The following is a 444,657-nucleotide window of genomic DNA, read 5'->3' on the forward strand; positions in this document are numbered from 1 at the left end:
GGTTTTTCGGGTATTTTGTTTTTAATTTTAAAATTAACTATGTTTAAATATAATAAATTTATGGTGGGGGTTCGAATCGGATTCTTCTATCTCCGGATAGGTTCGTAAAAACCTAAAATTAGACAAATAATCTATGCGTTTAAAAATGTCAATATGCCATTTATAGAAAAGTAAAAGTCAAACCCTCGTGCCCAAAAACCGAAACCCGCACATTTACGCGGATCAAGCTTTGTTAAAGGTTTATGTTTCATTACTTTGTAGATGGAAAAGGCTAAAAACTTTCACTACAGGATCCAAAACTAAAAAATATTAAATATTAATTTGACCATGTGTGGGTAATGATGAAGGATCTCCCAAAGTTTACAAACAATATCAACATTGGTATCCTATATACTCTTAACATCGAAGTGATACTTTCAGCTCTCCGACATCACAATATCCGAGAATGCCTTCATTTTCAATTAATTTAAGTAGTGATGATGAGGGATCGTTGGATCGGAAAAAGCAAAACTCAAAAAGATGACTACCGAAGCTGATAATTCAGCCGTTGATACTTTGATATCATCAAACGAACAAAAACTTGATTTTTAAAGTGCAACAAAAAGGAGAAAAAGTTACGAGATGACTGAATTATGAATGCAAAATAAGGCTAAAAACTTAGCTTTTAAAGACATAAAAGAGGGAAGTAAATTATTGCTAAAAGACATAGATATTGCTGATATTAATATTCGCGAATACATTTGATATGAACAAGAATGAATCGTATGACGACGTCAAAAACAACAACCATCTTCTATTACATGCAATTTGTTTGAATAAGATTTTAGGATTTTGGAGGTTCTGGATAAAATTTACCTGGCTATTATTGTTGTTGTTGTATTAAATTTGTATAATAGTTATGCATTCATGTATTTTTAAAAATCTGATAAATTTCCTTTGTAATATTGCTATTGTCTAAATCTTTTTTTTTTTTTGCTGCCGTTAGACCATATCTTGCTTTATTCAATGCAAATATTGTCTTAGTTTATGCATGAGGCAAAAGAGGATCGTTGAACTGCTGTTGAATTGAGGCTAGTTGGTGACTTGAATGTCGTGGGATGGCGATTCTCTTGAAAGCTAACTGTAATTTTGATCTTACGGGTTTGTATGATTCAGACTGGACTGGATTTACAATCACAAAAAAAAAGTTCAAGTGGATGATTGATACTTCAAAAATTATTTTGTTGTGGAAGTAAGAAAATCAGAATGTTGTATTATGTTCTTCTCAAAAGAATTAAAGTACCAGGTTATGTTGTTGAACTAAAGAAGTTGACGTGGATAAAAAAGTGTGTTGTTATCAATATGTACTGCACATTCTTGTGCAAAGGACTTGTACTGGGATAGTAAATATGCGTGTCATATAGTAGCTAATCTTTTATTTCATTAGCGTACACAGTAAGTAGAGTTTGATTGTCACTTCATCTGAGACGACACACAAACTCAAACATTATCTGTATATAAATTTTAGAGAGTAAAATAATTATTTTTTTGTCCTAGAGTCCTTGACAATGTTGAGCCGACCCTGACAGTAAGCATAGTTCTTCGGTACGGTAACACAAAACTCAGAGGCGTCAATATACGGGAAAACAAATAAAGTTCACAAGAGCAAGTCAGTATATGGTATAAAAGAATAATTAGAGGCGTCATTGAGATGAACCTAAAACAGTTATCTATAAGGACCGTATCTTGGTTGTGGTTTGTAGTACTCTATGTAGCAGCCTAAAAAATTGTACTGGCAAATTCGGATCTGTTCAGCCTTCTCCTCCATCCATCGGTTGCTCCAAGGATTAGAAAGGCATGTATGGGAACGTATGCAGCTGCAAGAGGTGAAAATGTAGCTCTAAGGCCTGTTAATTTACAGATGAAACTTAGTGGCTTTCTGATTCAATGAGTTTTTTTTTATCTTTTCTGCGACTCCTTGAATCGGAAATGCTTTCGAGCATATCAGATTACAAGATCCTTGTAATCAAACTTTTGTTATGTTTTAATGATATTTACATCTTTAGCAAAAAAAAAAAATTGTACTGGTTCTACGAGCAAAGTGAAGAGATAATCCTTGAACTTTCCATGGTAGTCGCAGAGGCCATCTACCGTATGGAGAACTTCCATCCTATAATAGACGAGTTAGGGTAAGGATTAAACGAAAAATGCTGTTAATTATTAAATCCAATGGATCAGCAAGTAACAAGATATTGAGCTTAGCTTCAGACAAGCCCATAGTAACTATCACAACGGTCAATAACACAACAAAATAGAACAGAGGAAAACAACAAAAGAAGAGTACGGTTCTTCCAGCTCACGAGGTCATCCTGCGTAACTGACTTGATTCTCTTTTTGGTCATGACGAGTGAGCTGGCAAATCCAGATGTGATGTCACTAGATCGTTCTACTGATGTGTATAAATAGAGACTCAATCAGCTTTGTAAACCCCAAGAAATGAAAGTGTAATTTCAGAGAAATATTCATATCTTCAAGTTTCTGTCTTTATCTTTATTAATCCTTAAGCAATCTTCGTTATTAGTTTATTCTATGGAAATTCCATGTTTTTAAACCGTACTTAATTCCATGTTGCTTCATGGAATAGTTAAGGGCGTTTGCTAATTCCATGTTGCTTCATGGAATAGTTAAGGGAGTATTCCTTATTCATTAATATAATACATAATCACGTCACAAGTCAATTTTGGACAACTAAACAATAATTCAACTTAAATCGTCATAAATAAATTGTGTACCTCATCATCAATTATGTCATCCATGAGGCGTACATTTGCAGCCAACGGATAAGCTTTGGACTAGAACTTAACCATTCAAAATAATACGTCTAACTAGTGTTTCCAAATCCCATAAAAGAAGATGACGTGGCCATGGCTACATACCCTGATATGCACCAACCTCTCTGTTCATCAAAATTTGGCACATGACTGGATTTAGCCCATTTGATAATATACAAGCTGAAGATTTGATTTCACACATATCTTAAACTGCCAAAAAACTACACCAAAATGTTAGAAGCATATATTTTTAGATATATAAAGGTTCTAGTGGGGTCTTTGATCAAAATTTAGAAACTTTCCTATAAAATAGAAAACTCTAGGTTTAGGAAAATAAATTTTGAATCATTATGCTGAAAATTTAGTCATGGTTTCATACTTTCATTGTAAATGCCAACAATAATAAGAATATACTAGGTAGTAATCTGCGCTACGCGCGGAGTTAAATAGTTTGTTAGATTATTTATCGTATGATGTACTAAGGGATTTGTTGTATAGTTTTGTTTCTAAGGATGATCATTCACATATCCGTTTGGATTCAGTTAATCTATTCGGATTTCAAATTTTTAAGGTTAGAAATTTATATCATATTCAAATATTTACAAATTTTGGTTTGAATTTGGTTCCAATCATTGCGGATTCGTTTTCGGATTTGAGTTTGGATACACATTCTAATTATGTATTTTTAACAAAAATCCAAATATACTTAATATTAAAATAAAATAATATAAAACATAAAAATTTGAATAATGTAAGACTAAATAATTAAATTTACATATTAGTTCAATTTAAATATTTGGATGGAGAAAAAATAAATATTTTCAGTATTTTGAATATTTTCTGTTATTTTTAGATATTTACTTGTGACTATATTGATAATTTTTAGATATTTTAATATTTTTGAATATCTAATAGATATAAAATTTAAAATAATCAATATATTTAAATATATAATTGTGATTTAGATATTTTGGTATCCAAAATCTTTTAGTTTGGATCAAATTCGGATCTGGTTATCTGGATATTAAACTTTTAGATCCATCTGATTACTTAATCAGTTTTATTACTTAATCAGTTTTAGTTTGTGTTTAGTATTGCTTTGAAATCTAGTTTAGTTCGGTTCTTTGGATCCAGATGTTTTACCCAGACTTACTTTTTCTACTAATATAAAACAAAATAAAATAAATGTAAAACAATATTTTCAATTTATTTAACATATATAATTATTAGACTATACTTTAAAAATACCAATAAAATTATTGAGAATCGTGTTAATATATTTGAGCATGTTGTAAAATTGACGTATCTTAAAACCAATAACGTGTATTTTTTTATAAAATATTCTTAGTTAATATAATAAAAACATAATACAATCGAGTGAAAAGTGTTAGAGTTGCATGGAAAATAATATGATCTCTTCACTCGGTATTGGTTTCATACTTTCATTGTAAATGCCAACAATAATAAGAATATATATTTTCATAAATTTTGGGAATATTATTATAAAATCAATCCAGTTATCCAAATGAAGATGAAATAAGACCCAGTTTTCAACCTTGTGGATTTATCATAGCCATCGGTTCTCTGACTCTTACTCCCTTCTCGATCTTTCCAAAAGATCAATGAATAATCCCAAAAGGAAATGAAATGTCCAAAGAGAAAAATTCAACGATCTTTTAAAGAGTTTTCTCTTTTAAAAAATGAAATGCTACTAGGATTTCAGAGATGGCAACTTATTTGCTACGTCACTAATGACAAGAAAGTTGAGCACATTAAAAGGATAAGGCTTTTAACTTTATTTCTGTGGTCAGAAACTGATACTTTTTTGTCGGCTACATTTTTTTATTCTTATTTCTTCCTGAGTTTCAAAAAAGAAAAATTCTTATTTCTTCTTAAAATGTTTTTTTTTTCTGACAACTGCTTCCTAAAATGTTTAAAACGGAAAGAGCACATTAAAAGAAAACAAAACTTAGGTTCACTACACCTTTTAAAACCAATCAAAGTGACATATAAATTATTAATTAAAATCATTAAATTAAATAAAAAATAAAAAATAGTTGAAAAAAAAAAAATAAAAAATAAAAAATAGCTACAAAAAAATAAAAATGATAATTTTAACGACGTTAACGCTTCCAGCAAAACTGTAAACCCTAAATTTTAAATTCTAAACTTTAATATGTTGTGTGATAGAAATTGTGTATTTTAAAGTTAATATTCCCTCTGTTTTTAAAAGATGCATATTCTAGACTTTTCACATATATTAAGAAAACTCATTAAATATGCATTGTTTTTTGTAAATAACAATTTTCTATAACTTTTAGCCAATAAAAATTCAATAAACACCATTAATTTTTTTGAAACTTACAATTTTTCATAAAATCATACATTGAAAAGGTAAAAAATATATCTTTTTGAAACAATTTTTTTTCCAGAATATGCATCTTTTAGGAACGGAGGGAGTACTATATTTGGAAATGAAGATGGCATGACAAAACAAGAGAGCATTAAAAGTATTGATTATACTTACATTTTGCAAATAAAATAACTAAACAACTCAATAGTAAAACCAACTACTTAATTCATTGAGAAATTGTGCTGAATAACGTCGAAATAAACCATAATTCACGGGATAACCAAATGCCCTAGGTTTTCGACAACCACTCTTTTTATGTATTAATTCTATTTTTTTTTTCCTTAATTAGCAGTAACCGGAGAAGCCTGAAGAAAAAAAATAAATAAAAATCTCTAACTATTAACTCTCATATTTACTTTGCGGCGTAATTAGAATCACACCATCTATTCTTTTACCTTTCTTTGGTAACCGGATTTCTCGCAACCATATCTCATCTCACATGCAGTTTTTAGTTTTGAAAGATCTATCATATGATAAAATTGTACATTTTTGGTTTATTTCCTTGTAAACACACAAACAAGTAGCTACTGTCCAAAATTGGATGATCTAATAATTTTAATACCTGAACATTTATATATATATATATACTAATTAAGAAACATTATATCAATTGCGCTATGTCATGTGTCTTCACTTGAATAATTCTGAAAATTTTTAAAAAATATGTTGGTCCATCTAAACATAAATTATATTTTTCGTTATATTAATCATAAAATTAATTAGTAATCTACAAAAAAATTCTTAAATAAAATCTACATAATTACTTAATTTGATTAATATATATGACAATTAATGGTTTTGAATTATAAAAATTTGATAACAGTGTGTCTTCTATAATTTAAATAAAAAGTATATTATTAAAAATTAAATAATCAAATTAACCATATAACATAAATTTAGAATTTTTCGTATGTTACATTTCGAAATTTTTAAAACGATTGTAGATTGATCTTTTGAAAATTTCACATTGAAAATTTTGTGATCAATTATTTAAAATTGTTGTTAATTATAACAAGTTCCATTGATCATAAAATCATATGAGTATGAAGCCTCATTTAGTAGATATTCAAATTAAAAATATGTATTTTAATAACATTTAAATTAATTTATATACCATATAAAATAAATGAATATTTTGATTTTGATTTTTTTTGAAATATGCATAATATTTGAATTGAAAAAAAAATCAGATATTTTTATAATTTTTTTTGATCAAATCATTAAAATATATTTTACATATAATTTGTTATTATTTAAAATAATTTTTTAAAAATATTTATTTTAAAAGTATTTCACTCTGCGAAGGATGCAGATTATTTCCTAGTATTATATATATGTCTACCCTCTGAAAAGGTCTGCACCACCCTCAGCTCTGTCTCCTTATGGAAGAAGTGAAGAGAGATCAGAAAAGCTACTTAAATTTTTCAAAATTGCTACCCTCTCAATGGGGTGATCACTTTCTCAATATCTCCATTGCTGATTCAGTGAGTCCATTTATATATATATACTCGGACAAAGCATATATATATATATACATGCATGTATTATTCCTTAAATGGTATATCTTTGACTTGTATTGACTTTCAGGATTTTGATGTGCTTGCAAGAGAGATGGAAGTACTAACGCCTAAATTAAGAAAAAACATATTCACGTTTTCTTCCAGAGACAAAGACGCAATGAAAAGGAGCATTCTTTCGATTCATATTTTGGACAGTCTTGGCCTCGCTTATATTTTTGAGAAGGAGATCGTGGAGACCCTAAAACATGCTTTCGAGAAGATAGATGAACTGATCACAGATGAAAATGATCTGTACACAGTCTCCATCATGTTTCGGGTTTTTAGAATATATGGTCATAATATGTTGTCTGGTAAGTAATTTTTTTTTTTTGACAAAAACTGGTAAGTAATATCTTAATGAGTTACGTATGTGTACGTTATATATTGAATAATATATATTTTTTCCATGTAGATGTTTTCGATAGATTCAAAAGAAACGACGGTAAATTTAAAGAAAGTTTAATGGAAGATGTCCAGGGCATGCTAAGCTTCTACGAAGCAGCGCACTTCAGGACAACGACAGATCATATCCTGGATGAAGCGTTGAGCTTTACATTGGACTATTTGGAGTCACTAGCTACAGATAGCAAAGCGATCCCACCACATATTTTAAAGCATATACAAAATGCTCTTTACATACCGCAGCATCAGAACGTCCAAGTTCTGGTTGCAAGAGAGTATCTTTCGTTCTATGAACAAGAAGAGGACAACGATGAGACACTACTCAAGCTAGCCAAGCTCAATTTCAAGTTCTTGCAACTTCACTACATTCAAGAATTAAAAATTATCACCACGTGTGTGAATGAATAAATTTTCTTATGAGATAGATGTAGGAGTATTATATATATATAATTTTTGTTCTATATTTGCAGGTGGTGGAGGGAACTAGACCATACAAAGAACCTCCCACCCGGTTTCAGAGAACGAACATTCGAGTGTTGGTTTGTGGGATCGATGATGTATTTTGAGCCACAATTTTCACTTGGGAGAATTATGTCGGCCAAGTTTTTTTTATTGTTCACCTTTTTAGACGATGTTTGCGATACTTATGGTTCAATTCCTGAAGTTGAAAGCGTGGTTAACTGTTTGGAAAGGTATCTATATATATACACCTAAGAAACATCTATTTGGTTTCATCAGAAACACTGACAACCATTGTGAATTGTCATTTGAACAGATGGGATCCTGAGTACATGGAAAATCTTCATGGTCACATGAAGACTGCCTTCAAATTTGTGATGTCTGTTTACAAGGAGTTTGAAGAAATATTGAAGTCACAAGGAAGATCATTTGCGTTGGAGAAGATGATAGAAGAGGTGATTAACTACTTACAACACCTTAGTTAATCTTAAATGCCCAAACAAATTTCTTTTTTTAAAAAGCCCAAATTTACATATATTTAGTGGTAATGAAGTTGTGTATGATGTTTAAATCTTTGGTATAAGCAGTTCAAGATAGTCGCGAGAACAAACCTTGACCTTATCAAATGGGCAAGAGCAGGTCAAATCCCTAACTTTGATGAGTATGTAGAGGCTGGTGGGGCTGAGGCTGGTTCGTATGCAACCATAGCGTGTTCTATTATGGGACTTGGAGAGATCGGTAAAAAAGAAGATTTTGAGTGGCTACTATCTAGACCAAAGTCTGTCCGATATCTAGCAAGGAAGGCACGTCTCTTGGATGATATTACGGATTTTGAGGTACACATTATAATTAGAAAGGTTTAGGTTAATCAATGATTTCGTTTTGTTACCTAAATGGCTCATTGTATTATCAGGAGGATATGAATAAAGGGTACACTGCAAATGCGCTTAACTATTACATGAAACAACATGGAGTCACGAAAAAAGAGGCAAGTAGGGAATTTCATAAGATGATTGGAGATATCAACAAGCTTGTAAACGAAGAGTGCTTAAAGACAACCAACATTTCACGTCCCATTCTTATGCAAGTCGTCAATTTTGGACGCATGGTGAATATTCTCTATACGTCGGATGATCTCTACAATCACCGTGAAGGAAAACTAAAGGATTATCTCACTGCTTTGCTTGTCGATCCGATACATCTTTAGTTAAGAGTTTGATAGTATATCCGTTTGGTTTTCTACTTTGTGATTGTGATGTTTGTGGTGGTTGATTTTGACGTCATGTCTTTGATGAAATGTTGCCTATTCTGAGGAAACCGAGCAAAACCGTATCCAATAAAATTAGTTGCAAATGACTGAACACAAGGATTTAGCCTTTTAGGCTTATAATTAGAATTTCATGTTGCATTTTGGAATAACCAATAGTTTACGGCAAGAACTTCATTACCATCAAATGAAAAACCATCAATGATTGAATTCCGTTAGACTCGTCGTCACCATCCACTTCTGAATCTGTCAATTACCTTTTTTAAATGGTTTAACTAAACTAAAATTTTTGTGTTTCCAAATCCATTGGAAAAAACACACAAAACAATTAAAATTTTTGTCAAATTTAAATTAAATTGGCAATCATACAAATCAAATGACCAGAAACAAAACAAATAAAAAAAAAACAGAAAAAATATCTTTTTTTTCTCTTTTGACGGCTAGCGTTTTTGTCCACGAAGCCCGGAATAGAGTCCTCTTATGAAGTGGTTGGAGTTTGCCAAGTTATCGCCACCTTTTTCATGTCAAACAACTTGCGATAGAAACATAAAAAGCTTTATTCAAAACTTTTTAAGTATATCAACCATCTTCTAACTTTTCTGTTTATCATATCTTTTGTGTAGAATGCATATGAAAAATGCCTACCAATACTATTCTTAAAAAACAGGTAATAACTTATTAGTCTTTATCATAGACCCATTTTAACCAACAAATCTCTCAATCTCGTATCAACGGTTTTCCAAATTTTTGGATCAGAGATATTTTCTTATGTTGTTCTTTTTCCTCTTCACCTTGGTTTTCAGTCTTATCTTGATGAACCTCTTAACATTCATTGAACTTCAAGCTCATAGCAGTATTGTCAAGCTCGTAACAATGACAAAAACATGATAATTACATTTGTCATTTTTTTTTTTAAAAGATAAATTCGTTACATACCTTGTGACGGGTAGGATGTAAACGAAGACAAGGAAGAAGATTAAAGTAATACTAATTCATGTAGCCAAATTCCTTTTACAAAAAAAAAAAAAATCATGTAGCCAAATGGAAAAAGGAACAACTATTTGAATACGAAAAACTGTATTGGTTATTAATTACAAAAAGTATTTTATCACTAAACTAAACTGTATTGATTTGCTTAGTTTTTTAAACCAAACTAAAAAAACACTATAACATTAAAAATTAATTGAAGATTTTTTTTTCCGATTCGAATATAGCTGAGGATTTTTATCACTAAAATCTCTATCATTTGTAACTGTTAATTTTTCATTACGTATCAAATGTTTCTTTTTAACTAAGAACACATTGACTTAGACTAAGTGACTCTAATTGACAGTGGAACGACGATAGTCCAAGTACATAAAAATGGGACCGCAAAGCCAGTTAAAGAATGTTTGGCTATGAATAATGCATGTTTCAAGTAAAAAAAGTTCGACTAGAAATCGTTTGGGATTCTACGAAAAAGTCGGGTCTGCCAGAACCAGTTAAAAAAGTATTGTAGAGAATGAGTTACGCCATTTGACGGTGCTCTTTGAATAAAGCCAAATAGAAAAACCGTCGTTAAGGCTTTGAATGTTACGAACCGCTCCGCCTTGCACCGCAGTTAACAGTAACAACAATCGCTGCATATATTATATATCTATACGTTTTTATAACTGTTAAAACCGTACCGCAGTTAAACCGCTTGTCCCGCACCGCTCAAACCGCAGTTACCATTCGGAGCTAAGTGTCTGACTTGGTGAAGAAGCTTGAGAAATTATATACTCCCTCTGTTTCATAATAGTTGATGTTTTAGAAAATGTTTGTTGTTTCAAAATAGACGAAGTTGTGATATATTTATATTATTTTTAACTTAATTGAAAACTATGTAATCAATTAGATTTTATAGTCATTGTTTTAATTGGTTGAATGATTTTTAAATTATATTTATAAAGTTATTTTTTGGAAAAAAAATATATTTCTTAATTTTTGTGCAATGAATCAAAACATCATGTATTAAAAAACATAGGGAGTATAATTTGTTGCTCAAAAAAAAAGGGGAGTATAATTTATAAGGATCCATTGAGGATGTTCAGTGGTCAACTTGTTCTACAATAATTTCTTTAAATGGTTCCCACACACCTGGCCTTCTTTCATATAATCCTGTAATGATTGCTAATCAAATTTTCCTTTTTGGAATCCTCAATATCTGATAGCAGAATTTCCTTAATTGGCTTTATGGTCTTGTTCTTTCTGTATTTTTCTAGATTTTCTTTAGGCTTCAAATGTTACGAACCGTTCCGCTCCGCACCGCAGTTAACAGTAACAAAAATCTCTACATATATCATATATCTATACGTTTTTATAACTGTTAAAACCCTACCGCAGTTAAACCGCTTGTTCTGCACCGCTCAAACCGCAGTTACCATTCGGAGCTTTAATCTTTTAAAAATCATTGCATGATGAAAATACACATCAATATAAAAAAACACATCCTTATACACTTTAATAATAATAACCTTTTTTTAAACTGATGTAACTTTTAAGATCAAAATACACATCTTTAAATATTTATTTTGGATTCTAAAAAGATATATTCTTAGGGCATCTTTAGTGGTGAATTCTTCCCACATTTCTCAACAAAAAAAATATATTAAAAAGTTAAAAGTATGAGAGAAGGTAAATTTAAAGAGAAACATATTTTTAGGAAGAAACTTTCAAAAACGGCTGAAGGTTCGTTCTACAGGTGTTTCAATATAAATGGTGTTATCGGATTTTAAACATTTAACTAGATTTTGGTCCGCACTTAGAAAACGCAGGTTTGTTTTTTTCATTTATTGATTGAAAACTGATTTACAAACTACCAGTATTTCTGTTTTGAATCATACCAATTGAGTTTTAGGTTTTTATCATTTTTTTTTCTCTGCAAAATGTGGTATTTCTTTCGACATATGGTAGTCGTTCTATAATAATGTTTGAGTATTAAGAATTGTTTTCATATTCGATCTAGATTCGTGGTTGAACCGGTAGACTCATTACATTGTATATATTCTGGTCCGGATGTAATGAAAACTTCGTTAATTAAAAATCCAATAGAACCCGGTAAAAATCCAAAAAATCGTTATTAACCCGCAATCTGATACCATTGATCCGATAAAAGCACAAATATATGATAATATTGATTAAGTTACGCATATTTTTTTTAATACTGCATAAATTTGTGATTCTGTAAACTTTGATGAGATTTTCATTATGTTGTCCAAATACTAAATGATAATATAAAAAAACTTATTGATATGACAATATTAGTTTATTTTTGTTATTAATGACCTATTATAAGTTTGTATTTTTTATTTTATATTTAAAAGTTGCTTTTAAGATAATTTTTAAAATATTCTTAATCTCTCATAATTGCCATATCAATATTATGTACAAAATGACATAACAAAAATAAATATATATATATATATAGTTTTTTTTGTATATACTCATTTTTTGATCGTTAAATAATATTATATACGAAAAAATGATATTCAAATATGTATATGAAATGGTGTACGATATCATGTTTTGGTTTTTATTGAAAATCTGCATAATATTCGAATGGTCTATTTTGAATACTGATACATAAATTTAAGAAAATAATATTATTTTTGGTTCATAATATATGTATGTCTTATATTTATACTTAGAATATTTATATTAAATTTAAAATTAGCATATCTTATCAATATACATATATGCCCATTATATATATATATATCAATTTAGGTTTATGTGTAGGTCCAAAACCAAAACACTTAACTTTCATAAATGAATTATATTAATATCTTGTAAAAGTAAGAGTACTTTTGGCAAAACTACGATTTTCATTAAGGGTATAATTTGGAATGATCCTAATTTAATGGTATTGATTTTAATTCAAAAAAAAATTGTGTTAAAAATACTATTATGATATTGTCTAGAGACTGAGGTTGAGAAAGTACCCGGTGCTGATGCTCTTAGAATCTTAAAACACATTCCTACATATTTTAAAAACTTTTTATACTCATTGCATGATGAAAATATACATTTCTAGATATATTCTTTAATATTTAACATTTTTAAACTAATTCAGTTTTTAAGATGAAAAGATACAATTTTCATTTTAAAAGTTGAGTGTTTTCATTAAAAACTGAAATATATTAGTTTTAGAAGTTGTGTTTTTTTCATTATAATAGTTGTATCTTTTAAATAAAAACTGGACTTTATTAATTTTAAAAATAGTGTTTTTTATTATAAAAAAATCATTTAAAATAGTTAAAATATCCAAATACTAGTCTCTCCCTCCAACTGTTACAAGACAGTTTTCCTCTGGATTTTTCGGTTCCATTTTAATTTAACTTTTGTTTCTACACATTTGTATCTCTTGCCGTGCGAGGATTTTTAGGGGCTCAAGGCGAATTTTAAAATAAAATTTTACAATATATAATAAAACATATTTTTTAATTTGTAATTTAAAAGTAAAGGTTAAAATGATAAATAGAAAACTGGTATTTTTAGAGAAAGTTAAAATAATGTTTGGTATTTAGAAAGATAAAAATAATCATTTAAATACAATGATAAAATAATAAAAATAAAAGTAATAATAAAAAATATTGAATAAAAATAATGGTAGATCAAGTATATAACATTTTGTCGTTTAAAAAAATGATGATAGATAAAAAAAATATGGATGTTAAAACGTATTATTTATTTTTACTATAAACTATTTCATCAAACTATCATAATATATAAATTAAAATACAAATAGCTAACTTTTGGTAAGGAAAAAATTGGATTATAATAAGTAACAAAAGCAAAACGAAAATCAGAACTGTGAGTTATACCATGTCAATTCTTCAATTAATTCTTTGCATTTTAGTTATAACACATCTTGAAATTTATCTATTAATAATAGGAATCCTGATTAATTCCAAAGGTTGTGAATCCCACTATATTGAAAGGTTGTGTCTTTTGAAAAAGATGTATAAAGGGTTGTATCTTTTCTAAAACTTCTATGTTGTAAAGTTGTGTCTTCTCTAAAAATTGTCTAAAAGTTGTGACTATTCATAAGTATATTTTAAAAAGTGAAAAGTTGTGACTATTGGGATAATGCGACCATTCAGATTGAAGAGTTGTGACTATTCAAATAGATTTTAAAAATCCAAAGGTTTTGTGTTTTCATAAAAAACTAAAATCTATTAGTTTAAGAGTTGTATCTTTTCGTTATAAAAGTTGTGTATTTTCATAAAAAATAAACCAATTTTAAGTGAAGAGTCACGAAATGTTTTACCTCTTCTTGCAACCCTTTCCTTTGAAGAGTCTCTTTTTCAAACAACATACTTTTTCAAGATCTTATATATTGAAATTTTTACAGCATAAATTTTTACTTATTTTTTTTTCTCTTTTCATATAGCTGTTATTCCTTCTCTGCGTCTATATGCTTCACCCATCTAATTTTCTATTTTTGAAAATTGGAATCAATACGGTGAGTTTTATAACTCGTTCTTTTAAGGCTTTTCGAGAATTAGAGAAATGAAGAAAATGTATTTGGCGGCTTCGGTTGCTTGTCACTTCTCCATGTTTTCATCTCTCGAATGCACTACGTAACGTCCTTCTTCTTCTCTCTTCAGTCGAACTCAGAGCCTCATTATTGACCTGTAGATATATAATTGTAATCCATACGGTGATTTTTTACTGGGGTTTTTAATGCTTTGAGAAGTAGAGAAAGAAAGAAGAGATTATGGAGCATCTTACCCTGTGATGAACATAGTGCCTCCGGTTGCTCGTCGCTCCTCCAAGTCTCCATCTCTCGAATCCATTACGTAACTCCAATAAGACCAATAATGGTGGCTTTCGATGGCACGCCTTTCCTGTGGTAGTGGTGTCTGGTGACGACAATGGTGGCACTTCCTTTAACCCCATCAAAGCCGGAGATGAAGATAGGGAACGAGAGAGTGATCATCAGAATGGGATAACAATGGCATCTTGGTACTTTTCACGATCGAATAATGGGGTCTGGCATTTAAGAGGAAATGTATATATGTTTAGTTGAATATTGTAGGCACAATTTCTAATTGTGTTATGAATTTTGAACACTGGATGGAGATCATGTACACGTTTACGCAGATAATCTCTCATATTAACCATGGCAGTGTTGAAAAGAGAAAATTTAGTAACTGACAACAAATACCCCAGACAAAAATAGAGATGATAGTAGTTATGAGAAGCGAAATTAACCATAGTTTTTTTCGATAAAAAAACAAAATTACCATAGGAAAAAAACTCTTACGTAGAACAGAAGAAAAGAAGAAGAAGAGACACCAATTAACATAGAGAAAAAATAAAATATCGGAAGACAGAGGAATACATTTTTATATTTGTCTATGACTCGACAAATTATTTACATAAACATAACAATGCTTTTCTAAATGATTGAATACCCCCAAAAATTTGTAAGAGTCTCAATTTCTTAAATTTTATCTCTACACAAGTCGTCTATATTTAATCTGTCAACATCCTTTCATAAAATTAAAATAGACTCTTTGTAAAAGACCATGCTTAAATTGTAAAAAGTGTGATAATAATTATTTTAATAATATGACTACTTATTTCGAACTAATATTTCTGTAAAAGATGTATTAACAATTTATCATAAATTACTAATATGAAAACATATCTATATATAATAGCAAAAAAAATGCTGAATTTTTTTTGACACGTATTTAGAATGATGAGACACATTTTAACTAATTAAAAGTTATTAAGTAGCATTGCATTTAGAAAAATGAAAAGACACAACTTACAGCCTAAGAAAACACATCCCTAAAATTTCAACTACTTTATGTCAATGCAGTACAGCCCCATCGGTTTTAGATTAGCACTAAGAACTCAACAAGAAAGTCCAAATGAATAGAGTTTTTTTATATTTTCCTATTTTAATATACTTCCTCACTATATTTTAAAAATTAATAAATTCCAAAAAAATTAAGGACTACGATTAAAAATCCAACAACTTTGGTGCAAGCAAGAGATGCCTTTTTATATTGAGTTTTAAGAGATTGTGTGAAAAATATAAGCATGCGTTTTTATCATAATTTTTATAAATTTTTAAAAATTTATCTTTTTGTGAAATTATATTGAGTTTTTTTTTATTTTTTAAAAAACTGCATAAGTTTATAAAGAATTCTCAAAATGTCTCAGGATATATATTTTATCCTAAAATTGGCATAAAGTGTTAATGAGTTATCTTTTAGTTCATTTTTATATCTATTTTATATGCATTTAAAAAATAAATTGGCTAAAAATATTTAGATAATCTAATTTTGGATAAGTTAGTTATTTTATAATATTATATATGTATAAACCATTGGAACTTTTAGAGATGGTATTCTTTAGAGATGAATTATTACAACTATGATAAATCTTTGAAACTATTCATAGTGGTAAACTTTAGAATAATAAAATATGATTTATTTGTTTTTATAAAATGAGTTCCCGTGCGATACCGCACGGATTCTTTACCTAGTTAGAATAAAAGCATTCATCAAAAACAAAATTCAAATTCAGAATCATGTGAAAATCTACCTAAAACTATTCATTTAGCTCTATAAAATAATTTTATGAAATTAGGGGCCATGAAAATTATACATTTTGCGGGGGGCTTAGGCAGAAGCCTTATCAAAACTATGGTAAGCACGCCTCTAAACAAAACCAGTGAAAAGTTTGATGATCGTACCTCTTTCACAATTATCTTTCACACTTGTCACTGTAACTTCCTTCGTAACTATAGTATCGATAATCATTGATTTGGTGATAGTCAAGTTATTTGTTTTAACCTTCGTCCAATCCCTAAAATGATTATGTTTCTCCATTATGACCACTCAAACGACAGCATCCATCATTGTTATTCCTTCTCTGTCGCTCATGAGTTCAGTAGGTAGAAAAATAAGAGTTGTGTACGAGTTAATGGACGTCATTTGTCTGTTCATATATATGGAAGGGCTTTTTTCTGGGATTAAAAGACACCAATTAGTTGATTTTTTTAATACAAATGTTGATTTTGAAATTCTTTCAATTTCTTTATTGACTAATCTGTAATTTCCAAAATCTTTACTTGACTGATCGAAGACCTTTAATAAAATACTACACACAACATCTTCGGGTAGTTCTATAATTATAAAAGTTTATTTTCAAAATTCTTGGACTAAAAGAAGGATTTATAAACACTAGGGGTGAAAGACACCACTGTTCGAAGTGAAAAATCATGTATTTCTAACGTGTGACAACTATAAGATTATAGAAGAATAACTATTTATTATTAATTTCCTAAATTGTTGTAGACCCTTCCTAAAGTGATAATATGTATCATATGAACCAATGCAATTCTTACGATGAAAAGACACTAAGGTAAAAATGTACATACTGATATATTTTGACAATTTATTTTAAACCAATGCAACTCTTAAGATGAAACTAATTCACGAAAATTTCTTTTTAGAAAAGACACACAAAACAATTAAAAATTCTGTCAAATTTAAAATAAATTGGCAATCATACAAATCAAATGACCAGAAACAAAACAAATTAAAAAAACAGAAAAAAAGTCTAGCCCTTTTTTCAAAAAAAAAAAACTCTTAAGATGAAAAGACACAATGTTAAAAATGAAAAGTTATATTTTAAATTACATTTGACAAGTTATTTTAAACTAATGCAATTTTTAAGATTAAAAGATAAATTGTAAAAATGAAAAGATACATACTTCTACATTTTGACAATTTTTTAAACCAATAGAACTCTTAAGATGAAAACACATAACCTTGCAACATTAATTGAGATTACTATTATTAATAGATTAAACACTGAAAACATAATATTATGAAATTTAGTTTGATGAAAATTGAGATAACTGAAAGTTGGAAACTAATCATACTTGAGATTTATCTTTTTAAAAGTGGCACTATCAATTTGAAAGAAAAAAAATTGAGAGGAGTTCTTTTTAAAGGCCTCCTTCCGGGGGGACCCGAAGTCCGCTACTGGATATAGCGTTTGTCCCGGGCAAGATGCCTATTATTTATCAAAATCTATGTAATAAAATTTTGAGATGTAATTTCTATTTTTTATATTAATTATACATCAATATTAAAGTTATTAACTAGTTGGTATTTTGTTTGAGACTCACAGAGTCTCAGATAAACAATATATTCCTTTCGTTTCCAAAAGATCCATATCCTAGAAAAAAAAGTCTAGTTCAAAAAGATGCATTTTTTACATTTTTAATGCATAAATTAATTGTAAATTGTAAATTGTAAACTTCAAAAAAACATAATTGTGGTTATTAAAATTCTATTGATTTAAAATTGTGAGAAATAGTTAATTATAGAAAATAATGTTTTGGTAACTAAAATCTGATATGTTTTATTAATAAGTGTGAAAATTCTAAAACATACATTTTTTCTTGAAACAGATGGAGTATTACAAATTGTAAACTCGTAAAAAAAAAATTTTAAAAATATATTTTTTACTTTTTTAATTCATAAATTAATTGTAAATTATAAACTTCAAAAATATAATTGGTTTTATTAAAATTCTATTGGTTAAAAATTGTGAAAAATAGTTAATTGCGAAAAATAATGTATTGATGATATATTTTCTTAATAAATGCGAAAATCTTAAAACATACATTTTTTTCATCAAACAGAGGAAGTATCACACAAGGAAACTACAAACTACACATCGTTCTACGAAGAACTTGACATAGCCTAGCATTTTCTTGGTCCAAAACCAACCTACATTGCGAAACGTAGAGAAGCAAACGATACAACAAACACTATACAAACAAATGATGTGATCTAAACCATTTGCAAAACCAAACGATGAACACACTCTCCCCTCTCCTCCTCTTTCTCTTTATTACCAAAGACAAAATGAAGAAACATCACATAAACACAGAAGATTTGGAGACGAACAAGGACTTGTTTCTTCACATGAAGAAGCTCGGAAAACATTTACACCTCAGGTTATTTCCAATGCCTTATCCAGCTTCAGGCTTTTGGTTCTTGGAACTCGCTCTTGTCAGTGTCTGTGCTGTTCCTAGGAGGATCTGACTCTCTTGTTGGTCCATTCTCACTCTTTCGTCTTCTTCTATCCTAAAATTCCCAAAGTCGTTAGAGCTTTTAGCAACCAAAAGATCTACCAGACTGATAAAAATAAGAAGCAGTTTTCGAAGCTGTGATCTTTTCCTTTGTTCATACCTCTCTAGGAATTGGGTACTCCTCTGATTCAAGCATACGTGCAACTTGGCTCATCCTTGGTCGTTTCTCAGACATGGGATCAACACATCTCAAAGCAGTCAAGAGTGTTCTTTTCAATGCACTGGTAGATGGTTTTGTGTTGAGGTTTGGGTCAATCACTTCTTCTGATCGTCTCTGTTGGACCATCATCTTCAGCCATTCCACCAAATGTACCTACAAAAAGTGAGCAGAGTTGACGTGTGTGTCTGAAGGCTTCTTTTAACAAACTTAAGGGATTATATACCTCAGGTGGTGGGCGAGCATAGTCTACAGGATATCTACCAGTTATAGCTTCCAATAGTACAACACCAAAGCTATAGACATCACTTTTCTCATTCAGAAGACCAGAGTTGGCATACTCTGGAGCTACATACCTGAAAAGTAAAAAAGAAACAAGTTAACGTCTTCACATTTATTAAGTGAAAAGTGTACTGAGAGAGAGAGAGAGAGAGAGGCCACCACAACTACTTACCCAAAGGTACCCATAACTCTAGTAGTTATAAAACTTTTATCAGCACCAAGCAGCTTGGCAAGTCCAAAGTCAGAAATTTTAGAATTGAATTTGTCATCAATCAGAATGTTGCTTGACTTTATGTCTCTGTGCACCACTTTTGGCTCAATCGCCTCGTGAAGGTAAGCAAGCCTGCATCACACCACCCCCGTAGCCTCAGATAAAGAAGATAAACAAACAGAAATAAAGAGGAAACTATAACAATAACAAGACTTACGCTTTGGCTGTTCCAATAAGAATCTTTAACCGTGCCTCCCAAGTTAGATACTCGTGGTTTTGATTGTCTCCACGTAGCCATTGCTCCAAGTTTCCATTGTTAACATACTCATACACCAGCATCCTAATTAAAGTGTCACCACATCCACTGTTCAGTGAAGTTCAAAAAGTAATCATTTAACAGCAGAACATACACATACCTCTGCGTTCCTTCCATGCAATATCCAAGAAGACGAACCAAGTTTTTATGGCGAACGTGACCTATAGCTTCAACCTCTACTCTGAAGTCTTTGTCAGCTTGTCCTCTACAAACACAACAAAACATCACCATTACAAAAACCAAAAAAAAATTCAGGAAATGAAAATCTTGAAATCTTGATTTCACTTACAGATTGTTGAGCAACTTTTTAACCGCAACAGGAGAACCATTAACAAGGTTACCACGGTACACAACTCCATACCCACCATCACCAATTATGTTATCCCTCGAGAACTGATTCGTAGCCATCTGAAGATCTCTGAGAGTAAACCAATGTCCCCATCCTAAATGAGAAAACTCAGGAAGACCAGACAAAGGAGAAGGAGCAGTCATAGGATTAGCAGAAGACACACTTGATCCATCTTTCTTCTCCAAGTGATTAAACGAGCCTGACCTGCTGCTATCACCATTCTCTGAATCTGCTACTACTATCCCTTTTTCAGGCTCTTTGTGCCCAAACTTCTCACTAATGGAAGGATATCCATTGCCACCACCACCATTGCTTGATGAAACTTCGTCTACTCTAATCTCTTTAATCTCTTCGGACACAGTAGGAGGAAGCTGGTGGCTTACAGGGAGTTGATTAGAAGAAGAAGAAGATCTAGAGTTTTTCCTTCTGAAAGTAAGATATAGTGATATAGCCAACACTAAAACGAATATTGCAGAGAGAACAATCACTATGATCTCCCAAAGCTCCAAACCACTGTACTTCCTAGATAATGCATCGTTTAAACCAGACCCCATCTTCCTTGTTCAACCTGAAAAGACAAAAGAATCTACAACTCAAGACACTTCAAAATCTAAAGAAATATTTTCTAGACCTGCAACTTCAGAGGTTATACCGAAACATGGGAGGGACCATAAGAGATTATAGAGTTCAAATTGGAAAGGAAGAGGCAAAAAGACAAGATGTTGAACAGATGACTAGAGAAAAATCAGATTCATACAAACCAAGCATTGTGCCTAAAGTGGCTAAGTCCCAAAAAAAAGTTGACAGCTGCCAGATTTTTCAGTTTTCAGACCAGACGCCAGCTAAACATTAAGCTGGAGAGAAAACTACATATGTGAAAGATTAACATTCAGCAACTTATCTAGAATAAATCTCGCTACCGACAAATAGAAACTTATCAGAAAGTCAGCAAAGCATTCCGTAGCATTGTCTGATAAAGACGAGTAAACAGATCAAAGAAGACCAAAGCAAAAGTCTAGAAGCTGAAAACTCAGAGAAGTTACAATTACAAAACAAAGAGTGAGAGAACCGAACCTGATTCAGAGCGTCATTGAAGGAAAAAGGTTAGATCTCAAGCAGCATTGACTAGAAAGTTCCTTGCTTTGGATCTTTGTAAGGAGAGATCTCTAACCTTACAGACAAGAAGACCCAGGCAGTGAAAAGAAGAAACAAGAAAAGAAGTTCGGAGACCAGAGATGTCAGTGGGAAAGATTGAAGCTTTATTACCCTTGTAGTAGTAGTTAGCTGTGTTCCAGAGAAAATAGATAAACAGTAAATGAAAAAGATAATTTTTATCCAATTATTTATTTATTTATTGTGGCTTTTATTTAGCTTTGCGCAATAAAAGGTGACGACGACCGACGAAAACGAACACAGGTGAAGAACTTTTTGGATTTGTGACAAATGACATGTACAGAGACTTTAACTCTTGCTCAAAAGTTATCTTGATAGAATGTCAAAACTAAATCTAATTTTACTGACTCGTTGACAAACTAATCTGAACTCTTTTTTGGTCTTAAAACTTGTTGAAACCAGGGTGTCTTTGGGGTTTGTCTGATTATGAATAAATGTGATATTTATGACATTTGTTATTATTATCAATGTAGAGAAAACGTCTGATGCTTTGCTTTCTCTCCACACTGTAATTATGCAAGTAAATTATCTCGCTTAAGTATATTAGGATAAATAGTAAAGACAAAAAGGAAGAATGAATCAGTGAAAGTAAACAAAGCAAAGCTACATTTATAACGAAACATACACATATTAATCCATGTGGTATTATATAATTATTACTTTTTTGGTAAACATTATATAATTATTACTTCATTAAGCTGGTACCTATATTAAAGTATTATCATAATAAATAATTTTAACATACGGATTAATATAACCAAATTTATAAAGGTTCCAGCTGGAAAATAAAGTGAGAATAATGCACAGTCTAATTCGGCGGCTCGATTCGTGTTGTTGAAGAACTTTTTAAAATAATAATCTCCATGACAAATTAATGACAATGACATTTAAGTTTTCTTAAATGTGATAATTGAGTGCTTCAAATAACGTGGAATAGTTAAGTTGAATCCAATATTACTAGTTGGATTTGGATTAATTACTCCCTGCATCAAATTAATGGTCTACGTTATAAATACTACAATACGTTCCATTTCTAAAATCAGTACAATCATTAAAGTTTCGTATTTATTTCAGGAGTACTACGTATGATACAAAAAAGGAATTTTTGAGAATATACATTGTGTATTACATACGATACGACAAACCAGCCCGCACTATGATAAAACTTCTAAGCAATTATTGTTCTTTGGATAAGCAAACAAAACATGAGAATTAAAAGAAAAAAAATCAGTAATGCAAGCCTGATGTGTATAACAAACATGCAAATTCTATAGTCTGTTCAGTAATTGATATTTTCATAATAAATGTTTATTGTTTCAAGATGACTGATTGATCATTTGGATGGATTTCTTAACAATTGGTTTTATTGGGCTGGTATTTGAATTATATGTAAATACATGGGCTTTTATAGAAAACGTTTAAAGAAAGGGATAATATATGTAAATGAGGGAAAAAGACACGAAAAACAAAAACAAAATAAAAGGAGGCCAAAGCCACCACCACACCACTGAACAGAACTTCCCTCTATAACACGCAAACTCAGCTTCAACGCCTCTCTCTTTTTTTTCTCTCTCCTCGCCGTGAAGTCTGCGGAGGAGAATCTATCTGATCTCTCAATATTCCGATCTGTAATAAGTGATCGTTAGATAGATAGTTAGTGTGGGGGAGTTTCCTCAAATCTGAGTCTCCAACACTTGAAGAAATCAAACTCGTTTGTTTCTCATCTGATTCAATCTTTATACGACGATGTTTTGTGATTGCTTCTACTGGAACCAAGAAAATTCCGAGTTGGAACTGGACTCGTCCGAGTCAAAGCCTTTCTCGCTTCCGTCTCCTCTTCCTCGATGGCCACAAGGTAATAAAGAATAATCCTTTATTGGAAATTGCAAATTTTTAACTTTAGTTTGCAGAATTTTTCTTTATCAAACTACTTTACCTTTTAAAGCTCATATTTTTTTTTATCATTTGGATATCTTGGTTGGCTTTTTAATCTTTTAAATTCAAATCAATCAAACAATGGCAAGTGTTGTGCTCCTTAAGTAATTTAGTTGAGTTATTATATAACAAAAAAACATTTACTGTATCAATGCCTGAGTTAGCTTTTGTTAATCAGATAGTTGATTTTGATTAGTGATAATACCTCATCAAGATGTGTTTTATGGCTTAATTTAGTTTTGAACTTTACTTTGCTTGAATATTCAAACATCGGTACCTCTTGTCATTTGACTTTTTCTTTGGTCGTCAATGTCATTGAACTAAAAACATTAATGGTAATGAAGAAAAATGCTGTAGACTTTTTAGGCTAAATTAAAAATCAAAAAATGGTTTGCTAGAAGGTAGGTTTATGTGACTTTCAATAATGAAATCAATAATGTATGACCACTGAAAACGACTTTTATTGTTTATTAATGTAGCACAATGAAGATGCTTATGGTATATTATTCTATATCATAATTTATACATGTTTTGACTCTTTAATTATGAATGCCACGAGGTCCCAACAAACCCCCCTTGGATAATGTTGAGTAATTGTTGATAATGATATTTTGCCAACTCAGTTATCGTTTTAAAATTCACCAACTTGCTTAGTATTTTTATGTTGAGTCTTTGTCTATAACCTCTGTTACTCTTTGTTTCAGGCACAGGTTTTGCTACTGGAAAGATAAACCTCGGAGAGATCCAAGTGGTGAAAGTCACCGAGTTCGATAGAGTTTGGAAATGTAGCAAGACACGTGGCGGTAAATCGAGATGTGCCTCTTTTTACAAACCTGTGGGGATACCAGAAGGTTTCCATTGCCTTGGCCATTACTGTCAGCAAAACAACCAGCCATTGAGAGGCTTTGTTCTTGCAGCTCAAGCTAACGATCCCGACCATCATGCGGATCGCCCTGCGCTGAAGAAACCAGTGAACTATACTTTAGTCTGGAGTTCAGATTCAGACTGCTACTTCTGGTTGCCTAATCCTCCCGTTGGCTACAAAGCCGTGGGAGTTATCGTCACAGACGAATCAGAGGAGCCTGACACCGAAGAAGTTAGATGCGTAAGAGAGGATCTCACAGAGACTTGCGAAACACGCGAGAGGATTCTCGGCGTAGGTTCCTTTAACGTGTGGAGCACGGAACCATGCTCCAGAGGGATTTGGTCACGAGGCGTGGCGGTTGGGTCATTCTTTTGCTCTACTAATGATAACAAAGCCGACATGAACATTGCCTGTCTGAAAAATCTTGACCCTAGCTTACAAGCGATGCCGAATCTCGACCAGGTCCACGCGCTTATTCAACATTACGGACCAACGGTCTACTTCCACCCTGAAGAAACTTACTTACCTTCCTCCGTCCCATGGTTCTTTAAAAACGGAGCTTTATTATACCGGTTTGGTAAACCGGAAGGAGAACCGATTAACTCAACCGGTTCGAACTTGCCATCAGGTGGAAAAAACGACGGGAGCTACTGGATTGATCTCCCTCAAGAAGACGAGGAAGTCGCAAACAATCTCAAGAAGGGAAACATAGAGAGCTCAGAGCTTTACGTCCACGTGAAGCCAGCGCTCGGTGGGATCTTCACCGACGTTGTCATGTGGATCTTCTGTCCCTTTAACGGTCCCGCTACGCTCAAGATCGGTCTTCTCACCGTCCCCATGAACCGTATCGGTGAGCACGTTGGTGACTGGGAGCATTTCACGTTCCGGATAAGCAACTTCAACGGCGAGCTTACTCAGATGTTCTTCTCGCAGCATAGCGGTGGCGGGTGGGTTGATGTGTCTGATCTTGAGTTTGTCAAAGGAAGCAACAGACCGGTTGTGTACTCGTCCAAACACGGACACGCGAGTTTCCCACACCCGGGGATGTATCTCCAAGGCTCGTCCAAGCTTGGGATTGGAGTGAGAAACGATGTAGGGAAGAGCGAGTTTGTGGTGGATTCTAGTCAGAGGTATAGAGTCGTGGCGGCGGAGTATTTAGGGGAAGGAGTGGTTTTGGAGCCGTGCTGGCTGCAGTACATGAGAGAGTGGGGACCAACTATAGTGTATGATTCTGCAGCTGAGATTGATAAGATCATTAATCTTTTGCCTTTGATTGTGAGGTTCTCTATTGAGAATCTGTTTCCTATTGCGCTTTATGGAGAGGAAGGTCCTACGGGACCAAAGGAGAAGGATAACTGGGAGGGAGATGAGATGTGTTGAAGAAAGGTTTTGGCTGAGCTTAATATGGATCTGCGAAAACAGAGCTCCTCTGTTTACGTGAAGTGTGTTGTGTAATATTGTGTAGATGTGATAATGTAAAGTCTTCTTATTTGGACATTGGTTTAGCCATTTTAGTTACCACGTGATATTATATCACGGAAAATCATTTAGTAATATTATAAAAAAAACTTAAAATAATGGTTCACATTAACTTTTAGTTTTTTTTTTTGCTTTTGTATATTTGAAGGTTATCATAATTAAACTCAAATTAACAAAAAGGAAATAGTAATTTACATTAAACTTTGGTAAATTTTGGTAAATTTATATAAAAAAGAAGAAGAAGGTTAGGGCTCTCTCTCTCTCTCTCTCTCTCTCTCTCTCTCTCGGTCTCTCTCGGATCCCATCGTAAAAGAATAAGCTTTTTGGTTCTTAAGCTTTTTGGTTCTTCCTCGTCTCCCTCTGGCTTCGTCTTTCGAGTCTTTCGATTTTGAAGGTACGGATAGGTTAGTATGAAAACGTTTTCTAGAGATTTGATAAGTAGTTTGCCAGATGAGCTTCTTGCCAAAATCCTGTCTCTGGTTCCGACAAAAGAGGCTGCTTCTACATCGATCATGTCCAAGAGGTGGAAGAATCTGCTGTGTCTTGTAGACAGCCTTTGTTTTGATGATTCGATGGTTATGTATCCCACCAAGGAAGGAGTCGCAACATGTGGTGCAGCACATCGCTTCTTAGATTTCGTGGACAAGACTTTTACTCTGTTAAACAATTCTCCTATCATCAAAAAATTATCTCTGTCTCGCCGACATGTATATGGCAGTCGCTGTCAGGCAGCGTGTAAGCATGATCATGTGAAACTTTGTTTGGACCGTTGCATTTGGACTGCTATGGAGCGGGGTTTATTGGAACTACACTTGCACGCTGACACTTGTTGTGGTATTCATATAATGCAAGAGTTGTTTACGTGCAAGACATTGGTTAAGCTCACACTATCCGGTAACCATCTTATTCAAGTCCTTGAGCGTGTTTTTCTTCCAGCGCTCAAATCACTTTCTATGTTATCATTTCCAGCCATTGATCATCCGGACTATTGTCGGCTCATAGATGGCTGCCCTGTGCTGGAAGACTTGTTCATAAGTGATGCTGATCCTTTGAAACCGTCATATTGTGGTGAGCACGTGGAAAGTGAAACTATCAAGCGGCTTGTGGTTTTTGTCAATCTTCCAAAAGCTTATCACCCCGAAGGAACTTATTTGAGAGCACCCAATCTTGTGCAACTGGACTATTCTTGTTATGTATCCGAGAGTCATTGGTTTGAAGATTTGGATTCGCTTGTCCAAGTCAGGCTGGATCTCAGGTTATGGGAGTCAACTTATGATTATGATTACGATGATGAGGATGATAATGAGGCTGCTGCTGCTGATGATGATGATGATGATTCCTTTCATGATAAACATAAGGTAGCTATAATTGGTGATGTTTCACACCTAGTTGCGGGTATACGCAATATTACAACCCTTCACTTGTCTCCTGATTCTCTTGAGGTCAGTTTTTTTTTTCTTCTTCTTCTAATCTTCTGTTTTTCTATTGTATCTTGGCTTGTTGATGATTAGTTTATTATACCAGGCTTTTCATTTCTGCTGTGAATCCATGCCAATGTTCAACAACCTCCTTAATTTATCGATCGAGAGTGACAAGGAAAAAGGTTGGCAAGTAATGCCACTTCTGCTCAATAGTTGTCCAAATCTACACACTTTAGTCATCAAGGTAATTATCAGTTTTCTCTTTTTGTTTGTTTCTAGTGTGGGTTGCCCATCATTACACATAACAAATTGGTCTCTAGTTTCAGGGTCTTGTGCACAGAATAACAAATAGATGCGGAGATGCATGTGCTTGCATCCCTAAGAAGCAGAGGAAGATTTTGGAGGAGGAGAAGACAATAAGTTGTTTATGGACATGTCAAGTGAAGGTGCTAGAGATTTCAGAGTATGGAGGTTCTTTTGAAGAGCTGAACCAGATGATGCATTTCTTAGGTAAGTTGAAATGTCTAGAAACTGTTAAAGTTGGTGTTAACTCGGACAAAGACGACCAGATTGAGTTCTTGCGAGCTAATCTACTGACTCTCCCCAAAGCTTCATCAAAGTGTGACATCCAATTCAGCTGAGAGCTTTTTCTTTCTCGGCTATATATGCCAATATTTAGATGCAACTTAAATCGTGTATGGTTATTATCATTTAAATATCATTGAAGTTGGTTACAATTTGTTTCATTTCAGAAGATATGTGCGTGACTTGTCCTAATGCTAGTCACACTCTAGGAACCATGAACAACAATCACATATAAAATGGTAATCATTCTTTAGATTGGCTAACCTTGTTAAAGTAAACAAAGACTCTTTAACACTAGTTTTGGTTAATGGTAACAGTAAATCCAAAGCACCAATTTTCAATTTTCAGTAAATATCTTTCCAGATAGGGACAAAACCAATATTTGAACGTCAGCTAGTCTAAGTTTTGCTTCTTCTTTTTTTTTTTTAATTCCACAAATATCATAATTTCTGCAGAGAATCTGCAAAGCTTACCATCTATAGCTTCTTCCTTATAATATTCTAACTTTTAGCTTGCAGTTGAGTCCGCATTCCCTCATACTTATTTGCGTGTCTTTGTTCCTCTTGTGATCTAAATGGTGCGAAGAATGTTCTTTCCTACTTCTCTACCCTGGATTAATGAATTCTACTCGCTATGTGGACTAGAGATGATTAATCTGTTTTCATGATTGAATGTTTTTCTTCATCCAGTTTGAATCTCTGTCTCTTTATCCTATAACAACAAACGAAATGGCTAATGCACTACGCTACAGCTACCTAAGAGGTCCAGGAGGTCGGTTGCAGCATAAACTGCTCGGATTTCTTGTTGAAAGGTTATAATGAAGATATTAAGTGTCATGAAGAAGACACAACACCGAGACAAGAGGGGATTAGCATATGATGCAGATGCAGATGCAGCGGAGCTCTAACCTTAAAAAATGGAAATGGTCACGTTGCTATCGATGTTAACCCAATACATAATTCGCAGTCAGGACATGTTCATTCTTCCAAGTACAGCCATAGCCTTAGCAGTAAGCCAAAGAGTGATAGTGTTCCTCTGTCTCTCTTTATGTCAGCGCTTAGGAGCTTCTCAAGCAGTGTAGGTTTCCTCGTCGTCACGGAAGATTCTTGAGATGAATCTTTGTCTTGGAACTTCCATTTTTTTTATTGAACTTGTCTTTTCCACCATACTTTCTCTTATTATCCTTGTTTTGGAACTGTCCATTGTTGTCTCCATTAACTTGTTCAATGGCATTGGACAAATAATTTGGAGGAACTTCTGCTACTTCAACACCTAATTATGTTTTATGTATTTTATGACTTTAATTAATGAGACTGACATTAGAAGCTGTTATATAAGTCCATAATTAAATGATTACACAGAGTCACAGACGATTCACATTAACACTTCTATCGTATATATAGGTATCGACAATGCGAAAGTACGTATAACTCTTTTTTTTTTTTTTGAAACACAAGTACGTATAATTCTGTCAAGCAAAATATTCGATCAAGGTCAATACTACGTCGCTTTTAGCCAAAGTCAAATAATGACTTGGCTCTGAGCACATCATTCATTGTGTTGCATCGTATGGGAACACTCCCTTGGGGCACCTCGTGCCGTTCACGTGCCACATTTGCCATGCACTTTCCAATACATTGGCTGCTTCTTTAACATCATCGGTTCTCTCCTTTCCCATCATCTGCGGCATTCTCGTCGGTGCTCTCTGCATTATTTATCATAATGAAGTTCTCATTAAAAAGATAGCTTTACTACACTGATAAACCATATTACAAAAAGCAATATACTTATATAACTTATCACATCAAATTCATTAACATCATTTTAAATCGGATTTCACCTAAAAAAGAAAGGTGTTAAATTATTCCATATAATCTCATGTTTTTTTTTGACTAAACATATAATCTTATGTTAAAATTAATATAAATTTGGTAATTGTTAGAATTCAGGAATATATATATGTTTGAGCTTGCTACCGTATTTAGCATTTTAAATTAAAAATACAAATGAATAAATGTTTGTTTAATACTACACATATCACCTCGGCTACTACCTTCACTACAGCTCTGAAAGAGTCAAAAAGGACTACTACCCTACCACCGACAGGACTGGCTGAGGGACCCCTGTTTCCCTGGATTTGTTGGACAATTTGGACTACTAGGAATCAGCTAATCTTTGAAAACAGAGTCTTCTCACCATTGGAAACACTTACCAAAGCAATATGCTTGGCGCGCGAATGGCAGGAGGCTCAGGTTCATGGAAAGGTGCAGGACTCAACTACCCCGGCGCCGAACCGGAGAATCAACGCAACCAACACCTTTGCTGGAGTCTCGGTGTATACTGATGCATCATGGAAAGAAGGATCAAACAATGCGGGGCTCGGCTGGATCTTTACGGACCACCTAGGAAGCATCATTATAAAAGAAAGCAAACTGGAGGAGTTCCTATCGTCCCCTCTCATGGCGGAGAGCCTAGCAATACGAGAAGCGTTGCTTCAAGCCCGCCGGCAGGGCTACTCCACTTTGACAGTGTTCTTGGACGCTCAGACGTTAGTCAGAGCCATCAACGACGGAAAACCTCTGAAAGAGCTGTTTGGAATCATCCATGATATCCTACAACTGTCTCTTGAGTTCTCTGTTATTTCCTTTGTTTACATTTCTCGCTTGAACAATACAGCTGCAGATGCCCTTGCTAAAGGTGCTCTAATAGCTTCTTCATCTACTCAGCTTCCAGTGTAATTCATTTGCTTTTAATTTAATGAAGTAGTCGTTCAAAAAAAAAATACTACACATAAGTTTGGAGAGCTACAGATGCCTATATACAAATATTTAATTGAACAAAGAAAGTTTTTTTTTTTAAAGGAACAAAGAAAGGCTGAATGGTGGTCAGAATTACCTGAATCTTGTGATGCTTTAAGAGTGGATGATCCAAAGCTGGCTGCTTTCTTTTTGGTACACAATCTATTACATCACCATCTGGACTCTGTGAATTATTATTTTATAACAACAAAAGGGTAAAATATTTCACGTATAAATTATACAAACCAACAAATGCATTTGAGTGTGTTAAAACTTAAAAATACATATACATTTCAAACCAGGATGGTGAAGACAGGAGTCTTGTTGATCTTGTTTAAGTGCGTTTGGATCCTCTCAGCTCTCAAGCTACTGACTTGTCTATGCGGTTTGGTATAGTTAACAGCTGAGACTTGTGTACTCTTCTGACTTCGAAAGAGAACCAGAGAAACAAGGAAGATTAGAAATAGACTTCTCTTGTTGGATGCACGAACAATAACCTCCATTGATCGACCTTTAAATTTATTTTCTTGTATTTATCACATTCAGTGTCCAATGAACGAGAAAATATACAGAAATATGAAATTGAAAGGAGGACAGAGTTTTATAGGGTTAAGATGAGAAGACGACCATTTCAAGAAAAATAAAAAGAGATACTATAAAAATTACAATAGCGAGTCCAAAATATATAAACGTAAACTATGTATATAAATGTGTGTGTGTTATAAATGAGGAAGAAGAGAAATGGGTGAAGCAATATTATGAAGTGTAGATATGGAAATGGAAGAGACGAAGCGGAAGCAATGAGGTTTTCGAGAAGAAGATCAAATCAAGATTCATCATTGCTCTGCATCGGTTTCGTTTATATATATTGACAGATTTACCTGTATATTCTTTCTTATAACAACAATCTCACTTACATTTCACTAAAAATCAAACATGTGTCACTTCTGTGGTGTCTACATACACCTTATACCTGCATCATCATCTCCCTCATCGTCATCATCGTCATCAGTATCAGCGAAGCTAGGAGACCCGTGGTGACGTGATTGTAGGATCATCTGAACATATCTATGTCCTTTGGACAGCAAATAATCAAAAACATATATGGTCCTGACATGTTTGATTAAGTTTTGCGATTGGTAACATTCCAGAGTATCAAATTCCGATATAACTTTACCTAGGTAGAGAGTAAATAGGTTAACAAATTGGAAATCTCTTACATAAAAACAACTTATATACACTTTTGGACTTGATATGAAAACAAGTCAATGAGACATACTAGTAAATCTTTAATTGGTGCTGAAAATGGAAACGCGTTGTGGGGTCTTTCACTATGCATGTGGCTGATATTAAGAAAATGATAAGCTAAATCACATGTTCCAAGCATTAACGTGTATTGAAATCTCCCACACAAACTTTATAACGAATTTTCTTGATATTTCCTCTTTTGCTTTCCTATAAGGTGATCAAAATATTATTGATGTCGGTTGATAACATGATTTGATCCAAATAAATGATTTTCTTTTCTTTTTTTCAAATGGATCATAAACTTCTTGGTTTCTGTGGTCCACTATGTAATAGTTTAACAACAAATCTAAAAGAGTTCTGTATATTTTTGAAGTCGGAACTCAAATCTCTCTTGGTGTAAGAACTATTAAGCATTTAGAGCTAACCATTACTAGGTTTAATCAACAACCAGAAATGAAAAACAATAAACCAATATGCAATTTTCAACACCCATACTTTTAACAAATTACACATTCGACCCCCTTTTTAACCAATTCTCCAACTCAAACTATGTACACTTGGTTTTTCAAGCACACCCAGGATTAAACCCGGGACCACCATAGTAAAAATAAGTTCCCCACTCGTTACTATAAGAACTCTTAATGTCGTAACACTCGGTGTTCTCAGCTAATATCTTGACATCATGCACCGGTACGAGACTGTTGTCTGAATCAACAATCTCCAAATTTCGGAAGTAACTTGCTTTTCCAAACCCTTCGTCCGGAAAGTGACCAGAACCCATTTGGGTGGTCGTGTGCCGGCCTGAAGAACGTGTGTTCACAACCTCACCTCCCCATTCCACGGTGGTTGCGTGGCCGGCTAAGTGGGTGAATAGCTCTGCTGGCCAATACCCGACAAGTGTGTTGTCGCCTAAACCCATCCACCAATTGCCCATTTTTGGATCCTGCATGCAATCCCAACTGCCATCAGTTTGCATGCTAAACTAAAATTCTAACTGTATCAATGGCATCCATAATCTCATCAATCCCTTTGTAACCACATTTATAGTCAAATAAAATAAAATAAGTAACAATATTCAAGAAATGACGTCCCTGTTATTAAAGTTTACAATACAGAAGATAAAAAAATAGAAAGAGATAAAGAAATGAACCTTCCAAATGAGAATGGTGATATCAAATTGGTTTCCCTTGAAAGTGGAGAGAGGGGAAATGGCTGCTCCAATGGCAATCTTGTTATTTGTTTGGATAAATCCAGAACATAGAAGATTGTAACATCCTGTCGCTTGATATGAATCACTCTAACAAAATACAATATTATCATTAGCTTAAGATATGCGTGCTCAAGGGAAATAAATATGTGTAGCAACCAAGTTGTTGCCAAGCATGTATCATCCCTTTTCTGGCTTTTGGGCCGAGCCAAATTGAATGATTTGGAGAGTAGTACAGAAATCGGATTGGCATCATATCCAATTATTAATAAGCTATTAATGTAATAATAAATGCTCTACACCAAACATTATCATCATGAATCTGTTCTACCATCAACTTACAACACATTCAAAGTAAAATTACTTTTAACCGGTACTTTTTTGGGATTGGCATAAATTACTTTCAGTTTACCCTATCATAATTTACATGCACAGTTTCACTGAATCTCTAGATGACAACTGATCCTATTGCAGAAAAAGGAACCATATATACAGAGATAAAATATAATATTGGAAGTGTGACTTCAAAGCAATATATGGTAATTCTGAAAATACAATCTATACACCATAAGTGGACACTGCACTACACCTAGAAACTACTCCTACTGTCACATGAATGTCCTCAAAAGCAATACATTAGTTGAAGTATATCTTCTACATATACTTCTTAAGGATATTCAGTTTATATCACCCCTAACTACATTGGGGTTTTAGAAACTTGATTTAAAACTGATATGAAAGTGCAATCAATTTCTTTCTGCATCAATACATAAAATCAACAAATAAGAAAACAACATACCGTCCAATAAGTGAATAACCTTGGTCTGTTGTCACCATACAGCTCCGGACTGACCTGACTAGTATAACAATCAAAGCTTTAGACATATTGCAGTGTTATCATGTTTTAGAAAACTCGATAATCATTTTAACAATAAAAAATAAATAAAGATATAATGAAAGTGTAAAACAGACAAAGACAAGTACCTGCCAGCCAGCTTCGATGCTATTGAGATCAGGACCGACGAAAGATCCCGAGAGAATCCAAATCTGTGAGAGACTAAACTCATTCACTTCTTCAATCTTCGGGTCCCACACGTTTATCGTAGCTTTTGCTCCGTATATCTCCGACGATGTTTCCGTATACGCGATCGCATGCTATTCATTCACCCACCAAGTAACTTAAACTTTAGTACTATACAAGATTACAAGTCTTAAATTACAATTCATGATTAACTTTTCAAATCATATTTTTAATCCCAATATATGCTAATGGAAAGCCGTGCATTACATATTCTTGTAGTATATTCAAGAATTATTAAAACGAGATTTTGAACTCCATTGAATGCTTATGTTTTATGTATTTTAAAGACTTTAATTATGAGTCTGTGTCTGACATTAGAAACTGTTATAGGTTCATAATTAAATGACTACTCAGACGATTCACATTAACATTGCTATCGTGTATTTAGGTACCAACAATGCTATATATAACTCTGTCATGCAAAAGATTTTTAATCACTTTGACTATTAAGTATTAAGCTAACATTCACCGAAAATATTGTTGAATCCAAGGGAGTGAGTTTATGATCTAATGTACCTCGTGTCCACTAGTGCCAAGGGCATCAGGCTTTTCTGTCCGTCGATCAGGGTCAATACTACGTCGCTTTTTGCCAAAGTCAAACAAAGACTTAGCTCTGAGCACATCGTTCATTGTGTTGCGTCGTATGGGAACAGTTCCCTTGGGGCACCTCGTGCCGTTCACGTGCCACATCTGCCATGCACTTTCCAAGACGTTGGCTGCTTCTTCAACATCAACGCTTCTCTCCTTTTCCATTATCTGCGGCATTCTCGTCGGTGCTTTCTGCATTATTTATCATAATTAAGTTCTCATTAAAAAAAAAGTTCTCACTAAAAAGATAGCTTTACTATCATCAACCGACTTATTTTGTAGTATAATAGTATGAAAAGTAATTATATTTACCCAGTTATAAATATACTATTACAAAAAGCAATATGCTAATATATATAACTTGTCACTTCAAATTCACCAACATTATATTTGACGTTTTCTTTATTTTGTAACATATTTAAGCTTAAAAGCATCATTTGAAGTGTTTTACAGTTTTTTTATGAATTTTCTAATTTGATTTCACCTAAAACAGAAATTTATTACATATAAACTTGAACTGGTATTTTTTATGTTCGTAATAAATATGTTACAGTAACTTTGCTAATTGTTATAATTCCTGCATAGTATGTTTAAGCTATGTTTGCTACCGTTTTTAACATTATATATGAAGTTACAAATAAATAAATGTGTGTTTAATATTACACATGAGTTTGGAGAGTGATATGCGATATACAGATATTAATTGAATAAAAAGAAAAGTTGCGTGGTCAGAATTACCTGAATCTTGTGATGCTTTAAGAGTGGATGATCCAAAGCTGGCTGCTTTCTTTTTGGTACACAATCTATTATATCACCATCTGGACTCTGCAAAATATTATTTTATAACAACAAAAAGGGTAAATATTTCACATATACATTATACAAATCAACATATGCATATGAAACATGTACACACACACATATATATAACCTGGATGGTGAAGACGGAAGGCTTGTTGATCTTGTTCAAGTGCTTTTGGATCCTCTCAGCTCTCAAGCTACTGACTTGTCTATGCGGTTTGGTGTAGTTAACGGCAGAGACATGCGTAACTTTTTGCGTCAGAAAGAAACTTACAAAAACTAGGAAGATTAGAAATAGACTTCTCTTGTTGAATACAAGAACAAAAACCTCCATTGATGGAACTTTTAAAGTTTTGTTTCTTGTATGTATCACATTCAGTGTCCAATGAACGAGAAAATAAAGAAATCTGAAACTGAAAGGGGAACAGAATTTTATAGGGTTAAGATGAGAGGAGGACCATTTCAATAATATGAAAAGAGATGCTAAAAAATTTCAATAGCGAGTCCAAAATATATAAATGTGTCTGTTATAAATGAGGAAGAAGAGAAGTGGGTGAAGAGATATTATGAAGTGTAAATATGGAAATGGAAGACCGGGTGATTGTGGTCGAGTGGTAAGGAGACGGGGCTGAGACACCAACATGTTTCAGGTTCGATCCATCTGCTGCGCGAAACTAAGTCACAATTATCCTGGTCACCCAACACGGATATGGGCCCATGCTTTAGGGCCTATTTGAATACCCGGAGAGAGGGTCTATCCGTGGGCTGCACCTCCCCTTGGGGATTAGTCTGGGCCTCTCCATGGGCCTGGGATACCCCCAGGTTAATCAAAAAAAAAAAAAAATATGGAAATGGAAGAGAAGAAGCGGAAGCAATGAGGTTTTCGAGAAGAAGATCAAATCAAGATTCATCATTGCCCTGCATCGGTTTGATATTTATATATGGAGAAATACATATATTTTACATGTTGTATTTTCTTTCTTAGAAGAAAAAAGTAACGAAAAGAGAAAATATTCATTTTATACATGTGTGTGTGAGAGTAAAGCAATGCTATTGATTAAAATAAAGTTAAGAGAAATAAATGAAACCGAAGCAAGGGAGAACTATAAATACAATAGAGAGACCTACCCAACTAACTAAACCTTTCTTCCCTTTTATGACACTCCTTCAATGTTTTCATCTGTCACTCTTTCTTTTTTCTCCTTTCTTCCCTTTTATGACATTGCTTCTGTTACAAAGATCTAGTAATTAAAGTTCTAGTGGATATGCACGAGGCAGATCAACTTAGTGACATGATTATAATAATAATCTAATCATCAGTTTAATATCTTTCCTTGGGGTCTCTCAGTCGATTCAGGTTTTGTAGTTCCATCATCTAAATTTGATTGTTTATCCCACGTGGCATCTTTGATTGCGGACATATGCACCTAAGTTTACTAAATGTTATTATTTTGTGTATATGCCTATAAACTACACACTCTGAATGCGATGTCCGAACCAATTTAAACAGATGAATTATTAGCATACCAATTCAAAGTGGTAAACAATCAGAATTTGTCATTTTGCTAAAACTTATATTCCCTTTTGGTTTTGTGCAACTTAACAGTATTTAATTCCATCGGCTAAAATATATCTATCTTATTAAAGTAGAAGAACTTTAAACTTTTATCTAACAATATAAATAGCAAAAATAAATATATATAATATTATTTGAAAACATAAATAGCAGTATATTAAAAAATAAATTTATCTTATTAAAAAAATTTAAAATTCCAGTATATTATATTAAAAAGTTATGGGCTTATGTTACTTGATATACATAGTTCAAATCAAAATAATAATTTAAAATTAATTTATATCAAAAATTTATTCAAAAATGTACATATATTCAAAATTGATTTTTACTAAACTATTTTCTAATAACTATTATAATTTTTTTTTCAATATATATAAGAAAAATACAATCAAAGCTCAATTTCAAACACTAATTTAAATTATGGTTTTTATATTAACATTTATAGATAGCTCAGCTGGGTCAATATATATATATATATATATATATATATATATATATATATATATATATATATCCGTTCGAGTTTAATCCCAGCTCAGTTAAAAATGTATATGTATCAGAAGCAAGTTGATATAATATTTTGGGTTAATGATCCATCGTCCATAGCAAATATTGGATATAAATTACAAAGAGAAAGGTTGTTGGATTAGATAAGATTAAAATAAGGCAATATAAATATTCATCCGATGGTCAACATGAACAAAATAAGTTATTATAATGTCTGTCTTTCGGGCTCTGCTCAAACCACAACTTTAGATGCTTCCGGTTCATAAAGCACTATGTAATGAGTAGGAACCTTCCAACTCCGTCACCAGATTCTGTAATATTTTTCTTACGTTGAACTTCAACAATACTAAATTAGGTTTAATGTGCATGTAAATAAGTATTTTCTAGAATATATGTACTTTTTAGATATAACTTCAACTAGACTGAAATATACTACAAATTATGAATTTTCTATTTTAACTTCAAATAAATGGTTGTGTAATCAAGTAATATAATGACCACCTCGCCTGATTGATTACAAGGACAATGGACTTCCAGAAGTACCAAACGTTGGGCCAAAAACAATCACTGGGACCAAAACAAACAAACAAACACTAAGCAAAGCAATGAACTCATTTGGAGCCCAAACAATACATATATATAGACTTCTAAATTCACTAGGATATCGAAAGATTCACATGCTATGGCTTGATTCTGCAACTAAGCGGATCAAGAAAAAAAAAAGACATTTACTCGTTACTAACATTCTTTTCTCATTTTTAATTAGATTGAACTGATCTCGAATTTCACACAAGATATTTATTCACTAATCGAGAAATGATTGTAGCAGTTTTGATGTTTCTTTCAAAATCCTAAATAATAGTTTTTATTCAACTACCTAAAAATCCATATTACGTATTTTATCAACTTCTTAAAATGATTAATTTAGTTTCGATTTTCCACGTTAAAACTGATTTTGTTTATACAATTAAAGCAGAGTACATTCACAAATCACAATTTAATATAGTGTACTGGCTAGTTTTATAAGCTTCATGTCTTTTGTCAAACTATTATATGTTACGATATCTTCTTATTTTCCATGCAGGATATTCGAGAAATATCATGAATTCAAACCAATCCATGTTCGTTCCATATCTTAACAATTTTTTTTAAAAATTAAATATAGAATTATTTCCGAATTTCCATTTGCATGTTAGTTTATCAGTTCCAAGAAGTAGGGGAATAGAGGAAAGCAAGTGTCGCACTATCAACGATGAAAGAGTGACACCCATCATAGACTCTAAGAGCAGCAGCAATGGTATTATCCAAAATTTTTTTTTAAAAAAAATGTATTTTAATTTTTTAATTTTTTAACTTTTTTCAGATTTAAAAAAAAATATATCAATCAATCACGGATCGTCACATATCGTGAAAACTCGCAAATAGTACAAAAATCCATTAAAAAATAATTATTATTTAAAAATTTTAAGGATTGAATCTTTACTTTTTGATAAAATTCACTGATTATTTAATTATTTATTTTTAAAGACTTCCCCTTAAAAACTTTCATTGCAGCTAACTATCTTATAAAGTATTCATTTTTTCTCCGTTACTCATCATATTACTAGACTTTAGTACTACTAGTTCTTTCTCATGCATCTTAAGAGCCATTGACAGATTTGTAGTAAGTAGACAACGAGATTTATATTTACAATGAAGTCATAATTAACATAATGACGGATTTACCCGAGTGAACACATTTTTCTCTACAATTTTGTTACCGAAGTTGGTAACTCAACCGATTCAATGCGTAGTTTATATTCTGATCGTCTTTAACACTAACACCAACTACAAACATAAGGCTGCATGTTTAACTTCCTAAGTTAAAAAGAAACTATAAAAGACTTCATGATTGCAAGAGCAAATAGCTACAAAAACCTCTCTCTACCTCTCGCATCTCCCTAACCCTCTCCTAAACCTAAACGCGTCTCCTCCGCCGCCGTGCGCCTCGCCGGTAGGCGGAGCCTCTCTCTCCCTTATCTCCTTTTCCTGTTTGCTCCTCTGTTTCTCCGGTTCTGTAAGCCGATATGTCTAAGTTCTGGTCCTCTATGGCAAAATCGTTGTTCAGATCCGCCGGTGGTGGTCCTTGAAGTCGGTGGAGGCTATAGATCTGGAAGGAGGGTGAGGTTTATAGGCCGGGTGTTTGCAGTGGAGTCGGCGTTTAGGAGCTTGTCTGCTTAAACCGGTGATTTTCTCTTCTTTCCGGTCAGCTTGTCAGTGGCGAAGATGCGTGGATCAGCTTCAGAGGTGGATCTTCCAGATCTTGCGGTTATGGGCTTCATTGTGGATGGATCTGTCCTCTCTGCCCTCGTCTTCTCCGGCTTCCTCCGTGGAGTTTTCCGGTGACTCTGCGGCTTATGACATCTTCTCCGTCGTCTCTTGCGGCTCCTTGACCAGTGGGGTTCAGAGCGTCTGGAGGTTGAAGCAACATCCTTCGGTTCTCGACGGGTGCGCATGTCTGGTGGGATGGTGGGGTAGTCTGGTCAACGTCTCACTCTCTCCCGGTTGGCGGCGCGTGTGGAGTGGATTCTGCGCAGCTTTGGCTCCGATCCTCTCGGGTCGGTAGGGGTCTATCTTCTTTGCTTTTTTTGATGTTCTGTCTGAAGCCGGTGAGGTGGCTTTTGCCAGGTTCCGCTTTCTTGCTTGATTACAAGGATGTGACCATCAAGGCTCCGGTGGAGTCGTGCTGTATCTACGGTGAAAGGCCGTTTACGAGCTATTGCTTTAGTGGCCGTGACGGTTTAGTAAACGTTGGGTTCAGGATCAGTTTGCAATTGATTTTGGGCTGTGTCTTGTAATCTTTTTTTATCACGAATAAATGCTCGGTTTGTTGGAGCTAGTGCTTGACCAGTGGGGGTGGCTGGTTTCCGGATGGTGGATGCGAATGCCGTCTTCTGCGAGCTGTTCTTGGTCGGGCCAGATCATTAAGAACAGATCATCGGGGAGGCCAAAATTACTGGATTCTGTGTCTCGGTTTAACTGTAGCCTTTCTTTTTGCGGTAAGCAGCTGTGCGGTTTAGTTGAGGCCTCTGTTTCCGGCTTATGTCATGTTGTGTCGGTCTTGCTTACACTAGATCGAGTCATTGTTTAGTTTTATTTTCTTTCATCCACTTCTTGTTGTCTTTGTATTTCTGTCAAAAATCTGAAAATTGGTGATAATATTTTTACATTTTTACCAAAAAAAAGAACAAATAGCTAAATTCCCAATATTTTTTTAATATACAATATAAATTAATAGATTTTTCTGCAAAATTAGGTCATATTTAAAAATCTTAATCATAAATTAAACTGTAACTCAACGTGTATTGATCATTTTACGACCCCTATGTAAGCGAAAATAGAATAAATGTCTTCTCCTGGTCAGCATGTAAAGTAAATCTAGGCAGAAATCAACTATTTCAAGAACTGTTAAAATACTAAGAAATTGATGTTTTGCTTTGTTCAGCAAGGGAAATAGAAGGAAGTGAATAAAAGGTTTAATAAGTAGTGGTAGAAAATTAGGTACTTCGAGCCGAAGCACCTAAAGAATGGTTGAGCCATGTGTTCCAAGTCGTTTGCCATGACGTCCATCATGTTGACACGTCGTATACAAGTATGACATGTTCCATTTTTGCGTGTACGTAGATACTCTCTCCCTTATTTATTTTTGTTATTTCTTATTGTTATACATATCTTGAAACAAAATTGAAGTACCTGTTTGAAACTTAAACGGCGAAACTTATAACCTAAGTAAGAACAAAAATCCTACAATCGTAAGTGTTGCAGAATAGAAAAAGATAGAATCGGATATGAATGTAATCTAAGTTAAATTATAGTGTTTTGTCATCACTCAGATATTCAAATGAAATCATTCATCTTATACTACAAATTTATATATGAAAGTATGGGAAATGGAAGTAAAATAAAGTACGGGAAACCGAATTTTACGGAGTACTAAGTCATATTATCGAATTTTTACTTTTGTAAGCATAATGGTCTAGAGAGAACTCGCGTGAGTGATAATCAAAACAGTGGTCGGGGGTCGCTTTCTTGTAACACAGAGACAGAGACGTGAAATAAATAAAACGAGATTCCTTAGTATACATATACTCACACGTAGAAACTCATACACATGCCACGTAAGAATACGTATACTCATGACGTGTCCATGAATATATATATATATAAACGTACGCTTCAGTTTCCGCATTCATTACCAATTTAGTTTGAAATTAGTAACCAGCCCTCAAAGAACACACCACCATGGAAGAAGAGCAACCTCCGGCCAAGAAGCGAAACATGGGACGATCTAGAAAAGGTTGTATGAAAGGCAAAGGCGGTCCACAGAACGCTACGTGTACCTTCCGTGGAGTTAGGCAACGGACTTGGGGTAAATGGGTCGCTGAGATCCGTGAGCCTAATCGTGGCACCCGCCTATGGCTCGGCACTTTCAATACCTCAGTGGAAGCCGCCATGGCGTACGATGAAGCCGCTAAGAAACTGTATGGACACGAGGCTAAACTCAACTTGTTGCACCCACAACAACAACAACAAAAGCAATGTGTAAATAGGAACTTGTCTTTTTCTGGCCACGGGTCAGGTTCTTGGGGATATAAGTTCGACACGGTTCGTGGGTTGGAGCTTGGTCTCGGTACGTCAAATGAGGCACGTGGTTCGTGGTCGGGAGGTTTTAGTTTTCTACAAGAAGATGATTATCATAATTCTAATCGGTACGTATCTTCAAGTGGGTCAAATCTTTCTTGGTTATTACCCAAACGAAGTAGTTCACAAGATCAAGAAAGTGTTAATGCTGCGAGTGGTAGTGGCGGCCAGACGTTTTCGACGAAGTTGAAACCTCAGAACTTGATGATGACTCCTTCGGACTACGGATCATCAAATGGAGTTTGGTCTAGGTTTCTTGCGGGACAACAAGAGAATAAGATTGAATATGACGTGTCATCATCTTGTGGCTCGTCGGACAATAAGGAGAGTGTGTCGGCTCCTAGTGGTGAGTCAGGTGACGCTGGAGAAGGGTTGCATAGGCCGGAGGTGGAGGAGGAAACAGGGTATTTGGAGATGGAGAATCTTTTGGAGATTGATGATTTGGGCTTGTTGATTGGCAAGAACGGAGACTTCAAGAATTGGTGTTGTGATGAGTTTCAACATGCATGGAATTGGTTCTGAGAGAGTTTTGCTTATTCTGTCACTGTCATTATTTATTTATTATAATTTATCTCTTAAGTTTGATATCTTAGGATTAAATAATTGTTACATACTTTTTCCCTACTGGCATGTAGTATGTGTATAAATAGGTTTGAGCATGTTTTAAAGTTTCTTAAAACGATATTGTAAAAAGAAAATTAATAGATTCATAATGAATGTTTTACTAAATCATGGATGGTTGTATTAGCTCTAAATCATGTTTTACACAGAAATTCTCAAAAAAGAAACACGGATTGATACCGCAAATCTTAAAGACTCTGCCATGTTTTCGAGCGCACAAACTTAGAACTTAAAATTTATCAATCAGAAACTTCATCACATGAGTCATCATCACCATTCTCATCCACATCATCATCGGATAAAACGTCCTCAGCATGTTCACAATCAGTTTCTTCTACCATAACCAAAGGAAACTTCAGAGGGTCCTCCGGCGACTCGTTGAAGTATGAATTCATTACCACGAAGCGCAAGACCTGTAATAACTGGATCTTGTCTCTCTTTATGTCAGCGCTTAGGAGCTTCTCAAGCAATGTAGGTTTCCTCGTCGTCACGGAAGATTCTTGAGATGAATCTTGGTCTTGGAACTTCTGTTTTTTATTGAACTTGTTTTTCTCACCATATTTTCTCTTACTGTGTCCAAATCTTCCCTTTTTGCCATCCTTGTTTTGGAACTGTCCACTGTTGTCTCCACTAACTTCTTCAACTGGATTGGATAAATAGTGTGAAGGAACTTCTGCTACTTCAACACCTAACTCACGCTGCTTTGCTAAAACTTCCCGGAGTTGCTGCAATGCAAACAATAAAACGTATATTATGATTAGACTATGGGAAAATATTGCGCCTAATAAGTGAAAGAGGGAAGACCAAAATAAAAAGTACCTGACGACGCAGCTTTGCTTCATCGTCAAGGCTGCCGTTTGAATCATTTTTCTTTACTTTCTGCAAATAGACAACTTAGCATTCAATATTTTCACTCAAGAGAGTGAGTTTCAACGAATCAAAGACGGTGAGAGAGGGATGACTACTCTAACCTTTTCAACGTTGAGTTTCGTTGGAAAATTCTTACGCCGAGCTTGACGCCATTGCTGAACTTCTTTTGGAGGATAGTTCGGAATGTACGGTCTTCTCATTGACAAAAACCAAAAAAAAAGAACAGTATTAAAAACTGGAACCATAACCTAACATAAACTTGAACAGAAATGATCACAACTGATTCTAATCAATAGTAACAGTTGTATGGATCAGAATGCTTTAAGAACGTGGATACAGGAAACCAAAAGGAGATTCAATGAAACATAAATTAAAGTGCCTAGCACTACCTTTTCGTTTCTTCAGCGTTACCAGCATCAGATCCAAAGACCCTAGGTGCCATCTTCTTATTCTTCCCTGCAATTAAAGTCAGAAACTGATTAGATCAAATACAAAAAAAATACAAAAACTAAAGCAAACACCTTCAACATTCTCAATTTTAGTAAATTTGAGATAGGAAAGACAGATATACTGGCAAATAAAAACACTTGCACAGAGCACTACTAACTTGAAATAAATAAAAGTGTGAAATAAATTTTCTATCTTAATCCTAATTTATCAAGTAACATCTGTCTTTGCCCTAGTAACATTTTCCAAGAAATACTGATATATCATTCCAAAACAGAGATATTATTTAGATGGGAAAGGACTAACCTTTTCCCTTATTATTCTTGTTGAACCCAAACTTTTTCTTTGCATTGTCTCCTTGATACGACTGAGATCTGTGGAAACTAACAGCAACTCAGAAAACATATAAAAACAAGATTTTTTATAGGTAACAAATAGTTAAAACGGGAGAACGTGGTAGGAACTTACCCTTGACCAGGGCCTCTGAAATTTTGTTGTTTTGTATTATTTCGAAAATCATTCCCTTTCGAATTGAAATTGTTGGTGTTGTTGACGTTTCCTACAGAAGACTGCACCTGCGGGGAAGCTCAAGTTAAACTAAAAAAATAACAAGAAGTACTAGAACTCGCTCAAGAGTGAGAGCAGGGATAAAACAAGGAGCAATGAGTATCACCTGTGGTCGTGGTGTCTCTGAGAAACCTGGAGGCCCTAATTGGTGATTCTGATGTTGTTGAGGTGTAGGAGGAGAATACGGAGGAGGGGGGTTATTATAGGAATTAAGCTGTGCCTGAGAAGTGAAACCAGAAGGCTGGAAATAATTGGGCGGCATTGAGTGACCACCACCACCCATAAGATTGTTATTAGCAGCAGCAAACTGAAGACTCCCCAAGAGGTTTGGAAGCAGCTGGTTGATAGGGTTGGGGAAACCAAACTGGTGAAGCGGTTGTTGTTGTTGTTGAGGCATATTGTTAAAGAACTGGGGATGTATTGGCGGCGGCATGTTCTGCATATTGTTCATTGGATTACCCATCATCATTGGATTACCCATCATCATCATCTGTGGATTCATCATCATCCCTGGGTTCTGATGAAACCCATTATGCTGTTGATTAGGGTACCCATTGTTCTGCGGAGAGACAAAACAAATACAGAGACATCGACACAAAGATCCTAGCTTTTGTAGTAAAAGTTATGTTTTGATGTAATGAAAGAAAGAGAGAGAGAGAGAGAGAGAGACCTGTTGTTGTTGTTGCGGTCGCTGCGGGCGGTTGTAGTGAGGTCGCATCCTCCGTTGAGAACGGTTTCGCTTTAGTAGGGTTTAGGGTTTTAGGTCTACTAATGAAGCTTAAGTCTCTGCGCTGTGAAAACAATCGAGACGATGGGGTAAGTAAGAACAGGTACAATCAGGTCGAAATCAAACCGGACGATGATTTGGGGAGTTAAATTGGTTACCTTTGAATAGTGGATTTCGTTGGCGGTGGAGCTATGCTGAGTTCTAGTGAAACAAGAAGAAGACGAAACCTAATTATGCTCCGACTTTTAAAAAATAAAATATATTATTGTCTGTCTTGACAAAAAAAAAATTGTCTGTCTCGTTCTCTTTAGTTGGACCGTGAACCAACCGGTACGAACCGGTTACGCGGGTTGAAATGTTGACCCGTTTGTGAAATTGATGGTAAGACTCGGCTATTGCTCTGGATTATATCTAGGACATCCAGTGGGCTATTGGTTTGGGTCATAGTCTTGTTTCACTTGGGCTTCATATACCCCAATCTAAACCAACCACATACCACCTATAGTTAAATGAAATTTATCATCTTAATAACATTATAATTAAATTTTTAATTGTTTATTGTTTTCCTAAATCATTAACTATTCTAAACCATAATTTTGAACTCATAATTCCAAATCTAAGAAAATATTTTCTTAGATTATATTTTTTGAATCCTTCCTAAAATATATGTCAAAAGATAATTAGTTTGGTAAAAAATCTCTGAACATATATAGTCAAAATAGATATTAGATTAATTAACAAAATTGAAAACTCTGACCACTTATTTACCAAAATGAAACTATAAGGACTCAAACCTTCGGAGTGGAGAAGAAGTATAAAGGTTAAATCTCAGTAATATAGAGGAGAGAGGAAGAAACTTTGAAATCAAAAAGCATCCATCCAAACAGATTGAATAGAGAATCTAAGGCTCTAAGCGCCGCGAGATTGATCTAACAATGAATATGAATATGGAAGAGACGGCGACTGTGTGGTCCCTGCTCAAGTCCGATCTCCGGCCAATCGAAGACGTCGTGGCGGAATTCAACTCCAAGTTCCCACGCGATCGTCGCTTCACTGCCTGCAACTCCCTCTCACTGCTCTTACAGGCACGTGCTCTCGCCTCTCTTCTTCCTTTGAACTTCCTCCCGTTGCTCGGCCCCGTGTGACGGTAGCGAGATTTGGGGGTTTTTGATTTGAATCTAGGATTTCATTTTAATTATGTGTCTACAGGCTTGGATATGAAATTCCTTCACTGTGCCACTCGTTGGATACACTGTAATTTCAAATTCTCAGATTGGTACTAATCGAAAATGTGGTTTTGGTTCAATTTTTTTCAGGATCTGATGTTGCTCCGGAGTACTGATCGTATAATTGCGTTTGCTATCATGTACCAGTGTTACCCTTCCGAGAAACCATCTGTAAACCCGTTCGTATCTGATATGATGAATGTAAGCAGTTTTCATCGCGAGTCTACTATGTTATATATGCACCTGAGTCCTTACCTGCTCTGTTGATTTGTTTGACCTTTTATATTTAAGCAAACATGTTTTGCGTCGTAGCATCATGTGAAAGAATAAATATGTCTATTGCCTTTTGTAGGCTGCTTGTAATGAGCAAGTGGAAAAGCATGAGAGAGCATTTATTCTCCACCTCTTACAATGGAATAGCTACAACAAATCTAAAGAGGTACGATATAGCTGTTTGCCGGCTTTTTTTTTTTTTTTTGCTAATTCAATGTAAACTCAAAAGTTGTGCTCTTCTGAAGGATGTTATGTACTCAATGATTCCTGTTTCGTAATGGTCCTGTGGACCAACAATGTCCATATTTATTATGCTTAGTTGAAATATCTCTCAACGTTGTTTATATATGGTTTAGAACTATGATTTCCAGGGATATTATGCATTCTATAAGACTGTTGTTTTCCTTGGTGAAAACTTGTATGCTTGGATCAGTTATGTTTTTCATAAATCAAATCCATTATTACTTCAGTAAGGCATATTCTTAGCCTTCTTTTGTTTTGGATATTATTTTAAGGTCCTGATTTGTATAATTTTATGATCGCTGTGACCTGTGGATGCTAATTAAAATATTCACGATCGATTAAAGTAATGGTGGTTTGCTCTCTTGCAGATTCTCAAACTGTCAGCTGTTGATTACATCAAATCGTTTGATCCTTCAACTCATGTAAGAGCGGTTGACGCATAGACATCATATGTTCTAATTATATCTCTGTTTCATTTATCTTCGTCGAAACTGTTCCTTTATCATGCCTAACACTACTTGGAGAACTTTTAGAGGATATTTTCTTGTGAGTGATTTAGTACTGTGACGTGCTGTCAGGATTTTCCGGAGCTTGGAGAGCTGCAACGAGAGTATGGCGACAAAGCTGGTTCTGGACCATCTAGTCACATAGCTGCAGACTATGCGGTCAAAAAGCTCTTGCACGATCCTGATGTTCCTCGTGGGTGCGATCCTAACTCTCCAGAGTACGTAACCTATGAGTTTATGGGATTCCATTTCTTGTAGCTGCTATATTGTTTTGACTCTTATCTATCTCTAACAAGCTTTCACTTTTCCGCCCAACCTAATTTTCCGTGCTATATCATCATGTGCCAATTTTGAGTTGATTTTATGGATGATCTTTAAGACGAATAATCTTGTAGGTTTGACGTGCAACCTGGTGGGAATCCCAAAATTGGATGTGGTGATAGAGATGAGGCCGTGACTGGAATACTGGGTAGTCTGACAACCGGGGGATTAGCTCCTAGGTGGATCCGTCCATGTCCTCCGAGGTACCCAGTTCATCAGAGCGAGGTAGGGCTAAGATTAACCATTTTTTAACCGGTTTAGAAAATTATCCAACTGACCATTACTGGTTCAACTTCTTACAGTTGCTATGGATTGATCCTGATAATAAGCATGAGCTTATTTGGGACGATAAAATGTGTGCTGACACTAGCAGAGGCGCTACAGTTAGGGACTTACTTGTTAAGGGTTTGAAGGTGACACTTTCACCTTCGGAGCAAGAGGTGTGTATTGATCTCTAATACTTCATATGTGCGTAGAGTCATACACATAGTGACCTGCTCTAATGAATAACATCATTGCTTAACTTTCTTTACTGCTAATAAGAATAAAATATAGCAATGGGACAGTTACTACACATGCAAAAGTTTTAAAGATTGTAAAGACAGCCATATTAGGGCAGACATACTCTAGTTCTGATTTCTGAGAGAGAAGTCGTGGTATCACTTTAACCTTTTCTCATTGAATTAAAAGATCTACTCTCCCAGTAGGATATTAAGAGGGAACTGACTGCAATAGAGTTTATGGAAAATAACCATGCAATAGATAAACTAGTGACAGTGATGATTTAATTGATCGGCCTTGCCCTTATATTTGTATAAATTTTGAAATTGTGGATCTTCGGAGTGAAGAAAACAACAAACTTTTATTCATTTGTTTGGCAGGACATCACTACAGCATTGGCAAATGATGCAAAGCTTGTCTATCACTGTGGAATAACTCCACGGAAGCTGCCGGTAGGTGATTTAATATCTAGCGGGTTTTTTTCCCCATTTTTCTCTCGTATGATCTCTTCTATCATGTGACCTTGTTTCTTATTCTCAGCAATTAGTAGAGCACAATCCTCAAATAGCAGTTGAGATCCTCACCAAGTTGATTAACTCCCCAGAGATTGTTGAGTAAGTCATCACCTAATCAGTTCCATTACTTACAGTCTTTGAAAAGGTATTTATTTTGAAAATCGGAATCTGAGAATGCTTCTGCAGCTATTTCACAGCTCTTGTAAGTATGGACATGAGCTTGCACTCGATGGAAGTTGTGAACAGGCTCACAACTGCAGTTGAGCTTCCCAAGGAATTTATTCGCATGTACATCACTAATTGCATATCGTCTTGTGAGAACGCCAAGGTATTAAAACAAAGCATTCATTTGTTTTTTCTTTAACTTCTGTGAGTGTGTTAAATACTTGACTTCTTGGATTTGTTGGTTTACGATTTGTACTTTTCTTGTATATGGTTGTTTCTTTTATATAGTAATATATTGCTTTCAATGTGTAGCAGCAAGACAAGTACATGCAGAATAGGCTTGTTCGACTTGTTTGCGTCTTCTTGCAAAGTTTAATTCGTAACAACATCATCGACGGTATGTAACCATTCGCATCAAATTTTTAACTTTGCTTTGCCAATAGCACAGACATTCGCAAGAGAAATATTTAAGACTCAGTATATAGTCTACCATTACGGTAATGTGTTTCAAATGAAATAAATCTTGATTATTTGTTTGTCTTTGTAAATGGAAACAGTGAAGGATCTATTTATAGAAGTTCAAGCTTTCTGCATTGACTTTTCACGGATTCGTGAAGCGGCTGGTCTCTTCAGGCTCTTGAAAACATTGGAATGATTCATGGACTCTTTCTTTTTCTTCTTCTTCTCACCATCTTCGTTTCCATTATATTTCTAATTTTCTTTATTTTGTAGCTAACTTTAAAAAAAAATCCAAAACAATTCTCGTTTATTAGATTCTTATGTTCTTTTTTCTTGAGCAAAATATTTTTATGTTCTGAATTTATGTTTTTGCCAACACATTGGTATCTCATTGGTTTATCGTACCAGAACTTGCTTAAAGCAAGGATACCATGTGCTGGTTCTGGCCTTGGTTGGAGATTAACCAGAGATCTAGTTACATTTGTATCAAGCTACAAAATAACATGTTGACTTATCTTGTGTCCAATACGTAAACTTCCTTGTGTTTGATAAAGTTGTATTTAAGTTTTCCAACATAACAAATGCTCAAGGTAACGGAATCATTAAAGAATGATTTAGTCGTCATCCAGTTTGCTTCATTTAAAAGAAACAAATGTAATGCTTCGTCTCAAAGATTTGGCATGTTAACAATTTCGGAAAAATATAAATAAATAAGCTTCAGGATCAAAACCATTTTATGTTCTTTAAGATATCTCTGCCATTCATTGCAAGGAGCTTACAATGATGCGTTTTACTCTTTCTAAGAAAATGTAACACAAAAAAGTTAATATGAGTTTAGAGATAAATTATGTAGTTCATTTCTATAACTGAATCATAATTTACAGCAGTAATACTTAAAAATACGATTCCAATATACAAAAAGACACTTTAAGAATTAAAAACATAGGAATCCTCAAACTCTCCAATCAGAATTTGCTTTCTTTTGCTTAGCTACTGTCATGTCTCAGCAACATTATAATATTCTCTGTTTGAATGTCTTTTTCTGCGTAAGGAAGGGGATGGGAAGGTTTAATTTGTTGGAAGGGATGAAGAAAGCTCGGCAGCTGAACAACCATAACCATGTCTCTCCTCTATGCTAAAAGCTCGTTGTCCTCTGGAAGACAAAACGGCTTGTGCCATTAAACAGAGCGGGGCACTGTTACCACGTGTTAGGTTAGAGAAAAGCTGAAGATCGTTGTCCTATGACAATGAAGTTTATGGTTGTGGAAGTAACTCCAGTGTCTACCAATTATCATAGAACATATGCTCTCTAAAGTACAGCAGTAGCTTCATAAAAATCAATATTCACCTTACCATGCATGAACCGGGGAGTTAGAAAATCATAAACCCATCCGGTTTGACCAAACCGCATTATTGTGCTGAAGAACCAAGGAAGTCCCCCAAAAAATATTATAAATATCTGAGGGGAAGGAAGATTTGATTTCACTTATTTTACAGAGAGCGATAGAGTGAGATCTTAGGGTCTTTTTACAGAGATTTCTATCTGATATGGTGAGTTTAACCTTTCTTTTCGTGTTTAATCTACTTTTCTCTGTAGTATTTTCGACTCGCATGCGTTCTCAGAAATTCTCTCTCTGTGGGGTTTGGATTGGGTGAATCGATTTATTTGTTCTGTTAATTCACTTGCATGTCATAAGAACTATGGGCTGATCATATCTCGTTTAGGTTTGTTAAACACTAATCAAAGTTGTTAGCATTGGTGTTTCTAGTGAGCTGTGGAATTTTTGTTTTCAATATTATCTCTTTTCCTGAACCCAATATTTGGTCTTTTGTTGTTTTGTAGGATTCGATGGGAACTCAAACAACTGTTTTGGCTGTGACGGATGATGTTGTCTTGCCTGTTAGCTCTGTTTTAACTGTGATGAAAGTTGTCGGAAAGGAAGGGGTCGAACGTTGTGATCCTATGATTATTACTCAAGCCTCCACAATAAGTAACAATCTCAGTCCCCTCCCTCATTACTTTCTCCTTCTTTTATCTATTAACCTTCAGTCAGGCTCTAAAAATAGTGGTTTGATTGCTTAGTTAAGCTGTAATTAGCATATGATTGAATCTGAATATTGACGTAGAGAGGATGATGATTCATGTCTTCTCACTAATTTTACAGGTCAGGTTCCTTTGGATTCTTCCTCAGTGGACACTGTTTTAGCCATTTCCACAACATCTGAGTTCCCTAGTGATAAAATATATGGCGAGTTCTCAAGAATTTTAAAGCCTGGTGGTTCTGTTTTTGTGTGCACCAATTCGGAGGGTGAAAACGTAGAGTTGCAACAGGTTTGTGCTGTGTCTTTGGTCTGTATAATGGGGGAGTTTCTTTGATCTTGTTCTTGCTTAATAGTATGGCATCTTCCTTGCAGACCCTTCAAAGGAGAGTGACGTTGGCTGGTTTTATGGAGCCACAGTCTCTTGATTTGACATCAATCAAGCTGCCTAACTTCAGCTTATCCGGTGGGGTGAGCACTTTTATACATTTCTTCTTCTTTTTTTTTCCAGTGTTTCATATGAAAAACTTTTTGCTCGTCCAAATATCAATCTGCTTCAAGCTTATTCTTGGCCTTTAACCATTAAGGATAAAAGATCTTCATACTACTTATCACTGAGAGTTTCATATATGCTCTCACATTGGCTCAAGCGTATAACAGAGGAATATGTTGTTAAATGCAGATTAAGGCTAAGAAACCTTCTTGGAAGATTGGTTCATCATTTGCTCTCAAAAAGCCTGCAAAAACTCTTCCTAAGGTTAATCTAGACGATGACTTGGATCTTATTGATGAAGATTCTCTTTTGACAGAGGAGGACTTGAAGAAGCCACAACTTCCTGCTGGTAAGTAAACGCATCCCATATGGCCTTTGTTATTTTTTGTCCACTCCTTGTGTGTAAGATGTCTTGCCTTTCTTTTTTTTGCAGTCAGTGGTTGTGAGACCACTAAAAAAGCTTGCAAGAACTGCGTCTGTGGTAGAGCTGAAATAGAGGAGAAAGCTGTGAAGCTGGGCCTCACAGAGGATCAAATTGAGAACCCACAATCATCATGTGGCAGCGTAAACTTCTTTGCTCATCTCTTTCTCTGTATGCATTAATTTTTTGGATCCACAAAAGACTGAAAATTTCTTTGAAAATCATTTCCAGTGACGTGGAATATTCATTTTAAATTTAATTTTTATCATTTCGTTTCAAAACGCTGCGTTTAAGAGCTGAAGCCCTAGTTTTTTTATACACTACTATATAACCATAAGTTTTATACGAGTTAGGTTTTAGCGGCAGACAAAATAGCAGAATCCTCCTCTAACCATGGCGACCAAACCAGCTGCTGAATCCGTTCAATGCTTCGGGCGTAAGAAGACAGCAGTGGCTGTCACCCACTGCAAACGCGGATGCGGTCAGATCAAGCTCAACGGCTGCCCGATCGAGCTCTTCAACCCCGAGATCCTCCGGTTCAAGATCTTCGAGCCGGTCCTTCTCCTCGGGAAGCACCGTTTCGCAGGCGTGGACATGAGGATCCGCGTCAATGGCGGTGGTAACACCTCCCAGGTCTACGCCATCCGTCAGAGTATCGCTAAGGCTCTTGTGGCGTTTTACCAGAAGTATGTTGATGAGCAGTCGAAGAAGGAGGTGAAGGATATTCTGATTAGGTATGATAGGACTCTGCTTGTGGCGGATCCGAGGAGGTGCGAGCCGAAGAAGTTTGGTGGTCGTGGTGCTCGTTCTCGTTTCCAGAAGAGTTACCGTTAAGAGTTTGGTTTGTTTTTGTTTGGATCGTTGCAAGGTTTGTGTTTTTTTGTTGGGAGTGATGAGTATGATGGAGTTGTGAGACTTTTAGATTGTCATTTTTCAGTTCTTTTGCTTTATTTGGATTATGTTTGACGATGTTTATTTCTTTGATATCAGAAAAGATTTAATATTTATTTCGCTTGTCCTGAAATTTTGATCAATGATTAGATTAATTACTTATAATCTGCATTTGCGCTTGAAATGCTTGGGCTTGTTGTTGAGTTCTTAGATGTCTGTGGCTTGTTGATATGACTATTATATAATAACGTATCGGACATCTGAAACCGGTGACATTGTCTGTAAGAATTGAGTGCTAGTTTATATCTCCACCCCTGGTTGAACATTTCAAGTTTCTTCATTTGCTGTCGAGTAGAGTACGTAGAGAACTTTTGGTCTCAGATTCTATGATGTAGCTTGCATGATTTAAGGGAAAGGAACTCACCGACAATTAAAGAAATTTCTTCAAATAAAGCTGTTGACAAAACCATGTATAATAATGTTAACTAAATTTGAAAGACGTTTCAAATGGAACGTTTGATAAACGGGAACCTTTGTCGAAAGTAAACTCGTTCTTGAATCCCATAATCTTTTCTGTAGTCGCAAACAGTGGCCACAAAGTCAAGCGTGTCTCAAAGTCATACCCAAATAAGAACCGAGTATAAGCCAATTTAAAGTTCAGGCCCGTATCATCTATAAAGAATCGTAACTTACCTACCTATCCAACAAAACAGATCTTATTACTTTTAGTTTCCCACATGGCAGATTCGTCTTCTTGTGCCCCGAAGCTTAAGAGATTTAACAATGTCCGGACCTTCTTTGTAGCTTAGATCCCTGATTCCATCACACGGTAGCTCACTCTCTCTCTCTGCTTTCGGCGAGGAGGTCGACTCGAACCTTGAGCTTCAAGATAAAATCGTCGCCGACATTGGTCAACATCTCGTGTATTGAGGAGAACATTACAGTAATGGATCGATCAAAACCCTCTTGTGATCCCACTCTTTGAAGCAGGGGACTGATGAGACAAGAAGACTCTCTGCGCTGACTTTAGGGCCACTTTCACTCGTTGATTCTAACAAGATCATCATAGGGAACTCATCAGAAACATTCAAGGCTTTGATAGATGTTATCAATGAAGGTGATCTGTCAGCCACCAACGAAGCATATTACGTTCTTTTCCAACTCTATTTTACGTATTGGAGAACAGGGAAAAGGCGGTTTCAGAAGGTGTGATTCCCGCTCTGACCAATATATGATCAAATCAGGAAACAATAAGAATCTGATGTTATCTGTCTTGACAACGTTGTCCTTCCACAACGGATGATTTAGGGTTTATCGATGATCTGTTCGGTATCTTGAGGAATCCACCGGTTCTTCAAGGACTTGCGAGGTTGCCCTTGCGATGGTCGCTCGAGTGTGTTGCTTGAGAAGCACCGGTGACAGAAACAGAGAGAGTAGTAGTAGACTGAAAGTGAAAGTGGCAGAGGAAGAGGAGAATAAATATGGGACCTTTACGAAGCTTGCAATGCAAGGATCAGGTGGTGTAATAACAGGGGCCCAAATAAGTGGCTCAAGGACTCGGTACTTGCTGGTGAAGAGACATAAAGGGAATGATGGAACCACTAAAATAAGGTCTTTTTTTTTTTTTTGGAAAAAGAGCTTCACCAAAATAAGGTCTTGTTGATACAAAATATACTGATCTAATGGCCAGCAGGAAGAAATAGTTAGGATACATACTCTTGGGAATACACAAAAACAGGCCATTATATGGTGAAGTATGTGTATTGGGTCCAAATGGAAGTGCTGTCTATAGATAATGAGAAGCAAGAAGTGCTACGGCCAAGCTTAGATGCAATCTATCAACGAGTATGGAGCTTAAACATCAGTCCAAAGGTCAAACACTTCTTGTGGAGATGTCTTAGCAATGCTCTTCCGGTAGCAGAGAATATGGTGCATAGACACATTGCTAAAGACAAACGATGCAACAGATGTGGTGAGGCAGATGGAAGCCTCAATCATTTACTTTTCCAGTGCCATTATGCTCGACTGATGTGGGCAGAGGCAAACGTTCACACTCCCCCTCCAGGTGCATGGGCGGATTCTCTCTTTTCCAACATTCATTGGGTCTTAAATCTAAAAAAAGCATACCCAATGGATCAAGTGGAAGAGGATCTTGCACCATGGCTGCTGTGGAAGAATAGAAATAAATTTATATTCATGGGAAAAGATTATGAAGCTCCTGCAACGGTGGAGAAGGTGTGGGATGACGTGAAGGAATGAAAATGCAGAGAAGAGGCTAAAGTAAAGTGGTGAAAACAACCACAACAGAGGAACCGGAAAAGAAATGGATAGCACCAACTCCATCGTGGATAAAATGCAATACTGATGGCTCCTGGAATAAGGAGAGGGATCAAGGTGGAGCAGGTTGGGTAGCGCAAGAGCATACCGGAGCCTTGTTGAGAAGTCATCTGTAAGACATTGAATTGGATCAATGATAAGTTGTTGTTGAGTTAAAAATGAAAAGGAAAAAAAAAGCTTAAAAAAATATACTAGCCAACCAGATCACGACCAAACTAAAGGTGGTCTGAATCAATCTTCATGGACAAGGACTTTTGGTGGCAAAATCAATCGGGCCTCCAGATATCAAGTAATGGGCCAAGCCCAGATTCCAAGCTTAGAAAGAGTACGGCACAATCTTCCCCGTCCGTCAGTGAATCTAAAAGTGAACTTAGCGGGAGTCTCGCCGGCAACGATTTGTAGACGAACACTTCCACGATTTACCGGAAACCCCCTGCCCTCCAAAATCCAATTAAGTGCATCTAATCTCTAATTCATGGCTGCTTCTTCTTCTTCTTCTCTCACTTGGACGCATGATGTCTTCCCGAGCTTCTGCGGAGGAGACGTGCGCAAAACCTTCCTTAGTCACCTTCTGAAAGAGCTCGGAAGCAAGGGAATCAAAGCTTTCGTCGATGACGGGATCGATCGAGGCAAACCTATCGGTCCCGAGCTCGTAAAAGCGATCAGAGAATCAAAAATTGCCACTGTCTTACTCTCCCGTAACTACGCTTCTTCGAGATGGTGTTTGGATGAGTTGGTGGAGATCATGGAGTGGAGAGAAAAGGATCAACAAAAAAAAGTGATAACTATTTTCTACGGAGTGGATCCATCTGATGTCAGGAAGCAGACCGGAGATTTCGGAAAGGGATTTGACAGAACCTGTGTGGGAAAAGAAGAAAAGATGAAGAAGGAATGGAGACGAGCTTTGGTGGACGTAGCCAATATAGCTGGTTACGACTCTAGCAGATGGTTCGTCCACTTGTACTCTCACTAGACTTATTATCTGTACCTACTTCTGATGATGTCTGTTTTTTTTTTGTTAGGCACAGTGAAGCTGATTTGATCAGCAAAATTGCTTTAGATCTTATGGATGAGTTGGGTTTTACACCATCAAAAGATTTTGATGACTTTGTTGGCATGGAAGCTCGTATCAAGGAGATAATGTCGTTGTTGAGCAAACATTCAGATGCTAAAGTTAAGTTCATAGGGGTCGTGGGTCCTACTGGGATTGGTAAGACGAGCACTGCCAGAGCTTTGTACGACCGGTTCTCTCGTGACTTTGAGTTCAGCACGTTTATTGAGGATATCAGGGGAAGTAAAGAGATGCCTTCTCTCGGTGGCTCCCATCACAAGTATCAGTTGGATTGTCAGAAAGAATTATTGTCTCGGCTTTTCAACCAAAAGGATAGTAAGGTTGGTCACTTGGGAGTGGCTGAACAAAGGCTGAGAGGCAAAAAAGTGTTGATTGTTCTTGATGAAATGGACTGCTTGTTGAAACTAGAGGCAATGGCAAAAAAGGCTGATTGGTTTGGTCCCGGTAGTGTTATTATCATTACAACCGAAGATAGAAACCTTCTCAAGGCACAAGGCATCAAATGTATTTACGATATGAAACTTCCAGATGAAGTTGAGGCGTTTCAGATCTTCTGCCAATATGCTTTCGGTCAAAAGTCTATAGATTATGGTCCTAGCATTATCAGAGCTTTGCATACCCGATTCTTTTTTTATTTTCAGTTCAGAGCTTTTATTGAGTATGTCAGTGGAAGTAATGAGATGACTTCTCTCGGTGACTCCGATTATTGTAAATTTCAGTCGGCTTATCAGAAAACTCAATATGTTGATTTTTATGAGTTTGCTTGGGGAATTACTGGACTTACTGGTCATCTTCCTCTAGGCCTGAGAGTGTTAGGATCGTCTTTACGAGGAAAGTCCAGGGACGAGTGGATAAGTGCAGTACCAAGGCTCAAGTCTAGCCTTGACAAAGGAATTGAATCAATTCTAATATTTGGCTACAACGGCTTAAGTTATGATAAAGACAGAGCTCTTTTTCTGTATATTGCATGTCTCTTTGTTGGTTTCACAGTTGATCGCGTTAAACGTTTTCTTGAAGATTGTGATTTGGATGTAGACCATGGGCTTCAGAACTTAGAGCAGAAAAGTCTCATATCCATCAACACAGTATTCGGATACGGATACGTTAAGATGCACACATTACTGCAACAAATGGGGAGAGATATTGTCAAGAAAAAGACGAAGGAAATTGGAAAGCGACAGTTTTTGATGGATACAAAGGATATTTCTGAATTACTTGAAGATGAAGATACTGTAAGTTTCTCTCTAGTCTTCTGTCTCCTCGGTTTTCTTAAGCTGAGGTTAACTTCTTTTGAATAATCTATTCTAGGGTACTGGAGAAATTCTAGGCATAAAGCTAGAAGCATGGGGAGAGGAGAATATCCAAATAAGTAAAAGTGCCTTCAAAGGGATGAAGAATCTCCAGCTTCTAGTACTCGACTCTAGGAACGTGCGCATACCCGAAGGCCTCAGCTGTCTTCCCGACAAACTCAGACTTCTAGAGTGGCCCAGTTGTCCATTGACATTTTTGCCTTCCAAGTTCTCTGGCAAGTTTCTTGTCGAACTTATCATGACATACAGCAAACTTGAGAAGCTCTGGGATGGAATCAAAGTAAAAAAAATAGTCAGCACTTTTTCTTGTATTGTATTGCCTGTAAAACACGATTAGTCATTTCTCTAAAGATTTATCTCTTTTTTTTGTATAGCCTCTCCAGCGGCTCAAACGGATGGTTTTGAGGGAGTCTTGGTGTCTGAAAGAGATTCCAGATCTCACAAATGCAACGAGTTTAGAGGAACTAGATCTCCACGAGTGCAAAGGTTTGTTAGAGCTCACAAGCACTATTGGCAATGCCACTAAGCTTAAAAGGTGCATACTTAGCGGTTGCTGTCTTTTGAAGGAGCTCCCCTCTTCTATGGGTAGTTTAATCAATCTCGAGGAACTGAATCTCTCTCAGAGCACGGGTTTGAAAGAACTCACTGGTTGCTTGAATCTAGAAATACTCAGTGGTTGCTCGAGTTTGAAAAGACTCGATCTGAGAGGGACTGCGATACGGGAAGTGCCATTATCAATCAAATCTTATTTGGCTCATATTAATAAATTGGATATGTCTGGTTGTAGAAACCTCAAGGAGTTCCCAAATGTTCCTGACAGCATTGAAGTCTTGTTGTTGTGCAAGACAAGGATAGAGGAAATTCCTCCATGGATTGAGAATCTGTCTCATCTGCGCAGACTAGTTATGTATGGATGCGAGGAGCTGAAAAAGATATCTCCAAATATTTCCAAGTTGGAGAATCTAGAGTTTCTTGGTCTGCGTAAGACTGGCCAAAGTGAGCATCATGATCGGGGTGACGATGAATTTGAAGATTTTCCTGACTTATTTGAAGCAGTAATCGAGTGGGACCGTAACAGGTGGCCAGGTTGGATATTAGCATCAGACTTAGAGGTTGACTACATTTTATCGAGATGTCTACCCGCGAAGGCGCTGTCATTATGTTTACGGAGTTATGGTCTCAACACTATTCCAGATTGCATCACACGTCTCTCGGGGCTCATTAAGCTTGACGTCAAAGGATTCAGAGTGCTCGAAGCACTTCCACCGCTTCCAGACTCCCTTCTGTCTCTAGATGCAGAAGACTGTGTATGCTTAGAGATAATAGATTCTTCTTTTCATAATCCAAATATTTGCCTAAACTTTGCTGGCTGTTATGGCCTGAGTCGAAACGCGAGAAGGCTCATCCACACATCAGACTGCAAATATGCACTCTTACCGGGTGAAGAAGTGCCCGAACACTTCCCTCACCAAGCTGACTCAGGTTCCCTGACAATCAATCTGACTCCAAGACCTCTTCCTTCATCCTTGAGATTCAAAGCTTGTGTCTTGCTGTCAATATGCCATGAGGGTTTCACGACGCACAAGGATGGTGTGTCTTGTAACGTCATTGGTAAACAGAATGGCCTCACTATCCAATATGGATCAAATGAGCACCATATGCCGTTTAGATTTGAAGAAGTGGAAGATCATCTGTATATATTTGAAGATTCTTTTAATCTAAACCAAGATTGCCCTGAAGCTGGAGAAGCCACCTTGAGCGAGCTTCTGTTTGAGTTCCTAGTCCATGGTAACATCTGGAAGGTGAAAGGCTGCGGTGTACGACTTTTGTTCCCTGATTCTATTATTGACATAAATGCAGCCAATGATGATGATGATGATGATGATGATGATGATGATGATGAGAACAAAGTTGAAATTGATCATGATGATGGTGACGAAGTTGAAAGTGATGATGATGAATTTATGCTTGTACCTGGTGTAGAAGTGCCTGCACACTTCACTTACCGAGCTACTTCAGGTTTCCTAAAGATCAATCAGACTCCAGGACCTCTTCCTCCATCCCTTAGATTCAAAGCTTGCATCTTGCTGTCAAGAGGAAATATTAATCTCGTGGATGATGAAGACATTGTGTCTTGGCGCCTTAATTATTTCTTTGATGACGTTGATGACCATGGAGAGGAGAAGAAGTATTCGATGCGTGTGTCTTGTAGGTTTAGGGGTAAACAAAATGGCATCACTGTCCAATATGGATCAATGCAGCGCGACATGCCTTATATATGTGGATGGGAGGAACGTCTGTATACATTTGAAGATTCTTTCTGTCTAGACCAGGATCTCCCTGAAGCTGAAGAAGCTACTTTCAGCGAGCTTGTGTTTCATTTCAAAGTCTTTTATAAGAAATGGAAAGTGAAAGCTTGTGGTGTACAACTTTTGGAGGACGAAGAAGAATCTGGACGTGATGAGGATGAGGATGATGAAGCTGGCGATGGTGATAATAATGGGGTTGAGGAGGATATAAAGGATGATGTAGATAAAACTCAAGAAAGAGACGAATCTAGACGTGATGATGATGCAGAGACAAGGAGCAAGAAACGAATGAGGTTCAGCCTTCTGTAGATATAGGAAACTGTCATATTGTTATATATTTTGTGATTCTGTGCAGATTAATTTTCCAAGGAGAGAGCTCAATCTAAACACCCAGGGGACACTCAGTCTGGAGTTTATTCAGGTTCCAAGAAAATAATTGGACTTTAGCAGTAATAGCAAAGTTGTGTTTGTAAGAACAATTTCTGTCTCAAGTTATATTGTTCATAAGCTTAAAATATGCATGGTTGTAAATTTGGTAAAGGAAAGATTGCTGGATCTAAAAGCTGTTCTTGATTATGTTGAGAAAATAGAACAACTTGATGCCTTGGTGAAGCAATCTCAGTGGTTTTGGTTCCGGAAGTAGGGTCATCGTGGCCACTGAAAACAAACAGCTATTGAGAGCTAATGGATCAAGCTCATATACGAGTTGGGTTTTTCCTTTTAAAACTGAATCTCTTCATAATTTTTTGCCAATCTGCATTTGGAAAATCTTTGCGCTAGATGGCTGTATATGGCTTGGCTCCCTACTAAAAACACCAAGCTTGCTGAATATCTTCCCCTGAAGGATGAACAAAGAAGAGCAAGAATCATCATTGCCTCGCTAAGAACCAGTCTCAGTGAGGATATTAAGAATCTAAATGAAATACCTTTAGAGGACGCAATAATCCACACTTCACGTAATTCATCAGTGACGCAAGTATGAACTTAAAACCCGAAAGCTAAATGAAATACCTTTAGAGGACGCAATAGTCCAACCACGGACGTTGAGTGAAAGTACACCCCCATAGATGGTAAGTCAACAGCCATCTATGAGATGTCTCGATTAACTCAAACGTTCCGTTGCTTCATATAGCTTCAGCTCGAAACATAGTTACCGCAGACGTTGACGGATAGTTACTTTCTCAGTGAAGCTTTGTTTTTTGTTTCCACGACTCAATTCAAAACTTGTCTGTAGACGCAAACAAAAGCCACAAAGTCAAGCGTGTCTCAAAGTCTTGACCCAATTAAGAAGAGTATAAGCCAATTTAAAGTTTAGAGATGTATCATCCATCAAGAATTGTAACCTACCTTTACAACAAAACAATAAGATCTTATTACTTTTAGCTTCCCACATGGCAGATTGCTCATTTGTCGAGACACCATGTGTTCCAAAGCTTCAGTGGCCAAGACGTTTTGCATCAGTCATTTTGTAACTGAAGTCATGCCGGTTTACTACGAGTTTCATCATTGAGATGTGAGAAATCTATATATGAAACGGCTGTTTGAGGAAGCTTTGGAGGTCGCTCTAGCGATGGTCGCTCGTGTGTGCTGCCTGAGCACAGGTGACAGAAACAGAGGAAGTGGTAGAGGAAGAGGAGAATAAATATGGGACAGTTGCGAAGCTTGCAACGCAAGGAACGGAAGGTGCAGCGACAGGAGCCAAAACAATTTTAATGTGGCTCAAGGACTCAGTACTCCTATTGACAAAATGAGTTGTTTTTGCAAACTTAGTTTTGAAACAATAGATACTGATCCAGAATTTGTTTGTGAATATCCGTAGAAAGGTTCATAAAGATTAGAAGGAAAAGTTGTATAGGTTTTATGAGAATGAAAATTCCCTAAAGTACAGGTCTTTGCCAACCAGTATCTACTTGGAATCTCTCAGCATTCTCAAAATGCTCACTGTTGAGAAGCTTTCCAGAAGTTTCTTCGAATCTTGGACTTCTCTCTGTCAAGAAAAGTAAAACAGAAGTTCCTACAACAATCGTGGCAATGTCTGGCAGCACTAGACATGTTGGGATGCAAGAACCTCAAGACATTTCCATGTTTTCCGGACACTAAAGAATGGTTGGATTTGAGCAGTAGAGAGATCACTTATGCGTTCCGGCTCTGTAAACTATTGATGAATAAGAAGCATCTCTTTTGGTATCTAAGCTGGAACTTCTTGAAAAATATATTTCTTGGTGTGCAAGAATGTTATGAGCTTATCCTCCAGAGCTATCGGTTAGGTGAACCAAGTGATGGAAATGAAAAACTTCCAAAACTAGGAAAACCGGATATCTACCATTTCAGAACCAAAAAATTCGAATAACCAATTCGATTTCTAAAAATTTTGAATGGATTTTGTAGATTGTATTTCAAGCTACTTATGGATACTAGGTCCTTGTACGCGCAGATAGTATTTTGATTTTTTTTCATATTTTTATACTATTAAGTCAATTGTTTAGTTTTATAAAATGTTATGTTTTTACTGTAAATTTGGAATTAAAAATCTAATTTTTCCTTACTAGTTAATTTTTTTGAATCTTACCACAACAAATTATACAAGAGAATATAGTTGGTCTTTATATTCTTATTTGGTGTAATATTGAAAATTTTGATGATTTGTTTAAATGGTTTTTTTTTTAATTCTATATTTTAAGATTGATTTTTCGTGATTACATTCTATAATTGTCTAAAAAAAATTGTTTATCTCATATAGACATCTATATAAATATGAACTTCTGATAAATTTGTTCATTGGGATATTTATTTCACTTTCAACTTTATTCTCTTTTTTGGCACCCTCATGCTAGCTTGTGGGGCTAGCCAACTTGGTGCAAAAGGGTTTACAAAAGCTGATCGAGATGCGCGTGATCGGACCCCTTTTGCTAGGCTATTTGTACAAAATTTTAAAGATCTAGGAATATAAGCAATAGAAAGTTCAGAAAATTCTTTGGATACAGCCTGTATTTCGTCTAGCTCCGAGTCTAAAGCAGGCCAATCTTCCTCCTTTTGAATGAGTATAACCAGTTGTTCACAGTCGATTGAAAGACCATCTCTCTGTGTCCAAACTTCAGTATCACTTGCATTGCCCATAGCAAACCTTCAGCTTCCGCTTGCAGTGATGATTTGGTGCGTGTATATCGGTCCTTGCTCCAAACAGCATTGGAAAGTCATCATCCATTAACACAAAGCCAAGTTCATATATGTCTCTTTCATTTATCCAGGATGTCTAGCAATAGTGTTTCTTTGAGGAGGAACAGTTGTGTCTGTTACCTCAACTCCCATATCAATTTCTATAATCTCGTCTATACGTTGAGATATCCTCCAACAATCTGCTTCAATTTTATTCGCTAATGGAAAATACATAATTCCTACGACACTATTAATGATTGTTTTTTTTGTAACACCGATACGGCAAACTTATGTTTGATTTAACAAAACTCTTATTTTAATTTTGTATTAAAGAATCAATCATATTTTATATTATCCATAATTTTAGTAAATTTACTTATTTGTCATGTTTTTATTAGGTTTTAGCTAAATCATTGATTTATTATTTATTTTTAGCTAAGTCACTAATTTATTAATTTAAAAGATACCCTTAATTAATATTATATATATATATATATTAAAAAATAAATTTTATTTTAGTAATATTAAATTTCTATTTTATATTAAAATTTAGTTAGTTTTTCTTATTTGTCATATTTTATTAGGTTTTAGACTTTTAGATAGGTTATTGATTTATTATTAATTTCTAACTGATTCGCTAATGTGTTAATTAAAACAATACCCTTAATGAATTTTATATATAATTAAAAACGAATTTTATTTTAATCATATAAAATTTATATGTTATATTAATATTAAATAATTGATTCTAAAATAATATAATAAAATTATCAAAAATTTAAAAATAAGATAATTCTTATATATATTTTGTTGCTATCTGAAAACAATATTTTTATTATAAAAGTTAAAAAGATACAAAAAATTATAACTAAATATTATTCAAGAAAAAAATATTTATATAAAGATATTTTCTTAACTATTTCTAAGATATGAATGTTTTAAAAATTTTAACAGGGATGTTTAAAACACGGGATTATGCTTATGAGAGAGTGGCTCGGGAATAGGCTTCGAAATGGGTCGAATGGACTCTGAAAATAGCTTATTTTTTTAACTCAAACTCAAGTTTAGATGACATGGTATCTTGGTTGGTTCACAATATTTTTTTTCATGTGGCAAGATTTAGAAATGAGGGATTTAGTCACTTTTATATAGTAGGATTACCTGAATCTATAAGGGTATCCAAAAAAGTTGAAAATTTAAAAAATGAACTGGAATATCTGAAAATAGTATTTGAATCTAAATAAGCCACTCGAGCTGATGCCCAAACCTATCTAAATCCCGAAACCTTGAACTAGAACATTGTATGCATTCAAAGCTTGTTGTTCCTTTCTGAAAGAGGGCAAAAGCTAAAGAAACACAGGAAGATATCATGATGAAATAAGAAAAAGGGGAGGAGCCATTCATAATAAATGGGAAGTTGAAGGATTATAAATTTATTAAAGTTAACCTTGTTAAATCTTCCATGAATCTTCCTCTCCACTTGCTGCTTCTTCTTATCTATTGACTATTTGGACTTTTTTCTGTGTTCTGTGTAATCGTTGAATATTCCTCTCCACTTGTGTCTTCTTATCTATTTACTCTGTCTTTGGATTCTTTTGTGTGGCTTTGCGTCATCGTTGCTATTTCTCTCTTTGCTGAAAAATCATTGTGATCCTGTTCTTCAGTTTCTTGAGTGCTCTCTCTCTAATTCATGGCTTCTTCTTCTTGTCTCACGTGGAAGCATAATGTCTTCCCGAGCTTCTGTGGAGGAGACGTGCGCAAAGGCTTTCTTAGTCACCTTCTGAAAGAGCTCGAAAGCAAAGGAATCAGTCCTTTTATTGATAATAACATTGAGCGGGGCCAGTCTATCGCTCCCGAGCTCGTCCAAGCGATCAAAGAATCAAGGGTTGCTCTTGTCTTGCTATCCCCTAACTACGCTTCTTCGAGATGGTGTTTGGATGAGTTGGTGGAAATCATGAAGTGCAGAGAAAGGGAGCAACAAACAGTGATAACTATTTTCTACGGAGTGGATCCATCTGATGTTAGAAACCAGACCGGAGATTTCGGAAAGGTCTTTAACAAAACCTGTGACGGAAGAACAGAAGGTGTTAAGGAGGCATGGAAGAAAGCTTTGGTGGATGTCGGCAATATAGCTGGTTATGACTCCAGCAGATGGTTCATTCACTTTTACTTCCCACTACCTTATTATCCGTATACTTACTTCTCATGATGGATCGCCTCTGTTCTTGCTAGGGACAATGAAGCTAAGATGATCGAAGAAATTGCCGAAGAACTTATGAAAGTGTTGAGGATTACACCATCAAAAGATTTTGATGACTTTGTTGGCATGGAAGCTCGTATCACGGAAATAAAGTGCTTGTTGAGCCAACAATCTGATGCTAAAGTTAAGTTCATTGGGATCGTGGGTCCTGCTGGGATTGGTAAGACGAGCACTGCCAGAGCTTTGTTCGACCGGTTATCTCGCGACTTTGAGTTCAGCACGTTTATTGAGGATATCAGAGGAAGTAAAGAGATGCCTTCTCTCGGTGGCTCCCATCATAAGTATCAGTTGGATTGTCAGAAAGAATTATTGTCTCGGCTTTTCAACCAAAAGGATAGTAAGGTTGGTCACTTGGGAGTGGCTGAACAAAGGCTGAGAGGCAAAAAAGTGTTGATTGTTCTTGATGAAATGGACTGCTTGTTCAAACTAGAGGCAATGGCAAAAAAGGCTGATTGGTTTGGACACGGAAGTGTTATCATCATTACAACCGAAGATAGAAAACTTCTCGAGGCACAACGCATCAAATGGATTTACAATATGGAACTTCCAGATGAAGTTGAGGCAATGCAGATCTTATGCCAATATGCTTTCGGTCAAAAGTCTATAGATTATGGTCCTGCGAGGATAATTGCCAGAGCTTTGCACAACCAATTCTATCCTGGTATCAGACGATTTGAGATCTTTTGCCAATATGCTTTCGATCAAAAGTCTCAAAATTATGTTCCTGAGACGAGAACTGTCAAAGCTTTGAGCAACCAATGCATTCTTGATATCAGAGGAAGTAGTGAGATGTCTTCTCTCCTTGGCTCTGATTATAAATATCAGTTGGATTATCTGTATGATTTTTATGAGCTTGCTCAGGAAGTTACTGAACTTGCTGGTGGTCTGCCTCTGGCCCTGAGAGTCTTGGGATCGTCCCTACGAGGAATGTCTAGGGACGAGTGGAGAAATGCACTACCAAGGCTCAAGTCTAGCCTTGACAAAGGAATTGAATCAATTCTAATGTTTGGCTACAACGGCTTACGTGATGATAAAGATAGAACTCTTTTTCTGTATATTGCATGTTTCTTTGTTGGTTTCGAGGTTGATCGCATTAAACATTGTCTTGAAGATTGTAAGTTACAAGTCGTCCATGGGCTTCAGAACTTAGAGCAGAAAAGTCTCATATACACAGAAAACGGATACGTAGGGATGCACGCATTACTGCAACAAATGGGGAGAGATATTGTCAAGAAAAAGACGGAGGAGATTGGAGAGCGACAGTTCTTGATGGATACCAAGGATATTTCTGATTTACTTGAAGATGAAGATACTGTAAGTTTCTTTGTTTACATCTCTAGTCTTCTTCTGTTTCCTTGGTTTTCTCAAGCTGAGATTAACTTCTTTTTGAATAATCTATTCTAGGGTACTGGAAAAAAAGTTATAGGCATAAAGCTACAAGCATTGGGAGAGGAGGAAATCCAAATAAGCAAAAGTGCCTTCCAAGGGATGAAGAATCTCCAGTTTCTACTAATCGACTATAGGAACGTGCGCATACGCGAAGGCCTCAGCTGTCTCCCCGACAAACTCAGACTTTTAGAGTGGCCCAGATGTCCATTGACATGTTTGCCTTCCAAGTTCTCTTGCAAGTTTCTTGTCGAACTTATCATGACAAACAGCAAACTTGAGAAACTTTGGGATGGAATCAAGGTCAAAAGTGGAGCATTTTATCTTTTTGTATTGTATTGCCTGTGAAATACGATTAGTCATTTTTCTAAAGCTTATCTTTTTTTTGTATAGCCTCTCCAGCGCCTCAAGCGGATGGTTTTGAGGGAGTCTCGGTATCTGAAAAAAATTCCAGATCTCACAACTGCAACGAGTCTCGAGGAACTAGATCTTCATGGCTGCATAAGTTTGTTAGAGCTCACAAGCACTATTGCCTTTGCCACTAAGCTTACAAGGTGCAAACTTGGCGATTGCTTTCGTTTGAAGGAGCTCCCCTCTTCTATGGGTAGGCTAATCAATCTCGAGGTGTTGTATATGACTGGGTGTAGAAACCTCAACGAATTCCCAAATGTTCCTGACAGCATTGAAGAGTTGGTGTTGAGCAAGACAAGGATAAAGAAAATTCCTCCATTGATTGTGAATCTGTCTCGTCTGCGCAGACTAATTATGTGTGGATGCAAGAAGCTGAAAAAGATATCTCGGAACGTTTCTAAGTTGGAGAATCTTCAGTATCTTGATCTGAGTAACAGTGATAATCTTAATAATGGATTTAAAGCAGTAATCAGGTGGGAGGGCCCTGACTCGAAGCGCCGTTGGGAATTACGATCAGACTTCAAAGTTCACTACCTTTTACCGAGATGTCTACCCACGAAGAAGGCCCTATCAGTATATTTAGGGAGCTACAGTCGTCTAAAGACTATTCCAGATTGCATCATACGTCTCTCGGGACTCATTAAGCTTTGCCCTTATCTCGTAACACTTCCACCGCTTCCAGACTCCCTTATATATATATAGATGCAGAAGGCTGTAGATACTTGAAGAGAATAAATTATTCTTTTCAAAATCCAGATATTTGCCTCAACTTCGCTGGCTGCGTCAGACTGAATCAAAAAGCCAGAAAGCTTATCCAAAAATCAGCTTGCAAATATGCGGTCTTACCGGGTGAAGAAGTGCCTGCACATTTCCCTCACCAAGCTACTTCAGGTTCCCTGACGATCAATCTGACACCAAAACTTCTTCCTTCATCCTTGAGATTCAAAGCTTGCATCTTGCTGTCAGATAGTGCTATTTTTAAGAACAAGGGACTAAAGGGTGTTGTTGCTTGTCGTGTCAAGGGTAAACAGAATGGCCTCACTATCCAATATGGATCAAATCAGCACCATATGCCGTGTAGATATGAAATAGCTAAAGACCATCTGTATATATTTGAAGATTCTTTCTGTCTAAACCAGGATTTCCCTGAAGCCGAAGAAGCCACTTTGAGTGAGCTTGTGTTTGAATTCATTTTCCATTGTGAAATCTGGGAGGTGAAAAGCTGCGGTGTACGACTTTTGTTCCCTGATTCTATTATTGACATAAATGCAGCCAATGATGATGATGATGATGATGGGAACAAAGTTGAAAGTGATCATGATGATGGTGACGAAGTTGAAAGTGATGATGATGAATCTATGCTCGTACCTGGTGTACAAGTGCCTGCAAACTTCATTTACCGAGCTACTTCAGGTTTCCTAAAGATCAATCAGATTCCACAACCTCTTCCTCCATACCTTAGGTTCAAAGCTTGCATCTTGCTCTCAAGAGTCAATATTAATTTCGAGGATGATGAAGAGGATGTGTCTTATGACGATGATGAAGAGGATAAATATTTATTGATGCGTGTATCTTATAGGTTTAGGGGTAAACAGAATGACCGATATGGATCATACGAGCGCGACATGCCTTATCTATATGGATGTGACGACCATCTGTATACATTTGAATATTGTTTCTGGCTATACCATGATTGCCCTGAAGCCACTTTCAGCGAGCTTATGTTTCATTTCAAAGTTTTTTATAACCTATGGGAGGTGAAAGCCTGCGGTGTACAACTTTTGGAGGGCGAAGAAGAATCTGGACGTGATGAGGATGAAGATGATGATGGTGATAATGATGAGGTTGAGGAGGAGATACAGGATGATGTAGATAAAACGCAAGGAGAAGAATCTAGACGTGATGATGATGGAGAGACAAGGAGCACGACGAGTGAGGTTCAGCCCTTCTGTAGGTATATGAAATTGACATGTTGTTATATTTTGTAATCGTGTGCAATATAATTTTCCAAGAAGATAAGCTCAATCTAAACACCCAGAGACAATCAATCTGGTGTTTATTAAGGTTCCAAGAAAACAATTGGACTTTAACAGTAATAGCAAAGTTGCGTTTGTAAGAACAATTTGTTTCAAGTAATTCGTTGATAAACATACGAAGATGCATGATTGTATATTTGGTAAAGGAATAGCAACAATCAGCATTGACTCGACCCAGAACCACTCTCAGTGAGGATAATATTAGGCCTTACTGATACGAAAATGCAATAATCCATATAATTTATCAGCTCACGTAACTATGAACTTAAAACCACGAAATTGAATACCTTTAGAGGACGCAATAGTCCAACCACGGATGTTGAGTGAAAAGTACAGTTCCACGGTCCACGGATGGGCCATCTACGATATATCTCGATTACCTCAAACTCACACGTTCAGTTGCTTCAGCTCGAAACATAGTTACAGCAGACGTTGACGGACAGTAACATTAACAAAACGTATATGGTATTAGTAGCAGTAGCAGTAGAAGCTGCAGGAGTGCTGTGCAGCCAGACCGAGAGATTTAACAGCGTCCGAGCCTTCCTTGTAGCTGAGATCCCTCATTCCATCACACGGTTGCTCATTCCTCTCTCTTCTTTGGGCGAGGAGGTTGACTCGAATCTTGAGCTTCAGGAGAAAATCGTCACGACATTGGTCAACATCTCGAATATTGAGGAGAACAGAACAGTAATGGCGCAAAACCCTCTTGTGATCTCACTACTTACAAAGTCTTTGAAGCAGGGCAATGATGACACAAGAAGAATCTCTAAACTGACTTAAGGGTCACTTTCACTCGTTGATTCTAACAAGATCATCATGGGAACTCAGCAGAAACACTCAGGGCTTTGATAGATGTTATCAAAGAGGGTGATCTCTCAGCCACCAAGGAAGCCTATTATGCTCTTTACCAACTCTATTTTCTATTGGAGAACAGGGAAAAGGCGGTTTCAGAAGGTCTGATTCCCGCTCTGACCAATATGATCAAATCAGGAATATTTTTTTTCAAAGTTGCTTTTACTAAAAATATTTAAAAGGATTTTTATATATTATTTTGATTTAGAATTTTCTGATTAGATTTTAGAGTTCAGTATTTAGGGAGGGTTCTGAAATAAAGGTTTATAAGTTAGTAATTTAGTTTTTTTTTTGTAAAATGAATGCTATTTCAAGAATTTTTTAGTATTATTTTATAATCTTTTTTAAAAATATCATATTTCAGAAATTTTGATCTCTATGTGATACATTGAAGAATTTGCTTTAACCAAAAGAAATAGTTAATGGCAAAATCTGGAATTTTTTTCTAAACCACCACAAGAATCTAAATGTAATTTAATTACCTAAAAAATGCATGAAGTGGCAGGCGATGTAGACAAGTGGCGTACGTAATGAAAACAAAAAGGGATTAATAAGAAAAAAGAACAAAAAAAAAACAAACAAACACATAACTGAAAAAGCTAACTGATAAAAAAGATCGTTTCTTCTTTGCTTCTCTCTCTCTCCATCTCTACAGCAAACAGAAACTTCCCCAATTCTCGAGTTTCTAAGGCTTTTTCTTCTAGGTTCTCTTTATTCGAGACTCAATTCTCCGGCAGAGATGGCGGATTCGACGACGACGGCGGCAGACGCCGTTACTCTGAAGCGGGAGTTTAATAAGATACTGACTGAGATTTTATCTTACGGGGGAGGAAGCAAAGATCACGGTGAGACTGGAGTCTTGATGAAAGCAATTGACGAAGCCAATAGAATCATCAACTCTCTGAGAGAAGTTGAACCGGAGACTGATATCCTTTCTCCGTCGCCGGTAAAGATGGATGTGCCGAAAGAGTTTAAATGTACACTCTCCAAGAAGATCATGATCGAACCCGTCATCATAGCTTCTGGGCAGGTTCGAACTTCTTTCCCTTTTTTTTAAAGTTATTTTTTACTAATTTTTCTTTTTTCAAGTATATAACTTTACATATGCATGCACCCTTCTTAAACTCCATGTTGTGTAATGTGTTTCTGTTAGTGTTATATGTGATCATATAACATATGGGATTAGTATGTATACAATTACAAATGTGTACATCATGTGTTAATTTCGCTCTATTGTTTTACATTTCAGACTTATGAGAAGAGATTTATCCAAGAGTGGCTGAAGCGTGAACGAACATGTCCCATAAGCAACCAAGTCCTCTCTCATTTATCCTTCACACCGAACCTTTTGGTAGATGAGTTGATTAAGCAATGGTGTCTTGTTAACAAATTTAAGCGGCCAAAATCATCGGAAGAGATAGTTAATGAGCTGTTTACTGATGGAATAGACTCACTGCTTCAGCGGATTTCCTCTCCCTCCTCTGTTGCAGATCAGGCACAAGCTGCAGAAGAGCTTCGCAGACAGACCAAGAGATTTGCAAATGTCCGAGCCTTCCTTGTCTCTGAACTCCCTGGTTCCATCACACGGTTGCTCACTCCTCTCTCAGCTGTTGACTCGAATCTTGACCTTCAGGAGAATCTCGTCACGACATTGTTCAACCTCTCGATCGTTGAGAAGAATAAAACAGTAATTGCTGAAACTCCTCTTGTGATCCCACTGCTTACACACTCTCTGAAACAGGGGACAGCTGAGACTCGAAGAAACTCAGCAGCGACTTTGCTGTCACTTTCAGCCATTGATTCTAATAGGCTCATCATCGGTAACTCGGAAACGCTCAAGGCTCTTATAGGTTTAATCGAAGAAGGTGGTTTATTCATCACCGAGGCCGCCTCCGCGGTTTTCAACATCTGTACTGTATCGGAGAACAGAGAAAAAGCTATTTCATCCGGTTTAATTCCCGTTCTGACGAATAAGATCAAAGAAGGAAGCAGTGTAGCTGAGTTGTTATCTCTCTTGGCATTGGTTTCTACACACAACCGTGGGGTCAAAGAAATGAATGATCTAGGGCTTATCAATGATCTGTTGAGTATCTTGAGGAAACCGAGTTGTCCAGTGACCCACGAGAACGCTGTAGTGATCGTCTTTAACATGTGCGACCGAAACAGAGACAGGAGTGGAAGGCTGTCAGTGCTGAGCGAAGAGGAAAATCAACACGGGACGTTTACGAAGCTTGCGAAGCAAGGATCAGATCGTGCAGTGAGGAAAGCAGAAGCGATTTTGAAGTGGCTTAAGAGACACGGTACCGGTAAAGCGCCGCAGAGGGGATGAAGGAAGCACCAAAAATGTTGATACAGAAACTATAGTTTTGCAAACTTACTATTGGTACATACATACAAAAATTGATCGAAGCTAGAAAAAGAGTTGTATATAATATAGTTTTCTCCGGGAAGGAAAATGTGCGTGGGAAAAAAAAGTTGTATATAATATAGTTTCCGGTTAGCGGCACGGTCGTAAACTCAAGCCTTGAGAGTGTTGGGAAGATTACAAAAGCAGAGGTTGTAGTAACGCTCTGTTTGTTCCAGTTACATCAAAACAGATGGCAGTGGCATTACCGTAATAAAAGACAGATGGACGGGTAATTTAGGGATGTTATAATAAGGGGCGGCTAATATGGCCGGTCATAGTCTCCTATATTTAGCTGACTGCATTAATCGAGTGGACTCCAATTTAACCGAAAGCAACAAGAGGATAACATGTAAAAAGCATTAAGATAATTTGATTACTTTTTCTTTGTTTCAAAGGATAACTGATTACTTGTTAAAAAGTGATTATGGTGGGGTTAACTAGTTAATGTATTTATTGTGGGTGTCGGTGGTAAATAAATAACTTAATGTGGGGCTAAAATTGGAAAAAGATCAAATTAGAGAAGACTCCTATACAAAAAGTAATGATGTAACATGGAGAACCGAAAACAATGCGTAGACTTTTTAGCAAAACCACGCTCTAGAATGACTATGAGTCTTATCCACCGTATATTATTCCGTGTGTAATCAGAAATCCAGAAAACGATGTACGATGGGAGGCCAACTATGATTTGTTAGTCTAAATCTAAATGCGCCAACATTACGACTTTTTCTGATAAATGAGGTATAAGAAAATGGTCCGTTGACAAAAAACAAAAAAGAGGTATAAAAATGGTCAATTATTTTTTTAGGACATTTTTTCCTTTTTTTTGTCCTAATATACATTGCATGATCATAGCATGAATATCTATACAGTTTAAATTCATTTTTAGTACGAATAAGCAGGCTCTGTTGGATATACAAATTAAGTAACAGCAGGATATGCTCATATATAAATGGGTCACGGGAGAATCAAAATTCAAAAGTGGCATGAGTGATATTTGACTCCACGGACAACGTTTATAATGGCGTTGGTTAGGCCATCCACCAATGACTTTTGTTTACTTTCATTATAATGGGTTGATGTGTCATGTTACTAGTCTGTTTTTGGACGTTTTTTACCTAACTTAAGCCCAAGAATTTACACCTAGTTATGTATTTTATTTTTAAGTCAAATTCTATCATCGTATTCACACTGAATATGGGATCCATTTTTAGTGGATGCAGCATTGAAAACATGAATTTCTAAATTCTCGGCACTATTTCCATGTTGTAATACTCAAAACCGAATTAGCTTGAGACCATATACTAGTATTTACATATTACCAATATCACTTAAGATTATCTCAGCTTTCTTCCTTCTGTTAATATTATATATTCACTTCATTGTTTGGTCATTGTTCCTGCATTTCTCCCTTTTTTTGTCAGTGACCAAATCTTGTTTCAAATATAAACGAGACTTAACCAAACAATAGAAGTAAACTCAAAGAGAACGCTATTCAACATGCAAAATATAACTTTTCAGTAAATCTCTTAAAAGGAAAACACACACAAAAAGAATGTTGAGAACCGACGTGACGACTAGAGAAAACTTTATAAAGTAGAGATCGATGTAACAAGAGCACACTACGAAACCGATCAATAATCACTTATCAAGAGCAAAAGGACAACTACGCTATTACTTTGTTCCTCTTTTTCTATAAACCATGAGTATGCTCTCTCTTTTTCTGCCAAGCCACATATATATATATAACATATCATATATGTATATTAAATCAAATTAAATAAGAAAATACAAATTACATTATTTTAATTCATGATCCTACTTTTACTTCTCCTTTTCTTCATTCTTCCTTTTTTAGTTCAAGATGCGCATGGAACCAAACATGCTAAAAAGCCAGACCTTCTCTTCTGCAATACCAAATTTATATTTTAAATAATAACAATAATGAAAAAGCTTATTAAATAAAGAAAATATTTTAAAATGATGTAGAATACATCATTAAAGAGTTTAAATACCATTCTATATCATTTATTATTAAAAAAAAGTTATGTGTGAGAGATGAAGATTTTACAAGCCGTACCCTTCTTGAAGAATAGATAAGCTCAGGAGGAATCTTGTAGAGATCCTCATCAACGGGCTTAGGTGGTCTCGAAGCCGGAGCCACGTCGTGTTTCACTCCGGTGACGTCCACATAATACTTGTCTGTCTGTGAACTGACGTCACGCACGCGCCTTTGTGGTCCCCTCTTTTCCTTCGTTCCCGCCGTCTACGGCAAGTCATTAACACAAAACAACGCGTTATACTTTTTAGATGATTACATTTATCGAGATAATTAAGAATAATTAAATTAAAAGAGTGATTAGTTTAATGAACCTGTCTTGAATGATGGAGGTGACGTGGACGGGGATGGTGAGAAGCAAGCTTTAAGGCTTCTGCAGAAGAAGAAGAAGATGATGAAGTAGCTGTGGAAGAAGAAGAAGTAGTGAAGTTATGGTGGTGACGAAGCAGACCAGCTTGTCTTGCATTCTCGAAGTATTGTGTTATTGGCATCTCATTTGCGTCCTCCCAATCTCCAAATCTAGGAATCTGGCCGCTCTTCTTCCTATAATTATTATCATATCTCCCCTGTGTCCCCATTTGTTTCACCCAGTTAATTATTTATTAGTACATAAATATATATAATGTTCTAATTAGTATATAAATAATAATCAAGGGTACTCAAGAACCCCTTGTTAATCATACATTCAGGACTCAAGAATCAAGAGATCGATTTAAGATTCAAGAATCAAGAACCCACAAGAAATAATGATTCAAGAACCAAACACGTGACCAGGTTTGGCACATAGCGTATATCGGTGGACACTATAAGTTAGAGAGAGAGAGAGAGACAATGTTTTATGTGAGGAAGAAACAGTATTAGGCAGGTATAAAGATGAATCTTGACGAAAATATACACCATTTGCAAACAGAAAAAGAGAACAAACTTTAAGGATGTTAAGAAACGACGACAGAAAGAACACAAGGATGGAGGATTAAAGAAGGATCACTTACATGAGCCATGACGATTTCTTTCTGTTTCTATCTCTCTCTCTCCAAGCACTAACACACAAAATAAGAAAGGCTCATCTCCAGAAAGGTTACTGTCTTTTTATAGCAAGAGTGGGGTATCTAGGCAAAGAAAATAAATTGTCCTTTTCTTATTAATCAACAGTCAACTATGAAAGAGAGCGTGAGAGACAAAGTTTACATTAGCATCTTTATTAAGATTTTTTTTGAATAAAATATTAGTGAAGGGTAGAGTCCCTTCTAAGTTTGTTTGATTGGAAAAATCAATTGGATAGATCTTAAATTAAAGTGTTTACGTTTCCAAAATATGGATGTTATTATAGTTTTACTACTTTCAGTTCAATCTTTAAGATCACTGTACTATACAAATTCAATCTACACAAAGACTTTTTACATATTTTTTTTGAAAAAGTTGTTAAAATATAAATAAACATATTAGGATAAATAGATATATAGTGAGTGTAGAGGAAGGTAGGAAAAAATGGAGAGGGTCTACAGCTTTTAGTTAAGTTTTCGTCAGTGACACATTTATTTTACGTTACAGTCCATTTCAAAAACCTAACCTCCTTTGTTGACAAAGATGTCCACTTTCATTAAATGTAAAAAATCAATTAGCATTTCATACTCTAATGTCATATGAATACGTATCTAACTATTGCCATTATGTTTCTTACTATTGTGATGATGATTGGCTATGATATTGTCGGCCCTCTATTCACATGGAATTCCTGAATTTGTATGATGGATATAATGTTTAATTATTTCTAGCTGATATGAATACGTAGCAGTTTGATGATTCCCTATTTATTATCATCAGTTTGTAGCTTTTCATTATGTTCAATCAATGAGCCTATTAATGAATGAAAACAGTTACGTTTTCCATTCGAGTGTGACAGATAAATATTCATCCCTAAATAAAACATTGAAATTGGTATATTCCTTGTAATTCCCCATTTAATTTTACAGATATGTAAATTTCAAAATTGGAAACATTATATATTGGTCCAAAGACTCCAAACTGAAACCAGACGTTGAGTTACAGCATGGCCTCGTGGAGTGTTATGCGGTCAGAAATAAACAAGGCTTGACTTTAGATTGTCGTTGACTAAATTGCTACTTTCCCAATGTGAAAATTAGAAAATATAAACCGATTTAATTCTCTTGTCTATTTGCCTTATAAATCTCACTAAAAACAACCTACAAGCCATAATCATTGACCGAATTCGCTGATCAAATTTATCAAAAAATAAGAGCTATTGGGGAGAACAAAATAAACCCGAATAGTTATTTTCAGGATTTAAAAAACAAGTTATAGGTGCCATGTTACTCATGTTATGTACAGTATATATAATGAGCGGGAAAAATGATTTTTTAAATCTAAACTTTCAAAAATAAACCAGAAAAACCTTGAATTCCAAAACAAGCCATTTAAACTATCAATTACTAGTCAAACACGAAAAAACCATAAATTATCATTGACCAAAATCAACCGTTAATTAAAATTTAACAGATTTTTAGTATTTAAACGTAGTCGTTTTGACAACACGAAAAATCATATTTTAAACCCAAAAATCCCTAATTCATCTATTTTAAATTCTTAATTTCATCTCTTTCTCTATCCACAAAACCCAGACCTTTACGGAGGAAAAGATGGGTCCGAAAAAGAGAGATAAAACCCTTTGGATGCTTTGTCTTGTGTTTTGAATGATATGTGATTAAGATGGTTTGTGTTTGTCTAAGATTGTGAAGAAAACCACTGTTTATGATGCGAGAGAGAGAGAGAGATGAAGAAGTAGATGAGTTAAAGAGATGTTTGAAATTTAGTTTTGTAAAGCAAGAAATTAAAAAATTAGGGATTTAGGGATGTGGATTGGGGAATTTCGGGTTTAGAATAAGGTTTTTTCGTGTTGTCAAACGAAGACGTTTAGACATTAAACGTCTGTTAATTTTTAACTAACGGATGATTAATTACAGAATTAAAAAGGCTTGGTCAATGAAAGTTTGTGGTTTTTTTGTATTTGACTAATAGTTGATAGTTTAAATGACCTATTTTGTAGTTCAAAGTTTGTTTGATTTATTTTTGAAAGTTCAGGGTTAAAATGTCAATTTTCCCTATAAGGAGCAACCATTGTGAAACAAAAGGGGTCGAAGACTAGTCTCTTAGATAGACTTTTCACCACTAGACAACCAATTATTTAGTTAATCTTAGCTATTGTTTTCTTCCAAAACTTTAACTAGCTATTGAACGAGTATATTTATACTGTAGTAACATTTATGTTTTGCAGTCGAATAAAACGCAAGCTTTACAGAAAAAAGGGGTCTAAACTACTAATTAAAGCTTCGTTAATTGAACAAACTCATGGAGATTGTTTCAGTTACCAAATCCAAATCTGAATATGGCGTTACACTTGAAAAAAGTAGTTATTTTTTTTTGTTAAGTTTGTTTTAGAAAGATGGTAGAAAAAAAAAGATGGTAGCTTTTTGACGATAAAAAAGATGGTAGCTGATGTGTCAAAAAATAATAAAATATGTGGTTGGTTGGCTTAAGCTTGACGATGACGGTGGAGAAGTTTTGGGCGTCTTTTGGATATTTGCAGCAGTCAAAGTTCACATTATAAAAGTCAAAACCTTTATTTTGGCTGCCATACTCCAACCAAATAATTTTGTCAGTTGTGTGCATTTATCTGTCGGTTCAATATGGTTTTCTTTTTCTATACATTCATAACAAAAGTGAACCTACTACTTGGCTAATTTTTTAAGAAAATATAACTCTATAATACTAAAATGTTATACAAAAATAAAATAATGAAATCCGCAAGCGTTTTTATAATCTATCACAAGCAATAAATTTTGGTACATTTGGTTTTTATGCTTTCGACTTTTTGTTAAATGATTTACCCGATTAATGATACTTTCAGTTACTATTCTCCGTATGTCAATCATTCGTCGTCTGTTTCTCAGTGTATTTACCGGAGACGTGACTCTGGTTCACAAACTAAAACCAATCTTTGGGTTCAAGAAAATTAGTCTTTATGTGAGTAAGCAGCAAAATGTTCGCTCTTCGTCCTTGTCTTTTCTTTACCATGTTTTTCTTTCTTTCTTTGGGTTCCAATAGCGTGTCTGATGAGGCCACTATGAAAGATTGAAAGGAGTTATGCAATATATACATACCAGTATTCTTCCAGTGTATATTCTAAAAATTGTCTCATGTGTTACTCCTTAACTCTATTAAGTCCTAAACCGTAAAAGAAAACTTAGAAAAGGAAGAGAATTAAATGAAAGTTACGTTAACGATCAAGCGGTAATAATGTTATCTGTTACAATTACTGGCGCCAATGCTGGATAAATGATGGAGTTGAGAAGCACGCTTTCAGATCAAGCGCTATCTATAATCAAGTAACGGAGAATAGACCCACTGTGTGACATAAGATAGTATGGATCAAAAGACGTATATTTACCTGGCTGGTCATACTCAATCGTAATCTTTGGCAAGTTACGATTTGTGACGATCAACAAATGAATCGATCGCTCGATTCTTCAACACTTGGTTCACCCTTGTAGATAGGGGTAGACATTTTACCCAAAAAACCCGAACGGAAGTAATAAAATACTCGAACGGGTATTGAATTAGGAGATATTAGATATCCGAACCCGAGCGGGTAATATCCGAACCCGAATGGATATCCCAAAATAACCGAACATATGAATACTTGACTTTATATTTCTAGTTTATTTCTCTAATTTTATTCAAAATATATATATTGATGTTGCACACTGCGCAAAATCAGATAATATACATATAATTATGGACAAAATCATTTGTTACTCGCTTAAAATACATATCAAATTCTTGTTTCTTATATTAAGAAAAGTTTCATCCAATTTTTTTAAAATAACAAATAAACTATAGTATTTTTCTATTTTAAAAATTTTATCTTCAAACCTGTTAATACTTTAGTCTATTAAAAATTAAAAAAACCAGCTAAGTTAAAAGTGTAAATTTTAAATACAAAGAACTTAAACAATGAAGAATTTTTTTTCTTCAAAATCTAAATATCTGAATCCAGACTTAAAATACCCGAATTCGACCCAAAATATAGAAATACCCGAACGGATTCTATGCCTCTATATCGAATTACTCGAATGGGTAACGGGTTTTATACCCCTGTATCAAAATACCTGAAAATCCGAAAGTCCACCGAATACCCGATCCGAACGCCCCACCCCCCTACTTGTAGACTTGTAGTGCTGGACTGGATTGTTTTCCTTTAGACGTTTGAGCAACTATTCATGTCATGTTCCACTAAATTGGGCTGTTACTGGGTTACTATCTTATGGGCTGGCATCATCATTTTGGGTTCTCTGTGTCCCCGTACAATAATGACAATGGTAATTCTTGCTCCTTTTTAATTTATTTTAATGCAACCAACATTTTAGCCCACCAAAAAACTATTATGTAATCAATTTATCACAAATTATCTACACTATTTACTATTTAGTGAGAAACTAGAGTTCAAGTGACTTGTTCAAGTGAACGCATCGGGTTCAAACTTGAAAAGTCACCAACGATGAATTGGTTTAGTGGTTAAACCTCTAGATTATCAGATCTGTATTGCAGCTAATTAATTTGGATTTTTAGTAAAAAATCTGAGTTAAAAAAGTAAATACTAATTCAAATAAATAATACAAGGTAATGATTCTATATACAAACTCATTTTGTAATATGATAAAAACCCTCTCTGGTAAATATAAGCAAAATATTGTGTTACTAAACTTTACATATTCCTTTTCTTACAAAACTCACAAATAGCTGGAGATACATGTCTCTCTATCTATGCAAATTCAGGTAACCATTATTCCAACACTAATACGCCCAGCTCTTATCTGCTACGTGCGTTAGGTGAGTCACTCAAACATATCTTCCTTTTATATAAAAAGAATATCATTTTTGATTGGACTAGTAGTATATATCCTTTTCAAGAAGGTAAAAGAAGACAATATAACAATCTTCTCAAAACCCAAACGTTTATTTATATATACAAGAAAACGCAAATACGTTTCAAGACACCAAAAACGCTACGTAAACCGAATAAATCGTGAGTTCGTCTCAAAGTAGAAAGATGAATGCTGTGAGGTCTGCGTTAGGTGATATGGTGATAACCTTTTTCTGGGTTATTCTCTCGGCGACGTTTGGGTTACAAACGGCGGCGATTGTTTCCGCAGCCGGGTTTCATGGCATCACTTGGGCACCTCCGCTGATTACGACTGTGGTTGTTTTCTTCTCTATCTCGGTTTTCACGGTTATTGGAAACTTTCTCGGTGGCGCTAGCTTCAACCCTTGTGGAAACGCCGCGTTTTATACCGCCGGCGTTTCTGCAGATTCTCTCTTCTCCTTGGCTATTAGATCCCCGGCTCAGGTATACACTTATGTTCTTACTAGCTTTTGACACCGAATAAAAAAAAAGTGTTTAATTGATAGTTGTGACATCTTTTCCTGAGTATTCGAATAAGCATCTGTTAAAGTATGATCCTTGCACATTTTTATTTATTTTTATTACATTTGTTTATTGTTCAATCAGTGTGTTGATTAACACTATATTGAGATTTGAGTGCATGAACAGAAAACGGATCTTCTTGCGTTGGTTGGTTTATGTGAAGTTTCTAACATGTGTGTTCCACGTGTGATTTGTAAAAGTGGTTGGAATAACACAGATATCAACGATACAAACGTTATTTTCTTTTTCTGTCAACGATAGAAACGTTATTAACTACAGACTTTTCTTTCTCGACTGGAACTTGCTGGCGTATTTTGTTTTTTTTCCAACGTATATATATGATTTTGAATGTAAATTTATTTTATAATATATTTTTTTGGCGCTTTTCTATATATATATTTAATAACACTTTTTCCGATTTCTTCCATTTATAAGCACTATTCTTCTCCTATGTCTTCCGTTGATGTCCTCTGCACCAATTCGTTACTGACCACTAATTTAACCTTATTACAACTCAAAAACCACATATGAAAAGATCACGTCAATTCGTTATTGATTCTAATTCCTTACACCCTTCTGCTCTACAAACTTTACTTCCCAGTCTTCAAAATCATCTTAAGGGGAAAAAAATAATTTGTGATTTCAGGCACTTGGTGCAGCAGCAGGTGCGATAACAATAATGGAGATGATACCAGAAAAATATAAGACTATGATTGGAGGGCGTCCATCATTCAGAGTTGATGCACACAGTGGAGCTATTTCAGAAGTGATTCTAAGTTTTTGTGTTACATTTTTGGTATTGCTGATTATCCTAAGAGGTCCTCGCAAACTGCTAGCTAAAACATTTTTACTCGCTATAGCCACCGTCTCAGTGTTCATCGCAGGATCTACATTCACTAGACCATTCATGAATCCTGCCATCGTAAGTTCATTATACTATTGATCCCACTCAGTAATTGTTGAACTTATTTTTTCATACTATGAATCTTGATAGTCTTGTCTCTCGTGGATGCAGGCATTTGGGTGGGCATATATACACAAGTCACACAACACATGGAACCATTTCTATGTGTATTGGTTCAGCTCCTTCACCGGAGCTATTTTGTCTGCGATTCTCTTTCGGAGTCTATTTCCGCCGCCACTTCCGGTCCAGAAAAAACAGAAGAAAGCTTGAGTAAATAGGAAGAACACAACTCAAAATTTCATGAATTATATATACTACTTATTGTTTGTTTTTGAGTTGTAGTCGTACAGAGATCTCTTTGTCGTCATTTATACTTTGTAAACTCATGTCCTCTATTTTGTTCTCAATGGATTCACTCTCGTCCGGTTTTCTTACCACATAACCAAAACTTAACCGGTCAAACCAAGAATCATAGCTAGTTTTTCTGAACACTGAATTTTACTCCACTTTATCAGAAACTAGGATAGGCCCGCCCTACGGGCGGGATTTGATAAATCGAGTTTTATAAAAAAATGTAATTTTGTGTCAATTTTCTTTTATGTTGAGTTGGGTGTAACTATAATTATGTTGCATACACCAGATTTCAACTATATAACTAAAAATAATTGGGTTCTTAATATTTTTGTTGTTTTAATCCTGAATTGTAAGCTTTGATAGTGTTTTCAGTTTTACAATACTATAAAATACATAAATCATTCAGATTCGATCAAAAGAAAATGAGGAGTAATTTTCTGATACTATTTTTTGTGAGTATTTATAAATAGTGAAAAATGAGGTTTTAATTTAAAGGAACTCTTTGTCAAAGTTATTATAGTTGTTTTGGACAATCTTAGTAATTACTATTATAAAAAAAATTGTTGTTGTTTGTTTTGATATTTATGTTATAATGATGTCTTAAAAGGTTACTTGAATTCTAGATGTATGTAGTAGGGCATGTTGATTATATAACCTATGTTGATATTGGAATTGAGTATTCAGTTTTTGTGGCGCTGAAATTGTGGTCAGCTTTAATGTTTACTTTAGAAGTATTTATCTGATGGTTTTGACTTATGTATAAAATGATATGTTTATGAGGAAGTGGCGAGTACGTTGCTTTGACATGAAATTTCGGAATCATTTTGAACAATCATACGTTTGTAAGGCAATTGTATTATTTGTGATTTTTGAGTGGTCTAATTTCTTTATTTTGAAAAGAGAAGAGATAGTAAATACAAAGTTCTTTCTCAAGAATTGGATTTGTTTGGTATTCTGGATATATGAAAAAAAAATACTTCACAACGTTTGAATTCTATTTGATTTTTTGGGTCTGTTTGGGAAGATCGGCTGAGCTTATTACATATGGTTTGTCCAAATTTAGCTGATATCATTGGTGTTCGTTTATTTATTTATATATATGTGGCGTTAGTCTCATGAGTCATGCCAGTCTTTCTTTTGGTGCTACTTCACATTGATTGCATATCACCTCTATCCTTACATCTTCTTTTGAAGCTCAAGAGATACTTAAAAGTTAAATACAACTTAAATGATGATTGGTGCCAAGTACGATTATTTCTTTCTCTTCTTTTTTTTTCTTTGTTTTTGTTTTAGTACACGATTATTTCTTCTTAAATTGAAATCCTTTGTTTACTTTCCTTTCTTTTTAAGTTGTTCACGGAAACGTTGTTGTGTTTTCAGACGTATTCTCCAACAAAACCATGGATGTCAGGAGATTCTCTGTCTAAACAGTACATTGCCTTTGACCTCAACGAAACTCGCATTGGCTTACCTCTAATATCAAGACTTAGTTATGAGCAAGTCTGCCAAAGTAATATATTATATCAATAGTTGTCATGACTTGGTTTGTTCTAGATTATGTTCCAAAACAATAACTTATACAGAAATAAGTAATGATATAATTTAAATGTTAACAATTTCAATCTATATATGTTTATACTCTTTTTTTGAAACTATAGACTATAAATTTAAAAATGGTGTAAACATTAAAGTTTTGATGCTTAAATTATACTTTTATTAAAAAAATATGTTTTTTATAATTGAGGCTACGTTCTGTTCCGCTTACGCATGTTATTTTGTAATCCTAAATTTAGCTTCTCAGTTATGTTCTCTTTCTTTAAATATTGAAGATCAATGGGCAAAAAAATCATCACTTAATTTGATATTTTCTCTATTGTTGGAGTTTAAGAACGCAATGAAAGAAGACACTTGACTACACCATTTTTCATCAAAAGTCAATAGAAAACGGCTGGCGCCAAGAAAAATCTTGCACGTTTTTTTAACGCTGAGTCGTTCATTAAATCAAAAATACCAAAGTACAGAGGGTATAAAGCAAGGCTCTCTGCCTGCAGAAACAAAGGGAAGAGCGAAAGAAAACAAAAGCTAATGAAAACTAACACCAGTAGGCATCAGATAAAAAGATGATCATCTCAAACAAAGGAGAAGAGCTATGTAGGATCCGTGTCTTCTGTCTCGGGTTACTGATTTGCAGGCTTACTGATTCTGCAGTCTTGCACGTTTTTTTGTTAGTATAAAGCCAAAGGCAATGAGCATAGACGTTTTTTATTTGTTTAAGTCAATGAGCATCCCTTATTATTAACAGTATACTATGATCACGATCACAACACATTAAAGACTTTAAAATTATCTTGCTTTAGGGAAGAAGTCTGAAGTAGATGATGGGCTAGACTCAATAGAACTTTTTGTGTACATCTCTTGGCTACAATGTTGGTGAGCCTCTTCAATATCTCACGACCTCCTCCTTCGTGTCCACTTGACGTCATCCTTTGGTATGACTTTGGATACAGCAGATTGGTTCTCTAACGTGACTGCTGCAGTGCTAAGAGCCATCTTAAAGATTTGCTCTTCTTCTCAGCCTTTTTTGCTTCAGGAGCATCACTTTCAAATGCAAACGATTTAAGGCTCAAAAACATGTACTGGAGATTGAATACAAAGCAATTATGACATCAAACCTCGGCCGTCCAAGTTCTTCTAAGCTCACAGGCTCGACTCGATGCACTATTTCAGGACCATAAGCTACTGGTCTCGCCCTAATCATCCAAAGATTCCACTTTTTGCTCCTGCAGAAGTAACAAACTCGATAAATGAATCAGTTCTTAGAAACACTCAGTTGCTCATTTCATTTGGCAACATAATGTATTTCAAATCCAGTTACATATAATCAGACATCAACAGAGATTCAGACATCTAAGATGGAAACTGAAACTCAAAAAGGAAGAGACGCAGGGACATCTGCAAAAACTGCAACACAAATAACACAATACAAATCAGCATAAATCAAACAATGAAGAAACCATACTAAGAATATACACAAACAAAAAAATCAAAGTAAGAAACAGAATCGTAAAATAACACAATTATCTTCTAACAAAATCTAAATACAAAACAGTGGAGATGACTACAGATGTGAACCGATGGATTTACTCAGACGGTGAAACGGATGAACATCAAATATTTACAAAACAATCATTAAAAACTAAAAACCAATCGGTGTGAAATAGACTACAGGTTACCAAAACAAAAACTGACAATTACAATCAGCAAATTAAAACCAAAAGGCGGATCTAATACATAACCTGAGAATCAAGTAAGAGCATGTCAACGGCCATGAGCTCGCCACCACGGCGGATGTTTCTGGCTTCCCAGAAGCGGAGCAAGCAAACTTCAACGGTGGAAGAGGAGCGGCCAGTCTGCAAATCAGTGAGGAATAGCAAAACGTTAGCCATTGCTTTTTTTTTTAGAACAAATGAGATGTGGTATCTGAGAAGAAGCAAGCTTACCTTCTTATAGTCGACTCCATCGCCATCCGCAATTAAAATCTCGCATTGAATCTACATCGTGGGCGATCGTTTAATGGGAGGTTTAAAGGTGATTGATCAGTTTCTGAGATCGGGAGAGGAAGGAGACGATACGTCTATGGCGCAAAGGGTTTCATCTTTGTCTCTGTATACGCGAAGACGTTAACCTAATCAAAACGCATCGTCTGATATAACACGTGATGGGCTCACGACGTAAAAGGCCCAACGAACCGAGAAACCCAAATGACACAAACTTAAAAGATGCTCTGCGTTTTGGTTGCGGGACAGCTGTCGACTCCTCCTTCCTCTATTTGTTGCGCTGGCAGCAGGAGAAGAGAGACACAGTCTACTTTATGTAATAAGATTCTATAATCTACAACTCTATATGCCTTATGAATATTCAGGTTTAACGATTCTATTTACATCATCAAGAACATTTTTTTTTTTTGAATAAATGTTAAATTTTATTCAGGAAAAACTATTTTACATCAAGTGTGCTTCTTTGATCCTACACAAGCTTAATGAAATTAATATAACTGCCTATACAATCCATGAATTTGGTTGTGCACCAAACCATGTTATCAAACCTTCCTCGAAATAATCAAGAACATTTTCAACACTAGTCTATATAATTATTCATAAATCATTTTTTTCAGAGATTCTGTTAACCATCAGAACTTGTCTGCACTGCAAGTTGTGTAAATCACAAGAACATTATGATACATTTTGTTTTTGTTTTTTCACCTCACCCAGTAAAAAATACCAGAGTTTTAACGATTTTGCACCGTACTGATCGTGAGAGTTACTTTTACGCTCTCGTAAAAGGCCATAACGTCTTTTGTCTGTTTCTGTCGCTCAAATACAAATACAGATCTAGAAAAGCAACAACTTGAAATCGAACCTCCAATCAGTTCGGCGATACGACTAGCCCCGCTTTTGAATCCCCATCGTTCGATCTGGAGCCGTCACAGGATCCGCCGCAGACCTCCGGCAACGGTAAGATACGCTACCGTTCGCCTTCCTACACTGAGCTACTAGAGTCCGTCTCCACCGCCACCGGTTCTCCTCCCACCTCCGAATATCATCAGGGACTCCTCTCCGTCGACGGAGAGAAAATGACGGCTAAGCGCGGGATCGGACGGCACGAGTCTCTCGCCGACAAGATCCAACGCCACCGAAGCATCCTGCTCGTGATATCGGTTCCCGTTGTGTTGATCGCTCTCGTTCTTCTGCTGATGCCTGGGAGATCGACAACCGACGCGGTCGTTGAAGAGTACACGGTGCTTAACCGCAAGGGAGGCCCCAACTCGAGGCCTCCGAAGAACTACGCCGTGGTTTTTGACGCTGGAAGCTCCGGGAGCCGTGTACATGTTTACTGTTTTGATAAGAATTTGGATCTTGTTCCTCTCGGGAATGAACTCGAGCTCTTCCTACAGGTTCAGTTCCTATCTTCATCTATAGGCGATGCTTAACGGTTGAATATACATTGTTCTATACAGTGCTCTAAAATAACGGCCTAGGCCTCCAGCAAATCGGATGATTTTTCTAGGAGCAAAAAATGGATCTAAGAGCATGATTAAACCCTCTAACCGGTTAACTCGTGATTTGACATTTTTTTTTGGCTAAAAACCAACTCTTAGTTTTTCTTTGTCAAAATCTTTAAAAAAGTTAAACAGTTTTTTAGCAGAAACTAATAACCAAGTTAAAAGACTGAGATTAATCATAGTCTAACCGTCCGGCTAATCAATAATCTCATATAAAACAACGAACGATTTCTTGAACATTTCTATGTCCTCCAAATGTATAATAAATTTCTATAAATATTTATATTAATAAAGTTTATGGCCCTGTAAATTTCAGGGCGGCAAGGGTATAAGTGTATATAATATGGCATGAACTGTGTGTTTCTGGAATCCTAATAGGATGCTTGAACACGCATAACTAGCATCACATTCCTTTGTCTCATTATATTTGATTATTTTCAGTGGTTTGAACTTATTGTTTAAGCTTCACTTTAGTGGTGCTTGTTGGAACTTTGGAGCTAAAGTATTGACTGATTTGATTTCAGCTAAAACCAGGCTTGAGTGCGTATCCAACTGATCCCCGACAAGCAGCAAACTCTTTGGTGTCTCTTCTTGACAAGGCAGAGTCTTCTGTTCCCCGCGAGTTGCGTCCTAAGACACCTGTTAGAGTTGGGGTATGGCAGCGAGTAGTTATCATACTGTCGTTGTTTATTTTTTGAATCATCTGAAATGTTATTTTCTTCATTATATCCTGTTAGGCAACTGCAGGTTTGAGGACGCTGGGTCATGAAGCGTCTGAGAACATTTTGCAAGCGGTAATTTTATTTCTAAATATTTTTGATGCACATTCGTATGCTGCTGACTTAGCTCTAAGTTATTATAATTTTGTTTGTAAGGTTAAAGAACTCTTGAGAGATAGAAGCATGCTCAAAACTGAGGCGAATGCTGTTACTGTGCTGGATGGAACCCAGGAAGGTTCATATCAGTGGGTAAGCTGTCCCACATTTGTTTGTGTTCCTACTTGAAGTCATGTTGCTGTAGATCTTATGTGTGTGCGTCTATGCATTTAGTCTTATCTTCCCCAATTCCAAAAACTGTTATCCTTTCTAGTTTCTAAATTAGTCAAGAAGTGTTCAATTTTCACTATGGCAACAATAATAGTTTGAAGTCTAGTTTGTAAATGTTAAATTTTTTTGTCTTAATTGGCTCCGACTCTGCAGGTAACGATCAACTACTTGTTGAGGAACTTGGGAAAACCATACTCAGATACGGTTGGAGTGGTTGATCTTGGAGGGGGTTCTGTTCAAATGGCATATGCTATATCCGAGGAAGATGCTGCAAGTGCACCAAAACCATTGGAAGGAGAGGATGCTTATGTCAGAGAAATGTATCTGAAGGGACGGAAGTATTTCCTCTATGTTCACAGGTTTGTCAGCTGTTATGGTTTCTTTTATTTAATGTTTCTTCAATTTTTTTTTCTTCCTTTCATGCCAAACACACAACTTGTTATATTCAAAAATGTTCATTGTGAGATGCTATTTTCCTCTTCTTGTTTGTAGTTACCTACATTACGGATTACTGGCTGCTCGAGCAGAGATTTTGAAAGTTTCTGAAGATTCAAACAGCCCCTGCATTGTGACAGGCTATGATGGTGAGAGAATATTCTTTCCAACTAGACTTCTTTGCATTTATCCTCACCGTATGACACATGTTTTCATTATTGCCATTATCTTCGACATCCTTCCTCTGACATATTTTATTCGCTGTAGGTACTTACAAGTATGGAGGAGAAGAGCTTAAAGCGGCTGCGTTGCAATCTGGCGCGAGTCTTGATGAGTGCCGGAGGTTCACGATCAACGCACTCAAAGTGAATGATACACTTTGTACACACATGAAATGCACATTTGGTGGAGTATGGAATGGTGGTCGAGGTGGCGGCCAAAAGAATATGTTCGTTGCTTCTTTTTTCTTCGATCGTGCTGCTGAGGTAAGCCAACTAAAAGACACCTTTAGTTTTCTGTAAACCATGTTTACACAACAACCTGTGTGTTTCTTTGTTAAACTCGGGACAATGGGCTTGGTTATGCGCACAGGCTGGATTCGTGGACCCGAAGCAACCTGTGGCTACAGTTCGTCCAATAGACTTTGAGAAAGCAGCAAAGAAAGCTTGTAGTATGAAAATGGAGGAGGGAAAATCAAAGTTCCCACGTGTGGAGGAAGATAATTTGCCTTACTTGTGCGTGGACCTCGTTTACCAATATACTCTGCTCGTTGATGGATTCGGTAAGCATCTCATTTTTTTCCTATTTTATCGGTCACAACTTATTTGTAGAAGTTAAGGTTATACTGACTAGGACTAAATGACTAAAAACACATATGCAAGAGTGGAGACATTAAGATTGTATGATGCATCATTACCACTGCTACCATGATATGATTATCATAGTAATTCATTTTCTACTTTGTGTTTTGGGCATAAAATAAAAATAGGGTTGAAGCCAACACAGACAATAACATTAGTGAAGAAGGTGAAATACGGAGAGCACGCAGTGGAAGCTGCCTGGCCATTGGGTAGCGCCATTGAGGCCGTCTCCTCACCGTGACAGGGCATTTTGGGAAGTACTCACATCATTCTTTTGATTTCACTAGCAAATATTTATTGTTTCCAAATTTTTTTAAAAGTTTATTTTTGTTGTAATGCTAAAAAAACTTACTATTATTAGTGATATATAAAGATGATTATTGTTTGGTAAAGCATATTAAAAAAAAATCTACAATGGTATATGACAATCTGTTGTAGATTTGGCTCAGATATATTTAAAATCTAGTATTTAAGTAACAACTATAGATATTGTATCAGTCTGACCAAATTTAGTAATTTAATGAACAAAATACCAGTCGTACATATAAAATAAAGGAACTGCTGTGTTTAATTTTCCATTGTGGTGCTTCGTTAATCCACGTGGAGATTGAAGTCAAATTGTTGTCTGTAGCTGACTAGCTGGTGTCCTTGGTAAGATATGCAATTACTTGCACACAACAAATGGTGAATCATCATTTTATTTGGCCCCCTTTTAAATATTACCAAAATTTAGTAGAAGATGTTTTTCTTCTTGGATATTGAAATTGTGTATTTTTTTTTGAGCGATTTGCACCGTAAATATAGAAAGAGTGAGAATTTGCGGAAATGGAAAAATGTACAGCCCAGAAGTAAGGCCCAGCTTCGATAGGTGAGAAAAGACATTGATAACCCTATAGCTATTCTTTTTACACCGAGAAGCAGAAAGGGTTTTGCAGTTATGGCATGCAAGTAATGATTAGGAAACATATATATACAGCGGACCGTTTATAATTGTTTGGGTCTATATTCAAAAAATACTATTTTATACAAATTATTATTTTGTTTTCTCTCTCTCTTCTCGCTTACTTTTCTCTCTTTTTCTCCATTTTACACATGAGCTTTCTAATCTCCTTCTTTCAAAAAGTATTATTTTATTCAAAATTTCTTGTTCTCTCTCTCACCACAAAACCTCCGATATCGCTTTTTTCTCAAACCTTAAGGTTTCGAATGACATCAAAAGATTATGATCACACTAACTAATAGTCTCGCATCACATTACTGTTCTGTATTTTCAAAGCAGATTTTCTTTATCCAGTTCGTCTTGGTATCCTTATGGAGATCTGTTAGATACGAAAAGATAATATAATAATTAACCATCTAACATGAGTTACTAATGTTTACGTATTTGTTAGTTTAGCCGGTTAACATTTGTTTGTTTAGCCGGCCAACAAATATATTTTTACATATTCAAATCAAATCTTTTCATGCAATATATTTGTTAGTTTAGCTGGCTAACAATATATATAAACAGTGATTTGCTAACAATAGCTATGTTTACCGGCTATTTGAACACTAAAAAAATATTTTATTTTATAAAAATATATAATTTAAAATAGTCCACGTACGGTCTATATAAAAACATGTATGGTTAAATTTTGTGAGAACATCAATCATAAGTTAGCAAGGTTATCCTCCGACATAACCGTACACTCAATGTTTAGCTGGTTTTAAAATTTGTGTTATACGGTTATTTGAACAATTGACTGTCTTTAATTTGAAATGGCAAAACTCATGTTTCAAGAGACGCATGTTTTACTTCACATATATCACAGATACAAACATCTTTGGCAACAAAAAAAATGATAAGAAGAAGATGCTCCTCTGCTCTGAAGTTACAAAGCAAATGAAACCATCAGAAATAGACCATCACATGCTCAATATTTTTACATATTCAAATCAAATCTTTTCAGGCAATATATTTGTTACTTTAGCTGGCTAACAATGTATATAAACAGTGATTTGCTAACAATAGCTTTGTTTACCGGCTATTTGAACACTAGAAGAATATATTTTTTTATAAAAATATATAATTTAAAATAGTCCACGTACGATCTATATAAAAACGTGAATGGTTAAATTTTTTGAGAACATCAATCATAAGTTAGCAAAGTTATCCTCCGACATAACCGTACACTCAATGTTTAGCTGGTTTTAAGATTTGTGTTATACGGCTATTTGAACAATTGACTGTCTTTATTTTGAAATGGCAAAACTCATGTTTCTAGAGATGCATATTTTACTTCACATATATCACAGGATACAAACATCTTTGGCAACAAAAAACATGATAAGAAGAAGATCCTCCTCTGCTCCGAAGTTGCAAAGCAATGAAACAAAATATTTATCTGAAACAAAATCCACAGAAGAACTAAGCAAAAGGTGTAGATTCCTACGAGACTGAAGACGAACATAAAGCAAAGCAGATGAATAAACTCAGAAACCTTATCTTTTTTTTTTTTTTTTTTGAATTATACAGAGGTATCCTGGCCCCACCGAAGTGATCCAGACTAGTCACGTGTTGCCACGTGTCGGTCCTCTGTCCCTGGCGATGTCGAAATGTTAATTCCCCAGTGGCCGGGATTCGAACCCTGGTGGCGGTACTCACAGCTGTAAGCCCTTTACCACTAGAGCTAGAAGCCCCGGTTAAAAAGAATCTTTAAATTATTGGCCCATATGGGACCTTATCAGTAAAGTGAAAAACAAAAAAAAACAAAACGAGAGCAAGGATCTACCTTTAAAATTAAAAGGGCTAAAGTAACAGTTTTTTTTCTGAGATTCGATTCATTCTTCATGGCTTCAGGAAAATGCTAAGAAAACGGAGAACAAAAGAGAAGCTTTTTTTTCTGGGAAAATGCAAATCACTTTCCTGACACAGATAAGAAAATAATTTGGGGGGAGAAGGGAGATGAAGAGAGTCAGTTTCTAGAGAATGCATGTATCGATTATCGTGCTTCTCCTGACACAACACAGTTTCTCATGCGTTGTAAATATATATAGACCAGATAGTTTTGAAAATATAAATAGGGACAGTATGGACAATACGAAAATACACGACATCAAAAAAGTATACTTTCCATCGCTGCAAATTAAGGGGTTATGTTTGTATATGCAATGCAATTTCTCTTTTTTTTTTGATCAACCAAATACTTAGATTAACGAGAGGGTTTTTAAACAACAGAGGATGGCTTACTGATTAAATGGGCCGCTAAACAACATTTTGCGAGCCCATCAGCAAGACCATTTTGAGAACGGGGAATGTAAAGGAAACGACAAGACTGAAAAGCTGAAGACGGTGAGAAGGCTAAATCGTGGATATCGGCGAGAACCCCGAAGAGTTCCGATGATCGTCGGCGTGCGGAGATCGTGTTAACGAGTACTTGAGAGTCTGATTTGACACAGATATGGTGGTAATTGAGAGACGCTGCTTGGAGAAGGGCTTCTCGGATCGCTAAGGCTTCGGCCATGCACGGTGAGGAGACGAAATCTTGAGCACTTGATCCTCTTTGGAGCTCCTGCGAAGAGGGATCAGTGAAGATCCAGGCCAGACCCGCCGATCTGATCCCTCCCTTCCATGAGGCGTCCGTATTGCAGATGATTTCCCTTGAGGTTTCTACTGGCTCTTGGTTCTGGTATGAGCTCTTAGGAGTTGATTCCTTCTTCAGCGGTTGCGCTAATTCCCATTCTTTGAGGGATCCTATGGCTTTTGCGAAGACTTCTCCCGCTGTTTGTCGGCGATTCTCAAAGAGGAGGAGATTTCGCGAGATCCATAAGGTCCAGCAGATCCATGGGAGGGCATTTCCAGTAAAACCATATGGAGGCAGGGGAACTTGTAGCATAGCGTATTGTACCTTGTCGAAGAAAGAGGTCTGTTGAGAAGTGTCCAAAGTGTGTTCCCACGGTCCCAGATTCCATACTTCCATTGCAAAGGGGCATTGGAAGAGGATATGCGAGACAGTTTCTAACTCTCCGCAGCGGTGGCACATTGTATTTGTAAGCAAACCTCTTGTGTACAAATTTGCTCCTGTCGGGAGAGCGTTGTTTCCCACCGCTTCAACTTTGGTGACAAGGGTGGGCTCCAAATAAGTTTATTTCATGGGTGAACCTCCCTAGCCAAGAGTATGCTAGTCGATTAGTTTTTTGTAGCTTGTATTGCGTTGTATCCCGTTTTGACAGTGTAAATACCTGATTTTTGCAGGGGCCAGATGAAAGTGTCTGGTGACCCCAGGATGCTGGGTCGCAGAGTTAGTATGTGGTCTTTAAGTTCAGGTAGGAGGTTTTCCACTTTTGCTTCGTTCCATTCTCTTGTTTCTCTAGTAAGTAAATCTGAAACCATGAGATCTCTGTCTTGCAGGGACATAGGACCGAAAGGCTTTATGTTCTCATCAGGTTTAATCCACGAATCATTCCAAACCGAGGTTGATTCCCCATCTCCAATGGCTTTTCCTAGGTGGCTTAGTAGTAGATTCCTACCTAGTAGGATTCCTCTCCAGCCATGTGAGACATTACTAGCCGCTTGTACCTTTAGAAAAGAGACTTTGTTGCAATACTTGCTTAGGAGAATTTTCGCTAGCAGGGAATCCGGAAAAGTACTTGAAATTGTGTATAGAAAAAGATTTTTAACATTTTTCGGAAATTTATATAAATATAAAACTAAGATTTATAAATGACCTATTGACTATATGTCTGGGCCAAGGCCACATATGGAACCAGACTGTAAAAGAACAGTATGAACACTAAAGAATAAGGCTACGACATTATGAATTTATGATCGAGAATTCGGCCAAAAAAAACCTCAACTTTACACGAATTGCTAAAACAAACATGAACTTTGGGGCTGGCCAAAAAAACACCAAATTTTCATTGACTTTAAAATTAATTAACAATGTTTTCGCTGACTTGCCAATTTAGCACGCCGTCAACAAATTTAACAGAAATATTTGACGTCGTTTATTGTTGACGTTAAGTAAAACGACGTCGTTTTCAAATGAGATGAAACGACGTCGTTTTACACGATTTGAAATTAAAAATATGTAAACCCCTGGATTCGAACCCAGGTTGGTTGGTCAAATGGGAAGGTATTTTACCACTGAGCTACTGGCACTTTCAATGTAGTTACTAACATGTTTACTTTTATTTGGTACATATTAAATATAAAAAATTCTCTAAAAACTTAATAAGATCTTTAAAATTCCAAAAAATTAAAAAATAAAGAATATTTTTATAAAATTAATTTAGAAATTAAAATTTAAAATAAGATTTTATTTTTCTTTCTAAAAAATTAAAACGAACTTTAAATTCCAAAAAATTGAAAAAATTAAAGAAATTTTTTATAACATAAATTTTGAAATTAAAATTGAAAATAAAATAAAATTTTTCTTTAAAAAAAATAAAAAATTATTTTCCTTTAAAAAAAATAAAAAAATCTTCCAAAAACTTCATAAAATTAATTTTGAATTAAAATTAAATATTTGTTTTTCTTTAAAAAAATCAAAAAAATTCCAAAATTTTCATTTTTTTTGAAAAAATCCAAATTTTTAAAAACTATAATAATATGCAAAAAATTAAAGTTAGAATTATCAACTTTTTATGTGTGTATAATTAATTTCAACTTTTAGCAAATGTATTAAAAAAATTGAAAATTTTGGAAGATTTTTTATTTTTTTGAAAAGAAAAAATAAAATTTTATTTTCTATTTTAATTTCAAAATTAATTTTATAAAAAATTTCTTTATTTTTTCAATTTTTTGGAATTTTAAAGATCTTTTTAAGTTTTTAGAAAATTTTGGAAGAGTTTTTATTTTTTAAAAAGAAAAATAAAATCTTATTTTTAATTTTAATTTCTAAATTAATTTTATAAAAATCTTCTTTATTTTTTAATTTTTTGGAATTTTAAAGATCTTATTAAGTTTTTAGAAAATTTTTTATATTTAATATGCACCAAATAAAAATAAACATGTTAGTAAGTACATTGAAAGTGCCAGTAGCCTAGTGGTAAAATACATTCCCATTTAACCAACCAATCTGGGTTCGAATCCAGAGGTTTACATATTTTTAATTTCAAATCGTGTAAAACGACGTCGTTTCATCTCATTTGAAAACGACGTCGTTTCACTTAACGTCAACAATAAACGACATCAGATATTTCTGTTAAATTTGTTGACGGCGTGCTAAATTGGCAAGTCAGCGAAAACATTGTTAATTAATTCTAAAGTCAATGAAAGTTTGGTGTTTTTTTGGCCAGCCCCAAAGTTCATGTTTGTTTTGGCAATTCGTGTAAAGTTGAGGTTTTTTTTGGCCGAATTCCCATTTATGATCGAACAGAGGCATATTTGCTTCATCACCGAAGTTCAGTGTTAAAAAAAATCATCTAGTATTCCCAATGGCCGAAGTTCAAAGTTTTCTTCATTAAGATTTATTGTTTTGACTGATTTAGAGAACGATAAATATAAAATTCACAACTTGTTTTGTTCTTTTTCCCTCTTTGCCTTTTGGCATCATTTTGGCATTTTTCATCATATCTAAAATGAACTAATTACTATGATATGATGTTCAAATAATAATGATTGGTTAAATCATTTTGATATAGATTTTTATTTTATTTTTACATTGAAAAATACATGTGTGATCAATATCCCGCAAAAAGGGCATATCTTCAAGCTTCATGGTGAAGGTAAGTTTCATTTTTCAATGAATTATTGGGGAATCATTTGAATTTTAACAAGTAGAGAATAAAGCAAACCCAATAATAATAATGTGTCCATGAAAATGAAGACATGTGACACATTTGTTTTCAAAGGAGAATCGTGTGGGTTTACTTTCAGAAATTGATAAGACTACTCCTACATGGATCGATCACCAGTCTCCACTTTTTCCAATAATTCGATCGGAGAGTAAAAACCTTTCGGAATAGTGTTATATTGAAGAATTTTGTTTTATAATTATAAAGTAACTGGAAAATTGATCTTTAGTTTAATAATATGCGATGCAATATGTGAATTGCAGTGATCATGAACTTAAACTCGGGCATCTCTCTCACTATATATGAACACACTGAACTTGGATTGTCTGTTATAACTTATAAGATTCAGAGTCCGACTAAGGAGAAGCTTTTTGTAATGACATCGTGAACAAACGCAAATAATTTTGGAAGAAAGCATATCAAAACGAATTGAGTCAAATACATGTTTAAAGTTTCTTATTATTATGTAAATGTATAGTTTTACAAACTCTTAGATCCGTAGTTTTACAATAGTTTGGCAGACAAAACCAGAGCCGGTCTTGGAAGGAAGCTAATGAAGCTTCTGCTTCCGGCCGCACAATATTATGATTTTAAACGGCCACATTTGGACAGAAAGTCCTTAGTATCTTAGTGGTTTGGCTTGGTGTTGTTAGTGTTCAAGGTCGTGGGTTCAAGTGACTTCAGCCACATTTTTTATTTTGGCTTCTAACCACTTAATTACTAAGACCGGCTCTGGACAAAACATGTGTGGCCTTGGCTCATCATTATTGAAAAAAGAAATAAAACTTGTCTAGAAAAAATAAATTTCCTAAACCGAAAAAGCATACCGTACCGCGGAGTCTGTGGCCTATGCACCCCAGAGGTCAATCTTGATAGCGTCCAACGAATGTTGGGTTTTTACTGGTTCACAGATATTTAAGACACATCTTGATGCAACAAATGAAAACTAATTTCTTTAATCAATGTTTTTGACATCATTCTTTAAATCAATACATAAGTTGATTACTGGAGTTTTGTTCGAAAACAAAATGAGTTTGAACATAAGAAAAATAAAAGGAAATTCGGAGAACACGCATGAATAAGTGACATGCAGTGATTGGTGAGCTAAATAATTTTCTGGATGTGACAGTTTACTTATGCCCATGCATTAGCTTAAAAAAATTGAACTGTCGAAATATAATCCTTTGTTTATTTATTTTTTTTTTTTTTTTTTTTTTGGTAAAATGTTAAATATTATACCAATTTTTCAATTTTGACAGACATTACAATAGACGACTAGTAGCAGAAAATAAACGACAAAATGACACCATAACAAACTACGGACAACACCAAAGACCGAACCTAAGAGCAATACAATACAAGCGATAAAACAGAGTGATAACGAGACAGCCTCAGACCAAACTACTCTAGAACTAAATGAAGAAACCAACCGGTTACCGCGAGCTACCGAGAGAAGGGTGCCCTCAAACCCTGATTGCAACGGCTCCTACAGCTTCCAACTGATACTCCATCGCGAACTAAAGCTAAGAATCCAAGCTCGAGCCCCAAAGTAGGCCTGGTAAAAGAGACCACCGACGGTACGAGGAGAAGCCGAAGTCCGACGATGCCGTCGTTCGATGGTTTGCGCCGAAGAATACCGCCTCCATTGCATTCCACCAAGACCGTATACACCCATCTAACCGGACTCCATATAGAAGTAACGGATCGGAAGACGGACAACCCTCCGGAAGAGACAAAACCAAAGCCATACTTGGTGCCTGTAGTCGAATCATCGCACCAAAAAACCCACTCGAGCTGATGAGGCCCGCAAGCCACAGAGACAATGATGTTGCGATTATTGGAGAAGAGCAAGCAGCAGAGCAGGCCACTTCGCCAACACCACACCATCTGAGGAGAGGAATTAGCAGCAACCAGCAGCTAGAGCCGAAACTAGAGCGAACCAGAGCCACCAAAGACCATCCACGCACAGCCACAGAGAGTCACTGACAGAGAGCCAAAGCACCACCACCAACGAAACCCTGTGCGCCACCACCACTGGAGAACGCAGCGGAGGTTCCTCAAAGAAGCAGAGGAAACCGGCAAGAAACCAGATCCCCAACACCACATGCAGATTCACCCACCACCGGACGAACCAGAAGAAGAACGAAGCCGACTTGGCGCTTGAAGGCGCAGCACCACTACCACGCTCGGAGAAACAAGTCTACGTCACGGGAAAACTTCTGAGAACCCCAAAACCAGACCAGGAGCAACAGCGACGCCGGAAAAGCCGTCCTCAAGCGAGTCCGTACACCGAGAGCCTAGATCTGAGAAGTGGAGCACCAGATCTGAGACGAGACAAGCGACTCCCTCCACCGAGAACAACGAAGAAGACGGGAGAGAGACAGAAACAGAGAGAAACAGGAAGACGGAGGTCCGGCGGCCGCGAGAGGAGGCGGCGGCCGCCGGAGAGAGCTAGGCAATTAGGGTTTTGCTCTTAGAGAGAAGGTAGAGGGTCTGGTTTAGAGAGAGAGAGAAGGTAAGGCGTTTGTTTATTCGTTCCCTTGTTCTTGTTTATTTATTTTGTTTACCATATGTATCATTTGTTGTGACAAGAGTTGATTTCCGATGCAGCAATGCTTAATGATTTTAGATTGTATACTTTTCTGATTTATCCACGTATATGTGTGGGACGTTTATAAAATTGTACATCTATAGTTGTCTTGTAATGGGGGAGCAATTACATTGAAGATGGAATAAGTCGTTTTCTAACCTACGTTGATTTTGAAATTAATTTGAGTCGTAGACTTGGATTAATAATGAAGAACGTGATAAAATCGACAAAGTGGAACAAATTTACTGTGTAAACTATTTTATTTATGTTACAATTTTGTAATGCGTTTGCATTAGTATTAGAAAATCCTATCATACGTATATATATAAGAATATGCTTAAACATATATATCAGATATTACGTGAATTTTTCTACATAAATTGTTTTAGTGTGTTGTTTGGGTAATATTTTTTTTAAATTAATTAAAATATAAATAGCTAACTTAATTCAAATACGATGATAGTTGGTCTTTAAGATAGCCATGCTAATTATTTTCTTAGGTGCTAATTAAGTGGCAAAAAAAAAAGAAAATAGAGATTGTGAGAGTTTTAAACCCTTAACTTTTAGGTGTGAAGATTTCCAAAATCCTAATCTTATGCTATTGTTTGCACGTATAAACGCATAATTTAATCAATTATGTATGTACGTGTTTATGATACAATGTACACACGTAAATGTATACTTCTCGAAAACATGTTACTAATCATTTTTATCCACCACTTATAGAAACGATATGCGTATGCAATCATTTTGGATAATATTTTCGACTTGTAATTGAGTTGTACCTCAATTCACACAAGAAACACAATATACATACATGGATGGATGGCCTTGGGCATAGTCAATAAAACATTAAAATATGGTTCACAAATTTTAAAATAATTTACTAGATAAAGGTATTAAAATTTTTTCAAAAAAAAAAAAAAAAAAGGTATTAAAATTTTAGAGCTGGCCTGACCATGTATGCACAACGCGAACCAGTTAAGTATTTCAAATTTGTGAAATGAAAGAGTTTTGAGTCTGATGTGTGCACTAAGGCTAAATTAAGCATGCCAACTTCAATTTGTTTCACCTATACTTTTCTTTCTGAATTCTAAAAATATATGATGGTATCAGAAAGACTGAAGTAATTGATATATGTATATAACATATTTATATGATGTGGGTGAATAAGCAAAGTAACTACATAGTTTATCATGTTAGATTATTATAAGCGAATCCACTAAACAAAATTATAAGCATTAAGAATTGATTTTCTATCCGTATAGCTACATGTCTGAATGTGCATGTATACGTAGATACGTAAGAATGCGGAGAGGTTGTGCAATGGAACATGGATGACAGAATGGTCTACTCTATTTAATCCGCTAGCAAAGTAGCAAAGCCCTAGACGGACAAAGTTGGCAAATTGACTTTCAAATCTTACAAATCAAATTTATAAACCAATTTTATAAGATAATCTAAATTGTATGCTAAATAATCGCTTAAGAACATTATCTCCTTCTTTTCCAAATTACGTAAGACTACTGCCCATCATAATTAATGTTTTAGTAAATATACAGATGAGATTTAGTAAAACATACCCTAATGCTCAAAATACATCTGTCAACCAACCTATTTAGATTTGATTGTATTATCATCCTGCATCTGCATCCATATCTAGTTAAATATATATGTGCATATATCATGTATTGCAGACTATCTGACCTACTCACACTATCCAGATTTTTCGATTCAAATCAAAACAGATAATGAATTAAAAGTCTAGTTATACATATATTATTTTTATTATTTACGGATAGACTGGAAAAAATATTCGTAAATGTTTTATTCGATTCGTTATCCGTTTTGATTCGAACCAAAAAATTCGGATATTCGTAATACTACGAAGCAAATCAAATACTAAAATGCAATATATGTAAAAGACGAAGTAAATCAAAAATACGAATACTCTTAGGAATGTATATTCGATTATTTTTTAAAAAAATATTTTATTTACGGATCAAATCGGAAATCCGTGAAAATTCTAAAATTTTCCGGATATTTGAGACACCAAATATCCGGGTGGCTACGGATCGAATCGACATTAATCCCTCCAAATACATGGATATTCGATCTGTGCTCACCCCTATTTACGAATACAATTTAATTTTCTTTATATGAAAGAAAATTCACTAATGTCTAAGTTTAATTTATTTTTAATTAATTGTATTTTAAAAAATTTATCTTCCATGTGTTATTTTGAATACAAATGTTATTTTGAATACAAATGTCATTTAATATTGATTAACAATATCTTTATATATTTACCAACTACTTTTATATACTTTACATACACATACATGTGAATATTGACGTGAACACTTGTATATATATACTAGGTGATTTTTCCGTGCTCATTCACAAGTATAAATATTTATAAAATAAATATATTATAATAATTTATTTACATTATAAGAATTTATTAATAATTTATTTTAAATTTTTTATAATTCTGTTATTTATATTGTAATAAACATACATGGTTTATTTTAAATAGCATTATGTTATTTTAATTAGACGTATAATTTTGGATATATAATATCTTGACTGGTTATTATTTGGATATATTAGATAATATTTACTTTTTTGATTCAACTAAGATATTTTTATTATACATATTAAATTTTTGATTACTTTTTTTGTTTTCATGTAGTTTAAATTTTTTTTTAGATTTGTATAATTTAATATATGTTGTTTTTAGAATCAAACAGTAAAAATAAACTAAAGTGTTGATTGATTCAAAGTTTCATAAATAAATATAACAATGATACTTAATTGTAATAGTTGGTTAATATATTTATAATACTATTTGAGAATTTCGTATTAATTTAGTAATATTTTGAGTCGTCTATAATTTATATATATAAGAATATTACTATAAATAAAAATATATTATTTTTTATTTAATGTTTGACTTGTATAAAAAAATTGGATTGGTCTAGATACTCATTTGTGGGTATATCGCGTTACATATATTCCGTCAAATTTTGTATAACTATTTCTATCTAATTCAACCAAATCATATTTATTGTATTCATTGCATTAGTTTGGTTTTCATCTTAGATGTGTATTAAATTGACTATTTGTAATTTGTAAATAGCCCACGACTATGTTAATTTTATAGGATTTATTAGTTTGCTATATGTTAATTTTCAAAAATAAAATTATAAAAATAAAATGATGATAGGTACAAAATTGCATAAAAACATAACTGGTACATTCTAAAAATGAAGATTAATTTTTTACTTTAATATCAATATTACTTTTCTAAAATTTCATTTTTATGAAATCACATTAAATATAAAAAATATTTCTGTTTTAAGTTTTATAAATATTTTCTTTATCATAATTGTATTTGAAAAATATAAAAGGGAATATAAAAAAGAAAGATTATATTAAATTTTATTAATGAAAGATATCTTAGTTTATGTTATTTAAATTTTTTTGTAATAATTTGAGAAATAAATTGATTTAAATAAAATGCTTAATACTTTCAGAATATATATATATATATATATATTATGTTGTTTAAGATTATTTTATTTTAAAGAAGATTATTTCTTTACTTTAAAATCAAGACTATTTTGTAAACTTTCTTTATTATGAATTACGCTATATATAAAAGATATTTTCGTTTTTGAAATTTCTAAAAAAAAATTATTCTATAGGTTATTTGGAAAAATGAAACCAAAATAAAAAAGGAAAATTAAAATAAAATAAATATTTAATAATGATAATTAGATATATTTGATTCATTAAAGATATCATAGTAATCAACTATCCTGAAAGTTAATGTGAACGTGACACGTATGAAACTAACTTTTCAAATAATATTATAGAGATATATATTCTGAGCACAAATTGATGTTCAATTAAAGTGATTAAATTTCTCTAATATTAGATAGTTTGCACGCGGTGTGAGGAGTTTTCTTTGTGCTTTGTTTTATGTCGATTCAACCCCATCGGTTTGGCTTGTCAGACTGGTAGGAATTTTTAGTTAATTTTTGTTTGATGTTGTTAAAAAAAAAAAGATAGTGTATATCCAAATCTCGGTTTATTATGATTAAGAGATAACTAATTAGTTAAAGTTTCCTTTTGGGTGTATTTAAATAACGTTGTAACAAACTTTACACAATTAATATATTTATTCTATTCAGTTTAATATGGTAACAGAGTGTCACACATGGTGATTTTTTTATCTTGATTCATCATGAGTTTTTTGATTCGATTATTGCTTCAATGTTTCATTGATGAGCTGATCGCTAATGTGAAACAAATGTTTTTTCCTTGCATCCTGGTCACTTTATTTTTTGTTATCTTGTAATCTTCACTATATGATACCTTATAGCTTCTTCTCACAGTAACAAGTCATTTTCTCATTACTTTGGCTCTCTCATTTTCTATTTCTATTGGCATTACTATCTTCTTCGTATACTTCTTTTCTGCTTTCATTCTTCTCCGTTGTTTGAGCTCTGAGCGTTTCTTGGTTTCGTCTCTGATTCATTGTCAATACGAAAATTAATAAAACAAAATATAGAACTACAATATTATTTTTATTTTTTGGACAAGAACTACAATATTATACATCTGACTTGCTAGTTGTTTTTGGTCCATTTCTCTTTTTATCCTATCAAACGGTTAATATACAAGTCTGCAAATAATTTAATACAAAATTCAGTATACAGTCGATCGAAATAAATCAACTACTTTAGTTACATTATAACAATATCACGTAAATAATAAACAAGCAAATAACATATATATATATATATATACATAATGATCTGCCAAATCCAAAATAAACGTATATTATATATCAAACATATATATTTGTTCCATTTATAAAAGGAGTGTCTACATTATACACATATCAATAAATTAGATTCCTACCAACAATAACAATAACAATAACATCAATCCTAACTTCTTGTACCTGCAACATACATTTGTGGTCTGTCTCAAACTACGAAACAAACAATTTAGGTTTATATTTTATTTCAACTATCGAGCTAATATTTATAAGGTCATCAGTTTGATCCAAAAGTCCATATAATAATGCTCTTAGCTTCTAAGCTTTCCAATTTACCCATAAATTATATATCTATACACACACAGAAGAATTAGTGGTGGTGGCCACGACTTTGAGCATGTTGAATGACATCATATCCATCATCATCTTGTCATTGTTATGTTACACACTTACATGTGCGAATATTCACATTAAACCAACTATATATATAGGAGCATATTCACAATATTAATATAGCCCTGTTCGTTGCGGTTGCGACCAGCAGGTGAAATTTTTTCATTGTTTTTATTTTAATGGTTGCTCGGAGAGAGAAGGAGAGATGCAGCGATCAAAAACTACACTACACGGATTCGGTAAATTCCGTTGACGCTAAAAATAACAGCGACCATTAACATTCATTCTCTCTCATCTGCGTTTAAAATCTGATTCTGTTCAATTTTCTTCCCTCTTTCTCTTTAGAATTGGTGTCGCAGCCGCTGGTCGTGCGTTAATGAAAAGAACATGGCTATATGTGTTCCAAAAATGATACCACTATTTTCACCGGTGAGATGTGCATACAGTAGCATACTTTTTAAATTAAGAAATTAGAAAACCATTAACTAAACTAGATCATTATCTATATATATGGTATATATCCAAATAGATATTTACTTTTGACTATCTATATATATTTTCAAGTATTTAAACCAATTTAAAAGTATCATTTTTGATGTTTTATATACGTTAAATCAAAAAATAATTAATATATATAAGTATATAAATCTATTTTTAGATAAATTCGGATACCCAAATACTTCGGTTCTCTAAATAACAAAATTTTGAATAATTAGAATATTTAATCAATTTATGTTTGGGTTTGGTACTATATCTTTGGATCGGTATCGGTTATGTTCCTCGGATTCATTTTTCCAAATTCTAATAATTACATGAAAAACAAATATCAACATATTTTTCAAAATATACACCTGCGCGCCTGCGCGGGTCAAAATCTAGTCTATACTATTAAAGCAGAATACCTACTAGGATTCTACCCCTGCCTTTTCAAGTTATTTACAAGTCTCTGCCATTGCCTTTTTTTCCTTTTAAAAATTTAAATGTCGCCAGTTATTTTAAACCAATCGCAAGCCTTCGATTTTTTAAACATATTCAAATCGTTTTTAGGCCCATCTATGATTAAGTTTAGGCTTTTTTTTTAAATCCAAACATGAATGAATATTCAGCCCATCAAAATTATCTTCATGATGAAACACCCTATACCATTGAAACCCCACCAAAATCATCTTCTTTTTTTTCTGGCAAACCTTATGCCCTGAAATGAAAACACTAACCAAGATGAATCAATGTTCATAATAATAATAAACTTATTTAAATTATATTTACATACAACATGACACCTACATATATGTTGTCTCCTTTAAAAAATGCAATATATAATGGTCGACACTTTAATCAAACCAAAAAAATTAAAATATATTTGACCACAACTTAGTATGGTATAATTCAAAAATTTATAACAATATTTATTTACAAATCTAATTATTTTTTAAACAACCAATAAATTTATAAATATTTTGGATACCATATCTATTCGAACTATAATTTTTCAACAAATCCCCTAATTTTCGTAAGCAATTTAAAAACAGGTAATTAAATTGGAATGTCAAATCCATTCTAAGTATATTCTTTAGCTCATTCCGTGTTATTCTCTTCCTATTAAAAAAAATAGATTATGGCAAAGCTTCACTATTTCATACCTATATTAAATGTAACCGAATATATAGAGGAAGTAGATTATACGATTTGCCTAAAATCACGCTTTAAAGAATTACATCTATTCATATTGCGTGTGCAATACCCACATAATATCTTGGGATTTTGAATTAGGGACTGAACCTTCCTAATATTAACAATTATTCATATCGAAATCAAAACCATAAAATCTCGAAAGATACGATCTAGAGTGTGTATCAAGTTACACGGAAAACCTAAACACCTCTCCCTTCGACCTCTTCCTATTATAAATAGCAATCACCTCTTCCTAATCAAACCCACACCGTCAAAAAAAGCAATGGCTACACAAAAGAAAATCCAAACATCGAGTGCCTCTAATGAAAAACTGACCATTCAACACTTTAGGCCCCGACACACTACTAAATTACTCTTGGATCCAAAACATTCAACTATCAGGTGAAACCATGGAGTTCATCTTAGCTGATGAGAATGTAAGCAATCGTAGCTGCCTATTTATAGTTTTGAAATATGTAAATTTTGTTTAAGTATGTCTTTTTGAAAAGTTTGATTGTGTTCTTAAATATTTCTACTGATTTTTTACATATACAAGGGTGATAAGATTCAAGCAACATGTAAAATGACTTACATTGAGAGTAAAGGGAGGCTTCTGGCGCAAAATCTGGAATTTCCATGTTAGACCTGCAATAGGAGCTTATCGATCAACAAACCATCAATACAATACTCGATCCAATCACATGAATGATGAGTTGTATCTTAATTTGGCCGACTTTCAAACGGTTTTTTCTGGAACACTTGATGAAAAAATTTAATTGGTAAATATAAGTCACTATAGATTAGAAACTAAAAGTTTTTGCGATCAATACTAACCTGTTTCCAACTGAATAATGGCTCAAACGATTATATTGCAAGACCTGCACATGCACTGTATTCATTAATAATACAACTCAATATAATCTATACTTTCCCACTATCTTTTATGAATATCTTTACTAAATTAAATCAATACTTATCTGGAACTTATTAATGCCTTGCTTATGTCTGAGTCCAATGTCTTTTATGTGAATTCTGGCACTAAGAAGCCACTGAAAGATCTGCACATGAACTGTATACACTAATAAGACAACTCAATATAAAGTAGAACTACCAAACAGTTTTAGTTAAAAGGTAACTTAATAAACAAAGTGTAACACTTATCTTCGTACTTTAAGGTTTTGTCCTCATCTCCTTCCTCAGCATACTATTTTCTACATGATATATGTCAAATAAAAGAGTTAAACACATTAAAATAAAACAGAACAGGCGTATAAGAAGATAAATATAAATAGTCTATAACAGATTTGGTCAAAGCGCTAGCGTTTTAGTCTGAGCTTCTTTCAGGCTTAGATTTATCGTGTTGTCCCTCTCAAAGCGGTAAACGATATCTGCGACAGTAACAACATATCAAATATGTGAAGAAATCTATTTTCTTCATAGTATGCTTATATTATGACTTTTCTAAGCTAAATTCAACATGTTTTGACAATAATATAGGAGAGTCTTCGTAAATGCTCACCTTATGTTCCTGGTTTCTTCAGATGTTCGACATCTCCAAGAGGTGAAAAGTGATGGTGTTCGTCTGTTCTCTTTAATAATATTTCAGATCTAATATTCCTTCACCTGCATGTTAGGATTTGTCAACAAATAACTCGATTAGGACTTCTATTACAGATAGAAGAAAACAAATTGCGGATGAGTAAACGATGTTATACCTTAAAATTACGAGTTTCTGATATCGTCTTTACCAAATCTGAGTCGTACAGCTTCGATTTTCAACATCGACAACGATTTCTCTTCATCTCATCCTTTGTCGATTAAGAGACCGTTCTATATGTCTGTCTTTTTTTTTCTTGCCTTTACTGTTTTTTTTTTAAATCTGAGCCGTCTAAAAGACCAAAGATATATGTTCAGTTTTGTTGGGTTACAAATGAGATGAACCATTTTTTGGTGGCCCATTCTATTTGCAAATTTGTTGGGTTTCGTTAATATCTATTAAACTATCTTTAAATATATGGGCTTTGCCTTAATTATTTCAATATTTTAGATTATGAGTTTATCAAAATATTATACATTGCCTTTGATATTATATTAAAATGTCAAATTTACAATTATCATATTGTATATATTATAATATTTCAGATCTAATATTCCTTCACCTGCATGTTACAATTATCATATTTATATATATATATTATATTATTTATATATATATATATATTATAAATTAGCATTAGATTATATATTATATTACCTTTATATCTTTAGAATTATCATCCTAAACATATAAAACAACTACTACACATATACAAAAAAAATCTTATCATATGTAATTTTTTCAGAAAAATATATGTTATAAAATTTAACTTTTATAAAATAAAATATTTCAAACAATACAATCCCGCGCTTTGAAAGCGCGGGTAAAAATCTAGTTTTTTGTTAAAGCTAGATCAATTAGTATTAGGGTTGACAAAAAAAAGATCTAATATTTGTATTGTTTTGTCGGAGTTCTCATTTTGATAAGGTAAATATGTTAAAAATCGTAATATCGATTCCATTAACTACTTTATTTACTACCTTCACTATTCAGCATATTCCAAGGGCATAAAACACAATGGCGGATAAGCTAGCACGAGGTGCTAGGAATCAGCCTTCTGCTATGGTTTATGTTGACTCCGTTCCTCCGAGATGGCTCTCGGCTCAGGAATCTACTTAGTATAGTTTGGTCTTTTTTGTTGAAAAAAAAAAAAAAAAAACTACTTTATTTACGTTCTCCAATCCCCAGGACCAATACATGTGAGACTTTCTAAACCGAACAACGATACATTCATAATATATTTTAGGATATTTGTATAAATAAATCATAATCCTAGCGAAGGAAAATAAATAAATGGTAAAGTACAAAAGAAAATTGACGCTTACACAAGAAGGCGAGAGCGTTGTATGACATAATCCCTGGCCGCACATCTCAACGGCTTATGGTGAGTCCACGTGGCCCATAAAATCCGTGGAAAGCGAGAGTGATGACGTCAAAGAGCCCTCATCCAATGATGTGGCTCCTTCTTCGCTTTGCAGTCTCTTCTTCTGGAGAAAAATTCAACTCCTTCTACATCCGCAAACATTTTAAAATTATTCCTCCACAGTCTACAAGGTGGTCCACACGGCTGAAAATTTTAAAATAAAACAACATGATCAAAACTAAATTTACCATTTCGACAAAAAAAAAAAAAAACTAAATTTACCAGGAAACAGTATACATATTGCTATAATGTTTAGTCCCTGATTTTATTCCTTTTTTTTTTGTGAACGATTTTATTCCATATCTTTCGGTCCACATAGTGTTATTTTAGACCATTTTAATCTGAATTGTTATTCTTATCCAATTTCCTTAATATAGCATGCTCCACGTATGATAAACGCGTCTAAGTGAGATAATTACGGGAAAAGGAATTAAGACAAAAACAAGTAAGGTTAAGACAAATATCGATTCAGAGTATATACGGTATACCGTAAAAATTATGTTGGAATTTACGAACATTTTGGCACAAATCACTTTTATAAATCTGGATTAGAAATCTATCTTCAGGAAGAAAGCAAAAGAATCATAAACTATTTTTTTAATATGACAACTGTATAAAAGCACAATTTACAACAGCTTGTGATATGCCACATTAAATATGTACACTATATGCTACTCCCTATGTTTTTAATATAAGTCATTTTACAGTTATATACGTAGATTAAAAAATCATTAATTTTTTATATTTTTTAAATAAAAATATTATTAATTATTTACCTAACTACAATTCAACCAATAGAAAAATAGAAGATATATTATCATTAGTAGTACAACATTAATTATTAATAAATTTTACATAGAAAACCGAAAACGACATATAATTTAAAACAAAAAAATTTCTCTAAAACGACTTATATTAAAAAACAGAAGGAGTACATTCAATCAATAAATGTCAATACTAATAAATACAGTGGTATATGTTTAAGTTCGTTGGTCAATAAAATGAACAGATCACTGAAATTAAACTAAGACTACCCTTGTTCTAAAAAGCGGCCGAGTTGCCGAGTAATCGTCCGCAAAATCGTGAAGCGTTGGGTTACCGTGGCGAGTTTGGCCAGTTCGGATGCATTCCACGCTAATCCGCGTTTTGACCGCCCAAAACGTGGTTTAAGGTTACACGGCCGCGTAATGTTTTTTTTCTTTTAACCACCGCGGTGTAATTTTGTTTCCAGAAACCTCAAAAATCTCTGAAGATGTTTCTATTTGTAGATCTGATGTAATTATAGTGTACGAATCAAGAAAATCAAGTGAAAACAAAAAAAAAATAAAGAAAGAACCATAGATGGCCATAAATTAATCGCAGAACCAAAGAAAGAAGAAGAAGATGAAGACATACGTGTATCTTTTTATATTTATTAAAACAAAGTAAATACTAAAAAGTTATAAGACTATAAAACACCACAATTCACGGGTTGAACCATATTTTAGTAGGTCCAAAAGGTTTAAACAAACAATTGACCTAAGTTTTAATAATATTTGGAATCCACAAATGAAGATATGTACTAGTGAGTACTATAACCATAAAAAAAATCCCCGATTACTCCCCGATTTATTTCCGATTTTTCGATAAATCGCTAGGCGCTGGTCATCCGCACGCGTTGCGCCTAGCGAGTTTCCGAACAAGGAGACTAACTATACTACTACTTCATAATAGGACCTGAGGCGATTCAATAAATTTGTGTATATATTCTTTTTGAAATGCTGAAATCAAGTCGGTGGTATGTTAAAGCGTAACTGACTAAAACGACTTTCCAATTAAATCTGAGTCGGCAATGCGTAGATTATTACAAAATTCATAATGAAACTAATTGGTCTTGTCTTAATAATTCCCAGAAGATGACAGGCTGGAAAAAAATCTATGGATTTTAATTATCATTAAACGCGTACAAAAAATTATAGAGCAATATTCAATTATTATTCTTAAGAAAAACAATTACTATTCCTTTTGTAGTCGTGACTGACTTCGGAGTTCATAAATTCACAGTAAATTGTATTTGGTTATATAAATAATTGTATCATATCGATTAAAGACAAAAATGTACAGTTAATCTGGTTGGAGATTTTGTGTCATATGTTTCAAAATTATATAGGAAAATTGGTCGAAGTACGAGTTTTCTCCAAGAGAACGACGTGTGAGAGATTTCTTCATTATCATACAAAAATTATTTTGTTTTCTTTTATCAAAAGAAACAACAGACTGTGACGTAGCCATATTTACTGAGTCAGCGTTCCATGGGCCAGATTCATCCAAACAGAGAACATAAGAATATATTTGTAACATTAATAAATCAAATGTATGAGTTTATAATATTGAGCTCGTAAATTAAATCAACTATACTGATTGTACAGTTGAATTGGTTGGGAGCAGTTCACGCAACATTACAAAATGTCACACGAAATATTTAAATACATAGAATACACAACTTTGCATTTTTTCAGTTTGATGATAAATATATATGACCTAATTTATGTTATGTTCTTCATGACATCGATACATATGACATATGTAATTACTAATTAGTATTATAGTATAGTAGTCTTTATATTATTATTGATTAGTTTCAAATTAAATGTTATATTCTAACGGATTTGCAAAATATATTCAAATCTCAACTTCGTGGTTAGACATTCCTCATACGATCTTCAGTCACCAAACTAGGTGTCTTGACAAGTCGATATTTTTCACCGACGTAAGAAATTATTAGGTTAATCCCAATTTATAAAAGTCATAGTATAATCTAACGTTTTATTGTTTGGTTATAATTGAACATTATTCTTTGGGCTGTGTACTATGCTTCTTTTTTATTTACACGCATTAAAATGAATTGAAAATCATAAAATCACACTACTACTAATTGATTAATTAATTACTTATACCAAACAATATATTTTGCTTTCTTCGGCTTCACTAGAAAGGCTAAAACAAACACCACAAAAAAAGGTCACAGCCTTTTGAAGTAGAAGCAAGTAAATACTAGGGATCCCATTAAACTATAATAAAGTTCTCTAATATACACGAAACATATATAAGCGTATTTCTCGACATTAAAACGATAAATTAAAGGATGCTTATATAAAACTTCACAATCAATATGAAACTCAGTAGATAGCTAAATACAAAAAGAGGAGATTGCATACTTTTATTTTTATGTAGGACGTTAATCAAATTAAATTAATGCGATCTTCAATCATGGGTCCTCATATAAAAGTTACAAATTATAACAAGTTTTACTGAATTTTCCACAGGTTTTTTTTGTTTGATATCAATTTATTTTTATGGCGTTCTTTCCTACGGTTTTTGTTTTTCTAAGCCATTGACAACAATAAAGAAATAATTAATTATATATAGAATACATTTTAATTTAATTTAAAGTAAGGTATAAATATTTTTAATCTCTATTTTTTTCAACGTTTTCGGATTTTGAGGTATAATATTATGATCGATATTAATACATTTAAAATTACATATTTAAGAAAATAATAATCTAATTATTGTCTATGTGAAGCTTGTTCAACAATTCAAGAGGTCGCTTGGAGCCTACGTATCTCTCTAAATCACCAAAAAGAAGGAAAAAATGAAGAAAAAGCTATAATGGTTTTATTATTATTTTATTTGCAAAGCTCCTCCAATTCCTCTATATAAGCCATTTCCACTCTTTCAATACTTTTAATTTCTCTACCTTTAACTGCCCAAAAGATTCTCAAATCGTTTTCTTTCTTCATCTCCTTCTTGCTTCTATCTATATATCCAGAAAACTTTCTGGGCTCTTTTTTTTTCTTCTTATTTTTTGTTCTTGAATCGTTAAACTATAAAAGTATACAAATACATATAATAGATACACTGTTACATAGTCATATGGCGATTGTGGTGGAAGAAGGCATGGTGTTGAATCATGGAGGTGAAGAGCTTGTTGATATGCCACCTGGATTCAGGTTTCATCCAACAGATGAAGAGCTCATAACGTGCTATCTCAAAGAGAAGGTCTTAGACAGCCGTTTCACGGCTGTGGCTATGGGAGAGGCCGATCTCAACAAGTGCGAGCCCTGGGATTTGCAAAGTAAGTTTTGCATTCAAACAAAATTTTCCAAAAAAATTCAATTCGTCTTTGACCATTTGCAAAAGAGTATTCACACATAAACACACAAGGCTAGCTTCTTGGTTAAGATTATCAATTCTTGAATCAAAATTTTCACACGAGGCTAACTTTGTTTTTTCTTGAACTTTCACTTTATAACCAAACAAATTTCAATCTTCTTTGACTTCTTGACCAAGATTCTGATTGTTAATTCTTGTTTTTTTTTTGTGTGGGCATAGAGAGGGCAAAGATGGGGGAGAAAGAATTATACTTCTTCTGTCAAAGGGACAGGAAGTACCCGACCGGGCTAAGGACGAACCGTGCCACCGAGTCCGGGTATTGGAAAGCGACCGGGAAGGACAAGGCGATCTTCAAAGGCAAAGGTTGTCTCGTTGGGATGAAGAAAACACTTGTGTTTTATAGAGGAAGAGCTCCACGAGGTGAAAAGACTAATTGGGTCATGCATGAGTATCGTCTTGAAGGCAAATATTCTTATCACAATCTCCCCAAATCCGCAAGGGTAAGTTCATATATATAACTAATGTACACATTCTCAAATGTTTTTGAAATCTATAGATGAGAAAGGTCAAGTTTAATTATTAATATTCATTTTCTTAAACCAAAAGTGTTTAAATTTGGTGGAAATTTTGTCCTTTTCAATAAGTTTGAGTTTATATCCAATCCAAGATTGAGTAACAAGCTAAATAAAAGATTGAATATCATATCTAACATTTTTTGTTTGTTTGTGATCTTGATTACAGGACGAGTGGGTCGTGTGTAGGGTTTTTCACAAGAACAATCCTGCTACGACAACCCAACAAATGATGAGAATACCCCGTGAAGATCTCACAAGAATGGATTCTCTAGATAACATTGACCATCTCCTAGACTTCTCATCTCTTCCTCCCCTCATGGATCCGAGTTTCACGGGCCAACCTGAACAACACAACTTCAAACCCATCAACCCTCCAACCTACGACATCTCATCACCAATCCAACCTCATCACTTCAACTCTAGTTACCAATCAATCTTTGACCACCAGGGTTTTGGTTCTGCTTCTGGTTCCGGTTCTTCATATAACAACAACAAGGAGATGATCAAGATGGAGCACTCGCTTGTTAGTGTATCTCAAGAAACCTGCCTGAGCTCAGATGTGAATGCAGCCACGACCACGGAGGTATCTTCGGTTCCGGCAATGAAGCAAGAGATGAGTATGATGGGAGTGATGAATGGTAGCAAGTCTTATGATGATCTATGTGACTTAAGAGGGATCTTATGGGACTACTGATTAGATTTAGTCGGGGAGAATTACAGCTAATTAATGATTTAATTGTGATTAAAGAGTGTATTCGTTGGGTTTTAAATTAATTTATGTAGTTAATACATTACATATATAGGATTTGCTAAGGGGTTAATCCTATATATTATTTTCGCTTCATTGATCTTGTTTAGTTGGTTGTGTAATTAGTTTATAGTGTGGAGAAAAAAATGAAAAAAAAAGATTGGGATCATTTGGGATTTTTAGTGCTTAGGTAATATATTCTCAATGTACACTGTAATATACATATAAGTATTTTTCCTATATTCATACTTCTTATAGAGTATCAATTACCAAGATTTACAAACTACTTCATCCGTTTCATAATGTTATAGTATATTTTAGAAAAAAAAATATTTTTAAAAGATACATTTTTTTGTATTTTCAATGCATATTTTGTAACTAACAATGATTAATTACAAATTTAAAAAAATTAATTGCATCTATTGGATTATTATTTTTTAGATTTATAGGAAAAAATAATAACAAAACACTATAAATTTATTTTGTATTTTATTAAAATGTGTGAAAAATCTAAAAGATGCATCATATCGAAACAAATGAAGTATATTCTATGTTCTTAGTTAATTTTGATATCCTAAGACAATTTCAAACCCAAGTAGAGATACAAATGAAAATGATAATAGCTATGTGAATGTTATGTATTTTTGTTTACAGTTGTTATCAGTAGTGTAGATATATATGGTTTTAGGTTTACTATTTGCATCGCTTATAATCATAATCAACCTAATTTTTTGAGAAATGTTTTTGTCAACCTAATTTAGCATTATGTATTTGTTTTTGAAAAAAAATATGCTAAAATAGACTCTCTTTTTGTTTGAGAATTTTTTTTTTTTAGCATTTTCGATCGAATCTGAATAAAACACAGCTCATGAAGCATGTGAATGTTCCCTGAATCTGGGCAGCATATTAGCCTTTTCATATGCCAAACAATTTAGATTATTAGATTATGACACATTGACACACTAATATATGACAATATATATAGAAATACATTTCAACTAAGAACAGTGATTAATGATGGGTTTCTTGTGAAATACAATTCCAGATCCCTAATTAGTCTTATGTCTTAAGGAACTTGGTTATTACATCAATCACATTACGTTTTCCTACTAATTTTTTAATAGCTGCGAGTTTTTGAATGTTTCATATCATTCAATTTTCAGCACTTTGTGATTACATCTGTTAGTACCGTAAATACTTTTTTTTTTGTTTTTTTTTTTTAACTTCTGAAATTCATTAGGAATTGAAAAGAGGTACAGAGGTACAGAGGACTCAAATAACCCAAACCACAGAGGCACTCTAAAGACCTGAAAAGACACACCTTGCCTAAAAACAGAGACAGTTGAACCCCCAACCCACACCACACCAGAGAACAGAGGACACATTAGAGGAGACTACTTTCATTGACAAAGAATTCAAAAAGCCAAGAGGGATGACCAGTAGCCACATAAGATTGCATTCTACTTTTTTTTTGTTATATTTCGTTTTTTTCAATATAGATATACTACTATCTCAAGGAATTTTCTTGGGTCCCAATCAAAGCTTTGGCTTTACATGGAATAAGATATGGCTGCAGATCTGTGTTTAAGATTTAGTAGCAGATCTGTTTTTGATTGTATGTGCTGTGATATTCTTAGAATTGAATTCTTTATATTATATTTATATATATAACGACACAGAATTCATTTTAATTTTAAAATTAAAAAAGCATGAACATATATCTACTGTATAAACATAATGCCATGCATCTAATACATTTTTCTTCTTCAAATTCCCTTGACTTATAGATTCGTCTTAATTTTTATCCTTAATATTTTCTCTATGCTCTTATATTACCATCATTTTCTAAAATGATGCAAACGTTCAACTGGAAAAAAAAACAAAAACTCTTAACCGTACATAAATAAATGATGTATCGGGTTCAATGTACTCTGCTTGTTTAGAAATAAGCGTGTGAGTCTCTTCCACCTCAAACTAAGGACATAAATCTCATTAATTATATGTTGAATCTTGGACATGAATATAACGATAAATTTTTTTTGGCTTACAACAGTTGTAGAAAGCGATTTTACTAATTAAAAAAAATTGTAAAAAGAAAATGCAGGAATATGAGCATTATTTTAATGCGCATAATAACAGGACTTTCCATTTAAAGCGAAGCTTTTAGATCGATACTTGCAGCAAAGCTAACCGTTCTTTCCCGTTTTTTCGGTTTCTAGATGATGATCTCTATTGCCTCTTTTGTACTGTCTCTTTCTTCTATCCTTTTCTTTCAGTTCATCATGTCATATACACCAAACCATATTCTATAGATATTAATCATTTATCGCCCAGAAGACATATACATTGAATGATATTTTTTTAAACACATATACATTGAATGATTATATTTTGTCATGGACAACTTAAATTTGATCAATGATTATACTTTATTATTTTGTATTGAATTTTCTGTCATCACCTATATTTGAAATGATACTGTAGAAAACAAGTGTGAATTTATAAAAAAATGTAAAGTTTTTTGTTACATAGTTTTCAAAAGTACTTTCACATTGATGAGAAACTATGTGGCACATTATACAATTTAATTAAAACACTTTTTAGGTTAGAGTTATAGTACATAAAGTAGTTTTATATATACGTACAATGTAAAAGTTGACGTTCCAACTGATAACGTTTTTCTTTTTAATTTAGGGATATCACGAATCTATGAAATGGTCTAAACTAATTTTTAAACGGAACTGTATTTCGCAGATAAACTCTTTTTTTGGATATTCAGATGGAACGTAAACAATGAACCATATTTGCATGGACACATTGAAGTGTAGGTGGGATGATCCAACTAACATTGTTAGAACCAGTCTTCTTCTTCTTAAAAGAAAACAGTCCAATTATGTTGAATTTTGTATAAATTAAAAATTATTTTACTAGTTAAAATATGTTTAATAGTTGCGCTTATGTATAAATCTATATTTGAGATATTGAAATATGAATTAGCCGAAACCCTATTAGGGTTTACTGGAGAAAGAAATTTGACGGTCACATGCGTTAGCCAATGACTCCGCACCGTACACCTTCGCCTGTCTTGCGTAACCCAAAACATAGTACCATTTCGAAATGTTTTTGCTTAACCGGTTGCAGTTTCTCACAAAAAAATGTTTCTTTTTACAGCTGATTTGTTATCAGTAAGAAGATCCAATTTTCAATTTCAAAAGTTTGCATGATTTTGATGTAAAATCAATTAAGCGATTAAATTAAACATTTCATTATCTATCCTATACTAAAAGGAAGATATAGTGTGATTTAAGCCTATCCACGTAAGCAAATATATTCCCCAATCAAAACATTTGGTTAATACACGTAGGATACCAGAGGCGTTCGTTTTGGTTTTCTGGGCCGCGTCTTTATCGTATAATTATAAACAACCAATTGCGAACAAATTGCGAGACGGATATAGCAATTATACATCCAACCCATCTAGATAAACATGCTTTTTTCAAGCTTGGCGAGCCTCTCCCGACTCTTCCACTTCATCTTCTCCAATCTCTCTCTTTTGTTTTTGCGTTATAAGCCTCTGTCTTTCCTCTCGATGTCCCTCTCCGTCTCCGAAGCTGCGCTCCTCCTCCTTCGGCTTCAGCTATTCCTTTGCCTTTTATATCTTCCCTCGGAGATTTGATCTACCGCTTCCGTCGACAGTAGAAGATAAGAACTGTCAGGAGAAAGATGAAGATCAGAACTCCGCCAGCGGCGCTTCCAGCGATGATTCTGATTAGTTTCGCTGTGTCCTTCTTCTTAGACGGAGTAGGCACTGGTTTCGCCGACGGCGCAGGCGACGGGATTCGAATCTGATCACGGCAGAGAGCGGTGTTTCCGGCGAACAAAGACTCGTATATGTACAAGATGAGAGATCTTTCACACACATCGTTTGCTCTTTCAGATACTGAAACCACAGTCAGCGTAAGAGACTTCCGAAAATGATCACAAATCTTCTTTATTTTTTTCTTATCCACCAATTTCTTGGCAATTTGGGAATTCAAAAACAGAATATTTCTTATGGCTATTTGTTTCGTCACCACTTTTTAAAACATGTTCTTAACCAAATTCTATTGTTCTTTGTCAGGGAAACAAATTTGTCAAATTAAACTCTGTGCAAAAGCTCATCCAGTGAAAAAAATACTTAGGGTGACATTTCTGTATGATTTTTTTGACATATAATATGCTCCGTTCATGAATTAGTTATTGCCATTTCTTGGCTTTTGTACTCAAGCTGGTTTTATGAAATGGTTTCTTTCCGAGTAATAGTTGACCAAGTCCCTACCTCGAAATATCATATCAGTAACTTTTCCTTTCTCATCTCTCTTTCTGCAGTTTAGATTTAAAAGCATGTGTTTTTGACATTCTCATTGGGTTGTAGCTTAATAATTGCATCTTGAACAACAACGAAAGAGTTATGTGTTCTGTTTATTTTTACATCTTAATTTGGGGTTTCTATGAACTTTCAAAACAGGCTGGTGGTTCTGGAATGGACATGAGAAGCACAGCCAAGGTAATCTTTTCATTTTATTTACACTTTAAGTTAGCAAATTTCCTGTAAAATAGAATCAAAATGACAAAGCATACTGATCTCTCTTTGGTTTACATTTACACTCTCCCTGGACCTGCAACCAACCATCAAAACTCCCAAAAAAGGAACTATGATGGTTCCAACACTGGTGAAGCTCCTGGGAAAGACAGTGAGGTGATCTTATAGCAAGGCCAGTCATGTCCATTTCCCTTTCTAGGGATCTTTATTTCCTTCTTCGATTCTCTGTTTTGATGTTTATACAAAACCAAATATATCAGGGACCATACTACTGCAGTGTTGGAACTGACAAATCTTTTGGAAGGGACAATGTTGATTCTCACTACAAGAAATGTTTGTATGCCGGAATTAACACCAGTGCAGATCAATGGAGAAGTCATGCCTGGTCAGGTATTACTTCAGAAACCAACAATGTATCAATCTTATCACGTATGAACCAAAATTTGCAAACGTTTAGCACGAGCTAATCTTTGTGGTTGAAACAGTTGGAGTTTCAAGTCCGCCCATCGGTTGGTTTTATGTGCTTTGGGCTTTGCTTTGCAGCGGATCTACGGTGGACGGAGCGATGAGTTGAAGAGAAGATGACATGATTATTTATAGGTGTAGACTTCGTCGGTTACCATGGATGAATCTTATCGGTATTGATTGGGACAGAGTGGAAGAAGTGGAGTTAATTGCCTCTATTATGACGTCGACTAATTTACGGCAAAAGACATTACACAGCCTGGAAATAAACATGGCTGGTGTCACCACTCAGAAATGAGTAGTTAATGGAGGTGTAGAGAATCGTAGTAAGGTTAGTGATGTATCAAAAGGGAGAGCATAAGGTTGAGCGAAAAGAGGTGATAAAGTTGAAGCACAGGTTCATGGATGCCCTCTATAATTTACTTGATGGCTCGAGTGATAATAAAAAGTTTGAAGAATGAACATCAAGCTATTATTGGAGCACAGATCATATATTCTTTGAGCCCTTTTAATTCTGCAATTTTCTTCTCTGTTTTTTTTTTATAAAGATCACTAAGTGTTTTTGAACCAAGCATGACTTTCAAAGCCTTTTAGCAATGTTAGCTTTCAATATGTTTCATATCCTCAAGCTATGATTAATAACTTAATTTTTTTTGTTTCTAACTTTGTGTGTATATATATATATATATATCCAACTTTTTAATGTTTCTCTAAAGAAGACCAAAAGATGATCTTAACGTATTAGTCAAGTTAGCTTTAGCATATATATGATCTCTGGATGAGAATATAAAGTGAGTTTAATAGACAAATTAGTTAAAGGTTTTTAAGGAGATAGTTTTGTTCAGTAGATGAGAAGATTTTGGAGCTTTATTCGGTAATGAGGAAGATGATGCTAGAAAGACGTACACATTGAACTTTATGCATATTTGGTTAAAGCATTCTTAGAAAATTGTTCTATAAAGTCACAATCATCTATGCATGTTCGTTTTTTTTCTTAGTTTCTTTTTGTGACAAATGTTCTTAGCCTTAAATTCTTTGTACATGCGTCACTGAATATTTACATATATTTATATATAAAAAAAGAAAACCACATAGGAAAAACAAAAACAGAGAAACACACTACATATAAGGGGTACCCTAAAATACCATGCTTTTTGAAAAAAAAAATTTCAGGAAAGCACACAAAATATACTCCGGTACTTTGTTTTGTAAAAAAAAATACGTAAGTGACTAAGCTAATATATTCTTTGAAAGTGTGGAAACATTGACAAATATGAAAAAGCATAGATTTTTTTTTTGACAAAGTTAAATTTTTTTGTAAAAGTAAATTTAACATATAATTTTTTGTGACAAATATGAAAAAGCATAGATTTTTGTACAATTTTGACAAAACAACTCAAAACAGAATTCTCTAATGTCTTAATAAAATATTATTCAAGGGTGCATTAATTAAATATATCAATTCAATAAAGTTTGTAATTTATATACAAAAAAATAACACAACAAATTTTGAAACATTTGTTTAACCTATCGATTTTTTTTCATGATAATCCAAATAACAAGATAAAAAACAATTAGATTTACAAATATTTAATTACCATTTTATCCAATTTTGATTAATTTCAAATTGTAATAATGTATCTTTTTGAAGTTACAAAAAAATGTTCTTTCTTTGTTACACTAGCATTATATATATATTATATATATATTCTATATACACAAATAAATATAATATAACAATATAAGCTTGCTTTTCCCCGATTCATATGAAAACTTTTTTAAGTTATCCACCAAAGCAAATTAATTAAATCAATCAAATTTTTAGAATACAGCAAATTAATATATATTTTTATTTTAAATTAAATTATTTTAAAAGTGTATTTTCACTAAAAACAAAATAGTAAATAAGTAAAACTGATTTGATGATATTTTTTATGACATATATATATATCAATTCTGTGAAAGAAATAGAAGCTTAATATGGAAAAAATCTTAAATACAAAAAACTCTAAAAATTAACAAAAAAAACTAATAAAAATTAAACTATGATATCACTTGAAAGCTTCTTAGACAAGATTAATAAAATATTTAAGCAATAATTAGACAAATTTGATTTTTTTTACCAGCACAAAGTTTATTATTAATTAGCATCAGTTAGTTCAAGATGTTTAAGAAATGATGGACAAAAAAAAGATGTACATAAATGATATATGAACTATGAATAGTACTTTGTAAAGCTGACTTAGATAACACATCTGCACATCCAATTCCAGTCCTTTTTTATGCCTAAATTCAATTTCTTTAGAACAATTATTCCACAAAAAGATCGTATGAGATATTGTTTTGATATTCAGATTTGTTTCTTGACTGTTAAGAAGATTGATAACTGTAAAAATGTCTCATTCGAATATATTATGTCTATAACCGAGTTCCCAACATGAGACAAGTGTGTTTAAAAACAAATAATTTTATTTTTTTATATTATATAATAAATATATATTACTTACTTATAATAAAAATATGTGAATCAAGTACACCAATCAAACAACATAATGATTTCCACAAAGAAAATTTAAAAAATATATTTATGTTATGTAATCTTATTTTATATTCTTTAAATAATGTAATACAATATTATATATTATTTTTTATAATTTAGAAATACATATATCAGTTAGACAAATTAAGCGATAATTAGACAAATTTGATTTTTTTTGCCAACCAAAAGTTTATTATTAATTAACATCAGTTATTTCAAGATGCTTAAGAAATGATGGACAAAAAAAATAGGATGTACATAAATGATATATGAACTATGAATAGTATTTTGTAAAGCTGACTTAGATAATACATGTGCACATCCATTTCCAGTCTTTTTATGCATAAATTCAATTTCTTCAGATCAGTTATTCCACACAAAGATCGTATGAGATATTGTTTTGATATTCAGAATTGTTTATTGATTGTTAAGAACATTGATAACTGTAAAAATGTCTTTTTCGAATATGATATGTCTATAACCGAGTCTCCAACATGAGACAAATTTGTTTAAAAAGTAAATAATTTTATTTTTCTTATATTGCATAATAAATATATATATTATTTACTGATAATAAAAATATAGTTATTCATCTATCACAAATATCTATGCAAATATGTGAATCAAGTACAACAATCAAACAACATAATGATTTCCACAAAGAAAATATAAAAAATAATTATTTTATATTCTTTAATTAATATAATACAATATTATACATTATTTTTTTAGAATTGAGAAATACATATAATATCTTATCCGCGCGTAGCGCGGTTAAAAAATCTAGTTGTTACAAAGAGCGGATCAGATTAGACAGTAGATAGAGTTTGACAAAAAAAAAAGATTAGACAGTAGATAGCTATACCATGAGCAATGGGTTTGACAAAAGGAAACATAGCACTAAATATTGGGCTAATGTAAAGATCATGGGCTTAGTTCATTTGGGGATGAGTATCGTGTGTTAATTAGGACTGAAATCACATGGGCTGGACATAAATTGCTAGTTATGGTCCTTAACGCCGACTGGACTTTAAAACAAAATCGAATGAAATATTTTGAAGACTAAGGACTGAGTTTGACAATACGATAACAACATTACAGAATACAATTAATTATTCCGTTAATTAAGATAGAAAGTTGATTTGTCTAAAATAAAAAATAGAAAGTTGATTATGATAGGTCGATTTTGAGTGAAACACCTTTATTCGACAACCACTAGTTGGTCTTGGTAGTAAGGATTAGCTGAGACTATGATTAACAGGTAACAGGTTAACCCATCATAAACAAGGATGGTGACAGAAAACGAGGAAAACAGCATGAAAATGGAAAATGATAGCTATATAAATCGAAATAACTTTTGATAAATATATCATGTCAATATAGTCATACATGCCATAACCATATTTGATAAACCAATAATGATTATTCTTATGTTAGGAAGAAAAAAACAAGAAAAATCAATGAGTGGGGTTGAACAAATACTAATTAAATACTAACAAAAAGAAGATGAATGAGATAGTAATAATTAACAAAACGACTAAGGGAGTGATTAATTAATAATTACCCAATCTTCTCTCTCTCTCATTCAATAACTCATAGTAGTCGTTTCTCTCTCTATTTCAAAAGAGAAGGAGCGCTCTTGCTTTCTCTCTTCTCGCCGCTTCTCCTCCATTGATTCTGCAAAAAATATTTTCCATCTCTCTCTCCTCTTTGTCATCGAAGTCACCAAGATACAGTGATCATCAGTTTCCCGTTTGAAGGTATAAGAAACTATAAATCTCTGCACAAGTCTAATTTTGGCTTTCACCGACACCTGATCTTGTTTTTTCTCTAACACTGAAATGAATTTAACGTTACTATGCTTGATCTCGTTTGTCTTGTGATGCTTAAACAATGTTTTTAGCTTCTGTTAGTTTAAATTCCTGCTGGTCAGTCATTGTATGAGCTCAGAAACAGCTGTTACGAGCAGTGTACCTGTCTTAATTTCGGTTCTTATCCTTTAAACCAAACGGTATAGTTTCGAGAAGAGATTAGTTTTCATTCAGTGTTATTTATTTTAACCACAAGCTTTTTTTTTGTCACAAAAAAAAAAACTTGTGGGGATTTACCTATGTATAAGCAAATAATTTCATTTATAATATAAAGTAAGATTACAGTGTTAAAAAGTTACTAAAGAAGGCCTTTGGTTTTAATTCCTGATGTAGAGGTCTCACTGCATTGAGAAGATTACACTTCTCTTCGCACTTGTCAGCATCGTTTGGAGCATAAGGCGGTGAGAGTAAAGCAGAGTTCAAAACGGGAGCACTCTGTTGTATTGTGGCCTCAAGGCCACTGGTAACAGCCAAATTGCCACCCCGCAGCGGAAGAGATGTTCTTCCATCGCGTCAAGATGAAGAAGCACTGCAATGGCGGACTAATCTCAGCTTCTCACCTGCTGTATATACCAGAGATGGTTTGGAACATGATACGAGCGATGATGAGAGCCACAGGTTTGGACTGTACTCAAGCACAAGTAGACGAAGTGAAACTTTGGAATCCTGCTTATGGGCTTCAAACTCGTCTGCCTCTGGTGGGATTGAACAGGACACTGTACCAATAACAAATAACTCAAAGCCGCAATGCTTGGATGAGGTAAGTTGATCTTCTTACAATCTTCAAGATGAGGTTTTCATGATAGATGAACCATGTACCTCGCTGATGTACTTGTATTACAGGAGAAAAATATTGATAGAGAAAGTACAGCGAGTTTCAGCTCGTTGCTGAAACTATCACAACCAACAACTGCCTCACGGGTGACTCCAAGCAAGCAACCTTTAAGCCATGCTCACTGTTCTTATCCTCGAGTCTTCTGCAACCCGGTTTCAGATTGTGAGAATCCTGAACTTCATCATCCCCAAGAAGACGCATTCACAGATCCTGTTTCCAGTTTCATGACGTCCACAATAAACAACCAAGGCTCACAAGTAGAGGAAGCATCATCAAACTCTAGTAACAGCACGAGTAGCAATGACAACACATTGCTAGATGTGGAAAGATTCAACGAAACACAGGCAGCAAACCAGAGACTTGAACCAGGTTCAGTGACACAAGTCACACAACATAGATGCGGGGTTTGCAAAAAGCTCCTATCGCAGAAATCACCATGGTGCTCTCACAAGATACTGAGAAGTGGAGACATGCCAGCTGCTGGTGTTTTCCCCTGCCACCACGTCTACCATGTCGAATGTTTAGACAAAGTGACCCCAACTTCTCAAACCCGAGATCCGTCTTGTCCTGCCTGCTCAAATACCATCGGAGCAATAGAGCATGAACTGATAGCGCCTGAGACGCTGCAACAGGCTCTAAGATCTCTAAGAAGAAGCCACACAGCTCTGGGTTCAGAGCTGCTTAGTACCGACAATCAAACAAGACAGCTTAGAAGAAGACATAAATGGGAAAAACTAAGCTGCTGTTTGAATATAAGCTTCCTATCTTCTTCCTAAAATCCAACGTGACCTTATTCTATTTAGGTTCCTCTATAACTCATACCTGGATCTAGCTCATAAGTGTAACCATATGTTTACTACCTACATTGATTTACTATGCCATTGTAACAACAAATAAGGATGAATTTTTACTTGTAGACCAAAATAAACTCTATTCAAGACAGTTTGTAAGAAAAAGACTTTTAAAACAAAACACTTGTAAAAAAAATTGGAATCAAAAACAAAAACCTAAAAAAGAATAAAAATCAAAAAATTTAAAACTTAAATATATTTGTTGGGGGAGTTAAAGCTCGCAAAAGCCATCCCTGCGCCGAGTAAATCGTACGCTCAGGCAGCAAGCAGTCTTCATCGCTGAAAACAAAGGGATTATATAAAAGATAAGGTATTGAAGCCTTTCCCGTCACCAGAGCCGCCGGCCATAGCTTCCAAAAGAATGGACATGGGGTTGCTCGTGATGATCGGAGAAGGTCAAAAAACCTAATCCCTAAACCCTTTTTCTCAGCTCTGATAAGATCAAGTAGTTTTGAAGCTTGGAGTTGGTTACTTGCTCCATATTTATACTAGTCTTTGGTCAAAGCCCTAACCCTAGTCTCCTAAATTTTTCCGCCTCCAATTGTGAAACTCCAAGACTACCCTCATGTGTAAAAGAGATATATTAACATAACAGATCCAAACTTATATTCTTAAGAAACCCCTTATCTCCTGAAAGAGCACAAATGATCCTAAGTTGAGCTTTCTTTATATTGAGTGATGAGAATGATCCATGGACATGGAATAGAGTCTGAAACACCAAAACAATAAAGCCCTTGGCACGACTTAAGCTTTCTTTAGAACTAGTGAGTTTTAAGTAGAAGTATTTACACCAAGAACCTCACTTCTTGACATACAAGATGGAGAAAGGCTGACAGAAAAAAAGATGGAGAGAAAAGAAAATGAACAAAAGGGAAAAAGCTATGCTGTGTGTTTTACAGAGGAGATGTTGTAGACTTTTGCATTTTGTTATTCTCTTGTGCCTTTGGTGGCTGAGACGAACGGACTGCTGCTTGATATGAAGAGGACGCAAGCTGTGCCAGTGCTGGTACGGTGCCACCTGCAAACATTAAAGACCAGGTTCATTCTTAAGTGACCAAGAGATCAAAAAGGAAATTATGTTCCACAATAGTAAGAAAGTAGTGGAGGATGAGGAGGGGGGAAGAAGATCTCAAACCTGCTAGTCCAGCACAGGCCGATGAAACAACTATAACAGGCGGTGCCTGCATTGACACATAAATGAAAATTCAATTGCTTCATCAGTATGGAAAACGGTTAAGCAATTCACTGGTCTATTTCCCCCAGAAAAATTATGAATGGGACAAAATAAAACAAAGCATGATGAAAAGAAGAAGAGAATTCTGCATCTTTTGTAAATAACTTACCCCAACAAGAAAGTGTAACCACATGGGTCCTTTTATCCACTTGCGTACAATTGGCATAACTGCGTCAATAAAAAAAAAAGAGCATTTAAAACAAGCCAAACAGACTAGACTCTTTTAAACAAAGCTTTAAATCTAACTGCTACCAGTGTAGTCTATCACCAACACATAACTAGATAACTAATACAGATACTAAATCTCTGCTTCTAATTCCTTCTCCAAATCAGAGAAGACTCCTAAAGTGAGCAATAAAGAAGTAGGTGCAACTCGATTAAAGACTTTTAGACACAATCAACGAGTAAAGAACAAGTTGAAAGACATAAGAAGATACTAGCTCAGACAAGATTCGATGTGAGATATAAGTGTTCGAAAGAAGGTCTACATACCATGGTTAAATCCAATGAATGCACTTGCAGTACCACCAACAGCTGATCCAATCTAAAGATCATATAACAAAACAAAGCTTGAAAACATAGATCACTAACACCCTTTTAATCCATTTGAAACAATAACAAAAGGGAATGTCTTTTGCATCCTCAAAGTCAAAAGACAATCTTTTTACAAGTGAAGCAGGCTTCAGTTACACTAAAAGAGTCGAACTTTGCCAAATCCAAACCAAAAGAAATCAAATTCTTACAACGAAACTTACCATAGAAAAGCTATCCCTGATGAAGGGAGAGACAGTCCATTCACTGGTTTCCTGAAATCAATCAATTCCTAATTAAGAATATATACTAAAAGAACGAATCTTCATCTATAAATGATCATCTGAAATAGAGATCTGTATAATACAAATTGAAAATACCAAGTTTTTCGTGAGAGGGCCTGCGCAATGATGGCATCTGATCTCTGTCTCATGCGCTGAATCAGCCATTTTTCTTAGTAGGAAGAAGAAGAGCACGAGAAACCCACAACGATAGGGTTTAGAGACTCTGTTTTGCTTTCTTCCTCTGTTGTTGTTCGGCGAGAAAGAGTCCACCGCCTGCGTATTCTCTACACGCCAGCTTAAACAAACCGAGTCGGTCCAACCGTGAACTATTAATTAGAATCTTTGGACCGGTCAGGACCGGTTTACTCAGCTCCATCTTCTTTTTTTTTTTTACTTTTTAGGAGGTGATACATTTGTTGTTGGTAAGATGTTTTTTTTGCTTATCCAAGTTATCTTTAGAATCTCACTTCTCCATGTTCCAAAGGGTTAAAGACAACTTTTTGAAATACATGTATTAACGAATATAAAGAGAAAGTAGACGAACAAAGAATGTAAATAAATAAACTGAAAATAAGAAAAACAAGAATGGATACTATTATCTACTTGCAACTAAACAATCAATCTTTATAAATGATCCGATTTGTCCCCCGGCCTTGCGGGTTTGGACGTCGGAAAATGTTTCAAGATTATTTCTCGAATATATCTATTTACCAAAATATGAATTTTTTGTTCTGGAAAAGAGAAAAAATAACTGAAACTACAATACGATACCTTCCTGTAAATCTAGTGATATATTTAGAAGGCGAGGAACAACAAATTTTCTAATGGAAAAATCGTTTTTCCGATAGATACTCTCTAACATGCGTCACTTGAAACATAATTTTGGAGAAAAACTAATGGAAAGGAGAAAGTAAACGATAAACATAACGACCCTCCTACTATAAAGGTTGCAACAGTACCCTTTTGGATATCTCAAATTCTTACATGTTAAATCGATGTGTCATGGATCGATAATAGCAGTGTTAGTGGTTTAGGGTAGAATCTTAAAAATTAATGGATTCATAATCTTTTGGATTACATGCATGCGGTAGGCGCCTCTCATTCTTACATACTGAAATAAAAAACTTACTTTAGACAACTTCATGTATGCGAGATAAGAGGATATCCTCAATACGATTCAAGACATAGTGCTTGGACCTAGTAGACATAACAACAAGTCCGACAAGCTGACCAACATTCACAACAGAGATCGAAGTCTTCTAGATCTAGAATCTACAAAAGGATTTCGAAGATATGAGCCTGATTCATATTCCTCAGAGTAAGAATGGTCGGGTGGACGCGTCAGCGAAAAAAGCAAGATCCAGAAACTATTTTTTTCATATAGATCAAACACGCAAATGCTCTTTGGAAAATCTCGTCTGACCGACATTTGATCTGGTTTAAACAAACATCTGACAAAAAAAACAATCCGATTTGTCAAAACTAGCCAGAATTTGCGTTTGCAACCTCGCGCACCGTGCACACTATCTTCTATACTATTCAAACAAACAAATCACAATATGTTCTCTGTTGGACGCAGACAAGACTGTCTTGTGGTGAACACAAAACTATGTGTTATGCATATAAGAATCATAAGGTCACTACAAAAATCACTTAAAAACCAAACTAAGCAAAAGCAGAAAGAAATAGACCCGAATACTATCTTCTTTTCTTGTGTGTGTTGGCGTTAGATGAATAGAAAAAGATTCTTCTTGAGTTGAGAATGCGACTCACCAAAACTTTCTTTAGTTTTGGATTCTCATATTCTCATTCTGAAATCTCATGAACCAACTTTTCGTCTCCATTTTCTCTCAAAACGAATATAATTCCGCGGTCATTTCCCGCTTCCTCTTGATTCTTAATGTATCCAATACTCTCTCGTTCCATTAAGCAGTCACAATCCTAACGATGCCGCCCACGTGTTCAATTATTATACCTATGGAGGAAGATCAAATTAAAAAAAAAAGTTAGTAAACAAGAACAAGAATCTGTAAGGGGAAATGAACGTACAAGGAAGAACATTTATTCTGTATCACTCTTCCTTCTCTTTTACTTAAAGAGTGACATTTCCATTAGCACAGTAAAAGGAAAGTTACATGGAAAAAAACTAAGCACGATTAAAATAAGGCTCTAACATGTAAAATTACTAGTTAGGCACTACTTCCGCAATAACACGCATCATTTTATATTAACTGATATCAGCAGCCAGAAGCCCAGAAGCCCTGGAGAAACATGTGTTGCAGTAAAACCTTTTCTTCTCTAATTTTGTTACCGAGTTAGGAACAGAACATGCTGCAAGAAAGCATACTCAAACAGACCATGCTGCAAGAAAGCATACTCAAATCTTGATGGTATCAGCAGCTACATTTGATATAAATCAGTGATTTTCTAGCAATATGTGGTTAAAAGTGAATTCAAACACATAATTTGCTTGGTTAGGTTTACTTTTTGATGGTATTCAAATATACTTTTAAATCTTGCAGCACATAATGATAGAAGCCTCTCTTTGTGGAAGCATATTCCCACTCACATGCCAATCAACTATTTCGGCAAAATGCTTAAATACTTTTAACTGAAGGTTATGAAAAAGTTTCTTTACCAAACAGAATAAAGTGTTAATGAGAAATCAGAACCATGAAAGGTTGAAAAAATATATGCAAAGATATCATTCAAGGAACATAAGATTTGGTGTTTGACAATTTCCTTTGAAACAACAGACCATATTTTTAGCCAAGTGTCTTTTTTTTCCTCTATAAGGCATCTATCAAACTCAATAAGATATGTGAGACTCTATACTTTGATAGTGGATATATATTCACAATTTCACATACAGAAGCTATCATTTCGGCATTTGGCAATCACGACTTCTTTGTACATATCTTTATCTACGAACTTATTCTATATATATACCAATATCTATACTTAATACAAACTACAATATGTTTGATGATGGACGTTAGAGTCATAGCCATGGAGAAAGTAGATTCAGGGAAGTATAATGTAAGAAAGCAGCCAGACTTTAGATGCATAGTTATCACGAGCTTGTACATATATCTATTATGTACGTATGCGCATATAAATACACAAACAATACATACAAATATGGACGTAAGACATGTTATGTTGCCTTAAGAATAGACAGGAAAGACGACAGACATACATACATGCATGCATGCATACATAGCACAAGCATGGATGTGCCAAATATGTTGTGCCAATCAAAGAATGTAAGATATAGGCCCACCACTAATTTTTATGCTGTTTAGAGAGAATAGGTACTAAACTTGTTGAAGGAGACAGCATGAAGTATTCTTCATTCGCTTTCTCACGTCTTAATTAATTATCTTTCATGGCAAAACAATGTTTTTTTTTTTTTTTTTTTGAAAAAATGGCAAAACAATGTTGAAACCTAAGTTTCATCCCACTTGCGGGTTGCGGCTATCATAAAAACCATTCAGATATTATCAGTACACACTCATGAAACATGAGCCATTTTGGTTGATATAGGTAAAATCTATCTTAAAGTTTCAATAGAATATGCTAAGGCTGAAGATGTATCTAGAGACTGAATAATGACTATCAAGTAGGAGCAAAAACAATACAGACAAGTGGAAAGCATCCCTTATATATTATTTGAGAAACATTACAACTTTTTTTTGTAGCCACATGTCATCACTAGGATGATTCTTAGAATCACTAGAAAAATATGTTGGTCCATCTAATTATATAATAAGTTTTTTTATTAAACTAACAATAAATTCATTATTAATGTACTTCATTATTTCCTTAAATAAAATTTACGAAATTGCCTAATGTGGCTAAAATATATATGACAATTAATGATTTTGAATAATAAAGATTTGATAAAAATTAGTGTATCTTCTATCATATTTGTTTAATTTTAAACTATTAAATAAATTAAATAACTACAATAACTATATAATAAAAAATTTAAATTTTTCTGTATATGTTATATTTTGAATTTTGAAAAACGACTATAAATTACTAAAACTGTTAAAAGTCTTACATTCAAATGATTACAAAATTATATAAGTAAAAAGTATAATTTAATTAATTATTAAGATTGATATATATATATATATATATCGTTTTAAATTAAACTATAAACCATATAAAATACATAAATCTTTTAGTTTCAAAATTTACTTTGAACAATTTTTTGGTAAAAGTTTTGAACGAACATTGACAACTTATTTTTTTTATTAGAAATTATTAAAACTATTAATCTCACAATGAAAATTTTGTTATCAGTAATTTAATTTTTTTTCTATAAAAGATACAAATGATTAAAAAAATACTATATGAGTATAAATCATCATTTAATAGACATTCGTATTAAAAATATACTAAAATATACTATGTATGTTAGCATCATTTAAATTTAATTACATATCCTATCAAATATTAAAAAAAATTGGATTAATAAAATTGATTTATATGTTTACACCAATTTAATTATATATTTAATAGTTACTAACTTTTAATTATTCAATATATATTTATTATTTTTTAATATGTAAAAATATTTAATACATAAAATAATTTTTATATATAATGTTCATCCCGTGCAAGGCGCGGGTCTTAACCTAGTTGAGATTATTCCTCAAGAGAGAGAAAGGTTAGAGCTGTGGACTTTGAAAAAAATTGAGGAATAAGGAAAGAGAATGAATTCCCCTGCGCCCAAGTAGAAAAGTTTTCAATTTTTTTTGGAGAATAAGATACTTTCGTATGCCAGAATGGTGAAAAGAATGTGCATACGATGCATTAGTTGTGAATCAATTCTGGTATCTAATGCAAGGCTTGAATTGCATTGAAAAGCAGTAATCCAAAGGAATCAATACAAGAAATTAAAAATATAATCTAAGTAAACAACCTACAACTGAAACGATAAGAACACAAACAACAAAGCTATGATTAGACCAGTTATTCATATTCCATACCTTAGTTATCGTCCTCTATATAAAGAAATGTTGCAAAGACCTTTTACTCTTCAGACCAAGGCCTGAGCATAAATAAGGAAAGGGGGCAAAGACATCTTCCCAAATTGGTGGAGTTGCAGACCATAGTGTACTATCTCCGAGCTGAGAGAAGCAGGCTGCATTTTAAAACTAAGATTGTGTCAGGTAAAAGAAAAACATTTGGTCATTACAACTCATTATTAATGCAGTATTTCTATATAACTTTTTTATTTATTTTAAAGACAGACTTATGTATTACCACAACCAGCACCAAGGAAAGAGCCTCCTCTCTTCATCTAGAATGCCTATTCCTTCTGAAAGGCACCCATTCCTCCGAGGAAATGGCCCAGGAGATTCTGGACTCATCCTCTCAACCGATGCAAAGCCACGACTAAAATGGACTCCTGATCTTCATGAGAGATTCGTCGAAGCAGTCAACCAGCTTGGAGGAGGAGAAAGTAAGACCATTAGCAAATAAACCATCTCTGACAATCAGGCATCTAGACATAATGTACTAATGTGTATATACTTTTGTCTCTGCAGAGGCTACTCCTAAGACAATCATGAAAGTTATGGGTATTCCAGGCCTTACCTTATATCATCTCAAGAGTCATCTTCAGGTAAAATCTATCAACACTTCATAGAGACATTTACCTAAAAATCTTCCAGCTTTACAAGGGTTATTAATTTCATGATTTGGCTACCAGAAATATAGGCTGAGCAAGAATCTTAATGGACAAGCTAACAGCAGTTTAAACAAGACAAGTAAGCTTAGTTATTCATCATAACGAATCTTTTCATCTAAAGGTTCACTTTTATCTAAGGAACTAAAAGTTACTTTGTGTAGGTGTGATGACCATGGTAGAAGAAAACACCCCTGAAGCAGACGAAAGTCACAGCGAGAGTTTAAGCATTGGACCACAGCCGAGCATGTAAGAATATGGCTACTTGCTTACATAGTATTAAATTTTTCAAAATAATGACATATATATGTGTACACAGGAACTTGCCCATAAGTGATGCTCTTCAAATGCAAATAGAGGTTCAGAGAAGACTACACGAGCAACTTGAGGTATCACATATTAGAAACTGTGGACTCATTCTATTTAAAGCAGCATTAACAACAGTGTTGGTAACACCAATCCAGAAGAGCCTGGTTCACTAACTCTCATAAAAGTTAAATTAAAAACTATCATAAAGTGTGCTGTTATTATACTCAAACGTGTAGAAACACATAAAGACATAAGTAGAGAACATCAACAGAGGACTCAAACTCTATCTAGAAACAGAAAAAAAACAAAGCATTTAGATACGGTTTCATTATAATTTTATTAAACTGAGTCAGGTACAGCGACATTTGCAGCTCAGGATAGAAGCTCAAGGAAAGTACCTGCAAGCGATTCTGGAGAAAGCACAAGAGACCCTTGGAAGACAGAACCTAGGTCCAGCTGGGATTGAAGCAACCAAAGCTCAACTCTCAGAGCTAGTATCTAAAGTATCATCTGAATATCCAGACGCTAGCTTCCTTGAACTACAGAATCTACACCACCAACAGATGCAAACAGCCTATCCACCACAAAACTCCTCCCTGGAGAGTTGCCTAACCTCAAGTGAAGGAAACCAGAAAGCTCCAAAGATGCTTGAGAACAGACTGGGACTAAGGACATATCTTGGAGATTCAAGTTCGGAGCAGAAAGAGATAATGGAAGAACCATTTTTCCACAGAATGGAGCTCACATGGGCAGAAGAAGAAGAAGAAGAAGGTATCAGAGAGAATAACAGGCCGTATCTTTCAGCAATGGAACCGAGAAACTCGTCTTCAAGAAGAAGCCCTGGAAGATTGTCAATAGGAGTGGGATTACAAGAACATCGAGGTGGGTACACAGAGGAAAGATACAGGGAGAATGGAGAAGATTGCAAGGTTGAAACACGCACCAGTACAGCTCTGGATCTTAACACACATGACGAAACCTACGGTACAACACGTCCGAAACAGTTTGATTTGAACGGTTTCAGCTGGAGTTGAGAAGAAAGTCTAAAGCCTAAAAACTGTACCAACCATTTGATTTTCCTTTGTCATCCTGAAGAACTCGTCTGAAAGCGAGTTATCATTCGAAACAAAAGAGACATGTTATGATCCTCATGCATGTATGTTACATTCATATTACTAACTGCATGTTTTTGAATGAAGAACGTTACATGAACATTCATGAATAAGTTAAGTGTACGAGTATGTTACGACAACGTTTCAAAAGAGATAAAAACTGTCATGTAGTCCCTGAAATATTTGTAGAGGCTTGATTTTCCCCACAATAAATTATTTGTCCCACTTACTTAATTAAGATTATTTAAGATCTTGCAATTGGCAATTCTCTTAAACAACTTTTTTTTAAGTTCTTGTCACTAAAAAATAGTGTTAAAAAATGACCAAAACAATTTTTTTTTTGAAATTTAATATTTATTTTTTATTTTTAAAAATTTGAACTCCACTATTAAATTTTAAACACTAAGTCTCTCAAATAATTGTTTTTAAGTTTTTGTCACAAAATATCTCTAAAAAAATGACTAAAATGGTCTCTTTTTATTTTAAAAATTTAATATTTATTTTTTTTTTAATTTGAAACCCTATCTTCAAAACCCCACCGCTTAACTCTAAATCCTAATTCTATATTATTTAACCCTAAGGTATAAATACATTTTGACTCTTTAATAAAATTTGTTTTGCTTATTTTCTTCTTTAAAGATTATTTTTATGACAAAAACTTAAAAATGATTATCCTATAAATTTTTTTATTAATTAATCTTAAGATAAATATATATTTACCCTTTGACAAAATTTATTTTGGTCATTTTTTTAAAGCTATTTTGTGAAAATAAACTGAATATCTCAGAGAATTCCTCCATTATAATTTTGTAAATTCATATGAAAACAAACTTATCCAAAACTGTCATAAATGTTAGGTTGATGTTAGACTTTTGTGGTCTAGTAAAAAAATGAAAAGTTGGTTATCTAGTCACTAATTAAAAGTTAGGGGTTTCATCCAGAAATAATAAAAAGAAGAGGGCAAAATCGGAAAATAAAGCCCGCTATATTCTTTAATTATGGGCCGTCGATGGTCGAACTCGTATCCTTTAACTCGTTCTGATAATTGTCGGGATCATCCCCAACGATCCCAATCAATTCAACATCTTCTTGTCTGAAACTGAAAACCCTAATTACTGTCAGCTCTAATGGGTGCGAGTCGGAAATTACAAGGCGAGATAGATCGGGTGCTGAAGAAGGTTCAGGAAGGCGTTGATGTCTTCGACAGCATCTGGAACAAGGTACCCGTTATGATTCCAATCATATGATTCTGTGTTAGAGATGATATGGATAATGCATGAAGATCTAATAGTCTGTGTACCATTTCATCAACGTCAATTTATTGAATCGAGTTAACTGAAGCAGTAGTGTGTGAGATGAGATGATTTAATCTTTATCCATTTGTTCGTTATAAGTTATAACTTTGTGTTTTTGTTTGTTTTGTGAGTGAAAATTTTATCCAGTGGAACTCAGTATCGAGCTCCGTTTGTTGTTTATGCAGTGGAATGTGAGCAGAATGTTTGTTTTTAAGTTTTTTTAAACTGGACAGAAGACAAACGTGGACTTTTTTGGTGTTGCAGGTATATGATTCAGATAATGTAAACCAAAAGGAGAAGTTTGAGGCGGACTTGAAGAAGGAGATCAAGAAGTTGCAGCGGTATAGGGACCAGATCAAGACTTGGATTCAGTCTAGTGAGATCAAAGATAAAAAAGTCAGTGGTTATCTTTGTTCTACGCCTTTCCTGATATTGTATGCTCAAGACTCAACTGAGCAAGATTGTCTGTTATTTGATTTAGGTCAGTGCATCTTATGAGCAGTCCCTGGTTGACGCTCGGAAGCTCATTGAGCGAGAAATGGAGAGGTTTAAGATCTGTGAGAAAGAGACCAAGACTAAAGCCTTCTCTAAGGAAGGACTGGGTCAGCAACCGAAAACTGTAAGCATTTCTCCACGTTTCCTTTGATTTGATCCAAAACGAATATGATGGACTGCCAAAATTTTCAGGACTAACTGGTTATTAGTTGGTGGTTCTGTTGTTCATCTTTATGTATCACGCAATGTACAGATTGTCATTTATATAGCAAAATACTTAAGGTTCAGTTTTGTAGAATATTGCAGCAACTATTTACGAAGCAGTATACTGCAAGCTGTCTTTTTCACATGTTTAAAGGAGATGTTGGATCAATGAGTGTTTTTCTACCGGTCCATTGTAGATATGAATACGTTTTCTTTCTAACAACGTCACTGAGTTATCAAAACATTTTTGTTTTTGTGAAATCTGTTGGAATCATCCTGGGTGGATTTACATATTACTTAAACCTCTTTCTGATAGTCAGATGACTGACTGTGTCTCTGCATCATGTTTAATAGGACCCAAAAGAGAAAGCAAAGTCCGAGACAAGAGATTGGTTGAACAATGTGGTAAGTTGCCTAATTGTTTATTCTGTAACCCCTTTGACAGAAACGTCAAAGCGGATTTATATAAATAGTGTTTGTGAAACCCAGGTTAATTGTGGGTTGATGTGCTAGGAATCCTAGGTAGTGAAGTCCGTATGGATTATCTTAAATCATAGCTGATTAACCAATCAATTTCTTGCTTTTGATAGGTGAGTGAACTAGAGTCACAGATTGATAGCTTTGAAGCTGAGTTGGAAGGACTATCTGTCAAAAAAGGAAAGACAAGGCCACCCAGACTGGTAAGCTTAGAAAAATACGCATCTGTATGCAAATGCCTTACTTCCTTGCTTTTGATGAGTTATGTTGTTTGTTTTGTTTCCCTTTCAGACACATCTTGAAACATCTATTTCAAGGCACAAAGATCATATAATAAAGTTGGAATTGATCTTGAGGCTTCTGGACAATGACGAACTAAGTCCAGAACAAGTAAATGATGTCAAAGATTTTCTGGATGATTATGTTGAACGAAATCAGGTCTGCATCATCTATAACAAGGAATATCTTACTTATATGTTTTTAATACAAGTTACTCCGGGTTTCCAACATTATAAGTAGGCTGATATTCTCCTGGATTATGTTTAACTTTTCCCTATGTAGGATGATTTTGACGAATTCAGTGATGTTGACGAGCTGTATAGCACGCTGCCGCTTGATGAGGTGGAGGGTCTTGAAGATTTAGTTACTGCTGGCCCCCTTGTCAAGGTGAATTTTTCTTGCAATTTCTCTGTTTGCTTACTTCTTTATCTCTCTTTGGAAACAGGAAGTGCTGTGTCCGTCACAAAATTTCAGGAATCTTTTTTGAAAGTAGCGTTAGATTAGTAGTAAGTAGTAACATGACTTAAAATTTTCAGGGTACTCCTCTGAGCATGAAGAGTTCTTTGGCAGCACCAGTACCAGCACCTCAAGTTCGGGTAAGTATTTTTCTATATCCCTTTGTTTGAAGAATTTCTTGTTTATGTCTCAATAATTTGGTTTTGTTTCAGAGCATAAGTTTGCCAGATGACACAACTGTACTGGATAGCAATTCGGAGACACTTCCAAAAACCCCTCCCGCAAAGAATGGCGCAAGCCTTAACTCAGCACCATCAACACCCGTTGGGGGACGTTCAAGTTTGAATGTTCCCGTCAGTAATGTTCCAAATGCACCAGTTGTCTTATCAACTTCTATTCCTGTTCAAACTTCCACGGAAAGCATGGGAAGTTTGTCTCCAGTGGCTGCAAAGGAAGAAGACGCAACAACCTTGTCTTCCCGTAAACCACCCTCATCTGTTGCTGATGCTCCATTGAGGGGCATTGGTAGGGTTAGTAGCCCCAACCAGTCCCAACCAAGTCAGCCTCTGTCTCCTAGTCCTGCTAATGGAGCTCGCATTAGTGCTACTTCAGCAGCTGAAGTTGCAAAGAGGAATATAATGGGAGTTGAGAGCAACGTCCAACCTCTAAGTTCTCCGAGCAAAATGGTATTGTCACCAGCCGCGAAGGTTAATGATGGAACTGCCTCTGATAGCAACCCCGGTGATGTTGCAGCAAGTATCAGTAGAGCATATTCACCGTCTATTGTATCTGGTTCGCAGTGGAGGCCTGGGAGTCCCTTTCAGAGTCAGAGTGAAACGGTGCGTGTTTTGAATTAGAATATAATCCAAAGGATCTCCAGGACCTTTGAACTATATTAAGTTGGTATTCTGACCAATATCGTGGCTTTGCTTGTTAGGTTTTCTCCTATTTTAGAACATACTTCAGAAAAAAAAATCCCGGTTTTTTAGTGTGTAACTTTGTGTAGAATTGGGTTGACACTCTAACATTATACGACTAGGCTCTCTGAGATATATTCCTAATACATCCCGTGGTTTGTGGTTTGTTAGGTTCTGAGGTCTTGTTTTCTCTGATACCTGCTATTTTTTTTTGCTTTTAGGTCCGTGGAAGAACTGAAATAGCACCAGATCAAAGAGAGAAATTCTTAGAGCGGTACCAGCAAGTAAACCATGGGAACCTCTTAGGCATGCCTTCTCTATCTGGAGGAAACGAGATGCAGTTTTCTTCACAACAGCAAAATCCTCTTTTACAGCAGGTAGCGTGCATTTTATTTACATGATTAATGATACTCAAAACAATACCATCATAATAAGATATTATTTTTTTCTATTTTTTTTATCAGAGTTCTGCCATGTCTCCTCATGGTAGCATGGGATTTCAGGCACCAGGTTTTAGTGTCATGAGTTCTGCCTCCTTACAGCAGCCGTCAAATGCCATGACTCAACAATTGGGTCAGCAGCCTTCTGTCGCAGGTAAATTTACTGTTTAGGATAATCTCGGTGGTTTATGGTATAGTTGTCAATAGACACTATTTCTGTGCATCTATGGTAAAATAAAATCTAGGGGTCATATTAGTCAATTATAACCATTCTTTGTGAAGTTCAACACGTTGTGGGCCTTATGGCTGTTACTTAAATCCTAGAGCTGTTGGATTGGACCTCAGTTTTTGGTTTCAAGTTTTGAAAGTGCAGACGAAAAAGTAAGAGACCGGTGTTTGATGTTTGTGCAGATGTAGATCATGGCAGAAATGATGATCAGCTTCAACAAAACTTACCTGATGATTCATCTTCCTTAGCAGCTTCAAAAACCATTCCGAATGAGGATGATTCTAAAGGTCTATTTGATACTCCGGTAAGCATGAGCTGTGCTAACAGTTATTAGCCCTTAGTATCTCTTTAATATATGCTTTCCATGAGATGGATTTTACCGAAAAGTTTTAACTGAATAAAAATTAAATGTCCTTGTTGGTGTTTTTGAATGTTTTGATTTGTCATTCCTTCGCTTAAACTTCACATATGGAATTCACTAGTGAATGTGGTATATTGTTAAGACACAGAACTATCTAAGACTTATCCTAAGTACCTACTTTGTGTCTTTTTGCTTTATTCACAGTCGGGAATGCCCAGCTACATGTTGGATCAAGTACAGGTAACTAGGGACGGTCCTGATTTCTCTCCTGGGCAACCCATTCAACCCGGCCAACCTTCAAGCAGCCTCGGTGTCATTGGACGTAGAAGTAACTCTGAACTAGGAGCCATTGGTGACCCTTCAGCTTTAGGGCCAATGCATGATCAGATGCACAATCTCCAGATGCTTGAAGCTGCGTACTATAGACTTCCTCAACCCAAAGATTCAGAACGGCCTAGACCCTATACTCCGGTAACACCATTCTTCTAAATTTCTCTTTTTTGGCCTCTCCACTTGAATAATATTCCCTTAAATTTGATATTATCTTCTATGAGCTTAAACAGAGGAACCCAGCAATCACACCTCAAACGTTTCCCCAAACACAAGCGCCAATCGTAAACAACCCTTTGTTCTGGGAACGTTTAGGCAGCGATGCTTATGGAACCGATACTTTGTTCTTTGCATTTTATTATCAGCAGGTACAAAAAAGTCTCAACGCTCCACATTTACTTATTTTCATTTTTTTCTCAGACTTATGGGTCATGTGTTCTTTTTTGCTTGGGGGGTTGGTGTAGAACTCATATCAGCAGTATCTAGCGGCAAAAGAGCTGAAGAAACAGTCATGGAGATACCACAGAAAGTTCAACACATGGTTTCAGAGACATAAGGAGCCAAAGATTGCAACGGATGAGTATGAACAAGGAGCCTATGTTTACTTTGATTTCCAAACCCCCAAAGACGAGAGCCAGGACGGAGGATGGTATGATTTATCGTTTTTTCGTCTTCTTTTCCTCTTTGTCACTGGAGATGATAATCCTAATATTTTTTTCCTTTTTTCTGTCTGTGTAGGATTCAAAGGATCAAAAACGAGTTCACGTTTGAATACAGTTATCTTGAAGATGAACTCGCCGTATAGAAAAGATAAAGAGAGATATATATGTTTCATTATGTATATACTCTTCAGTAATGTTTTTTATTTCAATAAGCAAATTACTTTTCCGTTTCAAAGTTTGGGATAGTAATATTTTCTTGGTCCTATGCAATCCAAATATTATTTATTTTTGGTCCAGGCTAAAATAATAACTACAGTATGTTCCTTGAAATCTCAAGAATGTGCATGTACCTAAGATTATGCAGTGTCGGTTTAATAAATTGGAGAAAACAAAATACAGAGAACTGAGTTGTGACTTAAAATATTAGTATGGGCTTGTTTAGTGGATCTGTGGAAATTTCGTAATCACAAGAGCATGTGGAGAGTGTCGCGCTTTGGAGATGACCTGACGAGCGGCGTCGCGTTCTTCGGGCCAATCACTTAGACCCCAAGCAACCTCCCTTTGCGTTTTTCTTAAAACATGTAAAGACCGACCAAATACGGTAAATATATATAAAAAGAACCTCAACAGATCTACATTTATTATGACAATCATTTAAATCCATTTCACTTGGATCCACAGTCATCTTTATTGGTCACAAACTTCTAAACTTTAAGATTGTATCACGACTTTAAACTCCAAATTATTAGATAGATCATAGATGCAAGAAAATCATAAAACAAATTCAGATTTGTTATTACAATTTCAAATTAACGTGTACTATTGAACGTCTTCTTCTTTTTCTCTGTTTTATTCTTGTTACTACAGAAAACGAAAACAAAAACAAATATATAATATCAATTTCTTCACTCTGAAGGTTATTAATTCCTCCAACTGTTATCGCAAGTTTCTCTTCGATTTTACGCATTTCCCGCAAAGCACAGAACAATCCTGGAAGATCATTCAGATCTTCATTTTCTTCTTCTTCTTCTTCTAGAGGCTGCCAAAACCAGAGTAAACAACCAAAATGAGTAATCATTGGAAACCGAGCACCACCACCGTCATCTTCCTCTGCATCACCATCTCCTCCTTATCTTTCTTCTCCAGCAACGTCTCAGCCTTGGGAGTAAACTGGGGAACAATGGCGACCCACCAGCTCCCTCCAAAGACAGTAGTACAGATGTTAAAAGACAACAACGTACAAAAAGTAAAGCTTTTCGACGCAGACACAAACACCATGGTCGCTCTTGCCGGCTCCGGCATCGAAGTAATGGTTGCAATCCCTAACGACCAGCTCAAAGCCATGGGAAGCTATAACAGAGCTAAAGACTGGGTCCGAAGAAACATCACTCGTTTCAACGACGACATCAAAATCAAGTAAGTAACAACAAAGTTTTGATTCTAACATAGAGATCGTTAGCTCTTGCCCATTGTGTCAGAGGTCTCCGGTTCGAACTACCGCTGGAACGAAACTTTAACTATATATTTAATTACTTGGCAGGTACGTTGCCGTAGGGAACGAACCCTTCTTAACATCTTACAACGGATCATTCATAAACCTAACGTATCCAGCACTCTTCAACATCCAAAAAGCACTAAACGAAGCAGGAGTCGGAGACTTCATCAAAGCCACCGTACCTTCAAACGCCGACGTCTACAGCTCTCCCCCGGAGAATCCCGTCCCATCCGCGGGGAGATTCCGACAAGACATCTACGAAGAGATGAGACTCATAGTGAACTTCTTAGCTCACAACAAAGCTCCCTTCACCGTCAACATCTACCCTTTCCTTAGCCTCTACCTAAGCAGCGACTTCCCTTTCGACTACGCCTTCTTCAACGGCCAAAACACCGTCAACGATAACGGCAACGGCGTCGTCTACACTAACGTCTTCGACGCCAACTTCGACACGCTCTTGGCTTCACTCAAAGAGCTAGGACACGGAGACATGACTGTTATAGTAGGAGAAGTTGGTTGGCCAACGGACGGCGACAAGAACGCTAACATCCCAAACGCGGAACGCTTCTACGCGGGCCTTCTCCCGAAGCTAGCTGCGAACAGAGGAACACCTATGCGTCCCGGCTACATCGAAGTGTATCTCTTCGGATTCATCGACGAGGACGCGAAGAGTATAGCTCCTGGGAACTTCGAGCGTCACTGGGGTATATTCAAGTACGATGGCCAGCCGAAGTTTCCAGCAGATTTATCAGGGGAAGGTGAGAAGAAGGCCTTGACAGGAGCTCAGAATGTTCAGTACTTGCAGAATCAGTGGTGTATGTTGAATCCTAACGCGATCAGTTTCAGCAACAGTACTAACCAGCTTGGAGATAACGTGAACTACGCGTGTACTTTCTCTGACTGTACTGCGTTGGGGTATGGTTCCTCTTGTGGGAATCTTGATGAGGTTGGGAACGCTTCGTATGCGTTTAATATGTATTTTCAGGTGCAGAATCAGAAGGCGGAGGCTTGTGACTTTGAAGGGCTTGCGATGATTACTACTAAGAATATTTCGAGAGATCAGTGTAATTTCCCTATACAGATTGGTGATCCAACGTCAGGGCATTGTATGTATAGTGGTTCTAGTGTCCGGTTCGGTCTGGTTAGTATGTTACTGCTCTTTATGGCACTATGAGCTCCTGTTTGTACTACTATACTGCTGATTCTTGAGTGACCATTATATATACATATCAAACTTCTTCAGGAGATTGTAATACCATATAGGCATATATGATACAGATCAATTGTTTAAGGGTTTTTATGATTTTGTTATATATATATATTTTAGACTTATTGTTTTATTTAGTTTTATAATTTGGTAAATAAAATTAAGAGTCTTATCTTTGTTTCTTGTTTTGATTGATCTATAGAGATGTCAACGAGTTCAAGAATGCTTTAGTTTATTCGAGAATTCTTAGACTAAACAAATATCTTTGCATTTTCGTAGCTTCGGCTGCATCAATATAGCAATTTGAAACTTTTAAGACACAAATCATTTGAGGAATGCACCGTTAGCAACAATGACTTGGCCATTGATCCACTCACCACCATCACTAGCCAAGAAACCAACGACAGGAGCAATGTCTCTGGTCTCACCAAGCCTACCAAAAGGGCTCCGTTCGATGATGCTCCTCACTGTTTCCTCACTCTTCCCGCTGAAAAACATCTCAGTCGCGACAGGACCTGGAGAAACACAGTTTGCAGTGATCCCTGAGCCTTTGAGTTCCTTGGCGAGAATCTTCACCATTGCTTCTACGGCTGCTTTAGATGCTGTGTAAGCTCCTTGTCCCGGGATTAGCGCCTCGGTTAAGGAAGAAGTCAGGAGTATGATCCGACCACCGCCTCCACGTTTTAGCCTCTTCGCAGCTTCTTTGCAGCACAAGAATGATCCTCTCGTGTTCACCCTGAACAAAACAACAGTTCAAGATAGTCATTGATATTCAGACAATGTAAAAGAAACAAAGTTTGACCTGAAAATGCGATTGAAATCATCAATGGGAGTGTTGGCGATGGTGGGGTAGTTGGGGTCGACGATCCCAGCCGAGTTAACCAGGATGTGAACCGGCGAGTTGAAGGCTTTCTCCGCCGCGTCGAAGAGAGATTCTACATGGCTTGAGTCCCAGATATCGGCGCGGAACACGACGGCTACCGGTTCCGGACCAGCACCGGTGGATGAGTTGATTTCAGCGGCGACTTGGTCGGCGTCAGTGGATCTGGTGGTGTAGTTGATGACTACCTTTGCGCCGAGCTCGGCGAGGTGTATGGCTATGGCTCGGCCGATGCCACGAGATGAACCGGTGACTATCGCGACTCGGCCGGCGAGGGAGTACGGCGGAGAAGAAGCTGCAGCCATGAGGGCCAATTAAAATCAGTTGGACGACAACTGACTCAGTGTTTTTGGTTTTGACTGTGTTCTGTTTTGGGTCGAGAATGTCTGCCACGTGGCTTCTTTTAGACTTTGTATATCTCATGTTGTTTTTCTCTTGTCTGAATGTTTGATCATATATTTGTGTAGAACCAACTAGAGTTTCTTTTTCTTTTTTGATCAACAACCAACTAGAGTTTTCTTTCTTCATCTCTTCTATTAGAATAAACTTTGTCATGCTGCTAGGGAACAAGCACATGCAGAGCAAAGGACTAGCCTGCGCTTGTGTCAGCGGCTGCAGCCGCATCTCTCCTTGGCCCACCGTCCACCGCTTGTTTAGCCATTATAATTTGCCATATACAAACACCATAGCTAACCATATATCCCAGAGAATGTATCTATTCACTGTAAGCATCAGGGTCAGTCTTTTTCTATCTGCTTGTTGAGACCAACTAAAATGGTCAAGAAGACTACATTATCTATTAACGATTGACAAATATTGCATGCAGTGGCACAACTATGATCCAAGAAGGTTTGGTTTGTTTGTGCACCAAAATGGAAGATTCTCTGTTCTTTGACCACGTAGGAACATGTATCTTCCTCTGTTTTTGCATAGTTATCTAGCGACATGACAAGGTTTTGGGACTCTATAAACGCCAATGTTTGACGTTCAAGCATCGTCTAGTGGAGCTGGGACACTGGAGAATTTGGTTTGGTTCAAGGATTAGTTGTCTCAGAATGTTTGAAGGGATGAAAAAGTCAATGTGTGAATCTAACACGTAGTTTAAAGGTAACTCAGCTTATTACAAAAGAACTAACATGTATTGTTAACATCAATGTTATTTAAATCAAAGCTCAAACATCTTCTTCAACAGATGAAACAAAGACGATGAGCAATTTTTTCTCAAAGAAGCAAAACTCCACACCAATGACTTCCCTCAGAACATCAGGTTAGTAGAACCAAAACCGGATTCAAGCAAGGCTAACTTCCCGCAAAACCTTTGCTACATCCTCCGGGAAAACTGGGTTTATGTAACACCCTGAGCCCATCTCAAACCCACCAACCCCGGAAAGCTGAGGAACGATCTGTAAGAACCAGTGCGTGTAAGGTAACTGTGACTCTGCCACCTTGAGGGGAGAAGTATGGATCATGTAATTATACGGAGGGTCGTTTAGTTGCTTTGCAATCTTCTGAAGCATGAGTTTCAAAAGTCCTCCAAGATCAACATCCTGTAAGTGACCAAAACTAAAGTGAGGTGACAATCCAAAAAATGTAACTTAGCAGCAATAAAAAAAGCTACCTTGACGTCATCAAGATGATGGAAGTGGGAAGAGTGATCCTTAGGAACAATCCAAACCTCAAAGGGATACGTAGCAGCATAAGGAGCCACAGAAACAAAATGAGACGACTCATCGATCACAAAGTGTTTTGATTTAGCTTCACAAAGACAACACTTCCCAGTCTCCTCGAAGTAACTTTTCGTACCATCAAGTCGTGAAGAAACTGTAGGAGGAACAACAGGGAGAGCCATTATCTGACTGTGTGAGTGACTCATCGATGCTCCAGCCGACGCGCCATGGTTCTTGAACACCTTTCACAATACAAAAACAAGTCCAAGTTTGATCGTTGCAGCCACGTAAGCAAACACAAAGATCCACACATTAACACAAGCATTGAAAGCTAAAGAACACATCAAGCTTACAGATTAAGCCACGTGTCAAAGTTAGCTTCTTTTACGGAAGCTACTCCTTACCTGAATGTAATTGATGGAATCGTGTTTCGCGATTTGCTCGATCCTCTTCCTATAGGCGATCATAACATCGCCGATACCCACCGGATCGATATCGGAGAGCTGAATCGAGTGAAGAGGAGCTTCGATCACCACGTCGTGGAATCCGAACCCGACGATACTCCGATTCGTACCCGTTTGCTTCGACTGGGTCTCGAGATTCCTGCTTAGAGCCGGGTAGAGATTCTCGATGACCCGGATTTTCCAATTCGGGTCGTTATCCGGCGGGACGCGGAATATCTCCGGAGCGCACTCGTGCTCGCGGCCGATGCAGAAGGGGCAAGAGGAAGGTTTGGGATTAGGGTTCTCTGGAGATTTCGATTTGAAATCAGTCGGTCTCTTAGCTCGGGCGGGAGAGAATATGACCCAGCGGTTAGTCACCGGATCCTTTCTGAGCTCCGGAGACCGAGTCTCAACCGAGTCGCCGCCGTGATCAGTCGGTGACGCCATCCTTCTCTCACTAGCTACGACACTCCTGCGATTTCATTTAAAAGGATTTTATCTAACCGATCGGTTTAGAATAATTTTATCTAACCGATCGGTTTACCGAACCGAACTTTATAAAATCAGTTAATATGCCTTCTTCTCACAGAAAGCGACATGGCTTTAACTTGTTTTATTACACGCGGTGAGGAAATTATTTGGTAGAGGAACCAGGGCCGGCTTACAAGGGGGGGAGAAGCGGTACGAACGTCCCGGATCCAAACCCGTGTCCCCCCGAGTAATGATAAATAAGGAGTCCAATTTTTTATAAATCTATATTTTTATATATAAAAAAAAATATAAATACAATAAATAAAATTGAAAAGGGCCCAAAATTATTTGATATGTATATAGTTTTATTTTCATTACAAAATATTATTGATTAAATTTTAAAAATATTTTAAACATTATTTCTATATAAATTTAGAGAGTAAAAAATTTTTTTTTGCCCTAGGGTCCCTAGACCCTGAGAGGAACACTAATGTACTTTGAAATTAAAAAGAACTAGAGATTGACCCGCACGCCCGTGCGGGTGTTAATTTTTACTTTCTTATAAATTGATATTTTATTTTTATGATTAGTATTATATATTTTATATGTGTCATAATATAATTAATTGCATAAGTACTTTTAGATTTCTATACATCATGATCGAACCTGAATCAAATAGAGTAATATGATTACTTTTGGTTATTTGGTTATTTTTAGTTTAATTTGAATTCAACATACCCGAATTGAATCGGTTAATATTCTTACTTTTCATACAAATATCCGTACCAGCGTCAAATACATTAGTTTTTGGATATTTGTAGGTTTGTATATTTCAAGACTGAATTCATCTGGACCCGATTCGAAACACACATGAAAATTTATAATACCGAAATGAAGTCTAGTTTCAAAACTCAAAAAGCATGATAACCCACATAAATAACTCGTAGCTAAATAGTTATCCGAATGTCCATGTCTAACCGATACATAAGTAAATAAAAAAAATTGTCAACCATTTTGAATTCTTATCACAAATAGAGTGGTTTCATTCAAATATGTCGAATTATTATAGTTAATATGTAAATAATCCTGGCAAAATATTATAGTAAATATAATTAATGAGATAGTTAAAAAGTGAGAAAATGAATGTAAAAGATAAAATAAAAAAATTGAAAACAAATAAGTTTTGTTTTTCATGTCACTATTATATATCATATATATGTCATCATATAATTAATCATATTTTATATGTACCATAATATAAGTAATCATATAATTAATATTATTTTATACATACCATCATATAAATAATCACATATATTATATTTATAAACTTAATATGAAATATAAAAACCATAATTTAAGTTGGTGTTTTTAATTAAGTTATGTATTGTATTTTTCTTATATATAGTGAAAATATTTTTTAAATGGTTATTGGAAAATATTTTAGTAAATTTTCTTAAAATATATATATATATATATATATATATTTGAATCAATTATTTATATAAATTAATTTTAAATTATTATTTTGATTTGAATTTTGTATAGAAATAATTAAAATTGAGAAAAATGAATGTAAAAGATAAAATAAAAATTGAAAACAAATAAATTTTGTTTTGTACTTCTGTAATAAATGATATTAACTTATTTAGTAAATATAATAGATGAAGGGTTAGAATTGATTAACAATATAATTAAAATCTTTTAAAAAATCAATTAAGATAAGCAAGTATTATTTTCTACTGCTATCCATGTTTCCAAACAATTCTCATTTATACTACTATCCATGTTTCCAAATAATTCTCATTTATACTATTATCCAAGTTTCCAAACAACTCTCAAATGTACTTCAGTTTTAATAATATATATATAGATGTTCTGCACAGTATATTCTACAGATAATTCTCGTAAGTTTGATCAGATCAGAAACTAATTATCATTATTCACGTTTGTCAAAAAAACAAAAGAAACTACATTTTACACTGGTCTTCATTTCTCTTTTTTTTTTGTATTTTGCGTAAAGAGTATGTGGGTACACGTGAACGTGGTATTGAAGACAAGTCCCATTACATGCGTACGAACGTGTTAAAATATTATATAAACAAGGTTTAAAAGATTAAACTATACGACCAACCCCAAAGATAAACAGCAATAATCAGACCATTAACATTACAGGTAATGGTACGGCCCGGGTAAGTACACACATGACTAGAATTTTCTAATTTCAAAATTTATATAGTTTTTTTTTTCTCGAGGAAAAATAAATAAAATAAAAATCTCCACCAAATATATGCCAGAAAATTTTCTGAAAGATCAATACTTCCCCAAATCTGCACCTCCTCACATCTGTATTTCCATCTTCGTCTTCGTTATTTAACACCCAAAATCTATCTACAGTTTTGTCTCTCTATTTATATATACGTCTCTCCAAGTGTTGCTTCACATCCAGCTACAAAGTTCCAACATTTAAATCGCCGTTGTTGGAGATCTGAAAGGCTTGTTTTTGTGGATCGATTCCATCATCATCATAGTCCGATCATCGTTCCGAAGGCTTATTTCTAATCGTTTCAGGTAGAAATGTTTTTGACATCTTGTTTTAATGTTTTTTTTTTCTTTCTTTCTTTGAAGTCTTTTACTTGTGTTTTTTTATAAAAGATCTTGTTTTTGGATGTTTTCAACCTGTTGATTCTTTTTTAAAATATTACTTTTTATGCTGCTTCTGTGAAGATGAGAATCAGCAGAAAGTTTGTATTCATGGTGTTTGGTCAAAATATGTTTTGAGTATTAGGCTCTTGTTGATGGTGTTTCTTAGAGATTAACGATGGTTTTGATTACTTTTGGGCCAAAGCTGATGACTTTATGGTCTGAACTTGGTTTACATTTGCTTGTGATTTTGTTTGCTTATGTGTTTGATTAGAAATGGCTACAATAAAGTGAGTTGATGGAAAAAAAAAAGGTTGCTCGAAGTGCAAGCCACTGTTTCTCTTATTCTATTAGGTTCTCTAAAGACTTGCTATCACAATAGATTAGTGTCCTCTCTTGTATATTGTGTAGGTAATGCCAAAAATGGTCAACTAAATTGTTACCCTCTGCTCCCTCTCTTTATGCTGCAGGTTACGTAAAAGATTTTCTTAGTCTTTTCTATGGAGTAAGAATGCCAGAGTTAAGAAGTGGAGCACGTAGATTGAGACAACCTAACCCTCAGGCGATTGAACAGGCGGAAAATATTGAGCTTCCTCGTCAGACTACAACAAGGAGAAGAGGTGGTGGTGGTGGTGGTCGAGGAAGAGGAACCGCTGCAGCTTTAGCCAAAGCCGCTGCACCTCCAAGACCGACTGGTGCTACCGGTAGGGGTCGAGGCATCAGGTTAATAGATTTAGAGGCAGAGCCTGTAGGCGAGCCTGCTTTTAATCAAGTCCAAGGGGTAGCTGATAAGGGTATCGCCATGGAAGGTGGTAGTCCAGAGAAGGTAGTTGGTGTGGAAGAAGATCCAAGCACAGCTCCAGTCCCTGAAAGGGTAAAGTTTTAATGCCTAATCTTATGACATTCCATCAAAAAGATTTTTTCTTTTGAGAGAGATGCTTAATTTTTGATTTCTTCTTTGTGTAATAGGTACAAGTTGGAAGCTCTCCTGTTTATAAGACTGAGAGGAAACTCGGTAAAGGAGGCTTTGGTCAAGTTTTTGTCGGTAGAAGGGTGAGTGGTGGCAGCGATAGGATTGGCCCTGATGCAGTTGAGGTATGTTGTCAAGAAGAATACTTAAGATTTAAAAGAAGTCAAATATTGAGATAGACTATTGTTTTCTTTATCAGGTGGCTTTGAAATTTGAGCACAAAAATAGCAAAGGATGCAATTTTGGTCCACCTTACGAGTGGCAAGTGTACAGTAATCTCAACGGTTGCTATGGAGTTCCTGCTGTACATTATAAGGGTCGTCAAGGAGACTTTTACATCCTTGTATGTATTTTAGTATGAACTTTATCAAATACACTGCGAGATTGGCCATTGTTATTTGTATTAAGAAACGTTTCGATAAATATTTCAGGTCATGGACATGCTTGGTCCGAGTCTCTGGGATGTTTGGAACTCTTCAGGGCAATCGTAAGATTCTCTTTTCTTTTCACCACATTTTCTTCTCTTTGCAAGATTTTTAATGTGATCCATGTTCATGACATGTGGCAGGATGTCACCAAACATGGTAGCGTGCATTGCAGTTGAGTCCATATCTATTCTTGAGAAACTTCACATGAAAGGGTTAGCGAAAAATATTCTCTTGCTTACTTCTTTTCTAATAGTTTCATTCTTTTCAAGGAAATAATTCGATTTTTTTTTACCACAATAGGTTTGTCCATGGAGATGTGAAGCCTGAAAACTTTTTACTCGGTCAACCCGGAACAGCAGATGAGAAGAAACTCTACCTTATCGATCTTGGTCTAGGTGAGTTTTATGTACTAGTACCTTCTCTTCTGTTGCTACAATGTCTCACTTGATGTTTACATTAGTTTTCACATAATCTTTTCTTTTGTTTCAGCATCAAAATGGAAAGATACTCACTCAGGCCTGCATGTTGAATATGATCAAAGACCTGATGTGTTCAGGTATTTTTCATTCGTGTATTTTACCGTTTTCATATAAAAATATAATATTATTCCTTACATGTTTATAATGTTTGGCAATACAGGGGGACTGTAAGGTATGCAAGTGTTCATGCACATCTAGGACGTACTGGAAGTCGAAGAGATGATCTTGAGTCATTGGCTTATACTCTAATTTTTCTCTTGAAGGGAAGATTGCCATGGCAAGGTTACCAGGTCTGTTTTTTTACTTCCTTTCATGAACTTACAGCTATTTATCTTCTTCAATGTAGTTAGTGACTTATATGCATCCATTGATGTTTTTGGCAGGGTGATAACAAGAGTTTTCTTGTTTGCAAGAAAAAGATGTCAACTTCTCCTGAGTTGATGTGCTGTTTCTGTCCACCACCGTTTAAGCTATTCCTTGAGGCAGTTACTAATCTGAAGTTTGACGAGGAGCCAAACTACGCAAAGCTTATTTCGATTTTCGATACTTTAATTGAGCCGTGCGCTCTATCTAGACCAGTTAGAATCGATGGGGCTCTCAAGGTTGGACAAAAGCGTGGAAGACTGGTTCTTAATTTGGAAGAGGATGAACAGCCGAAGAAGAAGATCAGAGTAGGCACTCCTGCCACTCAATGGATTTCAGTTTATAACGCTCGTCGTCCCATGAAACAGAGGTAAACTAGTTTTGCATATACACTACTTGAAAGTTTTCGAAAACCTTCATTAAGAAAATCCCTCACTAACTGTTATTTCCTTTGTAGATATCACTACAATGTTGCAGAGACAAGACTGAGCCAGCATGTACAGAAGGGTAATGAAGATGGTCTTTTGATTAGCTGTGTAGCATCAGCAGCGAATCTCTGGGCCCTTATTATGGATGCTGGAACTGGATTTACCTCTCAAGTTTATGAGTTGTCAAAGGTCTTCCTGCACAAGGTAGTAACTAATAATGAGTTGAAGTAATTAGGAAACAGTCTGTTCTGTAATAACTTAGTAACTAACTATTTCTTTCTGCAGGATTGGATTATGGAACAGTGGGAAAAGAACTACTATATAAGTTCCATAGCTGGTGCAGATAACGGGAGCTCGTTAGTTGTTATGTCAAAAGGTTAGTGTTAGTGAATAATAAACAAAAAACACAAAGTCTTCATTACTTATTTCTACTTGTTGTAAATTGGTAGGAACTACTTATACTCAGCAGTCATACAAAGTGAGTGACTCGTTTCCATTCAAGTGGATAAATAAGAAATGGAAAGAAGATTTTCATGTAACCTCCATGACAACTGCTGGTAATCGTTGGGGCGTGGTAATGTCGAGGAACTCTGGCTTCTCTGATCAGGTGGTGGAGCTGGACTTTTTGTACCCAAGCGATGGAATACATAGGAGGTGGGAGAGTGGGTACAGAATCACATCAATGGCAGCAACTGCAGATCAAGCAGCCTTCATATTAAGCATACCAAAACGTAAAATGATGGATGAAACTCAGGAGACACTTCGGACCACTGCCTTTCCAAGTACTCATGTCAAGGTGGGTTTCTGTATTTTTGAACAAAGTTTGGATCTTTTTGCTGTTGTTCTGTTTCCATATACTGAAACTAAAACCTGTGCGATGTTGGTTTTGATATTTTACAGGAGAAATGGGCGAAAAATCTGTACATTGCATCAGTATGCTATGGCAGGACAGTGTGCTGAACTGCTGATACGACACTTAACATCATATGTTCAGTTAGAAAGCCAAAGACAATTAGAGCTGCTTATGGATCGTCATAATACCCCCAATCAAAAGAGGTAAAAACGAGACGCAGCCTGTTTGGCTGGTTGAATTGTAATGGAAATAGATGTGTCTTGGTTAATGTATGTAACAAGTTACAAAAGAGAAGATGGAGTTAGTAATAGAGATAAGTTTTTGAGGGCTTTTGAAGCCTTCAAAGTGTGTGCTTATTTATTGTTATCATCCATCCACTTGCTTGTTTTTTGATGTCTGATAACTAAGTGAAATATATGTGAGAAACGCAAACAAAACTTCATTAACATAAGCGTATTATCTATCCAAAGCCGTCTTTAATCAAACCGAGCTGGTAACTGAGTCTCAGCTTCTGTTTGGCTACGTCTTAACTGTTTTCTTTGGTTATTTACAACAAATGAAAAGAATCTATGTCTTACCAGATATCATATTCCCGGTTTTGGTTAACCTGTCTGCTTCGAAGGCACTTTAAATTACCGGTTTTGTTATAACCGGTATATGATTGATGAAAACACTAAGAAGTCGCTCACATTTTTAAAATATTGTTAACAATACTAAAAGCATTGATTCCTTTTTCAGCTCTTTTCAGTCAAGATGATGGAAGGTATTGTAGCCACCTCATAGGCTGAAGGGGATAAATTCTACATCGAGCCTCTTGGCTCTTAAGCTTTTTCCTCTCGCAAGATTCCTTCCTCAACCAAAGTAAGCCACACTTCTTAAGCAGTAGAACCCACTTGTTGACAATGTAAGTACAAGTCTTTAACAAGAGTCTTGTTATGTTTTTTTTCTTGCAGGGGACAATCTACGGGAGGCCGTGGAGTATTCTCCTCCTCCAGAGGTGCTCCTAGGGGCCGTGGAGGATTCTCCAGCTCCAGAGGTGGTCCGAGGGGGCGTGGAGGATTCTCCAGAGGCCGAGGGAGAGGATACTAATCTATATAGCCTTAGCTTGTGATTCTGTTTTTTTTTTTTTTTTAACTTGGATAATGAAAAATGCGTCTAAGAATCATGATGATGATAAAATGTATTCTAGAATTAGTTTTTGATACTTTGGTATTATCAATTGAGTAAAATACTGATCAATTATTATAGGTCCATGGTTTTATTACATACACAAGCATCATCTGGTTATAAACTCAGGAGAGGATCTCTAAGCCAAAAGTAGATGATAAAAACAAAGACAAAGGATTAGAGATGTGCTCGTTTTATTAAAAGGAGTTTTTAACACAGAATCTTAAGCTCCCCAACCTCTGAGAACGGTAGCCCGAGCCACACGGTTAACACCGAGCGTGAAAGCTCCCATCCTAAGATCACATGAATGAGTTTTGCACATCTCTTTCATGTCTTTGAATCCACGATTCATGTATGTCTTCAGCTCATCGTTCACCTTCTCTTCCTCCCACATAAACCCTTGTATGTTCTGCCACATTACCAGAAAATAACTCATCAGTAACGGTTTGATTTGTGGTTTGTCCAAGGTTCCTTTAGACTCATACCTGAACCCATTCGAAGTAGCTGACAGTGACTCCTCCAGAGTTTGCATATATGTCCGGGAGAATAACCACACCTTTCTTACTCAAGATCTGTGATAAAGAAAAGGTTCCATTACATTTTTTTGCAATGAGAATCTCTTAAGTAAAAAAAGAATGAGAATGAAACCTCATCAGCATCAGGATCAGTTGGATGGTTAGCAGCTTCAATGATGAACTTTGCTTTAATCTCATTCGCATTCTCCCTTCAACCACAACAAAATCAACCGTTACAGAACAAACTTTCCAAAATAAAAAAACAATAGTAAGTTTGTGTAGCGAAACAAAGCTTAAAACCTGTTGATGACACCACCAAGTGCTGCAGGGATGAGAATATCACAATCCTCAACCAGTATCGAGTTAGCATCGATCGGATGCGCACCATCAAACCCTTTAACACCTCTGTGTTCTTTGGTATAGTTGAGCAAGCTCTCGATATCGATACCGTCCTTGTTCTTGATAGCTCCAGTAATGTCACTCACCGCAACTATCTTCCCACCTTGTTCACTTATCAGCTTCGCCGCCCAAGAGCCCACATTCCCAAACCCCTGAAGAACCAACATGTACACCCGATCAAGAACCTTCTCTAACTCGCAAGGAACTGTAATAAAGAAAGAAACTTCACCTGGATGACAAAACGTTGCCCTGAGATGCTCTTGCCGTGCTCGTTAAGCAAAGCTTCAGTTCCAAACATCACTCCTCTTCCAGTGGCAGCGTCTCTCCCGAGTGATCCACCAAGATCCTACCCAAAACATCATTACCACTCATATAAATACCGTGAAATAGCAAAACAACACCGTGATTACAGCTACTTACAATGGGTTTTCCAGTGACAACTGCAGGCGAGTATCCATGGAACTTAGAGTACTCATCAAGAATCCAAGCCATTGTCTACAAAATTCACCAAGCAAAAAAAAACGTTAAAAGATGACTAAAAAAATAACAAAAAGGTTTGAGAGAGAGAGAAAGAGTTTTAAAGAACCTGAGGACCAGTGCCCATATCTGGAGCTGGAACATCAGTGTGAATCCCAATGAGATCATGAATCTTCTGAGTGAAAACACGAGTCAACCGCTCCAGCTCAGAGATGCTGAGCTTGCTCGGATCACAGCCAATGCCTCCTTTGGCTCCTCCGTACGGAATGTTAGCCACTGCTGTTTTCCATGTCATGAGCTGAGCCAATGCGTTCACTTCATCCGGTTCAACCTGCAGAAAATTAACCGATAACCGGTATCAAATCATATCTTACTGAATTGACCGGTTTGGAAGAGAAATTTATAAAGGTAAAGACCAAACCTCAGGATGATATCTGATTCCACCTTTCATAGGACCTCTTGCATTGTCGTGCTGGACTCTGAACCCAACAAACGACGCTATTGTCCCATCGTCTTTCGGTATGGTACACTCCACCTGCAAAAAGTTCGATAACCGGTTTATTATCTGGTTCGTTCCGGTTATATGATTTAATATCAAATCATTTTACTTTCTCCTCCATGGAGGAGATCTACCGCGAAGAATCATCTCCGGCGAAGGGACTTAGTTTTCCGACAAGAACTTTAAGCTAGTTTTCAGACCCAACAAAAAAAAGAATCGAACTTTGGACATAAAGAGAAGTGAAACTGATGAAAACCGAACCTTGATTTCTCTGAAAGGGATGAGAAGACTCTTCTCAAGTTTAGAATCCAAACCCAGAAGCCTAGAAGCAAGCCTGAAGTTTCTGTTTGTTGCTGCTAAAGCATTCATCTCTTTTTTTCTGTTTGGTCTTTTTTTCTTTCTTTGGGGACTTTGATCAGAACGCTGTATTAGAACGATGGATGTGTACAGATCACTATGCACACAGATATATAGTAGAGAGTGTGTACACTGTATACACTGCACGTGATCTATGCTTAGGTAAGATTCAGTGGAGGGTGGAGCTGATTAATATGATTAAGATTCAGTGGAGGTCGAGCTGATTAAGTAAAGGAGTTTACAAAGGCCAAGATACTATTCACAGTATTAGTACTAATTATGAGATAATAAGGGTATTTTCTGCTTTTTATATTTGAAAAATAAACATTATTAAAACATGAAAGAGACAAGTAATTAAGACGAACGTGTTTTAAGATAACTCAAGAGTCATTGTCCCTTTTATAACAACTAGGAGAGAACATTATTTGTTTCGATTCGATCCGATAAATTCGGATGTTCGTAAAGTTTCGAAACAAAACAAATAGTATAATTTAATATCCGTTAAAACGAATCAAATCATAAATACTAAAAAAAACTATAACGGATATTTGTTCTTTTCCGACAAATGTATAAGTACGTTATATCTAAATTAAACGTAGAGGTTTAAATGTATAAATTTATTTAATTATTATTCTAACATATGATTTAATAGATTTTATTCACATTATTATTTATAAAAGTATTAAATCAAGAGAAGAAAAAAATCTTTTTTTTTTTTGAAAATTGGCTTTCAAAATTAAGAGCAAAAAAGAAAACGTTTACAAGGCCATTAAGGTCTTAAGTGAGCAATACCCAATAGTGAAACTAATAGTTTAGAACTTTCTTTAGCCCTAAGCCCAGTAAGCCCATTTGATGGAGAATGGTTAACGACTTCTGGTCTTTTCCAGCGGAACAGAGATGATCAACGATCATACAGAGGAAAGCGGTCGCAAGTGAGATGGATGAGAGATGAGGCTTCATGCAAGATGGAACCATGTCTGCATCATACTAGAAGATAGGCGTGGGTTTGATTCTCTGAAACTTTGAATCCTGTTTCTGATTTGTAAATCTACAACCCGGAAGAGGCGATCAGCAGAACGAAAGGAGTTGGAATGCAGTCTGGCGTTCCTTTCATTCCAGATCCAGTATATTGTTGACTGCCATGCCAGTAGGGTGAGTAATCGAAGTGCCCTTGAAGCTCTGCTAGTTGGTAATGTAATCAGAAGAAAAAAATCTTTATGAGAGCTATATAACTCTTTGTTAAATTTTGTTTTTAATTATTTTAAAATTCATGAAACATATAGTTTTACTAATTTTTATTTATTTATTATATCATGTGAATTTTTTTTTAAAAAAATTTGTATCGATTTTTCTAAATTATTTGTATTAAGTACACATATGAAATATCCGTAAATACTCTTATAAATCCGTAAATATTGAAGCAAATCATAAATATTGAAATTTCTATAGTATTTGCTCTTTGTCCATCCCTGATAACAACTCTACCTACTAACTGCCCATCTGTTTAGTTAGTCCCAAGAATACGAACATAGGCTATACCGATGTTTTATTTGTAACTTACCTAAAATTCGGGGTTAAGTAGACTAATAAAGATTCTTTGGACACTCATCATTTATCTTTTATCTTTTAGTTTATATATACTGTTGGATATGTAGACAGATATGGGCTAGAAATAATTCTAATAACAAAACGAATATTAGTACTTGAAACTAATTACTGTGTTATGTATTTATCAGAACATAATCTAAGCCACCCGAATAAGAACATTCTATGCGCATTACATGTAAATGCAATGTTATGCTAAATATTCCTATAGGAAAATAAGTGGAGAATGTGACATAATCTATCAACGTAATATTTTGATTAGGAAAGATATATGGATTCATCGTCATGTTCGCATCAAATCATGATTTCTTTGATTATTTTAAGTTGGTGTATGTTGACTTGTAGACAATCTTATCCACTCTATTTCTTTCGTTGCGTCCCAATTGATATGTCCAAAACACATGTCCTGATTCAAAAATTTACAATATAATAATACATTTCACGATTGCCAATTTTATTTATTTAAGTAATATCAATATTGGTTTGTAACTGTCAGTGATGGTGTCGAAGTCACTATATAGGAGACAAAGTTGTTTAAAGAGAAGAGAAAAAATACAACGGCGTGAGCGTTGACCAGGCGATGCAGCCTAATAGTAGCTTCGGTTTCATCTCTGATACACGTATATCGAAGGAATCTTCAGTTTTGTTATGAATGCTATATCCATATATGGTCAACTAGAAATTAAATGACATTGTTTCTGGCTTCTAAGAGATTTAGTGGTGTTACCATACATATACATGCAGTCGTCTGCAAAAGCAGCACCCACATTGTTTAATAGTGTAACACATGTCGTTGGAATCTATTCAAACTATGCAAGTATGTAACGATCAAATTATGTCAACGTAACGCCCTTCCATGGCAACAGATTAAGATTTCAAGGAAAAAAGGTTAAAGGTGTTATTCTTGCCACTTTTACAGACTGTACTTCTTTAACTGGCAAGAAGGCTATTTCGATTTCTGAAAGAAAGAAGAGTTACATGACAAATGCTAGAAACATAACAAAAGGAACGTAAGGTGCAATTTTAAACACATGTTACAGCCTGTCTTTACAGGTATCTTCTATAGTTTTTTTTTGTGTTAAAAAATACTATTCTGAGTTTATAGGATCGTAATGCAGCAGTCCATAGCATCCGCATGTTGAGATTAAGGAAATAAGGAATGATCAAATCATGACAAAAGCACCCGATGGGGTTCAATCAATCATGTGCATTACAAGAAATTATGATGTTAAGAAAATTGAATTAGTAAAATGTTATTCTAAGAAGAGAAAACTGATGAAAGCTCTTACAAGGAAGGCCTAAGACTCTCAAGTTATTTTGTATTAACACTTCATCGAGTCGCCTAAAGATCATCACATCCTCTAAACTGAACTTCTCTTCGGATCAAAGTACATGACAGAGAGCAATTCAAACAAACTCTTTTCTGTATGGACATAAACTTATCTCTCGCGGATTGACACGTACATGCTGGTGTGTACATATAAATAAACTCCAGCATCATTAACACCCTTCAACTTCCATGTTTCGTAAGAAGTAAGGAAAGTGTTCACATATCCATTTGTGGGGAGCGTGGAGCAAGCCCAATGAGTATATAAGTAGACTTTGTATAAAACTCATACATGACACAACATCTCCAAAAAGCCTCGACAGTTTCATCAAACATAAGAAAACTACATAGATAACATCAGACCGAGGATTCGGTTCCCGTGATAATCATAATACCAATACCAAATACGTCTACATTTAGCAACAAATACTGTAACTATAAGAAAATCAATTCTTAGAAATCTAGCAAGGATTTTCATTAAACACACAATAATCCGAAAATCCGATATGTGAGATTACTTTGCAGATGATGTTATCAATTCCTAGATTGTCCCTCAACTTTGTACCAAAAACGAGTTAGACGTTTGTTGAATAGCCATATATATTCAGTTCTATAATTGCGTCTGCGTTGACAAACATGCATCATGCATTCATAGATACATGAACATGATACAATAAGACAACCATATGAGTGGTGGTTGAGGTCATCCCCTTCTAGACTTCCCATCTATTTTTTTATTTGGATTCTTTCTTTTACACCCCATAAAATGTGATAATTTAGCAAAGAGCCCCTACTGTTGCCCAATTAGTTGGCACACCCTCAGTTTTTCAGTTTAATCTATTTTTTTAGTTAAGCCAGTATTTTAGTGCGGTCAATAATCTTTGTAATGTAAAATAAATTAGTATAGTATTTTTTTTTTTTTTGAAATTGGTGAAAATAAGAAGGTATAATTTGGTAAATATAGAAAAACTAAAAGATATTGGGGCGGTTATATAAAACAGAGGAAATAAAAAGCGTATATAATTCATTGACGTAATAATTTCAAAAAATACCAATTCGTATCCTCTCATTGCTGAAAAATTCAGAAACGCGTTTCCTTTTGATCGCAGAGAGAGAGAGAGGGAGACATGTCGTCGTAATCTCTCACCCTTTAAATCTCTCTCTCTTTCTCCCTTTCACGAACCCTAGATTCTCCATTTCTTTCTTCCTCGACACATTCATCATCAAAACCCAATCTCTTCTTCTTTCCCTGTTTCAATATGTGTCCTTTGAGATTCCTATTGGTGTTCTTCTCTGCGGTTCTCGCCGGATACTTCGCGTGGAAGACGGTGAGTTCTTCTTCGCCGGAACTCATCGGAGACGACGACGACTCACCCGTCGAATTGAATGATAAACAAGGACTCTGTTTCAGAAAGGTAAATCTCATTGCTTTTCGTTAATTTGTTGAGTTCTGTTTCTAAAGTTGTCTCCTTTCAATGAACAGAGGATGGAGAATGGGTTCTGGGTGTTCGTCGACATGGCCAGCGGAAAGTACCTTTGGCGGAATCTCAAGGAGATGAGAGACAAGTCTCAATGAAGAAGAAAGCTTTATTACAAAAATTTCATCTTTTTTTTTTCTTTTTGGTATTGTGCAGCAGAATGATATAATATACTTAGACGAGTTGTTCTAATTCATCTCTTTTGAGTTTTGTAATTTTGATTAATTTTGTTTGTAATCTGGAGTTTGTAACTTTCAAGCAATAGACACTTTCTCCATCATACGAGATATTGCAATAGAGAAGTTTATACAACTTGAAAGAGAATGTTTAATCTAATATTATTTACAACCTAACTTTTGAGATTAAAGATTCACCTTGAGTCGACTTGAAGCTTGATTGACATGTAGAGGAGTGTGAGGAGAGCTCCTTGTGGAAGAGGAGCATGTCTTGCTAAATTGGACCCAACCCACATCGCCACCACCATAACAACCACCACGCTGCTGCTTGCTTTCCCGCAGAGCCAGCTTGCAAACGTAAGGCAGAGAGTGAGAAGGATACCGCCTTTTCCCCCGAGTATCCAAGCTATCATGAACCCGGATTTGTAACCCATGTCTAGCTCCTTGTCGAGCAAAGCTGTGAACGTGCTAAACGTGAGAGATGCGAGGTAACCGAGGGTATAGAGAAGAAACATGGAGAGGAAAGCAGTTTTGAGAACTTTGGCGAAAGAGTCTCTCTGTTCTTGTGCCGTCTCTTCTTCTTCTTCTTCTTCTTCTTCTTGTTCGGGTGGGTCACTGTAGAAATGTGAGTTTGGGTATGTAGAGTAGTGTCCATAGGCTCTCTCGTATCTGGATCCTCGTCTTTTCTGGGACCAGTTGTAACAATACTTCATGGCATCTTCAAGCTCGGTGTCAGGAGTGCTGTAGTGCCTTTTCACTCTAGAGAACCTTGAATTTTCTTGAACTTTAAGTGATCGGTCGTACTGAATCCTTGTAGCTTCATTAGATAGAACCTTTCCAAAACAAAAACACAAGTAAAGTGAATAAGAAAAGAAAACTCAAAGTTTGTGGTTAAGGCACTACTCAGATATGAGTCATTGATAGAAATACACACCTCGTAGGAACAACGAATGCTCTTGAATAGCTCTCCTGCTTTAGAATCCTTGTTAACATCAGGATGAAACTACAATAGCAACACAAGGATACTGTCAACAAACAAAGAGCATACTAGATTTATCGTGTTCACTAGCAATAAGAAGGATCCACGTGTACTAGAGCTTGAATGTTCCACCAAGCTTCAGACAAATGTTGCTAACTTGCTTAGATAAAGAACAAAGGCAGCTGAGATGCTGAATCATAACTCACAGAAATTACTTATTCAACCCACAAAGATTCCAACTTTTTTAATTTTATTACTGAATTTCACCTCATTCTGCGTTACAATTTCAACAATGTCCTAATCATGGAGCTTGCGTGACTAGAAGAAAGTGGTTGCATTCTCAGCTACTCTTATCTCACTAACATCTAATACACCAAAGCAATCAATCAAACCAGCTAATGATGCCAAACTAGAAACGAGAAGAGTCCCAAACGAAAGGCCTAACCTTTCGAGCGAGCAAGCGATAAGCTCTCTTGACGTCAGCTTGCGTGGCGTTGCGAGCGATTCCCAAAACGACGTAGTGGTTCTGCTCGCCGGCGGAAGACCAAGAAGAAGAAGAAGAGTACGCCGCGGATATAACAGTCGTCTTCCGACGACTGCGCTGGTACCGAGATCTGCCGTCGCGGTATCTTCGACGGTGGTGGTAAAGGTCACGAGACTCACGACCACACGAATTGAACGACGGAGGGAGGAGATCGCCAGAGATGGCGGATGAGAATCGACGGCAGCTTTTGATTGGGGTGGGACCCACCAGGAGGTGAGTCTGCATTCTATCTTCTCAGTCGCAAGTCTCCCTACGGACCACTTATGTTAAGTAGTGTGGAAACAGAAGCTGGTTGTGTCGGGAGGAGAGCCGTTAAAAAAAAGTTAACTGACGGCTCTCGTTGATTTGGATCATGGGCCTTAAGATATTGGGCTTGATCCAATTCTAGGAAATTTAACTCTATAGGTAAGAATTTTGTATGGTCCACTCCCTCCTTTTTTCAAAACTATACTCCCTATTATTTTATACTTTTTTAAAATTTCTATCCAGTCGGAAAATGACTGTGGAAAAGTTGATATAAACGCACTTTTATCATATTAAGAACATGCTAATGCATGGTCGGTTTTGTAACAACTCAATAAGTGTACAATCATATCAATGTTCATATAACTAACTAGAAGCATTCGGACGAATAATGTTAATTTTACAAACATGATACAATATTGAATTTCCTAAATTCATAATGTATATAAGCTATAGTGCCCATGGTAATAGAACAGTAGACATTTGGCTCTGATGTATCTATAAACGGGTGGGATGCCCATGATTTCAAAGTCCATCATAGTGTCCTCCAAAAGATATCTGAGCTCTTGCCACCGGAAGACCTTTCAGCACAGAGATTGCTTCGTTTAGTTTTGTTGCATGCTTCACTACTTCCTTCATTCGCTGCAATGCGTGTAACGAAACACAATTAAAATATGTCAAACAATTACAACGATTTTGGACGTTTAAAAGAAAAAGCCTGCCCCATGATTAATTTAGAAGATTAATTTGGTAAAAACATGTTTGATTATTGTTCTTGCATGCCTTAAAAGATATCCCATTAATATCTACCAAGAATATCTGACTCGATCTCAATTCTCAAATAAATTATCTTCTCTCTTCTCTAGGCTCTAAGCTTATATTAATGTAAGAAACAATGACGTTTTCCAAAACGTAAGTTTACTTTGACGCAAGAAAAGATAAACACAAATGTATATAGACGAAACAAGTAGTATCTTCTTTACAACTATTGATTGTTCACTTAGACACGTAACTTGCCACACCGCCAAACACATCATTATCACTCTGGTCGAATCATACATGCACAAACCAATTTTTTCTGATAATAGCTTCCAGTTAACCAAACAAGTAAATTTGTATAAGCTGATATTTAATTTTAATAACAATCAGCCACTAACCAACCATATTAAGTAAAAACAATTAGCCAGTAAAAGAAGCATATCAAAACTTAATAATCATTGGTAAATAGTCTTTGATTTATCAAAATCCCAAGCAACTTTTCAGTACTTTGGATGAATGGGATAAAATTCAATGTGATTTGAAACAAATATGGCATTGGTCATGTGGGAATCGAACTAAGAGTTTCAGGAAACACAACCTTTGGAATGTCCTTAAAGCAACACTAACCTAATATTCACTTGGTTCCTTAACAATTTGATTAGGAACAAGAATCATAACTGAAAAAATTACCTTACCTTGTTATCATCAGAGTAGATCTGGAACCTGAGGATCTGGTTCTTGTTCCGACAACCTCGTATGCTATTGTTGCGTCCAAGGAAGAAGACATATAAAGTGGCAGCAGCAGTAGCAACACCAAATGAACATATAGCTCCAATTCCATGAAGACCCATCTTCCACAGATTCATTTTTTCACCACGTTTGTTCTTCTCCTCCTCCCAATCAACTTCTTTCTTGCACTTCACGTCACTACCTTCCTCAACCTCTGTTCCCATCTCACCATAGTACTCTCTTGCTAACACTCTTCCTGAGACAGAGTGTTTGTCATCTTTCTGAGGGAGAGGACTTGTGAACCTCGCTGGCAAGTCTATTTTCATGTCGACAAATTCGTTTTCCTTCGCTGTTTTGAAAGTTATTCTCGGCGACGGAACAGATTCCGTCACAAGTTCCGGATCCTGATCCTGGTTCTTCTTGTGATCTGTGTCATCCACGGTGTACACAGGTTCCCAATTAACGGGAACTTGGAGGAGCTGTGTGGGGACCACGCTTGGTCTTCTATGGAACTCTATTTTTCCGACAGGATCTTGTGTCGGGCAGATAAAGTAATCCATGTCGAAGCTTTTCTCAGTGTTTCTGATGATCCTCATCGCTGCTTCATGATCCTCGTCGTGATCGAGATCGAGACCCTTGTAGAGATTCTTGGGGAGTAACTCCCAATCTTCTAGATCCATGCAGTCTTCTTGAATATTTTTATTTTGTGGTAATAGTGATCTTGAGGAGATACTTGAATCTCTCTCTCTCTCTCTCTCTCTCTCTCTCTCTCTCTCTCTCTCTCTCTCTCTCTCTCTCTATCTCATTGTTGTGAAGGGGTTTCTAGATCCTTTAATAGAGAGCAAAGAAGAAGAAGACACCAAAAGAATATTCAGACACCAAAATGGTTTTGATGATTTACGATTTGGAGTTATACAACATACAAGCGAGATTGACGCATTTAGTGTAAGCCACCAAAGAAAGTTGCAAAGTAAAACTTCAGATTTGCAACATTTCTAACAAATAAAAACATATTTGTTCTAATAAATTATTTGCATGATCAGTCGCTTATTTACATAATAAAATCTTATTCTCTAAACATTATTTTGCTAGTGTTGTTGGAACAGAACATTGTTTTTAACATTATTAATTTTTTGAAGAAGACTAACAATTAATATTTGATATAATCTGTAGTTATAAAGACAATATGTGTTGCTTATATTAACGGTAAACATCCACAACCACACGTACTAGTTTAGACTTAATACACATAATAACTTGCAAAGACAAGAAAAAATTCTATATTAAAATACATTGGTGAAACTATAGATGTACTTATGAAGAAAACTATATTAGATGTATATTTTAGGTCTGGGAGGTGTGATAAATCTTCTGGAGCTTATCTACAACATGAAGTGACAAAAGAAGATGTTACTATTTTGGACCTACAATAAGAAGTATTGATTGTGTTCTTTGCCAAGATCCTTTCTCTCTTTGATACTTTATTTCTCATAACCATTGGTTATAAGAATATTTAAACCATGTTTTAGTAGATGATACTCGTGATCTTTCGTACTAAGTTTTACTAATGAAAGCTGGATGGTAGTTCTGAGCTTTTTAGTTTATGGATGAACACATATTTCTAGAGGGTATTTAATTTTCTTATATAAAAACTATTGTTGTTGATCTTTCTTTGGACCAGAGAGCTACAGAAGACGAAACTTCAAGCATAAACTTGGTACCACAATATGAACGTTTTCCATATTTTGAAGCTGCTCCTAATTGATGTAGATTAACATAAAAATTGAAGTTAACAAACATTTCGAAAAGAAAAAAATTAGGAGAGACTATGGGTCATACACGTTGCAAGTTTTAAGTCCTTTTCGTGGGAGAAAAAGAAAATGGATACTAGTGGAGGTTGCTTGCTTGCAATTACAAGTGTTGTTCAAGAAATAAGCAACGAAGTTTCCATTTAAGACAAGAAAGCGAAAGTGGAAGCCATCTAAGATGATTACTATAATTTGGTTTTCTTAGTATAATTTTCACACCATTCTTAAATGAACTTGTACAAATCCCCTATATATTAATTGAGAAACATTTAAAAAGATATAACCTTAATTTTGTAATAATTAAAAAAAAGTCTATGCTTAGGTGTCAATCAATTAGAACCTTAATTAATCCTAGGTGGCATCATTACATTCAATTGAAAAACTGGTTGGTCCACATTAGATTTTCATTTGTCGCTAGATACATTCAGTACAAACTATAGGATATTAAGTAAAGCCATGTATTATATTATAGGGAAATGATAGGAGCGTACGATTCTATTTCATGTTGTAAGAAAGAAATACGCAAGCTATGAACGATGATAGAAAAACAAAGCATTAACAAAACCCGAAACCTAAAAACTATACGTTGTCGATTTAACCATAAGCAGTCAGAACTTGAGATGATTGTTAATAGGGGATGTTGCAGTAGTAAAGCAAGGTATTATACTTTAGGGGATAGGAGCCTATGATTCTCTTTCATGGTGTAAGAAAGAAATACGCAAGCTATGAACGATGATAAAAAAACGAAGCATTAACAAAACCCGAAACCTAAAAACTATACGTTATCGATTTAACCATAAAAAATCAGAACTTGGGATGATCGTTAATAGGGGATGTTGCAGTCTTGTGATGAAAATTATATGTTCACCGTTAATATGAGTTTTGCTTTTATAAAAAGACCATTGTCGCAATATGTATCTTTAGTTCGTATGTTAACAATTCAGTATCAACATAAGTTGCAACGTAACCATCGCCAGCCATCTAAGAACATGTAACCCAATTTTGTTATCGATATACAGAAGAATGTAGATGAAAGTGGCCGGTTTGTTTATTGTGTTCCGTTTGGTTTGATGATAAGTTCCTGGGTTTTAATTTAACCGAACGAATTGACCGTAGATTCCAATCGGTTTAAGAAGTAGTTAATGTCGATGATAGTGATTAATTCATAAATGAGAGTTACCCTATTTTACAATATATTAAGTAAGAACGCGTAAGAAGATTTACATAAATGGATACTGCCGATATTATTATTGTTAGAAGACAATAAAAATCTTAAAATTTGAATCAAATTTTTGTGATACACAATTTTAGAATCAAGCTCTTTTGATAATTTTAAATAAATTGTTTTTATACCAAGCTATTTATATAAATAAATAAACTTTTTCACCAAGTTAATGTTTCCGCCAAATTTTTAAGTTTGGTACAAAATTTTGAAGAAGTTCTATATGGTAAGGTTAATTTAAGACAATAATATATTTTGTCACCAAGTTTATAATTTCGACCATTAAAAATAACTTGCAAAATATGTTTGTGGTAGTTATTGAATATTGATTTTATATATCATGCTAAAATACGGTTTCTAGATAATTAATGTAATTATTTTAATTTTTCAAACAATCCAAAAACTTCATATGCCTACTTTATATATACGATTGAGTTTTCCTTTAGAAATACCATCAAATTTTTTCACAACTCTTTTTTTTGTGTGTGTCAAATATTTATAGTTAATTAATTATTCTATATTGAGAAAAACATAAATACCAAATATATTTTGACCACAAGAACACATGTATTCAGTAATTATCAAATTTTACAATATAAAAAATAATTTTTTTAATAAATATTTCACCCTGCGCGAGGCGCAGGTCTTATCCTAGTGAATAAATAAGAGATGGTATAAAAACGTGAGCAAAGTTTTTCTTGAAAACCAGAAAATGAATCAACAAGTGTGAAATATAAACTTCATTATTGGAAAAGATAAATTTACTTCAATTTTTTTTGAAAATTTTGTAATATCTGTAAACTCATAACAAAAATGGTAAGATAAAAAATCAGACAATAAATCTACAAAACATTATTCCTAACGTTTAGCTTTTGCCAACTTCAGTTTCTGCTTTGTTTTACTTTTTGCTTCACCTCTTTGTCTACTTTTTGTTGCCTACTTATAAACATGTGACAATCATGAAATTGCTCCCTTGATTTAGGCTTTAACTATGTCACTTTACATCTGACAATCAAGTTTCATGAATCCGAAAATCCGAAACCGAATAAACTTGATCGAACCGGAACTTGGTTAGGACTCCGATTGTCCAGCCCTATCTTAAACCATCATAACAAAAAAATAGATTCAAATTTTAGTGTCGACTATGAGGATAAAAATCACATTGGTATAAGTATCGCAGCTTAAGATTCCTAAGTGGAAAGATCTAAACAGAGAGATTCAACTTTCAACTATCATAAACATACGCAAAAATGACAGGAAAGCGAAACTTCTAATGTGTGAACCAGAGTGATCCACAAAGAGGACACGTTTCTTTCACATATACGACCCAGGTGTCCACCTCTAGCACCAATTAAACCAAACCGTTGATCAATCAATACAAGCAAAACAAAAAAGGACAGAGACAAGAATATTCAAGAAACGAACGAAAATATTCACAAATAAGCAAAAATATGATTTACATACAGAGACAGGAACTCCAAAGTTAACACATGTCGACCAAAAGTAAAGTAATCTAACTAAGCTCAGCGATGATGAAGGATCTCTGAATCACCCTGATTGTGAAGTAGATTTTCCTAGCGAGACAGATGCAAGTGCGTTCTTTGCTCTCTCTTGGAAGTTCCTGGTTTTCGCTAGTCTCAGTTTAATCCAAAGCCTCCTCACATCGATCATGTGCATGGCACGGCCAAACAGTTGGCTAGTCTCACCGAGTATTCCCAAGCTCAGATGCGGAGCATAAGATGCCCACAACGCTTTCAAGCGCGCTCCCATGATAGGGGATATCAAAATTGCGAGTTTCAAAGACAGAAACACCAGTGCAAGTACCAAATATGGATCTCTTTCAGCTATTTCCTTGATAGATGACCCGTTTTGTAGCCATGTGATGAGGTTACCATCGATGTCCAAGCTTGTTGGTTCACCTTCATCCACATACTGGACAGGTTTAAGACCTGGAAAGCAAAGCCACAGAGATACACCGAGTGTAGCTTATTATTAGCAGAAGTTAAACTGATTGTTTTTCCAGGCATTCATGCTTCTTCAAGGGAATTCTCACCTGTTGTTAGTTGGTAAAACTGAATAAGGGATGCAAGATCCTTTTGACCATGGTATCGGATCCTGAATGTTTGATTCACCATCAGGATTGAAGGCAAGCTATGGATACCATACCTAGAAAAGACACTGCAAATTGTGAAAATCGTAAAGGTCAATCAATCAAACGTGGACCAAAAAAGAAGATGCTCAAAAATTCATTCTAGTGAATAGAGATGCAACAGGACTTATATACACATTCTAATAGTAGAAGGTAGTTCTTACGATGGTAAAGCCTGAGATTGCTCAACGACCAGGTGCCTTATGTGGGGGAACATTGAGCTCAGAACATCAAACTTGGGGCGAACAGCACGCGAAAACTGGCACCGTGAGGTATAAAACAGTATGGAAGTAAAAGCATTTCCAAGGTTTGAATCCATGAGGCTGTCTAGCAAGTCTCCATCCACCTGAATTAGCCAACAAAACACAAATTTAGATACTTGTCGAGATACAAAACACACCCACAGATTATATTAATTTTGGGTATTTATCACATTTGCGGCGTTTAAACATTAGACATTGAACCAAATATTGTGGAAATGAGATTCTGTTGGTTGTGGCCACAAATAAAAGGCATATGCATAGAAGATAAAGCTAATTATTGGGTACCTCTAAAGGAGGTCTGGGTAGTAGAGAGTGATGACATTTATTCTCGATTCCGCATCGGAAGACCTCGAATTCATCATGATGATCGCAAACGTCAGCGGAGGAAGCGAAGGCGGAAGGTAAGCGTGACCCAGCTATCGCACAGAGGAGGATGAGGAGGAGGATGGGGACCCGGTAACTCATTAGAATACGATGAGAGGAATATCTCAAAAAGAGAGAGATCAAAATTCGCTGGAAACTATCTATCTTAGGATCAACGATTGAGGGCGGAATCGCTTCAGATTTCGATGGCAAAAGCACAACGGCTGAAATCAAGAACAGAAAACTTAGAAAAAGAGAAGACACAAAAATTAAAATAAAATGTGATCTTACTATTAGATCCGTGTGAAATGTCAATAAAGTTTTGTCACTTGTTTTTGCAGAAATGACAGAGAGACAGACCACCGCCAATTGCCTACGTTGACATTTCCCTTTATTCTCTCTCCACCACTTATTCTCCCTCCCCCATTGGTGGATTTCTTTTATAAAAATTATTTTAAAAATATTACCGAATCATTTTGTTCAATAATTTTACAAAAAATAGTAGTATTTTGGAAGGTTATTAACCTTTTTATACAAGTTGATTAAGAATTTATAAGAGGTTAAACTGGTAGATAAGAAAGAAAGAAAAAAAGGTTAGAGAGAAAATGATTTGTTTGGTTAATTATAGTATAAAAAGACTTAACGATCTGACCCAATGAAGGCCCATTAGTTTGATTCAACAGGGCCCATTGGTAAGTTTTCTGGAGGTTTTGACCTCCCTTTATATATTTGACAGGAGAGAGCTCTTCTTCTCTCGCCTTTGAACCCGAACGCCTGAAGCTGAAATCGAGAAAAAAAATGGAGATTACGGAGAGGAGGCACGATGAGATCATGGACAATGTCAAGTCGCAGTATGTTTCCGATGAACGCCACTCTCGCGAGCTCAAAGCTGGTCTGCATCCTCTACGGGTTTGTCCATCTCATTCTTTACATCAATGTCAACATCTGATTCTAGCCAAAAGATTGTGAACTTTATGTTTAGAGCCTAGGTTGGCGAAGATCAGGATTCTAAAATCTACAACTTCTGCAAGTGTTCTTCTCAAATTTAGGTTCTTTGCGACTTTGTTTAATGTCTATGAGCTCAAATGTTATAGAATCGTGCTATAGTGAGACATTAGTATTCGTGGAACTAATTGATTGTGGGATTTAAATAATATTAAGCTCATGTAAGTGTGAGAAAAGTTCAAAGAGTAATCTTGAGAGGACATGCCATCATTGCTACCAGCAGAACATTAGATTATACACTGGCTCAGTGACTCCATGTTTTTTTTCTCTCTAAATTTTGGAAATTTGCAGTACAAGTTTGCGATTTGGTACACCCGTCGGACACCAGGGGTCAGGAACCAGACATCTTACGAGGATATCATTAAGAAGATTGTTGAATTCAGCACTGTAAGCTCAAATAAGTCCCATTCTTGAAAGCTGTTTGTAATCTTATCTTTTGTTTATTTTATGAGAGATGGCTTTGGTTTCCTAGGTTGAAGGGTTTTGGGCCTGCTACTGTCACCTTGCTCGTTCTTCTCTCTTGCCTAGTCCAACAGATCTTCATTTCTTTAAGAATGGGATTCGCCCCTTGTGGGAGGTATGTATTCCATATTTTTGCTACTTACTCGTTGTCTGTGTGTGTGTTCGTATGTGGATCATCGAAACACTTTTAATACAACTAAAGTAGCTATATTCATTTCAATCAGGATGGTGCCAACTGCAATGGTGGAAAGTGGATCATACGTTTCTCCAAAGTTCTATCTTCTCGTTTCTGGGAGGATCTGGTCAGTTTGTTCTCCCTTTCATTCGACAGAACCTTAGCTGTCTATTTTTCATACTTAGAGTCGAGTTCTTTTTTTTATTTTTCAATCTGGAAGTCATGTTAGATACCCTTCCATTGATTTGTATTTTCCTCAGCTTCTTGCGTTGGTAGGGGACCAGCTTGATGATGCGGATAACATCTGTGGCGCAGTACTGAGTGTCCGCTTCAGTGAGGACATCATTAGTGTGTGGAATCGCAATGCTTCTGATCATCAGGTGAGATTACTATTCACAAGGTCTCTAGCTAGCTCGCTCCCTTCTTTTGTTTTGTACTAATGTACACATTTGAAAAACTGAGTGTGGCTCTGCTGCCGATAGTTCATTGATATCCAAAACTATAGTTTAGGATCCACAGCTGCTTGAAGTCCGATAATACCTGGGTCAACATCAAAATCTAGAGTGAGTTACTTGACACACTGGAAAAAAAGAGAATAATGGTGTTGCTCTGTTTTTCCAAAAGGTTAGAAAGCAATACCGCATCCAACTCGTGCGCCTGCGTTTCCTGTTGATTTGCTAAGCTTGTGTCCTCCTGCACGGTAACAAACCGCAAAGAAATCATAATTCTTTAATTTAACATAATCAACAGAGCACAACATGAACCTAAAAACTGTGGCAGATACTTGATGATAATAAGTTGACAACTAAATGAAACTACACAATGATTACTACTGAGATTTGACCCTGAAACTTCTATTGCTTCTTTTTATATAGTAGGTGACATTGGACCATTTATGTATATTTGGAAAGGCTATAAAGAAGTGTTACTACCTCTGCCAAGGTCATCAGGATCACCATGTACAACAACCGCCCTCCCAAGTATGGAATACTGCCCACTAAGTGGTATCTGGTGAAATCATAGAGAAGCCGAGATAAATGGGAGAGACATAAGCACAATGTGATAATATGTACTTTACATTAAATGGTTGAAGAAGTAAAAAAGGAAGATCCGTTTACCTGTTTGTCTTTGATCGAGATTTCAGCAACACCTGAAACAAGCAAGGCTCACCCCAAAAAAACACTACATCATTCTTCAAAAAAGCACAAAATAAATATATAGATTGAGGAAAAAAGCGTATACCGTCTGATCCAGCGAAAATGTTACCCAAATCTCCAGCATGACGCTCTTCCTCATCCGGTGGCCCATGAACTCGATTTAATGGATTGAAGTGAGGTCCTGAAGTCAACGTTTCCACAAGAAAACAAAACAACACTAAGTACAGAACTCAACAACAGAATCACAAAGAGGAGAAACACCACTCAAGAACATCTTCTATTAAATTAAATTTAATATGTTTTAGCTTCTAAAAGTAGCTTAATCTAAATGGTTCCTTGAATTCTACTGGCAACACTAATAGTCCATCCATCTAAACTAAATCTGATCCAAACCAATCCAGTTAACATCAAGGTCGAGCAAAATAACTCTTTTCACATGTATGTGTGTGTTTCAGATACAGAACCATTAGATTCTTAAAGAGAAACAACGGTCAAGGACTTAGTCTTGAGCTCCAAGTGTACAGTTACATAGACAAAGAGTGAACAAAAACCAACCAGTAGAGTTGCAGCCATTTGTGGTATCACCAAAAGAGTGAATATGAAAGCCATGGAAGCCAGGAGACAGTCCTGAGATCTTTCCTGTTACATGAGTTGTCCCTGCCACACAAAAAACAAAATCAATACAAGAGAATGAAATAAAACATATCCGACGGCCAATAAAAGAAGAAAAAACAGATCACCGGAAGTGTCTTGTGTGAATTGAAGACATCCTCGGATGTTTTTATCGCCGGCGATAAGAGCCACCGCTCTCAGATTAGGACCTCCCATCTGTTCTGTCTGTGTGTTTGGGGATGTGAATGTTGTTAATCGGATTAAATTGAAATGTGTACTGGTTTAAGTGTGGTCGAGAAGAGAATAAATCATAAACCAGACCAAACCGGAAATTAAACTTCTCGGTTAAGATTAATTGTATCTCCGAACCGGATAGAAGAAACTAACAGGATGCAGACAACACAACATAATGATTTGGTTGATAACAAAACATGAAGAAACCAAGATCATCTCAACTACATCACCACCGTCAGACAACACAACATAAAGGTTTGGTTTGTAACACATTAACTAAGACCATCTCAACTACATGGAGTCTCTTATTTGGAGACGGTGAGAATCATTTCGGTCGGTTTAATGAGCTCGAAGGTGCAAAAGTCACCGATCTCTAAACCAAAATCTTTAACCAAACGAGGCCATCCACGAGAGAATCTTGACTGTATCTTAGAGACCACATACGTAACCTCCCATGACTTCTTCCCTTTCCGATCATGAATCTTGAACACCGTTTCCTCCTTTGGCATATGCATCTCCCCAAACCTCTTTGGGACACCCTGGATCACATATCAAAACGTTTTGATCAACTCATAGTTTCACAGTCTTTACTCTTGGTCTTATCTTGTCGTGCTTGTCTTACCAAGAACAGGACGTATGATTTCTTTATGGTGAGTGTGAACTCTGGAGCAAGAGACGAAGTGCCATCTTCAGAGTCGTCAGATTCAGTATCCATCTTCCTCTTTTTACACTTGTTTGCTTTTTCAGCCTTCTTAACTTGCTTCTTCCCCAAGTTAATAAGCTGACGTTTCTGTTTCAATCTTCCTCCTACGGTAGACTCAGCTGTTTCTGAGACAGGATAGTTTGATGCAGACAATGACTCTCTCTCTTCCTCCTTCCCATTGCTCACTTCTTCTCTCTTGTTTCGACCTGATTCATCAAAACAAAACAACCAAAGTCTGTCTTCTTCTTCTCCATCCATATAGCCTTAAAGAAAAACATGAGAACTTACTTGAAGAAGAAGCAATGGTTGCAGATCTGTTGGGTCTAAGCATCTCCAAGCAATTTATTTGGTAAATGCTTACGTTAAAACACATGTTACCCTTGTGCGTGAACGTGAGAAGCTCGTCAGCACCTAAACCATTGTCGCTCAAAAACTGGTCCCATCCGTCTTTCTCCATGTAGTAGAAGAAGCTTTGGTATTTTGAGAGGTTGATTCTCCATGAGCTTCCCCATGGCAGCTTTAAGACCATCTTAAACGAGAACTCCTTGGCTGAGATGCTTTTCAAGAAGTCTTGAGGGATCTCTCTCTTTTGGACATATAACAAGAACAAGATCTGTCAATAAATGATGGGAAAAAAACAAAACAAAGAAAGAAAGATTTGCATTCTGTAAGTTTACAAAAAAAAAAAAGATTTGCATTCTGTAACATCCGATTAGCATCTCAGATCCATCAGAAAGATCACACCATACCATGGTTTGAGATGATAGATCTTCCTTTCTAAGAACTTTGAAAAATCCTGGGTTGTCACTTTCGTCCATAAGCATACCAATGCAGCTGTTAGTCGCCATCTCTTTCTCCTTTCTTCAACCTCGTGTTTCTCTCTCTGTGTGTTAATGGGAAAAATTTAGAGAGAGAGAGAGTGATATGAAGGCCATTTTTCTAAAGACAGACGATGCAGCTCCTAGCATTCAACGTACTTAATTTTTCTCCATCAACTTTTGAAATAATTGAGAAAGATGCCCATGCATCATTATAACTTGTATTTTTTCTTCATAATGCTTAAAATAGGATCTGTGTTTTGTGAGTTTGGAGTCACGTGAAAGGGAGTGCAGTTTGCTAGTTTGAGTAAACTCAATTCCACTAAAAGGACAGCGACTTGTTACAAAATTTACACCATAATCTAAAACCATATTTATTTTTATTACTACTATATTTGACAGCCAATTATTTATTGGGGTTTTTGCCAAAACTAACCCACAACTTGATTTTAATTCCAAACCTATACCCAAACTTGAATCAAATGCAAAACTAACCTAAAAGCCTAGTGAAATTACAGCTCAGCCCCTTGTGACCAAACAAAAAAACAGAAGCCATTTTTACGAATATAGCCCCAGTAAATCGTCTGAGTCGTCTGAGATGTTGGAAGTCGTCTGGACGACTGAAGTGTAAGTCGTCTGGACGACTGAAGTGTAAGTCGTCTGGACGACTGAAGTGTAAGTCGTCTGGTACCAGTTTATTTTAAAAATAATTTATAAATCTTGTAAAAAAATATTTAGATGCGTAAAAAATAAAAATCAAGTAATTATAAACAGTTTTAACTGATATAAATTAAGATATGATAAAATTGATTTGTTTTAAAGATATATGAGTGGAAGTAGTGAATCATGAAATACTTTGGTTTAGGAGTTTGGCAAACATATGTTGTAGTATTGTATGTATTGTTAGGGTTAGATTTTGGAAAACTAAAATGTTTTTTTCAAAAATTAGTTTTCACCTATATGTGTTTATTTCTGTGTATAGTAAACACTTTTCAAGTTTGATTTGGTTTTATGAAGTGTTTAATTAGATAATTAAGTTTAGGGGTTATGTTTAGGGTGTGGACGACTTATATTTCAGTCGTCTGTTAAATAATTTACCCGGACGACGTATATTTCAGTCGTCCAGACGACTTACTTGTAAGTCGTCTGGAAAGTCTTCTATTTTAGTTTCCCGCTAAAAATATTTAATTTCCCGCTAAAAATATTAAACTCTTCTGGACGACTTACATGTAAGTCGTCTGTTTTAATTTCTTCACCAGACGACTGAAATGTAAGTCGTCCAGGAAGTCGTCTGAGTCAAAAATATTTAATCTAATTGGATTTTTTGTCTCCCTATATAAAGAAAAATTTATACATTCTCTCTCCTCCTCTCAAATGGATGCAACAAAAATGTAATGTTCATCATTCTAAAACTCTCCAACCTCTCTCTAATCTCTTTGACTTGAAAACACCAAACTTTATATGAATTTTTCAGTTTTGTCTCATGTATTTCTTACTAATCTATCTCTTTTGCAGGTTTTTAATCAAATGGTACTCATCTTCCACTAATTTAGAGGTAGATCTATTAATTTTAGATATGTATTTTTATGTGTTCTATAAATGTAGATTTATCTAATCTTCCACTCATTTTCTCTATTTTTAAGTCATTTGAACGTTTTTGAATATGCAGGTTTTTCAGATCTGGATTTGATGTGCAGGTTTTTCAGATCTGGAAGACTTCTGGGACGACTTACCTGTTAGTCGTCTGGAAGTCGTCTGGAAGTCATCTGGAAGTCTTCTGACAAAGTCGTCTGGACTTCCAGGAAGTCGTCTGGACTTCCTGGAAGTCGTCGTCTGGACTTCCAGGAAGTCGTCTGGACTTCCAGGAAGTCGTCTGGACTTCTAGGAAGTCGTCTGGATTTTTCTGAGCGTTTTGGTAAGTTCTTATGTCTGATTTTTCTTCATTTGGTAACTTCTTGTTGTATAAAATTCTTACTTTTTTCCCAAACTAAAACTCTCCAAACCCACTCTAATCTCTTTGACTTGAAAACACCAAACTTTATATGAATTTTTCAATTTTGTCTCATGTCTTTGTTACTAATCTATTTTTTTTTTGCAGGTTTTTAATTATTTGGTACTCATCTTCCACTAATTTAAAGGTAGATCTATTATTTTTAGATATGTATTTTTGTGTGTTCTGTAAAGGTAGATTTATATAATCTTCCACTCATTTTTTTCTGTTTTTAAGCCATTTGAACGTTTTTGAATATGCAGGTTTTTCAGATCTGGATTTAATATGCAGGTTTTTCAGATCTGGAAAACTTCTGGGACGACTTACTTGTTAGTCGTCTGGAAGTCATCTGGAAGTCGTCTGGAAGTCGTCTGGACTTCCTAAAAGTCATCTGGACTTCCTGTAAAGTCGTCTGGACTTCCTGTAAAGTCGTCTGGAAGTCGTCTGAACTTCCTAAAAGTCTTCTGGCAAAGTCGTCTGAACTTCCTGGAAGTCGTCTGGACTTCTTAGAAGTCGTCTGAACTTCTTAGAAGTCGTCTGAACTTCTTAAAAGTTGTCTGGTCTTGTCTACTCAAGTGGAATCCAAGCTTGTCTTTGTAGATGAATGATCTATAATAGTTTTGTTTGTGATCTGTTTTATGAATTGCATGTATACTCTTTTAGTTGTGATTTTTTTGTAAAATCAGTAATAATGTTTTCCAAGATGTATTAAATGTGCTAACAATGTGTTTACACATTTACAAATCAATGAAATAATAGACTTCAGTAGCCTTTTTCTTATCTTTGGATCTCTCATATGCAATAATAAACTCCAATGGCCTTTTTCTCATCTTAATAAACAAGAATGTTGGTAAGAGATGGAAACAAACAATAGTAACTAGTCAAAGCATATCATATTTTTTATAAGTTTGCATTGAAAAACTTAGTCAAATTTAGTAAAACTAAGGGAGAGAACATATTTTGTAAATATGAGTTTTACATATCTTGAAGTTACTTATCACTCTTAAAAATACAAGTTATTCAAAACTAACGTAGAAGACTTAAAAACTAGTGGAGAAGACGCGGACGACTTCAATCTAAGTTGTCTAGACGACTAAACTATATGTCGTCTGGTCAACGCAGAGGTTATTTTTGCAATTGACTTTGAAATCTGTTATTTCGGACGACTGAAAGTTAAGTCGTCTACTATTGTTTGGTTAAAAAAAAAACTCCAAAAAAGCTAGACGACTTACATTTCAGTCGTCAGAGGTTAGTTTTGCATTTGACTGGATTATTTCAGAAGTTTGACTTTTTGGACGACTTACGTTTCAGTCGTCTAGTGAAAATTAAAATAATAATATTTTTTTTAAAAGTAGACGACTTAAAGTTAAGTCGTCATAGGTTAGTTTTGCAATTGAAAAAAAAAACTTCAAGATTTAATTATATACAGACGACTTATAATTCAGTCGTCCACGAGACGACTGAAATGTAAGTCGTCCAGGATTTACGAGGTTTGACCAGAATCTCGGAAAAAAATCCTGGACGACTTACAATTAAGTCGTCTGGTGGACGACTGAATTATAAGTCGTCTGTGTATAATTAAATCTTGAAGTTTTTTTTTTCAATTGCAAAACTAACCTATGACTACTTAATTGTAAGTCGTTTACTTTAAAAAAAATATTATTATTTTAATTTTCGCCAGACGACTGAAATGTAAGTCGTCTGGGGAAGTCAAACTTCTGAAATTATCCAGTCAAATACAAAACTAACCTATGACGACTGAAATGTAAGTCGTCTAGGTTCTTTGGAATTTTTTTTGAAACCAAACAATAGTAGACGACTTAACTTTCAGTCGTCTCAGGTTACAGATTTCAAAGTCAATTGCAAAAATAACCTCTGCGTTGACCAGACGACTTCCAGGTAAGTCGTCTACAGCCAGACGACTGAAAGGTAAGTCGTCTACAGCCAGACGACTTCCCAAGTAAGTCGTCTGACGAACAGATCTGGAAAAAAACTCGATGTCATACCTTAAATTAGTGAGATAAGTTCCTTAGCATACATAAGGCTTCTCCAAGCACACAGAATCACAAACGGAAGTCACCCACGCATAATCGTTAGCTTCTATGACTCTATGAACCATAAAAATTTTAGAATCAAAATCTTGAGTTTTTTTAGCTCATTGTGGAGAGAAAGTGAGAGATATGTTGTGTTTAGGTCACAAGAATGGAAAAAGAAGAAGGGTAAATCGATTTTAGGAGCATTAAGAGCTTCAAATTGGTTGTTCATGGTGGTTGTGGTATTGATGACAATGGCAATCTTGTAATTACTTGAAGATGATGAGGGTGAGAGAGTAAAAATGTCATTTTCGAAAAAAAAAAAAAAAAATGGATGGCATTTTCGTAAATTATATGAACTTGTGGGGTGAATAGGGCAAAACCAATTTTCAAAAAAAAAGGAGGTTAGTTTTGTGTTTGACTTTAAGTTATAGGTCAATTTTGCAAACATCCCTTATTTATTTCAATTAATACTTCTTTACCTAATAGCTAGCTAATTCTTGTTTTTAATATTAATCAAAGTTACAAACGGTACAAAATATTTGTACTATAGTGTCGTATTTTCACATACGCCTCTGTTATATTTACTTATGGGTATTCAAAAGCTTACATGACAAATCAAGAATCATATATCATAGATTAAAAATTTATAATATGTACTCCATGTTTTACTTGATTAGAGTGACATGAATGACGAATCACATTTTGAACATAACCAAAAAGTTAAAAAAAAAAAGTTATTATTGAAATTCCAACTTCTAGTACATTTTCTTCTAGCAAAATTTGATAAATGGCAAGATTAATCTTAAATATTGATTATGATTAAGTAAATGACAATTAAATCTTAAATTATTATTAGTAAATGAAAATATGTTCCGTCAAAGAAAAATTATGATTAAATTGGTTAATTTGTATTCAATAGAAGTATAAAACACACGAAAGAATGAACCGGTGATAAGGAAATTACGTGGGTTTTCTGTGAGTGGCGTTCATGTTTGGGTGTCTCAGGGATAAAGATTGAACCGATATGAAACCGGAACTAAGACTTTGGGGTAAGATTCATTAGGTTATCGAACCAAAGAGTAGGAACCAAAGGCAGCAAAAGTGCAGGACAAATTCAAGTTAATTTATAAAAAAAATTCCGGATAATGTTCGGGATTTTGAACCTGACGTGAATCGAACACGCAACCTTCTGATCTGGAGTCAGACACGCTACCATTGCGCCACGGATCCGGATGCTAATCAGGGTCAAGTATACTTAATTGATCATATTTAATAAACTTGAAGAATATAGTTTCTCAATTGTTGTGGCCTTTCTTTAACAATCGATCCAAAACTTTTCTGACATGATCGTGTCTGCGTCGTAAGATGTGATATTCATTCTCTCAACAATTCATTCAAAAAGGAGGAAGATGAGAAAAATGTCCTATAATTTACAATGAATAAGTCTATTGCTAACTCAAGAAGAAGAAAAGATTAGGATAATCATCATTCACTGGAGCCTAGACGTTAAGTTGATGAAGATATCTTCGGGACAAGGAATCGTTAAGCCACCCATTGGATGATCGAACCCAAACTCTTCTTCAGATTTACTGAGGAGAGCTTGAAATGAAGGCTGGCTTAAGTATGAGATTGGCACCACATATCTCTTTTTCTGACTCTCTCCTACGTACACCGCAAGAAACCCTTTAGGTGCCGCCGAGGCTGTTGTTTTGCTCGTGGAAGAAGCTGCTGCTGTCAGGGAGCGGCCAAGAATCTTCTTTGCACCCAATAAACTTCTAACCAAAGCCATTTCGATTTATTTTGTCTTCTGAAAGTTTGAATTTTTTTGAAGAGATGTATGAAAAGATTAAAGTTATTGGATTGCTAGTTGTTGGTTGATGATAGAAATGAGAACGGCTCATGTGTATATATAGAAATACCAGTGAATGTAATGTGTTGAAAAGTCTTTGAAACAAACTTGTGGTCTTTGAAGCGTTAGGACAGAGTAGAACAGAGAGTATCACATGGTTCTGTCTTTTTAGCATCTGGAAATGAAGCATCAATGCAATTTGTACATCTGGATAGTACTCCCCATATGCAATTCACAAGGGCTTGTCTTCTGAATGTTTCCGAGATAAGACGTGCCCCCATGACTTAACTTGCACCGTTTCTGTGAATCTGTGATCATCAAGTAGTTGGTTCTCTGACCTTTCTCTAATCTCTATGGTCGAAATGAATTTAGTAAGAACTTAAAGTGGGGACCTGCTGTTCTTCAACAACAGAACAGAAAACACAAGTCTCTGTCACCAGCTAAGTGATTCTGTTATCACATGACACATTCTAAGTAATTTAAAAAAAAAATTGGTTAAATTGAGCAAGAACTACTTGGGTCTTTGAGTTTAGCTAGAAATAAAAGAAAAACAGAGTAAAAAAGATACATTTGATCATATCACTGCTTCCGTTTCCCTCAATGCTTAAATGTTTTGAGCATTAAACATTGAAAGCTGAGGATCCATTCACTCCCTTGTAAATATCCATTCAACTCTTTATTCGCTGACGCCCATTTAACGGTAACATTATTAACAAAATAATGTTTTGACTATGCTCAATTTTCGGGTTTTATAATATGAATATAAATGCTCAAGAGAGATGAAGAGCAAACGGCAAAAGAGATAAACAGATCATCAAAAAAACAGAACAAGAAAGACTTTCAAGCAGATTGAACTTTACTGTAAAACAGGATACTTAACGGACTCTTAAACTAAACATCTCTCTGCACTGATTTGTTTTCTTTGTTAGATGAAAGACTTCAATGATGATAGTTTGGTTAAGTTGAGCCATATGATAAATACTTCAATTGATTTTGCCATTTCTTCTTCAGTGATCCATCCAAAATGTATATAATGTAACATGAATCATGACTGTGTCTATAACAGAAAGGTTGTGTTTACTTTCAAAACGTTTACAACAACTCTATCAAGAAGAAAGAGAAACAAAAAAAAAATTCCCTCTATTTACAAGGAAGAAGTCTATCTGTAACTCAAAGAACAATATGTTGAATTGTCATCAGTGGAGCCGAGACGTCAGAGTGATGAAGATATCTTCAGGACAAGGGATCGTTAAGCCACCCATTGGATGATTGAACCCAAACTCTTCTTCGGATTTGTTGAGAAGAGCTTGAAATGAAGGTTGGCTCAGGTATGAGACTGGCACCACATATCTCTTCTTCTGACCCTCTCCTACGTACACCGCAAGAAAGCCTTTTGGTGCCGCCGAGGCTACTCTTTTGCTCGTGGAAGCTGCTGAGATGGAGCGGCCAAGAAGCTTCTTTGCACCCAATATATTTCTCACGAAAGCCATTTCTAATTTCTTTTGTCTGAAAGTTTTAATCCTTTTGAAGCTTCTGAATGTGTTAAAAGATTCAAGTTAGCTTGTTTGTTGGTTGATGGTGGAAATAATAGGTAACGTTATGTGTATATATAGAAGATCAATGAATGAATTCAAACCTCTCTGAAAAGTCTTGAAACTTGTGGTCTTCAAGTGTGGGTCATACTAGAATAGAGTTTCACATGCTTCTGTCTTTACCAACTGGAAAGTCATACTTAAATACAATTTTTCTTGGTGAGATAATTAATTGAGTGTAGGACAATAAGCTAAAAACAAACTCCATATATGCCCATACACAAGGGCTTGTTTTCTCAATGTTTTTAATATTAGAGATATACACTATTGTCAATAATAAAGACCAGCAAGTTTCTGTTCTTCATCATGTTCTATGATGATCATATTGCCTCATCTCTGTGGTCTAAATGGATTTTAATTAATAAGAATGTAAAGTGGGGACATGAAGTTTCTCAACAACAGAACAACAAGTCTCTGTCACAGGTTAAGTTGTTCTTTGATTATATCCACAACTAGGATCACACATGAAAGTTGTACTTTAAATAAGATTGTGATAGTTTTGCTGAGAGGGGTCATTGTTGGGTTTGTAGTGAAGTAACTGTCGGAGACAAAGGCATGCGCCATGTTCCCTTCTTAAGCAAGAGATTAAGGCATAAGGTTTTTCAAGTACACGATCTTATTATAAGTACCTGATACTGATTCCTTAACAACGATCTCTCACTTTAAACTATTTCAGGAGAAAATGAGCAAATGATGCTGCAGGTTCTATTCAGGCAAGCCAAGTATGTTTCAGTTTACATTGGGGGAGAGAGAGAAGAAGAACTAGAATAGAAACAAAGCAGCTCTCAAGAAACAGAACAAAAGACAAGAGAAACATGTCATTCAAGTTATACAAAAGATGTGAAAGGTAAGAGATGAACAAGAAAAATCTATGTTTAGCATACTCATGCAGAGCTTTAGATGGATCTTTAGCTTGAACCCAGGAAGCTTTTGACGAGCTGAGCCACAGAACTAGCCAAAGAATCAGCAGCTTCTTGCGTAGATGCTTCTGCATATACTCTCACCACATCCTCTGTACCTGATGGCCTTATGAAAGCTCTTCCACGCCCATACTTCTTGATCTCAGCATTAATGGCATCCTGAATCCCCAAGGGCTTCAGAGCCTCGGTCTCTTCGCTTGTGGTCACAACCGCTGTTCTATCCAGAACTTCCACCTTAACCTGTCTGCTAGGAAGATCCTTGTATAGCTCATTCCACTTCTGCACTGACCATCCCATATGCTGCAGAATCACTTCAACCAAGAGCAACCCACTTAGAGCATCACCAACCGCTTGGTTAATCAGATTACTCACTGCCACTAGCCTAGAAACCGCATTGTGCTTATCAGAGCCTTCACTATAATCCTTTTGCTTACCAACTAACCAAGACAGGAAACATTCCGAGAATAGAATAGTCCCGTGGCCATTAGCTTCAAAGTAGATCCCAACATCAAACTCTTCTGCTTTCTCATGCAAATGCTTCACCCCGGTTTTCGCAAAAACAACCTCCAAACCCATCTCCTTAACGTAATCCGTTGACGCACCATTGGCGTAAGCCGTCTGCACAACACCAAGACGACACTTCTTCCCTTCATCACCAATAATGTTCAGCTGCTCTTTGATAAACAAAGCAAACAAAGATAGAATCTTGTCACCATCAAGTAACTCAACCTTGTCACCACCACAAGACTCTGACGGAATGTAAAAATAAACCAACCGATCCGCATCACCGTCAAAGCTAGCACACCTCATCCCAGCATCCTTTACCCCAAATCCTAAAGGCACAACCTTTTCCTTCTGCACAAAGTCAGCACCTACACCTTCGTTAAGCACACCTCCATCTCTCCCTGTGTTACGTATCTCAACATCTATATCACTCAATGACCTTATCAAAACCTCCATCTTCAGCCCACCTACACCATTAGCACCATCTAAAACCAACTTGCTACTCTCTAACTTAACAGGGATCAGACCAATCAAACACTTAAACGAGGTAATAAGATTCTCAAAGTAATCACTTTCAGTAGCGTTGAGACCTTTGTTCTTAGCTCTAACCATCCAATGCAACTGAGGAGTAGTCAAAACCCCAACGTCAACCGCAACAGATCCCAAAACAGAGCGAACTCCAATCTCCGCAGCTCGGAGAAGCGATTCACCACTAGGTCTAGTATCTCTCCCCAACCACACCTCTCCACCTTTCTCGATTGCGATCTCTTTCTTCTCCACGAAGTCTTTGATCAACGAGACGAGCTCTTTAGGGGAAGAAGCGTTGGCGATCTGATCAGCGAAAGGCTCCCATTCCTGAGAGAGCATGCCGCCGGAGGGGTCGGAGACTTTGACGCCGTTGTCGGAGACTTTGTTGTGGGAGGCGGTGATCATGAGCCCGACGGTTGATGAGTTGAGCTTGAGGGAGCGGAGGGATGAGAGGATGCCGACTCTGTAGACGGTGGATTCGAGGAGGGACGCGTCGGCGCGGAAGCCGGCTGTTCCGTATGAAAGCTTGACGCTTTGAGGGATGGGGTAGAGCTCGGAGGATTTGAGGATGGATGCGATCTGGGTCTCCTCCATTGCGCTTAGTGAGAGAGAGAGAGAGGGTTGAGAAATGAAGATGCTTTCTTTGGAAGAGAACATAAAGGAAGCATTTTTATTTTGACTTATATATGTTAAAGAGGAAGAGCTTTAGAAAATGGTGACAAGCAACAAAAAAATCAATAGAGTGAGATGTGTGTCAAAACTCTTATCTTTTAAAAGAGAGAGAGAAAGAGAGAGAGAAAGCAATTTCCAGAGGGCTCGGCGGTCGGCCGGCGCGTGAGCGTCCGTGCCGCCGCCGGAGCTCGTGTTTCTTTCAGATAAAATTACCAGGATCCGGCCTTCTCCTCGTTTCTGCCGGTTCCCGCCTGTCCGATCTCTGGTCTGCCACCAACCGCTTTGGTTCTGGTCCTGGAGTAACGACGCGGTGGCTGTGTAGATGACGCGGAGAAGACCTTAGTTGTTGTCGGAATAATATCTCCGGGAGGCGGAGGCTATCGCAGATCCGTCGCCGCCGGTCTTTTGTCTCCGTGGCGGGGAAACTCCTTCAGGTCCGCCGTCATCGGATCTAGTCTCCGGGGGGTGAAGGCTTCTTCAGCCTTGCGTCGCCGGCTCGTGGCCCTTATTCTTTAGGGTTTTGTTTCTTTCTTTTCTTCGGTCGGGTTTTTTTGTTTGTTTCTGTGGGTTGGTGTGTTCGTCGGAGGAGATGGAAGAGCTCCGGCGGAAAGAATGAGGATGCATGCGATTCCTCTGGCGGGTCCCGGTGGTTAATGTTGATGGAGGAGCTCTCGCTACGGCGATTGAGCCTCTCCGGCTTGAGTGGCCCAAAGTTGGGTGAAAGTAAAGAGGAACGGAGCGATGGAGCTCCGGTTTGGCCGGGTGGTCCGGTGGTTGGATCTCCGGCGCCGACGAGTTGAGATGGTATGGCGCTATCCTTGTGACACGTGTTTCTTCGCGGAGGAGGATCGCGACACGTGTACAAGCGGCCAAAAGTGGGTTTAGTGAGGCGGCAGTATGCCTTTCCGCCTGCTCCCTAGGGTTTTCTCGTGATGGGTCCGTAGGGCTTAGCCCATTAGAAATTTGGGTGTCCTATTTGTTGTTGGGCTTATGTTATAATATTGTACTGGGTTTGGCCCGTTTCTTTTATAATATTAAATCCCTTTGATGGAAAAAAAAAAAGAGTGAGATGTGTGTTTTGGTCTCTTCACTTCAGGGGATTGTTGTGATCAAACCCATATTCTTCCTCTGCCTTTCTTGACACATGATTTTTTTTTAAAGTCTTGAGCAACATTTTGATCCAATAAGGCCCAATTTGATGAAGTTTTTGTAGAGATATCCACATGGATGTGACAGCATGAAAGGTTAGTCGCTGTTTGCACTTCTATCAAAATTTAGTTTCACCCCATGAGATCATGTCCTCTGAAAATGAATAAGTCATTCTTGTTCTCTTGGTAGACAACCTAAGGTTCCACCACATCAATAAGAAACTAAATCTGCTAATGTTTTGTTATAGACAAGATAGGTATTTATCTCATTTTTTTTTCTCTTTATTGAGTATTAAGATACTGAGGAGACAAACCCTTGTGAAGTGTATATAATAATGTTGATTAGCTTTCATTGCTAGTCAATAGTCATATATTGTATCTGGAAAACAAAACCATGTGAAACTCTGTTCTCGTATGTCCCACGCTTGAAGACCACAGTTTCATTAGTTCCAGGGTGGTTTTTGAATCCTGCTTTTATCTATTTATACATCCAGAAACAGAACTACTTCTTCACAACACCAAGTAATAAAGCAAATCCAAAGCTTGAATCTCAGCATTTAACTTGTTATTCCTCAACCCATCTTCAGTTTAGATTTTCAAAGACTATAAATGGCTTTGGTAAGAGGTCTCTTGGGTGCAAAGAAGATCCTGAGCCGCTCTGTAACGTCTACAGCACCAAAAGGATTCCTTGCGGTGTATGTTGGAGAGGACAAGGTCCAGAAGAAGAGATATATAGTTCCTGTCTCATACTTGAACCACCCTTCGTTTCAAGCTCTGCTCACTAAATCTGAAGAAGAGTTTGGGTTCGATCATCCTATGGGTGGTTTAACGATCCCTTGTCCTGAAGATACTTTCATCACTGTGACCTCTGGGCTAAAGGGAAGATAATCAGAGGAGAAGAGATATCTAACATTATGTAGCCCGAGTTAAGATATAGAATTATTCAATGTAAATAGGTCAACCTTTTTCCTCGTTCTTTGTGAGAAAAGAGTTGTTCAAAAGGTCACAAAGCTCAATGTGAATGTCATTTTTTTTTTTTGTGTAAGCATCAAATGTATCTCTATTCCAATTGCAGAAAGTTTCTGAAAATATAAATTCATCTTGAAAGTTTGGTGTTCTTAATGATAACTATTCAAATTTTTGGATTGTTCGAGTGTTGATGATATGTGAAGAGTTTGTTCTGTTTCAGTGTGTACAGAGGAGTCAACGAATGAGTTGAAGCTTGTTGTCAACACGAATAGCCTTTCACATTTTTCTCTCAAAACAAATATTAATCAAGAAATGGATGATTGATTGACTTTGAACATATCTTCACTGCTGAAGTCAGTTCTAAGTAAAGAATAAAGTTGAGGATCCATTCCTTCCCTTGGAAATGTGAACTGGAGTATGATTCTAACTTAGATTTTTAAAAGTTCTAATGATATTTTAAGAGGGTGGGTGGAGTTTCAATGAGAAAACAATAGTGGAGAAGCTTTTGTAGGACTATTAAACAGAGATTAAAGTACTGATACTGCTATCCGGTTACTTGTATCATACAAGACTTCAATGGATGGTGAAAACTCTTAGCTTATGTAATTTAACAAGTATAATTTAAAATATAAGAATGGTGTTGTCCTTTGTTTTTCAATGATTCATCAGAAGTGTATTAGTTTAACATGAAAATGGTATTTACTTTCACAACTTTAGAAGAAAGAAATGAGAAAAATCTCCTATATATACTTTACAACGAATAAGTCTAATTTCTAACTCAGGAAGAAGAAAAAATCTGGATAATCATCATCATTGGAGCCTAGACGTTATGTTTATGAATATATCTTCAGGACAAGGGATGGTTAAGCCACCCATCGGATGATCAAACCCAAACTCTTCCTCGGATTTACTGAGTAGCGCTTGAAAAGAAGGCTGGCTCAAGTATGAGATTGGCACCACATATCTCTTCTTCTGGCTCTCTCCTACGTACACCGCAAGAAACCCTTTAGGTGCTGATGAGGATGCTCTTTTGCTCGTGGAAGCTGCTGAGACGGACCGGCCAAGAATCTTCTTTGCACCCAGTAGACTTCTCATAAAAGCCATTTCTATTTCTTCTCTTTGAAAGCTTGAAATTTTTGAAGAGATGTATGAAATGATTAAAGTTATTGGGTTGCTAGCTGTTGTGTTGATGATAGAAAGAATGGTTCATGTGTATATATAGAAAGAGTGAAAGACCAGTGATCTAATGTGTTGAAAAGTCTTTTGAAACTTGTGGTCTTTGAAGCGTTTGGACAAAATAGTAAAGAGAATATCACATGGTTCTGTCTTTAGCATCTGGAAAAGAATCATTAATGCAATTTCTCCACATGGATAGTACACTCCGTATGCAATTCACAAGGGCTTGTCTTCTAAATGTTTCTAAGATAAGATGTGCCCCCATGAATTAACTTGCACCATTTCTGTGAATCTGTGATGATCAAGTAGTTGGCTCTCTGGCCTATCCTCTAAGCTCTAATGGTTTAAATGAATTTAATAAGAACTTAAAGTGGGGATCTGTTGTTCTTCAACAACAGAACATAAACACATGTTTTTGTCACTGGTTATAAGTTAATTCTTTAAGTTACGCATGACATTCTAAGTACAAGCGTTTCGACCTTTGAGATTTGCTAGATAAAGGGAAAACAGAGCACATAAGATACATTTGATCAAATGGCTGATATTTTTTATCTCATTGTTACGTGAGTTGTAAGTAAGACTGACAAATAGTAAGACATATATTTTAAGGACTAAATATTGAAAGCTGAGAATGCATTCACTCCCTTGGAGATGTAGACTGTTTCTAACTGTAGCCTTTAGAGTTTTAATGAGAAGGCTAATGAAAAAGCTGTTGTTACAAGGAAAGTGCCGGTTTTGTTAACTCTTTGTATTTGTTGGCGCCAATTTAAGGGTAAATGAGAGAAACAGAGCAAATCTCAATAAACACAAGAAGAAAAACTTTCTAGCAGACAATTTGTTTTAGTTGAGCCACGGATCCATATGATAAATCCTCTTTTAACTTTGTTAATGGAAACTAAAGTATAAATTTATGTAGACTTGGTGTTATCTTTTCTTTTTCAATGATCAATCCAAATGTATTAACATAACATGAAATCATGATTGTGTCTATAACTGAAAAATGGTATTTACTTCCAAAACTTTTTGAACAACTCTTTCAAGAAGAAAGAGAACCAAAAATCTCCTCTATTTACAAAGAACAAAGTCTATCTCTAACTTCAGGAACAATATGTTGGATAATCATCATTGGAGCCGAGATGTCACAGAGATGAAGATATCTTCAGGACAAGGGATCGTTAAGCCACCCATTGGATGATTGAACCCAAACTCTTCTTCAGATTTGCTGAGAAGAGCTTGAAATGAAGGCTGGCTCAAGTATGAGACTGGCACCACATATCTCTTCTTCTGACTCTCTCCTACATATACCGCAAGAAACCCCTTTGGTGTCGCCGAGGCTGCCCTTTTGCTTGTTGCGGCTCCAAGAATCTTCTTTGCACCCAATAGATTTCTCACGAAAGCCATTTCTGTTTTTTTTAAGGACTGAAAATTTGAATTCTTATGAAACTTCTGAAAATGTATGAAAAGATGTAAGTTATTGGATATATTGCTTGTTTGTTGGTTGATGATGGAAAGAATAGGTAGTGTGATATGTATATATAGAAAGATCAATGAACGAGTTGAAGCATCTCTGAAAAGTCTTTGAAACTTGTAGTCTTCAAGTGTGGGTCATACTAGAATAGAGTTTCACATGCTTCTGTCTTTACCAAAGTTATAGCTAAATGCATTTTTTTCTTGATGAGATTATTAATTGAGTGGTGACAATAAACTCCATATGCACGTCACAAGGGACTGTTTTTCTCAATGTTTATTGAGATAAGACATGCTATTCTCTATAATAAAGACCAGCAAGTTTCTGTTCTTCATGTTCTGTGGTGATCATATTCTCTCATCTCTGTGGTCTTAGGGGATTTAATTTAATGAGAACGTAAAGTGGGGACCTGCGGTTTCTCAACAACAGAACAGCAAGTCTCTGTCACAGGTGAAGTTGTTCTTTGATTATATCCTCAACTAGGATCACACATGACAGCTTTCCTAGAAGACAGAACCATGTGAAGCTCTGTTTGTGTATGTCCCATGCTTCCAATGGTTGCAGGGTTGTTTTCAGTCCTTCATCATATTTATACATCCAGAGACAGAACCAACTCTTCAAATTACCAAGTAGCAAAAAGCGATACAAACCTTGAATCTGAGTATCTAACCTTTCTTGAGAAGCTTCAAAATTCAATTTTCCGGACACAAGAAATGTCATCAAAGCAGAGAATAATTACATGAGAACGACGTAACTCGTCTTACAGTCAATCAACCAATCATCATTTCTTGATTAGTATCTGAAATAGAGTCATGTGGAACGTTGTTTGGGAAGTCCACAAGTTTCAACTCATATCATTGATTCAAGAAGTGGATGATTGATTGATTGATTGACTGTGTTGTCTACACAATCAGCGTTTCACATGAATCTCTCTTTCAAATATTAATCAAGAAGTGGATGATTGATTGATTGATTGATTGATTGATTGATTGACTGTGAACAGCAGTCTTGTCTTCGCTGCTGAAGTCAGTTCTAAGTAAAGGAAAAAGTTGAGTATCCATCCATAGGCTCTGGTAGGACTATGAATAAGAGATAAAAGTGCCGGTACATCAGTTCATGTAACAGTTCTAATACAGCTATCCGGTTACTTTTCATCTCTTTTCATTCTGTTTAACTTTGTCATCTCTTTCTTTGTTACATAAAAAGACTTCAATGGATGATGAACACTTCACTTATTTTATTCAACTAGTAAGATATAATTTAAATAGAAGAATGGCGTTGTCCTTTGTTTTTCAATGATTGATCAAAAGTGCATTAGTTTAACATGAAAATGGTATTTACTTTCAAAACTTTAGAAGAAAGTAAAGGAGAAAAGCTCCTATAATTTACAAAGAATAAGTCTATTGCTAACTCATGAAGAAGAAAAGATCTGGATAATCATCATCATTGGAGCCTAGACGTTACGTTTATGAATATATCTTCAGGACAAGGGATGGTTAAGCCACCCATCGGATGATCAAACCCAAACTCTTCCTCGGATTTACTGAGTAGCGCTTGAAAAGAAGGCTGGCTCAAGTATGAGATTGGCACCACATATCTCTTCTTCTGGCTCTCTCCTACGTACACCGCAAGAAACCCTTTTGGTGCTGATGATGATGCTCTTTTGCTCGTGGAAGCTGCTGTTATGGAGCGTCCAAGAATCTTCTTTGCACCCAATAGACTTCTCACCAAAGCCATTTCTATTTTTTTTTTTGTTTTCTGAAAGTTTGAATTCTTTTGAAGAGATGTATGAAAAGATTAAAGCTATTGGATTGCTAGTTGTTGGTTGATGATAGAAAGAATGAATCAGGTGTATATATAGAAAGACCAGTGAATATAATGTGTTGAAAAGTCTTTGAAACTTGTGGTCTTTGAAGCGTGGGACAGAGTAGAACAGAGAGTATCACATGGTTCTGTCTTTAGCATCTTGAAAAGAAGCATCATTGCAATTTGTTGCCCACTTGGATAGTACTCTCCTAGTCCCTATGCAGTTCACAAGGGATTGTCTTCTCAATGTTTCTGAGATAAGACGTCTCCACTTGCACCGTTTCTGTGAATCTGTGATGATTTAGTGGTTGGCTCTCTGGCCTATCCTCTAAACTATATGGTCAAAATAACTTTAATAAGAACTTAAAGTGGGGACCTGTTGTTCTTCAACAACAGAACAGAAAACACATGTTTTTGTCACTGGTTAAGTTAATTCTGTAATTTACACATGACAATTCTAGGTAAAACTATTTCGGCCTTTGAGGTTTTCTAGATAAAGGGAAAACAGAGCACGGAAGATACATTTGATCAAATGACTGATATTGTTACGTGAGCTGTAAGTAAGACTGATAAATAGTAAGACATATAAATATTGAAAGCTGAGAATGAATTCACTCCCTTGGAGATGTATGACTGGTTCTAACTTTAGCTTTTAGAATTTTGATAAGAAAAAAAATGGAGAAACTGTTGTTACAAGAAACTGCCGGTTTTGTAACCAAAGTACAATTTTTTCCTTTTTTCAAAGTACTAAATTAATATAGTTCTTCAATTGGTGTTGTCATTTCTTTTTCAATGATCAATCCAAAGTGTATTAATTTAACAAGAATCATGATTGTGCCTATAACTGAAAAATGGTATTTACTTTCAAAAAATTTAGAACAACTCTTTCAAGATGAGAGAAAAAAACGTTTGTCCTCTATTTACAAAGAACAAGTCTATCTCTTTCTCGAATAACAATATGTTGGATAATCATCACCGAAGCCGGGAAGTCACATTGATGAAGATATCTTCAGGACAGGGGATCGTTAAGCCACCCATTGGATGATCAAACCCAAACTCTTCTTCGGATTTGCTGAGAAGAGCTTGAAATGAAGGCTGGCTCAAGTATGAGACTGGCACCACATATCTCTTCTTCTGACCCTCTCCTACGTACACAGCAAGAAACCCCTTTGGTGCCGCCGAGGTTGCACTTTTGCTTGTTGCTACTGAGAGGGAGCGGCCAAGAATCTTCTTTGCACCCAATAGATTTCTCACGAAAGCCATTTTGTGTTATTTTGGAGTGAAAGTTTGAATTCTTATGAAGCTTCTGGAGATGTATGAAAGATGAAATTTATTGGATATATTTCTTGTTTGTTGGTTGATGATGAAAAGAATAGGTAATGTGATATGTATATATAGAAAGATCAATGAATGAGTTGAAGCATCTCTGAAAAGTCTTTAAAACTTGTGGTCTTGTTGTGGGTCATACTAGAATAGAGTTTCACATGGTTCTGTCTTTACCAACTGGAAAAGTTATAGCTAAATGCAATTTTTTTCTTGATGAGATTATTAATTGAGTGTAGTGCTGGGCATTCGGGTTTTCGGTTCGGGTCGGTTCGGTTTTTTCGGTTTTCGGGTTATTCGGATTGGGATGTTTAGGAACCGTTTAGGAACCGAAAATTTTTCGGATCGGTTCGGTTCGGATAATGTCGGGTTCGGGTCGGGTTTCTATATTTTTATAAAACCCGAAATAGAACCGTATTACAAATAATTCGGGTTTGGTTCGGGTTTAAAACCCAAAAATCCCGAAAACATGAGCTAAACCCGGAAAAAACCGAAAATATATTCGGGTTATTCGGGTAGTTCGGATTTTTTAAGATATTTTTTATTTATAAATTATATTTTTATATATTAAAATTTAAAATATTCAAAATATTCAAAATATTCGGGTACCCGTTCGGTTCTCGGTTCGGTCCCGGTTCGGTTTCGGTTTTTCGGATTTAGAAATATAAGAACCGTTCGGGTTTCTGTAATTTTTGGTCCGGTTTCCGTCCCGGTTTTTTCGGTTCGGTTCCGGTTCGGTTTTCGGGTTTCGGATAATATGCCCAGGACTAATTGAGTGTGTGACAATAAACTAAAAAACAAAACTCTATATTCACATCACAAGGGACTGTTTTTTCTAGACATATGCTATTGTCTATGATAAAGACCAGCAAGTTTCTGTTCTTCATGTTCTGTGGTGATCATATTCTCTCATCTCCGTTTTCTAAATGGATTAAAATTAATAAGAAAGTAAAGTGGGGACCTGAAGTTTCTCAACAACAGAACAACCAGTCTCTGTCACAGGTTAAGTTGTTCTTTGATTATATCCACTACTAGGATCACACATGACAATTTTCGTTTCCTGTCATCTGTCATATCTACAAGACAGAACCATGTGAAACTCTTGTTTGTGTGTGTCCCATGCTTCCAATGGTTCCAAGTTTGTTTTCAGTCTTTCATCAATCTATTTATACATCCAGAGACAGAGCCAACTCTTCAATCACCAAGTACCAAAAGCAATACAAACCTTGAATCTGAGCATCTAAACTGTTCTAAGAAGCTTCAGATTTCAATTTTTCCAGACACAAGAAATGGCTTTGCTCAGAGGTCTCTTGGGTGCAAAGAAGATTATTAACTTTTCTGTAGCGGCTACAAGCAAAAGAACAGTTTCAGTGCCAAAGGGGTTTCTTGCGGTGTACGTTGGTGAAGACCAGGTGCAGAAGAAGAGATATTTGGTGCCTATCTCATATTTAAACCAGCCTTCTTTTCAAGCTCTTCTTGGTAAATCGGAGGAAGAGTTTGGATTTGATCATCCAATGGGTGGCTTAACGATTCCTTGTCCTGAAGATACCTTCATCAATGCGACTTCCCAGCTTCAGTGATGATGAAGAAGAAAAAAACTGACATTAGTTTAGCCTGAGTTAGAGAGAAAATTATTCAATGTATCTATGTTAACGTTTTTCATCACTCTTTGTGAAATAGAGTTATTCAAGAGGCTACAAAATGCAAATGTGTATGTCATAGTTCCGTGTAAAAACAATGGTTTCAATTATACAACAGCAGCAAGTTTTCTGAGAATATTTTTATCTTTCTTGCATGCATAATTGATAATTGTCTACGTATCCATATTAGTAGCAGGAGAAAGTTGTGAGACCCATATATGCTTTTGTTTACGATCCCAGTCATCTCACAACACAATCAAATTACCCCAAAGACTGCAGAGGATACCTCATTAAGACAGGACAATCAGTGAATACTTACTTGACAACGATGTAACTCGTCATACAGACTACAGTCAATAAATCATCCTTTCTTGATTAGTATCTGAGTAGAGTCATGTGGAACGCTGTTTGGAAAGACCACAAGTTTCAAGTCATTTCATTGATTCCTTTGTATCTACTGAAACAAAACAAGCTCTTCATATCATTTACACTCGAGCAATCCAGACACGTGATTAGTTATATTTAAGAACCCTCAAGCTTTCAATATTAATGGGAAACAAGTTGAAACTTGTGAAACGACGCTGCAGACCATAAATTTCAACTCATATCATTGATTCCTCTGTATATTTGAAACAGAACAAACTCTTAATATCATTAACACTCAAGCAATCCAAGATTTTAAGATGAAATTATATTTTCAGAAAAATGTAATTCGAATAGAGAGATCTTTTAATGCTTACACAACAAAAATGACGTTCGCATTAAGCCTTGTGACCTCTTTAACAACTCTTTTCTCACAATGAACGAAGAAAAGGTTAACCTATTTACATTGAATGATTCTATCTCTAACTCGAGCTACTAATGTTAGATCTCTCTTCTTCGGATCATCTTATCTTTAGGCTAGAAGTCACAATGATGAAAGTATCTTCAGGACAAGGGATCGTTAAGCCACCCATAGGATGATCAAACCCAAACTCTTCTTCAGATTTACTGAGAAGTGCTTGAAAGGAAGGCTGGTTCAAATATGAGACAGGAACCATATATCTCTTCTTATGGACCTGGTCCTCGCCAACATACACCGCAAGAAAACCTTTTGGTGTTGTAGCTGTTACAGAGCGGCTCATGATCTTTTTTGCACCCAAGAGACCTCTTACCAAAGCCATTTATAGTCTTCGAAAATCTAAACTGAAGTGGGTTGAGGATACTAAGTTAAATGCTGAGAGTCAAGATTTGGATTGCTTTACTACTTGGTGTTGTGAAGAATTGGTTGTGTCTCTGGATGTATAAATAGATCATGAAGGAGTTAAAACCACTCTGCATCCAATGAAACTACAATAGTGGGACATGCCAGAATAGAGTTTCACATGGTTTTGTTTTACAGATGTGACCAGCAATGAAGGCTAACCAACATTATATGCACTTCACAAATCACAAAAGGTTGTTTCCTCAATGTCTTTATAATAATTAAAAAAAGGAGAGAAAAAATGAAATATTGCAATCTTCTCTTATCTATGATAAATATTAGCAGATTGAGTTTCTTAATGATGTGGTGGGACGTTTGTTGCCTACCAAGAGAACAAGAGTGACACATTCATTTTCAAAGGACATGATCTCATGGGGTGAAACTTAAATTTGATCGACTTTAAACGGTGACTAACCTGTCAAGCTATCACATCTATGTGGGATATCTCTGCAAATAACCATCAGATTGATCATCAGATGGGGCCTTATGAGATCAAAATGTTGGGAAAGACTAGACAAAGCATGTGTCAGTACATATTAGGTGAGATATCTGAGCCAGAAAAGAACAACTTAACCAGAGACAGAGACTTGTTGCTCTGTTGTTGAGAAACTTCAGGTCCCCACTTTAAGTTCTAACTACTTCAATTTATTTAGACCACAGAGATGAGGAAAAATGATCACCACAGAACATGAAGAACTTGAAAGCATGTCATTATCTGAAGAAAAACAAAACAATTGAGAAAAACAGTCCTTGTGATTTGCATATGGATCTTGTCTTTAGTTTAAGTGTCCCACACTCAATTAATAGTCTCATCAGGTCATATTGCGTGAACTATACTTTTCAATATGGTAAAGACAGAACCATGTGAAACCCTGTTCTAGTCTGTCCCACACTTGAAGACCACAAGCTTCAATGATTTTTGAGAGAAGCTTCAACTCATTCGTTGATCTTTCTATATATACACATCACCTAGCCCATTCTTACAATCATCAACCAACAAACAAGCAATCCAATAAATTGTATCTTGTCATACACCTCTTCAAAAGAATTCAAACTCTCAGTCAAAATCATAGAAATGGCTTTCGTGAGAAGTCTATTGGGTGCAAAGAAGATTCTTGGTCGCTCCGCAGCAAGCAAAAGTGCAACCTCGGCGGCACCAAAAGGGTTTCTTGCTGTGTACGTAGGAGAGAGTCAGAAGAAGAGATATGTGGTGCCAGTCTCATACTTGAGCCAGCCTTCATTTCAAGCTCTTCTCAGCAAATCTGAAGAAGAGTTTGGGTTCAATCATCCAATGGGTGGCTTAACGATCCCTTGTCCTGAAGATACATTCATCGATGTGACATCTGGGCTCCAATAATGATTATCCAACATATTGTTCTTCCAGTTAGAGATATACTTGTTCCTTGTAAATAGAGATTTTTTATTTCTCTTTCTTCTTGAAAGAGTTGTTCTAAAAGTTTTGAATGTAAATACCATTTTTTCAGTTATAGACACAGTCATGATTCATGTTAAACTAATACATTATGAATCGATTTGTGGAAAGTAAATGACAACACCAATGAAGAACTTATTCAATTTATAGTTAAGATGCTCTTGGATAGCAAATGAAAAGTTTGTTAATTTATTAAGCATCATATTTAACAGGTCAATCTGCTAGAAAGTTGTAGTACAAGAATCATGGAGAAATTAATATTTTCAGAAATCTCTTAGCTCTCACATCTTATATAAAGCCCACAATCTGCTACAAAGTCTTTCTTCTTCTGTTTCTTGTGTATTGCTCTGTTTCTCTTTTATACCGTTAAATTGGCGCAAACGAAGATTTGACAAAACCGGCACTTTATCACAGCTTCTCCAATAGTCTCTCACTCTCTCATTATCTAGCAAAGCTCAAAAGCCGAAATATATTTTACTTAGAGTTGTCATATGCATAAGTTAAAGAATTTACTTAACCAGTGATAGATACTTTGTTCTTATGTTCTGTTGTTAAGGAACAACATGTCCCACTTTTTGTTCTTATTAAATTCATTTCAACCATTAAGCTTAGAGAATAGGCCAGAGAGCCAACCACTTAATCATCAAAGATTCACAGAAACGGTGCAAGTTAAGTCATGGGGGCAAGTCTTATCTCACAAACACTGAGAAGACAACCCCATGTGAATTGCATACGGAGAGTACTATCCAAGTGGACTGATTGCATAAATGATTTATTTCCAGATGCTAAAGACAGAACCATGTGATACTCTTTGTTCTAGTCTGTCCCAACGCTTCAAAGACCACAAGTTTCAAAGACTTTTCATGACATTATATTCACTGGTCTTTCTATATATACACCTGATTCATTCTTTCTATCATCAACCAACAACAAAGCAATCCAATAGCTTTAATATTTTCATACATCTCTTCAAAAGAATTCAAACTTTCAGAAAACACAAAATAGAAATGGCTTTGGTGAGAAGTCTATTGGGTGCAAAGAAGATTCTTGGCCGATCCGTCACAGCAGCTTCCACGAGCAAAAGAGCAGCCTCGGCAGCACCTAAAGGGTTTCTTGCGGTATACGTAGGAGAGAGCCAGAAGAAGAGATATGTGGTGCCAATCTCATATTTGACCCAGCCTTCATTTCAAGCACTTCTAAGTAAATCTGAGGAAGAGTTTGGGTTTGATCACCCGATGGGTGGCTTAACGATCCCTTGTCCCGAAGATATCTTCATCAACGTAACATCAAGGCTCCAATGATGACTATCCAAATTTTTTCTTCTTCTTGAGTTAGCAATTTGTCTCCATTGAGTTAGCAATAGACTTATTCATTGTAAATCATTGTATATTATAGGACATTTTTTTTCTCATCTTCCTCCTTTTTGAAAGAATTGTTGAGACTTGAGAGAATGAATACCATTTCTTATGAGTTATGACACAGGCACGATATCATGTCAAATAAGTTTTTGATCGATTGTTAAAGAAAGGCCAGACAACAAGTGAGAAACCATATTCAAGTTTATTACATAATCGTCAACTAAGTATACTTGAGCCTAACTAGCATCCGGATCCGTGGCGCAATGGTAGCGCGTCTGACTCCAGATCAGAAGGTTGCGTGTTCGATTCACGTCGGGTTCAAACTCCCGAACATTATCCGGAAATTTTTTTGGAAAGTTTTCAAAAATATAGAAAGTTTAGTAAACGATTTGTGCCTACACATTTGTGCCTACACACAGAGAACCGACCTTGTTTCCTTATCGCCGGTTCAGTAGAGTACAAAACCCAGCTTTATAGAAGCCTTTCAAACGAAGAGAGATGAAGTACTTGACGTTTAATTATGTAAAAACTGTGTGAATCCCAAATGATCAATTCCTTGATTCGATAAAAGTATGGAAAAAAATTTCCTCCGTTGATCATAATATAAAACAGATTCACTTGCTTTTATTAAGGGTGATATTTTTGTAATGTTTACATAGAGAACGATTAACACTTTCTCTTGTCTCTTCTTGTTCTTGCTTGACAAAGAAAAACTATAGCTACAAACCTTTTTTTACGTCGTCCCCCGCATACAATACCGAAATATATGTAGACAATCACTGAGATTTTTGAGCTAAGTTAGATGAGTGAATCCATGAATCAAGCGTCTTGATAGCTTTCCCTGACGACTGCACTTCACGTGCCAAAGCTACTCCTTCACCTAGCGTTTTAACTCGGTTGCTAACCAATAGAGCCGCAGCTGCGTTTAGGATCTACAAACAAGATTTTGGAAACAAAAAAAAAAGAGAGATTAACTAATTGCAGAAGTTCACGAGACTGAAAGTTTTCAGAGAGCAACCAAACAAAAACATACCAATGAATCAGCTATTGATCCAGTTTCCCCTGAAAGCACACGTCTTAACACATCCGCATTGTAGTCTGGACCTCCACCACGCAAATCCTCAAGTGTACACCGAGGAATGCCAAAGTCCACTGTCAAAAACAAAGAAGCTTTAAATTTAAACCAACTCTCCATCATTCATTCACCAAGCTGCAACTGTAATCTCCATTACAGAAATGGATAACAAAACTAGAGTTGAAAGAGGAACTTTACATGGGTCGAATGAGAATTCTTCAATCTTTTCTGGGGTCACATCATAAACTAGCCCTCCTCCTGTTTACATTAAACCATAATGGTTAGCAATCATTGGACAATGAAAGTCAACGGTTGTAGGAAGAGAGAATTTTAATGTACCTAACGGACTCATTTCGTCTAGGCCATATGAATGAACAACCAATGCTCTTTTCATACCAAACCTTTGCAGTGCCTTAGCCATCTTCAGAACCTATAAACCACAATAGAATCTGATTAGTATAAGTCTTTTTGTTGTTGTTGATGAACAACAGCTGATTCAGAGGTGAGAATGTGTACCAGGTTTTTGTGGTATACACCAACGACGGCATAAGAGACGCTAGCAGGATTAAGCATAGGTCCCAGTACGTTAAAAACAGTTTTTATTTTAAGCTTTTTACGGACAGGACCAACGATCTTCATAGCTGGATGGTACATTGGTGACATCATGAAAGCGATCCCTGATTCTTCGACACATCTCTTAATCCCCTCTGGTCCCAAGTCAATCACTACTCCTAGTGCCTCTAATACATCAGCACTTCCACAAGCAGAAGAACTTGAACGATTCCCTTGCTGCATAAAAAACATATGAGTTCATTTACCATCTAAGCACATTTTGGCGTTTTTCTAAAGGATGTTCCCAGTCATTTATATACCTTTGCTACTTTTGCACCGCAAGCTGCAGCAAGAATTGAAGATCCAGTTGATATGTTGACTGTGTTAGCTCCATCACCACCTGTTCCTACTATGTCAACGGCGTCAACTAATCCTTCTACTTTTCTCGCATGCTTCATCATTGCTCTAGCCAACCCTACAATCTACTCAACACAGGATCATTCTACTCAGTGAAGTTTTTGTTTATATATGATTTATGTATACGTTTTCATGTGCCTATACAGGCTTGGCTTTTAATACTTACTTCTTCGTATGTCTCTCCTTTAGCTCTTAGGAGAACCAGAAAGGCGCTAATCAGTGCCTCATTAGCCTCGTTGAGCAAAAACTCGAGAGATGATTCGGTTTCGGATTCAGATAGATCAACCCGATCAATCAAAGACTCAATCAACTGCGAAAAGAAAGCAAACATGTGATGAGAAGAAAGTAATCTCATGATCTAAATCTCTGTATTCAAAAGTCATTGCAAGCTCAACAAAACTATAATCCTTTTAAACTTACAAATTAACACACTTTCACTCAAACTCCATAAAAGACATCAACTTCTTTTATACAAATGAAATAAAATTTGAAGAACATTTAGCCACCAATAAAGTTTAGTCAGAGGATGAGTTAATCCAAGTCAGAAGAAAGCAAATTCAGATAGTTAGCTAGTAGATTCATCAAGACCCTAAATTGTTATCAATAATCGAGAAATGAAAAGTCACCTGGTTGAAAGATTTGACTGAAGAAGGGGTGGCATTTTCACAAGCACTTGGCAGAGCGCTCAAGACGAGATTCCGAGGGCAACTGTAGCAATTCACATTCGAAATCAAATCAATCAATGACCACAAAATCAGATTAACTCTAAGCAGACACTTAAAGCCCAAATCGAGACTTACATGCGAGTGGAAGACGGAAAGGAAGATTTGGCAGTCCCGCCAATTGAGGACACGGCTAGTGTCGACGAGAATATTCGCCGAGTCAACGCCGGATAAGTTTTAACACCGCTCAGGTTGATTCTTCCGCAGTCATCAGCGGAGTTGAAGGAAGTCAGGATCCTTGAAGGATTGATGCCGGAAACAATGGAGGTCGCCGAAGCCATGGTTACCGATCGATGATTGCTTGAGAGCTGTGACGCGTGTTTCCTCTAATGGCTAAAAGCTAGCGCCTTACGAACCCACCTGATAAGATTATTCAACTTCTATTACAAGCAGTAAGTAGTACTATATAGAAAACCATTGCATGTGCCACAGAAGGAATATTCTATTCGTTACCAAAAAAAATTTGTACATAAAAATACAAAATATTAATTAGATTTTTGGATGTAACCAATCGGTTTATAGAGCTTAACAAAATTATTAGTAAGTTTTTTATTAAATTAACTTTCTTTAAAAACTAAGTGTTGGTATATGCTGACTATTGAAAGTTAGATGACAAAAATGCAGTTGGTGAGCTCGTGTTGTTGATAACATGTCCACCAACAACGTTTTCCTTAATCACTGTTTTGTTTTATTTCCTCACGTTTATCACACCGTTCTAAAAGTAGGTTTGTCTTTTGTAAACGCATGTTTGATTTATAAGCAACTGTAGGAACTAATATAATTCAACTTCTGGGCCTATAATTCCACAACAAGGCCCAATAAGCTTAAATAACCCAAACTATATACAATCTGCGCCACAAAAATACCCACTCTATTATTAAAATGATTCAAAAACATATTTTACTGAAGATCTCGCGCGTTTAATCGATCACATGAGCCGATCAGATAACGAAGGCAATCGCCGGAAAAAGTTTATCATCGGAGAAGGTTTCCTATCACGGAATATCGGATGCCGGAAGTAATAAAACCCCGACGCCATCGCCACCATCTTCGTCGGTACCAGATACAGCACCAACGCCACCACCAAACACAGCCCCACGAATATACCCGTCGCTCTTGGATCCCTCCACGTCACCAAAGCTTGCATCTTCTCCCCCTGCGCTGCCACCTCACCAAGAATCGTCTGAACTCTAGCTCCGACTGCTCGCAGCTTATCGTACCTTGACCGGACCATCTCCGGCGGCCGGTTACTCGGGACGACGTCGAACTCTTCATCCAGCTCCTCTCTGTCGGCTGCATCAGCTAGGGAGAGTCTCGGATCGAAGTGAGGGAGAGCAGCGCGTGACCTGAACCTGTAGTTCCACGCACCGATTACGAACAAGTAAAAAGCTATTGTCGGAACGATGAGATCCGGGAACCAAATCAGCATCACGACAAGCGCGTGAACGAGGAGAGTCGCTGTCGGATTCCTCCAGAAACGCGTGTCGTCCACCCACCGCACCACGTCGATCATTCCGGCGACGACGTTGACAATGCGGAGCCAGTTTGCTCGGACTTTACGCATGCTGAACGTGTGTGAATCGGCGTCGAGCATGTACCGCACAATCTCAGGCCTTAGAGGCGGCTCAGATCGTGACAAGTGTACGGCCAGTATCTTCACGGCGGTGTTCCTCAGCATGTCTTCCTGAAACAGAGTCAACGGTTTGATGTGGTGCATCAAAGGCAACAATGGTTGGGTGTACACGTGTAAGAAATCCAGCGGTGGAGCTGATCTCACGAATCTAACGGCCAGTTCTATCTCCCCTAGTTTTTTAACGCCTCCGTTAACTAACATCAGCAAGGGATACGTATTTCTATACGCTTTACCCGTCTCCAAGGTAGATATACGTATCCGAACTTTTCCTATACGAAGATCTTGACGCGTGGATTCTTTGCCGCCGTCGATCTCGTATACTCCCCAGCTATCGAAGACTCCTATTGTTAGAACCGTACACGGATCGTATACTTTCCACGTGTACTGCTCGTTCCATTTCGGATCTAGTGAATCCGATACGGTTCGGGTCCGGACCCATTTGGAACCGTATTTCGCCACCGTGTACGCGTCCGTCGATCCTTTTCCGTTAACCGTTTTCATCGGCAGCAGATTCTTGCAACCGATCACACCAAGCTCAACGATCCCAACCGCCGGTTTCCAAAGCTGCCTCGCCGTTGGCCGGTAATCGCTACACACGTGCGCCGCCTCGTCCATCACGTGATATCCGCCGTCGAAGCAGAGCCTCAGGTGCACTCTAGATCTGTTTCCTCTCTTCTCGTCGTTCGGATCATCGAAACTAAACCATCTTGACGCAACCAAACGCTCGTCGACGCGCCTCTCGATCGCGGTGAGCGGCACGCGTGCCATCCCCACGGTGACAGGTCCTTTCGATGTCCGATACTCCAAGGTGAAAACCAGCTGATCGGCGAAAGGCTCCGCGGCCACAAAGAGTAGATCTTCGTTCCATGACGGCGCTCCGTTACGAGTGACGGCTGGTTTGGTTTTCTGCACTTGAAAACCTAACTGAGCTTTCAGTTGAAACGACGCTTCTTTAAACACCGTTAACTGAGGCGGTAACAGATCTTGAGCGTCCATCACAGTGGCGCGAAGATACCACAGCTTCGGCGACATGTAAACTTTCGCACGTGCCGTCACGTTACCCGCGGTATCAGTCTTCCACGCGTCGGGAAATGATTCGTCAGCTTGAGTTCCCGTCCACGTGGCGAGCATCAGATCTCCGTGGTGAGCTCCACCTCCTTCGAGACGGTACCACTGCGGCGCTAACGGACTATCCGGCGGGTCTCGGAGCGGAATCTCCGACACGTCGAAGCAGATTCCGCCGAGGAAGTGTGTACCGCCACTTCCCTCCCACACGGAGATCTCGAGAATCGGAGAGGAAGATGTATCCGGCGAGTCGCGGAGGAAGGCGAAGGTTTGGTCCCACTCGAAGGTGGAGGTTTTTCTCGCCGGTTTTGATTCGATGGTTGTGCCGGAGAGCGAGATCTTTGTGATTGGAGTTCCCGAGGTTGGTAGCGATCGAGCTTTCACGACGCGGACGAAGACGTAATGCATTTTCTCCACTAGATCAAACGTGGACCGTTCGATGGTTGACACGTCGGAGATCTCTGAGGTGTAACTCGCGGTTTCTGATAAGCTTCTCGGAAGTGGTTGCGGTCCTCCGGTTTTGGTTTTGGGTATTGAACCGGAGATGGATCTTGAAATTGTAACTCCCGGTAACGGTGATCGCGGCGCCGAAACCCAGCTCTCCGCGTCGGTTGTTTCGAGCAGAATGTCGTCACTTTCCGGTTGATTCTGTGGTGGCTCTTCCGCCGGTAATTTTGGGTCTGCCATGGGCTCAGGTGGCAGATTTGGTTCAGGCACCGGTGGTTCTTCTCCAGCAACCGTAGCATTTTCCGTCGACGCCGGTGAGGCTTCTTCGTTAGGCTTGGGAGCCTCAGCTGGCGAGTTCTCCGGCGGTGGTGGCGGTTCGGCGGTTTCTTTCACTTCAGCAGGGACAGCACTTGTCTCTAGTGGTGGCTTAGACTCGTCTGGACCTTCCGTCTTAACCTCCTCTTCCTTCTCCTCCACCACCGGTTCAAGAGGAGCTACAGCCGGTTTAGAAGCAGGAGGAGCCGCCTCTTCAGCGTAATAGATGCGAATCCCAATCTCACCTTGGACAAGATTAAACAAACTCTTCTTCTCCAAAGGAAAGTATATCAACGCCTCTTCACCTTTCGCAACGAACTGATCCGACCCGAGTCGGATCCTACCGAGGAAGTTGTTCCTCCGGGTGGGTCCAAAGTTCTTGTCGTGGAACATGTCGATCTCAAGAACATCGTTAAAGACCGGATGAGAAGGTTTTTTCGCGAGACTGAACTCGAGAGACTCGTTCCAGACAGGGTTTAAGTCACGGACTATGGTCCGTGTGCGTCGTCTCTGGCCGTAGTAGTCGACGACAACGTAAGGACTTGACGTTCCCTGGCCGTCTTTGGGTGTGAGGTCTTTGGCGTCTACTATTTCTACTACCAGTTTGCGAGTTGTTGCCATTGTTTTGTCTTATTGAAACTGTTGTTTCATGCATGCATAGGATTGAGCTGAACTGGTCTGAAGATTTAGGCTTTGTGAAGGGAAAGAAATAAAGAGAGAGATAGTGGGGAACAGAGGAGTTTTGATTTGCAGGATTAGTGGCTTATGTTAAGAAAAGAGTGGGAAAAGAATCAAAATAGATGAATCAAAAAGTAGGAGAAATTAATATTTTTTAGGTATATCTGATAGGAAAGAAGAGCCTGTGTTTGTGTAGTATATATATATGAATCGAATAAAGGTTTTATTGAGACATTCACTAACCGATACGTTATGAATGTAATAAAAACATGACAAATGTCCAAGTTGGTGCATGGCTGCATGCAACATTTAAAACTGTCCAATCGAATCAGTGCGAGTATTTGTAAATTTCGATCTTGCTTGTATTCAGAGTACAGATTCTGAATTAAGTCCCAAAGTCTCATATTTTCATTACATTCAAAATAAAAAATAGTGTGATACTTAACTTGATATAGAAGCAACTCTAGACAATTCAAAACTTTGTTTTCTATTTCTTTTGTTGTTGTGTTTCACTTTTACTTTTACTTTTTCCTTTCCAATTTTGTTAATTGGAAACACATTCACATCTTTTCTCTTTTGGTCGTAGATTACGTAATTCCTTACTTTCGGCTTTTATTTTTCTAAGTTGCTTTTGACTAAAATGAAGATTCTCTCTCATTGTTCACAGAAGGAGATTGAAGAAAATGGTGGATGACACCAAGGACATGTCAGATTTTAGGCAATTGCTTTTGTTCTCTCTTCAAAAAGTGACTGGTCTCACTGTCTCCCCTTTTTTCTCGAATCTCACCGACCTTGAGCTTAAATTTCTCCTCAACCTCATCCCATTCCCATATTCCAATGTTCACCATCTTTAAGGCTATAGATAAAATGAATTTTGGCTCAGTAGTTGGTTTAAGAAAGGGAGAAATTGTAGATCTACATTTATATCTTCTTGGTCTCCCGAAATCGACTTCTCTTAATTATCTCTTGGTGATATTATCTTTTTGAATAATGTGAACTTGATGACCAATAAAATCATCTAAGACTTTTAGACTTAGTTGGTCTTGGCATATACAAATGGGTATTGGGTTATGAAAGCAGTACACCTATAGTTAGTTAATCCTCTACGTGTTTTTACACGCTTTCTTAGTACCGCTGATGTTTATAGAAGAATACTCCATATGATACGGAACATTCAAAATCTTGCAAGGATAGAAGATAGAGTTCTGATTCTGTTTTTCGCCAAGGATATTTCGGCATAAAGAAGTGATAACTCATCATCCAATTATGATAGAATCTGGATTACTCTCTTTGGATGAAGCTGAAAGCAACAGAGATCGAAGTTTTTGTATAATTTCCCTGTGAATGAACCTAAACATCAGAAAGATCGCGTGAGAGATGGAAGATTTCTATAGAATTGTCCCACTTAGACGTACTCCTGATACGGTCTATGAACTTTGATCACCAAGGATTTAATGACATTTTATCTCAGTATCAAGCAAGAGATCTTGGAAATCAAAAGGTGAGAGGCTTGCTTAAAAGAAAAGAAGTTGATATCTAACCAACCATAAAACAGAGCATTAGAGAGAGAAAAACAGAGGTTACACACTTCCATCCATCAACAAAGTTATTTTTTTAAATTTATCTCTTAGTCTAGGCTGATGCATGATCAGAAGCTACATCCACTAGAGGTTATCTCTACCTCCCAAAACTTACGAATCAAAACCGTCTCAAAAGATGCAATGGACTCATTTTCAAGAGAGGCGCGGAAATAGAAAGTTTATTATGGTCGTGGAGGACATGGAAGCCAAGCTAGTCCCTCACATATGGCTAGCTTCAAAGTTCAAACCATGTCCATACATTCTCTCTCTTTTCTCTCATATGTTTCCCAAATGTATGTACCATCTAAGCTGTGCTCTACTCTACTCTACTTGTTTGAATCAAAGGTCATTGCTTGTAAAACGCCCTTTTAATTTAAATACTTGATAGCAAAAGAAAAAAAAACAGATCTTCCCATACTCTGCGTTTGAGCAAAGCTCTCGACCAACAGTTTACTTGAAGCAAGCTACAATTATTTTTTTTTAAATACTACCAAATATGTGTTTTTCTCCTAAAATTTTGTCTGTCCAAAATATTCATTCTTTTATTTTTTTTACTAATAAAAAATCCCTACAAAATTTTAAAGGAGTTTGATCTCTTCCGCAAGAGAGTTGAAAATGGCAACAATGCATGAGGAGAAAGAGTCGAAGCATCACTTCCCCCACGCGGCACGAAGCCTTGTGGACGCTGAAATTGTGAACACAAATACTAAAAAATACTCGAGAATGGGCATCTTTGAAAAAGTCGCAATACCTTAACCAGGGTAATCTTGATGGACTCGGTAGTTTTTTTATTTCGGTCAATGACGTTTAGTAGAAATGATCTTAAAAAACTCGACCAATAGAAAAAGATATGGCGTAACGTAACTTGAAGAGAGTAAATACTCTATAAATGTCATCCTTTTAGAAGAAAAAGGAAAAAAAAAACACTTTCATGGCTTCTTCTTCTTCTTCCTCTTCCTCTTCTACATCTTCTTTACCATTACACCGTTGGAGATACCATGTGTTCTCCAGCTTCCGAGGAGAAGACGTACGTAAAAACTTTCTTAGTCACTTTCACAAGGAGCTAAAACTTAAAGGAAATGATACATTTAAAGATGATGGAATCAAGAGAAGTACGTCAATATGGCCTGAGCTCAAACAAGCTATATGGGAGTCAAGAATTTCCATAGTCGTTCTCTCCATGAACTACGCTGGTTCTAGCTGGTGCTTAAACGAGCTGGTAGAGATCATGGAGTGCAGGGAAGTTTCGGGACAAACACTGATGCCGATTTTCTATGAAGTGGATCCATCAGATGTAAGAAAACAGAAAGGAGAGTTTGGGAAAGCCTTTGAGAAGATTTGTGCGGGAAGAACAGTGGAAGAGACGCAGAGATGGAGACAAGCTCTAACCAATGTTGGTAGTATAGCCGGCGAGTGTTCATCAAATTGGTTAGTTGCTTTGATAATTAAAAGAGAAATTACAGGAAAAAACTCTATAATTTAATAATATTGGGACTATGACATTTTATTAAGTAATTGAGTTACAAATTTATACAAGATTCATTTTTCAGATTTTTCTTTTTCAAGATATATTTTTCTAAAATAAAAAAAATATTTTATTTTAGTGTATATGCATTAAATATAATTTTTTAAATTTTGAAATTTATATTGGTTCTATTATATTTGGTGTATATAAAATAAGTTTCCTAGAATTTAAATGTTGTTTTAGATATAATTTTACTAAATCTCATCAAAATATATTAAGTGCTAAGAATATATATAACAAAATTCATTCTGAATATAAAAAACAATATAATGATCAGTTTGTACATATATAAAATGTATACACATATAAATCATTAATTTATATTTTAATCGGGACCATATATTTACATATGATTTTTAAAAAAATTATTATCTTATTATTTTATCGATTTGTATCATATTTTAGACCAAACCAACTTTGAACTGGAAAAATTTATTAATTTATGGTGTTTATTAATTTATCGAGTTTATACTGTATTATGATATGTTTTGACTTTTGAGTTAAATTAAATCATGTCGTTCCTACCAAAAAAATTAAATCATGTCGTTTTGGTTTTAAATTATTATAGGGACAATGATGCCGAAATGATAGAAAAGATTGTTGCTGATGTTTCTGAAGAGCTGAATCGTTGCACAACTTCAAAGGATTTCGACGGTTTAGTTGGATTAGAAGCTCATGTGGCGAAGTTGTGTTCTATGTTATGTTTAGAGTCTAATGAAGTGAGGATGATAGGGATTTGGGGCCCTATTGGAATCGGTAAGACCACCATCGCCAGAGCTTTGTACAGCCAACTTTCTGCTGCTGCTGATGATAACTTTCAGTTAAATATTTTCATGGAGAATGTTAAAGGAAGTTGCAGGAGAAACGAGCTTGATGGTTATAGCTTGAAGTTGCATTTACAAGAAAGATTTCTCTCTGAAATTTTCAACAAGAGAGATATAAAGATAAGCCATTTAGGTGTTGCACAAGAAAGGCTTAAGAATCAAAAAGCTCTTATTGTTCTTGATGATGTAGATGAATTACAACAACTACATGCATTGGCAGATCAAACTCAATGGTTTGGTAATGGAACCAGGATTATTGTGACTACAGAAGATAAACAGCTTTTGAAAGCTCATGGAATTAGTCATGTCTATGAAGTGGGTTTTCCATCTAAGGATGAAGCCTTCAAGATATTGTGTAGATATGCTTTTGGGCAAAACTCAGCACCAGAAGGATTCTATGATCTAGCTGTTGAAGTTTCTCAACTTTCTGGAAATCTTCCTCTAAGTCTCAGCGTTCTAGGTGCATCTTTGCGAGGGGTGAGCAAGGAGGAGTGGACTAAAGCGCTACCGAGGCTTAGAACAAGTCTAAATGGGAAAATTGAGAAAGTACTTGGAGTATGCTATGATAGTTTAGATGAGAAAGATAGGCTCATCTTTCTTCATATTGCATGCTTGTTCAACGGCGAGAAGGTAGAACGTGTGATCCAGTTTCTTGCTAAGAGTGAACTGGAAGTAGAGTTTGGACTTAAAGTCCTTGTTGACAGATCTCTTCTACATATCTGTGATGATGGGAATATAGTGATGCATTGTTTGCTACAACAAATGGGCAAAGAAATCATTAGAGGACAATGTATAGATGAGCCTGGAAAACGTAAGTTCCTAGTCGATGCTAAGGACATCTCAGATGTTCTTGTAGATGCAACTGTAAGTACTCATGAATTACTCATCAAAAGATACTCATTCTGTTTCATTTTATTTATTGTTTTAGGTTTACACACATAAATTAAAAAGACATTTAGTTTTGCATTTTTCTAATATAAAAAACATCATTACTTATATATGTAACCATTTTTCTAGCAAACTACATAATACTGTTAATAAATTTTGCATTGAAATTTTAAAACGATACTTATTTTACAACGACAACTAAACCGAAACGAAGGGTCTTTAACATATTTCAATATATTAACTAGCTGTGTTCTTTTATTTTTTGTGTGTATTTTTCAGGGTACAGAAACTGTATTAGGTATATCACTAGATATGTCTAAAATCAATGATGATGTGTGTATAAGTGAAAAAGCATTTGATAGAATGCATAATCTTCAATTCTTGAGGCTGTACACGAACTTTCAAGATGAATCATTCAAGCTGTGTTTACCTCACGGCTTAGACCGTCTACCTCATAAACTAAGGTTACTACATTGGGACTCGTATCCGATAAAATGTATGCCTTCCAGGTTTCGTCCTGAGTTTCTCGTGGAACTTAGCATGAGAGACAGCAAGCTAGAGAAGCTTTGGGAAGGTATCCAGGTAAGACTTAAAAGTTTTTGTGTTTCTTGAATAATGTCTTTATAACATTTTTTTTTGCTGTGTATGTTTTTCAGCCGTTAACAAGTCTCAAACAAATGGATTTGAGTGCGTCTACGAAGATTAAAGATATTCCAAATCTCTCAAAAGCAACAAATCTTGAGAAATTGTATCTTAGATTCTGCAAAGCTTTGGCCAGTGTTCCGTCTTCTCTCCAAAACCTTAATAAACTCAAAGTATTGGACATGTCTTCTTGCGTAAGACTAAACGCTCTTCCGACAAACATGAACTTGGAATCTCTCAGTGTCCTTAACATGAAGGGATGCTCGAAGTTGAGGATCTTTCCAGAGATCTCAAGTCAAGTAAAGTTCATGTCTGTTGGGGAAACAGCCATAGAGGAAGTGCCTTTGTCTATTAGTCTCTGGCCTCAGCTTATTTCGTTGGAAATGTCAGGGTGTAAGAAACTAAAGACATTCCCAAAGCTCCCAGCAAGTGTAGAGGTATTGGATTTGAGCAGTACGGGAATAGAAGAGATTCCTTGGGGGATCGAGAACGCATCTCAGCTTCTTATAATGTGCATGGCTAATTGTAAGAAGCTGAAATGTGTACCACCAAGCATCTATAAGATGAAACATCTTGAAGATGTCGATTTATCTGGCTGCTCTGAACTTCGCCCCCTGCTTTCTTCCAGGTACAGAGCTTTTGCTGATGTTTTCTTTATTAGATTGTTGCATTCGGAATGAATATTTAAGTTTTTTTTTTCCCTCAAATCATACATGTAGGAGAACAAATGAAGCAAAGAGTCTTTTGAATGCAGAGTCTTTGAGAAATGCAGGAAAAGAAACACCAAAAAGAACTGTAATGGCTCGAGGAAGAAGAATATTAACATGGATGAAAACACTCTGCTCTTTTCAGTGACAGGGGCTTCTGAGACCAGAGTCTAGACTATACGCGCCATAGTGGAACACTTACTATCTGGCTTGGACTCTTAAATGCTCTGTTTTGTTCCTTTGTATGAATGTTTCTTTTAGTTTAAGCAACCTTCGAATTAAACTATTCACATCACAAAACCAAGCAGCAGAGATCAAGTACTGCTTCAGATGAAAAACTGAGAGGCTAAACACAGGAATCTGAAGAAGTGAAAAATTGACTAAATGCTATATTTATGACGTGAGATCCCTCTTGAACGTGCAATTTCATGTTAATTTTTTGTATAAAACATACATGAGCTGAAGTTTTGTGATCGTGTAAGCACTTCGAAGATCAACTAAAGTGAGTGCGCTTATTATCAATTATTATTACGTAGAACCCAAATGAATAAGCACGTTCATAGACAATGGTCAATGGGATCACGAGAGATACATTAGCTAGCATAAAGAAGAATCAATCTTTATTTCCTTTCAAAAGACACAAACATTGCAGCAAATTCAAAAGATGCCATATCATCTCATCTCTCTCAGCAAGAGGGATACAATATGCATCAATTCTAACTTCCGACTAAATATTTTTATATTAAAAAAAAACAAACAAAACACAACCAGAGAAACGAACTCGTTTTCCTCTTCAAATCATTTAATTTCAAGCTTTTCTTCACTTGGCACTGGCGAGCTGGGAGCGGATGAGCTTAGCCGCATCAACCATGTTCTTCAACGCAGGCTTGACCTCTGTGTACTTACGGGTCTTGAGACCACAGTCAGGGTTCACCCAAAGGATGTTCTGCTCTAGGACAGCAAGCATCTTGTTCACTCTGTCTGCGATTTCCTCAGAAGATGGTATTCTTGGGGAGTGGATGTCGTAGACACCTGGACCAATTCCAGCACCGTACTTCACTCCCTCACGGAACACAGAGAGAAGCTTCTCATCAGATCGGGAGTTCTCGATGGTGATCACATCAGCATCCATGTCGATGATGGAGTGTATGATGTCATTGAAGTGAGAGTAGCACATGTGTGTGTGGATCTGCATAATACCGCCACCACCATAAGAAAAGAAGAAAAAGACACTACTCTAGTATATGCGAGCGATATGTATTTAAAGGAAGCAAACCTGGGTGGTGTCTTGGACGCCACAGTTGGTGATTCTGAAGGAGTGAACAGCCCAGTCCAAGTAGAAAGCATGCTCGGATTTCCTGAGTGGTAATCCTTCTCTGAGTGCAGCCTCATCGATCTGAATGACATTAATTCCACCTTTCTCAAGATCCTCAACTTCGTCCTTGATAGCCAAAGCGATCTGGTAACAGGTTTCGTGCCTACAAAAGTTCCCACATATATATGTTTAAATGATTTTGTTCTTTTTGTTGTAAGCTGTGTTGTTTCAGACTAAGGTTTTAAGTATGTACCTCGGCTGGTCGTTTCTGACAAAGGACCAGTTAAGAATGGTGACAGGGCCGGTAAGCATACCCTTCATTGGGCGAGAGGTCATGCTCTGAGCCATTGCGGACCAGAAGACGGTCATTGCCTTGGGACGGCTTACATCACCGTAGATAACTGGTGGCTTCACACAACGAGATCCATAAGATTGGACCCATCCATTTGCGGTGAAGGCAAAACCAGACAACTGCTCCCCAAAGTACTCAACCATGTCGTTTCTCTACAAAATTGTTGAAACGTGTCTCGTCAGAAACATTAAAACGGACTACCATCAATAACTTTGAATTGTCAGTACTCTACTTCGAGGGTTCAAGCAATAACATATAACATTAAAAAGAAAACACTCACCTCTGGCTCTCCGTGAACGAGAACATCAATGTCAAGTTCCTCTTGGAGGTCAACAACTTTCTTGATCTCTTCCTTCATGGCCTTAACATAGTCCTCCTCGGAAACCCTATTAAAGAGAGATCAATGAAACCGTTAGTATCATACTGTTTAAGGAGATAACAGGAAGTAAATTGAGGAGACTAACTTCTTAGCCTTGTATTCTCTGCGAACTCTCCTGAGCTCTACAGTCTGGGGGAAGGATCCAATGGTGGTGGTTGGCAGGATTGGGAGGTTAAGCTTCTTCTGCTGAGCATCTAGCCTAGCGCTAACATTAGTTGCACGACGGTGGTCTGAGCCCTTCAAAGCAGCAGCCTGAGATAACAAATCAGAAACCATCTCTCGATCAATAAACGCTAAGGAGAAATCATGACTGTGAACATGGCTGCGGTTTGACGTCAAACTTACAGCCTTCTGAACACCCTCGTTGGTGACTCTTGGGGAAGACCTCCTTGAAGCCAAAGCAGCAGCGTTGGCGGAGAAAAGGGCCTGAAAGGGGATACAATATTAGCGTTCTAGTGTTTACCAAATCATTTACATTGCAAAATTTTTCAAGGATTTAATAAAGTAGGTGGATAAAATTTCTACCTCATCCTTCTGGCCAGCCAAAGCCTTGGCCAATGCATTCACTTCAACGATCTTCTGGGCGGCAAACGCCAACCATGACTTGATTTCGTCATCAAGCTTGGTCTCGTTTACAAGATCGACGGCGGTGTGGAGAAGAGAGCAGGAGGTTGAGACCACAAGCTTGTCTGAATCAATCCAGAAAGATAACAGGTCAACGGTTGAAATTTTTGTTTCTCAGTAATCCCTTAGTATATTGTCGGTGACTCGGTAAAAGGAAGATGATTATGGAAGCACTTATTTACCTTTTCCAACAACACCCTCAAGTGCCTCCAAGGTGCTGAGGGACGCAGCAAAGTCGTTGGCCCAGATGTTCCTTCCATCAACAACACCAGCGAAGAGGTACTTTCCCTCGGGGAAACCAGCCTTGACCAAATCAAGGGTCTTGGTGCCACGAACCAAGTCAAATCCAAAGGCAGTCACACCCTTCAACGAAGTTAGGGTCTTGTATGCTTCAGCAGGGATATCAGCGAAGTAGGTCTCAACAAGAACATTCAAACCAGAAAGAGTTGATTCAAGTTCAGCATAAGCCCCGGTGAAGGCCTGGAGTTTGTGGCCCTCAAGATCCATGACAAGGACAGGCTCGTCAAGCTGAATCCAGGTGGCACCAGCTGCCTTAAGCTCAGTGATCACTTCCCTGTAGACAAACCAAATTAACAATTTCAGTGGTACGTCAGAGGATCATTTAATAACGCTAAGAACATGGATTGCAAAGCAAAGAAGGAAAAATAAAGAAGTGAACTCATACTTGTAGACAGGGAGAATTTTGGGGAGAAGAGAAAGAAGGTCAAATGACTTCTCCACACCCTTGGCAGCCTTAGAAAGCAACAAGTAAGAGACTGGGCCAACAAGTACAGGGACGGTGTCAACACCAAGCTGCATAAACATCAAGCTTAACGGATCAGAACTTTAGATAGAAACTACATTTGGTGTACAAAAGACAAGACAACCAGAGTCAAACTAATTTCTAAGAGCTATTCTATCAAGCAAGTGTGGTTTGTGAATAAGCAAGCGAGTGAATTCTTAACGTATCAAGATCCTCCGTGAAACACCATTTAATGAATCTAAGCTCAAACATTAAATCCAGGAACTAGAAGCCTATGATCGCCAATAAATAGTGATTGCCTAGTAAATGGATAAAATAATGAAGAGAGATACGTACAGCCTTGGCCTCCTTGTACTCATTCACAGCCTTGTGAGATGCGTAAGAGAACTTGACGTCAGGGCCCAACTCAGGAACGATATAATGGCTGCACCAATGAAACATCATTACATCATTACACAACTATAAACAAAACTAACAATGTCACTTCAAAGTACACAAAAGAGAGAGTTGGAGACTCACTAGTTGGTGTCAAACCACTTGGTCATCTCCATGGCGGGAACAGATGCGTTTCCTCTGGCCATGGAGAAGTAAACATCCAAACCGATCTCACCACTGGTGTATCCGTATCTGGGTGGAACAGCACCGAGCATGGCGGTGGTGTCGAGAACCTGGTCGTAGTGAGCAAAGGTGTTGCTGGGGATGTACTTGGTCCCAGCCTCAGACATCTGCTTCCAGATACCCGACCTGATATCAGCAGACACCTTCTGAAGATCCTCAGCAGTGCTCTTTCCATCCCAGAATGATTCCAATGCAAACTTGAGCTCTCTCTTAGGGCCCATACGTGGGTATCCAACAATGTGTGACGCCATTTTGATTTCTTTTTTTTTACTGCATCAAACACAAACCAAATCAATATCAGTATCAAATACTCCCTCTGTTTCAAAATACATTACATGAAATTTTAAGATTATGCACAACTATTAAAAATTGTTTTTTATCTTAAAAATATCATTAAAATATAAATTAAAAATTATTCGATCAATCACAAAACAGACTACAAAATATCATTGGCTACAGTTTTTGATAAAGTGAAAAAGTGCATCGATATATGAAAACATCATCTATTTTGAAACATCAAAAACTCCTTAAAACATCATCTATTTTGAAACGGATGGAATAGTAAAATACATTCTCTCTTTCATAACTTTGTTAATAAAATAATAATAATAATAGTAAGTTTCATACTCCAAGAAAGCTGCAACTACAGTTCACGTGTTAACAAATTAAAATAAAATCGAAAAGTGGAGCTATAGCAGCTTTTGTAGTATCAATGATTGAATCCACTTCAAAGTAGAATCAAAAGCTTTTAGATCAAAATCACATGCAACATTTGGTGATTCAAAGCGGATCTAACACAGAACAATGACCATTTTCGAACGATGAATATAGATCGCAAATGAGATCCAGATCTACAGATCGACCGACACCAAAAAAAAAAACTCAGATCTGCAAATGATGAGCTCTCTCACCGTTTAGATCTTAGTGATAAACACGCAATACGAACAAACGGATCGGGGAGGAATGAGCTAATATATTTGAATTTAAAAAAATCACACTCGGTAAGTAATAAACAATAACGTGGAGACGAAAACGAAATGAGAAGGGGAAGGGAGCTAAATAAGGGAGACGTGGGGAAGCCATAAAATCTCGGAGACGTACCTCACGGAGGAAGAATCGGAGAAAGAGGTTTGGCTACGATGAAGAGAGAGCGAGGAAGGAGAGTGGCTCTTGTGAGTTTATTTATAGATACAATCGTTGGGCTCTGTGTGATGTGTAGATCTGGTGGTGGATATTTTAAGCAATAATCATATATTTCAACATTTTATTTTATTTTATTTTTTTCTCTTTTTCTTTCTTTCTTTTACGGCTATTTATGTGTTCTAATTTTCTGAGATCATTTTCTTATTTTCTTACCATAATTAATTACTTTTAGATTGTAAAAGTAAAACTAGACCAAAAAAGGAACATGTATGGACGAAACTGTGAGCAATTTTATTTGTTCTTCAATGTATTTTAGCTAGGTATGTATTTTTAGCCTTAAACATTTAAAATGTTTAACAGTTTTTTAAGAACGAATTTTTAGATGATATCTTAACGAATTGACAGGAATATCGTAGTTACAAATTTGTAAAATACCGGTAATGGTATTAAATATTTTGATTAGTAAAGTTCAAATCATTTTTACAGCAGTAAAGTCCAATCATTTAATTAAAACGTATTTATAAAAGTATATTAAAGCGATTAAATAGAGGATTACAACGTGAAGGGGAGTTGGTGTGTACGTACATGAGGGATTAGTAGTAGTGGGTGGTGGCGTGGGGACCCACGGAGGTTGGTGGAGATTCACATTTCACAGTGAAGTTTCTGTTAAATACGGCTGCGTTTAGTGTCGGCCCGAAGAGTATCGACATCGAGGCCTGTTCCGCAGTGTTTTGAAAACCAAGTTGGAGTGGTTATTGAACCTGATTATTTTTGATGAATTTGTTTTTTTTTTTGCTTCAAGTAAATTTTCGCTAGTTAACATGTACGTATTTGGATGATGGTTCATTTTCCTCTTTATACAGTATTCATCTATCACCCACCAATAAAAGCTTAGGCAACTGAGATAAACTGGATCAAAATAAATGTATGATAAATTGATAATCCAGTGAACTAGCCCGTACATTATGTTGTATGGTAAACTGGATCGGAGGAAATATTTTGGTGGGTGAATATAGTAGTAGGTAATGAAAGGGAGATTATGGATCCATGATGTATATGTTATTGTTTTAAGATTCATAAACAAAGTGATGAGTGCCCTTTTACCAAAAAAAAGAAGTGATGAGTGGTCTTCATCTTGTTGTTTGCTTGATAATTCGGCCACCAAACATTGATTCTATTAACGTCATCGCTTCCCTTGAGTTACATGGTAATTATCCTTCTCGTCTTATTTTACTGAATTTTCGGGTGTATTTTGAATATTAGTGATATTCACAAGACTCAACAGTCCATATCACATACTGCTAATAGATTACGAATATAATATTTATGCACAGTGGGATAAGTATGTTATATCTTATACCAGTTGTTAATCCTCAGTTTTATTACGCAACTCAAAGTCTAACCTATAGAATAGCACATACACTAGTTGATTATTAATTATAAAGCTCTTTTGCGGGACTTGTAAGATTATTCTAAGTTCAACAACTAGCTTGGAATTGTGTAGGTCTATTTTAAGGGATGATGTTGTTGCAAACTCAGAAAACAGTCAACAAAGTGCTGCTTTTCCTTACGGACGCCAACAAAATGCTTATTAAAGACTGTTTGACACAATATGGATACTAAATTATAGGCTAACTATATAGTTTGTATTAGTTTTATTACTAGCAATTGTCAATCGCACGGCATAAGTTTAACAGCAGTTACATGTGACTTTACAAGAAGATTTGCATATGCATCCTTAAAGTTGTTTTGTCGGTGGATTTAGATCTACCATCATAATAACAGCAAAAGTCGTACGAGCATTTAATGAAAATTCTCCTTTTCTTTTTTCATTTTCATTTTATTGTTCTGCAACCTAAACAAGTAATACCATAATCAAGCTCAAACGAAAAAAGAAGAAGAAGAAGATCTGTAATATACTTTATGAAATTATTGAACTAATTCGTATGCGAATTGTGAAAATTATACGACTTATGATATATGGTGTACGCATCCCTTTTTTTTTGCCATCTTGAGTTTGGTAGATCGTTTAGTAAACGAATCACAAGATCCAAAAACATCCTTATTGCTGGCTTATTAAACTTTGTGATTAAACTATGATAAAGGAATGCTTTTAGGCATGTGACATATTACATGATTACATATGCATTATGATTTGAATTGAAATATGATAATTTAAATAATTTATAAATCTTTTGTAATGTATGCATGCTAATTTAAAGAACACAAAGACTAAGAAATTATTCATCTAATCTCAATCACAAGGCTCCATGTTAAAAGTGAGTAAAACATGAAAATGAAAGCCAACCACTTTTTAGGTAGAGTCCATTCTTATAGATTACACAATGCTAACCCTATAGCTAGAGTTGTGAACTGAATCAACACCAAACCCGATAAAATCTCAACCACATCCCTATAACATCCCAAAAGGATGAAAAGAACAACGATGTAGAGCAACTCTACCTTTTAGACAATGTTCAAAGAAGAATCCAAACATCAATACATTTATAATTTCTCAGTTTCAATACAAAACATTATAGAATGAAAACGAGAAAATATTTAAAGTCACAAACCAAAAACCCTGAAAAAACCTCAGAATAGTATCAAGAAATACAAATCAATAAATATGGAAGCTGAAACACAAGAAAAGGAAAACACATACACACACAAACCGGGAAAAGGAGAAAACTCAGTACAAAAAAATGAATAGCGGCTTCTTCCTGCCCCTTTTAAAACAGAGCAAACCCAGAAGTGCCTAACAATTACAGTGTAACAAACATATATACTAGGAGTTGAGATGCATTACCCTTCGATTTTGTTTTTCAATCTGAGTCACTCGAACTAGAGCTTGAGCTCGAGCTTGAAGAATCGGACTTACCCTTCTCCTTCTCCTTCTCCTTCTCCTCTGTCTTTACTTCTGAAATGCTTTCCTCCGAATCTCCCGGAGTTTCTTTGGACTCAGGACTCTGTACAGTCCCATCAAGGTTACTTGAGGTTTCAGCTTTTGCTTCCTCAGTCGCTACTTCATCGCTTAGTGTTACATTTCTAGACTCTATGCCTTCTGTAGGAATCACCACTCTTTCAGAGATTACTTCCGTTGACATCTCCTCTTTTGGCTCAGAAGGTTTTGGAATTTCCTCCAGTGATCGAGTTTCCATAGACGATGCATCGGATGATGTTGTTATCTCTTTCGGTCTAGTTACCTCATCTTCTTCTTTCTCAGGTGTGTTGTTCAGATGAACATTTGTCTCATCAAGAGATCTTTCTTCAACTAAAGACCCTGATGGTTCCATTTCAACTCCGCACTTGGTTTCTCCAGACCCACCATTTGATTCTGGTGACATTGGTTGCTTGCCCATGCTCTCTACAACAGCCTGATTCATAGCAGTATCTAGATCATCTTTCGACGTAGCTTCCACCACTGTTAAATCCGACTTGGTCTCTGATGAGTTTTCAGAATTTTCTTGAGCCAACTGGTCCTGAACGGTGCTTGGAAGAATAACATCTTCAACCTCGGGTCCTTCATGAATCTGCTGGCAAGCAGATTCTATGTCTTCAACAGATCTCACTTCCAGAACGGGTAGAGCTACCGTAAGTTCTTTGGCAGTGTCTGACCCTACTGAAGATGGCCCAGGTTCAGAATCTGTCACAACTTCCTTAACACCGAAGTCTCCAATAGTGTCAAGTTCAGACAACAATCCTTCATCAATCTCTTTTATCTCGTCTGCCTCTTCAGTGATAACTTCAGGAGGACTTTGAGATATTTCATGTAAATCCGTAAGCTGATCTGATTGCTCGACCACATGGTCAAGCCCCTCATTAACAGTCTCTTGGAAGAACTCCGCCTTTGAGCCTTCACCAACCATAGGTGTTTCGTACTCAGGAGACTCCGCTGGAGATGAGGACGTGTCAGATGTCAAACAAGATAGCTCGGTTGTATCCTCAGGAGCTTCGTGATACTCGTGGAAAGTGATTTTACGGGAAAAGACCACACTCAGAGGAGCTGCACGAGCTGGTTCCTGCAACAACGTAGCACAGCGGTTAGACTCCTGCTTAACAAATTGCAGAAAGAAGAAAGAAATTCAAACATTTTAGAGGTATTATCCTGATGTTATATCCAATTCCAGGTAAGAATACCATTGTCAAATACGACATGGGAATAATAAATACGTTAAGTATGAGACTGCGCCGAGCATATGTTTTTCTCACATGTATCAACGCACCATCAAGTAATTAATATCTTATAATCCCTTTATTTATTTTGTAGGTTATGATGTTAAGTATATCACATAGACTATCTTAAGCTAAGAGGAGAGCAGTAGAAGATCGTATTACTAAACGTATCAGATACATTGTTGTAATGATGACCATCTACGGGAGAACATAAGTTTCATGACTTACTTGATCTTCACCAGGTTCAAGGGATGATTGTTCAACCACTGATTTATCTGACCAGGTCGGTTCTCTATCTGATTCAGATGGAGTCGTTTCTTCGGATCCCACATTTTGAGCACTAGTATTCACAGAGTCTACTTCAATAACCATAGTTTGGTTGGAGTGTGTTTCTTCCTTGGCATCAGAAACTGATGACTGAACTGGATCTTGTTCCGCGTTCGGAGCATCTTCGTCATTAAATGAATGCGTCTCAACATACTCAACTGCTCCAGAAGACAAAGTGGCGTAGCTGTCTATTGGGATGTCTGCATTGGATGTTTGAGGAGTGGCTTCATCTTTTTGTTTATTCTCTTCCTCCTGCATTATGACTTCAGCTACTGAAGTTTCAGCTATGTCATGTACCACATCAGGTGATTCTTCCAGTGTTGTCACATGCTCCGTCGTGTCACCATATCCCAAAGGTGAACTTGTAGGCTCAACTGGGAGATGTTGTTCAACTATCCCTGTAGATACTGCTTCCTCTTCTGTAGAAGAAACCAAGTCAACCAAAGATTCACTAATTTCTAGCGCTCTGGTATCTACAGCCTCTTTCACTTCTTCATGAATCTCTTCCAGGTCTTCTTGACTAGAAACAGACAAACAGTCATCCTCCTGGTGATCAATATTCTCGTTCTTATCCAAAGGTAGAGAGGAATCAAGTAAGGCTTCCTCAAATTCAGACACGGAAATTGAGTTCTTTTGACCGTCAATTCCAACCTCTGAAATGAGAAAGCTTGCCTCTCCTGTAACATGCGTGATACTCTTTCCCACTTCCCTTGTACTTGTTTCAGTCTCTTCAGGATATTTGCTTTCAGAATAAACTTCACGTTCATTATCTGCATTTTCTTGTACTTCTTCGTCACTCTTTCCAGGTAGATCAGGTTTGTGATCAGATGATACGGAAGAAAATGATGGGAATCTACTGGCTGAGGGAGGGCTCGAATCGTAAACAGGTGTTACGTGGTGGTCACCCACCAACCCACAAAGATCATGAATTGCTGACTCCTCCAGGAAGGGGAGTGGAGTAATGAAAGCAGGCGCTCCATCATGGTGATAATCATCCCCCACCCTTCTTGCTTCATTCTCACTTATATGCGCCATCTCTTCTTCTTTCTCTGATAAAGATGATTCACTATCACTGGAATCCTCTTCACCATGATTTGTCTTATCAAAAGTTTCTCCGTCCATCATGTTTGATTGCTCATGGTGTGTAACGTGTGTTTCTGCACTTCCCAGTATTATCTCAGCCAGATCACGATGAAGATTTTTGCTATCAGCTTGTTCATCAAAATCAGAATCTTCTGAGGAATGGCCCGTTTCTTCATCATGGTCAGAAGCTTTGTCTTCTTCATGATCAGAAGCCATATCAGTTTTAGCTATCTCGGTTTCTCGATCAGCATCATCTTCATCTACCTTCTTTTCGTCATCCTCCAGGATTGTGCAGACAGATTCAGTATCAGGCACAGAACTGAGTTTTGATTCACTAACTTCACTGAGCTGCCTTTCAAACGGATAATAGCTTGCTCTCTCGTGTGCTAATCTTTCCAGCACGAAGAAAGGTCGTAGCCTATCATGTCTGGGACCTCCGAGCATCGATGGACCTACACTGAAACTCTCATGTCTTCTGAACACTGGCTCCTTAGGTTGTGGAGAAGAGAACTCTTCCTCGAAACCATCACCCTTGAGGTCTGGCTTCTCTTCATTTGGCTCGTACGGAAGATCAAACGGGTTTCTTCTCCTCGCGAACATAATGGACGGAGCAGAGCCAGGGATAGGTGGTAGTCCCATATCATCATACGAAAGATCAAATGGATTCTGCCTTGCGGTTGAGATTGGCGGCATATTAAATGGAACATCAGCACAGTCGAAATCAATGAGATTTCTCTCTGCCACCATTCTCATATTGTTGCGAGCCCTTCTCCTGGCGATTAGACTCTCCAACCGTTGGTTTCTTTCGAGCTCGAGACTTCCTAGATCCATGACGTTTTTTTGGTCAGCCTCTGTCCATTTGATAGGTGATTTAATTTCATCTTCCTTCTTCTCCTCTTCCTCTTCTTCCTTCTTGTTGTCGTCCTCTTCACCATGACTTTCGCTGTTAACATCAGACTCCATTCCTTCATCGCTATCACTACTACTCATATCTGGCTCCTCTGAAGTTGCATCTGATCCATCAAGATCTGCAATACCAAGACCTTGATTCTCTGAGTGTAAAAGCGGGTGAAGCTCATCAAGCATGGGGATGATGTCTGTCATAGAAGGGTTAGGTGAAGAACTTTCCGCACCATCAGAACTAGAATCCAGTGAGTCATCATCGCCCTCCTCATGCCTCATTGGTCTCCAAGGTGAAACTGGAGATACATCCACCTGATCTTCCTTTGAATCCTCCATCATATCATCTAAAGATCCACCATGTGAAACTCGCTTCCCGTCATCATTTCCAATCAACTTCTCCTCTTCTCCATCTCCCTTCTTCTCCAAATCCAAATCAAATGCTCTCTCCTCAAACCTTACCTGGGTATCTCGTTCCACTAATCTATCATCATCATCTTTCTCCGTGCTCACGCACCTCTCAACCGTAAAACTCTCACCCTCTCTCTCAACAACACTAGGATCCCTCGTAACCTCAGCTGTGAAAAGAGCAGCCTCGTTAACAGTAGCCTCCGGTTCTGTTTCGATCTCAGGTATAATATTTGGCTCTCCGAAACTAAGAATCGTTCCAAGCAAAACGAATGTGCAAACCAAAACAGGAGATGCAGCTACCAAAGGAGAAAACAAAAGAGGACAAGCTCTATACAGAAGATACAAAACCCCAACAAAGCCGAGGAGATAGGGATGACTGCAGATCCATCTATAGGAAGTTCTGATCATGATGACGAATAACCTCCGTATATGAACTCTGAACTCAGACCGATCACTGATCATACTGTTTCCTTCTTCTTGTCCAGGTTGTTTTCTGTATAAAGAAGTAAGAGCAACAATCACGAATCAGATGGTGCAAGATAACATTACTAGAATAAATCTGAAACGAAGTTGACATTTATTAGATATGCAACTTTCAACCATAAATAATAATAATCGGATCTAACGCACACGAGTAGAGAGAGAAAGGTAAATCATTTCAATCAGATGGAGAATTAGATCGAGTATTCTGATGAACTCACTCACCAGTCTCACCAGGTACGAGCAACAGATCGTGGAGAAAATAGTTTGACTAAACTATACAGTGAAGATGAAGAAGAAGAAAGAATAGGACGAGTGGGCTAATATGATTGTTTGTTGTTTCGCTTTCTTTACAGCAAAACAAATGTAATTCTTCGTTGGCCTCTATTTGTATCTCCTGATATTACGGTGGTGGCGGTGGCTACTACTTTCGGCACAATTATTATTATTGTTTTTTTTTATCAAGCAGGTTTCTTCTTCTTTTTACCTGACCAAAAATACGATTTATTTCAAAATTAGTAAATATTTCTTTACGTAGATATGTATAAACAACACTAACCTTTTTTTGGAAACATAAAACAACATTAACCTAAACTACACACATCCATCTATAGTACTATTATTAAATATTATTAATATAACTCAAAGTGCTGCAGAAATTACTTAATATTGCTATGTTTACTTAATAACTCAAAATGCCACAATGTTTAATATGGAAATATTTTGATCTACACGTCCGTGAAAGTATTTTTTATAGATAAACTTAGGATCGGTTATTCTTTTAATATGTTTTCATATTATGTTGGTTACACATATTGTTATTTTATGATAGATTTATTTTTGCTGAATATAAAATCTACTTATTAAAAAATTCGGAAGATTAAAAACAATAACATACTCCCTCCATTTTATAATTTTGGCTAAAAGCACAAAAATTTAAGAAAATTATTATGTTTTAAAAAGTATTGTATAATAAATAGGTTAGATATAAATTAATCCATCAAAAATAAATCTATTAATATGATTGGTCATACTATATATAATAAATGTAAAAGTTATTTAGAAATATGAAAACTACTTACATTTTGAAATAAAATTTTTTTTCTAAAACTACCTACAATATAAAACAAAGGGAGTATATGTTTTTTGGGGAAGGGACAGCTGCCCTCACTAAAATCTAAAAATAAATTTATAGTATGTATTCTTTTAAAACTAAAATACAAAATAATACTTGCATATTTTTAAGTGGTTTGTTACAGATTTTCATTCCATTTTTAATTAATTTTAACCATTTTTTTTATTATCTTTCTAATTAATTCGACAACATTTATTACAAATTATAAAACATAACTTACCTATTTAAAATTTTTTATTACATCTTCTTTTTTTTCATTTTTCCTAACTACTTCGTTAATTATATTTACAATAATAATTAAACATCATTTATTTTACATGTTAACTATAATAATTTCATAGATTTGAATGAAATTGTTTCATTCGTAACAAAAATTCAAACTGGTTAACAAATTAATTTTTTATTTGTTTACAAAATCAGTTAGACATAGTCATCCAAATACCCATTCGAATATGAATCATGTTTTGAAACCACATTTTTCGAGTTTTAAAATTAAACTTCATTCGCATATTACAAATTTTTGGACAGGATTCAAGTTGGATCTTTCCAGATCCGGATATGTTCGTAGAAACCTAAAAATTAAACTCTGTGCAGACGCACAGATCAATGTATAGTTTACATTATAAACATAGAATATTTAGCAGTAGAATTGGTTCCAACCATGCTTTGTCCCCACTATACAACGGTTAATTTCCCCTCTTGCCCACTTATACTTCCCTTTTTATTTATTTTTATCATTCCCCCCCCCCCCCCCCCCCCCCCCCCCGTTTTATGTTCACCTGTCACATTTCCTTTCCTCTCACGTACTTTCTTAATTTTTTTCTTCATTTACCCTTTTCATCCAAAAACAATTTTGTATTTAACATTATGTTTTCTTTCTTACAAAGAGAGAATTGGATTCATCTTCTTTTAACTCTTGAATTATATATTACATTTTTTATACCATTAAATAGTTCATTTTAATACATAGCATTCATTAAAAAAAATTATTAAATAATTTATTTATTTATTTATATGTCTTTACATAAAATATTTTCTAAATTCGCCACTTTATGTAACCAACATCATACTAGAACATTTTGAAATGATAAACTGATCTTAAATTTAGTTATACATGATACAAAACTGTATCGATATTATTGAAAAGTTCCATAACACTGAAATAATATTAAAAAATTATGTACAATTTTATTGGTTAAAATCAAATCTAGAGAATCCCCTCTATAATTAGTTGTTGCTTGAATGAAGCAACTTATCATGTATACACCATATAATTTTAAAAGGTTTTACATCTTTCAAGAAAATGTATTTAAACATTTTTGGAGTTTAGATGTAAGATTAGATTGAACTGTGATATATATATATATATATATATATATATATATGATTGTAGCAAAAAGAAATAAAGATTAATAGCATTAAAAAAGGTGGAAGAGACAAGATAATATGAATATCATTCTCTTTCAACATCACACTGTATTCTGTTTTATTTGATGTCATAAGAAATTATGTTATATTTACGTTCAATATATTATTTTCTCATTACAAAATCATATACAGACTAATATAAAACACATGTATACATCGATACAAAACTCATATAAATAGAACATGAAACAACAAAAGACAAGATTGAACCATTTCTTTCAAGCATCGAATAAAATATAACTTACTAAATAATACATTATATATTAATAAACATAACAAATAAGAGAAGAGTTGTTCCATTTCATAAAATAGTATAGAAATGCTATTACCTTCCAGCTCATCCTTGACAAACCTGAAAAACACAATGAAAAATAAGCACACATTAGTATACAAGTTGGACGGAAATGACAGCATATGAGATAGGCTACTAGTATATGAATTACTCTATGCGTATGTTAAATGTTTAGTTTTGTCAATCAAAAATAACCTATGCGAGTAAAGAAGTAACATATGCAATTAGAATTATACCATTTGAAATAATACATAATATATATATGGAAAGGAACTGAAGGTCAGATGGAATGGAAAACGAATAATATATTAGTTTTGATACGATTCTTCAAAAATAGTAGATAATGGAATGACACGTAATCAGTCTCTAAAACTAAGATTTTCCATTTCTAATAGCACATGTTCCATAAGATATTCCATTTCACAGAGAAATAAACTTGTTTTATCGTAAAAGGGCTTTTCATTCTAAAATAACTATCCCATTCGCAGTAAACAATGAGTATGACGAACCAAGAAAAGTTCAACCCTAAATCAATTTGTTTGCCTCAGCTTACTAGATCGGACATGCAACATAAACAATGGGTTCGAAACTTAGAATAGACTAGGGCATAATCTATTCCAAATAAGGGGAAAAGCATAGAAATAATATAATATATGGCACAAAACAGAGAACTTACAATATTGCAACATATCTCAACATAATCGCCAATACGAAGGAGATGAGGCTATGGTGGTCGTTCATGACAATCACATTTACGAACTCTTCTGAATCTCCTTCGAATTCCGAATTCCGAATCGGTGCGCTTGACGAACCTATGACGAGTGACGAGTTTGAATGGAAGACAATGACTCCGCGGTGGATGGAAAAACAATATACGGTGGAATCTGCTGCTTGATTTCGCGCCGGTAACTTTTCACCTTCTCGAAAAGTGACGAAGAAGAAGTTACTTTTGGGAGATGTGTGACTTCCTGATGACCACGCGTAATTTTTGCTTGGTTGGGTAATTGATAATTTTTTTCTTAAACTGCAAGTTACGCCGGTTGCGTTGAAGACTAACAAGGTAATATTATATAAAATACACTTCATATCGATGTATGGTAGGACAATTGGCTATAGAGCTAAATATAGAGATGTCAATTGGGCTCTCCCGTCCTGTCCTGGACCGCTGCGGGTTTGTCATCGGGCGGGACATGGCGGGCCTGTCCCGCGCGGAATGCGGTCCTGAAAATAGCTACCCAATCCCGTACCGCATTTTTTATAGGCCTTCGCGGGCCGTCCCGCGGGATATCGGATATTACACTATCTACTTCTTCCTACACAAACAAACATAAACAAGAATGAGTTTCTGCAGGAACAAACACCAAACACGAACGACTTGATCATAGCAAAGTCTATTTCTTTCACTTAAGACTATTTTTTTCTTTGTGTTACATAATCGTTAGCTTGCTATTATGAGTCAAGAGATTCCATGGCAAAAAATTTAACGGTAAATACAAAAAGAAAATCGAAAAAGATAGGGCCATTTCGCAATACCTTGACCCAAGTTAATTTTTTGTATCTTTCTAATCTTATAAGAATACCATGAAGACACAACACAAGTATTTGGCAATTTAATTATCAAGCACAATGCGTGTACGTATACGTGTCTAGCACAATTTAATTATCAAGCACAATACCATGAAGAAACAATACGTGTACGTATAGCTATGGAGATTAGTCTTTCAGCTGATATGCATCATTGTTATATGCATATATAGATTAGTTGGCAAGGCTGTAACTACATATAGCTTAGTCTTGTTGCGGACACTCCCGGTTAAAACTTCCAAGAATTTAACTCTCTTTCTACAAATAGACATACTAGCGCTGAGATTAGCGTTGCACACATGTTGTAGAAGAGGACTACGCTTATTTCTTCAGGGTATATCTCCATGATCTGAGTCTGAAATCATGTACAGCTGCTTACTTTAGCTCGACTTTAAGCATTACCATCAAACTTAAAGCTTTAAGTTTATTTAATACCTGAAGAATATACCAGACTGAAAGTAGCAAAAACTGTAAAGCTAGCAAAAGGCCTCCAATGATCCAACTTGGCTCACATGAAGTAAAAGATGCAGCAACAAGAAGCTTTGGGCCTTTATAAAGAACAATAACAAGAGCACCAGATATAGATACTATCGTGCCATTGATTTTAGCCTGAGTTGCAGAGCTTCTTAACATCACTTGTTCCATCCTTTAGGGTCACCCGAGAAGAAAAACCACTTAGATGATATAGCAACACACAATACCTCGTGTTTCAAAACAAGGAAATAGTAGAGAAGAGAGTGGAACCTGAAGAAGACGGCAAGCATGAAGGTGAAAGCTGGTGTGAGGTTGCTTATAGCAGAAGAAAGAGTTGGGGAACTATATTCTATTCCTTTACAACCAGCTATCCGCGAGGTAAGCCTGTTTTACGCCAAGATAGCAAACTAGAAAACGAAAAGCCTAAGAATACTCATAGATCTTGAAACAGTTACCCAAGAAGCGTAAGTAAGAAAATCTTGATAAGATAAGCGTTATGTTTAAATGTCACAGATATCTGGGTAAGGATAGCATGTACTTTCTTAGTACTGTAGCCACAGATATCTGGGCCAAACATGATGATGCAGGTACAAAGAGAAGATAAGCGTTATGTTTAAATGTCTGATCTCATGTTGATGGTGAAAAAAATTGTACCTGTAAGGAGTGTCTCCTCCAAATTTCTTCTCGTCAACATCATCACTGAGAAGCTTCATGTATCCACCACCGCAGTCAAGCTTCTGCTCGTGCTTGACAGAGAATTGGAAGACAAGGGTCTTGTCCTTGTTGCTGAACTCGGGGAACTCATCAAAATTTCGAAATCACAGAATGCATAGATCTACCAACAATCAAAACCAAACATTTCGAAAAAGTTCTATCGATTCAAAGTGAGGATGAAGAAAGCAACGGAAGCGACGAAGCGTATGCGGGTGATGTGGGCCGTCCCGCGGTTGATGCGGGCCATCCCGCTTTAAACCCGGTACCGAACAAGCCCAGTCCCGCAAGGCCCGCTATTTTGCGGGTCATGAATCTCTAGGCCCATACCCGCCCCGCACCAAACCCTTTTGGGCCAGGCCCGCGGTCCAGTACCCAGTTTGCCATCCCTAGCTAAATATTGTTTTTTTCTTAGCCATACGGCCTAATTTCCCATGATTCAGTTCAGTTCTCAGCCTAATGTTCCTATTCAAATGACTAACCAAATGTAACAAAAGAAACGCTGAAAGAAGAAAGCTTACGGGTACTCAATCTGTTGTATCCTCATTAACAAGGTGAGTCCATTTAGTTCTTCCACTGCGACCAAAGTGCTTGACTTGCATGACTTTTGGCAGAATCGATTTGTCCAACCTATTCTTCTCCCGTTGGTGCAGAGAAGTCTCGCTGAATATTACCATCGATTTCCACGGATCCTGCCTGGAAGAGGCAACCTTGTACTAGTATTTGTACATTAAATTTCAGTTCTTTTTCGGTGTGGAATGTAATCCAAAAAATATCATATTTACTAGCTAAAGCATAAAATTGCATGGAGGTTTTACAAGTGATCAGGATGCTAGTACATGGATGAATGATATATCATCCCCTTGCTGATATAATATATTTACATAATAGGAAGCAAATCCTTTTGGTAATTTGCAAATTCAAATCACCCCCACCTGTTTAATAGAACAAACGTGCTTCTACACATACAACAAAGCATATGAAAAGAACAATTACTTGCAAATGCCAAAGTGATTCCATTGTTGTTCTTATGGGTAGTTTCACCATTGCAACATCCAACAAGGAGGTAAGTGTTTCTGAAGCTCTCAAACTGAAGTATCAATTTAAAAAAAAAAAAAAGCTTATTTGTAACAAAGAAGGCATGATTAAATTACAAAGAAAAATGGTTTAATTTGAGAACAAACTAGGGAAATAACAAACAGGATATCCAGAGGCTTTAGGAAAGCAATCTAAAACATAAGATTTGGTATGGAGATCATGTATCACCAGTGGTGGACCACTCCTATAACCAAGCAATAATATGGTCTCGTCTACAATAGCTATTGGCAACAGTGCTGGTCGGGGAAAATAAGGAGGGTCATGAAAAGTGGTTTCGGTGAGATCTATCGAACACATTTGCTTCCATGTCATCATCATGTTGCAGCCGCCGAGTGACCATATCACTTGGGTTTTGGTGGGATAGAATTTGAGGGATACGCACAAGCGGTTATCGAGGATGCACAAGACGACAAAGCGAGGGTCAGGTACATGGGAAAAGGGGGCGTTACAGATGACTTTAAAAGTTTCCGTGTGAAGATCAAAAGACAACAACTTGGTTTCTTTACACTCGGTTAACCAATAAAGTGACCCGTCAAAATACACAGGCCTCGGGCCATCAAGAATCCGATAGGGAGAAGCAGGGAGGACGTCCCTCCAAGCATTAGTGGTAAAGTCGAAAACTTCACAAGTGGTGGCATTGTCTAGGTCAAACTCAGAAGAGTTAAAGAGCCAAACCGGCTTGTATGTGCCCCTGACTTTGTCTTTGCCGAATCCTAGCTGAGGTTCTCGGGTGTGGCAGAATAGGTTGCTACGTGCTTTAAAGTGAGAGATGATGAGCCGTTGAACCCTCGAAAGAGAAAAGCTTCGACGCCATCTAGTGGCGGGATTAAAAACGGCACTCGGGTGGCGGTTGCTGAAAAGGCATACAAGTCCGTCACAAGTACCATAGCAAACCTTGTCGCTCCTTGTAGGGAACTTGAGGCTACGAATTACACAAGACCCCACCACAATATTAGCTTCTTCTTCTTTTATTTCGTCTTCTTCATTACCAAACCCGGTCACGTATACGACATCTGGACCTCGTGATTTCCTACGGGTGATCATCAGTTGTCTCTGTTTGAAACTTGGGGACTCGATTGTTGATTTCCACGTCTTAGATACAGACTTGAATCTCAGCAGAGACACCACAGGAAGTCTCTCGAGGATGAGCTCAACGACATCGTCTGGTAGCAATTGGCGATGTTTTTCAACATTGTCTTGTTGTCTGTCTCTCAAGACACGATCCATCGAAGCTTTCCTATATAGACACACGAGTCTACTTATTAGATTTAAGAAAAATTAAAAAAAAATGGAAATCTAATAATCGAATCATATCCACAATAAACACTGATTACCTCATCGCCCAAATGATCTCCTCGAATCCTTCTTCCAATCCCTCACGAATCGATTTTTATCCCTTTTTTTTTAATATTCTGTACGAGATAGGTTAGACAGAGATCTCATTCCGACAGAACACCTCTTCGCAACCCCTTTTTCTGTAAGAGACGTCCACAAACTGTTTAACTAAGTTTTATCACTTTTGTCTTTTTCCAAGCCCAATAACTTATAAACCATTAGAAACTATACTGGGCTTTCATAGGCCTTATTAATATTTGTTTTATATTCGGCCTTGATTTTAACATCTCGAATCTTTAACTGTTGTTTTCTTACTGTTTCAAAATGCTTTTGCGTGTTTATTACCGATGACACTATAATAGTCCAAATTCCCCAAAATCCACAGAACTACATGTGCTAATGGTTGTTTTTTTTTTTTTTGATCAAACTGCTAATGGTTGTTTAAGCTTCAACCAAATGGATGTGAATCTCCAAAGGGCCACTATCACACTTACATGGATAGTTCTCTTAATAACATCACATGTTAATCACAACCTTCGTAAACAACTCGTTTTGATTTCATTCTTTTGTATTAGAAACATCAGCTTTCAACACTGTGGCAAAATAAACCAAATCAAAACTCAAGCATAAATGTTAACAGGTTGCCATGAATCACAGCTTGCAACGAGCCTGGTACAAGAGAAAAGAGATCAAGATGAATGAGAAAGATATGTTAATCATACCTAAGTTCGACGGAGATTACGAGCTCTGGGCGATGCTCACAGAGAATCTTCTCAGATCAAAGGAGTGGTGGGAACTGGTCGAGACAGGGATCTCACAACCTGGAAGGAATGTGATCCTTACCGGAGTACAGAGAACGGAGTTGGCTGAGCAGACCGTGAAGGACCACAAGGTCAAGAACTACTTGTTTGCATCGATAGACAAGATCATCCTCAAAACCATTCTGAAGAAGGATGCCTGTCAAAAGCAGTGAAAAGACTGGAAATATCGTTAGCCAGTTTCAATTAACCAAAGTTCCATCCCATTTCCTTTCAGATAAACCCATGTCATTTCTTTTCAGATAAAGTCATGTCATTTCTCTTCATCTGGCGACACAAGTCAGTTGCTCATTTCATTGAATCAACTTGGTGATTCTGCTGCTAATTTAGCGTGACATATGGTGCAAATGAGAAAGCAATGTTCAGAAAGCAATTTGATGTGTTGTAAATTTATAGCATATTTCTACCTTGAAATTACCATCAAACTTACATTGGAAAAATATGAAAATAAAAATGCTTTAGTGATGCATGCAGAAACATAAACTGTATCTTGATTAATCCCATAACTGTGTCTGGTTCGATACAAAAGACGCTCCGACCAGATGTCTCTTGTCCACGATCTCACGGTAATAACAAAGCAAATAGTATTAATTGCTGCGATTTAGTTATTCTCAGAGATAACAGCGTAAGCTGTTTTTCTTTCACTACAACATACCACCTTGTTTCAGTTTTTGGCTTAAACTCGATCAGATCTTGAAGCGGCTTTACGTCTCCCAATCTTTCATCTTCTTGCTCCCCTTTGGTTTCTCAATGGGACCATTCATGCCCGCCATTTTCTTGTTGTATTTTTCTCGTAAAGGATCATTAGAAGTCCACCTGCACAATCATTCATCATGCAAAAAAAAAGAAATAATTCAAAATCTGAAGCTCCATAAACCAATCAACTGACACAACACTCTCCCTAACATAACACTATTCACATTTGCTTCCAACGATTGAGTTCAGTTCTCAGCCTAATGTTTCTACTCAAATTCTAAACAAGTCAGTCTTCAAAATCAATAGCCTATGACTAACCAAAATGTAACAAAAACAAAAGCTGAACGCAGAAAGCTTACGGGTTACTCCAATCTGTTGTATCCTCATTAACAAGGTGAGTCCATTTAGTTCTTCCACTGCGACCAAAGTGCTTGACTTGCATGACTTTTGGCAGAATCGATTTATCCAACCTATCTTCTCCCGTTGGAGCAGAGAAGTCACGCTGAAATATACCATCCGTCCCCACGGATCCCGCCTCATCATCAGGATCCGCCTGGAAGAAGGCTCCCTTGTGGTAGTACTTCTGCATGAAGTTCCACTTCTTCTTCGGTTGAACCGACGAAGCTTTCGGATTCTTCCTCTCCCACTCTCTCCTCTCCTGCTCCGTCATGTTCCTCAGCTTCTCAATCTCTTCCCTCTCCCTCAACATAGCCTCCTTCGCATCACGCTCTCTCTTGATCCTAGCGATCTCTCTCGTCTTCCAAACTTCGTACTCCTCAGCCTCGTTGATCTCGTCATCAGTCTCAACATCTCCAATATTCGCTTCTTGCAATAACATGTTCTTGCGTATCTCCTCGTCTTTCCTAACTTCCTCAACTACGATCTGCTTCGTCTCTATCTTCCTCATCTCGAGCTTCCTCTTTGCTAACTCCTCGAGAGCTTGCTCCTCAGCTTCAAGTCTTTCACGCTCTGCGACCGTATCTCTCTCAGCTTTGGGGACAAAGACAGGCTTGATCATGGTAATACCAGGCATATCATCTTCAGAATCAGTCTCGTACTCAGACTCCTCTTCCTCCTCGTCTTCCTCCTCTACCTCGTCCTCTTCCTCCACAGGTAGCAGATCAGCCTCCTCCTGAGCTCTTTTGAGATTCTTTTCTCTGATTCTCCTCCTTCTTTCTTCCAAAGCATCTTCATCTTCTTCCTCGTCTTGGTTCCTCAACTCTTCTTCTTCTGTGGATATAATCTCAGCCTGCCTAACACGACGGTGATCGGCTCTAACTTCTTCACGGTTTTCAGCTCTGGTCTGAGCTAAACGACGCAGCCTCGGGTCATCTTTCCTAGCAACCCCCAAATCATCATGCTTTCTATCAGAAACATCAGCCTTGTGCATCCTAACGTCCTCATCATCCTCGGCCTCATCGGCCCACTCGGGAGCTTTACCAGGCCAGTATCTTTTCACTTTAGTCTGACCAATCCCACCTCGGAGTTTAGCTCTTGTAGCAAGTGCAGCTTCACTCACTCCCGCTGTGACAGACATCTCTGAAACTGCGAGTAGTCAAACTAAAATTATATCGACTATTTGTTCTCTACACCATGAAAGAAAACAAAATAAATACATGGATTAGATTCAAACTTGACACGTCTCTAGTATTCACCAGAAAAAGAAATGGCCTACTTCCAAATCAATAATACCAATGAGACCAACACATATTCGACTAAGTATGTCTGTGTAATATCAGCATATCTCAAACACATTCTGATTCTAGCGTAAGCACATAAACACCATTCCACCATAAGATCACCAAAGATTGTAGATTTTCACAAGATACAAAAGGCAAAAGAGGAATCAATCTTCTATCAAATCTGAGTAATTTGTCCAATTTCAACAGGTAGACGAACCTCAAGCTTTGATATACGGAGATACACAATAACAACAATCAAACGACTAGAAAACGAATCAGAAACGGGAGAATCCAAGCTACGAAAAACTTGATGATGAGAGAACAAGGAAACAAAAGTATCCAGAAGAAATTGACAAGAAAGTAAATTAGCTTACGCTTTTGGAGAAACCTTTACGTTCAGAGAGTTAGCGAATATCAAATTCGACAATGCGAAGGAAGCCCTAGTAAACCGTGGCGAGACGGAGGCGGAGAGGAGACGAAGACGGTGGAGGTATTGAAACCGGAGCCTCGGGACAGAACACAAAAGGACCATGCGAAAACTCATAACTACTCATTAGAAACTCTACTGGGCTTTTTAATGGGCCTTATTAGAATTGGTTTATATTAGGCCTTAAATTTAACATCTTGATCCTAAACTGTTTTCTTACCGTCTGAAAATGTTTTTACTTTGTTCAGTGTTTACTGATGAAAAACTAGAGTCCAAATGGTAAAACAAACGGATTTCGATATGCTAATTGGTTGTTGAAGGCAGCTGAGAAGACAGGCTCCCTAGAAAATGTTGATGTTCTTCTCTCATGCCTTCCTCTGTCAGCTATCTTTTCTTTTGGTGTTTTATTTGTCTCACGTTGATGAGCATAAATGCGATACATTTAAAACCAAAAACAGAGGATAGCTTTAGCAGTTTGGTCCATTCATTTGACCGTTCAAAGTTCAAACACAAACACACAAGAAGAAGAAACAGACCAGCAGAGAACTGAAAACACGTTAACAGATATAGACACCAAAAAAGCTCTCATAACTATGCGGCGGCGCCTGAGGCCACATCTCCGGCTGGAGAAGCGGCGGCGGTGACACCACCGTCGTCGGAAGAAAAAGCGAGCGGAGTCCAATCCGGAGGGAGAGGAGGAAGAGGAGCATACACTGTAGGCTTTCTCTTAATGTCCCAAGGCTGAGTCTTCTTCGGCCTCGTCTTCCTGTGATGGGCAGTCGACTTCTTCTGCGGCCTCGACGAACACTCTATCACCATTCCCAGTCCTCCTCCGTTGCCCAATTTCGGAACTTGAAACTGGCGAAGAGCCGAAGAAGCAGCGACGGTGGCGATTCCGGTGCCAAAGATAGCAGACACAGACATTGTTGTTTCGTCTTATCTTTTCTGCTTGCAGTGGAAGTGAGTATATGGGAGCCTCTAGCTTCGGATTAGAGACATCATATCTTGTCCAAGTTTCGTTTTATCTTGATGGGCTTTTTAAATGTTTATTGGGCCTTTTTATACATAATGTGTATATTTAGTGGGAAAATAATCATTTAATTTCTGAACTATTTGAAACCGACAATTTAAATACCGAACTATTACTCGCACGCTTTTATTTCCTAACTATTTGTTGACTCGGCAAATTGATACCCAAAAAAGTAAACCGTTAAGTCAATAATGTTTGTCGTCAGTGTTTACCAATCTTCTTCTCCATCGTACCTCAGTACTCGAAATCCCCAGATCGAAATCCTAATCTGAGAAAAAAACTGATTCCGGCAAGTACATAAAAGATTTCCGGTGACGAAAAAAAGAACTTCAAGAAGAACAAAATTCTCTATCGAGAGAAGAACAAGACTCTTTGTCGCGGCTCAAGATTTCACCGACACAGAGTTTTGTTCTTCTCGAAGTTCTTCATTACGTCACCGGAAATCTCGTATGTACTTGCCGGAATCGCTTCTCTCTCAGGTTAAGATTCTAATTTGGAGATTTCGAGTATCCGAAATACAATGGAGAAGAAGATTAGTAAAACATTAACAACAAACGTTATTGACTTAAAGGCTGACTTTTTTGGGTATCAATTTGCCGAGTCAATAAATAGTTGGGGAATAAAAGCATGCGAGCAATAGTTTCGGTATTTAAATTGCCGATTTTAAATAGTTCAAGAATTAAATGCTTATTTTCCCTATATTCAGTGGAGGATATAATAACCCATGGTCACTAAGTTTAATAACGGCCATGGTCAACTCATTATGGTGCACGCCTGTTGCAAAGTAGCTATTTAATTCGTCGGGCAGTGCTGCACGCCTGACTGCAACTTGCAAGTAGCATGTTCATTTCGCAAAACGGTATGGAAAATCGCAGAAAAGGTACGACGTAAATCAAGTGTTTACATAAACCCTCTAGTGCAGAGATTGACTAAAAATGTTAATTAATATTTAACCACAAAATTTGAGGTTTGATTCCTAAAAACTGCAATTCATGCATATTAATAGTTACAACCTTATAAGATATGCAGCATGAATTTCATTTTAACAGATATAATTACCTGTTGAATAAATGTTTTTGTAGATGTTCTAAAATTATAATGAAATCATAAAAATGTTCGCAATGAAAAAATGAGATCAAAATTTTGGATGACAGAAAAGATTTAGAAACTGATGTAGTTTAAATCTCTTTCAAAATTTTCAATACTTTTATCCGTTCTCTTTGTTGATATTTTCAATCATTTGCCGATCCATCATAATGAAACTCTAATTTTCTGATGAGTTCTTAAAAGGTTCTCGCAAGTTGCAACTTAAAATCCATACTAATCTTAGACATTGGTTATATTGTAATTTCTAAAAGAAAACGTACAAGAAAGCCAACTTGCTCGACATTAACTGACATTCTAGTACATTCATTTGGTTTTAGACTTTTAGTGGCTATTAAGGTTTCCAGTGCTTTTGTTTGTCCAGATCCTCCTATCTAATCATGGTTATGTATTAATTCAATATAATTAACATGCCTAAATTAGGCTTTAGAGTAACTACTATCACCAACATACATAACATAACCAACTTCATATATAATAATATTCCACTCTCACATCTTGTCTATAGTTCCTAAAAATAACTAATCAAATAACGGCAAATATTGACTGCGATGAAAAGTACTCTTCTTTACGTATGACTCTAAAACATTTGCTAAAATTATGGCCAACAATGAGATTACTTTAGTTTCATATACGTGACTTGCATTATCCGAGGCATTCACAAATCCACGTGCATCAGATTACCACCCCTTATTTTTCTTGTCTACAAATAGTTATCTTATTCTTTATTTACAATTAGTACTATATACCTACATATCAACAGCTCAGCCATTTGATTTTTCGTACGAGGAGATTCTGTCGGTTAGACCAAATTTGGTGTCACAAAACCTATGGTACCCATTGGCCATTGCATATTTCCATTACGTTTTGCAAACTTATCCTTATCTTAATATCCTTGAAATAATAACCGGGGATAAAGTTCAAAGAATAATAGGAATAATACTGATAACTGTTGATATATAAACTAAACAAACTTTCGTTTTATAAAAACGAACTTAACAACTAAATTGCATACGTTCAAAATTGTATTTACTATCGTTATGCATGCATATATGTATTATTTTCTAAAAACGGTAGTTAAAATAAATGCGCCAAATATATAAAATATAATATGATATATGTGTTTTACGATATAATTTAATTTATGGTTTGCGTATGCATGTATCTGTCTGTTTACGGGTAAGTGTCTTGTATGAAGGCCTAATTTGAGCCATGTGATTTCTTTGTTGAGGCAAATTTTGGCATATCGACAAGAGGACCATATGAATCGACTGTTCTCGTATTCCCTGCATTATTGCAACTATTTTATAAACTATTTTCTTGGAATAATAAGAGTTCATATTTTGTACCGCACTGTCACGCCAGCTAGATGAATATACCAGGAATCTTTCGATCCTTTTAAAAAAAAAAATCCTATTAATTTTCCGACCTAAATAAAAGAGATACTGATCCTTGTGTTTTTTGACTAAAGATACTGATCCTTGTTGGATTATAATATTACATGAACCATGAAATACGTGACCTCTTTGCTAGATTGTATGTGCAAGTTTTTTTAATAAAGGTTAGCCAATTCTTATGATACATATGTCATGTGCTATAGATTGTTCAGCGCCTCGTACTAGAATTCATATTCATATGTTTTTTTTCTTATCAAGTGTTGTTACCGATTCGAATTTTAAATAAAATGTTTTGAAAGTTGATTAATCCAAAAAAAAAATTGGTGTATAAAAGTGATCTCACCTCTTTATCAAGAATTTGAGTGGCAGAATTTTTAGTAAACTCTCATTTTGCCACTAGCCCAACAGCTCATTGGTGTATCCAATCTTTATCGGGTCTACAACTATATTTTATGAACTCATGTACAGCTACGGTTTTCTTTTTCTTTTGGCATCTAACTACAGTTTCTTCTTTATATAACTAAAAACCATTTATCTAATATTAATTCTTTGTAAAGTAAGATATTGGTATAATACACTAAAAATAACAGTTATCTTGCATTTATAACACACGTGACGACAATTATATACTTAATTATGTCAATCTATATAGAGCAAATTTGCCAAATAACATACTGCTAAAAGTACAAAAAGAATATTTAATTGCCCCCATTAATTTTTTCATGAATATGAAAACCTCTCACGAATATGAAAATAGACTAGTAACTTATATTCAGTCATCTCAATCTTTGGATACAAGGAAGCCGTCGGTTTCCGACAAAAAGAAGCCGGCGGTCCGAAAATACTTCCCATGATCTTTTTTGTTTGCATTATTAATCGAATCCATATGTTTTCTGTATAATTACACGTGTACGATATCTAATTGATATAATACCATTATACAAGAAAATCAAATCATAAGAATGTGGACATGATTACGTTAGAAAAGTCGTGATCGGTTGGGATTACGTTACAAAGATGCCTCGCTTAAACTTAAAGATCGACCTTTAGGTTTGGAGTTTTCTCCGCTTTCCTAATCCTTCCAAACCCTAGTTTTTAACTATATATCAATCACATGTTCACAACATAATAATGTAAGATTAGTTATTTAGGTCCAAAACGTTAGGCAATGTAAATATTTTGATGGCCGTCCAAAAAGAAAAACAAAACTATACCTAAGAGCACCATTAGTGGTGTAGTATCTCCACAAACTATCTAGTTAATTTAATATTCACATTGTTTTTCTATGTAATTAAAATTAAAGAGAACAAAAACAACCATATATTATCTGCTACCCGAGGGATTAAGTCCATTTTCACCGCATTTCTTTAAGAAGGTACGATTTTTTTACTATACAGTTTTTCTTTCTATATTTCCTAATTTTTAAATTAATTTAATTATTAGAGAATTGTGGGAAGATACCACCGCTGTTCCTGTTCTAAAAACCCTTGATGTTTTTCAATTAGTTATTCTTTTGTAGAGGGCAAAATGATCTAAGTTGGTGGTCATTTCGACCATTGAGCACAGTCTTTTTCAATCATTTGAAAAGTTAAAGTTGATTAAATAGCTAACTGCAACATTTTCTACTTCATTAATCGTTAAATACAGTATTTGACTAGTGATACAAATATCTCAACACATATGGTTTAGATGCCTCGTGACTAGTTTTTGGTTATATATATATTTAAATCGAATTTGATCAGTATAAAAATTATTTTGAAAAAAACAATTTTATCATATAATATATGATTTATATGTATGTGAAATTATTACGTTCCCGATTAATTATACACTACAAATTTAGTTTGTGAGTTGGACCATTTAAATAATAAAATCATTATACGAGAATATCTCGTAATCAATAATGGATTAAAAATGTTTTATAAAGACACTTTATCAACTTCGATTTTTCTTCCTCGTTTAAATAATTGAATATAACCTCTCCCACTTAGTTTTCCACATAAAAAGACAATAGTTTTGCCTGCCTACACCCGAGTGGAAAAAAAAAAAGAGAATCTTATACTTTCCGAAGTATTATCACCATAAAAATCTACATAGAAAAATAAAACAACATAACAACGACATCATTCTTTCATTATTATATCAAAAAACCTAACCCACTTTCATTATTGTTCCCATTGCAAACCAATTTGCTTCCTTGAATGGCAAGTCTTTTCTCTTCACCTCTCACCTCACGTTCTCTCTCTCTTCTCATCAACCTCTTCTTCATCTTCCTCATCTATCTCCATTTCTCTTCACCAAATCCTCCTCACTCTGGATCCATCAAACACCTGAACTCTCTCGCCGGCGGTGACAGCTGCAGCGAAGGACTCGCCGCCCTTGACGACCACCGTTCCAAGTGTTCTTACATTAGCTCTCAATCAAAATGTGGCCAACAGGGTTACATAGATTATCTCAAGATCTTCTTCTGTGTGTTCGGAGAATCCCCTGTTTTGGGCCATCTAGTTTTATCCATCTGGTTGTTTGTTCTGTTCTACTTGCTCGGAGACACGGCCGCGAGTTACTTCTGTCCTTCTTTGGACAGCTTGTCTAAGGTCTTGAAGCTGTCTCCCACCATGGCTGGAGTTACGCTTCTCTCTCTCGGAAACGGTGCGCCGGATTTGTTCTCAAGCGTTGTCTCTTTCACGAGGTCGAATAATGGTGACTTTGGGCTCAACTCTGTTTTAGGCGGTGCGTTCTTCGTCTCTAGCTTCGTTGTCGGGACGATTTGTTTGTTGATTGGGTCTAGAGATGTCTCTATCGACAAGTACAGCTTTATCCGCGACGTGGTTTTCCTTCTGGTCGCTCTTTGTTGTCTCGGTCTGATCGTTTTCGTCGGCAGAGTAACCATTTGGGTCGCGCTTTGTTACATCTCCATCTATCTCCTCTATGTAGGGTTCTTATCTGCTTCGCATTTCTTGGATCGCAAGAAACCTTTATCCGATCAGATTCTTCGTACTAAAGAGGATTTAGCCGAGATGGGCGTCCCATTCCTCGGCTATATCGATGAGGAGAAGCCGCTACCGCCGCAGAAAGTTGTTCAAGAATCAAGAACTCAAGAACAAGAATTCAAGATTGTGATTCTTGATTTGCCACCAAAGCAGCCGTCTTGCTTCTCGGTGCTAGTGAGCATCGTAGGACTACCTCTATATCTCCCCCGTCGGCTCACCATCCCCGTGGTCAGTGAAGAGAAGTGGTCAAGGCCTTGCGCGGTTGTTTCCACAGCCATCGCGCCTGTTCTACTAACCGAACTTTATTGTTCTCATTACAGCGGGTCCAAAAGAAGCCTAACACTGTACATAATCTCTGGAATAATCGGATTATTCTTTTGTATCATAGCCTACTTGACGACGGAAAAGTCTCGGCCACCAAAAAAATTCTCACTAGTTTGGCTTCTAGGCGGCTTCACAATGAGTGTGACATGGACATACATCATAGCACAAGAGCTAGTCTCATTGTTAATATCTTTAGGGAATATCTTTGGTATTAGTCCTTCCGTGTTAGGACTAACCGTCCTCGCTTGGGGCAATTCTCTAGGCGATTTGATAGCCAACGTGACCGTGGCGGTCCATGGAGGCAAGGACGGTGCGCAGATAGCACTTTCCGGGTGCTATGCGGGTCCGCTATTCAACACGGTTATTGGACTAGGCGTGCCACTTGTCATAACTTCTTTGGCTGAATATCCCGGGGTCTATATCATTCCAAGTGACAATTCGTTGCTTGAGACACTAGGGTTCTTAATGGTAGGCTTGCTTTGGGCACTTGTGATAATGCCAAAGAAGAAGATGAGGCTTGATCGGCTTGTCGGTGGAGGGTTACTAGCTATTTACCTATGTTTCTTGTTCTTGAGATTGGCTAGGGTTTTCGGAGTGCTTGATATCGACCGGTGAAGTTTAAAGTCTTTGTGAATTTTGTAATAGTTGATTGTTAAAGAAGAAATTTGCAAATAGATTAAAGTTGTGGGTCTTATTAGTCCATAAATTTTATTTATTGTGAATACTATTGAGAGGGATGGCTAACTTTGTTTGTTGGTGAACATTCATTATCTGTCAAACTTAGTACCTCACTAGAATTAAGAAAGTATTGGCATGTTGTTCCAGGTTCATTGTTCATGGATTGTAAGTATATATTTCTACTACTTACTAAGATCAAAGCACTGTTGACCTGATGATTTTATTTACCAAGAATATCAAACATTTGAAAAGGTCTAGCATACTAAGTACTATATATATGAACCTCATGCTATGTGAACTAAACAGTATAAATTTACTGGCCATATAAATTCTATCTTGTAAATAACGTATAACTGTTTGGCTGATTGTGGTTTTGGCTCAACGTATTAATTAAAAGAATAAGAAGATAGACCTTTGATTTAAACTAAAAAGTTTCAGTTAGGTAAAATCAACCGGAATGAAGCAGATTTTACCTAATTAAATGTAAAGCCCCTAATCAACTTATATGATAATAGGGACATTGATAAGTGTCACATTGAATTTTGAATTATTAGAAAAGGCCAAAATTTGGATTTATCCTAACTCAAAAGAAACAATTTGCAGACAAACAAGAAAAATGTGCCAAATTATTATGTACAGGACTCATGAGATAAGGAATTTTAATATACTAGAAAAAAACACATCTTATCTTAAGTTTTTTTTAATAGTAGCAATAGTTAGTTATACGGAGAAGTTTCTCTCTCTTTCAACTCTGTTCCCTCTCTATGATCAGACACAGAGGAAGGAAGAGATGAAATCTTGGCCGGAATTTCTTATGATTTCGGTTCCAATCTATCAGGTTCGATTCTGGGAGGCGGTGATTCCTTTACACCAGCGTTGCCAGCTTAGTTTCCGAGAACCGGTGTCTCCGACAGCATCGGTTTCGTCGGTTTCAGCTTCCGAGAATCGGTGGCTCAAAAAGCACCGTTTTTCTCCGGCTTCTTGGTCTGCGATCTTCGCTTTTGCTCTCTCTTCGCTCAATCGACTCTCGAGCTGAGACTCTACGTTGGCTGTTCTTGGATCGATCGTAGATGATTGATTTGATTCTTCAAAGTGTGGATCGGTGGTGGGTTTGACGGGTTCGAGGACGGTGTTGGGTCGCGTCTCTTTCCGACTATGGTGGAAGATCTTCTTTACCATCTGTTGCGTGATGTTCGATCTCGGTATCTTGTTTTCCGGTGTGTTTTCCGGTGGATGCCGTTTAGGATGTCGGCGGCGGCTTGCATGTCGGAGAAGAGCGGGGGCGATCCGATCTTGCGACACGTGCCCTCGAGTGAAGTTTTCGATAAGATGAAGCGGCCTTGCGACACGTGTTCCTCGCTGGTGAGGATCTTAGCACGTGTCCCGACCACAAAACACGCGTAGTGCGTTACGGCGCTTATGGGTTTGAGGTTTTGGGCTGCGGCCCACTTTAGCTGGTTAAAGTTGCCTTCTGTGTTGGGCTTTATGTTTTTTGTATTGTATTTGGGCTTTGCCCTTTGGACTTAGTACATTTAATAAAATCAAGATGGAAAAAAAAAAGTTTTTTTTTAATAATGCAAATTAGCTAAAAGGGACAAGTATTGTCCATTCAACTAACTCCCACACTTCTGGGAAATGGACTATAATAATTCCCTGTCAAATAGATCAAATATATTTCCACGAAGGAAAAACAAAATACACTATAAACAGGATATATAAGATTGTGGGTATGTTTACTGTTCACTTCATGCATGATTAGAAGATTGTTGTCTCGTCGAGTATCTGACACCTATTCAAATTCTAGCTACTCAATTTGAATTCCATAACTATAAAATTCATTACATATTTATGTATCCGATAGAGATATAAATGAAAAACTGTACTATTCATATCTCTATACTACAGAGCCTTTTATCTTTTAATGAATTAAAAGCCATCCATAACTCAAGTAGTCAAGTGTAACAAATCATTGATGAAAGTTAAAACTATAACATTGTATCAATTTTAGACTGTATCCATTTATGACGAAAACTCCTATGTTATAAATCAACATTGGTCACCCATACGTGTATACAAAATTGATTCCCTTCACAGTGTAGAAGAAGATCATAAAAAGTACAAACACAAGTTACATAATGAAACTGTGAGTTGAAATAAAAAGGTTAGTGAGAATCTCCAACTGTCTGTACAATTCTTATAGACAAGGAAGCCAAGTAAATAACCAAAAGCCCTATACCCATCACGGCACCAAGCCTCATTCTATTACTAAACAGAACCAAGAACGACCAAACCAGTCCTATAACTAAAAACCCAAGACTCTCCAACACACGAGGATCCGTCTTAATCACAATGCTCGACGGATAAATCTCCCACGCGCATCCCACAAGCGACACCCCTAGAGCGAACAACGTATTAAAGATAGGACCCGCGTAACATCCCGACACAGCCACTTGAGCTCCTTCGTCCCCATCGTGCAGCGCCATCGTCACGTTGGTTATAAGATCTCCTATAGAGTTCCCCCACGCGAGAACCGTAAGGCCCAAGATCGAAGGGCTTACACCGAAGATGTAACCTAGTGAAGTCAAAAGCGCGACTAGCTCTTGTGCTGATATGTAACTCCACGTCATGCTCATTACAAACCCTCCTACTAACCAAGGTAGTAGCCACTTCTTCGGTGGGTGTGACTTCTTCGTCGTGGCTCCTGCTACAACACCGAGAACTATACCGACCGAACACCCGGTTATATACACAACCCCTGCCTCGAAACTTGTCGGATTCCGCTTCCAGTTCCATAGAAACGACAACAGAACCGGAGCAGACGTAACCGAAGCAACAGCTATCGGTTTAGACCATCTCTCTTCACTCACTACCGGTATAGTCAATCTCCTCGGCAAGTAGAGAGGCAAAGTGATAACCCAAACCACTAACTTCCAGTAACATCTCCCATCATCAACAACAACAACAACATCTTCATCAAGATCATCTCTCTGCTCCAATATCGGTTCACCAAGACTACTACCCCTTTTATGAACCGACTCAACATCAAACTCACAGCTCTCTCCACCAAACCTCCAAGATAGATACACAAAGACGACATAAACAGCGTACAACGAACAGAACCCAAGAGCTCCCCAGAGATTGATCTTCCCATAGACCAAGATCAAAGCCAAGGAGCCAACCGCAGCGCAGAAGAAGCAAACGTCTCTTATAAAAGCAGACCTCTCGACCCTAACCCTTCTCCTATGCAACGAAACGCTTATGATCCCAACCACTACGCAGGTAACAAAAGAGGATCCTCCAACAACAGTGTTGAGACCAACATCGTAAGTCCCCTTTGACTCCCCCATGAAAGAGACCAAACTCGCGAACAGATCAGGAGCGCCGTTACCGAGAGAGAGGAGAGTCACACCCGCAACAGTTGGAGATAAAGTTAAGAGCTTTGAGAGAGACTCGAGAGACGAACAGAAGTACTCAGAAGCTGTGTGACCCAAGACGTAGAAGAGGACGAGAAGCCAGAGGAAGAGGAGGGACTGACCCAGTAATGGGAATCCATCGAAGTTGCAGTAGAGGAAGGAGAGGTAGTCGATGAAGCCTTGGCTCGCGCAAGGGTCGATTGATTTGAGGTAAGCACACTTTGATTTGTAGTCGTGAAAGTGATTCAGAGCACTGCAATTGTTGTCTGATTTAGGTCTCAGGGCGCTGGAATCAACGGGGCTTGTGAAGAGGAGACAAGAGAAGAGGATGAGGAATGAGTAACCAGAACGAACTGAAGAAAATGGATATCCCATCAATCAAGTGAAACCTGGAACTCGAGAAAAAAACAGAGCAAACCGGATCAAAAACAGAGCAAACCGGATTAAAAACAGAGCAAACAGCAAAGGTGAGATTTTTACGAAGGAAATTAAAATATATTTAATGGGTTTGTCTCAACAGATCATGAAACGAACTTAACGCGGAGAGAGAGGGAGAGAGGAGGATAAAGCACTGACCTTTAATAAGATTTGGATAAAGCAAAGAAGGAAGGAATCTACTGGACTACGGAAGAGTTCTCGTAGGGAAGAAGACACGCACACCCACAAACACACACACACTTGAAGAGGCCTGTTGAAGACAAACGTCAGGAAACAGAGAATCCGAATTGTATTTTTAGCTTTTTTTAAATATAAAAATTGTCATTACCCTTTTGGGGGCATCGGTGTATATGGAAATGAGCATATGTGTCGCCTTCACGATCGACCTTGCGTCACTGTCCCATTCCATTACGTTTTCAAGGAAAGGGATAGGAAGACGAGGCTTTATTAGCTTTTCCACAGTTAAACTAGTATTTTAAGAAGCCGACCAGCATATCTTTTTGTGCTTTTTGACTATGAAGACATTCTGGTTTTGTTTGTTGTTATCAATAACCGATCTAAATCAAACCGGTTTAAAATTTAAACCGGAATTGCTCGTTGAATTTGCTGGAATTACAAAATGAAAATGGAAAATAATAAACACAAGAACTTAATATTATGCAATATTTAAAGTTAAATGCTACAAAAAGTTACAATTATCTTATTAGATAATCTATAATAATCTATAAATCGTTTTGACAAAACATATTTTAAAATAGAAAATATTTTAAAATTTAATATTAAACTGTTTAAATAAAAATATTATCAACTCTTTTGAAATCATAAACCAGTAACTTAAAATAAAATAAAAAGGCAAAGCATGCAAAAAAAAAACAGAATGAACGCAGAAAACAAAAAAGGAATTTGTACCGTATAACCATAAAAAAAAACACAAATCCACTATCTAACCAAAAACACCTTCTCTCTTTATTTTTCTTTATATCTCTCTCTAACTTCTTACTAAAAATCTAATTACTCTTTTTTGTGGTTATTTGACAAATAAGCCCAAACAGAAAACTTGAGAATAAAGTTAAAAAGGAATTAATACAATCTTATTACTGAGATAAAGTAAACAAATGAATTAATAGTCAAATGAAGATAATTGTGTCATGAAGTTGACTTTTACTTTACAAAATGAGAACGCAAGCCGGGGTGGAGAGATGAGGATTTCCAATTTAGTAAAAGATTTTTTTTTCTACTTTAAATAAGATAATGTTTGTTTCCAATTAAAATCGAAGATAAATATATACATATCAACTAGCAAGTCGATGGGACTTGTCAGTGTGAACCGTGACCGGTGAAAGTATTCAAGTCTTGAGAGCAACGCGGTCTTCAAACGCGTCTCTTATTTTTGCTTTACATTGATTCTTTAATTGTGTGATTTATTCATTGCTTGAGAGCTATAAGTTGTCTAAGTGAGTAAATGCGATTGCATTAACACAAGAACCAACACGTACGTCCCATTCGATGGAAAGACCCATATACTATTTTCTTAATTTTTGTAAATAAAGTTAGATATTGCAGATAATGAAATCTTACATGGAGAGAAGATCAACTTAGAATGCAGAGCCGGACCTCACAAGCTATGGGCCAGAAGAGAAAAGATATTGGGCTTATTAGTTACTGAATTCAAGAAGGAATTACAAAATGAAGAGTGTAAAGTTGATACACCTGGCCTTGAATGGAAGCGGGCCAAGCACTTTGAATTCTCAGATTCTCAGGACACTTTTGATGATGATTTCGAGTAGTACCATTAGCATTTATATGATTTACTTTCACACCTACAAAATCATGGAACTGCATATCAGAACGTAAGCGTTTTTGAAATGGTAAAATGTATTTGTTCACAGATTTTTTTGTCGTGATGATGATGATGATGATGATGCATAACTCAAGTTTTTTTTGAGCGTGTGATTTTTCAGGCAACATTTATACATAGGTTACGCATTTAGATACAGACACAACATTATAAAGACAATGGAAACCGAAAAAAAAAAATTAATAGGAAAATGATGAGAACTGAATCAATTTTTGTCTTACTTTTTGTATGTACATTCCTTCTCTAGCTGCATTTTTGCATGTGAGGCTAAACAATATCCAATCTACAAAGTCTATAAGGTTGAAAGAGCTTCAAGAAATCGAAAAGTAAACAAAAGTGGTATGTTATCTCCTGTTCCTCCTCCGTCTGTCTCACTTCATTATCAGCTAAACTTTTATTCTCTTCTACATTTTGCCGCGCAATACGTTCTGGAATCGTGTTGTCAAAGTTAGCTCCTTCTGGATTGGCAGCATAAGCTACAAAGTAAGCCATAACACATGCTTGCAACCAAGCAGACGAAACTCTCCCCTGAAACACACACCATAACACAAAGTTACATGAGCTAAGCCGTTTCAATTCCTTTTTGTTTTGATAATGAAAGCTTACCAAAAAGTATCCGATGATGAATGCATAGAGAGTCATCTGAAAGAAGTAGTCCTCATGGATATTAAGCTCCCATATACCAGCAGTCAACGCAGATATCGCCCCTATACCAAAGGCGCTGAGGAAGCATATGGAGCTAGTGAGGTCAGCATCCACGAGCTCCTCCAACCCAACCGTTCTTCTAAACTCTTGCCATGCATCTCTCGACGCTTGCACAAAGCCTTTGTTGTGAACTCCAACATGAACAAACCCGTATCTGTTTCCGACTAAGACCATATGATTAGCAACCCAAGCGCAGTCCCCATACCCCATGACCTGCGTACATGGTCCGGTCGCTGCCGTTGCCTCCCCTATTAACAGTTCGTATCATTCCCCTGATGACTACAAAAACCGGAACGAGCGTAGAGCCAATACAAACGCTCCCGAGCTGGCTTCTCAGAGTACCACAAAGAGCATCACATGCGTTTATGACGTCATAATTAGCAAAGTGTACGTACGCAGCTTTCGAAACGGCGACTACTTGCACGTTCTTGAGAACCTGCATGGTCCAGGCAAGGCTTATCACGATCAAAGAGATGAAGAGAATGTCTACTAGACCTCTTCTTGTAGCCGTAGCTCCACCGATTCCCGCCGCCAAGAAGGCAGAGTAAAGGACGCTTAAGATCGACGACACGACGGCTATTAGTCTGGTTCTTGGAGGTAGAACGGATGTGGAGAGTGCCGTTATCGTGAAGGTGAACTCGCGCCTCCTACGAGTGACGAAGAGCCAGGAATGGATTGCCTGAGCGAAGCTAAAGAGGATGAGTAGCCCGCCGATCCCTGGAACAAACGTTTTGCCGTAGAGTACAAGGAAGATCCCGACGGAGAATGTGAGTAGAGGTGCGAGAATGATCGTGGCTTTGGATGTTGATGCTATGTTGCAGAGGAAGAGGCATTGCCAGGATAAAGAGAGGAGTCCGGAGAGAGCGACGGAGGAAAGGAGAGGGGTGTACCATTTCTTGGGGTGGAAGTTAGGTGATTTTGTGAAGAGTAGGCCTCTTAGCGTGAGGAAGATGACTAGGGCTGAGATTAGGATGAGTTGCGAGTAGAAAATAGACGTGAAAAGGCATCTGAAGAATCTTCCGGTTAGGGTTTGTTGTTGTGCGGCGGCGGGAGATGTCACGACGTCTTGTTGTGGTTGTTGTGTGGCGGCGGGAGTTGTAACGGTTTGTTCGATTTCCTGCAAAAATGCGAAAAGATAAGAGGGAGAAGAATCAGTAGTACTTGGAGAGAGAGAGAGAGAGAGGGTGACTTGTGGTTAAAGAATGTGAAAGAAATTAATAAACCATTGAGAAAGACGACGGTGTGTGTCTCGGTTTACTTGCGGCGGGAACGGTGACGAAGGGGTCAAAGAGACGAGAGAGGTGAAGCGAGAAGTGATGACAGCGAAAGAATCACAGAAAGAGAGATGGAGATTTATATAGAGAGAGAGTGAGATCTTGATCTTTTGTTCTTGAAGCCCTCACGTGAGTCGCAAGGCAGTTGTTTGTTATTATGAGAAGTCAACGTCTCTCTAACTTCGAGTTAGAGCTGATTAACTCTGTCTCTCTCAAAGTTTCTTTGAGTTTTTTTCGTCGTATTGTCTTCCTTGGAAAGCAAGTTTATAGCCCACTTCACTTTTCATCACTTGTGTGTTTCGCGGCGTGAAAACATGTTTCTTTTTATATTAGTAGTCTAATTTTTATGCTTTTAAGTTTAGTTGACTAGTAGATCATTTGTTTTACATTCTAGGTAAATGTATTAATAGTGGAAGCACCGTAGCCTATTGGTTAAGGTTTAAAGACTTCTACATCCAGGTCTGGGGTTCGAATCCCAGACTATGCAATTTATTGTAGATTACAGAAAATCCAGGTTTCAAGTCCCGGAGAGAGCGGTTTATTAAACAATTATGCAAACCACAGAGGAAAGGCTTGCAAGGGATCTTCAACATGGTGCAAGTAAATCTGGCCAGACGTGGATCTTCATAGGACGGCTCAGATGATGCAGTTTCAAGTCCCGGAGAGAGCGGTTTATTAAACAATTATGCAAACCACAGAGGAAAGGCTTACAAGGGATCTTCAACATGGTGCAAGTAAATCTGGCCAGACGTGGATCTTCATAGGACGGCTCAGGTGATGCAGTTAGGCGTAGGTCTTCATAAGGCAGATAATATTGTTGGTTGTCGAATCGTCTATGTAATCTTTCCTATATCATAATTGTAAGATCGTAATAAATCAGCGTTAAAAAAAAAGTAAATGTATTAATAAATTGCCATAAAGTAAAAAGTATATTCAATACCAATTTAATAATGACTAGGGATGAGATTATGTGTACAAATGATTTTTATATATTATTATTTATTTTGTGTTCAAAATTTTTTTTTGAGCAACATCTCGATAATAGTTAAATTATTATTTATTTTGTGTTCAATTTAAGTATTATGTATATAGTTAAATTAGAGTAGGCGCGTAAATCAAAACAAAATCTCTTGTTTATTTACAATATTTTTTTTGGTAAATATATCAAAACAATTATTTTGATTTATTTTATATGGTATATAATTAAATTTTAATGATATTAACATAGATATATAGTATATTTTAATATAAATATTTATTATCGAGACTTCCTACTAATATGATCTTGTTAACATTTGTATATTTTTGTAATAAAAAAAAATTAAACCATTAATCACAAAATTTTTAATGTGAGATTTTTTCAATGCAATTTCAAAATTAAAATAAAGGTCTCAATAATTTTTCAATGCAAATTTCAAAATTAACATATTTATGTATTTTTATATGGTATATAGTTTAATTTAAAAGATATTATATATATATATGTAATATGAATATCTATTAAATGAGACTTTTTATTCATACGATTTATGTATCTTGTTATAACAAAAAAAAAAGTTAAACCATTGATCATAAAATTTTAAATGTGGGATTTGTAACATTTTTAGTAATTTATAGTCGTTTAAAAAAATTCAAAATATAACATATAAGAAAAAATCTAAATTTTTATTATATGGTTAATGAAAAATATTATTTTGTAAACTAATAATCAATTTTATAGTTAGTTTAATAAGAGTATAATATATGTTTAGATAGACCAACATATTTTTTAAAGATTCTAAAAATCATCTTAGTGATAACACGTATCTACCAAAAAATGTTGTAATATTTTTCAACTAATATGTAAAGAATTTCTGTTAGAGAAAAACTGTTTCCATACTTCATTGAAATAGGAACTCTATAGCCAATAGCATAAGATTCAAAGAGAATTATATTGTTTAACTCTAAAAGAAGCCATAACGATGTTCCAGTTGCATTTGGCCAAAGCTGACATTTATTTACTCTTTTATAAAGTGAACTTCTCAAACTTGAGTCTCATAAGATTACTTCATAAAATATGTGTTCATTAAGTTTATAAAAGTGTAAATAAATATGTTTTATACGATAGTTACTTCATAAAAATGTGTTCATACTACCCGGAACGAGTTGGCTTAGCTGGAAAGGATCTGATGTATTTGGGAAGAGATCTCTGGTTCGAAGAAATTTGATATCCAGAGAAAAGAATTAAGCAACCGGTCTTTGTCTCCGGCTTTAGAAGAGTTAGAGCCAGTGGCCTGGATCACCTCCTGGTTTAACAAAAAAAAAAAGGTGTTCATATGCAATCAAAGGATATCAGTGTTTATGTATTTTCGGTGGGTAGTAAATATGGGCTTTCGAATGGGCTAACGTGATTCACTAATTAAGTAGCAAAGTTTTTAATGGGCCTCTATACTGTTGAACACCTTTTAGATGAAACCTTTTTCGTCAAATATGAAATGAATTAATTACAGTCAGCGGGCTTAGAGGAAATTTCAAAGAGTCGAAAATGAATATTAAATTTAAGAGTACATTTTTATAAAGATAATATATATGTAAATGCATGAATCTGTCTATTAATTGATCGTATAGACTTTATAGGGTTTTTTTATAATACAAATAAATGAAAAAGTTCATAAGAATGTATCCTTTTGGCACTTCTTGTGATTGCTAATCATTCAAGTGCGCGACACATCAGATGCACTTACACCAGTTTAAAAAAAAATTAAAAACACCTGCGCCGTTTGTTTGGTGTGTGTTTGGACCAAAGCAAGAGTTACAGTCTATTGTTAAAGAAAGTATGTTGACGTTTTCTTAACTAATATGCAAAGATGACACTATGACAGTCGGATTTGAAACTTTTGACCGCTGAAATAAACATTTGTTCGTTGGTTAGTTATAGAATAATCGTCTTCATCTTGGTGCAGATCCCTAAAAGCTGTAATATTACATAGAAGCAATAGTCTCAATCTATTGTTAAAGAAAAGTATGTTGACGTTTTCTAACTAAGATATGCAAAGATGACATTCGGATTTGAAACATTTTACCGCTGAAATAAACATTTGTTCGTTGGTGTAGTTGTAGAATAATCGTCTTCATTTTGGTGCAGATACCTGAAACCTGTAAATCTGTAATAATATTACATAGGAACAATAGTCTCGTGCTTAACTCGAATTTCAATAATTCAAGTGAGTACAATATAAACAAAGTAAAAAATAAAGAAAACAGCCTTCAATGAAGAAAGAACGTAGTATTATTTTTATTTTTTCTTCGAAAACCGAACGTAGTATTAATTTTGTTTGCTTAACACGTAGTATTATTTCATACACATCTAGTTTACAAAAAAAAAAAAAATTATTTCATACACATCTCTCCAAATCGTTCATACAAATAAAATGGATTATGGATGCGGTGAAAACAAATGGACTGAGGCGTAGAAAAATGGTTTGTTTGACTAAATTGTACATGACGCGTAAAATATTTATATTTCTCCCTATTTAAAATAGACAAAAAAAATATCACTATCCGTTTTGTCAGGATGCATGCATATCACTAATATATTATATTGTATGTATAATATATGTGCTCTCTTTTCCCCTATATTCACTGTTGTCTTCTTTCTAGTTGTATTTATGGTCCCTATGGGTGATCTTCAGATTCACCGGCCAAATCAACAAAGCTCAATTACTACTTCATATTTTTTTGGGTCAAAACTTACTACTTCATATATGCGTCAGATATATTATCTAATAATTAACTTAACAGATGCTCATATATGCTCATACAAATCTTTTTCTTAACATGTTAGGAAAAACATTTATTTGAAAAAATCAAATATGTGCACGTGTATATACACTGCTCTAGCTCCTTTGTACAAAAATAATACTGCATTTAAATATTAAAATAATAATAATGCATATATGACCCGGTGCATATCACCCAAAAAGTTTTACATTTGATTAAGATTAACTTGAGATTAAAAAATGTTTCATATATTCATAGAAATTTAATTCATACATGTTTATCAATTATCATATTCAATCGAAACAAAAAAAAACACAACAAGGGACTTCTAGATATAATTTTATAGCAAATAACAAATCTCAGAATGCGAAGCTATATTCTGAAAGAACTGTATTATCTATACCGCCATACGAAGAGAGAGGATAAATGCCAGTTAAACAATATACTAAATAACGAATTTAAAATGCATCGTAACAATCATTTTAATAAAATAATTACATTTTACACAATTGCCAATTTGATATAAACGTTGTGTATATATGCAGGTATTATATTAATATCATGTAGGTCAATCTGTGTGCTTATATAAAAGACTAAAGAGAGAAGCCGTACGTTGTTACAGAGCAGGAGGACCACATAAAAGAAGATTACAGAGAAAGAAGTCTCAATCTCTTACAAAATTTTGGTCTTCAGGACCACAGAGAGAGTGGCTTGATAATCACTTTTTGTGAATCCTCGTACCGCCTCTGCCGGATCCCTAGCTAGAGGTATATTTTATGCCTACTATAAGACTTCTTTTTACCAATGTCAATGTTTTATTTGTTCACTAAAGTTTCATGACGTATTGCTCGCATATATTAACTATATATACGCGGAGCTCTATATCCTACAATAAGACATCTAATGACTAATTATTTAATAATTAGGTTTTGAAATACATCCTAAACAAAAAGGTGCATGTATCATTAATGTATATATAACGTCCCAACTTTAGGCTTGTTTATATTAATATTTTGTAATCTCCTGTTTATATTAGATACTTTTGTAAGATAGATCACAATATTTCGGATATGTATCTGCGTAGGCTTGTGGTACTTTAAGTATATGTATATTGAATAATATGTATATTGAATAATGGATAGTTTGGCCAACATTGTACAGCTGTTCGGCTGTCATGAGAACATCTGACCAACCAAGTAATAAAATCTATGACAGTATATGTTTGTAGAATGGATAACTCGTGAACGCGTATACTAGTTACATTAATAAAAGTGTAATCTATAAGTGTAAAAAATATCTTTTATGTATTTATTTTTATATCAATTTATTTATTTTTCACGGAAAAGGGGCAAACAGCTGGGCAAGTTAAAAAAAAAAAAAAAAAAAAAAAAAAAAAAAAAAAAAAAAAAACAGCTGGGCAAGTTACAAGAGACAAGTAATACCCAGTTGTATCAACTCAGTCACAGTCGGTTATAATAAAATAGATAAAATCATTTGGACAATCGTTACCTCTTTTTTTTTTTTGGAACACTGACAATCGTTACCTCTTACAAATACAAAAATATGATGTAAGAAAATAAAGAAAAAAAGCTATACAGTGGACGCAAACTAGGTGTTAGCCTGTTAGGATTCCTTTTATTTAACAAGTCACGGGAGGATTCTTTCACAACTCCTAGTAGTAGTTTCTCTGTGTTTCCTGACGTAGTGACGTGCATGAATTTTTCTTTTGGTAAAGACTGGCGTGCATGAATACTGAAAGGAAATACAATAAAACAAATAAATACGAAGAAAAATTCATCTAAAACTGTAGATAATAGGGATAATGGTGAATCTCTTCCTAATTTCATCAGTAATACTGTAAATAATAGGGATAAAGGTGAATCTCTTCCTAATTTTATCAGTAATCCATTTTCACACTATAGGCATAAGGCATATGTATGCTGGTGTTATCATGATCCTATAAAGCATATGTACGCAAACATCTATCATATTTCATCGCTATTCACATTTATCATATATACAAATTCCCTAAAATCAAGTGTCAGTTAACTTTGTTTTCTTGGTCAAATAACTACAAAGGCAAAGACAAACAATATAAGTCGGTAATAACTTCAACGGGTGGCCATGTGAAAAGCAAGAAGAAGTACAGAGAAAACTGGGATTTTAAATAGTATTTTGAGATGGTAACAATACAAAAAGATATAATGAAACAGCTAAGAAAGTAACATCGATCGTCAAAAACCCGAATGCATCTGAAAGAAACAGATTGTCGCCTATTGTATCTTTCAACACTCTAGCTTTTAACGTATATTATATTCACATGTATGCACACTTACCAATACATACACTGCATACGGTACACGAACAACTTTTTAACGATCAAAAGGAAGTATTCCCTTAACATAATCTACCAAAATTTAGGTGTTCAAAAAAACAAAATCTACCAAAATTTATGATATATAACTTTTTTTTAAATGATATTTTTGATGGGGTCTAAATGTCTAATTGATAACTAAATGGATGATTTTGATTATCATACTACAGTTGGTTTGTGTTTACACAAACTTACGTATGTTTTTTTTGTTTACTCGTCATTTTGAATTTTAGATTTTATAGTTGAATACATTATATACTGTTTGATGTGTTTTGTCTCATCATTCGAAATCTCAAATCAAAGACGAATTCTACTCTTGACTCGGACAAACAAAATATGTTTGGCCTCTATTGCATGACGTCATGATAAACTTACAATTATCTAAAAGCAACCAGGTTCGCCGATGGTTTTTTTTTTTTTTTTTGATAACATATTTGCTATTTAATAAATTTATTAATAGCCGATAAAATACTTATCACGTTTTATCATATTTACAGCAGAAAGCAGGACAATCATAACCGGTATTTTTCCACTTAACTATTTCCCGGTTTGGGCCTACGAGTGTTTCACAATACCTTTTTGTTACGTTACAAATAGTGTACATACTTTTTCTCGGAACCGTTACAGTAACACCGGCCTTCCCTTTTTAAAAATTTTTATGTATTAGATTCTATCACGATTGATAAATTATATGTATAATTTTCTCATTAGATTTCACATCAACGATGGGCAAACCAGTTAGTAGATTATAACATCCATGACGTAATATTGGTAAAAAAAACATGACGTAGTTTTGGTAAGAAAATATGACGTAGAATATAATCAAGAACACAAGTAAAAGAATTTTATAAACTGGGTTGCATATCATTTGCTTTGGTGATTATTGTGAATCAAGAACACAGATAAAATAATCTTTAGAAATTCAAAATTGCGGAAAACGCAGTTTTGATTATGAGTTGGTTCAATAATGCAACGTTGAGATCATTCCTAGCTATTGCTTGGTATATCATCAAATATGTGCAAGCCCGGTTTATATAAATTCGTCTGCCTCTTGGAACACGTGTTAACAAATCGACCGTACTTATATACAAAATTATTATATTTAATTAATGGAGAACACTGAACACTACAGTAGTGTAACTTAATATCTAAGTTAAAACAAAAAAAAAAAGTTTATTGAGAAACCAGAAAGTTTCTCCTATAAATTCACTACAAAGAACTCCCACAAGTCACCACAGAATCTCCTTTTTTTCTCAATACCATAAAAACACGAGAGAGAAAAAAAAGTTTGAAGTAAATATGGATCAAGAAGGATCACCACAAAGTAGGCAAGGTCGTTCTCCCTCCGCCACAACGAACTCTACGGAACCGGTCCGGACACGTTGGTCACCTAAACCGGAGCAAATCTTGATACTCGAATCCATCTTCAATAGTGGTATTGTTAACCCACCAAAAGATGAAACGGTAAGGATAAGAAAGATGCTAGAAAAATTTGGTGCAGTGGGAGACGCAAACGTCTTCTACTGGTTTCAAAACCGGCGGTCACGATCTCGCCGGAGACAGCGGCAACTTCAAGCCGCCAATGCTGCAGCCATCGCCACCAGAGGAGTTGAAGACCCCCAGCACATGACTACCATGAGCATGCATCATCCTTATCGCAACAACGAGATTGATTTGGGATTTGGAAGTTGTAGCAACTCGTCAGCTAATTACCTTTTTAACGAGTCTTCATCTCAAGTCTCTTCATTTCTACTCGGCCTCTCTTCTTCCTCAACAAATGGTGGATGTGAAAGCAACAATGGCATGGGTGATCTCTTCACAATGTATGGCCATGAATCTGATCATCATCATTTTCATCATCCCCAGCACAGCTCAAATGATGCATCAATTTCAAGCCCATCTGATCAGAACTCCAGCATCCACTACCAACAAGGTGAATCATTCATTTGCATGGCTCTTTTTTGTTGTTCTTATATGTTTTAATTTTGTTAAAAATGGATAAAAGGGTTAATGACGGTGTTCATAAACGGAGTTCCTACGGAAGTAACAAATGGAGCAATAGACATGAAAGCAATGTTCGGTGAAGATTTGGTGTTACTTCATTCCTCCGGTCTTCCTCTTCCTACTGATGAGTTTGGCTTCTTGATTTCTTTACAACATGGCCAATCTTATTTCCTGGTAACTAAATTTAGTTTGTTCTTATCTAATATATTTTATACATAAACTATTAACAAAAGTATTAATAATATAAATATATTGCTTAATGATTTTCAGACCATTTTGTGTTAGTTACGAGATAATCTGATTTTTCCTATAAACTTCCACTCCCTCCGTTTTAATGTTTCAATATGATGTTTCAATATAAATGATGTTTTAAAAAAAATATTTTGTTTCAGTTTACATGAAGTTTTGAGGTTTTAAGATTAATTTTAACTTTATTAGAAACTGTTCAATCAATTATATTTTACCGTTTTTTTAAAACTATATTTTTGAAAATATTTTTTTTTTAAATTTAACTTTCTTAATCTCTGTGCACTAAGACAAAACATCAAATATTATGAAACGGACGAAGTAATACACAGTAATACACAATGTGTAGAAGATTCGCTGAAACCTAATTTTGGTCAAGTCCTAATTAAATGTCTGCTAAATTAATCTCAAGAAACCATTTCACTCTGTAACTAGCTGGAGCATAAAAGTTTCTGCATAAAATATAGTTAAATATATCTCAATTTGATGATTGTCGGTTAACTGAATATCATATTGTTGTAGAAATTAATATCTGTAACTGAAGTTCTTTTATTTAAACTAAGTTAAGATTGATGTCAGCTCATGTACACACTTATATAAGTATATATACAATTGTAGGTTAACATAGAAAATAATATAAATATATTATAAAATTGTAAAAGTACATGGTTTCAAAACAAGTATGTATTTATTTTTTATAGATAAAGAATATAGCCTGTTGTTCGAAAAAAAAATATAGCTAAAGAACATGAACCAATAAATGTGACTTGTGAGTATTTTGGTAGAAGATTAAGTGTTTTAGTGAGTTCATTGGCAAAAGAGACCTCGGGAAATTATATTCTCTCTTGGTCAAATAAATAGACGATGTGAACACTTTCTAGAAATATAAAATGTTTTAATCATTCCTTGTTAGGGTTTTTCGATATTTGTCATCAATTAATTTAACTAACACAATTATAATTATAGATATTTTATTTAACAAAAATTAATTTTAAATATTTGTTTATTTGATTTCGTTTTATCATCGACAGGTACCAAGACAGACATGAACTGGCTAAGCTTGTGTGCAACTTGCAAGTTGCAACATATACAGTCGATTATTTTGTTTTTACTTGTATTGATTTTGCGTCCACCGTGTATAAATGTAGATTAATATATATGTTGGACTCGTCAGATATTTTGTTTTCTTGTCGATTCTTGCTCGCCCGAACGAAAACCTTGACTAACAAAACAAGCAAAAAATCTTAATTGGAGATCTACTTTGTAAAATGTCCAAGTTAAACTAAAGATTAATTAGCTTTTAACTAACGTCAATCTATAAAATGAATCTTAGTATATACAAGCTCGTATTAACTTATTTAACCATTGGGTGAAGGGTGTTTAGGAATTTCGAACTTGGATATATCCTTCTCGATCAATGCTTATTTTCTTATACTCATCAGGAGGATGAATTTTAAAACGTTTCCTAAGTGTATACAAAATAAAATCTCTTTGGTTTGGTAAGATATGTCAAAAATAATATATCCAAGTGAACATTTAAATAAGGACAATTTTCTCAAATTACTATTTTTAAGTTTTTGTCATAAAAGTAATCCTAAAAAAAACCAAAATAGTTCATTTTTATTTTGAAAATTTTAATATTTATTTTTTTATCTTTTTTTTAATTTGAAATTCTATCCTTAAAATTTCAAATTTTAATTTTAAATCATAAGTATAGATTAGTTAATCCAAGAATAAAAATACACGTTTACCCTTTAATAAAATTTATTTTGAAAACTATTTTTGTGAAAATAAACTAAAAATAACTATCGTAGAAAATTTTTCTTTAAATAAACCTCTACGAATAAGAGTGTCAAGGTATTATAAGAAAAAAGAGTGTCAAGATATAAATGAATAACACTTAGGGTCCGACTGGTGATCATTCTGAAAACAAAAAGAACGAATAGAAAAAGAACGTAGAGGAATAGAATTGCAGGAATGAAAGGGAATGGTTGTTCCATCCCATATTTAACAAGGAATTAATTTGTTCTTTATTTCTCTACAAAAAAAATGAATGGTAAGGAATAAGAAGAAAAAATTATTCCTTATGAATGGTGATTTTTTTAAGGAATGTTAGGGAATGCATTTGTTCCTCATCGTTCATTGGTCACCGTTCATATCCTTAGTAATACCAAAATACACTAATTAAGCGTCATTGACCGCTAGCTAGTTTTTCTATTTGGGAGAAATTTTTTATTAAGGCCACTTCAGTGTGGGCTTTATTAGGCCCTTTGTTTTACGACTGTATATTGGTCTCTTTTGAATTCTAGGTCCCAACTAAAGTATATGGCTCATATAAGTAGTTGAACGGACACTATGGGCCCGACCCGACCCAAGCCGAGTAATTGAGATTTTTTAAAACACTCATCTCTTCTTATTGGTTCAATTCTTATTTTGAAACTAAATTTTTGAGATTTTAAAAGAGCATCAGAGAAGCTCTTCCTCATAATCTCTCATACTATAATAACAATATCAGTTGATAAAACAAATAAACTTTAAATAAAAAGATAGCTCAACCAGTCACTGCATGACAACACACCAGAAACATCCTTCGTAGTTTTTGCAACGTCTCTAGATAATGAGACGATTGTTTCTCTCTTTTCTCTTTTCTCTATTTATATTTTTTTTAAATGCTGGGAAAATTGGATGAGAGACTCACCACTGCAGGTGCTCTACGAACACTCATCTCTTCTTATTAGTTCAATTCTTATTATAAAACTAAATTTTAATCACATAACTAAATTATATTAAATGATAAATATTTTTGTTGGGGAACTCTAGAAAGTTTCTTATGGACATTGAATAACTCTCAATATAATTAATTAATCAAGAAGCTCCAACTCCAAGAAAATCAAAGAAGTAAAAGCCACTCTGCATCTCCACTTTCCTTTCTTCACTGACTGTGATTGTGTGGTGATTTTGATGGTCCATCTTTTTACTATATTTGCCATTTACTTCTGCTCTCTGCACACACTGACCATCTTTACCTGCAAAGATTATCAATATAATTATTTTAGCCCCACGTGAAATTTTGTTGTATTGAAATAGTAACGTGACATTGTACTACAACTCCTTATATAAATAATACCTGTATGTACTATTACGATGTAAAACACTGTTTCTTTCTCTCTTGTCATTCAAATTTGTAATTATTGCCATATATATGAAAAGGGATGACATTATCAGAAGTGGTCACTCCTCGTCGGTTATATAACATGTATGCCAAATCATCGTTTAATGTGCTTTGAAGATTTTAAAAACATCTTAGCAAGGCTTGATTCTAACATAATTCTAGCTAAAATAAGTACGTAGATGGTTTCAACGAGTAATGTATTATGTATATGCCGATCATGATCAACGGTTAACTCCAGTAACTTTTAAATATGATCTCGACCAAGCACTGACCTAAATCACTATAATTAACTAGATTCACGAAAACGCTTTTCAAGGAAAACCAGGGAAGAAAGGGAAAAACATTTCAAGTTTCTATACTAATCATATCTTAAGAATGTCACGAATATCATTTCTTTCTAAAAAGAGACAAAGTACTACATAATAAAAATAATAAAACAAGCAAACAAATGCATAAATTCTTACCTGGGACAAGGGTACTATCGTAATTCAAGAAGCGAGCCTGGTGAGTTGAAGAGGGTAGAGTGAGAGATAGCTCCGTCGTACAAGTAGAGACAGCTGAAGCATCTTCATCGTCTCCGTCATCATCTTTCTCGTTGACGACAGTACCATTCGCGACCGTACCGAATAACTCACCGTGATTATAGCGGGACGAGGAAGAGACTATTTCAGCGTTTCCTGACGGTGCCTGAGGAGTCTGCATTTGACGTTGTCGTTGACTCTCTCTAGTCCGTCGAGACATGATGACGTGCCAATGGTTCTTGACGGCGTTATCTGTCCGACCCGGGAAGAGACGTGAGATCAAAGCCCACTTGTTGCCATAGGCTTGGTGAACAGCTAAAAGCCTAGACTCTTCTTCCTCGGTGAATGCTCTCTTGTTAATTCTTGGATCAAGTTGGTTAAACCATCTCAATCTACAGCTCTTTCCTAAAATCAAAGACGCAACATTAATTACCATTTAAAAATATTAATTAGTTACTGTCAAATATGTCACTGATGTGTATGATTGAATACATATCTTTTCCAAAACTATATATATAAAGATGTATACGTTTTACTAGTAGGCATTAATTTTGGAGAAAATCTCCTCTTTTTGGTCAAATGGAGAAAATACTTATTTCTGAAAAAAATGAAAATCGGATTTTTAAAAACTTAATTATTTTCTCTTAGTTAAAAGGATAAAACATAAACGAAATTTTAATAAAAAGATAAATAAAAGTACCTGATCTACCAAGAAGGTGGTGAGCAATCACGTTCCAGTTTTGGGGGCCAAACTGGGCAACAAGCTCCTTGAGTTTAGCATCTTCTGTTGGTCTCCAGTGTCCTCTTGAGCATAGTTTGGAATATATTCCATTTTTGCCCCTTCTTTTCAAACCATTTTCACCCCTCTCTTTCTCATGTTCATCTCCTGACTCCAAGACTGAGACTGATTTGTCGTGAGGATGTTTTCTTGCGAGAGAGAAGTTGGGGTGCGAGTGTGGTGGAGATCTGAAGTTGTTTCTTACTTCGAATCTTCTAGAGTCATTGATGGTATAATTACCTGTAAGATTGTTCTTAAGGAGATTTGGATTCATTTTGTTCTTTCTTTCTGAGGCTAGAGATTAGAGAAAGAAACCAGTAATAAGAGAGGGGAGAGCACTTGAATGGCTTTCCACTGTTTATATGGTGGAAGAGGAAAATGAGATTCTCTAATTTTTTTATGGATTTATGTATGAATTTGACTGACATGTATTCGCAAGCTACTATATATATAGAATTAGTTTCACACCATATATTCATATATATAATATTATAAGAATCTGACGATGACTTGTTATTCAATTTACTTGAATTTTTTTATTGTTAGCTGGTATATTTACATATCAAAAAGTTGTATAGATTTTTTTTCTATCACATATCAGTATCAAATATATTTTTAACTATCATATTTTTATTTACAGATGTTTATAATTTCATTCCAATCGTTTTATATTGTTATGTATGCTTTATCATTTGAACTAATACTTTTAGTCGTTAATGGTCTTGAAAAATCGGTTGTAGAAAAAAAAGAAAAATCGGTTGTAGAAAGGATCAAAGTATGATAATTTTTTTTTGTTTAAGAGTATGATAATTTCTCATCACTGTTTTATACGAGCTGCTCGAAATTTTTTTTCTTCTTCTTTACATGTATTAGAAGATTTATGCTAACGTTCTTATTCAGGTTGAATTTTCTACTTGGAGAAAATTTCGAATAATGTGATACTTTTGGTTTGAGTTCATTCTCTCTCTCCACACGTGCAAAAGCAAGGGTTTGGAAAGTCGGTGGGTACGTGTGGTGATGTTGCATGCAAAACGAGACCCGCTCGTGCGTTTGGAGGGTTCGATGCCTGTAGCCCCCACAGACTCAACAGTCTTGGAAACTCCAAAAAACAGTTTTGAAACGCTCGTATGGCACTACTATACACACATTGATATATTGCACGTGTGCACGTACGAACGTGTGGGTGGGAGTTAATTATGGGATAAAAACAACAGAATCAACTTTTGTCTGTTTCGGACACAAAGCAAGAAAAGATCTTAAAGGGAGATAAAGTAATTGCTTTTCTCAGTTTAACGTATGCGAATGTGTGTGTGTATAGACATATATTTACGAGCATATAAGTGTTTACTACTCTCTTCGTTTCAATATAGATGATGTTTTAAAAGAAGTATTTTGTTTCAATTTACATGAAATTTTAAAGTTTTAAAGTTAACTTTAACTTTATTGGAAACTGTTCAACCAATTAGATTTTACGGTCTTTTTTATAATTGGTTAAATAATTTTAAAAGTATATTTTTAAAAGTGTTTTTTTCTTAAATCTAACTTTCTTAATTTGTGTGCACTAAGACAAAACATCAAATATTATGAAACGAGGAAGGTATAAATTAATCGTGAGTAGTTTTTTTTTATCAACTTCGTGAGTAGCTCAACAACTAGTTTTAAGTACTTCGAGAATCTATTGAACAAAGGGCGCGAAGCCGTTTTAGATGGATACATTTTCCTTATATATTCATTGCACTCAAACACACTTCTCTACTTATCCAGTGAGCTCAAACTATGTTGTGCGACAATTACTGGAAAACCTAAAAGAAATACCAACTCTGTTTAAGACTGTTATTGTTCAATGATATGGACTATGTTATTGAAGTTTAATTGAAGTAAAACATGTGTGCACAAAAAAAGAAGAAGTAAAACATGATATCCTTATGTATTAGATCAATTGAATGGTCACACATTAGAATGCAAAAGTGCTTTTGTCTTTTACAAAATGGAGGGGTTAACAAAATGTAACTGAAGTCGAACTTGGAATTAATTTCAACAGAAAACGCACACAACGTAAATATAATACAACGAAAAGAAACGTTAGAAAACAAAGAAAAGTACCCAAAAGATTATTTAATAGTGTCTTGTTTTATGTGAGTTTTGTTTATGGAAACGGTTTCATTATAATTTTGAAATCTTCTGCTGACGACAAAGAAAAAAAGTCGTGTACCGGCGTGGAATGACGATATGATGAACACGAGCGGATCGTTTTGCTACCTAACACATGTCCCGTCATCTCGTATTTCCGTTTCCGGGTTGTAAAGAAAATATGCTCGAACCGTTATGGACCATTTCCTCTTATTTTTTATTTGTTGTCTTGCATAATAATTTTTTTTTCTGGAAATATCTTGCATAATAGTTCTTTATTGACATTTTACAAACTGAAACTTTCGACCATGGGATAACTTTTTCCAACGACCATGAAATGTATGGAACTGTAATTCTTGTTTTATCTCTTTTTACTTGTTGAAATGTAAATTTTTTTATGAACAGTTTACAAAAAGGGGCGTAATCGATTCTTGCTTAATCTTGGATATTTATAGATAATATGAAAAACATGTTTAGTATGGGATTTTGTTTTATCAGATATTATCAACTTTCTTTTAGGGGTTAGATTTAGGAGTATAGCTTATTTTTCTGGACGTGGAATATGATTGATTGGTTCTCTAGTTAGTTTGTGGATCCGTCAGAATCTCGGACTAAGTTTGTTATTTGATAAAGTGGTCGATATATTTGTTTGCAATTAATCAGTGTTCTCTTTGCATACTAAGTTTAAACTTTATGTATGTGATCTTGCACATCAACCAAAAAGTTCAAAATGGTTAGTGGTTTTGATCGTTTGGATCAAATTTGAGATTTTTAAGGCTATACGCATTTCTTAAGAAATTTATTAATTTTTCTATAATTTTGAATTCCTGTACCCATGTATAAGCCCTCTAAAATTTTTGGGAACCAAAACAAATATTTCATACGGTTATTCTCAGATTCAGCTTTGTTCATCGTCGATATTATTGTCGGTCAGAAATATGTATGATCATATTGTTTTTCTATCATTCTCACATGGGCAGTTTGGTCAAGGGACTTATATTTTTCTTGTCCTTTTTTGGATAAGATTTTTAGCAATTATGGAATCACAAAACAAAAGGTGGAGAGAGGAGGAAAAATCGTTACTCCAAATACTAAAATAATAAAATTTCGGTAATCATGAGATAAGCCACACTACTTTCAGTCACTTAAAGAAAGTTTCTTGATTAGTTTACAAGTGGACACTTTAACTAATTTGAGGAATTTAGGGCTTTATCTCATGCATGATGTAATGACATAAAGTCCCTTTATATGTATAGAATTTAATTATACATCATGTCAAAGTTGTTAGCGGGTTCATTGCATTTGTATCATGTATATAACGAACATATCACATCAGTGTACACTGTAATTTATTTGATTTAATACATTTTGAGGGAATTATTGTGGTTTTATACCTTACGGACTAAATTGGAAGTCATTATCGAGGCAGTTAATTGTCCACGCACCCACTAATATGTTAGTCCACATGGATCCAAATAACAAGTTTAGTTAATCCAATGAAAATAGTTTGATGTAAGCAAAAGTATTAATCAAAATAAGCATTAGTCAAAAGTTGACGGCAGTGATCGGCAACTAACCACACCCAATTCTTAACTCGCAATGATTTCCAAGTCGAAAATAACACAAGTTACACAACTATTATTATCTCCGCTTTACTACCTTTGAATCATTGATGTTTTATATCTTTTATTCTTTTACCTTAACTGCTATTTTAAGTCTAATGTATTTTTATTGCTATTATTAATTTTAAGTTTTTATGGTACACGTTTTCTAACTAACAACTTATTCGAAACGATTTTAGATTATTTCCATTGTATTTTCAACAGCAATTATGTAAATTGTGTTGTTGCTTGATGTGTGGATTGTATCGTTGACATTGGTGCCATACACCATTCACGAGCTAAGGTGATTCTTTTATGAGCGATCTCTGTAAGTGTAGAGCTGGAGTTCTTGAAGAGTAGTTTGTTATGGGAGGTCCACAAGCTCCAGCACATCGACGGAAAGATGTAACAAGAAACTCTCACAGGTGGTAGACATATCATCTGGCGAGATTTGACCAAACCGTCAGCGAAATCAATGGAAGCAGCTAGGTGAACTGCTTTTGTCAGCTGTATGAAGCTCCAAGCTTCTTGAATAAACGAACAGTTAGAAAAATAGGTATGCTCTTAATATAAACTATAGAGCTTTACGTTGACGACAAAAAAAAAATCTCGTAAAACCACAAAATGTTTTTGATAAGTCACAAATCAAATGGCCTTAATAGAAGACTTTTGGAAAATCTCTCCTCTCTCTCTCTCCCCCTACTCCTCCTTGCGACCCAAAATTAAATCTCAGATTCCCCCGGCGTCCGGAGGCGCGTGCGCGCGCGTGCCGGCGCCGGAGGTCCCGATGTTTCTGGTTTAGCTTTGTTTCATTGCTGTCGTCTCGTCTGTCTCACTTTCCTTCGATATGCGCGAGGTCCTGGGCTAGGGTTTGGTCATGTTGTACGCTCCGCTGCAGAGGAATACGGCTCCGGTGGTCTCTCTGCTTTCTCTGGGGCGTCGGCGAGGAGGTCAAGTGGTGGGCGAAGGCTGCGGTCGGCTTTTATGGGTTCACGCTCGAGGTCAATTTTCTCTCTCAGATCTCGTTCTGTGGTTTCGGTTCGTGAGGAGGGGGAAGGTTTGGCTCCTCCGGGATCTCGGCGGTCTCTGCCTAGTCCTAGGGGGTCAATTGGCGTGGGATGGTCTCAGACCTTGGTTGGCTCTCTCTCGGTTCTCGACGGGCCGACCAGCACTGGGTTCTGTCATTCGCTGTCGTGTGCTTCGGTGGATTTCATTACCACGTTGGCGGGGTGTGGGCTTCAGTTCGCAGCCGGGTTGGTACTCGAGTTCAGTCTGTCTCGCGTAGGCAGTGTAAGCGGTTTAAAGGGCGGTTGTCTATGCCGCTTGAGTGGCTGTTTGTTTTTGCTTCCACACTTCGGACCTTTTCTTCACGATTCCCTGTTTTGAAGTTCTCTCGAGGCTTTGGTCTTCGAGTGAAGTTTACCCTTGTTCTTATTGTGTCTTTGCCATGGATAGTAAAGGCGTCTAGCAGCTCCAGTTTCAGCTCGCCGGTTCTCGGCGACTTCAGGCGTTGTGGTGGTTCTCGTGTCATTCGCCGCCGCTTTATTGCGTTTGGTCTTTGCTCACTTCCCAGCATCACTAAGATTCGCTTGAGCTCTAGTGGTGGTGTGCAAGACAATTGGGTGCAGGTTGGGTCCATTTCAGGGAGTACGGAGGCTGCGGCCCGTTTTACTCGGAGCGGGATCTTCTGATTCATTTCGGGCTAAATAATTGCTCAGGCGGATTGATGTGGGTGTGCTAGGCTGCTTCTGTGGTTCTCTGTTCATGTCTGCAGGTACTATGAAGTCTTCGGCAAGCTGTTCTCAGGCGGGTCATTATCTTTAAGAGCGGATTCATCGGGGAGGCCAAAATTACCGGGTTCCGGCTCTCGGTTGAACTTGGCTCGTTTTTTTGCGGCAAGCAGTAGGTTGACTTAGTCGAAGCATCTGGATAGCGATCTCGGTTTGTGTCTGCCCCTGTTTCGGTTTGTTGTGGAGTTTGTGTGTAGATTTTCTTTTTTTTTTTCTGCTTCTTGTCATCCATGTACTTCTGTCAAAAATTTAAAAACTTGGTAATAATATCTTTACATTTTTACCAAAAAAAAAAAAAAAAAAAATGGCCTTAATAAAATCTTGACAACGCAACCGTTAAGTACATCCATGATGTTAATCCCATACGGTACAAACAGCACATGGACTTGCTTCACAATGGAGCCCATGTAAGCCCATCAGGCCCATACTTTATAAAAAAAAAGAGTAGAAATAATTATTTCACGGTTCACTGAAAAAATCTAATCCTCCGCCGAACGGTCGCCGTCGAAGAGGAGAGACGATGAACAACTCCACCAGAATCCTCTCTCTCTTCTCTCCTCCTCCTCCTATCTTACGTGGCCTCTTCATCAGCCGCTTAACCAATCTCCGCCGTCTCCACCGTCTCGCCTCTGCTCCTTCCTTCGTTAACTCATCCCATCGACGTTCTCCGTTGTCTTTTCCGCCGCTTATCCCCACGATACCTCTCAGCCGTTTCCATACTCACCGAGCTCGTACCTCCGCCTCCGATTCTGTTCCTTCTCATCACCACCAGCTGCCTGAATGGGCGGAGCTGATCAAGTCTCTCTCCAAAGCTGGTTACTTTACAGATTCCGGTTTTGAAAACGAGTTCTTTCCCGGTTTACCAGAAGAGCTTATCCGTCAAGCTCTTGCTTGCTTGGCACTAGCTCGTGATCGACCCGAGTTGCTTGAGTAAGTTAGCTGACGTTTCCATCTAGTTTAAACTCTCATTTCGTCGGATATCGTTTGAGTTTGTTTTGTTGATGTGATTAGAATGGTTTCGAGGAGAGATGTTCAAGTGGTGGTGGAGAATGTGAAGCCGTTCTTGTTTAGGACAGGTGCAGATTCTCTCAAAAGGATGAGGCTTTACCTAACAAGTGGTCGTCAGGGCATTGGTAAGGTAAAAAAAAACTTATTCTTTTAGAGTTGGTAGCTTACAGACAATCTCGTTTCAGTGTTGAGATTGTGTCCTGATGTTTTGTGTTTTGTATTAGGTACTGGATGTGGATAAGGCGAGTACAGTGGATTTGATGAGGCTTCTTTTGAGTTATGTTGTGGATTTGTCTTCTTCTGAGGGAAGCAAACACCATGACCGAGAGATCATGGAGTCTTCGGTTCGAAACCTTTTGAGCGAGATAGCAAAGATGAGCTTCTGTACTCCTGAGTCAAACGGCGCAATGCAAAATAAGTTCTCGGAGAGAAATGGAGGTTTATTTCAGAAGAACGTTGAGAAGAAACAAGGTGACTGGATTTGCTCGAGGTATGAATAAATTAATTGGATTCTCAGTAGCCTTTTGATTTTATTACTTGTTGAATTGGTATATGACTGACTATACACTGCTATTGGGGTTGAAAGATCTTATCTTAACGGCTTTAATTGTGTTTCAAATGTTGTGTGAACTTGTTGAAACAGGTGTAGTGGCTTGAACTTTGCGAGAAATGTCAAATGCTTCCAGTGTGATGAAGCAAGACCAAAGCGACAGCTAACTGGTAGTGAATGGGAGTGTCCTCAGTAAGCAACTCTTTTTGTTTTCTCTGCTGCGTTATGTTAAATGCGACCGCTGGCGAATAGTGAGTTTAACAGTTTGTTTAATCCATCAGATGCGATTTCTACAACTATGGGAGGAACATAGCCTGCTTAAGATGCGACTGCAAGCGACCCGGGGACTTCTCACTCAATTTAGCTAACTCTGGCTCTGCTTATTCGAAGGATCCTGAACTTGAGAGAAGACTGGTGGAAAATGAAGAGAAAGCACAGAGATGGTTTAGTAAACTAGCGCAGGGTGGTGGTTCTGATGCAAACAGTGTTGATACCGATGAAGATTTCCCAGAGATTATGCCTTTGAGGAAAGGAGTGAATAGATATGTTGTTAACACGAGAAAGACACCTCTTGAGAGAAGGTTGGCTAATACTGAGACAGATGGAACTAAAACGAATAGGAGCCTGAATGAGATTCTCGGTTCTTCATCCTCTTCGGCTTCTTCCAGGAGGTTTGAATCCTCTCAGGTAGTTAACTCTGATTTTGTCCCCTTCGTGCCACTACCTTCCGATATGTTTGCCAAGAAGCCTGACAAGGAGGGCACACAGAAAGGTCAAATGGACGACGTCTCAGACGACAATGGAATCCTCTATAAAGAGGACAAGTCAAGTGGCAAAGAAACAGATGAACCTGAAAAGGATGAGAAAGAATCAGATTGGTTAAAGAAGGTCACAGAACTGCACAAGGTTTCTGATCCTGAAAGCTCAATACCGGAAGAGAATTCTCCTGAGAAAATGCCAATGCGTAAAGGAGAGAATCAGTATGTGGTTAGCAGGAAGAAAGACCGTTCACTGACTTCTCCAGCAAACAAGAGACGAATGTCCATTGAGACAAAAGACTCAGACTTTGTCCCTTTTGTACCTTTCCCACCTGACTATTTCGCCAAACACAAACAGCCAGAGGAAACAACAACAACAACAGATACTATTCCAGCTCCCGTTACTAAAAACCCTTCTCAGGTAGTACAAAAAGAACCTTCAAGTAGCATTCCAGAACCAATGGCAGAGAAGATAAGAAATGGAAAGAGCTTGGAGGGTTCGTTAGTGAAGGAGCCTGACTTGTTGGACATGTCGGAGGAAGCTAAAGCAGAGAGATGGTTTAAGCGAGTGGCTGAGATTAAGAACATATCAGAGCTAAGTCAGATCCCTGACGAAGACTTCCCGTCGATTATGCCAATGAGGAAAGGAGTAAATAGGTTTGTAGTCAGCAAGAGGAAGACTCCATTAGAACGGCGTTTAGCTTCTCAACGCCAGCAGAGAGATCCTCCTCTGATCACCAATTCCGATCCAGCCAGTAACAGAGATACATGAACTTGTAGCATAACAATTTTTGCAGTGTAATTTACAGTACCACTATTTTATTATTTATTACAAATTATGAGATTCATTACATCTATAAAGTAATAAAACAAAATTATTTGGACAGTGTAAGCCTGAGACTAGAAGAAAGCATCTTCTTCCATATAGCTACAACAATTGACCAATTAAGGTATAATGCAAAAAGCATCCTAACCAACTCTTGAAGCCATTTGTTTACAAGCATTTAACCAAGATGACGTCGTTTCGATCTGATAAAATAAAAGTCAAAGCTCCTTCTCTCTTTCGACGTGGCTTAACCATTTATCTCAAACTTCTCTGGCGCTCTGCATTCTCTCTCTCCCCCCGCTTCCATGTCTTTCCTCGCAATCTCCACGAAGAACTGGGCGAGAAAATCCGGGACAGCCATTCACGCCGCCCTATCTTTAATCATCTTCTTCTTCCTCGACCTCGCGGACGCGGTACTCTGCGTCGTTTACGTGCTCCTCGACGAGCTTCTGGAGGGAAAATCCCAAAGCTGTTACTGCAACGCGTCTCCTCCTATCACCGGTGAAAATGAGGTTTCAGAGACTCTATTCAAGAGGAGAAACGTTTTCCGGGAAATGGGTTTTCTCGGGTTCGCCAGAAAGTTCAAGCTTTCCGGGAGAATGGTGAAGTCTGAGAAGACTCATAGATGGTCAGATTGTGGGTGTCTTACTTGCAACTCGTGGACGAAGAACGAAGATGGGAATCTTCACGTCGTAGTCAAAGATTCAACTCCTCAAGGTGTCAAATATTAATGTTTTTTTACTTTTTAATAAGTTTTTGCTTACGATTGAATTTTAATGTTTTTTTTTTCATGTTGGATTAGAAAAAACAGAGGACTCTGTTCAACAACCGTTGGAGAATGTAATATTCATACACGGTTTCATGGGTTCATCGTATTTCTGGACAGAGACTGTGTTCGAACACGTTGATGAAGAACGTTACAGGCTCTTCGCGGTTGATCTTTTGGGATTTGGGGAGAGTCCTAAGCCAAGAGACAGTCTCTATACGTTGAGAGATCATGTAGAAGCGATAGAGAGATCTGTTATCAAGCCTTATCAAGTACATTCGTTTCATGTGGTTGCACATTCAATGGGGTGCTTGATTGCTCTTGCTTTGGCTGCTAAGCACTCAACTATCGTTAAATCTGTTACTCTTGTCGCGCCGGTGAGAGATTAGTTTGTTTTCTTATTATCTTATGTTTCAGTTTAATTCGTGAGCTAATGTGTGTTTTGACATTTCAGCCTTATTTTCCTTCATCACTTGAAGAATCTGTCTTGACCCGAATCGCTGGAAAGCGGCTCTGGCCGCCACTAGCGTTTGGTACTGCGGTCATGTCGTGGTACGAACATGTTGGACGATGTGTTTGTTTCATAGTCTGCAAGCATCATAAGATATGGGAATCGCTCATCAAGCTATGTACTGGTAAAAGGTAAAAACATTTCAACAGGTTTTGTTATTTTGGTTCGGTTTAATGATCAGCATGTTTATTGTTTAGTAAAGATTTGGTCTTTGTTAGGGAGATTCCTTGGAAGATAAAGGACATAACAAGACACACACATCACTCTGCATGGCATAGTATGCACAATGTGATCTGCGGTGCCTCCAAATTCGCGGATAAACATCTTGAAACCCTCGTAAACTCCAGTGTTAAGATTCACTTGATGCAAGGCGACCGTGATGAAATCGTTCCTTTGCATTGCTCTGGTGATATGAAGAGGAGTTTTCCGGCGGTGGAAGTTGAGATTGTTGTTGGTGCTGATCATGAGAGTGTTATAGGCGGAAGAAGAGAAGAGTTTGTTGAGAAACTGGAGAGCATTTGGGGTTCCTGTAGATAAGGTTCTAGTTACTAAAAACTCTGAATCAAGTCAGTTTGCCACAAAACAATAGAAGAAACCAAAATTCTAATTGCTGCTGATTCTTGTTCTTCTCTTTGATCTGAAGGATGGATACCAAACTGGGAACATGAGCAAGGTGATAAGGGCACAGAGCAAGCAAAGTATCAACCGGAGTCTTCTTGAACGTATCTCCCCTCACAATGTAGATGCAAGTTTTCCCAATTTCATCACAAGTACACACAATAAGCCCCTTTTAGTGGACGAAGTTACTTGGCTGAGCCACAGGATACATTGTCTTGTAATCCAGGGAATTTAGGTATAGAAACCGTCATTAACATGCTCCAATAGTCTTGTGCTTAATCACGTAAATGTCCAATCTTCTTTGTTGTATGTCCATTCAATGACACGCGATCTTTCCATTGATTAGCTGCAAACTCGTTAAGATCATCATTAACTCGAGTCTCTTAATTCGCCAGCTAAAAACCGTCTCTTAAATAAGAGATATAAGAACCGTATCTTACCGAAAAATGTAAAAAGAAAAAGAAACAAAAAAAATATCAAATCATAACTTAAAAACCCCGGCTAAGAGACCGGGGTTAATTATACCCTAATAGAAATGAACTCTAACCGGACCTAAACCATAATTATGTACAGTGAATTTGGAAGACCTAAACAACTCTCAAGATCTTGCACTCGACCACTGGATTCAAACAGTGATCTCATATAGTTTCAGTGAAAGCAAAGAATATATTTTTCCATTATTTTTTTTTAACTCCGGTCAAAATAAAATGTGATTAGAAATAATATTGCAAACACGGTAACAATAACGTCATGGGGGGTTAGGTCTACCAGCTCCCATCCCTTCGTTTTAATGGCGGAGATAACAAGCTAAAGAGACTCCTCCCAAAAGAACTGATCTTGCCCCCACTCTCTCTCTTTCTTTCTTTCATTTCTCGCCATGGATACAGAGTTCCTTCGAACTCTAGATCGCCAGATTCTATTGGGCGTCTTCGTAGCTTTCGTCGCAGTTGGTGCTGGTGCTGCTTACTATCTCTCTTCCTCCAAAAAACGCAGAGGTTGGTTCTATCCCCAAATTCAAAACCTTTTCAATTTTCACAATGCCTATCTTATTCCCCTGTATGAGTTAAGGCAAAGAGTTGTATAGAGTTCATCCCTTTGTAAGGTTGAATTAGCCTACAACAATAATAAAAATCGAGCCTTTGTGGTCTTTTGTAATTGTCTACTTGTTACAATGGGTTTTGTTGGATTATATATATAGGGTGTTTGGATCCAGAGAACTTCAAGGAGTTCAAGCTTGTTACAAAGGAACAACTTAGTCACAATGTGGCTAAATTCGTATTTGAGCTTCCAACTTCTACCTCCGCCTTGGGTCTTCCCATTGGTCAACACATCAGCTGCAGGTGTTTTGCTCTTCATGGCTCTTTATTATCCTCTTGCTAGATACTAAAACCTATATGAAATGGCTGTGTTTAGAGAGCTTTGATGGATGGTGTGATGATATATAATGGATCTATTTTATACATAGGGGAAAGGATGCTCAAGGAGAGGATGTTATTAAGCCTTACACTCCTACAACCTTAGATTCTGACCTTGGACGTTTTGAACTTGTTATTAAGGTATATATATATATATATGCTTTTACTCTCTCACTCAATTTGACTCTGTTTTTGTATTCTCACTAATTCAGCTATGAAAATCTCGTTGCCTATTAGATGTATCCGCAAGGAAGGATGTCTCATCATTTCAGGGAGATGCGTGTTGGAGACCATCTTGCTGTTAAGGGACCAAAGGTACTTACTTGATTAACTCCGATGTCATCTCAAAATTGTTATTGAATCTCAAACTTTTTGTTGTTTTGTTACTTTTTGAACTTGCCAGGGAAGGTTCAAGTATCAGCCAGGCCAGTTTAGGGCATTTGGAATGCTTGCTGGAGGTTCAGGCATCACTCCCATGTTCCAAGTATGTCTCATACATTTTTGTGTGTTAATATCATGTTTTGCAGCCAATTTATATGCTTAAACCGTGTTTTGTTTCTCTCTTTTGAAGGTGGCACGAGCGATTCTAGAAAACCCAGCAGACAAGACAAAGGTGCACCTCATTTACGCCAATGTTACATCCGAAGACATTCTCTTAAAGGTAAAAAGAAAGAGTCTATCACCTTGTACTAGTCGAGAACAAATAGATTGTTTTCAAACTCTATATATTATGTGACTCAATACTTCTTTCAGGAAGAGTTGGAGAGTCTTACAGCCAATTACCCAGATCAATTCAAAGTCTACTATGTTCTGAACCAGGTTAGCCACCAAATCCAAATGTTTTGGCGTTCCTATAGAGTAACTCTTTCTTGATGCTTTTTTGGTTCAATCTTGTGTGGCAAATATGATTAGCCTCCGGAGACATGGGATGGTGGTGTTGGATTTGTATCTAAGGAAATGATTCAGGCCCATTGTCCTGCACCAGCATCCGATATTCAGGTAAAAACACTTCCCATTGTTACTTCATCTTGAACATACCACAGTCATCGCTGTTTCCAACTCTTAAATCTTTATGAGAAACAAAACCAAAACCACTGCAAGTGAATGAAACATTTAACTTTAAGTGATGAACATTGGATTGGTGTATGTATTTGAATTGCAGATCCTAAGATGTGGACCACCGCCTATGAACAAGGCCATGGCTGCAAACCTTGAAGCTCTTGGTTACTCTCCAGAGATGCAATTCCAGTTCTGATCTAAAATCTCTGCTTTTGATTGCTTCTCCACAAATGAGCTATTTAAGAAAAAAACTTATTATCTCTGATCAATAATTTTAGTTACCTTCCCAACTGAGAGTTGCTGTCTTAATTGAGTGAGAGTTGTGTTTCTGTTCCAAGTTTTATAAACCATTGTTTTGTTTGACCGTTTGTTATCTCGTTGGAAGTTCTGATTTATTGGTTAAAGATTTGGTTAGGCATTTGGTTTAGTTGTACCGGTTTGGTTTGGTTTGGTATTCATATAAAGACTTGATAGTGACATGGACATCGACATCAACATGACCTGCCCTATATGTTTGTTTTGGTCTGTTGCAATCAATTTGGGCGACTGGCCCTACTAGGCATGAATCATGAGTCACTTTAATAGCATTTGCTATAAAAAGGATGAGTGAAATTGATTTTTGGTGAAAAGATTATTATTATAGAAAACCTTTATTTTGTTCTTTTCAATAACTTTTTTGAATTGCAGAATACTTTTATGAAGTTACTAGTCTGTTTTTTGGTTAAAAATGTAAATATCATTCAAAAAATGAAGTGAAGTGAAAGTGTGTTCCAATAAGTTAACTAAAGTATTCTATTCTCTCATCAACTATCATCTAACCAAATATCATCTAACCAAACTTTTCTCTTGACATCATAGTCATACTACTAGTGAAATGTAAATATCCTTCTAAAAAATCGAAGTGAAGTGAAAGTGTGTTACAATAAGTTTAATAAAGTATTTCCTTCTCTCATCAACTATCATCTTACCAAACTTTTCTCTTGACATCATAGTCATACTACTAGTGACATTAGTAAATGAAATGTTGGTGAACGATGAATAATGCTTGGTTATTGAGAGAAAAAAAATATTTTAATATAAATTTACTTTTGAAGTATAGGCTAGCGATAGAGAATTTTGCGTGGTCTCGATATTGTTAAAAAGCATATTTTGATATATTAAAGTAGGTACGCCACGGTCCAAAGAAAGATGAACTCATGACTCAGTAGTACACTTACTTTTCTCTTCTTGGCTATGAATCACATTATCCATTGTTACTCTGACACGTACCTCTTCCTCTTACATTTCTTTACTGATGGAATTACAACACGCAATAAGAAGTCCCACATGCTACATCGCGACAATATAGTGCATCTTTTTGCTTTTTGGTCTTTTATGGGTCAATCATCAAATGTCATAAATACCAATGTTAAAAAGTTAAATTCCGACCATAAATAGTTACTGTAATATCCAAACTTATTAACATACAAAAATCTCCAAAACTGTTATATCCAAGGCCAAAAGTACCAGCGTAATAGGTTTTGCTATTGGTAGGAATGACTTTTAAAAGATAATAAAAAGTTTTTGGTTGTATTGGTAATCGAGTTACAGAAAATCAAGTTATCAGTCATCACCACCTGAACAAACTAAGCAAAATCCAACATGTATAACCATATAATATTAATTACCGTAAGTTGGTTATCATAATTACAACTTATAAAAGTTTTCTGTGAAGCCACATGACGTTTCCAACATAACTAAACAAGGTTATCTATATATCACTCTCACAAAACAAGAAAAAGAAAAAAGAAAAGAAAACTTTCTTTTTTCGTGATTATTAGAACTTGAATCTATGTGAAAACATTTATTAAATATTTAAATGGGAATATTTATACACCATGCATGTATTATGATGCATGCCGATTAGATTATTCACTTGCGTATGACTAGATAGCTTTGTTGTTGACAGTATACGTAGTTTTGTGACATATTACGAAAGAAGTTATATCACATTATCAGTAAATAATGACGAAACAAATCCAAACTAATCAATTGAAAAGGTTTTCAACCGTTACACGAAAAATAGTTAAGGTATCAAATCTGAGAACCAAAACCACATAAGCTTGCCACCCAATTACATTCATATACATAAGAGTCTTCAATCTTCATTGGTCACGCAATCAATATTAAAAAAAGACCTTTCATATGAGTTAAAATTGGAAAATAAACGGACACACTCTTCGTGGAAAGAGACGTGGAAAATTTCCAAGAGTTTATTTTGTCCTCTTTCTACTTTTTTATTTATTTTACTTTTTCCATTTTAAGGGTCATTATCATATACACATCCATTGAATTAAGACAATGAGATCTTAAGTATTAAGGGGACTAATAATGTCTTTTAACCCAAAGTGAAACCTTCTTCCTTAAGCGTATCTCCTTCTTTATATATCTCTTTTAACCTCTCTCTTTCACTCTCCCCATTTTCAACAAACACAACAGTAGAAACAGAGAAGAAAAACAGAGAGACACGATGTTTTTCTCTAAGGATCTTCCCTCACCTACATCGTTCTTCACAGCGTACGCTTCAATGGCTGGTTACATGATGATGATACGATCAATGGCTCACGAGCTCATCCCAGCACCAATCCAAGACTTCATCTACTCTTCTCTCCGCTCTCTGTTCCACCGCTCTTCCTCCACGACTCTGACTCTAACCATCGACGACGACAACATGGGGATGAGCAACGAGATCTACCGAGCCGCTCAGACTTACCTCTCCACCAAGATCAGTCCAGACGCCATCAGGCTCAGAATCAGCAAAGGACACAAAGACAAACACGTCAACTTGTACCTCAGCGACGGAGAAATCGTCAACGACGTGTACCAAGACGTGGAGCTGAAGTGGATATTCGTCACAGACGGCGGAGGAGACAAGAAAAGCGGCGGCGGAGGAGGTGGCGGAAGAGGCGGAGGAAGAGGCGGCGGCGGAGGGAGGAGAAGCCCTGTCGACGACGACGGTAAAAGCGAGTACTTCGAGCTGAGTTTCGACAAGAAGCATAAAGACTTGATCCTAAACTCTTACATCCCTCACGTCGAGACCAAAGCTAAAGAGATCAGAGACGAGAGGAGGATCCTGATGCTGCATTCTCTCAACTCTCTCCGGTGGGAATCGGTTATCCTCGAGCATCCTTCCACCTTCGAGACGATGGCCATGGAAGAGGAGCTCAAGCGTGACGTCATCGCCGATCTTGATCGGTTCATAAGGAGGAAAGATTTTTACAAGAGGGTGGGGAAAGCTTGGAAGAGGGGTTACTTGCTGTACGGGCCACCTGGAACCGGGAAGTCTAGTTTGGTTGCGGCCATGGCGAACTACCTCAAGTTTGATGTCTATGATCTTCAGCTCGCGAGTGTGATGCGTGACTCTGACCTGAGGAGGCTCTTGCTAGCGACACGTAACCGTTCGATTCTTGTCATAGAAGATATCGACTGTGCGGTGGATTTGCCCAATAGAGTGGAGCAACAACAGCCTGGTGAAGGCAAGAACCGTGGCGAGTCTCAGGTTTGGTTCTGTCTTCTATGGATCTGTTACGGTTAAATCAATACTAATTACTATACTTTTTATTAGCGTATTTAATTTGCATTTTTCTTTGTGTTTAGGGACCTTTGACGTTATCAGGGCTGCTGAATTTCATAGACGGGTTATGGTCAAGCTGTGGAGACGAGCGGATAATAATATTCACGACGAACCATAAAGACAGGCTAGACCCGGCATTACTACGTCCGGGTCGTATGGATATGCACATTTACATGGGACATTGCACTTTCCAAGGATTCAAGACTCTAGCCTCTAACTATTTGTGCTTGAACGACACCACGATGCCACACCGTCTTTACCCGGAGATAGAGCGACTGATGGAAGGGGATGTAATCACGCCGGCACAAGTGGCAGAGGAGCTGATGAAAAGTGAGGATGCTGACATGGCGCTTGAGGGTTTGGTGAGTGTTTTAGAGAAGATGAGGTTTAAAGCTGATGAATCGAGTCAGGTGATTATGAAGAAGGAGGGTAGATTGGAGATGGATGAGATTACATTAAAGCGTGATGCTGAGGGTTCTCCGAGGAAGAATGGTAAAAGGATTAAGAAACTTGTTCTGTTTTGGACCTAAGACAGTGTGTTAGAAACTTATGTGATCCAGTATTAGCTCAAATAAGAAAGATTATGAGGAAGACATAAATAGACCGAAGAGCCTTGCTATTGTAAAAGTTAACAAGAAGTTTGGAAATCTCTGATGATATAAATTAAGTGTTTTTTAAAAATTTCTTATATATTTTCTATATGTATAGGGTTGTGAATCGTTATAGACCCACTAAAGAAATATGGAACTTCATTTTTCTTCATAGAAATTGCTGATATAGTCTTTGGAGGTACACATTACCAAGAATGTTATACAGTGCGCATTATTAATTTAGTTATATGAAAAGGATTTTTGAATGATAAGTAAGGTGTGGAGAGACAGAGACTACCCCACAAAGGATTTATACAACATTTGGTTTTCTAATAAAGTGTGATTCGCTTGTATGATCATCATTAAAACGGAAGATCATGTGACTGCTTGAGATATCCTATTTAATTTACTAGTCTCTTAAATCAAAACTTTAGAAAATAAAAAGTTTGAGATTATTATGTTCTGTTTTTTACAAAACGTATTATGTGTATCACTTTCACTTTCTCCTTCAACAATGACAATTGGATTTATTCAAGGAAAATGTTTGTTTTTGTAACAAAAAGGACAATACACCTAATTAATTAGAAGATAAAAAAAAAGAAAATATATTATAAAGTTTAAATGTTTGAAGACTTTATTATAAAGTTTAAATCTTTTACGCACTTTCCACTAGTTTTGTTTCTTTACGGAAGAAGCCCACAACTTAACAAGGTTCGCAACAAAGACCTCTCTTCTACTCATTATTACCGAACTATGATCGGTTCCGGCAATAACTTCAACTTCAACCGCTGGGAACTTAGCTTTCATGTTCCATAGACAATCAACAGGAACCACAGCATCTTTATCCCCTTGTAGCACACTGATTTTAACACCGGAATTTATCAAAGTTTCAAGGTGTTTATCCGTGAATTTCGCTCCTCCGCATAACACATTGTGCATGCTATGCCATGACGACTGATGCGTGTGCTTCGTTAGTTCGGTTATCGCAATTGGTAGTTTACTAAACATCTCAAAAAAAAACATAACGTTTCAAAAACTGTAGTATACGTAAGAATCAATCAATATATAGTCTTTGGTTATTATTTATACCTTCTCCAAGTTATAATTTTGATGATCTTCTCCCATGTACGGTGGTGCCTACACACAACAAAGCAAACCCCACGTGCAATGTGTTCGTACCAAGCCATCATCGCTGAGAAAAACGAAGTCGGAGGCCAAAGTTTCTTCTCGGCTATCACATCAAGAGCCTCACAACTTGCTCCTTCTTTATCACCAAAGTACGGCTAAATCCAAAAATAACAAAACATTGTCTTGTAAAGTGTTTTAAAGTTGAAACGGATTTTTAACTGAAAAGCTCACCGGAGCTACTAAAGCGACGGACTTGACACTACCGGAGAATTTGGCAGCTAAGGCTACTGCAACGATGCATCCCATGGAGTGTGCTACAACATGGAATGAAGTCAGATTGTTTGGTAAAATAACCGATTTCTCGATCATTTCAACATGTTCTTGCAACGAATATCGACAGTCTCTAGGTTTTGGACTGTCTCCAAACCCTAGAAGATCGACCGCGAAGAATCTGTAGTTAGTTTTCTCCGTGGTCTCGGGTAGATAATTGAACACCGTGTTGGTCCAGTACGATGAAGATGCTAAGAATCCGTGTATGAAAATAACGTTCTTTACCGGTTTGTTGCTCATTGATAAATCTGATAAAATGAAAATTATTATGAAATGTTAATAATAAAGCTTTAGCCTAAATGACCAAGTTTAATTACCAATTACCTGAAGATACTGAAGGTTGCTTGACGATCACGTTAAGTTTATCGTCGTTAGTCCAAGAAACACAATTCTTGCAACCACAATCAGACCATCTGTTTGCAACCTCACGAGGGACTTTCTCCATTTTATCGGGAAAGAGGAAGTTTCTAAGGAAAGTAGCTATACCGATTTTCTTGGTGATCTCAGGGAGTTTTCTCGCAAACCGGAGAAAACCGGCTTGTCGGAAAATGTTTCTCCTACGGTAAAGAGTCTCGGACAAGTGTTGATGGTCTGAAAGAAACTCGTATCCGGATGTCTCTTGAGGATTATTACATTGGCATGACTCTAGTTTTTCTTCCATAACTTGGTCGAGGAATCTGAAAACGATGCAGAGAAAATTGTCGAGAAGGTCAAAAAGAAAGAAAACAGCCCAACTCGGAGCTCCGTTGATTACTGAAATACAGTTTTCTTGAAAAGTCGAAGCCATCATCGTAGCGACCTTTTAGAGCGAGAAAGAGGAAAAGAGAGACTGGTGAAATGTGAATGAAAAACATCTCTTAACACAGCTTTTTATAGACTTCAATTAGTGAGTAAAAATTTTATTTGATAAAAAACATTTTGGAGGTATGTTATTATTAATTGGTTGTGTGTATTTGAGCATTTTTTAAATTTTATTTCACGTAAGTTCCTCCTCCAAATTACTCCAAAAAAATGTTGCTCCTCCAAAGATCGGGTTTATCTACACTCGTCATAAACTCATGCAAGTAAGCAAACACGAGAAGAGCATGTACCATTTTACTTCTTTTCATGTTTTTTCTACAATAACCATTTTAGTTTTTTAGCTTTATATTTACTAAGAAAAACTTGATCAATATTTAATTTTAATTAATGATCATACACTCAAAAAGTATAACTCTATTTCTATTAATATGCCCTTCTGTTAAAAAGAATAATAAAGAAAACTAATGGTTAATTAGGTGAAAAATAAAATTTCAGGCAATAATAATATAGATAAACTTTGATCAAGTTTTTTATTAGTATACAACTCGAAATGTACTACAAGCAAAAAAAAACTTGATCAATGTTTATTTTTAATTAATTGATGCCTGAAATTTTGTTGCACCTAATTAACAAATTTATGTACAATGGTTTTCTAGTAATTGGTTATTCATGTTATGACAAAAGTATAAAGTTATGGAAGTAAAACTAGACTTTTCTAGTGAATGATTATAATAAAAAATTAATTAAATGTAACAAAAAATAAATTTTGTGGTCACAAAAGACAAAGTTAAGACCCAACTTAGACATTTTGTTATAAGTCTACTCAGGTGACAAAAAATTAGTGTATGAGTGGATCACATGGAGACTGGATTATTTGATTAATCTAAAATCCTTTGAATTATCTTAGATCTCGATCCCTTGTTGGTGAGGTGGAATTCTCATGGTGCTAAAAAAACTAATGCGATGTGTATTTGATCAAATTTCAAAGAAAAAAGTCTAAGTCGTCTCAATAAAAGTATAGTTTTCCCATTATTGATAAAAACTACATATCATGGTTGTATTTACAATAATTAGAATAGTAATATGTCCAATTTCAATAAAAAAAAATTACTCCAACAAAGTTATCGTTGCTCATAATTGAATTTTGATGTAAAATTATCAGAAAGTCTTGAATGTTTGGCGACGTGAAGTATTGCCTATTTTTATAACTCTTTTTTATATACTATTTTTTTTGTAACACTTTTTATATACTATTTATATATTGAAAAGAAGACTATTGCTGCTGGTCTTGAGTGCTGGATTCATCAATGTCTAGCATCCATGTATGCTCTTGCGTTTCCCTGGGGAGTCTGCCTATTGTCTTGGATGTGTTCTTGTGCTCCTAACTATCCTCTTGGGGTTGAGATTTGGCTTCCTGCATTGGTTTGGCGTACATTCCTTTGTCCTTTCACGTAATTGTTGTAGTTTGTGGTTGTTCTCTCTGGTTTGATGTTGCTCTTGTTTGTATATTTTCAATTTTAATGAAATTAAGAAAAAAAAAGACTATTTATGTAACTCTTTAGTGTCTATTCAAAAATTTGTAATTAATAACTGACGTTGCAAGAAATAGTGTTGTTGTTAACTGCGAGTATACAATAGAAAGTTGAAACTATTTATAGAGATGAATAAGTCTATAAAACTAATCATGTTTTCTTTTAAAGAGTTCATCATGTTTTATGGTTTAGAATTTTTCTATATCCTACATTATTAGAAAGAAGCTTTCTCGAAAATTTGAATAAGAAACAAGTACATAAAACGTGTAAACTTTTACAATAATATAAAACACGTAATTATTTAAGACCATGAATTAATGATTCATAATCTAATAAGAAAATAAAATGATTTGTGGTCAACGGCATGAAAAATGCTAAAATAGACGTTATTGTTTATCTATTAACTTCAGCAGACATTATAGTATTAAATCATTTTTTAAAAATTGTATACTATATATTTTGTGTAAAACAACACATTTTTGTTGAATATTTAATATTAAAGTGGTTTTCGTTACAATTTGGTCACGCTCACGCGGTATATTGACATATATATATATTAACTAAACAAATCAAAGAGCATAATCAAAATGATTACAAAGAATTATGCAACTAATATAGAAAGTGATATCTGAGATTTGAGAGTAATCATATGTGATATGATACTATTTTCCTAACACTGTATATATACATCACCCATCAAATTATGCTTGATTTTATTTTATATTCCTATTGGGTTTGATTGGTAATTAATAGAGCAAAAATGTTAGAAAAACAAAGTTGAAAAAGGAGAAAATAGAAAAATGGGAATAAAAGTAAAATTTTACTTGATTAAAGTAGGGTAGTATTTCTCTATTTTGGAATAAATGGACAAAAACTTTTTTTTTTCTGTTTGGATGAAAGTAAAATAACTCTGTTAGACTTGGTCTTTAGTAGTGGTCTTAATAATGCCAACTATGTAGGAGTAGTTGTCAACTAAGTTTGTTTCATGTTGTTAAAGTCCTCCGAGAATGTAGGAGGCAGTTGCACGTTTGTGAAAGGCTATATAATGCCAGTTAATCAATAAGAGAAAGGAAGCTTTTTCGATCTCATTGTTCAGTTCTTATTTTGGTTCCAACATATTGGTATCAGAGCTACGGCTCTCAAATCTGAATAGTGAGATCTTTCTTGCAGAGATAGAGTGAAAATGTCAGGAGACGCAGACATGAAGATGATGACAATACCCAAGTTCGATGGTGATTTCGAACACTGGAGCATGCTGATGGAGAATCTGTTGCGGTCCAAGGAATGGTGGGATATGATAGAGAGTGGCTATGTTGAGCCAGCCAGAGGAGAGATCTTAACCGATGCGCAGAGACAGGAGCTAGCAGAGAAGAAGCTCAATGATCTGAAGGTGAAGAACTATTTGTTCCAAGCAATCGATAAGTCAATCCTAAAAACCATCATCCAGAAGGACACGGCCAAACAGATGTGGGATTCCTTGAAGACGAAGTATCAAGGCAATGAGCGTGTGAAGCGAGCACAACTTCAACGCTTAAGAAGAGACTTTGAGATACTGGAGATGAAGGAAACGGAGAACATCACGGAGTACTTCTCGAGAGTGTTGCTGGTTGCAACAGATATGAGGAACCTGGGAGAAGATATGCAAGACATCAAGATCGTTGAGAAGATTCTCAGGACACTCTCTGAGAAATTCACATACATAGTATGCTCGATTGAAGAATCCAAAGACATTGATAGTCTTACGGTGGATGCGTTGCAAAGCTCTCTGCTGGTTCACGAGCAGAAGATTGTGAGACACTCTAAGGGAAACATGAAAGAGGAGCAAGTGCTAAAGGTGTCTCATGAAGCTGGGAACTCAAGTGGACTAGGAGGACGAGGAAGAGGTAGCTTTGGTAGAGGTCATGGTAGAGGACGCGGAAGAGGATCGTTCAACAAATCATTGGTGGAATGCTACAAGTGCCACAACCTTGGACACTATCAATTTGAGTGTCCCAACGCTGAGAAGAAGGTAAACTTTGTTGAGTTCAATGAAGAGGAAGAACTGTTGTTGATGGCGCATGTGGAGCTAAGGGGATCAAAGATGGAAGACTTATGGTTTCTTGACAGCGGGTGCAGCAATCATATGACGGGGGCAAAGAAGTGGTTCTCTGAGATTGATGAGAGCTTTGGACACTCAGTGAAGCTTGGAAACAATGCAAGGATGGCTGTAGAAGGAAAGGGAACCATTAAAGTCAAGGTGAATGGATTGATTCAAGTGATTCAAGATGTGTACTATGTTCCTGAGCTGAGCAACAATCTCCTCAGCATGGGACAGCTCCAGGAGAGAAATCTTGCAATCCTGATACAGAACAAGAGCTGCAAGGTGTATCATCCATCAAGAGGGATCATCATTGAGACACAGATGAGCGCTAACAGAATGTTTGCAATCCTTGGTGAAGAGATCAGCTCAGACTCGTGCTTTCAGGTGAAGACAGCAGATGAAACACACTTGTGGCACTGCAGGTTCGCTCACTTGAACTACAAAAGCCTGAAGACATTAAGCTCCAAGGAGATGGTGAAAGGACTTCCCCACATTGAAACCTGCACGAAGGTGTGTGAAAACTGTCTTGTTGGGAAGCAGAAGCGAGAATCCTTCCCAAAGAAAAGCACATGGAGAGCCTCAAAGAACCTGCAATTGATACATGCTGATATCTGTGGTCCCATCACGCCAATCTCAATTAGCCAGAAGAGGTATCTTCTCACTTTCATTGATGATCATAGCAGAAAGATGTGGAGCTATTTGATTACGGAGAAGTCAGAAGCGTTTGCTATGTTCAAAGTCTATAAGGCTAGTGTGGAGAAGGAATCAGGGTTACCAATCTGTTGCTTAAGAACAGATAGAGGAGGAGAATTCTGTTCAAGAGAGTTTGAAGAGTTCTGTAAGAACGAGGGCATCAAACGCCAATTGACTGCGGCCTACACGCCACAACAAAACGGTGTGGCTGAGAGGAGAAACCAGACCATCATGAACCTGGTTCGCAGCACGTTGACAGAGAGAAAGATGCCAAAGGAGTTCTGGGCAGAGGGAGTTAAGTGGATAACTTATGTCCTCAATCGCAGTCCTACAAGTGCCTTGCAAGATCAAACACCAGAAGAGGTTTGGAGTGGTATCAAACCAAATGTGAAACACTTCAAAGTCTTTGGATGCATTGGACACGTCCACATACCAGAAGCAAAGCGAGTGAAGCTAGATAACAAGAGCTGTAAGTGTGTCTTCCTTGGAATTAGTGAAGAATCAAAGGCGTATCGGATGTACAATCCCATTTCTAAGAAAATCACAGTGAGTAGAGATGTAGTCTTTGAGGAAGAAGAGAATTGGGATTGGGGAAGGAAAAATGTAGATGGAGCCGATGATGATTCTCATGTCATACTGACATGGGAAAACGATGGTGAAAATGGAGAGGAAGAGTTTCTACATGAAGAAGAGCCGGCAGAGAACAACAACAATGGTGCAGCTACAGAACCAGAACAAGCGGTTGAAGAAGATGAAGTTGCTGTCGCTGCAGGAGTGAGACCAGCACGAGCGAGTAGGCCTCCATCTTACTTACTTGACTATGAATGTGGTCATGTGACGCTGCAACAAGAAGAGGTACCAGCTCAACTCTGCGATAGTTATTTGCTTGGTGACTATGCTCTTCAAGTCATCACCGCACTTGGAGATCCCACAAGTTTTGAAGAAGCCGTGAGACATCAAGAGTGGAGAGAGGCTATGAAAGCAGAGATTGAAGCTATTGAAAGAAATCAGACGTGGGAGTTGTCTACATTGCCTGAAGGTGTAAAGACCATTGGTGTGAAATGGGTTTTTAAGACTAAGTATGATGAAGATGGCGAGATAGACAAATTCAAGGCAAGACTTGTTGCTAAAGGCTATGCGCAAAGGTATGGTGTGGACTATGATGAGGTGTATGCACCAGTAGCACGATGGGACACGGTTCGAATCATTCTGGCCACTGCAGCTTGCAAAAACTGGACCATCTATCAGTTGGACGTAAAGAGCGCGTTCCTATACGGAGAACTCAACGAAGTGGTTTACATCGATCAGCCACAAGGTTTCGTCAAGAAGGGAAACGAAGAGAAGGTCTACCGCTTGAGAAAGGCTCTATACGGCCTAAAGCAGGCACCAAGAGCCTGGTTCAGTAAGATAGAGAGCTACTTCATTGGGGAAGGTTTCGAGAAGTGCGACTTTGAACACACTCTGTTCGTCAAAACAGAACAAAAAGGTCAGATTCTCATTGTAAGTTTGTATGTTGATGATCTCATAGTCACTGGAAACTGTGGAAGGATGATTCTGGAGTTCAAAGATTCAATGAAAAGGAGGTTCGACATGACTGATCTCGGGAAGATGAGATACTTTCTTGGAGTCGAAATTCTGCAGCGAGAAGAAGGGATCTACATGTGTCAGAGGAAGTTTGCTAGAGAAGTTCTTGAGAGATTTGAGATGGATTTAAGCAATGGTGTGAGCAGCCCGATAGTTCCAGGAACAAAGGTTTCAAAGAAGGGAGGAGGAGCAGTCTTGGACGTCACACTCTACAAACAAATGATCGGCAGCCTGATGTATCTCACAGTCACCAGGCCTGATTTGACGTTCGCTGTGGGACTTGCTAGCCGGTTCATGGAGAATCCAACTGAAGCTCACTTCCAAGTAGTAAAGAGGATTTTGAGGTATGTAAGAAGCACAGTAGAGTTTGGAGTCATGTACAAGCGGGGTGGAGACAATGAGCTTGAAGTGTACACTGATAGCGACTATGCAGGGGATCTAGATGATCGGAGAAGCACCTCTGGGTTTGTGTTTCTCATCGCTGGAGGAGCTGTTTCATGGAGTTCAAAGAAGCAACCTATAGTTGCCTTGTCCACAACGGAAGCGGAGTACATTGCCGCTGTCTCATGTGCAACGCAAGCAATCTGGATAACTAGAGTGCTTGGGAAGATTGGAGAGTATCAAGAGAGCTGCATTACAGTCAAGTGTGAAGAATCCAGTTCTTCATGGGCGCAGTAAACACATTGAGGTGAGATTTCATTATCTAAGGGAGTTGACTAAGGAAGGGAAGGTGAAGCTTATTCATTGTGGAACTCAGGACCAGTTAGCTGACATCATGACAAAACCTTTGAAGCTAGATACATTCAGGAAGCTGAAGGAAGAAATCGGTTTGATTGAAATGCCTAAGTAAACTGATATATCATTCGAGATATTAGTTTAGGGAAGGATTTGTTAGACTTGGTCTTTAGTAGTGGTCTTAATAATGCCAACTATGTAGGAGTAGTTGTCAACTAAGTTTGTTTCATGTTGTTAAAGTCCTCCGAGAATGTAGGAGGCAGTTGCACGTTTGTGAAAGGCTATATAATGCCAGTTAATCAATAAGAGAAAGGAAGCTTTTTCGATCTCATTGTTCAGTTCTTATTTTGGTTCCAACAAACTCAGCATGCAATTTTGTACTCCACGTTATTATGGCTAAAAATACTATACACTCACAGCCCTGATCACACCATCGATCTAGATGATTACAATTCACTATGCATCTAGTTAACGATGGCGTAGAAAAAGTTTTTACAGCTTATCGATGACAAGCATTAGTGTCAACTTATGTCAATATTTCGGCTGATTTCTCTAATCTCCTAAAAGAATACTCACTTTGTTTGTAGACTCGAGACGCATACACTTATACAGAACAATAGAGCTTAATAATTTTCAGAAACATGAGGAAACACAATCTCCCCTCAATATTTTTGCCAACCCAAACACATATGCATGCTGTCCTATAACTCATTATCTATAACATATTTTAGTACATCTCTTTGGGCTTTGCTTCCACGAAGGCCGTTTTAAACATATAGCACAAGTCCAAATTGTAGAACTAGTTAATTAGTAACCCACCGTTGCTTCTAAAAATCGGCAATGCCTTATTAGAAAGCAAAGACCTTGCCGAGACTGCTGACCACTAGTGGTGTCTTCTACAACTCAAACAACACTATTGAACTACACCACCTTGGCTATATTATGAAAATGTTGGCAAGAAAGGTTGTACAACTTGTAAAAATGGTTATTCTCTTTTTTTTTTTTTCATCAGACACTACAAGAAAACACAAGTTTTACGAGGGCAGTTTTCCTCGCTAATTCGTCGTAAAAGCAGTGTTACGACGAATTAGCGAGGAAACCCGTTTCGTCGTTATACGTTTGTCGTAACGCATATATTCTCGCTAATTCGTCGTAAGGTAGCGAGGAAATAATTTCGTCGTAAAAGCGAAGGAGAATATTTCGTCGTAAAGACCACGTCAAGATTCCACGTAAGGACATCGCTAAGTTTCCTCGTAAATACCACGAAAAGCTTTCCTCGTAAATACCACGTAAATAAATACTCGTAAAATAAACGTAAATACCTTGAAAGATTTCCACGTAAAGAAAACGTAAAAACCTTGATATATTTCCACGTTATTTCCTTGTAAATGTTTCCTCGTAAAAACCACGTTAAGCTTCCACGTAAAAAAGCCGCAAAATTAGCTACGAATTTACTTCGTTTCATTATTTTATAGAAATATAAAAAAATTATAAATTATAAATATAATTTAAATTATTTAAATTATTAATAAAATTAAAATTCTAAAAAAATCAAAACCAAAAATATTTTATATATAAATAAGTTTTGAATTCATAATACAAGAACCGAAATTAAAAAGAACTAAGGGTGGTGGTGGTGGTCGTTAATCGCCTCGTAGAAGAATTCATCACTCCTCGCCTGAACATCCGCCTCGGCATGTGAGTCGTCGGTCGGTGACTGGCCTGGGATAGGATTTTGTTGTCGCATGTTCCTCAACAAAGTCGCCCATTCCGGATTTGTGGCCGCTACAACGTCCAAGAAGCCCTCGAGTCCACCCATACGAGATCGCAGCTGAGTAGACTCTCTACGCAGCTGAGTAGACTCTCTACGCAGCTCTTCGGACTCCCTACGCAGCTGAGAGACTTCATCATCCCGTCGCTGAACATAAGACGATGTCGCTCTCGGAACATCGTTGACGGAACCAATCCCCAACGTCCGTCCCTTTTTTTTAGGGACAACCTTAAAAAGAAAAAATAAATTTTGTTAGTAAAAATTTAAAGTTAAATTAAATGAATATTTAAGAAAATTAAAATTTTAGAAAATTTACCTCCTCGTAAAGCTTATCCACTTCAGGTGTGGATAAGGTGACGGGTAATCCATCGGTGGACTGTTGGGTCAGCTGGGTCTGGCGTTCTTCAACCCGAGCAGCCAAATCGTTGTAGATTTGCTCGGACTTGCCATCTATAAATCGGCCCGCCTTGTTCTTGTGGGTCCTCTCGTAAAGTTGCATAAGAGACGGGAATTCTCCCGTCTCTTTGGCCTAAAAAAACATGTAAGAAAGTTGTTAATTAGAAAATATATAAAAATATACTAAAAATTTAATACAATTAAATTTTTAATTACCATTTCCAAACGGACACCGGCGTGGGGTTTTTGGCCCGTAGTGTGAAGCATCGGCCCGTTCCCGTGCTCATCGACTGTGTTACGGGAGTTAGAGCAAGACTGGGCGATTCTAATGGAATCAGGAAGACGCCAATATCGGATGAGGCCATCCCAGACATCTGTGGTGAGCTCAGCGGGTTTGCCACGCTCATACCCCTTCACGATCCAGTCACCCTTCCAGTTGGAGACCGTGTCCAACAAGCGAACTTTCGCCTTCGCGACAAACTTCTTCCTCACCCTCTCAGTGATCCCCAAAGCCCAATTATATTTTTGCTGTTGGAAAAAATAATTTATAATTAATTTTTCAGAAAAAAATAATTATATAAATAATAAAAAAATTTAAAGATACATATTTTATTAATAGAACTTACAGCGTAAATTTTGAACCACGTCTTTCTGACGTATTGGGGCGTCGTTTTCCAGTTCGGATGTGGCATGGAGAAGTAACCTTTTATCGTGTCGGTTACGTCCGATGCAAGACATCCGTCAATCCCCCACCTGAAAAATACAAATTTAAAATATAAATTATTTTTTAAAGTTATAAAAGAATTTAAAAAGAATAAAAAAATAATGAAACATACCATAAAGTTCCGTCCGGTCGGTCGGGGTCGATGACTGGTAAACCTTCTCTGCCTGGCAGACGGAGAATGTCCTCTACGGTGTACTGCGAGTAAGGAGCACTCGGAGGCACCATCAAATCAGGATGAATCTCGGCCGCGGGCATCGGAGGTGCCGGCATCGGAGGAGGCACAGGAGGAGGAGCCATCTGGGGAGGCACGTGAGGAAACGATGGTGCACTAGAAGAAGTCTCTCCAATGACTCTCTGAGTGTACTGAGTCTCGGGGACAGTCTCCTGACCCGAAGAACCGGGAGCTGAAGAAGACGACGGCGGGTCTAAACGACTACCCGGCTCACCGAACATCTCTCTGTAATGGGCAGTAAGTCTACCTTTTCGAACCTGAGAAAAAAAATTAAATTTTTTAAATTTTTGTGAACAATATACTTCCCAACATTATCCACCTAATCAACACTAAATAAATATAAGATCCGTAAACCTATCTAAATTCCCTATACTAACCACCTAATCTATCTTAAACTAATCAAACTAGAGAGGAATTAGAGAGACTTACCATTGCTACGAATTAGGGAGGAAATGGAGAGGAAGTGGAGAGGAAAGACGGAGCGAGCTCGCTCGGGATATATATAAGATTACTTGTCCTCGTAATTTCCTCGTAAACTTACGAGGAATTACAGAGGCCCGCGTTTTCATTTACGACGAATTAGCGACGAAATACAAAGGCCCGCGTTTTCATTAACGACGTTTTTACGACGAAAAGGGTTACGTGGAATTAACGAGTTAAACAGTTACGAGGAATTGGCGAGCCTTTATTTTCTATAAATACCCACAACTTTCCTTCTCAAACCACACACAAACTCACAAAACACACCCTATCTCAAATCACACTCCTCACCAAAATACTTTTCAAATTAGAAATATTTGAAAAAAAAAGAAGAAAAGAAGATACTAGAATTTATGTGGGTGAGACTTAAGTCTCGCCACATATAATTCCAGAATCTTTCTTTTTTTCTTTTTTTCTAGTTTTTATACTATGAGGAAGTAGCTAGTTTCGTTTTTCACCAAATTAGAAATATTTGGAAAAAAAGAAAGAGAAGAAGATATCAGAATTTATGTGGGCGAGACTTAAGTATTATAATTGCTGGAAGTCTTGCCACATGTAAATCTGGTGTCTCTCTTCTTTTCCTTTTTTTTCTAGTTTTTAAGTCTACGAGGTTTTTACGACGATTTCTATTACGAGGTGTTTACGACGAAATCATCCTACGTGGAATTAACGAGTGCCTCCTTCGTCATTTACTTTACGTGGTATTTACGTCAATTCACCTTTCGAGGTGTTTACGACGATTCCGTCCTACGTGGAATTAACGGGTTTCGCTTTCTTTATTTTTTTTTAATTTCGTCGTTAATTCCACGTAAGCTAACGAGTTCTTTACGACGATTTTGTCCTACGTGGAATAAACGAGGATTACGTCGTACATTCGACGTCAAGTTACGAGGAATTAACGAGCATTACGTTTAAATCCCTAAAATCCGAAACCCCAAACCCCAAAACCCCATATTCCTTATCTTCTACTCCATATATTCCAAACCCCATCTTTATTTTGATTCCAAACCACAATTCCCACATTTACTTATTTATAAAACAAACTCCCACAATTTCTTATTCATAAAACAAACTCTCACATTACCTTATTCATAAAACAAACAACACAAAATCAAATACATCAATCGGATACATCGACATTCTCGTCATCACTAGAAATATCATCATTTTCATTAAACTCATCTTCTACAGCTTCGTCTGTGGCATCATCGGTAAGATCTTCGTATTCGTGATTATGCGGATCAATGAGAAGGATGTCATCAATTTCTTGTTCAGGTTCCTCGACTTCATTTATCTGTTCTTCTTGCAATGGTGGTTCTTCTCCACTGATGATTCGTCCTCGAGGTGTAACTTTGATCACTGCTAACCAATTTATACCCGAATCTCTCATCCGAGGGTATGGAAGGAAGCTAACTTGGTCTGCTTGTGAAGCTAAGATGAAAGGTTCGAATTTGTTGTACCGACGTCCACCGTTGACATCAACTACACCAAATTTGTTAGACCGAACACCTCTGTTGACGACGGGGTCGAACCATTCACATTTGAAGATGACGCATTTCAGCTTCAGTATCCCTGGAAATTCGACTTCAATAATCTCCGTCAAGATCCCGTAGAAATCTGTTTCCCCTTTCACACATATTCCATAGTTACTGGTCGCCCGCTGTCTACCATACTCATATGTGTGAAAAGTGTAGCCTCGTGTGAAATACATCTGTGATGTAGTGACCTTTACATGTGGAGATTGAATTACTTCGTGTAACCACTTAGGATAATCTGCATCGTCGTCATAATCAACCTGCAAAAATAAAGAGAACATTAAAATACAAATCATGTATGAAAAAATAGTTTGAGTTATAATATATACCTGATTCCGCAACCACTTAATGAAGTGCTGATCTTTCCTTTTGTCTACGTCACTTGTGGATATACCAGGAAATGTTTCTTCGACTTGAGAAACAAATAGGCTGTAAAATTAATCACATTTCATAGGAATGAATCTCTTGCAATTATATAATTAATTATATGTGTTTTGAAGTGTCCATATATGTTACCTTTCAAAATAACGCATCAATGGATCCTCGCAATTGAGTAGAATATAGGTGTGTGCACTATGAGCGTCTTGTTCACTCGACCACCAAACCTCTTTAGACTTCCCACCGAGTCGTCCAATCTGGCTAAAGATGTCTGGAACACCAGCAACTGCATATGTTGGCGCAACTCCACCATCATCATATCTTCTTGGAGCTCTTCTACGGGTACGTACTTTTGACGCAAAGTAGTACGATGTGAAGTGAGAAACTTCTTCCGTCAAACTTCCAGCAATTATAGAACCTTCAACTTTGGCGAGGTTCTTTGCTTTTCCCTTCAAATATTTCATGGCTCGCTCATACTGATACATCCATCCGTAATGTACAGGTCCACGAAGCAATGCTTCATATGGGAGGTGGACAGCTAGATGCTCCATGACGTCAAAAAATCCAGGAGGAAATATCTTCTCCAAGTTGCACAATAAGATGGGAATGTTCTCCTGAAGCTGTTCTACAACTTCTTCTTTAAGAGTGCGTGTGCTCAGATCCCTGAAAAATGCTCCAATGCCTTTTACATTCCAAAAACAATTAAACACATTGTTAGTCGTATATTATTTCACAAACTAGACCGTTATAAAATTATTGTGATATAAAACACTGCGAACCTGCAAGTGCTTCATGTACGTTTGTTGGAAGTAGCTCCGCAAATGCAAAGGGCAGTAGTCGTTGCATAAAGACATGACAATCATGACTCTTCATCCCAGAGAACTTTTGACCCTTTTCAACACATCTAGAGAGATTTGAAACATACCCATCGGGGAACTTCACTTCTGATGCCACCCAGTTGAACAACACCGACTTTTTTTCTGAAGACAGTCTGAATATCGGAACGGGAACTTGTCCATTGCTTTGAATATGTAACTCGCTTCTTGAGCAAATATCCGGCAAGTCCAACCTTGATTTTATGTTGTCTTTTGTCTTCCCTGGGACATTCAATATTGTATTCATGATGTTCTCAAAGAAATTCTTCTCTATATGCATCACATCGAGGTTGTGGCGCAGAAGAAGATCCTTCCAATATGGCAACTCCCAAAATATACTCTTCTTGTGCCAGTTGTGATGAACACCGTAAGAATCAGGCATATTACGAGGGACATGCCAATTACCACCCCAACGAACTGTTTCGTTAGCTCCGTAGTAGTCGATTTGTGCTTCAATTTGTTCTCCAGTTAGATATGGTGGAGGAGTGTCTCTCACAACCCTTTTGTGCCTAAACAAATTCTTGTTTCTTCGGTAAGGATGGCCAATGGGAAGAAATCGACGATGACAATCAAACCAACTTGTCTTCCTACCATTCTTCAGTTGAAACGCATCTGTCGTTCCATTACAATATGGACAAGCTAATCTCCCATGTGTAGTCCATCCAGACAACATCCCATATGCAGGAAAGTCACTTATGGTCCACAAAAGCATAGCTCGCATCGTAAAATTTGTCTTCGTTGAACAGTCGTACGTCCTCACCCCTGTTGACCACAAATCCTTCAACTCTTTTATCAGTGGTTGTAGGAAAACATCCAGGGACCTTTTTGGATGGTTCGGACCAGGTATCAATATCGTCAAGAATAGCAACTCCCGTTGCATGCACATCTCCGGTGGCAGGTTGTATGGCGTAAGAAAGACTGGCCACAATGAATATTGTCTCCCTGACATTCCGAACGGACTAAATCCATCTGTGCATAATCCGAGATACACATTCCGGATATTGCTAGCAAAATTCGGATGTACTTTGTTGAAATGTTTCCAGGCTCTTGCATCTGATGGATGAGTCATCTCACCATCCGTCTGAGTATGCTCGGCATGCCATCTCCTCTTTCCAGCAGTCTGCTCTGATTGATACAATCTTTTCAATCTGTCTGTAATTGGTAGGTACCACATCCTTTGGTACGGTACCCTATTACGTCCCCGTCCTTGCGGCTTGAATCGTGGCTTCTTGCAGAATCGACATTCTTCTAGCTTCTCATCATCTCCCCAATAGATCATGCAGTTGTCGATGCAGACATCTATCATCTCCGAAGGCAACCCAAGACTATAAACTAATTTCTGAATCTCATAATAAGAATCAGCAGACACATTGTCTTCCGGCAAATACTCTTTAAACAAGTCCGCCCATTCGTTCATGCAACTTTCAGGTAGATTATGATCAGTTTTAATATTCATCATTCTAGCAGCCAACGACAATTTAGAGAGACCTTCTCTACAACCACTGTAAAGTGGTTGATTCGCCGCGTTTAACATTCCGTAAAACTTTTTTGCATCTATATTAGGTTCTTCATCTTCATCATGAGCTACGAATGCATCAGCTACCATATCATGAACCCTATCATAATCTACCATCTCCTCCTGATGGTAACTATGTTCATTATGCAAATGATGATTAACCGGTTCTTCCCGAAAATTGCTATTACTACTACTAGCTTCATTCTGATCATAATTATAACCTTCCCCATGTTGAAACCAGATATAGTAATTTGGCGTGAAACCTCTATTTATTAAATGCTTCCAAACATTTTCACGGTTTGCCAATTTCGAATTGTTGCATTTCCGACAAGGACAGAACATCTTACCACTTTCTTGGGCGAGCGGTGTTGAATCTGCTTGGTGCATAAATGTCTCCAGCCCCGCAAGGTATTCTTTCGTCACTCTCCCGTTAGCATCTCTATGCATATACATCCAATTCCGCAACTCGTAAATAGTCCCAGAGCCAGCCATTTTTTTTTCTTTCACGTTTTTTGTTGTTGGTGTGTTTAAAATGATGTTCCAACATCCATATTTATAGAAAATTTCGAATCTGGTAGTTGTAATTTTACTATGAAATTACGACGAAAATTAATTGCATGGCCAAAAAAAAAACGTGAGCCACCTACCAAGTTGGTGGATTCAAAATTTCCTCGTTAAGTACACGTAAAGTATTTCGTCGTAAAGCACTCGCGAAATTTACGTGGCTTTTACGAGGAAAAGATATTTCCTCGTAAAAGCCACGTCAATTTACATCGTCTTTACGACGAATATGTTTTGTCGTTACCTTACGACGAAATAACGATGCTTTTCTTTCTCCACGTACTTTCCTCGCAAAATCAACGTTTTTTTACGACGATTATTTTTTCTCGTTAAACCTCCTCGTTAAACATACGTTTTCTTGTAGTGAGAGCATAAAATTGTTCCTTACAAACTTCTAGAACTTTCTGTCTCCTAGAAAATCTAGCACCTCCCCTACATACTACAGTTAAATACTGGCCGTCCGATCAGTATATTAAAACTACATCCAACGGCTGAAGAAAAAACAAACGATACAAATAGATAAACTACACTCGACGGGGAGATGAACGAACTGTTGCCCCTCTCTCCCTTATCCCTCTCCGCCGCTCTCCAATGGCCGGTCTACTCAAAACGCCGTCGTTACACCTCACACCGTCTCTACTTCATGCACCCTCTGTGCCCTTCAAGCCCTTCTGCGTCTCCTTCGCCGGAGGAAGGAACACCAGCGTCTCACTCTCTCGCCGAGCTTCTCTCCGCTCCGTCTCTGGGGGCTATCCTCTCCGGTTACTTAACTTCGTACCTTTTGCTTCTGGAGAAGCAGAGACGACTGAGACCGAGGTGGAATCGAGCGAACCAGAAGTCCAGGTTTTTCGATTAAGCCTCGTCTTTGTCTTAATGTTAATTGGGTGATTAGGATTTAGGGTTTCGTAATTGGGATTCTTGTGTAGTTGTCTAAAGTCTTAAGCTTTGTTGATTACATTAGGCTCGAAGGATTCGAATTCAGTCTATTAATGTGATTGCTCAGGTCAACTGATTGTGTTGGTATTGTCTGTGTGTTGAAACTCTGTTTCTTTGCTTAAAGGTCTAAGCTTTGTTGATTATATTACTCCCTGAAGGATTCGTATTCACTCTATTAATGTGAATATGTGATTGTTCACGTCAGTTGATTATGTTGGTATTGTCTGTGTGTTTGAAACTCTGTTTCGTCTCAGCTTATTTGCTTAAAGTTTTAAGCTTTGTGTGTTGATACTCTGTTTTTTCTCAGCTTCTTTGCTTAAAGTTTTAATCTTTGTTGATTACATTACTCCCTGAAGGATTCGTATTCAGCCTATTAATGTGATTTTTCATGTGAATAGATTCTGATGGTGTGTCGAGACTCTGTTTTGTCTCTGCTTATCAGAAACTGAAATGTCTGTGTAAAGTTGATTGTTTTCTTTCTTCTGAAACCATGGAGCAGGAGACTGATGGTGCCGAGGGTGAAAACGCTGGCGCTGAGGAAGAAGAAGCGGCTGTGACCATAGCATTGCTGAGTTCGTATAAAGAAGCTTTAGCAGAGAACAACGAGGAGAAGATTGCTGAGATAGAAGCATCGTTACAGTCCATTGAAGATGCAAAGTTTCAGCTTCAGGAGAAAGTCGCCACTTTATCTAACGAATTATCTGTGGAGAGGGATCGGCTGATAAGGATCAGTGCAGATTTCGACAACTTCAGGAAGAGGAACGAGAGGGAGAGGCTAAACCTTGTTTCAAATGCTCAAGGAGAGGTTGTGGAGAATCTTTTGGCGGTTTTGGATAATTTCGAGAGGGCTAAGTCCCAGATCAAGGTGGAGACTGAGGGAGAAGAGAGAGTCACTAACAGCTACCAAAGCATATACAAACAGTTTGTTGAGATTCTAGGTTCGCTTGGTGTTGTCACTGTGGAGACAGTCGGCAAGCAGTTTGATCCAATGGTAAGTTGCTCTTAGCTAATAATGACTTAATCCAGTGAGATGCCTTTTTAGTTATTAGAAAGTTAAAGCGCTCATGTGTTTAGTACTAAGGATACATCTTGGGAAAGTTTCAGAACTTTATTGAGTGGTGATTGGTTTCAGTGAGCTGGTAGTTGAACTTTACATAAAGCCTTTTGTTTGTTGATCTTTCTAGGTTCCTAACAACTGACATCTTTTTTATACTTTTGCTTTTTTTTTCTCTTTGATGTGTGAAAAAGCTTCATGAGGCAATAATGAGGGAGGATTCTGCGGAATACGAAGAAGGTATAGTACTTGAAGAATACAGGAAAGGTTTCTTGCTTGGGGAAAGGCTATTACGTCCTTCAATGGTGAAGGTATCTGCTGGACCTGGACCAGAAAAGGCCGGTGAAGGTGAAGGAGAAGAAGCCATTGCGCAAGGAAGCGCAGAAGGAGCAGAAGCGACTTCATCTTGAATGAAAGACAAAACAAGACTAAGCAGGTCTTTATCTTGAATTAAAGACAATCAAAGACTAAGCAGTTTTGTTGTGTGCGTAAGAGAGAGAGAGAGAAGCGTCTTGTTAAGATTAATTATTGGCATTGTTGTTGTTGTTGTTACATTAATATCATTTCTACAGAGTTTAGAAAAATAGAACGAGATTTTCTATTGAGATTGATTTTTTTTTTTTAATTTAATACTGGAAGATAATGGATTTTGTTTATCTATATTCAGCATGAAAATTAGGTGCAAGCAGAGAAAGTGTTTAATATCACTCAGTGGGTATAGTGGTCAGGTACGGAACAGTGTGTATCACAGGCTCATTACTAAAAGTCGTTATGCTTAGAAAGTACTATGGGGCCGGTTACTGTATTATACGTACTATGGGTAACGTTTGTTGTTCTGGTTGTCAGGGTTATTTGGGAACGTGTTTAAATAGATGTTGAGTCACGAATACACTCTTTCATTTATTGATTCTTCTTAGGATGTTGGGCAATCTCGAACTCTAGAAAAAAACTTACCGTGACACAATTTTAAAGCAAAAACTGGACAATCTTCCCGATTCAAAACCGATTTGGTCAACAAGTCCAGTGAATCCATCTATCTACCACAATCTGTGAGAACAGTACCCAGTAATAATGCGATATATGAGTTTACAATTCGGTTTTAGGTGGGGACATGAAATCATGGCCGGCTAAGTATATTACCATAAAAGTAATAGTGAAAAGTTTTATTTATTTATTAATCAACATTAACTTTGTGTAAATTATAAAAATCAAAAATGTAAAATAGTCAGGTTTTGCATATGGTTAATAGTTCGGTTAATCTGTTTTACTAAAACTTTCTTTTATTTTAGTTCCAATCGGTGAAAAATTACGTAGTTAAATACATAATTCAAAGGCATAGTTTATCATGTGAACAAAATAATAACTTAAATAGAAATAATTAAAATGTATTACATTTTATTGTCACTTAATGTTTCACTCCATATAATATTTTAGTAAATAAAAAATTATTTCTATTTCCCTTCTTTTAGTCAAACATATAAAAAAAAAGTTTTTTGTTTAATTTATTTACAGAATCAGTTAGGTATGAACATTCGGGTACTCATTCAGGTATAAATTATTTCTTTCGGGATCAATTTTTTGGGGGGGTTTTGAAATCAGGTCCCGCTTGGATATTATAATTTTTGCGTGGGGTTCGAGTTTATTCATGGGTCTCAATGATTTTGATTCTAATGTGTAGAAACATAAAAATATCTAAATAATCATATATATCTGAAACGAGTTTGGATATTTGTACCAAAAATAATTTTATTATCCAATTCAGCCTGGGTCTTTTGAATACAATTAGTTATACGACAACACATCTACAATATATAATACTAATCATGAAAAACGAATATCAATGTATAAAAACGTAAAAATCAATACCATCATGGGCATGCGGGTCAAGCTCTAGTTATTTTTAAAACTAATTTTTTATTCATGTGTTTATTATTAATATAAGGAAAGCTATTAGAATTTAAAGCTATTTTAATAAATTTTCATTATTTATTAAAATAATAAAGATTATTGATATATCTCAAAATATTGAATATGGTAGTTATACATCCAATCAATTATGATTTACCAAAAGAGTTTAAATGATTTCATAGTTATAAATCATAATTTTTGTAGTTAGATTTTTACTCGATCACTTGCTCATACACTACAACGTGCACATTGACTCATATGGGGGGGGGGGGTGGGTGATCCATACAAAGTATTGGTTTGTCAAGGAGTAGAGTTATGGTTTAATAGAAACCGGTTCTTCAAGTGTTACCAATCGAATGGCATCAACAACTTATCTCTCAATATGGTTTGATAGAATCTAGGATTAATTGGCTCTAGCATCATCCAAAGTCTTTTCCTCACCTGAGTTTTCTGTTTTATTCTATATCCTGTAATGGTTTTAAATCTGCTTCCTTGTATTACATTTAAATCATCCATTGTGAAAAAAGGAGTAGAGTTATGACTTTCACGGTGGGAATTATTTGTGATGAACCAAGAAAAGATGCTTAAACCTAAATGCTGCATCAAAATAAGCAAACCGCCATATGCCACGCGGTTACCCGTAGAGGAAAAACGCTAGTTACTTACATTTACTAATTACAAAAACTGGTTTTGGATCTTATCAACGGCAAGAAACAGGGTTTTAAGGTGCATATTTGAATTCGTGATATCTCCCTCTGGTAATCAAAATTTGGATCACGTTCATTTTGTTTGGGCTTAAATCTTTCGCAGCTTTGTATACTTTATCTATCGTGCTTTTTATGTCTTGCTGAATGAGTAGTGGAGAGCTAAAATAGAATAACATGGAAAAGAAACTTTAATAATGCAAGGGATAAATAGTTCGTTGATAATTGACAGTAGTTTGTATTAAATTGATTACAGTTTTGTTTTTCAGTTAAAAATATGAATTTGATGGATTTTTATATTTGGTGTGGCAACTGGCATATGGTTCACAGAAGTGGTAAACATGTCTCCTGTAAATTTGTCTGTACTTTTTATCAATAATTAACCAACCCTCTCTCGTCATATGAGAAAAGGTTTAGGGGTTTTAGTGGTTTAAACTTATGGGATGCATGAACTTGCAATTGCAGATAAATATTTTTTTTAAAAAAATATAGAAAGACAATTCTAAACACATCGAAGGCAAAAAGACTAGACAACAATAACGAAACAAATCCAAAAAAAAAAACAAATCCAAACTACGCCTGATAAGAGAAATAGAAGCGAAAACAGACGTACAGTTAAGTAGCTTTTGATTTTTAACGTCATTTTTTTATTTTGGTAAAAAAAGTTTGGTATGATACTTACCCTAGTTATGCTAATTATTTATATTAATACCATTTAATTTATTAATCATGATTCATGCAAAATACATTGCTTTCATATCATGATTCATGCATATTATCTTTTTACTGCTTATTGGTCCTACTACACCTATACTCTATATGATTAATTATATATGTCTTATATACACCCAACTTAAGCATTAACATATGCATGAAGGACTGTTGTTAGTCGCTACGCAAAATGGTCCTGAACCTAAGTTTCATATTCATTCATAAATACCCAATTGCACCACAACAGTTAAGGAGAAAAAGAAACATATTAATTTTCAGAGAAAAAAAATCTTTGATGATGCTTTTTTTTGTAACAAGGCTTTCTCTATGATAATGTTCATGACCAACATATTGCTTGTGAGTTGTGTGGCTAATATACTTTCCAGTATAAAACTAAAGGAAACTTTCAATAATGCACTTTTTCCTGGAAGTTAGAATACCATCAATCAAATCATTTTTATTATTTTGGTTTCAATGATAATAGCGGACATCCTCGATTAAGTCACTTGCCGCACTAGATCTTTCTATTATATTACTTTCCCGACTTCCATCTTTCTATTTTCAGACTACGAAAAACTTATTTTTTTTTTAGACTACGAAAAACTTTTTATAATGTAAATTCCATTATATAAATAAAATAGTTACGTAAAAAAATAAAAACTCTATAAATTAATAATATTGATACTTTGATATTTTATTAATTTAGAGAGTTATTAATTTACAAAAAAAATTCTTAGAAATTTTATATTTTTATTTATAAAATAAAAAATAGTTGATTTTACCGTATATACATTAATTAAATTTTAAAAATTAGACTTTCATATTGTTTTATTATATTTTTGGTGTATATTTTTTATGCTTCACGAAATCCAAAATGTGATTTTAGATATAATTGTACTAAATATTATCAAAATATATTGAAATTTTAAGAAAAATAGAGATAATTTCATTATGAATATAAAACCAACAATATAATGTGTAGATTGATTTTATATAAAAAATATATATATAGAGTATTAATTTATGATTTTAATGAGACCATATATTTAAAATAAGACTTTCTAGAAATTTATTATATTATTATTTTATCGATTTTGTGTCATATTTTGAACCGGTTCAACACGGGATAAGCAATTTATTAATTTATAATGTTTATTAATTTATCTAATATTAATTTATAGATTTTCTACTCTAATAAAATATACCATATTGTTGAATTTACAAAAGTTTGTAAAATCAAATCTTAACAATTTAATTACTCGAAAGTACCTTCAATTCTATATTTCAAGATATATTGAAAACGAAATGAGTTTATTTAGTTATTGCAGTGATTTAGTACCTTTTGGGCCTGCATGAATTCGGTTGTGATGTATAAAAACCTAATAATATCCAAATAACCAATGTATCTGAAACGAGTTCGGATATTTGTATCAAAAATAATCATATTACCTGATTTGTTATGGGTCTTTTGAATACAATTATCTATATGGCAGCACATCTAAAATATATAACACTGATTATGAAATTTTTTATTAATGTATAGAAACGTAAGAACCAGTATCCGCATGGACGCGCAGATCAAACTCAGTATATAATTAAATTGGTGCAAACATATAAATCAATTTTATTAATCCAAACAATATTATTTTTCTTTTTGATATGATATATAATTAAATTTAAATAATATTAACATACATAATATATTTTTAATATTAATGTCTATTAAATGATGTTTTCTACTCATATGGTTTTTTTCTCATTTGTATCATTTATAGCAAAAACTTTAAATCCTACTATATAAAAGGGCTTAATTTTGAGGCTTCTTAGGAGTGCCATCTAGGCAAAATATTCCCAGCCAATCAAACTGCCATGTCACTACGGGCTGGGTCTCAAACCAATTTAAAATTCCGGCCCAAATTTGCCCCATTCCGGCCCAACCTTAATTCTCCTACTATCTCCTTTCCTTAACCCTAATCTTCCACTCTACCAAAAGGCCATCCCCTTTGTCGCCGATTCTCTTCGTCCTCTCACGTTTTTTGCTTTAAAGACCCATTGTTTAAAGAAGCAAGCGACAGGGATGAAACTGTTTGCATTCCCACATCATCTGCCCTTAGATAAATCTTCATCTTCATTCTTTCTCTCTTTCACGTTATTCACCAATTCCACATAAACACAGCAACCAATGGCTTCCAAAACTACGAAATCCTCCGGCAAGTCAAATGAACCAGGGTTCATTGCTCCTTAGTGTAAACAGGTACGAAAGTCATATGTTGTCAATAAGCTGAGATGAGGCTTATTTTATGTTGTAACAAATTATATTTCTATTTTAATGTGGAGTTTCATAAAATCAGTTGTTGCAGGAATCGAAGTTTTTTGTATATTTTGGAACAAGGAGATAAAACGTTTCAAAGAGGTATATAACTATTGATCCTTTCATGAAAGAAATAAAGAAAACTAACCTAAATGTAGTTTTAAAGAGTTATGGAATCTGTTTTTTTTTTCATTTTTTCTCTTTTGGCTGTTTTTATTGTTGCTTCCTCACTAGATAGATGTAAGGATGCCCCATTATCTGCAAATTCTTTAAAAGATTTTGAACTGTTTTTGGATCTGTCTGAATCAGGAGAAAGAAGTAAAAAAAAAAGAAACTTCCATGAAGTATATAGAGTCCGATGGAGTTGTTGATTCTCTCACCAAAGGTATAGTTTCTTTCTATAGTCCACCATTATCTATTGCTACAGTTTTTTTGGCTGTCGAATAGTTTTATCTATCTTTGACAAATAATTACATTTGTAATCTTTTGTATGTTCTGGAACACAATACAGGCTTTCCAATGTTGTTCTGGTTGCTTTGAATGGGAAGAAGGACAAGCCTTCATCTACATTAGAGTAAGTTACTAGACATGTACTTTGTTTCCAACTGCAATTTATTAGTTTCTAAGAGACTACCATAATCTTTAATCCAGCTTCTCCCGTTTTAGTGAACCAGGTGCCAACTTTTATGAACTAACTCCCAATTAAAAAATAGGTCTAAGAGTAAATCATGTCCTCTACAAAATTGATGGAAATTTGGGTTTAGTCTTTCATCAAGTAGCTCTAACAGGGATCAAACAAATTTCGGCCTCTCTTCTGCACAAGTAAGAAAGCAAAACCATTTCATGATTCTTCTTCACTCAAAATATAGCTTAACCTTTACATTTTTGCTTGCATTTGTCTCTTTTTTACTACTTCATTAGTCGATGTTTATATCATGACTTTCTGAGGGATGTTTGATGCAATGTTTAGTGGGAAAGGTAGCAAATCCCATCGTTCGAAAATGGTAACTTCTAAACTTACCATCCCTATTCTCAGTAGTTTTATTGTATGTGGTGTGCTAGCCTAAAAACTTCATGCTAATACTGATTTTTTCTTAGTTCTTCGAAAACAATAACAGACAATGTAGTTTTCTCACGTTTTATATATTGCTGGTTGGCTTGCAATAGCATTTACACAGACCATGATTGGATAGATGCTGGAAGATGTTCCAACAGGCTTTGCAGTTGGTTTGTTCTGCTACGTGGTAATTGTGCTTCTACAATCTTTTTCATATATATATAAATAAATACGTTAGGTTTTCTTAGGAAAACACATGAAGTGATGATTTCCATTTGGACTAAGTTTTATGTAGGGAAAATGGGGACGTGGAAAGGAATCTAGGGCTTCGTTGCAGACTCTCCTTGGAGATGATGCTGAAGTCTTTAAGCAACCAACATTATCAGAAGTATTATTCACTATTCATCTGTGAACATGCATGAAGCTTTGTTTTTTTGAGCAACCACATGAAGCTCTTTTTTACTTTTCACAAGCCATTTTAGATGCACCCTCGAAATAACAATAAACTGCTTGCTTATGATTTTTACTCACGTTTCTGCAATCTAATTTTTTCAAATCACCAACCACCTTGATAAACTTCAAATTGACGCTCATGTTCATGTTTTTTTATTAAAGCATCCCACTTACGAAACATAAAAGTGCTGCTCATGTTCATGTTATTTACTTCCCTCTAGATTCTTATTTTCTGAATGTTTAATTCATGCAAAAACCACGGTTCAAAAACAAGCGAACTGGTTTCTTTTTGTACCATGCAACCGTATAAGTAGTTTCAGTGTTATTCTTTTTTTTTTAAAAACCACAGTATATACATGTGGTTGAAACACGAGCAAAAGGAATAAACAGAAAACATTGACTAATTTGAGTAGTATTTACTATGACACCACCATCAAATCATCATAAAATTTAGAGGAAGAATCAGAGTTAACTAACTAAACTTTCCTTCAACATTTCACGTTATACCCATAATAATAAGCAGATAAAAAAAACTCATACAAATAATAATTATTAAATGTTTTCCCATATAATTGTCTATGGACTTTTCGTATCAATCATACAAACATTTTTATCTTTTTTTTTTTGCAAAAGAAATAAATACATTTTCAACACATAATCCGCGCATAGCGCGGACCCGGATCTAGTTTTATTAATATCAATAAATTAACAGTCTTCAATCACCCAACAATGTATATTATATGTCATTTTAATTTTAATAAATTTAAAAACTCAAAAACTAGATTCATCGCATATTTGCCCTCATTAAAGGATCAATAGATAACTTTTAAAATACTTAACTATTTATAAATTTTATTTTTAGTTAAAATTATTTTAGTTTTGTATTTGGTAAGAAAACATTTACAATTAATTTTGATGAAATAAAATAAATATGAAATTTATTAAATTATTAAGTTGATATGAAAAGATTATATTTGCAATTCTGATATTTTTAAATTTCATTATTTTTATATACACTTTACGGTATGTAGCTAAAAAATTATTATTCTATTTTAAAAATTTTGCTAAAAATCTTTCTCAATTATCAACGTCCTAAGAATTGGTTTAGGCAGTGTTTTGTCGTTTCAGATTTTTCTCATTTTCTGTTTTTAAGATGTCTCTTTTTTTTCTATTGATTAGTTATGTATTTTTCTATTGATTAGTTATGTATTATATATACATCGGCCGACAACCACCTTCATAGAAGGATTTCATAGCCACTATCGGTCGGGCTTTACTTCTTTTCTATGTATTTTTCTATTGCATGTTTTTTGACTCTCATTTCTGACTTTTTAGTTAGACTTTTAGATATTGAACTTCATATCTCTTTGTTGGTGGTTAGGATTTGTCAGTGGAGGTTTGTTTCAGCAGCTCGACGATCGTGGATTACCTTTCTCTAGTTACTAATAACAAAATTTATATTGTGGGATTAATTTTTTTAGTAATTTATAATTTTTAAAAATTAAGTTGTTAATGTTTGTTCAAATCTTTTATTAAAAAAAATATTCAAAGTAAATTTTAAAATTAAAATATTTATGTATTTTATATGGTATATAGTTTAATTTAAAATAATATATATATATTAATCTTAATTAGTTAAATTAGACTTTTATTTATATGATTTTATAATAATTTGTATTTTGTCATAACAGAAATTTCATACCCTGAATCACAAAATTTGAATGTGAGACTTTTAACAGTTTTGGTAAAGTATAACATATATAGAAAAATTTAAATTTTATTATATGGTTAATGTGGTTGTTTAATTTATTTTAATAATTTAAAATTAAACAAATATGATAAAAATACACTAATTTTTATTAAATCTTTATTATTCAAAATCATTAATTGTCATATATAGTTTAGCCACATTAGGCAGTTTCGTAACTTTTATTTTAAAAAATAATAAAACACATTAATAATAAATTTATGGCGAGTTTAATAAAAAAATTATTATATAATTAAATGTACCAATATATTAATGATTTTAAATATCATTCTATTGATGACACGTGATTACAAAAGGAAGTTGTAATGTTTCTGGATTAATATATAGGGAATCGGAAAAATCTAAAGTGATTATTCATTTGATATATTAATTTTGTACTGAATTAGTGATCAACCATAGATTGTAAACTTAACGTTTCGGGTTGACGATTATTGTCTTGATTGTGACAAAATCGGTTATCACATATCTGGTTACAGTGTTGGGTGATTTAATTTTGAGTTTTTGTTTATTTAGGTTAAATTTGATCACTATATACGCTGAAAAAACAAGAAACCCAATTGTTAATTTAATATCATATTATACAAAGACAAAAATAAGATTTTGATCGCAATAAAATTTAAAGATGCAAATACTTATTGGCAAATACCAAACAAAAACGAGGTGACACGGATATATGAAGATGTGCTCAAGAGGTTGTCTACGTAGCTAATATGGTCTCCCATTTCTTCAATGGAACCACCTACTCGGTCCGGCCATTTTTATTGACACGAGCAGAAATATACCATTATCATAATAAATAACAATAAATGAAACTAATAAATACCAATAATACCAGGCAGTAGACACCATCCATACCGGTCTCGACGCTCTTCCATCTTCCACCGTCCACACCAATGACAAATTGATCTCTCTCTCTCTCTCTCTCTCTCTCTCTCTCTCTCTCTCTCTCTCTCTCTCTCTCTCTCTCTCTCTCTCTCTCTCTCTCTCTCTCTCTCTCTCTCTCTCTCTCTCTCTCTCTCTCTCTCTCTCTCTCTCTCTCTTTCTCTCTCTCTCTCTCTCTCTCAAGCCTATTTTACTTAGTAAGAACCTATCCGAAATCAAAATATTTATCTCAACATGGAGCAAAACCTAAGATTTGAGCTCACCATTTTCTAAAACTATTTTCAGTATATTTTGTCATTTTATTTTTAAAATAAAATAACTCTATAATATATGTAAAATTTATTTCAGTGTATTCTTCTAAAATATACATTCTCCTAAATATAAATTAAAAATTTATCTTTATTTTTTAGAAAAAGTAGAACAAGTTGGAGTATATTAATACGTTTAAATGCTATTCCTTCCATTTTTAATAGGTAACATGTGAGAATATTTTATTTATTTCAAATTAGATGACGTTTTATTAATTTGAATACAAATTTATTAAATTTACATAATGTATGATTCTTTATGTTATGCAGTTTATTTTTTTTATTGGTTGAATTATGATTATGTGGATAAGTAATGAGGTTTTTGTTTTAAAAAATATAAAATTAAATATTTTCCTAATATATGTGCATAAATATAAAACGTCAAGTAATAAAAAACGGAAGGAGTAATATAAATAAATATAGAAATGATTTGGAAATACTTTAATTGTTGTATCAAAAGAGTTATGCTGATTAAAAAAAAATTCATATGTCTTTCAATGATTATCCATTCCACAAAAATTTCGTTGTATATTAAATATTTTTTTTGTAAACATAGTAATATGCATCTATTTAGATATACAACTAATAAATAGTAATTACATAATTTTGATTTTAGCTATATCAAAAAGGCCAAATAATTCTTTCATTTAAAAATCATAATAACCAAAAATCTTTAAAACATAATTTATGAAATAGATTGTCTGTAATAAATCTATTTTAAAGATTATAATTTTGGTTGAGATCCATGTTTGTTACATATCATGTTATATAATCTCGCAGTTCCAATATATTCTGAAACTTCTAAACATTGACGGTCTCTTATAAATTTTCTATCTGAATCGAAATTATTTGTTTTTGTAATTGTTTTGTTTCAAGATGTCCGCAGTTGTACTTGATATGTAAATAATAATAAAAATATATGCAAGATATATATGAAAAAAAAACATGAATGAAAAGTCGATACTCTTTCGGATATTAGCTTAAAGGCGTCGTCATCTTGTCAGCCGTTAGGTAAGCCATTTATTTTCACGAAAGAAAGCTGTTTTGGAATTGGAGCAGGAAGATTGTTTTATAAGAAGTGAAAGAAAAACAAACAAGAAATTTGAAGGATGAGGATAGGAAAATTTAACGATGCAATGATTGCAATCGATACTTCCATATCGACTTTAACCGAGGTTCTCTATTGAGAAAAACATCATCTCTGTTTATCGTCATCATCAATTTGATTTAATTTTGACTGAAAAAACACTCATATTCATATATGTTTGGTGCATCTGAAACATGAAAAACAATAACATTGGAATAGCAAGTTATAAAGTTAGCTATAACTAGTAAAATTTCAACAAAACAAAAACTACCCACATGTCGCTGCATGCTACAATTTAATACTTGACAACCAAGATATTCAAGTTATAGACTTATGGCCAGAAGTTGGATGGGATGAGTCATAAGTGTAATGGCACGTAAAATAAAGAGAAATATAATCGTACTAAATAGCTGAAAAATACATATCATAATTAAAAGTCGTCTTTATTGTTCTTAAGAAGTTAATGCAAGGATTAGTAGGACAAGAATAAAAACAAAACAGATGGAACGTATCCAATTGAAACGTGGACACATTGCTAGGAATGAATTGTCACAAACTTATATTCATAACGTGTAGCTAACACGGGTCCCCCGTTTACTCTCGAGTCATCGAAGGTGTCTCTAAAACATCGCGTACTGTGTGCTAAACGGTGCGTAGTTTGTTTAACTATTTTCGGAATACTAGCTGCGCTTCTATGAAACGGGACGTATCTCTTTGGGTTTCAGCTTCTTCTTTTTTTGTTGACGAAGTTTTTTAAGTTTTGAGGACAAATTAAGGGTTTAAGAGTAATTACCAAAAGAACAATCAAGGAAATTGTTTAAGAAATTAACAATATTTTTAATTGTTTAAGCATTTAAAGGAACCTTTACAGAAAGCCAGGCCAACTATTGTCGTTTATGTATGACATGATTAACCTAACCTAAAGCAAAAGCATCTATTTGTTTCACTATTGGCCATTGTTTTTTGACGAGAGAGATATATGCTCATTTTACTCCAAAAGTCTAAACTTTTGATATTGGGGATGCATGGATTTGATGTTTATTTTCAGCACGTGGATAACACCTACAAGCTTGATTGGCTCTCCTGGAGTCTATGTCATATACTTTTAATCTTTTAAAAGGTTATATATATATATATATATATGTGTGTGTGTGTTATTTTTTAACGACGTTTGTTATTTGGAAATCAACAGCAAAACAAAAATCCATTCACATAACTATTCTTTATATTAATAGATTTCCAATGTCAAAGAACATGAATTATTGTAGATTAATGAAAATCTATATGCAGCAGAGTTTTTAGTTTGTATGTATGTTAAGAGTAAATTTGTTCATCAGAAAGATAGCGCAATGTAACCATTTATTTTGAATCTTTGTAGTTGAGATAACAATGTATGTTATATTGTCATAAATGAAATGTAAGTATAATATGAGATTTGATCCATTCGTAATAAACAAAAAAAAACAATTTAGTGGTTTAACAGTAACAGACCACAGAAAAAAAATCAACATGAATTAGAATCAAGACTTGGTTTCTAAAACTTCACATTATTATTGTCCTGGCACAAGACGACAGCCTTTCCTTAACGTTTTCACATCAGAAGACATATGCATTTCTAGTGTCTGTATATACACGTCGTATAAATCTACTCTCTCTTTTCTCGGTCTCTCACTATATATAGCTAAGCATTTTAGTATAGTCTCACAACAGTTTTCCAGAGTGAGAGAGAGAGAGAGAGGGAGAGAAGAAGATCACACTTAATTTCCTCTTGCCTCTCTTCTTCTTCTTCTTTGATTTTTTCTCGGTAATACATAATTTCGCTCTCCGTTCTCAGAAAATAATTGTGTTGCTGTTGTTATTCTTGGTTTCTCCGACTCTTTCCACTTGAACCAAGTTCGACAGGTAAGTAAATCACTCCATACCTTTTAAAATCTTGTAGAGTATACTACAAAGATGTATATACATACACAATTACATATATATATAGATATCTAATGATGAATATGGGGAAGAAAACCCTATATCAAGAAATGAAAAAAAGAAGTTTTTGAGAATTAGATATATTTAGGCCGGCATAGTCGATTAGTTTTTAATGGAGTTTCTCAAAATATAGTTTAGCATTAAAAAATATTGACCATCAAGAAAATGACATGTTTGCTGAAAGTCTCTCATAGAAAAATCGATCATATTCTTCTCTTTTCTTTTTCGTCAATTTATCTTTTTTTTTTTTTATTATATTGTTTCTAAGAAACTTATGGAACTACTCTCCCATTGTGCATGCTCTTAGTTCTCAAATCGCTGTCGCATTTGCATAGCTGTGTTAAACAATTTTTTCTAAAACCAATATGAAGTTTTGATTGGAGGTTAATTTATCTTTGTGACATGTCTATAAGTAATTAGTATAACGTTTAATTTTTGTTCTAGAAATTAAAGAGGGGGAAAATGAGTAGAGGTGGCGGAGAAATGGAAGAGAGACTGCTAAATGCGTCAGAGACAGAACAGAGGAGAGAGAGTCTCTACTTGAGAAAGAAGATTTGGAGTGAAGTAAGAAAGATGTGGAGAATAGCTTTACCATCAACTTTGTTCAGAGTGATGTCGTTTGGTTGCATAGTGGTAGCTCAAGCCTTCATTGGCCACTCCAGTGAAACGGGTCTTGCTGCTTATGCTCTCATTCAGAGCACTTTCATTCGTTTCATCTATGGTGTTATGGTAAGCACCTTACAGTCCATGATCGGTTTAAATCCGGGTGACGACATATCGACATCTCTAGTATATATATATCATCATATGTTAGAATAGTACAAACATTTCTCATTAAAAAAATAATTGTAAACGGAAACATGCAAAACACAAAAAGATTAAACACTAAACTAAAACGTGGTGGTTGATTTGAAGGTAGGAATTAATGTCCTAATATATAGTAAACGGGAAAAAGATTAAACATCTATTTCACATCGTTTATTGCAAAACCAAAAAAAATAATAAACAACGAATGAGTATCGTTATGATGGAAACAATATTGTATGATTGAACCGCATGTGTGTATATATATAATGGTTTTTTTTGGTAAAGGCCGGTATGTCAAGTGCGACGGAGACGCTATGTGGACAAGCATACGGAGCACAACAATACCACATGATGGGGATATATCTACAACGTTCTTGGATAGTAGACACCTTTACAGCCACTCTCTTTGTCCCTTTCATCATCTTCGCGGGTCCTATTCTTCGGTTACTTGGCCAAAACATTGAGATCACCAAGACCGTAGACGAGATCTACCCTTGGGTCATTCCTTATCTATACAGCATCGTTTTCACCATGACAATGCAAATGTATCTCCAAGCACAGATGAAGAACGCCATCATAGGCGTTCTCTCGACCGTAGCCTTGGTTGTGGACATTGTGGCCACGTGGTGGTGCGTGAGCGTGATGGGGATGGGAATCCATGGTGCGCTTCTAGGACTTAATATAAGCTCGTGGACAGTGGTAATAGCCGAGTTTGTGTACGTGTTTGGAGGGTGGTGCCCGCATACTTGGACAGGCTTCAGCACTGCTGCTTTTGTTGATCTTTTCCCAATGCTCAAGTTATCCATTTCCTCTGGATTCATGCTTTGGTAAGTTTTTTTTCAGGGTAAACCTGATGACTAATGACTCTTCTTGTGTTTTATTTATTTATTTTTTTTTTTTTTGCTTTGGACAGCTTAGAGTATTGGTATATGAGCATCATTGTCTTAATGTCTGGATATACAGAGGATGCCAATATTGCAATTTCTGCATTTTCCATATGGTATAACTTAAAATCCTCATGCAATAAAATATGTAATGTTATTATACCATTTTAAAACTACATCCTCAATCCATTTTACAGCCAGTATATATACACTTGGGAGATGAACATAAGTTTAGGCTTGTTGGGAGCAGCATGGTATGTAAACTATCTCTACACTAGTTTTAAGATAGTTTGTATTAGATTTCTTTGTTAACACTATTCTATATGTTGCAATCTATTAATCAATGTAGCGTACGAGTAGCAAACGAATTAGGAAAAGGAGATGCTGACGCAGTGAGATTCTCCATAAAAGTGGTGCTTGTGGTATCAGCGGTGATTGGTGTGTTATGTTCTGTTCTTTGCTTAGCGTTTGGCGGCCAGATTTCGTATTTGTTCTCCGATAGCCACCAAGTTTCAGACGCTGTCGCTGATCTCTCCATCGTCCTCAGCCTATCCATACTCTTAAACATCGTCCAACCCATTCTCTCTGGTTAGTAAATACTCAAAACCCTTTTATTATTATTTTTTTTTTGTAAATGAAAACCCTTTTATTATATATATATATATATTAATATAAGGTATAAGTATAACTTAAAGTTTTATTCTAACCACAAAAAATACTTTTGAATATAAACAGGAGTAGCTATTGGAGCAGGGATGCAGAGTATGGTAGCATTTGTGAACTTAGGAACTTATTATGGAGTTGGTATTCCCTTTGGGTTCATCCTTATCAACATTTTCCGTTTTGGTGTTAAGGTCCGTAACTCTAAACTCTTAATTACATGGTTCACTAGTTATTAGTTTTTTTTTAATGAATGTTAAATTTATTCAACTAAAAGACTTTTTTACGATGAATTTTTTTTTTGTATCAAAGTGTAGTTGGAAAGGGAAACTAATTTTTAAAAGAATTTATATGTCAATTATTATTAGTTTATAATCATTATAAAACTATTTATATTCTAATTAACCAATATTGTATTCGTTTAATTGCAGGGACTGTGGTCAGGAATGTTGGTTGGAGTTGGTATGCAAACGTTGATATTGTCTTATGTTATTTACAAAACTGATTGGGAAATGGAGGTAATTTACTTTGTCTTTTACTCCTTAATTAATTCGATTGAGCACAAACTCAATATATTAAAAGTTGAATTTGACCTAATTACAGGTTAAGAAGACGAACGAGCGTATGAAAACCTGGACTCTAAAGTCACCTTCTGTAGAACCGAGTACTATCACGACGAGAGATGAAGAGAGAAAGTGATTATACATATATATTTAAATCATTTAAGAAGTTTTACAATATTCTTTTTAGGGGTTTTTGCCAAAACTAACCCACAACTTGATTTTAATTCCAAACCTATACCCAAACTTGAATCAAATGCAAAACTAACCTAAAAGCCTAGTGAAATTACAGCTCAGCCCCTTGTGACCAAACAAAAAAACAGAAGCCATTTTTACGAATATAGCCCCAGTAAATCGTCTGAGTCGTCTGAGATGTTGGAAGTCGTCTGGACGACTGAAGTGTAAGTCGTCTGGACGACTGAAGTGTAAGTCGTCTGGACGACTGAAGTGTAAGTCGTCTGGTACCAGTTTATTTTAAAAATAATTTATAAATCTTGTAAAAAAATATTTAGATGCGTAAAAAATAAAAATCAAGTAATTATAAACAGTTTTAACTGATATAAATTAAGATATGATAAAATTGATTTGTTTTGAAGATATATGAGTGGAAGTAGTGAATCATGAAATACTTTGGTTTAGGAGTTTGGCAAACATATGTTGTAGTATTGTATGTATTGTTAGGGTTAGATTTTGGAAAACTAAAATGTTTTTTTCAAAAATTAGTTTTCACCTATATGTGTTTATTTCTGTGTATAGTAAACACTTTTCAAGTTTGATTTGGTTTTATGAAGTGTTTAATTAGATAATTAAGTTTAGGGGTTATGTTTAGGGTGTGGACGACTTATATTTCAGTCGTCTGTTAAATAATTTACCCGGACGACGTATATTTCAGTCGTCCAGACGACTTACTTGTAAGTCGTCTGGAAAGTCTTCTATTTTAGTTTCCCGCTAAAAATATTTAATTTCCCGCTAAAAATATTAAACTCTTCTGGACGACTTACATGTAAGTCGTCTGTTTTAATTTCTTCACCAGACGACTGAAATGTAAGTCGTCCAGGAAGTCGTCTGAGTCAAAAATATTTAATCTAATTGGATTTTTTGTCTCCCTATATAAAGAAAAATTTACACATTCTCTCTCCTCCTCTCAAATGGCTGCAACAAAAATGTAATGTTCATCATTCTAAAACTCTCCAACCTCTCTCTAATCTCTTTGACTTGAAAACACCAAACTTTATATGAATTTTTCAGTTTTGTCTCATGTATTTCTTACTAATCTATCTCTTTTGCAGGTTTTTAATCAAATGGTACTCATCTTCCACTAATTTAGAGGTAGATCTATTAATTTTAGATATGTATTTTTGTGTGTTCTATAAATGTAGATTTATCTAATCTTCCACTCATTTTCTCTATTTTTAAGTCATTTGAACGTTTTTGAATATGCAGGTTTTTCAGATCTGGATTTGATGTGCAGGTTTTTCAGATCTGGAAGACTTCTGGGACGACTTACCTGTTAGTCGTCTGGAAGTCGTCTGGAAGTCATCTGGAAGTCTTCTGACAAAGTCGTCTGGACTTCCAGGAAGTCGTCTGGACTTCCTGGAAGTCGTCTGGACTTCCAGGAAGTCGTCTGGACTTCCAGGAAGTCGTCTGGACTTCCAGGAAGTCGTCTGGATTTTTCTGAGCGTTTTGGTAAGTTCTTATGTCTGATTTTTCTTCATTTGGTAACTTCTTGTTGTATAAAGTTCTTACTTTTTTCCCAAACTAAAACTCTCCAAACCCACTCTAATCTCTTTGACTTGAAAACACCAAACTTTATATGAATTTTTCAATTTTGTCTCATGTCTTTGTTACTAATCTATTTTTTTTTTTGCAGGTTTTTAATTATTTGGTACTCATCTTCCACTAATTTAAAGGTAGATCTATTATTTTTAGATATGTATTTTTGTGTGTTCTGTAAAGGTAGATTTATATAATCTTCCACTCATTTTTTTCTGTTTTTAAGCCATTTGAACGTTTTTGAATATGCAGGTTTTTCAGATCTGGATTTAATATGCAGGTTTTTCAGATCTGGAAAACTTCTGGGACGACTTACTTGTTAGTCGTCTGGAAGTCATCTGGAAGTCGTCTGGAAGTCGTCTGGACTTCCTAAAAGTCGTCTGGACTTCCTGTAAAGTCGTCTGGACTTCCTGTAAAGTCGTCTGGAAGTCGTCTGAACTTCCTAAAAGTCTTCTGGCAAAGTCGTCTGAACTTCCTGGAAGTCGTCTGGACTTCTTAGAAGTCGTCTGAACTTCTTAAAAGTTGTCTGGTCTTGTCTACTCAAGTGGAATCCAAGCTTGTCTTTGTAGATGAATGATCTATAATAGTTTTGTTTGTGATCTGTTTTATGAATTGCATGTATATTCTTTTAGTTGTGAATTTTTTGTAAAATCAGTAATAATGTTTTCCAAGATGTATTAAATGTGCTAACAATGTGTTTACACATTTACAAATCAATGAAATAATAGACTTCAGTAGCCTTTTTCTTATCTTTGGATCTCTCATATGCAATAATAAACTCCAATGGCCTTTTTCTCATCTTAATAAACAAGAATGTTGGTAAGAGATGGAAACAAACAATAGTAACTAGTCAAAGCATATCATATTTTTTATAAGTTTGCATTGAAAAACTTAGTCAAATTTAGTAAAACTAAGGGAGAGAACATATTTTGTAAATATGAGTTTTACATATCTTGAAGTTACTTATCACTCTTAAAAATACAAGTTATTCATAAACTAACGTAGAAGACTTAAAAACTAGTGGAGAAGACGCGGACGACTTCAATCTAAGTTGTCTAGACGACTAAACTATATGTCGTCTGGTCAACGCAGAGGTTATTTTTGCAATTGACTTTGAAATCTGTTATTTCGGACGACTGAAAGTTAAGTCGTCTACTATTGTTTGGTTAAAAAAAAAACTCCAAAAAAGCTAGACGACTTACATTTCAGTCGTCAGAGGTTAGTTTTGCATTTGACTGGATTATTTCAGAAGTTTGACTTTTTGGACGACTTACGTTTCAGTCGTCTAGTGAAAATTAAAATAATAATATTTTTTTAAAAGTAGACGACTTAAAGTTAAGTCGTCATAGGTTAGTTTTGCAATTGAAAAAAAAACTTCAAGATTTAATTATATACAGACGACTTATAATTCAGTCGTCCACGAGACGACTGAAATGTAAGTCGTCCAGGATTTACGAGGTTTGACCAGAATCTCGGAAAAAAATCGTGGACGACTTACAATTAAGTCGTCTGGTGGACGACTGAATTATAAGTCGTCTGTGTATAATTAAATCTTGAAGTTTTTTTTTTCAATTGCAAGACTAACCTATGACTACTTAATTGTAAGTCGTTTACTTTAAAAAAAAATATTATTATTTTAATTTTCGCCAGACGACTGAAATGTAAGTCGTCTGGGGAAGTCAAACTTCTGAAATTATCCAGTCAAATACAAAATTAACCTATGACGACTGAAATGTAAGTCGTCTAGGTTCTTTGGAATTTTTTTTGAAACCAAACAATAGTAGACGACTTAACTTTCAGTCGTCTCAGGTTACAGATTTCAAAGTCAATTGCAAAAATAACCTCTGCGTTGACCAGACGACTTCCAGGTAAGTCGTCTACAGCCAGACGACTGAAAGGTAAGTCGTCTACAGCCAGACGACTTCCCAAGTAAGTCGTCTGACGAACAGATCTGGAAAAAAACTCGATGTCATACCTTAAATTAGTGAGATAAGTTCCTTAGCATACATAAGGCTTCTCCAAGCACACAGAATCACAAACGGAAGTCACCCACCCATAATCGTTAGCTTCTATGACTCTATGAACCATAAAAATTTTAGAATCAAAATCTTGAGTTTTTTTAGCTCATTGTGGAGAGAAAGTGAGAGATATGTTGTGTTTAGGTCACAAGAATGGAAAAAGAAGAAGGGTAAATCGATTTTAGGAGCATTAAGAGCTTCAAATTGGTTGTTCATGGTGGTTGTGGTATTGATGACAATGGCAATCTTGTAATTACTTGAAGATGATGAGGGTGAGAGAGTAAAAATGTCATTTTCGAAAAAAAAAATAAAAAAAAAATGGATGGCATTTTCGTAAATTATATGAACTTGTGGGGTGAATAGGGCAAAACCAATTTTCAAAAAAAAAGGAGGTTAGTTTTGTGTTTGACTTTAAGTTATAGGTCAATTTTGCAAAAATCCCTTCTTTTTATCGTTTGAAATATAATATTTACGGTGTTCTGTAATTTCTTGCATTCGCTTAAGAAAACAAAATACCTTTGTTGAGATTGCATTATTAGGTTAGTGCAACTCTCATAACTTTGAAAAAGAGGTTAATAAGGTTTATCTTCCTTCTTTTTTCTTGATTTTTCAAAATAGGTTGTTGTTCAGATTTTTTAGCTATCTTTTTCTTGTTTTTTGAGCAAAAGCTATCTTTTTAGTTGTTTTCTTTTAATATACTTTGAGTTTTGATTGGATATATATGTATTTTGATTGTGGAAAATTTGAATTGTTTGAGTACTTGTAATCATGGGTTTTGAAAAGAACTCTTCAAAGTTTACAAAATGTTCAGTACCTTATACCATTTGATAAGAAACTCATTTGTTTATGTCAAATCAAAACTAAATTTGTAGTAAGCTTACATGTTTTCTTATTTGATCCCCATTTGAAATTGTACAAACAACTTTAAAAGAAGCGCCATTGTTAAATTAAAACACGATTGTGAATCCTATAATAACAATTAACCTAATGAAATTGTATATCCAAAATCACGAGGAAGCACTTTCATGACATTCGTATGCTTTTGCAAATCACAAAGACAAAACATATGGTTATTAGCTCAAATTAATTATGTTGAGGGAAAACTCGAGCTAATCATCAAGAATCTCCATCGTTCGGACACAAATGTCAACTGAACTGATCAGTCTCAATGAGAAACAGCAAATCGCTAGCTATCTTGATCGTCGAATACACTGACAAGAATCCAATCCTTATCACATGTGGTTATTAATTTTCTTTGTATAAGAGAGATACAAAGCTATAAATCATGAAAATAAAGATAATGAAATCAATGGCATGCAGCATCCTCCAGTACCACCCACAGATTTTAATTGCAGTATGTTTTATTTGTTGTCTTTTCCCGTGTAATATACAATATTAAAACAAAGTTTCATAATTATTTGTTCTATATCAAAATTTATAAGACAATGTATCCACCTTAGTTTCTAAGCGTCGAAAATCTCAAGATTTACAATGATTAGTCCAACTCTGAAACATGATGGCTACACAGCTCTCAGACTAATATGACCTCAACGTTTCATTATAAATTTTCTTATCGATGCAGTAATAATTTTTTTGGCTGCTAAATGTAAATATCATTTAAAAAATGAAAAGTTTAATTTTACAAAGCAAAGAGATAGAACTATTTTTTTTTTGCCAAAAAAAACAAGAAGAAAAAAAGAAAAGAAGCAGTATGTAGATAGGTGGAAGAAGAAGATTGGGATCATCTAATCCATAATTCCATACCGTCATTAAGTTGTGGAAGCTTTGTTTATGTCGACAGGAGGTGATGATGTTGCGGTCTTGCGGATGTCCCTGTCGAGCTTGAAGATGGTTGCAGGCGTGAGGAAAGTGTTGTAGTAATAGATGTTACCAATCAACTTCAATGTTTTCAAAAACATATGCATGAGAATTACAAATATATCTTTATATAGTAAAAGAAAATAGTGTTCCATTCCTTTTTTAATTACCTTTTCCCCTTTATCAAGCAAATCCATAATCTTTCTCGCATTATGGTACTGAAGAACATACTCTCTCGTGTTCGCGCAGTTTAACAAAGATGTTTATGTACAAAATGGTGGTAAGTGAACAGAAATATAGTAATGAAACATCTTGGAAAATAAGAAAAACATAGCATCGTAATGAATGAACCATGTGATCTCGTGAGTAGACGCTACATGCTTATACAAAAATATAAAACCAACATTGGAAAAACCTAGCATACCAACGGTAAGTTGGAGCTAATGGTTTAGTGCTTGGAATAGTTCTATTGCACTCCTAGTTCGATTTCCTTTGGGAAGGATGCTTTACGTTATGTCATTGGTATTAGCGTCCGTTAATCCTTACTCTACAAAAATTATTTGGTTTAAAAAAAAAACTAGCGTATATGTATATCTACAGATTCTATTATATAAATGTAACTCTAAAAAGATCAAATTCATAAACTAATATAATTCACAAGTTAAATCAGGTTCGATCGTTAAATTTATTTTAGAAAACATCACTCGTACCAGTTACAAAAAAGAAAGAACGAAGAAAACATCACTCGTACTAGCTGGATTAGTTTATAAAATTTGATTAATTTCGACATTCTTAACTAGGTTTTGGTTCTTTTTGCCAACGGTGTGAAAGGAATGGCCTTGAATCTTGAAAATGAGAATGTCAGGCCGGTTACTCTCGGGTCCGAGTCTTTCGGATCTTTGACATTTAGATATAATAGGTATTTGTAGATGCGAATTGCGTTAATTTTTCTCGAGTCTGGATCGGTTCGAGTTTATAATTAAACTATATTTTTAAAATATCCGTAATTTTTGGGTTTGGACTCACTATTTAGGATCTGAAAAGATACAAAATATCCGAACCCCATCATATTTAGTCAAAATAAATATATATCTAAAATTTTATAAAATAACTTAAAATAAAATGTTAACTGTTAAATAAAACATTTTTAAACTCTAAATTATATATTTAATTATACATTTAAAGCTTCATATTACTTGAAAATGCTACAAAAATAATAACAAAAATTGTTAAAAAATATTTAAAGTAAATTAAAAAATAAAATATAGGAAATATAACACAAAAAATCATAGTTTTGGATATTCATGTTTTTAAGTCGATATAAATTGGTTTTTATCGGGTTGAATCTATTTGAATCGTTTTTTTTCCGAATCCAAATCTATTTGGATCACTTTTTTCGGTTTTGGTTCTTTCGGATAGAAGAATTTTGGACCAATAGATACTTGTAAATTTTTGGTTTGGTTTCAGATATGATATTTTCGTGACAGTTTGGATTTTTGGGTCTGGATAGAATGCTCATAATAATTATACACTGTAAGTGTATCTTAACAAAATAGATGAAAGATGGATAATTCCACAACTTATATTTGTTTCCATCTTTACTAGATTTCTTTTTATTTTCTATTCAAATGTATTTATTTTACTGGTCTAAGTTTCTATATATTTCTTAAAGAAATTACATTTGTATCTGTGAGAAGATCATTTAATCCCTTGTATGTTTTTGTTTCTATCTTCTAATTAAGCCTTTTCTCTTTCAAATACTGTCTGGATTTACATCATCTATGTCATTAATAAAACAAAATTTCAACTGAACAGTATTTATTATTTTTGTATAAGTTTGTTATAATTATCTCTTTAATTTGCTGCTTTCCCATTGAGATATAACCAACAAAAAAAAGGACAATAAAAAGTGAGAAAGCTGGTCTTCGTTCAGGTCACACAGGTCTGGTCTTCTTCCTCCTCCTCTTCCAAAATAAAACCTCAAAAATTTGGGAAAGTTTCAATCTTTCCTTCTCTCCTTCTTTGATCTCGCAGAAGAAGAGGAGGAGAACACGATTAAAAGATTGAGCTCGAACACTCAGATAATGAAAGGGGCAGGTGTGAAGAAGAAAACCCAGGTGGTGAACGACGCTGGTGAGGCGGAGACGGCGGTGGAAACAGCCGGAGGAAGCGGGAAAAGAAGTGGAGACGGTGGGTTTGGAAGTGACGACGGCGGAGGTGGAGATTCAGTTCTCCGCGAGATGGGTGATGATAGACGTACGGAGGATGAGGAAGAAGAAGAAGACGACGAAGACGAAGAGGATGAAGAAGACGGAGGAGGAGGAGGAGGAGGGAAAGAGGAAAGGCCAAAGCTTGATGAAGGGTTTTTCGAAATCGAAGCTATTCGTCGTAAGAGAGTTCGTAAAGTAAGCTCCTTTACATTGTTTGTTTCTTACACGTTTGGTATGAAAAGTTGTCTGCTTTATTCATTTGTAAGAAACCTAACTAACTTAGCAGAACATTGAATTCTATGAGAGAAAGAAATCTCCTTTATAATTAAGCAGAATCTGATTCAATGCTTGATTTAATGTTTAATATGTTCTTATCTGTTTTTGGGTTTGATTGTAGGGAAAGGTCCAGTATCTAATTAAATGGTGAGTTCTTTCAAACCTACACTCAGTTTCTTGATCAAAACATATGCTTTTTTTCCATTGACATAAGTTTTTATAAACTCTGGTTGTTGTGAAAGGCGTGGATGGCCAGAAACTGCCAACACATGGGAGCCTAAAGAGAATCTCCAGTCTATTGCTGATGTTATAGATGCATTCGAAGGAAGGTAAATTGCATCTTAATGTTATCATTCTTTTTTCAATTAGTTTGTTTCAAAGTTATATGAAAATTGCTTTCTTTGTTTTCAAAGTTTGAAGCCAGGGAAGCCTGGAAGGAAGCCAGGAAGAAAGCGTAAACATCATGGAGGTTCTAATTCTAATACTCAGTTGAAGAAGAAGCAGCAACGTTTAACATCTACTACATCACATGATGCCTCTGAGAGATCAGACTCTTTCACATCTCTTAACAACTCTAGCCTTCCTAACATTCGTGGTCCACTCAACGACGACCTCTGCGGTTCAGGAGATGGGGAAGCTGCTTATGCAGCAGCCAACCAAGTTGAAGCCAACAGCAGCAGGAGGAGTGTTGGGATGGTTGGAGAGGAGAAAGATTATGATCCGACGCTTAGCGAGCTGAGGGGACCAGTCGTTAACAGTAACGGTGCAGCAGGGTGTTCCCAAGGAGGAGGAGGAGGCATTGATAATGTAAGACCAAATGGGCTTCTCAAGGTTTATCCTAAGAACAGTTGTGGGGTCATAGGTGCTAAGAGGAGGAAGTCTGGTTCTGTGAAAAGATTCAAACAAGACGCATCCACAAGTAACAACAACAACAGCAACAACCACACAACAGCAGCTACTGATCAGAATGTGACACAAGAGTTGGCTACGTTAGACTCTTTTGGTGGAGTCGCGAGGATAGGGAACGAGTATCCTGGTGTGTTGGAGAATAACAATCTCTCTCAGAAAAGCAAGGTGGAGGAGCTGGATATTGCGAAGATCCTTAAACCAGTGAAGTTTTCTTCATCTGTGACAAACAATGTACAAGACGTGTTGGTGACATTCTTGGCTCTGAGGTTTGTCTCTTCACTCTTAAGGTCAATCTTCACATTTGAATTTTACTTACTTGGCTACTACTACTCATAGGTCTGATGGGGAGGAAGTGATGGTAGACAACAGGTTTCTCAAGGCTCACAATCCTCTTCTGGTAAGTTAATACTTTCATAGCTTTTCTTGTGCATTTTTTCTCATTAGGAAGATTCTAAAAGCTTTGTCTGTTTTGTGTTTTTTTTTTTTGACGACAGCTGATTGAATTCTACGAGCAGCATCTCAAGTACAATCCGGAAAGATAAGAATTTGTTTGTATACAGGACTTGTAGGTAGAGAGAGAAAGATTTTAAGTTTTGTCTAGTGTAGAGTTGATGTAGTGGCAAAGTTGTATTCCCTGGGAGGTTTCATATTGTATTTGCTTTTTAATTTGGTGGAGATTTTATGTTAAAGCTTTGCTTGTTCAAAGATCAAAATTCATGACGCTTTGATGCTATCATAAATATATAAGATCAAATCGATATATACTTGTGTATAAAAAGTTATAACAAATAAACGACTTTCACTCTGGTGTAACCTTCGGTTGATGTAATTTGGAATATTGCTTTCGAGCTGAAGAAACAGGAAGAAACTTGATCCTCTTGGGATTTGGTTGCTTCTTGTGCAAGTAATGTGCCTCATGTAGTCTTCTTTTCGGAACTCTTGCGTCATCGAATGCTTCTGGAAACTCCAAATCAGGACCGTCAATGTTCGCAGAGAACAGTAGTGAGGATGAGCTATCATGCTCTTGTAACATGTCTTTAAACGTAATGAGGTGCACCGCACATTTTTTAACCTCTACAAGGGGGTTAGAAGAATCTCTTTTCGTGTTTTCGATTGAAAACTCAAAGAAGACTTCGTTGTAAGCTCCCATGGAAATGCAAGTTCTGCTGAACAAGAGAAGGTGATCTGATCCAAAACTCATGTTTGCGAAAGCTTTTGGATCAGGATACCATAGCTCATCCATAACAACCAGCTCTTTACCATCAACTCCTTTTAGAATGCAAGAACAACGTATCTTGACATCGTTCATAGAGCACTGTCCATTGCCACCAAACATGATGCAGGTGGAAAATCCTAGAATGTTCGATGATGATCGACTCTGAGGCAAGTGTATTCTTAGCGAAGATCCCATGGCTTGGTGACTGAAGCAAGATGGCACATCTCTTCCAGGAAAATACAAGTGTTCTGGTTTTGCTGAGTCTAGCTGCACGTTACGGTGAATGAGACTCTGTGCCTCTTGATCCAGTTTGTAACAGTTGCTCGCTACAAGCTTGCGCAAACAACGATGCTTGAAGCAGCATGAGATACTCTCTAGCGATGTGCAGCCATGTGCGTAGATGTAGAGCAGACCCCGTGGAAGCTCATCAGGCAGTGCTTGAAGTCTCTGGCAATTGTTTAAATTCAGTATGTTCAAACTGGTGAGTCCTTTGATGCTCGCGGGGATGAACTCAAAATTATTACCACTCAAATCTAGTTCTGATAGACTCCATAAGTTACCAATACTGTTAGGGATCTCTATCATGTTCATGTTGCTTAGATACAGAACTCTCAAGTCATCAAACTTTGATAAGCGAGGACATAGAGAATGTAAACCTTCTGAAGCATAGAAGCTATTCCCAATTGCTAAAACTTGAAGACGGGTAAGTAGCGCAATTGACCATGGTGCTCGTCTTATAGCTGTTCTTCTAGCTTGAAGCACCTCGAGAGCTATCAAATTGCCAATGTTTTCAGGAAGTTCTTTAATACTGGTCCCTTCTAAATCAAGCCACCTCAAGCATCTCATTGTCTGGCATATTTCTGGTGGAAAGCTCTCAAGTACAGAACAGCCAGAGAGGTTGAGCCTTTCAAGTGATCTTAGCTCAGAAATGCTTACCGGAAGAGACTTCAGTCTTTCATTTCCTGAAATATCCAAGGACCTAAGCTGAGAGAGGTTACAGATCCTTGCAGGAATTTCTTCAATTGATGTCTCAGACATACGCAGAACTTTTATATTCGTGGAAACACGAGGGAACTCGTTGATGTTAAGGCAACCAGACACTTCAAGATTTTCAAGAGATGTGAGGTTCTGTAACGAGTCTGGGAGGTTCTCAAGATGTTTGCAACCGACCAAATTCATGGATTTAAGTGACACCATGTTCCTTACAGAACTTGGAAGAGTCCTAATGCTCTTACAATTTGACAAATCCAATTCAACCAGACAAGAGAGACGGTTGATCGATGATGGTAGTTCCTCTGTCTCTGTACTGCACTTATATCTCTGGAGTAGGATGCAACTAGTCAAGTAGAAACAATAAAGTTTCTGAAGATTTTTGATAGATGGAGTAACCTCAGCCAAGCTTTGGCAATAGGAAAGGTCTAGTTCCTCCAGATTTGTGGCTTTTGAGAGATCTGGAATTTCGATTAGGTATTTACAACGAGAAAGATTCATCTTCTTCAATTTCCCAAGAGGCTGCAATTTTTTTTTTTTACATGAAATGGTTATAGTCCAATAACAAAAGTAGCAAGGATCTGCAGTTTCTATGGAGAATTTACCTGGACTCCGTTCCAAAGTTTTTGGAGATGGCTATTACTCATACAAAATTCAACAAGAAACTCCGGATGAAATCTTGAAGGCATAGACTTTAAAGGGTATCCATCCCAGCGTAGATAACGAAGCTTGCGTGGGAGATAACTGAGTCCATCAGGTAGATGCATTCTGGTCTCTCCATTATATGCAAGGTCATAGAAGTTGAGAAGCTTGAGATTAGACAATCCCTCGAAAGCTCGATCACTAACAAATACCTCAGAAATTTCAGAGAGGTTCAGAGACATTCCTTCAACAAGTTTTGTTCCCTATGAAATGGAAAACAAGAAGCTATCAAAACCATTTACATGAAGATTCTGAAAAAAATATATAGCAGCAGAGGAGAATCACATGCAGATAACTTACAGAATTTTCTGACAGCAAATCACAGATGTCTTCAGGATCCCATAGAAGAAACCGTTCTGCCGGATTCTTGACTGCTTGTTGACGAACAAGTTCTCTACCCATCTGTTGAAGCAAATCATGCATCTTTATGCATCCATTTGATATGCCTATCAATGACTTCTCAGTGAGAACCGTGATACCAATTTCAGCGGCATAACCACAAATGTCAAGAAGTCTTGTGACATAATCAACATGCTTCATGTTATAGAAACATGATATGTAGAGAAAAATAGCCTTCTCTTGCTCAGCTAATCCATCGTAGCTAACTCTCAGAACCTCCATGATATCACTTTGAGGAGAAGTTTCAAGCCTAGCAAGTGTGCTTTCCCATTCTCTTTGGCTTCTTCGATAAAGGAAAGAACCTAAAACTCTTAAAGCCAGTGGAAGACCAGAAGCATAGTTTATAGCTTGATCCGATAACTCCTGAAACTCATGTGGTATTATAATCTCATTTCTGAAAGCATAGTTACGAAAGAGATGCAGAGCTTCTTGGTTGGGTAAACACTTAACTTTATATATCAGATCTATATCTATACCATGAGAAACTAGCAAATGTCTATCCCTCGTTGTCACAAGGATTCTGCTTCCCGGACCAAACCAACCAGTCTCATTCACCAATTCATTCAGCTGCTCAGATATATCTACATCATCGAGGACAATCAAAACCCTTTTATGCCTGAACCTTTTCTTTATTATAGTCGAACAAGAAACCGAGCTGCACGCTTCTTTATCTCTCTCTCCAAACATTCTGCATAAAAACTCTCCTTGTAAACGCCTAACTCCAAATCTGTTACAGACTTCCTTCACATTCTCTATGAAGCAATGAGCTTGGAATCGACGTGAGAGTTCATTGTATAAGTATTTAGCAATCGTAGTTTTCCCAACTCCACCCATTCCCCAAATCCCTACCATTCGAACACCTTCGTCCTCAACACACATCATAGACTGCAGAACGTCCATATGGGAACTCATTCCAATCAACCCTTTTGAATCATCCAATGAAGTGAAAACCAGTTTATCAGAAATGTCTTTAACGATCTTCTTAATCAGCTTTGACTCATCCCTCCTATACCATACAAATTTTCATCATTGTATTAACTTTCAAATACACCAATGAGAGATTGCAAAACAAAAAAAACTAAACAAACTTACCAATTCCGAGAATCTTCACCACAAATCGCAGCTAGTATCGTCAAAGCTTCTTTCCATTTCTTCACCTTCTTCTTGTCACTATGACTCTCAACATCCTCACCGAAGCTGCCATGCTGTCTCCTCACATCCGAAGGATCAACCTCGTAGAAAATGGGTATGATAGTCTGTTCAAGTGCATCTTTACATTCCATGATCTTCAAGAGCTCGTCCAAGCACCAGCTTGAGGCGGCGTAGTTCCTAGAGACCACGACAATGGCGAACCTGGAGCCTTTGATCACGTCTACAAGCTCTGGGGAGATTGACTTGCCTCTCTCAAGATCCAAATCGTCTCTGAACGCATTGATCCCCATCCGATCAAGCTCGCAGAATAGATGGCTCACGAATGTTTTACGCACATCTTCTCCTCTAAAACTCACGAAAACGTCCGTTTTCCAGACGGCTGAAGAAAGACAAGGAAGATAAGCCATGGATTCTCTTTCTAAGCTTCTACCACAGAAAGTCGTCAAGTTTCTCTCCTCCTTGCTATAATAGAGTGCACAGGTTTCTATTATCACCATGAAAATGATACTCAGACCTTAGAAGTCAAAGGTTCCAACTTTATAACCACACGTGGTAGAGTCAGAGTCAAAAGTCAAAGCTTTTGGTCCTCATTGCTACGGCAAAGTAAAGGCCTAAACAATAAAATATCATCATACAGTGATTCTCCGAATCTGGAACCTTGAAAGATACTATTACGAAAATGGTTTCCAACTTCAAAATCATATATTTACACACTTAATGGCATCTGATAGAATTTGATCTTAAAGTGAAAACTATAGATACTAATGTAAACAGAGTTTGAATTGAGAGTGAAGAGATAGAAACAACGGGAGAACAAAAATCTTGAGGAAGTTCAGATGAATACTTTTAATAGTCAGTCACTCAAGGAGGTGGTGAATCCAGTCTCTTAAAATAACCGGTGAACCATACCAAGGTCTGGTTTCTTCGTCTGAAGTCTGAACCAACAGGCGAGTGGTAAAAACCGTTGAAGATAATATTTAGTGCACCTTCAAGAAGAGCTGAAACCTCAGGGTACCACTCCATCACCCCACATGTCAGCTCTTCCACAAACATGCTTATATCCTTGCCCTACAAAACGAGCACGCAAACTAGGCCCTGAAGAAACCAGTGAATCGCCCTTCTTGTGCCTGCTATAGCAAGCAGTGAGATCGCTTCACCACTATCGAATTAAACAGTCACATGAGAATCAACATTTGCATCTGCCTTGTCCACTAAAGGAGCTCCACGGATGTATCAACCTATATACTATCAATTCAGGATTCCAAGTTTAGATACAAGTTTCCCACATGTATGGGTTTTTAGAAGACGAAACATTACCTCCCGGAGATACGTGCATATCTCAGCTCAGGAGTGTAAACAGTTTTTGCACAGTGCTCTTCGACGTAGTGGAGAAGACCTCTTGTTTGATCAACCCATGATAGCCCTCTCGGTGGTGGTCTACACGGTATACAAATCCAAGACGAGGGCGTAGAGTGGCACGCCAGTAGGCTGGATCAACCAAACCGGCTGCAATTCAAAACCAATCAAGCCGTGATACAGCTGCAGTAACATCGTGCTCATCCAAAGTTACCTCCAGCTTCCTGTAGTCTCCTGAATTGCCCCTAAATCCTCAAATAGTCTCAGAATTTGATCCAATGATAATAACAAACAAAAAAAAACAAGTCTTTAATTGGTGGAACCACACATTTTCCGCCGTAGTTTTCTCTATCAGAGTCAGGGGAAGGAGGTTTATTACCGGGCTTGACGTCGCCGGAGGAAGAGGGAGACGATGGTGACGTGGCGTCGGAGAAACTGGGACTCAGCCTGAGCGACGGAACAATCGCCGAGGACATCGTTTTGCTCAGTGAATGTGAGAGAGAAAGCTGGAGTTTCTAAAGTTTTTTCATATATTTACAGAATCACCCCGGTAATTTTGATATTTATCAATTTAAGTACAAAACTCTTGAAAGGTTTCTAGACTGAGGAAGCAGCTTTCTCTCTTTGGGGGGGTTAAGACGCAGACAGAAGAAGAACAGTGAGAAAGAAAACATTTTTATGTTATCGTCGAATCCAATTGAAAAAAAAAAAAAAAAAAAGATGGGTTCTTTAACTCAAGCGTGCTCTTCTTCTTCTTCTCTGGCGAAGAGTGTGTTTTCATTGGCTTCTTCATCGCCGAGCAGGCGCAAAATCACTCGCCACTATAGCAGCAGCTTCTTCAGAGCATCCACCTCACCGTTGGCGTCAGTTTGTGTCGATTCAAAGGAAGTGAGAAGCACTGATTTGGTGGACTTGGAGTATGCAGAGCTTAACCTCAAGTACAAGATATCTGAAGTATCCTCCTTTCATCTCTCTTTATCTTCATTGTCTCTTTGTTCTTTTCTTCTGCTTACATTTTTGTTTTGCAGGAAGTGGGTCATGTAAGAATCAGACAGCATGTTAACCCTCTCAGTTCCTCTTTCTCTGTAAGTTTTATGACAGCATTTTTTCTGTCTTGATGTGTGGAAGGGTATGACTGAGTTACAGTGTTTGTATATCTGATAGACTCCAGCTCCAGTTCCGGCTTGGGAGGAAGTTTATAAGGATCCATCGCTACCTCTTATGGTTGATATTGGAAGTGGTAAACTGTGAGCTTTACTTAAGACTTGTGGGAGCTTTTGATAGGTTATGTTCTTTAAGTTGAGTTTATATTTAACACTGGGAGACTTTTGGTAGAAAAGTTGGAATCTTTCGTCTCTTTCCATGGCGTTTCAAATATCTCTCCTCTATATTGTTTCTGGTTGTAACGTCTCTTTCGTGCTTGAAATGTGTTTTAACTCGTAAAAACCAAAACTTTCCCTCCGCCTTGTGAAATGGTTTGATGATTTGTATTACAGGTAGTGGCAGATTCCTCCTGTGGCTAGCCAAGAAGAATGCTGAGTCAGGCAACTACTTGGGGTTGGAGATACGCCAGATAGTATGATTCTTTGAGCTCCTTTTGACTGTTTCCAATTCATCTGCTTTTAGGTAATGTATTTTTGGTTTTTTTGAAGCTGGTCAAGCGTGCTAACTTTTGGGTTAACGAGCTGGGACTTTCTAACGCGTAATCTCTACATTCCACAAAAATCTTAGAAAACATCTTTAGCATTTTGAATACTCTGTTGATTTAACTTCTTTGATATATATTTATCTCTTGTGGATGGGTTTCAGACATTTCATATTTGCAAATGCCATGGTTTCATTTGATCAGCTTATATCAAGCTACCCTGGACCGTTGGAGTTTGTCTCAATCTTGGTAAGTGTGTAAAGCTGTGAACATCTACAAGCCTGTATGTATCATGTGCTGATCCAAGTTCTTGTTTTGATGTTTTAATTAAACGCAGTGTCCGGATCCACATTTCAAGAAACGCCATCACAAGAGACGTGTTGTCCAAAAGCCTTTGGTAGATTCCATTCTACAAAACCTGAAACCTGGCGGAAAGGTAAAAGTCTTTGCTTAGTCCTAAAGAAGTTTCCGGATTTTCAAAAGCTTCTTTTACCTTCCAATGGCTGCCGGTTTGTTTCATAGGTTAGAGTTAGACTACTAATTAATGAAACATTGCAACAGATCTTTGTGCAGTCAGATGTGCTCGACGTAGCTCAGGACATGAGAGATCAGTTAGACGAGGAAGCAAAGGTTCTTGAACATGTGGACACAGTTGATACAGAGGAAGGTTGGTTAAGGGAAAACCCAATGGGTATACGAACTGAACGAGAGATTCACGCTGAACTCGAAGGTGCAAGGATCTACAGAAGACTATATCAGAAGAAGATATTGATTGATAGTATTCAATAAACAGTCAACGTGTAATAGAGAAAGCTGGAGCTTAAATTTTTCCATGTTCTAGAGTAGTTTGATTTATTTGCAGAAACGCCCATAAATATTCAGTTTTATCACAATTTAAGTACAATATAAGAAAAATATGTAATGGATTATGCGAGTGAAGTTTGACTAGACAGTCTAGAATCAGATCCTTTCATAATATATAATTCTTGGATTTTTATTTCTTTCTTCATGTGTAAGATTTTAAATATTCATAATTGGTTCAGTCTTAAGACAAAACAACAACAAAATGGCATATACTTAGGTCAGTGTAATTAATATACATTATCTTGAAGAATTTTGTGAAAAAAATAAGTAAAAGGAAACGCTTTGCGTGGAAACTACGGCGCGTTCTTGATCAGCAGCATCTCAAGAGTTTCCTCTGCTTCTTTGGTACGCAAATCTTCAATCTTCAATCTTTGTCTTTTGTTTCTGGTTTCTTACTATACTACAGGGTTTGTGTGTTAAGAATCTTTTCATTCTTGTGAATATGAGAATCCTTAAGCTGTTTTACAGTTTCTTATGTCCATGTTTATTGCTCTTATTCTCTTATCATTTTCTTTATCTTATGAACATGCATGCATGTCTATCGATTTGTCTTCACTATCTAACGTCAAGGTGTGTTCATATTTTGTTTACAGTGGTCGACTAGTCTGAGGTCTAAGTTTGAAGAAGAAAATGGGGGAGGATCAGCGTAATCACAGCGACAAAGGATTCTTCCACCACTTAGCAGGATATGCAAGTGGACGCTACCGACCTCACGGTCATCATGGTTATAATAATCACGGTCATCATGGCTATGGAGTTCCTTATGCATATCCTGCTCCTCCTCCTCCGTATGGTTATCCACCTGTTGCTTATCCTCCACATGGTGGTTATCCTCCACCCGGTTATCCTCCACCCGGTTATCCACCTCACGGTTATCCCGGTCAGTCTTACTCTAGTATTTTCAATCTCATTTATATTATGTCACCACATTTAGGTTTTCAAATTATTTTTGTTTGCTTTTATGTTACTGTGTGTATTGGTTTCTGTCAAAGATCATAACGCAGTAAAGTGAACATGTTTATATTTCGAAAATATTAGTCGCTTTTTTTATTGTAAATGCTGACGCAGATAATGATGTTTGGAACAATATTAGAGACCTTTAGGCATGATGTTGATGAGGAAAACAAACTTAATGTTACAGGACACCGCCACCACGGAGGTATAGGAGGGATGATAGCGGGTGTGGCAGCTGCAGCAGTTGGTTCTCACCACCATGGACACTATGGTCACCATCACGGTCACGGCTATGGGTACGGGTATTCAGGGCCGTCCCTGAGATGCTGGGGGCCTAAAACAATTTAGTAAGGGTTTTATAAAAAAAATTTTTTTTACAAATTTAGGGGCCCCTTCTTATGTAAATTTTTTAAAAAAATTTGGGGGCCCTAAGCCGGTGTTTCAGTCCGCTGTGCCCAGGACCGCCCCTGCGGGTATTACAAACACGGTAAGTTCAAGCACGGAAAATTCGGGAAACGCTGGAAGCATGGCATGTTTGGGAAGCACAAGGGAAAATTCTTCAAGAAATGGAAGTGATTTGTTTCCTGAAAAAGATATAATCCAATTCAGAGACCATACATTATCATTATGCAACAACAATAAATAATTAAGTCTCTGAAAATGTTACATACTTATTGTGAGCCTTATAAGAGGCTAGAATGTCATAATCATTCTTTCTTGGTTTGGTATTATCAAGCTTTTTCTTTGTTTTACATTGTCATGTATAAAGTTTGTTTCATTTGGTAGTCGGATACTAAAATCCACTTGTTTGAAAACGATCTTCTAATACTGTTGGAGAATCTTCAATAAACCACTCATTTTCTTCTTCTTTCCTTTTCTTTTGGAGTTAAGTGTGATTAAGATTGGTCACGTTAATACTTATCCACTTTTGTTTAGTGGGTAAAATGTTTCTTGGTTTGGCTTAAGGTATATATATATATATAAGAACCATAAATGAAATGTGATTAGGATTTGTAGAGAGCACTCGATGCTTTTGAGTTTGCTGCCAACCTAGGAAATAACAACGTGGAAAGATAAAAATTCCAAAACCAAAAGAGTATATAAAAAAGTTGGGCAAAAGAGAACATTATCTCTCCAACTTGCCACTAGTTTTAGTTTTATAAATGACTCGATGGTTTACCTGGCTATATGCATTGTGATATTTGATGATGATTCTATAATGTGCCAGGATAATCAGATGCATAGGACTACTAGAAATAAAACAAAAGGAAAAGGGTGGTACACAAACTTTGAATTGAATTAGTTATGTTAATCGACTGATATGTTGTTTAGTTGTTGACTAAGGTGTAGATGTACATATATAATTTTCACTCACATGGCCCCTAAAGTTTGAATATAAATGAAATTATCATGTGATGATAACATATCTTAGCGTTGGGTCCCTATTAAAATTAGATATTTGTTAAAAAAATTTATATAAAAATAGAATTAAAAAGTTGAACATGACAAAAGATTAGTTGAACCACAATTTGACCTTGTTCATTTATCTAGACTTACATGGATGCTTGCTATATATTTATGTGTGTGTTTTAACAGCTTACTAGATTTCCACCCGCACAACCGTGCGGGTATATATTTTCACATATATATATGTAGACATTTGTTTTACATAATTATTATATATTTTTAATGTTACTCACATATTTAAATGTTTGTATAATTATGCCAAATATAATAATTTTATAGTTTTCATGCTGTAAATTAAACTCATCACATATATATATATATATATATATATATATATATATATATATATATATATATATATATATATATGTTGCTTATTATATATTTGTCTTATTTAATTTGCGTTTGATTACTAAACTAAAATTTTTAATGCATGAAACAACATATATGAAAACAATTTTGTATTTAATTTATTTATAATCATGATCCGTAATTAAAATTGCTAGATTTTTTTAGTAATTTCTAATGTTTATTAACTTTATATAATAAATTACTGTATATTAAAAAGTTTAAGATAAGTTAAATTTTTATACATGTATTATATAGTTTACTAATATTAACCCGTTCTTCCAACATATTATATTTTTAGCATAAATATTTTATATTTATGAAAATAAAATATGTTAACTTATCAATTTAAAATAATTTTATCATATTTTGTTCAGTATAACATTTTTATTTTAAAATGATAGATATTATTATAAAATTGATAAAATAGGATATAATTTTATTCTTTTAGTAACATTTCATTACTAATTACAAAATTAGTTGAAAATATTTATATTCAATTTATGACAATTAAGATCTTATTATAATCTTTTTCATGAGATTTGTTAGAATTTTAATTTTTTTTTTTAAATAAAAGATATTATGATTAAAGTAGTTAAAAATATTATGTATATTAGCATTAGTGATATACATTGATTATAAAATTTAAATGATGGTCCAAATAAAAATATCACTCATCAAAAAATCATGATTTTTATTTTATTAGAAAACAAATTTGAAAAAATTAAAATAAATATAAATATTTATTTCTAACAAAATCTTTAAAATTATTAGTAAATGTATTTGTGAAATTAATTAATTTTATTTTATTTAAATTTTCGTTTATAAACCAAAACTATATTCAATTTTAATTTCTAATTATATTTTATGATAATTTAAATTAAAACTAACTAATTTTTTAAAGTAAATTTAAGAAAGATTCTAAGAAGATTTTAAAAAGATTTTGTTAGAACATTTTAAATATATTCATTTGTATTTCAAATAAAAAGATAAATATATTAAAAGATATAATAATGAACTTATGTAAAATATGATATTTTCTAGGAATGGTCCAAACTTAAAAAATCACACATGAAAAGAAGTCATGACTTCTGTTTTAATATATAAGATTGATCATTAATAATTTCGGATTTTTAAAGAATTATTAAAACAAACTATTTTAAGAACAAATATTTGAGAGATAGAGAAAATGATTGAAACTAGATCTTTCCAACAAAAAAAAATTAAGAGAAAGATCTAGTTTTGGAAGTCTTTCGGATTCAGATGATCAATGAGAAAACAAGAAACTACCATCGAATGTATTGTCAGCTCATAGTCGTTTAAGAGCGGTTACTAGCTCAAAGAGAACCAAAACGAACAAATTGTGTTAATTACAAGTGTATTTCGTAATCAAGTGTCCTTAAGCTGTGGACTCAAACAAAACTCTCTAAAGCAAAAAGAAAAGAAGAACACTTAATGCATGAAATGCTATTAGAGGGAGAATCATGAAACGAATGGTTGGTAGGTAAAGAGAAGAAACCAAGATAATTAGCAATTTTACAGGCATAATATTGATTTTCTTCTATCAAAATCAACTTTTTAATGTTGGGGGTGTGTATCTTCTTTTTCACCACTATAAAATTTACCGAAAGTCATATATGTCGACCAATATGTAAACCCTAAAAAACAGTTATCAAATAAAAAGTTTCAAATGCAAAAGAAAGACGATCTGAAACATTTTCATTTACGATATCCATGCATTCTCTAAAATATATACATATCCATGCATTTAGAAATGGAAACACGCATATACACGAGAATAAAGATTGGGAACTACACAATCTAGAAATGTTTTGACAGCATTAATCCAGAGTATCTAGACATGATTTTATTAATTTAAACATATTAAAAGAGAAAGATGGCAAAAGAAGTGTGTGGCTGATGAAGTAATTGGCAGGAAGAGCAGAGGCACATGTCGAAGATGTCAGCTCCTCGAAAACCCATCTCTATCCCTTTCCTCCTTTGCGGCTCTTTCTTTGTTTAATCAATTACTTTGGTTTTTATTTCAATTTTCTTGTTCAGAGAAAGTTGGTTTAAAAAATGTCCTGAAAGTATCAAATTTTATATAATCCAAACAGACCATAAATAAATGAACACAAGATCTTAATGGATGCAAGCTTAACCAACATTTCCCAACCATTAAAACATGGTGAAAATAGAATCTTTCGTCGAGTCATGGTCATATATGTTAGTTCATGTTTGGTTCATATATATATTTAGTATAAGAATTTTTCCTCATGAATAATTAGTTAATGTTTTGTAATAGGATAACAGTTAATGTAAATGATATAAATAAGCATGTGATGATTTTTCAACAAGCATGTGATGATTTAGATATATAACATATATCTTCATTTATGTGTATATCACTTATGTATTAAAGATTTTTTCAGATTATTTTTATTTTAGTTAAAAATGACTATTTTTTAACCAAAAAAGCATTACAGATTTAATTAATTTTGTTGTACTTAACTATATTATTTGCTCAAGTACTCATCAAAATAGTATACAAATTTTCGATGATCACCTCTTCTAGGCTACTACTGCATTATTTCATCAAATAGTTGTAATTTAGGAGAAAAGAATAATTGAAGTTGCACTCTTAAACAATCTGATAAAATAAAGTGGACAGTTGGGATATGAAGTCAGGCTTATGTGTCTGAAAGTGATTAGATTTTTATTTGCTTTTCGTTATTTTCTTAGTATTTGTGTGTAAATATTGAATGGAAAAGAAGAGAAGAAACATGGCTCCAGCTGTATTCACGTACCCATCCCTCTCTCATTTATATTCTTAAATTTTTGTTTATTCCTTATTTTTAAAAAAAAATTGTTATTACTGTATCATTTAGTTATTGACTTCCATTGCATTATTAGTATTTGTTTTCCACCAAACACTATTAACCTACCTCTAAGTTCAATAATTCGACTGCGTGAAGTTAATGCTTATAGAATAGTGAACAACCATTTATTTAAAAGTTTTACTATTCTCACTCGTAACTCAATATGCTCAGAGGAGGATGGGGCTTTTTTAAGCTAAAAACTAGGTATAAATATTAGATCATGTTGGAGCTTATACCACAAATACTGTAACTCTATTTACTACCAACCCAAAAAACTTACACAACAAATATTAGCTTGATATACTGATAACTATATATATATATATATATATATTTATTAGTTAAAACTGTAAATTATCTTTTAAAATGTATAAAAATATTTCAAGATACAAAATATTTGACAGACGAAAATATATTTGAAAATTAAAAATACAGTGTGATGTGATAGAATATGAGTGGACAGTTATTATTCAGCCTAAAATGTATATTTGTATACATTATATATCTATTTAAATTAAACATAATCAATAATATGAAAATATTTATAATTAAATTGATGGAAGAAACTCATATCTCTTTTTTGAACAACTCATATCTATATATTAAATTATAAGGTAAATTATCTATATGACTTATTGTCTAAACAAATTTCGATTTTGACTAGTATATACTACAGGTAAAGAATTTCGATATTAATTTTTTATATTACAGAACATGGTCGAGTTACATATTATGGAGTTTGGACCAATGAAAAGCCAAAATAATTGTTGGACGTGTGACGTAAATTGCATTAAGGCACAAAAATAGAAACACTTAAATTGAGTTTATATTCTCCCCGTCAATTTCGTAGTAGCCAATATCACAATTTTTCTTCGGTCTCAGAATATTTTTTACTTACACAGCGAACGAGAGAGAGAGAAAGAGAAAGAAAGAAGAGAAAAAGCTTCTCTCTTTGTTTGTGCTCTGTGAAAACCCAAAATCGAATTCTCATCGTAATCATAAAGTCTCTGTCTTTAACCAATTTAAAGTCTCTCTTGATTCTACCATTTTCATTATTCACATTTTTTCCTAACCCCAGATTGATTAAACAAAAGAGTATTTTTCCTTTTAAAAGGATTTTGAAAGGTCCTAGCTTTCCTTGGGATCTATCAAAGTTTCTTGAAGATAATGCTTTCGGGTTTACACAGGTTTGTATCAGATTCCATAAAGTTTATAGCTTTTTCCTGCTAGGCTTCATTATCATATTCAATTTGAACTCTTTTCACTTGACTTCAATTGCTTTTGGCTTCTTCTCTGATGACACCAGCTTTAATTTTGTTTTGTTAATTTAACGAAGTTCGTCGTGTATTGCTGTTTGGTCTCAAGTAGGTCGATGTGACAGAGCTTTAGCTTGAGTTTTCTTTGTTTCTTAGAGATTATTAGCTCAAGTCTGATAAAAGAACAACACTAAGAATTATCCAGTGAGGACTTGATTCTGGTGCAAGTAATTAGCTCTGTTTTAACCCTGTCTCTATCTGATTCTGATAGCTAAAGTTTTCAACTGTGTGTCTGTTAAAAACTGGTTTAGGATGAAACTAACTTTGGTTTAGTGTATTTTGTCTTGGTGTTGGCTTTGTCAGGTTGATTGATCATACCACCATGGGGAAACATCTCTGACTTTTCAAATGGATCCCCAAGCTTTCATCCGTCTTTCAGTTGGCTCACTTGCCTTAAGAAGCCCCAAGTATCTCCTAAACCCTTCTTCAACCTCTGATGAGAAGAAGAACTCTTGTTCCCAATGCTCTTGCGAGATAAAACTCCGAGGCTTCCCTGTTCAGACCACATCCATCCCTCTGATGCCTTCCTTAGACGCAGCTCCTGACCATCACAGCGTCTCCACAAGCTTTTACCTCGAAGAGTCTGATTTAAGATCTCTCCTGACACCTGGATGCTTCTATAACCCCAACGCTCACTTGGAGATTTCGGTTTTCGCCGGTAAAAAGAGTTCTTCTCACTGCGGGGTTGGTGCTAAAAGACAGCAGATTGGTGTGTTTAAGTTGGAGGTAGGTCCTGAATGGGGAGAAGGAAAGCCAGTGATTCTGTTTAATGGATGGATAGGTATTGGAAAGAACAAGAGAGATGGTGGTGCACAGCTTCATCTGAGGGTGAAGCTTGATCCTGATCCTAGATATGTTTTCCAGTTCGAGGATGTTACTACTTTGAGCCCTCAGATAGTTCAGCTTCGTGGCTCGGTTAAGCAACCTATCTTCAGCTGCAAGTTTAGCCGAGACAGGTAACATTTTACAATCCTCGCTCTGATAGTTTATAATAGCATAATTAACCAGCTTTAAAAAAAAGTTATTTACTGATAAGCTTGTTTTTTGATTCTTAAGGGTGTCACAGGTGGATCCGTTGAATGGATACTGGTCAAGTTCAGGGGATGGAACCGAGCTTGGGAGTGAGAGACGTGAGAGAAAAGGCTGGAAGGTGAAGATACATGATCTCTCCGGCTCTGCGGTTGCTGCAGCTTTCATAACAACTCCTTTTGTCCCATCCACTGGATGTGATTGGGTGGCCAAGTCCAACCCTGGTGCTTGGCACGTGGTCCGGCCTGACCCGTGCCGACCAAACAGCTGGCAGCCATGGGGAAAGCTCGAAGCCTGGCGGGAACGCGGGATCAGAGACTCTGTCTGCTGCAGGTTCCATATCCTTTCAAACGGGCAAGAAGTTGGAGATGTTCTAATGTCGGAGATACTCATCAGCGCTGAGAAAGGCGGGGAGTTTTTGATCGACACGGACAAACAGATGCTGACCGTTGCAGCTACGCCGATCCCAAGCCCGCAGAGCAGCGGAGACTACTCGGGTTTAGGACAGTGTGTCTCTGGAGGCGGGTTTGTAATGAGCTCGAGAGTGCAAGGGGAAGGGAAAAGCAGTAAGCCAGTTGTGCAGTTGGCTATGAGGCATGTGACTTGTGTGGAAGATGCAGCTATCTTCATGGCGCTTGCTGCTGCTGTTGATCTTAGCATTCTGGCTTGTAAACCTTTCAGGAGGACGAGCCGGAGAAGGTTCCGCCATTACTCATGGTAGAAATCAAATGAACTCTCTTTTTTCTTATGTGTACAGTTTTTAAATTGAACCCCAAGTCATTGTATTAGGAAGAAACTGAGTTTAAGATTAATAAGTTTTAACTCATCTCTGCTTAAGATTAAAGTTTAAACCCTTCTCAGAATCAGACCAGAACCAAGTAAAAGAGTCTTAACAACAATGAAAATGAAAAACAACAACAAAAACGAGGAATAATAATCAAAAGGCTTAAACTAAAAAGCTTGAAGCTGCACTCTCAGTTCTTCTTATCATCATCTCCAGCTTCAATCTTCTTCTTCTTGGCAGTCGCCTGAGAATACAAGAAAGTACCGAAAATCGCGATAGCTGAACCAAGAGCATTCAGTGGCCTAACAGGGTTCCTAAACACCAAAACCGTGGAGACAATCACCACCACCCTCTTCATCGTGTTCCCAACAGAGAAAGTCAAAGGACTAATCTCATCAAGCGCCTGGTAAGAAGACTGGTTGTACAAATGGTAAAAGACACCAGAGAGCAAAACCCAAGAGTAAAACGTCCACGGTTTCCCAACAGAAGCAATAGCCTTATGGTAGCCCTGAACCCACTGCGACCCTTCAACAAAAACCGCAACAGGAAACAAATAAACCAGAGAGAGTATACTGATGCAACCGTAAAGATTCAACCCATCAATCTCTTTAAAACTCTGTAGACTCCTTTTAGAGTAAATGTTCCTTAAAACAAACCCAACGTTACTAATCATAGCTCCAGATAAGCCACCCAAGTTGAACGACACTTCAGTAACCGCAGCCAAAGAACAACCCATAACTATCGGTAGAATCGACAACCAAACAGCTAACGGATACGTGTCTCCCAAGAAAGACGAGAAAATCACAGAGAACACAGGCTCAGCCGATTTAATCACGTGAGTGAACGAAACAGCGACTTTAGAGAAGGAGACGCAAGCCGAGATGTGTCCTACGGTGTGGAACAGCGCGGGTCCGAGGAGAGCGACGATGAACGGCTTGGAGATCTTAGGGCAAGGGTAGAGCTTGAAGGACCATAAGACGAGCATCCAGACGGAGCCGGCGAAGAGCTGGAAGGAAGCGAGGAGCCAGGGGTAAGGGAAGACGTTGAGAGCCTTCTTGTTGAAGATGTTGAAGACGATGTTCTGGAAGTACCAGAGGCCGAAGACTATCCCTAGCTGGAGGTTCTTCGCTTTCTTATTCTCCTTCGCCGCCGCTTCCTCGGACGACTCGAACTCTCCTCCGGTCGCGGCGGCGACGGATCTGGATCTTTTGAGGATTGAAAGGAAGGGTTTTTCGCGAATCTGGAGAGTGGGGATCTGTGGGAGGCTTAGTGGGTATTGGCAGCTGAAGGGTTTATCGGCGGCGGCGGCGGCGTGGAGAGGGGAGAAGCGGGTAGGGTTGTGGCGGGTTCGGGTGAGACCCGGGTTTAGGGAAGCTGATAGGTTCAAGGAGATCATATTTGATTAAGCAAGCAAACAGCACAGAAACAGAGATAGAGAGATGATAAAAGAGACAACTTTTTTGTTTGGCTCTGTACTAAACTAAATGCCAGAGATCCGTTGGGGAGAAAAATACAATTTTTTTTTTTTGAAAGCTCTGTTCTTGGACTCTGCTTAATATATAATAAAATCTGTAGCCTTTTTTTTATTTTTCCGATAAAATTTTAGTGTTTAGTATTTGACGGTCAAGATTTGATCTTTATAACGGGAGTTTGGTAAATTAGGTTTTTTTGAGTTTGGAGAGAAAACAAGGACACGTGGTAAGTTGTCGGATCTCGAGGTTCGATATCGTTGTTGTCGGAATCGGTGGTGGGAGTATTAATGGCGGCGAAGCAGATGGAAGAGATACAGAAGAAGCTGGGGGAGGCTTAGTTACCCGAGGGCTAATGCTCCTGCTCAGTCTCTCTTCTCCTCTTCGCTGGGATGGAGCGTTATGCTCTTCTCGAGTGGCTCTTTTTCAAGTGAATATCTCTCTTACTCTCCACAACTTTATCCATCTTCTTAAGACCAATGAGACTAGTGCATTTTGGGTTTTGGATTCTCTGATTAGATCAATGAGACAAGTTGACACAGTCTTTGATCAGGTTCAATGTAGAATTGGGTCTGTTTAAATTGCTTGATTAGCCTTGAAATTTAGTTCCTTTTTATGGATGACGATTCTCTTCTTTGGGTTATGTTGAAGGTTATTAGGTGATAAATCTCCAAGGAGATGCTGGAGTTCGTGATGAGAAAACTGTTCGTATCCAGTGTAAGCCTTTCCTTTGATCGTCTTGCTCTTTCCATTATTGCATGATCTTCTGATAGATAGACTATGGTGTTTGCGTCCATTCATCTTTTGGTACTTCCAAGAAGAGTATGTTTAAGTAAACTTTTCATTTTCAGATTTGGCAGAGATAACAAAGTGTCTGGGGTTCACACCAACACTAGATATAGAAGCCATTCAAGTAAGCATGTCTTTCTATATAAACTTGTTGAACTTTTGTTTTGTAAAGTTCAACTTTTTCAAGATGCAATAATACTTAACATTGTTTTCTAGGGACATGGAACCTATGAAGATAGAATGGAAATGCTACGCAATATTGTTGATTTAGTGGAGGCAAGCCTCTTCTCGGATAATCCAGAATGGAGGTTAGTATACTATGTCTGATAGCTGTCTTTCATATTCTTGATTCTTTTCTACTACATTCTAGGTTCTTCCTTTGTTAGAGCGTAACAGTGATTTTGCTTATTCTTCAGTATTGATGAGCAGGTTGCCAAAGATATCCAGCTCATAGATGCTATTGCAGAGAGACAGTTTCTTATATTTTCCGGGAATGCAAACTGTTCCCTGCTGATGTGCAAATCCAGTCTATCTATCCACTGTAAGAATTTGTTCCCCTCCTGTTATCTTCAAGTCATATATCACATTTTGTAGTTATTAGTGATTGTGGGTTATGGATTGCTTCAGAAAATATAAAGATTTAAACTTACTTTTCCAAACCAACATAAGTAAGTTTTGCTTCAGAAGTTTGGATTTAGCAGTTATTAATTATATCCCTTTCTCTTGACTCAATGTTTTCTCCTGTAATCATTGAGTCAAAGTTTATTTGCAGACCAGAGGTTTCAGAACTGGAGACAAAACTCTCGGAACAGGCCAAGATTCTCTCTAATCTTCAGCAAAAAGTTGATGACTTGGCAGCAAAGGTGTGTTTTGGTTGCTCCATATTATGTTTTAACTATAAACTGCATTGACTCACTAGACCAATACGCTGTTTCATTAGAGTCGAAATTTTCATCTGTGATGTTACCATCTTTTACTATTTCACTCAGCCTATATACCTGAAAATGTTATAAGTTAGCTTCTGGTTCTGATGTAGCCAATACTTCAACATCATCAAGTATTGGCTTATTAATAGGAGGCGACAGATCTTTTTATTTCTCTAATTCCGGCACTCTATTTAACTGCGTCTTCCAATGAATATAATTAGTGGAATGTATTTTGACGTAAGATCTAGATTGTTATTAAACATGTCTTTCTCTCCTTGGTTTCTTGTTTTAAGCATGCGTACAACCCGGACGAAGAATATGCAGAAGTGGAATCTGAACTAAGGGATCGTTTAGAGTCGTTTCTTGAAACTGCTAGAGCTTTCAACACAATCTACACAAAGGTACTGGTGTTTTCATTCTCTCTCCCTATCAACCTATATCAGCTTACACATTAGATATGAAAATATATTTATTATCTGTATGCATGGATCTTGTAGGAAATACGTCCGTGGACTCACATGATGGAAGTGCCTCAGCTCCATGGGTTTGGTCCTGCTGGAAACCGTTTACTGGAGGCCTATAATATGCTTTTCAAGGCAACCAACCACAAATGTCTCCTCCTATCTTAATATCTTTTATCATCCAAAATTGAGTAGCTCTTTCCAGTTATACAATGCTTCTGGTAAAACGATGTTTGTGTGTTGTTTGGTGACAGTTCCTAGGGAACATGAAGAACCTAAGAGGCTCACATGCAGCACTTTCGATTGGATCATCAGGAGGAACAGTAGCTGGAGAGCCATCTTCTGTAACTAGAATTGTGTCGGAGTGTGAAGCCGCATTAACTGTTCTCAATCGAGACCTTGGGATCCTCTCTGCTTCTATTGCTCGTGAGCAAGGGGAGCGTCTGTAAACTGCCACGAATGATTTTGACTTGAAATTAGGCTCTGTTCTTGTTTAATAATTAGAGTTCATTCTTTTTGGCTGTGTTGTGTATCTCAATAGTTTGAACTCTTTATTATCTGTGGTGCAGCCAAGTTTGGTTAACCAAATCCAATCAATTAAATGTAAAGTTTCTCATAGCTTCTTCATAAATTTATCCAACATTGCGATTTGAACTTTTATTTCACATGTAAAACAAATGAAGCTCCAAACGTGATAAGAGCAGAGTGCTACACAATTACAGAAGCTCTTGTCACTGCACAATTTACACAAGCTTTTATATCAAAAGCTGCCTCGAACACCATCTAGGCTTTCCCGGAGCGAAGACCTGCAAGAAAACAGATAAATGTGTACACATATGATTCATGCGGATTTGAATGAGCAATAAAGTAACTTAACAATTAAACTAATCATGTTTGGTCCTCAAACTAACTGAGTCATCAAGTTCCGAAGAACCAACCAAAGAGAGAGAGATATGCATGAATGCTGTTGTAAAACTTACTTGTACATAACAATATTTGTATTCTTGGCTCCTAACCAAATCTTTTTCGCCTTCTTCAAGCTGCTCAACAAACAAAATAACACAATGCATAAGAAAAAAAAAAAAAAAAGAGGAATAGACTTCATTTACAGAAAACTCATGGATCATCATCGTTTTACAATGCTTACCGGTTCGCTCTCATAAATGAGTTGATAGCAAACGGGAGAAAGACAACGCAGCGCACAATTCTCTTTTGCTACTGGAGAAGACTTGCATTGCCAACCCCATAACCCACTGTTTTTGTTTTCCACAAAAATGAGCCAAGAACAGAAATCAAAATAAAGTGTCAAGAATCTGCTAACTACTCGTAGAAACTTCGGAGTTAAAAAAGTAACAAGTTCAGCCAAAACTCATCCTACGAGTGATTCATTATGTCTCAGAACTTAACCAAAGCTAAAACCTTTCCCATCCTATAGGAAATAATACCAAGAACATTCAGTTTTTTTTTTTGTAAAGTCTCCTCCTTTAGTATGAATCAACAACTGAAACACCCATGGAACACACATCTCTATATCAGCATAGCATTCTCTCTTCTTCTCCCTTATCTCCGCATCTTACAAATTGATTTCTCCCACAGAGTCAAGCTCCCATGTTCCCCAACGGAGCTTTATACTGAGTCCTCTAACACTCAGATTTTAGGAGACGTCGGGAAGAGATTTGGAGAAAGCACATGGCGCGAAGCTCAGCGAGAGTAAAAGAAGAATGCAAACGATGCTTGAACGAGCTCGGGAAATCAATCTCCATCTCGAGCTCTTTCTTCTTCTCCTCAGAAGGAACGAACCGGGTTGCCTAATACCAGCTGCGGAACTCTCGACATAACCGAATTGGTCTGTCCACTCCGGTCTTATCAAATGGGCTTACATGGGCCTACATTCGTTTATTCGCTCTACCCGATTATCCGAGATCCGGTTCTAATTTGTTGGTTGATGTTAATTACAGTGGAAGAAGCAAGTACAAATAGTACATGATATATATGGTGATGATTGGTTGCATTATAGATTCAAAAGTTTTGTTGTAAGATTTAGTTTGTAATTTTTTATTATTGGAGCTGTTTTTTGCGGAAGAAAAGAATACTAATTTTAAAACACTTTAATAGTTACCAACCTGTTAATTCCATATGAAGCAATAATTTTTGTTTCATTCTCAATCAGTGCCGACCCTGGCAAGAAGCCAAGGAAGCACATGCTTCCGGCCTTTAAATATTATAAGAATATTGCAGCTTCATTTTGTGACAAAAGTCACAGTAGCTCGACTGGAAAGATTACTCTTCTTAGATCTTTTAGGTGATAAGTTCGATTCTCAGAGTCACTATTTTTTATTTTTTAATTAAAGTAACATTTAGAGGCCCAAAATATAATTGTTGCTTTCAGCTTCCAAAATGTTCGGGCCGCTACTGTTCTCAATGTATAATAATATCTAGTCATATTTTTCGGTTCTCATATAGGTGTAAGTTTTGCCATGCATACTCATCATGATTTTGATCACAATTATATTATATTTTGTTTTTTTTTTCTGACATTTCAAATTTCATCTAACTGTTTGTTTTCAAATAAGAGTATCTGCACTATATTACTATAGGAAAAAATTTAATTAGGTATATAGAAAAACACTGACTTTCTCATAAAACCCCAACTTAGCCTTGGGTCTACACTAGCTTTGTATCTCTCTCTTTTTTCCTATTTCTCCTTATTTGGTCTTTCTTCTTCCGCATTTGATTGTGGAATGCTCTCGTCTTTCTTCTTCCGCATTTGATTGTGGAATGCGCTGGCTCCTCCATTGATAAATAACTATTTTTTATTTATTTTTCTCTTGTTTCCCTTCTTCTTCATTGGTCGTGGAATTCTCTGCATATTTCCCGGATAAATAACTGGGTTTTTTTCCAGATATCTAATTAAATCCACCCTAATTTTCTCTATTGGCATTCAAAGTACATATATAAAATTGATATATATATATATATATATATATCAATTAGCTATGTTATCTGGATATTATTATCACAAGCTGGATTAGCTATGTATCGAGACCCAACTTGTGAAAGCTTTTTGGTTTATTTTACTTTTCTGCTGATAAATGATATTTTCCTAAATGGTTTTCATTTTCCTACTGTGAAAATCAGGAAAATCTGAACAATAAACAAAATTGCAGTTTGTATACATCATTGTATATTTACCTGCTTTTTGTTTATTACTCCCTATGTTGTTGTGGAGTCTTATTTAATTTCACACACCCTCCTTGCATGATTCTGTAAATATTTTTGAAAAACAACTATTTACCTAATTACTATTTTATTTATGTATATACACCCAAATGACTTTTCAAATAAATCACAATTGTTGATATTTAAATTTAAAAATTGTAATGGGTACTTAGCAAAGACAAAAAAAAAAGATTTAGAACTGAGAAACATATCGCGGTCCTAAAAAAAAATTGGAAGTTCCTCTTAGTTTTGAACATTCAAACAAACATATGTGTTGATAAGATTACCCCCTTTGATACTAAACATAAGAATTTGATATATTTTTGAGAATTTTTTATTTTTTGCCAGTCCAATCAAGAGTTGTAAGTTTGTAAGTAATTAACATATACATATTCAACATAGAGCACTAAGATAATGTTTTGGTCAGAAATTTACTGCACAGAGAATGCAATAAGATGATTATGTATTTTAAAATTTCATAAATATTAAAAGAACAAATTCTTGTAATTGATTGTTAATGGAGCTAGTAATTCTACAGGAATAATAATGTCTTGATAAAACTTTCCATTGCCAGAAACAATAAATATGGCAAATCTCTAATAATGTCTTCGTTCATTTCAAAAGATACCAAAACTCTAGCAGATTTTGATTTAGCTGTTGGCCATGAAAGCTTTGAAGATGGTGGACAAGCTGAACACACTCCAAAATCCCGACACGTTATTGGAAAACTGAAAAGTGAGACTGAAAAAAATCAATTTTCATCGCAGCACTCCAATCATCATAGTTAGAACCATTGAGTTGAATGGAGATGAGTTGTAATTTGTAAACCTGAATGATCGAAGTGATTCATGTACAAAGCAGACTGAGTAAATGAATCTTATCTTGTTCTTAGGATGTGATGTATCGATTGGTGAATCAACAGCAACCGATGGAGATCCCGGAGGAGAGCGAGGCACAACATTCGATCGAGACGAGTTACGAGTCGTACGATGAGGTATCTTCTTAATAGACACCATCGGAGCTCAAAATTGATCGATTAGAATCAAAATCGAGTGAAGAAGATGAATAACGAAGCAGAATCAAGTGATAAAAGAGCTTTGTGATGGTTCTGATACCATATTACGTGTTGAGGTCGAGAGTAATGGAGATTGAGAGCAGCGAAGAAGAAAGAGTTTGTTTGGAAAAATGTATATTCATTTCTTAATCCTACCATTTACAAGCTAACGTCTTTATATACAATACATATTTACTAAACCAAAATAGATAAACTGAACCAGCGAAAGGAAACCAATTCAGCTAACCAAGTAACCCGGTTTATACTTCAATATTATCCATCTCAAGAATTTACTGAAGAGTGATGATAGAGAGCGACGAAGATAAGGCGCTGTCGGAGATAGAGAGCGATAGCGCGGCCGAAGATAAAAAGCAACGAAGATAAGGCGCTGCCGGAGATAGAGAGCGACGAAGACAAGGCACTGCCGGAGATAAAGAGCGACAACGTCAAGGCGCTGCCGGAGATAGAGAGCGACGAAGACAAAGCGCTGCCGGAGACGGAACCGAATTCTAAGATAGGATGGTTCGACTTTACCAACACTAAAGAGTTCAAGATTCAGAATGGAAACAACCCGAAGACGCTGCTGGAGGATGGGAACATAGTCGCGATTTGAGGTATCATTCCTGCATTTTGTGATTCTTTTAATTAGTTACCTAATGCAATCATTTATCTTTTCTTAATAGGAGCTTAGAAAGTGTAAAAATGTTATCTTTTTATGATTAACATCACCATTTTGTCAATTTCTTGTAAGCAGAAAGAACAATCATTGAATTGCTTGTATATGCATGCTTCTTTGTGATCTTTGTTTAACATATTGAAAAAAATCAAAACTCTAGCAGATTTTGATTTAGATGTTGCCCATGAAAACTTTGAAGATGGTGGACAAGCTGAACACACTCCAAAATCCCAACACGTTATTCGAAAACTGAAAAGTGAGACTAAGAAAATCAATTTAGACATTTCTAGCATACTCACAAGTGTTATTTTAGAGGCGATTGGTTGCATTAGACGTTCAGCTATCTTATTCGAGAAAGTTAAATAAATAGGAATTGTTGATATTCAAATTCGAAAATTAAAATGGATATTTAGCAAAGATAAAAAAATTTACAATTGAGAAAGCTATCGTCATCCTAAAATAATAATTGTAAGCCCCTCTTAGTTTTAAAACATTCAAACTATTGTATAGCATCAACAAGGTTATATCACTTTGATACTAAACATAAGAGTATAAAGTGAAATTTTGAATTCCCCCCCCCCCCCATTTTATTCAGTAGCTAGTTGTAAGTTAGCAATGTAATTCACATATACAGTATTCAAACATAGACCACTAACATAATATTTTGGTCAGAAATTTACTGCACAACAAAACCAATAAGATGATTATGTATTTAAAACCATCATAACTATATTTTAATTGATTGTTATTGGAGCTAGTAATTCTACTGGAGTAATGATCCTACAACTTAACAAATAGGAAATACAAAGAAAATATCTTCTCTCCTTCGTAACGTTTGAACTTTTTCCAGAGGGAATTGATATTTTTTTGGGTTGAATTTTTTATTTTATGATCAATTTTACCTTCTGTTTTGTCGGATTTTAGTTCGTTTAGACGAATTTTGTTTTGGATGAGCTTCTTGTAAAGCATCAGAAAGCTTGCACCTGGACGAACATGAACCAACACATAGTTTTTCTCTATTTATGCTTTTATAAAAAAATTTGTTTTGTTGAACTTCACTTTTTATATCTGATACCAATTCTCTCAGTCCGTTGGACTTACTAATAGAACGTTTTTTTGAAAGATTTATTAACAGAACTTTTTTTTTTTGTAAAAAAACTTATTAATAGAACTTGGTCGACAAAAAAAACAACTACAAAAATAGGTACTGCAAATGAAAGATAATTGCAAAGAATCAATCAAAACTATTATCTTCAGATGAAGATGTATCCAGACTGATCATGATCATAAATCAATGTGAGAGAGACAACATTCTCACGATAGACCTTTATATATCAATAGTGTTGCTGCATTCCAGTTATATTAATAATATTTATTTGTTTTTTTTTTTAATTTACGTTCTTTTACATTCTAAGCATTGTATATCCATTAGCCATTAGGCATTAACTAATGATAGTTCTAAAAAAAATTAAAACACATGTTTTTGGACTCATTTTCAAGGGAGAGGAACCATTGTGGCTAACTGGCTATAGTCAACAGATGTACAAAAAATTGTCAGGGTTACACATTAGTTTCTTTTATTAACTATATTTTTATAGAAAAGTGGAGATCATGTAATTAGACATCGTGAACTTACGTCGCATCTTGGTTGATAGCACGATAACCATATGTATATACCATGTAGTCTTATTATATAAGATAATATAATATTTTCTTACGTGGAATATGACATATTTCTACAATCCCTCATATTAAAAAACTGGAAAAAACTATATTCCCCGAATTAATCCGTCTGCATCTCACCTTTAATATAAGCCAATGTCTCTTAACAACTTCACAATGACACTACCATAATAAAAAAAATTCACAGTCATTTAGCGAATGAAGGAAAATAAATAGATATAATGATATATAAAATTACGTCCTCATTTAGCGGTCTTTCCTGTTTTCTGTTACATCCAATTGTCCGGATAAAGAAATTAAGAAAAAACGAAAAAACCATAGTCTAATTCAAGAAACACACACAATACACAAAAGAGGAAGAAAGAAGAAAACACGATCTCTAGGTCTTGTTCATCCGTGTTTCAGATCTAGTGGTCGGGAATTCGAATGGATCAAAGAACAGGTGATCCAAGAATATACATCGTCACTCTTCTCTTTCTTTCATGCATCCTCACAGGAGGAGTCCTTCTCGGGCTTTACCTCGTCCAACATGATCCAAATCCTCTGTTTCTACAAGCGGGTATGTTCTTCGTTGGTATCCCTTGGTTCTTCTGGTTCTTGGCTTACATCTACTCTTGTCTCCTCAAGCCTTGCATCCTCTCCATAAGCCAAAGAGTTTCCAGATTCGATCCGGAGAAAGGCCAGGAGGAGGAGGAGGAGAAGAACAATAGAAGCATCACGGAAATCGCCATGTCGGATTCACATCCCGTGGCTGCGGTGGAGCTGGGGAATTCGCCGAGTGATGGTGAGAAGCACGTGCAGTTCGGGAATGTGGTGGTTCTTGGAGATGAAGGAGGAGTAAAAGCAGCAGAAGAGGATCTAAATGAGAGAAGTACTAATAAACTGATTCCGGATCATATGAGAATGGGAGACGAAGGTAATCAAGAACATCATGACGAGAGTGGCGTTGATAAGGATTGCGATAGAACTCCTTTGAGATTATCCGTGGGGAACAGATGATCTGATACTGAATGATCAGGAACTGATCGTCTTTTTGGGTTGTTAACTATGGTTTGAACAAAGAGGAAAGGCTTTGGAAAAAGCTGAACCCTAATAGACGTGTGAGACAAGGAACATTGTTTTTGAGTATGAACTTAAATAACATGTGAAAGTCCATAGAAGATTTTGTTTTGTTTTAGCTTTCTTTCTATTGTTCTTCTGGTTTTGGATGAATTCAGAAAATAATCAATAACAAAAAAGAAAAAAAATCTTCTCCAATGTCAAAATCTAATAGACGTGTGAGACAAGGAACATTGTAGTTTTGAGTATGAACTAAAAAATACCATGTCAAAGTCTATAGAATAATTTGTTTTGTTGTAGCTTTATTTGCATTGTTCTCATGGTTTTGGATGAATTGGGAAAATAATCATTAACAAAAACAAAACATCTTCTCCAGTGTCAGAAAGAGAGCAACAACAAGAACAGAACAAAGTGTCTTTTATCTCGAGTTGTTTATTTATTTGTAGTGATGATGAATCTTCTTCTTCTTTTTCTTCTTGACATCACAGGTGCAAGCATCAGCTGAAGAAGAAGAAGTAGCATTCAAGCAACCAAACTTCCTCTTCACTTGTCTCCACACACTTACCTTCTTCGCCTTCTTCCATCGATGAACAACACATTCATGATCCTCAATCTCCATCCCCAACAGCTTCTCAGTCATCTTCTCAATCTCATCCTCATCACTCCAAACCCCAATCTCTTCTCCTCCCTTAATCTCTTTCGCCACTGTATCCCTTATCTGAAGCTGAGAAGCAAAGAAAACCTGAACAACAACCCTAAGAGGAAGCCTCTGGTTCTTCGCAGCTTCCTCACACCCTTGCCTAGAAAGTTTCTTACAGTCAAGAACCTTACAAGCTTCCATCTTCTCAGACTCAGTCAAGTATCCATGCCTCTCCAAGAAAACATCAACCGCTCTGTAAATCCCATCTGAGTACCTCAAAACACCAAGCGAAATCGCCGCCGTGATCTCTCCTAACGCCACAAACGCCTCCAGCTTCAGAGAAGCATCCTCACTCACAGCTAATAACAGAAACTCCTCCAAGAGCTTCGCCACTTTGACGAAAAGAGAAACGTCTTCAGAGTCTTCTTCTTCGTTGGTGTAGTTAGAGTAAAAGCTAGTGACGACGGTTCTAAGGAGCTGGATGTCTTTCTCACCGTATCCTTGCGTTAGAATCTTGAGATCCGTTGGTTTAGCCATGTCGAGCTGTTTGCTGACTCTGATCCCAAACCCATTTCGACATTCAGAGCTAGCTTCTAACGAGATAGAGTGTTTCAGCGTCTTGAACAAGAACTCGCATGAGATTAGCCCTCTTTTGTGAGGCAAAAGCCTCTCAACAGCTTCAACAACTTCTCTTTTCTTGCCTGACACGCTATCTTCCGCGTCCAAAACCCATTTCTTCGCGTACTTGCAGATTGAAGTAACAATGTATTCAACAGGAATGCTGCGTGATTCCATTGCTCGGATCATCAAAGGCTCGTAAAACCGAAGCGGGAGAGTGATCAAATCTTCAGACTTCCAGTCGTTATCAAACAGTCTCCTCCTAGGGTTAGGTCTATACTCACTTGTTGTTTCCTCTCTGTTCTTGATCGGTTCGCCGAGGAGTCTTGGATCGTAGGAAGCTTTTTCGATAAGGGAGTCGAAGAAGAGGTCCACGAGTTCGAAATCCGCTAGCTTGTCGAGACTCTTCTCCCCCGAACGAAGAGCGTTTACTGTCTCGTTCCAGCTGGGGAGAACTCTTGTTTCCAAGAAACTAGATGCCTTTCCCAGCAAGTTATCAGTGCTGTGTTCTTCTTTCATCCCTAAGTAGTAGGCTATGCAGAGAACGGATATGATGTTATCAGACGTAAGGTTCACTTTGTAGCCGTAGCAGAACTTAGCAACCAGCTTGAAGGTTTCTGGATCAGCTTCTATATCTTGTAGGATACAAGGAAGCTCATCGATCTTGTTTCTCTCCAGTAATGAGCTCACTATCGCTGATCTCTTTGCTATAGTTTCCTACACAAACAAAAAAAAAACTGAAAAATTAGGAAACACAAGTCTTTTTTTTTTTCTTTTTGATAAATCTAATGGAGAATAGAAAGAAACATACTTTGCAGAGATGAAATGGAACATCCTTTACGTTGATGTGAAGCTCTGACTTCGAGTTTCTTCAAGGGAAATGAATATAGTTTAGACTTTTATCTGTTTAAATCAGGAATTGATACTAATCTGAAATAGAACAGATGAAGAAACCTTACCTGGTTTCAAGATCTGACATCGTTTCTTGAAGGAATGTGTGCTTATGAGTTGGTCTTTGTCTTAGGCTTCAACAACACAAGGTACTTAGTTTCATCATGTGTTCTGCAACAACGGAAGGTGAAAGCAGAGAAGTATGGGGTCAAACACACAAATAATTCAAAAACAAAATCAAGAGACTTCCGGAGATATAGGAATCAAGTTAAGATGTTTGTTACCAATTTAAATTTTTTTTAAAAGCAAAAAATAATGACTCAATCAAATCTTATCATCAAATGAATTTACACAGGTGCAGTAAAAAAATACACATTATGTAAATCTATAATCTTTATTATCATCATCATATATGAACATGTCAAATATAGTTAAAAAAAGGTCTTATACAAAGAGAAGTGTGAGTGAGTCTACAACACTATTCCAAGTTTCCAACTTCAAAGACTTGTAACAGAGTAATGACAAACGCAACTACAATGTCTTAAGAACTCATGATGGTGTTGTTGAATGGTTCCGAGTGTGGCCAGAGACATCAGCGGCACCTAAAGACAAAGATCCTTATCAAAAACTTGTTCTGTGACCAAAACAAAGATGTGAAGAGACAAACTAAAAGAAATGATTTACCTTTGTCAAGAAGCAGCTTCGAGCCTGAGTAAGAGAATAACCGAACAGCATTTGTATAGCTTAGTTCCGCGAGTTCTTCGTTCTTCATGTCCAACAACCTTGCTACATACCCAAGTACCTGTAACCGTAATTGATTAGGGTCTTAAATTTTTCCATGAATATATGAGTTAAAGCAGTAATAAAGTAACAACAAACATACGGTATGAATATTAGCAGGGTGGTTAAGTGTTTCCTTTGGCAATTTCATCGAGCCGCCACTGGAGGAAGCATTAGACTCAAGATCCTGAGATGAGTTTCCTTCTTCAGGCAGCAGAGAAGGATCTCCTTCTACAAAGTAGAGAGTCCCTGACTCTGACTTTGGTAATGCATCGGGTGAATCAGTCTCCAATAAGATCCTATCAGAAGGAACCTACCAAGAAGAACTGAAATCAAGATTCCTCTCCATTCCATCTAAAAAACTGTAGTTTGTGCGTAAACAAATGTAGAAATCTTACTGCTTTCAACATCTTCTTGGCTTTCTTCTCACTCATGGACATGAGAAAACCAGAGAAGGAGAAGTATGCACCGATCTTAGCAAATTCAGGAACCATCTCAGCTGAACCCAAGTACGAGTGAAGGATGACTCCAGCAGGAAAAGGCCCCACAGATCTGCGTATCACGAGATAACATCACACTATTGCTTTGCTACACACAAGAGGAAGCAAAGGATCATACTTTGTTATCTCAAGTAGATCCCCAAATGCACGGACACAGTGAATTGACGCAGGTTTATTCAGTTCCTTTGCAAGTTCAAGCTGTCGACGAAACACTCCAACCTGCACTTTTTAAAAATGCAGCTTTTAGCATCAAACTATATAAGCCCAAAGGTTTCTTCTTTATCAATCATGAAACCTGGTCTGAGAAATCAATCTCTCTTCCCTTAGACCCTTTGTCCAAACCAATCTGTAAAGACAAAAAAAAGTAATCAGCTTCAACCAACAACAATCATGGATTCTACGAAAAGGTTTTCTTCAAATCAAAAGAGACAAGAGACAGTTACTTCTCCAACAGCAGCAGTAGGAGTGGTCTCAAACAAGCTCTTCAACGTCTCAAACCATTGAGGACTCCTCTCTGCAACATACCTATACTCAAAACGACCTTTAAAGTCTCAAACTTTACCAGTAATCGAATGTAGATATTACATACACAGAGTTCGTACCATGGATGGATACCAAAGCAGGGAACAACAGAAGGGTACTTCACTCCCATCTCTTTGACCAAGTTCCAATCTTTCTATCCAAAATTAAACGAAGCCCAGATTCAATTCAGTAAAACGTAAAAGCTGTCATTTTGCAATCTCTGACGAAACCAAACCTCGGAGACTCCATTGACGACGAAGGAAGAGACGCCGGAAGCTACAGCGGAGGAGATGAGCTGAGGAGCTTTGCTGATAATCCTGGGGTCTTGAAGGTGACAGTGCGCGTCGAACAGTTTCATCTTCTCAGAACCGCTTCGTAAATGTGTCTTCTGTGTTCTCCTCCCAAACCAAACTACAGTTTCTGTTTTTTTCTCCTTTTTCCCTTCTACCCTGTATTTTTGTATAAATTCTACATTGACCCCAATACTATATAATTGATAAAATAACTCCGTTATTACAATCTTTGTTATTGTCTCATTTGACTAGCCAATCAGAGTGTGCTTTTCTGGTTTCGCTTGTGTGGTAAAACAAAAGAAAACTCATGCATAGTCTATATACCTAGTTAACCTTAATTTCACTTGGGCAACACATTGTTAAGGATAGAAATGATTCAATATCTCTATTTGATTTAAACTTCCTGAAAAAAATAACATTTTGTTAAAGAAGATGAATGTCTTCTCAGTTCTCTCTGTCGAGAGTATGAAGCTGGTCAATCCACGTGGTGCATCAGTGTCCTAAATTTAGACATGAGGCAACATATGGAAATGCCTAGTCATGTTTGGAAATGGATAGACTTATCGTGTTGTCACGCTATAAACTAATTAAAACAAAAGTAGTGATTGTAATAATCTTATATAAATCGATGAACAACAAGTCAAAGAAGGTTCGGTTAGAAGATGAAAAGTGAAGCTAACTAAGTCATTCATTAACACTTGTAGTAGCCCCAAGAAAACACCGCAACACTTCCCATACCACTAATGAGCGTTACAACAAGATTTAAAATAAAATTTCCAGAAAAAGATATCGTTATGATATATAGTTACTGTTCTAATGCAACATGATACAATTATTCTTTACTTACGTCTCTCTGATGTCTCCTTCAACATTACCGCTTCTTCTCCTTCTCATTTTGCCGACGATAATCGCCGTAGCAACATTCCGGCCACACACTGCCGGCGAGAAATCCGATCAGGGTTGGCAAGTATTTATTGTTCCTCCTTCAGGTCCATCAACAAGACATAATAACTTGCCACAGAGAACTCAACTTTCCTATGGAAACCTGCCCTGACATTATCACCGACTAGGTCGCCGGAGTTAATTTAGAGATGAAGCAGTGATGTGTGTTCCTTGTTGTAATCTTTCTCCGAATATATATATGTTCGGAGAGAAAATGAAGGCATGAACATCGTTTGCCACTTTACTTTTTTTAGAAGAAAACATCATTTGCCACACCTACACCGTTCAAGTGTTCATTCTTTCATTTTCTCCTTTCACTTCAAGACGTAGTAAAGTTCGAGTTATTATTATGAATTGCATTTTTATTTTCGTTTATAAATCTAATGCAAAATGTGATATTGCCATTTGTGGTATCTTCGACAACATTATGTCTTTTTGTCGAAGCATAAATGTTATTTTTAGCAAGGAATATTTTGATTTAATCTTTGGGCAATTGTCAATAATAGCACCTTTTGAAGTTTATGTTTTAAAAATGACACTAAAAGAAAAAAAGTCACAAAAATCAATGACATTTATTAAAGAATAAAATATCTCTAATACTTTTGGTTTAAAATTAAATAAACAAATAAAAATAAAAAAAAATAAATGAAAAAAATAAATTTTTTTATAGTTTCAGATCATATGTTTTCAGATTCTAAACTTTTATAATTTTACTTTTTGAAATTTTTTTTTTGATTTTTTTTTTCAATTTTTTTTTATACTTTAAAATTTTTTTTGAAACTGTTTTTAAAATTTTTATTTTTTTATTTTAATATTTATTTTTTATAAAATTTTAAACCTTAATTCCAAAATCTCACCCCTTAATTCTAAACTCTAAAGTTTGAATTAATTAACCTAAAAGGTATAAATATATATTTAACTATTTAATGAAATCTATTTTTGTGACTTTGAACTTTGAGTGCTATTTTGGAAACAAAACTGCTATGCTAGTTTTTTTCTCTTTAATCTCTGATATTATATTATTTATAATCGTTTTAGATCAAAAGTCTCTAATGATGCGCAAAAAATTTCTTCCAAATTACCCCAAGCATATTGTGAAACTTGTAGACTACTGTTATTATCCAGGTTCAAGAAGCTACGTAAATGTACTTATGCGAGTGGCAGACGACAAAAAGAAATGAAACACAGCAAAGGATGTCACATAATCGGATAACACACCACCATCAACAACAAAAACAAACATCCAAATTTGTTTTGATAAAACAAAACAGCTTTGCCCGCTGTTCAAATAATAGATTTGGCTTCGTGTCATTTAAAAACTCGAGGCTTCAAACTTCGGAAGGAGTTTTTGTTGTCATTTGATCAACGGCATGAACTACGTTCTGAAGCTCTTCCCAAATGGCTTTGTAGACCATCCTTTGTCTGTTCACTGCAGATTGTCCCTCAAAAGCCGATGATACCACATTGATGCTACAAAAAAACATTAGGCAATACTGATGTTAATTAACAGAATCATCTAATATGACAAGTAAAAGGTAAGAACAGAAAATGGAATAAGTTCTAACTTAGACATCAACGTTGATGAATGATACTGGCATAATTTGGAAGTTCTTTGGATTTTGTTTTCCACACGAGACAGAGCAACTTAATCATCGATGTTCTTACTATAGCTCGGTTTTTCATTTATTGTTCGATGAAACAAGAGCAAAAAAGATGCTCAAAACGTGAACCTTGTCTGAATATGACAACATACTTCAATAAACATATAAATCTGCAACTTTAATTATGGGTAATAGTGAATGATCCGAAAGAGAAGAATGAGTTACGCAAGAGTAGTTACCAAACGTGGCGACCATCTCCAGACATATCCTTGACAGAAACCGACTCTGCATTCAATTGTTCTTTGATCTGTACAGAAAAAAAGATAAACCGAGAAAAAATTGGAACTTTAACCACAAATACAAGAAGTGAAAACAGATGCCTTCTGAGATATGATTCGTCTTTAATGAGCTTAACTTAGTGATATAATAACCCAATCTTGATTATTCGATCTACGGTTAGAGTGAGTGTAATCATGAACGAGATATTACACTAATCTAATTTTATAAGCCTCGGCACTAGCTTATAAGGAAGAAGAAAAAGTTTCAACCTTTTGCTCCATGGATTGCATAAGGGTTTGATCAATCGACCCAGCATCGTTGATCTGAGAGGATCTAGCACTGAGATTACGGCTGCGAATGTTAGCAAGACCAAACCCAGAAGCCCTGAAAACTTTGTTTCCGTAAATCGACGACGGCGTGGTGGACTCTCCACGAGACAAAGCGGCGCGTACGCATCTCGAATTGGAGCTTCTCACGGCGGAAGATGAGAGAGTGGATAAAAACGAAGAGAAGGGTCTCTTTGGAGATTGGAAAAGGAGATGAAGGCTCGCTCTTGTGGTGGAGAGACGAACGAGTGGACGAGTTGTCGCCATTGCTGAGACTTGTTTTGAGAGGAAAGTGTTTTAAGGGAGCTTTGTTGTAGTGAGCAAAATGATTTGGGCCACTCAAAGTTATGGGCTTTATTGTGTCTGGAAGCTACGAGGTTACGAGTGTGAATTCTGCTTCTTTCCTGCCATGTTAACTAGATTTGAGCTTAAACACTTCATTTTCCTTTTAACTTTTTTAAAGTGAACTTAATACTATAGTTTGACTTCTGCTTCTTTCCTGCCATGTTAAACGATGAGGTTTATCAACCATGTACACTTACTATAAATAAAGAACTAGGAAGTTGTTCAAAAAAAATAAAATAAATAAAGAACTTTGATTTTTTTTCGCCATGCACAGAACTAATAATTTAAATATAATTTATTTTAATTTAAAAATAATATTTGAACATTATTATTTTAATATTTTAATTTTGTCGATATGAGAAAAAATAAAATAAAAAATGTAATTAGATGTAGTCTTGTTTTTTTTATTTGGTTTAATTATTTTTATTTTATTTTATTTAAACTTGGATAAAATTAAATTATATTTGATAAGAATAAATGTAATTAGAAGTAGTGTTGTTTCTTTTTTTATTTGGTTTAATTATTTTTATTTTAATTGATTTAAACCCATAAAATTAAAAGAGTATTTTTAGATTTTATGTTACACTAAATAATTCAGATAAATATTAAAAAGAAAAACTGGGGGAGAAAAAAACGTCAGCCGTTGGATTGAATCATTAAGTTCACCGTGACGTATCGAGATAATCAATTGAACACCGCCCTTTCTCCTCTTTGCGATATTTCTTCTTCTTCCACATCAGTGCTTGAACCACAGTTTGGTTCCCAGATAATGGCCAAGGAAACACACACCGATGACTTAGACGAGCTTCTCGACAGTAATCGATTTTTTATTTTTAATTTTTAATTTTGATATCCTTACTATCATCTTCGTTGCGAATTCTATATGTTTTTGATTGATTGGTGAAAACGTTTATATTGTCTTTGTGGATTTAACAGGCGCCTTGGATGATTTCAAGGATCTCAATCTTACTCAAAGGTACCGTCTTTATTGCCCTATACTTGTTTTAAGATTGTGGTTCCTCAATTTTGAGCTTAGAGCTTACCGTTAATGGGTTTTGTAGAAATGAAGGGGTGAATAAAGAAGAAGGTGGCAAAGAAGAGATGGAGTCATTGCCTAGTGGAGTTCAAGGTCTTGGAATGGGATTACCAGACATGAGGACCAAGAAGAAAGGAAAGAGCAAGGTTGCTAAAGAGGACCATGTTGCTGAGGCTCTTGATAAACTCAGGGAACAAACCAGAGAAACTGTCAAAGGGCTAGGGTCCTTGTCTTCCAAGCAGCTGCTGCCGCCGGGTTCTTCTGATGATGCTATGGTTGAAGATTGGATCAAGCAATTCGAGGATCTTACTGGATCTCAGGTAAATTTATCATACACTAACTGACTTGTTATGCATCCTATTAGCTGAGATGTGTTATTTTCTTGATAAGAGTTTCAAACCACATTGGAGGCTGTGTTAATAGGACAGATTGTGATAAATAATCTTTCTGTCTTGATCATATTATCTTTGTTTAGGACTTGGAGTCAATTGTGGACACGATGATGCAACAGCTGTTATCAAAGGATATTCTCCACGAACCAATGAAAGAGATCGGTGCAAGATACCCGAAATGGCTAGAAGAGCATGAAAGCACTCTAAGCAAAGAAGATTTCGAACGTTATTCACGCCAATATGAACTGATCAAAGAGCTCAACTTGGTCTACGAGAACGAACCAAACAATTCGACCAAGATCATGGAGATAATGCAGAAGATGCAGGAGTGTGGACAACCACCGAGTGATATAGTGCAGGAGATGGATCCTGGTTTTGATTTCGCAAGTCTAGGACAAATGTAAGTCTTCTTCCTAAGTTAAAAAAAATCTCAGTGATCTTTAAAGACACACTGGGACTGACTTTTTGTGTGTATGTTCACAGGTCTCCGGATATGCTCGAATCTTCACCAAACTGCTGTGTAATGTGACAGTCGAAACAGGTTTGTTGGCCTGGTCAAGCCATTTGATACCATGCTTTTTTTCTTTCTCTCTAGTGCATTGTGCAACGCAAAGCTTGTGTTTAGGTGTTAAATTAACTTGAGTAAGTTATTTTATATTGGGATCAGTTCATGTTCTTTTGGATCGTTTGATTTGACAATAATGTTACTATATTGAAAAGTGAATTCACCAAATCAGGCCACAGAAGCGAGCGATATGAGTCTATTGTAGTAGTAGTAGTTGGTAGAGAGAAGCAAAACCAAAAGTTGTTTATTGTTTGACAAATGGGCTAACGTTATGGGCTTTTCCCGCGAAAGCCCACAAGTTATTAAAGGATATTCGAATTTGTTTTTTTTTTTAATTTTGTATCATGTACGGGGAAAATCGAAGGTTGGAGAAAATAAAATATCTTTTAAAAATCTAGGATCAATACAAAGAAGCACATGAATTGAAGCTACAGTTAACGATATAATAACATCCACGTGTCACCTTTTCATTTCCCAACATCACTCTCTAAGATGATTTTCACTCGTATAACCCTCTGCTTCGTCGCCATCTCACTCTCTCTGTTACAAAGGCAGGCGTTAAGTAGAGAAATAGTTCTCCAAAACTCCCATGGAAGCTAAAACCATCGCAATGTCTCTCGCTAGTAACCGCTCGTTGATCATCCCGACTTCTCCTCGCTCTTCCTTCGTTTCTACATCTCGTTTCTCCCGCCTCCCGCTGAAGCGTGCTTGTATAGGCGTCGGTGGCTTCCGTGGATCGGCTCTGACTCGGTGGAATCCGATTGTTTCGAATCGCCGACGACTCGTCCCTGTTCGTGCAACTAACTCGGAAGTGAGGTTTCAAGTTGAATCAATTGCTCTATAAAGTTTCTACTTGTGGTCTCTGCTCTAATGGCTAATTTTTTTTTAATTTGATTTTGGGGATTTTACTCTCTCAAAGGGATCTCTAGGTTTAGAGAAGGTTAAGGAATACGAAGAATGGGATTCATGGACTGCGAAATTCTCCGGCGGAGCGAATATTCCGTTTCTGATGCTTCAATTGCCGCAGATCATCCTCAATGCACAGAATCTTTTGGCGGGAAACAACACCGCACTTTCGGCTGTTCCATGGCTGGTAAAGCTCTTTGGTATATGCAAATCTCACTGTGATGGATAGAATGTGAAAGTGGATGTTTTTGATGGAATACAGGGGATGTTGACTGGTTTGTTAGGAAACCTTTCGTTGCTTTCATATTTCGCAAAGAAGAGAGAAAAAGAAGCAGCTATTGTGCAAACACTTGGAGTCATCTCCACTCACGTTGTCCTTTCGCAGCTCACCATGGCTGGAGCTATGCCTTTGCCGTTTTTTGTTGCTACTTCGGCTGTTGTCACTGTTGGTATTATATTGAACTGTTTGTTCTATTTTGGTAAGCTCAGTACGACTCTGTGGCGATTGTGGGAAGATTTTATCACTGTTGGTGGACTCTGTGTTCTACCTCAAGTGAGTGTATTTACCCTTCAAGTTTTGGCTTTGTACAATAGATTACACTGAGGCATTAGAGAAGACACATACAGTTAGGTCGACACTTAGATTCTGAACTTTGAAATCGCAGGTCATGTGGTCTACTTTTGTCCCTTTTGTACCAAACAGTATCTTGCCTGGGACAACTGCTTTTGTTATTGCTGTAGTGGCTGTATTTATGGTAAGCTTTCAAGTACTTCCGCTTTACTTTCTCCTCATTGATTTGCGTACACATTCTTCAGGTTAAATCTAGCCTCTTGTATACTTTACAAACAAGTCATATTTTTAGTTTGAAAAGAATCTTGTTTCCAATAATTGAATTGTTCTACTGACCGCTGATTTGGCGCTTTTGAACTTTGTAGACCGTTTCCATTGCAAAATTCTTTTCAGTCTTTGTGCTGAATTTTTTGGACTTAATAGTTAAAAAACTATGTTAGGAGGACATAGGAGTTATCAATTATAGAAAGGGGGGGGGGGGGTGGAATGGTGGCATTGGCAATGTAAATGATACAGCTGTTGTTTCTATAGGTCTGTGTTTGTTTCTCTGACCTCTTAGTCCTAGGTTCATAGATCTTTTACAACAACTGTTGAGATATGTAGTAATCTTCCTTTTATCTTAACTTTCTTCTGGTAAGAATGCAGGCTCGAACCGAGAAACTCCCAGAGGAAGGTGTTAAGTTTGTCCAGTCTTTATCTGGATGGACAGCGACCCTTATGTTCATGTGGATGCCAGTTTCCCAAATGGTATTAGTTTTACTTCTCTTGTTATTTGAACGTTCTCCCAACTACTGGATATCTGATGTTCATCTATATTTCAGTGGACAAATTTTCTAAGTCCAGACAACATAAAAGGCTTATCACCAATCACAATGTTGCTTTCGATGACGGGGAACGGGCTTATGCTCCCAAGAGCATTATTTATCCGTGATTTGATGTGGTAAAAGCTAAGCTTCAGTTTAACACTATTTTCACCCAGAGTAACAAGCAATTTGATATCCATCTTTGCTGTGATGTAGGTTCACTGGTTCAATATGGGCAACTCTCTTTTATGGATATGGAAACATTCTGTGCTTATACATGTAAGCATCCTCGCACATCTCTCTTGAAGCTAGAATGGTATTTTTTTCACGAGTACATGAGTATTAACCAGTAACACCGGAATTATCCAAATGCAGGTCTAACTGCACGAGCAAGTTATTCTTCGCAGCATCCACAATTGGTTTGATCTCATGGATAGGTTCATAACACTCAAAGATACTATCTTACATCATCATCCTTTGTTTTCAACATTTGTCTGAAAATACTTTAATTGTAAAAACAGGACTTGCTTTATGGAGAGATTCAGCAGCTCATGGTCACAACTCTCCGTTACGATCATTGAAGGAGTTGGTTTTTGGGTCATAACTCAATAGAAGCTTAAACACCGTTCGTTTGCTTCAAGCAAGTACATAGAGGGAGGATTACTTGTTTGTATCAAGGAGACCAAGCCATGTATTTTATTTATGTTATTTGTATTTGTCCCAAGCTCCTATATAAAACGCATATTTAGTGCCACTTCATAACTTAAGCTGAATCACACTAAACCATATTAATTTGTTAATTCCTACTCCTACTCCTACGATATTTTATGTTAAGAAGAATATTGGGCTTAGTGATTGAGCTAAAACTATTGGGCTTTTAGTATACCAATATAGAGCCCATATAATGCCCATGTGTCTTTCTCCCGACCCTAAACCAGACCATGACTCGCACGACTTTCCCAAAATAACCTAGAGATCCGAAAAGAACGGAGGAAAGGACGAAAGAAGGAAAGATGGAGGAGACGAAGCCATTGGTAGGGAACCATCCCCAGCAGCAGCAGCAACAGCAACAACAACAGCAGCTTCTCTATCAACACCAATTACAACAGAGACAGCAGCAGATGCTTTTATTACAGCAGTTGCAGAAACAGCAACAACAACAAGCCGCCATGTCTAGATTCCCCTCCAACATCGACGTTCATCTCCGTCCACCAGGGTCAATCCAGACCCGACCAATTGTTCCCCCTCAGCAGCAGAACCCTAATCCCAACCCTAGCGTGGGACAGCCTACACCGAATCTCCAGCAGCAGCAGCAGCAGCAGCAACAGGTTGCAGCGAGTCAGCAGATGCTGCAACAGCAGCAGCAACAACAACAGCAGCAGAAATTGATGCGGCCGTTGAATCACATCGAGCTTCAATTCGCGTATCAGGATGCTTGGCGTGTCTGCCACCCTGATTTCAAACGACCTTTCTCTTCTCTCGAAGACGCTTGCGAAAGGTTAGTTCTAAATTATCGAATTACTGACATTTCTTTGTAAATTTATTTCCTTTTATAGAAATCCACCATAGAGTTTCTCACCCGTTCAAGGCTTTTGCAATCTCTGGTAGTAGTCAAAATTACTTATTGATATATGTATATCTGATCTGTGATATGAAAACAGTGATCTGTTAATGACTTACTTACCCTTGTCGGAAAGTCTGCAACTTGTATGTTCTTCTTTGGTTCGTGTTTGGTATTTAATATTGTGATGATATATGTTAGCCTTTTCGTTAATTTCTTTACTTTTTTATTGATATTGTCCTTGTTAGATCCAATACTCTTTCTGAGTTTCTTTTGGTGTTCGTTCATACGAAACTTCAATCTCTTTCTGAGTTTAGTGTGGTGGTGTCTCTGCATATGGTCGTGGCATTGTTTTGTGTGGTGATTTGTTTGCCTTGATTGAACGTTTCTGTATTTGGTTTGTTTCTTATCATACCTCCTATGCAGGTTACTGCCTTATCATGTTGTAGCAGATTACGAAGCGGAAGAGGACGATAGAATCCTCGATTCAGACCCAACAGGCCAAGCCCTTTCCCGCTCTCAGCAGTGGGACAACAACATCGCAGCTAAAGTCGCTGAGTTCACTGCAACCTTTGAGAAACAAGCCTTAGCTTTCAACATAATCACCCGGAAGCGAGCTATGGGAGAGTTCAGATCCGAGGAGAGGCTTATGGTGGAGCAAGCTCTGCTGCAAGAAGAAAGAAAGGCGTTGCTGGAGCTTAAAGCAGAGATGGATAGGGAGAAGGCTGGCAGGGAGGCTCAGGAGGCTAAGCTGAGAATGGCCGCTTTGGCTCAGGCTGGACAGTCACAGTCCCATGCCGAGATAATGGCTCGTAACCCGTTGAGGGCTAACGCGGTTGGGAATCAGGGTGGGAGTATTCAGCTGAGCCACGAGATGGGAGAGCAAGGACGTGGCATGAACCCTGATGAGATGATGAATGGGTGGGGAAACAATAGTCAGAGAGAGGAGAAGGAGCCTTCGGAAGATTTCTTGAATGATGAGGAGAATGAGAACGGAGAGACGGGTGAACAGGAGAACTGGCGTGAAGCAGGGGAGTTCGATTTGAACAGCCGCTAAGTGATTAATGTGGTTGTTGTGGAAGTTATAGTTTGAACAACTGGATTCAAGATGCTATACATGGCAGGGTGGTCAGGCTCAAAGTCTGCCGCTAGCTGAACCATCAGATGTTGAAGCCAAGTAAGCATTACTCGGTTTTAATGTTAATGTAGCTTTACTTAGATGTGTGTTTTAATATTATTGAAAAGTGTCCTGAGAGGAAAAGAGTTCTTCATTTTCATGGAGATGGATTGGCTTGTTATCTAATAAGTGAATCGTGTCAAAGGTGTAAGAGCTTCAGGTTCTAAAGCTTGTAGTAGGTAAGCTTATGTACTAATGTGGATTTGTTATATATGTATGGATTGGTTTGTTTTTGTTATGGATGATTGTAATAGTAAAATGGTTATTTTTGTTACGTTAAACCCTCAAAAACGTCTAGGATTTAAATTTCCAGAACCGCAGCATGTTTACCACTTTCCAAAACATGGAGATCGCGGTGTAGATTTCTCATCAGTGAATCATCTTCTTTGGCCAGTTTTTATGTGAGTTGTCACACCGCACAGTGGACCACCAATGCTCCTTCTGCCCACGGTTTAATTTTTTTTTTTTTGTGAAAAAATAAAAACCTCACTCTTTTTAATTTGCTGTCCATGGTTTAATTTGCTATTGACAAAACCTCACTCTCTTTTAGGTCAAGATCAGCTGTGTATTACTGGTGTTTATATTTATCAAGCTTTCACTGGCACGAAGCTAAATGATTCTAAATACATGAGTTTTGATCATGAGAATAAGCTCATGAAATATTGGCATATGATCTCCAAAATTTTATGAAAAATTATATATATTCTTAAACTTGTAAAAACAAATATTAATTTTTCGTTAAATTGTCTATAGCCCTCATGATCTCTATTTTTCCGTTAAATTGTCCATAGCCCTCAAAATCTAATGTCGAATCACAACAATATCACAATAATATTACAATTGGTTAAACTTATTATCTTTAGATGAAATTAAATTATATACTAATTTTCATTCCACCGAACTCCAAACTTCAAGAATACAAAAGCTTTGGATCGTCTTCTAAACACAATCAATCCAGTAATCGTAATTTATTCTATGCACTTTTGTTTATTCTCATAACTAAAAAGTCTAAAATCAATAAATATTACCTCAGAAGATTTTAAACCATTGGCTTGCAGGTTCACAACTAATATCTCCAGTCAAACACTTGCAATGATTAGCAACAATATTGTTATCCGAATCCACGTCTAAGCATACCAACAAACCATCGTTATTCTTGAACGCCAAATGCATCTTTGTGGCCGATATTCGCTTAATCTTTGTGCACTTCTTGCCGAGTTTCACGCTTCTCCCAACTGATGTTTCGCCTTCCACACAAGATTTGTGACCTCCTTTGATTTCAAGTCTGTCTCCATGAGAATAACTCCACGGCTCGTCCTTTGTGCATGGACCCAACGTGAGTTCTGACTCATAGCACGGTGATTTTCTCACTAGACACAGTCCGGTTAACGGATGGAATATTTTCTTGTGATGATTGTGCTTTATACCGGGTCCTGTGACAGTTTAGTTACTTTCTCAAACTTGTATTATTACACATGCATGATGATAAGTTAGGCTAGTTTACAAGCAAGCAAAGCAAGATTGATTTACCTTTATGTGGTGGTTGAATGACGGAGAGTCTCTGGAGATAAGTATGGTTATGAACATGGTGCCAGTTCGCATCTAACATACCGTAAGCTTCAACTACACCACGTTTGCCTTCACGGAAATAATAAACTCCGGTAAGCGCCCAAACCGCCCAATCGATATCTTTCTCGGCCGCCCATGCCAGCATACAACTCATGTACCTAATGTCACAGTTGATAATAATATTTCAAGCCTTGAATCTTTGATTGTTTCAGACACCAATCTGTATAGGTTTCACTTACTAAAATGTTAAAACATTTTAAATCATGGGTTTATTTGGATACTTTATTACCCAAAGTGAATGACAATGCAATAATAACAATTGACCCTTTTCTTTTTTTTGTAACACTTTTATTCTTTGTTTATATTTTGAAATCAGTACTAAACTATATATTTTGGACTTCCCTCAAATGTGTATTCAACCAATTTGTAATATATACCTATTTCCTTCAAAATCACCACCTCTTTGATCGGTCCCGAACTCGCTCAAGAACAAAGGAAAGCCTTGATCGAGAAGGAAGCCTCCAGTACGATGCTCCTTAGTGAAGATTTGGCTGCAAAAATCGTTGACATTGTGTGATTTCCATTGACCAGTACCATTGGTGAAAGCATACCAATGAAGCTCCAAAACAAGTTTTTTTTTAAAGCTAAGATTCACTGGACGATCTTTTAAGAAAGTTAGGTCAGCGTCGAAGTCAAGCCCGGAGAGTATGACCAGAACGTTAGGGTTTGATCCATGCACTGCTTCTGCTCCTCTTTGCATGTACCTACCATGTGAAAAAGTATAATTCCAATTCCCATATTAATAATCTTGACATTAATATTAGAAAATGTGTTCTAAGTTAGCAAATTATTTCTCTGCGTTGATTATTATATCGTGTTGTTTAATCAATGAACTTAAGGTACATGCAAAAAGGAAAAAAAAAAACATTTCCAATTGCCATATTAATAATTCTTTTCCCATACTAATAATTTAAACATTAATAATAGAGATGTTAGAATCAACGAAATCATGTAAATTAATAAATTCTTTCTCTGCGTTGATTCTTGTTGTTTAATCTATGAACCTTGGATTCCCATATCAACCGATATATATAATATTTATACATACATATGGATATTTTTTATAGCTGGAGTTGTACTTAATTATTTTTAGGGATTTAATTATTTATAGCGCAAGGGAATAAAATCAGTGATGAATATCTAATTAACGTGCATAATTTCTTGGTGTTTAAGCTTCACATGGGCATTATGATAAAGAAAAAAGAACAAAACTTAGGTTCACCCCCTAGGTTGTGTTTAGAATTTAGGTTTTAGGGCATATGTTTGGATTTAGGGTATAGGTTCTGGTTTAGGGTTTAGGTTTGGGTTTTAGGGTATAGAATTCGGGTTTAGGTTTAGGATTTAGGGTTACGGTTTGGATTTAGGGTTTAGTTAGCGTTTTTAACGTCGGTAAAGTTGACGTTATTATTATTATTTTTTAATTATTTTTGGTTTTGAAAAATTATTTAATTGTTTTTATCCATTAATTTATGTGGCATTATGATTGGTTTTTAGAAGTGATGTGAATTTAAAGGAGGTGAACCTAAGTCTTGTTCAAGAAAAAAAATAGAATTTATTACGTACGTATACCAATCTTTTGCAGTATGATTGTAACCTCTAAGTTCATTCCTCAAGCTCATACCAATAACGTTATTCACGTCCATAAAGATTGTGGCCATCTTCTTAAGACCCAACATCCATAGATCTGGATTGAATTTCGGGTCGCCAAAGAACGCGTCCGGGTCATCGTTGCTGCAACACCAACCCGGTACGGTCTTGTGGTTATCAAGTATCACCATCACATCGTTTCTCCCCAGACTATACACCACGGCCTAAGAAAAGTGTTGCTTGCGTAAGAAGTTATAACATATAGTTAAAACAAGAATCTGGAGTCTTCTAAAAACTGTTTTTCAAATGAATGATGAATCACATGATTAATTGTGTATACTTGCCTGGAATACATTGATAAGAGGAGTATTGACAATGGATGGATTGTGAGTGTAAATCCCTTGAAGTTCATGATCCAATCCATATCTCTCAAATGATTGTTTAACGGTAACATTAAAGGCTAGAGTGTCATTAATCATTAGCTCAAGTGGCCAAGTGAGCCTAACACAATTGAAACCCATTTCTTTTATTTTCTTTGATATTGAATCCATTGGCTGGCTGCTCAGCCCCTCGGCCACTACTGGCTTAAGGTGTGAAGGCCAGTTCACACAAGCTAGCTTCACACGGTGGCCACTCTTGTTGACTATCCATCGTGACTTTGTGGAGAGTGGATAATCTGCTGCTAGGGTTAGAGATATTGATGACAAGAGCAAGGACAAAAGGAGAGTTAAGGGAAAGATTGTTTTTGCCATATCTATTACTGATTTTGTTTTAGGAAAACTATCTAGTATATATATAGAATGAATTCAAAGGTTCTGTCATAATATTAGGGGAGTTGTTGAGTTATTTTAAAGATAATTGACTGTTATATATCAGGGTTTTAGTTTGATGATAGGCTTCAACGTTTTTTTTTTAGATTACTGCGGAACATTGTGGATAAATATCTTCTTACCACACATTTTGGATAATTATTTATGTTAAAACATTCGGATTATATATATCTATTCTAAGATAAGAGGATAAATCAGTGGATCATCGCCTGGAACTTCGGTAAAGTAACTTGGTGAACCTTCATCAAATGTAATAACTATGAATAATTTTCTATTTGTCTTTATGAAATTGATTCGAAGTTGAGGAATCTAAATGTTAAAACCAATTGAATTATATACGGTAATCGGACGGTAGTTATAGATTAACATCTTATTTTTCATTATACAAGCGATCAATATTTCAACAATTATGTAGAAAAGTCTTTTTCGTTTCAAAAACTCGTGATTTGCATGTTGATGATGAATGTCATGTGGTATTAGTATAAACTCAAGTTTTGAATAAAATAAGAACTTGAAAGTAACGTAATGTTGTGGACGTCTCGTAAGCTATGTCTGCCGCCACATGTCGACCGTGAGGGTGATCACGTTGTTCACAAACTCAAATAATCTGAGCTGTACTTCCTTTGGAAACCGTGATCTATTATCAATTTACTGAAAATACTAAAAATATTGTTAGATAAATACTAAAATTACATACTTATGTCATCTTTAATTCTTTATTAGTTATCATGATGTGGTATTGAGTTCCATTAGTATATCACTTCTATTTGAACAAAATAATTGGAAACTAACAAGGCAAACTAGTCTGGAAATCACAAACTTGCTCAATTTCTTCAGCTGTGACTAATCAGCATATTTCAATTTCGAGTACTGTTTTTTTAGATAATAATTAAGTAAATATCTCGCTGTGCACTAGTTTTAATATTTTTGGAAACTCTAAATTCAACATCTAGTAGGAAGTAAAAATAGTTTAATAGACAATGACAGTCCATTGGACCATTAAACAAAAAGATAATCATAAGAATAGAGCATCGAGCGACGAATTTTTTGTAACTTGGATCAGAAATTCAAAAAGCATAAAGAGATGATAATAATAGTCATATTATAAAAATATATATCTTGGAATTATGAAAGAAATAAGAAGAGAAAACACATGGCTAAGTATAATGGCCTGTCTCTGTTCCTTATCTCTTTACTTGCACACTCTCCAGGTCCCTCACTGCCCCTTATTGGACCTCTCTCTCTTCCTCTCTCGTGTTTAAATTCTTCTCCTCTGATTCTCCTTTGTTTCCACACTTTTGTCTACTAATTCTTACACCAATAATTTCACTCCCATACCATAACCACACATCAACCGACCAAACGAAAAAAAAAACATACTTGATTATGAAGAGAAGCCATCAAGAAACTTCTGTAGAAGAAGTTCATTCAATGGGTAAGAAGCTCGAAGACGATAATAACATGGACGAGTTTCTATCTGCTTTAGGGTACAAGGTTCGATCTTCCGACATGGCGGACGTCGCACAGAAGCTTGAGCAGCTTGAAGTAGTTCTATCCAACGATGATGTTCTTGGCTCTAATGCATTAAACGACACCGTTCATTACAATCCCTCTGATCTCTCCAGCTGGGCCGAGACCATGCTCTCGGAGCTTAACTACTACCCGCCTTCTCTGGATCTTGACCCGACCCGGATATGCAACCTAACACCATTCTCAGATGACAACGAGTGTTCCAGCACTACCAGCGACAACAGCAGCAAGAGGATCCGACTCGGTCCCTGGTGTGACTCAAGCGAGTCAACTCGACCAGTGGTAATGCTCGGCGTTGACTCGCAGGAGACCGGAGTCAGACTCGTCCAGGCCCTGGTGGCGTGCGCCGAGGCGGTCCACCAGGAGAATCTGATCCTCGCCGACGCGCTCGTGAAACGCGTGGGACCACTCGCGGCTTCTCAGGCGGGAGCGATGGGGAAAGTCGCCACCTACTTCGCCGAGGCGCTCGCTCGTCGGATCTACCGGATCCGCCCTTCCTCCCCCGCCGTTGATCCTTCCTTCGAAGAGATTCTCCAGATGCATTTCTACGAGTCGTGCCCTTACCTGAAGTTCGCGCATTTCACGGCCAACCAGGCGATTCTAGAAGCAGTCGCGACGGCGCGTGGCGTACACGTAATCGATCTTGGGATAAACCAAGGGATGCAGTGGCCGGCGTTAATGCAAGCTCTGGCTCTCCGTCCCGGAGGATCTCCGTCGTTCCGTCTCACCGGCGTTGGAGGTCCGTCGGAGGGAGATGGGATTCAGCAGTTAGGTTGGAAGCTAGCTCAGCTGGCTCAGGCCATCGGCGTTGAATTCGAATTCAAAGGCTTAACCGTTGAGAGGTTAACCGATCTCGAACCGGAAATGTTCGAGACCAGACCGGAATCGGAGACTTTAGTGGTTAATTCGGTTTTTGAGCTTCATCCGCTTTTAGCTCGACCCGGTTCGATTGAAAAACTGTTAGCTACTGTTAAGGCGGTTAAACCGAGCGTTGTAACGGTTGTGGAACAAGAAGCGAACCACAACGGCGTCGTTTTCTTAGAACGGTTCAACGAGGCGCTTCACTACTACTCGAGCCTGTTCGACTCGCTCGAGGACGGAGTTATAATACCGAGTCAAGACCGAGTAATGTCGGAGGTTTACTTAGGGAGACAGATCTTGAACGTGGTGGCTGCTGAAGGAACCGATCGGATCGAGAGGCACGAGACGCTGGATCAGTGGCGGAAACGGTTGGGATCCGCCGGGTTTGACCCGGTTAGTCTCGGATCAGACGCGTTTAAGCAAGCGAGTTTGTTACTGGCGCTATCCGGCGGAGGAGATGGGTATAGAGTGGAGGAGAACGACGGAAGTCTAATGCTTGCGTGGCAGACGAAACCGCTCATCGCTGCTTCGGCGTGGAAAGTCAGCGACGTCACGGCGGAGTGGCGGCGGTAGAGGATTACGACATACGTCAGAAAAAAAAACGTTTTTCTTATAAAGGAAATAAAATTGCAATTCGTAACCTTTATTTTCTTGTCTTACTGTGACTTACCCCCACTAGTTTCGTTCGATGACTATTTCGCCCATAATTTGCTCCCGCATTTTCCGTACTTTTTAATACCATTGGGCCCAGTTGTCGTCGAGATTCGAGAACGAGGAAAATGTGTGTGTATGTAAGCACGAGCTAGTGTTTTTCTTCAATAATAAAATGAAGAATTGACGTTATTTAATTGCACCTCCTCCTCCTCAAAGATGTGGTAACGCATGCAAAGGACTTTGGAGCGACTCGGTTATTTAATAGAGGCTAAAAACGTTAGGGGAGATGAAGAAAGCTAACCTCTCTTGAGTCTTGAGTTTGCTGAAAAGCCGGAGTCCAGCCTCTACTTTTCGGTTTTGATGTCTGAATTGTCGGCTTTTGATCAGATGGATGAACCGTTTTTGCTTAGAAATGTGTAAAATAGAAACTACAAACATATCTTGAATTTGTCCCCTACAAAACAATATCTTCAATTACTGGAGCAAAAAAAACAGTTAATAGACGGTGGCTTATTATTATTATTTTTTTGATAGATAGACGGTGGCTTATTACCACTCTAAAAATACATATGATGTATATGTTCATAAAAAGATTTATTGTTAATGCATGCCAATAATTTTTAATCATGTTTACTTGTCCGAGGATCACTAGGTCGGACTCACCAGGAGAACTAACTCGTTATTGAACCAGGCACCGGAATCATCTATCAGTGCATTTTTGCATGGATCAATATCTTAAAGACTTAAACTCTTAACATGAACATCAAAATAATGGTTTAGTATGTATTTAACAAGAAGTAAAAGACAGATATAATAATATATGTTTTACTTGGAAGGGTCACTAGAAACGCACGTTCTTGCAAGTGCCTCAAGCTCAAGCTCTTCTCCATGTTATGTGTTATAATGTGTTAGGCTGATATTCTGATCTTGGATTCGCTTGAAGTACTTCGACTTTTAGTTAAATTAAAGAAACTTTGAAGAAACATTTTAGCGAAACATAAAAAAAGGTCATTCACGTCACATGGCAATGATCACATTGAATTTGTAGGATATAAAATAAATTCACTTACAAAGGAGTAAGAGCAACAAACTTTTTTTGACAGTGCTTAGGGCATCTCCAATGAAACTCTATTTTTTCCTCTATAATTTACACAAAAATAGAGTAACTCTATTATAGTGTAACTTTTGCTCCAATGGTGTTATTCTATAATAGAGTTACTCTATTATAGAATGAAATATAGAGGAATGTCATATTTTACTCTATATTTGAAGTGAAAAAGTGGCATTTCTCTATATTTCACTCTATAATAGAGTAATTCTATTATAGAATAATTTTATTAGAGTAATACTATTTAAGCAAAAGTTACACTATAATAGAGTTACTCTATTTTTGTGTAAATTATAGAGGAAAAAATAGAGTTACCTTGGAGATGTCTTAGAACCAAATATCTCATATTGAAAAGGTATTAGACATTCTCAAACGAAAGACAATGACAAGTACAAATCCACGATTGGCACTTGCAAAAAATCGGTGAATTATTGATACGGTATGTTTCCAGCACCATCAGTATCAATTTCAGTCATCATACGATTCACGTCATTGTGAGTCTGAGCCAAACGTGTTCTATACATGGCTTTGTTTCTTCGTCCGAGAAAGAAGAAGGCGGCGGCGGAACTATCTCGCCGGAAAACTATCAATCTCCATCTCAAATTCGCTTGAGGCTACTTTCATGTTCTTCTTGCCTTCAATCGCCGTTTAATCTCAAGATCTTCTTCTCCATTGTTAGAATGTTAGTCTAAGGAAAAGCTTTAATAGGACCAGTAACAAAGTCTTGTCGCTAACCCTATGGCAGCTCCGGCTCTTCTGGATTCTGTTCTAGAAGCACAATCCAAAACTCAGGTTTTGATCATCGTGGAAACTTCACCCAAACTCGTAGCGAAGCTTGACACCACCTCTGAATCAAAAACTAAACATGTCTAGCAAAGAGAGAATACAACCTTCCAATCAAACGGTGTATCAAGTTAAAACAGAATGCGAAGAACAAAACCATAACTTTATTTATGTTTAACCCGATTCAGAGAAAGATAAGATTGATAATCAACTCACATCAAAATCACCTATGCGAAGAGGAAGATCGACATAGCGAAAAGAAACTTCTCTTAAGAAAAACAAAATCGATCAGAAGATCGAGTATTTACAAACAAAAGAGAACCTCATCTCCTCTGAAAGATATGAGTGAGTTAAGAGAAAAGAGTTTTTTTTTTCTCTGTTGTATCTCTCTCTTAGCATCATCAATGTAAAACAATGTAACGTTAATTTAATCATTAAGTATAAATAATTTATAGTTAAATATTAATTAAAAAACATTTGCCTTTTTTAGTGGATTCCCACTATAAATTACTATATTTATTTTTTAACCTTTATAGTAAAAAGTATTACATCTAGATGATAACACAATATATATAACAAAAAATTTGTTTTAAAATATATAATAAATTATATAAAAAAGTTCACTAAATTAATAATAATTTTAGCCGCTTTAATTTTGCCTGTCAAAATTTAAATGCGAAAAATCACTTCGCAATTAGTAGTATAGATAGAATATGACATGTCTTTCATAAAAAAACTATATATCCAAGTTGCTAGTTAGGATTTTACAATACTCAGACTAACAAATTGTTTTTACAAAAACCAAATTAAATCTTAAATGATCAGTTTATATCTTCAATCTACTCAGATTTTCTTTTTTTTTTTCTATTATACCAGAAACTTATAAATTGAAGTTCTAAAAATATTTTAACATTATATGCAAAAAGCTTTCAACTTTAGACAGCGTGTTTATCCGAAGCACTCGAGAGAAGAAAAGTTAGCTCCGAGTGGCCTCTTATGGGGCTGCCTTTGGAGCAGTAGAGGGCATGCTCCTCGTCCTTATTGCTAAAGAAGAAGATGAAACGTCGAGGGGAATATTATGGGTCCTGCATGTAGGAGACAATTCGTTAGGTACACGTACGCCATCTCTTTGCATGGAAAGAATGGCGGTGGCTCTAGAGACGGTGAAAGTGCTCTGTTAAAACATTTCCGGACCGGCTCCAGTGCTGGTACTATTCTAAGAAAATTATGATTCTCAAATTTACATGGATATATATATATATATATATATATATATGCTTTGTTTTTAGGTACTTCATATAGCTAAATCTACTGTGTTCTGATAAGTTATTAACAATACCATATGCAGATTACTCGGCATAAACTTGAAAGGGAAAAATCTTAGTCGTCTCACGTGGACAGACGATATGATATGATAATATAAGTCGGGGAAACAAATAAAAAGCGTAACGTAAGAGAGTTTCATAGCTCAGTTCCAACCGTTTCAAGCCACATGTTTAGTCACCTTTGTGCTTGACACGACACGTGTCTATAATCTCGACACCTCTTTAATTTTCAAAATTGAGATAATAAAATAACGAGCAGCCGACCTAAAATTATAATATCTGCTATATAATTCAAAATTATAACAAACCGACCCTACGTGGAAAGAAAAGAAATAAATTAATCATACAATATGGCCTTGTTCGTTTCGTAAACTGGACGCGGCATCCAGACGCAGACGCGGACCGATGTTCGTTTGGCGCGAAATAGAAGGTTAAGTTGGACGCGGCATCCAGATTAATTTTGAAAACTCATCCGGATTTTTTGGGATTTCTGGATGAGATGTTTGAACGCTTCCAACTACAGCAAGCTCATCCAAATATCCAAAATTTCCAGAATCGTGAACGAACAACATCTGATTGCTGTATCCAATTACTGCGTGCGGATGCCGCGTCTGGAATTTTCATCCAGTTTACAAAACGAACAGGGCCTATCATTCGTCTATATAAAAGATCCTCCTCTAGTTTTACTCTCAACAAATCACAATCATTCTCCACTCTTTCTTTGAATCTGCAAAAATAAGTAATGGCGTTTCCTTCGTGTGTTCAGTGCGGGACGAGACAAAACCCGTGTAGATGCAAAGTGGTGGGACCGACGCTAGGGTTCGTGGCTTTTCTGGTGACCGGAGTCATCGAATGGCCAGTTGGTGCGGTGGTTTACATCTTTAAACATAGCAAGGGTCGGCGTATAATGGGTCATCCAGCCACTGTGGTTTATCCGAAAGTCTCAAGATCTATTCCCATTTGACTTTGTCGTCGTCATTATGCTACTATGTATGTCTTTGGTTGTTAACTAATGTTTTTCCTCCTTTTTAATTTGTAATAAAAGTTCCGAATCCAAGTCTGGATTAGTTTCTGATATATATAAACCAACTAAAAATTTACGTTTATGTTTGTATTTGTATACACGTACGTGAAAGCAAATAAAATATTGTAATGGACTCAAATGAGATATTAGTATAAATTTTATATGATCAGGACAAGTGTCGCTACATCACAGAACGTTAATTCTTTAATCAAAGCCCATTGCCATATCATTACAAGAAACTATATAAAAAGAATTGAGATAGCGCGGGAGAATCAGTTACTGTTGTAATAATATTTCAGCATCATAGCCGTCGCTTAAAAAAGGCTATTGACGAGAGAAGAAGATGTTCTTGCTGCGAAGAGTCTCTCCCCTGTTCTCTATCCTAGTCTTTTAACGCACGTTTCTTTTTCTGTTGGAAAATGTTTATGAAACTGTGGTAGGAAGCTACATAAATGGTATTAGTCTTACATAGGACCTAACATGAGAAAAATGGTATAAAGCTAGAATTGTTGAAATTTGTTTGATTCATTTGGTCTTTATATGTTGCTCATTAAGTAATGTAATGATCAGTTTCGTATCATAATCATCACTAAAGAACGATTGCACCATCTGTTATGCACAAACTTTCGCTGACTATATTGTTGTTCATTTGGGAACTACAAACAAAAGATTGATTTACATTGAGATTAGTTGGTAAGAGTGGCGGTCTTGATCTAGGATTCCTTGTATTTTCATTGATTTTTATATCAGTGAATTGCTTATAAGGTAGAGTCTGAAATTATTCGATTTTGTTGGTTACTAGTGATGTTCATGGCTCTGTATTTAGTTGGTTTCAATGTCTTGCAGGAACTCTATCATATGCGACGTGAAGACTACAAACGAAGCATCTGATAAGTACTTAGACAAATTGTTGAGTTTGAAGAGAAACCAAAGTACAGAACAATCTAAGCGCTGTTGAAATCTGAAAACGAACCTGAGGAGCTTTCACCAGGTAACAAGGCGAGGAAGCTAGCTGTCGAGAACGCGCTGAAGAAACTGGACAAAGGGCCTGACGGACGCTACACAAACGTGTGGGAAATGATGAGTGATGTAGACGTTTTGATTGGAGCGTTTGAGAACATTATCTCAGGGCCTGAATATGAAGAGCTGAGAAAAAGTGTACCCAAGAGACTGAACATGCAGTTCTTCAAGTATGTACAAACTCGCATGAGAGATTCACACCTGAGATTAAGTTGAGGCCCAAGAGTAAACTAGTGCCTAGGAAGAAATGGCAGAAGGCACAGTCCAGAAGAAGGAAAGTTAAGAAGCGGTTGCTTGTTCAAAGATATTGATGGATTAAAAAGTAACATCATATTGACAGATTCATTCTTAATGATTCAAGTACCAAATCTATTTCCTGTAATTGTGTTGATTCAAAATGTATCATACAACTGTAAGAGCCTTATGACTGTTTCATCCTGATGCCAATCCTGTAAATTATCGGTACCGTGATTAAGCAGCTTTACTTTGGAGTGATTCTGGACCTTTTTAGTATTCCTTCTTCTAAAGAAAGAAGCTTTGAAGGAAAAGCTAGAGATGCTTTGGTCCCTATTGGACATTTTTGTGGGGGAGGGGAAGAATACAGCTTTATGAGCTTTTGATCTTCAAAAGCTTTGGTGTTCAAAAGTTGGAACTTGTAATGTTGACACTCTCTTGCCTTTTGAAGCTTATATTCTAAAACAAAATACATAAAGCAATTTGCTTAACAAATCACAAGATGCTGATTTTTGGGTCTCTTCCTAATATTCCTTTATTTATAAAATTATATAATTGTCAAAGTTACCATTCTAGTCCAACAGAAATTAGACAAATTCACCAACATTTACTGCTTAATTGTTCCATTATGCTACCAATATTCACCTCTTAAGATTCCATTTAGCCTTATGGTTATTGTTTTGACTTCATGGAAGCTCACTCCACCAAAACAAACAAAAATATATTCTCTTTGCGTAAAGCATAAAGATATTTTGCAGACGTGAAAAGTATTATTAAGCTTCTGGTTTAGAGCTAGGTCATCCATAATAGATATATCATAATACCACTTTGCCATATTTGGTTTACCATGTTTAGAACGTTAGAACATGTGTGAAAATATGTCTCTATAATTTATTACATAGTTTATACATGACCTTTTCTGTATTATGAGAATAGTTGCAACTTGCAAAAGTAGATGTGTACACAAAGAAGAAAATATAGATTATATAATATATTCTGCTTCTTACATATTTCACATGATAGAACAAGCGGCGTGGACGTTGTCGTCGCTGAAGAGGGAAACGTAGTTTTCACCAGGTGCGTTTGCGGCTGGAAACGCTTGTGTAGGGTTGCGGATGTGGCCTGCAGGCGCACGTTTGTCGTACATGCCAGGCGCGAAAGGGTAATAGACCATATGCTGAGGTATGTAAGGCCAAAACTCTGCCTTCTTCCCTGTGCTCTTCACTCTCTTCAACACCTTGTTTGGGTCCACGTGACCGTTCACCGTTAGCCGGCTCTGTTTCCGGTTCACCTCCACCGTTTTCACGCCTATACCAGTCGGTTCAAAACATGAAAAATAAGTAACCAATTGTCTCAACTCTTAAACGATATGTGCTTTGAACAAAAACTAAGATGAACAAACCTAACAATTAAATTTAGTAGATTTTCCTTAATAACTTATTTTACTAAATTTTGATAGATGAATCTTACTTTTAAGTTTTAAAAGTTATTAGAATTGTTATATTTAAAAATAACTTAGAAAATTAGTAAAAACTTTTAACAAAATGATAGTATAAACATATTTTATAAATAAAAAAGCATTCCGAACTTTTTGAACAATAATTAATCATTTGAGACCAAAAATCTGAGCAAATGATTAGTAGTTATAGATATATATATTTAGGCCAGTCATGAAAATGTAATTTTAAGGTAGAATAAGAATCTTAAAAAGAGAAATTAAAGCAGCTAGAATAAAGAAAAAAAGAGAGATTGGCGAAAGTTTTTATTCAAAGACTGTGGGAGTGATGAGAAAGAGAACCTTTCATGCGACGAACCACGTTTCTAAGTTTTCTTTCACAGCCGTCACAGTCCATTTTGACCTTGATTTCCACTGTCTATACAAAAAAAAACATTCATTACCATTATTCTATTAAACGTTCATAATAATATAAATACTATTTAACCTGTAGTCATAGATTTCAAACTAATTTTCGAAGCTTGTTCATGTCATATAGTTCAGCAGTAATCTGGCTATTGAAGCATCTCTTCTTTTTTTTTTGAAAGAGGCAACTGAAGCATATCAGTAGTTAGTTTTTTGTTTAATATTATCTATATCTGTCAATTCATCATGTATATCGCCTATGAATAATGATGTAGCGATATAATACACAGCGAAAAGTTGATGAAGTTTTGAAGAAACATGTTTAAGAAAACGACACGGATAAAAATACATGGTCACGTTCTAAGACATTTGAATTTACTGCACACGAAACGTATTAGCATTTTGAAGTTAACCAAATCAATTAGAATTAATATATATCATATATGTATATAGATAAGACTCTAAAACAAATAATGAAAGATAAAGTTCAAAAAAAGATAAAGAGTATGAGGAGAACAAACCTGCAATGGCTTACGCTTGGTTTTGGCATTAGAGTATGTATATGAACAAAAGCTAGATATATAATCAAATGCACCCATTCTTCTAGCTTCACCAAATAAATTATGTATTTACTATTAGATCAAATGGGTTTGGATATATTTTTAGGTGTATGAAAATGTTAATATATGTATATGTGTATGAGTGTGTGTGTGTGGGTATATATAAGGAGAGAAGAAGAAATAGCCTTTCTTAATAGAGAAGAGAAGAGAGTTACGTGACATGCATTCAAGATTCCATGTATATATAGGCTTTCTTGATTCTTTTAGTGGTCTATTTTATAACTATTTTCCACGAGAATGTTGTAGAAGAAAAAGTGTTATTAGGAACAGAAGTGAAAATAAACAATAATAGATCGATGATTAAAAAAAAGGAAAAAATGTACGATTTATTTTAACAATTATTTTATTTTTTTAACGTTAATTTATTATAACATTACATTTATGAGAAAAATTACATAGACGAATAATTATTTTGTTCGTGCATGCATTTTCATGGATTGTGTATCATTTTTTTTCTACAAGAGATGAAATAGTTCTGCAACGTAGTCTTTAATCAGAACTTGAATTTTATAAAACTAAAACATGAGTAATCTGTATATATTATTGTTGTGAGGAATGATGTGCGAAAAGCTCTTTTATTGGCCTTATTAAACAAAGTTCCTTTTTCTATTGGCCTTAGCTTTCTTTTCTATTCAAAGATTATGGCTTTCTCATCCATTTTATGTAATTTAAAATAAAGTCTCAATAATTGTCTATATGATTCCTTTATCAGAAACCATTAAACTATATATAGTACTATTATAAGATGCTTTAATCAAAAACTAAAATGAGCGATGATCGTTACTTATTGTTTGAATAAAATCATTCAACAATGCTAGAAATTTAGATGCTTTGTGATACAGTGTTGTGATGTTGAGTTACCAATGATATTTGGCCTTCCCTTTTTCTACAAATGAATATATGTAAGTTCATGCCATATTTTCTTTACATATAGAGATAAAACCAATAATCAACTATATAGAGATATATTTTGTGAATGATGTTAGCGTGAGTATTAGGTTGTTCTGCTGATTAAGACTAATGTACTTCATACCATATGATGTAAATGTGATGAAATGATTATTTACAACATTGAATTTCAACTAATATACCAATCTGAGACAATAAGATGAGAAAAATGAAATGATTAATTTCAAAACACTAATAGTTTTCCCCGGGTAAACTTACTGCCAGTATGCACGTCTCTTTTCTAATATTTTTAACTTGGTCTATCTAAACGTCAATAATTCTTTAGAACTTTACAAAAAAAACAAGTTCTACGCAGAAAACCGAGAGAAGTACATAGTACGCTGAGTTGAGGTTGAATCAATCCATGCTATTTATTCTGTATAGTTTATAGGAGTTATATATCAAACTTTATACTAAAACATTAAAATCGCTCGTGGATTCTAAGCCACTTGTGTCGGACAGTTAATGATTCTAAGCTACTTGTGTCTAGCATTTTTCCTGCCTGATTTTGACAATGATTCATTATAATTACCAATCTGTGGTAACCAGCAGAAGTAGAATAAACCACTTTGCCCAACAAATACTAATCAGTTTTATGGCAATTTTTATGAAGATATAAGTAATATCTGAGAGAGCCATGTAATCACCACAGGTCTTTTCTACTCGCAAGTCTTTGATGTCAACATATTAAAAAGTTTGAAGAAATCCAACGAAACTCCTCTTACAAACTTAGCAACTTACAATCTCAAATATCTTTTAACACATACGAAAACAAGTGTTTGTAACTCCAGATTGGTGATCCTAAACGCATCTTTGAAAACATCTCAAACTTGCTGCAACCTTCTCTGACAGCGTCTTAGTAGCGGTCATGACGTCTGTAACATGAGTTAAACAAAACAAGTTTAGATGCATCCCAAAGAATTACAGAAAATAATGTATCTGTTTTGTGAATCGAAGTTACCTGCGGCGATCATGATCCCTCGTTCTTTCCCTAGACCGGGACCTCGAGCTGCGACGGCTTCTTGAGTCATAGCCACGTGACTGATTATAGTTTCTGTCATGTTCACGGTGGTCATGGTGCCTGTCGCGATCTCTACTCCTACGGTCTATATCTCTTCCACGGTCACGGCTACCTCCTCTGTCTCTGTCTCTACTTGATTCTCGCTCTCTGCTCCTCTCCTTTGATCTGTGATAAGTAAGTTTTCAGTAAACATGTTTTGAAGTAAATTGAAAAGCTTAAGAAAGTTTAACCTCCTCTCTTCGACCCGTTCCTTGTGAACTTTGTTCTTTTCCTCCTGAAGAAGACAAAGAGGATATAACTAAACAGTCTACATTGAGAAACCCACAGCCACAGTAGAGAAATTGTATTGTATTTTACCTGAAGCTCTGCTAGTTTATCACGGATCAGCATGTAACCCAAATGAAGCTTCCCTCCAAAATGATCAGCTAACCGACGATCACTAAAGGCAGTACAAAAGATTTTTGACATTGCCAAATCCAAATCACAGATTGATGACCAAAGATATATAGTTTAAAGCTCTATTATTATTCTCTAACAGGCACAATAAATCAAGAAAGAACGCACATTATTCATTAGCTGCAAAAGTAATCCTCGTAAAACTGGGCCCAAATAGCCTGCTGGTGAAAAGGAGGTACAACAGTCGGTGTCAAATAATGAGCCACTTGCAACCCACAAGATCTATTTCTAACTTTTTCTTTAAATGCCAAGGAACCATTAACCATAATTTTTTTAAGTAACCAAACTTAACCTGTCATAGACGCTCAAGAATGCTCCGCATATGTCACATAAACGCAGTTTCTGGTCCGTCTGAGACAACAAAAAGTAACAGAGAGTGAGGCTATCACAGGTTTTGAGAGCAAGCTTTCACAAAAAAAAAAAATCCCTTAAACAGTCTAACCAGTCATCCGGCTAAAGAACTTTATGAAACTAATACCTACAAATATTGAATCTAGATAATTTATCATGTCGAAGATAAGTTGGCGATTTCAACTTACAATGCGCACATCTGCAGCAGTGTATTTGGTTGAATCCACCACAGGTTCTTGTCTAGGAGCAAGCTGAAAATTTGCAAGAAAAAAAGAAGATGCAGTTGAAATGGAGGAAACGGAAAGCATGTCGAACTATTCAAGCAATTTACTCAACACAAAAGAGATCCATGTCTCACTAGACTTCATAAAAATCTCCACACCCTATGAGGTGTGACGTAACACGAAGATAAGTGCCAAACAGAAAACTAACTACGGAAAAAACACAAACCTTCTTAAGAGCCTCAGCCTCCTCAAGTGCTTTCTGCGCCTCATCAACCATTCCTTGTTCGCCTGAAATAACATTTATATATATTATATCTCTACATTGGCTGTTTCCAACATTGAAAAGTTCAGAAGTTTTTTATTTAGGTATATAACCACGTACTGGCTTCCAAAATTGCATGTAGAAAATGTTAAGCTCAGTTTTGTACATTCATATATCATAGCAATTAGTTAACGGGCCAAGTAAAATTTTCGATCAGTAACAGAAACTCACATGTTGGCAAAGAAAGTTAGAATGTAAAAATCATAAGAAGATAAAAGAAAAAGCAGAGAGGCGGCAGTATTGAACCACTGCAGTGATCACTTAAAGAACTATAGATCCAAAATCACCACATATTGCCAAAGAAATGCAAGTTAGAAGTTAGCCCCTTACCGAACTCTTCAGCTTTCTTTAATTTCTCATTGATCATCTCTTGCGTACGAGGATCCGGCGGAGGCAATGCCGCAGCTGGCGGCTGACCAGGGATGGGCTGTGGCAAGGCTGCCCTATCTTTGTTAAAGGCCTCCAACAGCAGCACAGCCTGTAGGGAAAGAAGACGAAGACCTTGACTGTTAATACATGATTAGACGCGACAAGTAGCAAAGCACGTCATCACAAACCTGTAAGTCAGCTCTCTTAGTTCTCATCTCTTCAACTAACTCAAGAGCCCTAATCTTCATATCCGTCTTTCCTTCGAGATCTGCCATATGACATACCCATTTCTAAGGATTAAAGCAGCATCCAAGTTTTATACAACCACAACAATCATCAGCAGAAGCTCGGCATCCAAGACACTAGTGCAAATAATAAAAGAAAATTATACTTTCAAATTTGGAACTGTTTAAAAATTGAAGAAGCAACACCACAGTTTCATCTTTTTATTTCCAGAAGATGAAAACCTAAACATATCATACCACTTGAAACCGGAAGTGCAGATTTAGTTCCTAAACTGAGTAAATAAGCATCATGTGGCCTGATAAAAACAAATAAACTACATTGTTCATGGAATCAAGCATATATCCGAGATAATTCCAAGCTGATAGCCTACTCTAGTTATAGCGGAGAAGTCTACAGACACACCGATGATTACAAAGGGAAAACACAAGAGGTTCAATTCGCATGAGCTGCAGTGAACTTCTAGTCATAAGGAACCCAAGCATTATCCGACCAAGCATTTATAACTATCTCTGTGGAAGTTACAAGAGCATCACACCACCGAACATCGATTTGCATAAAAGAAGCCAAAAGTGTGCTAAAACTTAAGTAGCTTAAAAAGACATAATTATATTACCATGAAGATCTGCTTCCTTCATCTTCTCCTTGATTTGCGTTGATAGTTCGAGAATTTCGGGTGACTGCAGTAAAACAACGAAATGATCAAGGAAAGACAGAGTTAAAAAGAAAAAAGAGAACTCAAAAAGATCTCAACGAACTAAAAACTTAGAACATCACCTGAGTAACTTCGGTTACTGAAATCGCAATAGCAGCTTTTGCATCTTCTTCCTGAAGACGCTTAAGAGCTCTACCAATCTTCCTATCACACTCAACAATAAGCCTGTCTATCGCGTCTTCCAACTCCCTATCGTAGTTGTCAACACCTTTTGCCTTTGCCTCTTTATATCTAAGGCAGGAGTTAAGGCAAAAAAAATGAAAGAAATAAAAGTCACGATGAAGAACTCGTCTACATCTAAAGCCAAAAGGATACTCTTTCCTGAGCTGCAAAGAGTGCACCTTTGGGCAAGGACCCATATCCATTTTCTGTTAATTAGCAAATTCACAGATAAGAACAAGATTAACATCAGTGAGTCAACACATATTAACTTACAAATATTGAACCTTGAAGTATTCAAATATGCATAAAAGAGCTATACAATGACTTAAGTCATGTTCGTTTGGTTGCCGCAGTTTTCGGCGTCTGCGTCAGCGTCGGCGTCAATAAAAATAGTTATTGTTAGTTTCGTAGACGCCGATGCAGTTTTAATCGCAGACGCAGATTTTTTCGGCGCGAGGACGCAGCGTTTAGACGCAGATGCAGTACCGGCGTCAATGAAACGAACAAGAGTTTATTAAACAAATTGACACCGATAGCTGCGTCAACCAAACTAACAGCACTTTAAGCTGTAGCAAATTCAAGTGGCAAACGTACTAAACAGATACTTCTAGAGCTCAAGCAGCTAGCAAAATCAGATACTCATTGTACGACAAAGCTCGAAGATCTAATATAGACTCACCGTCAATTGGAAGAGCTCGTGAGGGCAGAGACCAGAGAGGTAGAGACGGCAAACATCGCGGTCGTAGTATTTGCGATTCACCTCCGTCACGTCGCCGTTTCGGTTGGCTCCCATGAGCACGTCGAGCTGCTTTCTCATGGCGTCCATCTTCGATATCGCTCTTTACTTGCTCTCTCTCTTTCTGATCGATCCTTCTCTGCGGACACAGAGATTGGGTTTCGATTTGGTATACACGATTTTTCTTTTTTGGGAAATTAGGGTTCAGTCTTTCTCAGTTATAGTCCCTTAGTAGTTAAATAATTATAAATTTTCCCAGCTAAAATTTGGACTTGTTTGATAATTTCAAAAGTATCGGGTTTTTTTTTGCGAAACAAATAAGTGGATGTCACCTCTTTCCGAATTTGATTGTTACGTAGACCCGAATCCGCGTTTGGATCCGAATTTACATCGCCGTGTTTTTGGGCTCTGAGTGTATGGTGCGGTGCCTACTTGGGTGGGCTTTGAGATTTTTAATATGGGCTTTTAACGTGAATTGTGAGCTTTATTTATTAGTTGTCTCAAGTCAGGATTCCTCTGAAGATCAATTTGTGTTGCATCATCACAAGAATAGCCAAATTAAGAAGTGAATCCCTACTGTTATTTTCTCATCATAAAGGGGGAAAAAACACTCCAATCATGGGACCTTGTGTATGCGCACGCCAGTTTTAACCATTCGGTTGATTTATAAATTTCTGAACGAATGATCTTTTTTTTCTTTTCCAAGAAATAAAAAATTAGAAAATGAAAAGAAAAAAGTTAAAATGAGATGTCAGACATGCAAAGAATAGGTCTGATGTGGAAGGGAAATACAAGAACTCGCCCGCTTTAACCGGGGGAACCAAAATAAAGAAGCTTTTTCTTATTATTATTTATTACTATAAGAAAAGATGAAAATTTGTGGAATAATAGAGTTATGAATACAAAATATTATGACAATGACATTGGCTGGTGCAAATATTGCAATGTGACAATGTTATGGGTTTTCGTACGCTCAGGCAGACTCTTGCAGACCCTCATCATTTCCACATTCGTCTTTACAATCCCAAAAAGAAAAACATGGTATAGTATATCTTTAGTAAAAATATATATATACTCCTAGTATATATCTTTAGTAAGAAGAAACATGATAGCTTGAGAAGAGTTCGCACTAATTGGATTTTTGACATCTGATTTGATTGTTCATAAGTGGGATCAATAAATAGAATGGTTTCGCAATTCCAGTTCATGCCTTTAGTTTGTCAATCTCATGAGACCAATGATTTTGATTCATTATTTTTGTAAATTTACAGTTAACGCAACTCTTCCACATTTAACATATTTGCTTTTGTCATTGTGCCTTTTCATGGTACTACTAATTTAGTCTATATGTAATAATTCAGATAATGTATATCAGGTTTTTTAGTGTCATAAGTTTACTAGTATAACATTTTCGTTGTAGTCTAATTTAAACATTATACCATTGTCGTTGTAGGACCTAAGTATGAAAGGCACTACAAACTCAGAATATATAGGATTTCTAAAACCTATGTTTGAAAGAATTACCTCTTTTGATTAACTAAACATAAGTAGCTTATACGACGGATTAATTTATCTAGGGATCCATCTAGATTATATGCATTTGGTTGACAAACAAACAATTTCCTTCTTACAGCAGAAAAAAACTAGTAGTAAATCAATACTATTAAAAGAGAAGGATTTTGAAAAAATATATCTATAAAAGTTGTTTGGATCTATTACTTTTAAATATTTTTGGATTTACCCTGTATATTATAACAATAATTGACAACCGTTTTTACCCTATAGACCTCTGATTATTACTCTAACCATGCGAACTATATACATTATTATTTATACATAACCACTAAAAGCGATTGCTAAACCAACCTACCCAAACAAAATACATTATATGAACCAAAACCAAAACACAACCTATTATAACTGTTACGTTAACGAAATATTAATTTTCCTCACATACTACCATCGACTACAAAACACGTTACATGTAAGACACTACACTACATAGAACTTTATACAAGATTTGGGTGTAAGATTATATGATTCAAACACTAAATTTCATTAGTGAAATAATCTTCAAAATTATATGATTTAACACTAAATTTCATAATTATGAAAAGCAAAACAAAACAAAACCCGTGCTTTCAAGCACGGGTCAAAATCTAGTGGTTACTTAAATAGCCAACTAGATTTTATCATAATATCCAATGACATTTAACATATACTGGAGTATAACAAAATACTTCTCGAATAAGAACATGTTACTAATGTGTTGTGTATGTAATGTCTCTGTATAAAAGTGAAATTGTGCATGCAATGAATGGGCAAAGTAAAAGTATTGGGTTGGGGAATGGCAGAGCAGAACACTTGCACTTATACTGACAAATATCTCAAACTCATCCATCTAACTTTTAATAATATTTTCCTCTTCTGCTATATTTTTTTCTTTTGTTTTTTACCACTTTTTATCTTATTTTCTACTTGCTTCAAGCTCTTCTTTGGTCACACGCTCTTGTCAGTTGTATATATCTTCATCTACAGGTGTTTCCTTTACTTTCAGATGGAATCTACAGGTGCGTCTCACTTAGAGGAAAAAAAAATTTGTTTTCGTATTTACGGAAAGCACAACAAAATAATTGTTTGTTTTGTTAAGTAATAATCGTTTTACACAGAACTTTAACACCATCCAATATTTCGTTTTCACTCCTGATTAGCATTGCTAATACATGCAGTGAAATTTTATCCAGAAAAACACATGCAGTGAGGTTAGAACTATTTTTTTTTTAATAATTTAAACCGTATATCGTAAGTGTATGAAACTTTTAATTGGTAGATCCACTAACTGGGTTGAGATTTGGGTGCCAAAGGCTTAGAGCATCTCCAAAGGCACTCTATTTTTTCCTCTATAATTTACACTAAAATAGAGTAACTCTATTATAGAGTTAAATTTGCTCCAATGGTTCACTCTATAATAGAGTTACTCTATAATAGAGTGAAATATAGAGTAATCCTATTTTTTTACTCCAAATATAGAGTGAAAAAACAAAAATACTCTATATTTCACTCTATTATAGAGTAACTCTATTATAGAGTGAACCATTGGAGCAAATTCAACTCTATAATAGAGTTACTCTATTTTAGAGTGAAATATAGAGGAAATTATAGAGTGTGATTGGAGATGGTCTTAGGGGTTAGGGTATCTCCAATACAACTCCATTTTTTACTATAAAATGGAATAAAAGTGAATGTAGAATAAAACATGCTCCAACTCAATTTCATATCTCACTCCGTAATAAAATTTATTTCAGTAGCAATTTATTTTTTGTTTGTTCATTACTCCATTATAAAAATATAAATGAAATATGATTAGAGGATTTTCACTCTATATCTATTTTTACTTTATTTTTAAAGAAAAAAAATGAAATTTTACATCGAAGATGTTCTTATAAGGAGTATAACATATACAAGATACAAGAACAAATTGTAACAAAATAATAGTATGGGTTTGTACGTACAAGGCAATTCTCAAACGTGGGTTGGTGGTGTGTTAGATATTGCAGGCATAATAATGGAAGAGATGAAATTAAACTATAAAATATAGAAAGAGAATCCATTGAATCGTATCTTACCAAAGAAAGTCCATAACAGTTAAACTGTATAAACATTTGAAAGATTGTAAACCCATGCACATGCTCACTATCGTTTCATTGATCCATGTGTATCCTATATTTTCCTCCCTAATTACTCTACATACTTACCTATAATCTTTCTTAATTCGATATTATCCGATAAGCTCAACAACTTTACTACTATCGCTTAGGATGTACATCTCTACCACCATCCCCTACTAGTCATCCACATCTTATGTAATTACGCGTGTTTAACTTTTAAGTATTATTTTTTACTCTTTTTGTGTTTACAATGTTATAGTTGGGGGGGGGGGGGGGCGGAATCAGATTTTTGTTTTGAAACTCTTGGGAGGTTTTAATTGGTTGAACCACAGCCACTGGACATTATTTGGTGTTGTTAAACATTTAAGTTTATATATGTTTCTTTTAAGCATCGAACTTATCTCTTCTTAATTAGTTCTTAGTCCTGTAGTTCAAATACCAGCTGCACTAAAACCATGAATCTTTGGATTTGTTGTAAAATATTTGAAGTGACTAGTTCACGTTTGGAAGAACACGCCAAACGCTGTCGCTCGCTCGGTCATAGGTTCACACATAAAGCCTTTATAAAAATAAAAATAAAGTTTCACACATACATACATGGCTCTAGCAGTCGTAGACACAGCATTATTGGTCTTAGTTCAACAGCGAGTGATTTTGGGTTTTATTATTAGTCCTCGTGCATGTTACTCTCACTTTAACACTAACAACCTTACTTGTACATGAAGAGAGATTTGAAAGGGTTTTTGACTGATTAATTATAATGTATTAAACCAAACTAGAATTAAGAGATTAGGCATCGAATTACATTACCACCACCACCATTCAAACCGACCAATACATCTCCACATTTTTCAAGTAAAATAACTTTTTTGTTCCTTCTTAATTTAAATAAATATTCGTTTATATAAATGCGCATAATATGACGCCTCGGAAGAAATGAAGCATTATATCTTTGACTTCTCTTCTTCTAGTTCATCTCTCTTCTTTAAGTCCAAAACCTTTTTCTCCTCCTCTTCATGCATGAACCCTAACTAAGTTCTTCTTCTTTTACCTTTTACCAAGAACTCGTTAGATCATTTTCTGAACTCGATGAATAATAACTGGTTAGGCTTTTCTCTCTCTCCTTATGAACAAAATCACCATCGTAAGGACGTCTGCTCTTCCACCACCACAACCGCCGTAGATGTCGCCGGAGAGTACTGTTACGATCCGACCGCTGCCTCCGATGAGTCTTCAGCCATCCAAACATCGTTTCCTTCTCCCTTTGGTGTCGTCCTCGATGCTTTCACCAGAGACAACAATAGTCACTCCCGAGGTTATTGTTTTAGAACTACTTGTTTTTTTGTATTTGTTTATTTGTATAGTTTCCTCTTATTCCAATGCGTAGAACAAAGACCAATATACACGCACGCATACTAGCCCTATTATTTTCTTGGGCTTATTTATCGATTTCATTTATTTTGAGAATATCAATGTGTGGGGTTTGATGTTTGTTCGCATATAGTGATACTAAAACATATGCCAGTTATACATAGATTTTTTTTTTTAAATTATACATAGATATGAAATGAAATTTGACATTTCCTCCTTTATTCAATATAATATGATCACATACATACGTACCTTTTGATTTGTATATTTTTTTCTTACAGTTGAAGGAGAGAATAAGCAAATACCCATTTTGTGTATTATAAATCGGTGATGAAAATTAAATTTAACAAATTATGATAATATAGGCCATTAATCTTTGATTTTTTTCTTTATAGATTGGGACATCAATGGTAGTGCATGTAATAACATCCACAATGATGAGCAAGATGGACCAAAGCTTGAGAATTTCCTTGGCCGCACCACCACGATTTACAACACCAACGAAAACGTTGGAGATATCGATGGAAGTGGGTGTTATGGAGGAGGAGACGGTGGTGGTGGCTCACTAGGACTTTCGATGATAAAGACATGGCTGAGAAATCAACCCGTGGATAATGTTGATAATCAAGAAAATGGCAATGGTGCAAAAGGCCTGTCCCTCTCAATGAACTCATCTACTTCTTGTGATAACAACAACTACAGCAGTAACAACCTTGTTGCCCAAGGGAAGACTATTGATGATAGCGTTGAAGCTACACCGAAGAAAACTATTGAGAGTTTTGGACAGAGGACGTCTATATACCGCGGTGTTACAAGGTGCCCTTCATTTATTTAATTATAATGTGTAAAATGTCGCTTGAATTGTTATCTTCTTGGTAAAGTCTGGGACATTGATCTAATGGCTCTGTTGGGAGAGTGCTACGGAATGTTCTTTGATATATATCAAAGAGAGATTGTTATTATGGCATATGGGCTTCTATAGAATAATACATATATATACATGGTATGCTGTTGATGACATGTATGTTCGTATTAACTGATCAGGCATCGGTGGACAGGAAGATATGAGGCACATTTATGGGATAATAGTTGTAAACGAGAAGGCCAAACGCGCAAAGGAAGACAAGGTATATATATATTCAGGATAATTTGATCATAATTTCATACACCATTTGCTTTCAAACTAATCTAGGTTTTTATTTTTTTTCATGTGTTTATCAAAATTTGCACCTGGTGGTTGTCTTCTCAGTTTATTTGGGTAAGTAATTTATTATAAATTGGATGAAGCTATGATCGATAAATCTATATTATATAATCAAAATAGAGATACGATCTAATTCAGTTGTTATTTGATCATGCAGGAGGTTATGACAAAGAAGAAAAAGCAGCTAGGGCTTATGATTTAGCCGCACTCAAGTATTGGGGAACCACCACTACTACTAACTTCCCCGTAAGTTAATCAATGTAGTTCAAGACTTCATAACTTCTAACCAATTTTTTTCTTCTTTTTATAAGATGATATTATCTTATTATTAATTGCCATGTGTATATCGTTACATTTATATTACAATAAAAGTAGGTTTGGTTTGATATAATATGTAGATGAGCGAATATGAGAAAGAGATAGAAGAGATGAAGCACATGACAAGGCAAGAGTATGTTGCCTCACTTCGCAGGTACATAATGGAACTGCTGATATTATTGCATATGACATCTATTATTATACATGTATATTAGTATTTTATATATAGAACCCATCACGCTCACGTATATATTTAAAAATATGTCCGTATTCACGTCAGATAATCAGCATACACCTATATATAATAGAGATTAAAATATGCAGGAAAAGTAGTGGTTTCTCTCGTGGTGCATCGATTTATCGTGGAGTAACAAGGTATTCATACAGAGAGAACGAATCCTATTTTGTTACGTACATAAATATAAATATATAATTATAAAATATCACATTTTATATAATGAATATTTCTTTCTAATGGGTCCAAAAGACATCACCAACATGGAAGATGGCAAGCTAGGATAGGAAGAGTCGCCGGTAACAAAGACCTCTACTTGGGAACTTTTGGTACGTTTAGTACGTTTTAGTCTTCTCTTACTACACTTCACAATCAAATCTATAACAAAAGATAATAACTAAAAAACTACAACATATATCTAAGTAAGCTGTACATATATTATATATGTAGGCACACAAGAAGAAGCTGCAGAGGCATACGACATTGCGGCCATCAAATTCAGAGGATTAACCGCAGTGACTAACTTCGACATGAACAGATACAACGTTAAAGCAATCCTCGAAAGCCCTAGTCTTCCTATTGGTAGCGCCGCAAAACGTCTCAAGGAGGCTAACCGTCCGGTTCCAAGTATGATGATGATCAGTAATAACGTTTCAGAGAGTGAGAATAATGCTAGCGGTTGGCAAAACGCTGCGGTTCAGCATCATCAGGGAGTAGATTTGAGCTTATTGCAGCAACATCAAGAGAGGTACAATGGTTATTATTACAATGGAGGAAACTTGTCTTCGGAGAGTGCTAGGGCTTGTTTCAAACAAGAGGATGATCAACACCATTTCTTGAGCAACACGCAGAGCCTCATGACTAATATCGATCATCAAAGTTCTGTTTCAGATGATTCGGTTACTGTTTGTGGAAATGTTGTTGGTTATGGTGGTTATCAAGGATTTGCAGCCCCGGTTAACTGCGATGCCTACGCTGCTAGTGAGTTTGACTATAACGCAAGAAACCATTATTACTTTGCTCAGCAGCAGCAGACCCAGCATTCGCCAGGAGGAGATTTTCCCGCGGCAATGACGAATAATGTTGGCTCTAATATGTATTACCATGGGGAAGGTGGTGGAGAAGTTGCTCCAACATTTACAGTTTGGAACGACAATTAGAAATAATAGTTAAAGATCTTTAGTTATATGCGTTGTTGTGTGGTGTTGAACAGTTTGATACTTTGATTATGTTTTTTTTTCTCTTTTTCATTTTGTTGGTTAGTTTCTTAAGACTTATTTTTTGTTTCCATTAGTTGGATAAATTTTCGGACTTAAGGGTCACTTCTGTTCTGACTTCTGTCTAATACAGAAAAGTTTTCATAAATTTAGTACTAATCAGTGCCCTCATGATTTTTCTCCTTATCCTTTTATTGTTACAAGGAGATGAGCCATGAAAGGTAAAACTTAACCAAGCCTCATCTACGTCCTTTTTTTTTCTCTTATGCCAAAATCGTTTTTCCAGCAACATAAACAATCAACAAAACCGATTTCTATTGTTCTATGCAGAATAATATCCCACGAACTGTGAGAATAATTATTAATAAGGAAAGAATATAAACGCGTATTATCATGAATGCATCCTACAACACGTTCGATCATGACGCCCATCTTCTGATTTGCTAGAGCTTTTAGCATCATGTCATTTGTTGTAGGATTTGGAACCAGACTCTTGTAATCACCGCAGGACATGTTATTATGCCATGGGACTTTGCAGTTGATGCAAAAGGGTTTAGAACATTTGAAGCAACATCTCATATGTCCTTTAGTACATTAAAGCCGAGCACATCGGATTTGGGCAATAAACTCTGTCAAGTACAGGAATCGAGTCCTCTTGGATCTTTTGTTCCCACATCTTTTTTAGTTTAGGTGTCAAAAGACTGGCAAAACTTCTAAGAGTTGGCTTAGACCCGCACTGATAATGAGGACATCTCGGTACTCTTCCCTCGAGTAGCATCGCTTCTACATACTGTTTCATGCACTCTACACAGAATTGATGACCGCATAAAGCTACGGAAAGCATCTGATCAACTTCAAAATCATCGTCAAAACATATACGGCAAGTCTTCCTCTGATAAGATTTCTTCCTAACTCCTAAGGATCGTTCACGTCTTGTATATGACTCGAATTCAATATATAAAGGCCGGTTTAAAGAATAAGACAAAGTTCACATCCATGAAGAATTATAGTATTTGGAGTCCTATCAGGATAAGGATTGAATTTATTATTTTTACTAGGGGTGTTTCCGGCGCTACGCGCCGGTTTTTCAACGTTATAATTTTTTATGTAACAGTTTAAATATATATATAAGTTGATTGTTAATATGTATTTAATGTGATTCTATAAATGTAAAATTATTTTCTTGGCATATTAAAGAAATTTTTTTTTCTAAAAATATATTAATTTTGCTTGATTCCATATCAACTGACTTTAGCATTATTGGCTGAATAGGTTATTTAAATAAATTAGTGAATAATATATTGTATTTTAAATAAAAGTATGTTGTAGCATTCTGTATTTTTCAATGCTTCTAAAATGTTTAATAATAATTGGGTCTAATGTTTATACAATTTTAGAAGATATATATATATATATTTATTTATCTATATATGGGTAATATATAGTCACATCGCTTGTAACTCATAATTGTCTTTTGAAATATTAAAAGTGGATTTGTTTTGTTAATTTGAATCTCTAGTGATGTAGAAACAAAAATGAATATTATTGAACAAATTAAAATGACATACATAATTGATATAATATACTATACATTTCCTCACGGGGTCAAAGTCATTGAGTATATCATTCTATAGTTAATCATTTATCCCCTCACATTCATCCCTCTTCTCAAATACGTTTTTGCTGTATGCAACGCTAATGACAACATATGATTAAATTTCACGTGTTCTTATATATCTCTCACTTCATATTATCTAAATGGTCTCTTGTTTGGTGTATTAGGTGGAGCATTTTCTTTCTATTCTTTGCTCTGTAGACACGCAGAAGTGAACACTATCCCAAACCAACACCGTACAGTGAAGAGCTAATAACATACTACATTTTATGAGCTTACTTTTGCAACACAGACCATGCGATGGTTAGAAAAAGGTTACTCTAGTAAAAAAAAACAATCTTATTCTCGTTCTTGTCGGTACGTGCATGGTCCTCGGCTATGGAATCCCTGCTCCTTCCATCACTGGCACATCAATCACTTGCCCCTTCTTACACTCTACATAGACTATTTTCATTGCTTTTTGGATCTCATAGTTCTGTCCACTGCGGGTAGCCTGGCCTCAGTGGAAACCTATATCATATAAACAATGGTATTAGCCACTACGTTAAAGTTCTCTTTTAAACAGTGAGTGTTGGCGCATTATAACTTAACTCGTACAAAATGTTGTTCATGTCCTCAAAATGTGACCGGCTCTTCTTGCTTCTTTCATCATCCGCGGACTTCTTCGGAAAAAAAAAAACATAATAGAACAATCTGTCACATACATCTACATATATAGGGAAGCTTTAAAGGTTTTCACCGTCTTTTGTATGCTTTATGATTTCTCATATCTTGTTATTGAGACTTTTGTTATCACCTGCAGATAGAGTAACATTTATGCTTTACACATATTTCAAAATGCTATACAATCAATCATACAGAAATTGAAGCTTTACATAGCGTGGAGGCTGTTGGAAGAGTTTTTTATTGTACCATTGCTTCCTAGATTAAAACTCTATTCAGCAATATTGGATGATCAGTGAGAACCCAAGCATGCACCTTTCTTCTGTGAACAACATTCTAAAGAAACGACATACCTACAAAAAAGGTGGTTATGGTTGATGACAATGTCTTATTCAGCATATTTAAATTGTTTGGCCCAAGCAGTGTAAACTGCATATATAAAGAAGCTTCTCCTAACAAACCATGGAGTTTTAGAACTGTATTAAGTGTAAAACCATAATGATTTCCAGACTGAAAATAGAAGTTAAATAAAAAGAGTTGTACATTTAGGAAAGTTATGCTACGTATAATATCCTCCCAAGATTAAGATGGTTTTGGAGCATATACTGATTGGTTAGCACCTGAAGTCCAAAATACAAACGGTTCAAGCTACGATTTAGCTTTACTCAAAAACAATTGATGAATCAAATATATACAAATAGCAGATATAGAACTTCAATTGGTTTCACATGTTGCACAGTACCATTGGATCTGACAATTAGAGATCTACAACATAATCTGGATAATCTTTTTGAGAAGACACGTAAGAATACGCAAGAGCCGGAACTTTGTTGCTTTTAAGAACAAAAGACCCGACTTGGATTCACCCATGGAGGAAACAGTATTATTGATTCAATCTAACGCATCTCTGGTAAGATTTCCACGAACTCAGAAATTCGATTTCATCCTCCCGTTCACCCCACATCCTTCAATGAAACCACAGAGTAAGTTACTTCGGACTGAAACCGAACAGAACCAGAGAGAAAGACATAATCAATACCTGTAGATCTTCCAACCATGGCTTCAAAACAAAACTCACCGAGCCAAAGTCCTTCCCAATCATGAAAGCCGAAGATGTCTCCAAATAGGATTGTGGAAAGGATTTTTATACATTCGCGGAGACTGGAGAGAAATCATCAATAAATGAGAGGATTAGTGGTAAAAATCTGAAACGTTGAAGACTCGTTTTCGGAGACGGTGTGATCTGAAGAGGCATGGCCATCTCCAACTTTGAGAAGGAATAACATGACGATGTGGCACTATAGTTTATTTTTATTGGCTGATTTTTTAATCTGAGGTGGCATGCCTCTCCATTGAGTATATTCACCTTTTAGTATAGGATAGATTATTTTCTAAAGATAATTGACATTGTTCTAAGATATATAGTAGAAACTCTATAAATTATTTTAGAATATAAATTTATTAATATAATAAACATAATAATTGGTGTTTTAATTTATTAATGAATACACAGAATTAGTTAACAGCAGTTAAAAATATTAATTGACGAATATGTTATATAAAAATATATTTTTATTGGTTTTATATCTACCGCAATATGAACTACCAATAAATTACAGACAATTAAAAACAGTTGATCTATTTATATTGCAAATCGAACAAACATTCATACAGACATATGCTTACGCAACTATTACATTTTGTGTTGTGAAGAATTCCATGTCTGTGCTATTAATTAAACTATTAAACAAACATGGAAACTTTGAGATGTATATCAATCAGTTGACATATATCAAAAAATTTCATATGATATAGTTTAAATATACATAACACTAACAGTTTGGTATTAAAGAATGTATTGTCAACGAAACCAATCTTATATCCTTATTAAATCTTTGTGAAAATATATAATTTACTGTTAACTGAATCAATCTTATATTCTTAATAAACTTCTGAGAAAAAAATGGATTTTTTCTTCAATTCGTTATTACCTGAGAGACTTGTCTGCATATTTCATTGCCTTCAATTTTGAGTGATTATGTACATTCAAAATATCAGAATTAGTTAAGATAAAAAAAAAAGTAAAATGTTGCAAAACAACAGATGTATATGAATCACCACTGATTTAAAGGTCCTAATCTCTATAATCAATTATTGAGCTGTAAACCGAATATATGCATAACCGAATACAAAATTCACTAACTCCCACCATCGCAAAAATCATTCCATGTTTAATTAAGAATCGAGTAACTTTTGTGCACTTTCAAAATTAAAAAGAGGAGTTTAAGCAAAAATTGACTAATTTTTGTCTAGCACCAAAATATTATGGTTCAACCTCTACAAAATAAGAATATCATAAGAGATGATGATAATAATGATGTTGATGATGATAAACATGATAAATGCTAAAAGCAAAGAGAGTGGAATACATTTTTTCCCTTTAAACACTCACCAGAAACAAGCCAGTGATAGAGATATCAGGTGGAGAATCCAAATGTGGATGAGGTTTGTGACGGCTCCAGGAAACATACTACTCATAAGTGGCGATAGAGGATTTGCTTCAACCCTTATGGACTTGGAAAAAAATGTTCAAAACACCATGGTAGCTTACAATGAGGGTTCTATGTCTCAGCTGATGAGTTACATAGGTTATACTCAGTTCTTATGGAGACAACTTTTCCAATTCTAGAGAGTTTTCTTCGGTTTGTAATGACTTTATTTTTGGTCATCAAAACATAAAAAATTAAAAAAAATGTTGAGGATTATTAATATCTGTATTTTTCACTCTATCTCTCTCATATTTTACTTATGGTTGATGCTGGAAAAGCTGTCGCTAAATTGTAGCTGGAATTTGGACTTGCCGTCGATAGGGTGCATACATGATTTTTTATGAATTCTCTTGATATGGTGGCGTGTAACTTTCAGTTCTCTCCTTGATTTAGTTAAGTGTTACTTATGTTGCTATGCTGACGGTACTTTCTTTTTTTTTGGATTCACAATTTCAATCATGAAGGCTGACCAGTCAATCTTAGAGAGATTAAATGCTCCAATGAAGGCTCCAAATTGGCCTGTTGGCACTGATGATCCGTGAGATGTTGTTACCTGTTTTATATTTTGGTGCCTTCTCTTCAAAACTCTTAGATACAAAATCTTTGTGTTGCATTGCATGGAACAGGCCACCTGTGAGAGCTTGTCCGTTTATGCAATCTTTTATTTGGTGGTGTGTATTACTGTGATAGCCTTTATATCTTCCGGAGGCTATTTAGTGGTACCTTCGTCATCTTATATCTAGGGAACCTTTTAACATATGCTACTCGTCATGTTATCTCTTGCGTAATAGATTTTGATTTTAAAGTAGGTATCAACTAGCAAGTACTGCTACTCTCAATTCAAGGCTCTGCCTACGAAGATCGATTCTACTACATTGTTTATTTACTGTGATGTATTTCTATCTGACAATAATAGTAGAGAGAGAGAGAGAGAGAGAGAGAGAGAGAGAGAGAGAGAGAGAGAGAGAGAGAGAGAGAGCAGTTAGTTATGATTGCATTTATTGTTTTGCATATCTTGAAAAAGGTTCAAATGCCTGACAATTCCCTGTCTAAAGACACTGCTTATCAAGTAATCAGTGATGAATTGATGCTTGATGGCAAACCCAGGCCACTTTTGAAGTAATTCGAACCCTGGTTGCCTAAGAGAATCTGAGGCTTTACATTTTACCACTAGACTAAAGGAAAGTTTTGGAAGATTGTGGCCGAAACTTAACTTTATAATAACACGGCCGAAAACCACTGCTTCCTTGGCTTGGCCCAAGGGCCGGCTCCTTTGTCACCACTTAATATCATGTCACTACCGAGCTCCATGTTTGTTTTCCATGTTGTAATAAATCTTTATTCGCGTGGTTTTTCCCTCTTTTCCATGCTCCCTTTTGGAGAAGACATGGTTAATAATGGGTGCGGAACTGTTGGTCTATTAGAGGCTGTAATGCTTGCCGGTTAAGCTTTCAAAAGAATAATCCTAACATTAGTTTGTGTATATCAGCTTATATATTGGGGCATAGACATTTCTGGAAGTTTGCCACAAGTGTTATTAGCTCTAGACCGTTGGAAGCCGTTGGTTACATACACTTAGACCTTCTGAAAGAGAGGTAGAAATAACGTTTAAGATTATTTTACTTGCGATTCATTTATACGGGTCAATACGTATTGCTCTCCGAGATCAGGCAATCTTTTTAGGGAAATTTTATAGTATACAAGGTAGCAAATTATAGTTAACTAATAAACCAAGAGGGGTACAATGGAGGAAACTTATCTTGTTTCAAACAAGAGGAGGATCAGCACCGTTACTTGAGCAACACGCAGAGCCTCATGACTAATATTGATCATCATAGCTCTGCTGCAGACGATTCCGTTACTGTTTGTGGAATTTCCTTGGTTAACAAGGATTTGCAGCCCCGGTTACCTGTGATACTTTTCCCTGCAGCTAAGATTGCATATAACGCAAGAAACCGTTATTACTTTGCTCTGCAGCAGCCGCAGATTCAGCAGCCGCCTGAAGGAGATTTTTCAGCGGCAATGTCGAATAGTTGAAAAATCTTAGTTTTATGCGTTGTTGTGCTGGTGAACAGCTTGATTCTGTTTTGGTTTCTTTTTTCTACTTTCTTGGTAAGTTTCTTAAGACTTATTTTTAGTTTCCATTAGTTTGATAAATTTTCAGATTAAGGATAATTTTGGATCTAGTTTTTTGTTCTGTCTAATACAGAAAAGTTTTCATAAATTTAGGTACTAGGTATATAGTACTAAAACAGTGCCCTAATTTGTTTTTTTCTTCTACTTATTCTCTTATTGTTTTCAAACTGGCAAGCAAAGTGGGGTTCTTCCCTTTTAGATTTGCAACTCTCTTCTTCATAGCATTGTTCATGTCTATCATTGCAACAGGAATTTCGGAGTTGAGATGGAGTTGAGTGAGCATTGGAGAATGGTTGAGAAACGAGCATTTATGGTTCTTTGGAGGAATCTCAACTCAGCTCTTTTGCAGTTGGACAAGGTCTTGTCAAAATCTTAGCACTTAGCAGGCATTGACACAAAACTTCAGAGTCACATCAAAAGCAACAGATGATGATGACTTTGGAGAACTTGATCATAAACATTGTCGGAGTTGTTGGAGGCATCTCAGATGCTATTAACAATGGATATCATCAGTCTTGGGGACCTCTGTTTGGTAAACTCTTAATTTCTTCTCCTTTTGGGTCATTGTTCATCTCTTCCCATTCCTCATAAAAGTCTGATGGGAAGACAGAGTAAAAGATTTACAGATGACTTCTCAAAGGAAGTAATTAGTTGCTGTTGAACCACACTATACTTGAATGCAAGCTTTTAACAGCCCTTAGATTTATTTATTTCTTTAAACCGTGGAAATTCACACTCACATCTCATTACAGCTTAAAGCTGAATATCATTTGATAAAACATTAAAAACATGAAATGCCTGATTTTTTTTTCTTTATGTTATGATTGCATTATGGTTTTTGTATATCTTTAAAAAGGTTCAAGATGCCTGACAATTCCATGCCCAAAGACACTTGCTTATCAAGTAATCAGGTGATGAATTGATGCTTGATGGCAACCCCAAGCTTAACCTACCTTCCTTTGTCACCACTTGGATGGAACCTGAGTTTGACAAACTCATCATGGAATCTGTAAACAAAGAACTATGTTGACATGGATGAATATCCTGTCACTACCGAGCTCCATGTTCCCCTTTTTCTTTTGTCATTCTTACATCTGTCTTTCAATAAAGATATGTTCAAGTCTGTTTTCCATGTTGTAATAAATCTTTTTTCGCGTGTTTTTTCCTTCTTTAGAACTGGTGTGACATCCATGTAACAGTTGGTTTATTAGAGGCTGTAATGCTTGCCGGTTAAACTTTCAAAAGGATAATCCTAACATTAGTTTGCTGATAATCCTAACATTAGTTTTTGTATACTAGCTTATATATTGGGGCATAGACATTTCTGGAAGTTTGTCACAAGTGTCATTAACTCTAGACAGTTAGCAACCAAGTATCTAAAAGCCTTGTACACGTGAGAGCATACTTTCGAAATGACAAATATAAAACGTTGGAGATATGTAAGACTGAATTGCGATGTTTAACAAAAGATAGCACAGTAGTAAGTATTTTTATTTATTACATAAAACCATATGAAAATCGAAACACCCTCCACGCTTCTTCTCCACTCTCCAGCTTATTATTCTTCTTCCTTCAATACTGTTAGAATGAAAAACCATGTCAAGGTAAAATCAAAAGCTAAGTAAATAAGATGGAACTCAGAAAAGGAAAAGAAATGTCAACTTGCCTTGGAATGCGTTAGGTTAAATGTGTGTCGAGGCCTAAGAGGGCCGAGCGGCCCGCGCCTGCGCCCGCGCCCGGACGTTAACATCTGACGTCTAACCATGTCTTGATTAAGCAGCAAGTCCAACTCCTGCAGTGAAAAATCAGCGTAAGAGAGGGCTGTAGATATCATCAACTTTAAGATGAGAATAGATGATTTAAACACATACATTTGATCGACCAAAGGGCAGGTTAGCAGGGTCAGTACGATCCACATTGTTTTTACTAGCATGCCTGTCCCACTCCTACATACAGACAAACATATATATATAAGACAAATGACAAAATGTATTGTATTGAAACAAGCAGAGAGAGAGAGAAGGAGAGATGCTTACACCATATGCATGTTTTACAGACTTGAGATGGGTGGTGAAATCTTCAAGGCTTGGGGCAGCAACAAAGCATACTTCACAGAACCAGGGAGATTTAACACTGGAATTAACAACAAGGCTTGTTGTTGTCGTCTCCTGTTCATCTGAGAACAAGGCAGCCCAATCCCACTGTTTAAGAATTCTGAATCCCTTATCTTCAAGTTCGGAAAGTGTTCCTGCTAACCATCCCAGCTGCTCATGACCGTCTATGACCATCATAGTACCCGGAGGAGGGTTCTCGTCGGCCCAATCATACAAATCCATTTGATATTCTGCAGTTAAAAAAAAGAAGTAAAAGCTGAATCTTAAAATACTAATATCTAAATTAATTGCACTCATACACACAGACAAAGGAAGAAAGAATTAAACCGTCAGCGTTTTTAAGAGCGATTCCGATGGAAGAGAGCCTCCTCATGACGTCTTCGCCAGGGACCTCTGTTAGTTTGTCGCCAATGGCAGTGATTGAGATCTCACCGTTGCGGCGGACGTAGCCGGACTTCTCCACCGCCGCTTGTATTCTCTGAACCACCATAAGAGGATCATGACCATCTGGAATCGGACAGTTGCTGATGTTCCATAGCACCATAGCTTTCTCCACCGCCATGTTCTCGATTTGGTTTGCTTCCTGAGATAGATTTCACACAGGTTGAATCAAGATCTGAGAGGGAAAACCTAGATAGATAGATATCCTACTGTGGATTCGAAGAGCGGGTAAACGCGGACCTAGGAGATGAGAAAGATCAATATCTTGAAAGACAGAGTTCGTATACTAACCTCTTTGTATGAATTTTGGCAAGATTGCTTGGGAAGAAAGTAATAGGTTTAAGAAATCGTTTATTGATTATAAATGCATAAAACCTGCCTATAAGGCTACATATATATATATATATAGTAAACCAAAGAGGAGGTTTAACTATTAGAAAAGGAAAATAAAAGATGAAGCTAAGTATTAAAAGGAAAATCAGAAATAAGGAAATCGGATAATGAAGAGATGAATGACAGAGAGAGTAGTTATAAAATAAGTGTAATTCATATATAAAAATATGAGTTATTCTTGAGTTCACTCGGTAAACTTTTAGGTTCACCAACCAATAGTAGTTATAAAAAAAAATTAAAATTTTCTTTTTAACATCGTCAGAAAAACATTAAACAATAAACCTTAAATCCTAATCCCTAAACCTTTGGGTAAACCCTAAACCTTTGAATAAATCTTAAACTCTAAATCAAAAACACTAAACACTAAAACACTCAAGATTTAGGGTTTACGATTTAGGGTTTAAAGTTTAGGATTTAAGGTTTAAGGTTTAGGATTTAGTGTTTAGTGTTTTTTATTTAGAGTTTATGATTTATCCAAGGGGTTTAGGATTTAGTGTTTTGGGTGACGACGTTAAAATGTTTTAAGAATTTTTTTTTATAACTATTATTATTTTAGTTTTTTATTTTAAAAACATAATATAATTTGACAATATTTTCTTCTATTTTTTGAAAAATATTGAATATAAAATAATGAAATCTTATTGGTTGGTGAACCTAGAGGGGGTGAACCCAAGAATAATTATACAAATCTGGTCTTTCATATATGTATATATATTACATTTAAATCAAATGCTATTAACAATATATATCAATCTTGGGAACCTTTGTTTGGTAAACTCTTCTTCTCCTTTAGGGTCATTGTTCATCTCTACACATTCCTCAAAGGTCTGATGGGAAGATAGAACAGAACACCAACCATTATGGTGATTTAGTCAGTTCTGTTGGCACCTATCTTCTCTTTGCTTTGGGTCAAGAATTGATCATTTGTACTCAAAGCCAAGGGACCTGACACTTACACGTGTGGCATCAACCGTGAAGCTGTATCTTTATTTCTTTTCTTCGTCTGAAACGTTAACGCGATGTAAAGAAATCTCGAACCTAATTACTCTTTTACATCGTAAAAGATTCACCGATAAATGTTAACGGAAGTAGTTAGTTGCACTTGAACCACACAATACTCGAATGCAAGCTTTTACCAGAGATAGCCTGTGATATTTTTTCTTTAAACCGTGGACTTCAGAAGAAGAAAAGAAACGACTACAAAAGACTAATCACACCACATCTCATAAAAAATTCAAGCTGAATATCAATTGCTAAAACATTAAAAACATGAAATGCCTGAGTTTGTTTAGTACAGGTCTCACTCTCTCAATCTTTAGAAACACCAAGGATGCACTGGGAGAGATGAGTCAAGTATGGCTCAGCCTGAGAGCCTTTGCTCAACACTGGTCCTAAGCTCTGCAACTCCGAGTTGAACTCCCTTTCGAAATTGCTGGTAAAACGCGTAAACCAACAAATTAGAACACGATACGATACCATAATATGAAGTTGGAAAAGTTTCTAACAGCAACACTGCTTTTGTAGAGATGCTGATAAAAAAGGGTCTTAAAAGATCTACGTGATTCCTTAAAAACAGTTCCTTGTTACTACTTACAATATGGACTCTGTGACGGTTGTGTCTCTTATCATTGTCTTCTGAGACTGGCTATTGATGTCAACAGACGATGATATTAGCCACTGTGTGGCTGCAGCATATTGCAGGCACACTGATTTCAACTTCTCCATTTTATGCAACAGTCAAAATATTGAAAAACATTATACACATACCACCAGTACATTTATCCTGAGAAACGATTACATTAAATGGAACAGATACCTTGAGGACATCAGGTAAAAGAAGAAAGCATCCTCTCAGACATTTATCAAGAAAGAAGTCGTGATGCTGTATCACCTGTGAGACGATGGTTTATTGTTCAATGAAAAAAACATGTTCTCCCTTCCAACAATAACAAAGCAGACCTCTACACTTACCTCATATATACTCCTTGTGGATTGTAGTCTATCCTGCATCACATGCCAATTTGGTTCCAGAACCTGAAGACACATCCCACATAGAAGAAGCAAATACAACATTACGCTTAATTAAACATTATATCAGCAAACATAAAAGTTTAAAACAAACACAACAATGAGACTTACCTCGAATGTAAGATAATGTAGAAGGCTACTGATGAATTTAAGCATGCTACGGCAGAGAAGCGATGATCTACATATTGCTGTACCGTTTGAGTTCATAGACCGAATACCCTGTCGAATTACACATCAGTTTGTCAAATATAAAGTTTCATAATAAACAAACACAAAGTTCCCTAGCTACTTCATAATATTTAGTCCATACTTGATGTATCTGCCACGCACCACAAAGCTGACGTTCCACATGTTTGCAATGAAACAAAAAGCGGAAAATTAAGTGGTACTTTGATAGGGCTTTCTTTGATATGACAATAGATAGTGGCCACTGAACCTGAAACACAAAGACACAAACAACATTTCATACAAAAGTAGTTTAAAACATATCAAACAGTTCATTAGTCAATCAAATACAAACAGGAAGTTTCAGACAAGGCAAGAAAGGGAGCGGACCTTGTAGCTCAAGGAAAATGTTTCAAGACCAGTGATGCTCACTGGGTCCTCAATACTATTGCTATCAGTGTCCTTCTGCATTCCCAAAGTCTTAAGCAACGAAGTTCGATCCTATGATATTAACGCAAAGTGAGAATAAATTATGTACGGTCTATGTATTATTGACCACATCCAGGAAAAGACGAATTGACTGCTCACCACACAACAAGTCAAGTCCTCGTGGCGAGGATCTGCTGCAGCCGCTGTGGTGCGCAGGGAAAGATCTGCTGTTATCCACAAACATACCTGAACATTGTGCCCACATTCTCTCATAGCGTTTAGATATTTCCCTGTGGTCAATATTGTTGCAGCAATGTTTGCAAGGAAGCCAGGAATAGTCTCCTTGAGGCTGTACCTTTGGCTCCAATATTTAGCCGTCGAGTCCTGACTGAGGCTTTCCTATACAAAAAGTTTGAAATTGTAAGATCAAGCAATTGAAAAATTGTGCAGGCGAGCTGAGGAAAAAAAAAAATCAAAGTACCTTTTTAAGAGATCTGTTCTCAGCAATGAAAAATTCCCCATACGGATCATCAATGATCCCTTCATAGACCCACCTTAATTAAAACATTAGTTCAAGTCAGCTGACACATCTGAGAATACTATGAGTCTAGTTACGAGCAAGAACGAATGAGGCATGAGAAACTCAACCTTTCCAATATGCTCAGGTATGCATTGCTTGCACACTCGGTCATTTTCTCTAACAATGACCTTACTGAGTTATCACCAGCCATCGCTTTAGCCTAGGCATGACAGTCTTTCAAGATTAGGCCATACAGCAAGAAAGCACACCGGAGCCCACAAAATAAAATATCTAAGGGGAACGTTTATGACCATAGCAAGAATATACCTGACTCTGCAAGAGATTAAGCACACCGGAGCCCACAAAATGCTTTGCTCGCGCATGGATCCCATCATGGGCTGAGATACACAAAAACAATCAATCAGCATAGGTTTTTCCAGAACTTGTAGCTTCCATTCTCGGAAGAAAGACAGACCTGACAGTAAAACCATAATCCTTGGAGAGAGAGTCTTCCAAGTCGAAATTGATGTTCCAATTGTGCCACCATGGCTTGATAATCCTGGTATAAGAAAAAAATTGTTAACTTTCAGCATTAGCAAAGAGTGTTTTCAAATTACCTCAGCGCTAACAGAAAGTGATATCTCTCGATCTAAACAATGCAATTGGTCATCTTAGATATTCATACGTACGCATACATTCTCAATTGCTCACTCTTAAATGGGATAGAGACATCAAATTCAAATGAGCTTCCAAGTTCATGTTTTTAGTTAACTGATTAGCTCCCCTAAATTTGACTATTGTTTTATCGAATACAGATCCAGTTTGCAAAAGCTCCGAGATGAAACAGTAAAAGAAAGAAAAATAACTCAACAAACAAACAATGCATGACAATTACCACAAAAAGTAGCAACCTATATAACATACAAGAAGGAGAGCCCTGAGTGCAGCTGCAAATGCATGGTTAACTAGCCCCTTCTTGAACTGTGAGCTTGACTCCACAAATTGGTCTATCAGCAGAAAACATTCACACAATGGGAATATTCTTTTTGCTTGTTCCTGCAAAATTATTCGCATCAGCCACTATATTCTGAGAAGAGCCAGGTAGAATAAGAACAGATCATACATAGTTAGTTGAATTGTGTAGCCATTTTTCTTAAAATGTTCAGGATAAGATACAAGATTTAATGTGTTGAGTAGTACTTGCCTGTAATGCCAAATCCATTTGATGGATCAACTTGGAAAGCTATACTATCCTCCTTCCCATGGAATCTTTTAATTGATATATATCTCCCTTCAATTCCAACCAACGCAGACAAGAGAACATCGATGACAATAAGTTCCTGCATGCCAAAAGGGATATAAAAAAAAGAGATGACACCAAGTACTTAGACTTTACAGAACTAATTGGCTCAGATCAATTCAAGAAAATTAGAAGCCATCTTCATCTACTATGCCCAAACTTGCAAAAGCTACAAGCCTCAAACCCAAGCTTTAAGTATCTCACCACCAGTTTCAAGGTAACATTGGATAACAATATCAAAGAATCCCTATCAAAAAAAGGACAAGACTTTGTAAAATAAAACAAACCTGAACCGGTGTGTCATAGCAGCCTATTGCCTGATCAACTCCACAATTGCTGAAACCACACACACACACATATAAAGATTCAGTAATTTTCTGGAAAAGAGGAAAAAAAAGAAAATTCACTTTCAGCATAGAGATTTGGAAATACCTAGACGAGTCTGAAGGAAACCGCTTTGAATCAGCAAACCTGGAGCTTGCCCTCGTTTCCTGAGATGATAAACCCATTGTTTCAAAAACTAACCATTTTTTGTTCTTTCTAAAGCTACCTAACAATAAATGTCTAAATTTCAAAATTTTAAACCAGAAGTCTAGAGATGGAGCACCTGGCGGAAGCGGCCAGTGAGGAACGGCCTGTCTTGGTTCCTTCCAACGAGGAGTCGTAGGGCACGAGATTGGCGTCATTGGCTCCATTGCTTAGCTTTCACTCAATTCAACTCTGCAGCTAAAAAAGCTTTATGGAAAAAGGAGACAGAGATCAGCCACCATATTCGGACCAGCTCCGGTTTTACTTAAACCATTAAACTCAGAGTAGTAAAGTCCGGTTTGAGTGAACCAGATATTCTCAGATCCTCGTTAATTCAAAAGTTCCACGGCGGCGTAGGACACGGCGCGATGCAGAGGATATGTCAGATCGATTCTCACAAAAAGATGATAAAGCTGAGACATTTTTGCAAAGTTTACGCTCGATTTTCAGCAAATGCTATTGGAACTAGAAGTCAGCTGTGATTGATTTGAAAATTGAAATAAAGGTTTTTGCTTTAAAAATTAGAAAAAGACAAAAGAAAACAAAACACCTTTTCCTCCTGTTCTGTCCTCCTCCAATTTTGCGATTCAAAGAAAATGATTATCTCTTTCCTTTTCTATTTTATTGAGCTCCAAAACGAAACCACCACCCGCTTCTCCTCTCCTTCACCTGGAGACGATCTTTCGCCGCCGACTTCCCCTCTCTCTCTGCGGCGAAGATCATATAGGAACCATCTCCAGGTTTTGTCACTTCAAAATCCTCTCTTTCTCTTCCCTTTGCACCATTCCTCATCCCATTTGATCCGTTGTATTTGGTATTGAATCAGGTGGGGGCAAAAAGGATGGCTTTTGTCGGAAAACCCGAGAAGTTCTCTACGGATTTCATGATGGGAGGAGCAGCAGCCATTGTCGCCAAATCCGCAGCCGCTCCTATCGAAAGGGTAAAGCTTTTACTCCAAAACCAAGGCGAGATGATCAAAACAGGACATCTCGCAAGACCCTACACCGGTCTAGGCAACTGCTTCCTCAGAATCTTCAGAGAAGAAGGTGTTTTATCCTTCTGGAGAGGAAACCAAGCCAACGTCATACGTTATTTCCCTACACAGGTTTGCTTTAAAGAAAAGCTTTAATCTTTAGACACTTTGAGTGTTTGTTTTATGTGTTTTAAGAGACTCTCTTTTTATAGGCTTCCAACTTTGCGTTTAAAGGTTACTTCAAGACCCGTCTCGGATGTTCCAAAGAGAAGGACGGTTACTTGAAGTGGTTCGCTGGGAATGTAGCCTCTGGTAGCGCTGCTGGAGCTACGACTTCGTTGTTTTTGTATCATCTTGATTACGCGAGGACTCGTTTAGGCACTGATGCGAAAGAATGTTCAGTTACTGGCAAGAGGCAGTTTAAAGGGATGGTTGATGTGTACCGTAAAACTCTCTCAAGCGACGGTGTTAAAGGTCTTTACCGTGGCTTTGGCGTGTCGATATTGGGAATCACTCTTTACCGAGGGATGTATTTTGGGATGTATGATACATTCAAACCCATTGTTTTAGTTGGTTCCTTAGAGGTAACATCATCTTCCTATATTCTTAATTAAGAGTGAGCAATAGTTATAAATGGTTTATTTGATTTTGTGACAGGGAAACTTCTTGGCTAGCTTTTTATTGGGGTGGAGCATTACTACCTCTGCAGGCGTCATTGCTTACCCTTTTGACACGGTTAGGAGGAGAATGATGCTTACATCAGGACAGCCTGTTAAATACCGGAGCGCCATTCACGCATTGAGAGAGATACTCAAGTATGAAGGGTTCTTTGCGCTGTATAGAGGAGTTACTGCCAACATGCTTCTTGGAGTTGCAGGAGCAGGAGTGCTTGCGGGGTATGATCAGCTTCACCGTATTGCTTATAAGCATTTGGTTCAGTAGTTACACAAGTCAAAGAAGCAAAAGGCGAGTAAACACCAAGAAGTCTCACTTACATTCCAATGTGTTGTGTTTATTAACAGAATCATTTTAAACAGCTGAGGAAGATAGGGAAAATTGTTGATAATTCTTGTGCAGATACATTTGTTATTTCAATAATCCATTGGAAGAATGAGAATTTATTTGAAAGCTTTTGATGATACAAACAAACAAAAATAAAGGATGAAAAGCTTGCAGGTTGGTGTTCATTAAGCGAGAAGCCAGAAGTTTTTGTGGCGTTTGGTGGTGATTAAGTAACCACCGTGCTTGCGCTTCTTTGGTTTAACAGCTATAGTCATGCAAGAAGCGTTTTCGAGACAGTATTTAAGAACACCGGCATGTCCACGGCGTCTCTTCCAAGCCCATCTCTTCAGTAGCCTCCATACTGGAGGTTTCTTCTCTTGTCCAACTACTAAAAGAGTCACTTGCTGTTTCTTTGCTTCTTCAACTATCTTTGCTCCTTTCTCTTTGTCTTTTCCTTCTAGCCTCCTTATCTCCACTTCTATCTGTCATTATATACACAAATCTAACACTATCTCTAACTCCTGACATATATAAGAAACAATGGAGAGTGAAACTCACCCCTGGTCGTTTTGTTTGGGACAGTTTCTTCAGAGTGTGGACTAGTTCATCAGTTTTCACCTCCCGTTTTCGGTTCTTCCTTTCACCTAAAACCAAATCCCAAAAAACGTTAGGAGGCCAAAATAAAGAAACATTTAAACAAGAAAATATAGAAGAAGAACCTTTTCTAAATGGTTGTGCAAAATATAGCAGAAAAAGAGTGTCTTGTGGTTGTAAGGTATGTGTTATAGCCCATTCTAAAGCTCCTGTAGAAGCAAGGGCTTTATCCACCACCACCATTACTCTGTTCCCACCTTCTGCCTCCTCCTCTTTAGCCGTCTCAACCGCTACTCCCGCCTCTTTCTTCCCTTCTGCGCCTCCATCTTGAAAGCTCTTGACGTCATCTTCTTCTTTTTGCTCTTTTTTCTCTTCTTTTATCACTACTTTGACGATTTCTTCTTCTTGTTTGTCTTCAGTCTCTTCGCTTTCTCTGTTTTGGACTTTGCTTTCTTCTCCTGTGGATCCAGCATCATCGGCATTTTGACCAAGAAACTCGATTCTTTGGTCTCTCTCTATGGAACTGGAGTCAGGTTTGAACCTAATGGACGGTGAGTTGATCCGGACTCGTCGTAGGCTAAACTTGGCTGGTTTCTTGAGCGACCTTGCCATGTCTTTTTCTCTAAAATGGAATAATAATTCTGCAACGCCTAGCGTTTGAGCATATGTATATATGAATACGTGAGGACAATTTTAGAAGACGTGCGTGCCACTAAATATATGTTGATTGTTAATGGTTCCACACGTTGTTTCTTTTTTTTTATTTTATTTTAAAAGATATCTTATATTTTTTTTTCGTTAAAGTAATCGAGTGCAAGTTTATTAGGTTCCACTATCTTTTTTTTTTTTCCATCAAAGGGATTTAATATTATAAAAGAAACGGGCCAAACCCAGTACAATATTATAACATAAGCCCAACAACAAATAGGACACCCAAATTTCTAATGGGCTAAGCCCTACGGACCCATCACGAGAAAACCCTAGGGAGCAGGCGGAAAGGCATACTGCCGCCTCACTAAACCCACTTTTGGCCGCTTGTACACGTGTCGCGATCCTCCTCCGCGAAGAAACACGTGTCACAAGGATAGCGCCATACCATCTCAACTCGTCGGCGCCGGAGATCCAACCACCGGACCACCCGGCCAAACCGGAGCTCCATCGCTCCGTTCCTCTTTACTTTCACCCAACTTTGGGCCACTCAAGCCGGAGAGGCTCAATCGCCGTAGCGAGAGCTCCTCCATCAACATTAACCACCGGGACCCGCCAGAGGAATCGCATGCATCCTCATTCTTTCCGCCGGAGCTCTTCCATCTCCTCCGACGAACACACCAACCCACAGAAACAAACAAAAAAACCCGACCGAAGAAAAGAAAGAAACAAAACCCTAAAGAATAAGGGCCACGAGCCGGCGACGCAAGGCTGAAGAAGCCTTCACCCCCCGGAGACTAGATCCGATGACGGCGGACCTGAAGGAGTTTCCCCGCCACGGAGACAAAAGACCGGCGGCGACGGATCTGCGATAGCCTCCGCCTCCCGGAGATATTATTCCGACAACAACTAAGGTCTTCTCCGCGTCATCTACACAGCCACCGCGTCGTTACTCCAGGACCAGAACCAAAGCGGTTGGTGGCAGACCAGAGATCGGACAGGCGGGAACCGGCAGAAACGAGGAGAAGGCCGGATCCTGGTAATTTTATCTGAAAGAAACACGAGCTCCGGCGGCGGCACGGACGCTCACGCGCCGGCCGACCGCCGAGCCCTCTGAAAATTGCTTTCTCTCTCTCTTTCTCTCTTACAAATCGTGGATCTTTACTATATGTTTTATTGATCTCAATTCACCCACTTAACTTGTTTTATGCACCTCCTCAATTATTCTCTCTGGCTTATTTGAAAAAAAAAAGTTTAGTTTATTAGGTTCCACTATCTAATAATGATATTTTTTTTTTTAAAAAAAACTGTATTTGAATTGGACGTATGGAGTCAGAATATCCGAAAGTTTATCCATACTGCGTGGACCATGCAGATCAGTAAAATAGTTTGAAAACTGTAGGAATTTTACTATCGTTTGAGAAAATATGTTTGTGTGCTCTAGAGTCGCTCGCGTGTAACATCAAATGTATCTGATCATGAGAGATCTTTAGGTGGCTTTTGTGTAGTCGTGGTCAAAATCCTCCACCTAGTGTAGAAGCACAAATCAAATTTCGAATTGTTTTTCTTTTTGCTAACTATGGTGGCAACTGGCAAACCGCAAACCTCGAGACTAATCCAATCATTATCATGAGTGAGGCGGCACACAACTCACTAAAACAATGTTTTCAATTTAAACAAGGGTATATAAACCAAAACGAACTATAATTTCTTATCATTTTATCACATTCAAATTCAATTATTGAGAGGATTAGGTGAGGAAGACTCGCTAATGGCCAAATATATACTACATACATTACATCAAAAAGTTTGTTGAATCGCAATACCTTTGTATTTCATTTATCAACTTTTCAGTTGATAAGAGTTAATGGATAGTTTGGTGATAATTTAATTGAATTTACTATTTGCTATTAGATAATCTTTTTCATAATAAAGCATAATAACACATTTATTTGAAGAAACGACTCTGTTTAAAATTAGTAATGACACTTCATGCAAAAACAGACACTACTAATCTAGATAACTATAGTGACAAAGCGAAAGCCTTTATAATAAAGTGAGAGAGAGAGAGAACTATAAGAAACTGAGAAAGCAAAGTTGAGCAATCAAACAAAAAAAGCTATGGCGGATGACTCAGCAGCAGCCACTCCACCGTCAATCGACGGCAACGCCCTCGTCGCAAAATCCCTCTCCCATCTCGGCGTCACGCACATGTTCGGCGTCGTGGGAATCCCCGTCACCTCCCTCGCCACCCGAGCCATGGCTCTCGGCATCCGCTTCATCGCCTTCCACAACGAGCAGTCCGCCGGGTACGCCGCCTCCGCGTACGGCTACCTCACTGGCAAACCGGGAATCCTCCTCACCGTCTCGGGCCCGGGGTGCGTCCACGGCCTCGCGGGCCTCTCCAACGCCTGGGCTAACACCTGGCCGATGGTGATGATCTCCGGCTCGTGCGATCAGCGAGACGCAGGCCGCGGAGATTTTCAGGAGCTTGATCAGATCGAGGCTGTTAAAGCGTTCTCGAAGCTTTCGGAGAAGGCGAAGGACGTTCGCGAGATCCCCAATTGCGTTTCTAGGGTTTTGAATCGAGCCGGGTCGGGTCGACCCGGCGGGTGTTATCTGGATCTTCCCTCTGACGTGTTGCGTCAGAGGATCGTGGAGTCAGAGGGGGATGAGCTCGTGGCTAAAGTCGAGACCTTTAGTGATCACGTGCCGCAGGCACGTGCTTCTTTAAAATCGGAGATTGAATCTGCGGTTAACCTTCTGAGGAAGGCAGAGAGGCCGTTGATTGTGTTCGGTAAAGGAGCGGCTTATTCACGCGCGGAGGATGAGTTGAAGAAGCTCGTGGAGCTCACGGGGATACCTTTCCTCCCTACTCCGATGGGGAAAGGCTTGTTGCCGGATACGCACGAGCTTTCGGCGACGGCGGCGAGGTCGCTAGCTATTGGGAAATGCGACGTCGCTTTGGTGGTTGGAGCTAGGCTTAACTGGCTTCTCCACTTCGGAGAGGCTCCGAAATGGTCTAAAGACGTGAGCTTTGTGCTTGTTGATGTCTCTGAGGAGGAGATTGAGCTGAGGAAGCCTCGCTTGGGGATCGTCGGAGATGCTAAAACGGTGGTGGGTTTGTTGAACAGAGAGATAAAGGACGATCCTTTTTGTCTGGGGAAGACGAATCCGTGGGTGGAGGCGATCTCCAAGAAGGCGAGAGAGAACGGTGAGAAGATGGAGATGCAGCTTGCGAAAGATGTGGTTCCTTTCAACTTCTTGACTCCTATGAGGATCATCAGGGACGCGATTTTGGCGGTGGAAGGACCGAGTCCTGTTGTGGTGTCGGAAGGGGCTAACACGATGGATGTGGGGAGATCGGTTTTGGTTCAGAGAGAGCCGAGGACGAGGCTTGATGCAGGGACTTGGGGGACAATGGGTGTTGGTTTGGGTTATTGTATTGCTGCTGCTGTTGCTTGTCCTGATCGGCTTGTTGTTGCCGTTGAAGGTGACTCTGGTTTTGGATTCAGCGCCATGGAAGTTGAGGTAGTAACACAAAACATTAACTGTACTGTAGTTACCATAATGTGGATTTTTCATACTGTCTTTTATGATGCAGACATTGGTTCGATACAGTCTTCCTGTGGTGGTGATTGTCTTCAACAACGGTGGTGTATATGGCGGTGACAGGAGGAGTCCTGAAGAGATCTCGGGTCCTCATAAAGAAGATCCAGCACCAACGTCGTTTGTTCCAAATGCAGGGTATCACAAGCTTATTGAAGCTTTTGGAGGCAAAGGGTATATAGTGGAAACGCCCGATGAGCTTAAGTCCGCTCTCTCTGAGTCGTTCGCTGCAAGAAAACCAGCGGTGGTTAATGTTATTATAGATCCTTTTGCTGGTGCTGAGAGTGGGAGGTTGCAGCACAAGAACTAGAAGCTTGTGGTGTGTAAATGTTTGGAAGTTGTATTGTTGGAACATAAAACGATAAGCGTTTTCGTATTTCGCTATTACCAAATTGAATAAAAACACGTTTTCGGTTCTTCCTTATGTTTTCCTTCGTTGTAATATACTGTGCATGTTAATCTTTAATGGAGACTGTGAAAACACACAGAGAACAGAGTTGCCAAGAATTATATTAAATAGATTGCAGCTTAACCATGATACTGAGACTATAAAGTTCTTGTAACAGTTGCTTTACTGGTTAAGAAGTCCAATGCTAATGAGTTTTACGGAAAAAACTTCAATCAAATAGTGGTTTTAATTAAGTAACAGATGATCATTATTAGAATAAGATCAGGGAATGGAAAGCAGGAACCAGATAACGTTCAAATCATAATCGTAATGCTCTTTGGAATCTACATTTAACTCAAAAACTGATAACTATGCAACTGAATGACAACCTTGATATGATTATAGCTTCCTCAAAGAGGCTAATGTAGACAAAACACTATAGCTTCTTAAAATTCAAAAACGTGCCAGAGAGCAAGATCGTGAGGAAACCGTTGCCATGAAGATTAAACAATTGTAGTCCAACATTCATTGGTCGCTGCAAATCTTCCAAGATTCTTGATGCAGTAAGTATTACTTCCAAAATGTTCTGAAAACCCGCTTCTTAAGCCTTGGTATCATCTGAAGGAACCTTGTTGAAGAACTTAGTAATCGAGGCTTGCTTTGGACCTGCAGATTCAAACTTAGAAACAGCTTTTCCTTTCTTCTTTGGTTTACCTTTGATCTTTCTGTTCCTTTTCACAGGAGAAAGGCTGATCTTCTGTGAACTAGCCACGCTCTTGAGCTTGTGAAACTGCGATGACTGACAAGTTTCATTTCCCTCGGTTTCACAGTTTAGAAGCTCCAGTTTCGAAACAAGTGCCTCGTGGTTACCCGAACTAAACGCATCTCTAGAAGTGAGAGATAAAACATCAGCAGGGACTTGCTCGTAGAATATAGTCTCGTGTTCATAGAAATCATCAACTATCTCAACTACGTTCCTACACGTCCCTCTAACCATATCTGTTACTTGTTCTTGTGTAACCCATTTAGGCAAACAGTTCCTAAGCTCTTCCACAATCTCCTCCTTACCACATGACCCTTGCAATGAAACCTTCTCATCACCCATCGTTAGATCTCCTCAAAAGAAGACAACGGTTCACACTTGTCCTGAAGCAATAGTATTCTCAAACTGTTCCTAACGTCACATGCAAATCAATCCTTTCTTCCTCTAGAATCCAGCAAAACTCTGCTTTATCAAAGATTGATCAATACTCTTCCTAAAACGGTAAAGCCTAAATCGTCACCGATGTTCTTCTGTTCAACACCGGTTCGTAAAATAATTAATAAATAAATAAATCGAACCTTACAGTGGGAAAACTGAATCTCCGGCAAGAATCTTCCAATCGGTAGCAATCAGAAGATGCAAGGCATTGACCCGCCGATTATTAACTCACGAACGGGGGCGACCGGCGACGGCGTCGTGTCGAAGAGACCAAACCAATGCGCACGTTACGATTCGTGGGTTGTACTTCTGTCGGAAAAAAAAAGTAATTAAATTTAATTTTTAATATTTACATATTAATAGATAATAGGTGAATTAGCTAAATAATCTTAAGTTTTGGAGGTTGTTAAAAAAATAAGTTTTGGGCTTTTTATCCAATTAGATAAATGGCTACATATTTTATTTTTATTAAGATATGTGACTATGGCTCCGAATGGTAACTGCGGTTTGAACGGTGCAGGACAAACGTTTTAATTGCGGTGTGATTTTAACAGTTATAAAAGTATAGATATATCATATACATAGAGATTTTTGTTATGGTTAACTGTGGTGCGGGATAGGACGGTTCGTAACATTCGAAACCTATATATGTTTTTGCAATATTAAACTAGATAAATGACTATAGTTATTTCACTAACTAGCACTTTACTACTTTAGTTTAATATTTTTACAAATAGAAATACTATTTCCTTAATTTTATGAGAATTCGAAGCTTTTTATCGAATATGAATTTTTTTTTTTTTTTGCATCATGTTAACGCACTTAATTTATATTGCAACCAAAAAAATATTAACCGACATGACCAACACGACTGAATAGTGATTTCACATCTCTACGTGAAAATGACTACTAATGAATATATCAAATCACAGATTCGTATATTATCTATGTTTATCAATAGAAACAGTTTATACTTTTTAATTCTTTAAAATATTACTCAATAATTTCCCTGAAGATCGTTTTTAAGATATCATCAACGTTCACATGTATATCAGAACATTTGTTATCGAAAACATTCTCAGGCGCAAGTGGAAGTTCAAATGGTGTATATTATATAGGGGATTTGCACTAGATAGCAAAAATATAGGAGATAATAAAATTGAAGAAGTAAATACGTGAGTTTACCAATTTGAGAAGCTAAAATCATAATTCACATTAATGGACAAAAAATGAAGCGATCACATGTTCATTCTCAACCAATGTCTCTTTCTGTTCATCAATACCACAAAAGAGAAACCACTTGCGCATAGAGGATAATGAAACAAAAAAATAATAAAATTTGAAGAAAAATCAAATTTCCATTTATGTTTGATTTTGCATGCGTTAAGAGAAAGATTCTTCAACTATAGTTTCTAACTTCGGCTTCTTAGATTTCGAAACCGAGATCCTATGCATAAACTCCGCCGCCGAAAACTCTTCTATGTCTTCCAAGTTCAGCTTTGATCCCGCTGATAGTGATATCATCTTGACGTCATCTTCTCCTCCGTCCGGCGATACCCTTCCATTGTGACAGCTTTTCACGGCTGTTCCAACACCAGAAGATTTAGGTCCGACTCGGCTGCGTTGTTGTTTCTTGGCTGCTGCGAATAATCTTGCCATATCCGAAGCGTTAGCTGCTGACGTGGCACGCGTCATAGGGAAAGCGATGTACACGTGGCAGCTTTTTATTTGAAGATCATCATCGGCGGCTAACGGGTTAAACTTCCGGCCGATTTTTAACGACTTGGCGTCTACGAGGAAGAAGCTTGGAATCTCCATCATTAGCTCTGCGGCTTTGGTCGGCTCGTGGATACGACGGACCTCACCGTCAGGGAGAATCACTCTCGCCGCCGGGGAAGACGACGTTTTGCTTAGAGCGGAAGAAACGTAGTTTCCCATAACGTGAAGGAAGGTGGAAGTTTATTATTTGAGAGAAAAGGAGAACTTAGTTGTAAACAAATGGAAAGGAAGTGTGTTAGGAGAAGATCCAAGAAGGCATGAGTGTTATATATACAAGAGAATGTTCGTGGAAGAATACTGTTAGAAAAGTATTTTTATAATGTGGTGGAGATAGACAGTTGTGCGTATACAGGTTGACATTATATGGTTGAATGCGCGTCTTTCCATTTTATTATTTATTCAAAATATATTTCCGTGTTTTCACTAGTCTATGGCCATCACATTCTTTGTTTCTTCGTATCACACTTGACTCTACAATTTTTTTAATGGAAGTTATAAGTTGTAAACGACCGAAACGAAGTTTCTAACTTATACCATGCGACCAAATATTTGTCAACGAAAGTTACAGACTTACAGGTTATGCAACCTTTTCTGTGTTTAGAAGTTAACTATCCAACTGTAATCTTTATATTCCCGTATGGATGGTTATCATCAATATTACATTATGACTATGTAAACTCTTACATAACATAATGAAGTATTTAGACGGAAAGCTATGTATTATAACTGCAGCAAAGATTTAACAAAGGTTTGAATCCATAATTGCAGCAACAATACTAGATATCTTGGCATAATGATAACTTCATAAACTAGATCTAACAAAGATTTTAAAAATTTGAATCATACCACGTAATATGAGTAATATATAACCTGACTCTGGGAGTATGGAAGGAAAGGCGCAACGCAACATAATAGTATTATTACCTCCAGTTGTTATCTCACAAGTCACAAGTTTGAAATGATAAGGTTTATATACATATAATATTTTTTTTTTTTTTTTTTTGAATTGAATGTTAAATTGAATTCAAAAAAAAAAACCTTTTTACAATACTAAGTGAGTCCTTTCTTATAAAAACTATACTAGAAAATCAAAAAAAAAAAAAAAAAACTCATACTACTACTCCAATCAACTACTCTTCCATCACTCAAAAGAACTTCTTCAATACCTAGCCCTCACTCCTACTAGGCACCTAGCTCTCACTCCTACTAGGACATTCCTCCTCCTTGAAAAACTTACCCAGCTCTCACTCCTACTGGGCACCTAGCTCTCACTCCTACTAGGACAGCCAAGCTTATCTTGTTCCAAACCAAAACTGCAATCCTCCTTCATACTTCTTATCCCTCCCTTGAATGATATAAAGCTTATTCCTTACAGTTTTTTCAATGAGCTTAGTAAGAAGACAGTGAGAAGATCCTTGTTCCCCATGTCTCCTCCTATTTCTCTCCCTCCAAATATAATGCACTGAAGTTTGGAAAAGATAGCGAATGGTAAAGAGAAATAGCCTCCCCTGATTCTCATCCACTACAATCCTTTTAATTTCAGACCATCTCGCAGTGAAGCTATCCTTTAGCACTCCTCTTGCCAAATTTTCCCAAATAAGACTAGTAAAAGAGCACTGAAAGAACAAATGCTCAATGGACTCCAGCGGGTCTTGATAAAAGCTGCAGGAAGTGTTTACACCTATATCCCATTGAGCCATCCTACTCCCTGTGGAAAGTCTGTCTCGCATTGCTACCCAGAGAATGAAAGAATATTTAGGGGTATAGTATTTAAACCATATCGCCTTATACCAGTCACAATGTTGGTGCTTCTCACGTACTACTTGCCAAGTCTCACTGGTTTTAAACTCTTTCTTATAAATATCCTTCTCATTCCTCCAAAACGATATATCCTTCTCTTCAAGATATAGTTTCTCCTTGATCTTCTCGATTTCCAATTCAACTCTATTTAACATAGAGAACCGGTGATTCTTCTTCCTGTGATTTGTACACTCAGCAACTTTTGCATCTTCCTTAATTCCCATCTCAATGTATCTACCCTCCCCCAAAATCTCAATCAAACGACCCATAGGAGACCATTTCTCGTACCAGAAAGAGGCTTTCAATCCATTCCGAACATCAACCATATAGAAAAGCTTTGCTCTGTCTCGATGTTTTAAGATCTTCTTCCACATCCAAGAACCCATCTGAGTGGTACTTTTAATCGACCAGAGAGAACCTTTCCTTATAAGATAAATCTGAACCCATCTGACCCAAAGAGATTCTGCAGATAGAATCCTCCAAATAAGCTTCAAAATATTAACCACAGACATTTCTTTCAATGATCGGATGCCTAAACCACCTTCCTGTTTAGTTCTACAAACTTCTTTCCAACTAACCTTCACTCTTTTGCTCTTCAAATCAGTACCCGACCAGAGAAAAGCAGAGCAGATTCTTTCAATCTCTCGGATACAGCCACTTGGTAATTGAAAAGCTGCCATCCAGAAGTTTACAAGGCTCATAATCACTGAATTTATTAACTGGAGTCTCCCGGCATACGAAAGAAAACGTCCTGTCCAGGATCCTATCCGCTTTCTAATCTTCTCAATCAGCGGAAGAAAATCTCCTACCGTCATACACTTAGTCAATAAAGGAAGACCTAAGTATCGAACTGGTAATTTACCTGAAGCAAAAGGAAAATGACCCAAAATCTCCTCTTTTTTCTGCTCACCAACCCCAGCCAGAAACAGAGTAGACTTTTCCAGACTTATCTTCAACCCTGACATTTTATCAAAAGCTTCAAAAACTTGCAAAATACTTTCTACAGATCGCTGAGACCCATCAGCAAACACCAACAAGTCATCCGCAAAGCACAGATGTGTGAGAGCAATATTTTTACATTTCGGGTGAAAACCTGTCCGACCTTTAGCTGCTGCCTCATCCAAGAGTTTCGAAAGCACATTCATACAAATGACAAAGAGATAGGGGGAAAGAGAGCAATTGTCTTAGCCCCCTACTGCTCATATACATATAATATTAACCAGTAATAGTAATGCGAAATTAATGGTAAGATACAAAACTAGAAGGTTTCCACTTACGTAAGTTGCGTGTGGGACCTGTCCCTCGTTTCCTTCGTACTTTCGATTTGGTTGATTGTTCTGCGGAATCTTTCGTCTGATTTGGAAGATCCTTTGACTTACAGATGCGACTGTTCCCCTTACCCATGGGACTCTGATCTTTGTTTCCAGTTTCTTAACTTTTTCATTTTCCTATTACAAATTTATGTCAAGAATTATATGTTCATGTCTTAATATGTTTTCAGAATACGATTGTGTACCATATGATCTTTGCATAGCTGATTTTTAATAACTCAAATCGACTAGTTTGAAATTAATTTGATAACTTCATTATCTCCATTTAAAGGATTTAGTTGCTTATAATTAATGTCATTCTACACATTATAATATACATTATATATATATTTATACATGTTCTGATAATCCTGGTTTATGGATAGTCGCTAGTCGCCTAGTCAGGCTGATAGACCATAACTCAGATTAAATTTTCAACAAGGTTGCATTTTGTTCAGCCCAACAAAGTAAAGTTTCAACCAAATCCTAAACAGGTCCCCGGTTTGGTTAATAGCATTTAGTTTATGTTATAGTTGCCGATCTTTCTACATGCATGCGGGCCACACATTTTTGTACCTATGTAGACGACCTCTTTACTATGGGCAGATTTGTATTCAATATTTTTAGCCGTTTAAGCACACTCCCCTAAACTCAATTGTGCTAAGTGCTAACGAATAAAAAAAGCCCTTCAGCTTGATACCCTCTTAACTCAGACTAATTCCATGTGATCAGTTCAATAAAAAAGGCCCGTGAAATCAATACAATACTAAAAGCTGAATAAGAGCATCAGATAGCATGTCCACGTCAACATAAAAAATCGTCCAATGGAGAACTGTTTACTGTCCATGTAGGCAGTTGGTGGGACCCGCCGAAAAAATCTGTGAGTTAATCGTTCCTAGGCTTAATTATTTTTCTTCTGTGGCCTTATTGACGATGCTCCGTGGCCCATTAAGCATATGTGCTTATGTCCACTTTACTGGGACCGAATCGTGACAAAAAAAAATCCTCTTTATCTCCTCATCTTCCTCGACAGTTTAGATTTGGGACATCACCTCCAATGCCCAATCTCCTCCTCAATCAATCTCCTATGCACCATAAAATATACTATACCCATCAAGCATTAATGAATATGTGAAAAGACCAAAAGGACATATTTTAATTGGAACCAAGAATGTCCCAAACCAAAATCGGCATCCAACATAACTCGGGTTTGGTCGGATCTGAATTGGATTGGTCTGTAAAAAAAATTAAAAGTGGTTCTTATGTTTGTTGGTTTGGTCTAAAAAAAAGAAAAAAGTGAATCCCGATTCTCCCCGAGCTCCCCTCCCCCCAGACCACCCAACCTACAGCTCCTCCTGCAGCTCCTCCTCCACTCTCCCCCTCCTCCACTCCTCCTCCACTCCTCCTCCACTCCTCTCTCTCTCAGCTTCTCGAACGCTGCCGGTAAGTTATGCTCTGTTCGAGCATTATTTCGGAAGTAGGTTTTGGGGGTTTTAATAGATTTGTAATTGTGACAAGTTTTGTTTAGTTTCGGGGTAAATTTCGGTATAATGAATTTCGGTAGGTGAATTGGAGTTGAGGGATAGGGATAAACCCTAGATTATTCAATTGTTCTTGATAAATTGTAGTAAAACTGAATAACTGGGTACAACTGGTAGAATTAGGAAAACAGGAAAAATTCGAATAACTGGTAAAACTGTAGCAGGATAATAGTAGGGGAAATTGTAGTGAGTTTCTTTTGTTTGGTTCCTTTTGGCAGGACACAATGAGCAATCACGTCAGAGATATACCTGGTAGTCCGAAAGAGAGCTACAAGATGTTGTATAGCTATTTGTACATGTTAGAGCAAGTGAATCCGGGGACAAAAACCTGTTTGAAATTGGATGATAGAAGTAAATTTGAGTACCTTTTCATAGCTTTGGGAGCTTGCATTGAAGGGTTTGCAGTTATGAGGAAGGTGATAGCTGTGGAGGGGATACGTCTGAAGAACGGTGGTGTTTTAGTTTTCGCGAAAGCTCAGGATCCTAATGGTCAGAGTTATCCACTTGCGTTTGCAGTAGTAGATGGTGAGAATCTTGCTAGTTGGACTTGGTTTTTCGAGATGCTTAAAAGTGTTATACCAGACTCTTCTGAACTGGTTTTCATTAGTACTCTTCATCAGAGCTTGATTTTCGCCATAGGAAACGTATTTCCACAGGCTCACCATGGTCATTGTTTATGGCATTTGAAGGAAAAGGTGAAATTACATGCTTGTAACGTCAACAAGAATATAGTCGGGCAAAAACTTATGGAGTTGGGCAGATATTACACGGTTGATGACTTCAATTCTGCTTACGACTCATTTAAGATAAGATGTCCAGCTGCGTACAAGTATGTGGAGGAATGTGGTATTGAAAAGGACAAATGGGCAAGGGTTTTTTTCCCACGTGATAGGTACAACTTGGATACAAGCAACACTCTGGGATCAATGAAGAACGTGTTTAAAGAGGCAACAAGGTGGGCCTTAATACCAATGCTGGATTGTATCATTAGGAAATTCTCTGATTGGTTCACTCAACGGAAGGATGTTGTTTCTAGATCAATGAATACAAGACTGGTGCCTCGGGTTGAGAACTACTTGCACGATCTATGGGCTGTTGCACATAAGTTACCTGTGCGGGAACTTGATAGTTACGAGCTTAAGTACGAGATCACTGACACTGCAGGAAAGGTGTTTTGGGCGACCTTGGTTGGAAAAACTTGTACTTGCAAGGTGTGGGACTATGAAAAGTTCCCTTGTCTGCATGGACTGGCAGCTTATATCTATTTCGCTAGGAATGTTGATGGCAGGCGCCTTGATATCCATGAGTTGTGCTCAAAATACTACTGGACGGAAATGTGGCATTTGGCGTATTCCAGAACACTTAATGTTGTGCCCGACATGGCTTCTTGGAATGTACCAGATCAGATCAAGGAGGTGAAGATCATACCTCCATATCGCATCAAGCGGCAAGGAAGGAAAAGAGTTTAAATTTGGATGAATTTGGAGTAATGCATATTTCGAGTAATGCATTTGGGTACTTGATTTTGTGGCTCTTGAACTTTGTTTCATTTCGTGTTGTATCGTGTTGTATGACTTGGAAAACTGCGTAAACTTGAAATCTACTTTGTTTTGTAATGACATTAGTATTATCTATATCAAAACTCGAATCTCATAGTTTTTTCTCTATCAAAACCTGAATATCATTGTTTTATATTTGTTTTCGCAACTCTAACATATATTTATAATAAAACTCGGTTATCAATTTCTGAAATTTAGGAAAAAAACTCTCATGTATCCCTTACGAGACCTTGTAATTCCAATAACACTTTGTTGGCCAAAGACATCTTACAAACGAAACTTTCGAGTTATATCTATTCGCTAAATATAATTGCACGGAACTATATATATAACAATTTAAACTAGTAATATTGAAGGTAAAACTAGATAACCAATTTTAATAGATTAGTAACACTAAATAAATTAGAAACCGACAAAAATATAACTATGACCAAAGTTGGGAATACTAGTATCTTGGGTATAACTATGAACAAATTTTTTTTGGGCAATTATCTCAACCACACAAATTTACTCCCCTCCCAAAGCCTTTCAAGTACTTTCAGTTTGACTTTTTATCCCTTTTTCATCTCTCCCTCTCTCTTTCTCTCTATTTCTCCCCCCATTTCCTCTTCCCCCCCTCTCTCCCGTGTCTCTCTCCCTCTCTCGTCTCTCTTCTCTATTTTGAGAATCGAATTCTCTTCCCCCCTCGCCGAGCAAGTGAGATGGAAAAAGTGAAGATGGAAGTGGGTTCGGGTTCGGGTTCGTCTTTATCGCAAAGGAGCCGCCGCCGATTTTCTTGTCTGAGGTTGTGTCACTGTGGCTTGCCGGCGAAAATAAGGCAAGCTTGGACTGAGAAAAATCCTGGTCGACACTTTTATGGCTGTCCGCGTTTTAAGGTATGAATATATGATGGAATCTGGATATAATGGAATCTGAATTTGAATTGGGTTTGAATTTTGACCTTATTGCAGCTTGGAAATGAATGCAATTACTTCTCTTGGTTCGATGAAGAGGTTGGTACAGAATGGCAAAGGAGAGCATTGCTTCAAGCCCGTGATGAAATCCAGGAGAAGGATAAAGTGATTGAGCAATTACAGAAGACCATTTCTGAAATGAAAAGTCACTTGGAGAAGAAGAAGACAGGGAAGGGCGGGGGCGGGAATGACGAAAATGAAGAAGATGACATTGTTAGGAAGTTTGAAGAATTGTATGCTTAGTTTAAGTGTGGTGTTGAAGAATTAGTTTTCCTAGTATTTCTAGTTTTCCTAGTTTTCATTAAGTTCTACAAGTTCTCCTAGTTGTCCTAGTTTTCATTAAGTTATCCTACTTTTCTTAGTTTTCCTTAAGAGGCACATTCAAAAAATAATCATAAGAACTTCCATGATAACAAGATTGCAACATCCATGATAACAAGAACAAGTTCCATCCAACATACCTAATAAGTCAATAGGTTTCCAACATCCACACAACAACAAAATAATGGGTCCAACTTCCCACAAAATACATAACCGAGTTTACAAAATACATAACCGAGTTCTTCACTCCCTGCTTCCTTGCCCTTCATCCATAGCTTTCTTCATAAACGCCTCAAACGGAACCACCATCCTTTCCTCAAACTTGTCCATTGTCTTCTTAACTCTCTTTAGCTGAGTGCCAAACATTTTCACTTGTTTGATCAACTCCTCCATCATCTTCTTCTGGCTTGCGCCTCCTTCCTCTCCACCTTCTTCGTCATCCTGATCTTCGTCGACAGCCTCTTGTGCATTTGGATCACGCGCAGCAACGTCTACATCATACATCTCTTCAAAAAAGACTGAATGTCCTTCCGCAAGACGCTTTATCCAACTGTCAACAGAAATATCATCGACATCAACGTCGTCCTCCTCTTCAGTCATCTCTTCCAAAAGAGCTACTTCTTCTTCTGTCTTGGTAGGAAGGATGCTGTGGATATCCCGTGACTGATACCAAAAAATTAAAACCAAAAAATAATCTTATGTTAGTATAATGCTACAACATTTTCAAAGTTTGTAGGGGAAGAAACATACCGTTATTTTGTCCAGTTTGTCCAGTTCCCGATTCAATTTTGAAAGTGAAAACCCTTTCATCCCTGCTGATTTAAAGACTGATCTGCACATCCTAGGACAGTCTACATCGACGTCTTCAACCTCTTTTCTGAACTTCAATCCCAACTTGGGAATTGCCTCAAAAGCAAGCAACTACATACCAATCATGTACAAACACTTAACACAATAAAATTAACAAATGATAAGGTGATTATCTTCAATTGCTTACCTCCAGTGGCAGACAGAAACCTGGAAGTGGCCATAAAGTCTTCTCTCTAACCCGGCCTCCAAAATGATCTATGGTGTGCGATATCTCCTTAACCATGTAATCAAACGAGTACCTCCCCCATGGAAAGTTTTCGCAGAACTCGAGATCGTCCACAGCTCTTTGGAAGAATTCCAAAACATCTCTGGCGCCTTTTCCTACTTTCGTTTGCGCACAGATAACACTTCCTAAAAAGAACAAAACCATCATCTTCAGCCGGTCTCTGTGTTCTCCCATAGCCAACAGCTTCGCTTTGACATCCTCAAGCCTTATTGATTCTCCCTTCTTGAAATGGCGCTTCACGAACTTTCTATCACCAAACTCCTTATACCCAAGTGGATAGTTGCGGCAGCTAAGACCTGAGATCAAAGCGTGTTCTCTCAGGCCATAGCGGATGGGAACACCATTCACAATGAACCACACTTCCTTCCTCTTCGAGCTATCCACTGTCCGCAATAGCAACATCCACATTCCTTGGACCATGTGGTTTGAGTCTTTCTCCAGGTGGAACACGTGACAGAATTGTGGATGCTTCTCAAACCACTTCCTCTCAGTATCACTCATCGGCGGTTCCAGATTGTCAAATGTAACCATAACGTCTTTGACGAAACATTTGGTCGCTAGCTTTATTTGTTTCTTGTACTCCGACTCATAGAAGTACATCCTCAACGGTTTGATTGCCTCGGTTGCCTCTAATTCCTGCAAGTAACATTGTGTTCTACATCAGTTATGCAAGTACTAAAACATAGTTCTCCTAAGTTATCCGAGCCTTTCCTAGTATATCTAGTTAAACCCTATTCAAGTTCCACACTTATTACCTCTTCTCCTTGCCCGAGAACCCCTTCACCATCACCATCAACATTTCCTAATTCCGCTTCCAATGGGGGTTCTCCTTGTTCTTGATTTTCATTTTCATTTTGACCTCTGTTCTCTTCGGGAGTCCCGTTCTCTTCTTCTCCGGTGTCTTCCTCCTCTTGGATTTTTTCTTCATCTTTGTTCTCTACTTCTTCATCGCTATTTCCTTCTTCCTCTTCATCTTTGTCTCCATTTTCGTCTTTCTCTTCTTGAGATTCATCGCTATTTCCTTCTTCCTCTTCATCTTTGTCTCCATTTTCGTCTTTCTCTTCTTGAGATTCATCGCTATTTTCTTCTTCCTCTTCATCTTCGTCTCCATTTTCTTCTTCCCTTTCTTTCTCCTTCTCCGATTCTTCTTTCTCTTTCTCCCGATCTTCTACATCCTTAGCCGGTTCTTCTACTTCATTCTCCTCCGCAACTCCCACGGTTCCAACAAAATCAACCGCCGGTGATTCCTCATCCGTCGTTTTTCTCTTCTTGGAACTCTTCTTCGGTTTGTTCTTCTTCGAGTTCTTCGAGGTCCCGCTCTTTTGCGGAGGAGGAGCCGTTGGAGGAGGCCTATCCTTTCTCTTACCCAGCCTAGTTTCAACCATGATTCACACGTTTTCGGTGAATAATCGAAGGGAAATCGAAGGAATCGAAGGGGAGTGGGATGTTCTAGGGTTACGTTTTCGAATTTGGGGGAAACCGTTGAGAGAGAGGGGATCCCGAGAGAGAGGGGAAATGGAAATAAAGGGGAGACTTGGTTTAAATCGAAATTGAGTGGTTATTTGGATTCGGGTTCGAGATGGTTAAAATCGAGATTGGATCGGAGGGTTTAAGTTGGATTGGGAACGGTTAAGTCTAATTTATGATCTTTGGTTCGTATTTCAATTCGATTCGGTTTTCTCTCCGGTTAAACTTGGTAAAACCCGTAAATAGTTTACCTTCCTTAGGGTTAACTGTAAATTCCAGCAATTTGCCATTTTATATTTTTTCCTTTTTGTTTCATGTCCTTCAAAGATTGACCGATAAGGAGGGTGGGCATTGGAGGTGATGTCCCTTTAGATTTAGGGTTTCTTCATCAAACTATTCACTTCACAACTACAAACGTATCCTTTATATTTCCCAAATTAAATTCATAAACTGTTCATCTTTCTCTATCTATACATCCTCCCGTCTTTACTCAGCCTATCAATAATGGTTGGGTTTCGAAGTTCTCACCAATATATAGTTCATCACAGAAGGAGTCCTTCCTCTACCTGCTTCCGTTGCTCAAGCCGTCTGCGACTCAACTTTTGAGGCTCTTTGACTTGCCTGGAATTCTCAATTCATTGTTGCTCGCCTCCTCAGCTTCTGGGAGCATCAGACAGCCTGTCTCAGTTTCTGGGAGACGCCTAACGTCAAGAAAAATGCAGGTACTTCCATATTTTGTGTTTTTGTTTTTAAGTTTTGAAATACTAATTTTTGTTTACTTTAAATTAGTGTGGGTTTTGTCAAGCCAGAGCCAAATCGGCAGACATCTCCATGCGCTGGACAACGACATCAAACTTCATGCTCTGCCGGAGAAACATCACGTGACACAGCCAGAGAGTTGGAACCATCACACGCTTTGGAGGAAGACGATGGTAATGGAGAGTCAAACGCAAACACTGGTGTGGCTTTGGTATGGAGAGGTTCTCAGATGTGTCTAAGGAAGAAAGAAGGATCTCGATTCCATATAGTATAACATCTAACTTTGAAAGTATTGAACGTTAATCTTAGTATCTACTTAATCTAATGTGTTTGTGATGTCCACTTAAGTTTTCTTCCAACCTTTCAGGAATGGTCAGAAGCACTCATTCACCGTGAAGCCTGATTTTTCTGTTGGGAGTAATCAGAAGCCTTCTGCTGCAAGAAAAGAACTCAGGTGTCCTTTGATTTCTACTAGGGAGCCGTTTAAGTGGTGTTGGTTTCATGTCGGTGCAACTACACAAGTAGATATCTCTTGCTGTGGTTTTAGCCATGTTTGTGTCTTTATTTTTTTCAGATCTTTTTTTTTGTGGGATCCAGAATCAAGGTTGTTTTTCAATGTGTTTGACTTCCATTTTATATTAGCTAGGATATTGTTTGCCTTCCATTTTTCAACGGAAGTTGACTTAGGATTTTTAGTGATCTATTGCAGGATTCAGCAGAGGCAGTTGCAACAGCTTAGAGCTTCTACAATGGCTGAGAAAGTGGAAGAGTCTTTGTGCCTCGAGATGAAACTCTGAGAAATAGCATGATAATCTCCTTTTCAACAACCATCATGAGTTCGGGAGTCCATTAACACTTTACGTTTTTTCTTTTATATTTCTTAAATTTGTGGAGACAGCCCTGATGTCTTCTGATTTGGTTTTGGTTTTGTAGGTTCAAAGCCTAGAATTTATCCAGCGTTCAATATCTAACAAGGAAGACAATTAGATTCTTTAAAATTTTGATTGGGTAAATGGCTGTAGAGTGTACAAGTAATGCCTACATTATTGAATATATGTAACAGGTACTACTCAATGTACAGACGTGTGGAGAAATGTGATTGAGTTTGGATTTGAACTGGAGATACATTCATCCATCGTTAACAAGTGTGGTGGAGTGTAAAAGGTACTACTAAATGTACAGACATGTGGAGAAACTAGCACAAGAGATTAGGAAAGGTGCTGCTTCTGTTGATATGGTGTCGTTGCCAAACTATGGCAGGTCAGTCAGTAATCTCTTACTGGCGTTTCTATGGAGAATATCTGACAATTCTAGGCTACAATGAGACACATAAACTGATAATGAAATCATTGAAACAGAATAGGAATTGAAGTTAGAAATAAGTTCTTATGTCTGAATGAAAGAGGAAATATATCTCTATATTTTTATTTACTTGTGAATGTCTTTATCTGCCACCATTTTAGGCTATGTGATAATCTTTTGAGTGACATAACACTTATCATCTCAGATGCATGTTTTCAGCTACCTTAAATTTAACTTGCATCCTCTCAGAGAAACAAGAAGACACTCATACTGAAGCATCGAGCTAAGAGTTTGTTCTTGACAGGTACCAGGGACGCTCCAAGAAGATCTGCTCTGTAAGATGAGTGCACCACCAAACAGTGATGCTCCTCTTATCACCTCCAACGACCTTGCCGAGGCTGATGCGTTTGTCTTTGGCTTCCCAACAAGGTTCAGTATGATGGCTGCTCAGTTCAAGGCATTCTTAGGTGCAACTGGTGGTCTCTGAAGGACTCAACAACTTGCTGGTAAGCCAGCCAGAATATTCTAGAGCACCAGGGTCTCAAGGTGCTGGTCAAGAAACCACCGCGTATGTTTCTTTTCCAAACCAACACCTCATTAACTACACTTGCTTCGGTTCTTATGTTTTGTAGTGTTTACTTGTGTTATCATTGATTTCTAACACAATTCGGTTTTGTAATATTTTTTATCAGGAGTCAAAAACTATATCTTTAGAACTAACTCTATTTTTATAAATCTTGATCTTATACCAGTTATTTGTCTGGGCGTTGCTCAAAAAAAAAAGATAACTTATTTGTCTAGGCAAGATAATAACGCTATCATACAAATTCTACTAACCCCTTTTCTGAGGCCGACAAAACACCAAGAAAATACGAAACCAAATATCGCCCATATAAGTGTGTAAATACTTTTTCAAACTATTGAAAATATAGCAACCTAATCCAAAATCAAAATCGAAAATTCCATACACTGTTCAGATTCACGCATTCAAATTGAACTCAAAATTTTATTAGGTTTCTCATAAAATTATTTGAATGGTTCCTATATTTTTGAACTGAAATCAAAAACCATAATCGAACTAGAACCAAACCAAAACTTAAAAAACATAATTCCGCGCTTTTAAGCATATAGTTAAAAAGTTTTGAGCATATAATATTATTTTTCATAAGAGAAAATAAAAAAATACATGAGAGACAAATCCATCTTTATTATGAAATTACTCTATTTTAGAAAAAAAATAGAGGATTACATTAGAAATGGTCTAAGGCATGGCCGAGGTAAATGATCAACGTTGAGATTTCAGCTTTCCTAATTCTTACTATTCTAATGTTTTAATATAATTTGAATTCCCTTTGATTTATAATATAATGGTTTAAAAGTATTTTTTGTTTCACTATATAAATTGTTTTTATATTTCAATGTAACTTTATATTTATTGGATATTGTCTTGCCAATTAAATTATGTAAATTACTGTGTAATTGATTAAATTTATATATTAAATGACAGCTTTCTAAAGTAATAACTTTTAAATATTACAGATTTTAATTAAAACTGATTACATTTTGAAACAAATAGAGTAATCTATAAACTAACTTTATATAGATATGAGGACAAAATTGTAAAGTGGTCTCACCTTAAATTTTTCTCATTCTGTGCATTCCTAATTGGAAGAAGATAATCAACATCTAACATTATGTTACTCTCAGTATATTAGAAATGGTCGAACCGTAAACCAATTAAGGATGATGTAATGAAGACATAAAATCGTATTTCCATTTATCACAAATATAGAATCAATTGACAACAACTTAATTATGTCCAGCGTAGGAAACAGAGAAGATTTTTCATACCTTCTAATATTATAATATCTCGCTATATTAGTGGCTAAATCAGTTTTCTCTAGCACAAATACTCACTCCATTCTTAGAGTTTAACATTTTCTATCTGATGATATTAGTAGTTTGATCCCAAAAAAAAAAGGTCGAACTGAACGTTATAATTGGAGTAAGAAAACAAACAAAAATCAACCGAAAACTTTTAAGGTATATGAAACAAAAATTGAAAATAGCAATTCGCTGCAATTAAAGAATAAAGCAATAAAATTGTAAAAATATAAAATAAAACGAAAAATATACACAGAAAGAAAGATTTAGTAAAATAAAATCATAATATAATTTTCATAATTGATAGTGCTCAGTTACACTAAAAAGTCTAAATTTACAACATACACAGTTTTATTTACATCTTTAAACATATTATCTAATTAAAATGATTCTAAAAGTGCCAGCATGAAGAGTTAGAAAATATACGATAAACTATAATCCATAACGTTAAAAATACATTATCATTGATCACTAAAAAATCATGTTAGTAGTAATAAAAATGAAATGACAACACATTTATTAAAACCATAGAACGGCACGCAACAATGTGTTATTAAATATACAAACTACAAATTTAATATGCTCAACGCAAACACACATAAAAATGAGACATCATATTTAAATATATTTAAATAAATAATTTTAAATATATTATATTCTTGATAAATTTAAAATTACTTAAAAACAAACTAAATTATTAAAAAAATTAATATACAAATAAAACTAAAGCAATATTTTGTAACGTCAAAATAATAAATGAATAAAAAAATATTATGTTAATAAAATAGATTTTAGATTTTAAAGACTTCTAATTCATGTAATATTACAAAATTCAAAATTTGTTTATTACAATTAATATTTACCATTAGATATATTAAAATAATATTCTAGATCGATATTCAATTGTCAGTTTTCAACTATTATACGTTAAAAAATATTATTAAGTTCATTTTTTTTTAAAGTGGGTTTTATATTTTAATTAGGTTATTGGAGTACTCTTTCTTTCGTGAATTTATTCGAGATGAGATTTCGATCTTTGAACTAAGATAATTTATGCTCTATATATAATTATACTTTTTTTACATAACTCTAAAATCCTGGACTTGATTCTTCATATTTTATTAGTTAATTATGTTACATATAATAGAAATACTTACTTCAAACTAAAAATATATTAAAAAAATCAAATTTAAAAATTAATTCTAAATAATTTAGTATACAAAAATTCACATACAAATAAAAAAGATAAATGTAACAAATTTAAGGGAAATTGCCACAAATAGCACATTCATAGTACCACTTTTCATGTTTACACTAATCACTTTTACCCTCACTTTTAATGAAGAGTAAAAGACAATTATACCATTAGGGTTAACTAATCTAGACTTATGGTTTAGAGTTGAGGGGTTGAGTAGGGTTTTTGAAATGTGAAATTGAGGATTCTAACAAATATATAAATAAATACTTAAAATATATAAATATTTTTTAAAAATAGTTTCAAACATAATTTTCGTTTTTCAAAAAGAAATTTGAAAAAAAATAAAAAAAATATTTTTATAAAAAAGTTCGAATTTGAAAAAATATAATTCGAAAACATAAAAAAAAGTAAATAATTTTTTTTTTTACTTTTTTATTTTTTATTTATTTTTTTAATGTTTTTTTAGTTTTTATTTTTAACTTTTATTTATTTAAATAATGATTTATTATATATATAAATAATAAGGGCATAAGAGTCTTTTGCTACTTAATGAAGAAGATATTTTTGAAAATGTCTTTTTAATGATGGTAAAAATAAAAAATGGTACCATGAAAGTGGTAAACATGTAATCTCCCCCAAATTTAAATATATTATCCGCGCGTAGCGCGGCGAAAGGATCTAGTAATAATAACATAGTACTATAGTTTTTTTTTTTTTTTTTTTTTGATAAAGGGCTTGCTAACATAGTACTATAGTTGTAGCGAAAAGGATCACAAAATGACAACAAACACGAGTAACATCACGTTAACTGAATCGAGTATTTCAGAGAATTATTCTAACAAGATACATCATTCGTAACTATCATCACACAGAAATGTAATCTTATAACCCTAAATAAAGCCCCTATATTAACCCCATACGTCATTTTCATATCAAAAACCATCCGAACCTAATTCACATTTCACATATCCAAACCTTAAACAAACTCTCGAGAATCCAAAATAAAATGAAGAATCTCGCAGTTCTTGTTGCTATGATTCTCTTCTCATGTTTTGTCACATCACAAGTTACAGCAAGCGACTTGTTACCAAACCCATCATTGCGTAGTGAAAAAGCTTGAATGGTGGCATTACCATTACTACCCTTACTACCACCCTAAACCACATTGGGCGTTCCCACGCTCTGCCGGAAAGGCTTTTCCGCCACTCCCTGCCGGCTACAACCCCTACTTCCACCCGATTCCGTTCCATCTACCAATGGTAGTCACCAAATGCTTGTCTGATTGCAAGGAGGTAAAAACATGTTTGGCGGATATCGCTAAGGCTTTTTACACTCGAAAACCCCTTATTGGAACGGAATGTTGCGCTTCGATACTGAACATGGATAGAGACTGTGATAAGACTATCTTTGGAGCTTACCATAACCCTTTCTTTGACTGGGCTGTTAAGCTTCATTGCTCCACCAAAGCTGGATCGACTCCTTATGCTCCCTCGCCGGCTTAATTAGGGTATTTATTACTTACAAATAACAAGTAATAATTTCTTTAGTAGGTTTCTGTTTTTTCTTGCATTTATTATGCTTTTCTATATTATGTTTAACGATTCCCTCAGTATTAGTGATTTTACTTATTAATTTATTATGCGTTTTGGAATGTGTCTCTTAGCCAACGAAAGAATTCAATTGAAGAACAATTTACATTTTTTTTTTAAAAAAATTTGTTATATAGAGGAAAAAAAAACATTTAAATTTACCTCTCTCTCAGCATTAAGATTTCAGAGTAGGCCTGAGCATTTTAACGTGGACCCGAAAAACCGAACCGGAACCAACCCGAAAATATCCGGCTCGAAAAAGAACATAAAATTTATAAATATTTTTTGGATCCAAAATTATTTTACCCAAAATAACCGGAACAAAAAAAAACCCACCCAAATAAACCCGAACCCGATAAGAACCGACCCGAATAGACCCGATTCAATAAAAACCTATTTGTACCGACTTAAAAACCTTTACATCCAAACTTATGATTTCTTATGTTCTATTTTATGATTTAGTTGAAATATCTTTTGTTAACAATATTTGTTATTATTTTGTAACATTTTTAAATAATACGGAGTTTTGAAATATAAAATTTAAAAATATTTTATTTTAATTATTAATAGTTTAATTTAAGTTATTCTGTAAAATTTTAGATATATTGACAAATATTGACTAAATTTGATGGCGTTTGGATTTTTCATGTTCTTTTAAGATTAACTACCGAACCTTATCTGGACCCGATACGGTCCCAAAAAATTACAGGTATTTTACGAGTATTTTGATTATTGACTCGAACCGATCCGGCTTCAAGAAGAATCGATCCAAACCAGAACCAAAAATTTACAAGTATCTATTGTGTCCAAATGTCTAAAATCTGAAAGACCCGAATTCAAAAGGAACCGGTCTAAACAAGAGCGGTCGTTTGATTTATATGTGCACGCCAATTTATTACATAATAGTAATTGATTTTTTAGTTATTTAATATATAATTATTTTATTATTATTTCATAATATGCAGAAAAACATAAAATAAGTAATAAAAATATTTATTATGCACAAAGCGCAAATCTTAACCTAAGTACTAGATCTCGACCCACGCAACCACGCAAATTTTTGTTTTCATTTATTTTTATATAAAAATAGTTTATGGTATATTTTTTTCATTGAATAGATTGTTTCAAACTTTCACATGTATTTATATCTTTTTCTATATATATTTTTAGATTATTATTTCATTATTAAAATCGTAACTATATATATAAAGATTAGTAAGATATTGTTTTATTGTCATATTCAAAAATATTGTATCATTTCACAAATTTAGAAAGTTTTTAACAAATCAAAATTTTTGCTTCACAGATTTATATTATCAATAAATAATTAAACATTTAGTTTTTGTTTAATTTTTAAAATAAACTAGGTGTATTGCCCGCGATGCGGGCTTAAACATTTTCATAAATTTCGAAAAGTTTTTTGTATACTATACTAGTTATATTGTGTTTTCCAAAAAGAATTCTTGCGATCAATTTAGTATCATCTATGCATTGTCTACTCTCGAATATATAAATATATATATTTCTGAACAATTAAATATTAAAATATTTTAGTGGTATAATTTAAATTTGGGTCTCTAGTCAAAAAACAAAACTTGTTTCCAATTTATGTAAAGAATATTATTTTTTTGAATGAGCAAAGATTTAAGGATGGTTATTGTTTTAAGAACATCTATACTATTAAAACAGGATTCTATTGTCCTTTTTACCTTAGTCTGCCATTTTCTTTAATAACATTGCATGTTTCATTAAAAGCAATCAAGTAATATTAATAACAAAATTATATTGGGTCATTTTTTTCGGATCCAGCCCACATCAGATCTCTCTTGTGCCATTTGGGCTGATTAAGAAATCACATCCAATTCTCACATTTTTTTTCTTTTGGGCCATTGAGTCCAAGTTCAAATAATTTTTTTTCAACTATTCTTAATTATTATTTTTTTTCTTTTCTTAATATAATTTAAGAATTCATAAAAAAATTGAATTTTTTCATTAAAAAGTATAAATCTTTATTAAAAGTATATAATTTTTTTATTACAATATTAACCACATAATAAAATTAATTTATCAGAGTTATACCAACTTAATTTATTAAAGAAATAAAGTTTAATTTTTAAACATAAATAGTCATTTAAAATGAAATACGATAAATAAAGATAAAAAGTTGAAGTCTTTTATAAAATAAAACACAAATATATAAAAATATGACATTTACTAAATATTTTTCAATTGAAAAAAATAAATAAATAAACCCGCGCTTTAAAAGCGCGGGTCAAAATCTAGTTAACTTGTTATTTCTGAACAATTAAATATTAAAATATTTTAGTGGTATAATTTAAACTTTGGTCTCTAGTCAAAAAACAAAACTTGTTTCCAATTTATGTAAAGAATATTATTTTTTGTGAATGAGCAAAGATTTAAGGATGGTTATTGGCAAATAAATGTTTGAGAACTTTAATTTTTTTTTTGAGATTCTACTGCTATAATAGTTTAAAGGTTTTTGAAATATTACTAATTAATTGTTATTGATTCGAAGATTTTCAAATTTCATCAAAATTCTTTATTTATTTATGATAATAGTTTTTCATTCTATTTTAACAAAATTTAACGATATTAAAATATAATTTACTTTTTTTATTCATAAGATACAACTTTCAAAATATTTTAGCAATTAAAATAATGGATGCAAGATTTAAAATATGCTATGTAATTTGTTATTTGAATATCACAACAACAAATTACATAGCGGTAGTGTTTAAGTTTTTTTTAACTTTAAGTTTTCAGATTATTTTTTAGTGTTTAGGGTTGGTAGAGTTTTAGCGTTAGATGGGATTTATGGTTAGGTTTAGATAGGGTTTTAGGGTTAGGTTTAGGCAAGGTTTAGGGTTAGGTAGTGTTTAGGGTTAGGTAGGGTATTTAGGGTTAGGCAGGGTATTTAGGGTTAGGAAGGGTTTAGGGTTAGAAAGGGTTTAGGGTAGGTAGGGTTTAGGGTTAGGTAGGGTTTAAGGTTAGTAGGCTTTAGGGTTAGGTAGGGTTTAGGGCTAGGTAGGGTTTAGGGTTAGGTAGGGTTTAGGGTTAGGTAACGTTAGGGTTTAGGGTTACGTAGGGTTTAGGGTTATGTAGGGTTAGGGTTAGGTTTTAGGGTAGAAAGGGTTTAGGGTTAGGTAGGGTTTAGGGTTAGGCAGGGTTTAGGGTTAGGTCAGGTTTAGGGTTAGAAAGGGTATAGGGTTAGGTAGGGTTTAGGGTTAGAAAGGGTTTAGAGTAGGTACGGTTTAGGGTTAGTAGGGTTTAGGGTTAGTAGGGTTTAGGGCTAGAAAGGGTTTAGGGTTAGAAAGGTTTTAGGGTTAGGTAGGGTTTAGGTTAGGTAGGGTTTAGGGTTAGTAGGGTTTAGGGTTATGTAGGGTTAGCGTTAGGTAGAGTTTAGAATTAGTTAGGGTTTAGGGTTAGCATGGTTTAGGGTTAGAAAGGGTTTAGGGTTAGTAGGATTTAGAGTTAGGTAGGGTTTAGAATTAGGTAGGGTTTAGGGTTAGGTAGGGTTTAGGCTTAGTAGGGTTTAGGGTTAGGTAGGGTTTAGGGCTAGAAAAGGTTTAGGATTAGGAAGGTTTTAGGTTAGGTAGGGTTAGTAGGGTTAGGGTTAGGTAGCGTTTAGGGTTAGTAGGGTTTAGGGTTAGGTAGGGTTTAGGGTTAGGTTTTAGGTAGGGTTTTAGGGTTAGGAAGGGTTTAGGGTTAGGTAGGGTTTAGGGTTAAATAGGGTTTAAGGTTAGGTAGGGTTTATGTTTCGGGTTAAGTAGGTTTAGGGTTTAGGGATGAGGGTTAGGTTTATGTAGGGTTTAGGGTTAGATAAGGTTAAGTCTAGGTTTAGGTAAGGTTTAGGGTTAGGTGGGATTTAGGGTTTAGGTAGTAGGAATGGTTTAGCGTTTGGTTTAGGTTGGGTTTAATGTTTGGTTTAGAATAATGTTTAGGATTATAGGGTTTAGGGTTTAGGGTTTGTTTGTTTTTTTGTTTATGCATTTAGTGCGGAGTTTTTTGGATAAAATTTTATATTAATATTATTGATCCATAATTTTTCTTAAAATGTTAAAAATTTTAACGTGATTTTTAATGTTCTTAAAACAAAGTATGTATTTTTTATTAAGTTTTTTGTGACAATAAGTTCAATATATCTTAGACCACAAATCATAAATATTCTCAGTCTTATAC

General features: G+C 36.1%; 97 protein-coding genes, 7 long non-coding RNA genes, 3 other non-coding genes and 1 pseudogene across 203 annotated transcripts; 53 read left to right on the plus strand and 55 right to left on the minus strand.

Moving 5' to 3' along the window:
• The first annotated feature begins 6,541 nt into the window (after nucleotides 1–6,541).
• LOC103845828 (alpha-barbatene synthase) lies at nucleotides 6,542–9,939 on the plus strand. The gene is made up of 7 exons (XM_009122718.3): nucleotides 6,542–6,707; nucleotides 6,811–7,093; nucleotides 7,195–7,576; nucleotides 7,655–7,876; nucleotides 7,960–8,098; nucleotides 8,231–8,479; nucleotides 8,557–9,939. The coding sequence occupies exons 1-7, from the start codon at nucleotides 6,606–6,608 to the stop codon at nucleotides 8,848–8,850; spliced, it is 1,671 nt and encodes a 556-aa protein (XP_009120966.1). The 5' UTR covers nucleotides 6,542–6,605; the 3' UTR covers nucleotides 8,851–9,939.
• Nucleotides 9,940–18,568: 8,629 nt separating this feature from the next.
• On the minus strand, nucleotides 18,569–21,693 carry LOC103845829 (probable receptor-like protein kinase At5g18500). 2 transcript variants are annotated; one of them, XM_009122719.3, is made up of 8 exons: nucleotides 21,450–21,693; nucleotides 20,316–20,943; nucleotides 20,127–20,231; nucleotides 19,928–20,050; nucleotides 19,672–19,842; nucleotides 19,444–19,573; nucleotides 19,161–19,373; nucleotides 18,569–19,055 (listed from the first exon to the last, which is right to left on the minus strand). In XM_009122719.3, the coding sequence occupies exons 2-8, from the start codon at nucleotides 20,927–20,929 to the stop codon at nucleotides 18,951–18,953; spliced, it is 1,461 nt and encodes a 486-aa protein (XP_009120967.1). In that variant the 5' UTR covers nucleotides 20,930–20,943; nucleotides 21,450–21,693; the 3' UTR covers nucleotides 18,569–18,950. The 2 variants fall into 2 exon arrangements, with proteins under 2 accessions (XP_009120967.1, XP_009120968.1); XM_009122720.3 differs by lacking the exon at nucleotides 21,450–21,693 and adding an exon at nucleotides 21,028–21,229 and having other exon boundaries at nucleotides 18,755–19,055.
• A 257-nt stretch (nucleotides 21,694–21,950) lies between these two features.
• On the plus strand, nucleotides 21,951–25,935 carry LOC103845831. Its single transcript, XM_009122721.3, has 2 exons — nucleotides 21,951–23,403; nucleotides 24,188–25,935. The coding sequence occupies exons 1-2, from the start codon at nucleotides 23,295–23,297 to the stop codon at nucleotides 25,726–25,728; spliced, it is 1,650 nt and encodes a 549-aa protein (XP_009120969.1). The 5' UTR covers nucleotides 21,951–23,294; the 3' UTR covers nucleotides 25,729–25,935.
• Nucleotides 25,936–26,178: 243 nt separating this feature from the next.
• LOC103845832 (F-box/LRR-repeat protein At1g48400) lies at nucleotides 26,179–31,535 on the plus strand. Its single transcript, XM_009122722.3, has 3 exons — nucleotides 26,179–27,269; nucleotides 27,352–27,492; nucleotides 27,575–31,535. Exons 1-3 carry the CDS (start codon nucleotides 26,238–26,240, stop codon nucleotides 27,887–27,889), a joined length of 1,488 nt encoding a protein of 495 aa, XP_009120970.2. The 5' UTR covers nucleotides 26,179–26,237; the 3' UTR covers nucleotides 27,890–31,535.
• Nucleotides 29,207–31,190, minus strand: LOC103845833. The gene is made up of 3 exons (XM_018655739.2): nucleotides 30,931–31,190; nucleotides 30,729–30,815; nucleotides 29,207–29,538 (listed from the first exon to the last, which is right to left on the minus strand). Exons 1-3 carry the CDS (start codon nucleotides 31,132–31,134, stop codon nucleotides 29,386–29,388), a joined length of 444 nt encoding a protein of 147 aa, XP_018511255.1. The 5' UTR covers nucleotides 31,135–31,190; the 3' UTR covers nucleotides 29,207–29,385.
• A 735-nt stretch (nucleotides 31,536–32,270) lies between the features above and the next one.
• On the minus strand, nucleotides 32,271–36,135 carry LOC103845834. The gene is made up of 7 exons (XM_009122723.3): nucleotides 35,687–36,135; nucleotides 35,494–35,580; nucleotides 34,684–34,947; nucleotides 34,071–34,241; nucleotides 33,886–33,939; nucleotides 33,030–33,176; nucleotides 32,271–32,822 (listed from the first exon to the last, which is right to left on the minus strand). The coding sequence occupies exons 1-7, from the start codon at nucleotides 35,888–35,890 to the stop codon at nucleotides 32,445–32,447; spliced, it is 1,305 nt and encodes a 434-aa protein (XP_009120971.1). The 5' UTR covers nucleotides 35,891–36,135; the 3' UTR covers nucleotides 32,271–32,444.
• Nucleotides 36,136–37,450: 1,315 nt separating this feature from the next.
• On the plus strand, nucleotides 37,451–42,987 carry LOC103845835 (dehydration-responsive element-binding protein 2G). Its single transcript, XM_033282366.1, has one exon. It carries the CDS (start codon nucleotides 41,921–41,923, stop codon nucleotides 42,839–42,841), a length of 921 nt encoding a protein of 306 aa, XP_033138257.1. The 5' UTR covers nucleotides 37,451–41,920; the 3' UTR covers nucleotides 42,842–42,987.
• Nucleotides 42,988–43,021: 34 nt separating this feature from the next.
• Nucleotides 43,022–46,077, minus strand: LOC103845836 (transcription factor mef2A). Of its 11 annotated transcripts, none has more exons than XM_033282363.1 (9): nucleotides 45,706–46,076; nucleotides 45,496–45,639; nucleotides 44,931–45,387; nucleotides 44,726–44,832; nucleotides 44,564–44,631; nucleotides 44,200–44,266; nucleotides 43,912–44,002; nucleotides 43,760–43,819; nucleotides 43,022–43,665 (listed from the first exon to the last, which is right to left on the minus strand). In XM_033282363.1, exons 2-9 carry the CDS (start codon nucleotides 45,540–45,542, stop codon nucleotides 43,180–43,182), a joined length of 1,383 nt encoding a protein of 460 aa, XP_033138254.1. In that variant the 5' UTR covers nucleotides 45,543–45,639; nucleotides 45,706–46,076; the 3' UTR covers nucleotides 43,022–43,179. The 11 variants fall into 11 exon arrangements, with proteins under 11 accessions (XP_033138254.1, XP_033138249.1, XP_033138252.1 ...); XM_033282358.1 differs by having other exon boundaries at nucleotides 44,564–44,640; nucleotides 44,931–45,383; nucleotides 45,495–45,615; nucleotides 45,710–45,835; XM_033282361.1 differs by having other exon boundaries at nucleotides 44,564–44,640; nucleotides 44,931–45,386; nucleotides 45,501–45,615; nucleotides 45,710–45,834.
• Nucleotides 46,078–46,319: 242 nt separating this feature from the next.
• LOC103845837 (CCR4-NOT transcription complex subunit 11) lies at nucleotides 46,320–50,101 on the plus strand. 4 transcript variants are annotated; one of them, XM_009122729.3, is made up of 12 exons: nucleotides 46,320–46,636; nucleotides 46,868–46,978; nucleotides 47,130–47,216; nucleotides 47,662–47,715; nucleotides 47,872–48,017; nucleotides 48,195–48,345; nucleotides 48,423–48,560; nucleotides 49,002–49,073; nucleotides 49,162–49,235; nucleotides 49,323–49,464; nucleotides 49,614–49,698; nucleotides 49,859–50,092. In XM_009122729.3, the coding sequence occupies exons 1-12, from the start codon at nucleotides 46,487–46,489 to the stop codon at nucleotides 49,954–49,956; spliced, it is 1,308 nt and encodes a 435-aa protein (XP_009120977.1). In that variant the 5' UTR covers nucleotides 46,320–46,486; the 3' UTR covers nucleotides 49,957–50,092. The 4 variants fall into 4 exon arrangements, 2 of the variants coding, with proteins under 2 accessions (XP_009120977.1, XP_009120978.1); XR_004452579.1 differs by having other exon boundaries at nucleotides 46,398–46,636; nucleotides 49,334–49,464; nucleotides 49,859–50,101; XR_628590.3 differs by having other exon boundaries at nucleotides 46,398–46,636; nucleotides 49,334–49,464; nucleotides 49,617–49,698; nucleotides 49,859–50,101.
• Nucleotides 50,102–50,502: 401 nt separating this feature from the next.
• Nucleotides 50,503–52,927, plus strand: LOC103846209 (anamorsin homolog). 2 transcript variants are annotated; one of them, XM_018655617.2, is made up of 6 exons: nucleotides 50,503–51,311; nucleotides 51,604–51,751; nucleotides 51,926–52,092; nucleotides 52,176–52,271; nucleotides 52,483–52,642; nucleotides 52,727–52,927. In XM_018655617.2, the coding sequence occupies exons 1-6, from the start codon at nucleotides 51,309–51,311 to the stop codon at nucleotides 52,894–52,896; spliced, it is 744 nt and encodes a 247-aa protein (XP_018511133.1). In that variant the 5' UTR covers nucleotides 50,503–51,308; the 3' UTR covers nucleotides 52,897–52,927. The 2 variants fall into 2 exon arrangements, with proteins under 2 accessions (XP_018511133.1, XP_009121362.1); XM_009123114.3 differs by lacking the exon at nucleotides 50,503–51,311 and adding an exon at nucleotides 51,341–51,485.
• A 122-nt stretch (nucleotides 52,928–53,049) lies between these two features.
• Nucleotides 53,050–53,721, plus strand: LOC103845839 (40S ribosomal protein S16-3). The gene has a single exon (XM_009122731.3). It carries the CDS (start codon nucleotides 53,108–53,110, stop codon nucleotides 53,546–53,548), a length of 441 nt encoding a protein of 146 aa, XP_009120979.2. The 5' UTR covers nucleotides 53,050–53,107; the 3' UTR covers nucleotides 53,549–53,721.
• Nucleotides 53,722–55,991: 2,270 nt separating this feature from the next.
• Nucleotides 55,992–61,206, plus strand: LOC103845841 (disease resistance-like protein DSC2). Of its 3 annotated transcripts, none has more exons than XM_033282352.1 (5): nucleotides 55,992–56,890; nucleotides 56,965–58,246; nucleotides 58,323–58,604; nucleotides 58,699–60,202; nucleotides 60,782–61,206. In XM_033282352.1, the coding sequence occupies exons 1-5, from the start codon at nucleotides 56,418–56,420 to the stop codon at nucleotides 60,940–60,942; spliced, it is 3,702 nt and encodes a 1,233-aa protein (XP_033138243.1). In that variant the 5' UTR covers nucleotides 55,992–56,417; the 3' UTR covers nucleotides 60,943–61,206. The 3 variants fall into 3 exon arrangements, with proteins under 3 accessions (XP_033138243.1, XP_033138242.1, XP_018511129.1); XM_033282351.1 differs by having other exon boundaries at nucleotides 56,965–57,593; nucleotides 57,750–58,246; nucleotides 58,699–61,206; XM_018655613.2 differs by having other exon boundaries at nucleotides 58,699–61,206.
• Nucleotides 61,056–63,476, minus strand: LOC103845840. Its single transcript, XR_004452580.1, has 2 exons — nucleotides 61,560–63,476; nucleotides 61,056–61,471 (listed from the first exon to the last, which is right to left on the minus strand). It is a non-coding gene; the product is annotated as an uncharacterized LOC103845840 (long non-coding RNA).
• A 1,454-nt stretch (nucleotides 63,477–64,930) lies between these two features.
• LOC103845842 (disease resistance-like protein DSC2) lies at nucleotides 64,931–70,016 on the plus strand. The gene is given in 5 exon segments (XM_009122735.3): nucleotides 64,931–65,943; nucleotides 66,022–67,363; nucleotides 67,454–67,738; nucleotides 67,829–68,536; nucleotides 68,539–70,016. Coding segments are annotated over 5 exon segments (4,095 nt in total). The 5' UTR covers nucleotides 64,931–65,479; the 3' UTR covers nucleotides 69,835–70,016.
• A 904-nt stretch (nucleotides 70,017–70,920) lies between these two features.
• LOC103845843 (putative U-box domain-containing protein 46) lies at nucleotides 70,921–74,677 on the plus strand. The gene is made up of 2 exons (XM_009122736.3): nucleotides 70,921–71,764; nucleotides 71,984–74,677. Exons 1-2 carry the CDS (start codon nucleotides 71,474–71,476, stop codon nucleotides 73,061–73,063), a joined length of 1,371 nt encoding a protein of 456 aa, XP_009120984.1. The 5' UTR covers nucleotides 70,921–71,473; the 3' UTR covers nucleotides 73,064–74,677.
• LOC103845844 lies at nucleotides 74,636–76,366 on the minus strand. Of its 2 annotated transcripts, XM_009122738.3 has the most exons (5): nucleotides 76,193–76,366; nucleotides 75,652–75,766; nucleotides 75,515–75,573; nucleotides 75,222–75,407; nucleotides 74,636–75,048 (listed from the first exon to the last, which is right to left on the minus strand). In XM_009122738.3, exons 1-5 carry the CDS (start codon nucleotides 76,199–76,201, stop codon nucleotides 75,001–75,003), a joined length of 417 nt encoding a protein of 138 aa, XP_009120986.1. In that variant the 5' UTR covers nucleotides 76,202–76,366; the 3' UTR covers nucleotides 74,636–75,000. The 2 variants fall into 2 exon arrangements, with proteins under 2 accessions (XP_009120986.1, XP_009120985.1); XM_009122737.3 differs by having other exon boundaries at nucleotides 74,762–75,048; nucleotides 75,515–75,766; nucleotides 76,193–76,365.
• A 3,881-nt stretch (nucleotides 76,367–80,247) lies between these two features.
• LOC103845845 (probable aquaporin SIP1-2) lies at nucleotides 80,248–83,040 on the plus strand. The gene is made up of 3 exons (XM_009122739.3): nucleotides 80,248–81,624; nucleotides 82,349–82,624; nucleotides 82,718–83,040. Exons 1-3 carry the CDS (start codon nucleotides 81,328–81,330, stop codon nucleotides 82,874–82,876), a joined length of 732 nt encoding a protein of 243 aa, XP_009120987.1. The 5' UTR covers nucleotides 80,248–81,327; the 3' UTR covers nucleotides 82,877–83,040.
• Nucleotides 83,041–85,030: 1,990 nt separating this feature from the next.
• On the minus strand, nucleotides 85,031–87,065 carry LOC117129027. Of its 2 annotated transcripts, XR_004452587.1 has the most exons (3): nucleotides 86,461–87,065; nucleotides 85,633–86,370; nucleotides 85,031–85,558 (listed from the first exon to the last, which is right to left on the minus strand). It is a non-coding gene; the product is annotated as an uncharacterized LOC117129027 (long non-coding RNA). The 2 variants fall into 2 exon arrangements; XR_004452586.1 differs by having other exon boundaries at nucleotides 85,368–86,370; nucleotides 86,461–86,679.
• Nucleotides 87,066–87,340: 275 nt separating this feature from the next.
• Nucleotides 87,341–90,811, plus strand: LOC103845846 (apyrase 2). The gene is made up of 9 exons (XM_009122740.3): nucleotides 87,341–87,914; nucleotides 88,547–88,675; nucleotides 88,760–88,816; nucleotides 88,898–88,990; nucleotides 89,222–89,427; nucleotides 89,561–89,652; nucleotides 89,771–89,988; nucleotides 90,095–90,284; nucleotides 90,492–90,811. The coding sequence occupies exons 1-9, from the start codon at nucleotides 87,594–87,596 to the stop codon at nucleotides 90,602–90,604; spliced, it is 1,419 nt and encodes a 472-aa protein (XP_009120988.1). The 5' UTR covers nucleotides 87,341–87,593; the 3' UTR covers nucleotides 90,605–90,811.
• Nucleotides 90,812–96,712: 5,901 nt separating this feature from the next.
• LOC117129028 lies at nucleotides 96,713–103,839 on the plus strand. Its single transcript, XR_004452588.1, has 2 exons — nucleotides 96,713–100,626; nucleotides 100,662–103,839. It is a non-coding gene; the product is annotated as an uncharacterized LOC117129028 (long non-coding RNA).
• Nucleotides 103,840–104,078: 239 nt separating this feature from the next.
• LOC103842411 lies at nucleotides 104,079–111,834 on the minus strand. 4 transcript variants are annotated; one of them, XR_004452581.1, is made up of 7 exons: nucleotides 111,299–111,834; nucleotides 108,302–110,641; nucleotides 108,106–108,209; nucleotides 107,756–107,974; nucleotides 107,421–107,655; nucleotides 107,179–107,231; nucleotides 104,079–106,110 (listed from the first exon to the last, which is right to left on the minus strand). It is a non-coding gene; the product is annotated as an uncharacterized LOC103842411 (long non-coding RNA). The 4 variants fall into 4 exon arrangements; XR_004452584.1 differs by lacking the exon at nucleotides 111,299–111,834 and having other exon boundaries at nucleotides 105,889–106,110; nucleotides 107,756–107,797; nucleotides 107,887–107,974; nucleotides 108,302–108,960; XR_004452583.1 differs by lacking the exon at nucleotides 111,299–111,834 and having other exon boundaries at nucleotides 105,889–106,110; nucleotides 107,421–107,644; nucleotides 108,302–108,960.
• Nucleotides 111,835–113,311: 1,477 nt separating this feature from the next.
• Nucleotides 113,312–120,778, plus strand: LOC103845851 (NAC domain-containing protein 87). 5 transcript variants are annotated; one of them, XM_033282367.1, is made up of 7 exons: nucleotides 113,312–113,723; nucleotides 113,981–114,261; nucleotides 114,503–119,041; nucleotides 119,205–119,419; nucleotides 119,592–119,822; nucleotides 119,927–120,056; nucleotides 120,152–120,778. In XM_033282367.1, the coding sequence occupies exons 1-3, from the start codon at nucleotides 113,522–113,524 to the stop codon at nucleotides 115,028–115,030; spliced, it is 1,011 nt and encodes a 336-aa protein (XP_033138258.1). In that variant the 5' UTR covers nucleotides 113,312–113,521; the 3' UTR covers nucleotides 115,031–119,041; nucleotides 119,205–119,419; nucleotides 119,592–119,822; nucleotides 119,927–120,056; nucleotides 120,152–120,778. The 5 variants fall into 5 exon arrangements, with proteins under 5 accessions (XP_033138258.1, XP_033138260.1, XP_033138259.1 ...); XM_033282369.1 differs by having other exon boundaries at nucleotides 119,205–119,277; XM_033282368.1 differs by having other exon boundaries at nucleotides 119,205–119,266.
• LOC103846212 lies at nucleotides 119,691–126,376 on the plus strand. Its single transcript, XM_018655764.2, has 4 exons — nucleotides 119,691–119,822; nucleotides 119,927–120,056; nucleotides 124,940–125,301; nucleotides 125,385–126,376. Exons 1-4 carry the CDS (start codon nucleotides 119,691–119,693, stop codon nucleotides 126,150–126,152), a joined length of 1,392 nt encoding a protein of 463 aa, XP_018511280.2. The 3' UTR covers nucleotides 126,153–126,376.
• Nucleotides 126,377–126,872: 496 nt separating this feature from the next.
• On the minus strand, nucleotides 126,873–128,812 carry LOC103845852. Its single transcript, XM_009122745.3, has 6 exons — nucleotides 128,373–128,812; nucleotides 128,217–128,267; nucleotides 127,954–128,005; nucleotides 127,571–127,629; nucleotides 127,363–127,408; nucleotides 126,873–127,245 (listed from the first exon to the last, which is right to left on the minus strand). Exons 1-6 carry the CDS (start codon nucleotides 128,439–128,441, stop codon nucleotides 127,121–127,123), a joined length of 402 nt encoding a protein of 133 aa, XP_009120993.1. The 5' UTR covers nucleotides 128,442–128,812; the 3' UTR covers nucleotides 126,873–127,120.
• A 4,203-nt stretch (nucleotides 128,813–133,015) lies between these two features.
• LOC103845853 (myb-related protein 1) lies at nucleotides 133,016–135,627 on the plus strand. 4 transcript variants are annotated; one of them, XM_009122749.3, is made up of 7 exons: nucleotides 133,016–133,459; nucleotides 133,537–133,752; nucleotides 133,838–133,914; nucleotides 134,002–134,059; nucleotides 134,142–134,226; nucleotides 134,297–134,366; nucleotides 134,658–135,320. In XM_009122749.3, the coding sequence occupies exons 2-7, from the start codon at nucleotides 133,545–133,547 to the stop codon at nucleotides 135,318–135,320; spliced, it is 1,161 nt and encodes a 386-aa protein (XP_009120997.1). In that variant the 5' UTR covers nucleotides 133,016–133,459; nucleotides 133,537–133,544. The 4 variants fall into 4 exon arrangements, with proteins under 4 accessions (XP_009120997.1, XP_009120996.1, XP_009120995.1 ...); XM_009122748.3 differs by having other exon boundaries at nucleotides 133,017–133,459; nucleotides 134,646–135,320; XM_009122747.3 differs by having other exon boundaries at nucleotides 133,019–133,459; nucleotides 133,541–133,752; nucleotides 134,640–135,320.
• A 754-nt stretch (nucleotides 135,628–136,381) lies between these two features.
• LOC103845854 (general negative regulator of transcription subunit 3) lies at nucleotides 136,382–141,837 on the plus strand. Of its 4 annotated transcripts, none has more exons than XM_009122750.2 (17): nucleotides 136,384–136,618; nucleotides 136,879–136,884; nucleotides 136,958–137,089; nucleotides 137,175–137,312; nucleotides 137,747–137,797; nucleotides 137,983–138,072; nucleotides 138,161–138,307; nucleotides 138,431–138,535; nucleotides 138,685–138,744; nucleotides 138,817–139,443; nucleotides 139,743–139,898; nucleotides 139,986–140,115; nucleotides 140,373–140,494; nucleotides 140,756–141,022; nucleotides 141,115–141,249; nucleotides 141,346–141,530; nucleotides 141,620–141,837. In XM_009122750.2, exons 1-17 carry the CDS (start codon nucleotides 136,526–136,528, stop codon nucleotides 141,684–141,686), a joined length of 2,511 nt encoding a protein of 836 aa, XP_009120998.1. In that variant the 5' UTR covers nucleotides 136,384–136,525; the 3' UTR covers nucleotides 141,687–141,837. The 4 variants fall into 4 exon arrangements, with proteins under 4 accessions (XP_009120999.1, XP_009120998.1, XP_033137793.1 ...); XM_033281903.1 differs by having other exon boundaries at nucleotides 136,519–136,618; nucleotides 137,175–137,295; XM_009122751.2 differs by lacking the exon at nucleotides 136,879–136,884 and having other exon boundaries at nucleotides 136,382–136,618.
• A 224-nt stretch (nucleotides 141,838–142,061) lies between these two features.
• Nucleotides 142,062–146,397, plus strand: LOC103845855 (glucan endo-1,3-beta-glucosidase 8). 2 transcript variants are annotated; one of them, XR_004452376.1, is made up of 3 exons: nucleotides 142,062–142,959; nucleotides 143,084–145,603; nucleotides 145,640–146,397. XR_004452376.1 is itself a non-coding variant. In XM_009122752.3 (2 exons), the coding sequence occupies exons 1-2, from the start codon at nucleotides 142,610–142,612 to the stop codon at nucleotides 144,210–144,212; spliced, it is 1,479 nt and encodes a 492-aa protein (XP_009121000.1). In that variant the 5' UTR covers nucleotides 142,062–142,609; the 3' UTR covers nucleotides 144,213–146,397. The 2 variants fall into 2 exon arrangements, 1 of the variants encoding a protein (XP_009121000.1); XM_009122752.3 differs by having other exon boundaries at nucleotides 143,084–146,397.
• Nucleotides 144,459–145,483, minus strand: LOC103845857 (NADPH-dependent aldehyde reductase-like protein, chloroplastic). Its single transcript, XM_009122753.3, has 2 exons — nucleotides 145,048–145,483; nucleotides 144,459–144,981 (listed from the first exon to the last, which is right to left on the minus strand). The coding sequence occupies exons 1-2, from the start codon at nucleotides 145,428–145,430 to the stop codon at nucleotides 144,570–144,572; spliced, it is 795 nt and encodes a 264-aa protein (XP_009121001.1). The 5' UTR covers nucleotides 145,431–145,483; the 3' UTR covers nucleotides 144,459–144,569.
• Nucleotides 146,185–147,842, minus strand: LOC103845858 (ADP-glucose phosphorylase). The gene is made up of 3 exons (XM_009122754.3): nucleotides 147,197–147,842; nucleotides 146,744–147,034; nucleotides 146,185–146,672 (listed from the first exon to the last, which is right to left on the minus strand). The coding sequence occupies exons 1-3, from the start codon at nucleotides 147,680–147,682 to the stop codon at nucleotides 146,415–146,417; spliced, it is 1,035 nt and encodes a 344-aa protein (XP_009121002.1). The 5' UTR covers nucleotides 147,683–147,842; the 3' UTR covers nucleotides 146,185–146,414.
• Nucleotides 147,843–149,814: 1,972 nt separating this feature from the next.
• LOC103845859 (casein kinase 1-like protein HD16) lies at nucleotides 149,815–154,333 on the plus strand. Its single transcript, XM_009122755.3, has 14 exons — nucleotides 149,815–150,277; nucleotides 150,820–151,223; nucleotides 151,319–151,444; nucleotides 151,519–151,662; nucleotides 151,751–151,806; nucleotides 151,888–151,959; nucleotides 152,048–152,142; nucleotides 152,237–152,303; nucleotides 152,387–152,516; nucleotides 152,610–152,959; nucleotides 153,047–153,221; nucleotides 153,303–153,393; nucleotides 153,467–153,813; nucleotides 153,918–154,333. The coding sequence occupies exons 2-14, from the start codon at nucleotides 150,861–150,863 to the stop codon at nucleotides 153,975–153,977; spliced, it is 2,076 nt and encodes a 691-aa protein (XP_009121003.2). The 5' UTR covers nucleotides 149,815–150,277; nucleotides 150,820–150,860; the 3' UTR covers nucleotides 153,978–154,333.
• Nucleotides 154,334–155,086: 753 nt separating this feature from the next.
• Nucleotides 155,087–157,534, minus strand: LOC103845860 (glutamate dehydrogenase 1). Its single transcript, XM_009122757.3, has 9 exons — nucleotides 157,189–157,534; nucleotides 156,850–156,963; nucleotides 156,538–156,759; nucleotides 156,372–156,446; nucleotides 156,181–156,297; nucleotides 155,853–156,103; nucleotides 155,686–155,761; nucleotides 155,523–155,609; nucleotides 155,087–155,446 (listed from the first exon to the last, which is right to left on the minus strand). The coding sequence occupies exons 1-9, from the start codon at nucleotides 157,294–157,296 to the stop codon at nucleotides 155,261–155,263; spliced, it is 1,236 nt and encodes a 411-aa protein (XP_009121005.1). The 5' UTR covers nucleotides 157,297–157,534; the 3' UTR covers nucleotides 155,087–155,260.
• A 3,715-nt stretch (nucleotides 157,535–161,249) lies between these two features.
• Nucleotides 161,250–161,976, plus strand: LOC103845863. Its single transcript, XM_009122759.3, has 2 exons — nucleotides 161,250–161,631; nucleotides 161,700–161,976. Exons 1-2 carry the CDS (start codon nucleotides 161,476–161,478, stop codon nucleotides 161,790–161,792), a joined length of 249 nt encoding a protein of 82 aa, XP_009121007.1. The 5' UTR covers nucleotides 161,250–161,475; the 3' UTR covers nucleotides 161,793–161,976.
• On the minus strand, nucleotides 161,964–163,689 carry LOC103845862 (dnaJ homolog subfamily C member 18). The gene is made up of 3 exons (XM_009122758.3): nucleotides 163,295–163,689; nucleotides 162,805–162,873; nucleotides 161,964–162,703 (listed from the first exon to the last, which is right to left on the minus strand). The coding sequence occupies exons 1-3, from the start codon at nucleotides 163,616–163,618 to the stop codon at nucleotides 162,065–162,067; spliced, it is 1,032 nt and encodes a 343-aa protein (XP_009121006.1). The 5' UTR covers nucleotides 163,619–163,689; the 3' UTR covers nucleotides 161,964–162,064.
• A 266-nt stretch (nucleotides 163,690–163,955) lies between these two features.
• On the minus strand, nucleotides 163,956–167,135 carry LOC103845864. Of its 2 annotated transcripts, none has more exons than XM_009122761.3 (2): nucleotides 165,086–167,135; nucleotides 163,956–164,278 (listed from the first exon to the last, which is right to left on the minus strand). In XM_009122761.3, exons 1-2 carry the CDS (start codon nucleotides 165,802–165,804, stop codon nucleotides 164,272–164,274), a joined length of 726 nt encoding a protein of 241 aa, XP_009121009.1. In that variant the 5' UTR covers nucleotides 165,805–167,135; the 3' UTR covers nucleotides 163,956–164,271. The 2 variants fall into 2 exon arrangements, with proteins under 2 accessions (XP_009121009.1, XP_009121008.1); XM_009122760.3 differs by having other exon boundaries at nucleotides 165,091–166,528.
• A 2,370-nt stretch (nucleotides 167,136–169,505) lies between these two features.
• LOC103845865 (5'-adenylylsulfate reductase-like 7) lies at nucleotides 169,506–171,436 on the minus strand. 5 transcript variants are annotated; one of them, XM_009122765.3, is made up of 5 exons: nucleotides 171,221–171,436; nucleotides 170,852–171,153; nucleotides 170,468–170,649; nucleotides 170,208–170,320; nucleotides 169,506–170,103 (listed from the first exon to the last, which is right to left on the minus strand). In XM_009122765.3, the coding sequence occupies exons 2-5, from the start codon at nucleotides 171,029–171,031 to the stop codon at nucleotides 169,703–169,705; spliced, it is 876 nt and encodes a 291-aa protein (XP_009121013.1). In that variant the 5' UTR covers nucleotides 171,032–171,153; nucleotides 171,221–171,436; the 3' UTR covers nucleotides 169,506–169,702. The 5 variants fall into 5 exon arrangements, with proteins under 5 accessions (XP_009121013.1, XP_009121010.1, XP_009121011.1 ...); XM_009122762.3 differs by having other exon boundaries at nucleotides 170,208–170,332; nucleotides 171,221–171,434; XM_009122763.3 differs by having other exon boundaries at nucleotides 170,208–170,332; nucleotides 171,290–171,378.
• A 67-nt stretch (nucleotides 171,437–171,503) lies between these two features.
• On the plus strand, nucleotides 171,504–173,683 carry LOC103845869 (eukaryotic translation initiation factor NCBP). Of its 5 annotated transcripts, none has more exons than XM_009122770.3 (6): nucleotides 171,504–171,838; nucleotides 172,226–172,321; nucleotides 172,407–172,511; nucleotides 172,621–172,698; nucleotides 172,832–172,951; nucleotides 173,447–173,683. In XM_009122770.3, the coding sequence occupies exons 1-6, from the start codon at nucleotides 171,728–171,730 to the stop codon at nucleotides 173,447–173,449; spliced, it is 513 nt and encodes a 170-aa protein (XP_009121018.1). In that variant the 5' UTR covers nucleotides 171,504–171,727; the 3' UTR covers nucleotides 173,450–173,683. The 5 variants fall into 5 exon arrangements, with proteins under 5 accessions (XP_009121018.1, XP_009121017.1, XP_033137374.1 ...); XM_033281482.1 differs by lacking the exon at nucleotides 173,447–173,683 and adding an exon at nucleotides 171,939–171,978 and having other exon boundaries at nucleotides 171,695–171,765; nucleotides 172,602–172,698; nucleotides 172,832–173,197; XM_009122769.3 differs by lacking the exon at nucleotides 173,447–173,683 and having other exon boundaries at nucleotides 172,832–173,197.
• On the minus strand, nucleotides 172,668–174,715 carry LOC103845867 (superoxide dismutase [Cu-Zn] 3). Of its 4 annotated transcripts, none has more exons than XM_009122766.3 (7): nucleotides 174,469–174,700; nucleotides 174,284–174,385; nucleotides 173,814–173,909; nucleotides 173,690–173,721; nucleotides 173,504–173,579; nucleotides 173,211–173,264; nucleotides 172,668–173,129 (listed from the first exon to the last, which is right to left on the minus strand). In XM_009122766.3, the coding sequence occupies exons 1-7, from the start codon at nucleotides 174,554–174,556 to the stop codon at nucleotides 173,071–173,073; spliced, it is 507 nt and encodes a 168-aa protein (XP_009121014.1). In that variant the 5' UTR covers nucleotides 174,557–174,700; the 3' UTR covers nucleotides 172,668–173,070. The 4 variants fall into 4 exon arrangements, with proteins under 4 accessions (XP_009121014.1, XP_033137370.1, XP_009121015.1 ...); XM_009122767.3 differs by having other exon boundaries at nucleotides 172,917–173,111; XM_033281479.1 differs by having other exon boundaries at nucleotides 173,690–173,909; nucleotides 174,469–174,715.
• A 24-nt stretch (nucleotides 174,716–174,739) lies between these two features.
• On the minus strand, nucleotides 174,740–176,335 carry LOC103845870 (B3 domain-containing protein At5g18090). Its single transcript, XM_009122771.3, has 4 exons — nucleotides 176,027–176,335; nucleotides 175,566–175,863; nucleotides 175,197–175,483; nucleotides 174,740–175,113 (listed from the first exon to the last, which is right to left on the minus strand). The coding sequence occupies exons 1-4, from the start codon at nucleotides 176,123–176,125 to the stop codon at nucleotides 174,880–174,882; spliced, it is 918 nt and encodes a 305-aa protein (XP_009121019.1). The 5' UTR covers nucleotides 176,126–176,335; the 3' UTR covers nucleotides 174,740–174,879.
• Nucleotides 176,336–181,279: 4,944 nt separating this feature from the next.
• Nucleotides 181,280–181,351, minus strand: TRNAW-CCA. Its single transcript has one exon. It is a non-coding gene; the product is annotated as a tRNA-Trp (tRNA).
• Nucleotides 181,352–181,412: 61 nt separating this feature from the next.
• Nucleotides 181,413–182,762, minus strand: LOC103845871 (auxin-responsive protein SAUR21). Its single transcript, XM_009122772.3, has one exon. It carries the CDS (start codon nucleotides 181,908–181,910, stop codon nucleotides 181,611–181,613), a length of 300 nt encoding a protein of 99 aa, XP_009121020.1. The 5' UTR covers nucleotides 181,911–182,762; the 3' UTR covers nucleotides 181,413–181,610.
• Nucleotides 182,763–183,006: 244 nt separating this feature from the next.
• Nucleotides 183,007–184,047, minus strand: LOC103845872 (auxin-responsive protein SAUR21). Its single transcript, XM_009122773.3, has 2 exons — nucleotides 183,607–184,047; nucleotides 183,007–183,503 (listed from the first exon to the last, which is right to left on the minus strand). Exon 2 carries the CDS (start codon nucleotides 183,458–183,460, stop codon nucleotides 183,167–183,169), a length of 294 nt encoding a protein of 97 aa, XP_009121021.2. The 5' UTR covers nucleotides 183,461–183,503; nucleotides 183,607–184,047; the 3' UTR covers nucleotides 183,007–183,166.
• Nucleotides 184,048–184,232: 185 nt separating this feature from the next.
• Nucleotides 184,233–187,470, minus strand: LOC103845873 (phosphoacetylglucosamine mutase). The gene is made up of 2 exons (XM_018655660.2): nucleotides 187,258–187,470; nucleotides 184,233–186,263 (listed from the first exon to the last, which is right to left on the minus strand). The coding sequence occupies exon 2, from the start codon at nucleotides 186,169–186,171 to the stop codon at nucleotides 184,471–184,473; it is 1,701 nt and encodes a 566-aa protein (XP_018511176.1). The 5' UTR covers nucleotides 186,172–186,263; nucleotides 187,258–187,470; the 3' UTR covers nucleotides 184,233–184,470.
• Nucleotides 187,471–187,887: 417 nt separating this feature from the next.
• On the plus strand, nucleotides 187,888–188,465 carry LOC103845874 (auxin-responsive protein SAUR21). Its single transcript, XM_009122775.3, has one exon. The coding sequence runs from the start codon at nucleotides 187,944–187,946 to the stop codon at nucleotides 188,220–188,222; it is 279 nt and encodes a 92-aa protein (XP_009121023.1). The 5' UTR covers nucleotides 187,888–187,943; the 3' UTR covers nucleotides 188,223–188,465.
• A 496-nt stretch (nucleotides 188,466–188,961) lies between these two features.
• On the minus strand, nucleotides 188,962–190,194 carry LOC103845876 (auxin-responsive protein SAUR21). The gene has a single exon (XM_009122776.3). The coding sequence runs from the start codon at nucleotides 189,405–189,407 to the stop codon at nucleotides 189,114–189,116; it is 294 nt and encodes a 97-aa protein (XP_009121024.1). The 5' UTR covers nucleotides 189,408–190,194; the 3' UTR covers nucleotides 188,962–189,113.
• Nucleotides 190,195–190,427: 233 nt separating this feature from the next.
• LOC103845877 (auxin-responsive protein SAUR21) lies at nucleotides 190,428–191,090 on the minus strand. Its single transcript, XM_009122777.3, has one exon. The coding sequence runs from the start codon at nucleotides 190,878–190,880 to the stop codon at nucleotides 190,602–190,604; it is 279 nt and encodes a 92-aa protein (XP_009121025.2). The 5' UTR covers nucleotides 190,881–191,090; the 3' UTR covers nucleotides 190,428–190,601.
• A 617-nt stretch (nucleotides 191,091–191,707) lies between these two features.
• Nucleotides 191,708–191,923, plus strand: MIR5722 (microRNA MIR5722). Its single transcript, NR_120832.1, has one exon. It is a non-coding gene; the product is annotated as a microRNA MIR5722 (primary transcript).
• Nucleotides 191,924–192,225: 302 nt separating this feature from the next.
• LOC103845878 (auxin-responsive protein SAUR21) lies at nucleotides 192,226–193,152 on the minus strand. Its single transcript, XM_009122778.3, has one exon. The coding sequence runs from the start codon at nucleotides 192,682–192,684 to the stop codon at nucleotides 192,391–192,393; it is 294 nt and encodes a 97-aa protein (XP_009121026.2). The 5' UTR covers nucleotides 192,685–193,152; the 3' UTR covers nucleotides 192,226–192,390.
• Nucleotides 193,153–193,582: 430 nt separating this feature from the next.
• On the minus strand, nucleotides 193,583–194,166 carry LOC103845879 (auxin-responsive protein SAUR21). The gene has a single exon (XM_009122780.3). The coding sequence runs from the start codon at nucleotides 194,014–194,016 to the stop codon at nucleotides 193,726–193,728; it is 291 nt and encodes a 96-aa protein (XP_009121028.1). The 5' UTR covers nucleotides 194,017–194,166; the 3' UTR covers nucleotides 193,583–193,725.
• A 191-nt stretch (nucleotides 194,167–194,357) lies between these two features.
• Nucleotides 194,358–196,134, plus strand: LOC103845880 (auxin-responsive protein SAUR21). Its single transcript, XM_033282203.1, has one exon. It carries the CDS (start codon nucleotides 195,366–195,368, stop codon nucleotides 195,654–195,656), a length of 291 nt encoding a protein of 96 aa, XP_033138094.1. The 5' UTR covers nucleotides 194,358–195,365; the 3' UTR covers nucleotides 195,657–196,134.
• A 249-nt stretch (nucleotides 196,135–196,383) lies between these two features.
• Nucleotides 196,384–197,123, minus strand: LOC103845881 (auxin-responsive protein SAUR21-like). The gene has a single exon (XM_009122782.3). The coding sequence runs from the start codon at nucleotides 196,877–196,879 to the stop codon at nucleotides 196,601–196,603; it is 279 nt and encodes a 92-aa protein (XP_009121030.1). The 5' UTR covers nucleotides 196,880–197,123; the 3' UTR covers nucleotides 196,384–196,600.
• Nucleotides 197,124–197,815: 692 nt separating this feature from the next.
• LOC103845882 (auxin-responsive protein SAUR21) lies at nucleotides 197,816–198,446 on the plus strand. The gene has a single exon (XM_009122783.3). It carries the CDS (start codon nucleotides 198,035–198,037, stop codon nucleotides 198,314–198,316), a length of 282 nt encoding a protein of 93 aa, XP_009121031.2. The 5' UTR covers nucleotides 197,816–198,034; the 3' UTR covers nucleotides 198,317–198,446.
• Nucleotides 198,447–198,724: 278 nt separating this feature from the next.
• LOC103845883 (auxin-responsive protein SAUR20) lies at nucleotides 198,725–199,868 on the plus strand. Its single transcript, XM_009122784.3, has one exon. It carries the CDS (start codon nucleotides 199,159–199,161, stop codon nucleotides 199,690–199,692), a length of 534 nt encoding a protein of 177 aa, XP_009121032.3. The 5' UTR covers nucleotides 198,725–199,158; the 3' UTR covers nucleotides 199,693–199,868.
• A 130-nt stretch (nucleotides 199,869–199,998) lies between these two features.
• On the plus strand, nucleotides 199,999–200,070 carry TRNAW-CCA. Its single transcript has one exon. It is a non-coding gene; the product is annotated as a tRNA-Trp (tRNA).
• Nucleotides 200,071–200,348: 278 nt separating this feature from the next.
• On the minus strand, nucleotides 200,349–203,070 carry LOC103845884 (anthranilate phosphoribosyltransferase, chloroplastic). The gene is made up of 9 exons (XM_009122785.3): nucleotides 202,594–203,070; nucleotides 202,420–202,501; nucleotides 201,960–202,103; nucleotides 201,697–201,858; nucleotides 201,341–201,613; nucleotides 201,164–201,254; nucleotides 201,023–201,082; nucleotides 200,783–200,901; nucleotides 200,349–200,681 (listed from the first exon to the last, which is right to left on the minus strand). The coding sequence occupies exons 1-9, from the start codon at nucleotides 202,794–202,796 to the stop codon at nucleotides 200,526–200,528; spliced, it is 1,290 nt and encodes a 429-aa protein (XP_009121033.1). The 5' UTR covers nucleotides 202,797–203,070; the 3' UTR covers nucleotides 200,349–200,525.
• A 177-nt stretch (nucleotides 203,071–203,247) lies between these two features.
• On the minus strand, nucleotides 203,248–206,853 carry LOC103845885 (FT-interacting protein 7). Its single transcript, XM_009122786.3, has one exon. The coding sequence runs from the start codon at nucleotides 206,594–206,596 to the stop codon at nucleotides 203,444–203,446; it is 3,153 nt and encodes a 1,050-aa protein (XP_009121034.2). The 5' UTR covers nucleotides 206,597–206,853; the 3' UTR covers nucleotides 203,248–203,443.
• Nucleotides 206,854–207,148: 295 nt separating this feature from the next.
• On the plus strand, nucleotides 207,149–213,663 carry LOC103845886 (disease resistance-like protein DSC2). Its single transcript, XM_009122788.3, has 5 exons — nucleotides 207,149–209,661; nucleotides 210,327–211,446; nucleotides 211,750–212,052; nucleotides 212,127–212,740; nucleotides 212,832–213,663. The coding sequence occupies exons 1-5, from the start codon at nucleotides 209,165–209,167 to the stop codon at nucleotides 212,965–212,967; spliced, it is 2,670 nt and encodes an 889-aa protein (XP_009121036.1). The 5' UTR covers nucleotides 207,149–209,164; the 3' UTR covers nucleotides 212,968–213,663.
• LOC103845887 (5-methyltetrahydropteroyltriglutamate--homocysteine methyltransferase 1) lies at nucleotides 213,418–218,189 on the minus strand. Of its 3 annotated transcripts, none has more exons than XM_009122789.2 (12): nucleotides 217,972–218,189; nucleotides 216,772–217,140; nucleotides 216,589–216,676; nucleotides 216,175–216,302; nucleotides 215,672–216,063; nucleotides 215,391–215,554; nucleotides 215,211–215,291; nucleotides 214,951–215,117; nucleotides 214,767–214,872; nucleotides 214,388–214,638; nucleotides 214,096–214,297; nucleotides 213,418–214,008 (listed from the first exon to the last, which is right to left on the minus strand). In XM_009122789.2, exons 2-12 carry the CDS (start codon nucleotides 217,119–217,121, stop codon nucleotides 213,640–213,642), a joined length of 2,298 nt encoding a protein of 765 aa, XP_009121037.2. In that variant the 5' UTR covers nucleotides 217,122–217,140; nucleotides 217,972–218,189; the 3' UTR covers nucleotides 213,418–213,639. The 3 variants fall into 3 exon arrangements, with proteins under 3 accessions (XP_009121037.2, XP_018511143.2, XP_033138087.1); XM_018655627.2 differs by having other exon boundaries at nucleotides 216,772–217,134; nucleotides 217,970–218,185; XM_033282196.1 differs by lacking the exon at nucleotides 217,972–218,189 and adding an exon at nucleotides 217,782–217,800.
• A 2,304-nt stretch (nucleotides 218,190–220,493) lies between these two features.
• LOC103845888 lies at nucleotides 220,494–227,186 on the minus strand. 3 transcript variants are annotated; one of them, XM_033282195.1, is made up of 4 exons: nucleotides 225,613–227,186; nucleotides 222,415–225,400; nucleotides 222,003–222,032; nucleotides 220,494–221,954 (listed from the first exon to the last, which is right to left on the minus strand). In XM_033282195.1, the coding sequence occupies exons 2-4, from the start codon at nucleotides 225,367–225,369 to the stop codon at nucleotides 220,836–220,838; spliced, it is 4,104 nt and encodes a 1,367-aa protein (XP_033138086.1). In that variant the 5' UTR covers nucleotides 225,370–225,400; nucleotides 225,613–227,186; the 3' UTR covers nucleotides 220,494–220,835. The 3 variants fall into 3 exon arrangements, with proteins under 3 accessions (XP_033138086.1, XP_033138085.1, XP_009121038.2); XM_033282194.1 differs by having other exon boundaries at nucleotides 220,494–222,032; nucleotides 225,609–227,178; XM_009122790.3 differs by having other exon boundaries at nucleotides 220,494–222,032; nucleotides 225,613–227,174.
• Nucleotides 227,187–229,287: 2,101 nt separating this feature from the next.
• On the minus strand, nucleotides 229,288–232,094 carry LOC103845889 (WAT1-related protein At4g15540-like). 2 transcript variants are annotated; one of them, XM_033282201.1, is made up of 6 exons: nucleotides 232,002–232,094; nucleotides 230,955–231,707; nucleotides 230,756–230,864; nucleotides 230,571–230,684; nucleotides 230,262–230,472; nucleotides 229,827–230,181 (listed from the first exon to the last, which is right to left on the minus strand). In XM_033282201.1, exons 2-6 carry the CDS (start codon nucleotides 230,995–230,997, stop codon nucleotides 230,056–230,058), a joined length of 603 nt encoding a protein of 200 aa, XP_033138092.1. In that variant the 5' UTR covers nucleotides 230,998–231,707; nucleotides 232,002–232,094; the 3' UTR covers nucleotides 229,827–230,055. The 2 variants fall into 2 exon arrangements, with proteins under 2 accessions (XP_033138093.1, XP_033138092.1); XM_033282202.1 differs by lacking the exons at nucleotides 229,827–230,181; nucleotides 230,756–230,864 and adding an exon at nucleotides 229,288–229,555.
• Nucleotides 231,985–234,457, minus strand: LOC103845890 (F-box protein At1g11270-like). The gene is made up of 2 exons (XM_009122792.3): nucleotides 233,444–234,457; nucleotides 231,985–233,346 (listed from the first exon to the last, which is right to left on the minus strand). Exons 1-2 carry the CDS (start codon nucleotides 233,446–233,448, stop codon nucleotides 232,179–232,181), a joined length of 1,173 nt encoding a protein of 390 aa, XP_009121040.1. The 5' UTR covers nucleotides 233,449–234,457; the 3' UTR covers nucleotides 231,985–232,178.
• Nucleotides 234,458–234,727: 270 nt separating this feature from the next.
• Nucleotides 234,728–237,272, minus strand: LOC103845891 (microfibrillar-associated protein 1A). 5 transcript variants are annotated; one of them, XM_009122794.3, is made up of 3 exons: nucleotides 237,015–237,272; nucleotides 235,318–236,544; nucleotides 234,728–235,078 (listed from the first exon to the last, which is right to left on the minus strand). In XM_009122794.3, exons 2-3 carry the CDS (start codon nucleotides 236,493–236,495, stop codon nucleotides 234,967–234,969), a joined length of 1,290 nt encoding a protein of 429 aa, XP_009121042.1. In that variant the 5' UTR covers nucleotides 236,496–236,544; nucleotides 237,015–237,272; the 3' UTR covers nucleotides 234,728–234,966. The 5 variants fall into 5 exon arrangements, with proteins under 5 accessions (XP_009121042.1, XP_009121043.1, XP_033138090.1 ...); XM_009122795.3 differs by having other exon boundaries at nucleotides 235,318–236,503; nucleotides 237,015–237,188; XM_033282199.1 differs by having other exon boundaries at nucleotides 237,035–237,170.
• A 217-nt stretch (nucleotides 237,273–237,489) lies between these two features.
• Nucleotides 237,490–238,063, minus strand: LOC103845893 (50S ribosomal protein 6, chloroplastic). Its single transcript, XM_018655715.2, has one exon. It carries the CDS (start codon nucleotides 237,989–237,991, stop codon nucleotides 237,659–237,661), a length of 333 nt encoding a protein of 110 aa, XP_018511231.1. The 5' UTR covers nucleotides 237,992–238,063; the 3' UTR covers nucleotides 237,490–237,658.
• A 1,625-nt stretch (nucleotides 238,064–239,688) lies between these two features.
• LOC103845894 (cation/calcium exchanger 1) lies at nucleotides 239,689–244,742 on the plus strand. The gene has a single exon (XM_009122797.3). It carries the CDS (start codon nucleotides 242,800–242,802, stop codon nucleotides 244,525–244,527), a length of 1,728 nt encoding a protein of 575 aa, XP_009121045.1. The 5' UTR covers nucleotides 239,689–242,799; the 3' UTR covers nucleotides 244,528–244,742.
• Nucleotides 244,743–246,659: 1,917 nt separating this feature from the next.
• On the minus strand, nucleotides 246,660–248,899 carry LOC103845895 (cation/calcium exchanger 2). 3 transcript variants are annotated; one of them, XM_018655277.2, is made up of 3 exons: nucleotides 248,770–248,899; nucleotides 248,580–248,691; nucleotides 246,660–248,392 (listed from the first exon to the last, which is right to left on the minus strand). In XM_018655277.2, the coding sequence occupies exon 3, from the start codon at nucleotides 248,376–248,378 to the stop codon at nucleotides 246,753–246,755; it is 1,626 nt and encodes a 541-aa protein (XP_018510793.1). In that variant the 5' UTR covers nucleotides 248,379–248,392; nucleotides 248,580–248,691; nucleotides 248,770–248,899; the 3' UTR covers nucleotides 246,660–246,752. The 3 variants fall into 3 exon arrangements, with proteins under 3 accessions (XP_018510793.1, XP_009121047.1, XP_033138095.1); XM_009122799.3 differs by lacking the exon at nucleotides 248,770–248,899 and having other exon boundaries at nucleotides 248,580–248,764; XM_033282204.1 differs by lacking the exons at nucleotides 248,580–248,691; nucleotides 248,770–248,899 and adding an exon at nucleotides 248,484–248,544.
• A 286-nt stretch (nucleotides 248,900–249,185) lies between these two features.
• Nucleotides 249,186–252,878, minus strand: LOC103845896 (protein PNS1). Its single transcript, XM_033282205.1, is given in 4 exon segments — nucleotides 249,186–250,827; nucleotides 250,906–251,250; nucleotides 251,252–252,121; nucleotides 252,228–252,878. Coding segments are annotated over 4 exon segments (1,479 nt in total). The 5' UTR covers nucleotides 252,231–252,878; the 3' UTR covers nucleotides 249,186–250,566.
• Nucleotides 252,879–253,881: 1,003 nt separating this feature from the next.
• LOC103845897 (WUSCHEL-related homeobox 12) lies at nucleotides 253,882–261,857 on the plus strand. Of its 2 annotated transcripts, XM_009122802.2 has the most exons (3): nucleotides 253,882–260,344; nucleotides 260,417–260,589; nucleotides 261,693–261,857. In XM_009122802.2, the coding sequence occupies exons 1-3, from the start codon at nucleotides 259,711–259,713 to the stop codon at nucleotides 261,708–261,710; spliced, it is 825 nt and encodes a 274-aa protein (XP_009121050.1). In that variant the 5' UTR covers nucleotides 253,882–259,710; the 3' UTR covers nucleotides 261,711–261,857. The 2 variants fall into 2 exon arrangements, with proteins under 2 accessions (XP_009121050.1, XP_033137514.1); XM_033281623.1 differs by having other exon boundaries at nucleotides 260,417–261,857.
• A 1,319-nt stretch (nucleotides 261,858–263,176) lies between these two features.
• Nucleotides 263,177–269,357, minus strand: LOC103845898 (transcription factor MYB56). Its single transcript, XM_009122803.3, has 3 exons — nucleotides 265,055–269,357; nucleotides 264,298–264,759; nucleotides 263,177–263,687 (listed from the first exon to the last, which is right to left on the minus strand). Exons 1-3 carry the CDS (start codon nucleotides 265,404–265,406, stop codon nucleotides 263,527–263,529), a joined length of 975 nt encoding a protein of 324 aa, XP_009121051.2. The 5' UTR covers nucleotides 265,407–269,357; the 3' UTR covers nucleotides 263,177–263,526.
• A 351-nt stretch (nucleotides 269,358–269,708) lies between these two features.
• LOC103845899 (zinc finger protein VAR3, chloroplastic) lies at nucleotides 269,709–273,855 on the plus strand. The gene is made up of 5 exons (XM_009122804.3): nucleotides 269,709–271,583; nucleotides 271,665–271,791; nucleotides 271,886–272,151; nucleotides 272,305–272,403; nucleotides 272,493–273,855. The coding sequence occupies exons 1-5, from the start codon at nucleotides 271,174–271,176 to the stop codon at nucleotides 273,739–273,741; spliced, it is 2,151 nt and encodes a 716-aa protein (XP_009121052.1). The 5' UTR covers nucleotides 269,709–271,173; the 3' UTR covers nucleotides 273,742–273,855.
• Nucleotides 273,856–273,965: 110 nt separating this feature from the next.
• On the plus strand, nucleotides 273,966–276,063 carry LOC103845900 (probable lysophospholipase BODYGUARD 4). 2 transcript variants are annotated; one of them, XM_009122806.3, is made up of 5 exons: nucleotides 273,966–274,512; nucleotides 274,598–274,938; nucleotides 275,016–275,203; nucleotides 275,291–275,610; nucleotides 275,716–276,063. In XM_009122806.3, the coding sequence occupies exons 1-4, from the start codon at nucleotides 274,101–274,103 to the stop codon at nucleotides 275,607–275,609; spliced, it is 1,260 nt and encodes a 419-aa protein (XP_009121054.1). In that variant the 5' UTR covers nucleotides 273,966–274,100; the 3' UTR covers nucleotide 275,610; nucleotides 275,716–276,063. The 2 variants fall into 2 exon arrangements, with proteins under 2 accessions (XP_009121054.1, XP_009121056.1); XM_009122808.3 differs by having other exon boundaries at nucleotides 273,967–274,512; nucleotides 274,607–274,938.
• A 361-nt stretch (nucleotides 276,064–276,424) lies between these two features.
• Nucleotides 276,425–278,641, plus strand: LOC103845902 (NADH--cytochrome b5 reductase 1). The gene is made up of 9 exons (XM_009122809.3): nucleotides 276,425–276,685; nucleotides 276,889–277,030; nucleotides 277,156–277,246; nucleotides 277,343–277,420; nucleotides 277,509–277,589; nucleotides 277,677–277,766; nucleotides 277,859–277,924; nucleotides 278,018–278,104; nucleotides 278,268–278,641. Exons 1-9 carry the CDS (start codon nucleotides 276,568–276,570, stop codon nucleotides 278,358–278,360), a joined length of 846 nt encoding a protein of 281 aa, XP_009121057.2. The 5' UTR covers nucleotides 276,425–276,567; the 3' UTR covers nucleotides 278,361–278,641.
• Nucleotides 278,642–280,547: 1,906 nt separating this feature from the next.
• On the plus strand, nucleotides 280,548–282,525 carry LOC103845903 (AAA-ATPase At5g17760). The gene is made up of 2 exons (XM_009122810.3): nucleotides 280,548–281,702; nucleotides 281,801–282,525. Exons 1-2 carry the CDS (start codon nucleotides 280,674–280,676, stop codon nucleotides 282,305–282,307), a joined length of 1,536 nt encoding a protein of 511 aa, XP_009121058.1. The 5' UTR covers nucleotides 280,548–280,673; the 3' UTR covers nucleotides 282,308–282,525.
• A 236-nt stretch (nucleotides 282,526–282,761) lies between these two features.
• On the minus strand, nucleotides 282,762–284,674 carry LOC103846213 (probable lysophospholipase BODYGUARD 5). Its single transcript, XM_009123118.2, has 4 exons — nucleotides 284,150–284,674; nucleotides 283,727–284,073; nucleotides 283,457–283,650; nucleotides 282,762–283,367 (listed from the first exon to the last, which is right to left on the minus strand). The coding sequence occupies exons 1-4, from the start codon at nucleotides 284,613–284,615 to the stop codon at nucleotides 283,037–283,039; spliced, it is 1,338 nt and encodes a 445-aa protein (XP_009121366.1). The 5' UTR covers nucleotides 284,616–284,674; the 3' UTR covers nucleotides 282,762–283,036.
• Nucleotides 284,675–300,246: 15,572 nt separating this feature from the next.
• On the plus strand, nucleotides 300,247–302,368 carry LOC103845904 (protein GrpE). Its single transcript, XM_009122812.3, has 3 exons — nucleotides 300,247–300,561; nucleotides 301,154–301,645; nucleotides 301,903–302,368. Exons 1-3 carry the CDS (start codon nucleotides 300,310–300,312, stop codon nucleotides 302,116–302,118), a joined length of 960 nt encoding a protein of 319 aa, XP_009121060.1. The 5' UTR covers nucleotides 300,247–300,309; the 3' UTR covers nucleotides 302,119–302,368.
• Nucleotides 302,369–303,889: 1,521 nt separating this feature from the next.
• Nucleotides 303,890–308,958, plus strand: LOC103845905. 8 transcript variants are annotated; one of them, XR_001956560.2, is made up of 7 exons: nucleotides 303,892–307,285; nucleotides 307,383–307,444; nucleotides 307,652–307,727; nucleotides 307,854–308,164; nucleotides 308,264–308,346; nucleotides 308,510–308,586; nucleotides 308,685–308,958. It is a non-coding gene; the product is annotated as an uncharacterized LOC103845905 (long non-coding RNA). The 8 variants fall into 8 exon arrangements; XR_628602.3 differs by having other exon boundaries at nucleotides 303,890–307,285; nucleotides 307,854–307,916; nucleotides 307,994–308,586; XR_628597.3 differs by having other exon boundaries at nucleotides 303,891–307,285; nucleotides 307,854–308,346.
• Nucleotides 308,959–314,560: 5,602 nt separating this feature from the next.
• LOC103833197 (protein DETOXIFICATION 25) lies at nucleotides 314,561–322,433 on the plus strand. Of its 3 annotated transcripts, XM_009109297.3 has the most exons (10): nucleotides 314,561–314,799; nucleotides 315,322–315,606; nucleotides 315,970–316,511; nucleotides 316,598–316,684; nucleotides 316,766–316,822; nucleotides 316,918–317,156; nucleotides 317,304–317,422; nucleotides 317,660–317,746; nucleotides 317,832–317,968; nucleotides 322,022–322,433. In XM_009109297.3, exons 2-9 carry the CDS (start codon nucleotides 315,340–315,342, stop codon nucleotides 317,925–317,927), a joined length of 1,494 nt encoding a protein of 497 aa, XP_009107545.1. In that variant the 5' UTR covers nucleotides 314,561–314,799; nucleotides 315,322–315,339; the 3' UTR covers nucleotides 317,928–317,968; nucleotides 322,022–322,433. The 3 variants fall into 3 exon arrangements, 2 of the variants coding, with proteins under 2 accessions (XP_009107545.1, XP_033138566.1); XR_004452879.1 differs by lacking the exon at nucleotides 317,304–317,422; XM_033282675.1 differs by lacking the exons at nucleotides 317,304–317,422; nucleotides 322,022–322,433 and having other exon boundaries at nucleotides 317,832–318,052.
• A 2,752-nt stretch (nucleotides 322,434–325,185) lies between these two features.
• LOC103833195 (chromo domain-containing protein LHP1) lies at nucleotides 325,186–327,554 on the plus strand. Its single transcript, XM_009109295.3, has 7 exons — nucleotides 325,186–325,339; nucleotides 325,432–325,802; nucleotides 326,005–326,030; nucleotides 326,126–326,212; nucleotides 326,297–327,058; nucleotides 327,129–327,189; nucleotides 327,287–327,554. The coding sequence occupies exons 2-7, from the start codon at nucleotides 325,482–325,484 to the stop codon at nucleotides 327,332–327,334; spliced, it is 1,305 nt and encodes a 434-aa protein (XP_009107543.1). The 5' UTR covers nucleotides 325,186–325,339; nucleotides 325,432–325,481; the 3' UTR covers nucleotides 327,335–327,554.
• LOC103833196 (disease resistance protein TAO1) lies at nucleotides 327,277–333,194 on the minus strand. 4 transcript variants are annotated; one of them, XM_033282672.1, is made up of 6 exons: nucleotides 332,987–333,194; nucleotides 332,569–332,852; nucleotides 331,192–332,489; nucleotides 330,001–331,105; nucleotides 329,604–329,903; nucleotides 327,277–329,520 (listed from the first exon to the last, which is right to left on the minus strand). In XM_033282672.1, the coding sequence occupies exons 3-6, from the start codon at nucleotides 331,746–331,748 to the stop codon at nucleotides 327,592–327,594; spliced, it is 3,891 nt and encodes a 1,296-aa protein (XP_033138563.1). In that variant the 5' UTR covers nucleotides 331,749–332,489; nucleotides 332,569–332,852; nucleotides 332,987–333,194; the 3' UTR covers nucleotides 327,277–327,591. The 4 variants fall into 4 exon arrangements, with proteins under 4 accessions (XP_033138563.1, XP_033138562.1, XP_033138564.1 ...); XM_033282671.1 differs by having other exon boundaries at nucleotides 331,192–332,496; XM_033282673.1 differs by having other exon boundaries at nucleotides 331,192–332,496; nucleotides 332,569–332,841; nucleotides 332,987–333,155.
• LOC103833194 (tRNA (guanine-N(7)-)-methyltransferase) lies at nucleotides 333,052–336,855 on the plus strand. Its single transcript, XM_009109292.3, has 10 exons — nucleotides 333,052–333,561; nucleotides 333,636–333,692; nucleotides 333,772–333,847; nucleotides 334,104–334,183; nucleotides 334,260–334,309; nucleotides 334,417–334,501; nucleotides 334,590–334,688; nucleotides 334,814–335,461; nucleotides 335,710–335,996; nucleotides 336,258–336,855. The coding sequence occupies exons 1-8, from the start codon at nucleotides 333,286–333,288 to the stop codon at nucleotides 335,039–335,041; spliced, it is 951 nt and encodes a 316-aa protein (XP_009107540.2). The 5' UTR covers nucleotides 333,052–333,285; the 3' UTR covers nucleotides 335,042–335,461; nucleotides 335,710–335,996; nucleotides 336,258–336,855.
• On the minus strand, nucleotides 335,506–353,149 carry LOC117129238. The gene is made up of 4 exons (XR_004452882.1): nucleotides 353,140–353,149; nucleotides 342,233–342,304; nucleotides 339,304–339,309; nucleotides 335,506–335,516 (listed from the first exon to the last, which is right to left on the minus strand). It is a non-coding gene; the product is annotated as an uncharacterized LOC117129238 (long non-coding RNA).
• Nucleotides 341,641–343,937, plus strand: LOC103833189. The gene is made up of 3 exons (XM_009109285.3): nucleotides 341,641–341,951; nucleotides 342,384–343,036; nucleotides 343,137–343,937. The coding sequence occupies exons 2-3, from the start codon at nucleotides 342,429–342,431 to the stop codon at nucleotides 343,828–343,830; spliced, it is 1,302 nt and encodes a 433-aa protein (XP_009107533.1). The 5' UTR covers nucleotides 341,641–341,951; nucleotides 342,384–342,428; the 3' UTR covers nucleotides 343,831–343,937.
• Nucleotides 343,918–345,400, minus strand: LOC103833190 (xylulose 5-phosphate/phosphate translocator, chloroplastic). The gene has a single exon (XM_009109288.3). It carries the CDS (start codon nucleotides 345,287–345,289, stop codon nucleotides 344,084–344,086), a length of 1,206 nt encoding a protein of 401 aa, XP_009107536.1. The 5' UTR covers nucleotides 345,290–345,400; the 3' UTR covers nucleotides 343,918–344,083.
• On the plus strand, nucleotides 345,653–348,154 carry LOC103833187 (AUGMIN subunit 7). The gene is given in 13 exon segments (XM_009109284.3): nucleotides 345,653–345,691; nucleotides 345,693–345,734; nucleotides 345,737–345,792; nucleotides 346,014–346,034; nucleotides 346,036–346,079; nucleotides 346,214–346,275; nucleotides 346,368–346,459; nucleotides 346,568–346,638; nucleotides 346,641–346,692; nucleotides 346,924–347,014; nucleotides 347,371–347,478; nucleotides 347,575–347,673; nucleotides 347,793–348,154. Coding segments are annotated over 13 exon segments (972 nt in total). The 3' UTR covers nucleotides 347,988–348,154.
• On the minus strand, nucleotides 348,118–351,595 carry LOC103833188. Its single transcript, XR_626150.3, has 3 exons — nucleotides 348,686–351,595; nucleotides 348,519–348,578; nucleotides 348,118–348,344 (listed from the first exon to the last, which is right to left on the minus strand). It is a non-coding gene; the product is annotated as an uncharacterized LOC103833188 (long non-coding RNA).
• Nucleotides 353,150–353,178: 29 nt separating the features above from the next.
• LOC103833186 lies at nucleotides 353,179–355,352 on the plus strand. Its single transcript, XM_009109283.3, has one exon. It carries the CDS (start codon nucleotides 354,597–354,599, stop codon nucleotides 355,167–355,169), a length of 573 nt encoding a protein of 190 aa, XP_009107531.1. The 5' UTR covers nucleotides 353,179–354,596; the 3' UTR covers nucleotides 355,170–355,352.
• A 207-nt stretch (nucleotides 355,353–355,559) lies between these two features.
• On the minus strand, nucleotides 355,560–357,667 carry LOC103833185 (BTB/POZ domain-containing protein At5g17580). Its single transcript, XM_009109282.3, has 3 exons — nucleotides 357,447–357,667; nucleotides 357,299–357,356; nucleotides 355,560–357,204 (listed from the first exon to the last, which is right to left on the minus strand). Exons 1-3 carry the CDS (start codon nucleotides 357,464–357,466, stop codon nucleotides 355,666–355,668), a joined length of 1,617 nt encoding a protein of 538 aa, XP_009107530.1. The 5' UTR covers nucleotides 357,467–357,667; the 3' UTR covers nucleotides 355,560–355,665.
• Nucleotides 357,668–357,753: 86 nt separating this feature from the next.
• On the minus strand, nucleotides 357,754–360,594 carry LOC103833184 (uncharacterized metal-dependent hydrolase YabD). Its single transcript, XM_009109281.3, has 11 exons — nucleotides 360,577–360,594; nucleotides 360,321–360,536; nucleotides 359,416–359,629; nucleotides 359,261–359,334; nucleotides 359,102–359,183; nucleotides 358,954–359,004; nucleotides 358,777–358,877; nucleotides 358,557–358,710; nucleotides 358,262–358,471; nucleotides 358,063–358,180; nucleotides 357,754–357,980 (listed from the first exon to the last, which is right to left on the minus strand). The coding sequence occupies exons 2-11, from the start codon at nucleotides 360,365–360,367 to the stop codon at nucleotides 357,928–357,930; spliced, it is 1,104 nt and encodes a 367-aa protein (XP_009107529.2). The 5' UTR covers nucleotides 360,368–360,536; nucleotides 360,577–360,594; the 3' UTR covers nucleotides 357,754–357,927.
• A 911-nt stretch (nucleotides 360,595–361,505) lies between these two features.
• On the minus strand, nucleotides 361,506–362,933 carry LOC103833183 (protein BOLA4, chloroplastic/mitochondrial). The gene is made up of 3 exons (XM_009109280.3): nucleotides 362,565–362,933; nucleotides 362,256–362,323; nucleotides 361,506–361,885 (listed from the first exon to the last, which is right to left on the minus strand). Exons 1-3 carry the CDS (start codon nucleotides 362,886–362,888, stop codon nucleotides 361,744–361,746), a joined length of 534 nt encoding a protein of 177 aa, XP_009107528.1. The 5' UTR covers nucleotides 362,889–362,933; the 3' UTR covers nucleotides 361,506–361,743.
• A 642-nt stretch (nucleotides 362,934–363,575) lies between these two features.
• LOC103833182 (peroxisome biogenesis protein 19-2) lies at nucleotides 363,576–365,127 on the plus strand. The gene is made up of 5 exons (XM_009109279.3): nucleotides 363,576–363,781; nucleotides 363,903–363,942; nucleotides 364,028–364,322; nucleotides 364,478–364,794; nucleotides 364,878–365,127. Exons 1-5 carry the CDS (start codon nucleotides 363,736–363,738, stop codon nucleotides 364,921–364,923), a joined length of 744 nt encoding a protein of 247 aa, XP_009107527.1. The 5' UTR covers nucleotides 363,576–363,735; the 3' UTR covers nucleotides 364,924–365,127.
• A 314-nt stretch (nucleotides 365,128–365,441) lies between these two features.
• LOC103833181 (maltose excess protein 1, chloroplastic) lies at nucleotides 365,442–368,049 on the plus strand. Its single transcript, XM_009109278.3, has 9 exons — nucleotides 365,442–365,770; nucleotides 365,879–366,052; nucleotides 366,128–366,418; nucleotides 366,531–366,620; nucleotides 367,082–367,183; nucleotides 367,258–367,376; nucleotides 367,456–367,518; nucleotides 367,615–367,676; nucleotides 367,761–368,049. Exons 1-9 carry the CDS (start codon nucleotides 365,549–365,551, stop codon nucleotides 367,841–367,843), a joined length of 1,206 nt encoding a protein of 401 aa, XP_009107526.1. The 5' UTR covers nucleotides 365,442–365,548; the 3' UTR covers nucleotides 367,844–368,049.
• A 114-nt stretch (nucleotides 368,050–368,163) lies between these two features.
• LOC103833180 (putative mediator of RNA polymerase II transcription subunit 26) lies at nucleotides 368,164–370,251 on the plus strand. Its single transcript, XM_033282535.1, has 2 exons — nucleotides 368,164–368,737; nucleotides 369,227–370,251. The coding sequence occupies exons 1-2, from the start codon at nucleotides 368,253–368,255 to the stop codon at nucleotides 369,855–369,857; spliced, it is 1,116 nt and encodes a 371-aa protein (XP_033138426.1). The 5' UTR covers nucleotides 368,164–368,252; the 3' UTR covers nucleotides 369,858–370,251.
• A 590-nt stretch (nucleotides 370,252–370,841) lies between these two features.
• LOC103833179 (glycosyl hydrolase 5 family protein) lies at nucleotides 370,842–374,895 on the minus strand. Its single transcript, XM_009109275.2, has 5 exons — nucleotides 373,538–374,895; nucleotides 373,170–373,417; nucleotides 371,984–372,310; nucleotides 371,508–371,704; nucleotides 370,842–371,410 (listed from the first exon to the last, which is right to left on the minus strand). Exons 1-5 carry the CDS (start codon nucleotides 373,943–373,945, stop codon nucleotides 371,007–371,009), a joined length of 1,584 nt encoding a protein of 527 aa, XP_009107523.1. The 5' UTR covers nucleotides 373,946–374,895; the 3' UTR covers nucleotides 370,842–371,006.
• A 279-nt stretch (nucleotides 374,896–375,174) lies between these two features.
• Nucleotides 375,175–377,257, plus strand: LOC103833178 (DELLA protein RGL3). Its single transcript, XM_009109274.3, has one exon. It carries the CDS (start codon nucleotides 375,410–375,412, stop codon nucleotides 376,985–376,987), a length of 1,578 nt encoding a protein of 525 aa, XP_009107522.1. The 5' UTR covers nucleotides 375,175–375,409; the 3' UTR covers nucleotides 376,988–377,257.
• Nucleotides 377,258–380,944: 3,687 nt separating this feature from the next.
• LOC103833177 lies at nucleotides 380,945–381,475 on the plus strand. The gene has a single exon (XM_009109273.3). The coding sequence runs from the start codon at nucleotides 381,027–381,029 to the stop codon at nucleotides 381,246–381,248; it is 222 nt and encodes a 73-aa protein (XP_009107521.1). The 5' UTR covers nucleotides 380,945–381,026; the 3' UTR covers nucleotides 381,249–381,475.
• Nucleotides 381,476–383,417: 1,942 nt separating this feature from the next.
• LOC103833175 (heavy metal-associated isoprenylated plant protein 21) lies at nucleotides 383,418–385,371 on the minus strand. 2 transcript variants are annotated; one of them, XM_009109269.3, is made up of 3 exons: nucleotides 384,945–385,371; nucleotides 384,361–384,436; nucleotides 383,418–383,870 (listed from the first exon to the last, which is right to left on the minus strand). In XM_009109269.3, the coding sequence occupies exons 1-3, from the start codon at nucleotides 385,020–385,022 to the stop codon at nucleotides 383,575–383,577; spliced, it is 450 nt and encodes a 149-aa protein (XP_009107517.1). In that variant the 5' UTR covers nucleotides 385,023–385,371; the 3' UTR covers nucleotides 383,418–383,574. The 2 variants fall into 2 exon arrangements, with proteins under 2 accessions (XP_009107517.1, XP_033138432.1); XM_033282541.1 differs by lacking the exon at nucleotides 384,945–385,371 and adding an exon at nucleotides 384,506–384,932.
• Nucleotides 385,372–386,616: 1,245 nt separating this feature from the next.
• On the minus strand, nucleotides 386,617–390,805 carry LOC103833174 (putative RNA-binding protein Luc7-like 2). The gene is made up of 13 exons (XM_009109268.3): nucleotides 390,534–390,805; nucleotides 390,008–390,060; nucleotides 389,755–389,923; nucleotides 389,594–389,657; nucleotides 388,923–389,002; nucleotides 388,696–388,843; nucleotides 388,270–388,331; nucleotides 388,008–388,070; nucleotides 387,761–387,819; nucleotides 387,370–387,451; nucleotides 387,243–387,286; nucleotides 386,953–387,177; nucleotides 386,617–386,866 (listed from the first exon to the last, which is right to left on the minus strand). The coding sequence occupies exons 1-13, from the start codon at nucleotides 390,678–390,680 to the stop codon at nucleotides 386,848–386,850; spliced, it is 1,215 nt and encodes a 404-aa protein (XP_009107516.1). The 5' UTR covers nucleotides 390,681–390,805; the 3' UTR covers nucleotides 386,617–386,847.
• A 2,886-nt stretch (nucleotides 390,806–393,691) lies between these two features.
• Nucleotides 393,692–398,751, plus strand: LOC103833171 (AP2-like ethylene-responsive transcription factor BBM2). The gene is made up of 9 exons (XM_009109267.3): nucleotides 393,692–395,573; nucleotides 396,025–396,445; nucleotides 396,674–396,756; nucleotides 396,879–396,887; nucleotides 396,991–397,079; nucleotides 397,232–397,305; nucleotides 397,476–397,526; nucleotides 397,639–397,715; nucleotides 397,837–398,751. The coding sequence occupies exons 1-9, from the start codon at nucleotides 395,348–395,350 to the stop codon at nucleotides 398,544–398,546; spliced, it is 1,740 nt and encodes a 579-aa protein (XP_009107515.1). The 5' UTR covers nucleotides 393,692–395,347; the 3' UTR covers nucleotides 398,547–398,751.
• Nucleotides 398,598–399,588, minus strand: LOC117129331 (the record flags this gene model as incomplete). The annotated part of the gene is given in 2 exon segments (XM_033282925.1): nucleotides 398,598–399,230; nucleotides 399,278–399,588. Coding segments are annotated over 2 exon segments (480 nt in total), but the record flags the coding sequence as incomplete, so codon positions are not given.
• A 7,387-nt stretch (nucleotides 399,589–406,975) lies between these two features.
• LOC103833169 lies at nucleotides 406,976–409,090 on the minus strand. The gene is made up of 6 exons (XM_009109264.3): nucleotides 408,413–409,090; nucleotides 408,008–408,263; nucleotides 407,603–407,910; nucleotides 407,438–407,512; nucleotides 407,233–407,358; nucleotides 406,976–407,144 (listed from the first exon to the last, which is right to left on the minus strand). Exons 2-6 carry the CDS (start codon nucleotides 408,240–408,242, stop codon nucleotides 407,139–407,141), a joined length of 750 nt encoding a protein of 249 aa, XP_009107512.1. The 5' UTR covers nucleotides 408,243–408,263; nucleotides 408,413–409,090; the 3' UTR covers nucleotides 406,976–407,138.
• A 622-nt stretch (nucleotides 409,091–409,712) lies between these two features.
• LOC103833166 (gamma-tubulin complex component 2) lies at nucleotides 409,713–414,151 on the minus strand. Its single transcript, XM_033282542.1, is given in 20 exon segments — nucleotides 409,713–409,946; nucleotides 410,109–410,233; nucleotides 410,331–410,405; nucleotides 410,486–410,548; nucleotides 410,654–410,761; nucleotides 410,853–410,978; nucleotides 411,098–411,208; nucleotides 411,296–411,535; nucleotides 411,618–411,690; nucleotides 411,785–411,876; nucleotides 411,984–412,033; nucleotides 412,036–412,054; nucleotides 412,132–412,215; nucleotides 412,581–412,731; nucleotides 412,881–412,996; nucleotides 413,244–413,292; nucleotides 413,389–413,447; nucleotides 413,564–413,602; nucleotides 413,604–413,691; nucleotides 414,035–414,151. Coding segments are annotated over 19 exon segments (1,752 nt in total). The 5' UTR covers nucleotides 413,652–413,691; nucleotides 414,035–414,151; the 3' UTR covers nucleotides 409,713–409,822.
• Nucleotides 413,968–415,588, plus strand: LOC103833167 (ADP,ATP carrier protein ER-ANT1). The gene is made up of 5 exons (XM_009109262.3): nucleotides 413,968–414,224; nucleotides 414,311–414,589; nucleotides 414,670–415,041; nucleotides 415,115–415,399; nucleotides 415,443–415,588. Exons 1-4 carry the CDS (start codon nucleotides 414,081–414,083, stop codon nucleotides 415,397–415,399), a joined length of 1,080 nt encoding a protein of 359 aa, XP_009107510.2. The 5' UTR covers nucleotides 413,968–414,080; the 3' UTR covers nucleotides 415,443–415,588.
• LOC103833168 (nucleolar MIF4G domain-containing protein 1) lies at nucleotides 415,507–417,924 on the minus strand. 2 transcript variants are annotated; one of them, XM_009109263.3, is made up of 3 exons: nucleotides 416,179–417,921; nucleotides 416,018–416,103; nucleotides 415,507–415,941 (listed from the first exon to the last, which is right to left on the minus strand). In XM_009109263.3, the coding sequence occupies exons 1-3, from the start codon at nucleotides 416,663–416,665 to the stop codon at nucleotides 415,645–415,647; spliced, it is 870 nt and encodes a 289-aa protein (XP_009107511.1). In that variant the 5' UTR covers nucleotides 416,666–417,921; the 3' UTR covers nucleotides 415,507–415,644. The 2 variants fall into 2 exon arrangements, with proteins under 2 accessions (XP_009107511.1, XP_033138427.1); XM_033282536.1 differs by having other exon boundaries at nucleotides 416,018–417,924.
• Nucleotides 417,925–418,700: 776 nt separating this feature from the next.
• LOC103833165 (2-hydroxyacyl-CoA lyase) lies at nucleotides 418,701–420,776 on the plus strand. Its single transcript, XM_009109259.2, has 2 exons — nucleotides 418,701–420,232; nucleotides 420,306–420,776. The coding sequence occupies exons 1-2, from the start codon at nucleotides 418,823–418,825 to the stop codon at nucleotides 420,618–420,620; spliced, it is 1,725 nt and encodes a 574-aa protein (XP_009107507.1). The 5' UTR covers nucleotides 418,701–418,822; the 3' UTR covers nucleotides 420,621–420,776.
• Nucleotides 420,777–420,988: 212 nt separating this feature from the next.
• On the minus strand, nucleotides 420,989–422,849 carry LOC103833164 (DNA ligase 6). 2 transcript variants are annotated; one of them, XM_009109258.3, is made up of 2 exons: nucleotides 422,045–422,849; nucleotides 420,989–421,923 (listed from the first exon to the last, which is right to left on the minus strand). In XM_009109258.3, exon 2 carries the CDS (start codon nucleotides 421,801–421,803, stop codon nucleotides 421,300–421,302), a length of 504 nt encoding a protein of 167 aa, XP_009107506.1. In that variant the 5' UTR covers nucleotides 421,804–421,923; nucleotides 422,045–422,849; the 3' UTR covers nucleotides 420,989–421,299. The 2 variants fall into 2 exon arrangements, with proteins under 2 accessions (XP_009107506.1, XP_009107505.1); XM_009109257.3 differs by having other exon boundaries at nucleotides 422,040–422,849.
• A 244-nt stretch (nucleotides 422,850–423,093) lies between these two features.
• Nucleotides 423,094–424,090, minus strand: LOC103833162. The gene has a single exon (XM_009109256.3). The coding sequence runs from the start codon at nucleotides 423,835–423,837 to the stop codon at nucleotides 423,283–423,285; it is 555 nt and encodes a 184-aa protein (XP_009107504.1). The 5' UTR covers nucleotides 423,838–424,090; the 3' UTR covers nucleotides 423,094–423,282.
• A 3,730-nt stretch (nucleotides 424,091–427,820) lies between these two features.
• On the plus strand, nucleotides 427,821–431,306 carry LOC117129145. Its single transcript, XM_033282534.1, has 2 exons — nucleotides 427,821–428,231; nucleotides 428,548–431,306. Exon 2 carries the CDS (start codon nucleotides 428,554–428,556, stop codon nucleotides 429,796–429,798), a length of 1,245 nt encoding a protein of 414 aa, XP_033138425.1. The 5' UTR covers nucleotides 427,821–428,231; nucleotides 428,548–428,553; the 3' UTR covers nucleotides 429,799–431,306.
• LOC103846075 (uncharacterized protein At3g43530-like) lies at nucleotides 430,103–434,089 on the minus strand. Its single transcript, XM_018655735.2, has 4 exons — nucleotides 433,014–434,089; nucleotides 432,160–432,894; nucleotides 431,913–432,083; nucleotides 430,103–431,825 (listed from the first exon to the last, which is right to left on the minus strand). Exons 1-4 carry the CDS (start codon nucleotides 433,641–433,643, stop codon nucleotides 431,406–431,408), a joined length of 1,956 nt encoding a protein of 651 aa, XP_018511251.2. The 5' UTR covers nucleotides 433,644–434,089; the 3' UTR covers nucleotides 430,103–431,405.
• A 9-nt stretch (nucleotides 434,090–434,098) lies between these two features.
• Nucleotides 434,099–436,882, plus strand: LOC117125625. 24 transcript variants are annotated; one of them, XR_004452767.1, is made up of 6 exons: nucleotides 434,099–434,447; nucleotides 434,515–434,773; nucleotides 434,852–435,088; nucleotides 435,194–435,320; nucleotides 435,418–435,744; nucleotides 436,091–436,882. XR_004452767.1 is itself a non-coding variant. In XM_033282538.1 (5 exons), exons 1-4 carry the CDS (start codon nucleotides 434,442–434,444, stop codon nucleotides 435,279–435,281), a joined length of 492 nt encoding a protein of 163 aa, XP_033138429.1. In that variant the 5' UTR covers nucleotides 434,099–434,441; the 3' UTR covers nucleotides 435,282–435,744; nucleotides 436,036–436,547. The 24 variants fall into 24 exon arrangements, 4 of the variants coding, with proteins under 4 accessions (XP_033138429.1, XP_033138428.1, XP_033138430.1 ...); XR_004452763.1 differs by having other exon boundaries at nucleotides 434,852–435,005; nucleotides 435,181–435,320; XR_004452761.1 differs by having other exon boundaries at nucleotides 434,852–435,005.
• Nucleotides 436,883–439,390: 2,508 nt separating this feature from the next.
• On the plus strand, nucleotides 439,391–441,887 carry LOC117129248 (annotated as a pseudogene).
• Nucleotides 441,888–444,657: the final 2,770 nt, after the last annotated feature.

Source organism: Brassica rapa, chromosome A10 (genome assembly GCF_000309985.2).
Source record: "Brassica rapa cultivar Chiifu-401-42 chromosome A10, CAAS_Brap_v3.01, whole genome shotgun sequence".
NCBI lineage: Eukaryota > Viridiplantae > Streptophyta > Magnoliopsida > Brassicales > Brassicaceae > Brassica > Brassica rapa.

Excerpts from the sequence above, each read along its gene's own strand:
- LOC103845828 (XM_009122718.3), top strand. The coding sequence starts at position 6,606 with ATGGAAGAAGTGAAGAGAGATCAGAAAAGCTACTTAAATTTTTCAAAA. Across the intron at positions 7,094-7,194 it reads TGGTCATAATATGTTGTCTG|ATGTTTTCGATAGATTCAAA; the intron begins GTAAGTAATTTT and ends TTTTCCATGTAG. Across the intron at positions 8,480-8,556 it reads ATGATATTACGGATTTTGAG|GAGGATATGAATAAAGGGTA; the intron begins GTACACATTATA and ends TTGTATTATCAG.
- LOC103845829 (XM_009122719.3), bottom strand. The coding sequence starts at position 20,929 with ATGGGGTCTGGTTTAAACGATGCATTATCTAGGAAGTACAGTGGTTTG. Across the intron at positions 19,374-19,443 it reads ATGCTCGCCCACCACCTGAG|GTACATTTGGTGGAATGGCT; the intron begins GTATATAATCCC and ends CACTTTTTGTAG. Across the intron at positions 19,056-19,160 it reads AGTACCCAATTCCTAGAGAG|GATAGAAGAAGACGAAAGAG; the intron begins GTATGAACAAAG and ends TGGGAATTTTAG.
- LOC103845831 (XM_009122721.3), top strand. The coding sequence starts at position 23,295 with ATGTTTTGTGATTGCTTCTACTGGAACCAAGAAAATTCCGAGTTGGAA. Across the intron at positions 23,404-24,187 it reads TCTTCCTCGATGGCCACAAG|GCACAGGTTTTGCTACTGGA; the intron begins GTAATAAAGAAT and ends TCTTTGTTTCAG.
- LOC103845832 (XM_009122722.3), top strand. The coding sequence starts at position 26,238 with ATGAAAACGTTTTCTAGAGATTTGATAAGTAGTTTGCCAGATGAGCTT. Across the intron at positions 27,270-27,351 it reads TGTCTCCTGATTCTCTTGAG|GCTTTTCATTTCTGCTGTGA; the intron begins GTCAGTTTTTTT and ends TTATTATACCAG. Across the intron at positions 27,493-27,574 it reads TACACACTTTAGTCATCAAG|GGTCTTGTGCACAGAATAAC; the intron begins GTAATTATCAGT and ends CTCTAGTTTCAG.
- LOC103845833 (XM_018655739.2), bottom strand. The coding sequence starts at position 31,134 with ATGGAGGTTATTGTTCGTGCATCCAACAAGAGAAGTCTATTTCTAATC. Across the intron at positions 30,816-30,930 it reads CTCCTGTCTTCACCATCCTG|AGTCCAGATGGTGATGTAAT; the intron begins GTTTGAAATGTA and ends AATAATTCACAG. Across the intron at positions 29,539-30,728 it reads TAAAGCATCACAAGATTCAG|AGAGCACCGACGAGAATGCC; the intron begins GTAATTCTGACC and ends TAAATAATGCAG.
- LOC103845834 (XM_009122723.3), bottom strand. The coding sequence starts at position 35,890 with ATGGAGGTTTTTGTTCTTGTATTCAACAAGAGAAGTCTATTTCTAATC. Across the intron at positions 34,242-34,683 it reads TTGGCACTAGTGGACACGAG|CATGCGATCGCGTATACGGA; the intron begins GTACATTAGATC and ends GTGAATGAATAG. Across the intron at positions 32,823-33,029 it reads TCACCATTCTCATTTGGAAG|GATCCAAAAATGGGCAATTG; the intron begins GTTCATTTCTTT and ends GATTGCATGCAG.
- LOC103845835 (XM_033282366.1), top strand. The coding sequence starts at position 41,921 with ATGGAAGAAGAGCAACCTCCGGCCAAGAAGCGAAACATGGGACGATCT.
- LOC103845836 (XM_033282355.1), bottom strand. The coding sequence starts at position 45,542 with ATGCGACCTCACTACAACCGCCCGCAGCGACCGCAACAACAACAACAG. Across the intron at positions 45,387-45,494 it reads GACCGCAACAACAACAACAG|CAGAACAATGGGTACCCTAA; the intron begins GTCTCTCTCTCT and ends TTTGTCTCTCCG. Across the intron at positions 44,003-44,199 it reads AACGCTGAAGAAACGAAAAG|ACCGTACATTCCGAACTATC; the intron begins GTAGTGCTAGGC and ends GTCAATGAGAAG.
- LOC103845837 (XM_009122729.3), top strand. The coding sequence starts at position 46,487 with ATGAATATGAATATGGAAGAGACGGCGACTGTGTGGTCCCTGCTCAAG. Across the intron at positions 47,217-47,661 it reads GCTACAACAAATCTAAAGAG|ATTCTCAAACTGTCAGCTGT; the intron begins GTACGATATAGC and ends GCTCTCTTGCAG. Across the intron at positions 47,716-47,871 it reads CGTTTGATCCTTCAACTCAT|GATTTTCCGGAGCTTGGAGA; the intron begins GTAAGAGCGGTT and ends ACGTGCTGTCAG.
- LOC103846209 (XM_018655617.2), top strand. Across the intron at positions 51,752-51,925 it reads TACTCAAGCCTCCACAATAA|GTCAGGTTCCTTTGGATTCT; the intron begins GTAACAATCTCA and ends CTAATTTTACAG. Across the intron at positions 52,643-52,726 it reads GAAGCCACAACTTCCTGCTG|TCAGTGGTTGTGAGACCACT; the intron begins GTAAGTAAACGC and ends TTTTTTTTGCAG.
- LOC103845839 (XM_009122731.3), top strand. The coding sequence starts at position 53,108 with ATGGCGACCAAACCAGCTGCTGAATCCGTTCAATGCTTCGGGCGTAAG.
- LOC103845841 (XM_018655613.2), top strand. The coding sequence starts at position 56,418 with ATGGCTGCTTCTTCTTCTTCTTCTCTCACTTGGACGCATGATGTCTTC. Across the intron at positions 56,891-56,964 it reads GGTTACGACTCTAGCAGATG|GCACAGTGAAGCTGATTTGA; the intron begins GTTCGTCCACTT and ends TTTTTTTGTTAG. Across the intron at positions 58,247-58,322 it reads TACTTGAAGATGAAGATACT|GGTACTGGAGAAATTCTAGG; the intron begins GTAAGTTTCTCT and ends AATCTATTCTAG.
- LOC103845843 (XM_009122736.3), top strand. The coding sequence starts at position 71,474 with ATGGCGGATTCGACGACGACGGCGGCAGACGCCGTTACTCTGAAGCGG. Across the intron at positions 71,765-71,983 it reads TCATCATAGCTTCTGGGCAG|ACTTATGAGAAGAGATTTAT; the intron begins GTTCGAACTTCT and ends TTTACATTTCAG.
- LOC103845844 (XM_009122737.3), bottom strand. Across the intron at positions 75,408-75,514 it reads ACCTCCATCATTCAAGACAG|ACGGCGGGAACGAAGGAAAA; the intron begins GTTCATTAAACT and ends GACTTGCCGTAG. Across the intron at positions 75,049-75,221 it reads TTATCTATTCTTCAAGAAGG|AAGAGAAGGTCTGGCTTTTT; the intron begins GTACGGCTTGTA and ends TTGGTATTGCAG.
- LOC103845845 (XM_009122739.3), top strand. The coding sequence starts at position 81,328 with ATGAATGCTGTGAGGTCTGCGTTAGGTGATATGGTGATAACCTTTTTC. Across the intron at positions 81,625-82,348 it reads CTATTAGATCCCCGGCTCAG|GCACTTGGTGCAGCAGCAGG; the intron begins GTATACACTTAT and ends TTGTGATTTCAG. Across the intron at positions 82,625-82,717 it reads CATTCATGAATCCTGCCATC|GCATTTGGGTGGGCATATAT; the intron begins GTAAGTTCATTA and ends TCGTGGATGCAG.
- LOC103845846 (XM_009122740.3), top strand. The coding sequence starts at position 87,594 with ATGACGGCTAAGCGCGGGATCGGACGGCACGAGTCTCTCGCCGACAAG. Across the intron at positions 88,676-88,759 it reads AGACACCTGTTAGAGTTGGG|GCAACTGCAGGTTTGAGGAC; the intron begins GTATGGCAGCGA and ends ATATCCTGTTAG. Across the intron at positions 88,991-89,221 it reads AGGAAGGTTCATATCAGTGG|GTAACGATCAACTACTTGTT; the intron begins GTAAGCTGTCCC and ends CCGACTCTGCAG.
- LOC103845851 (XM_009122743.3), top strand. The coding sequence starts at position 113,522 with ATGGCGATTGTGGTGGAAGAAGGCATGGTGTTGAATCATGGAGGTGAA. Across the intron at positions 113,724-113,980 it reads CGAGCCCTGGGATTTGCAAA|AGAGGGCAAAGATGGGGGAG; the intron begins GTAAGTTTTGCA and ends GTGTGGGCATAG. Across the intron at positions 114,262-114,502 it reads ATCTCCCCAAATCCGCAAGG|GACGAGTGGGTCGTGTGTAG; the intron begins GTAAGTTCATAT and ends TCTTGATTACAG.
- LOC103846212 (XM_018655764.2), top strand. The coding sequence starts at position 119,691 with ATGACAAAGCATACTGATCTCTCTTTGGTTTACATTTACACTCTCCCT. Across the intron at positions 119,823-119,926 it reads CTCCTGGGAAAGACAGTGAG|GGACCATACTACTGCAGTGT; the intron begins GTGATCTTATAG and ends CAAATATATCAG. Across the intron at positions 120,057-124,939 it reads GAGAAGTCATGCCTGGTCAG|GCGGTGAGAGTAAAGCAGAG; the intron begins GTATTACTTCAG and ends TTGGAGCATAAG.
- LOC103845852 (XM_009122745.3), bottom strand. The coding sequence starts at position 128,441 with ATGGCTGATTCAGCGCATGAGACAGAGATCAGATGCCATCATTGCGCA. Across the intron at positions 128,268-128,372 it reads GCCCTCTCACGAAAAACTTG|GAAACCAGTGAATGGACTGT; the intron begins GTATTTTCAATT and ends GATTGATTTCAG. Across the intron at positions 127,409-127,570 it reads GGTTACACTTTCTTGTTGGG|GCACCGCCTGTTATAGTTGT; the intron begins GTAAGTTATTTA and ends GTGTCAATGCAG.
- LOC103845853 (XM_009122747.3), top strand. The coding sequence starts at position 133,545 with ATGTATTACCACAACCAGCACCAAGGAAAGAGCCTCCTCTCTTCATCT. Across the intron at positions 133,753-133,837 it reads CCAGCTTGGAGGAGGAGAAA|AGGCTACTCCTAAGACAATC; the intron begins GTAAGACCATTA and ends TTGTCTCTGCAG. Across the intron at positions 134,060-134,141 it reads CAGCAGTTTAAACAAGACAA|GTGTGATGACCATGGTAGAA; the intron begins GTAAGCTTAGTT and ends TACTTTGTGTAG.
- LOC103845854 (XM_009122750.2), top strand. The coding sequence starts at position 136,526 with ATGGGTGCGAGTCGGAAATTACAAGGCGAGATAGATCGGGTGCTGAAG. Across the intron at positions 139,444-139,742 it reads TTCAGAGTCAGAGTGAAACG|GTCCGTGGAAGAACTGAAAT; the intron begins GTGCGTGTTTTG and ends TTTTGCTTTTAG. Across the intron at positions 140,116-140,372 it reads TCAGCAGCCTTCTGTCGCAG|ATGTAGATCATGGCAGAAAT; the intron begins GTAAATTTACTG and ends ATGTTTGTGCAG.
- LOC103845855 (XM_009122752.3), top strand. The coding sequence starts at position 142,610 with ATGAGTAATCATTGGAAACCGAGCACCACCACCGTCATCTTCCTCTGC. Across the intron at positions 142,960-143,083 it reads AACGACGACATCAAAATCAA|GTACGTTGCCGTAGGGAACG; the intron begins GTAAGTAACAAC and ends ATTACTTGGCAG.
- LOC103845857 (XM_009122753.3), bottom strand. The coding sequence starts at position 145,430 with ATGGCTGCAGCTTCTTCTCCGCCGTACTCCCTCGCCGGCCGAGTCGCG. Across the intron at positions 144,982-145,047 it reads GATTTCAATCGCATTTTCAG|GGTGAACACGAGAGGATCAT; the intron begins GTCAAACTTTGT and ends TGTTTTGTTCAG.
- LOC103845858 (XM_009122754.3), bottom strand. The coding sequence starts at position 147,682 with ATGGCGTCACCGACTGATCACGGCGGCGACTCGGTTGAGACTCGGTCT. Across the intron at positions 147,035-147,196 it reads ATTCCATCAATTACATTCAG|GTGTTCAAGAACCATGGCGC; the intron begins GTAAGGAGTAGC and ends GTATTGTGAAAG. Across the intron at positions 146,673-146,743 it reads ATCATCTTGATGACGTCAAG|GATGTTGATCTTGGAGGACT; the intron begins GTAGCTTTTTTT and ends GGTCACTTACAG.
- LOC103845859 (XM_009122755.3), top strand. The coding sequence starts at position 150,861 with ATGCCAGAGTTAAGAAGTGGAGCACGTAGATTGAGACAACCTAACCCT. Across the intron at positions 151,663-151,750 it reads AAGGAGACTTTTACATCCTT|GTCATGGACATGCTTGGTCC; the intron begins GTATGTATTTTA and ends TAAATATTTCAG. Across the intron at positions 153,814-153,917 it reads TTCCAAGTACTCATGTCAAG|GAGAAATGGGCGAAAAATCT; the intron begins GTGGGTTTCTGT and ends GATATTTTACAG.
- LOC103845860 (XM_009122757.3), bottom strand. The coding sequence starts at position 157,296 with ATGAATGCTTTAGCAGCAACAAACAGAAACTTCAGGCTTGCTTCTAGG. Across the intron at positions 156,964-157,188 it reads TCCCTTTCAGAGAAATCAAG|GTGGAGTGTACCATACCGAA; the intron begins GTTCGGTTTTCA and ends AACTTTTTGCAG. Across the intron at positions 156,298-156,371 it reads TTGTCACTGGAAAACCCATT|GATCTTGGTGGATCACTCGG; the intron begins GTAAGTAGCTGT and ends TGTTTTGGGTAG.
- LOC103845863 (XM_009122759.3), top strand. The coding sequence starts at position 161,476 with ATGTGTCCTTTGAGATTCCTATTGGTGTTCTTCTCTGCGGTTCTCGCC. Across the intron at positions 161,632-161,699 it reads AAGGACTCTGTTTCAGAAAG|AGGATGGAGAATGGGTTCTG; the intron begins GTAAATCTCATT and ends TTCAATGAACAG.
- LOC103845862 (XM_009122758.3), bottom strand. The coding sequence starts at position 163,618 with ATGCAGACTCACCTCCTGGTGGGTCCCACCCCAATCAAAAGCTGCCGT. Across the intron at positions 162,874-163,294 it reads ATCGCTTGCTCGCTCGAAAG|TTTCATCCTGATGTTAACAA; the intron begins GTTAGGCCTTTC and ends TTGCTATTGTAG. Across the intron at positions 162,704-162,804 it reads GCATTCGTTGTTCCTACGAG|GTTCTATCTAATGAAGCTAC; the intron begins GTGTGTATTTCT and ends TGTTTTGGAAAG.
- LOC103845864 (XM_009122760.3), bottom strand. The coding sequence starts at position 165,804 with ATGGATCTAGAAGATTGGGAGTTACTCCCCAAGAATCTCTACAAGGGT. Across the intron at positions 164,279-165,090 it reads TCTACTCTGATGATAACAAG|CGAATGAAGGAAGTAGTGAA; the intron begins GTAAGGTAATTT and ends CACGCATTGCAG.
- LOC103845865 (XM_009122762.3), bottom strand. The coding sequence starts at position 171,031 with ATGAGTTACCGGGTCCCCATCCTCCTCCTCATCCTCCTCTGTGCGATA. Across the intron at positions 170,650-170,851 it reads TACCCAGACCTCCTTTAGAG|GTGGATGGAGACTTGCTAGA; the intron begins GTACCCAATAAT and ends TGGCTAATTCAG. Across the intron at positions 170,104-170,207 it reads GTTTTACCAACTAACAACAG|GTCTTAAACCTGTCCAGTAT; the intron begins GTGAGAATTCCC and ends TTTGCTTTCCAG.
- LOC103845869 (XM_009122769.3), top strand. The coding sequence starts at position 171,728 with ATGGAGATTACGGAGAGGAGGCACGATGAGATCATGGACAATGTCAAG. Across the intron at positions 172,322-172,406 it reads AGATTGTTGAATTCAGCACT|GTTGAAGGGTTTTGGGCCTG; the intron begins GTAAGCTCAAAT and ends TTGGTTTCCTAG. Across the intron at positions 172,699-172,831 it reads CTCGTTTCTGGGAGGATCTG|CTTCTTGCGTTGGTAGGGGA; the intron begins GTCAGTTTGTTC and ends TATTTTCCTCAG.
- LOC103845867 (XM_033281479.1), bottom strand. The coding sequence starts at position 174,556 with ATGGGAGGTCCTAATCTGAGAGCGGTGGCTCTTATCGCCGGCGATAAA. Across the intron at positions 174,386-174,468 it reads ATTCACACAAGACACTTCCG|GGACAACTCATGTAACAGGA; the intron begins GTGATCTGTTTT and ends TTTGTGTGGCAG. Across the intron at positions 173,130-173,210 it reads AGGCGCACGAGTTGGATGCG|ATTTTGATGTTGACCCAGGT; the intron begins GTATTGCTTTCT and ends AACTCACTCTAG.
- LOC103845870 (XM_009122771.3), bottom strand. The coding sequence starts at position 176,125 with ATGGCGACTAACAGCTGCATTGGTATGCTTATGGACGAAAGTGACAAC. Across the intron at positions 175,864-176,026 it reads ATCTATCATCTCAAACCATG|AGAGAGATCCCTCAAGACTT; the intron begins GTATGGTGTGAT and ends TATGTCCAAAAG. Across the intron at positions 175,484-175,565 it reads AACCATTGCTTCTTCTTCAA|GTCGAAACAAGAGAGAAGAA; the intron begins GTAAGTTCTCAT and ends TTGATGAATCAG.
- LOC103845871 (XM_009122772.3), bottom strand. The coding sequence starts at position 181,910 with ATGGCTTTGGTTAGAAGTTTATTGGGTGCAAAGAAGATTCTTGGCCGC.
- LOC103845872 (XM_009122773.3), bottom strand. The coding sequence starts at position 183,460 with ATGGCTTTCGTGAGAAATATATTGGGTGCAAAGAAGCTTCTTGGCCGC.
- LOC103845873 (XM_018655660.2), bottom strand. The coding sequence starts at position 186,171 with ATGTTCTCTTCCAAAGAAAGCATCTTCATTTCTCAACCCTCTCTCTCT.
- LOC103845874 (XM_009122775.3), top strand. The coding sequence starts at position 187,944 with ATGGCTTTGGTAAGAGGTCTCTTGGGTGCAAAGAAGATCCTGAGCCGC.
- LOC103845876 (XM_009122776.3), bottom strand. The coding sequence starts at position 189,407 with ATGGCTTTTATGAGAAGTCTACTGGGTGCAAAGAAGATTCTTGGCCGG.
- LOC103845877 (XM_009122777.3), bottom strand. The coding sequence starts at position 190,880 with ATGGCTTTCGTGAGAAATCTATTGGGTGCAAAGAAGATTCTTGGAGCC.
- LOC103845878 (XM_009122778.3), bottom strand. The coding sequence starts at position 192,684 with ATGGCTTTGGTGAGAAGTCTATTGGGTGCAAAGAAGATTCTTGGACGC.
- LOC103845879 (XM_009122780.3), bottom strand. The coding sequence starts at position 194,016 with ATGGCTTTCGTGAGAAATCTATTGGGTGCAAAGAAGATTCTTGGCCGC.
- LOC103845880 (XM_033282203.1), top strand. The coding sequence starts at position 195,366 with ATGGCTTTGCTCAGAGGTCTCTTGGGTGCAAAGAAGATTATTAACTTT.
- LOC103845881 (XM_009122782.3), bottom strand. The coding sequence starts at position 196,879 with ATGGCTTTGGTAAGAGGTCTCTTGGGTGCAAAAAAGATCATGAGCCGC.
- LOC103845882 (XM_009122783.3), top strand. The coding sequence starts at position 198,035 with ATGGCTTTCGTGAGAAGTCTATTGGGTGCAAAGAAGATTCTTGGTCGC.
- LOC103845883 (XM_009122784.3), top strand. The coding sequence starts at position 199,159 with ATGATTTATTTCCAGATGCTAAAGACAGAACCATGTGATACTCTTTGT.
- LOC103845884 (XM_009122785.3), bottom strand. The coding sequence starts at position 202,796 with ATGGCTTCGGCGACCTCCATTGTTTCCGGCATCAATCCTTCAAGGATC. Across the intron at positions 201,614-201,696 it reads GCGGTGCAAAAGTAGCAAAG|CAAGGGAATCGTTCAAGTTC; the intron begins GTATATAAATGA and ends TTTTTTATGCAG. Across the intron at positions 201,255-201,340 it reads GTGTATACCACAAAAACCTG|GTTCTGAAGATGGCTAAGGC; the intron begins GTACACATTCTC and ends TGTGGTTTATAG.
- LOC103845885 (XM_009122786.3), bottom strand. The coding sequence starts at position 206,596 with ATGGCAACAACTCGCAAACTGGTAGTAGAAATAGTAGACGCCAAAGAC.
- LOC103845886 (XM_009122788.3), top strand. The coding sequence starts at position 209,165 with ATGGCTTCTTCTTCTTCTTCCTCTTCCTCTTCTACATCTTCTTTACCA. Across the intron at positions 211,447-211,749 it reads ATGTTCTTGTAGATGCAACT|GGTACAGAAACTGTATTAGG; the intron begins GTAAGTACTCAT and ends TGTATTTTTCAG. Across the intron at positions 212,741-212,831 it reads CGCCCCCTGCTTTCTTCCAG|GAGAACAAATGAAGCAAAGA; the intron begins GTACAGAGCTTT and ends TCATACATGTAG.
- LOC103845887 (XM_009122789.2), bottom strand. The coding sequence starts at position 217,121 with ATGGCGTCACACATTGTTGGATACCCACGTATGGGCCCTAAGAGAGAG. Across the intron at positions 216,064-216,174 it reads AAAATTCTCCCTGTCTACAA|GGAAGTGATCACTGAGCTTA; the intron begins GTATGAGTTCAC and ends GTTTGTCTACAG. Across the intron at positions 214,873-214,950 it reads AGAGAATACAAGGCTAAGAA|GGTTTCCGAGGAGGACTATG; the intron begins GTTAGTCTCCTC and ends TCTCTTTAATAG.
- LOC103845888 (XM_033282194.1), bottom strand. The coding sequence starts at position 225,369 with ATGATCAGTGATCGGTCTGAGTTCAGAGTTCATATACGGAGGTTATTC. Across the intron at positions 222,033-222,414 it reads TTGAACCTGGTGAAGATCAA|GAACCAGCTCGTGCAGCTCC; the intron begins GTAAGTCATGAA and ends ACGTTGTTGCAG.
- LOC103845889 (XM_033282201.1), bottom strand. The coding sequence starts at position 230,997 with ATGATGTTGACGAGAAGAAATTTGGAGGAGACACTCCTTACAG. Across the intron at positions 230,865-230,954 it reads GGAGGAGACACTCCTTACAG|ATATCTGTGGCTACAGTACT; the intron begins GTACAATTTTTT and ends TGTTTGGCCCAG. Across the intron at positions 230,182-230,261 it reads CAGTCTGGTATATTCTTCAG|ACTCAGATCATGGAGATATA; the intron begins GTATTAAATAAA and ends ACATGATTTCAG.
- LOC103845891 (XM_009122794.3), bottom strand. The coding sequence starts at position 236,495 with ATGTCTGTCACAGCGGGAGTGAGTGAAGCTGCACTTGCTACAAGAGCT. Across the intron at positions 235,079-235,317 it reads ACAACAGATTGGAGTAACCC|GTGGACTTCTAATGATCCTT; the intron begins GTAAGCTTTCTG and ends ATGATTGTGCAG.
- LOC103845893 (XM_018655715.2), bottom strand. The coding sequence starts at position 237,991 with ATGTCTGTGTCTGCTATCTTTGGCACCGGAATCGCCACCGTCGCTGCT.
- LOC103845894 (XM_009122797.3), top strand. The coding sequence starts at position 242,800 with ATGGCAAGTCTTTTCTCTTCACCTCTCACCTCACGTTCTCTCTCTCTT.
- LOC103845895 (XM_018655277.2), bottom strand. The coding sequence starts at position 248,378 with ATGGGATATCCATTTTCTTCAGTTCGTTCTGGTTACTCATTCCTCATC.
- LOC103845897 (XM_033281623.1), top strand. The coding sequence starts at position 259,711 with ATGGATCAAGAAGGATCACCACAAAGTAGGCAAGGTCGTTCTCCCTCC. Across the intron at positions 260,345-260,416 it reads CAGCATCCACTACCAACAAG|GGTTAATGACGGTGTTCATA; the intron begins GTGAATCATTCA and ends AATGGATAAAAG.
- LOC103845898 (XM_009122803.3), bottom strand. The coding sequence starts at position 265,406 with ATGAATCCAAATCTCCTTAAGAACAATCTTACAGGTAATTATACCATC. Across the intron at positions 264,760-265,054 it reads CCACCTTCTTGGTAGATCAG|GAAAGAGCTGTAGATTGAGA; the intron begins GTACTTTTATTT and ends CTTTGATTTTAG. Across the intron at positions 263,688-264,297 it reads CGATAGTACCCTTGTCCCAG|GTAAAGATGGTCAGTGTGTG; the intron begins GTAAGAATTTAT and ends TAATCTTTGCAG.
- LOC103845899 (XM_009122804.3), top strand. The coding sequence starts at position 271,174 with ATGAACAACTCCACCAGAATCCTCTCTCTCTTCTCTCCTCCTCCTCCT. Across the intron at positions 271,792-271,885 it reads GTCGTCAGGGCATTGGTAAG|GTACTGGATGTGGATAAGGC; the intron begins GTAAAAAAAAAC and ends GTTTTGTATTAG. Across the intron at positions 272,404-272,492 it reads AGTGAATGGGAGTGTCCTCA|ATGCGATTTCTACAACTATG; the intron begins GTAAGCAACTCT and ends TTAATCCATCAG.
- LOC103845900 (XM_009122806.3), top strand. The coding sequence starts at position 274,101 with ATGTCTTTCCTCGCAATCTCCACGAAGAACTGGGCGAGAAAATCCGGG. Across the intron at positions 274,513-274,597 it reads CAAAGATTCAACTCCTCAAG|AAAAAACAGAGGACTCTGTT; the intron begins GTGTCAAATATT and ends ATGTTGGATTAG. Across the intron at positions 275,204-275,290 it reads AAGCTATGTACTGGTAAAAG|GGAGATTCCTTGGAAGATAA; the intron begins GTAAAAACATTT and ends GGTCTTTGTTAG.
- LOC103845902 (XM_009122809.3), top strand. The coding sequence starts at position 276,568 with ATGGATACAGAGTTCCTTCGAACTCTAGATCGCCAGATTCTATTGGGC. Across the intron at positions 277,247-277,342 it reads GTTTTGAACTTGTTATTAAG|ATGTATCCGCAAGGAAGGAT; the intron begins GTATATATATAT and ends GTTGCCTATTAG. Across the intron at positions 277,925-278,017 it reads TCTACTATGTTCTGAACCAG|CCTCCGGAGACATGGGATGG; the intron begins GTTAGCCACCAA and ends AAATATGATTAG.
- LOC103845903 (XM_009122810.3), top strand. The coding sequence starts at position 280,674 with ATGTTTTTCTCTAAGGATCTTCCCTCACCTACATCGTTCTTCACAGCG. Across the intron at positions 281,703-281,800 it reads AGAACCGTGGCGAGTCTCAG|GGACCTTTGACGTTATCAGG; the intron begins GTTTGGTTCTGT and ends CTTTGTGTTTAG.
- LOC103846213 (XM_009123118.2), bottom strand. The coding sequence starts at position 284,615 with ATGATGGCTTCGACTTTTCAAGAAAACTGTATTTCAGTAATCAACGGA. Across the intron at positions 283,651-283,726 it reads CCGTCGCTTTAGTAGCTCCG|CCGTACTTTGGTGATAAAGA; the intron begins GTGAGCTTTTCA and ends TTTTGGATTTAG. Across the intron at positions 283,368-283,456 it reads AAAATTATAACTTGGAGAAG|TAAACTACCAATTGCGATAA; the intron begins GTATAAATAATA and ends TGAGATGTTTAG.
- LOC103845904 (XM_009122812.3), top strand. The coding sequence starts at position 300,310 with ATGGCCGGTCTACTCAAAACGCCGTCGTTACACCTCACACCGTCTCTA. Across the intron at positions 300,562-301,153 it reads CGAGCGAACCAGAAGTCCAG|GAGACTGATGGTGCCGAGGG; the intron begins GTTTTTCGATTA and ends ACCATGGAGCAG. Across the intron at positions 301,646-301,902 it reads GCAAGCAGTTTGATCCAATG|CTTCATGAGGCAATAATGAG; the intron begins GTAAGTTGCTCT and ends TGTGTGAAAAAG.
- LOC103833197 (XM_009109297.3), top strand. The coding sequence starts at position 315,340 with ATGAGTAGAGGTGGCGGAGAAATGGAAGAGAGACTGCTAAATGCGTCA. Across the intron at positions 316,512-316,597 it reads TCCTCTGGATTCATGCTTTG|CTTAGAGTATTGGTATATGA; the intron begins GTAAGTTTTTTT and ends TGCTTTGGACAG. Across the intron at positions 316,823-316,917 it reads GGCTTGTTGGGAGCAGCATG|CGTACGAGTAGCAAACGAAT; the intron begins GTATGTAAACTA and ends TAATCAATGTAG.
- LOC103833195 (XM_009109295.3), top strand. The coding sequence starts at position 325,482 with ATGAAAGGGGCAGGTGTGAAGAAGAAAACCCAGGTGGTGAACGACGCT. Across the intron at positions 325,803-326,004 it reads GTCGTAAGAGAGTTCGTAAA|GGAAAGGTCCAGTATCTAAT; the intron begins GTAAGCTCCTTT and ends GTTTGATTGTAG. Across the intron at positions 327,059-327,128 it reads GTGACATTCTTGGCTCTGAG|GTCTGATGGGGAGGAAGTGA; the intron begins GTTTGTCTCTTC and ends TACTACTCATAG.
- LOC103833196 (XM_033282672.1), bottom strand. The coding sequence starts at position 331,748 with ATGGTGATAATAGAAACCTGTGCACTCTATTATAGCAAGGAGGAGAGA. Across the intron at positions 329,904-330,000 it reads ATTTGCTGTCAGAAAATTCT|GGAACAAAACTTGTTGAAGG; the intron begins GTAAGTTATCTG and ends TCCATTTCATAG. Across the intron at positions 329,521-329,603 it reads AACTTTGGAACGGAGTCCAG|CCTCTTGGGAAATTGAAGAA; the intron begins GTAAATTCTCCA and ends AAAAAATTGCAG.
- LOC103833194 (XM_009109292.3), top strand. The coding sequence starts at position 333,286 with ATGTTATCGTCGAATCCAATTGAAAAAAAAAAAAAAAAAAAGATGGGT. Across the intron at positions 334,310-334,416 it reads GAGCTGGGACTTTCTAACGC|ACATTTCATATTTGCAAATG; the intron begins GTAATCTCTACA and ends GATGGGTTTCAG. Across the intron at positions 334,689-334,813 it reads ACCTGAAACCTGGCGGAAAG|ATCTTTGTGCAGTCAGATGT; the intron begins GTAAAAGTCTTT and ends ACATTGCAACAG.
- LOC103833189 (XM_009109285.3), top strand. The coding sequence starts at position 342,429 with ATGGATCCCCAAGCTTTCATCCGTCTTTCAGTTGGCTCACTTGCCTTA. Across the intron at positions 343,037-343,136 it reads TGCAAGTTTAGCCGAGACAG|GGTGTCACAGGTGGATCCGT; the intron begins GTAACATTTTAC and ends TTGATTCTTAAG.
- LOC103833190 (XM_009109288.3), bottom strand. The coding sequence starts at position 345,289 with ATGATCTCCTTGAACCTATCAGCTTCCCTAAACCCGGGTCTCACCCGA.
- LOC103833186 (XM_009109283.3), top strand. The coding sequence starts at position 354,597 with ATGGATCAAAGAACAGGTGATCCAAGAATATACATCGTCACTCTTCTC.
- LOC103833185 (XM_009109282.3), bottom strand. The coding sequence starts at position 357,466 with ATGTCAGATCTTGAAACCAG. Across the intron at positions 357,357-357,446 it reads ATGTCAGATCTTGAAACCAG|AAACTCGAAGTCAGAGCTTC; the intron begins GTAAGGTTTCTT and ends TTTCCCTTGAAG. Across the intron at positions 357,205-357,298 it reads TTCCATTTCATCTCTGCAAA|GAAACTATAGCAAAGAGATC; the intron begins GTATGTTTCTTT and ends TTGTTTGTGTAG.
- LOC103833184 (XM_009109281.3), bottom strand. The coding sequence starts at position 360,367 with ATGAGAAGGAGAAGAAGCGGTAATGTTGAAGGAGACATCAGAGAGAC. Across the intron at positions 359,630-360,320 it reads GAAGGAGACATCAGAGAGAC|GGTAGAAGGGAAAAAGGAGA; the intron begins GTAAGTAAAGAA and ends ACAAAAATACAG. Across the intron at positions 359,005-359,101 it reads CTACTGCTGCTGTTGGAGAA|ATTGGTTTGGACAAAGGGTC; the intron begins GTAACTGTCTCT and ends TTGTCTTTACAG.
- LOC103833183 (XM_009109280.3), bottom strand. The coding sequence starts at position 362,888 with ATGGCGACAACTCGTCCACTCGTTCGTCTCTCCACCACAAGAGCGAGC. Across the intron at positions 362,324-362,564 it reads TGCAATCCATGGAGCAAAAG|ATCAAAGAACAATTGAATGC; the intron begins GTTGAAACTTTT and ends TTTTCTGTACAG. Across the intron at positions 361,886-362,255 it reads GGAGATGGTCGCCACGTTTG|CATCAATGTGGTATCATCGG; the intron begins GTAACTACTCTT and ends GTTTTTTTGTAG.
- LOC103833182 (XM_009109279.3), top strand. The coding sequence starts at position 363,736 with ATGGCCAAGGAAACACACACCGATGACTTAGACGAGCTTCTCGACA. Across the intron at positions 364,323-364,477 it reads AGGATCTTACTGGATCTCAG|GACTTGGAGTCAATTGTGGA; the intron begins GTAAATTTATCA and ends ATCTTTGTTTAG. Across the intron at positions 364,795-364,877 it reads TTCGCAAGTCTAGGACAAAT|GTCTCCGGATATGCTCGAAT; the intron begins GTAAGTCTTCTT and ends GTATGTTCACAG.
- LOC103833181 (XM_009109278.3), top strand. The coding sequence starts at position 365,549 with ATGGAAGCTAAAACCATCGCAATGTCTCTCGCTAGTAACCGCTCGTTG. Across the intron at positions 365,771-365,878 it reads TTCGTGCAACTAACTCGGAA|GGATCTCTAGGTTTAGAGAA; the intron begins GTGAGGTTTCAA and ends ACTCTCTCAAAG. Across the intron at positions 367,377-367,455 it reads TTTATCCGTGATTTGATGTG|GTTCACTGGTTCAATATGGG; the intron begins GTAAAAGCTAAG and ends GCTGTGATGTAG.
- LOC103833180 (XM_033282535.1), top strand. The coding sequence starts at position 368,253 with ATGGAGGAGACGAAGCCATTGGTAGGGAACCATCCCCAGCAGCAGCAG. Across the intron at positions 368,738-369,226 it reads CTCGAAGACGCTTGCGAAAG|GTTACTGCCTTATCATGTTG; the intron begins GTTAGTTCTAAA and ends CCTCCTATGCAG.
- LOC103833179 (XM_009109275.2), bottom strand. The coding sequence starts at position 373,945 with ATGGCAAAAACAATCTTTCCCTTAACTCTCCTTTTGTCCTTGCTCTTG. Across the intron at positions 373,418-373,537 it reads CTCTTATCAATGTATTCCAG|GCCGTGGTGTATAGTCTGGG; the intron begins GCAAGTATACAC and ends CACTTTTCTTAG. Across the intron at positions 372,311-373,169 it reads ACTGCAAAAGATTGGTATAC|GTACATGCAAAGAGGAGCAG; the intron begins GTACGTAATAAA and ends TTCACATGGTAG.
- LOC103833178 (XM_009109274.3), top strand. The coding sequence starts at position 375,410 with ATGAAGAGAAGCCATCAAGAAACTTCTGTAGAAGAAGTTCATTCAATG.
- LOC103833177 (XM_009109273.3), top strand. The coding sequence starts at position 381,027 with ATGGCGTTTCCTTCGTGTGTTCAGTGCGGGACGAGACAAAACCCGTGT.
- LOC103833175 (XM_009109269.3), bottom strand. The coding sequence starts at position 385,022 with ATGGGTGCATTTGATTATATATCTAGCTTTTGTTCATATACATACTCT. Across the intron at positions 384,437-384,944 it reads CCAAGCGTAAGCCATTGCAG|ACAGTGGAAATCAAGGTCAA; the intron begins GTTTGTTCTCCT and ends TTTTTTGTATAG. Across the intron at positions 383,871-384,360 it reads CGTGGTTCGTCGCATGAAAG|GCGTGAAAACGGTGGAGGTG; the intron begins GTTCTCTTTCTC and ends CGACTGGTATAG.
- LOC103833174 (XM_009109268.3), bottom strand. The coding sequence starts at position 390,680 with ATGGACGCCATGAGAAAGCAGCTCGACGTGCTCATGGGAGCCAACCGA. Across the intron at positions 390,061-390,533 it reads ACGAGCTCTTCCAATTGACG|AAAATGGATATGGGTCCTTG; the intron begins GTGAGTCTATAT and ends GCTAATTAACAG. Across the intron at positions 389,658-389,754 it reads CAGTAACCGAAGTTACTCAG|TCACCCGAAATTCTCGAACT; the intron begins GTGATGTTCTAA and ends GTTTTACTGCAG.
- LOC103833171 (XM_009109267.3), top strand. The coding sequence starts at position 395,348 with ATGAATAATAACTGGTTAGGCTTTTCTCTCTCTCCTTATGAACAAAAT. Across the intron at positions 397,080-397,231 it reads CCACTACTACTAACTTCCCC|ATGAGCGAATATGAGAAAGA; the intron begins GTAAGTTAATCA and ends TATAATATGTAG. Across the intron at positions 397,716-397,836 it reads CCTCTACTTGGGAACTTTTG|GCACACAAGAAGAAGCTGCA; the intron begins GTACGTTTAGTA and ends TTATATATGTAG.
- LOC103833169 (XM_009109264.3), bottom strand. The coding sequence starts at position 408,242 with ATGGCGGTGGAGAAAGCTATGGTGCTATGGAACATCAGCAACTGTCCG. Across the intron at positions 407,513-407,602 it reads CTGTAAAACATGCATATGGT|GAGTGGGACAGGCATGCTAG; the intron begins GTAAGCATCTCT and ends GTCTGTATGTAG. Across the intron at positions 407,359-407,437 it reads TGCCCTTTGGTCGATCAAAT|GAGTTGGACTTGCTGCTTAA; the intron begins GTATGTGTTTAA and ends TTTTCACTGCAG.
- LOC103833167 (XM_009109262.3), top strand. The coding sequence starts at position 414,081 with ATGATTATCTCTTTCCTTTTCTATTTTATTGAGCTCCAAAACGAAACC. Across the intron at positions 414,225-414,310 it reads CATATAGGAACCATCTCCAG|GTGGGGGCAAAAAGGATGGC; the intron begins GTTTTGTCACTT and ends GTATTGAATCAG. Across the intron at positions 415,042-415,114 it reads TTTTAGTTGGTTCCTTAGAG|GGAAACTTCTTGGCTAGCTT; the intron begins GTAACATCATCT and ends ATTTTGTGACAG.
- LOC103833168 (XM_033282536.1), bottom strand. The coding sequence starts at position 416,665 with ATGGCAAGGTCGCTCAAGAAACCAGCCAAGTTTAGCCTACGACGAGTC. Across the intron at positions 415,942-416,017 it reads CCCAAACAAAACGACCAGGG|ATAGAAGTGGAGATAAGGAG; the intron begins GTGAGTTTCACT and ends ATATAATGACAG.
- LOC103833165 (XM_009109259.2), top strand. The coding sequence starts at position 418,823 with ATGGCGGATGACTCAGCAGCAGCCACTCCACCGTCAATCGACGGCAAC. Across the intron at positions 420,233-420,305 it reads TCAGCGCCATGGAAGTTGAG|ACATTGGTTCGATACAGTCT; the intron begins GTAGTAACACAA and ends TTTATGATGCAG.
- LOC103833164 (XM_009109258.3), bottom strand. The coding sequence starts at position 421,803 with ATGGGTGATGAGAAGGTTTCATTGCAAGGGTCATGTGGTAAGGAGGAG.
- LOC103833162 (XM_009109256.3), bottom strand. The coding sequence starts at position 423,837 with ATGGGAAACTACGTTTCTTCCGCTCTAAGCAAAACGTCGTCTTCCCCG.
- LOC117129145 (XM_033282534.1), top strand. The coding sequence starts at position 428,554 with ATGAGCAATCACGTCAGAGATATACCTGGTAGTCCGAAAGAGAGCTAC.
- LOC103846075 (XM_018655735.2), bottom strand. The coding sequence starts at position 433,643 with ATGGTTGAAACTAGGCTGGGTAAGAGAAAGGATAGGCCTCCTCCAACG. Across the intron at positions 432,895-433,013 it reads TTCTCGGGCAAGGAGAAGAG|GAATTAGAGGCAACCGAGGC; the intron begins GTAATAAGTGTG and ends TGTTACTTGCAG. Across the intron at positions 431,826-431,912 it reads ACAAACTGGACAAAATAACG|TCACGGGATATCCACAGCAT; the intron begins GTATGTTTCTTC and ends TTTTGGTATCAG.
- LOC117125625 (XM_033282538.1), top strand. Across the intron at positions 434,696-434,851 it reads CAAACACTGGTGTGGCTTTG|GAATGGTCAGAAGCACTCAT; the intron begins GTATGGAGAGGT and ends CCAACCTTTCAG. Across the intron at positions 435,089-435,193 it reads TTGTGGGATCCAGAATCAAG|GATTCAGCAGAGGCAGTTGC; the intron begins GTTGTTTTTCAA and ends GATCTATTGCAG.